The sequence below is a fragment of the Triturus cristatus genome, chromosome 6, assembly GCF_964204655.1.
Source record: "Triturus cristatus chromosome 6, aTriCri1.1, whole genome shotgun sequence".
Taxonomy (NCBI): Eukaryota; Metazoa; Chordata; class Amphibia; order Caudata; family Salamandridae; genus Triturus; species Triturus cristatus.
Genome location: NC_140589.1, coordinates 1,456,225,592 through 1,456,802,307, shown reverse-complemented (window position 1 = coordinate 1,456,802,307; position 576,716 = coordinate 1,456,225,592). Strand labels below are relative to the sequence as shown.

Genomic DNA, 576,716 nt, shown 5'->3' with positions numbered 1-576,716 from the left:
GTCAAAGATTGTGCATATGAGTCTATGTGTAGTTTGGCAACATGCATGCAGTTCTTCATGGCTTATAATCTCTATTGTGCATGAAATCCATGGTTGTGTATGTATTTGGGCAGGTTGCTCCACCCAACAGGCCGTCAACGCCTGCTGAGGGTGTGTCTCCTGTGCGCAGCTCAGCCTTCTGTTTCCTGATCCTGTGTCAGCCATCTTTGGTGATTGTTCATCCATTTTCTCTGGGTGAGCCATGAGTAACCTGACACTCCTTCCTTTACATACGCCTGTTGCAGTTGTCCTTTCTGACATCCTTGTGGCAAGGGCCCCCCAAGTTCCCGGATTCTGCAACCCTCACGTCTCCAAGATGCTCCTCCCTTCCTCCCTCCACCCATTCATTAGGCTGTCATCAGCTTGTCTGTGCCACTGTCGTGGCCACGCGGTGCCAAAGGCAGGACCGTCAGCACATGCAACGTGCACATTGCACGACCCTCATGTCCTTGCATGACCCACATCACACAACAGTCTCATGTTGCAGCCACCCTCCAAGCAATGTCCAACCGAAAATCCACTGCATGCTCTCAGGCATACCCTAAGCGCACACACGACACCTTCGCATGCTGAGTGTGCAACTCCAACTGCCTACACAGCGCCGCCCCGCCTTCCAGGCCCTGTCAAACCAACCAGGTCATGTCCCTCCTACTCCACACCGGCTCCGTCCACCAGCACGCCATGGGACTCTGTTAGCTCCTCAACACAACAGGCCCACACATCACCTTCATGACAGTGACCTGGATGAAAGCATCCTCAGCACACAACTTATTCATTGCCATCTCAGACGGATACAAGAGCTCCTGCAGGGACGGCACTAACAATCCCGGAGGATGAATTGATATCTATTCCCAAGTACGCACTCAGGGTCACAAATCCGGTTTAGCACAAACCCCCTGCAAACCCTCAGAGTAACACTCATCAACAGATCTCCAGGCCTACAGCCACAATTCCGCTAAGCCATCAACACGTCCATCGTCACGCACGCCCTCACATCCACAGGATACATGTGGCTGTGGGCCAGGAACTTCTTGCTGGATGAGAACCACACCAGCATCCATCATTGGTCCACCCACATTAGCAGCCACGTCTCCGACGAGCAACACTGCCACACACCCCGCTACCAATCCCCCAAAGATGCTTGATGTAAGTCAACACAGACATGCTGTGTGGGACACTGGAACCAACACCACTGCCACACCCTGCAACCTCACACACTGGATCAGCAACTGATCCAACAATCTAGCCACGTTGACGGACTTTCCTGTGACGCACATCAACAATTAAGCCACCTGGGACAAGGCAGACCTACTGGACTCATACACGTCTAGCAGGACTCTTGTGCACAGCTTGCAACACAAATAACCATCAGTGGCCTTAAAACCCTGGAAAACGGCACACACAGCCACCACCATATCATCAGTAAGGACAATTGGAGATCCTTCAGATGGGGCCGAGGCCAAAAAACAGCACAACATCAAGGAGCGCATCAGCATCGTGAGTGCACTGACATCAGCTCTCCATCCAAAAGACACCCCACCCTTGCACGGCTGAGCCAATCCCTTGCAACTTTCTCCCACTGCAAGCTCATGGACATACACGCAAGCCTTGGCACACAGAGGCAGATCGCACTATTATACGCGGGACCAATCCCCCTCAGGTTTTGGACTTCCATCATCAGCAGATACAACACCCGGCTCATGTGCAACATCCCCTGGGGATCTCCATCAGGCCCCTTCCCACACAACATCTCAACCACATCATTCCCCATCCTTGTAGCCCACGTCCAGCACGTCATGTATGTATCATTGGATTTAGCCACATTCCATGGTAGATAGAGGCATGCAGTGACCCAGGCCCTTCTTAGACAATGGATGGCAGGAACGCTGGCTCTCAAGGAACATCACCGTGCTTCCCTAGCCAGCAAATGTCATCAGGAAGACAGTCAACGAGCAACTGACAACCTTCCTCCATGCAAAGGGCTCCAGGCAACCTGCACAAGACCGTCTTCCACAGTAATCACCCCACTGCAACCGTCATCATTGCCACCAACACTGACAACTTTGCCCTGCTCAACAATGGTGAGGCCACCCCCCTTGAGCTCTCCACAGCATTATGCATGATGTGGTCACACACTGTCAGCTCACACATCTCCAACACTGGTATCCAGGGGATGGACCAGGATGAAATCACCAAGTAGCTCACCAGCAAGGCCATGGGAGTGGGACTCAAGCCTTCAGCATGTAGTACAGTGGCGTCATCTGGCACATGGCCCAGGGCTCATCTCTCAGCGTGTCAATCTTCAATGTGTCCAGGAACCCCCTCTCCACCATCACATGCGCACACAATCTCATCATCATCTCGTATGCCATTGACAGCCAGCTGCTCCTCACCCTCACCAAAGACACAGCCATTGCCAGTTCCAGCCTTCAAGAAGGCATGAGGTCCGTTGATGAATGGCTGAACATCAGCCACCTGAGGCTGGACTTGTACAGGACTGAGGTAATCATCTGAGGATTGTCCCCTTACAGCTCGGTCAACTCCTTGTGTCCCACCCGCCAGGGCACTGCACCAGCACCCAGTGGCCACGCACACAAGATGGTGTGCATCATGGACTCGTCGCTCACAATTGCCATGCAACTCACCAGCATATGTACCTCATGCTGCAACACCCTCCGCATGATGCACATGATCCACAGATAGATCCACCCCAAGGCAAGACAGACCGTCCCCCAGGTCCACGACACCAGCCGTGTCAACTACAGCCCCACCCTCTACTGAGCCAGTACTGCCAAACTCCCGGAAAATTGTCCACATCCAGGGTGCATCTGCACACCTCAGCTTCAACATCCCGTGCCCCAGCCACATCACCGTCCACCTGAGATAGCTGCAATGGATCACTGTCTGCTGCAGGATGACCTTCACACTCCTCACCCACACTCAGGAGGCAGTCCACAACCCCAGACCCCAAACCAACCTTGGACGTCTGTCATCCAAGAACCCGTTGGGCCAACTCCGTGCATCCAACCTTGCCCTGGCCAACATTTTTCACATCCACCGAACTCCAGCATGCAGGACATAGTTCTCCCACCTGGCCAAACATACCTGGGACTCCCTCCCCAGGAACCTCCACATGAGCCATGACCTCTACGCCTTAATGATACTCTTACAAATTGGTCTGTCCGCACAGTATTGCAAGCCCCCACTCAGCAGCTTGAGGCCATCACGGGTGAGTATTGTGCTCCATGTCTGTATTGGATGATACATTGTGACCCATGTGTGTCCTGTACCGGACTCAGATCCCAGGGTATGAATGGCTGGAGTTAGTTCAACACTCAGGCATAGTTTGACATTTCCCCACATGTATGTTGTGGACTCACGCAAAATGACTGCAACATCTAATTAAAGAAATTTAGTTTTATTCTCGGTGGGGGGCGTGTTTTGTGGGCAAAAATAGGTGCTATACAGTGTGCCTAGAATCCAAAGTTCACAGGGGGAGATGGGATCCTCGGCATTTGAAGTCATCAGAGTCCAGACCACAGTGTTTGTCATCATTGGTCAGACTGTGACCAGCAAGTCCATGTCAGTGAATGAGGTGCTACTGTTGCGCATGAAGGCCAGGTGCCAGGCCAGGTGACCTGGGAGATGTGGATGGTCCGCTGCCTTTCACGGTCTTTTCCGTGGACGACCCACCTTCCTCACGGAACTCTCAGATGCAGGCCTTGACGATGTTTGGGACGCTCCGTCGGATGAATCCTCCTCCTCCTCCCTCCCTGTGGCTGGTGGTGGTCTTTGCCTGGTGGCACAGGGAGGGTTGCCCATGTTGTCGGCGATCCGCTGGAGTGAACGGCTTATGTCCGTTTGCACCGCCAGGAGCTCAGCCAGTCTTGCCTCCATCCATCCTTGGTGTTCTTGTTGACTGGCATGTTGCTCAGCCTGCTGGCTCTTAATCTCTGTGAGGGTCTCCACTACCTGGCTGATGGCCCTGGTGTCATGCCGGTATGCGTCCATGATGTTGCGTATGTGTGACATACCGGTCCCTTCAGCTGGCTGGTCAGGTTCTCGCCTCTGCCTGCCTCCACTCCCACCACCCCTGTCCACACGAGCCTGGCATGCCGTTGTGGGCACATCGGGTCTACAGGACCCCTGAGGGATGGCAGTTGCGGGGTTGTCTGCCTCCTCCTGGGTGCCCGGCGAACCTTGTCCCTCCAGGTCAGACTGGCTCAGTTGTTCAGTGCGGGCAGTGCTCCTGGGTGTCTCCTGGGATGTGGCAGGAATGGGGGTGGTGGTTGGCACAGATGTACCTGAAGCAGGTGCTGCAGGGGCTTGGACACCAGAGGGTCCAGGTGGGTTGGGGTCTTCCGCGGAGTGTTGAGAGGCGTCGCTGCCGGTGGGATCAGGTTCCTCCCGAGCCTGGGACTGTGATTCTTCCCCCCCATTGTTGGGGGGAGATCCATGACGTTGCCCTGTGTGTGAGAGAGAGACAATGTTAATGCTGTTGCATGCGACATCCATGTTTCATACATATTCAAGTTGGCACAGTTCCTCCAGGTAGTTGTATGTTCCTAGCATTCCCCTCAATGTTCACTTGTGGATGGGTATGTTGCGGGGGACAGATTGATATGTTCTCCTGAGTGTTTGACATGTAGATTTTTGGCTTGGATGCTTCTTTGGCTATGGATTGATCTTGTTGTGTCACATGTCCATTGTAAGAGTTGGTAAATCCATTGCCTGCCCCGGGGGTGTGTGCTTGTGTAAGGGGTGTGTGTGACAGGGCCTGTTGGTGGGTGTAGTGTGATTTGGCAGTGGGTCTCCCAGGTGATGTATCTGTCCCCTCATGGAGCATGCTGCCCTGACAGTGAGTGTGAGTTCCTGTCCTAGATATCTGAGCTTGTGGTATTGGTGTTTGAGTTTACAGTGGTCACAGGAGGGCCTTGTGCTGCCTACAGCAGGGCCAAGTGTCAGCTACCTTGTCAGTACTTTGCCAGTCCCTGTGCATTGAGCATGGTGCATGGGTGTGTACCTGGGCCATATGGGCTGATGGCAATGGTGTTGATTCTGAGTTGAACAATGTGTTTTGTGAGCCCCACCCTCCCAGCATCCCGGACATCCAGTCTTGGGTTTGTGGTTCGTGTAGCCTGGGACATGGCATGGCTTTGCTTTGTGAATGGGGCATACACATGTTAGTGGCATGAGCGTTGTTTTTGAGTGTGGTTGTGTCCGGTGAGGGCTTGGGGGTATTGCGTGCATTTAGTGTAGTTGGGGTGTGGATGCCATTACCCCCATGTTACGTAAGTTGTTTGTGTACTCACCAGGCTCTGAAACTCCTTCGACTCCGTGTACTCCCACCGGTGGAAGCAGGGCCATCATCTTCTCCTCCCAGGGATGGTAATGTACCGGTCTGCGGGGCAGCCCATCTCCAGTGATATTGCTCTGGGCGTAGTCCTCGTTCATTTTCCGCTTGACTGCCCTCCGCAGATCGTACTACCTGGCTTGGCATTCATTCCTGGTCCTTCTGATGGGCGCAACAGTTCACCCTATCGACGATCCTCTGCCACAGGCGTGATTTTTCAGCTATGCTGGTCTGTCTGACCAATGTTCCAAAGAGCTGTGGCTCGACTCTGATGACTTCGTTGACAAGGATGTCCAGCTCCCCCCTTGTGAACTTTGGATTCTTGTCTGTGGGCATGGTGTGGGGTGAGGGTGTGGATGGTTGTGGGTGTGTGGGTGTGAATGTGAAGGTGTGTGTGGGAATGTGAAGAGGGGGTATGTGTGAAGGAGTGTTTGTGAAGGTGTATATGTTAAGGTGTATGGGTGCAGTTGTTGGGGTATGCTCTGTAACTGCAGTGAGTCTGTTGCAAAGGCTCATGGTTTGTGTATGTGGGCCCTTTTTATTGGTCCATTTGTTGGTGTGCCTGAGTTTGAAATTTTTGTGGGTGTGTTATCAGAGGTGGTTGTGAGTTTGGGCCTCTGTTTGCCAGTTTGGATGTGCCAGGTCAGTCATTTTGATGTATTTTCTACTGTAGACGTGTTTTGTGGTGTTGTGCGAGTCGAATTGACCCTCCTTGTGCTGTTTTACAGTGTCCTGGTTGAGTACGAGTCGTTTTCGCGTATGTAAGGTGTGTACATACGCGATGTTGTTGTACCGTGCTCGCATATGCAATGTTGTTGTAAGGTCTGTACATACGCGATGCTGGGGACGGTGGTGGTGTACGGTGCATACAAGTACGGGGCTGGGGTACGGTGCTGGGGTACGGTGCGTAGAAGTACGGGGCTGGGGTACGGTGCTGGGGTACGGTGCGTCCAAGTACGGGGCTGGGGTACGGTGCTGGGGTACGGTGCGTCCAAGTATGGGGCTGGGGTACGGTGCTGGGGTACAGTGCGTCCAAGTACGGGGCTGGGGTACGGTGCTGGGGTACGGTGCATACAAGTACGGGGCTGGGGTATGGTGCTGGGGTACGGTGCGTCCAAGTACGGGGCTGGGGTACGGTGCTGGGGTACGGTGGGTCCAAGTACAGGGCTGGGGTACAGTGCTGTGGTACGGTGCATTCAAGTAAGGGGCTGGGGTATGGTGCTGGGGTACGGTGCATACAAGTACAGGGCTGGGGTACGGTGCTGGGGTACGGTGCGTATGAGTACGGGCTGGGGTACGGTGCGGACTTGGGGGGTACGGTGCTGACATACGGGGGTACGGTGCTGACATACGGGGGTACGTGCGGACATGGAGGGGGGGCTGTACGACTTGTATCCCGGGCACAAGTTTACCCGGGATACGAGAGGTACAGAGTTCGCTCCGTACGGGACGTTTTACATACGCTTGTGTATTCGGAAGGGCGGTACGGATCGTACTTGTGTGCTCAGACTTCAGTGTTACGATTTGTACATAAAACTGTCTCGTAGACCTTTTCCCGAAGCGATTCGTATGTATTTTTCACATACGAATCGTACTTCACTGGTGGGCCGGGACTTGTATGAATCGTACCTAAAAATATACGGATACAAGTCGTACGGGAATTTTTTTTACCGGATCAGAATCGGCATCTAAATATACATGTTTCACTTTTAAATGCTATGCACCCTGCCCTATGTGCATTTAAGGCCTAGCTTTCGGGTTAATTCTATGTATTAGAAAGGAAGGCTTAGGCCTGTTTCAATGGCTATTTTGATAGGTCAAATGGAAATTGAAAATTGCACACCCAGGCTGCAGTGGCAGGCCTGGAAATTTCCACAGTGATACTTTAGTGGCTCGCACAGTAAGTGCTGCCCCCCACTGGTAGACCATGGAGTACCATATACTAGGGACTTACAAGTAAATTAAAAGTGACAATCAGGTGCATACCAATTCTAACATGTTTGAAAGGGAAAGCACAAGCACATCCTCACTAATTAGAAGGGGCAAAGTGATCAGAGTCCTAAGGTGAACAAAAACATGTTCTGCAAAAGAATGCAAAACTCTCTAGAATACTTTGTTAAAGATGGTCATTTCCAACATTTACCAACTCTCAGGGTAACGTGTTCACAAAAGGAAAGTGGCTCCCTTTGGATCTCTTCCCATTTGTGAATTGAGGTAAAAGTTTAAGGGGTAGTGAGCTGGTGCGGGTGACCACTGCCAGTTCTTACCTAAACCTAAAAAAAAACTATTTTGTTTTAAAAGCACCAATAGTTTCCTTCAAAGAAATTGAGATACTTTAAAAAAACGAATTACTTTATTTCAAAACACTCACAAACGTGCTCAGCTGACCCTTCCAGGCCACCATCCCTGTGATTTTGACCAATCAGAGTTGCAATTTTAACCAACCTAATTGATATTTATAAGGTAAGTCAGACTATGGCCCACTCCAATTTCTTATTTTGTGGACCAACCTATTAAAACATAGGTAGCAAATTACGACTGCTTTTTGAAACCAGAAAAACAATACAGTACAGCTGGCCCTTAGTTTTGGCTGTGCAGAACTGATTGTTTAGGCAAATGTTAACTATATTCAAAGGTTGATTTCTGGACACTGTGACAGTGTCAGTTATGCCCCTGCGGGATTAAATTATACAACAATATTTCTGGCTGATGATGTTAGGGTCAGGGTGCCAAGGGGGAGATTGGCAGGGAAAAGGACCACCTGCGGAGGTGTAAGGAAAATAAATTATTCCCAATTTGAGTGGTGCAGCACCATATATATCAGGATGGCTTTGAGGAGCATGTGAGACCGTCTGGTTTAGGGGTGCAGGGCTTTAGACTGTACCATCTGTTACAGATTACCTAACAGCCACACTCAGGACACATAATTACTCTTAAGAGTATTGAATGATTCATGAGCTGCCTCAGAATTGCAACATTGTGCAGTCATAGAGCTGTCCTGGCAACAGAGCCCAAGCATGCTTGGAATGAGGAAGATATAATTCAAAATGAGAGGAGTTTTGTGGTGATAGTCATTGATGAGCAAAGATACTTACCAGCAAAGCCTCAGCAGCATGCTGCTTATCTCATCCAAGTCACTTTATAAAGGAATCAAGGTTGATAGTGTTAGAGATCTAAGAAGTCTGAACACACTACATCTTTGATGAGTTATTGTGGAAGAGGTCTCTCTTGTGGTGCCAGTGCATCAAACATCAGGGGCCAGCTGACAGAGTGATAGGGACAAAGGACTTCTTTAATTATTTAACTGATTAAATGTTCCCTAGAGCTGAAAACGGATCACTGACAGAATATCGATATTCAGAATATCGAGGTAAAAAAATACTGACGCAAAAATATCGATGTCCAGAATATCGAAGTCCTATCTACATGATGGTAAGTAGAAAAATATCGAAAAAATATTGTTGTTAAAAACATCGTTGTTAAAAATATTGTTTTTTTAATGTTGAGAAAATAATGTAAAATAAAGTAAATAATACATATAATTAACAAAACATAGTTAAAATTATTAGAAAATGTAATTATAAGTAATACATAAAGGTGCCAATTACGATCCTGTAAAAACCGGGTACGAACCGTCGGACGGAGGCTTTTTTCCGTCCGACTCGTACCCGGTTGTAAAACTGTACAAACATGCAAGTATGATTCGCACGGAAACACCATTTCCGTACGAGTCGTACAAAACACCGACCGACGAAAAGATACATACAAATGTGATCCGGGGAACGCGTCAACGTGACGTCGGGACGCTCTCAGGCAGCGTTTCACGAACCAGGAAGTACGATCCGAACCGACAGCGGTCCGGACGACAATATTTTTACGGCACCCAAAAAGTGCCGGAAAAGCGAAGTACGCCGCGATGCGAGTGGAATTGGGGGCCCGGTACACGCCGTACCCCCCCAGCCCCCGTGAGTATGCGCCGACCCCCCCAGCCCCTGTGAGTACGCGCCGACCCCCCCCAGCCCCCGTGAGTATGTGCCGACCCCCCCAGCCCCCGTGAGTACACGCCGACCCCCTCCAGCCCCCGTGAGTACGCGCTGTACCCCCCCAGCCCCCGTGAGTATGCGCCGACCCCCCCAGCCCCCATGAGTACGCGCCGTACCCCCGTGTATGTACACCCCTGTACGTTCGAGTCGTACCCCCACCCGTGTATGTACGGTGCGTACCCCCCGTGTATGGATGGAGCATACCCCCCCGTGTACGTACGAGTCGTACCCCCGTGTATGTACGGTGCGTACCCCCCGTGTATGGATGGAGCGTACCCCGCCGTGTACGTACGAGTCGTACCCCCGTGTATGTACGGTGCGTACCCCCAGCGCTACGCACCGTACATACACGGGGGTATGACTCGTACGTACACGGGGGGTACGCTCCATCCATACATGGGGGGTACGCACCGTACATACACGGGTGGGGGTACGACTCGAACGTACAGGGGTGTACATACACGGGGGTACGGCGTGTACCCCCAGGGGTGGGGGGGGGTACGGCGCGTATGCGGGCACATGTCTCCATGGTTGCAATGGGAGTTCGGTGCGGACGGTGTTTTTTCCATATGGTTGTGACATCGGACGCACGGGATGGATCGTACTTGCGCGGTCGGACTTCACTTTTCACGTTTGTACGGTAAATCGTCCGAGGACGTGTCGGACACATTTTCCGACCCGAGGTCGTGTGGGGAATTATTCCCAATGCAACTCGTATGGGCTTTTTACCATGCGAATCGTGATTGCCAGTTTGTACGGCACTTGTACGATTCGTACGGTAAAAAGACCGGATCCGTGATCGGCACCATAATATAAAAATAAATTAAACATACATGTATAAAATACATTATATATACTTACTTAATATCTATAAATAATTATTTTAATAACTTATGATTTGTAAAAAACATATTAAAAGTATAAATACATATATATATATATATATATATACATACATCAATAATATAAATTAAAAACAAAAAACACATATAACAAATTAAAATATTATTATTTTTAATTCTTTTTTAAATACATTTTACACTACATTAACTAAACAGTAGAGGAAATATTGGATAGCGGAGGGGATAGAATTACTATTCCCACTAAAGTGAGTGCAACAGTAGGGAAGTGTTGAATAGGGTAGAGGTAAAAATTACTATTCCCACTCCAGAGAGTGCAACAGTAAGGAAAGTGTTGGATAGCGTAGGGGTAAATATTGCTATTCCCACTCCAGTGAGTACAACAGTAGGGAAAGTATTGGATAGCGAAGATGTACAAATTACTATTCCCACTCGAGAGAGTGCAAAAGTAGGGAAAGAGTTGGCTAGCGTAGAGGTAAAATGTACTATTCCCACTCCAGATAGTGCAGCAGTAGGGAAAGTGTTGGAAAGCGGAGGGGTAAAAATTACTATTCCCACTCCAGTGAGTGCAACAGTAGGGAAAGTTTTAGATAGTGGAGGGGAAAAAATTACTATTCCCACTCCAGTGAGTGCAACAGGAGGGAAAGTGTTGGACAGCGGATACGTACAAATTACTATTCCCACTCCAGAGAGCGCAAAAGTTGGGAAAGTGTTGGATAGCATAGGGGTAAAAATTACTCTTCCCACTCCAGAGGGTGCAACAGTGGGTAAATAGTTGGATAGAAGAGGGGTAGAAATTACTATTCCCACTCCAGAGGGTGCAACAGTGGGTAAATAGTTGGATAGAAGAGGGGTAGAAATTACTATTCCCACTCCAGTGAGTGCAACAGTAGAGAAAGTGTTGGATTGCAGAGGGGTTAAAATTACTATTCCCACTCCAGAGAGTGCAACAGTAGGGAAAGTGTTGGATAGGGTAGGAATAAAAATAACTATTCCAACTCCAGAGAGTGCAACAGTAGGGAAAGTGTTGGATAGTGTAGGGGTAAAAATTACTATTCCCACTCCAGAGAGTGCAGCAGTAGGGAAAGTGTTGGATAGCTTAGGAATAAAAATAACTATTCCCACTCCAGTGAGTGAAACAGTAGAGAACGTGTTTGATTGCGGAGGGGTAACAATTACTATTCCCAGTCCAGTGAGTGCAACAGTAGGGAAAGTGTTGAATAGCATAGAGATACAATTTACTATTCCCACTCCAGAGAGTGCAACAGTAGGGAAAGTGTTGGATAGCGTAGGGATAAACAATACTATTCCCACTCCAGAGAGTGCAACAGTAGCGAAAGTTCTAGATAGCGTAGGAATACAAATAACTATTCCCACTCCAGTGAGTGCAACAGTAGTTGAAAGTGTTGGATAGAAAGAGGGTTAAAATTAACATGCTTATCAATTAAATAATTATTAAAATTAAATAACCAATTAATAATTAATAATAATATTAATTATAAGTACTAATAAATAAATATGAATAATTACTTTAAATATAATTTACTTACTTCCCACCCTATTCCCCTATAAACCCACAACCCGCTCCTAAAAAAACACAATTAATATAATTATCAATTAATTAATTAATAAAAATGAATAACCAATTAAAAATTAATTAATAATACATTACTTATAAATACTAATAAATACAATTTTATATTTAACTTTTTTATAATGTAATTACATCCCACCCTATTCCCATATAAACCCACAACACGCTTCTAAAAAATAACACAATTAATATAAGTATCTATTAATTAATTATTATTAGTTAATAACCAATTAATAATTAATTTATAATAAATTAATTATAAATAATAATAAATAAAAAGGAATAATTACTTTATTATAATTAAATTACTTCCCACTCTATTCCCCTATAAACCCACAACCCACTACACAAACATTCATTTTCATAAAAGCAATTACTACTACAAATTTAACACATACATTAAAAAAATACACTTATTCCAAAAAATGGCATCACATACTTTTAACACATACTAAAATACAGAACACTAATATAAATATCGATATTATTAACAATTATGTTTTTACAAACGATATTACTGTCTTCGATATTAAAAAAACTATATTTCTTACCTTACTGTTGGTATTCTGTCCAACGATATACTTGCTGTCGATATTCTTGTACCTCGATATTTCAAACTCAATATTGTTGTAGTTCGAAATAAAGAACTTAATATTCTGTCTGTTCACCGGCGAAAACCTACCAACTCTGTGTTGCCATAGAAAGCTCGTTATGGGTTGGAAGTGAAAATGCTGTGGTGGTTCAGACCCCAAGTGCCTGCTGTTCTTTAGACCTGTAGATGTTTTCCCACATTGTCGAAAATTGTTGTGCACATTTCTCACTACCTGAAAATCTTTACCTTTCCTGGAGTTCGACCATTCATGTTTAAATCTTTAATCTGTATACCTGCTATACCCACTTCCACTATTATATCATATTTTGTTAATTTTAAGCTTGGTGCTTCCTTTCAAAAATCCAGTTATTGAGTTGAAATGATGCCCCAGGTTTTGGCTCTCAGATAAGACAGGGCAAGTGTTGTCTGTTGCAAGACATATTGGTAGCTTACAATAAGTTTAACGCGTCCCATTGTTTTCAATTAGTTGACTTTATTGTTGCTTTTATTTGCTTGTTTCTTATTTGTCAGCTTCTGTGGGCTTTCATTCCTCTTCTGGTGTTTTCCCTCCTCTGGAGGTCTGGAGCACACCTTTTTAGTTACAAATTCTTCTCAGTTTGGTAAATAACAGGAAAAATAATGCTCACTTCTTTTTGTAGTGAAGGAGAACAAAGGTCTATGTGAGGCCAATATGGTACTCTGGTAGCCTGGGCTACAATTCATTTGAGAGCAGCTTAAATCAGTAGTAACAGCGCAACAAGTCCAGGCGGGGCTTGTTAAACAGTAAATGAAGGGACACAGGGTTTGTTGAATGACATTGCATTTATTCACATCATAAATGGAGTATCATTTGTTATTTAGAGATAATAGTTCTGGTGCTCACATAGGTACATAAAAAGTGCATGAAGTGAAGGGGCTGGTGACATTAAAAATAACATTGCATTGAAAACAACATAATGCAAAACTCCAAATTAAATTATCAATATTAGGGAGTTTAGGTTGTAATGGTCGACGGCGTTTCGATCTCAAATAATGGAGATCATCATCAGGACGAACAAGCTGTGAGCATGTAGAATCTATATAGGGGAAACGCAGAAAACAACCATTGGCCCTTTGTTCTCCTTAAATAAATAAAAATAATTGCCAAAGCCAATAGGTCTCCTAGCTGAGACCAATTGGCTTTCCAAATGCTTATTTCTTTATTTATGAAGAAATGTAATTTGATGTGTGTTCCTGCAGCTAACATTGTCACACAGGAGGGGTTGTGCTTGCCTGACTCCAAGATGGCCCCATCTTTAGCGAGATCCGATGACTGCCTTCAACATCCGACAAGATTCTGATGCCCCAGGTGCCTTGTGCATCCTATTAAACACCAAAATTGCCTGCAGGACAATCGGCACGTACTGGTGATTCTGCGGATGGCATCTCCGGTGGCAGCAGAGTGGTTCTCTGCAGTCTGCAGCCTGGTACAACTTCGGGAGCGACGTGACCTGGGAGCCATGTTCACCGCTGAGTCTTCATAACTGCAGGCCGCCTTCACATCTCGATCCCTCGCTGTGATCTGTTCCTGGACACCCGAGAGCACGAACGGTGAGCTGCGCCAGGTAGCGGTGGGGGAGGCGGCTGCTACCCAAGCCCGAAGACTCGAGACGCCCCCTGGATATCTGAGAGCAAGGATGAAACGGAGGGGCCGATTGCTGCGGAGCGGTCCATACGGACAAAATAGAGAAGCCATCGAAATGGCTCAGCGGGCTGCATTATCCGATAACTGACCCCCTGGGAGCCCACCAGTGAGGTGCAAGGGGCCCACGGTTCCTGTGTGAGCCACTTCTCAACTGAGTGTCAGCTCATTAAGTAGAGGACTCCCTCTGGGCGTCACACTGTGGGTAACCGGTGATCTGAACAGCCTGTTGCTGCCTCGGTGGTGTGTTGTAACACAGCTTCTATCCTCCCCCTCATTCACAATTGCAGAGCAACCATACCAGGTATAAGTGTTTTGCATGCGTCATAAGCAACAGAGATCATGGGGTACTTCCTGGGCCGACCAGTATGCCAGTCTTGTAATGGCCAGATGCTTCTGGTGGATTCACTGCATGCTGCATAGGGGGCAACTATTGAGGCATGTTAAAAGCTGAGGTGAGCAAAAATGAGGAAAGCAGATAAGTCCCAGTCTAAGTCACATTTTGATCTGCGAAAGACACCTAGACCCCGAGACATGGAAACCACATGTTGGTGACTGCATCGGCTCACTCGGAACCTCTTGCGGAGAAGGACCTGAAACAAATACTAATCACTATGCACCAGAGCCTGTCCAAAATAGATAGCAAGATTGATGCTCTCTCGTTCCACATGGACAGGATGTCTGAAAGGATTGATAAACATTTGGAGAGACTTGGTACTGTGGAGAGGAGGGTACCCGGCGCAGAAGATGAGCTGCAAGCAGAAACAGCGACACATAGAAGATGGATAAATTGCTACTCATGCTGCCGGTAAAAGCCAAAAACTTAGAGGCCCGGCCTAGAAGAAATAATATCAGAATCATGGGCGTTGTGGAAACGGCCAACATAGAGAACATGGAATGCTATGTGGAATGCTTCCTGATAGACTTGATGGGCAGAGACATCTTCTTAGACATTTATGTTGTGGAGCGCGCCCACCACTCTCTTGGCCCAAGACCTCTCCCTGGAGCCAACCCTCGCCCAATAATTGCGAGGCTCCTGAATTACAGAGATCGGGATGCGGCCTTGCACAAGGCCCAATAGTTGGAGGCTTTGTGTCACCAGGGAACAGAGGTGTCCATTTATCCAGATTTCACTCAGCAAGTGCAAGAGGTGCAACGATTGTTCATACCTCCCAAGCAGAAACTTTGTGAACTTAATATCAACTATAGTCTGCTCTATCCTGCCAAGCTACACATTATATCAAACAGCAAGGCACTCTACTTCACTGATCCTAAACTGGTGCTTCAGTTCAACAAGAAGAAGAAGCAGGCCTGCGTGCAGACATAAATCCCCGAGAGCGACCCACGAGGGGGAGGGCTGATCATTGGATGCTGAGGAACAGTGACTTCCTGTGTACTCCTAGTACTGTTGTAGATATTTATGAGTGCCCTCCCTGTTCTGCTCCTCCTTGGTCGCATGAGTTGACCGGTGGGGTGCAGCGGCCTCAGGGGGCCAAACATTGGTGGCTGTTGGTATTGGTGACCCCTCCTCAGAGTGGGACTCTGGTGCTGAATACTGGAAAGACAGTTCATATAACTCCTAGGGGCTTCGGCTTTCTATTCAGCAAGATGGAGGGTGGCCTACTGTATATTCCAAGACACTGATGTTCCTGATAATATTTTGTCTTGGATGAGAAACCGGATCTGAGTTGTCTATGTAACGCACTTGGGGTACACACTGCATTATACATGCCAGCTCTAGGAATTGCAAGTGGATGAGAACAAGGGAGCCGGCAATGTCTATCCCCATGTGTAAACCACTTATTGCATTTTATTTTATGTTGTTTTTGGTGGTAGGGTCGTTGGGGTGGGCATGGGAAGGTTTTCAGAATGCTATGGTTGCTGGGGTTTTACATTCAGTTGTTCAGGGTGCTGTGAGAAAATGTGTATATTGCTATAGGACGGGGAGTGCTCAACACCATAAGGTGCAAATGGATAGATTGCTGATGTAGACCAGGGCGCAGTGGGTCAGGCTGCTCATCCATTACTTAGATTCCTTACTGGGAACGTTAGAGGCCAAAAGGACAACAGGAAGACTCGTGAGGTACACACCTACGTTACAGGAGGGTGATGCGCATTCTTTCACACCTGGCAGACTGGTGAAGGGACCTGGTATAGAGCTGCAAATGCCCAGTGAAGACGGGAGCAGTGCAAGTGAGAGGTTACCATCTGATAAATATTGCTGAAAGTGGATACTAGCAGATTAAAGCCATGCAGACTATTAAATGTGTAGTCGTCGGGATGGAGCAGTCGGTAAAACATGCTTGTTAATTTCTTATACAACAAATACATTTACATCATAGTATGTGCCTATGGTATTTGACAACTATGCTGCAACAGTTATGATTAGTGGTGAGCCACACACCTTAGGCTTGTTTGATACAGCAGGGTAAGAAGATTATGACAGATTAAGACCTTTAAGCTACCCACAGACTGATGTGTTTTTAGTCTGTTTCTCTGTGGTCTCGCCATCTTATTTTGAAAATGTCAAAGAGAAGTGGGTGCCAGAAATTACCCATCATTGTCCAAAGACTCCATTCCTGCTTGTTGGAACCCAGATTATTCTACGAGATGACCCTTCAACATGTGAGAAACTTACCAAAAATAAACAGAAACCTATCACCCCGGAGACTGCTGAGAAGCTTGCTCTGGACTTAAAGGCATTGAAGTATGTTGAGTGCTCTGCAATTCCGCAGAAAGGTCTCAAGAATGTATTTGACGAGGCGATATTGGCTGCCTTGGAGCCCCCAGAGCTGCAGAAGAAGCGCAAGTGTGTGCTGCTATGAACATTCTTCCACAGTCCATGCCCCCCCTCTGCAAACCTGGTGTTGGCGTCATATTAAAAACAATGTTCAAGGCAAACTAAAGATTAAAACTATAAAGAATATTACATTTGTTTTTGCAATAATGACATTGCCCTGCACCCAAATCCACACAGTATAATGGTTTGACAAGAGAACATGCTGGTGTTCTTCATCTTTTAGGACCCCTCATTTGACCTTAATTTTTTTTTAATGATGTATCAGAAAACACTGATCAATACTAGTTTTATCTTTGTGTACTTTTTTTTGTTTTTTTGTTAAGCATCAGGCATGTTTGATTTTCACACACCACCATTCCCATCCCCTCCTAATTAACAAACTAATGTTAGACTGTTTTATAAACTGTATCCCTTCTGCCACACTGCGAGGACGTCATTGTTAAATTTGCACATCCAGTGGACAGATCAGGGAGCATATTACAGCTACATAACCTTATTGTTTCCTAAACGTCTAGCACTCCTTTGGGAAGGAATGCACACAGCCCTTTTGGAGTAATTTGTATCATTTTCTTTAGGGTGTGTTGCCCTGTTTAGTTCTCAATGGTGCAGGTCTGGTATCTACCCTATAACCTCTGTACGGCAAGGACATAGTGGAGATGTAGTACCCCTCACCCCTTCCATTTTTCTAATTTGACCTCCAATTATCTAGTGAACTGGACCATGCATTCATTAGAAGTCTTGGGGCTTTTGTCCTTTACACATTGAAATACTAGGTCCTTTTAACATTCATGCTGAAATAAGAAACTAAAATCACTTTTTTTCGGTACACCAGACTTATTTTATTGTACAAATAGATTCATACTTGCCAATCACTGCTACACACAACAAAGGTGTAAAGCAAATGCACTTCTGAATATATTTGAGCAGGTAAGCATTGCTGGTGATATAATATCCCACAGAATGATTTCCCAATCCACCATGAGGGTGGGAAGGTGAGCGATAAGTAGGAAGTTTCCTTTTGAGGAAAGGATTCATATTGAGGCTAGCACTGAAGGGACCAGTCAGATGAATCATAACTGCAGGCAAGGTAATCAGTGCCGTGTAAGACCCTTTGGATATGATTTAGGATGATTTAAGATCATATAAAGGCTCTTACGTTAGACTCCAGTGTTAACATGGATTTTACTAAAATCTTTTTGGTTTGCTATTCCAAATGTTAGATTTTAATATTTTGTGGAACATTCTTCATAGATCCAAATTCCTAATTCTTTGAACCATCGCTGTGTTTCATGTCTCAATTCTTAGTATATGCATTCTTTTCAGATGTATCAAACATAAAATATCATTATAAAAAATAAAAAAACACTTGTGAGGTGGTGGTGTATTTAAAGAGACACAAGATAGATGTAGCAATTTTACAAGAAACTCATCTCAAGCCCAACAATAGCGTAATGACCAAACACGGAATGCAAGGCCAGTGTTATGCCGCTGACTTCACTTCACATGCCAGGGGAGTGCTTATATGGGTACGCAGGGGCTCTAGAATTAAGCTACAAGAGACACACATAGACCCAGGAGGTAGATTCGCAATAGCCCGTTGTTACAAAGAAGGCCTGGCTGTTCTACTCATGGGGGTGTACGTCCTAATTATGAAGACCCCCAGTTCTATCACTCCCTCAGTACGCGACTATATCAATGGTCTGGGCTTCGATAGATTTGGGGAGGAGATTTTAATTGTGTCCTGAACCACGACCTTGATCACTCTATGGGCCCCTTGTAATGCCGCTCTGCTGTGGTGCGCGCTCTCTCTGAAATTATGGAAACGGAGGGCTTGTTGGATATATGGAGACATAGATCCCCCAATGGACCGGGCTTTACCCATTACTCTTCGGCTTATGACACGCACACTCGCATAGAATTCTGGTTGATCACCAAAAGCTTGGTGTCACAGGTTCAAAGTTGTGAACCTCTGCCGAGGACCTATTCAGACCATTCACCACTGTTGATGATGGTTGATTTTGATGCTCGTAGGGTTCCTGCATTCACTTGGCGTTTCCCCCCATACTCTTTACAAGGCTCAGTTTTAGGACTACACTATCACAAGTTATTGAAGAGTTTTTCCATCAAAATGTAGGGTCCATCGACCACTTTTTGACAGTTTGGGAAATGTTTAAGGTCTATATTCGAGGTGTGACCATCTCCAAGCACGCCGCTGTCCTTTGCTCCCTAAGGGGTCATCTGAATCGATTGGAAGGGGAGATAGCAGATATGGAAGGTAGCTTTTAGCATCCACAAGATCCTCGATTTCTTGCTGATATTAAGTTGAAGATAGAGGAATTTCATGACACAGCTAATGATGAGCTCAAACACATGGATAAATATATGCTACAGCGCGTGCATATGGGGAACAGGATCGGCCGGGTGACATCTTGGAGAACCTTTTAAGGCCCAAGAGAAATACTGACCTTGTGTCAGAAATACTAACAGATGAGGACAAATGGTGCACGGTACTGACTCAGTTGCTGAGACAACTACCCAAATATCTAAGTACCTTCAGAGTCTGCATTAGCGCCCTATAGAAAAACCCATACAATTTAAGGCACCTTGCATTGCTCATTGGGTCTTGAACAATACTGGCCCTCCTTTCCTTAATTCTCTTCTACAGGTTCATCTCCTCACAGGATCTCTTAAATCATCTGCTCTGAATTTAGCATTAACTCCTCACTTTAGGTTAACTAGACAAAGGGGCAGCTCCTTCTGTTGTCTTGAGCATAAACTTTGAAGCAAGCTCCCGGCGGCCTACAGTGAAACAGTAATCCTTTGACCTCCTGAACACACCTTAAAACCTATCTTTTCCCTATCTTTTCTCAACTTCAGTTTAGGCGGGATGGTAAGTCCCCTCTAGGGAACCATGCACAATATAAATCCCTCTGACATACCATAACATAGCACGTTGAATTCTTAAGACTGCTGGAAGCCTTTGCATGTGTAAACAAGTCGTTTGTCGTGTAGACTCTGAACTCCTGGGTTCCTCTCCATGTTTTCCAACCCTTCCAGGAGGTGGGAGTTTTTATCAGAAAGCTTTGACTGTGATTTTGGGGTTGTTAAGTGTGGCTCAACGACCCAGGCAATGCCAGTTTCCTAAAGGTTCACCCTCTTTTCCAGGACTCCTCCTCCTCCAAGGTCCCTTCTCCTGCCCCCCCCCCCCCCCACCGTGGCAGGTATCAAAACGTGGATATATTTTACCAAAGTTTGCATATCTGTGACTCACTGCGTAAAAATTTCAAACTTAACATACTAAATGCATTCAAACGTCGCATAGGGATTCCAGGAATAAAAAAAACTCTTTGTCATGTGATTTTATTTCTTATGATGCCACAAAACGTCAATATCATTTGGCAGACTGAATACATCCAGTATGGGGGTACTCGGTGGGAACTTTATACTTTTCAAGAAAATATTGTGTAAAGAGAGCTTTCACAATAATTTTATTGCATTCTTTGGAATAAAGTAATACTGTACTGAACGCTCTTATCTTAACATATATTGCACCAGGTTAGCAGCACATTTTTATGTTTAGAAAATAACTATTTCATTTTCTGCGGTATGAGCAGGCCCGATATTTATTTCACCTTGTTTGTAAACAAAGCCAACAATGTACAAGTCAGATATATATTTGTTAGCCTGCTGGTGCTACGCGTGTATCTTCAATAATAAATGAAAATCTACCTATGCCGAATCGTTGCAGAGGTGTCAGCGCTGTATTGCGGGCTGGAGTGTCTGTCTGTTTCCCATCCTGGCTCTCATCATCTTTCTCTGTTGATTGGTGTCACCTCGCGCGCTTAGGCTGGCGGCCTGTCTGCACGGGGTGCGAACGCATTCCTCGGAAGGCTGATTTGCGCGTTTCACACCAGTGTCAAAATGACTTATTAAATTTGGCACCTCCTGGTGCTCAATGGGTGATGTGTTGCTGTCCCAACACTAAATGACAATAAGCATATGCAGCTGGTGGGCCGGGCACACTCATTTGGTTTGACGAAAATGTCGCGGCAACGCGCATTAAATGGCTGTCCTTTTCATCATCTTTAATTGCCAGCTACAGACCTTAGCGCGCGCGCGGTGTAAGTGTTAGAATAGCGCCCCTTCTAGCCTGATTAATGGTGATAATAATAAACCGGTGTTCGTTCCTCCGTGGCAGCCTTATTCCATCAAGGGATGGATTCTCCTCTTAATTAGCCACCGGGCCACTAGGGAGGCTTCAAAGTCGCCAGTGTGAAACAGCCTGAAGCGGAAAGCGATCAATGCGAGGGGTGAATTTGTAACTTGGGAGTAATTGGGAGCTGGAGCGACCAAGGGCTGTCTTCCAGTACAATCACAGAACCGGATTAATCCTCTCCACTCCTATCTACCCGCACCGGCATTGTTAGTTTGCACCTTCACTTTTGAGTGATGGTGTATTCGACGCATGTTGTGCGGGCTTTATTCTGTATTAACTACAAAAAACAAGCTTTTGTCGTTAATAGGGATGATTCACAGATCAGTCAGAAGAAGTCTCACCAGGCGCATGTTTCGTTTAGAATAAGAAAGAAATACTTTTCTTTCTTATTCTTTTCTTTGTTTAGAAAGGCAATTGTCTGAAGCCTTGGAGTCTGCCTACCCTATGCATCTGCTACCAAGGGATCTAATGGCTTGCTTGGGGTTCTAGCAGTTTTCTGACCGATTGTCCTGATTTGCAAAAGCCCCGCCCATAAAACATGAAAATTAGAGCCTAAAGTCTCAAAAACTAGCACAGATCAACACTCTTGGATTTACCCCTGTGTTTGTAGTATATTTACACATTTTTTTGGAATTCACAAAAAAATCAAGGAGTATTCCACACAAGCTAATATGGTTGCAGTTTTTCCAGCCATACGGAAATTCATGCTCATTAACTCAAGCACAGTTGTACATGTGTACATATGCATATGTAAATGATTTGTAAATGTTAATTTGCACTTACTAACTTTTTCATTGCTTCCAAAGCCTACTACTTTTTGGAATACTTTGTATCTATTCCTATCAGTGAATGTGCCCCATCCCTGCCAACCCCGACAACATACGTAACTCTCCGATCATATTAAAGGAGAGGTTGGGCTATAGTAAACTAATCAATACCAACCCGTTTATGTGTGCTCATCAACTTTGCGGCTGTCTACCCCTGTGGGAAGAATTACTCTTGCTTAATATTACGCTGCTCTGTTATATTACATGTGACTAAATACATTGATAATTTGTAACTTATTTAGTCTAAATTCTCAGTGCTCAAAAGTATAAGGTCCGGGGCCAAAGTTTTGCTCAGAAGCCACTGGTCGGTGCTTACGAAGTTTGAGGTGCTCAGTACCGAGGCTGTGAAGTCTTGATTCCATATCATGCTTCTTTGATCACCACTGGACACTTCCTGCAACTTTATCTAACTCTTGCAGGTTCTTTTTAGGTCGAGCCTACTAGACAGTGCATGCGCCGTCTGTTGCAAGGCATATTGTGGCTTACCATTAATAAGATGGGATTGGAGTCTGCCCTCTGCTTACCACAGGTTGACTTGCCTTGTCACTCTCATTTGCCTGCTCCTTTTTCATGCTCCAGCTTGTCAATCTTGTTTTTGTTCCTCTCATGAAGCATTGCCTCTTTACCATCGCTTTGATTGGCTGGCATCTTTGCTTCCATTGCTTACTTTTCAAGCACTCATTTTTTCTTTTGTATTGAGCACTCCATGAGAGTGCATGTGTTTTTGATCTGTCGCCCAAAAGTACTTCTCCCTCATGTTGTCTCCCACGCCCTCCCAGTTGTGAGTAGAGTAGCCCTGAATCAGTATAAAATCTGGGGCAAGGAGTTAGAAGAGAGTTATGGGAAAAGGTGATTTAGATAAAGGCAACTTGGAGTGTTAGATGTATTTTGCAGAATAATCACTTGTAAAGTGTATTAAGCGCAACATGATTAAAATACAGAGTACTCTAGAGACACAGTGAAGTTTCAAATGGACCATTCCCTTATTTCCCACCCTTCTCCATCATACCTCACCATGCTCTTTGGACTACCCAAGTAGAGGTAAGTGACGATAGGAAGGTGGAGTAGAGATCCATGTCTCTCCTGCAAGATGTCAGTGCAGGCAAAGGGTAAGTGATTGTTCCAGCACTAGATTGACATCCATGAGTAGAGGCCAAACTATAGTTCTGGGAGGGACCCCTGTTCTCGCAGGCCAACATCTCGGTGGCCCACAATATCACAGAAGCTGAGGAGACTGTTGGCTGTAGTCAGGTTGACTTAGCTACCACCATGTCACTGCTATTCACGAAAGTGGCTAAGGACAAAAACTATGAAAGCCTGTCCTTGCTATGCAGAACTTACCTGCACCCACCAACCCCACCCCAGGTACCCAAGATGAATCACTGCCAAGCCCCTTTAGGGGACTGCAGCACAGAAAGAGACTACTTAGCCACAACCATAGTAGTTGAGGCCATTTGCCGCTGGTATCTTGGAGTCCGTCCTGTATGGCTCTGCAAACTGGCCCAAGTGTACCGCTTTCACACTTTACGCTTATGATAGTTATTACGTCTCAGGGAGGTGGTATGGCAGGGCAAGAGTTCAGAACTGAACAGTCAACCAACAGACACATATAATGTATTTTCCAGCCTAGTGCTCATCTTTTGAATTACAAGAAGGCAATTTAATCACGTAGCATAACATAACACTACACAGAGCAATTAGGGAAATCAAACACAGTTGTAATACTGTTTGTGGTTTTTCTTAGCAAGGTACACCCTTCAGTAATCTTTCGCCTGCTAATAGAGTTCCCCAGAGTCTATAAGCCCTGGCATGTATCTCGAGAAAAAGCATTGATGTGGCACAGGTGCAGTTCACTCACTGCAGATGTAGATGTAATTCAGCTCACTTTCACCTCATAGCAGTTACTCAGAAAAAACTTACTTTCATTCCGCAGACCTCAGTTTAGTACTCAGTCTCTTGTTACACTCCCAGTCATGAAGTCCCTTGTTTACCTTTGTTCAGCTGTTGCAGTTCAGAGTGGTGCAGGACAGACAAGTGCAGCACTCTGGTGGCAGCAGCTCTTGAGTTGTAGAGCCCTTAGCTCTAGCCTCACTCAGAAACTGACAATTTGGAGAGTTCAGCGAAGCAGCTTCCACACCAGTTGGTGTCTTCGGCAGTAAGTCTGCCCTAGGCCGGGTACAGAAGAGGTACGGGGGTTGGAGAGGTGGCACCTGGGAAGGTCTTGTTTTTGCAAATGTCTTAGGCAGTTGTGACCTCTGATCCAATCAGGGTGCTCACGACAGTGGCAATGGAGCATTCTGACTGTCATATGTAGGGGGAACACCAGGTTCTAAGTCACGGTGGGCTGCAAAACACACACAATGCTCAGTATTTGTAAAAGTCTTGATGTGATGAGATGCTTTCAGGGAGGCCTGGATCACCTTCCACACTTGAGTTGCCACTATCTACTCCCTTGTAGGTGCTCACTTTTCTTGGCTATCACCCACTTCACCAACAATCTGGGCTTCTCCCCCTCAAGAGTCCCTTCTCCTGTAGGGACAGACAGCCAGACAGACCTCTTTACTTTCTCAGCAGGCAGCTGAGCAGATATTTAGGTGGTAATTGGACCAAATATCAGATTAGAAATATCGAGTTGTGGAAATATCGGAAAAAACATCTTGTGATGCAGAAATATTGTCAACAAGAATATTGATTTTTCAGGCCAGTAATATTGTTTTCAATCATATCATTGTTGTCAATATCGTTTTCAATAATATAGTTGTAAAAAATATAATTTTTTTATTTTTCTCTCTGTGTGTTAGTTCATATATTCATTTTATGGTATTATTGTTTGTATAGTTGTTAATAATATCTTTAAATATAGTTTGTAATTTTAACTCACTTATTCGTTTTAAATGTAATTGCTAATAGACATTTATTTTGTTGTAGCTGGTCTCTAAGTTTGTAGGGATTTAGGGTGGGACAATAATTATAATTAAACAATTAATTAACACAGACAGCTACCCACTTGGGTTGTGTGATTAATTTTTACTAATGTGAGCGCACGCTAACTCACTTGAGGAATACTTTTGTTAGCACTACCAGTACCATGAGACTGCAGAAGCCGCCACACCCACTTGGGCCGGTACTTTATTAATTCAGTGCTCACTGACTGCGTGTGCTCATTTGAATAGTCAGCCTTTGATGAAAGGCAGGAGCCCGAAACACGTCAGCTTAAGGCTTTAAAGACTGTGTGCTGCTGGTGGTGCATTCACCTTGTTGCAGTTTCAATTAAAAGGTGCAGATGATATCACCCGTGTGGACTCCATCTTTGAGGCAACTCTGTGTGTGGATATACATATATATATATATATATATATTACCTACTGGCGGTCGCCAGTAGGTAGTTATAGTTAGGACCCCTTTTCCATAGGAAAACCTCAACATTCTATTTTGAATAACTTTGGCGCCGGTCGATGAATCCTCGCGAATTTCTCAAAATAGGTGGGGCGCTACGCTCCGCTCCTACCCTGAAAGTCTCGGGGGGATTCGTCAAGCGGGGGCTGAGATAAAAGGGGGGTCCCAAAACGCGTTTTTCCCATGCATTTTTCCATAGGACCTTTAGAACGAGCTACAGCCCGAACGGCTGAACAGAATTACTAGAAATTTGGCAGAGAGGTAGTCCCTAGGTCAAGGAAGTGCCTTTTGTAGGTATGGTGTAAATCTGTTCAGTAGATTCTGAGAAAATAGCCTTTAAATCAATATATATATCTGAGCCCTCTTACGGTACGCTTACCGTACGCTTACCGTAAGCGTACGGTGGCGTGCGCGAGCGCGATTCTGATTGGCTCTTAGATCTTAGTAAACATTCGAATCGGCCGAAACCAGGAAGCGGCGGCCGCCATTTTGTCTCTCGCACTGAGTGTTGTTTATCAAACAAGATGGCCAAAAACATGTTACGGGGCTGTTTTGACAACTCCCTCCCACATAGTCATGTTGAGGGAGTCCCCAAACATCCCCCAAGAGCAAAAACGGTTTTATTTTTTTTTGGCAATTTCGCCGAGTACGCTTACCGTACGCTTACCGTAAGCGTACGGTAAAAAAATAAAAATAAAAAAAACACTATCCACACTTACCCCACCCCCTGTGCTTTTGGTGGCCGTAGGCCACCAAATGTACAGGGCTTATTAATAGGTAAAAAAAACTAAATTTTGGCAACATGAAATTATAAAATCGAAATAAAAAAAACACTATCCACATTGACCCCACCCCCTGTGCTTTTGGTGGCCGAAGGCCACCAAATGTACAGGGCTTATTAAAGTTGATAAAAACCGTGCACGGAACGAACTGCGTTAAGTGGGCGCGCACGCCTCGAATGGCGTAAAGTAACTTAGCATTTAAAAAACCGTACAAATTCACTGAAAAAACCATAGGTTTCACACACGTTATAGTTAGGAATTAGCATTTAAAAAACCTTGCAAATTCACTGAAAAAACCATAGGTTTCACACATGTTATAGTTAGCGGAAATTTTACTGATAAAAAACCAGTGAAATTGCCCCGTTATAGTTAGTGCTGGCAACTATAACTCACGCGACCGCAATCTTCTGCTGATGACATATGTGTCTTTATGAAAAAAAAATATTTGTAATATATGTATAGCTAAAAATGTATGGAAGAAGACATGGGCAAATAAGTGTCTAAATACAGTATTAGCATCAGCAGAGGATTGCGGTCGCGTGAGTTATAGTTGCCAGCACTAACTATAACGGGGCAATTTCACTGGTTTTTTATCAGTAAAATTTCCGCTAACTATAACATGTGTGAAACCTATGGTTTTTTCAGTGTATATATATATATATATATATATATATATATATATATATACATATATTACACAACTCTTGACATGGTCATATATATATCTCTATATATATATATATTCACTGAAAAAACCATAGGTTTCACACATGTTATAGTTAGCTGTACATTTCACTCGTAAAAAACCAATGAAATTCCACGTTATAGTTAGTGCAGGCAACTATAACTCACGCGACCGCAATCCTCTGCTGATGATGTCAGATATTACATCACTGATGACATATGTGTCTTTATAAAAAATAAATATTTGTAATATATGTATAGCTAAAGATACAGTATTAGCATCAACAGAGGATTGCGGTCGCGTGAGTTATAGTTGCCTGCACTAACTATAACGTGGAATTTCATTGTTTTTTTACGAGTTAAATGTACAGCTAACTATAACATGTGTGAAACCTATGGTTTTTTCAGTGAATTTGCAAGGTTTTTTAAATGCTAATTCCTAACTATAGCGTGTGTGAAACCTATGGTTTTTTCAGTGAATTTGTACGGTTTTTTAAATGCCAAGTTATGTATTTATTTTAAATTTTTGCACGCACGGTGCGCTTCGCGCACCGTGCGCGCGCTGTGGGCACCCACATTGCGCATTTCATACCGTGCACGCCTCGCCATTTTTTCCAAAAAATCACTTGTTGTTTTTATCTCCCTTGGGGGTCCTTAGTTTAATATATTAAACGTGATTGTTAATTTTTTTTTTTTGTAAATTTTTTTTTACCGTACGCGTACGGTAAGCTTACCTTACGCGCACCCCGCGATTTTTAAAAAAAATTATTAAATTTATTTTTCATACTTTTTGGTCCTTCGTGAACCCCCTGACGAACGCTAGGGGGTCTGCAACTCTCTTCGTTGCCCCCTTTTCATGTTATCAACCTTTTTTTTTCAGTGCGACAGACAGAAAATGGCGGCCGATACTTCCTGGTTTCGACCGATTCGAATGTTTACTTTGATCTAACAACCAATCAGAATCGCACTCGCGCACGGCACCGTACGCGTACGGTAAGCTTACCGTAAGCGCACGGTAAGCGCACAGAGTGCTGCCACAGATATATATATTGATTTAAATGCTATTTTTTCAGGAACTACTGAACAGATTTACACCAGACCTACAAAAGGCACTTCCTTGACCTGCGGACTACCTCTCTGCCAAATTACAAGTAATTCTGTTCAGCCGTTCGGGCTGTAGCTGTGTCTAAAGGTCCTATGGAAAAATGCATGGGGAAAACGCGTTTTGGGACCCCCCTTTTTTCTCAGCCCCCGCTTGACGAATCCCCCCGAGACTTTCAGGGTAGGAGCGGAGCGTAGCGCCCCATTAGTTTTGAAAATTTCGCGAGGATTCGTCGACCGGCGCCAAAGTTATTCCAAATAGAATGTTGCGGATTTCCTATGGAAACAGGGTCCTAACTATAACTATCTACTGGCGACCGCCAGTAGATAATATATTTATTTATATGTGTATATATATATATATATATACATATATATGTGTGTGAAAAAAATAAAAGGTTATTTATAGTTAGGCTGACACTTGACTGTTACAAAACCAGAGAAATTCTGCAGTTAAGGTTACCTAAGCTAACTATAACTCGTGACCCCGCAGTGCACTGCTTATGATCTCACATATTACATCACTCATGACATGGTCAGGGACATCACTGATGACATCTCAAATTAGTTAGAGTATATGAGTGGCTGTATGTGTGAGTGAGTGATTGGGAAAGTGGCTGTATGGGTGAGTGTATGCTTGTGTCAGTGGCTGTATAGGTGAGTAAGTATGTGTTAGTATCTATATGAGCACTTGAGTGGGTGTGTGTATAACTATATAGGTGAGTAAGTGGCTGAGTGGTTGACTCTATGGAGAAGTGGGTAGATATGTGAGTAGCTCTATGGGTGACTGACTCAGTGTGTGGATGTCTAAATGTGTGTGCGAGTGGATATGTCAGTGGCTGTATTAGTGAGTGAGTTGGTGTATGAGTGGATGTATGGGTGACTGAGTGGATGTGTTTGTAGATCTATAAATCAGTGAGAGTGTGTATATATACAGGTATGGGTCTGTGAATGGGTTTGTGAATGATAGTGTGGAAGTTGGAGTGGGTGTATGAAAGGTTATATGGGGGTGTGAGTGGGTGCGTCAGAGATTCTGTGGATAATGTCATCAGTGATGTCATTTGAGATCTCATCAGTGATGTCATGAGTGATGTCACTAATCATGTCATGAGTGATATAATATGTGAGGTCTTAAGCAGTGCATTGTGGGGGCGCAAGTTATAGTTAGCTCAGCTAACTATAACTGCTAAATATCTCTGGCTTTGTACTAGTAAAATGTCAGCCTAACTATAACGTCCTTTTAACTGTTGGTTTTTTTCAGTGAATTTCTATGTTTTTTAAAATTCCATTTCCTAAGTATAACGTCCCTTTAACCTTTGTTTTTTTCCAGTGAATTTCAAAGGTTTTTTTTTTTTTCATAACTATAACGTCCTTGTATTGTTTTTTCTATAATTAGATATTGAACACTACATATGCATGGTGCACCACTTATTGTTATATTTGTCCTCTATTAATTAAAAAAGGACATTAATCATTTTATGTGAAGATAGTTTTGGTTTTCGCAACAACGTTGCGATTGCTGAGAACACACAGCAAATACCTCGTGTTTTTGACAACAGATATATAGACATATGTTTACAGAAAATTTGAGTCTAGCTGTTCAGTAAGATATTGATTTAACTTTCCCCATTGTATACATTTGTTAAAAAAAGGTGCCCCCTGAAATGCATTTTCCTTGTTCGCGACGACACTGGGCAATCACAATGCTGTCAGTTGTCGGGAATACCACGTATTTTTGAAGAAGTGTTAAACACATATATAGACATGTTTTACATAAAGTTAGACTCTAGCTGTTTAATAAGATATTGATTTAACTTTCACCTTTGTATACATTCGTTGAAAAAAGTGCATCCGAAATGCATCTTCCTTGTTCAAGGCAACACTGGACAATCGCGATGACGTCACACATTACTTACTACATCACTGCATACAAAACATGTTTGTACACATATTGTTCTAGCAAGTTTTATGAAAATCTGTGTATGAACCCAACTTTCTGTCTTCGCGGTGACGCCGATAGTCGCCATGCCTTCAGTAGCCGCAACAATTGTGCGTTTTTTAAAGGTGTAAAACACATTTATGCACGCATTTTACAGTATTTTAGACAGTAGAGGTTTATTACTGCACTGTTTAAAGTCATATTTTTGTAGGGAGTTTTTTATAATAACAATCTTTTAAACCAATTTCCCATTTTCGCGATGATTCCAGGCGCTGCGATGAGATCGGTAGCTGCGATCACTGCAAATACGTCACAAAATGACAAAACAAAAGCAGGCATTCAATATCCACCATCACATATAAAACTTATAACTGCAAAATAGATTACAACTAACACACTAAACACATCACTATCTAAAGACTCTTTAATATCATGTATAACTCCCTTAATATCTCTATAACACAGTGCATAACTCTTTCAGTTCAACCTGTGACTGCATACTGTATCAGTAAGTCTCTCATTCACTGTATAAGCATTTCAGTGGATCTGTGAGACAGTGCATCATTCTATCAATGGTTTTGTAACAAACTGCGTGACTGTCTCAGTGCATCAATGACTGGGTACATCATTGTCTCAATTGGTCTGTGATTGGTTGCATGAGTCTCTCAGTTGACTTGTGAGAAGGTGCATAAGTGCCTTTGTGTATTTCAAAGTATGTATGTGACTGTCTGACTGAATGTCTGAGTGGGTACATGAGTGTCTAAGTGGGTGTCTGAGTGAGTGCGTGCATGACTTTCTCAGTGGGTCTGTGAGTTAGTGCATGAATCTGAGTGTGTCAATGGCTGGGACCGTGAGTGTCTGAGTTGTTCTGTGAGTAGGTGCATGGGACTCTGAGTGAGTGGGACTGTGAGAGGGTTCATGAGTCTCTGAGTGTATCATTGACTGGGTGCCTAAATCTCTGAGTGGTTCTATGTGTGGGTGTATGAGTGACTGCATGGGTGTGTGAGTATCTGTTTGTGTCTATGAGTGGGTGTATGAGCATCTGAGTGCATATATGAGTGGGTGTATGAGTGTCTCAATGGGTCTGTGAGTCTGAGCATAGGCCTCTGAGTGGGTGAGTAAATGGGTGCATACATGAGTGTCGGAGTGGTCTGTGAGTGGGAGGGCGAGTGTCTGGGTGGGTTTGTGAGTGAGTGCATGAGTCTTTGAAGGGGTGAGTGAGAGGCTGCATTTATATCGGAATGAGTCTGTGTGTGAGTCTTTGAGTGTATGAGTGAGTGACTGAGAACATAAGACTCTAAAAGGGTCTGTGACTAAGTGTGTGAGTGACTATTTTGGTGTGTGAGTGGGTGCATGAGTGTCTGAGTAGATCTATGAGTGAGTGCATGAGTGTCTCAGTGGGTCTGTCAGTGGTTGTGTGAATGGCTCAATTTGTCTGTGAATACACACAAGTGTGTGAGTGGGTGACTCAATGGGTATCTGAGTCTCTGAGTGGGTCTGTACATGGGTGTGTGACTCTCCAAATGACTCTGTACGTGGGTGCATGAGTATCCAAGGGGTCTGTGGGTGTATGTAAGAGTCTCTAAGTGGATATGAGACTGTGTGCATAAGTCTATGAGTGGGTCTCTAAGTAGGTACGTGAGTCTCTGAGTAGGTCTGTACATGGCTGCATCACTCTCTGAGTGAGTCTGTAAGTGGGTGCATGAATACCTGCATGGGTATGTGAGTGGGGGCATGAGCATCTGACTGGATATTTGACTAGATGTTTATGTGTATGAGTGGGTATGTGAATGGGTGTATAAGTGACTGAGTGAGTTTGTGAGTGCATACAGGAGCCTGAGCCTGTGACAGTGACCAGTGAGTGTGTACAAACATATATATTTTTTTATAATTTCCCCAATATTTGCGGTGTCGCTGTGATAGTCGCGGTGTCCCGGCAATGGTACATGGGAGGCCACGCTGGCGATCATGGCATCATCGAGAATATCGCGCACAATTCAAAAAAATTAATTTTGGACACATAACTTGTGTCACTAACACCCCCATTTCTCAAACTTGGGGCCAGAGTACCTCCACCCTGACAGGTTATCAAAGCTTTCACAGAAATTTTCAACCCCTGGAACCGTTCTCAATTGATAAATTGGCAGCCGCAACTTTCTGTTCAGGTTGAGTCCAACTAATCACAGCGTTCCCGTTGGCACGCGCATATCCGATTGACCGTGAAATCATCACAAAATATTCACAACCATTGCGAAATAGCTGCAAAATATCCACAGTCAGAGATATCACTATATAGTTCGGTTTTAATTTCTCATAAACTACTGAACGGATTTGCACCAAATAACAAAAATCACAATCCAATCTGCATAAAAACATCTACCTTTCTGCCAAATTTGGTGTAATTCCGTCCAGTGGTTCAGGCTGTAGGTTCGGCAACACATTCCTATGGAACTTAACATTCCAAACGCACCCTTATTTTGTGTCCCTATTTCTCGATTCCCACTGCACAGATCCCCCCCAAACTTTCCACGACACACAGAACCTACTTTGACGCTTTGTTTGGAAAATTGCATGCAGATTGGTCAAACAATGCCAAAATTATAGGAAAGTCAAAAAAATGCTTTCCCTATGGAAGCTAGGTCCTAACTATATACATATTCACTGAAAAAACCATAGGTTTCACACATGTTATAGTTAGCGGAAATTTTACTGATAAAAAACCAATGAAATTGCCCCATTATAGTTAGTGCTGGCAACTATAACTCACGCGACCGCAATCCCCTGCTGATGCTAATACTGTATTTAGACACTTATTTGCCCATGTCTTCTTCCATACATTTTTAGCTATACATATATTACAAATATATTACAAATATTTTTTTTTATAAAGACACATATGTCATCAGCAGAAGATTGCGGTCGTGTGAGTTATAGTTGCCAGCACTAACTATAACGGGGCAATTTCATTGGTTTTTTATCAGTAAAATTTCCGCTAACTATAACATGTGTGAAACCTATGGTTTTTTCAGTGAATTTGCAAGGTTTTTTAAATGCTAATTCCTAACTATAACGTGTGTGAATTCTATGGTTTTTTCAGTGAATTTGTACGGTTTTTTAAATGCTAAGTTACTTTACGCCATTCGAGGCGTGCGCGCCCACTTAACGCAGTGCGTTCCGTGCACGGTTTTTATCAACTTTAATAAGCCCTGTACATTTGGTGGCCGAAGCACAGGGGGTGGGGTCAATGTGGATAGTGTTTTTTTTATTTCGATTTTATAATTTCATGTTGCCAAAATATAGTTTTTTTACTGATGTAATAAGCCCTGTACATTTGGTGGCCTACCGCCACCTAAAGCACAGGGGGTGGGGTAAGTGTGGATAGTGTTTTTTTTATTTCTATTTTTTACCGTACGCTTACGGTAAGCGTACGGTAAGCGTACTCGGCGAAATTGCCGAAAAAAAAATAAAACCGTTTTTGCTCTTGGGGGATATTTGGGGACTCCCTCAACATGACTATGTGGGAGGGAGTTGTCAAAACAGCCCCGTAACATGTTTTTGGGCATCATGTTTGATAAATAACACTCAGTGCGAGAGACAAAATGGCGGACGCCGCTTCCTGGTTTCGGCCGATTCGAATGTTTACTAAGATCTAAGAGCCAATCAGAATCGCGCTCGCGCACGCCACCGTACGCGTACGGTAAGCGTACGGTAAGCGTACCGTAAGCGGGCTCAGATATATATATTGATTTAAAGGCTATTTTCTCAGAATCTACTGAACAGATTTACACCAAACCTACAAAAGGCACTTCCTTGACCTACGGACTACCTCTCTGCCAAATTTCTAGTAATTCTGTTCAGCCGTTCGGGCTGTAGCTCGTTCTAAAGGTCCTATGGAAAAATGCATGGGAAAAACGCGTTTTGGGACCCCCCTTTTATCTCAGCCCCCGCTTGACGAATCCCCCCGAGACTTTCAGGGTAGGAGCGGAGCGTAGCGCCCCACCTATTTTGAGAAATTCGCGAGGATTCATCGACCGGCGCCAAAGTTATTCAAAATAGAATGTTGCGGATTTCCTATGGAAAAGGGGTCCTAACTATAACTACCTACTGGCGACCGCCAGTAGGTAATATACATATATATAGAGCTAGAGAGAGCGAAAGCGAGATAAATATAGATATATAGATATATGTATGGAATTTGGTCTGGGAGCGAGGATTTCAACTTAACAGGAAATTAATCACTTCCATATCCATATTGAATTGGGATGGAAGTTCAAAGATAAGTTTAAAAATTACAAGTAATCCCAAGGTAATTCCTGGCATGGAACTCAGCAGATATAAAAGGATAGGGAAGGGAAGGATTAGTATTCAGCGTACCAGAACCCTGAAAAGTCTACAATGGCCATTAAAAAAATGAATGCATTCCAGCAATGATGCTCAACCACACCTGAGAAGACACATGATGAACAAATTCAGATGATACTGGCATACTCAGAGACATTGGCGCTGGTCAGATACAGCTTCCAGCCTTATCCTGACGGAGAACTCTGATTTCTGAAAAACTCTGAAGATCAGGGTGAGATACCTTAATTACCCGACCAACGAAGCAACATTGACAGCTATGAAATCCAAGTTTGGCCCATTTGGAGCTTTTGATGCCAAAACCAATGGCTCAAGTAACAGCTCAACGATGACTTAGCTGACGTGGAAGGAGCTTTGCCAGCCACAGCCTTGGACCTTGCCCCATTGCAAAATCTTGACTTCCATTTTAGAGACTAAGGGCCAGATTTATCATTATTTCATGCAACACAGCAAGACAACTTGCTGCTCTGTGTGAAAGGGACAGGACAGGAATGTGCCATATTTATAAATATAGGGCGCATTCCTGCTCTCTGCCTGCGCTGGTGCACCATCTGCTGCCTAGCGCCAATGTAGGCACCCTTGCACGATGGTGCAAGTGTGCCTGTGTTGGAGGCAGGATTGTTTTTGTGTAGTAAGAGACACCTTCCTGCACAAAATAATTCCTTTGAGGCCTTTTCCTCTTCCGAAGTGGGCTGTAAAATGCAACTCTCTTAGAAAGAGGGAACAATGAGGAGAAATAAGGATATTTCTCCTTGTTATGCTTCCCCTGGGAAGGCCTAGCTTTCTGACGCATTCTCAGGTCTAACACTCTTGGCTACTTTGGGATGTGTCAAAATCAATGGGTGGAACACCCAAGTCGCACACATGGAAAGCAATACCAGGGCAGAGTAATGCAAGACTGTGCCTTGCATTACTCTAGATTTACCAAGCAAAGCAGGGCCATGCAACATGGTCTTGTGTTTCTTGGTAAATTAACTTTAGAATTGTGTTGCCCTTGTGATTTCATGAGTGAGACAAAAGCGACACAGTGCTATGATAAATCTGGCCCTAAGTAAAAACTTTCACTGGTACAATCTGCTTGCTTTATCTGACATTTGCTCTACAGTTTGCAATTCCACCTAGGTCCCTGTCGATTGTGAACAGTGACTTTTGATTGGAGCTGTATGTTTGCTTGGTGGTTATTGCCTTAAAATTTGAAAAATGTATATCTCCAGTTCTCCTTAACCTATTTTAATGATCTTGAATTATTTTTGCTGATGAACATTTTCTCTACTTTTCCAAATTGGTGTGGGAATTTTTATATTTGGTTGAGTTCTTTATTTTAAAATAGTTGGTGCTGCTTGAACTTAACACCCACTTCTCTGGGAATTGCCTTCTTCTTGTGGAGTAGCTACCTGGAGTTTAGCAGAGCTTCTCTCAGAACCGTTTTAGACTTAAACTGAGTAGATTTATTAAGTTGGCAGCAGTACTGCTCTCCCAATTTAATAAACTAATTCCTGACAGGTATAAAAATTTGATGATTATTAAGGCAATTACCACAATTTCTGGTAGGAGCAAGAAACAGTGCAAACTTCCCTTTTGAGATGAGGACTGGTGCTGGTGTAAAATTGTTCATATTACATACAGCGGGGAAGCCACAGTTTGACCCAACTGTGCGTAATATGTATGGCACACATTACGGTTGCAGGTTTTGTGCTCTAAATTGTTTTACACTACATACTTCTGTGATAAAGAGAAATAAAGAACAATTGAATAGCCAAAGCAATGCTAAACCTTGTTAAACTTTATCATATCTGTTTAACTTGAACAGGCAAATTATCAGGAAAGCCTGGCAACAATACATACAAGCATACATACAGACAGACGTACATGCATAAAGAAATTAGTCCAGTGCTAAACCCATTATTGACATAACATTGTTATATTTTTGCTGTTCATTTCGACAATGGGTCTACATTTCTGTGTGATTTCAAAAACAGATTTTTATGGTTTTAAAACTATATGTTAACATTCAGTGGGAATGTTTTCCATTTTTGAATCCGTCTTCAATCATTGAAACCTGAAGTGTTGTGAGCATGTGGAGATGAACACTCCTTAATGCCAGAGCTCCTGACTCTGAGGTAAGGGCAATTCATTTTTAGTACTGTTAGATCTGTTAGCCTTAGGATGGTCATCCCTCAATCTTTTTGCCTTTTCCCTCCTATTTTGCTTAATTAATTTTTGTTGGCCATATGATTCTGTGCATTCAACCATGGCTAACCTGTGCTAAAGGGCTTGTGCTCACTTCCTGAAATATGGTAAAATTGGCTTAATCAATCAGGGAATTGTAAGTGCGCTACTCACCCATGAGGGTCTCGAGGCGCTGAGGGGGGGGGGGTCCGCAGATCTGTTTTTCCGAAGAGCCAGGTCTTGAGGGTCTTCCTGAAGGTGTTCATGGAGGGGGGGGGGGGGGCATCTGATGTCTGCTGGTAGCTCGTTCCAGGTCTTGGCTACAATGTGAGAGAACGATCTTCCACCTGCTCTGGCTCTGTGGATGCGCGGGGTTTCAGCCAGTGCGAGGTTGGAAGATCGGAGGTTTCTTTTGGGTACATAGAAGTTGATTCTATTGTTGAGGTATTTGGATCTGTTGTTGTGTAGGCATTTGTAAGCGTGAGTGAGGATTTTGAAAGTGACTCTTTTCTCCACGGGGAGCCAGTGGAGACTTCGTAGGGGTTGACTGATGTGTTTGTGTAGGGGGATGCCGAGGACGAGTCTGGCGGCGGTGTTCTGTATTGTATGGAGTTTGCAGAGTAGAGACTTGTTGATGCCGGCGTAGCGTGCATGTCCATAGTCTAGTCTGCTGGTGATGAGTGCGTGGGTGACTGTCTTCCTTGACTCAGGGGAGATCCACTTGAAGGTCTTGCGGAGCATGCGGAGGGTGTTGAAGCAGCTGGAGGTGATGGCGTTGACCTGTCGGTTCATGGTGAGTGATGAGTCGAGTACAATGCCAAGGTTCTTGGCGTGGCCTGAGGGGGTAGGTGGGCTTCCGAGGGCAGTCGGCCACCAGGTGCTGTCCCATGCAGAAGGGGTGGTAGCGAGGACAAGGACTTCTCTCTTCTCAGCGTTGAGCTTCAGACAGCTGTTGGTCATCCAGACTGTGACGTCTTGCATTCCTTTCTGGAAGTTGAGTTTGGCAGTGGTGGAGTCTTTGGTGAGGGAGAGAATGAGCTGGATGTCGTTGGCGTAGGATACGATGTTGAGGCCGTGTTCTTGGACGATGGCTGCAAGGGGAGAAATGTGGATGTTGAAGAGGATGGGGCTCAGGGATGAACCCTGTGGGACTCCACAGGTGATTTTCGTGGGGTCAGAAAGGAAGGGTGGGAGTCTGATCCTTTGGCTTCTTCTGGTGAGGAATGATCAGATCCAGTCCAGGGCTGTACCTGCGTTGTGTAGTCTGGTGACTAGTGTGTGGTGGGAGACTGTGTCAAAGGCCACTGATAGATCAAGTAGGATGAGGGCTGCGGAGTGGCCTTGGTCCAGGAGGGTGCGGATGTCATCTGTGGCGGCGAGTAGGTCAGTCTCTGTGCTGTGGTTGCTTCAGAATCTGGATTGGGATGGGTCGAGGACGGCGTTCTCTTCAATGAATCGTGTCAGTTTCCTGGTGCTGTTTTCTCTGCAACTTTGGGGGCAAAGGGGAGGAGTGAGATGGGCCGATAGTGCTTGAGGTCGGTGGGGTCAGCTGTGGGCTTCTTGAGCAGAGGTATGACTTCTGCGTGCTTCCAGTCATCTGGGAAGGCACCTGTTTTGAAGGTGGTGTTGATGGTGCATTGTAGTTCGGGTGCGATGGCAGCCAAGGCTCTGTAGTAGATGTGAGGGGGCAGGGGTCGGTGGGGGCCCCCAAGTGGATGCTTTTCATGGTCGAGGCAGTGTCTTCGGCCGTGATCGGTGTCCAGTTGGAGATGGTGGGCTGGCTGGTGTTTCTGGGGGGCGGGGGCCGTCTGTGGCACCTGGTGGATGGTCGATGAAATTGTCGTAGAGGTTTATTTTCTTGAGGTGGAAATAGGTTCCAAGCTTGTCACAGAGGTCTTGGGATGGTGTGATGTCTGTGGCTTCGCTGCGTGGGTTGGTGAATTATTTAATGACACTGAAAAGTTCCTTGGAGTTGGTGGAGTTGGCCAGGATTTTGTTGTGGATGAAGTTCATTTTGATGGCTCTGACCTGGTTGTGGTAGTCCGTCACGGTATCCTTGTAGGTGGTGTGGTTTTCGGTTGTCTTTGTGTTTCTCCAGTTTTTCTCCTGGCGTCTGCAGGTGTGTCTGGCTTCTTGGAGAGCGGTGGTGAACCAGACGGCTTTCCTGGGGCGTTGTCTGTCGGGGTTGCGTAGCGAGGCGAGCTTGTCTGCGCAGTCGGAGATCCAGGTGTGGAGTTCTCTGGCTGCGTTGTTTGCGCCGGGTGCCCAGGTGTGGTTGTTTCTGGTGAGGGTGGAGTTAAGTTGCTCGTCAGTAACCTTGCTCCAGTTCCTTCATGGTGGGCGTGGGGCTGGTTTGGGTGCCTTGGGTTTGTTGTTTGCAAAGTGTACGCAGTGGTGGTCGGTCCATGGCAGATGCGGTGTGTGGCTTACACCTGATTGACACATTTAATTTACTTATAAGCACCTTGTAAATTGGCATACCTTATACTCAGGGCTGGTAAATTCAATGCTATTTGTGGGCCTGCAGCATTTATTGTGCCACCCACTTAAGTAGCTCCTTAAAACATGTCCCAGGCTTGCCATTGCAGCCCGTGTGTAGTTTTTTGCAGTTTTAAACTGCCTATTTGGCTTGGCAAAATAATCCCTTTGCCAAGCAATAAGCTCTCTTTTTAATACATTTACTTCACCACTAAGGTAGGCCTTAAACAGCCTATAGGGCTGAGTGCAGTGTATTTAAAAAGGGGGACATGTACTTTTAAAGTTTACATGTCCTGTTAGTGAAAAAATCACAAACTAGTTTTTCACTACCGTGAAGCATCTCTCTCATACATTGGGTTACCTTATTACATTTAACAAGTGATAGCTTTTGTTTGGGAGCAGGTAGAAATTTAATGTTTGATGTATAAGGAATTATAATTTAAAATCCTCTTTAATAGTAAAGTCAGATTTTAAATCACAGTTCTGAAAATGACACTTTTTGAAAGTTAGCATTTTCTTGCCTTTGCGCTTTGGTGCCTGCAGCCTGTTCCTGGGTCACATGACTAGCTGTAGTTGTCAGTTGACCTTTGTGCATACCCCAGGCAGCCACAGAACAGAGGGACTGGTTGTTGGCAGAATGTGCCATCCTCGCAGGATGAGGGGGCAGAGCTGTGCACAGCCCCATTTGCACATCAAAGACCCTGCTTCAGCTCACACACAAAAAACTTCAAATTATTCTATTGTGACTGCAGAAGCATGGGACCAGGGCAAGGAGGCAAGAAACTCCGGGCAGTTCTGTGGGCGTGAGTGCGGGGAGGGACTCGAGAAGTACTTTCCACTTCAAAGAAGGCACCAGTTATAAAATTCTATGCCCTGCAAGTGCGCTATTTTCTTACCATCGAAGCAGAGGTACGCTCCTTGCTCTGGAATAATGGGATTCCCAGAATAGCGTTAGCCAAACTCATGAAAGTATGGTACGACAGTGGTATCGCTCTGCCCGCAATCAAAAGCTATTACTGGGCCTCTCAACTGGTGGTCATCAATCACTGGGTGCATCGGCCAGGACTGACCCCACTTATCAGATGGATAGACATAATATGCTCCCCGGTAATTACTCCAGGGCTATCTATGGAGGATTAGAATCACTTACCCAAATATACCCCGACTTCCACCACAATTGCCAATTGGCATGCGGCAACAACCGCGTTGGGGTGGAAGGCTAGAATTACACAGGTTACTCCCTTGCTGGACACACACCAACTGGGTCTGTTATTGAAACATCCAGGCTTTGACAAATGGGACATGATAGGTCTCACCAAAGTGGGCGACCTGTAGGCGAGAGGCGGGGTGGTCCTTTTTTGGAGATCTCCAACAAGACTACAAATGACAGGATGGTGAAACTTTTAGATACCTCCAAGACCGCAACGCGTTGCCAAGGGGTATATCCAGGGGCATGGAGTTGCCCGCTTCCTCAACCCTTGAGGATAGACTCTTAGATGACTACCTCCAGGACAAAGCTATTTCTTTGCCATACCGTAAAATACTTAACAATACACCAGATACACTGGCGAAAATTTGCGCTTGCTGGGTGGAGGACACTGGGGACATTGACGATGAAGAATTGCAGGAGGGGCTAGCTTCCCCCTGGGAGGTGGCAATCCACTCCCGATTTAAGCTCACCCAACTCAAGCCACAGGGCTTACTATACCAGCTCAGTGCTTGTAAAATGGGGGCCCTAAGCTCTGCTGCCTGCCCCAGGGGTTGTGGCCACACTGGTACATTCCTCCACCAATGGTGGGACTGCCCCACTCTTCAGACATATTGGGGGAAGGTCATGTCTGCTCTGTCTTCAACATGCCACAAATCTATCGAAGTCTCACCCTGTTTGTACCTCTTAAATATTTTGGAAGCTACCGATTTGACAAGAACTGAGAGAATATGGGTTTCCCTTGGCTGCATGGTAGCAGAACGCAACATAGCGAGAACCTGGAAGAGCGTACCTTCACCCAAGAATTATGACTGGCAGTCCGATATGGATTGGTGCATGCAGGCAGAGAGGGTGGTGTATGAGAGCAGAGGTTGCCCCCAAAAGGGGACAAGGATTTGGGAGACTTGGAATGTGCATAAGGGGATGATATGTACACCGTTTGACGACTCCTCCCCACAATTGGCGGACCACGGAATGGAATAATGTCTATGTCATTAAGAACTGTATTAGATGCTTGTTTGTAATGTTGAACAATTGCAACACCATGTCGTATACCATATCAATGCACCGAAACTGCTGGACATTCTCGATAATGTACTGCAATTTGTTCTTTTTTGCTTTAATTTCCTTTTTTTTTGTTGATTTGTTCATTCAATACAAAGATTTGTCAAAATAAAAAGTTAAGACCCTCAGACCTACTCATCAGTTCTCTTCTGGACCTGTGGAAGGAATGTCAGAGAACTTTCCTGCTGCCTTAGGCCTGCAGTGTACTTCATAGGACTGCCCTGCTGCCTGCTGTGTACTGCAGGACTTCCCTGCTGCAGCAAGAGGACTGCCCTGCTGCCTGAAGCCTGTCCTGTGCCCTCAAAGGACTGCACTGCTGCTTGAGACCTGTTACTCTGCTTGTACCCAGGACTTCCAGAGTGATTTCAAGGGCTAGTTGGCAAGGGCTAGTCAGAGCCTCAGGGACAGAAAAGGCTCCAACCTTCTTCAACCCGCACTTGAACCCAGTTTAAGTGAGTCCCGACCCTTCAAGTGGCACCCCTCCACTCCTAGACCCTTGGATGTGGTACTAAAGGGGCCCACATAGCCCAAATACAAAACCTGGGAATTTTCAACCAAAAATTGCTCTAAGAACCAAGAGGAGAGCAGGAACTACCTGCACGCCAAGGTCCATTGCTGGTCAGCCTAACTTTGTGGTAGCACCCACCACATTCTTTTCTGCAGCAGCAAATCCTGGTCAGTATTTCCTCACAGAAGGGGTATCCGGTTTGAGGAGCTCTTGTCAGCTACAGCCTGCAGCTTCATTCCACTGGAGATTTTTAACTTCTAAAAAAGAAACTAAGGGCCTTATTAAAACTACTCGCAGCAATCATCGTGCCGGTCTGATGACCGCCGCACTGCAGGACTGCCAGCAGTATTACAACTGCATTGGTTGGACCGCCACTGGACCGGTGCAACCACTGGGAATCCGTGATCCACGGCAGTGGTGCAGCGATCTGAGATGCAATGGGTTGATGGTGCCGCTGCGACACTGTCCAGTATATATTAGGAGTTACCTTAGCTTGACCCTTTCCACAGCAGTGTGACCGCTGTTGAAAGAGTGGTTGTGATGCAACTCAGGGAGCCCTTACAGGGTCCCCTGTTGCCTCTGTGCAGGGGGGTGCATGCAGGGTGGGGCGCATGTTGTGCCCCCTGTATGTCTGCACCCCCAGTTCCAGCATGGAAACCAATCAAAAAGTGCCCTAAAAAATAAATCACTCGGAATAGAGGAAAATGGCATAAAAAGCTTCCAGAACTGACTGGCCAGGACAGGATGGATGAAGAGAGAAAGGAATCCTCAATCAGCAGGGAAGCAAGAGAAAAAGTCCAACAGAAAAATATGGAGGAGGAGCAAACTTGGACTAACTCCTGGAGGGAGAAAATGGAGACAGCAAGCAACAGATCCACTGGCAAAAAAGGAAACCAGAAGCATTATGACACATGCTTTCCTAATTCTCAGCCCCTTAAAGACTTGGGGGTATATTTACATAGGCTTTATCTCCAAAGCCAAAAAGCAGAGATAAAACCAGCGCCCTATTTACAAGAGGGTGCTAACATGCATAATCGCATGTTAGCACCCTTTTTCCCAACGCCTCCCTTTGCATCTCCAATGAGATGCAAAGTGGGCGTTACTGGGCGTACCCCGGATGGACTACCTTGCAAATATCGCTGATGTTTACATTGCGATACTTACCAGGCAGCCTACATGATTTTAGCAGACGTTAGATTTTAGCGAAAACGGCAGTTTTCGCAAAAATCTAACGTCTGTTAAAATCCTGACTTAGCCATCCCTAACATAGGGGGTGGATTATGCTGATACGACCCTGTGGGTCGTATAAGCAAGGTTATCACCGTTTTGCAGGGACCATCGCTGGAAAACCAGCGATGTTCCCTGCAAAAGGGCGATAACCTCGCTATCTCTGGAATTTTTATCGCCCTGGAGTAACGTGTTGTTAATAAGGCGCTACCAGGGCGATAAATTCCAGAGATAGCCTGCGATAATATTATTATCGCTAAGCACGGCCAGCGATATTTATCGTTGGCCGTTGATAATATGCCCCTTGAAGTGGACCTGAAAGAGGAAGCAGAAAGACAGGAAGTAAAATCAGCCATCCTGCTTATAAATTTGCATTTATTTTTAAAACATTTTAATGAATCCATTTATGTTAACATTGTATTCTGTGGGATTTTATTTTAAGTACCTATCGCCATTCTTTTCTATGGGAGGGTGTTGCAGTTCCTGTGAGAAGCCATGGACAATGCTGTACTTGCTCTAACTCTGAGCTGGAGTACATTTACAATTGTTTTGTATTATTTTTGGCTGCAGTAACAATAGAAGTGCAGTTTGTGAATATCAATGGACTTACTGTTTTGCGGGTGGGTGCATGTCCCCCAACACCCTCTGTAGCCCTTCTTTAACCACTCCTTACTCTCTCTTACCCTTTCTTTTAAGAAGTAAATATTCCTAATTTTCTTGCCACTTGCATGACCTTGCTACATTTACAACTAAAATGAATACTATGTATGTGGAGATCTACACAGTCAGGGCAGAGATCTACGCGCATTAAGGGTAGGAGAGACAGAGACCTCCACACGTAAGTTTGTGATTAGCATTTTGCAGTATGTTAGTAGTACTATTACAGTACTAATAAATATACTATCAAATGAAGTTTGTGAACGGACCCCTTAATTTGTCATTTATTTTCAGAATGCAGCCAGCACCTATGAATAATATAGCACAAGCTGTAACACAGATATACCCCAATTAAACTTTGAAAAGATGATTAAATGGGAAGGTGTAATCTTCCGTTATCTGGGAGTTAAAATCTTTCAGACTGAATGGGTCCTTCTAGGAGTCAACTTGAACAAGGCGGTATTAATTTTGAAATCACGTATACATTTTTGAAGACCCTCCCACTACCAGAATTGGGCTGAGTATCACTTTCTAAAATGGTAGTGCTGCCCTGTATTTCTTCTCCAATAGCCCAGTGCTACTTTCAAGAAAGTTCCTCGGACATAGATGCACTGCTAGGGGACCTAATATGTAAACATAGCCAATGCAGATTAGCATTAATCAAGTTGACTTTGAGCAGAGCAGGGTGACCTCGGTGCCCCAAATTTCAAACACTAGTTCTTTGCAGTAGAGATCTAATAAGTCTGCCATTGTTCTTAAGTCTTTCATTAGAAGAAACTTGCACCACTCAAGAAACTGAACTTTTTCACAAATTTTGTCTATCGAGTGTAAAGTTGAGGTGAGGTCTGTCTTGGTTGATATTCATAACTCTTGGCTGTTATCAGAGAAGCATTTCTATCAGTAGACACTTAGGACAAGATGTACAAAGTTTTTTTGAGGACAAACAGGGTACAATTCACAAGATCAGATGATTTGCAAATGCAAAATGGCTTGCTTTTATACGCCAAACTCAAAATGTAATTCAGAAACACATTAACAAATCACAATTTAGGTTAGCGACTACCTACCAAATCAGTATTTGGAAAAGTTGTGTTTAGGGCAGACCTTCCAAATAGCAATTCGGAATGGGATGTATTAAGGTTTTGTGACCGAAATCTAGTGGCAAAACAGTTATATTATACCGACTACTAAAAGGTAGTGGTAAACCGTTTGAAAATGGAAAGGTGTCCCCAAGTCATAAACAATTCTCATTAAACATTTAAAAATTTTAAACCTAAAATGCATCCTGTTTTCCTTTAAAGAAAATTTGCTGCAGTGCAAAAAAATGATTGCTTTCTTTAAAAGCAGTCACAGACATGGTGGTCTGCTGACCCTGGCATGCCACCATCCCTATGATGGAAGCGAATCATAGTGGGTTGCAATTTGTGACCTACCTCAATAAAATTTATTAGGCAGGTCAGTTTGCAAAATACCACACTGATTGCAAAAATGCTGTTCACAAATTGCAAATAGTGTTCTTTGACCAGTATTTAGTACATCTGGCTCATAGACTCTTCTTCCCTATTATCCCCCTACTTTCCATACTTAAACATCAAAGCCACCCCAGAGCAAGCTATCAGAGATACTGAGATAAAGCAGCTCTTTCGACGTGGGGTGACCCCTGTTGCGGATTTCCAGTGCATTTATATTTGAATGCATCATTAGTATGTAGAGAGTTTTTTCATGCTTGATTACACATATACATGCTGATATAGTGTTGCTGTTTTTTAAATAAATTTAATGATGTCTAGAAGTGCATTTTTCTGATCCTTCTTCACTAGGCCTCAAGTTGAACCTAATCTCCATCTTTTTCAAAATAGTAATGTCACTCATGTCTTCCCCCTGCACACCTTACTGCCTGTCATTTCTATAGCACGTAGCCAAGTATATTATTATTTGTTTATTTCCATTGTCATTATTCATGCTATTTTTGATTAACTCCGCTGCTCAGTCACAAAACTTCAAATATTTCTTCAAGGTATTTTCACTAGATCAATGTGCCCTATTCATTCATATAACACACTGTTGTTTATGTATATAGTTTGTTCAAGCATCTCCTTACGACATTAGCATAGAAGGGGCTGAATAATTATTCATGTAGCGGGATAATAATTAGGTGCTATGGCAATATGACATTTTGTAAGTCGGTACTCTGATTTGATGCTGAAATTATACATTTGCTCACACCACAGTGATTCTGCAGCTTTGTTAATTTCATATGGGAAAATAATATATAAAAACCCTCAGTTTTAAGGGTGAGCTAATGACTTTCCTGTTCTATTATGGATGTTGTTTGTTTGCTTATCGATTTTGCTGCCATCTTAGAACATAAATTTATTTTTGATTTTGCCTTTCTCTGTATTGCCCTATTCATTGAGAGCCTTCATGGCATTGGCTCTGTGTTACCTTACTTTAGAATTTTGTAGTAAAACCCTTTGAAAATTAAGCTGATCTAGAACTCAGTTATTGAGTGGTCTATTTACTTAACTGACTGTATTTTCTGATATTTTTGATGCATTGGGAGGTGCCTTAACACTGGGACACTTTGTCTCACAAAATTGAGGTTTAACACTGTCTCCGATTCATCGAATTGTGGGTATACTGTTTAGGAAAACTTTGGGGGTATCTGAAATTGTGGTTCCCGCACTCACACCTGTTTTAAGGTGGCCACTTGCTGACATTTGGAACACTAATCAAACAGTTTGATATACACAGACATCAAGCCTAGTTCACTATGAGAAGTCGGGGTGTTTCTAAGGAGACCATATGGTACTCTAGAGGGAAAGTTTAAGGCTCTTGCAAGGTGATGAAAACACCCACTAACAGACTATTGCAAAAGTTCAATTTGCTGCTAAGCAATGAGTTAATCAGTAATTGCGCTGTGCAGAAGGGATATGAGGATAGATTTTGCATTGATACAAGGATAAAGTGGCTGATGTGTTAAGACTTTTATGTATATTGCAGGGTATTTTATTCCTTGTAAGACCTTGCTGCCCCTGAATCATCGTTAAATACTTGAGGCCTGATTACGAGTTTGGCATTCCATCGGACCCCTGAACCTGTGGTGGAGGTGCAGTGGTGGTCAGGGTCCACTGCCCCAGTGGTCAAACTGCCGTATTACAAGTATGACGGTCTGACTGTTCTGGGACTGCTGCAACCACCAATGAATCGTCGTGGCCCAGCAATATGCCTGGCGGTGCGGCTGCAGCACCACCAAGCATATTTTTATTTTCCCCACCAGCAGCCTTTTCATGGTGGCGAGCCCGCCATGAAAAGGCTGGTGGTTGGGAAACGAAGGGGCCCCTACAGCGCCCCCTGTTTCGCCTGTACACTGGGATGCATGCAGGAGGACACATGGTGTGCCCTCCTCTGTGCATGCATGCTCAGTTCCTGCATGTAATGGACTAAACAGTCCATGCTGTGCAGGAACTTGCACTACCGTGCGAACGCCAAAGGTCCACCCGCCAGAACTGGAGAAAACTCCTGATCTGACGGGTGGCTGGCAGCCAATTTTGGCGGAGTGGGATGGTCCTCCCCGCTCCTGCACCGCCAAAGTTGTAATCAGTCCCTAAGTCTTTGGTACTATCTAATCAGGGAGATCTCCTTGTTGCAGACAAAGTATAATAAATGTAGAATGTATGCCAAGAAAATAAACACATCAGTAAATAGCTTGTCATCACTTGCAAACACCAACTCTTAAGCAGTTCTTTGTGAGTCATTATCAAAGCAAGTTTGTTGCTATAGCATATGTTAGTAACATATAAATACACCCCACCGCTCTCAATAGACATCAGCCATGAATAGTATTAATGACTTCGGGTTTGAAAAGCTAGTCTTGTCTTCAATTGTTTAAACGACACTTATGTGTTCTGTCCAGGAAAATTGCTTTTCATACTGCCTGTTGGCTCTGGCAGCAGTATTGTGATACCACAGTTCAATCACGATAGGGTTTAACAGTAGATTAATGTAATGTAATTTTCTTGTTGCAGGTGACTAGTGAAACCACAACTAAACCGTAGTAAGACAAATTATAGGCAGATTTTCATACAGGCGTGTAGGCTTCTATGCATTATTAAGTCTATCCCAAGGGTCATCTAAATACGCCTAGTATGGCTGGGGGGCTGGGGGGCTGGACTGGGGCACGCAAATGGCTTACTAGAATGGGTCTGTTATGTGCTCGTTAACTGAGTGTGAGGCCTAGATCGAGGATGTTACAGAATGACACACAACTGTGAAGGTATGATGCAATGGAGCACTTATGGCGCACAAAGAGGGGTTTTAGCATTGTTTACCACGAAACCACATTTTTTCATTTTGTAATGCAATGCAAGGTATTTTTTCTCTTGGTCACATGGAAGTGTAGGAGCTTGCTAGGAACATGTTACAGTTGCATTTAAGTGATGATCATAAGCTAAACTTTTACACTGAAGATTATTAGTAGGGCATATTGGGGGGAAGTGTTTCGCATCTTCCAGTGGTGCGAAGACCATAGGTTTCAGGTGTTCATAATGTCAGTATTTTGAGAAGCACACCAAATCAACCTATATGCTCATCTATAATTACAGAAGCACTGATAAGCAAAGGAATCCACTGAATTGCACAGCTGTATCAAAAGATTCACTAATGCTTTTCAAGTGGAACACGTAAAGATGAGGCCGATTCACACAAGCATTTATGAGTATGGGAAGTAATACTACAGGAGTACTCTTTTACGTACTCTTACATGCCCTTGTGTATCTCCCTGAAACATCAAACTCCTTGTTGGTAAAAGTGCCAATAAGCCACAGTCCTTTCTGTTGTACTAATTGCACATGGCTAATTCTCGAATTTTTGTTTTTTCCATATTTGATCTTTTGGGGCCAATTTACCAAGGCGTGTAATGCTTCGTAAAATAGTACTACTTTACATACTTAAAAATTACTTTGTGAAGAAGCTCTGTTACTTTTAAAGGTTGCTGCATATTATGAAGGAGCTTGACATAGGTAGTTTTTCTTTCTAAATTCAATGGACCTCCTGCTACGGGTTTAATCAATTTACTACATTGGATTAATTAGGGGAAAGTATGGGATTAGAAAGGCTTTAAGTTCTTTCATGTTTAAGAAGAATCCAATGTGCTCTAGGTTTTAATTTTCATCACTAAAATATCTCGGGGGAACATCGCATCAAAGAGCAAAAAATGTTAACACGAGCAAGTGTTTTGCTGCCTTTTAATGAAATACAATGTACTTTGAATGTTTATATCTCTTGTTCGCACATCTCTCACATTTGTACACACATTTGTAGCACATGTTCAAATACTTACATACTTCTTGATGTCCAAAAATACTTGTTTTGTCAAAAGACAGTTTTAAACAATTTACACAAGGAAAAGCAGATGTAAGCACAATAGTTTACTCAATCATCTGAAGTAGTTTGAAGGCATCAGATACAGAGATTTGAGTCTGAAAGTGTCTGAGGCACACAAACATGCACACACACATACTCCGTACCCCTTTCTGTCTGTAACGGACTGACTAAAGCATTCATCAATATACAGAGTAGGAACAGTTATAGAAGATAAATACAAAAGTATATGTATGGGGAGCTTTACAATAGAGGGCAGTTACAAACGTGCAGCGCCCTTAGGCCTGAAAGGGCTTTAGCCACCCCCCACCACTTCCTCATCGTGTGTCTCAGCCCAGGCTGCTGCAATTTCAACTGCTGTGGGCTTAGCTGGGCAGTGTCTGGAGTCTTATCTCCACCACACCCGAGTTTTTTTGCAGGTCTTTAAAGGACCATTTGCATATCTTTGTGTACTGGCTAACGAGGCATGTATGAAGGCAGGGGACGACATCGGACACGCCAGATCTATGGTGGTCGCGCCAGTCCCCCGCGGAGGCATCAGGGTGGTGGGGGTGTGCGCCGCGCACTAGAGTGATGCAACGCCTTGCCTCCCCATCTAATTGACTGATCGGCGCGCGACCCGGAAGCGGTTGGTATCGCTTCCGGTTCGTGCGTCAGATCCACTTGGGAAAGCCATTTGGAACCGGCTCCCGATGCAAAAGTGAATAAAAGGCTGGGGAGCAGCGGGGACGTCCTCTTTCCTCGCCGCTCCCCACAGTTGATCACATTGGGAGATGGGACCTTGCACGGAGGTCACATCGGTTTCCTGGTTTCCCGTTTTGTTATTTTTTGTTTCACTGCAGGGAAGAGGAGGCAGAGTGATCGTGACAGAGCGGCCAGAAGGACCGGAGGAGTTCTTTCCATTTCAAACTGCAGGACACTGACAGAGGATGCAGGGAGCTGAGGAGCTGGAGGCCAGGAGAGTTTATTGGGGCATTGCTTGAGCTGTGGTGAAGAAGCACAGTGACTGTTTCACCTCAGGGCCCACAGAGAGACAAAGGGATTTCGTTTTGGGCAGGGCTGGCAGGCCTGCATTTCACCGCTTCCGGGAGCCACGCGGGTTGGAGATTACTCACCAGACCTGCTAGATTAGCTAGTAGGCGTGGCTCTAGTTGTGTGGGTGCTGTTGGCCGGCTGGGGACTGCTTCTTCAGTGAGGGAAGGGTCTGGGCAGTGTCCCAGACCGGAACATTATGGGGTCATTGTGTTGAGTGTCATCTGTGGGGTCAATGGTGGGGTTTGTTGACCCTCATTTAGCCTGATTGTTTTCCTGTCATACCGCCTGGGGCTTGGACGTTCTTAAGTGCGTAGTGACCCGGTCTGTAGCGGTGCGCATGAATATCAAGTAGCACTGATTGAGTGTGGGTGTCAAGGCATTCAGGTCAATTCCGAGCAGTGAATTCCAGTGTGTTGTAGCATTGCCCCTAAGGCAAAAAGGAGCGAGCAGCATTCAAACATGGATACCTTCATGCAGACCATGATTTGTAAAATGGGGGCCATGGAGACCCTGATGAAAAAGGTAGAAGACATGGGTCAAGCATTGGCGGAATTAAGAGAAAGAGTAGATGGGCAAGAGGGGGCGGAGAACAGGCCCAGATGGTCTGGGGTGGCCCCTAAGGCAGCATTCCCCCCGGTACCCAAAAGGGCAAAACCTAGGAAAAGGGTAGAACCTGCCATGGTATCAGTCGAAGGGGCTGGGGCCTCTGCACCAGTGGGGGAGGTGCCGCAGACAGTGTCGTCGGTGCCGGCAGGGGGGTTCCCACGGGTTGCTAATGTGGGTGAGCAGTTAGGGGCAGCGGTCACTTCTCCCCCGGGGACTACTATGCCAGGGCCATCATGTGCAGCACCCCCACCTCAGCCGCCAATTATCTCTTTGGGGAAAAGAGTGGAGAGCCAACCTGGGACCGGGGCAAACCCTCTGTCCATAAATGAGCCAATAGGGCACACTCCAGTGCAACATGATTTAGTAGCGAGCCTGGCAGCAATTCTGCCATGCTGGAGAAGTCAGGTACTTGGACTCCAGCGGCAGGGGTCTTGGGTGGTGGGGAGTCTGCCCTTGAAAAAGCAGCAAAGATAGTGACACAGTCCTCGGGTGGCAAGTCAGGGGAAGGGCAGGCAGCTCCATCAGGTGGTACAACAGCGGGTGGTGCAGGTCCTGCAGGGGTCCACAAAGAACCTTTGGCAGTAAATATACCTGAGGACTCAGGAAAAGAGAAGCCAGCGGAAAGCGCTGCAACAGGTAAGCAACAAACACTGCCAGTGTTGGGCTTGGGTGAAGAGCGCTCATCTAGGGAAAAGCTGGTGAGGCATGTGACACAGGAGGTGTTGGACCTGTCAGCCCTAGGGTGGTCTCCCCATCTATTTTTGATCGTGCCTCATTTTTTCCACCCTCATTTTGATGTTGGACTTAGGTCTCCGGGCGCCTTTTCATTGCCAATCAGTGTTAAGGTGCAGGTGCTCCCTTCTCCCAAGATGGCTGCCACAGACCCCTGCTACTGCAGAGTGGTCTTTCATAGTAGCACCCTAGCTGCCAGGAGCTGGCTGAAACCTCACAACAATGTTGCGACACCAGCCCGACTTTTATGTCCCATAGGTAGAATGGGGAAGCTCCTGGAATGTGCTGGAACCTTCTAGAAGGGGGGTGTGGTTTTACTTTTGCCGCCTTGGCTAGAGGTCACCTGACCTAGGGCTACTTAAGTGAGGGGGGAACTTTTTCTAGTTAGTTGGCCAGTGGGGTAAAGCAGAGCTGGAGAATCCACGCAGGAGTGTAGGCGGTAGGGCCTAGCCAGGGACTTATGCCTCTGAGAGTGACAGGATTTAGGTGCTGCCTCTTAAGTGAGTGAGGGATCCTGTGAAACCCACTGATCTTGCCTAGCAGTAGGAGGACCCAGGGAACCTCTGCCCAGCCTGACTAGGAAGGACCCAGTCGCCAACTATCAATCAATCAATCAATCAATGACATTTATAGAGCGCACTACATACCCGTAGGGTCTCAAGGCACTGGGGGTGGGGGGGGGTGCCGCTACTGCTCGAACAGCCAGGTCTTCAGCTTCTTCCTGAAGGAGAGGTGGTCTTGGGTCAGGCGCAGGTCGGTCGGGAGGGAGTTCCAGGTCTTGGCGGCCAGGTAGGAGAAGGATCTTCCTCCTGTAGTCGCTCTTCGGATGCGGGGGACGGCGGCGAGGGCGTGGTTGGCTGATCGGAGGTGGGGTTTGGGAGCGTAGAAGTTGATTCGGCTGTTGAGGTAGCTCGGGCCTTGGTCGTGTAGGGCTTTGTGTGCGTGGGTGAGGAGGCGGAAGGTGATTCTTTTGTTGACGGGGAGCCAGTGAAGGTCTCTCAGATGTCCGGAGATGTGGCTGGTTCGTGGGATGTCGAGAATGAGTCTGGCTGAGGCATTCTGGATCCGCTGGAGTCTCTTCTGGAGCTTGGCGGTGGTACCGGCGTAGAGGGCGTTGCCGTAGTCCAGTCGGCTAGTGACGAGGGCCTGGGTGACGGTCTTCCTGGTCTCGGTGGGGATCCACCAGAAGATCTTCCGTAGCATGCGTAGGATGTTGAAGCACGCCGAGGAGACGTTGTTGACTTGCCTGGTCATGGAGAGGGAGGCGTCCAAGATGAAGCCCAGGTTGCGTGCATGGTCTGTCGGTTTGGGTGCGGTGCCCAGGGCGGGAGGCCACCAGGAGTTGTCCCAGGCGGAGGGTGAAGAGCCCAGGATGAGGACCTCTGTCTTGTCCGAGTTCAGTTTCAGGCGGCTGGTCGTCATCCACTCGGCTACCTCTTTCATCCCTTCGTGCAGGTTAGCTCTGGCGGCGGCGGGGTCGTTGGTCAGGGAGAGGATCAGCTGGGTGTCGTCGGCGTAGGAGATTATGTTGAGGTTGTGTTGGCGTGCGATGGCCGCGAGGGGGCTCATATAGATGTTGAAGAGGGTGGGGCTCAGTGAGGATCCTTGAGGGACGCCGCAGATGACTTCGGTGGCCTCTGACTTGTACGGTGGTAGGCGGACTCTCTGTGTTCTTCCGTCGAGGAAGGAGATGATCCATTCCAGCGCCTTGTCCAGGATTCCGACGTTGCTGAGGCGCTGTACTAGGGTGCGGTGGCAGACAGTGTCGAATGCCGCGGAGAGGTCTAGGAGGATGAGGGCCGCTGTTTCTCCGTTGTCCATCAGGGCTCGGATGTAATCGGTGGCGGCGATGAGGGCGGTCTCGGTGCTGTGATTGGCTCGGAAGCCGGACTGTGAGGGGTCGAGGGATCCATTCGTCTCGAGGAAGGCGGCCATCTGCTTGTTGACGGTCTTCTCGATGACTTTGGCAGGAAATGGGAGGAGCGAGATGGGGCGGTAATTCTTAAGTTCGGTAGGGTCTGCAGTGGGTTTCTTGAGTAGAGCGCTGAGTTCGGCGTGCTTCCAGCTCTCAGGGAAGGTGGCGGTGTCGAAGGATGTGTTGATGATGTCTCGCAGGTGGGGTGCGATTCCCTACCCGCCAGGAACAGAACCCCCAAGGGCGCCAGAGACATCTGCGCCATTAAGACTTTACAGAACAACTGAATACTGAAGCTGAATGGCTGTGACTTCGTGTCAAGACTGAACATCGAAACTACATGCCTAACCGATTGTGTTATCGCTGAGGATCAACCAGGTCTTAGCGCTGTGACCCCTGCGCTCCCTGACCTGGCCTGGGATCCCCGGCAGCGTGCTCCGTTGAGCGCGGAGCTCCCCAGCTTAATTTGAGCCCCCCCCTGCAGCGTGGAGGCTGAAGCGCGCTCACCGCTGCGGCCCGGAGGCCGGAAGAGTGCCCCTCATCAAGGCGAGGCCCGCGGAGAAGCCCGGGGCCCCATCGCTGCCGTCGCAGCTGCTGAGAGAGGTGCGTGAGGCCGTGGCCTGCCCCCGTTGTGGAAGGATCAACTGCGGAGGCCGGAGCGGGGTTAGACGCCTCAAGACGTCGTGATCAAGGTAAGCCGGAAGGCTTGGGAAGGACCCCGGTGCACCCCCTATCGACCGGGAGCAGCACCGCACCCTGAGACCCTGGTTCCCCCTCCGTGGGAGTCCCCCGTTAACCTCGGACTGTGACCCCTCCGAGGGATTGCCCCCCTGTTCTGCAGACTGTCAAGGAGCGCTGTGCCCCACGAACTGCACCGGAGCGCGAGAGGCTCGCTCCGTAAGAATCGTTGTGCTCCGTGAACTGCTCCGTTCTGAAGTGTTCATTGCTATTGATTACGAGTAGTGCTATGTTCTAAATGCTCCGTTCTGAAGTATTCACTGCTTACGGATTACGAGTAGCGCTACGTTCTAAATGCTCCGTTCTGAAGTATTCATTGCTATTGATTACGAGTAGCGCTATGTTCTAAATGCTCCATTCTGAAGTATTCATTGCTTTTGATTACGAGTAGCGTTATGTTCTAATGCTCAGTGCTGAAACGTTCACTGCTTACTGATTACGAGTAGCGTTATGGTCTAATGCTCAGTGCTGAAACGTTCACTGCTTACTGATTACGAGTAGCGTTATGTTCTAATGCTCAGTGCTGAAATATTCACTGCTTACTGGTTATGAGTGGCGCTATGTTCTAATGCTCTGCTCTGAAGTATGCACTGCGTGCTGGTTACGAGTGGCGCTATGTTCTAATGCTCTGCTCTGAAGGTGTTCGTCAGATTTGTCCCGAGGTGTACAAGGCCCGCTTAGCCCGTAGAGCGCGGTGATCGCCACTGAGGCTCTACAGGTAACCACGGTAGCGGTAGGCCCGTGAGGTCTGCCCTGGGTCCCTGCACGCCCCCAGGAGTGGCGCTACAATCCCCAAACCCTACCACAGGGAGTAAGATATACAAGGGTGGCCTAGAGCCTGCAGGAAACATACTGGTGAATAACCTACGGGTGAATATCATACTAGTGAATATCATACGGGTGAATATGGTGCTGGCGGATCAAACGCTGACATAAGTAAATTGCCATTGTCATCTCATTAACTGCATTTATATCTCATGAAGTGCATTTATATCCTATGAATTGCCTTGTTATCCCATGAACTGCATTTATCTTGAACTGCTGGATAAACTTGAGTTATTTGCATAAATCTCTACAGTGTGGCGTCCCTTATTGTGTGCGTTCCTTGCTTCAGAGGATGCGTGTGTTGTATGGTCGCTTTACACACAAGCCTTTGGGTGCCCAGCCGCTCGTGTCACGTTACCCCCTTAGGGCCTGGAGACCCCAGATCTTACAGGAGGTGAAAGAAAAAATTTGGAAAGGAAGTTATGTGAATATGTTTTCCTTACTGCTAGATGAAACTGAAAGGGAGGAAGCCAAAAAGAACAAGGAGTGGATGCACCCGAGGGCATGGGCAAGTCAGTTGCAAAAATATAGGGTTGAAGAGTCTTTGATTAACTGGGTCAGGGGTTTCTCAATCTAAATGGCAGTCATGGCTGAACGTTTTTCAGGCTTAGCTGCAGAAATGGCATGCTATCAGAGTAGGATCACGAGCGCACACTATAAATATGGGGGGATCGGGTGGAAGTAATATGATATGGACTTTAGGAGGGCATAGGCTACTGACCCTGCCCTCAAATGGGACCAAATTGATATGATTATGTGGTTGGACCACTTGGGACACGGGTCACAAGACTGCGCTAAGGGCCAGTCGTTACGGCCAGGTCCCCCTGTTAGCTCGGAAGGTGTGAGTGAGCACGGGTCACCAGCTCAGGTTACTCACACACATATACCTAATACTCACCTGGGCCCATAATTCACACAGATAAGCCAGTAGACCCCTCTGGTATCAATATTGAGTTTGACCTGTAATTTGATTTTCACCTTTACCAAGTCTTACCAATTTCATCTCCTTAATAATTTCTTTACTCAAAAAATCAGGTTGCTGAGATAGTTTAAGGTAGAAAATGACATTTAACTTAAGCTTGAAATAACCACAAACTCAAAAAGTTCAAAATCTTTATCCAAATTAATAATTTTGTGAGTCAGAATCAAATACAGTTTAGCACCTTCTCTCAAGAGGCAAAATAAAAATAAAATATAGCAAATTCATAATAACGAAATCAATGAAGACGGTACCTAGGAAAGGGAGGAAGAGAGAGAACAGGTACAAAGACAAGTTTCACAGAATTATATTTACCTAAGGTGATAGATGAACCCAACTCCTTAAAGATGGGCCAGATAGAATCTTCAAGGACAGAATGGAGACAGAGGATCGGGCAGATTCAGATCTGGGAAGGTGACCTCTTCTAAGTCAAATGCCAGCGTTGTACCCCTTTCTGGCACTATTCTCCTTGAATGTCCCTCTTCCAAAAATTCCCTTCTAGATGATTTAGTTTATCGATCAGTATCTCGCTTTCTCTGAGTTTCTGGCAGCAGCAGGGTCTGAGACAGCGTCTCAGACAGAATCTGTAGCAGCATAGGTCTTGGGTCGGTGACGAGTCGGAATGATGGATCTGACAAGACTGACAGGACTGACTATGTCTCTAGCTAACTTACCTCAATTATACTATTCTGTATTCATGTACCACCCCGAAAAGTTGCAATATTTGTGTTTTCCCCTATTCTGATTAGTCAGGGCGAGGAGGTGAGTTCATCACACCATATTAAAAGTAATATTTTTTCTTTGGACTATTGTTCTATGTTTCCGCCCCTTAATTTACTTTCCCATAGCTTTATTCCCACCTTTATTTCCAGGGCTTAATTTGTGCCGGTGCTTTCCGGTGCTTAGCACCGGCACTTATTTGACAGGGCCGGGTCTACAGTCTGACTCTGACTAGTCTACACGCATCTGCTGCGCCGCACTCACGAGGTGCACCGTGCACATTACATTTTTCAATTTACTTACTAGTTACTACTGACTGTACACTTGTCTTCTGACTTGCTACCGTACTACTCCTCTCTCTCGTGCAGCCGCATCGTGTGTTTCACTTTCACATCACATCGATCACCAAAGTGAGTCAGCCGGCGGTTAACAGTGCTGCACTTCTGCCGTGTGGAACACTTAACCTGCCCTGAACGGAGCCCCGCCCCCAGAAGAGATAAATCATTATTTATTAAAAAATAATTTCATTTAAATATATATATAAAAGTGTTAATGGCAGCCCCGCACTGCGCGCCATGGCTGCCTTAGCCACTTGCCTGCGGTGGGCGGGCCGGAGGGCCCTGATTTGGGCTGGATTTTGGTAGGTTATGATGGGGTAGGGGCGGGCTGTGCGGCAACGTGCGCAGATTTTATTTCACATTGCTGCCACGCCCCAGCATAACCACCGCAGCGCGCAGCAGGCAGGCAGCTGCCCAATACGAGTCATCGCATCAAATTGGCCCGCTGCGCCCGACCCGACGATGACCCAGTGTGGCGTTGAGGCGAGCATCGATCAGCCACATCCACTAGAGGACTGTGTCTGACTCTGACTGGTACTACTAGTATTATTAAGCAGCACCAGGCAGGCCTAATCAGTAAAGAAAAAAGGCGGTGCGTGCAGCCGGTGTGACGTGTGAGTGAGTCTCTGCCCACCTGCCAGCCGGCCCACCACAGGTAACGGTAAGTTAAGTACTAACTTACTTAGTAGTAGTACTGACTGTACTGTACTAGTAGCTGCTACTAGCGAAGCCAATATGCCATGATTTGCCATAAACACCAACGCTGTTTTTCATTAAGTTAGGAGTCCTAACTTTACTACTGCTAAACTGAGAAAAATCCTTATTTTTTGACTTTTGGTATTCACAGAAGGCATTTAGGAGTCCTAAAGTTTGGAGTCCTAACTTTTCTACTCCTAAACTGAGAAAAATCCTAATTTTAAGACTTTCGGTATTCACAGAAGGCATTTAGGAGTCCTAAAGTTAGGACTCCTATCTTCTGTGAATACCGAAATGAGTAAGTGCCTTCTGTGAATACCAAAATGAGTAAGTGCCTTCTGTGAATACCAAAATGGTAGTAAGTTTAGGATTTTGTCTTAAGTTAGTTCTGTGAATCGGGCCCTGTGTATTTCACATTATGATCAATGCAAGTTTATACATTTTATTCAAAATTATTGCATGTTCGGGTCAATCGTTTTCCTTCCCAGGCATCTTCGTCCAATGTGGCCTTGGCTGTGTTTCAATTGTGCCATCATGGTTTCCAGCAAGTCTCCATGCACATGCAAATATGAACTAACAATAAAGTCAGAAAAAGACACGTTAGAATGCGATAATAAAGGATTTCACTGTATACCACTTATCTCTACTCTATCCCCATTTACTTATTTTAATCTTTTCGCATTAGTGCTTAGTAGGCCTGGGCGGTAAATTTTGTTCCGCTAGCGGACTTTTGCAATATTTTGACATTTTCGCGATCCGCGGAGAGTGCGAAAATGTCAAAACGTTCGCAATCTGCCACGAAACGGAAGTATTTTACTTGTTCGCGCTTTAAAAATGCATTCGGCGACGAGTTTTCCTATCCGTTCGCGTGGGCCACAAGATGTTGGATTGTTGGTAGCCGGTCGTGCTATCCCGCGAGAGATTGCGTTCGCGAACACATCATTGCGATCGCGAACAGGAAATAAGCATCGCAAGCAAGATGGCCACGCCCATTAGCGACCGCATGGGCAAGTTGGAGATATATTTCCCTGCGAGCACGCAAAAACACATCGCAAACAGGTGGGAAAAGCAATCTCCGCATCTTCGCGAAAGTACCGCATGCTCGATTTTGCGCAATTTTGCGATAGTTTGCGAGAGTCAATTTTGCAAAGTCCGCCCACCCTTAGTGCTTAGTAGAACTGATAGGTTTAGTTTATGCAATAGCATGTACATTACCATGTGAGTTTCAAGCAGCCATTTTTAAAGCTATTGCGCAGCTGCAGGTTTTCCCACCAAGCGAAAGAGGACGTCATACTACGTAGATGCAGTAGATGCATGCGCAGAGACTTTCCCACGTTCCGGCCATTTTTAGACACTCGGGTTACTTGTTAGTAATACACATAGGCAAGCGTCCCCTGGATATAATATAATGAATGTAATGCAATATTAGTATTACAAGACTTATTGGTTACGTTGTTACATGTTATTTGAGAGGATTGCATACAAGCAAGTTTCTCAAATACAAAACCTTGCTCAATCAATCCCCTCTCTGATGGCATTTAATGCCATCACTAATTTCTACTAAATCAGATGCCAACTATAGCACATCTCAATTTCTTCTTCAACCCTTTCATTTCTTTCTTTCTCCTTTTTGCATTGTAATCCTCTCATTCTTTTTTAAAAGTCTCCTTTTAATTCTTCTAGTTGTATTTCTTTGAATTTTCTTTTCTTTCCTCTTTCATTCATTTCATATTTCTTTCTCCCTTTGCAGCATTTGTGCCAAAACATTATTGCTAATACTAACAGTGTTATTCCCATTATGGGCAGTATTATGTGACCTAGAATACCATTACCTACCTTGGAGAACCAGCTACCTAAGTTAGAGATGCAATTTGTCAATTTCTTCCATACACTTTCAACTTCCAGTGGTTTCAACTCTTCTTCTAATTTTGTAATATTTTTAATGTATCTTCCAATTTCAACACTTTTATCTGGAATATACGTGCAACAATGTTGTATTTTCAATAATTTACAGACTCCACCCTCTTTTGCCAATAATTTGTCAAGAGCAAGTTGATTATCTCACCGCAACTAATTCAGTGTTAATCATCAGGAATCCTCCAGTAGTGTCAGTAGATAACCGATCAACTACTGTAGACAACTGACACATTTTACTTGAATTTAGAAGAACTCCCACGGAAGGTATAAATGCACCAAAAATGTCACCTACAATTTCTGAAAAACTAGCTCTTTTTACACGTGTTAGTTCATTATTGTCTTCATTGCTTCCAGTGATTCTCTTTACATGATAAACTTTAGGGAATACTATTCCAAAATAGCAACTCCCATACCAATGTTCTGGCAGCCTAAAATAGGCTTTATTGCCACACACATAACAGATTCCAGGAAATACTGGATCTGTCCCTCCTTTTAGTCCCCATCCCCCAATTACTAAGAAATTATGTTCACATTCACTGGAACCAATAAACACATTGGTATATTCAGTCTTTAACCTATGAAGACAGATTTTTCCTTTCTTTTCAAAATCCAAGGATATAGCAGCCTGAGTCTTGCCATTTACATAATGCTCTCCCTCCTCAGCCCATTTAGGTATCTGAGGTTTAGGTTCAGCAGCTCTCCTTTGAAACTCCTGTCTCCTTGTCTCAACTAAATTCAAAAATATTTTCTCTTCTTCATGCAATTTACAAGTCAAATTGTGCTTATGTGCTTCAGCTATATCTATTGCTTTCATTGTTAGAAACTATTCACCCATAAAATGTGAGTCCCTCACACTAAGGACAGGGTTCATGCTCTTTCGCATAGGAACCTCAGAAAAAATCACATCTACATTAGAATAGTAATACTGCAATTTCCCTGTTCTATAACACAAGCTTGCTAAAACACTACACGATATACCATATGTCAATGGTAAATGATGATATGTTACTCCTTCTGCTACAGATGCGGGTAATTTCATACACACATAGCAATCACTAACTTCCATGGTCTCAACATATTGTACTAACAGGTTTGTAAAAACATTTAAGGCTGTATCATTTGTATTCACAGTGTGATGCAAATCTAACTCATCTGGTGCTTCTAATTCTACTTTGTCTCCTTTAATGGTATCTACCCTTTCATGTGTATTAGTGCTATTTTGTACATTTGTAACTATCAAATAAGGAATGGCCACCGTTAGTACTAACCATATAATGAGTACTAAAAATATACTACCTATACATATTCTACAACATTTCTTTACACAATTCGGTTTTCCAGTAGCTCTTTTGTCAGTCATTTTATCAAGCGGGATAAGAAGATTTCTCTTCTTTGCTTTAGTAATTTACATTTTGCGACAGAATATAATAAGGGAAATATTCTCTTTTCAGTTGGTCTCACTTCTTCATCAATTGGTTCTGAATTTAATCTTTTATCATCTTCTTCAATTAATTCCAAATTCTCAAAATCTTCAAGAGTAACGTACATCCATTCGGGGCCTTTGAATTTATTATTTACGAGTTTCAGTCTTAGACTTCTTCGTTTTGGTATTTCAGTTGACGGTCCAGATCAGCTGGATACTTCGTCTACTTGCTCTGGTTCCTCTGTTATGGGTTTAAACCGGTATTTTGCTCATTTGATAACACTTGGCCAAGTATCGACTCTTCTGATTCTTTTAGCTTGCACTGCACTTTCACTTTCTTCAAGTGTTCTTTTATTTTCACTAAGTTGTGGCACAACTTGATTATTTTCGGTTTCCAAATTCCTCTCTTCCTGAACGTGTCCAGGGCTTATTATTTTGATGTCACCTGCCTGGATGCGTTCTTCTTCCCTAACCTGACCCTGTTCAGGTTCAGTTTTGATTTTCTTTTCTTCTTCTTTTACCTGAACTTGTTTGACTTTTCCTGTCTGGTCCTGCTCAAGTCTTTCTGATTCTTGATTTTCTTCTGCCTGAACGTGTTCTCTAGGACCTATCTGTCCCTCCTCAGACTCTGGGGCTGTCTGGGTAAATTGCTCTTTCCTTGTCTGGTCCTGCTCAGGTTCCCTAACAATCGTGTTTTCACTTACCTGAGTGCGTTTTTCTGTTCCTACCTGGTCCTCACTCTTTTCCTGACTAGCTAATCTAGTTTGGCTCCTTGTTCTTACAATTTCTGCAGGTACCTCAACTATTGGGATCCAATCATCCTGACTGGTGCTCGGTTGTTCTTGGTCAGCTACTTCAGGATTTGTTATTCGGGGTCCTTCAGCTGCACAACCTTCAGGTCCTTCACCTGCTTGAGTCGGTTGAGGTTCTTCTTTGTCAGGTGCTGGTACTCTTTTAGTATGGCTTGCATGAATCCAATTAGGCAAACCTGCACATTTTACTGCTGTTGTTGTAACCAATATAACCTGATGTGGTTTATCCCACCTTGGTGCTAGGCACAATTCTCGAGTTTGATTCTTCACTACAACCCAGTCTCCGGGATTCGTATCATGTACTTGGTTCGGCTGCCTTTGGACTGCGTCTTCTCCAACTTGGTGAGATATAGAGAACGCACTTGGTCAGCCAACTCTTTGCAATACTCCAGTACCAAATCATCAGTTATATTTAACAGCTTGTGTCCTGGTATACATGCCTGCCTCATTGTTCTTCCCATGATTATTTCATGGGGACTCAATCCTGTATTCTTGTCTGGAATACTTCTAAGTCCCATCAGAACAAGAGGTAAAGCACAGGCCAGTCCAGTGGAGTGGATGCACACACCTTTCCCAGCCTTGACTTAATTGTGCCATTCAATTGTTCTACCACTCCAGATGCCTCTTGGCGGTATGCACAGTGCAGCCTTTGTTCAATTTTGGATGCTTCACAAATCAATCGAATTATTTCATTATTAAAATGAGACCCTCGGTCTGATTCAATAGTTACTGGAAAACCAAAGCGTGGTATAAGCTCTCTTAATAGGAGTTTGGCCACTGTCAAGCTGTCATTTCTTCTGGTGGGGTATGCCTCCACCCACTTTGAAAATAGACAAACGATGACAAGTACAAATTTCAATCCTCGACAAACAGGCAACTGAATGAAATCAATTTGAAGTCTTTTAAAGGGACCTTCAGCTTTTCCAATTTTTCCCATACAGACTATGGTTTTCTTGCCGGGATTCATTTGTTGACATGTCATACATCTTTGACAAAGACTCTCTGCTAAGTTCCTGAACCTTGGATTAAACCAATCTCGTCTGAAGAGTCTAATCATTGCATCTCTGTCTATGTGGGTGTCTCCATGATACATCCTAGCCATGGGTGCAAGCATACAGTCTGGTAATACAGGTCTGTCATCTAAGTAAACCCATACACCCTCTTCTGCACTTCTCTGACAACAAATCTTTTCCCACACTTCTCTTTCTTTTGTCTCTGCTTCATCTTGGAGTTCTCTTACTTCTCTCCATGTCTGAATTCCTGACAACAGCATAAGTTGGCAGCTGATTCTACAATTTTCAACTTTCCCGTTTACTGCCATTTGAAAATTTTGAGCGGTGTTGAGCAACCTGGTCAGCATATCGATTGCTTCAAGCAATTCTTTCACAAAATTCCCGATTTTAATGGGAGACCCTGAAAAGGTCAGGAAGTTTCGCTTCATCCAGAGTTGGCCAAAGTCATGCACAACCCAGTAAACATATTGACTATCACTGTAAATGGTTACGGTCCAATTTTTACCATTTTTGCAGGCTATGATTAGAGCTATCAATTCGGCTACTTTTGCAGACTTGACTCCTGGTAAATAGGATGCTTCGACTATTCCAGCCAATGTACATACGGGATAAGCAGCACTCAACCCTCCCTCGCCATGGCGCATACATGAGCCATCTACAAAAAACTCGTGTCTCAGCATCTTTCAAAGGCTCATCCTGTATGTCTGGACGAGGTTTAGAACTGAGTTCTGTTACATCAAGACATTCTTGTTAAGCTTCATCTTTCACTTCCTCATTGTATGGATCTGGTAACAAGGTAGCTGGGTTAAGAACATTACATCTAATTATGGTCACATTTTCTGTTCCTAATATGATCCTCTCATACTTTGTTAATGTGCTCGGAGTGAGATACTGAGTTCGAGTTCTTGTTAAAAGAATCTCAACTGCATGAGGGACGTATACCTTAACATGGTGTCCCATCACAATTGACTCACTTTGTTCGATACTTACACACGTTACAGCGACAGCTTTTAGGCATGATCTAAGGTAGCAGAAAAATATGCCACAGGACGTCGCATTAGACCATGTCTCTGGGTTAAGACTGAAAGGGTACAGTTATCTCTCTCACAACAGAATAATGAGAATTCTTTCGAATAATCTGGCATAACGAGAGCAGGTGCTTCACATAAACAATTTTGTAATTTTACAAAAGATTGCATGCTCAGATCATCCCAGTCTACTGGGTCCTTTGCTCGTTTCTTTGTCATTTGTATCAAGGGTTTTGCCAGTAGAGAAAACCCCACAATCCATTGCCTGCAATATCCCACAACACCAAGAAACATTCTTATTTATTTTTGTGACTGTGGTAGTTTCATTTGCTTTATTATTTTTATTCTCTCAGTGGTCACTCTTCTGAATCTTCGTTCTATTTGGTGTCCTAAATACTTTACTTTGTTTCTGCAGAATTGTAATTTTTCAGCAGACACTTCATGTCCACCTTTTGCTAGATGTTTCAATAGGGCAATGGAATCAGTTACACAATCACTTCTTGTTTTAGACGTGATCAGTAAGTCATCAATATACTGCACCAGAACTGACTCTCGAGGTAGTACCAATGTCTCAAGGCATTTCTTAAAAATGTGGTTAAAGATCGAAGGACTTTCTGTGAACCCTTGAGGAATGCGATTCCAAACATAAATGCGATCCTCAAGTTTAAAATAAAATAAAAACTGACTATCAGGATGCAGTGGGAAGGAGAAAAAAGCCTGGCATAAATCAATTACAGTAAACCCTCTTGCATTCCATGGTATTTGGTACAAAATTACTGCAGGGTTGGGTATTATAGGGAACCATGGCACAACAATTTTGTTTATCTTTCTTAAATCTTGAACTACCCTATATTTTCCGTTTGGTTTCTTAATGCCAATTATAGGTGAATTACATGGACTACTCATGATTTATTTTAAGATGCCCTGTTCGACCATTCGATCAATTTCTGCTGCAACACCAGCCTTTACCTCGGGACTCATTTTGTATTGTCGAGTATTTGGAGAAACTGCACCTTCTTTCACAGTCACTTTAACAGGGTCTACGTCTGTCATTAACCCTCCTTCTTTTCCTGTAAGATCCTACACTTCAGGATTCACTGTCATTTTGACCTCATCGGGTAAGTCATCTTTGATCATCACTGAATATAATTCATCTACTTCTGTTCCTTGTTTGGCTAACATGATTTTATATATTCCATCTTCATCAGGGGTCTGAATGGCAACACCATCCGGTGTGCAAAATATGGTGCAATTCATTTTGCACAACAAGTCCCTACCCGATAAATTTACAGGTCTGGAATTGCATACTACAAACCTGTGCATTTCTTTAAAACTTCCAATACACACTCCCATTGATTTTGTAATAGGGGTCCTAATTTGTTTATTAGAAACGCCCACTACTTGGATCGCTTCTCCCGAGAGGGATAGGTTTGGGATGTCTGCTGTTCTCACAGTAGAACAGGTAGCACCAGTGTCCAATATAAAGGTAATGTTATTTCCTTCTACCTTTCCATCAATGTACGGACCTGACTGATCTACCGGTAAGGATGCGCCAAGTACGCACTACCTTTTCCTCCCCTCTCAGGCACTGTCATTGATCTTGATCTCCAAAATACGTATCCTGCAAAAGAAACTGTGATGTTACATAATTTTTCTTACCACTTCCTTCTTAAAATCCGGTGTCCGCACTGTACTTGGCTTGACTCACAAAATTTGGTAAAGGGGCAGGTGGCAATTGACTCTGTAGGTTTACAACCTGCTGCGGTTGATTCATTAGCACCTCATTCTGCATTTGTGGATTTAAATTTTGATTTGGGCCATTAATTATGTTGTATGCTTTTACACTCGTTCTTCCAATGTCCCAATTTTCCGCACCCATGACAAGGGAACTTTTTCTTAGCCTCTTCTCTGCTCAACCGCCCTTTCGGTTTACCCCCATTATTTTCACTTTGACCTTGCCCCCTTCCTGTATTCCCTGCCTGATTTTGTAACTGGAGTTCTTGCTGTTCTGCTAATTTCACTTGAGCCCACATCACTTTTTCTTTTAAATTCTTTAGTCTATTGTCAATTTCATCTCCACAATATATTGCATATTTTAAAATCTCATCTATTGGCTTTGCTTGCCAGCACACATTATGCTGCTTAATCATTTCAGATATTTCTTTTCGTAACCCTGACACAAACCGATACACAAAATGCGTCATATCCTTATCCCCAATATTCTCAAATCCACTGTACTGTTTGAACACCTGTAGGTGGCGCTCATAGTACGCATGTACAGACTCATCTTTTTGCTGGGTTGTCCTATCTATTTTTATCCAATCTGTTTCTTTAGGGGGAATTTTCCCTTTTAAGAAGGTGATTACCTGGTTATATTTCTTCATAACCTTTTCTGGCTGAGCTCCTGTTTTCTCATTTCTCAGGTACTCATCATTAGGCCAATCAACTGTAATTTTACATTCAGTCCACAAATCAGCAGGCACCACTATGTAAAAAACACCATCTAGGTCCTTCAACAAAACTTTTGACACTTTCACAAACCTTTCACCTTGCCTGTACCATTCCACTGGTTTTTCTCTCAATTTTGGGAAATCATTTGTAAATGATAAAATATCCTGTCGGGTCCATGGGACATGTCCATAACCTCCTCCTGGAACTTCTCTCATTGGGTACAACCTTTCTGTCTTCTCTGTTTCTTTCATTAAATATTCAGATCTTACCTGATTTACCTGAGCTTCCTCCTTTTTCTTTGACAACCAAACTTTCCACCTGTCTCCCCATTTCTGCAATATTGGCATTAATTCTTTAACCTGCAATTTTCTTCCTGATACATTCATGTTTTCCAAATCCTTATCAGAATATTCTGCTCTATAATGTTTTTGCAATACTTTGGATCGTCCTATTTCTATTCCCATTTCAGGGGCTAAATTTACCAATTTTTCATGGAATGCTTTTGTGTTTCGGGTTATGCTTCTGCAAATAAACAGCAATTCTTCCTCACTATAGGTGTTTAACCTATCTAATCCTACATTTCCAGCTATCATTTCTTCTAATTCAACTCTTAATTTGAATATGTCTAACATTTTCGGTGGTGAATTTGGTTTCTCTATTGCCTGTGTCCATCTTTCTTTTTCTTCTGGGGTTACAATTGTGGCACTTTTCAATCTGGTGGATGTCTCTATTCGTACTTCTTTCGAGCAAACTGGTGTGATTCTTCTAGGTGTGTCATTTATTTGCCCTCTCATCGGCAAGTCCATTAATGAAATTACAGACTCGCAATGAATAGCTTGGTCATCAACTACTAGCTTTTCTTTTCTTGGCTCAATAATGGGTGTAGTCATGACAGGCGGTTTAGGAAAATTTGATTTATCCCCGTACAATGGGACAACAGGAGCTATAGTCACTGTTATAGTCAAAGCTTTGGGATGTCCATTTAACTGTGTTATCTTCTGTATTAATTCATCTCTATTCTTATTTATTGCTTCTCTTTCTTTTTCCTGTAGTACCCTTTCCATTGTTCTCCCATGTACTATTTGTGGCACTAAGGGTGTATCTCGAATGGGAGCTCTCGGAGTAGTTCTATGAGGTCTTTCTTGATAAGGCGGAGGATTTTTCATTAAAATATCTTCTAAATCATCTTCTGAGTCTCCGCAACCTGTTAATGTTAAATGCTTTTTCTTTTCTGTGAACTTTCCCTCTGTCTGTTCCTCAGCCATCAATATGGGATATAACCCTTCAGTTAACATGGCCTGCCTCCACTGTTTCATCTGCTTATCTCGGGTTTCACGTGGAAATTTTGGATAATATCTGCTCATATTCCTGTCACTCCAGGGTCTATCTCGCTCAAATGCCTCAGTCTCCCATTCTTCTAGTGCTTCATACTGAGTTAATCTGGGTCTTGGTTCTAACTCATTCATTCTAGTGCGTAAATTATGTAAAATTCTTCCGTTAAATGTTCCGTACTCTGGGAACGCCAGTATTCCATCATCCTTTGTATATTCTACCCAATTTTCTAACCATGTATGACAACCTCTTTCTACCATCTAATAAGATGCAGGAGTTTCCAGAGGAGGAATGAGAATTCCTTCTCTAGTTTTAATGGGTTTATCCTTTTTAAAATAATTCTTCATTTTCTGCATAAATGACATTTTCCTTTTCTCTCCATACATTTTGCGTGATTTCCCTTTTATGTACTGTTCGTGGGCAAACCTAAATATGTTCTGTCTGGGCGAGTCCCTATTAAAGTAGGATCGTGTCTCCACATGCAAATCCCACTATCAATTAATATTATGGCTTCTATTTTCAACTAATCAAATGTTTACTTTTACTTTGACAATTGACAAATACCAGCACAGCTTTTTTTCTTCTCACCTATCAGATTCTGTTTTGCTATGCGTTTAGCCAATACTAGCGCGGCTCTCAATGATGTCAGTATCACTCCTCACTACTGACCCCTCCTTTACAATTCTTCGCGTCAGTCACACGCCCGCTGTTTCAACCAATCGCAGCACGGCCCTCTGTGACATCAGTGCAGCACCTAACTGACCCCTCCTTTACAAGGTAATACGAAAACCTATTTTCTCACAATTTTACATGCAATTTTTCATTAACCAATAACATAGAAACATTCACTACTGTGTCTGATCCTCTATATTCAAAGAATAGTCGACCTTTTTACTGCGAGCAAATGCTTTCCGCTTACTCCTCACACACTACGAGTGAAACCCTTCCACTAACTCTTCACACACTACAAGATAAACTTTCCCGCATACTCTTCACACAATTCGAGTAAAACTTTTCCGCTTACTCTTCACACAGGCATCAGAGAACCTGCTACTCCTTTAGTATTACCCTTTCTAGGTGATATAAGACCAAAGTTTAACCAGCGAACTCCTTTGCTACCAATTACTCTCACTTTTATACGAAAGAAAAATAATCCCTAAATCAGTGCTTCTAGTTCTGCGTAACTTTCAGCACTTTCCTGATCCAGACAAGTAACCTCACTGCAGTATGGCTTCCATTCGCCACCCGCTATTCAATATTCCCGGAAATTTCCAGACGACTTGAAACAATACATAACAATTAACGAATAGCGGTTGTTAGTGCATAAATCAAATAATTCAATCCACAATATTTTCTACCTAACTAACTAGAACCTAACCATGCCTCTGCTACCAAAGCAATACCTTCTGGCTGGGCGGGTCACCAGCTCAGGTTATACAAACACATATACCTAATATTCACCTGGGCCCATAACATTCACACAGATAAGCCAGTAGACCTCACTGTTATCAATATTGAGTTCTACCTGTAATTTGATTTTCGCCTTTACCAAATCTTACCAGTTTAATCTCCTTAATAATTTCTTTACTCAATGAATCAGGTTGCTGAGATAGTTTAAGGTAGAAAATGACATTTAACTTAAGCTTGAAATAACCACAAACTCAAAAAGTTTAAAATCTTTATCTAAATTAATAATTTTGTGAGTCAGAATCAAATACAGTTTAGCACCTTCTCTCGAGAGGCAAAATAAAAGTCAAATATAGCAAAGTCATAATAGCGAAATCAATGAAGACGGTACCTGGGAAAGGGAGGAAGAGAGAGAACAGGTACAAAGACATGTTTCACAGAATTATATTTACCTAAGGTGATAGATGAACCCAACTCCTTAAAGATGGGCCATATAGAATCTCCCAGGACAGGATTGAGACAGAGGATCGGGCAGATTTGGATCTAGGAAGGTGACCTCTTATAAGTGCAACGCCAGCGTCACACCCCTCTCTGGCACTACTCTCCTCGAATGTCCCTCTTCCAAAAATTCCCTTTGAAATGATTTAGTTTATCAATCAGTATCTTGCTATCTCGAGCAGAGTTTCTGGCAGCAGCAGACTTTGAGACAGCGTCTCGGACAGAATCTGTAGCAGCTTATGTTTTGGGTCGGTGACGAGTCAGAATGACGGATCTGACAAGTCTGACAGGTCTGACAATGTCTCTAGCTAACTTACCTCCATTATACTATTCTGTATTCGTGTACCACCCCCAAAAGTTGTAATATTCGTGTTTTCCCCTATTCTGATTGGTCAGGGCGAGGAGGTGAGTTATCACACGATATTAAAAGTAATATTTTTTCTTTGGACTATTGTTCTATGTTTCCGCCCCTTAATTTACTTTCCCATAGCTTTATTCCCACCCGTATTTCACATTATGATCAATATAAGTTTATACATTTTATTCAAAATTGTTGCTTGTTCGGGTCAATAGTTTTCTTTCCCAGGCATCCTCGTCCAATGTGGCTTTGGCTGTGTTTCAAGTGTGCCATCATGGTTTCCGGCAAGTCTCCATGCACATGCGCGCGAATCAAGTGGGGTAGGGATTTCAGTCACCCTCCAAGGCCCAAATATGAACTAATAATAAAGTCAGAAAAAGACACGTTAGAATGCGTCAATAAATGATTTCACTGTATACCACTTATCTCTACTCTATCCCCATTTACTTGTTTTAATCTTTTCGAATGAGTGCTTAGTAGAACTTATAGGTTTAGTTTTTGCAATAGCATGTGCATTACCATGTGAGTTTCAAGCACCCATTTTTAAAGCTATTGCGCAGCTGCAAGTTTTCCCACCAAGTGAAAGAGGACGTCATACTACGTAGATGCAGTAGACGCATGCGCAGAGACTTTCCCGCATTTTCGCCGGCCATTTTTAGACACTCGGGTTACTTGTTAGTAATACACATAGGCAAGCGTCCCCTGGATATACTATAATGAATGTAATTCAATATTAGTATTACAAGACTTGTTGGTTACGTTGTTACATGTTATTTGAGAGGATTGGATACAAGCAAGTTTCTCAAATACGATACCTTGCTCCATCAGGTGTGGGGTAAAAGGGGCATTCTGGGACTTTAACAGACATACGTGCACCAGGGCAGCAGGCATGTGTAAGTTCAAACACTCATGCTCCTTCTGTGGCAATACCTACCACCCAGAGTCCAAGTGTTTTAAAAAATCAAAGGATAGAGGGGGGTAAGAAACAGGAATGATTATCTTTCCCTCACGAAAGCCCGTTCACCCATAATAACCAGTGCTTTGATTCTGTGGTTGAACAAATACAATTGCCCTGCGTCTGCCAGAATGTTGTTAGAAGGTTTCAGAGATGGCTTCAGAATTCCCGCGCCTGATTACATAGGGATGTCACAATGCCAGAATCGGCTATCATTGAGGGCTAATCCTGGAGTGGCGGCAGCAAAGATTGAGAAAGAATTGCTCCTGGGCAGGGTAGCAGGCCCATTTGACAACGGTCCAGTGGAGGGTTTTGTTTGTTCTCCACTAGTGGTGGTGGTGCCCAAAAAAGAGCCAGGGAGTTCAGGTTGATTCATAATCTTTAAGCTCCCAAGGGTCAGTCTTTGAATGACACCATTGATGAAGGACTGTGCACAGTCACGTACTCATCTTTTGATCAGGCTTTTGAGATGCTCAGATGTCTGGGCCCTGGCACACTTCTGGCAAAGTCAGACATCGAGTCAGCATTTCGTTTGTTGCCGGTGCACCCTTTAGATTTTCATTTGCTGGGTTTCCAATTCCAATGGAAATTTTACATGGATAAATGCATGCCTATGGGGTGCTCTGTTTCCTGTGCTTACTTTGAGAAGTTCAGTTCCTTCTTGGAATAAGCTTTCAGGCAGGTAACGGGGCACCGGTACATTTTGCAGTACCTGGATGATTTCCTCTTCCTGGGAGCGCCAGGCTCTCACGATTGTGGCTGGGCACTGCAGGAATTTAGTGGGCTCATGCAGGAGTTTGGGGTACCCCTGGCGCAAGGTATGACTGTGGACCATCCACAGTGATAGAATTTTTGGGGATTGAGTTGGACTCGGTTCAAGGTTGCTCACGTCTGCCCAAAGAAAAGATCACGTGTTTCAGGTCAGCCTTACAACAATGCTTGGCGAAAGAGAAGGTTACACTGCATCAGCTACAGCACACATTGGGACAGTTAAACTTTGCATTGAGAGTCATTCCAATGGCACGACCGTTCTCACGCTCCATAGCACAGGCCATGTCAGGACTTAAAGAAAAACACCATCACACCAGGTTATCTGGCGAGGTCAAGCAGGACATGTGGATTTGGATGCCATTACTGTGGGACTTCAAAAGTGAAGTACTGTGGCCCGGCCCGGCCATGCCCTGTTTGGAGATAGGCTTGATGACTGACTCCGCGGGTAGTGAAAGGTTTGGCGCCATACTAGGTACCGAATGGGTAGCACAACGCTGGCCGGCATGGTGGGTCGAAACCGGTTTAACAGGTAACATTGGTTTCTTGGAGCTGTTTCCCATCCTGGTGGCATTGTCTGTCTGGCCGGGGCAACAGAGCAATCAATCGGTTGTTTTCTGGTCAGACAACATGTCTGTGGTGGAATGCATCAATCATCAATCAGCAAAGTGTAAGATGATCCTGCGTTTGTTGAAATAAATAATACTGCTGTGCATGAAACTGAATATGCAGTTCAGGGCCAAACATGTCCCAAGGGTCTTACATCATGTTGCTGACGCACTCTCTTGCTTTAAGATGCTGGTATTCAGGTCCCATCACCCCGATGTGGCGGAGCAACCAACGCCTTTCCCAGAACAGCTTTGGCAGCTTGGTGCCCCCAATTACCAGACCACATGGCAGCTAGCCTAGCTCCCAAGACCAGGAGGGCATACAAAGGGCCGTTTTGCGCTTACTGTACTTTTTTGGGAGATGTATGGGAATAGAGTTGGCATGACACAGGGGCAGTGTTCTCTTACCTGAGGGCAATGAAAGATGAGGGGCGCTCAGTGGCAGCAGCACAGCGACACATGGCGGCTATCTCCTTTTTTGCACAAGTAAAGGGCAGACAGGACCCCACTAATACATTTTTAGTGCGGAGAGCCTTAAAACAAAAGGGTGGCAGCGTCTGCAGGGTCCACAGCTGGACTTAAGGCGACCAATAGGCATGAACACGCTGGCCACTATACAGGTGCTTAGTCAGATTTGCAACACGGAGGTCGAAGCTTTACTGATTGGGGCCGCTTTTTCACTGGCGTTTTAAGGCGCTTTCAGGGGTGGGGATCTGGTGCAAAGAATAAGCAGGACTGGCAGGGAGGGCTGCAGTTTACATATGAAAGTTCAAAGAGACTCATTATTCATATCAATCCGCAGGTCTAAGATCGATCAGGAGGCCAGAGGGGAGGGGGTGGTGCTGCAACGGGCATGGGGAATACCTTGCTGCCCCATCGCCAGGTTAGAAGCATTTTTGGAACACAGGCCTAAAGGCATAGCGGGCCATTATTGATTCACGCCAATGGAACCCCACTCACGAGATTTCCGTTTCGAAGGGTCATGGGCTTGGCTATGCAGTAAGCCGGTTTAGACCCCAGCAGTTTTGGAACCCATTCTTTCAGGATAGGGGCCGCCACTGAAGCAATAGCAAGGGGTTTTCCTTGGAGCGAGGTGCAGAGGATTGGCAGGTGGTCTTCCAATTGTTACAAGCGCTATGTGCAGCTGCATATGCTCTAGAATTCGAAAGGCGGCTTCACTGACAGTATTTTCTCTCTGTTTCAATTGCAGTTTCTTCATCCTGTGACGCAGGGGAGAAACTCATGTCGGCTCATCATCACTCAGGATCTACGCGGGACCAGGTGCATGAATAGGAATATGGCAAAAACAACTTATGGGTCATTGGACACTCCTATGTGACAAGGTTACATCAATGTTTCCTTTCAGGCAATTACCAGTTGAGAGCAAGGCAGGCAGGTTTTAGGGTCTCTTTTCATGGGTGGGGGGGCCTTCATTTCGATCAATTCAGGAAGTTTGTGGTAGACCTTCTGGACGGAGAATGGACTCCCCCTAGAGTCTTTATTTTGCACTTGGGAGGGAATGACCTGGTACACTTGGGTAGAGGAGTTTTGGTGGAAACCTTGATCACAGAGGTTGGTTGGTCTGCAAAACAATGCCCTGGGTCTATCCTGGTGTGGTCACATATGATCCCTAGATTTCTGTGGAGGGGTGAGTCTTCACAGGCTTTGAACAATTTGGTTGAGAGAATCAATAACAAGATGGATAGACTTTTCAGATATCCAAAATTGCAAATTATAGCACGTGGGTGCATTAGGGGGAGCTGTTCTTCTTACAAGACGGCGTTCACCTGTCCAGGTTGGGTAATGAGCTTTTCATGGAGAACCTTCTTGCCTGGTTAGTTGGGTCACGGAATACGGCATGACCTTCGGTGGGGCAGAGGGGGGAGGCCAGATAGTCTGGCAACTATGCAGGCCTGTGGCGGTAAGGTCATGATTGGTGAGCTTAAATTTAAGGTCCTTAGTGGGCGGCGCCACTGTAAAATGGGGTCGCCTGAGGGGGAGAGACAGATGGTCTCTCATAGAACTACAGGGGCAGTTACAGCCGGTAGGCTGGAAGGGTGTGGGGGGTGGGGAGTTATGCTTTCCGTTAGGCCGGTTGGCCACCCCACATGCGCACAAGGGCACAAGGGCACAAGTAAGCTGCGCATAACTGCATGGGCCGCTAATGGAGATAGTCTTCTGGGCGTAGGGGGACTCGTGGGGGAGGTATCCTCCCAGTAAACGGAGCCCCCTGGGCAAGGACACTCCGGTAGGAGTTTTTGGCATAGTTTGATCAGGATCGGGGGCCAGTCATTGACCTTGTCGTAGGCTCAAACAGGGATACGGAGAAAGTTAATCTTATTGTTGAATGTTTAGTCTAGGATTGGAATGTCTATGTATTAGAAAACATGTTAAGGTTAGCCAATAAAACATACTGTACCGATCAACGTAACGGACTGGACTTTCTGCGTATTGTGTATATAATGTAAAATATATTAATGTTTTGAGTATTGTTTTAATAAATACGGCTGGGGTTTAATGACCCTTAATCCAAACTTTGGTGTTAATAAAGTTGATTGCCTTGGGGGAAGATGGGCGGTGAGCAAATTTGGGCACCGGTAAAATGGGATCACCCAAGGGTAGGAGTTAAGGGAGGAGAGGGACTCGGCCCTACCTGGCCATATATGAAGGCAGGGGACGGCATCAGACACGCCGGATCTATGGCGGTCATGCCGGTCCCCCACGGAGGCCTCAGGAAGGTGGGGGTGTGCGAAGCGCACAAGAGTGACGCGGCGCCTCGCCTCCCCATCTAATTGGCTGATCGGTGCGCGACCCAGAAGCGGTTGGTATCGCTTCTGGTTTGCGCATCGGATCCATGTCAGGATAGACGGTTAGAACCAGCTCCCAGTGCAAAAGTGAATAAAAGGCTGGGGAGCGGCGGTGGCATCCTCTTTCCTCGCCGCCCCCCACAGATGATCACATTGGAAGACGGGACCTCGCACGGAGGTCACATCGGTTTCACCCACCCACCATCCCCTAAAGCAGAAGTTGTTGAGCATGGTTTTGTTGTGTTTTCCTGTTTCCTCTTCTTCAGATAATAATTTTCATTTGCAGGTTCTTCATTGTATTCATTGTGTATGTTAAATTTGTCATATTTATAGATGCGATTCCTTGGTCAGCGGTAAGGTCATGATTGGGGAGCTTAAATTTAAGGTCCTTAGTGGGAGGCACCATTGTAAAATGGGGGCGCCTGAGGGGGAGGGACAGATGGTCTCTCATAGAACTCCAGGGGCAGTTACAGCCGGTAGGCTGGAAGGGTGCGGGGGAGAGGAGTTACGCTTTGTGGTAGGCCGGTTGATCACCCCGCACGTGCACAAGGGCGCAAGTAAGCTGCGCATAACTGCATGGGCCTGTTTATGGAGATCATTTTCTGGGCGTAGGGGGTACTCGGGGGGGGAAGGGCGGTATCCTTCCGGTAAATGGGGCCCCCTGCTCAAGGACACTCCGGTAGGAGTTTTTGGCATAGCTTGGTCAGGATCGGGGGTCAGTCATTGACCTTGTCGTAGGCTCAAACAGGGATACGCAGAAAGTTAATCTTATTGTTGTTGAATGTTTAGTCTCGGATAGGAATGTCTATGTATTAGAAAACATGTTAAGGTTAGCCAATAAGACATACTGTACCTATCAATGTAGAAGGAATGGACTTTCTGCGTATTGTGTATATAATGGAAATATATTTAATGTTTTGAGTATTGTTTTAATAAATACGTCCGGGGTTTAATGACCCTTAATCCAAACTTTGGTGTTAATGAAGTTGATTGCCTTGGGGGAAGATGGGCGGTGAGCAAAGTTGGGCACCGGTAAAATGGGATCACCCAAGGGCAGGAGTTAAGGGAGGAGGGGGACTCGGCCGTACCTGGCCATAGTGTTTTTGACTGGTTCCAGCATCCCCTGCCTATCCCTTAGATTTGTATTTTATTTTTACTGCCACAGTGAGAGAAGGCATTCCGTGAAAAGGCATCTCACGAGTATGGATGCCTTGTTTCCTAGGGAGAAATATCGCCAATTGTTGTTGTTTAAGGAGTCTGCAAACGCCTTGACACTAAATAAATCTATAAATAAAATGGGATGTATTAATTTGTAACATGACTTTTCTGTCTTTGTTTTCTTTAATTATTAACCATGGATCATTATTGGAGCCTTAGAACACATTTAAAAGTGCTATTTATATTTGCTGTTAGAAGTATGCACAAGTGCTAAACTAGAAATACTGGCTTTAGGTGATTTTGCTGATTTTTGTAGTGGCTGGGACATCAAAAAAACAGCGGTGCAGGTATAAATTCAATCAGCTGGCAAGCCTAATTAGGAGACTGGAAGTTTGTTGTGGGGGCTGGAGCACATTATTTATTCCCCCCACCCTCCATCCCTGATTGATGCCAGAAGAGCAAAAGTTTAGCTAAACCCTACACCAGCAGTCAATACAATGCTGAGTTACTTCAGGTGTCTGGGAATACATCCTGCATTCAGACAACTCCCTCCTCATTCTCACCACTCACCCTTCACTTTTATGTTCACTCTGCACTCACAGCGATCACACTGCACTCACACTGCTCACCATGCACTCATGCCATTCACCTTCCTCCTACCCTGCACTCACATGAGCCGACGCTTACCCTGAATGCACATGACACTCCACTCACTTCTCACTTTCACCACTCACCCTATACTCACGGCGATCACACTGCACTGATGCTGTTACCCTGCAATCACACCGTTTATCCTCTTCTTACCCTGTGCTCACACGAGCACACCACTAACCCTGCACTTTCACCATCCACACTGCACTTATGCTCCTTGCCATTAACTCACACCATTCTCTCTCCACTTACCCTGCGGTCACCTGATCACACCACTCACCCTGCACTCACACCACTTATCATGCAATCACTCTTTACACCCTGCACTTACATGGGCACCCTACTTACCCTGCAGTCATGTGACACTTCACTCACCTGCCACTCTAACTCCTCACTCTGCAATCTCGCTCAAACAAGCACATCACTCACCATGCATTCATTCTTCCCACCCAACACTTTCACCTACACCCAACCCCATATGTCACACCACTCTCTCAGCAGTCACTCCTCTCACCCTAGTCTCACACTGTCACACAGCTCACTTTGCATTCACGTAGGCACTACTGTCACTCACACAGCTCACCCTTCACTCACATGGGCACAGCAATCACCCTGAACTCACACCACACAAACAAGCACACCACTCTCTCTGGAGTCACACTACTTACTCTGCACTTCCTCCTCTCACTCTGCACTCAAACAGACAAACCTTTCAGACAGCATTCATGCAGGCACTCTGTTCACCCTGCCTGCACACTGGGACAATAGTCTGCTAGAATTCATTGGGACACACCACTCACTCAGCACTAACTCCTCTCACCATGTGCCCACCAGTCACTATCACAGATCACCCTTCACTCTTGCCACTCAACTTGCACCACACACAGGCCCACCATTCACCCTGCATTTGCACCACTCACACCAACCTGTGCTCACTCCTCTCACTCTGCAAGCACTCTTCTCACCCGACATTCACATGGGCCCTCCTCTCATATTGCATTCATGCAGCTCACCCGACACTCACATCAGTACATTGTTCACCCTACACTCAACCCACTCACGCTGCACTCACTCACACTATTCACAAGCACTCAGCACTTACATGAGCACACCTCCTACTCTATACGCATAGAAATTACACTACTCTCATGAATATACACATATTCCTGCAAAGGTACCCACAAAAGAACTGCTCTTTCCATGGTTCTAGATGCCTACTTAATTCCTTTTACAACAACGGGGCTGGTATAAGAGGGTAAAGTGGACTGGGTATGTGGGATGGCACGAGGAGGGAGTCTAGGGCTGAGGCTTTGTGGTATGGTGATGGATTGAGGATCGTGTGACACCTTCAGTCATTCCTGGCTTTCCATTCACCACAATGCTTCATTCTGGTTTTTTTTACATTGTAAGTTGGGTCTCAACAACCACAAAATGCAAAGTGTTACTAGATAAAATCCATGGTTGCCGAAGAAGTCAAACACTTCATAAGATCAGTTGGATGATTTGATATTACATTATAGAATGTGGATTAGGTCTTTTGCAATACTGTAACTGCTCGATCCACATGTGAAACCAAATATAAGCCCTGTACTTTTCATTCACATCATACTTGTAACAAACATTGACAATGTAATATAATATTATTTTTGAATAGCGTATATAGAATATGTTTTTATTAAGTTTTACTAAAAGGCAGGGCAGGTATAGCAGAAGAAGCAGGGCAAGTTTTTCTAACACAATAAAAGTAGATTGACTAATAGAAGTGTGAGTGACAATGCTTCTGTGTGTGAGTGTGACAGAGTACAAATGTGTGAAAGTGTAAGAGATATAGTATTAATGTGTGTGAGAGAGAATGTGTGTGTGCCATGTGTGTTATGCGAGCAAGTGTGCTGCAGGTCTGGAGGTTATTCTTGCTTTATGGATAAGGTCACCAATCGAATATGGATGATCGGTTTTACCTATGGGAAACTGCAGGCCCTGACATGCTTCTATTAAGACATCATCATTGGCTGTGGAGGCTCGATCTGTATAACTGAGAAAGCTGCTAGCGCAGTCATAACCAGTACAGGGAAAAGGAACACGTGCCCCCACAACTGGCCGAAGGCCCTGACATGATGCACGTAATTCTTAGCATATGGGGTGGATCCATAGCAAAATGTTGGAACAAATATTTAAGTTAACTCTTGTCATAAGATGTTTGGTACTCATTTTATTGGGGGTGTCAATGGCAAAATGCTGACCCATGTATATCGGAGTGAATTTTTATTGGCACCCATGGCTGTGGCTGAAGTATCCATGGTAAATTTCTGGCACTTTCATATTGAATGTACTCCTTGGCATAAGGGGCTCACCCACGAAAAAAGGATGGCCTTGGTATAGTGGAAGTAATTTCTGACTTAAGACATTTGAAAAAAATGAGATCTACTCCTAGAAAAGGCCAGTCTTCCCTGGTGCACCATTAAAGTACTAGAATATTTCATGAATGCCCATAAGGGTCTGTGGCATTTTAGCAAATTTGATCCCAAAAGTTTCAAAACATTCTATGGGGAGAAGTCTACTCTCCCTTAAATCATCTACAAGAAATATGTTAACTTATTTTGCTTGCTAGAATTTGGGGTAGGTATCACACCCCACCACTTACATAGATCGTTTTCCTCATAATGGGTATCAGGCTAGCTCTCACTCCATTTCTAGAAATGCTTCTCCTGCCCCATTGCTGGAAGCAGGACTGGATTAAAGACAGTGCGACTGGAGCAGATGCACCTGGCATTGACTTTGGTGGGGGGTGCTGTGTTTAAAAATAATTTTTGGTTTAAAAGCACATGAACTTCCTTGTGCATTAGTGCATCAGGTAGCTTTCAGGCAACAATAGAAATATCAACATAACTCTGGTGATTAATGTTCCTACTAGTGAGAGTTCAAAGTTTTGTCAAACTGCAGTTTTGGTTCATCATAAAGAAGCACAGAGGGTTAATGTGCCTGCTGCAGAGAATGTGTGCCAGGCAGATCATAGAATTGAGGGTGAATGAACTAGCAGTAGCGCAATAAAAAATGAAATATAAGTCAGAGAGAGGCTATGGAGAGATGAGGTGGACTTTTGGAGAGTGGTAGCAGGGGAATTAATGAGAAGGAAGATATGGGGGAGGAGAGTACCAAAAAGACTGTCGTAACGGCCGCCACCAGTGCTGAAGCCCACCCTGGCTGGGAGTCTTAGCCCCCCTGAAGTTCGGGTCTAGTTGCGGCCCTGGCCAGGTATATAATTGCCCAGAAATGGTGAATAAAAAGTAGTGGCGTCTGTCTTTTTAAATAAGCCTGTCACTGAGGAATACAATTGAATCTTGAGCATAGCAAAATACACATATTTTGGGGATACATCCACAGAAGGACTGGTTCAAGGTTTTCTGCTTTTTAAAATCTGCAATCGTCTGTTGCAGTAACACAGTTCTACAAAGAGATATCTGACTCAAAGAGATGGGTAACTTCTGAGTTAGGTAGTGAGGGTAGATTATGTGTAGGGACCTCTGAACCAGGTGCATAGACCTACACATGCATTTGACATCAGTGGGAAGTTGTAGGCAGATAAGGACTAAGGTGAAATGGTTAACTCAATGCACATCTGAAATGAGGTATACTGCTCTATGGAGGCTTGACATTGAGGGCATAACACATCCTGTTGTAATGCCTGTGAACAAGTCAAGGGCTGATCTCCTTAGCAACCCAGAGGTAGGTGTTTTTTTAAGTTGAGATAAGGTCTGTTGCTTCCCAAGGCTATTCACTCATCCAGTGTGGGAAAGGATAAGAACTAGCCTAAGAACCAGGCTTAATCTGTTCCAAGAAGAGTCCGAAACAACTGGAAACCCAGAAACACAAATTGAAAACAAAGAATCCAAACAGAAGGAGAAGTTCCAAGTGGCAGAAGAAGAGCAGCATAATCCTGAAGGCTAGGGAGTGCAGGCTAGAAGTTGTAACACACCTGAAATATGCCCAACCTCCTTTTATAGGGAAGAGGAAGGATTAACCAAGAAGTGATCAAAAGCACGAAGGACGTCCAACTTCCTCCATCTTGGAATGGGAATACTCTTAATTAAGAACAGCTTAAAGAAATGGAATGCTCCAAGGAAAAAAAGGCATAGAACCTATGGATTCTCCTCTACTTGGAAAAAAATGAGACTAGGAATAAAGAGATCCACCTGCCTCCCTCAAGGCTCACTATAACATCATTTTAACATGTTTTTTTCAGCGAATTGCTGTGTTTTTTGACATATGGTAAGTTGAGCGTACTCCCAATATCTTGTGCAACCTATGCCAACCCTTCCAGCAGTGGCCAACTCCCCTCGATGTGCACAGCTTTTCACCATGCACAGTAGGGGTTGGGCACAGGACCTGGCCTTTGGCCATGCTTTTCCCAAAGCCCCCAAAAACGGACTTTCTGCCGCTGTGCCTGACATTTGGCAATGCACGATGGGGTTGGCCATAGAGACTCGCCTCTGGTCAGGCCATGTGCTCAACCACCCTGCTGTTCACAGGCTTTAGCCATGCGCACTGGAGTTCTCCCAACATCTAACCTCACTGCAGGCAACCAACCCCCACTGTGCTCATCCTACAACCTGCACAATGGCAGTTGGCCACAAGGTCTGGTCTATGACCAATGCCTTTTGACTTATTGAATGTTTTTTTTTTGGTATTGCAATACCGGGTTGGAGCCGCAGTACCACACAGGAGGGCCTTGCTTGGTACAGCAGTTCAAGCCGCTGGAACCACTGTTCGAGGCCAAAATTATTTTTTCCTCTACATTTTAACCTAAGACGGACCTTTTGGGAAGCCCACCACATAGAACTGGTGGTCAGAGTGTGCTAACCCTGCCTTCATATGAGCCCTTTTTCACTTTTTTTTTTATTGTGGGGCCAAGTTCCATAGTTCTGTAAATGCTGCCAAAATATTTTATTGAATGTTGCAGCCAGCCAATTAGATCATTTCAATACCTCCGGTCCTTCTCCGAATCCACGGTACCAAAATAACTGATTAAAGTAAAAGCTCATGCATTCAGTAAGAAGAGTCCCTATTTGTAATTCTTGGTTCCACTGCAGCACCACTATACTCTTGTAATACCCAATGGTACAGACTTCTCTAACTTTTTCTAAGGGTTAGCTCCTTCATGCCCGTACCCCAGCCCATCTTTAAATGATAATTTCTCAAAAATACCCCTAAAGATTTACACCAAATCCCCCAAAACATGCATTCTGAGTGAAGTTCTAACTTTGTGAAAAATGTTGTGTAATTCTGTTCTGCCATTTTTAGAAGTGTGGAAAATATGTCATGGCTTCCTGCAAAATAAAGATTTCATCAAAATGAGAGGTTACAAAATATGCAGATCTTTGCCATTATCAGTGCTACTATGATTGTGTGGCATGGAGGACCAAATTATGTGGCAAGTTTATCTAAAATAGGCAGCAAAAATGAAAATTATGTGACACATCTGTCAGTATTACTTTCATCCTTTTGGCCTAAAAACAGCTGCGCAATCTGAAAATGATGTCGCAAGTGTGCCTAACCTATAATAATGAGATATTCAAAACTGAGTACCGGTTGGGAAAGGTTGAAGGTTTGTCAGGCAGGGTCAAGGTGACATTTAAAAATTTATTCTCCTTACTAGTTAATTAAAATCTGATTTGACAATTGATTTGGATTTTTGATAACTATTAAAAATAGTGGTTTAATTATATTTATATCTGGTCCCTTTCCCAAGTTATTTAGAAATATTTTTAATTTTAATCTCCACTCAGGTTTTCTACATGGAACAGGTTTGCCTGCCACAGAGCAAAAAAGCCTTTTGGGCCTTGCCACTATTGGGACATTGTAACATTAATTTTCTGCATTTCCAAATTTGAAATACCATGCACTCTACGTTGTGGGCTACAAGGCCTACATAGGGATGACTTACTGTATTTAGAATTGTGTTATTTATCTCTTAAAATAGTTAGTTTAACAAGTCACAGTTAGGCTACAACAGTAGGCCAAAAGCCATGTTTTCTTTGTCACACAAGTGGGTGTCGCAATAGGTGATGTAGTCCACATGACAGTTAACATTTCATGCTATCGGTGTATCATGGGTCAGAGCATATATACTTGTCAATAGAGGAAATGCCTCAGTGTACAAAGTCTAAATTCCAGCAATAAAATAGGGTCCATGTAGTAGCTTAGTCTGATTCAGTTCATGTATTTTGTCATGCTTAACCCCTGTGATGATATGACTACATTCCTGAACCTTTTGGTGTGTAACCTTGGTAGCGTGGAATGGTGTGCTTTGTACAGAGATGTGGCTGCCGACCAGTGGTGTTGGTTAAGAGGCTGCTTGACTGTGTAGCCTGTTTACATTAAACCTCATGAAGAAATCTTGCAGCGACTCCGTGTACTTATTTCAGTCCAGCAAAGCCAAAAAATAGAGGAGCACAGAAAAGGTAGATTTCCTACAGCTATTTACAAAATCTGAGTGTAAAGTTACTCAAAAGTGTAAACTTACATGTCTCCACCCGCTGAAAGAGGAGGATGAGAAAAATTTATGAGTGTAAAACTACTACTGCAATAAAGGAGCAATAGTAAGACTAGGGCCACACATGGCCAACCACTGATACTGCAACACCATCCAATAGAAAATAATGGAGGAATAGACTTGGCATAATAGATCAATGAAACCTCCACAGTATATAAGAGAGGACCCAAAAAATTAAAAAAAGTGATGGACATAGAAGAAAGTTATAAATGGCTAGGGTATGAGCTAAAGTTTACAAAGATTTTAGGAACATTCCAAGAGCGTGTCATTAACTTATAAAACTGTTAATTGATAATTTATCATATTGGTAAATCTGTTGGAAAGGAGTGTGAGACATGGCCAGTTCTCCTTTCCTCCAAAAAGATCACAGGTTCCTTTTGGAGCTTTGTGAGCTATTGGTTGTGACTCCAACATTTTGTGGGTAACATGGCAGAGGAGTTCAGCAGAAACATTGTGGAATGAAAAAATGACCGATGAGCGGGCAGGCAGAGTGTTCCCTGAACCCTGGCTCAGCGCGAGGTTATGAGCATTGCATTTGTTGCCACTGTATTGTTATAGTTAGGGCAGGCTTTCAATAGGAAGAGCGTTTTTTGTTTTGTTAATAACTTTGGGGCCATTAGATGAATCCTCAGAAAACTTTAAAAAAAAGTTTATTCACCTTGGCTACTTCTTGGAAAGTTAGAGGGTCATCCATCAAGTGGCTCCAGATAATAAATGGGGATCCCAAAATTCAGTCTCCCCTTGCAATTTCCATAGGAAAAAGTTGAACAGCGCTACAGCCCAAACAGCTGAACAGAATTACCCCAAATTTAGCAGAACTCGAAGTGTTAATCCAGAAAGTGATCCTTTGTGATTTGGTGTAAATCTGTTTAATTGTTTTGGAGACATTATGGTTCAAAATGTATGGATATCTGAATGGTTGAATTGATTTAACTCCCATATGAGTCCTACAAGCAGGCAACTTAAAAAAATAGAGCAGTTCGATTGTTCAAGTGGGCACTTTTTCCAGTTAGCTGCCTCACCCCAGTGGAAGCGAAAGGCTCCTGTGAGTCTCACAGGAGCTCGTGCTCTGATTGGCTGGCCGCAACCTGAAGAGAAATGTTACAGCCACCATTACAGGAATTGTGGACTCGGTCCCCATGTCCTGGAAATAAAACAGTTTTGAAGGTCTAAGACACCCTGACCTATACCCGGGGTCGAAAGCAAAAATAGATAGTAAAAAAAGATTTTTTGGGGAGGTTTGCAATTCCACAGGACTCTAACAGCAGCCAGCCCAGAACCTTTGGTCCCACGGGGGTTCTTTGGGAGCCAGCATGACCCCATGTGTTACCGCAGGAGTTACACAGGATTTAACGATTAAAAAAAGATGTGCTGTGGGTGTCTCAGGGGAGTTGGACTCCAGTGAGGGGTTGGAAGTAGGACCTGGCCACAGGTCAGGATCTGCGGACAACCCCCACACCACATACAACCAACAGCCATGCATGGCAGGGGGTTGGTTGCCCATGGGTGTGTTAGAATGCTAATTATACTAATTTACAATAAATAAAGCCCTAAACATTCACACAAAAAACTAAGGTTAAAGTGAGATTATAGTTGGCTTGGTAATAGTATCTTACTTTACAAAAAGACAAACCTCAGAAATTCACTGAAAAAACAAAGGTTAAAGTGTTGTTATGGTGAAAATATCTGTCAAAATAGAACATTTTAAACCGAACCACTAAAAATCCCCAGTTATAGTTACTATTTTGCACATATTTTTTCAATGTGCAAAAATTATGTATGGGCCAGGTGTCCCCCGTGCCCTGAGCTTCAGTGAGGCCCTGGGGACCCCACCCCCTGGGGCCAATTTCCAATTAAACGGGAGGTGCCATGCGGCCCGCATTACCAAGCCTGTAAATCGTCTTGGGACCCTTTTCCCTGGACTTGGCTCAATTATTGTGTCCCAGAGAAACCAACCCAATGAACACAGTAGATTTCCTGTCCGCCAATGAGCAGGCAGGGAAACATATGGTTTCTCATACCTAGCGGGAGCATTTTAAAAGATCCCGCTAATTGGGAGCAGACATGCCTTCCCTGCTAACAGGAACGTAGGCAAGGAAAGCATGTCTTATCTCACTCTGGGGGATATTTAAAAATGCTCCCCCTGGGTGGGTGTAAACATTTGTTTCCCTGCCCACACTCTTGCAGGCAAGGAAACTCAGATTGCTCCTGTCCGGTGGGAGCAAACACAAACAGCTGCTCCCACCCGTCAGGAGCAATGCAGACTCCTGCAACACCCAAGATGGGTGCATGTGGGGAGCTGGATGGGGCTGCAGGAGCCCTGGGGCTCCACTCGAAGCTGTCAATGTACTATTTCGTGGGTGCCCCAGGAAGGCATCGGGGCACCTACCCAGAAGCAACTGATGCAGAGGGATGGGGTCTCCAGGGCCACTACAGGCTTAGGGAGAGGGTTGCATACTCCGTCACTTTACAATAAAAACAAGACCCCAGGGAATGGGGTTCCCATAGCCTATAGTGGCTCGGGGAGGGAGGCTGTGCCTCCCCCTTTAAAATATGTTTTGACCCTGGGGGATGAGGACCTGGAGGCCACTCTTGGCTCTGGGTCTGCATGCCCCTTCCCTTTTAAGGTCTGGGGGATAAGTTCCCCGGGGCTATTTGTAGCTCAGGAAGGGAGACTATGCCTACCTCCTCATCTTTAGACATATCTTCTGGCCCTGGGGGATTGGATCCCTGGAGTCACTATTGGCTCAAAGAAATGAGCAATGTTCCTCCTCCCCTTAATTTAAAAAAAGACCCTACTGGATGGGGTGTCCTGGGCCCATAGTGGCTTGGGGAGGAAAGCCGCTTGCCCCTCTCATTTATGAAAAGAAGGCCCTGGGGAAGGGGTCCTTGGGGTTCTTGGTGGCTTGGGTAGGGAAGTTGCGTGCCCCACCCCCTGATAAAAATGCAAAGGCTGTGGAGATGGGGATCCCTGGGGCCCATAGTGGCTCAGGAAGAGGAGTTATGTGCCCTATCCCCTTAAAAAAAACAAAGACCCTGGGGGATGAAGTCCCAGGGGGCCTGAAGTTGCTTGGGACTGGGGGCTGCACCAATGGGTTGGACTGGAAGGGAGGTGGCATTATGCACGGTAATAAAATACTACTTTTAAAAAACACTAGAATTTCACTGAAAAAAATGAAAGATTAAAAGTAAAGTTATAGTTAGGTGAAAATGTCAGTGACAACCTAACTTTTTAAACTCAAACAACCACTGAAAATCACCAGTTATAATTATCTCTTCTAACTAAAACCCTTGCCCAAAGGTAGCTATAACTCATGTGCTTCCAATCCCTGTGGTTAGACAACCTCCACCGCACATGGCCTTTGGACATGTGTAGGGAGGGGTTGGCCACAGAGCATGGCCTGTGGCCTGGTCCTCACTCCAACCCCATGCACGCAGTTAACCCCCACCACGCATGGCCATCTGCAACACCAAAATATAGAAAGTGAGCCAATTGGCTTTTTCAAGGGGTATGTATGTATATATACAAGAACAAGGCAGTGGGCTGCAGCCGAAACACATAGATGCCGTTACTACGAATGAAATAAAAACGAGTAAAAACTGCCCCACGTAGTGCTGGATTATTGCTGTGCGAGCAGTGGTTTTGTCCGTATATGTACTGCCATCAAAGGTTTTCTCTGGCTCCCCGTCTGTGTCCCTCATGTTCTTTCCCTGGTGGAGTGAGTCGTTTGTTGGATATGTTCTCGCCATGCCCTGGGCGTGATTGAGGGACCCGTCTCGCTTTGAGGCCTGAGCACCTGGGCTTCTGCTTTGCAGTTTTTTCTTCGTTCCAAGATATTGGTCAGCTCAGGCCCCTGCAAGACAGAAGACACAGCAGGAGCACTGCATCCGCAGTCCGTGACTGTACGGAGGGGCATTACTCATTGTAGTAAAGTCTCAATACCTTTGTGTGACTTTGGATTGCGGTGAGACGTCAAGGAGGCCCGGGAGAGACTTTGATGCAACAGGGACACTGTTAGAAAGGATCTGCACCTATACTAGCCTTTTGTAATCGCCAGCACACTATTTACAGTGTAAAAGAGCCGACAGCAACACGTTTACCGGGCAGCCAAGATGGTGCATGCTGGGAGATGAAGTCTTCAGAAGGAGGCGGAGTCGGAGTGTGAAGGAGACCAATCGGCTCTGCTGGGCTGCCGCCAATGGCAGTGAGATGGATGACTGAAAGGCCTCAGGAGGCAGATTGCAGTGTTTCTGGCATTTTGAAGAAGGGACTTAACCCGAAACGCGTCAATGCCGCCTGTACTGCCATTAAAGGTTTTCTCTGGTTCCCCATCTGTGTCCCTCCGGTTCTTTCCCTGGTGGAGTGAGTCGTTTGTTGGAAATGTTCACGCCATGCCCTGGGCGTGATTGAGGGACCTGTCTCGCTTTGAGGCCTGAGCACCTGGGCTACTGCTTTGCAGTTTTTTCTTCGTTCCAAGATATTGGTCAACTCAGGTCCCCGCAAGACAGAAGGCACAGCAGGAGCACTGCATGCGCAGTCCGTGACTGCACGGAGGGGCATTACTCATTGTAGTGAAGTCTCAATACCGCTGTGTGACTTTGGATTGCGGTGAGAAGTCAAGGGGGCCCGGGAGAGACTTTGATGCAACAGGGACACTGTTAGAGAGGAACTGCACCTATACTAGCCTTTTGTAATTGCCAGCACACTATATACAGTGTAAAAGAGCCGACAGCAACACGCTTACCTGGCAGCCAAGATGGTGCATGCTGGGAGATGAAGTCTTCGGAAGGAGGCGGAGTCGGAGTGTGAAGGAGACCAATTGGCTCTGCTCGGCTGCTGCCAATGGCAGTGAGATGGATGACTGAAAGACCTCAGGAGGCAGATTGCAGTGTTTCTGGCATTTTGACGAAGGGACTTAACCAGAAACGCATAAATGCTGCCTCTACTGCCATCAAAGGTTTTCTCTGGCTCCCCGTCTGTGTCCCTCCACTTCTTTCCTTGGTGGAGTGAGTCGTTTGTTGGATATGTTCACGCCATTCCCTGGGCGTGATTGAGGGACCGGTCTTGCTTTGAGGTCTGAGCACCTCGGCTTCTGCTTTGCAGTTTTTTCTTCGTTCCAAGATATTGGTCAGCTCAGGCCCCCGCAAGACAGAAGACACAGCAGGAGCACTGCATGCGCAGTCCGTGACTGCACGGAGGGGCATTACTCATTGTAGTGAAGTCTCAATTCCGCTGTCTGACTTTGGATTGCGGTGAGACGTCAAGGAGGCCCGGGAGAGACTTTGATGCAACAGGGACACTGTTAGAGAGGAACTGCACCTAAACTAGCCTTTTGTAATCGCAAGCACACTATATACAGTGTAAAAGAACCGCACAGCAACACGCTTACCTGGTAGCCAAGATGGTGCATGCTGGGAGATGAAGTCTTCAAAAGGAGGCGGAGTCAGAGTGTGAAGGAGACCAATCGGCTCTGCTGGATTGCCGCCAATGGCAGTGAGATGGATGACTGAAAGGCCTCAGGAGGCAGATTGCAGTGTTTCTGGCATTTTGAAGAAGGGACTTAACCCGAAACGCGTCAATGCCGCCTGTACTGCCATTAAAGGTTTTCTCTGGCTCCCCGTCTGTGTCCCTCCGGTTCTTTCCCTGGTGGAGTGAGTCGTTTGTTGGATCTATCTATCTATCTATCTATCTATCTATCTATCTATCTATCTATCTATCTATCTATCTATCTATCCCCTTGCCACTTCAATGTCCTCCAGGAGAGAAACGAGTGCAGACCCAATTTTCATGCCAATTTATTTTTGCTCACACCATTCCGCCATAAAGTGTTTCGACTTGATCACATGACCACGCTGGCTTGCTTGATCGCCCTTTTTAAAGTGACAGTGCTCGTGAACCGAATCATAGATATAGACAACATACTGCATATCCGCGCAAATGCACACTTAAATAAAAGTATTAATACGGTCATAAAACAGCCATTTTGTATTAAAATCACATAACATGGTAATTTTGAGTGCAGATCAATATTTTGCTACATTCAGATTTAATAATTGCTCCAATGCTTTTATCATCAAGATATTTGCTGCCAATTTCCTTATTTGGTTTTACTAAAACCTACAGTACCCGCAGACCATAATTTCTACCCCTAACCAATACATAATATGCATTTGCCCTTGCTATAACAACGTTGTTGAATACACCTCCAACATTGCTATACATAAAGTGACTACTCAAATAATTTATTTAATTCCTTAAATACTAGAGTTCGGCATCATTGTAATTGTCAGTACCAATACACTTAAACTCCATCCACCAATTCCTGTCCGTCCTCCACTCTGTAAGGTTCACTTTAAAGTGCAAAATCGCAAATACTTAAAATAAAAAGTGACTAAGTGCTCAACTCCTCCTTGTACCTTTTTGGGTTGCAGTGAAAAATAGAACTAAAGTGCTATATGCTGTAAACTAATGGTCACCAGTAGCCACAGTGTTGACATAATGCCATTAAGGCCTACCAGCAACCAATCCTGAAAGTGCATTCATAAGGGCTCTCATAAAAAAATATCCATATATAATTCAGTGTGATGTACATTTGCCTAAAACCAGAAAAATACTAAAACCAAGGTCTGATGTTAAAAGGCATACTCTCGTGATAAATCCTCAGCATTCATCGGGCCATCTAATCCCCTGGATCTGACACATAAGCTTACCTATCCTAATATTAAAGGTATGTATACAAATCCTCACTTGTGTTCAGACCCCCAGGGTGTTTGGTATCCAGCTCTAGTATATACCTTATCTCTAGGCATCTTAGTATGACCTCCCGGTTACCTCCTCTTTTCTGGGGTGGCACTGCATCAATAATAAAATATTTTAAATCCTTAAGATTACTATTGTGCCACTCTCTAAAATGCCTCACCACCGGGTAACTTGCATCATTATTTACTATTGCCCTTGTGTGCTGCAGAATCCTCTTGTGTGCTGCAAACGTTGTGCTTCCAATGTACTTAAGGTTACAGCTGCACTCCAATATGTAGATCGCATACTCTGTTTTCCATTGAATGCTGTTTGATAGGAAGTCTTGTTTCTGCCATATTGGCAGGCCTTACAGCTTGTACATTTGTAAAAGCCTTTTCTGGCTGTTAGCCAGCTCCCTGAATCCTGATCTTCTGGACTATCCCTAACCAATGCATTGCCCATAGATTGGGTCTTCCAATATGTAATCGCTGGCATTTTAGGTAAGAGACAGCCTATTACGGGATCATCCAACACAATGGGCCAGTTACCCCTAATGATGCCCCCTAAGTTGTTTCTCTTGCCTTAAGTATGTAAGGATTAATCTGGTAGTTGGATCCAACACCTCAGTTTCTGTTCCCTGTTGTTTGGTATTGTATTGGAGCAGGTCATTCCTAGCTCGCTTTCTGGATTTAGATATAGCTGCATCGATAACCTCTGTTTTGTACCCTCTTGCTAGAAAGCGTTTCTTACTTTCCAGCCGTTTGACAGATAAATCCACCTCATCACAACATATCTGTCTTATCCTGAGCATTTCCCCATATGGGATGCTTTGAATGAGGTGCGGGCGTGAGCTTGATGCATGCAACACGTTGTTACCAGCTGTTTGCTTGCGGGTTAAAGACGTTGTAAGTTTATTACCAACAATCTGGATTTGCACATCTAAAAATGTTACCCTTTCTTTGCTGATGGATGAGGTAAAGTTTAGATTCACGTCATTAATATTGATCTGCGCAATGAATTTAATTATACTCTGCTCAGTACCCTGCCACACAATAAACAAATCATCTATAAACCTTAGCCAGGTAATGATCTTATCTTGGTAGACTTGCTCAAATTGCCTTTTGAGGACCAGCTTCTCCCACAAGTTCATGAATAAACATGCATAGGTGGGAGAGAAGCTGGACTCCATTGCTACCCCCTGTATTTGCTGATGCATTTGATTTTTAAAGAGAAACAAATTATTTTCAAGGCAGAATGACAACATACTGATTAGCATCTTGCTGTGTTGAGCATATATCAACAGTCTATTGGCTAGAAAATGCTCCACAGCCCTGATAACATCATTATTTCTTATTGATGTATAATGTGATGTAACATTAAGGGCTACTAAAAGATAATCAATTTCCACTGTATGTCAGCTATTTTTCGCAGGAAGTCACTTGTGTCTTGTGCATAGGATCTCAAGTTTTTAACATGAGTTTGCAAAAAATAGTCAATACATCTTGACATATTTTCAAGAGGCCCATTGCAGGTGGCTAATATGTTCCTTTGAATTTCTGGGATGAAGTAGATCACCGGAATGGTCGGGTTCTCCTTCTTCAAATACTTGTATTCCTCCAAGTTAAGCAACCCTAGGCTCTTCCACGCTAGTAGCTTTGCAAAATAGACATCCTGTGTAGCTTTGAATTTTTGGAGCGTGCTTTTCCTATAACATTCTAGATCTGTGAGCTGCGAATATGCTTCCTTCATATAGTCCTGTAAAGGCCACAGCACAATGCTCCCGCCCTTGTCAGAATTTCTGACTGCTACTTGTTCTCTTTCTTGAGTTTATCAATGTTATATATTTTTTAATTTTTTAATTTTTTTTCAAACAAAGGGACGCTGCACTCTCAAATCCAGTTTTCAAGATTTATTACTCAAACATGTAACGCTACATGTTTGATTAATAAATCTTGAATCCTGGATTTGAGAGTGCAGTGTCCCTTTGTTTGAAAAATTGAATCAGAGCTTGGATTCGGCCCCTATGCTTGCACCTGCTGCTGTGCGCACCGAAAATCGGAATCAGCTTGTTGGAAATATATATATATAGGTATATATATATGAGACTCCCTGCATCCCCTAACAACATAAAAAAGGGTTGGAGGTGCCCCTTCCCAATTCTACAGGCTCCACCAAGCTAAAAAAACATAAAAAATTAAGCCCTTACAGGGCATTATGTAGGGCGAGTGAATAATAAATGAGGGGCTCCTGCCACTCATTCATTATTCACAACAAAAATGACTGGGTGTCCCAGTCCCCACCTGGGACACCCATATATTATTTTTAGAAAGGAAAGGGGGGCATGTGACCCCTCTCCCTCAGCCTTTGCAGGACCCAGGGATTCCATCCATTGGGCCGTTTTGAAAATAAGGGGAGGGGGGCATAGAGACTCCCTTCCCTGTACCACTAGTGGCCCCAGGGACCTCATCCTCTGAGCCTTTCTTTAAAAACATTGGGAGGGTCATGTGCCCTCCCCTCCAGAGCCACCAATGGCCTAGGGAACATCCCCGTGGGCTTTTTGACTTGAAGTAAGCGGAGGGGGCCTTGTGGGCCCCTCCCCAAGCCTTTATGGCCTCAGGGTCCTCGTTCCCCGGGGCAGCATTTTTAATGAGGAGGGGTCATGGTTCCCTCCTTGAGCCACTAGTGGACTGAGGAGGGTGGCACAGCTCCCTTCTAGAGCCACTAGTGGCCTTTGGAACCCCAACCCTGATTTGTTTCTAAAATAAGGCAAGGGGGGCATGCAGCCCGCCTACCGAGCCATCAGGGGACCCAATACCCGGGACCTTTTTTATTGAATAAAGGGTAAGGGGTGCGTGGATCCCCCTTTCTAGGCCTTCACTGCCACTAGGACCCCACCCCAGGGGGCCTCTAGTGGGTACTATGATGCCCATCTGGGGCACCCACAAACCACTAATTTGGTGGCCACTGGGGTGAGCCGTAGGGTTCCCATGGCCCCAGCCAGCTCCGCAGCCAGTACCATAATGAGCACTGGAAGGAGATGGCACCTTTCCTATGCTTCCGCCCAGTGAGAGCAACATTTTTCTACTGCTTCCACTGGGTGGTTGCAAAGTGGAGTTTTTTTGGCCCGGGAGAGTTTGGGCAAGGGGTTCCTTCACTTTCCTGGGCAGGGAACCACAATGTCCCAGGGGTTGGCTCCCCAGGGCACTGTGTAGAATTATTTCCCAGACTTTGGGGTCCCTGGGGTGGATACCACCACAGGGAGGGAGGCATGTGACCCCCCCACTTTTTTTATTTTTGGGCCAGGGAGGGATCTCCTCGCTCTACCGCTCCTTTGTGTGTAATGCCTGACAGAGATGGACAGCCTTCGATGAAAATGGGAGGAGTTGATTGATGACCTAGATGACACAGAATGGCAAGAGGTCTGCATGACTCCTAGGGAACTAGTGCTCTCATCCAGACTCTGATTGATTCAATTACACTACATACACCTGACACATAACCCCCCTCAATTGCTTTGGCGCACAGGCCTCCTGGCTGAAACCAACTGTATCCGTTGTTGCTCTTTCAGAGCAAACTTTTTTCATATGGTGTGGAAATAGAAAATCATCACATGATACTGGTCTAAAATTGGCAGTACACTCACCAGAATCCTGGCCCAACCTATCACATTAACACTGAAAGTTGCCCTCCTAGGGATCCTCGATGGTCTTGGTGGGCTCAGGGTTGATCGAATGCTGGTGGGGCTGGTGACTGTAGTGGCCAAGCTGGACATCGCAAGGAACTGGCAAACACCACAACTGCCCACCCTTGCAAGGTGGAAATCTGGCATGGACTGGTGTGCTTAGCAGGAAGAACCAATATAACCTATTAGAGGTTGTTCTCAAAAGTTTCAAAAGATCTGGGTAAACGGTGGGAGCATTACAGCTTATCTTCAGCACAAGGCAATGTACAAGTAAATGATTAAATAGCTATTGCTTTTATTGAACATGGGCAGGTGGGAAGTTGGAACTTAAATGGGAAGCACTTCTTACTGGTATTCATTGTTCATTGGTTGCTTCTACTTGTTAGAAGAAATTGTGATTATCAAAAAAAACATTGTCAGAATCTTTGAAGGACTAGTTTTCTATTGATATTTTTTGTGCCAGCCCATCAAGGGAGGACAAACTAAAGGGAAGGAGGGGCTATAACATGTTCCCTATAGCTTTAGTACTGTTTGAGGAATCTGCACCAAACATGGCTGGCAGGTAGCACGTTACACATTGTGCAGATATTTCACATTTTGTGTGATCAATAAGTGCGGGGCATGGATAAATGTGGAGGTCAAAACATTTTTGATTTATATTTGGATGGAAATGTCCCCTGTATGGTTTACATTTGTGTTCCCCTCCCTTCATTGCCTGACTGTCCGTATCTCTTACCAGGGTTTTTTTAATGCGGCTCTAGACTCACTAATATAGTGTGTAAGCAGAGGCCTAGAGCTGTCCCTTGCCCTGAGTGAGGTCCTAGATCTGTCCTGTCATTTGGAGGGGTGCACGATTTGTGCCCTCACTTTTCTGATAGGGGGTTATTGTCCTGCTCATGAGTTAGCATGTAGAGTAGTGGTGGCATCTTACCTTGTTTTGTGAAACTATAATTGTGACCAAATCTTTATATCTGTGTCACTCGAGTGGAGGCTTACTGGTCCACTTGTGTAAAGCTCCCCCACTATGTGCTTACCCAGACTCTACTGCTACCATACCAAGTGCATGGTGTGTATGCTGGTATATAGTTAAAAAAAAAATATTTTCATCTTTCACAATAAACTAAACCTTATGCATTACAGTTATATTAGGTTTTTAGCATCTTTTCTAGTCCATACAGTTATTATTTTAAAAAAAAGCAACTTAACAGCAAAAACTTGTGGCGTTCTTTAGATGATATATTATCAATATACTTTGTGGCTCTATTGACACATCTTAACTGCACAATTCCTTAGCTGTACCGTAGCTGGTTATACAGCTTTTCTATAATCATATTCTGTTCACTCTTCAAAGCTGTAGCTGATTGGGTGGTCCACTTCCTCCAATAAGCACGTTTAGGTCTCAGACTCTTCCTCATATTGATTTTCAAATGCATTCATAACCTCAAAACACAATCCCTCAATCAGGCGTCTCACTGGCCTCCTCTACCTTCTATGCTATAGTTTCAGCTCTGGCATTTCGTATAACCCCGCCTTTGCCATCTAAAAAAATGAGGGTCCCTCTTTGTTTTCCATGCTGTAAGAAATTGGGTTACTGGTTGAGGAGGGTGGATTCCTCACTCATGCAACAACCACAATCCTGGTCAGGGTGAACCACAAAAGTCATTAAATTAACCCAGGCTTAACCCTCTGGTAGCTTGGCACAAAGCAGTCAGGCTTAGCTTAGAGGCAATGTGTAAAGTATTTAACCAGCACAAACAGTCAGTCAAAAATCTTTATTCGGCTTAATAACAGCCATAAAAGAACAAATAAAACATTATTTTAACAATAATACGCATATTAAGATTTTAACCAATTTCAATAATACCCAAGAATTCATTTTCCGACAGCATTACGAAGTCGAACTGCAGTGCAGATATACTTATAGACCACGAGGCAGGTGAATTCATTATTTAAAAGAAGTAGATGACATAATGCAGGTTGACACTTTCTAATATTTAAAAATCTTAATGTTGGCTTTAAAAAAGTGTGTCTGGGGTTAAGATACAATTTACAAAAAAACATAGTGCAAAGTGCTTTGTGCAGAAATTGAATTGCATTGACACAGTTCTAATTTGGCATCACAATATGCATCACGTGGGTATGATACCAGTAAATGAGCAATACCCATCCTGAACCTGATCAAATAGAACATCTTTGCTTGATTAAAATAAAAAGAAAGATAGGATTCAATTTGTGGGGAGCTAATTAACAGTGAATGCTCAACTACCCTTTTTTTTTACCATCTCTCGGCTATCTCTTTCATGCTTCAGAAGTAAAAGAAAATCACTTTTAAGCTTGGCCTTAGGAATTGCAGCTATATTTCCGGGACTGTTAAAACAATCCTGCAATCCCAACTTCCCCAATTGTTCTTGCAAGTAAGAGAGCCATGGTATTTTTTTTTCATGATCCAATTTTAAACAATCTAAAATTATGTCATGGTTCAGGACTGGTTCCTCTTTTACCCAGATGCTACGCCAAAGCATCAATGGTGCTAATTGCATACGAAAAGATAATGGTGTAACACCTAATTCATTATGAAAAATAATGGCAGGGGTGCTTTTAGGTAATGTCAACACACGTTTTAACATTAAGTTCTCGGCTCTTTGGAGACCCGATGTGATTGAGCAACCCCAGACTCCAGCACCGTATAATGTAACATTGCATGTTCTTGCTTTGTAAATATCAATAATTACTTTTATGGGGCGAGAACCTAATTTTTTTGTGAATCTAAAAATGGCCTCCATGTTTTTGTTGAAGCCCCCAATCCTGGCATTAACTAGGTGGGACCAAGAGTTTTTTTCGTTAAAAAGAATGCCCAAATAAGAAAAAATTGACACCTGACATAATATTTCATTCTTTATGTAAAAAGTTTTCGTCTTAGACGGAGCTTTTCCTGCTATCAAGATGTGTGACTTGGCAACATTTGTTTTTAACCCAAGATCGCAAATGAATTCATTAAAACTAATTAAAAGCCTTTGTAAACCCACCCCGGTTCTCGACATTAGGACGCAGTCGTCCGCATATAACAGGGTTGGTAAAGTCCTGCGGCCTATTGTTGGTGCATCTACGTTTCCAATTCTGATGTGGCTTTCTAAATCACAAACAGTGAGAAAGTGAAAACACACATAAGAAAATTCAAAAACCAATTCAGAAAAATAGAGTACATTTTTATAAATAAAATGAGAAAAGAATGACCAACATCCAATCAGTAGAACCGGAGATATGCAATTTTAAAGTTTTAGGTTAGTATAGCACTTAACAGCAAAAAGTGCCACTTGCGGCCATCTGGTTGTGCTAGAGGGAGGGCAAAATCGCAAGTTCAGGGTGAGATGGAGCATGGACTGGATGCAAGTGCCAGGTTAGTCCTACTGAAATAGTTACTCTCTCAAAGTCCAGCGTGAAGAGGTCTGTTCACGGTGGAGGAGGCTGCGAGGAGCAGGTAGAGAATAACAGATCGTCGTAGCTGTTGCGCAAAGAGTAGGTTGGGCGTCACAGATAGTCGTGGCTGTAGCACATAGAGATGTTGGGCATTGAGGATAGTCATTGCTGGAGCCTTGCAGTCACTGCTGGCTGGTTTTGCTGTAGGATGACGTGCAGACCTCGTGTTGCCGGCTGTTGCTGGAAGTCACTCTAGTGCGAAGAGTCGGTTCACTGGAGCTTCGCTTTGGTGGCAGTCATGGATGGCAAAGTTTAGGCATGAATGGGCCTGTTTGCTGTCGCAAAGAGCCTAAAACTTCAGGATTTCACTAGGAGGAGCTCACCTGATGCCAACCAAGGGTCCATGACCTGGTAAGGTTCATCTTGAGGATGAGTAACTCTGTCCAGCAGAGGCAAGAGGATTCAGGCAGTTGCAGGCTCAGGCAGGTCCAGTGCAACAGGTAAGGTGGTCAGTTGCAGGGAGGCCTCTGAAGCTTATTGTGTCCCTGTATCTCAGACAGGAGGTCAGCCAAGGGATCATTGGAGTCACTGACATAGCTTGGGATGAAGGGAGCAGGTCTAGATTTTCTTCTCAGGGGGCAGAGTAGGCTTAAAGCAGCAACACATCCCTCCGGGGGTCAAGACAGTCCTCTAGCAGTAGGGCAGTCCTCTGGTAGCAGCAGGACAATCCTCTGTGGAACAACGCAGGCCTAAGCAGCAGGGCAGGCATCAGGGCAAGCCTCTGAGGAACAGCTTAGTCCTTCTTCTATAATATCCACAGGTCCAGGAGTGTACTCAGTTGGTGCTCTGAGGGTCCAATATTTATACCTGCTGCCAGCCTTTGAAGTGGGGACACATCCTGGGATAACCACACATCTGGTCTGGAAATGTCTTCCTTTCCCCTGCCAAGGCTCTAAGAAGTCCAGGGTGGCAAAAGGCTGGTGCCAGGTTACTTTGTGTGTGCTAGAGGCATGCCCTTTGAAGTGTAAATGGGGCCATGAAAAGTTCCATCCTCAGCAGCTATCCTGGCAGGATGGCCCATCCTGCCTGCACCTAGTTCTTTGTCTCATTGTCTTGCAGGAATACACAAACCACAACAGCCGGGACATTCACAGTCATGTGACCCAGGACACTGGCAGCCGGCACCAAATGGCTTATGCAAACAAATGCCTCGCCGATGAACTGTGGCATTTACTGCCTTGCTGCTGTAAAGATTCCAACCAGACGGTGGAATCTGATTTGAAAAAAACTGGGATTATTGCCCTCGTCTTCTAAATTAACAGAATCATACTCATGAGCCCAACTGGATGATGGAATCATTTAAAACCATGGACTAATGGACCTATCACCTAATGCATTTACATAATTTCAACTCACCTGTGATTGTTTCAAGCGACTCTGGCTGGATGATGATGGTCTCCATTTAATAAAGCCATAACTTTTCCTGTGGGAAGTTTGACTGCTTTTTCCTCACTTCAGCGTGGTCTAGTGGTTGAACGATGGCCCTTTCAAAAAGGGACGCTGTGCGAGCTCCTCAGTCCTAGTAACTTGAGCACTGCTTGCCATCTCGCCCTCACTTGCTGCTAAAAACAAGAAGCACTTTGCACTTTACTTGCATTTTTAGCCTGTTCTGTTGTGTTAATCTTGCTGTGTAGGAATTTTTATGTGGGAATTTTAATCTGGAGGGAGGGGGAATTGATCCTGTCATTTGTAGCTCAGTGACCGCTAGCCGTCATTTTCCTCACTTCGGCGCGGTCTAGTGGTTGAACGCTGACCCCTTCAAAAAGGGATGCTGCGCGAGCGCGCCTCTGGGGCGCCGGAGGCGCTCCTAGGGCAAGCCCGTCTGCGCCCGTCAGCGTCCCGGAGGGGTCTGGGGCCGGCCATGCTGCCGGTTTTGCTTTGGAGACGCCCAAGGTAATTGCCTATGACAGGGACTGCCTGTTCGATCTTGACAAGTGTTCGGCGTGTAGACCTCATTTAGACATTCTGGGGAACAATTTTTCCATGAGGTGCATAGAATGTAATTGGTCAGCTTGCCCTTCTCTTAGAGAGCAAAAAGTTAAAAGGGATATGATTGCCCCGATTAGGGGACATGATGTTCCATATACATTTTGGAAGGCTTCTTTACTGAATGTTCGTTCCTTAAAAAAACATGAATTCGAAATGTTACGATTTTTTAGCCAACTCCTCCCCCGACTTGTTGTTTCTTACAGAAACTTGGCTAATGGATGCCTCAAATCCTGCTATTGCCAATGCGATTCCCCAGGGCTATCAGAGGAAAAACTGCCCTCGGGGAGAGGTGGTAGGCTAGCCATCGTATATAGGAGCTCTTTCACCTGTATTCCTTTGGCGAATGCGGAGATAGAGGGGGCAGAGAGTCTGGGTTTTCTCCTGACACTCTCGGCCCATCAATCTATGGCAAGAGTAGTAATCTACCGCCTACCTGGTGTGGTGAAGAACTTCTTGGATTCTATCAGCCACTCCATTTCCCCCATTGCAGCTAAATATAGCCACTGGGTGACTTTAACATTCATATGGATAAGTCTTTGGAGCCTGACACTTTAAGACTGTATGAATCCTTTGATATTCTTAACCTGACCCCTTTCGTATGTCTTCCCACGCATGATAAAGGGCACATACTGGATCAGGTTTTCTCCTCTAACCAGATTTATATGGATGCCCCTCTAGCCTTAACTTGATCTGACCACCACTTTATCAATTTTAACATTTGTAGAGACGCAGCAAGGCCCCAACCCCTGAACACAGCCAAGGTTAGTCACTGTTTCAGGCCATTTCATCTGATAACACCTGAGGCCATTCAGTGCGCGTTGCGCCATCAGCCGATTCCCTTAAGTGGCGCTCTGGAACAAGATGTGCAGACCTTAGAGGGTTGGTTACAGCAAGAGGCCATTGAATTGCCCCCCCCCTCTGTGAGGCTGGCTAAATCCACCCGAGTTTCTGCCCCTCGGTTCTCTGAGGCCTTAAGGGATAGTAAAAGGGCCTGTAAACATCTCGAAAGAGAGTGGCGGAGGAATTATAATCCCTCAGATAAACTGATTTACAAACTTGCTCTGAAAAATCATTACAAGAAAGTGCGCGAGGGAAAGAACTCTTTCTGTCAACTAAAATAGATTTGGCGGCTAATAAAGGTAAAACCCTTTTCAATGTCGTAAAAAGCTTCTCCTCTCCTGCGACTATAACTCAACCGTTTGTTCCTACAAGCGACTGGACTGAACGAATGGCCCTCTTTTTTTATGAAAAAATTAAATTGATCCAGAATTCCTTTGTATCCCAATCATTGGACTTGGAGGAAGTTGAGGGATCCCCCCTAGCTGCATGCTCCAGTCCCAGTGCCTCCCTTAGGGAGTTCCCGGAGAGCACTCTGGAGCAATCTTTGGTGTTCATGAAAGCTTTGAAATCTGGCTCGCCCACTGATCCCTGCCCAGCGAAGGTTTTGTCCTCATTAGCGGATGTGATAAACCCCTGTGTGAATTCCATCTTGAACACCGCTTTACGGGAAGGGTTGATGCCACAAATGTGGAAACATGCTAAAATCCTCCCGCTACTTAAGAAACCTTCGGCAGACCCTGAGGCAGCCTGTAATTATAGACCCATCTCTCTACTGTCTTTTTTTTCGAAAGTTTTGGGAAAATTTGTAAATAAAGTCTTAACGAATTATGTGGAGACCAACGATTTGCTGCATTCTAGCCAGTCAGGTTTTAGAGCCACTTTCAGTACTGAAACGGCTCTGCTGGAAGTTGCAGAAACTATTAAAGCTACATTGGATAAAGGAGGTAATGCCGTCTTGGTTTTACTGAACCTCTCCGCAGCCTTCGATACCGTGCCCCATCCTAGATTACTGCAAAGACTCAGCGACAGCGGTATTGGAGGCGGGGTGTTGAGTTGGTTTGCGTCCTTTCTCGCCAACCGCTCCCATACCATCTGGTCTCCTCCTTTCTCGGCGGCGATTCCTCTTTTGAATGTTGGGCTGCCTCAAGGCTCTATTTTGAGTCCTACATTATTTAATTTGTACATGGCCCCCCTTGCCCCTCTCGCCAAGAAATTTGGTGCAAAAACAGTGTCATATGCTGATGACACTCAGCTGTTGTTCACCTGCAAGAAAGGAGTTGAGTTAGATGGCAACTTAATTAATACATGTCTCTCTAAAGTCTTTTCCTGGTTGAGTCATAACCATCTAAAATGTAAATCTGAGAAGTCCGAGAACATCTTCTTTGGCCCTCGGCCACCCGATACTTGGCATTAATGGTGGCCCCAGGATATGTCCCCCCCTGTGTCGGCCGTTTCCACTGTGAAAAATCTGGGAATCAAGTTGGATTCAACTCTCTCTATGAAGGACAAAGTGCATTTGGTAGCTGGGGTTTGCTTCGGGCTGTTGAGAATGTTACAAAATTTTCTCCCCTTGCTCTCTATCCCCTACAGGAAGATAGTTGTTCAGGCTGTAATAATGTCTAGATTGGACTATGTTAATTCCTTGTATCTCGGCCTTCCTGAATATCTTTTGGCCCGACTACAGGTGATTCAGAACGCAGCGGCTAGAGCCAACTTTCAGACAGGATCTAGAACCCATACCACCCAGCTCCTGTCTTCACTTCATTGGCTTCGGGTATGGAAGAGAATTCAGTTTAAAGCCCTGGTTCTGGTTTTTAAAGCCTTCCACAAGATTGGAGCCCCTTATCTAAGGGATAGATTCCAACCTTATCTCCCTCAGCGCACCTTGATATCTTCATCCCAACTTCTGATTATTACTCCCAAGGTGCGACTCTCCCGGATAGGGGGTAGATCTTTTCATGCAGTTGTCTCACGGCTGTGGAATAGCCTTCCTTTTACTATCAGACAGAGTCCTGATCTCCTTACCTTCAGGAAAAGTCTTAAAACGTGCGCCTTCCAGTTATGAGCTCTTTAGCAGTGGTTTGTTTTGCTCTATGTTGCGTGACTTATGTTTCGTTTTAGCGCGGGTACACTCCAGGGAGTAGCCGCGCGCTCTATAAATATGCTCTAACATAACATTTACATTTGGCTGTCCACGCTTCGGTTATCAGTCCGAAGGAAGACCCACTGTGATGCTTATTGAATTGCGCATACCCTTGGGTTGAAACATCAGTGCTTATTGTTCAGTTCATGTCCTTAGTCTCCTCACCCCCATACTAAGAAAACGGAACATTTAAGGGTGTTGCTAGAACATGAGATATAATTGTTGAAGGACAGACTCACATTAATTCATATTATGTATATGTGTTTCTAATTTGTATCTCTTTTATATCTATTTGCAGCACAGTTTGCACCTCATGTCACTTGACTCACTAAAGTCACATTATTTATGTTGTTTGGTTTTTAATTTGTATATGTGATAGCTATATACTAAATTAGCGATTATAAATATCTTTCATGAACAACTGAATCTGTGTTTATGGTGTGTTTTGACTTCTCATTTGGTGTCTAAAACCACCTATCAGACATCGTTTTGACATTAATTTTCATGTAAAAGACATTGTGGTATATCATTTATTGAATTTTGTTCACTAAGCAATTGATTCACCCAACAGAAATCTTTGTAAATTGTATTACCAATATCCAGGTTTTGAGTGAAACAGGGTTTATCCCATTATCTTTAATAACTTTCTAAAAGTAGCATTTTTTACATCATTACTTAAATCTGACTTTACCATTGAAGAGGATTAAAATTAATGTAAATCCAAACATTATACTTCTTCTTGTTGCCACTCAAACGTTAGCACCTATTAAATGTAATAAGTGGACCCATTATTATCCAATTGGAGCAATAGACCATATAGTAGTGAAAGACAAATTTAGACGTGTTTCGTTACTTTAAAGCTTAAACCCATATGTTCTACTTATATTGATGGAGGCACTTAGAGTTGGGATAAACCCATTTTGATCATATAGCCAAAGTTGTCATAGAGGGATATCATTTATTGGACAGACATTTTCTTAGTATTTTGTAAATCTATAATTTTTGGTTAAGCTTCTATTGTTGCCTATAAGAGGCCACATCTTCTGCTTCCTAATCAGGTTTAGGTAAAGGCACAATTATGGCTTCCCTGGTCATCACCAGGAGTTGCCACAGTCTAATACAACTTAACCAACCGTGGTATCAGAATTGTTGCATAGGTCTGATACAATTCTGTAGGGAATGCATCTGTGTCAGCGGTCTGCCATTTTGCCATCTCCTTAATTGCCCTTCTTATTTCTGCCTCATTTATGGATTACCCCAACTTGGCTTACCCTTTCATGGGTATTTGACTGAACCTCACTCTATCCAGGCATATTGCTACCCTCCCATCCTTAGTTGTTCCCTGTAAATTGAACAGCAGAGTAATAGAAGTGTCCCATTAATCTCGTTATGGATACCCATTATGTTGCCTGTGTTATTTTTTAACTAAGTGATTGGGACTCCATTAATCCATCCCATAATTAATGCCATGCTAATAACTTCCCAGGTTCTACCCCCCCCCCCCAAGTTCTTGTATTCTAGCTATACATTCCATATAATTGTGGCACCATAATCATTTAATCAATCATTCATATCTCTCTCGCTGGGTCCCAAATGCTTACTTGTTCTGTATGCTAGTGGCTGTGTCTGTTTCCAGTTTATGCATAAGTCTATCCAAATCATTCAGTTCCAACTCCAGCAATCTATTAATGCCCACAATTCTGCCAATACAATTACCTCAGATCAAGGCCTTAAAAGCCTCCCATTCAACGAGAGGATCCAATGCTGCCACCTGGTTATGTTTAAGCAAGTCAGTGATACCCTTTCTCAGATCTGCTCTGGAAAGCCGATCCTCCAGGGAGATCACTTGTAACTGTCAGGTAGGGATAGACTACACTTGCATCATACAATGAATTCTTATAACAGGGGACTAAGACCAGAGAGTGTCCACAGAAGGTATTTAGTACCAATAATGAGTCAGAAGAGCTCTGCTGTACACAACAAGCTCTCTAGGTGACATGTATATCATGTAGCTGGGAATAAAAGGAAGAGGTCCTTTCTTCATTATGTGACTATTCCAGACATCTACGAGGCACCACTAGAAGGTCATTTTGTAAAGCACCTTGTGACCCTACCAGGCGGAGAGTTGGCCATGGGAAGGTGGGCTCAAGTGGTCCAGAGTAATGTCCTCAACACAAATCAGAGTGTACATTCTCCATATTTAAATTTCAGCACCAACTAACTTGTCTTTTACCAATAAATACTTGCCTGCTCTTTCAATTTGAATATGTGAAGGTTCAAAAGGCATTCCTGACCTCACCCATCTTTCATGAGGAATATTCAGTGACATATATCTTCCCTTTCCACCTATTTTGAAGGCAGGTTGCCTCTAATTTGGTGAGTTGTTTTTCTTGATCCCTCTCCTCTTGAGGTAAGCATTAATAATGTATTGTTTCCTGATTCCATTACTCTAACATTCAATAGAAATGTGCATTTATCGCTGGTGTTTGAGGTTTCTAGTATAGCCTCCTCTTACTCCTCCCCAACCTTGAGTCACCACAGTCTTGCCTTTTTAGAACAACTTAAAAACTGTCTGGAGGGCCCTCTTTTGCATGATGTTCAGGCATCCCTCTACTGCTACCATGTACAGCAAGGATGCCACTACAAACTTAAACATTTCCCAACTCCCTCTGCCCAAAGTGAAGCAGCAGTGGCTTTTTGCCCAAACTTGTAACTTGTAACAATGAGCAAATACAAGTTTTTCTGCTCTCCTTTAGCTCCTCCCCTTTGACATATCTGCATAAAACGTGCCACACAAAGAGAAATCTAACATGCAAATGTCTATAGTATTATTTCTGTGGAATTGTGTGCAGCTCAATAAATGGAGCCACAATTGTAGGATAATGAAAAACATCTTTTCAGTACAAAACACATGACAAAAGTGATAGCAGTACAGCAATTATGCTTACTTTGGTTAGTTCATATGCAATTTTGTTAGCCAAATCTCTACAAAACGTTTCAAAAATATAATTTAGTTTTGGTCAATCCAAAAGGGTTTGAGAGGGATTCCATGCTCAGACACATCAACACCAAATTTGGTACCAAGTCAGAGGACATTGATTTATGCCTGCTTTCTGTGACTTGTAAATCCATCCAGCAGTTTCTCCGAATATGATATCTGTTCAGGCCTTGTTTTTTGGTATCAGTGAACATTGATGTTCAAAGACCCTTCAGTGGAAAATACTTTTGTGGAACAGAAACGGTGCATGCACGAACCAGGGAGGGCTGAGGCAATTCCACGAGGGTGGAAATAACCCTTCACCCCAAGAAAAAAGACTGAATGGCTGAACAAAATACTTTTCATTGCTCGCCAAACTTAGTGTGAGATGACAGTGATTTCTCTCTCCACTGTAATAGTTTGAATGTGAGAATGCAAAACGTGCTGCTGCACGTCCATGTCTATTGTATACCACCGAAAAAACGCCAGAGAACATAGCTTGTTCACAGTGCTCTTTGGCATTACTATGGCTAACAGGCAGTGTGGAGAGGACAAGCTGTCAAAGGGCCTGGCCCAAGGGTGTCCATATCTGTTTGTCATGGCTGCAGGAATGGAAGGAGAACTGAACAATGGGCATCGCTGAAGGCAGCACCTTGTGCTCCGTTTTGTTGGGCAAGGATTAAGTCTGGGACCAGGCGGCATTTGAGAGGGGTGAGTGCAGGTCATTGTTGAAGGCCCTGCACTGTGCTCAAGGCCAAAGGCCATGCCCAGCAGGCACTAGGCATAGTGTGGCTGTCAGGGGAGGGCAGAAGAACATTGTCCGTTACCTGTGCTCTCTGAACACTGTAACAGCCCATGTAAAGCAGATATTAGGCACTGTGGAATTCAACAGAGGCCATTGCAAACTTTGGGCGTGATTACGATGCCGGTCAGACTCTCGCCCAACCGGCACTGCAGCGGAAGCAGGAATCCCCGACTAGAAGTCACAGTCCCACAGCCCTGATTGCAATGCGACTGCCTTCACGGAGGTTGCAATGTCTATATATTTTCTATTGCAGCGTGTGCTGCGGAGTGCAGCACATGCTCCAAGAGAAAATAAAAACTTTAAAAACATCCCTGCACCATGTGGCAGGCACCATGCGTTGCCTGAAACATGGTGCAGGAATGGTTCAGGCCCCATAGTGGAGGGCCAGTGGAGAAGGGAGCCCTACTAGGGACCCCAAAGTCACTTTCCGCCTGCCTTTTCATGGCAGGTGAGCCACCTTGAAAGGGAGGGCAGAAAGGGACATTGTAATCCCTACGGCAGTGCCTGAGCAGGCACCGCCCTTATTGTAGGGATTATTGACCCTCCGACATATAGACGGGCTCCTTGAGCCATCGGAAGTGCCGCAGATTGTCCCTCCACCTAATACCTCTGCCCACCACATCATAATGCGGCGGGCAGACCCCAGGGGCAGATGTCGGTGGGTCCGACACTGGCGAGCTGTCGATATCGGATCCACCGGCATCGTAATGAGCCCCTAAGTTCTGAGCGCTTTATGTCCATGGCTGCAGGCTTGACAAAGCAAGTCCTGGAGGTGTGGGGGGGGGGGTGAATGACCATAGGAGTAGGCCTTCAACTTCCTCTTGTACACACTGCTTGCTTGACATGGGGGCTGGGGTACAATTCATGTTCCATACCAGGGGCTGAGGAACTCTTTGGCCATGCTCCTTTTAAAAATGGCCACTGGAGACTCCTTTAGGACAAGGACAGTGAGTAATGGGCACTGAAGCACTAAGCACAGGGTGTTAATCCAAAGCATATCTTCTGTTCAGTGGCCTGTTCCATGAAAATATACACATTTCCAAGATGTCCCAGACTAGTCTTCTAGAGGGTATACAACTTTAGCTCAGTAGTGCAAAGCCAGTGAGAAGGTACAGTGGAGTGAACAGGAGTGAGAGTCAGTAGTGTGTTAGGTGATGCTGGAACAGCAGTGATTTAAGATCCTTTTTAAAAGAGTCGAGAAATCCCCTTGACCTGAAAATTATTCTTGGAATGTAAGCCTATGTATGTGAAAGACATCATACCCCGTAAACATGTAATAATCAAGAAGTGTTTGACAGGACTTTCAAACTTTACCCTGTTAAAAACAATTGAGGAAGTAACTTATTTGCTAGCTGTAAGCCTTGCCATAACGTGTCATCAAATAACGAGCATGGAAAACTATTTGGTTCATGTACTTTGTTTTATATATATGGCTGATGACTGGCAGTATTACTAAAATATAATGGAACGCGGAATTAAAAAAAATTCAATTCTTTCAACCAGAAATAAAAAAATGAAGTGGTTAAGTGGATTGAAAAAAACATTCATTATATTAACAGCACCTATCAAGTTTCAAAATAACCTATGAGTTGAAGTAATACTGCTAAGTAATTGAGCAGAAAACTGACTATTACTGAATGGAGTCGTTGGCTTTATGGTGTGGAATTATTATAATATATAATTAAATTAGAGCTTGCCATTTTTTAAAGTAATTCGACATATCCCAATAGAACTCATACAATGTTTGATTAAGTCTGATTACACTACCTTGTGTTCAAGAAACCTATTTAGGACTAATTGAGATTCGCTGTAAATCATTTATAAGCTGCATGTATAAAGCATCATTTATTGGGGGAAAACTAATTGGCCCATGAATAAATTCAAATACCATGCAATGTATGATATATTTCAATTCTATACAATAAGCAAATTAATGTAATCAGTCAAATATTTTATTTCGGCTTGCGTGCCATAAACCTTTCCACAATCACAACTCATCACAAATAACCATCTGATAAAATATCTTCTCTTAAATAATTTCTATAAAATCGCTAGGATTAGCTTTTAAATTAATAACAACATTAAAATGATGTGCAGACACAACCTCTCAGAATTTAAAATACAAGGTAAAATATAAAATACATAGGTACAATATCTTTACAGTTAAATCAGTGGCTCGATCTCAGTAAAATCCCCTCAGTTATTACAACTTCATAACCTTCCGTCTTGGGCTCTTTTCCTAATGCACCACATGCAGTCAAGAAACTTAGCAACAGCGCAGGATAACAATGATCTTGTATCTGATACTTATCACGGCGGACTACTTCCGTCAAAGTGCTGGCATATAGAGAAAGTTCCGGTGTTGGCCTAATTTTAACCCAAAATAGCAATGGACGAAGCTTGGCAATATCATTGATCGGTCGCCTGCCCATATCTAACAGTAGGGGATAAAGTGGGGTGCTCTGGGGTAATGACACCAAACTTCTTAGTTCTGATCTAGTGTGCTCCTCCTAAATATATTTACTCACATCTGCCATCAGCTCCTTCTGGGAACCAGGACCCGCGATGGGTGTTGCTTGACGCCGGGTGAGCATGCCGGCTTCATATCGCAAAAAGCGGGTTCCAAGTAAACTAATGGCAACTCACATAGTGCTTCCATGTAGATTTATTGGCATTCTCATATGAAAATACCAATAAATCTACAAGGAAGCACTATGTGAGTTGCACTGTGTGCAAGTTTACTTTGAACCCACTTCTTGAGATATATATATACCAAATTATATACAGAACCTAATTTAAATAATAAAGCATGGTCTAAATAAAAATATATCAAATAAATATAATTAAATATATAAATGAAGATATATATACCTATTTAAAAATTCCATTGATTATATTAACAATAATTTAAAAATGAATAATTAACAAACATATACCAACAAAATCATATATCACACTTAATTTAAATTATATATATAAATAGCTTTAATGTAAATAGCAAATTGCGATTACTTTTTATAAATAATATAAACATTAATGGAAAAAAATAACAACCATTTACATTAGCAAAAGAGTTGCACTTCAAAATATCAGTTTGACTATTCAACACCGATTTAAGAAAAAGTAGGAAATGTGTTGGACTTTGAAAGTGTTAGATTTACTATTCCCACTCCAATTTTAGTCACAATAGAAATGTTTTGGAATCTGGAAGGGTTGGATTCAAAATCAAGGAAAGCGTTGGAGTTTAAAAAGGGTAGATTTACTATTCCCAATCTAATCAAAAAAACAGTACAGAAAACATTGCACTTTAGATGGGTTAGATGTATTATCCCCCAGTTCAATCTAAGCAGCAGAAGAAAAAATGTTGGACTTTTGAGGAGTTAGATTTGCTATAACCACTCCAATCTAGACAACAGTTGGGGTAGTGTTGCACTTTGGAGGGGTTAGATTTACTATTCTCACTCTAATCTAAGCAATAGTAGGGAAAGTATTACTCTGAAGGGGTTACATTTACTATTCCCACTCCAACATGCACAAAGTCAAGAAGAGTGATGGACTATGGAAGGGTTGGGCTTACTATTTCCACTCCAATTTTAGCAACAGTAGGGAAAGTATTGTACTTTGGAGGAGTTATAATTATTATTAACACAGGAAAATCAGGAAAAGTCTTGACTTTGTGGGGTAAGTTTTACTATTCCAATTCTAACGTAAGCCACAGTAGGAGTGTGTTGGATTTTGGAAGGGTTAGTTTTACTATTACAACTCCAATCTGAACAACAGTAGGAAAACTTAAGCAAAATTGGGGAAAGTGTTGGCCTTTGGAGGGGTTAGATTTACTATTCCCGCTCCAAGAGTGGACAAAGTGTTGGAATTTACTATTCATTCTACTGTGTAAGCTAAATCAAGGAAAGTGTTGGATGTTTGAGGGGATTGATTTACTATCCTCACTCTAAAGTAAGGAAAAGCAGGGAAATTGTTGGGCTAGATATACCATTGCATACCAATTCCCAAAACATTTTATAATAACATATAAATACCTAACAGCATAAAATTATTAAAACATAAAAAAGAAACATGCAAAAAAGCTATATGCTTTATAAATAAATAAAATAAATAAGTAAAATTAAATAAAACATACACAATTTAATAAATACAAAAAGTTAAAATAAATACTCTTCAATCCTACTACACAAAAAGTATCAACCCCCGAAAATAAAATATACTATAAATACAACAGTAATAAAGTTAAAATCATAATAGAACAAATACAACTAAAACCAATAATACATGTAAAATAAATGTATTTTATTAGTGATTTATTAATAAATACATATATCAATCAATTAATTAATCTAAATACAACATATTATTTACATAACATTTAATCAATTACATAATTTACATATTTACTAATTAAATATTCACTTAACATAATCAATTTGTAGAAAAACATTTACACTTTAATTGACTTCCCACCTTATTCCCCTACAAACTCAACAATCTACTACTAAACAATAAATGTAATATAATTTATAAATAAATTAACAAAAATAAGAAATCCAATAATAAACTTACATAATTAGAATAACAAATATTGAAATAAACCTTACATGCAAAATGGTCCAGCACTGTACATCACAGTGTAGAAAGTCTGCATTAGAGTCAAGACAAAGGGCACATGGAATGATATTCAAATCCAAATGTGTAATTTATTGAAAAAGTTTTTCTTTATTTTTCTTAAAAGGATTTCTCTTTATTTTCTCAAAGTCAAAGATTCATAGCCAACGCGTTTCGTCTCCCATAGAGACTTCTTCAGGGCTATTGAAAAACTACATACAAACACACATTTTAAAAAGAAGTTCTTACATATAGAACACTATCAATATATCATAACCAACAAACGCACATATTAAAAGAATTGAACAGTATCGAGGGTTCGTTTGAATAAAATAAATAGGTATATCTTTAAGTTATACATGAACCTATATATCACATCTCATTGAAGACAATCATGTGAAAAAATATATATAGTGCAGAACAATGAGCATTACAGCAAAACCACTCATAAATGTAATCTGAAATGCATTGTTATTTCAAAAAAGAGCTTCTTAAATTATTTGACACCTGTAATGAATATCATACCTTCACAAAGTGACACAAAGTATATTCATATAGATGTTTAAGCAGGTCAAGTGTTAGACAATCCAATATACGCAAGGCTTCTATATTCTTATTACATGTCTAAAATGATAAACATAGATTATGAAACAATATCTCATCCATATATATTTCATTTATATTTAATTAAATGGTTGAATAACACCTGGTTTTTATCCACGCCCATAATTCTACATCATCGATACCTTATTTTTAATACAATTTTATAATAAACCTTATTTCATTTGAAGACCAAAGAAACCATATATTTAAAATATCCCACACATGTTATTATTCAGTTAAATGATCTCTAAAGGCGAGAGCAGAAACCACAGAGATCTATATATAGTATCACACCATATCCTGCAATAATCAGAACAATTAGCAATCCATATTTATAGTAATAGTGCCATCATATGTAGTTTTCAATTCGCTATAGAATACAGTAAAAAACACCTATTGGCCCCATCACAGTCACCTGATCACATGGTATATTGGTATATTGATGTGGTGGCCATCATAACAAACCCACCACATCAAGCTATTATTTCACACTTTGTCAATCTAACGGAGGTCAGTATGCATATCAGACAACAGTATTGTACTAGCAAGGATCTATTAGCCAGCTCTGTATGTAAAAATACATGATGATCGACAAATTAAAATCATCATGTGAACATGCATTTTTTGCTGGGATGAAAACAACAATGGCAGCCATCTTAATCATCCCTCCACTTGTTATATATAATGCATATTATTGTTTCTGCTAAGCTTTTGTGCGCTTCAGGATTATAATGTCATGATCATTCTATGTCCAAACCTGTTTTACTTTATCTGTACTAATATAATTCATATTGTGTTTTAGTTATTAATATAATATATACACGAAACGGGACAGAAAAATAGTGTTTTCAAAATTCTATATAGCCCTATTACATCTCGATGACATTCGCTCACAATAACATGTTAATGCGCAAGCCACGTGGTCCTCGTGTTTCTATTCGAAACTGAGCACCCAAAGGTAGTCTTTTTTCTATTAAGACCACCTTCCAAAGGTGAAGAGCAACAGTTGCTCGATAATGCCCAATGAGCGCCACCAAAAAAAAATGCATGAGGTTTTAATTTTAGAGTCAAAGTAGGTAAACTTTTGAATCATAATATAGGCAAACACAGCCAGTTTGTTTTTGTAGGGATAAAAGACAACAGCGGCGGCCATCTTAACCATCCCTCGACCTATTACATGTAATACATAGTGTCGTATCTATGCAGTTTTTATGGACTTCAAACTGTGATATCACAATTATTCTAAGACCAGACCTGTTTTGTTTTATCTATGTTAATGTATTTCATGTTATGCCTTAATTTTTTTAATCATAATATATGCATAAAACGAAACAAGAGGAAAGTGTTTTAAAAAAAATTTACTTATAGCATTGTCACAACCCAATGACACTCACCCACAATGGCATAATAACCCGCAATTCTGGTGGTCCTCATGTTTCTATTCGAAACCGAGCACTCGCCGACGGTCATTTTTAAACACAACACCCGGAAATGAAAAGAACGCCATTACTCGGTAACGCCCTTCATGCGCCAGCCATACGTGTGCGAAAATGGTGAACGAACAAGAGGCCGCAGAAGAAATACACAACAGACACCCCATGTACACTGGACAGAGGAAGACGGACCGGTCAGCGCCAACACCCGCAACAAGGGCAAGGAACAACAACCGAGCACCAGCCGCTAACCAGGGAATTAGACACACCTTCCCTGGTCTTCAACCTATCCTCCATAGACTTAACCACTACTGAAGAAAAAGTACTGAATAAAGGTCTCTCCTTTGTCCCTACCAAGAGAGTTGACAAATTCCTCCTACACACCAAACTAGCTGAGTTCTTCCGGAAGCTGAAGCTCCGCGCCTTTTTTGAAATACAAGACACCAACAATGACACAAGAGAAACCAATGAGACGGGTCTACGACCCAAATCAACATTCATGCCTCCATCTTCCAGTATACCTGTAGAAATCATTGCCTTCGAGCAGGCCGTCTACAATGAAGTAGTAAGTAAGTAACCACAAATTGATTGTTTCTGATTAATTAAAACCATTACAAAAGTTCATAATGAGTGCACATTTCATCAATTTCTGAATTTGAGAACAGTCTTAAAGAAGTTAAAATATAAAAGTTTAAGAAATATTCATGATTCCTTGTTTTTCTGTGCACCGTCATCTGTTTTAGGTTGTTTAAACTTAGCTAGTTTCAGGAATTTTACCAACAGGCCATTCAGATGTAAAAGTCTTGGGTCGAAGCATGCAATGACTGCTTGTCTCTGTGTACGTATGTTAAGTTCGTTAAAGGTGGTTTTCAGGAGAGCTACTCTTTCCTCGTTTAGCTTTTTGCAGGAGCATATCAGATGTTCTATATCTTCTTTCCGTGAGCCACACAGCCTGCATGTGGGCCCGCAGTTCTTTCTCAGCCAGGGTTGTAAGTGGGGTATGGCTGGTAAGACTCTGAGCCTATGTTTTAAAAATGCTTCTTTTGATTTCCTGCAGTAACCCAGTCCGAAGTATGCCTGTAACCCGGGCGATTTATAAGAGCTCAATATCATCCATGCGTGGCGTCTGTGAGCAAAGGTGGCTTTATCCTCTATAAAGGAGTCGCTTTATGTTCTTATTTACATCTCATTTAAATTGTGTGTTCAGAAGAGAAATTTCCCATAGAGTTTTTAGGCCTCTCTTTGCTAGTAGTTTTTTGCAAGTGCAGTGGAACTGCCGCGCAGGTTTTCCCAAAGCTGGTGATTCAGTGTGTTTTCAGGCGAGTTCTTTATTTTGTACCAGCATTTGATGTATGATCCTCGCCTTGCGAGTAGTTGCTTGATTAAACCAAATTCTAGCCGGATTTGAGCCTGTGAGGTGTATGATGGTAGGTTTAAGAGGACTCTATAAGCTTTTGAGATAGTTATGTCCAGCAGTTTTGCGTCTGTACCTCTTAAGGCTTCACTACCGTAAGTAATTGATGACTCAATTTTTGCTTGGGCAACACGCAGTAGTGGCAGAAGAGTTGGCCCGGACAGATTGGTTTTGAGTTGTCTGAGAGTTGTTGCGATCAGCATACCTTTCCTCTTGGTGGCCTCAAGATGTTTTGAAAAATGGCCGCCCATGTCGACAATGACGCCAAGATATTTATATTCAGAGCAGTTCTCTATTGCCCTTGTCCCAAAGGACCAGGAGAAGGATTTTTATTTCCGGATATTGTCAGTATTTTGGTTTGTTCGATGTTGACTTCGAGCAGGTTATCCTCAGCGTATCCGTGCAGTACATTGATAAGGTGTTGCAGACCTACCTTGGTGTGACTAATCAAAACCACGTTGTCTGCATAGGATATGCTGGGCAAGGTTCGACCCCCCCAAACGAGGGGCGTGTGTGTTGCAGGCCTCTAGAGCTGGTGGCAAATCGGCTGTGTATAGATTGAAGAGAGTTGGTGCTAAAACGCACGCCTGCTTAAGGCCTTTTGTTGTTGTTATGCGCCTTGAAAGGTGGGTGCCATTTCCGAGCTTCACTTGGACCCATGTGTTGGAGTGCAGTTCAATCAGTAGATTTAAGAGTGGTGCAGGAATCCCCCATAGAGCTAATTTCCTCCACAGATTTGCTTGATTGACATTGTCAAAGGCTGCTTTGAAATCTACAAAACAGAAGTGGAGACTTTGTTTGGTCTGTTTTGCTTTCTCAATAAATAGTGATAAAGCTAAAAGATTTGTTGTTGTTCCAGCATCTCTACAAAATCCTGTTTGGCTAGGCGGAATTAAGTTGTTCTTGGTAGCCCATTCACGCAGCTGAATCAATAGTAGCCCTGCAAAATACTTTGCCTCAATATCCAATAGAGCGATCAGGCGATAGTTTTTAGGAAGAGCTCTGTCGCCTGCTTTATATATTGGTGAGATAACTGAGCCCTTCCATGATGCTGGGAGGCCCCCAGACAGGCTGGCTGAGATGAAGAGTGGGGTCAGAATTTCTGACCAATAATCCGGGTCGTGTTTGAAAAGCGCTGGTGGTATTCCATTTGGCCCTGGCGCTCCATCTTTTCTCCCTTTGGAAATTAGATCCCTGATTGTAGCAGCGCTGATTTCAGGTGGTGCCTCTTCATGTAGTGTTATTGTTTGCTGTGGGTTGGCCGCCTGAACATCCTGGCGCCTGATGGTTCCTACAGCCTGTTGATTAAAGTGAGTAGCTAAAAAGAGTTCCCAGGACTCATCTGTTACATGTGATGTTATACCTCCGTGTTTTGGGTTTTGGAATTTATTCAGGGTGGACCAGAAGCACGCACTATTGTTTACTTTAATGTTGCAGTGAAGTTTAGCCCAAAAGTCATCTTCTTTGCATCTTTTGATCTCCCATTTAAGTTTTTTAAGATCAGCCTTTCGTCTGCGAAGCTGTTGAAAAATGCCCATGCCCCCCGATGTGTCCTCTGCAGCCTTAGTAGTTTATTTATGCCATTTTTTGATGTTTCAGGGCCGATTTCTGAGCACTGGATATCTTCCCTGTGATCATTGAACCGTGAGACGGATGGTGCCAAACTATGGTAGAGTAAAGGTTTAAAAATACGTCCGTGAAGATCTCCCATAGGGCTATAGGATTGCCCATGGGGTATTTCAGACTGTTTATTTGAAATTTTGCTGCTAAGAGTACCTCCTTTGTATTTGCCACTGAGGACTTAATTCTTTTAAGGGTTATTGTGTGGCAAGCTTGGAATCCTGTAGGATTGGGGAGGGTTAAGTCTGGAGAGGCTAGAATGGAGACTTCCTGAGGTCGGTGGTCACTGTCTCCTTTATCTCCTAGGCTGAAGTTTAATGTATGATGGAAAAATGGGAGAGATACTAGAGTGTAGTCAATTATGGAAGACGTGTTACCTGAGTGGAATGAGGCGGCAGATGGTGAATCGTCGGCAAATCTTCCATTTAAAACTCTCAGCCCTAAGTGCTCCATCTCTTCTAGAAGCTCCTTTCCCATTTTGGGGATTTTTCCCTGGCCATTGGTGGATTGGGTTGGAATATTCCAATAGGAGGACTGAGCTTGAATGTCATTGTTTATGGACAATGAAGTAGAGAAAACCAACCAAACAGAGACTTACAACAACCTATCTCAAGAAGAACAGGCAGCTCTGAAAACCCTCCGAGACAATGACAACATTACCATCAAACCCGCCGACAAAGGCGGAGGGATTGTGATTCAGGACACCCAGGCTTACCGAGCAGAGTGCCAGAGACTCCTCGAAGACAACCATAATTACAGACGCCTTGACAGCGACCCTTCCAACCAACTCAAGCTAACAAACACCAACCTGGTGACTAAAGCTGCAAACAACAACCACATCTCCAAACAGGAGGCCACCTTCCTCTGCAACACACAAGCCCGGATACCGTACTTTTACACAGTACCGAAGGTACACAATGAAACAAGACCACCCCCGGGACGGCCGATTGTCTCAGGCTGCAACTCACTCCTAGAGCCTCTCTCCAGGTTTTGTGACTTTTTTCTTAACCCTCTAGTACAAGCTGCAACCACTTACATCAAGGACACCAAACATCTCCTGTCCCTCCTTCAAGACCTGGGCTTTAACCCCACAACCCAGTTACTTGTGGGTCTGGACATTGAAAGCCTATACACAAGCCTGCCTCAAGATGACACCCTCAAGGTCTTAGAGAGAACTCTGACCAACTCACAATGGGAACACACCACACCAAGAGAATTTGTCCTAGACTGCGCCAGACTGGCATTAAAAGAAAACATTTTTGAATTTGAGGGAACATACTATCTCCAAACAAACGGAACTTCTATGGGCAGTATTTTTGCTCCCAGCGTGGAGCAGGTACACATCCTCGAGCCCAACAACCCGTTCACGGAATCAATACTTTTCTGGTGTCGATACATTGATGACGTCCTCATGATATGGGAAGGCTTGGAGGAATCCTTGAAGACCTTCCTGACCTGGCTCAACACACGTGATCCCCACCCACGCTTCACGTACACCAGCAGCAAAGACCAGTTACCTTTCCTGGACCTACTGATCAAGGCCGCCAATGGTAAACTGTCAACCACCACATATTACAAACCCACGGCTAGAAATTCACAACTGGCCTTTGAAAGTTTCCACCCACGACCACTAAGGGAGAACCTGCCCTATGGCCAATTTCTACGCATAAGGCGCAATTGCAGCAATAAGGAGGACTACAACACACAGGCCACAGACCTCTCCCACAGATTACAACAACGGGGTTACCCAACAAGGGTCATCAACAGGACCAAAAAACGTGCAAAGAACCAAAATAGAGACACCCTCCTGGAAACACCGACCCGTCAAGAAACAACAACACCATTGACCTGTGTCACCATGTACAACCCTATCTCCAATACAGTGGCTAAATCATTAAGAAAAATTGGAGAATCATCAACACGGGCAAACGAGACTGGGACCTGCCCCTTTTCGCCTATAAAAAACCGAGCAGCCTACGGGATCAACTCATCTCCACGCGGCCGAGAACCATGGAAACCATCACCAACCCCACACTACATCAAGTGTGGAACCTCCCTAAAGTCACAGGTCACTACCCCTGTGGCGACTGCAGCATCTGCCACCTCACGACACATACCAAAACCCTCGATCTGGAAACCGGAAAAACATGGCACCAATGTAAGCACACGAACTGTAATTCAACCAATCTAGTGTACTTGATTGAATGCCCATGCCAGCTCCGTTACGTGGGGATGACCACGAGAAAAATATGCACCAGAATCACTGAACACAGAAGTACAATTCAGTGCAAGAAGACTATCAGCAAACTCACAGACCACTTCCTTAGGTTTGGACATACCACCAATGACCTCAGATGGACGGTCATTGAACAGATCCCTGTCCACCCTACAGACAACGAGAAGCAGCTACTGTCCAAAGAACAACACTGGCTCTACAGATTGTCCACCCACACGGAGGGACTGAATGATAATATTCCGTGGAACAGCCTCAGCAGATGAGGCCCCCCATCCCCTCCCCCTTCTCAATCTAAGGGACAACATCAGATCCCGCCAACTGATGCCATGTGAACCTTACTGCAGCCGGCAGGGCATCTAAACTCGATGCCTTGCCTGGACCCACTACACTGTGCCAGGGTATACACCCACACAAGACCATAATGACCCCACGGTGTACCCCTCATACACATACTCATGAGCCCCCACACAGTGGGTTCATCACCCCCATTTTTTAGCAGGGCCAATATGCAGCAACATCCCTGCATATGAACACACGTTACCTTCTTAGCCCCGCCTAGTTGCCGCTTACATTTAAATAGAGAGGGTGCCCCCCTTTGCAGTGCACAGATAGAGCACGACTCCCCCTAATGGGTTAGCACTCCCCTAAATAATCCGCACATTTGCACACACATGTTAGCAACTTAGACATCCAATTGCACCTTGGAAATAATTTAGAGAGAGCGCTACATACACCTGCATGCGAGTCTTTCTTCCATTTCCTCTACTACAGGCACCTCCTCGAGACAACAGGAAGATGAATACGCCCCATGACTCGTGCCCAGGCCAGAACATCTGACCCAGCTAACAAGCAACACCTGGCCTTTCCCACAGGTATTTAAGCGCTCTCTACACTGAAGCTCATTTCTCACGGAGCCTCTGCCCGGACAACAGGTTCATTGAGGGTCCAGCAACTTTGCGCATTAAGTATCTGAACTTGACCAAGCTAACGGTACAGCCACCTTTCATGCTGCCCCCGGCCGTGTCTGTGTGTGCATCCTTTTTACCGTTACCTTGTTGGGTGCATATCACCCACCTCCCCCAACAGCCTTTTTCCTTTTCTTCCCCCTATTTAGAGTGCACATGGTCCTGGCCCCCGGCTGAGCTCCATGCTGAGTTGTTCGCTATAATCTGGTGTAAGCAACTCTACTTTACTGTTTTTACCAACACTGGTTACAGTACATAGGCCTAATTTCACACACAATAATGCATATTGTGAGACCGGCCACTCTTTCACTGCCCGCCACTGACGCCAACACTACCGCCTTGTCCGTGGTCACCTCTAGGCACTTAGTACGGCCTCACTATAAGCTTTTAGCCCACTACTAGGAGCCTTTACTTAAATGTTATGTCTGTCCCCTTTTTTTACCCCCTACAGGTACAACCCGAGAGGAAACACCTCTTGCACATATAAGCACCGTAGCGTGTGCTTTACACAAAGGGCACTGACAAACTCATAACAACCCCTGTAACACCCCACACATATAAGGTCCTGACAAAAGCCAGTAGAAGAAAAGGCCTGGCTGAAACTAGTTGACTGCACAGGACGTCAGAGACAATAAGCCTACCGTGGACGTCCGATAGCCTTTGTTTTTATTGACTACCTGGGGCCCACCATTAAAACAGTCTTAAGGACACCCAGGACAGTATTTTAAACCTCACTCAGAGCACACCCACAGCACCCTCACGAACCAAAAAAACCCGCTCCGCAGTAATCTGGTGTCGAAGCACACCTGAGGTATACTCGGAACCTCGGGTGGGGCCCAATGATGAAGCATGCCACCAACTAGGTTGGTGGGTGAGGGCCTTCATAAAAACCTAATGGTTTTCCCCCACCCGCAAACATACAAACAATTTAAACAAGAGCTAGTTCTCATTGATTATTAACAAGGCCATCTTGTAATGTCACAGTGAACCCGGGAACACTGATTCTGCCCACATTGTATTTTCTGTTTATTGTGTTGGACCTCACCAATTACGGTCAGAGTGTCTAAACAATAACGATTTAGTTTACATATATGAAAATATAGGAAATAGCTAAAATCGTATTCAAAGAACAACTATTGTTAGATAACACCCTACATGCACAAGCCATACGTATATAAAAATGGCGGCCATCTTATAATGTCACAATAGACCCGAGAATACTAATTCTACCCGCATTATATTCCCTATTTAGTGTTTTGGACTTTGTCAATTACGGTCAAACTATCTGTACAATGATAACGGTTTGATATGCATATAAAAATAAGAAATAACTAAACTCGCAATCATTAATTATAATTCTAAATTTTAAATACGTGTTATTTAAATAATAACCTGATTTTTCATAAAACAAGTTAGGGGCATATCTGATCTTAATGACTTCTTATTTATTATATGAAGTCCATATTGCGTAATATATGACAAAGGTCAAAAGAATTGCCCAAACACCTGTCAGACATGTTGTGGTTAGGCATAAGTATATAGGCTAGACCACGTTAGTGGTCTCAATATCATTTACAATAATAAGACAGTGGGCACACTACGGAATATATGCGTAGTAATGAATTGGTTCCAAATGTCAATATAGGGAACCATAGTTTCAAACACCATATAAAAAAAGCACATCCACATCATAGCACCCAATATCTCACTATAGATTACTATCACTTATCCACGGCAGTGTCAAATTCCATTACAATAAGAGGTTCAATGACAATTCATATAGATGAGTAGGTCATATGATGTCCTGAGTCCAAAATAATAACACATAACTTTTATTCTGTGAGCCACATAGCAATTGGTTTCAACCCATTAATGTGTGTAGCATCAATTATAAACACGCTCTTTATTTAAAAAGGTCAGTTCATCTGACTAGATAATCATCCATAAGTTCCAAAATTAGAACGTTGTACAGATCATAGTTGTTTATTGTTCAGTGAGCAAGACACATGAACATATTTCTGTTTTTCTACTTAAAAAATATTTTATTTAAGAGATATTAACCAAGAAACTCACAAAAAAAAGTGATGTAGCTCATAATTAATGTTGAGGCCAAACCTCACAGTCCTGAGACGGCATATCCATGACGCCTCTCGATGCCTGAGCATCAACTCCCTATTGCCTCCTCTTTCAGGCATTTTGACATGGTCAATGCCACAGAAGGTAAAGTCCTTATCATTCGGATGTTCACATTGTACATGCATGGCAACAGGGTATTTCACATCCCAATTTTTTATAGCTCTTGCATGTTCTTGAATTCGCAGTTTAAGACTACGAATGCTGCTACCGATGTATATCCTGTTACAGGCGCATGTAATCATATACACCGTAAATGTTGTATTGCAGTTAATGAAGCAATTTATTGAGAATTCTCTTGATTTGCCACTGCTAAACTTTTTTGCCTTATTCTGACCAAATTTGCATATACAGCAGTTGCTGGTATCCTTTATAAACAATCTCAAGTCAAGGAACTCTATATTGGTCTTAGAGTATTGAATAATCAGCTTCACATGGAAGCTGTTCATGTTCAAATATTCATGGTACATATTCAGTTTTTCAACTGTTCCATGCCATATCATAATGATATCATCAATATAGCGTCCGTAAAAAATTATGCTGTTGCTCCACATGTGTGCCCCTGGGCCCCAGACATGCTCCACCTCATACAGCCCCATGAAGAGGTTAGCATAAGAAGGAGTAAATCTGGATTCTAGAAAAAGAAATTAAAGAGAGCAGTTTAAAAGACGTGATACAAAAGAATATGGATATCCTGAAAAAGGAATTAAACAGTTATCAAATGTATCTTAAAGAACAAAACAAGAAAAAAATACAAAGGGATGAAGGCGATTACAAAAGGGGAAGTATTTTTACGTTCGCAAGAAAATACGATGACTGGGTTCCAAAAGCACAAGGCGCGTGAAGGGCATTACGGAGTAATGGCGTTTTTTTCATTTCCGGGTGTTGAGTAATAAAATGACCGTCGGCGAGTGCCCGGTTTCGAATAGAAACACGAGGACCACCAGAATTGCGGGTTATTATGCCATTGCGGGTGAGTGTCATTGGGTTGTGACAATGCTATAAGTAATTTTTTTTAAAACACTTTCCTCTTGTTTCGTTTTATGCATATATGATTAAAAAAATTAAGGCATAACATGAAATACATTAACATAGATAAAACAAAACAGGTCTGGTCTTAGAATAATTGTGATATCACAGTTTGAAGTCCATAAAAACTGCATAGATACGACACTATGTATTACATGTAATAGGTCGAGGGATGGTTAAGATGGCCGCCGTTGTTGTTGTCTTTTATCCCTACAAAAACAAACTGGCTGTGTTTGCCTATATTATGATTCAAAAGTTTACAGACTTTGACTCTAAAGTTAAAACTTCATGCATTCGCTTTGGTGGCGCTCATTGGGCGTTATCGAGCAACTGTTGCTCTTCACCTTTGGATGGTGGTTTTAATAGAAAAAAGACTACCTTTGGGTGCTCGGTTTCGAATAGAAACACGAGGACCACGAGCGAATGTCATCGAGATGTAATAGGGCTATATAGAATTTTGAAAACACTATTTTTCTGTCCCGTTTCGTGTATATATTATATTAATAACTAAAACACAATATGAATTATATTAGTACAGATAAAGTAAAACAGGTTTGGACATAGAATGATCATAACATTATAAGCCTGAAGCTCACAAACGCTTAGCAGAAACAATAATATGCATTATATATAACGAGTGGAGGGATGGTTAAGATGGCTGCCATTGTTGTTTTCATCACAGCAAAAAATGCTTGTTCACATGATGATTTTAATTTGTCGATCATCATGTATTTTTACATACAGAGCTGGCTAATAGATCCTTGCTAGTACAATACTGTTGTCTGATATGCATACTGACCTCCTTTAGATTGACAAAGTGTGAAATAATAGTTTGATGTGGTGGGTTTGTTATGATGGCCACCACATCAATATACCAATATACCATGTGATCAGGTGACTGTGATGGGGCCAATAGGTGTTTTTTACTGCATTCTATAGCGAAGTGAAAACTACATATGATGGCACTATTACTATAAATATGGATTGATAATTGTTCTGATTATTGCAGAATATGGTGTGATACTATATATAGATCACTTTGGTTTCTGCTCTCGCCTTTAGAGATCATTTAACTTAATAATAACATGTGTGGGATATTTTAAATATATGGTTTCTTTGGTCTTCAAATGAAATATGGTTTATTATAGAATTGTATTAAAAATAAGGTATCGATGATGTAGAATTATGGGCGTGGATAAAAACCAGGTGTTATTCAACCATTTAATTAAATATAAATGAAATATAGATGGATGAGATATTGTTTAATAATCTATATGTTTATCATTTTCGACATGTAATAAGAATACAAAAGCCTTGCGTATATTGGATTGTCTAACACTTGACCTGCTTAAACATCTATATGAATATACTTTGTGTCACTTTGTGAAGGTATGATATTCATTACAGGTGTCAAATAATTTATGAAGCTCTTTTTTTAAATAACAATGCATTTCAGATTAAATTTATGAGTGGTTTTGCTGTAATGCTCATTATTCTGCACTATATATATTTTTCAAATGATTGTCTTCAATGAGATGTAATATATATAGGTTCATGTATAACTTAAAGATATACTTATTTATTTTATTCAAACAAACCCTCAATACTTTCCAATTCTTTTAATATGTGTGTTTGTTGGTTATGATATATTGATAGTGTTCTATATGTAAGAACTTCTTTTTAAATTTGTGTTTGTATGTATTTTTCAATAGGCCTGAAGAAGTCTCTATGGGAGACGAAACGTGTTGGCTATGAGTCTTTGCCTTTGAGAAAATAAAGAGAAATCCTTTTAAGAAAAATAAAGAAAATCTTTTTCAAGAAATTACACATCTGGATTTGGATGTTATTCCTTGTGCCCTTTGTCTTGACTCTAATGTGGACTTTCTATACTATGATGTACAGTGCTGGACCATTTTGCATGTAATGTTGTTGTAGGACTTGTTCCTAGTTAAGGAGTATAGAGGGGAGTGCTCCACGGTTCCTTGCACTACTTGACATTTTGGGACACTATTCATTTGTTAGGTGCGGTCTTTTAGCCTCTACCCTCATCTGTTTGGTATATATTGAAATAAACTGTTTACTTAATTACTAATTAAATATTAACAAAAATAATTGTATAATTTAAATTCCTTCCCAAACTATTCCCCTACAAACCTAATTACATGCTAGTAAATTATAAATTACTAATTATATGCAAAAACGAGTAATTATACATTAAAAATGACAAACTATACTTAAATGTTTTAAAACAATCATATTAATAAAACAAACACCTACATTAATATAATTAATATATATATATTTAGTTAACATAAAAAATGATTGAAATACAACTATATTAATGTAAACAATATTACATACTAGAATATTTTAAAAAATGATATTAGATCCATACAAAAATGACATTCTTAGCTTCTAAATTCTATTCCTCAAATATTTTGACAATATATTTGACACAATATCTATGGAATTTGATATTTGTGAAAAACTATTCCTGTCTTTCACTGTTTAGGTGTGTCTCACATTTGTCATGAGTAGTGAGTGACAGCACTCTAGTTGTTCAGCAGAAATCTGTGTTAAAGCTGCAGTAACACACTGGTGAATCAGCCTATAGTATGATGTTGCTTTTTGAAGTTCATATTTCATTCAGCAAGTCAGTCTTTTTTAATCACATTGATGAGATATTTGTGAACCTCTAGAAATGGTTGTCTTAAATTTTGCTTCTGGAGCACTAACCATCATTTTCAAGAAAAATGAATGAGGGAAAACCCTTTTATCTCAAATATGGTTCATTGGTTACTAGTATCAGCATTTTTTTAAGGCTGAAATCACCTTAGCACTCACTACAGTTCTTAAACTTACTATAGCAAAACCAATAAATTATTTTACACCGGATTTTAACTATCTGATTTGCAATAGTATTATTATCTTAGGAGGAGTGCACTTCGATATAGACATTGACTGGAGTGGAGGAGGGGCTTTCACTTTGCCTCTGATCCTCTGACTTCCACTGGTCAATAAATACCTGGAAGTGCTTTCTGTCTTGGGTAATATTTATTAATATTTAACAGAAAAAAAGTTGGCTGAACTTCATAGGATGACGAAGTTTGAATATGCTACTATGTATGAAGAGACCTGCAGATCCATGTTGGGAACTGTGGACTAAACAATATTCAGTCTTCTTTTGTGATGTGTTTGTAGCACCTGAATGCCAGCTGTTTAAATTCTACCCCCACCAATCTAAAGGAACTGCTAGATTTTGATGTATCTAAGATACATCAAGCAAACCAGAAAAAAATCTTAAATTACTGAAAAAGTGAAGCTGAATATGATGATTGCTATGTCCTTGCTTTCTCCTCATCAGCACAAAAGTGCTTAACAACACTGTCTTGAGATGCAATCAAGAAATACAAAACAATCAAAAACATAAATCTGTTGTAATTCCAAGACTGAGTTTTTGGAATATTGAGGAGTATCTTGCTGTGAGTCAGGGAGCTGAGCGGGTTTAACCACTGCCATAGTTTGCGTTTGGAATCACTTTGTACTACTTACTGGCACTATAGTGCCAATAATATACATATTAGACTGCAAGCATTGCATTTACTAGGTGAATAGGTGATACCTGTGCAAGCACATGTGTGACATTCCAAAATGTATGGTGCCTAACATCCCTTTTGCATTTTTCTGATATTTATCTAGTTCTTAAGAGAGGCAAGATCTTGCCCATCCCCATGGGTCTCTCAAATAATCCATGCATCCTCAACCAGAGAAGAACCTGCAATTGCCTCTTTCCCTCCATGCCCTTGGTGGTTATTAGTTGTTTTAGTGGTCCAGAAAATTCTGTTAGAAGACAGTTATCACAATCAGCATCTCAATATTCCTCACATTTGTAGTGAGGGCCATCCTCATGCCTAGAGTTTACTTAACAAGATGTCACCTACAAGAAAGTCAGTGCTATCGTTTTTTTCACATTAGCCTATCATGTTTAGGTGTCTGCTAGGCATCCCTGAGACTGATTTATTCCTTGAGCACTCAGTGAAAGCAGTACCTTGTGGAGGTAGCACCACATCCATCAAAGGGTGGTCTTCGCAATATACCTATAGTGTGGTGTGTCCGTCAGAGGACATACCACACTATAGGTATATTGTGGAGATCGCCCTTTGACTAATGTATGACTACATGGGGGACACCTGGTGCTATCTCCATGGGGTACTGCTTTACCTGAATTAGGGTGCCTCATTCAAGTGAACATTTTAAAATGATCATCAGCAAACATTTCAATAAAGTTGCTTCATGATGTATGCTTAGCTGTATGGATAGTGTCAATATTAGGTAGGAATCCAGGTCCTGATGAATGTCACAGACCCTGTTAAAGTGCCACCTGGCAGAAACATGTGACTTATATGGTGCAGTAGTACTAATTCTCCTTTACCACCATTTACTTTCTTTTAACCATCTCCTTAGAGGGATAAATCTGTTTCAGAAATACCCATGAGATTTTTAATCACACTTCATAGGATCCCTGATTTCTCTACCTACTCACTGAAAATTTTGCTTTTCTTATTTAAGAAAGCCCACTCACCATTAGAACCATTTTTGGTGAGCGAGGAAGCCCATGTCTGAAGCATTACACCTGGGTAGGTGTGTGAGAGTTTACCTAACATTTTTTTCAATTCTCACTGTGGACTAACACACGACATACAGGTACTGTTTCAACCCCAAGGATAAATTGTTCACCTTTGGGCTCATTATTTAATAGTCGGGTTTCGCTTTTTGTATTTCTGAGTATATATTGAAGGGTGCAAACCCCTATGCCCTGATTCCTCTTGTTCCTCATCTCTGATTACTGAGGGTTTTTTTCTGGGAATATTTTACATTTCTTATACTTAGTGGAGACCTCTGCAACCGGAGCTGAAATCTCATCGATCCTAACAGAGATCTCCGCATGTGGGAGGGCGAACTCCACATGGAAGGGCATAGGACAATTACATATACCTGAACCAAATCCCACCACACACCTAATGCCGTTTCCCTTCCAACAACATAAATTCTGCCCATACAGTTTGTATTGTCCCTCTTCATCTCTCAGATCACGCAGCCCTCACATTCTTCTGGATAAACGCAGCTCCGAATTTTGAAGAAGAGAAACTTCACTGTAGAGGAGACAGTCTTTGTAGTTACATTTGTGGTAAAAGACTACAAATGACTCCATAGTCCACCTTCATTCACTCTCAGTGGACCATAGATGACAGATTTATGGCAGGAATGGACAGACTCTGTCAATGCATTGGGGGAGGAGACGCATACTGTGGGGGATATTAAAAAGGTGTGTGAAGGAGAAGTTTTCCAGGATTCAGATGGCACAATCTCTTACTAGAGAGGCATCAGGATCCCCCCTCAATTTCATTCCCATAGAGAAAGCTGTCCTTGCAACAATGCACCCTCACCTACTATATGGGCTACCTCTTTTAGACAATACTAATGTAGTGCTAAGTAAGTAAACCTCTCTCTCACTAAAAACGGACATCCTTCAATCACTCACCTATATCTGCCCTTTGCCCATACCTACCATTGTTAGGCACACATCACATACATACTCCTCAAAACAAATCCTTCTAACACCCTATACATTTTTTATTTCATTTATTTGTACTCTTTTCATACACACACTCTTTCACGTAGATAGCTTTCTTAGGCTGAGAAAGAAGTATTTGTAATTCCAGTTCAATTGCAGCACGGCAACACACAGCACAGGCCTCTCAATACAACACACCTACACACAAAGGTATGTCCTCATACTACCAATGTCATTACAACACTATAGGGGGTTTCTATCACTATTTTACAATGTGTTTTCTTAATGACTTATAATTACAGTGAAATCTGGCATTGCCATTTATATTGTTAAACCATTATAAATTCATTCACTTTCTTTTTTTCCCTTTTAAGTACCTGTGTTGTTGTCCCCTCCACCACCCACCATAATATGTACTTCCCCTACAACTGCATCAAAATCCAGACTACCACCACTTAGCTCACAGGTGATAAAGGCTGGTATGTAAAAGGTCTGCTCATTTGGGTCTGGGTCTAAACTATTTATTTATTTATAACTGTACATATGGTGTCTCAAACTCCTATTTGCACCCTGATCAATGTGTAATGCATTGTTGATTACGTTATATTTTGCCTGATTAAATTGCCATTAGACTTGGCATTGCAAGGGAACCCTAAAAGATATCTGTTAGGCCTTGTCTTAATTTGCAAGAGAGGAATCTTTGCGGGCCTCAAACTTTATATTCAAACCATCGAAACATCCTCATCCTGTTTAATGTAGGGTGGCATACTCCTATACATATGTTATTTCTTTTCTATGAGCTTCTGCCATACTAAAGCCCTTGTGTCCACCTTGTAAAAACCAACATTGAAGATATCAGGGGAAATCCTGGGAGCAGCAATTAGACCCTCACCATCAATCAGTCGGGTAAATCTGGGAACCTCTGATCTTTAACTTCTACATCTCATCATTATTCCTTTCACTAACTTGTATTTTATATTTTTAAATTTATATAAAAAAATGTAAAGTGTTTTTTGTTTTGATTGTTTTCCTTACAGGTACGTGCCTCTATTGTGTTAGCATTTGTGTTCAAGAACACTTTTATAGTATTAATTTGGGGAGAGTTGGGTAAGCAGTGTGTCGTGAAGTGGGATTCTTTTCAAATTAGGTAAATCTCCAGGACTCAATGATATAGTTAGGCTCATTATTTACGCTGTTAACACAATGATTCGTTTAATAATCTGTATGTGAGAAATGTCAGCCTTAGATACACTTAAGGTATGAGAGATTTCACTAACCCCGGGAGGGTAACTCCGCTCCGCCAGTGGAGTTTCCGGCGTTTTGCCTACTCCGCGTTCCGTTGCAAAAGCGGAGCTTAGACAAAACTCCGACTCCGTGGCACAGCGAAGTTAGCCAGCCCCTCCACTCCCTGCACGTGGAAGACATACAACGTAGGGGTTATCTAAGAAGAAGGTCGGCGAGGACGAGGAAGGAGAGTGCCTGTGGTGAGGAGTCAGCCACGGCAGGTAAGTACCTTTTTTAAACATTATAATTACTTTGGGAGTTGGAAGGGAACGTAGCGAAGTTCCACGGAGTTGTTTTCCAACTCCTTGGAACTCCGCGTAGAGGCACTCCGCCTGCTCCGCCCGGCCTTAGATTTCAGCCAACACCAGTTTGGACCCCTGTGACCAGGCCTGGGGCTTTCTCAAGGCTGTATGATATTTGTAACAATAAGCCATACATTTAAACAGTCAGTAAGTATATCAGACTTCCAGAAATTAAACATCCTGATTTGAGCTAGTGAGTTGATATTTTCAAACTATAATAATTCCATACATTCACCAAACCTTTGTTATATGTATTTTTCTGTTGACATGGTAAGAAACTTATAAATGTTCTAGAACATAGTCACTTCTAGTATTGTTTAGAACTTTAGACACAAAACTGTATTTGATGTATTTCACCTTTGTACATCTTCTTGCGGACACTGGGGACATTACACTGGATGATGATGTAGAACCATTTACATACGAAGGGCAGTAGGCAATCTAAGTAGAGAATCAAACCCTCCTACAATGCATGATTTCACAATGAATACCATTACAACACATTCCCATAGACCAACATTATAACTACCATTACAACGCATGCCGTTATAACGCACGCTATTACAATACACACCGTCACAACGCGACGTTAGAAACCATGCAGAAATAGTTTTTTAAGCCCCAAAAATGTTTAACACTGCTTTTTAAGTCGAAATAGACGGAAGAATTTGTTAATTTATATTTTTCTGTATATATCAACTGTAAAACAAATGCATCCATGTAATGCTAATAGCAAAAACAGCAGGTGCCTTACAAAATAAAATGTAAGTGGCCTTTCTCTCTTTTTACTAAATCTCTGCATTTGGTGACCTACCAAAATGGCTGTAGTTCTAATCATGAAAGGAAAAAAACTATATTTCTAAACATTTTGTATTAAATGTAGTTTCTGCTAGAATTTAAATCTCAGTTAAAAATACAATCAAACTCATATTTTGTTTTCAATTATGATTCACCACACAAAAACGAATAAATTAAGCTGTCCACCATTTTGTGCTCAGTGGAACACTCCCTTCACTGGTATCCACACGCATTGGAGCAAGGAGGAAAAGAAAGACAGTTTGCTTTTGAACACTGCCACCTACAGAACAAGTTAGTAAAACAGTTATGTAGGAGAGTAGGATCTGCACTTATGTTGCCCCCACTTTTTTTCTGATGTATACACTGGTTTCTGGCTATAGTCTGGCTGGGTCCCTGCTAATCGGGGCCCCAGTCTCTGTTCTCTCTAAACGACTTGGTGTGCCTATTAGATGCATTAGTGATTGGATACTGTGGTACCTTATGAGCCCCTAGTATATGGTACCTTAGGTACCTAGGACATAGGCACTTCACAGGCCTACCAGGGGCTGAAGCATGTATTATGCCACCCCTGGGAAGCAGACTCAATCTGACACCACAGGCCTGCTACTGCAGCCTGGGTGAGGTAGTGTTAGCACTTCTCACTGAGGTATAGGTTTCTATATCTCACCATACACACACATATAAACCTATCAGTCACCCCTAAGGCAGGCCCTATCAATCCTGAGGGCAGGGTGCTTGGTTTACAATGTGAGGGGGTGCCTCTGAATGAGCAGGACCCCTCTGCAGCTGGCAGAGTCTATTCTCTGTGGCTGTTTGTGTATGCGGTTAAACCATATACTCTTAAGTGCATTATAACCTCCCGGTTAATGCTAACTTTGGAATGACTGCATCAAAACATGTCGTGTTTGGTGTCAAACATCTTGGAATCATACCCCCACACCAGTAACTGGTGTGGGAGTATGATCCCACCCTTCTAGAGGGGATGACATGTACCTACTGTGGTAACACGGTAGAAATCTGAAAGAGCCCTGGCATCACAAAATGGATGCCACCAGCACAGACACTGGGCTGCCCTCCTGCTGCTGACAGAAACTCGCAGTGGAGGAGGCCCAACAATAGGCATCCTGTCACAGGGAGGTGTTACTACCTTCCAGACAGGATTTAGTGTATTGGGGCTGGGTGGGTGCACTCTTAGAGTGCTTTGAAGTCCTGCACTGGGGGAGCAGTAGGCTCCTCTGTGCATATGCCAGCTCAAACCGGTTCGGGGGCTACCTGCCCTTGCTCTGGCACAAAACTGGACAAAGGGAAGTGGGTGTAACCACCCCTACCCTAACCGTCCCAGAGGAGTGGTCATAAAGCTAGTCCCTCCCCTATCTTCACTATAAGATAGGTACACCTTGCCATTGCAGGTTAGATAACCCTGGACGACGCTTTACAAGAAGAATTCTGGCCCTTCGATGTTCCACTACCTTTGGAAGACAGAAGAATTTCCCTTGGAGTCGAGGAATGACTCCCCTGCTTGGCAGGCACCAAAACTTGAAACAACGGTTGCATACTTTCCTGCTCCCGCTAGAGTCCGAAGTCCCTGCAGCCCCAGAAGTAGATTTCCTTACTTCTCGACTGCCATTGTGAGTCCCCAGCAAAGCTGTGGCGAGTGGACCCCACGAGTGATGAGGAACAGCAATACCCGGGTGCCATGCACTATTGTCAACTTCAACCCCTTCACAATGTTCTACGAACTTGTGCATTGGACCAGACTTGCTGTTGCCAAGGCTTGTTGGCTCCAATCTGATTGCCGACACCGCAGTCAGCTGCAGACTTTGTGGGACACTCCGAATCCAGCTGCTGGTCATCGTCGATGCCTCCTGGTCCTCGTGAGCGAAGAGTCAAAACACCCTTGATCACCTGAAATCACCCAACATGTGTGGGCATCCATCTTCCTGGCCCCGGGTCACTGGCAAGTGACTGTGAACACTGTCCCTTCAATTTTCAGGTCTTCTACATCTTGAGTCCAGCCTTGGATTCCACCAGACACTTCTTCAGTCGTCGCAAGCAGCAAGTCTTCTTTGGTCTCCATAGAAAACAGCGACGGGACCCGAGTGTGTGTTGGCCCTCGAATTACTTACCTTGTAAGTGGCTTGCTTTGTAGACTTCCTCGAAGTACCCTAAAACTTTAAAAATCAAACCGCGACTTGTTCCATTATAATCAATAGGGAACCCGCGTCTGTGTTCACACACTGCATGCGTCTCCCGTGGGTCTGTTATTTACCTGTTTTCACTGCAGTAGTGAAGCCCCAGCGATTCTACAGACCCTGTCATTCTGCAAGTCGACTTTTCTAAACCTCTTTTTTAGTATATGGTCTGGTACGCCCCTAGGGTCCCAGACATATTTGTGCTTAACTTATTGTGAAACAATGATATTTTAATGTGTTCCTGGCTTCTAATCTCATAAAGAGATTAGTAGCGTGTGTCTAGAAATAAATACATATATATTTGATATATATATCGGTGTGGTGTCCTTTCATTTGGTAATTCAAGAGATTATAAGGTAAAACAAACTGCTTTACATTCCTCTGAGACTTAGCCTGAAGGCTGCTCTCCACAGCTACCACTAGGATAGCTTTCTTTAAAAGGTTGTCTTAAACCTATCTACCATAAGAGTCGAATTGGACTGGTGCAAGGTGGCCACTACAACTAGTGACCAGAATATGCCAGGCCAACTTCTCACTAGTTACATGAAACAAACATACAGATGATGTAGTAAAACCCGTAAACATTTGGTGATAATAATCTTTTTTTTAGAAATCCACAAACATTTGCCAGACAATCAAAAGTCTTATAAATAGCAGAATTCACAGAACACTAAGTCTATGTTATATAACTTGATATTATAAAAACCTTTTCATTTATTTTTTCAGAAAGGGTTACTTAAACTAAATTACTGAGGTGGTATTTCATATTACTATGGGGCCGATTCCGATCTGGGTTGGAAAGCTCTCCGACCGAGCCGGATCCAGAGTGTTTTCCGACCGAGCCGGACTCCTGCAGTCCGACCGAGCGAGTACGATGCGGCCGTATGCTGCCGGACTCGGTTCGGTCGGACTCCCATAGAAGTCAATGGGAGTCGGTCGTACGATGCGTACATGGGCTCCCATTGACTGAATGGGTACGTCTCGCACAAGGGCGCCCCCTACAGTGGGTCCACGTCGGTGCCATCCGCACCATACATGCCTGTGTTGGGGAGTCCCTTGGGTCTCCCCCTGTGTCTGAGTCGTACGGCTGCGGTGATGGGGGGTCCATCATGGACCCCCAAAGGCAGTTTCCCAGACGTTTTGCGAGCCGGAGGCTCCAACTCGATCCGGCTGTCTGAATCGAGCATCGTACTGGCTCGATCGTGAAACGTCTCCATTGCGCGATACGATTTGTGTCCGTACGGGTTGGACGGGGCAGTTCGGAACTGGATACCGGTCGGTCGGCGCTTATGCGTTCATTTGCAACGTCCTTGGACTACCTGACCTGTGTACGACTCGGTCGGAAAATAAGCCTCCGAATCAGATCCGCTACTGCCGAACCCGATTCTGTGCCAGGGATCGTTATTTACAAAGATAGTGCTCAGGATTTACCTCAGGGCAGATGCTGAAAAGTGAAGTAGGGCAAAATTACTAATCTAACTCTGACAAGTTTTTGCCTCGGGAATGGTGTGGGATAGTGGAGGTGAGCAAAATTCCAATCCTACTCCAACAGTTGATTGCCACAGAAAAAGTGCTGGATGTTGGGGGGGCAATATTATTAGTAAAACTCAGACAAATGTTTACCACAGGGAATGTGCTGGATGGAGGTGGGAGCTAAAATTACTATTCCTATTTCAACATGTGTTTGTCTCAGGGAAGGTGCAGGATGGCAGTGGGGGCAAAATTATTATTCCTACTCCAACAGCTGTTTGCCTCAGGGAAGGTACTGGATAGCGGTGGGGGAAAAGTTACTTTTCCTACTCGGGCAGGTGTTTGCCTCAGGGAAGGTGCTGGATGGCGGTAGGGGGAAAAATTACTATTCCTACTCTGACAGGTGTTTGCCTCAGGCAAGGTGTTGGATGTTGGTGTGGGGCAAAATTACTATTCCTACTCCGACAGGTGTTTGCCTCAGGGAAGGTGCTGGATGACAGCGGGCGAAAAATTATTATTCCTACTCCGACGGGTTTTTGCCTCAGGGAAGGTGTTGGATGGCGTTGGGGGACAAAATTACTATCCCTACTCTGACAAGTGTTTAACACAATAAAGTACAAGTAGCCCTATGGGTGCTGTCCTGAAAGAAAGTGTATGACTGTACTTAAATATACATAAAAGAAAGCATGAACAGTAAATAATATTCCCATCATCCTTTCTCTACCAGAACTGCAAATTCTTACCTTTGAAATAAAAGGTTCTAATACCACAGCACAACAGAAAACAAACGATCCAAAGAGTTTATGAATATTGAAATAACTCAACAGGTAAACATTTTATACAAGAAACTATTTAATTCCAGCAGCAATATAAGAAGGGAAATGTAAAATCACCCCTAACCCAATCTCACTAAACAAAATAAAAACATATCTCTGAGTAACTGGAGTATGTAAAAACTAATCCCAGAAAAAGACATTGGGCCTGATTTGGATGTCGGTAGCCAGGCCTCTGACGAAGGCTTACCGAAAGACCTCCTTTGTTTGAACTCTGACTACCGCATTTCAATGAGAGCGGTCGGAGTCCAAACTGGCCGGTCAATCTGACGGACTTCCGACGGGCTCCTTGCTAGTCAGAAACCACATTAAGGAGCTCATTACAATGGCAGAACGATTGCCACCACCTGCGGTGGCGATCGTTCCGACATCACAATGAGATTAACCCACTGCCATATTAGGATGGCGGTGGGTATCGCGACGGACACAAAGTCCATCCGCCGCTTTGCTGCCGGTGGCAATCGTAACGATTCCCTGGCGGGTGGAGCAGGGCCACTAAGATGGTGGTGGTGCCTAGCAGGCGCCATCCGCCATATCAGGATGTGGGTATTGGAGAGGCATTTCCACCATCGTTTTTAGAAAAAAATGCAGATTTTGGGAGGGACAGGCAAGTGATAAAAACACATCAGGAAATATCAAGGGAGCAAGTCCATATACAAGGGAACAGAATTGTAACAAAGTGCCCATAAAGATTACAAAGAAATCAATCCCCAAAAATAATTCCCAATTTGGAAAAAAGAAATACAAGGTTTATAAAACAAGTCCACTATCCTAAACAATAATGAAGTCATACCCCCAAGCCAGGGGGAGAGGCAAAATCAAGGTCATGGCTTATGGGTAAACGTTCCTGGCCATCTTCTTTTTCACTCTTCACCACAACAATGTTAAAGTACTCCTCTGACACAATTGTTAAATGGATGTCCATAACAGGGCAGACACCCCATGGGAATAAAGAAACATGGGGTACACATAGCTAGCTAGGGAAAAATGTAATTTAAGTTAACCCAAAGACTGCGCAACTGGAGTAGGGGTATGTTTGGGATGCAGACAAGACCAACTATAAAGGAGACTATAAAGGAGGTTATGCAGCCACTTAAAGTCTAAGCATTTCTAAACCTCTCCAAACAAATACCAGATATTCAGAGAACTCAAGCCCTGAACCTATTCAAGCTGACAAAGTAGCATACTGGATGGAAGTGGGGTATCATGGTCTAAAGTGTCCCTTGATTACTGTTGTTTTAGGTGGGTACTTGGAAGAGAAGATGAAGGCTATGTGAAGGCCCGACGGTGTCACTGCCTATTGTATTAAGAAGAAGGTGGGTCCTGGCCGAGGTGACAATGAAGCCTGCTCTTCAGACACCACTGGCTGTTATTTTTCAAGGCCAGGAGGAGCCCAGGATCTGCCACTCCTCGCTGGTAGTGTCTACATACTTGACCACTAATGGTGGCACTACAGCCGCTGCTCTGTGTCTTCTGGGGCCTAATCTTGCTTGTTGCTGGATTGGCACACTGTTCTTCTAGTATGTACTTCCTCCTCCTCACTGGTGGTTGATAGCTCTAGTGCCTGTCTTGCAATTGAGGTTCTTCTTGAGGTTCTTCTTCTGTGCCTCAAGTTCTGCTTTGATGATGATTGAATAGCCCGGTCTGCGGAAAAGAAAGGCATATATTCAACACTGGATATCAATTCAGTCGTTTTAAAAAGGGATATTATATCCCTAAATACAAGAAATTACATTTTGCATCATTCTTTACCAGACTTTTAGCATGGCAATGTCTATTTAGCAACTTTTTCCAAGAATCCAGTTTAAAAAAAATGTTAATAACAAGAACATTTTTTGTATAAGGCATTCAAAAGGAGGAAAATGTTTTTTTCAAAGAGATTTTTTTTTTCAAAATCCTGTCATCAATTCTTTTAACCCCTTCCATGCTCATGACGGAACGGTTCCGTCATGAGCCACGGTTGAGCTGTGCTCATGACGGAACCGTTCCGTCATCGGCCCGCCCGCGCACGAACCCTTCAGCACCGCGGCGGAATTCGCCCAGCGCTGAAGGGGTTAAGTTATTTTGCGACATCTTCAACACATTTCCTATTATTATTATTTTAATGTATTTTTACAATACTAAAAAGGTTTAAAAAACACTAAGCATTAATTTTGAGAAAAAAATATGGGCAACATTTTACTAATTGTTTTAATGTTGTACCTATGTGAAGGTCACATAAACAAATTTTGAATAAATGAAAATGTTACCAACTTGTGTGCTCTAACTGACAAGTTGTCACAAAATATAAAATTAATTTTAAAACCATTTCCATTATGTTATGATAAGCTAATTATTAATTCCAACCAAAAATACATTATATGCATGTTAACATTGGCAAACCTTAATTTCTATCATAAAACACAAATAACACAGGTTAAACACTGCATGGAATGTTATACCGAAGCTTAAATTGCACACAAGACTGGACATCTCTCTTAAAACAGATGTGCTCTTAAATGATTATGCGAATAATACAGTTTGCACCTGTCTGTTGCTCAAACTCTTGGTGCTGGGTGTGGCGGGTCAGCTAGACTACATTTAGGACCCTCTTATACAGTGGTGTCATGTGTGGATACTGAGAATGTGGCAGAGAGCACTCAACCGAGGTATCCTGAGCCTTAATCTAGGCTCAAAGACTAAGGTCATCCCTGTGCTTCTGGCATTCTTCAAGCCTGCAGGTGTAGGCACCTGCTGTACTGCAATGCAGCGCTCTAAATTTGAGTGTGTGCCCAGCTCAGTATCTGGACCCCCAAAAAGATTAAGGTTCCTTTGGAGGACCACCTAACAAATAATCTTTAATTCTTTATCAGTGAATGGGGGGCAGGGTTCTCATCTTGTCTCTGGTGGTTGGATGTATAAAAGAGCAGCAGAATGGAGGAAGATGCTATTGTGAATGAATAGCTCAGAATGGCCAATAATTGGCTGCTTTCCTCGTCCTGTATGTAATTTCCTATTAGTTGTGCAAGATGGAGACCTCGCCTGACTCTGGGAGTGAAATATCTGCTTGCACACAGAGGATTATTTCCCTGCATGTAGGTAGAAAACCCCTACAATGAGTATATGTTTTATGTACATTTTTATTGTCAAATGTTAATTGTTTATTTACTTAAAAAAATATTTGTATAGTTCTTTTAAATTATTTTTTGCATGATTTACAAAATATATGTTTTTAAAAGTTTGAGTAGTGGCATGTCGGGTTTATAGGGAAAAGGGTGAGGAGATTTTTTAACTATGTTTCTTATAATTTTAATTTCACGTGAATAATTTACGAGTGAATCAAAATTTGAAAAAAAGATTGTTTAATTTGTCAATGAATATTTCATATTTTAAATTGCATGAGAATGAATTTTCAAAATGTTTAAATTTTGTAAAAATATTTGTTTTGTCAAATTAAATATATTTGCATAGATTTGTAAGACATTTTTTGAACTGATAATTAATTTTGAATTAAATATTTTATATGAATTATGTAATTATATTGCATTTTTTTTACTTTGGATTCTTATATGGTTAATTTTTTGTTTGATTTTTAATGAAAGGAAATTTAAAATAATTATGTTGAATTGCTTATTTTGTGTTTAGATGGCATAATGTTTGTTTTTATTTAAAATAATTACTAATATTAAAACAGTTTTTTACTTTGTGTATTACATTGTTAAAAGAATATTGCAATATTGTTTCTGTTATTGCAGAATTAGAAATAATATGTGTATTAGTAACTCCTTTGGTGCAGGTCTTTGTCAATGGCCAACACCCGCACCCCCTCCTCAGTGCGTCTCTCAGCCACTGGCCGACACTGGAGAGGATTACAAAGGATCCTCCAGTGCTCGCACCGGAGTATTCCTTGTTTTACAGTAAAGGGCGGGAATGACACAGAATCGCTTATGTGTCAGCACATAGCCCCCACCTGTATGTGATGTCAGCGAGGCACACTTATGTCACAGATGCCCACTGGCAGCAGAGATGACAAAAGGTCAATTCTTCCTCCACCATCCGGTTGGATTTTGCAGGCCAGCGATGCCTCCTTAGCTGTGAGGGAGGCATTGTTGGACAGGGAAGAGGCTCCCCTTACCAACGATGCCTACCTGAAATGTTTTCCTGGATGTGGATCGCGGTCACATCGCGATACGCAGCCAGAAATCCACTAGGCAACCTGGGACTGCATTTGGGGGTTTAGCCCTCGTGGTATTGTGCTGACTCTCCCGGGGGCACACTTTTTAAAGTTTTTCCCCTGGGGGCATAATCTCACCCACAGTGGTAGCAAAAAATAAATTTCTCAAACAATTAAATTGTCAGGGGTTTCTGCCATACTGACCAACTCCCTGTGGGCCCTATTTTCTTCTTTTTAGTGTGTGCTTACCCGAGGGACGGGAGGGGGGCAATCGTACCTCCATGGGGAACTAAACATTTCCTAAAAAGAAATAAGAGACTGGGGATAATTTAACACCCCCTGAGCCACATAATAAGTTACTTTTGGCCCATTTAAGCTACATTTGTTTATATATACATTTGCAGTTTATGCAGAAATTATAGGTTATATGGCATTTTACCATTGTGCCCGCCCGAGGGGAAAACACGCATTTCTATTAAAAAAAGGCCACATATCTATCATCCATGCATAATCTGCAGATTTATATAAAAGAAAATTGTCGCTCAAATGGGTCAAAGTTGACTACAAATGTGGTTGCACTCAGTGCAAGGCTCTGCTCACAGGTTAATCAAAAAGAGAAAGATCTCCCTTGGATCTATATAAACCAACACTCATTCAATCACACATAACTTTAAACACATAGCAGGGTATGAATCGGCATCAACGAAGCAAATAGGTTACAAAAATGATGAATTTATTAAAATAAATCACAATAATATCACATAAAGCAAGCAGTTGTGCACATTGGTTAAAAAACAATTTTTCAAACATATAATCAAATAGAATCATAAAAGTTTTTTACATATGAATAGATAACACATAATGTAAAAAACAACACTAATAATCAATAACAGTACATAATTTGAAAATTCATAAAAACAAAAAAATTGGGAAAAAAGAACCAAGAGGGAAATGGGAGATATAGCACTTCCATGTAAATTGATGCAATTATATGCTCTATAGCCATCACGGAATGGCAAACTTTAATACTGGAAAGTCCTTTTCTGTCTCAATTGAGAGACGTATTTAGAGAGAGAATATATTCTCCATCTAGCTACTACATTTCGGGTAGCTGAAAGAATATTTCTTGGGGATATAAGAAGTCTCTTGACCTCATATATGTAATTTGTGATATTAAGATATTATACTTTTGGAGTGATGTGTGAAAGATTTATGTATGTTTATCTCAATAGTTTATGGCATGGGTTGAGTCGTGGTCACTGAAGCATATTTATTAAAAAATGTCCCAGATATGCAATATGGGAAGTCACTTACGCTAGTGTGTTGTACATGTTTTGCAGATTTTTAACATTATTTATTGGGATCAACAAAATATCCTGAGGAAGGTGTTGGCCTTAACCTGTGGCCTACCGAAACGCGTTGATGCTCTAACAAAAAGGAAGCCGAACAAAGTCTAGGACAACACGGGTTGTGCTGTATATGTAATATGATCATAATCCCATTGGGATCACAACCGATTAGTCTTTGATTTAGCGACTTCCTTTCTTGAGTAGGAATCATTTCCCTCTTGGTTTTTTTTTCCCAATTTTTTTGTTTTTATGAATTTTCAAATTATGTACTGTTATTGATTATTAGTGTTGTTTTTTACATTAGGAGTTATCTATTCATATGTAAAAAACTTTTATGATTCTATTTGATTATATGTTTGAAAAATTGTCTTTATTGTTTTTTAACCAATGTGCACAACTGCTTGCTTTATGTGATATTATTGTGATTTATTTTAATAAATTCATCATTTTTGTAACCTATTTGCTTCGTTGATGCCGATTCATACCCTGCTATGTGTTTAAAGTTATGTGTGATTGAATGAGTGTTGGTTTATATAGATCCAAGGGAGATCTTTCTCTTTTTGACTGACGGTCTTGCTTGGCACCCCTCTCCCTTGGCTCAGGGGTCCCTCTCGCTCTTTTTGAATCTGCTCACAGGTTGACAGTTGCTTATTTATGTATTTGCTTTATATACTGGTGCTATTGAGGCGAAATAGTTGACCAGGCAGTATTATCATGTTTTCAAATCACAAAAAAATGAAGTAATACTGTCAGAAAATGTGCCGCATTGTGCAGCATTATTTGCCTTTTCCTGCTACATAATTTTGTCAACCCTGTTTTCACAAGGACTACGCCTGTGCACAAAGCTGCAGGTGCTACTACGTGAATGTGCGCTTCTTGAGAGCAAAGGCCGATTTTCTGTTTATTAATTTTTTTATACTGACAATGTCCCAGCATCTCCCCAACAATAACAAAAGTATGCTGTGATATTGGGTATGTGGCAATGTGAAGTAAAACTGTGTACTGTAGCTTCATCTGAAAAGAGAAGCCTTTTTTTGTTTATTTTCTGTTGCACACATCTCACAGACGCACATATCCACCAACTGATTTAGAACACTACTTCTGCCTTCTATATAGGACAGTGTTTTAGTAGGAAGGATTTAGCCAGCTAGAAGAGATGGCCTCTAAGTGGATAGCTGCTGCCCAAGCCCTACCTTGAATTATGGAGGACAGCTCTGAGGCAGTATCAGAGACTGAGACAGCAGATACTGAGACAGCATCTGATGTAGAGGAAAATGGAGCAGGATCTGTAAGGGATTTTTCAGTTGGCAGAGTTCCATCCGACGACTTGTCTTCCAGTGATTCTGAGGGACATGATGACAGCAGTTATGTCGATTGACTATGTTCATCTCATTTTAGATGTTGATGCCCTTCAGCAAATTGTGCAACAAACAAATTTGCGTGCCAAACAATTTCTGAGGGAGCAGTGAGGCCTCAAGGGCCTAGTTCTTAGGCACACCGGTGAACTCCCACTTCATTTCAAAATTAGGTTAGAGCACAAACCAAGCTTGCAGTCCTACTGGTCTACTTGCACGGTTTGGGTAACACCCATCTTCACACCATAAAGAGCAGAGATCAGTTTTTGCTTTTGCAGTGCATGCTGCATTTCAATGACAATCCTGCTGCAATTCCCTGGGAACATCCAGACCATGAAAGGTTGTTCAAAATGCAGCCTATCTTGGAACATTTGCCAGGTTTCCAGAGATTTATACTCCTGGAAAGAATTTAGGGGCACATTAACAAGGAACATGGAAAATTAACGCTAAGGGCGCTTAGCCTTAATTCTTTTAACGCCCGCTATCGCTGGATAATATCGCCTGGTTATCGCGTTATTAACAACGCTAACTGCCTAGGCGATAAAAGATCCAGCGATAGCGGCATTTTGGGAGGTTATCGCTGGTAATGCAGCGATAAAACTACAAGGATAGGGATATCCTTGTTGAGAGCCCATGGTGGACTTAGCCATGTAATCCACCTCCCATTGGATTACATGGCTAAGTCTGAAAATTAGCAGACGTAAAAAAGCAGCGTTAACCATGGTTAGCGCTGCTTCTTTTTTCTCTAACAGGGTTAGCGTGAAGCTTGATAATAGAAGAAATGTCGCTTAGCGACATTTCTCCTATTATTTTGCTCTGGAACGCCCACTTTGCATCTCATTAGAGATGCAAAGGGAAGCGTAGTGAAAAAGGGTGCTAACATGCGATTTTGGATGTTAGCACCCTGTTGTTGATAGGGCGATATTTTTATCTCCGCTTCTTTGGCTTTTAAAGCCAAAAAAGCGGAGATAAAGCCCTTGTTAATATGCCCCATAGTCATTAATAAGTCCTTGATCCTGTACAAATGGCGGCTGCTGTTCATTCAGTATATTATGGGCAAAACAGCTCGCTATAGCCTCAAATTGTACATGCTATGTGAGAGCTCTACTGGTTAGGTATACAGCTTGAAAGTATATATAGGAAAGAACTGCAATCTAAACCCTGTAGGTTGCCCTTACACCCTAGGAGTCACGTAAAAGCTTGCATGGGAGCTTATCCAGCCACTCCTTCCCAAAATGTATGACCTTTATGTGGACAACTTCTATGGGGAAGTAGACATTTTTAGTGGCATGCGGAACAGGAGCTTATTTGTAATAAGCTCCAAAAATCCCAGAGCACTGCGATGCATTCCAAAGAATTGCTCACAAGAACTGTTTTCTGATAGGCGTGATGTGTCTGTGGTCATGACAATTCATGATGAGAGCCCTTCCCCATTACAGTTTGGGGTCATAGGGCCAAAGTTCACAAGCCCACCTGTATACTTGATGACAACAAGTACATAGGCGGAGTGGATAAGAATGACCCGGTTCATCAGTCATACAACTTTAGTCATGAAACTCCATGTATAAGAAGCTGTTTACCACCTGATCCAGATGGCAACATATGTTGTTTATTGTCAGACCACCAGAGGAAGAATCATGCCTTTCCTCACCAGGGGACTCCAACTGACCTTGGTTTGATCTGTTTCTGTCATAGGCACTAGGCCCAGCCACACAAGTGGGGCAGTGTTTTTATCAGAACTAGTGGGGTAATGATGGGTGCTTGGAATTTTGTAGATTTCTGTGGATTGTGGAAGGTTCCATCACAGAAATGGAAGGAAGTGCGTGGTTACAGGCTAAGTTTGAGGTTTGCAGGGCATTGTGGTTAAGAAAACTTTGTGGGATCTACGCAAGGCACACCACTCTGAAATTCCCTGGTTTTCTAGTTTTCAAAAACGTCTGTGGTTTGTAGGTTTGTCTGGGTGGTGCCACAGCACGGTCCCAAATACTGCAGCCACCCCTATAGCTTATCTCTCAAGGGAGCTTTAGGACCTTTTGTGTTGTGGTCTCTTGGCCCATCCATACAAGTGGGGTACCGTTCTTATCGGGAGACATGTGGGAACTCAGGGTGATAGGAAATGTGTGGCTCCCCGCAGATTCCAGAACTTTCCGTCAGACAAATGTGAGGAAAATATGTGTTTCTTATCAAAGTTTGACATTTGCAAAGGCTTCTGGGTAAAATTACCTGGAAAGAGCCAAGCAAGCCATGGACCCCTGTACTCCCCCCGTTCTCCAGTTTTAAAAAATGTGCAGGAGTTCTAGGGTTTCCTAAGTGCTGGCTGAGCAAAGGTCCACAGCTACCCACTTTGCAAAAAAAGGGTCTGTTTTGAGTGAGAAAGTGTGATGTGTTCATGTTGCTTTTTGGGCCCTTTCCTGTTGAGGTACCATTTTTATCTGGGGACTTGGGGGGAATGCTGTGTTGTAGGATGTTTGTGGCCCCCACAGATTTAGAACTCTCCATCACAGAAATGTGAGGAAAATTTGTTTTTATTCAAAGTTTTAGGTTTACAAGGAGTTCTGAGTAAATAAATCCTGGTGAGAGCCTTGAAAGTCACCCCACCCAGGATTTCCCTAGGTGTCTGTTTTTCAAAAATATGCAGGTTTGCCTTGGTACAGGCTGAGCAAGGATCTAAAATTCACAGCTACCCACTTTGCAAAAACAGGGTCGGTTTTGAGGGAAAACTGATGTGTCCATATTGCGTTTTGGGCCCTTCCCTGTCATGAGCATTAGGCCTATCCACATAAGTGAGGTAGCATTTTTGTTGGGAACCTTGGGGGGATGCTAGTTTGAAATATATTTGAAATATATTTATGACTCTCCACAAATTCCAGAACTGCCCATCACAGAAATGTGAGGAAAATGTGTTTTTAGTCAAAGTTCGAGGTTTGCAAAGGATTCTGGATGAAAAAACAGTTGCGAGCCATGCAAGTCACCCCACTCTCGATTCCCCTAGGTGTATAGTTTTAAAAATGTGCAAGTTTGCTAGGTTTCCCTAGGTGTGGGCTGAACAAGGGTCGAAAATCAACAACTACCCACTTTGCAAAAAATGGTCAGTTTTGAGTGGAAAAATTTGATTTATCATGTTGCATTTGGGCCGTTACCTGTCAGAGGCACTAGGCCTACCCTCACAAGTGAGGGACCACCTAAGCCTGGGCAAAGCACTACGCTACGCTCGCATAGTTTGTGAAGTTTGCGCTACTTCACACTACGCGAATTGCACGTAGCACAGTGCAAACACGCGTAGCGTAGTGCAGTGGTCTTTTTTCGCTTGCTCGTGGTCCTCAACGTCAAGTTGGCGACCGTGAGCAAGCAAAATGACATCCCGGCGAGACTTTTTCCTCGTTCGCGATCAGCAATATCAAGTTGGCGATCGCGAGCGTGGAAAATAAACCTCCCGGCGAGATTCTCAACGCGGGGAGGTCAGGTTTCTCATTGCGAGTGGTCGCAATGAGAAACTACCAGTCCGCATTGAGAAAGCTGTCGAGTAAAAATCAAACTCGAGCGGCAGAAAACTACAGTTCGCACTGTGCAAGATGCCGTTTTCAATGATTGCACAGTGCCGGATGCTTGTCCGCACTGTGCAATCATTGAAAACGGCATCTTGCACAGTGTGTGAACAGGGTACTACACAGTTCGCAAAGTGCTACGTGTAGCTCGCGTAGTGCGAAGTGCACTTTGCGTAGCTACGAGTAGCGCTACTTCGCGAACTACGCCCAGGGTTAGTCCTACCCCCACATGTGAGGTACCATTTTTATAAAACACATGTGGTAGCATAGAATAGTAGAACATTTGTTATTGCCAGTTGGATTTCACTGCATGTGTCGCTTTCAAATGTAAGCAGTTGCGTAAGAAAGAAGACATTTTGAAAAATACTCTCTAAATCATATGCAAGTATGGGTACCCACAAATAATCACTGCTCCTAAACTCCATATCTTGTGCCCATTTCAAAAATACATAGGTGTCCTTGATACTCATTCTTCACTCTATATATTTCACTATGTGAAATGGTTTACACTCGGTACACAATGGAAAACCATTGTACTGTGCAGCTTAGTTGTTGGTGCTGTATACCTTGGGTTCTTGGAGAACTTACAAGCCCTATATAACCCTGCAACCAGAAGGATATAGCAAACGTAGTGGTACATTGCTTTTGTAAATCAGCCATCATGACAAAAAGTTACAGATGAAAACATTGTCCTAAATGGACATTTTTTTCCCTCCATTATTTCAACATTTAGGACTTAATTAATATGGCGGTGAGCCGGGAATGAGGTCGCCCGACATGGAGTCGGCGGTCCCATGCAGTCCCACCAGCCATATTACGATCAGACCAGCATGTAGGCAGTCGGAAAATGCCTTTTCCTACTGTGACTTTTGCTGGGGCCCAGGAAAAGGGGCGCAGCAGAAGCCGCAGTAGAAAAAGGCACAGGGGATGGAGGCCTTGCTTGGAACTCCTAACGTCCCTTTCTGACAGCCTATTCATCGTGGTGGAACCACCATGAAAAGGCTGTCGGAAAGGGACATCGTAATCCTGACGGCGATGCCTGTGCAGGCACCGCCTCCATTAAGGATCACAATTCCAACCTCCGCCCGACGGGATTATTAGATCCTGTCTGAGGTGTTGGTCTGTCTTCTGACAGTCAACGGTCAAACCACCTGCATCATAATGCAAGGGTTGGCCTGAAGGGCTTTCTGTCGGTGGGACCGCCACAAACGACATGTCAGTGGTGGCTCTACTGGCATTGTGATGAGGCCTTTAGTTTCTTTGAGAAAGCCTTGAAGGAACCACTTATGTGACCACTTGCTGACTTCAGAATTCTTTATACTTTTCAGAAATGTATAGCTTTCTTGTATCACCCATTAGCTTTACACTAGGTTCCATCCACCATAAACTGGAAGTAGGTTGAGAGCACCAAAAATAGGAAAAATGGGCTACCTCTTTAAAAAATGCCATGTTACTGAAACCTGGGAAGATAGTGATTTTACTAGAACAAACCATTTGTTGATGCCATTTTATGAAAAAAACAGACACTTTTATCCGAAGCATTTAATTTCCAATTTTTCTCAAAACTCAAAATGTAACTATATTTTGCTTATTTTTCTCAGTCCCCTCCAGGGGAATCCACAAACTCTGGGTACGTTTAAAATTGCCAGAATGTTGGAAAAAGAAAGCAAATTTGGTGTGGATGAATTATGTGGAAAAAGTTTTGGAGCTCTAAGTGCCCCAAATAGCTAAAAATGGCTCAGCACTTGAGGTAGGGGGAGGCACAGTTGTTAAGGATTACATTTGAAATCATTTATAAAAAGTATGTCAGCTGGAGGGCATACTGGATGAAATAGAACCTCCTCCAGCCAGGCGCCTCTACTTGCAGTTCCAGTATGGAACTTTACCTGTCCGGGCCATTACTGTAAAATGGGAGAGTGTACCATGGGCAAAGGAGCTGCATTGATTGGCCTGTGGGGAACAAAAAAAAACTATTGAGCACATTATTTTCTTCTGCCCTATCTACATGTCCCAAAGGAGGTGTTGGATTATCCCGCTCTGTCAGAAATTGGGAGCTAGGGAACATAAGGAAACACTCAGGATTCTGAGATACGACACATTCAGGTTGTCAATTTTTGCTCCCTCTCATTTTCTGATGAGTGTGTGGAGAATACGGTACAAGTTGAGTATTCCTGAAAATAAACTTGTTTGGTGGTGAACAGTAACATGGCAGCTGTACAATCCTTGAATAGGAAGGCTAATACTTGTTGTATTAAAGGATCAATTTTAGAGTTTTTATATTCTTTTGAACCTTTTAGCAGGTGATTAACCTATTTCAGTGCACAGAAAGCTACGCTCACCTAGCTTTGGGATAGATGGATTTGCAATCATGTCAATGATTAATTCAAGCCTAGGGAGGTACCAGGCACTCCCAGCCACATTGTATTAAATCCTTGCGCTTTAGGAGCCTGCTTCATATAAGGAGTCATAGGTTGGTTATATTATTACACGGAATTTTGCACATTTATACTATAAATGCCAAATGTTTAAAGTAAAAAAATAAAAATATGTAATTAAGAAAAATATTTACATCTACTTTAAATAAAAGTAAATCTTGTTTTGTTTTTAATATTATGGGCCTGATTATGATGAGGGTTGGAAAGCCTACTACCACAGGTCGGAGGCTTTCTGAGTCTCATCACAGTTTCAGTTTTGACCACTGCATTACAATGCAGGCGGTTGAATCTGAAACCAGCCAGTCATTCTGACTGGACTCCCGTGGGCTCAAGGAACCCGTGGGCCATGCGGAGAACAAACCGGAATCCCAAAGGACAGCATTTCCGCCGTAGGGATTGCGATGTTGGTTTCCGACAAACTTTCCATGTCGGGCTTTCCGACATGGAAAGCCTGTCAGAAAGCGATATTGGGGGCCTCCAGCATCCTGCAGCCTCTGGTTGGGGGTGTTAATCCCTGCACCGTGAGGCACCCTGTAGTGATTGTCACATAGTGCGAGGATGAACAGATTCTCCCATTTTCTATGGGAGCTTGCGCTATGGCTGGTTTACTGCCGCAGCACAAGCTCCCATATGGAAATGGGAGTATGCGACCGCACCATGTGTGGTCGCATCATAATAAAGTATGGGTAGCTGCCGCCCAATGATCTGGCAGTTCCCTTACAGATACGCTGTGACATCGTAATAAGGCCCTATGTGTTCTGCTGTTTTGAAAAACTGTTATATTTGTAAAAAATGAATGATAATTTATATTTTGATATATGTTTGATATATAGTGTGTTATTTAATAATAAAAATGAATACATAATTGTTTTGTAGTTATTTTTATGGTATATTTTGTTTTAATAGCTTTACTTAAATAGTAAAATAAAAGTTTTTATAACAATATAATGTTATTTTTTTATTGTTATGTTGGTTATAATTTAGTGTATATTTCCTTCCATGTGTACAGTTTGAGTTGCTATTTTGTTTTATTAACATGTGTGGTGTTTAGTTGATTAATTTTTACTTTCAAATTATTTAATTATTTGATGAAATATATTTGTAATATATATGTGTAAGTCAAATTAATGTGTTTTTATTTGTTTGAAATAACATATGTATTGCTCATTATGAGTATAAAATGGTTTTGATTTGGTTTACAAAATAAAAGAAAATGTATATTATAATGTAATGATAACTATAAAGTCTGATATCTTTAGTTTCTAACACCTTCTCCAAATTGGTATAGAATGGAGTTGGAATACTAAATTGATTGTTTAGTGTTCAACACCTTCCTTAGTATGATTTAGGTTGGAGTGGGATTAGTGAATTTGACCACTTTAGTGTTCAACACCTGCCCCACATTTATTGGCGTTAGAATATTAAATGTGAGCCATTTAGTTTTCAACACCATCATCAAAATGATCTTGAATGGAGGGGGAATAGTGAGTGTGACCCCTTTGGTGTCCAACACCTTCCCCAAATTGGTTTAGATTAGAGATGGATTAGTAAATGTGACCCCTTTAGTGTCCATCATATTCTCAAAATTGGTTTAGATTGAAGTCGGAATAGTAAATGTGTCCCATTTAGTATCCAACAGCTTGTTCAAAATGGCTATATTGGAGTGGTAATAGTATATGTGACCCCTTTAGTATCCAATATCTTTTCCCTAAAATGTTACATTACAGTGTGAGTAATAGATGTAAAGTCATTAGTACTTAGCATTTCACAAAAACATTATTTTTGGCTGTCTTTTTTTCTACAGTGAATGACACGTTTTTATGTAGTGATTTATTTCATTTTTCATATTTAATGTAGTTTATATGTTTACATTTATATAAACGCATATACTTTTTAATGTAAAATAAAAAGGTTTTAATATTATTTTGTTACAACATTTATTACCTTTTTCTTAAAACAAACAAATGTAATGTCTTTCTTTAACATATTTATATATTAAAAATTTCTACAAAAATGGTGCATAGTTATTTTTACATATACACTTGTTACACATTCATGTTTTGATTTAGGCAGGTTGTATATACTTTGTTTTCAGATAATATAAACAATACTATGGCCTTGCCATTGATGTTTGGCAAGGCCCCATAGGATGGGGTATCCGGGGCTGAAATTGGCCCGGGGAACCCTCTCCCATTCAATGAAATGATGCTGCATACAAAAACTTTCAAATAATACAAAAGCAGTGGCATAGTAAGTGTGACATGCACCCTAATGAAAGGAAATCAGCACTGCACTGTACCCAGTTTGAATAGAAATAAGAAATACATCATTGGGGTTCAGTGCATCCCAGACATCTTGAGGGAAGCCCCATCTGTTTAACTCCCTGTGCTGACTATAGGCTCACTCTTTCTGTTTTATGTTATTTGAACTTGGGGACAAGGACGTTGTTGACATATTTAGCCCATTCATATGTAGATAAATAGGAGAATGTCTAAACAATGAGATTGACGGACATTCTAGACATCTGATTTGGAATAATAAAAACACATAAGCAAATGAACAAATATTAGGAGTGTCGTCCATATCAGTTCTTAAGCACTTTCATGGAAAATATTCATATCATGTTTCATTCCAGCAGCTGCATTTGTGGTGTCCCAATAGCTCCCAAATGAATTATTGTCCTTTCCTTCCTTAGGAAGAAGCATCCTGGGACGAGTGCTCCACAGCAACATCACCTTTCGGTGCACAGTCCTCCACATTTACCACTGCTAAAGAGCTGGTATTCTCGAGATCAATTTGTTCAGGCCGGTTGCTGTTCCCCAAGAGCATTGATAATTGGCACCCCTCTTTAATGCATACCACAATGAAGTGGGCCCTTATGTTCAGCCATTAATCAATGGCTTTTGTAAAAGATCCACCCGACCAGAAACCAAAATAAGGCCTTTAAAAATATTAAGTTCAGTCCCCCTCCCTGTTTTCCACATTGATGGACAGCTTAATAAAAGGCCCTTAAGAGCGTTTACAGCCATTTTGGTGAAGCGTTATTGATGGAGAGGAATACGAGGATATGTCCACCAAATAAAGAAGCACTTACTTCATTTAGTAAAGAGGAAGTGCTTCTCTTTGGTAGAAATTCACCTTTTTGTTGTCTCATCGTCTTCTCTTGGTGAGGATTCACGTTATCACAGCATTGTGGATGAAGATGCTTGAGGAACAATCACATTGCTAAAATTACATGCACACTAGGTCACTAGAAACCTTACCTCATGGTCCCTTACATAGCTGTAGTGAACAATATGTAAGACATATTTACCCAACGAGGCAGCACATACTAATTAACCAGGTGAAAGTACTCCAGTTAGGCAGACATTTTTGGCAAAACTGGGAACTCTTGGAAAAAATGAGAATCCAGTCAGGCCCTGTGTGCATTTCACATACAGTAAACCTAAAAGGGCAGCATAAACAAATATACACATAGCACGTGCCACAGTTGAAGCTCCACTTCAGTAAAGATCAAATGTTCATAACTTCTTCGGCCTGGCGAGACAAATTAAATGTGTTTCCTCTCATATGCCACGTTGAAAAACAATCTGAAATCATTAATGGAGGTGAATGCAGCATAGATCTAATGGAGAGTGTTAGAACCGGCGGTCTCTAGTTGGCAGAGGTATACACTTCTGACAAATAGGGACCCACCAACTCTAGTCAGGGCAAGGGGATTACACACTCAGATAACCCTTGCTACCCCCTTGGTAGCTTGGCAGAGCAGACAGGCTTATCTCAGAGGCAGTGTGTTAAGCATTTATGACCACATGCAGTAATAAAGTGAATACACTACAGATGGACACGACACAGAAGTTATTATAAAAATAGGATTTTTATATAAGGTTTAGCACAAGACCAAATAACGACAAAAATATACCACAGTCTTAATAAATACTCTCTGGAAGGAAAAATAATAGTTCAAGTAAGGTTTCTTCTTGGCAAATAGTTCTTTAGCAACGAAATTAAGTATTCTTCTGAGCACAGTTCTTTGGCAACAATGTAACCCCCACAGGAGTCACACGACGTCGAGTCTACTATATTCCCAAGGTTCGGCGTCGACCACGAGGAGCGCTACGTCGAGCCTGGAGTTGCAACAGACCCCACAAGCACAGTACCTTGAGAAACGAAGAAACGATGATCCACGGCGTCGAGATGTCGGCATCGAGGTCGGCGTCGATCGTGCCTCGGATCCGGGTCGATCTGCAGCGGCGTCGAGGGATGTCGGGCCGGAGCAGCGCTCACGGCGTCGAGAAGGGCGTCGAGTCGATGCGATCAGCAGCGGCGTCTGGACGGGGTCGCTTGGAGGTGGAGCCGATACTCACTCCTCACTGGCGTCGATACCGGCGTCGAGACGGGGTCACTTGGAGCCGGGGCCGATACCCACTGCTCACTGGCGTTGCTGCTGGCGTTGCTGTTGGCGTCGATCGGGCCCGGCAGCCGGCGTCGAAGGCTCGGGACACTGGAGCCGTTACTCACGATGTCGAGCTGGATTCGGCGGCGTCGGCGGCGTCGAGACTGCAGATTGTCCCTTGTGTACTGGAAACAACACTTTCCAGCAATTCAGCAATTCAGCAGATGGTGAAGTCCTTTGGCCCTGTGACTTCAGCAGGAGACTGGCACTCTTCCAGCCCTTGGAGATTTCCTAGCAAGTGTTCAGAGAGTACACACCAAGTTCCTCTCTTCTTGTTCCTTGGCAAAAATAAAGAAGCAGCTTTCAGGTTCCTCCACAGCAAAACAGCACTCTGGCAGAAAGGGGAGGCAAGTCCTTAGATCAGCAGGCTTCTTGTCCTTGGTACAGGTTTCCTTGTCAGAAGTGATCTGAGTTCTTGGTTCAGGGGTCCTTCTCTTATACCCCATTTCTCCTTTGTTCCCTTTGTCCAAGCAGGGAAATTCCCACCATCTCAGGTTTGTTGTGGGTGTTGCCAGGCAGAGGCACCTGGTCTATTCACTGAGCAGGGCAGGGTCCTCAGCCGCCCAGCAGGAGGCGGAGCCAGTATTGTCACTGGCAGGAGCAGGGCTATCAGTCGCCCAGCAGGAGGTGGAGCCAGCATTGTGTCAGGCAGGGCAGGCTACTCTTCCCTCACTCTATGTGTAAATGCCTCATTCACCCCACACTGACTCATTCAGACCTCTGGAGCCACCCAGCCCCTGACACACACACCAAACCAGCAGAGACCGGTGGATTGTTGGACAAGAAAATAGCCACTTTCTAAAAGGGCTATTTTCAAACATAGAATTTAAAAACCATCCATCCTAAAGGGTGTGTTATTAAATTCTGAGTTCAGGGATACTAAACTCGACCTGCTACCATGCTCCCTGAGTCAGATAGATTATAATGCAGTTAATAATCCGTCTGCCCATTCTGGCCTATGGGAGGCAGGTAGCCCTTCAATAGTGAAAAACGAAAATGGCTGTAATTCACTATTAGGTCATGCCACACACATCAGGGCATGACCTACCTTTTACTAACAATGCACCCTGCCCTAGGGCCTACCATAGAGGTGTCTGAAATGTGGCAAAGTGAAGGTTTAGAGACTGGCAAGTAGGTTTCCTTGCCAAGTCGACATGGCAGTCAGGGACTGCACGCAGGCCCTGCGGTGGCAGGCCTGAGACACATTTTACACGCTGCTTCTGTGGGTGGCACAACCAGTGCTGCAAGCCCACCAGCAGCAGTTAACTTACACGCCCTTGGCACACGCAGTGCACTAGACTAGGGTCTGAACAGTAAGTCATCCAAGCCAATCATGGTAACACCAATCAATGTAACAATTTAACATAGGGAGCACTTGCACTGTGGCACTGATCAGCAGTGGCACAGTGCCCAAAGCAATAAACCAGCAAAAACATCGTAAACAGAGGAGGCAAACAGAAAAAAATGGAGGAGAGACTCATGCCAATGATGCCAGGTCTAACACGTGTCCCCTCCAGCTGAAATGTGGGGAGAACTACCCTTCACCCAGGGAGTCCTCATCACTAAGGCGGAAAAATCTGGACAGACCATCAGCATTGGCGTGATCTGTACCAGGGCGGTGTTCCACCGTAAAGTCCATCCCCTGTAGGGAAATGGACCACCTCAACAGCTTTGGGTTCTCACCCCTCATCTGCATTAACCATCTGAGGGGCCTGTGGTCTGTCTGCATCCGCAAGTGAGTCCCAAACAGGTAGGGTCTTAGCTTCTTCAGCGCCCAGACCACAGCAAATGCCTCACGCTCTATCGCACTCCACCTTTGTTCCCTGGGAAGTAACCTCCGGCTGATGAAGGCTACAGGTAACTCTCGGCCCTCCTCATTCATCTGTGCTAGAACAGCCCCCACACCATGCTCTGAAGCGTCTGTCTAGAAAATGAATTCTTTTGAAAAGTCGGGTGCCTGGAGGACCGGTGCTGTACACATTGCAGTTTTCAGGGTGTCAAAGGCTTTCTGACAGGCGTCAGTCCAGATCACAAGTCTCGGCTGCTTCCTGGAAGTCAGCGAGGTCAAGGGGTGCACAATGTTGCCATACCCCTTGACAAACCTCCTGTAGTAACCCGTGAGACCCAAGAAGGCTCTCACCTGAGTCTGGGTTTTGGGCGGTTCCCAAGCCAGGATGGTATCTATCTTGGGTTGCAGGGGGGCCACCTTGCCGCTCCCTACTTGGTGCCCCAAGTACACCACTGAACCCTGCCCAATCTGGCACTTACTAGCCTTGATTGTGAGGCCTCCTCTGCGCAGGGCCAACAACACTTCCTGGAGGTGGCGCAAGTGTTCCTCCCAGCTGGCGCTGAACACTGCTATATCATCCAGGTAGGCGGCGCTGAAATCTTCCAGCCCGGCCAATACCTGGTTAACCAACCTCTGGAATGTGGCAGGGGCATTCTTCATCCCAAAGGGCATCACACAGAACTGGTAGTGCCCATCTGGTGTGGAGAATGCAGACCTCTCTTTTGCCCCATCAGTCAAGGCGATCTGCCAGTACCCAGACGTTAGATCAAACGTACTAAGGTACCGGGCAGCCCCCAACCGATCGATGAGCTCATCAGCTCTGGGGATGGGGTGCGCGTCAGTCTTGGTGACCGAATTGAGTCCTCAGTAATCCACACAGAACCGAAGTTCGGGTGAAGCACCAGGCGCTGCAGCCTTTGGGACCAAGACCACTGGGCTGGCCCAAGGACTGCTAGAGGACTCAACCACCCCTAAGGCAAACATCTTGGAGACCTCCTCCTTGATATATGCTCTGACCTTTTCAGTCACCCTGTAGGCCTTGTGCCTCACAGGAGTGCTGTCCCCAGTGTCCACATCATGGACACACCACTGAGTGACACCAGGAATTAAGGAAAACAGATCAGGGAATTGTACCAACAGATGGCGACAATCTTGCTGCTGCTCAGGAGTCAGTGTGTCAGAGAGGACAACACCATCCACTGACCCATCTTTTTCTTTTGCACACAGGAGGTCAGGAAGAGGCTCACTCTCCTCCTCCATCCCAGTATCTGTGGCAAGGAGCATGCCCACTTCGGACCTTTCTAAGTGGGGCTTTAACCGGTTGACATGCAGGACCCTTAAGGGGTTCCTGGGAGACTTCAAGTCCACCAAGTAGGTGACATCGCTCTTTTTCTCCACAACCTCAAATGGTCCAGTCCACCTGTCCTTGAGCGCACAAGGTTCCACAGGGGCCATGACCCAAACTTTCTGACCAGGTTGAAGCTCAACCAGAGTGGCATTCTGATCGTACCACCGCTTCATCTCTTCCTGGCTGGCCTCCAGATTTGCCTGAGCAAGATCTCTGAAGCGCCGAGTCTGGTTCCTAAAGGCCAGCATGTAACTATATACATCCTGGGGAGGTTTCCTGGGAGATTGCTCCCAGCCTTCTTTGACCAGACTCAAAGGTCCTCTTACCGGGTGACCATACAAAAGCTCAAAGGGGCTGAACCCTAGAGACTTCTGTGGCACCTCACGGTAAGCAAACAGCAGGCATGGCAAGAGGACGTCCCATTTACGCCTCATTGGTTCTTCAAGACCCATGATCATGCCTTTGAGGGTCCGGTTGAATCTCTCAACCAGCCCATTACCTTGAGGGTGGTAAGGAGTGGTAAACTTGTAGGTTACCACACACTCCTTCCACAGAGACTTCATATAATTAGAAATGAAGTTGGTGCCCCGGTCTGACACCACCTCTCTGGGGAACCCCATGCGGGAGAAAACACCCATCAGTGTCCGTCCCACCACGGGGCCGTCACTGTGCGGAGAGGGATGGCTTCCGGGTACCGGGTGGCATGGTCCACCAAGACCAGGATAAACCTGTTGCCCATGGCTGTCTTGGGGTCCAGTGGCCCCACAATGTCAATTCCCACTCGCTCAAAGGGGGTACTGACGACGGGAAAAGGTTGGAGGGGAGCCTTCTGCTTCCGCCCACTTTTCCCACTTGCCTGGCCAGTTTGACAGGTCCTACAATGGATATCTGAATCCCTTCTCATCTGGGGCCAATAAAAATGGGTGACAAGCCTGTCATAGGTCTTGTCCTGCCCCAGATGTCCAGCTAACGGAACGTCATGAGCCAACCCCAGTAGGAAGGCTCTGAAGCGCTGGGGTACCACCAGCACACGGGCTGACCCAGGCTCAGCAGCATTAGGCTCGCTATACAGGAGGTCGTTCTCCCAGTAGACCCAATGTGATCCTGACTGATCACCTGTCATTTGGGCTGAGGCCTGCTGCCTCATACCCACAAGAGAAGGGCACACTTTCTGTTCAGCACAAAATTCCTCCCTGGAGGGACCACCATCCTGCTGCCAATGGGTCAGCTCGGGCAGGTCTCCCAGTTCGGCCACTTGTTCTCCTGTCGGTTCCAGGGCATCCCCCTCAGGGTCTGCTCCCTCCTGGACCGCGGGAACGATGGGGGACGGTTTCCCGCACCCCCTGCCTCTTCTCTTCACGGTTGGGACCTGGGCCATACTTTCAGGCTCCAGGGCCCCATCAACACCCTTACTGACTGACATGGACCGGGTGGTCGCACACACCCACTCAGGCAGACCCAACATTTCCAGATGCGATTTTCTCTCCACCTTAGCCCAAGGGGAGTCCTCCAAATCATTGCCCAGGAGACAATCAACAGGCATGGCGGGCCTCACAGCGACCTGAAGAGTACCTGAGACCCCCCCCCACTCAAAAGGAACTTGAGCTACCTCACACTGACTCTGTGAGTTGTCAGCAGCTACAACGGGGTAGAATGCATGAGGGACCACCTGCTCTCTGGACACCAAGTGACACTTGACAGCTGTCACACTCGCTCCGGTGTCTCTGAGAGCTTCCACCCTATGGCCATTAATGGTCACCCACTGCCTATATTTTTTAGTGTTATTAGGCAGAGGGGTTGGAGGGACCATTTCCACGTCTCCTAAAGAGACCAGGGACATTTCTGCGGGACCCCACCCACCGGGGGCACCCATCTCATTCCCTCCCAGGGCTACATTTGTCACCTGACGAGGGGGTGCACGTGGTGGTGCCTTGGAATTCTTCATGGGACACTGGGGATCATAATAACGGTGTCCCACCTGCTTACAAGCGTAGCAGGTCATGGGGCCCCTTGGAACAGGTTTACCTGTCGGGGCCTCTGGCTTCTTCACAGGGGGAGGCTGGGAACCCTTCCCTTGGTTCCCTTGGGGATTACTTTGGGGCCCTTTCTGAAACTCCCTCTGTTTACCCCTGTCCCCCCCACTCTTCTGCTGGGGACCCTGCCCACGTTTGGCTGAGTCTCCCACTGGACCCTTGTGGACCCTGGTACTGACCCAGCGGTCCGCCTCCTCAGCAAGTTTTCTAGGGTTAGATATCTTGCTATCAACAAGGTGCTGGCGTAGCTCTGGAAAACAGTTATTAGACAAGTGCTCCCAAGCAAACAAATCATAAAGAGCATCATAACTATCAACCTTGCTACCCTTTACCCAACCATCCATGGCTCTGCAAAAAAAAGACACATATTCAACCCACGTAGTACCAGGCAACTTCTTACATTCTCTAAAGGTTTGTCTGTACTTTTCTGGGGTTAAGCCATATCTCAGCATTAAAGCATTTTTCATATGAGTATAAGACGCCCTTTCCTCTTCAGGCATGCTCAACAAGGTATCTCTCCCTTCATTTGTAAAGCGGCTCCACAACCCCGTTCCCCAATCTTTCTCAGGGACCCGGTGGGCCAACAATGCTAACTCATACGCTTTAAACCATTGGCTAATATCTTCATTCTTACTGTAATCTTTGATCACATCTTTAGGAAAATAAAACCTACTTTCTGCAGGCACAGATGGAGCGCTGCCACCAGAGGGATTCAACTCTAAACTCTTTTCTTTAAGTTCCATCTCCCTCAACATCTTCTCACGTTCAAATGCTAACTTCTCTCTTTCAAAATCTAATCTTTTGCTCTCCATTTCAGCTTCTCTCAGGCTCTTGGCTTTTTCCAATTCCAACTGCCCTCCTAATTTAAGTTTTACCATTTCTAACTTGTACCCCCTCTCCCTCTCCCTGTCTTCTAATTCTTCAGGGGAAAGGCTCCTAGAGGACGCACTACTGCCTGGAGATGACACTGGCCCACCTGTGGGCTCTTCCTCTTCCTCTTCTTCTTCCTCTTCCGGTACCACCACCAGATCAGAGGGATTTCTGGCCTCTAACCAGGCCTTCAGCGCTTTGAGGAAGCCGTCTTTCTTTGTGACACCTGTGGTAGGAACTTTAAACTGCTTGCAAAACCCTTTTAGATCTTTTAGTGTGTAGGAATCTATCTTCTCCTTATCAAATTCCCCCACAACATTCTCCACAGGTGTAGCAGCTCCGGCATTCTCCATGGTCAAAACTGGCAGTGTTTAAAAAAATAAGTTCCAGGAAAGCGGAGAACAAAAATAGGATATCCTACCAAAACAGAATGTGGCTGTGTTATGGTCTGCTTTCACTATGTAGCGTACACTAATCACTGCACATGAATCATAAATGCAAAGTTAAAATCCTCACCGCTGACCACCAATGTTAGAACCGGCGGTCTCTAGTTGGCAGAGGTATACACTTCTGACAAATAGGGACCCACCAACTCTAGTCAGGGCAAGGGGATTACACACTCAGATAACCCCTGCTACCCCCTTGGTAGCTTGGCAGAGCAGACAGGCTTACCTCAGAGGCAGTGTGTTAAGCATTTATGACCACATACAGTAATAAAGTGAATACACTACAGATGGACACGACACAGAAGTTATTATAAAAATAGGATTTTTATATAAGGTTTAGCACAAGACCAAATAACGACAAAAATATACCACAGTCTTAATAAATACTCTCTGGAAGGAAAAATAATAGTTCAAGTAAGGTTTCTTCTTGGCAAATAGTTCTTTAGCAACGAAATTAAGTATTCTTCTGAGCACAGTTCTTTGGCAACAATGTAACCCCCACAGGAGTCACACGACGTTGAGTCTACTATATTCCCAAGGTTCGGCGTCGACCGCGAGGAGCGCTACGTCGAGCCTGGAGTTGCAACAGACCCCACAAGTACAGTACCTTGAGAAACGAAGAAACGATGATCCACGGCGTCGAGATGTCGGCGTCGAGGTCGGCGTCGATCGTGCCTCGGATCCCGGTCGATCTGCAGCGGCGTCGAGGGATGTCGGGCCGGAGCAGCGCTCACGGCGTCGAGAAGGGCGTCGAGTCGATGCGATCAGCAGCGGCGTCTGGACGGGGTCGCTTGGAGGTGGAGCCGATACTCACTCCTCACTGGCGTCGATACCGGCGTCGAGACGGGGTCACTTGGAGCCGGGACCGATACCCACTGCTCACTGGCGTTGCTGCTGGCGTCGATCGGGCCCGGCGGCCGGCGGCAAAGGCTCGGGACACTGGAGCCGTTACTCACGATGTCGAGCTGGATTCGGCGGCGTCGGCGGCGTCGAGACTGCAGATTTTCCCTTGTGTACTGGAAACAACGCTTTCCAGCAATTCAGCAATTCAGCAGATGGTGAAGTCCTTTGGCCCTGTGACTTCAGCAGGAGACTGGCACTCTTCCAGCCCTTGGAGATTTCCTAGCAAGTGTTCAGAGAGTACACACCAAGTTCCTCTCTTCTTGTTCCTTGGCAAAAATAAAGAAGCAGCTTTCAGGTTCCTCCACAGCAAAACAGCACTCTGGCAGAAAGGGGAGGCAAGTCCTTAGATCAGCAGGCTTCTTGTCCTTGGTACAGGTTTCCTTGTCAGAAGTGATCTGAGTTCTTGGTTCAGGGGTCCTTCTCTTATACCCCATTTCTCCTTTGTTCCCTTTGTCCAAGCAGGGAAATTCCCACCATCTCAGGTTTGTTGTGGGTGTTGCCAGGCAGAGGCACCTGGCCTATTCACTGAGCAGGGCAGGGTCCTCAGCCGCCCAGCAGGAGGCGGAGCCAGTATTGTCACTGGCAGGAGCAGGGCTATCAGTCGCCCATTAGGAGGTGGAGCCAGCATTGTGTCAGGCAGGGCAGGCTACTCTTCCCTCACTCTATGTGTAAATGCCTCATTCACCCCACACTGACTCATTCAGACCTCTGGAGCCACCCAGGCCCTGACACACACACCAAACCAGCAGAGACCGGTGGATAGTTGGACAAGAAAATAGCCACTTTCTAAAAGGGCTATTTTCAAACATAGAATTTAAAAACCATCCATCCTAAAGGGTGTGTTATTAAATTCTGAGTTCAGGGATACTAAACTCGACCTGCTACCATGCTCCCTGAGTCAGATAGATTATAATGGAGTTAATAATCCGTCTGCCCATTCTGGCCTATGGGAGGCAGGTAGCCCTTCAATAGTGAAAAACGAAAATGGCTGTAATTCACTATTAGGTCATGCCACACACATCAGGGCATGACCTACCTTTTACCAACAATGCACCCTGCCCTAGGGCCTACCATAGAGGTGTCTGAAATGTGGCAAAGTGAAGGTTTAGAGACTGGCAAGTAGGTTTCCTTGCCAAGTCGACATGGCAGTCAGGGACTGTACGCAGGCCCTGCGGTGGCAGGCCTGAGACACATTTTACACGCTGCTTCTGTGGGTGGCACAACCAGTGCTGCAAGCCCACCAGCAGCAGTTAACTTACACGCCCTTGGCACACGCAGTGCACTAGACTAGGGTCTGAACAATAAGTCAACCAAGCCAATCATGGTAACACCAATCAATGTAACAATTTAACATAGGGAGCACTTGCACTGTGGCACTGATCAGCAGTGGCACAGTGCCCAAAGCAATAAACCAGCAAAAACATCGTAAACAGAGGAGGCAAACAGAAAAAAATGGAGGAGAGACTCATGCCAATGATGCCAGGTCTAACAGAGAGCAATCTGGGGTGATTGTGACAAGTAGTTTCTTTCTTGTCATCCCCTGGTGCGAGCAGAGTCCATGGTTCTACCTTTTAAATACCCTAAGTACACAAATGCCCAAAATCCATAGTGCCACTCACACAGACAAACATAGGTACTCACACACTCAATCACAGACCACAAGTGCCACTCACAAACCCAGTCACGGACCCACATAGGCAATCAGACACCCACTCATATACCCACACAGGCACAAACACACCCGCTAACAGACCCATAGCACTACTCACTCACCCACTTACAGATATGTTATGTTATGTTATGTTATGTTACGATTATTTATTGTGCGCACAGATACTCCAGCTAAGGAGCGTCCTGGCGCAGAGACAAGGTAGCACGTAACATAACCACAGGCTAAGAACAGATACTAAAAGAGAGCTAAAACAGGAAGGTTTTTATAGCCCTCCGAAAGGTCAGAAGGTCCTCCAACACGTGGATCTCAACAGGCAGGGAGTTCCATGCTGACGCAGCCATAACCCTGAACGAGCGGCCTCCCATGCGGCTAAGCCTGAATCTGGGAACCACCGCAAGGGCCAGACCCTGAGAGCGAAGGCTGCGGGCAGGAACATAAAACGACAGACAACTCGACAGGATCTCCGGGCCTGTACCTCGCAAGATTTTAAAAGCAAGGCACAATACCTTGAAACGGATGCGCTTCCTAACCGGAAGCCAGTGTAGGGAGCGGAGGACACCTGTCACCGAGCAGAATCTGGGCAGGCCCACGATCGCCCTTGCCGCTGCATTCTGAACCCGTTGTAAACGGGTTAGTTCAGACTGATTAGCCCCAGCCAGGAGAGAGCTGGCGTAATCCAGGCGGGAGATGATAGTAGCCTGGATCACCAGTTGCCTGGTCGGGGCGTCAAAGAACTTGAGAACAGGTCTCAGGCCCCTCAGAAGACCGAAACAACAGGCCGCGGTTTTTTTAGTGTGGCCTACAAAGGAGAGGCCCGCATCCAGCCGTACCCCCAGATTTTTCACTTCCGATACCGGGATCGGAGTAGGTCCCAACTCTGAGGGCCACCAATGGTCGCCCCACAGCTCCACTCCCTTCCCGACGACCATCACCTCTGTTTTAGTGGCGTTAAGCTGAAGGCAGTTACCTGTCAGCCAACTAGCCACCGCCTTCAGTCCGGACTGAAACCTGGGGGCCTCAATCTCCGCATCCCCACTGAGAGTAACCGCCAGCTGAGTGTCGTCGGCATATGAGACTAAAGTAAGGCCCCACTGCCTAGCGACATCAGCCAGCGGTCTCACGTAAAGATTGAACAACGTGGGACTCAGCGAGGACCCTTGCGGAACCCCCATGGCCAGTGGTTGGTAGTTGGACTTGAAGGGAGGGATGGCAACACAGAAGGAACGGTCATCTAAAAAGGAGCGGAACCATTGCAACACCCGACCGCCAATACCAGTCTCCTCGAGCCGACGCAGGAGGATGCTGTGATCTACCGTATCAAAGGCGGCGCTAAGATCTAACAAAATAAGCGCCGCCGTTTGACCAGCATCCAACATTGCCCGGAGATGTTCCACCATCACAAGTAACGCAGTTTCCGTACTGTGCCCAGCACGGAATCCGTTTTGTGTGGGATCGAGGGCATTGGTCCGAGTCAAATGTTCAGACAGGGCCAGATTAACATGGGCCTCCGTGATCTTGGCTGGCCAGGGCAACAACGAGATGGGGCGATAGCTCTCAGGCTTAGAAGGGTCCAGGGTGGGCTTTTTAATAATCGGGGACACCACAGCTTGTTTCCACTTAGATGGAACAGTTCCCGTTTCCAAGGAAAGGTTGACCAGGGAGCATACAGCTGTACGCCCCATGAAGGCTTGATCTCGGAAGAGAGTAGGCCTTACTGGATCAGATGGGGACCCAGATTTGACTTGCAACGCAAGTTTATCAAAACCAACCAAGGTAAGGGGGGGAAAGACAAGCAGGGTAGTCTGGTGATGGACCCCAATTATACTTTCCTCAGTGGACCCTATGCTAGGGAATGTCCTATATATAGCTTGGACCTTCCCCAAGAAGTAAGATGCAAGGGATTCACAATGGGAAAGAGAGCTTACGGTCGTAGAGGTAATCCGCTTTGCTGTGAGATCTTTTACAGCCTTAAAGATAGCTTTTGACGGATTCGGACTGTTGCGGAATTCGATGGCATAAAAAGCCGCGCGGGCTCGGCAGATAGCTCGATGGTAGAGCTTAACGGACTTGGCGTATGCAGCTTTTAGCTCAGCCCCATAGGTTTTTCTCCAAGCCCTCTCTGCACGCCTACAGGCTCCCTTTAGGGCCCGGAGAGTGCCATCGTACCAGGGACTCGACTCTCTGGAATTGATTTTAGTTGACACAATAGGTACCAGAGAGTCCAAGGCCCTAGTTATCCAAGAACAGAAGAGGTCATACCCCCTTTCCACATCCGTCAAAGGGCCCAGCGGCTCCTCTAATAGAAGACGATGTAAGTCCTCTAACCGAAGCTTTTTCCATGCCCTCTTCAGAACCCTTCTGGCCGTAGAGATGAAAGGAGTGGCCGAGACCGGGCAAAGGATGGACACCAAGAAGTGGTCTGTCCATTCCACCGGAGAGACAGAATTAATTTGAATCCCCACCAGATTGGAAAATAGGGGATCCAAAATATGTCCCCCCGGATGGGTAGGCTGGGACACCATCTGGGGAAGTTGAAAGGCCTCCAGGTCAGACAAGATGGAACGCACTGTCAGGCCAGAGAGAGTATCAAAATGTAGGTTTAGGTCACCCAAGATAGAGAAGTTGGCACAGTCAGCAACCAAAGGGCCAACCGTGTCGGGGAAAGCACTTCTAAACGCTACATCACTGCCAGGTGGGCGATAAACGACCATCCCGGACAGGGTAAACTCGGGGCTGACAGAGACCTTGAACATGGCACTTTCACACCCAGAGATGTTTAGGGCACCCCAGACGCACGGGTAGATGGATTTTACCACTAACGCGATACCTCCACCCCTAGACAGCCTATTCAGAGTGTACATAGAATAGCCGGGTGGGCAGGCTAGATTAGAAATAGCGGTATCAGCGTCCTGTAGCCATGTTTCCGTCATGGCAAATACGTCTGGAGCTTCCTCCTCAATGAGGTCATAAATCTGCTGATAGTGTTTCAGCGCAGACCTGACGTTTAAATTCAGGATCTTCAGAGTGGTAAGAGTGCCTGTAGTACGGCGGGTCTCCGAGGAAATAAACCTTGGGAGAGGATGCGGAAAGTCGAGAGCCCACTCATTACAAGGGCAATGATATGGGCCACGCAATGGGTGTACCGGTGGAAGGGTGCAGCAGCGGCTTACCTGACCGATGGCAAACAGGCAATCCCGCGAGTACGTCAGCATGGTGGACCCAAGATGGAGTGATGGTCCTTACACAGAGTACCGCCACGTCCCGCGCGTCCTTAGCGCGGACGGGCGCAGACGGGCAGGACTCTGGCACGACTCCGGCCAAGCGAGGACACGCCCGCTGCGCGATCCCGCTGCGCTAGGGGAGGAGCTTTAAGTAGGTGTTCCCAGGCTGCTCCTGCGCACTGAAGCGCTGGAGGCTAGAGACACCTCTGTCCACACACCCCACTCCAAAATGGCTGCCAAAACCGACAGGACGCCCACCCCAGAGCCAAATCCGCCAAAACGGCAGTGCGGGGGCCAATTAATGTGCAGGTATAGGGCGCTATCTAAAAACAGGTAAGCAAACAAATAAAATACAAAAGTTATTAAAATCACGGAGATGCGATTAAATGCGCGCAGCGCGCTCACGCAGCTACCTTGTCAGGGGCGGATTTCAAGAGGGACTCGCCTTAAGTAGGTGTTCCCAGGCTGCTCCTGCGCACTGAAGCGCTGGAGGCTAGAGACACCTCTGTCCACACACGGGTGACACACACAGGCTCTCTCACACCTGCTCACAGACTCACACAGCCACTCACATACCAACTCACGGACCCATAGTGCCACTCACAAACCCAGTCACATACCTACACAGGCACTCCCATGCCTACTCACAGAATCACACAGGCACCCACACACCCACTCACATACCCACTCAGGCACTCACACACCAACTAACAAACCCATAGCACCACTCACAGACCCAGTCACAGAACAATACAGGCACTCACATACCCACTCACAAACCCATAGAACCACTCACATGCCTATTCACAGACACACGCAGCCACTCACACACCCACTAACAGACCCATAGTACTACTCACAGACCCAGTTGCAGACCTACAAAGGCACTCACAAACATACCCACAGGCCTACACAGGCACTCACACTCCTATTCACAGACCCATATAGCCACTCTCACATACACATACAGACCCATACAGCCATCACACACCCACTCACAGATCCATACATCCACTCATACACCCACTCTCAAAGTTTACAGGTTAGAGTTAGGAAAAAAAACATTTTGTTCTATAAAACACAGAAATTCACAGGAAAAAACAAAGGTTACAAGGATGTTATGGTTAGGAAATAGGATTTTAAAAACCTTAGAAATTCACTGAAAAAGCCAAACATTACATGAACATTACAGTTAGGAAAGAAAATTAAAAGAAAACTTCAATTTCAATGATAAAAACAAAGGTTACAGGGATGTTAGGCTCAGATTTCACTGATACAAAACCATAGAAATTCAGCAGTTATAGTCACCCGAACTGACTGCTTCTGCCCCTGCAATACCTTCTTATGACCTCACATATTACATCACTCATGACATGGCCAGTGACATCACTGATGGCATCACTGATGACATCATCCACAGGACCACTGACACAAGCACTCACACTCCCATACAACCTCTTATATACCCACTCTCACACAACCACCTCACATAACCCTTCACAGCCCCATGGTAGTACTCACTCACCCACTCACCGATTGATAGCGCCACTCACACATCCACTTGCTCATGCAGCCACTAACACAACCACTAACTCACCCCTTCAGCGTCTCATGTACCCATTCACTCATCAATACAGCCACTCACACACCCAGCCATACAGACATACAGACACCAATATACCCACTCATATACCCATACAGCAACTCACACACTGAGTCAGTCACCCATATAGCTACTCACATACCTACTCACTCACCAATTCAGCCAACCATACAGCCACTCACTCACCCATAGTTACTCACACACCCACTCACTTACTCATACAGATACTAACACATGTACTCACTCACCTAAACAGTCACTGACTCAAGCACACATTCACATACTGCCACTCTGATGTTTACTCACTCACCCATACAGTCATTCACACACCCACTCACTCAGCCATGCACTACCTATACATCTACTCACTCACTCACCCATACAGTCACTCACACACCCACTCACTCAGCCATGCACTACCTATACATCTAATCACTCACCCATGCAGCTACTCACATACCCCAAAACTCACCTATACAGCCTCTCACATACTGACTCACTCACCCATACAACACTGACACACCCACTCACTCATCCACACATACGCAGTCCCTCACTCGCCCATACAGGCACCCAGACAGCCACTCACTCAGCCATACAACCACTCACATACCCAAAGAACCACTCAGACACCTACCCACCTATGAATACACACAGTCACTCACATAATGTGTTAAAAACAGTATCACTCAGTAGTAGTACACTAAGTATCGTCATTTTACTTTTGTAGTATCTTAGTATATCTTTTAGAAAACACTCACAATCACTGGATGATGTCATCAGGGATGTCATGACTGATGTCATTGACCATGTCATGGGTGATGTTATATGTGAGGTCATAAGCAGTGCATTGTTAATCTGTAAGTTATAGTTAGATCACAAGAAAAAGGTGACGGGGTATGTAAACACTGGTGAGGGAACAACGTAATGAGATTTTGGAGGGGTTTATTGGACTCTAGCGTAGGTACAGAAACAATCGGGTACACTTTTCAGGGATTCAGCGGGCAAAACATTGATTATGGGATTCACTTCAGTGGTTAACATGTACGTTTCAAATTCCATTTATGTGTTTAATGTGGCAAACATGATCTATGTAACAAACGCAGCTAATTATTATGTTTTTAAACTTATAGATAACCCCTGACGAAGGGCCAAAAAAGGCCCAAAATGCATTGGGTATTGGAAGAAAATTCAGTGAGGAATACTTATGTTATACGCCATGCTGCAGAGTAAAGCCCGTATCGGCATTTCTTCAGCATTAAGGATTGTGCAAACATAGGCGTCCACCGTGTGACTCGATAAAAAGATGATTGTAATACAAATTATGGATGAAATGGAAATAAAAATATCGCTTGACAAAATTGGAACAAATGTTGCATCTCTATGCATATATATATATATATATATATATATTACCTACTGGCGGTCGCCAGTAGGTAGTTATAGTTAGGACCCTGTTTCCATAGGAAATCCGCAACATTCTATTTGGAATAACTTTGGCGCCGGTCGACGAATCCTCACGAAATTTTCAAAATAGGTGGGGCGCTACGCTCCGCTCCTACCCTGAAAGTCTCGGGGGGATTCGTCAAGCAGGGGCTGAGAAAAAAGGGGGGTCCCAAAACGCGTTTTCCCCATGCATTTTTCCATAGGACCTTTAGACACAGCTACAGCCCGAACGGCTGAACAGAATTACTTGAAATTTGGCAGAGAGGTAGCCATAAGGTCAAGGAAGTGCCTTTTGCAGGTCTGGTGTAAATCTGTTCAGTATTTCCTGAGAAAATAGCATTTAAAAGCATATATATATGTGGGCGGAGCCTAACCACACATCTCATCCTGAGATCTGATTGGCTGTCAGCACTTCATCCAAGAAGTGTTGGCAGCCATCTTGGGACCAATATTCATGATAGCACCTCATTAAAAAGCATTGCAGTTAATAGAAGGTTTTAAGACTTTAGTTACATTATAAATCATTTGTTGATGGTACCATACTCATTTTAGGAATTGTGGTATGTTCTAAGGTGATTTCACCATGTGAAAAAGCCTTCTGCTGGGATATCATGATTGAGAGAAAAATATTTTCTCATGCTTTTACCACAGAGGTTTGGAAGGTGATCTATAGGCTAAACTGAGAGCTTATTTTCTGTAAATTCACATTATCTTTCTCAGTCATGTGAGAATGAAGTCTGACATTCTCAGTAAAACATGTACATCCAACAAGGGCAGAGACTGTCAGTTGATTCCTTTGTGTTCTACTGCAGCTTCCCAGAGTGTTCCAAAGAACTACTAGAGCGCTAACAGTCCTACTTATGATAAACGTATGGCACACCTGAAGCCATCTTGCTTGGATTAAAGTGGTAACTCTTAAAACATTTAATTTAAAAAGGAACAAAATGAGGGGGTTCATTTTTCCATAAAAAGTATGATTAGTGCTGCAGAAAGAAAAATTAGGGCACATTTTGAGTGACTTCTCAAATCCTCTTCTATTTCATTAAAACATTCTGACATGCAGACTGAAACATGCACTTTCAATACCAGCAGCAGTTTTCCCTGGTGAGCAGTAGCTTTACTACAGTGATCTAATGAGCAAAAAGAGTGATAACATTCTGAATTTATGGCAAATGTGTGACACATCTGAATGCCTTCTTGATGGAATCAAAGTAAAAAACTGAAAGTATTTCCTACTGAGGAGACTGCAGTAAATAAGGAAATTAGGAAACTTCATAACAAATAAGTCTCCCAAGATGGCCACCAGAGACAAAAGAGCCCAAATGTAGCCCAAATATCACCCAGATGTAGCCCAAGTATAGCCCAATGACAGAATGTCCCAGAATGTTCTTAAAAACAACTAGAGCGCTTACTGTCTTCATTATGACAAAACTATGGCACACCTGAAGCCATCTTGATTGGAATAAACTGGTAACACTTAAAACATTTAATTTAAAAAGGAACACAATGAGGAGGTTCATTTTGCCATAGAAATTATGATTAATGCTGAAGAAAGAAAATGAGGGCACATTTTGAGTGACTTCTCAAATCCTCTTCTATTTCATTAAAACATTCTGACATGCAGACTGAAACATGCACTTTTAATACCAGGAGCAGACTTCCATGGTGCAGTAGTTTTACTACAGTGATCTAATGAGCAACTAGAGTGCTAACATTCAGAATTTATGGCAAATGTGTGACATATCTGGATACCTTCATGATGGAATCAAAGTAAAAAACTGAAAGCATTTCCTACTGAGGAGACTGCAGTACATGAGGAAATTAGGAAACTTCATAACAAATAAATCTCCCAAGATGGCCACCGGAGACAAAAGAGCCCAAATGTAGCCCAAAATCACCCAGATGTAGCCCAAATATAGCCCAATGACAGAAGTGTGCAAAACACTTATTATTTTGTGTTTTTGCAGTGTTATATAGTGCAGACTTGACAGGTATTGGAGTGCTTTACATGAGCATTGGTTACATCACACAAGAACAAATTCATTTTGGTTGTAGACATGGGGAGACTAAGTGATTTGACCAGAATCACAGAATGTCGAGCTGAAGCAGAAACTTCAACCTGGTTCCCCAGTTGCAAAGTCTGCAGTTCTGGAAGTAACACCACATCCTCTCCCCTAAGTGCAACATTTAATCAAGTGGTCAACTGGATAAAAAAACATAAAGATAACAAATAATTTAAAAGTGCTTTGTCGCTATTTGAAAACTCAGAAAATATGTCCTTATTTTAGTCTTTTAGAGCACTAACCATAATTTTGATGCCAATAAGACCCTCTCATATATGTAATTTCTAAAGGAAATGCTCTAGGTATTACAGTTTTGATTACATCAAGATGATGTCAGGCGTTCCACACTTTTGTAATAAATATAGAATGTTAGCAATCTAGTTGTTCATTAGGATACTGTTGAGAGGCAGAGGCCAGGGGCACGGACTCTGAAAATTGAAGGCAGGTAGGAGGGTGCAAAGGCAACAATTTAACCATACTGAGCAGGCAGGAAGGGCCGTGGAAGCACAACAGACTATGGAGGGCAGTGGAAAGGGGGGCAGGGGCAACAAACCAACAATACAGGACTTGCAAGAGAGGCTGTTGGAGGGAAGATCTATTACGGGTCAAGGAAGCTAGGGGCGGTCCCCAGATCCCCGGGAGCCACCACAGAACTGAGCAGGAGAGTGAGTCAGGGACAAAAGGGGCACCTTAATTTGAGCTGGGGTGCCTAGGAACGCTTGCTCCAAAAATGAAGAAAACAGACATATGAGACATGGAATTGGAGGCAGAATACAATGGCAGTTTAATGAGAAGATGCAACTTCAAAGAAACCGCAGAATAGAGACATAAAGTACAAAATACAGAATCCAGATAATCATACAGCTGTCATAATATTCTCTGTATCTCAATTAATGTACTGACAGAGAGAGAGAGAAAACACATCTATAAATGCATCATGAGAAACAAGTTACACCAAGGAAAATGTTACCTAGGAACACTCACGTTTACTCTTAGAGCAAGCATTCCTGCAATTACAATACAAAATCTTTTAAATGCAAAAGTAAAGAGAACAATGGTTAAACATAACATGACATTTCATATAGGTAAAATAGAATAAGATACTTCAAGCAAAGCAGAGCAAGACATTTTAAGCAAAGGAAGACAAGAGCTCCCAGCTCTTGGGGAAAACCTGCACTGCCTGTTAACCTACATACAGACGGCGAGGTAGTCCGTCAATATCTGTGGGTGCTCCCTTTTTATATCATTTTGTGGGCTCCTTTGCACGCTACATCTACCTACGTATGCTACCCAAAAGCTTAGTCTGCAGATTTTACCAGACATTTCGTCATTTACCCACTTAATGCTGACAATGGACTGGGTGAAAAGGTCAGTCTCTCAGGCCAATCGCTTATCGTAAGTTCCATAGAGCAAGCAGAAAATAATGGGTATTGTACGGGAATTCAATATATTCATGTATAAAATCTCCTCAGTTCTCCTAACTTGACGCTCTGCGGTTGCCACTTCCTTAAAAGCGGGAAACCTGCCCAGGAAGCAAGTACCAGTCCAGGATGCAGCCTACTGTATGTCGACAGCTTCAGGGGGATGTTGAACTTTGATACTGAGCACGGAGCACTCGGGTAGGGTGGGGGCTACTAGTTTGGATCAGAAGGCCTCGCAGACCTGCCTTCAGACTGCTATACACTAAAATTGCAGAGCTATGGTCAATTTAACAAAGAGGCCTACATATTGAACAGAAGGGCCTACACAGGGGTTTTATGCTGGCTGAGTGGTAAGGATGTCTCAGGATAATTATATAGCAACACAGGAACCGCTGGTCAATTTAATACGGCCTACAAATGCAGCTGGCAGGGCAAGGACAAGGGTCTCATACTTCAGGTGTGGACAGAACGGGCCAGGGGCCCCCTGTGATACAAAATCTACCCTCCCTCAAGGCTGTGGCAATGTAATAGACCATTGTGGGCAGAAGGAAGAGGCAATGGTAGTACAACCATACATGCCAACAGACCCGATTCAGCCAGGAAACGTCCAATGTTTTTAAGCTCAAATGGGCTTTATTTGATCTGTCTCCTGTCTACAATATCCTCTTTTTCAATGTAACTCAAAGGGGAAAATCAATACCCCAGTTTTTTTTCAAAATCTCCCTCTTACCAAGTTCAAAATGTTCGCAAGTATGGTACATTGGATCATGGAAGGAAATGGGATAGGGACATGGACTTGGATAACAGAGGACAGGAGGGACATGGAGAGGTGCACCAAACTGACCCTGCAGGGCAGGCATCAGGGTTTGCAGCAGCACAATACACCACACAGGGCATGCAGGACGGGAGTGCAGCACAACAATCCATAGAAAGCAAGAGGGAGGGGACAGGACCATGCACATGGACAACAGGGGCAAGAGGCAATGGTAGCTAGCTGACCATAATGGACAGACAGGAGAGAAAGCTGCAGCATAACAGACCATAAAGGGCAGGAGGGACGGATCAGGGGCATTACAATGGAACAGACAAGCCAGGAGGGAGGGAGTAGGGCTGGGGGCAAGGGGGCAGGGCAGGAGCAGCAAGATAGCCATGGAGGTCAGGCAGGATGGGCACTAGAAGCAAGACACACCATGAAGAGCAACAGTGAGACTGTGATGGCATACACACAGACCATGGAGGGAAGGTGGGAGGGGGTCAGGGGCAGCTAACTGACCACACAGGGAAGGTGGGAGGGTCCATGGCAGCACAGAAGACCATGCATGGCAAGTGGGAGGGTTAGTGGCAGCACAATGGCTATGATGGGCAAGAAGGAGGGTGGAGGGGCATGCACAAAGGACGATGGAGGATAGAAGGGAGGGTCAGGACCTGTGCACAGACAAGAAAGTTCAGGGGAAGGGACCTCACAACAGACCACACGGGGCAGGCAGGAGGAGCAGTTGCAGCACAACAGACCAGGGAGGGCAGAAGGGTGTGGCAGTACAATGGACCATGTAGGACAGGAGGAAGAGGATAGGGGCATGGCATGTGGACAGGCAGGGTGGAGGTGGCAGGGACAGGTTACAGTCATCTGACAATGCTAGGCAGGTGGGAGGGGAGTGGCAGCTCAACAGAACACTCAGAGTAGATAGGAGTGGCAGGTCCATGGGACATGGTGGGCAAAAAGGATGGAGCAGGGGCATGCACAAAGACATCGGAGGGCAGGGGGAAGGAGAATAGGGGCAGCAAGCTAAGCACAGAGTTTAAGCAGGAGGTCAATGATGGGGCATAGAATTGGGCAATGGAGGGCAGGAGGAGTGGACTGGTACATCATACTAAATTGAGGGCAGTGGCAGCACATCAGACCATGCATGGCAGGAGGGAGGAGGCTAGTCCATGGATTCACACAACAGAGGATAGGGAGGAAGGGGATGGGGCAGCAAGCTAACTGTTCAGAGAAGGCGGGTATTAGGAACTTTATTGTTTTTAAAACATTGTGTCTGTGCGAACTACTTAAAATATGAACAAGTATGCAGCATAATCTCACTTTTATTCAGGAAGAAGAGGACGTTTGTGACTGGGACTCCGGGCTCACTTGGCAGAAACACCCCCTGACCCTCCACCCCCTATCGCAAAATGTAATGCCCGTGAAAAGGGTAGGTGAACACAGTGTTATATAGAACATAGTCCTGAGAGCACGATTGAAAATGAAAACTAGATATAGTGTATGGTATAAACTATGCACCAAAAAGTGTGATATAAGATGAACCGGGCGTGAAATATAATATGCAATACATTGTGCGCAATGACAGATTCATTGGAGAGCGCGAGATAGCACAGGCACTAGCGTGTGCTATGCGATATGCGCCTTGGAGTGTAATATGCACAGGGCAGTGTTGTGTAACCTAACTAGTCTCTAAAGTTGTAATATAAAATATGTGCTGGGGAGTGTAACGTTGCATATGCACTGTGACAAAGATATGGATCCCAGATTGTAATATGTATGGCATAGCACTGTGCGTTATAACATAGGCATCGAGAAAGGCACGTTAGATGGGGCAATATAACCCGTGCAAAGACAAGTGTGGCATGACATATTCACGGGGTGGTGTTACAGTGCACATGGGCTAGAGAGTGTCATAGCATATGCACTAGCTAGTGGAATACAACACAGAGGTGTGTGGCACTCGGCAGGCAATGGTGGGTGTAACACAGCATTGGGCTCTGTCAGGAGCACGCTGTGACTCTCAAGTGATGTCCGTCCCCTTTCCAGAGAGTAAAATAAAAAGTATTACACATCCGGCAGTGGATGTGTGTTTTATTAACCGTGTGGGGGGTTTCTTGCATAGTTTTGGTCGAATTTTTGTCGAATCCCCTTTGAATGGCTTGGTGTGCATGTGTATTAAATGTGCCCGTCAATAGCTACCCATGTTTGTATAAATAAACGACAAGGGTGTCTACCAGGATTAGGCACGGTAGGGCATCAGACATGTCAGATCTTCACTAGTGGTGTAAATACATTCCACGTGGATTCATTGCATGCATAGTCGCCTTTTAATGAATATCACGCAAATCGTCATGGTGATAGGTACGTACGGTTTGTCCAGCATGTCCTAGGTGTGTCTATAAATATATATTTTTTAAAAATAATAAAAAACAGTGGCCGGCCCTGGGGATTGGGGTCAAAAAAATATAATTAGGAGACTGGCCCTGGGGGATGGGGTCATCAGGGCCAATAAATTAGAATAAGAAGGAGAACCAAACAGCCCCCCTTCTTAAAAAACTAAAATAAATAAAAGACTGGCATCGTGCCGGAGGCCATGCCCCCTCCGTGCAGCACTCTGCAAACGCGCCCCCAACAGGCATCTCCAGTATGCGCCAGGGAGCTGCGCTGCAGCCAGGTGTTCTGAGGCCAAGCCCCTTTTTACACCTCTCTGCAACGCAGCTCTGTGGCGCTTACTGGAGGTACCTAGTGGTCTAGTTTGACCCTAGGGACCCTTAGGATTCAAGGGGACTTAATCTCTCAACTTAGAACAGCCACAGGGCGCGTTTACACAGTGGTGAAGGGAGGGGACGGGGCCTGAGGTGACGTGTGCAAACACGCACTATGGCACGTTTTAAATTGGGGATATAATTTCCCTTCAATACTGAGGGCCCCTGGGGGCTAACTAGCCCACCAAGTGCTTCCAGTAAGCGCCACTGAGCTGCATTGCAGAGAGGTGGTCCAGGCCGTGCCACTTTTTACACCTCTCTGCAACGCAGCTCTGTGGCACTTACTGGAGGTACCTAGTGGGCTAGTTGGACCCTAGGGACCCTCAGGATTCAAATGAACTTAATCTCCCAACTAAAAATGGACACAGGGCGTGTTTACACAGTGGTGAATGGAGGGGACGGGGCCTGAGTTAACGTGTGCAAAAACGCCCTGTGGCCTGTTTTAAGAGGTAGTTTTAATCCCCATGCCCTATTATATACTAGGGGCTTACAGAGGAGGTCATGCTAATCACAGGGGGACCCCAACGCATAATGTTCCCTAGTGTGTGTAGGTGTTTTCACTGTATTCTAAGTGTCTTTTAACATAGCACTGGCTCTAGGACTGGTTAGTCAGACTCAGTTACCACCAGTATCCATCTGAAAAAGTTGAGGGTACAGGATGATTTTGCAACAAGGCTTCTTTCTGCTCTTCTTTTTGTTCTTTCTGCACGTTATCCTTCTTCCTGCACTTATCTTCGTATTTGAGGACTTCTGTTGCTTCTTTCTGCACTTCTTTTGTTTCTTTCTGTGCATTTTTTCTTCTTTCTTCACATGTCCTATCTCTGTAGGCATAGTTAGAAATTAGCATTTAAAAAACCTTTGAAATTCACAGAAAAAACCATAGGTTTCAGGCACGTTATAGTTAGGAATTAGCATTTAAAAAACCTCAGAAATTCACTGAAAAAACCATAGGTTTCAGGGGTGTTATAGTTAGCTGGACTTTTCACTTGTACAAAACCATTGAAATTCCCCCGTTATAGTTAGTTCAGCTAACTATAACTCGCGCGCCCGCAATGCACTGCTGATGACGTCACATATTACATCACTCATGACATGGTCAGTGACATCACTCATGACATCACTGATGACATCTCAAATGACATCACTGATGACATCACTGATGACATCATCCTTGTGATAGAGTGGCAGACCTCCTCTCACCCTAATATAACCTTTGATACACACATTCAAAAATAGAGACTAAAATTTTCAAAACAATGGACATACCAATACCAGTTACAACAACCTCTTCAGTAATTCTAAGATCCACATACACATACACTCATTCACCAACAGTCCTATACAGTCACTCATACATGTACTCACTCATCATATGTACTCATACACCTATACATCCTGTTACACAATGCCACTCATCCATAGAGTTACTCACACACATAGTCACTCATGCTAATAAAGAATCAAACATACATTTACTTGCATATACAGTTATACACACACCACCATACTTACTTCTACGGAAACTTACACATACTTAGTCTTTTAAACAATCACTTAAAGAAACACATACTTATTCATACAGGAACTCTTTCAATCTCTCACTCTCACATATACTCACATATATACACCAATAGTCACATATACTAGTTTAAAACATATGTAGTTACTCATAAAGACACTATTGAGACAGTCATTCACTCACTAACACACCCATACACACACTCATCCACCCATACAGTCCTGCACACATGCTGTGTTCAACCCATACAAACAGTGAGTCACTCATTCATGCACCTATGCACTACGTAATACCCCCCACCGAACCATGCAGACACTCAGACTGATACTCAAAAAACCAACTAATAACCTATATAGACACCCATGTAGCTACTCACCAACCCATGCAGCCACTTATACACAAAGTGAGAGACTGATACAGATATTTACATATTTAAACATTACTCACTAAGCCATGTATTCACTATGATACACTTAATCAGTCAGTTACACAATCAATTTTTCAAAAACAAATCATCCATTTAGACACTTATATACCCATTTATTCTTCCATCGACCTTGAGATATACATATATAAAACATATTTAATTTTCAGAAAAACACACATTCACTGGATGATGTCATCAGTGATGTCATCAGTGATGTCATTTGAGATGTCATCAGTGATGTCATGAGTGATGTCACTGACCATGTCATGAGTGATGTAATATGTGACGTCATCAGCAGTGCATTGCGGGCGCGCGAGTTATAGTTAGCTGAACTAACTATAACGGGGGAATTTCAATGGTTTTGTACAAGTGAAAAGTCCAGCTAACTATAACACCCCTGAAACCTATGGTTTTTTCAGTGAATTTCTGAGGTTTTTTAAATGCTAATTCCTAACTATAACGTGCCTGAAACCTATGGTTTTTTCTGTGAATATATATATATATATATATATATATATATATATATATATATATATATATATATACCTCTATATTATCTACTGGCGGTCGCCAGTAGATAAATATAATTAGGACCGTGTTTCCATAGGAAATCTGAAAATTCTATTTTGAATAACTTTGGCACCAGTTGACGAATCTTCGCGAAATTTTCAAAACTAATGGGGCGCTCCTACCCTGAAAGTCTCGGGGGGATTCGTCAAGCGAATAAAAATTAGATTACCAGGGCATTAATATTGAAATAATTATTAATTGAGCAAATTTTAATTTTAGGAATTACTTCAAACAAATATAGAAAACTCTGATTATCTAGGAAGATACTAGTGTTACACTTGCTATTAATGAGACAATGTGTTGAAGATGAGGTCAATTCTGCTCCTGCTCTAATTTTGTAATAAATGCACTGCTAACATCAACTTTATTTAAAGGTGAATTGTTCATTGCAATGGGTGTATCTTCATGCTAGCCCCTCTTTTTCCTTTTGCTTCTTCTTTTTCTTTTTCTCTTTTTTCCTTTTTTTCTTCTCCATTCTTCTTTTTGTATATAGAAGTTTTCTTTGTACTTGCTCTTCTATTTTACTATCGTTTCCTTTTTTTCCTTAAATTATCCTCACTATTTATTGTGCTGAGGTGGAATATATAGTATTCAAATTGTACTAAATATGTGATAGTTTTTTGAAAGTATGTTAGATTTACCCATATATATCTGTATTTTAAGTGTATTATTTTGTTTATGTGACAGCCTTGAAGAAGCGCAGGTGGCGCGAAACACGTGTTGGCTCTTGTGAGATAACGATGTGAACTGTGACTTCTAAAGAAATGAAAATAAAGCTTCATGAATTGAATGAACAAGAAGACTAATTTGTGATATATTTCGGAACCTCTGGATATATATGAATCTCAGATGTACTTTTGTATAATATATATATATATACGAGTTCCGAAGCACGGGGCTCAATGTGGAGCACGGCGCGTGGATTGAGCGCGGCTTCACTCCTTGGGGCTCAATGTAGAGCTTTGAACTTGGCAATTATTAAGGAAGCAACCATCTATGGAAAAGTAATTACGGACTACATCTCCCATTAATCATTGCGTTTTGTCTCATCCAGAGCAGCTGCATATCAGCGGACGATTGGATTAAAAAGGAGGATGTGGCCCGGCTTGCTTCCTTCGACTGCGGTGCCTCTGAAGAAGTGAACTACGAAACGCGTCAGGTGGCAGTCGTATGCTAATGGACTGAGAAGCGAAGCTGAGCATACCAAATAAATGCTTTTACTGGGGAAAAGAGTGTCGTGTTCGAGTGCTGCTTGCCCTTTGGTCACCCCAACGAGCCTTGATATATATATATATATTCTCACACGTACAGTCCGGCGCAATCCTTCCCAAGTAGATCAAAGGAATCACACAGGAGCCGTGGCCTCTATTTCAGTGCAGATTTATTGCAGGCCCGTGACGAAGGAGTGTTGCACTCCGAAACGCGTAGGACGTTTGTGTCTGCAATAAATCTGCACTGAAATAGAGGCCACGGCTCCTGTGTGATTCCTTTGATCTACTTGGGAAGGATTGCGCCGGACTGTACGTGTGAGAATTTTGGGGGTGGCTACCCCAGCCGTGAGCCCGCCGAACCAGAGGCTTGGGAACAGCTACAAACTTTGTGTTCATATATATATATATATATATATATATATATATATATATATATATATATATATATATCTGAACGCTGATATACGGAAGTCTGGAGCTTCTCACGTGGCGGTCCTGGACGGGCTCCGTTACCCTTGTATTCCACACGCACACCTTCGTAATACCGAAAGAAAATCCAGGACTCTCAGGATTAGTTTAGAAAAGGATTTATTGGGCTGTGTCACGCCTCACCAACGCGTTTCGCTAGATAGCTTTTTCACGGTATGGCGGCAGTCTCATTTTCCTTGTTTACATACTGCCTCGAAGGGCTGACATAAAAGTAGGACTCAATTGATACACTGAAACTAATGTTGTATGTACAAGCGCCATTTTGGCATGTTGTTAACTAAAGCGAAATTAATGCGCATTTATAGAGAAACAACAGTATAACGAGGGTCATAGATAAAATATTAAGACCTAGTTACACAATAATAGCACAACATTTCATATTGTATATTCGCACTGTAATATGCTCACAGTTCATTCAAAAATTAAGATCATTGTAAGTCACTGTTTGTCAATAAAGCATTATTGACATGTTTGAATTTCATGCCCAAGTGGGCTTAAGAGCACACTGCCACTTAAAAAATTGTTTTTCGTAAGATGATATAAATTTTTTAAGTGGCAGTGTGCTCTTAAGCCCACTTGGGCATGAAATTCAAACATGTCAATAATGCTTTATTGACAAACAGTGACTTACAATGATCTTAATTTTTGAATGAACTGTGAGCATATTACAGTGCGAATATACAATATGAAATGTTGTGCTATTATTGTGTAACTAGGTCTTAATATTTTATCTATGACCCTCGTTATACTGTTGTTTCTCTATAAATGCGCATTAATTTCGCTTTAGTTAACAACATGCCAAAATGGCGCTTGTACATACAACATTAGTTTCAGTGTATCAATTGAGTCCTACTTTTATGTCAGCCCTTCGAGGCAGTATGTAAACAAGGAAAATGAGACTGCCGCCATACCGTGAAAAAGCTATCTAGCGAAACGCGTTGGTGAGGCGTGACACAGCCCAATAAATCCTTTTCTAAACTAATCCTGAGAGTCCTGGATTTTCTTTCGGTATTACGAAGGTGTGCGTGTGGAATATATATATATATATATATATATATATATATATATATATAGATATAGATATACATATATATTAGATAGTTATAGTTAGGACCGTGTTTCCATAGAAAATCTGAAAATTCTATTTTGAATAACTTTGGCACCGGTTGACGAATCTTCGCGAAATTTTTAAAACTAATGGGGCGCTCCGCTCAGCTCCTACCCTTAAAGTCTCAGGGGGATTCGTCAAGCGGGGGCCGAGAAAAAAGGGGGGTCCCAAAACGCGTTTTCCCCATAGGACCTTTAGTCGAAGGTACAGCCCGAACGGCTGAACAGAATTACTTGAAATTTGGCAAAGAGGTAGTCCTCAGGTCAGGGAAGTGCCTTTTGCATATATGGAGTCAATCTGTTCAGTAGTTCCTGAGAAAATTGCATTTCAAAGCACATAAATATCTATAGCCACGCACCGTGCGCGCACCCTAACGTGCGCGAGCGTAATTCTGATTGGTGGTTACATGTCAGTCAACGTTCGAATCGGTCGAAATCAGGAAGTGTCGGCCGCCATTTTGTTTGTTTTGAGTGCGAGAGTGAAAAAGGAAGGTGGCGAACGTGAAAAGGGGGCAGGGTAGAGAGTTCCTGACCCCCTAGCCTTTGTCAGGGGGTCCCTGAAGGACCCCGAAGGCAGAATTTTTTTTAAAAAAAATTTGAAAAAAAATCTCGGGGTGCGCGCACGGTGAAAAACCATTAAAAAAAACAAAAAAAAAAATTAAAACGTAGTTTATTGTAAAATAAATAAATAAAATAATAAATACATAACTTAGCATTTTAAAAAACGTACAAATTCACTGAAAAAACCATAGGTTTCACACACGTTATAGTTAGGAATTAGCATTTAAAAAACCTTGCAAATTCACTTGAAAAACCATAGGTTTCACACATGTTATAGTTAGGTGGACATTTCACTCGTAAAAAACCAATGAAATTCCCCCGTTATAGTTAGTTGAGATAACTATAACTCGCGCGACCGCCACACTATCACAAGGATGATGTCATCAGTGATGTCATGAGTGATGCCACTGATCATGTCATGAGTGATGTAATATGTGACGTCATGAGCAGAGAATTGCGGGCGCGCGAGTTTTAGTTATCTCAACTAACTATAACGGGGGAATTTCATTGGTTTTTTACGAGTGAAATGTCCACCTAACTATAACATGTGTGAAACCTATGGTTTTTTAAGTGAATATATAAATATATATATATATATATATATATATAATATATATTACCTACTGGCGGTCGCCATTGGCTAGTTATCGTTAGGACCAAGTTTCCATAGGAAGAGCATTTTTTGTCTTGCTTATAACTTTGGCGTCGTTTGATGAATCTTCATGAAATTGTTCGAACTAATTCATTGTTCATATCAGCTCCTATGTTGAAAGTTTGGGGTTGATTCATCAAGGGGGGGCTGAGAAAAAAAGGGGGGTCCCAAAACGTGTTTTCTCAATGTTAATTTCCATAGGAAACTTTCGACAAGACTACAGGTCGAACGGGTGAACGGAATTACCCCAAATTTGGCAGGGAGAAGGGTCTTGGTCTAGAAAGCACACTTTTGTTTATTTGGTGTAAATCCGTTCAGTAGTTTTGGAGAAATATCACAATTTACAGATATTGATATTTGGGAATTCTGCCTTCTGATTGACTGAGGGCTTACGAGCACGAGCTTGCTGCTTATTGGCAGCGAGCGGTGCGAGCGGTTGCAACTAGGAAGTATTGGCAGCCATTGTGTGATTCCTTTGAAGCGAGTAAAGGGAAAAAGGGTGAAAAGAGTAGGAAAGTGGAGGGTAGGAGCGCTGTGAGGTCTGTGGGGTGGTTAGGGTGTGCTACACAGGGAGTTTGAAGCAATGAATTCACCCCGGTGTTAAAGTGCTGTTTTGCCCAGAGTGAGATGGTGCTGAGGTGAGGTGCCTGTACACTCAGGGATTAACCCTGGGCGTAGTTCGCGAAGTAGCGCTACGCGTAGCTACACAAAGTACACTTCTCACTACGCGAGCTACGCGTAGCACTTTGCGAACTGCGTAGTACCCTGTTCGCACTGTGCAAGATACCGTTTTCAATGATTGCACAGTGCGGACAAGCATCCGGCACTGTGCAATCATTGAAAATAGCATCTTGCACAGCGCGAGCTGTAGTTTTCTGCCGCCTCAGTAGATTTTTACTCGAGCTGCAGCTTTCTCAACGTGGACTGGTAGTTTCTCATCGCGAGCGGTCGCGAGCATACGCGACCACTCGCAATGAGAAACCTGACCACCCCGCGCTGAGAATCTCGCCAGGAGGTTTATTTTCCACGCTCGTGATCGCCAACTTGATGTAGCTGATCGCGAACGAGGAAAAAGTCTCGCAGGGATGTCATTTTGCTTGCTCGCGGTCATCAACTTGATGTTGAGGACCGCGAGCAAGCAAAAAATGACCGCTGCACTACGCAACGCTATGCTACGCGTGTTTGCACTGTGCTACGTGCAATTCGCGTAGTGCTAAGTAGCGCAAACTTCGCAAACTACACGAGCGTAGCGTAGTGCTTTGCCCAGGCTTATCTGGGATGAAACCGTGAGCTGATTGCTTGAAACTGATGTGCTCTGGGCACTGTAGCATACTGGCTGCTGTAGCATAGCTGTGCAAGTGGTGTTAGTATGGGTTTAGACTATAGCGCTGTGAGCTCTGTGGGGTGGTTAGGGTGTGCTACACAGGGAGTGTGAAGCAAAGTATTCACCCCTAGTGGTGTGAAAGTGTTGTTTTGCCCAGAGTGAGATGGTGCTGAGGTGAGGTGCCGGTACACTCGGGGATGAAACTGTGAGCTGATTGCTGTAAACTGATGTGCTCTAGGCGCTATAGCATACTGGCCGCTGTAGCATAGCTGTGCAAGTGGTGTTAGTATGGGTTTAGACTATAGCACTGTTAGCTCTGTGGGGTGGTTAGGGTGTGCTATACAGGGAGTGTGAAGAGAAGTATTCACCCATAGCGGTGTGAAAGTGCTGTTTTGACCAGAGTGAGATGGTGATGAGGTGAGGTGCCAGTACACTCGGGGATGAAACCGTGAGCTGATTGCTGTAAACTGATGTGCTCTGGGCGCTGTAGCATAATGGCTGCTGTAGCATAGCTGTGCAAGTGGTGTTAGTATGGGTTTAGACTATAGCGGGAGTGGGAAGCAAACTACTCACCCCTACCAGTCTGAAGACTCGAATGGAGTGTTTTAGCAAGCAGGAATAAAGAAATAATTGTGAGGAATATAATGCAGAATGTTGCAATGCCACAGAAGACAAATGGTGAAATCAGGTGTGTTTAAGAAAGTGGCTGTGTGGGATAAAGCGATGGAGTCTGCAAGTTATATAAAAAGTTTCTTTATTTAAGTGCCATAAATGGAACCACTGGTGCAAGAGCTAAGGCATCCAGCTGAGGCACACTCCAACCGCTTCTGCTGTATTCAAACCTAAGCTCCTGCATCAGTCAATTCCACATTACATGTTACAGTTCCATGTGACATAAACAATACCTATTAGACATGAATGACTGTAAATTGTAGAATGAAAATAAAGGTAAGATACAATTACCGCACTGTGCCAACCTGTTCCTAAACAATGCCGTGTTTTTTTATCTTGATCGCCAGCTCGTGAGCAGAGGCTGAGGATGAGCTAATTTGTGTGAAAGGGCTTCATGGATAACAGACAGGCAGAGAGACGTGTGTACAAAGAATAGATATGCTTTCAAAATGGATTTCGGGTTTAGGCTAATTTAGCAAGTAAATAGCGTATTTGCATAGGCCATACATCATCCTTTCCTGGTTAGTGTGGAGACGTAAGGGCCAATAATGAAAACACAGTTCAAATGCCTAAGCATACTTAGAAAGTTATTATATGAAAATAGTTCAATTGAAGTGTATTAAAAAAGTTTATAGGAAAAAGTCAAAAAAGTTGGAAAAAATCAATCCAAGAATAAAGTGAATTTCTTACAAGTCTTGGAGATTGCAGTCCGGAAGTTCTTCAGCGGCTTGAGATACGTAATGTTCCAAGAGGCGATTGTTGCTATTGTGCGAGAAAAGCGAAGCTATCCAATTCATATCCTCGAAGGGACAGTAATAATCCTCGAATGTTGGAGCGGCAATTTGAATTGGCAGGCAATCTGCGAAGTTGTCAAAGGTTGGGCGTTGCAGGAGATCTTTCGCGGCTGCGCAGAAATCCCATTCCGCCAGGATACCTTTTTGCGTTGCATCTGCAATTACTCCACTGCCCGAACAATCAAGTTCATAGTTTTCAAGATACTCCATTACCTGCTGGATATCGGGAGCGTTTGCTGGGATGTTGGCAAGGCATAGATCCATAGATAGAGGCAGGCAGCTGAAAAGTTGTTCCATTTTTTCACGGTATTGATGTCGCTATGCGTAGAGGCGTATTCTGTCGGACATGCTTGTTACCACAGGGAGCGCAGCCATTTTTAACAAGCTAAAATAGTAGTAGGATGGCCACAAACAGAGCAAGAATTATGGGCACTGTTGCTGTAATTCCAGAGATGATCGAATGAATGAAGTCTGGTATTAGACTAAAAACAGTTTGAAAGCCTGTGAGAAGGCCGGAGGAGACAGTGTTAAAAAAGTGTACCAGACCTTAAATGTCAGATGTGTTGAAAATTGTGTAACAATTCACAAAGTGTAATGGGAGGTTCGTATTTAAAAGGGAGTGTATTTTACTTGAAGTTCGTGCTATCTGCAGTCGATAAATTACTTTTGGAGAAGTGAGGGACACTTCTGTTTGAAACAACAGCGCTTTCAGTTTGCTCTGTTTAATAAAATCTGTTTTCAAAGTAGGTATTGAAGGCCATGTTGAACTTTAGGAGTTACTTTGTGTGAGTGGGAATAGAGATTGCCAGAGGAAGTTATCCGGTTTAAAATAGTAAGGACATACGGTATGCCAGCTCACATTGCGTAGCAGTCCATGTTATTAAGAAGCAGATAACTGCCGTTAGAAAGCTGTGTGAATGTTGGTCTGATTGTAGGAGTTGGCGTGCTTTTAAGAAAGCACGCAAGATTGGGGGCTGTAAGCTTAGATGCGTCTTGCAGTTGGACATTCTTGCATAGTAATGAATGACTGCCATTGTGGTCCCACTTTTCACCTGTGAGAAAAACTTCGGTATCCTCTTTAAGACAGCGATACGTAAATGGGAGAAACCACTGTTCGTAAATAAACGCGTTACCTTATATAATCACATACAACATGACGAACAACATGTACACCTAGCAGACACAACGACACTATGTACTGTGGGAACCGTGGCTAGCCATGTACACAAGCCAAACATAGCACCTCTGCCACACACTGCAGAATGCGGGGAGAGATGGGAGCAAAGTATGTGCGAAGGTGGCAAGTGATTCTCGATTATAAAATTATACAATGCAAAGTGTTGAGGGGATGTGCCGGACAGACTTGAGTATGTAGAGCACAGACATGTACATGTCAACATACACTGATGGTCTATTGAGTGAAGTGGACAGTGGACGCAACCATGATAGTACAGTCAGTAGGGAAGATTTCGAAAACATAGTGCGTACGTGCCCCTTCCCCCCTCCAAATTGTTAGTGTAGTGGGCTGACTCGGCGTACGCACAGCTAGCTTAGGGGTATGAATAAAAGGCACGTTTCTCTGGGTGTGGTTCTCTTCCGGAATGGCGAACATGTCTGTCAGGTCTGCGCAGCTTACACCGCCACGAGGCTGACGCCGTGAGCGAAGGTGGCTGCGGGAATAATGCTCTCAGCTTGCTGGTACCCAGAAACCGTCATGACCGCTGCGATGCACATATGCCCCACAGTTCACCTTTCGACACGCCGTATGTGAAAGAGGGCCCCCCATGTGCCGGCGGAAGCTCCTGGGCCGAGGTCTGCGAGCTGGGAAGGCTCCTGAGATCAACGCTGGCTACCGTGACACAGGCAGACAGCGCCCAGCCTGAGGCCCAGCACCGTGGAGTGCTCTGTATACTACTAACACAGTAGTCCAACAGGTACCAACAGTGGAACGGTGTCTTGATCCCACAATGGACGATGTTAGAACTGCATCTGAGAGTGCAGATGAAGGTGCTCCTTTTGACCAGCTGTAACCAACTGTAGGTAATAACAGTGGAACAGTGTTTTGATCCCACAATGGACGATGTTAGAACTACATCTGAGAGTGGAGATGAAGGTACTCCCTTCGACCAGGTGCAAGCAACTCAAGGTCCCAACAGTGTAACGGTGTCTTGATCCCAGAATGGACGATGTCTGATATTACCTGATGCTTAGTTTTCACAGAACTCCCTCCGTTGAGGTACATCAGACTCTATGCTTCCATAGCTAACTGCTGCACATGATCATTGGGCTTGGCTGACTGCAGTCAATGGAGTACACCACGGTACAGCAGGCCCGAACAGTGGAACGGGGTCTTGATCCCAGAATGGACGATGTTAGAACTGCATCTGAGAGTGCAGATGAAGGTACTCCCTTTGACCAGGTGTAACCAACTCTAGGTCCCAACAGTGGAACGGTGTCTTGATCCCAGAATGGACGATGTATGATATTACCTGCTGCTTGTTGGTTTTCACAGAAGTCCCTCTGTTGACGTGCATCAAATTCTGTGCTTCCGTAGCTAATTGCTGCACATGATCATTGGGCTTGGCTGACTGCAGTCGCTGGAGTACACCGCAGTACAGCAGGTCCGAACAGTGAAACGAGGTCTTGATCCCACAATGTACGATGTTAGAACTGTATGTGAGAGTGGAGATGAAGGTATCCCCTTCGACCAGGTGCAACCAACTCTAGGTCCCAACAGTGGAACGGTGTCTTGATCCCAAAATGGACGATGTCCGATATTACCTGCTGCTTGTTTTTCACAGAACTCCCTCCGTTGATGTGCATCAGACTCTGTGCTTCCGTAGCTAACTGCTGCACATGATTATTGGGCTTGGTGACTGCAGTTGGGGGAGTACACCGTGGAACAGCAGGTCGGAACAGTGAAATGGGGTCTTGATTCTGTGATTGAGGATGTCAGACGTTAAAGTTTGTGATGATTTGTGTGTACCCCCTCCGATCAGGTGCAAGCAACTCTGTGCTTCCGAATCCAACGGCACATGGGTGTGAGGCATTAATGACCACTGCCTCTGGCCTACACTGCGGTCAGCAGGGCTTACAATTCAGATCGAGTGGTGATTGTTTAATTACAGAATCCAGTAGGCAACTAACTACAACGTCTATTGAAATATACACAATAGCCTTTTAGTATACTTGCTTGAAGAAGTTTTTTAAGATGACTTATAGGTCTAGTACAATGACCAAATTCTTCTTGGTAGTGGTAAAGAACACTGAATAACAGTGTACACAGTGGACAGCAGAGATCGCAATTCAAATTGTTTTGATTTATTTATTGCAGAGTTTTGTGTAATTTTGTTGTTGTATTTTGTGAAGAGGAACTGAGAAAAAGTATTCATGGAAGACTGTGGTCACTACTGCCTTCAATTTACACTGCAGACAGCAGTGTTCACAATTCAGATTGAGTCGCTATTGTAGATGACTTAGTCCTGTAGGCAAAAGACATTGAATGAATGAATGAATGAATGAATAACTTTATTTGCGTGGTTACTCAAAACCATTACAATAGAAAAGAAAAGCAAAAGACATTGCTCCAGTGTGCTCTGTCCGCACCACGCATATGCATCATCGCAGGGTCCGCACACGGTTTTTCTTGCTTCAAGTATGACAAACTGGGCAGCACAAGTCAATGCCACGTGGCTGTGGGCCCTTGCTGACCGCTCTCTGGCCTACACTGCAGACAGCAGTGTTTACAATTCAGATTGAGTCGCTATTGTAGATGACACAGTCCTGTAGGCAAAAGACATTGCTCCAGTGCACTCTGTCCGCACCACGCATACGCATCATCACAGGATCCACACATGTTTTTTGTTGCTTCGCGTACGGCAAACAGGACAGCTCAGGTTAACGCCACGTAGCTGTGGGCCCTTGCTGACCGCTCTCTGGCCTACACTGCAGACAGCAGTGTTTACAATTCAGATTGAGTCGCTATTGCAGATGATGTAGTGTTGTAGGCAACAGACATTGCTCCTATTACGGCCCGCCCGGAGCACGCATCATCGCTGGCTGTGCACATGCTGAAGGCTTTTGATGTGGCTATCTGAGTGCACTATACCTGATGGACCCTTTATGATACAATCTTTTTGTGTATTATTTCAGATCTACTGCCTGTATCTCAGTATACCACAAGTTATGGTTCTCTTACGATAGAATCTTTTCTGTATTATTTCACATCTAGTGTCCCTACCTTACTGCAGCACAAACTATTAACCCTTTTATTATTGAATCTCTGTGTGTGATCCAATGATTACTGTTGTAGTTGATGCTAGCAGCAACCATTACCCGAGGGCTGGTTTACACTCACCCCACACACATTCAGCACAGACGTCAATGGATATGTGACCCTGGTAATGAAAAGGAGTCGAGCGCACGTGCCCGTACCCACTTCTACTATCTATCTGTGTCCGTGTGTTCCTTATCTATGCATGATACTGCCTCTGGGCCGTACCACATTACACTGTTCTGTGGACAGCGTATGCAACCATGTTACCTCTGGCAGTGGGGATAAATTCTGTTATGTAGCTTTTAGATGCATGGCTATCACAGGTGGAAGGCTACTTTACAGAGCATTAATACAGTTGAAGATGATGGTTGCATGTTGTGTGTAGTGTAAGATATGTGTATATAGCAAAATCTTTTCAAAAAAGCTCTGTAAGCAGAAGAGGAGTCTCTCATCAATCGCTGTAGAGAGAATGACTAAAATGGGTGGGATCCTCCAACTATTACAATGGGAAATGTTATGAACCAATTAAATGCTTTTCTTTAAGGTCACATGGCAATCGGGCACCGGGCGCGCAAGGAGGCCGCACCCAACGCGATTTTGAGAAAATATATTTACCATAATATAAGTTTATTACAGTTAGAAATATATAAATGTTTAAAATATTTTAGATTATCGCTTGTTCTACTATACACTTTAAACTTATTTAGATATAGTTTTGAGACGAAAAACAAATGAGGGAATGGTACTCCCGGCGCGACACCATATGTCTATGACGTAACACAGGGCCTGGAAGCGTGCACTCGTCGCATACGCAACGCGCAGCGGGCGTGACCCCATACGTACATGATGTAAGGCACGGCTTGGTACTGCATAACCATCGCATACCAAAGTAGCAGCTGGCGCAACCACATATGTATATGATGTTAAGCGGGACATGGTGCCACAAACCCGTCAGATATGAAATGCGCATCCTTTACGAGTTTAGCAATATGGCAGATAGGATTCACGTGCTGATGGAGCTTGGTACACTACCGGTACGGGACTTCAGTTTTCTCCAAAAAAAAACAAAAACGATATACATACTATTTTTGAAGATATAAAACATTACATATTTTTCAAATAAAAAAAAAGATAATAGAGTTCCAAAATATTACAAAAAGAATATTAAAAATATAGGTTTTATAAACATTAAAATATGAAATTAACATACAAAAAACCTTTGAGATTCACTGAAAAAAACATAGGTTTTACCGACGTCATAGTTAGGAATTAGCATTAAAAACCTTAGAAATTCACTGAAAACACCATAGGTTTCAGGGACGTTATAGTTAGTTGGACATTTGACTCATATAAAACCAGAGAAATTTGCCCGTTATAGTTAGTTGAGCTAACTATAACTCGCGCGCCCGCAATGCACTGGTGATAACGTCACATATTACATCACTCATAACATGGTCAGTGACATCACTGATGACATCTCAAATGACATCACTGATCACATCACTGATGACATCATCCACCTGCTAATCTGATGCACATACTGATGGCCTAATATAAACTTTGATACACGCACTCTAAAATACAGACTACTATTTTTGAAACCATACACACAACAATGCCAGATACTACATACCACCCACTATTTCCTAGGTTTACACTCACATCCACTCACTTATACATGCAGTTACTCATCAATGCAGTACTATAATATGCATTCATACACCGTCTACCACTCATCCATAGAGTTACGCACACACCTAGTCAGTCATGCACAGAATCAATCACATACCCATTTACTCATGTATACAGTTATACACACCAACTGCGTTATTTATACACACACCACATCACTTATTTATGCAGATACTAACACATACTTACTGTCTTATACAATCACTGATACAAGCAGACACTCTTTTATACACTGTGAGGAGGACCATGGGGGTGATCGTTCCAATAGGGGAACAACCTTTACAACGCAACTTTTACAACGCACTACACTTACAACGCATTTTTTACAACGCAAAATCCATTACAACGCACTACACTTACAACGCATGACACTACAACGCATTTTTAAAATCTACCTTTACAACGCATTCCATTACAACGCATACTACCTTTACAACGCATACCATTACAACGCATAATATTATACTACACTATCCAACACTTACCCTAACGTTGCACCCCCTGGAGTTAGAATAGTAATTTTTACCCCTATACTATCCAACACTTACCCTACTGTTGCACCCCCTGGAGTTAGAATAGTAATTTTTACCCCTATACTATCCAACACTTACCCTACTGTTGCACCCCCTGGAGTTAGAATAGTAATTTTTACCCCTATACTATCCAACACTTACCCTACTGTTGCACCCCCTGGAGTTAGAATAGTAATTTTTACCCCTATACTATCCAACACTTACCCTACTGTTGCACCCCCTGGAGTTAGAATAGCAATTTTTACCCCTATACTATCCAACACTTACCCTACTGTTGCACCCCCTGGAGTTAGAATAGCAATTTTTACCCCTATACTATCCAACACTTACCCTACTGTTGCACCCCCTGGAGTTAGAATAGCAATTTTTACCCCTATACTATCCAACACTTACCCTACTGTTGCACCCCCTGGAGTTAGAATAGTAATTTTTACCCCTATACTATCCAACACTTACCCTACTGTTGCACCCCCTGGAGTTAGAAAAGTAATTTTTACCCCTATACTATCTAATACTTACCTTAAATGCAATTTAATATTATGCGTTGTAATGGTATGCGTTGTAAAGGTAGTATGCGTTGTAATGGAATGCGTTGTAAAGGTAGTTTTTAAAAATGCGTTGTAGTGTCATGCGTTGTAAGTGTAGTGCGTTGTAATGGATTTTGCGTTGTAAAAAATGCGTTGTAAGTGCATGCGTTGTAAAAGTGTGCGTTGTAACGACATACATCCGTTCCAATATCATTATCCCCAGCTGGACACCTTACCATCCTTAGGACGAGGGTGATGACACTGATGAGGGCGATGACACAGACAAAGCAGACTGTCCGATAACGAAGGATATTTTCCCCGCTCCACAATACACCGGACTTGACCCTGAAGTCGTTCCTCACGAAAGCGGCGGGACAGTCGGACTAACCAATGGGAAGCCAACCGAGTAGGTCACGAACAGCAGAAAAAGCCGGAAGCCCACACAGTCAGCGCACCTGCAGAATGGAAGTCTACAGAGACGGAGACCATGACAGACGCCAAAGGAACAGAGGAAGCTGCATCATGGAGAGATCGCCAGCAAGAATCCAGACGAAGATCCTGAAGGTCCCGATACCTGGACTGAGAAGTGGTGGACCCCGGAGGACACGCACGAGCCCAGCGGTACATGACAGGGACTGCGGGAACAACCAGGGGAGCGGGGTGGGCCACTTTGGGGAAGGTACTGAAACCCCTTGACTCTCGCCTTACCCGTACTCTTCCTTGCGTCGTTCTCCACCTACCCGCCCTGATAAGAGCTATATCTTGCATTTCTTTTAGTAATTCTTCTAGGGATCCGCACTTGGTGGATCGTAACTGTAACTGCTCTTCTTATTTGTTTTCCTTTACACCTTGATAAAGCCCGCCCTTGTATTTTTCCAAGAACTCACTCCTGGTAATAGAACCTCTCACAGGGTGTGGTGACAGGTTAGGCTATATAAGTACGCAGGACATGGTCAGTGACCGCTGTTTCTTTTCTTTATTTTGAGTGATTGCTAGTACTCCGGGGGATCCAGACCAAAGAGAATATCAAGAGGTGCTTGGACCATGAGACAGCACAGCTAAAGGAGAACTCTTGGAGGACAATCTATAGAACGTTCTGTGCTCTGCCAACAGGACTATTTTGTATAGACTTTTTTTTTCCATCCTGACATTTAAACTACACCCTGACCTTTACTGAGGGCTATTGTATACCATCAATAAAACCCTACAGCATTGATCCTATACGACCTCCTCGCTTCTGTTTCCGACCGCCCTTCTGTTATACACCCACTCTTCAAATAACTTACTCTCAAGTATAGTCATTTATATACTCCAACACTCACATATACTGCCTTAAAACATATGTAGTTAGTTACTCACACATATACCAGTGAGACATTCATTCACTCACCAACACACCCATACACACACTAACTCACCCAGACAGCCCTTCCCAGATGTACTTTTGAATCCATACAACCAGTGAATCACCCACTCAGACATGTATACACAGAGTCACATACCCCCCCACCCACCCACACAGACACTCAGGCACTTATACAGATACTCAGACAACAAATCAATAACCCATATAGACACTCATGTAGCTACTCACCAACTCATGCAGCCGCTTATACACCAACTGAAACACTAATTCAGACTTTCACACAGTTTATTCACTAACCCATATATTCAGTAACACATGTTCAATCACTCACTTATACAGTCAGTCACGCACCTACTAAATAATCCATTCAGGGACTTGTAAAGTCACTCTTTCTTCAATACACCTTGGCATAGATATATATGAAAAATGTTTAAACTTTACAGACACACACATTCACTGGATGATGTCATCAGTGATGTCATCAGTGATGTCATTTGAGATGTCATCAGTGATGTCATCAGTGTTGTCACTGACCATGTCATGAGTGATGTAATATGTGACGTCATCACCAGTGCATTGCGGGTGCGCGAGTTATAGTTAGCTCAACTATTTATAACGGGCAAATTTCTCTGGTTTTATATGAGTCAAATGTCCAACTAACTATAACGTCCCTGAAACCTATGGTTTTTTCAGTGAATATATATATATTTAGATATAGATATAGATATAGACAGATATGTAGATATATATATATGGGATAAGTCGTCGAGCCCGAGTGCCAGCCTGGTTTCTTGTGTGGAAACTGTTATGCCATGTATATATATATATATATATATATATATATAAATTCACTAAAAAAACTATAGGTTTCAGGCATGTTATAGTTAGGAATTAGCATTTAAAAAACCTTAGAAATTCACTGAAAAAACCATAGGTTTCAGGGGCGTTATAGTTAGCTGGACATTTCCCTCGTACAAAACCCTAGAAATTCCCCTGTTATAGTTAGTGCAGCTAACTATAACTCGCGCCCCCGCAATGCACAGCTGATGACGTCACACAGTGACATCACTAATGACATCACTGATGACATCTCAAATGACATCACTGATGACATCATCCATTGAGTATGTGTTTCTGAATAGTTTTAATATGTTTAATATATATATGGAAAGGCCTGTTGAAGAATAAGTGGGTGTACAAGTGTGTGAATGGATGATTTTCTAGGTGCGTAACTGACTCTGTAAGTGAGTCATTAAATGTATCTTACTGCAGACTAGTGACTAAACTGTGTGAATGTCTGTATGTGTCTGTGTGTTGGTGTATAAGTGGCTGCATGGTTTTGTGAATAGCTATATGAGTGTCTATATGGGTTATTGATTGGTTGTCAGAGTATCTGTATGGGTGCCTGAGTGTTTGTGTGGGTAGGGTGTGTGTGACTCTGTGACTAGATGTGTGAGTGGTTGATTCAGTGGGTGCATGGTTTTAAGAGTGCATCTGTGATGGACTGTATGGTTGGGTGACTGTATGTAAGGGTGTGTTAGTGATTGAATGTATATCTCAGTTGTACATGTGTCAGTAACTACATATGTGAAACGCAGTGTATATGTGTGTGTGTGTGTAAGAGTACATAACTATCTATATGTGAGAGTGTGTGATTTTGGGAGTGGCTGTATGCACCATAGTGCTAGGATATCTGTGTCATGTGCTGTTTGTTTTATTGCAGGAAGACAAAGAATTTGTTAGTATTTTTACGAGTAAGTGAACTTGAGTGTGTTTAACTGTATAGGTGAGTAAATTGGACTGTGATTAATTATTTGCATGACTGACTAGATGTCTTAGTACCTCAAAGGGATGATTGGCAGTGTGTGAGTGTCTATATAGGTGTATAAATGCACAGAGTGACTGTAAGTATGAGTGACTGTACAGGTGAGTGAGTGGACATGTATGTAGACCTAAAAGTCAATGAGTGGGTGTGTTGTTATTGGTATTGGAGTATCTATGGTTGTCAAAATGGCCATCTGAAATTTTCAGTCGGTGTATCAAAGGTTATATTAGGGTGTGAGAAGGTACACTAATTTGTCACATGGATGACGTCATCAGTGAAGTCATCAGTGATGTCATTTGAGATGTCATCAGTGATGTCATCAGTGATGTCACTGACCATGTCATCAGTGATGTCATCAGTGATGTCACTGACCATGTTATGAGTGATGCAATATGTGACGTCATCAGCAGTGCATTGCGGGGCGCGAGTTATAGTTAGCTGAACTAACTATAACAGGGGAATTTCTAGGGTTTTGTATGAGAGAAATGTCCAGCTAACTATAACGCCCCTGAAACCTATGGTTTTTTCAGTGAATTTCTAAGGTTTTTTAAATGCTAATTCCTAACTATAACGTGCCTGAAACCTATGGTTTTTTCAGTGAATTTCAAAGGTTTTTTAAATGCCAATTCCTAACTATAACGTGCATGAAACCTATGGTTTTTTCAGTGAATTTCAAAGGTTTTTTAAATGCTAATTCCTATGTATAACTTATCTCTGAATATATCATGTTTAATGATTTTGATTGGATTTCTATATTTTTCAAATTCAGTGTGTCAATTTCATTAATTATCTTTTTTTTACAATACTTTTTTATCACCATTTTTTAAACTCATTTTTCAATTAATTTTTAAAAATTAAAAAATGTTATTTGAACTTAATGAGTTTTACAAACATATTTGTTTATATTTTTCAAAATATTTTTTTTACTATATGTTCAAAACTGTATTTTATATATTTTTTTCAATGTTTTTGGATCTGCGCACCCTATGCGCACCGTTCTCGATCCCTACGTGATAGCATCTGCGCATGGTATGAGTTGGGTATGTGTTTAGTGCGCGATCGCAATGCGACAGGTACGCGACACCCAGCCTATACGCGACACTTTCGATGTACGTAACGTGACGTTTATGCGCTTCCGCAATGCGTCATCTGCGTCTATGACGCGGTGGGTGCGCGGATCCCGCGAAATATTTAACAGTTAAAAAAACATATATATGTATTTCATGTGAATATTAATTGAAGACAAACTCTAAACTAGTCTTAAAAGTAATATATTTTTACATCTAATCCTATATTTCTTTTTAATTCAATTTCGCGGATGCGCGCTGGGTGCGTGCTGCGTATGCGCAGGGTGCGCAGATCCCATGTAACCTGCAAAAAAAGAGATTTGATTGGTTCATTACACGTCCTCTTCTAACTATTGAAAGACCCCACCCATTTCAATCATTCTTCTTTGACCATCTCTTTGGAGAGAAGAAGATTTTTTAGACTAAGTTTACGCTTAGCTCTAACTTTTTTCAAGCAAAAATGGCTTCAGGGCAGCAGGCATCACCTGCATCACCTCATACTTCTGAGGATGAATTTTTGCCGGAGGCACCACCCAAAAAACGTTTTTCTTCAGTGGTGTGGAAAATGTTTACTTTTCCCGAGGGGCAGAATAAGACCAATGCCACCTTGGTCACGTGCAAGATTTGCAAAGGAGTCCTATCGAGAGAGGATCCTAACAAGAAATACTCTTGCAGCACGGCAAGTATGATGAAGCACATGAGGACGCTTCATCCGAACAATCTTGCACGAGAAGAGTGCCGATGGATGAGAAACACTCCTGCTCCTGCGCCATCCACCTCATCGCATCCGAGCACATCAAGAGTGCATCCATCAGCCCAAACCTTGGACATCCATCCTCAATTTCAATTTTTAAAAGTGCTCTGCACTAAGTGCAATAAGACTTTGTGCTATGGTGAGCAGTCGATCGATCTGATCTGCCGCCGGCAAGAAAGTCACATTTGCTAGGTTTTTTTTTTTTTATTGTTCCCTGAAGTTCATTGTTTGGTTTCTCCTGTTTTGTTTTTGTTTTTTTGCAGAAAAACCAAAAAAATGTAAAAATTGTTCAGATAACCCCCAAAAAATTATAACAGAAGAAAGAAGAAAAAAAAAGTTCTTGTAAGACCTAACTTTCCTGGTTTAAAAAAAGAGCTAAATTTCTTTGTTAGTGTTAGTTTAGATGAATGTATGTGTAGTATGTAATTGACTGAATGAATGCCTTAGCAGTGTATGGTGAATGTTTAAGTGCAGAACTATGAGGAAGTGCTGCAGCATCACACAGTAACCTCTTTAACTGTAGTGTGCTGTAGTACTTCCGAAGCACAGGGATGCAACATATGTACATAAATATGTTGCAAATCTATGCTTCTCTCTGCACGGCTGCTTAAACTGCAGCCATGTGGTGACACAGGCACCCTTGCACCATAGTGCAAGGATATCTGTGTCATGTGCTGTTTGTTTTTCTGCAGGAAGACACACCTTCCTGCACAAAAACAACGAGAAAATGCATTTTTCTTCTTCAATGTATAAAAATGTGGAGAAATTAAAACAATTCTCCTTGTTGTGCTTTCCTACACCAATTTTAGAATGGTGCAGCATTCACACACATATCGAGATTTATGATTTCTGAAAAATCTAGACATGGGTCTTGTTCTATGAGTATTAAGTGCAATCATGTACAACAACACTTATAGAACACCCTTTCAACACAAAGTGGTGTGCATGATGAGGTTATATTTACATGGAGTATAAAAAGTGCACAGAGTGCCTTTTCCTCACTTTGTAAATATAAAAGAGTATCTTGCACAATAACTATGTTACAAAAAGTGACATATTTCCGTTTTTAAATTTCCTTGCAAATGATAGAAGGTAAGCACAGAGTTTTGTCTGCAAAGATGTTCAAAGAAGAATGATTGAAATGATTGCGGTCCTTCAACAGCTAAAAAGGTGAAATATTATGAACCCCTCAAATCTCTTTTTTTGCAGGTCACATGATATCTGATTATGGTCAGATTTCCAAACTACATAAACAGAGTGTTTTTAGAGACGTGTTTCAACTTTGTAGCTTTTTGCAGGCCTCTTCATTCTGCATATTGAGACTTAGTTAAACTTACCTTCACAGTAATAGGAATAAAAAATGGTATACATCTTTTTCTGTTTTTCATTCAACTATAAATTCATATAAATTGCTTATTTTAAAATTTGGATCTGTGAAAGAAAAGGAAAAAAAAATGTAATGTATAATAATACATTTTATACAACACAGCATAATTTCCACAAAGTAATTTTTTTGTCTTTTTTGCTGCTCTCGGAATATATTAAATTTCACTAAAAATAGTGATTTCAATCGTACTCATCACTTAACAGCGGGCAAAAAAAACACAATCTCAAAGATTGTTAAAAAAAAACCAACATGCCATTCTCAAAATACAAATCACAGAAATATAAAATGCACACAGCTAACAACATTTTTTAACTTTAACTTACAAAAACTGTAAATGATGTCGCTATAAAATATTCACCAAATCTAAAGTTGAATTTTTGGAGGATGCACCATGCCCACAACGTTTTCCTTCAGTGATGTGGAAATTTTCAAATTTTCTCGAGGGGCAAACAAAGACCAATACCACCTTTCTCATGCACAAGATTTTCAAAAGAGTTCTGTTACGAGGGGGTCCTAACAAAAAATACTCATGCGGCACAGCAAGTATGATGAAACACCTAAGGACCCTTCATGCAAACAATCTGGCATGAGAAGAGTGCAAACAGATGAGAAACACTCCTGTTCTGTATCTGTAAAAAAGAATCACAAATAAATGTATATTAATAACTTTCAAAATTATACTATTCCATTACTGTACAAACACATTTTATATAAATACTGACTAAGAAACTATGTCCCTGAACCACAAGTGTGAAGATGGTTAAAACACTACATGCATAGTGCATACTACTTTGAAGCAGTTCATGCCCTAAAGCCTACCTCACTAAAACTCTACATGCTAACTGACTAAATGATTACAGTACTATAAGGAGACACACTGGGTGAGTGACAGGGTGTTTGCTAGAAGAGTATGAATACTAACTAGGGAATTGAAGGTGTGAAACACAACTGTGTAGGTGATTAGAGGACTGCATCCATACTGCATAGGCATTTAAAGCAATCCATGTGCTAAGGCCTGGCTCACTGCATGACTACTTGGGTACTGACTGAATGATTAGAGTATAGCAAGGAGAGTGCCTAGGTGAATTTATAAGTGCTAGGCTTTTCGCACAAGGAATGGATTAGTACTTGGTACTGAATGGGTCACTAGAGGAGTGCAAAGGCAGTGAAAAGATGTTTACTGGACTGTATGGATACTGACTAGGAAATTGAAAGTGTGAAAGACAAGTGTCTAGGTGGTTAGAAGACTGCATGCATAGTGGATTGGGGTTTGAAGCAGTCCATGTGCTAAGGCCTGGGTCACTGGGTGAGTACTTGGGTACTGACTGAATGATTAGAGTACTGCAAGGAGAGTGCCTGGGTGGATTTATTAGGGTTTGGCGCAGTGAATGGGTTAGTACATGATGCTTAATAAGGTCACTAGAGGAGTGCAAGGGGAGTGACAGGGTGTTTGCTGGAAGTGTATGGATACTGACTGGGGAAGTGAAGGTGTGAAACACAAGTGTGAAGGTGGTTAGAGGACTGCATGCATAGTGGATAGGGGTTTGAAGAAGTCCATGTGCTAAGGCCTGGCTCAGTGCATGAATACTTAGGCAGTGACTGAATCATTAGAGTACTGGAAAGAGAGTGTCTTGGTGAATTTATAAGTTTGGGTTTTGGCAAAGTGAATGGATTAGTACATGGTGTTGAATGGGTCACTAGAGGACTGCAAAGGGAATGACAGGGTGTTTCCTGGAAGTGTATGGATACTGACTAGGAAATTGAAGGTGTAAAAGACAACTGTATAGTATGTTAGAACATTACATGCATGCTGCATAGACATTTGAAGCAATCTATTTGGTACTTAGAAACTGACTAAATAATCAGACTACTTCTAGGACAGTGCTTAGGTAAAACTTTTAAATGTTCAGTTCTGCCACAGTGAACAGAATAGTACATGGTACTGCACCTTAGTGTCAAACCCTGACTCATTTTATCAATGCATAAGCAAAGACTAGCTTCTAATGCTACTAAAACTTGACAACATGACAGGTTTTAAAAGAGTTATCTGCTAAAAAATACACGATGTTACCAAATGCTTCTCTCACAGTGGTTCCCAAATGCAAAGAGACTCACAGTGTGATTCTAGACAACAACCACTATACCTAGGAGTTTACCAAAAACCATTCACTACTGTGGAAGTGGTAAGGGAACTGCATACAATCTTCATATTTCAGGACTGCACTTTTGTGTCAATGCCTGACTCATTTACTCAAAGCATAAGCAAAGACTGGCTTCTAATGCTACTAAAACTTGACAACATGACCGGTTTTAAAACAGTTATCTGTCAGCAAAAACACGATGTTACCAAACGCTTCTCTCACAGTGGTTCCCAAATGCACACAGACTCACAGTGTGATTCTAGACAAGCACCACTATCCCTAGGAGTTTACCAAAACTCATTCACTACAGTGGAAGTGGTAAGGGAACTGCACACAATCTACATATTTCATGACTGCATTTTAATGTCAATGCCTGCATAATTTAATCAACGCATAAGCAAAGACTGGCTTCTAATGCTACTAAAACTTGACAACATGACAGGTTTTAAAACAGTTATCTGTCAGCAAATACACGATGTTACCAAATGCTTCTCTCACAATGGTTCCCAAATGCACACAGACTCACAGTGTGATTCTAGACAAGCACCACTATCCCTAGGAGTTTACCAAAACTAATTCACTACAGTGGAAGTGGTAAGGGAACTGCACACAATCTACATATTTCACGACTGCACTTTAGTGTCAATGCCTGACTCATTTAATCAACGCATAAGCAATGACTGGCTTCTAATGCTACTAAAACTTGACAACATGACAGGTTTTAAAATAGTTATCTGTCAGCAAATACATGATGTTACCAAATGCTTCTCTCACAGTGGTTTCCAAATGCACACAGACTCACAGTGTGATTCTACACAAACACCACTATCCCTAGGAGTTTACCAAAACTCATTCACTACAGTGGAAGTGGTAAGGGAACTGCACACAATCTACATATTTCACGACTACACTTTACTGTCAATACCTAACTCATTTAAAGAAAGCATAAGCCATAACTGTCTTCTAATGCTACTAAAACTTGTCAACATGACAAGTTTTAAAACAGTTATCTGTCAGCAAATACACGATGTTACCAAATGCTTCTCTCACAGTGGTTCCCAAATGCACACAGACTCACAGTGTGATTCTAGACAAGCACCACTATCCCTAGGAGTTTACCAAAACTCATTCACTACAGTGGAAGTGGTAAGGGAACTGCACACAATCTACATATTTCACGACTGCACTTTAGTGTCGATGCCTGACTCATTTAATCAACGCATAAGCAATGTCTGGCTTCTAATGCTACTAAAACTTGACAACATGACAGATTTTAAAATAGTTATCTGTCAACAAATACACGATGTTACCAATGCTTCTCTGACTTTGGTTCCCAAATGCACACAGACTCACAGTGTGATTCTAGACAACAACCACTATCCCTAGGAGTTTACCAAAACGTATTTACTACTATGGAAGTGGTAAGGGAACTGCACACAATGTGCATATTTCAAAAGTGCACTTTTGTGTCAAAGCCTGACCCATTTAATCAACGCATAAGCAAAGACTGGCTCCTAATGCTACTAAAACTTGACAACATGACAGGTTTTAAAAGAGTTATCTGTCAGCAAATACAACATGTTACTAAATGCTTTTCTCACAGTGGTTCCCAAATGAACACAGGCTCTCTGTGTGATTCTAGACAAACAACACTATCCCTTGCACTATACCAAAACACATTTCTTCATCTACAAGGAGTACTACATTTTACTGCAGAAACATAACTCATTTCACAAATTCATAAACAATGACTGGTTTCTAATTCTACCAAAATATAAAAACTGCATAGTTATCTGTCTACAAACACATGAAAAAAACAAATCCTTATCACAGAATGGTTGCTACATGCACACACACTGTCAATAAGATTGTAGAGAAAAAAAGTGCTCCCTACACTATAGCAGAAGAAATACATTAGTCTGATTAAAATAAAAATAGTCTACATACATCCCCTCACAATAAAATAACTCACCTTTCAAGATGTTTTGTAGATTAAGAAGTATATCAGTCTCACATCAGATATCAGTCACACACCAGATCTTCTTATACAGAATCTCTGCACTGTGCACCTGTCAGCAGAACCAAAGAATGGCAATGTTTCCCTCTCATTTTCCACACATATACATGTAAACATCAACTCACATTCCTTCCCACATAAATTCAAAAGCAAACACACATTTCTATTGGTTAAACATTTCAACCCTTTCCAAATGACATAAACTTCAACCCTTCCCCAATCTGCCTTCTGCCCGTTACCATAGAAACAGGTCATGGAACACTGTACTGAGCACACAGGTCACAAGTTCAGCACACACAATGTTGCTAATCAAAACAGCAAGTGTGCTTGACTTCTCAACATATCACCTTATCATATATAATGTTCCTTACAATCAGTTTTTGTTAACCAATAAGAAAACAGAAATATGCACCCTTCTTTCAGTGTAGAAGGTTGTCAAACTGCCAATGATTTCTTGTCTTTTTTCAAAATTGCATCTTAGCCACCATTTTAGAAACATCTTACTTTCCAAACTGCCATTTCATTTACAGAGACCATCTGAGTGCATCCAGACCTCCTTTCAAGATGCTTACAGTGTGGATTGTGGGACACAGCTACATTTTCTGGAGCCGAAAGGGATGCAGAAAACAAAGGCATTCACAAAGACCTAGGTTTGCCAAATGTAGACATTAAATGGATTGGACAGAGAGGGTTAAAGTGGCACCAATTGATGCCATTGGTGAAATACTTCATGCACATCCAACACCCTGACCTCATAATAGTGCACTGTGGTGGCAATGACCTAGGCACTTTGACTGGGGTAGGTCTGGAAATGCTTATGAAGGACACCTTTGCAGAACTGATTTCACTTTTCCCTAAAACTGCCTTTGTGTATTCTAACATATGCCAAAGGCAGAAATGGAACTGGTCCGATCATTTTTGTCCACAGATTGAGAAAGCTAGGAAACATGTGAATAAATCTGTTTCTGCTTTTCTCCGAGACTACAGAATGGGGTCCATTTACAATAACAATCTGCGCTTTCATATGCAAGAGATGTATGAGAGATGGAGTACACTTTACTGATGAAGGAAACAGAGTCTTCCTCAACAGCTTTAGACTCTGTATAGGTACTTACTCATAAGTACCAAAAACTCTCAATGAACACAACGGCTCTTTTTAGAGCCACTCAAGAACAAAACACTTAAGCGTAATCTTTATCTCCCAACAATTTCATTTTTTTTCCCTTGGATCCGCGAACCCACCGTGAGAGAATCCGTGCATCCAACGCAATAGGATGCGCGCACCATGCGCGCATTTGGCGTTTGTTTTTTTTAAAAAGGGGGGCCCCAGGGGGTCCTTCTGGGACCCCCTAAGCACCTCTAGAGGGTCAGAGTATTTCCACTCTGCCCCCTTTACATGTTTAACACACTTTTTCCCCTTGCTTCTTCAGCCTCGCTTCTACTGAAGAACCAGAACCTTTTGGGCCTGGCGGCGCAGGGTACGCCTTAATCTCCTGGGTTCTCCTGCTCAGCTACACAGAGACACGGGACACTCTGTTAGGCGTTAGAAGATCAGATTTATTAGCTGCAGCTAGTACAGTTATCCCAGAAGTACACAAGGTAGGTTCTCCGGAGACTGCCACTTCACTCTGTGGCGCACAACCTTATATACCATATAAGTAACATATACATTAACCAAGTAGACACCCAGAACATACAAGAAAGAGCCAATAAGGAAGTTGGAAAACAGGACAGAACCAATAGGAGAGATTTGAAAACAAAAGTGTCAGATGACTCGAAGAAACCTCTCCTCCAACTGTGCTTTTCACCCCTCCCTCAAACTAATTCATTAACGGATTCGTAACAAACTTGCAGGTGGCGAGATACGTTTGTGTGTGTTGGAGGACAGTTGTGAAACGAGAGAATGCTAGCAGAGGACAGTGAAGGCCAGACGATAAGATAAAGTCAGAAAAGAATAGTGTGAACCAACAGATAGTTGAGACGGGGATTAGGAAAACCAGACAGGGATTAGTGTACTCGGCCAGTCCTAACACCAGCTTTGCAAATAGAGGCAGAAGGGCTATTTTAACATGAAGCTGCAGAAAAAGCAGAATAGACTTTGTTCGCCGTGCTGCCTGAGTGATGGCAACACAAAATGGCGGCGGAGCACAAAATGGCGGGTCGATTCGATCGCGATCGGAAATCGAAGTTCCTCAGACCCTCCTTTTGCCAGAACTCAGGCAAGATAGACTCATGTTAATCTGAGTCAATGTCGATAGCCATGAGGTCATCGAGCTGTTGCTGTAACATCATTCTTATATTTTCTGTTACTTGTGGTTTGGGTTTAGGGATGCACATAGTAGCACAAAGGTCACAGATGGCGGGACCACAGTGCATACAAAGGCAAGAGGATAAAATAATGGTCAAAATTATTCCAAGGAATGTCAACGTTTTCCAACCCCATTTGGACAGTAGCCACCAAAACCACTCCGTAAAAGACCAATCTCCTTCGTCCTGGTGAATCGACTCAGAGATTATGTGCAACTTGGAGATAGCTTGGTATACTGTCGGAGAGTCATTAGGTATGAAAATACAGCAACTTGACCCGATCAATTTGCACACTCCACCACGATCTGCAAGAACAAAATCTAAGGCAACTCGATTTTGTAAGGTCATAAGACGGTCCGCCTGTAGTTCTGCCGTGATATTACTTAAGTCTTCTACAGTGATGTCTATTGTGGTCTCTACGACACGGACCAGTTGCCTTATATTTCTGCTGTTGGCCATTGGACCCCAAAAAGGAAGAAATCCTTTGAGGAAATCTCCTCCCTCTTGTCCTGCTGTGTCTTTCGAATCAATAATCCCTCTGCCATATCTGTTTTGATGATAGTTTGCAGAAGCGGTGTATGTAGGGGGAAGAAGGAAAGCTATATAGCAGGTACCGGAAAATCCCGTTGGCAACCATGTGTAAGCTCTATTGTGGCAGATAAAATATGTGCCCTGAGATGGCACTAGAGGAGGCGAGTTCTGAGAGGAATAAACGTACGTGTGGGAACAGTTATTTCTTTGTATGGTGTCAGAAGAGCGATCATTAATTTGTAGACAGAAATTTCCCTGATGAGGAATCGTCCAAATTGGTGGAGATTTTTTTTGTTTGACCTTATCACTAAGGCTAGTGACATAACGGGTGACGTTCCAGTTTGTATATGCTTTTCTTTCATCAATGGAAATCTTACTATTTTCCATGATTTTAGCCATAGCTACCATTCCCTTAATTAATGAGCTATAACTAAAATCTGGACCACCAATATATGAACTAATGGAGCGTTTGAACTTACTTTGGTAGGCATTGGAGAAAATGACAAAATAAGCCCAAGCAGAACTCTCATAGGAGAACGGGAGAACTAAATATGGCATTCCTTTCTCTGTGGTATGTGGCATAAGTCCACACACCCAACAGTCAGTCGTATTGACCACTAACTGGTGTTGATGTAACAACTGGACAAAGGAATTGTTGTAATATTCAGTTCTTCTAATGAGTTCATGTTGAGGAAGGGTATGAAAAAGATGTGGAGAGACAGTAGAAGAAGACGAAGAGGAAGAAGGAGAGACAACTTTTTGCTGCAGAGCATAAACAATCCAACCTATAAACGCCAAAGCAATACACAATAGTATAACAATACATAAGGTTATATTAAAACGACTGTACATTAATTTACAGGATTCTTTCTTCATTTCATCCTTTCTCTCTCTTTTGCCTAGTGTAGTTTCCATCTTTCTAATGGATGCTCACGGCAATCTTCCTCGATCACTCAATTATGATTATCTGCTGTCCTATGACACTGTAAGTCCTGCAGGCCTATTGCCACTACTCAGGTCACAATCAAGACTCCTACCATGACCCTGCAACTGGGACAGAATACTACACAGGAGAGACAAATCTTAAGTGTTCCTTTGTCTAGGTCTCAAATTATATTGTTCTTTTCCAGGTGTGCTTTGATCCTGGAACAATGTTCGTGGATTGGTCGTATCTAAGCGACAATGTGATGGTATTGCTTCCTGTAGAATGTCGTCGTCCTCTTTCTCAGACAATGTCCCATTCAGGCGTGCATCACTAAAGGATACGAATCGTGGAACCTTCTCACTCTCAGAGTCACCAATGCCCCTGCGCACCCATCGATCGTAGGGTAAAGGCAAAGGCACTTTCTTACAATGCACGCCGTGAATCCAATTTTTTTCCTTCGACTTTAACTGCTGTTCTCGTGGTCAATAGCACCAAAAGAGGCTCCCTCCATCTGGGCTCCAAATTTCTCGTCCTTTGGAAATTCTTGGTGCAGACACAGTCACCTGGTCGGATGGAATGACCTGGGTCTGTAGGAGCCTCTGGTAAAGCACTCTGAACCTGTTGATGGAGAACACGCAATTTAGTCGTAAGATCATGCAAGTAGTCAATCAACATTGGATATGGCAAGTCTGAGTATTTTTTAGGGCGAGGGACTCCCCATACGTTAGCCGGGCGTCCAAAAACCACTTCATAAGGGCTAAGTCCCTAACGAGAGTGCACTGCAGTTTTGGTGGACAGCAGGGCTAATGGCAAAGCATCGGGCCAATTGAGTCCTGTACTAGCCTGAACTTTTGCTAGTTTTAACTTCAATGTACCGTTGTAGCATTCTACTAAACCCGCTGATTGTGGATGATTTGCCGCATGGAACTTTTGCTTGATACCAAGACCCGCACAAACTTTTTGCATGACTTGGCCAACAAATTCGCTCCCATTGTCACTCCAGACAATGCGCAGCAAACCAAACCTGGGGAAAAATTATTTCAGTAAAACTTTAGCTGTGGATAAGGCTGTGTTGTCTTTTAGAGGGTATGCTTCTATCCATCTTGAAAGGGCACATACTACCACCAGAACATATTTGAGGTTGTTGCATCGCTCCATATGAATATCATCGATTTGCAACACCTCAAATGGATATATTGGAGGAGCAAAGTGACCCGCTGGAGTTGGGGTTCCCTTTCCCGGTTGTACATCAAACAAACAATACAATGTTTCACTATATTGTCTGCACATTTTGGGATTTGTTCATTTTGCCACACTGGAGCCAAAAGCTTGCATATACCTTTTGCACTTAAGTGGGCTGGACCATGCGCCATAGTAACCACTGGGAGCACATAGGCATCTGGTAACAGCCAACATTGGTGTTCAGATAATTCCACCCAACAACCAATCTCATCTAACATTCCTGTACTTTCTCTCCACTTGCTTAATTCTTTCTCTGTAGCCTCTTTCTGAATCGCTCTTACACTTTCCACTGTATCCTCATACATTCCTCTCTCTCTAACCCAATTTGCAGGACCCACCACATACATTCGACTTGTTGCATCTCTCGCTGTCTTGTTCGCTACTTCATCTGCAAATGCATTCCCTCGACCAACATCATCTGTAATCTTTTTGTGTGCACTACACTTCACAATCGCTATTTGGGTGGGTAAGGCAAGTGATTCAAGGAGATCAGTCACTAGCTGACCATGTTGTATTTTGGTGCCATGTGAAGTGAGAAATCCCCTTTCTTTCCAAAGACGCCCAAAGTTGAACGCTACACCAAAGGCATATTGGCTGTCGGTGTACACGTTCACTCTCTTCCCTTTTGACAATACACATGCTCTCGTTAATGCTATCAATTCTGCTGCTTGAGCTGAATTATGCCTAATACGTGCTGTTTCCACAACTGTATGTAAAGTACTTGCAGCATAGGCTGAAACTGTATCTCCATTAGGCATTTTAAAACAAGAACCATCTACCCATAGAGTTCCATCCGGATTCTCTAGCGGTGTGTCTTTCAAATCAATTCTTCCTTTTGTCTCTTCCTCAGTACGAAAGAAACAATCATGTTGCTCCTCAACACTTCTCTCATCTGGAAGGGGCAACAGAGTGGCTGGATTTAGGGTATTACATCGTTTGATGTGTACATGACTAGCCTACAGCGTCAGCTCATATCCAATTAGACGAGCACTCGTAAGATGCTGCGTTTTCATTCTATTTAGTAAGGTATCCACTGCATGTGGTACCATGACAATGAGAGTGTTATCCAACACCACTCCAGCAGACTGTCGAATAGAAATTGCTGCTGCTGCTGTCGCTTTGAGGCAACTGGGCAATGCTTTAGCTACTGGGTCTAACGTAGCCGAAAAATAGGCACATGGCCGCTGTTTGTCTCCAAATCGCTGTGTTAAAACTGACAACGCACAACCTTCTCTCTCATGAACATAGAGCGTAAAAGGCTTACTGTAATCAGGAGTACCCAATACAGGAGCGGAACACAGAGCAGTACGTAAGTCGGTAAAACTCTTTTGGCACTCATCAGTCCATGGAAGGGGCTGAGGCGTATCTTTTAAGGTGAGTGCCAACAAGGGTTTGGCAATCAGAGAGAAGTTAGGGATCCACTGCCTACAATAAGAGGTGATACCCAGAAAGGCACGTACCTCCCTTTGTGTGGATGGCACAGACATTTGCGTAATCGCCCGAATTCATTCTGGCGTTAATCGTCCTCCCTCCTTTGATAGGAGATGACCCAAGTAGGTAACCTCTCTACGAAAGTATTGTAGTTTGGAGGGTGAAACCTTATGATTCAGATCAAACAGATGGCGTAACAATGCAACAGTGACATTTTTGCAAATATCTTCTGAATCAGCGGCGATTAATAAGTCATCCATATATTGGATAAGAGCAGCAGCAGACGGCAAATGAAAAGTATCAAGATGACATTTTAAAGCTTGGCTGTAAATGGAGGGACTTTCACAATAGCCTTGAGGTGCGCGCTTAAACCGGAAGCTTCGGCCTCCAAGAGAGAAGCCAAAAATGTCCCTACTCTCTTCGGCAATGGGAATACTAAAGAAGGCATTCTTTAGATCGATAACTGAAAACCAGGTCGCTGTGGAAGGTATCATTGTCAACAAATCAGTGATATCCGATACTACGGGAAACTGCGGCACAACAATTTTGTTTACCTCCCGGAGATCAATCACGAAACGATATACAGGTGGCTGAGAAGGATCAGTGCGTTTAAGAACAGGAAGAATAGGACTATTGCATGCGTTACCTCTTGTTTCTTCAACCACACCCTTCTGAATCAAGTCATGAATGATTTCTAAAAGTTCTTTTTCACCTTCAGTAGAAATTCTATACTGCGGGATGCGCGGTAATTCAACATTGGGCTTTAGAGTGACAACATAAGGTGGAGTCTCAAGACAACCCACATCGTTCGGACCCGTGGCCCAAAGCGTTGCTGGAAGAGAAAGCAATTCAGGTGGAAACTGATCTTTGGACAAATACATTGGAAAAATCAGTTTCTGTCCTAAAGTAAGATGTACACCAGAAGGAGAACAATAAATCGTAGCATGCATTCTTTTCAATAGGTCTAAACCCAACAGATTCTCACCGCAACCATTCGTTAGAAGAAGTGGAGCTTCCAAATCATAAGGGCCAATTGAAATAGGCAAAGGGCAAGAAACTGGGTTACGAACAGGGGCGCCAGAAAATCCTACAGAAACATTCGTTAAGCCAGACAAAGGTGTCCCAGGGAGTTTAGAATGAATGATAGAACTTCTCATCACCCCAGTATCTAGAAGAAATGGCTCTAAAACACCCATTGTAGTGACGTTAACATAAGGTCCATTCTGATCTACTGGAACCAACACAATTCCCTTACTTTGTCCATGGCTGTCCTAGTTAGCATGAAGACTTTCATTTCCGTTTTCAATATAATGATATTCATTGTAGTACTGAGTAGACCTAACATTCTGCTGATCAAAGTAGTTCATGGAATTGGGAGAAGGAAGGGCACGCTGTTCTTGAGTCAACACACCTCGACCTCTATTTGCTGACTGGAGGCCAGCACGACCTCGTGGAGCAGATAATGCTCCATTGCACAGCAATAAAACCGGACAACTATTCTTAAATTGACCTTCTTCTCTACAATAGGCACATTGATTAGGTCCTAACAAAGGTCGCGGAATGTATGATTCAGGTTTTTGATACAACCTCTGAAACTGCGGAGGCTGTTGAAACTGAGGCTGAACATAGCGAGGAGGATAAGCTTGTTGCAAGAGAACCTTTGTTTTTAATTCTTTCGTCTTTTTCTCTTGCTTTTCCTTCTCTTCTTTATCTCTATTTTCATAATATTGTGCAGTAGCCAATATCTGGGCAGAAGAAGAAACAGCCCATGAACTTTCAGAGTCTTTCAATTTGTGTGACAGCTCGGGAAGCAAATTAAATATGAATTTGTCCACAAATAATCGCTGTCCACCCTCTGTAGCCATATCTTGACCACTGTGATCGATAAATGTCTCCTCGAAACGAGTGAAGAAATCAGAGACACTTTCATCTTTCTTTTGTTTGCATGCTGCTAGTTTATCCCAATTAACTCTCAATGCAGGCATCATAGTTTTCATTAATGTAATAATCCTGCCAGGGAGTTCCGAAATCAAAGCTTTAGGCTTTGCACCACCCACTTGGTCTCTATCTGTGGCAGTTATAACATCCCAAGTGGCACCTAATTCCTGTGCGTGATTCTCCTTTAGAATCTTAGCCCATATTGTCTGTGGGACTACATTTCCCATCAACATATCGATATCAGCTAAATTCATGATGCAAGCATCTACTGTCTGTGATAGTTCTTTATAATAACCCGCAGGGTTCTTACGAGGATCTGGTAGAGTCTGCTTAAAGGCCAAAAATTCAGATTGTTTCCATGGAACATTTACCCATATACGTTGAAAGTGAGCAGGAATAGCTGGATTAGCACCTACTGCTGCAACCTCTTCCTTCCATACTGGAAGAACCTCTCTCATGGGGTAATTTTTCAGTGCCAGTCTAACCGATGGATCAGAATCAAGGAAAGCCTGAGAGAACAATAAGGATCTATAAGAAATAAGTGTCCCTACAGCTTTCTCAACCTTAGAACCCACAACAAGTCCTTTATCAAAATCAGTCTGAACATCTAACAGATCTTGTGGGATCGGACTCGAATTCACATCTTCCCATTCTTTAATGAGAGTATCGCACATTGCATTAAAAACATATCTTTGCGTAGGCGCATTCCATTGTGAGAAAGTAGACATAATATCAGGCACACTATACTGAGGACCCTTCTTGATCCATTTACGTGCGAGCGAGTCTAACCTTTCTCGTTCTTCAAAATCTGGGAACTGACTACGAGACTGTCTTCGAGCAAAATCCAGAGACACATTTAAAGCTCCAAAGAAAGGAGATAGAATACCAGTGACAGTGTCTGTGAGACGCTTACGCACAGATGGAGAATTAGACATAAGAATTGGAGACAAAGTATTAGGAGAACTGACAGGAGGAGAACCGATAATTGCAGGAGGAGCAGAAGGCAAAGGAGATCTAAGATCAGGAGATGAGGGCAAAGAAGTTGAAGCTAATGGTAACACTGGCAGAGGCGGTAATACTGGAGGAGGCAAATGCGGAAGAGCCGGAACAGGCGGAGGTACCGCTGGCGGCTAAACAGGCTGTAACAATTGGGGTGCATTAGCACTTTGTGCATAGGGCGGAGGCAACCTCAATAAATGGGACATTAGGGGATCTTCTTCTATATCTTTCTTGTTTTCAGAAGGGGACACAGGCAACACCGGATAGCATTTATATATCGCCATGCGATGCTGTCTCTCTGAAATTTCAGTCACATTATCAATTTCATCATCTTTGAATTGTTGGGCAGCCTGTATAATTGTCATACCCTGTGTTCTCCTATCTCGTTTTGCTTGCTTAATTTCTTTCTGTTTGGCTTCCTTACGCCAAAGGCGGAAAGAGTCAAACATTGCCGGCCGGGCTTTTCTTTTGAATAGAACTGCTTCCAAATTATCTAGCACATCGGGATCAAACCTACCATTTTCTGGCCATTTTAGAACACCATCATTCTTCGTGTATCGGGTCCATGCCTCATTAAAGGCAATGGGGCCAATACCATGTTTCGAATATAGCTCATATGTGGGAGTTCCAACCGAAGGAATCGGACAAGAGTCCTCAAGTCGGGAATCCCTATTAAAACCAAAGCAACAAAATTTTCCAAACTTAGTCAGACCAGGCATCTCGTGATTTCACCTGACTGTTCACAAACTTCAAGGGAGTAAAACTCAGTTTACACAGTACAAATGCACTTACCCTCGGCTTCGGCTATTGCAATAGTCGAATCTAAAGACCACAAATGCTAAAAAAATAAAGGACAAAAATTGTGGGCGCGACCCACGAAGATACTTATCTAAGGATGTCTTCTTACACCAACAGAGGCCCGTCTATCATCTCGCCTTACCATACATCATCAAAGGAAGGGCCAAGGCAGGGCGGAAGTCAGGGCAGCGGTTGTTAGTAGCCGTCAGGAAGGAGTAACCACACTGCAAAAGACCTTCGGACCACTTTCGACATACAGGGGTCGCTTGATGTGGCTCACGAATCCTCCGGAATTTTCTTGCGGGGTTCCTCACGACCTTCAGGCAGAACCGATACCACTGAAACCGCCCCACGTTGGGCGCCAGTTGAAGAACCAGAACCTTTTGGGCCTGGTGGCGCAGGGTACGCCTTAATCTCCTGGGTTCTCCTGCTCAGCTACACAGAGACACGGGACACTCTGTTAGGCGTTAGAAGATCAGATTTATTAACTGCAGCTAGTACAGTTATCCCAGAAGTACACAAGGTAGGTTCTCAGGAGACTGCCACTTCACTCTGTGGCGCACAACCTTATATACCATATAAGTAACATATACATTAACCAAGTAGACACCCAGAACATACAAGAAAGAGCCAATAAGGAAAGTTGGAAAACAGGAAAGAACCAATAGGAGAGATTTGAAAATAAAAGTGTCAGATGACTCGAAGAAACCTCTCCTCCAACTGTGTTTGTCACCCCTCCCTCAAACTAATTCATTAATGGACTCGTAACAAACTTGCAGGTGGCGAGATACGTTTGTGTGTGTTGGAGGACAGTTGTGAAACGAGAGAATGCTAGCAGAGGACAGTGAAGGCCAGACGATAAGATAAAGTCAGAAAAGAATAGTGTGAACCAACAGATAGTTGAGACGGGGATTAGGAAAACCAGGCAGGGATTAGTGTACTCGGCCAGTCCTAACACCAGCTTTGCAAATAGAGGCAGAAGGGCTATTTTAACACGAAGCTGCAGAAAAAGCAGAATAGACTTTGTTTGCCGTGCTGCCTGAGTGATGGCAACACAAAATGGCGGCGGAGCACAAAATGGCGGGTCAATTCGATCGCGATCGGAAATCGAAGTTCCTCACTACCAAGGCAGAAAATGGCCACCAACAGTTCCTGGTTTTGAATGTAGAGAGACACTCGACAGTCAATTAGCATTCAGCGTGCGATCGGGAGAGTGCGCACTTGGTTCGGGGAGGGTGCGCGTACGGTGCGTGTACGGTCCGTGGATCCTCCGCGGCCATAGATATTTATGTACTTTTAACTCTAATTTTCTCAGGAACTACTGAACAGATTCACACCATGTATGCAAAAGGCACGAGTCTGAACTGAGGACTACCTCTTTGCCAAATTTGGTGTCATTCCATTCAGCGGTTCGGGCTGTAGCTGCGAGAACAGATCCTATGTGAAATTGCATGGGGAAAACGTGTTTTGGGACCCCCCCTTTTTTCTCGGCCCCCGCTTGACGAATCACCACAAAACTTTCAGGGTAGGAGCGGAGCGGAGCTGGCCAAAAGTTTGGAAAATATTGCGAGGATTCGTCAACCGGCGCCAGACTTATTGGGAATAGAATTTTGCGGATTTCCTGTGGAAAATAGGTCCTAACTATAACTATCTACTGGCGACTGCCAGTAGATGATATATATATAAATATATACATATATATATATATATATTACCTACGGGCGGTCGCCAGTAGGTAGTTATAGTTAGGACCTTGTTTCTATTCAAAAAGCATTTTTTGCTTTTGCCATTATCTTTGGCGCCGTTTGACGAATCTTCGTAACATTTTCAAAACTAATGGTTCGCTTAGGTCAGCTCCTGTCTTGAAAGTTTTGGGGTGATTCTTCAAGCAGGGGCTGAGAAAAAAAGGGGATCCCAAAACATGTTTCCCTCATGTTAATTTCAATTGGAACTTTAGAGACAGCTACAGCCCGAACTGCTCAACGGAATTCCACCAAATTTGGCAAAAAGGTAGCTGTTGGTTCAGAAGGTGATCTTTTTTTTAAATGGTGCAAATCCGTTCAGTAGTTGCTGAGAAATTAAAAAAAAATATATATATCGATATCTGAGGGCAGAGGAGGATTTGCAAACCCTCCTGAGCACAAGCTTGATTGTGATTGGCTGTCAACACTTCAAACCAGGAAGTGTTGGCAGCCATCTTGTGACTCGGTACGAATCACAAGAAAAAAAGGTGAACAAAGGATAAAAATCAAGAAAAAAGGGCAGGGCAGAAACACCCTGACCCACTAGGCCTGCTCAGGGGGTCCCACGAGAACCCCCAGGGCTCAAAAAGCATTTAAAAAATATATTTTTGTCAGGATTCACGCTGGGTGTGTGAATCCGGCCGCCCCAAAAAAACTAAGCGTGGGCTCCCGCGCTTCATTTTCCTTAAGCCCCCGGGTGGGCCAGGTCCTGGGGGCAATTTATTATTGGTATGCAGGGGCCCCCAGGGCCATAATTGGCCTCAGGAGGCGGGCCACAAGGCCCCCCCCCAAATAAAGTCTGGCCAGACACCGGGGATGCGGTCCCTGAGACCAGAAGTGGCCCAGGGAAGGGGGCCATGTGGCCCCCCCATAATTAAAAAAAATATATACATGTATTTTTTAAACAAAGCCTGGTCCTGGGGATGGGGTCCCCAGGGCAGAAATCAGCCTCAAAGAGTGCACCAGGGAGCGCGTTTGCAGACTGGTGGGGAAAGGGGGCATGGCCTGCTATGAGAATTTACTAATGCTGCTGTGTGGGACTTACTGGAGGTCATAGGATGGGTAGTTGGCCCCCAAGGTTGTCCTTGGGGGACAACTACCCCTCCTGTTACCTCCAGTAAGTCCCACACAGTGGGTTTACTAAGAGGTCTTCAAAGGACATGCCCCCCTTTCTCCACCATCTGCAAACGCGCCTCCTGGCACTCTACAGGTTGGGAGGATAAAGTCCACTTTTCTCCTGAGGGACTATGAGGGTCAAAAAGCCCACCTGGTACCTCCTGTAAGTCCTACACAGTGAAATTCCTGAGCGGTGGTCGGAGGCCCAGCCCCCTTTCTCCACCGCTCTGCAAACACGACTACAAGTTAAAGAAGAATTTGCAGTGTAATAGGTTCCTCATTTCCGAGAGTTAGAGATTTTGCCATTGTAAATGTAAAGGTGTTTTATTAATGTTTCTTGGAGTGGAAGTAGGTTGTGTGTAGTGGAATGATGTGGTATGTTGTGCAGTGAAATTATGTGGATAGAAAGTATGTTGTATTTAGTGTATAGGAATTTTGTAGAGTGGGATTAAGTGTTATGAGAGTGATTGTGTGGTATGATAGTTTGTGTTGTGGAGTGGTAACCTCAGGTTTAGTCTTCCTCATTTCCATAGAATCTAAACTATAAACTCAAAGAGACGAAAAAAGAAGGAACCACTGAGGAGCACTTCTGGACCTAGTCAGAGGTATGAGCAGGGCCACTGCAATTAAACAACTGCTTGGCTGCACCAACCTTTGCACAATTATACATTTTCCACATTTGCTACATAATCCATCATCTGCTGCATAATCTGCAGATTTGAACAAAAACTTGTTTCTAGCTCAAACAGCTCAAACGTTACCAAAAATGCAGCGACAAGTTTTACAGCTTGGTGGAAGGCCCTTTGCAAACCTAGAATAGTCACCTGTTAATTATTGCTCAATGTTTGTAATAAATTGGTACTAATGGTGTGCAAACCACTCTTGCTTCTTTCTGCCCCTCTCTTGCCTCTTTCTGTATTTCTGGTGCTTCTTGCTGCACCTTTCTTTCTTTTTCTGCACTTCTTTTGCATCTTTTTGCTCATCTCTTCCACTTTCTGCACCGGTCTTGCCTCTTTCTGCACCTCTCTTGCCTCTTTCTGCACCTCACTTGCTTCTTTATGTACACCCTTGCCTCTTTCTGCATCCTTCTTCCCTCTTTTTGCACCTCTTTTGCCTCTTTCTGTACCCCTGTTCCCTCTTTCAGCACCTCCCCTGCGTGTTTCTGTACCTCTCTTGCCTCTTTCTGCACCTCTGTTCCTTCTTTCTGCACTTCCGTTGCCTCTTTCTGCATCCCTCTTGCCTCTTTCTGCACCTCTGATGCTTCTTTCTGCTTCGCTCTTGCCTCTTTCTGCATCCTTCTTCCGTCTTTATGAAACTCTCTTGCCTCTTTCTACACCTCTTTTCCCTGTTTCTGCATCCTTCTTGCCTCTTTTTACACCTCTGTTCCTTCTTTCTGCACTTCTCTTGCCTCTTTCTGCCCCCCTCTTGCCTCTTTCTGCACTTATGTTGGTTCTGTTGCTCCTGCTTCTTTCTGCATGTCTCTTGCCAATTTCTGCACCCCTCTTGCCTCTTTCTGCACCCCTCTTCCCACGTTCTGCATCTCTCCTACCTCTGTCTGCACCCCACTTCCTTCTTTCTGCAACTCTTTTGCCTGTTTCTGTAACTTTCTTGCCTCTTTCTGCAGTTCTCTTGCCTCCTTCTGCACCTCTGTTGCTTTTTTCTGCACTTCTTTTGCCTCTTTCTGCACCTCTCTTGCTTCTTTCTGTACCCCTGTTGTCTCTTTCTGCACTCATCTTCCCTCTTTCTGCACCTCTCTTGCTTTTTTCTGTACTTCTCTTGCTTCTTTCTGCACCTCTCTTGCTTCTTTCGGTGCCCTTCTTTACTTTTTGCATCTCTCTTGCCTCATTCTGCAGTTCGCTTGCCATTTTCCACACCTCTCTTGCCTCTTTCTGCACATCACTTGCCTCTTTCTGCACTTCTCTTATTTCTTTCTACACGTCTGTTGCTTCTTTCCGCAATTCTCTTGCCACTTTCTGCACCAGTCTTGCCTCTTTCTGCACCTCTCTTTCCTCTTTCTGCACCTCACTTGCTTCTTTATGTGCACCCTTGCATCTTTCTGCATCCTTCTTCCCTCTTTCTGCACCCTTTTTGCCTCTTTCTGTACCCCTGTTCCCTCCTTCAGCACCTCCCCAGCATGTTTCTGTACCTCTCTTGCCTCTTTCTGCACCTCTGTTCCTTTTTTTTGCACTTCTGTTGCCTCTTTCGGCACCCCTCTTGCCTCTTTCTGCACCTCTGTTGCTTCTTTCTGCTCCGCTCTTTCCTCTTTCTGCATCCTTCTTCTGTCTTTGTGAAACTCTCTTGCCTCTTTCTACACCTCTTTTCCCTGTTTCTGTACCTATCTTGCCTCTTTTTACACCTCTGTTCCTTCTTTATGCACTTCTCTTGCCTCTTTCTTTACCCCTCTTGCCTCTTTCTGCACTTATGTTGGTTCTGTTGCGCTGCTCCTGCTTATTTCTGCATCTCTTGCAAATTTCTGCCTCTTTCTGTACCCCTCTTCCCACGTTCTGCATCTCTCCTGCCTCTGTCTGCACCCCTGTTCCTTCTTTCTGCAACTCTTTTGCCTGTTTCTGTAACTTTCTTGCCCCTTTCTGCAGTTCTCTTGCCTCCTTTAGCACCTCTGTTGCTTCTTTCTGTACCCCTGTTGTCTCTTTCTGCACTAATCTTCCCTCTTTCTGCACCTCACTTGCCTCTTTCTGCACTTTTCTTGCTTCTTTCTGCATGTTTGTTGCTTCTTTCAGCAATTCTCTTGCCTCTTTCTGTACTTCTCTTGCTTCTTTCTGCACCTCTCTTGCCTCTTTCTGTACCCCTGTTCCCTTTCTGAACTTTTCCTGCCTGTTTCTGCACCTCTCTTGCCTCTTTCAGCACCTTTGTTGCATCTTTCTGCACTTCTCTTACCTTCTTTCTGTACCCCTCCTGCCTCTTTGTGTACCTCTCTTGCCTCTTTCTGCACCTATCCTACTTCTTTCTGCATCCCTCTTGCCTCTTTTTGCACCTCTGTTGGTTCTTTCTGCACTGCTCTTGCTTCTTTCTGCACCTCTTTTTCAAATGTCTGCATCCCTCTTGCCTCTTTCTGCACCCCTCTTCCCTAATTCTCCAACTCTCTTGCTTCTTTCTGCACTTCTCTTGCTTCTTTTTGCACTGTTCTTGCTTCTTTCTGCACCTCTCTCACACATTTCTGTATCTCCCTTACCTCTTTCTCCACCCCCGTTCCCTGTTTCTGCACCTTTCTTCCTGTTTCTGCACCTCTATTGCCTCATTTGGCACCTTTGTTGCTTCTTTCTGCACTTCTCTTGCCTCTTTCTGTACCCCTCTTGCCACTTTCAGCACCTCTGTTGCTTCTTTCTGTACCCTTCTTGCCTCTTTCTGTACTCTTTTGCCTCTTTGTACACCTCTCCTGCCTCTTTCTGCACCTCTTTTGCCTTTTTCTGTAGTTCTCCTGTCTCTTTTTGTACTTCTTTTGCTTTTTTCTGCACTTTTCTTACCTCTTTCTGTGCCCCTCTTACCTCCTTCTGTACCCCTGTTGGTTCTTTCTTCTTTCTACACCTCTGTTGCAAATGTCTGCATCCCTCTTGTCTCATTCTGTAGCCCTCTCCCCTCTTTCTGCACCTGTCTTGCTTCTGTCTGCATATCTGTTTCCTCTTTCTGCACCCCTATCGCCTGTTTCTGCAACTCTCTTGCCTCTTTCTGTAGTTCTCTTGCCTCTGTCTGCATACCTGTTTCCTCTTTCTGCACCCCTATCGCCTGTTTCTGCAACGCTCTTGCCTCTTTCTGCAGTTCTCTTGCCTCCTTCTGTACCTCACTTGCCTCTTTCTGCATTTCTCTTGCTTCTTTCTTCCCACTCCTTCTCTCTTTCTGCACATCTCTTGCCTCTTTCTGCGCCTCTCTTGCCTCTTTCTGCACATCTCTTGGTTCTTTCTGCACTGGTTTTGCTTCTTTCTGCACTTCTCTCTCCTCTTGCTATACCCCTCTTGCCTCTTTCTGCACCTCTGTTGATTCTTTCTGCACTGCTCTTCCTTCTTTCTGCACCTCTCTTGCACATTTCTGCACCCCTCTTCCCTCTTTTAGCACCTCTTTTGCCTGTTTCTGCAACACTCTTGCCTCTTTCTGCAGTTATCTTGCTTCCTTCTGCTCCTCTTTTACCTCTTTCTTCACCCCACTTGCCTCTCTCTGCACCCCTCTTTTCTCTTTCAGTACTCCTGTTGCTTCATTCTACACTTCTCTTGCTTTTTTCTGTACCTCTCTTGCTTCTTTCTGCACCCTACTTGCTTCTTTCTGCACCTCTCTTGCTTCTTTCTGCACCCTTCTTCCCTTTTCCTGCACCTGTCTAGTCTCTTTCTGCACCTTTGTTGCCTCTTTCTGCAGTTCTCTTGCCTCCTTATGCACCCCTGTTGCTTCATTCTGCACTTCCCATGCTTTTTTCTGCACCTGTCTTGCTTCTTTTTGCAACCCTGTTGTCTCTTTCTGCACTCATCTTCCCTCTTTCTGCAGCTCTCTTGCCTCTTTCTGCACCTTACTTGTTCCTTTCTGCACTTCTCTTGCTTCTTTCTACACCTCTGTTGCTTCTTTCAGCAATTCTCTTGCCTCTCTCTGCACTTCTCTTGCCTCTTTCTGTACCTCTCTTGACTCTTTCTGCACCTCTCGTGCCTCTTTCTGCACCTCACTTGCTTCTTTCTGCACCCCTCTTGCCTCTTTCTGGACCACTCGTCCCTCTTTGTGCAACTTTATTGCCTCTTTCTACACCTCTCTTCTCTCTTTCTGCATCACTCTTGTCTCTTTCTGTACCTCTGTTGCTACTTTCTGCACTTCTCTTGCCTCTTTCTGCACCATCCGTGCCTTTTTCTGTACCTCTCTTGCTTCTTTCTGCATCCTTCTTGCTTCTTTCTGCACCTCTCTTGCTTCTTTCTGCACCCTTCTTCCCTTTTCCTGCACCTGTCTATTCTCTTTCTGTACCTTTGTTGCCTCTTTCTGCAGTTCTCTTGCCTCCTTATGCACCCCTGTTACATCATTCTGCACTTCCCATGCTTCTTTCTGCACCTGTCTTGCTTCTTTCTGCAACCCTGTTGTCTCTTTCTGTACTCGTCTTCCCTCTTTCTGCAGCTCTCTTGCCTCTTTCTGCACCTTACTTGCTTCTTTCTGCACTTCTCTTGTTTCTTTCTACACTTCTGTTTCTTCTTTCAACAATTCTCTTGCCTCTTTCTGTACTTCTCTTGCCTCTTTCTGTACCTCTCTTGCCTCTTTCTGCACCTCTCGTGCCTCTTTCTGCACCTCACTTGCTTCTTTCTGCACCCCTCATGCCTCTTTCTGTACCCCTCGTCCCTCTTTGTGCAACTTTATTGCCTCTTTCTACACCTCTCTTCTCTCTTTCTGCATCACTTTTGCCTCTTTCTGTACCTCTGTTGCTTCTTTCTGCACTTCTCTTGCCTCTTTCTGCACCCTCTGTGCCTTTTTCAGCACCTCTGTTGCTTCTTTCTGCACTTCTCTTCCTTCTTTGTGCACCCCTCCTACCTCTTTATGCACCCTTCTTCCCTTTTTCTGCACATCTCTTGGTTCTTTCTGCAGTGTTTTTGTTTTTTTACTGCACCCCTTTTAGCTCCTTCTGTACCTTTGTTGTTTCTTAATGCACTGCTCTTGCAAATTTCTGCACCTCTCTTGCAAATTTCTTGACCCTTCTTTCCTCTTTCTGCACCCCTCTTGCCTCCTTCTGCACCTCTGTTTGTTTTTTCTGCACTGCTCTTGCTTCTTTCTGCAACCCTGTTGTCTCTTTCTGCACTCGTCTTCCCTCTTTCTGCAGCTCTCTTGCCTCTTTCTGCCCCTTACCTCTGTTGCTTCTCGTTTTGCACTTCTCTTCCTCTTTCTGCACCCCTCTTGCCTCTTTCTACACCTCTGTTGCTTCTTTCTGCACTTCTCTTGCTTCTTTCTGTACTTCTCCTGCTTCTTTCTGCACCCCTCTTGCCTCTTTCTACACTCTTCTTCCCTTTTTCTACACCTCTCTTCCCTCTTTCTGCATCTCTCTTGCCTCTTTCCAAACCCCTGTTCCCTCTTTCTGCACCTCTCTTGTCTCTTTCTGCACCCCTGTTCCCTCTTTCTGCACATCTCTTGCCTGTTTTTGCAACTCTCTTGCCTCATTCTACAGTTCTCTTGTCTCTTTCTGCACCTCTGTTGCTTCCTTCTGCACTTCTCTTGCCTCTTTCTGCACCCCTCTTGACTCTTTCTGCACCTCTCTTGGTTGTTTCTGTACTGCTCTTGTTTCTTTCTGCTCCTGTCTTACTCATTTCTGCACCCCACTTCCCTCTTTGTGCAACTTTCTTGCCTCTTTCTATACCTCTCTTCCTTCTTTCTGCACCACTCTTGCCACTTTCTGTATCTCTGTTGCTTCTTTCTGCACTTCTATTGCCTCTTTCTGCACCCTTCATGCCTCTTTCGGCACCTCTGTTGCTTCTTTCTGCACTTCTCTTCCTTCTTTTTGCAACCCTCATGCCTCTTTCTGCACCCTTCTTCTGCAAGTCTCTTAGTTCTTTCTGCACCCCTTTTGGCTCCTTCTGTACCTCAGTTGTTTCTTAATGCACTGCTCTTGCAAATTTCTGTACCTCTCATGCAAATCATTGCATCCCTCTTGCCTCTTTCTGCACCCCTCATGCCTCCTTCTGCACCTCTGTTGGTTCTTTGCGCACTACTCTTGCTTCTTTCTATAGCTCTTTTGCCTGTTTCTGCAACTCTCTTGATTTTCTGCACTTCTCTTGCCTCCTTCTGCACTTCTCTTGCTTCTTTTTTGCACTTCTCTTCCTCTTTCTGCACCCCTCTTGCCTCTTTCTGCACCTCCGTTGTGTCTTTCTGTACTTCTCTTGCTTCTTTCTGCTCTTCTGTTGCTTCTTTCTGCACCCCTCTTACCTCTTTCTGTACCCTTCTTCCCTCTTTCTACACCTCTCTTCCCTCTTTCTGCACCTCTCTTGCCTTTCTACGCCCCTGGTTCCTCTGTCAGCACCTCTCTTGCCTCTTTCTGCACCCCTGTTCCCTCTTGCTTATCTCTTGCCTGTTTCTGTAACTCTCTTGCCTCTTCCTAGAGATCTCTTATCTCTTTCTGCACGTCTGTTGCTTCTTTCTGCACTTCTCTTGCCTCTTTCTGCACCCCTCTTATCTCTTTCTGCACTTCTCAAGGTTGTTTTAGTACTGCTCTTGTTTCTTTCTGCACCTGTCTTGCAAATTTCTGCATCCCTCTTGCCTCTTTCTGCACCCCCCTTCCCTCTTTCTGCACCTCTCTTACCTCTGTCTGCACCCCTCTTGCCTCTTTCTGCACCTCATTTCCTTCTTTTTGCACTTCTCTTGCTTCTTTCTGCATCCCTTTTGCCTTTCTGCACCTCTGTTGCTTTTATCTGCACTTCTCTTGCTTCTTTCTGCACCTCTCTAGCAAATTTCTGCTCTTCTCGTGCCTCTTTCGGCACCCCTCTTGCCTCATTCTGCACCTCTTTTGCTTTTTTCTGCACTTCTCTTGCCTCTTTCTGTACCCCTCTTGCCTCTTTCTGCACCTCTGTTGGTTCTTTTTGCAGTGCTCTTGCTTCTATCTGCCACTCTCTTGTATATTTCTGCACCCCTCTTTCCTCTTTCTGCACCTCTGTAAGTTCATTCTGTGCATCTCTTTCCTCTGTGTGGACCCATGTTCCCTCTTTGTGTACCTCTTGTGCCTGTTTCTGGAACTCTCTTGCCTCTTTCTGCACCCCTCTTGCCTCGTTCTGCCCCTCTGTTGCTTCTTTCTTTACTTCTATTGATTCTTTCTGCACCTCTCTTGCTTCTTTCTGTACTCCTCATGCCTCGTTCTGCACCCTTCTTCCCTAATCCTACACGCCTCTTGGTTCTTTCTGCACTGCTCTTGCCTCTTTCTGCACCCCTCTTGCCTCTTTCTGTATCTCTTTTGCTTCTTTCTGCACTTCTCTTGCCTCTTTCTGCAGCCTTCTTGCCTCGTTCTCCCCCTCTGTTGGTGATTTCTGCACTTCTCTTGCTTCTTTCTACACCTCTCTTGCTTCTTTCTGTACCTCTCTTGCCTTTTTCTGCACACACAGGGCTACTTTTAAACTGACCTCAGGCTCAACAGTGCACACATGCAAGTGCAGAAAAGGACTGCTGACCTCTAAACTGCCATGCCCTATTATTTGCTAGGGACTTAGAGGTAGTTTTAATCCACCTGCCCTATTATGTACTAGGACCTTACAGGGGGGTGGGTAATGGCAATCACAGGGGTACCCCAACCCATAGTGTACCCTAGGGTATGTACGTATTTTCACTGTACTCTAATTGTCTTTCAGCATAGCACTGGCTCCTGGAATTGTTAGGAAGAGCCCATGGTCAGTCAGAGTCAGTTACCACCAGTACCAGTTGGTAAAATGTTGGGGGGTGCCCAATGCACAGGATGACTTTCCAACAAGGTCTCTTTTTGCACCTCTGTTGGTTCTTTTTGCACATCTCTTTCTTCTTTCTGCACCTTTCTTCCTCTTTCTGGACTGCTGTTGCCTCTTTCTGCATTTCTCTTGCTTCTTTCTGTGCCTTTCTTCCTCTTTCTGCACATGGCCTACCTATGTAGGCAAAGTTAGAAATTAGCATTTAAAAAACCTTAGAAATTTACTGAAAAACCCATAGGTTTCAGGGAAGTTAAACTTAGAAATTTTCATTTAAAAAACCTTTGAAATGCACCAAAAAACATCGGTTTCTGGGACGTTATAGTTAAAAATTAGCATTTAAAAAACCTTTGAAATTCACTGAAAAAAACATAGGTTCCAGGGACGTTATAGTTAGAAATTAGCATTTAAAAAACCTTTAAAATTCACTGAAAAAAACCATAGGTTTCAGGGACGTTATAGTTAGAGATTAGCATTAAAAAACCTTAGAAATTCACTGAAAAAACAGAGGTTTAAGGGATGTTATAGTTAGTTGGACATTTCACTCGTACAAAACCAGAGAAATTCGGCCTTTATAGTTAGTTGAGTGAACTATAACTCACGCCCCTGCAATGCACTGCTGAAGATGTCACATATTACATCATTCATGACATGGTCAGTGACATCACGGATGATATCATCCACATGATAATCTGATGCACCTCCTCACACCCTAATGTAACCTTTGATATACCCACTCTAAAATACAGACTACCATTTTCGAAACCATAGACACACCAATGCCAGTTACTACATACCCACTCACTGATTCCCAGGTCTACACACACATTCACTCATTCACCCATACAATCACTCATACATGCAGCCAATCATCAATACAGCACTATCATATGCACTCATACACATATACAGACACTCACACACAGCCACTCATCCATAGAGTTACTCACACACCTAGTCAGTCATGCAAAGAATCAATCACACTCTCATTTACTCACCTATACAATTGTACACACACCACCTCACTTATTTATACAGATACTAACACATACTTACTCTCTTATACAATCACTGACACACACTCATCCATACAGCCACTCTCACAATCACTCACTCTCACGTATAGTCATTTATATACTCCAACACTCATATATACTGCCTTTCGCATATATAGTTACCCACAAATGTACCACTGAGACATCCATTCACTCATCAACACACCCACACACACACTCACCAACCCATACAGCCCTTTGCAGATGCACTCTTGAACCCATACACCCAGTGATTCACCCACTCACACATCTATGCACAGAGTCACACAGACCCACCCACCCACACAGACACTCATGCACCCATACAGATACTCAGACAACCAATCAATAACCCATATAAATACTCATTTTAGCTATTCACCAACCTATGCAGCTGCTTACACACAAACGGACAGATTGATACAGACATTCACACAGTTTAGTCACTAACCCATGCATTCAGTAAGACACCTTTAATCACTCACTTATACAGTCAGTCACGGACCTACTAAATCATCCTTTCAGACACTTATACACCCATTCATTCTTCAATATATCTTGGCATATATATATATATATATATATATATATATCTATATTATCTACTGGCGGTCGCCAGTAGATAGTTATAGTTAGGACCCTGTTTCCATAGGAAATCTGCAACATTCTATTTGGAATAACTTTGGCGCCGGTCGATGAATCCTCGCGAAATTTTCAAAATAGGTGGGGCGCTACGCTCCGCTCCTACCCTGAAAGTCTCGGGGGGATTCGTCAAGCGGGGGCTGAGAAAAAAGGGGGGTCCCAAAACGCGTTTTTCCCATGCATTTTTCCATAGGACCTTTAGACACAGCTACAGCCCGAACGGCTGAACAGAGTTACTTGAAATTTGGCAGAGAGGTAGTCCTCAGGTCAAGGAAGTGCCTTTTGTAGGTCTGGTGTAAATCTGTTCAGTAGTTCCTGAGAAAATAGCATTTAAATCAATATATATATGTGGGCGGAGCCTAACCACACATCTCATCCTGAGATCTGATTGGCTGTCAGCACTTCATCCAAGAAGTGTTGGCAGCCATCTTGGGACCAATATACATGATAGCACCTCATTAAAAAGCATTGCAGTTAATAGAAGGTTTTAAGACTTTAGTTACATTATAAATCATTTGTTGATGGTACCATACTCATTTTAGGAATTGTGGTATGTTCTAAGGTGATTTCACCATGTGAAAAAGCCTTCTGCTGGGATATCATGATTGAGAGAAAAATATTTTCTCATGCTTTTACCACAGAGGTTTGGAAGGTGATCTATAAGCTAAACTGAGAGCTTATTTTCTGTAAATTCACATTATCTTTCTCAGTCATGTGAGAATGAAGTCTGACATTCTCAGTAAAACATGTACATCCAACAAGGGCAGAGACTGTCAGTTGATTCCTTTGTGTTCTACTGCAGCTTTCCAGAGTGTTCCAAAGAACTACTAGAGCGCTAACCGTCCTACTTATGATAAATGTATGGCACACCTGAAGCCATCTTGCTTGGATTAAAGTGGTAACTCTTAAAACATTTAATTTAAAAAGGAACAAAATGAGGGGGTTCATTTTTCCATAAAAAGTATGATTAGTGCTGCAGAAAGAAAAATTAGGGCACATTTTGAGTGACTTCTCAAATCCTCTTCTATTTCATTAAAAAATTCTGACATGCAGACTGAAACATGCACTTTCAATACCAGCAGCAGTTTTCCCTGGTGAGCAGTAGCTTTACTACAGTGATCTAATGAGCAAAAAGAGTGCTAACATTCTGATTTTATGGCAAATGTGTGACACATTTGAATGCCTTCTTGATGGAATCAAAGTAAAAAACTGAAAGTATTTCCTACTGAGGAGACTGCAGTAAATGAGGAAATTAGGAAACTTCATAACAAATAAGTCTCCCAAGATGGCCACCAGAGACAAAAGAGCCCAAATGTAGCCCAAATATCACCCAGATGTAGCCCAAGTATAGCCCAATGACAGAATGTCCAAGAATGTTCTTAAAAACAACTAGAGCACTTACTGTCTTCATTATGACAAAAGTATGGCACACCTGAAGCCATCTTGATTGGAATAAACTGGTAACACTTAAAACATTTAATTTAAAAAGGAACACAATGAGGGGGTTCATTTTGCCATAGAAATTATGATTAATGCTGAAGAAAGAAAATGAGGGCACATTTTGAGTGACTTCTCAAATCCTCTTCTATTTCATTAAAAAATTCTGACATGCAGACTGAAACATGCACTTTTAATACCAGGAGCAGACTTCCATGGTGAACAGTAGTTTTACTACAGTGATCTAATGAGCAACTAGAGTGCTAACATTCAGAATTTATGGCAAATGTGTGACATATCTGAATACCTTCATGATGGAATCAAAGTAAAAAACTGAAAGCATTTCCGACTGAGGAGACTGCAGTACATGAGGAAATTAGGAACCTTCATAACAAATAAATCTCCCAAGATGGCCACCGGAGACAAAAGAGCCCAAATGTAGCCCAAAATCACCCAGATATAGCCCAAATATAGCCCAATGACAGAAGTGTGCAAAACACTTATTATTTTGTGTTTTTGCAGTGTTATATAGTGCAGACTTGTCAGGTATTGGAGTGCTTTACATGAGCATTGGTTACATCACACAAGAACAAATTCATTTTGGTTGTAGACATGGGGAGACTAAGTGATTTGACCAGAATCACAGAATGTCGAGCTGAAGCAGAAACTTCAACCTGGTTCCCCAGTTGCAAAGTCTGCAGTTCTGGAAGTAACACCACATCCTCTCCCCTAAGTGCAACATTTAATCAAGTTGTCAACTAGATAAAAAAACATAAAGATAACAAATAATTTAAAAGTGCTTTGTCGCTATTTGAAAACTCAGAAAATATGTCCTTATTTTAGTCTTTTAGAGCACTAACCATAATTTTGAAGTCAATAAGACCCTCTCATATATGTAATTTCTAAAGGAATGCTCTAGGTATTACAGTTTTGATTACATTAAGATGATGTCAGGCGTTCCACACTTTTGTAATAAATATAGAATGTTAGCAATCTAGTTGTTCATTAGGATACTGTTGAGAGGCAGAGGCCAGGGGCACGGACTCTGAAAATTGAAGGCAGGTAGGAGGGTGCAAAGGCAACAATTTAACCACACTGAGCAGGCAAGAAGGGCCGTGGAAGCACAACAGACTATGGAGGGCAGTGGAAAGGGGGGCAGGGGCAACAAACCAACAATACAGGACTTGCAAGAGAGGCTGTTGGAGGGAAGATCTATTACGGGTCAAGGAAGCTAGGGGCGGTCCCCAGAGCCCCGGGAGCCACCACAGAACTGAGCAGGAGAGTGAGTCAGGGACAAAAGGGGCACCTTAATTTGAGGCGGGGTGCCTAGGAACGCTTGCTCCAAAAATGAAGAAAACAGACATATGAGACATGGAATTGGAGGCAGAATACAATGGCAGTTTAATGAGAAGATGCAACTTCAAAGAAACCGCAGAATAGAGACATAAAGTACAAAATACAGAATCCAGATAATCATACAGCTGTCATGATATTCTCTGTATCTCAATTAATGGACTGACAGAGAGAGAGAGAAAACACATCTATAAATGCATCATGAGAAACAAGTTACACCAAGGAAAATGTTACCTAGGGACACTCACATTTACTCTTAGAGCAAGCATTCCTGCAATTACAATACAACATCTTTTAAATGCAAAAGTAAAGAGAACAATTGTTAAACATAACATGACATTTCATATAGGTAAAATAGAATAAGATACTTCAAGCAAAGCAGAGCAAGACATTTTAAGCAAAGGAAGACAAGAGCTCCCAGTTCTTGGGGAAAACCTGCACAGCCTGTTAACCTACATACAGACGGCGAGGTTGTCCGTCGATATCTGTGGGTGCTCCCTTTTTATATCATTTTGTGGGCTCCTTTGCACGCTACATCTACCTACGTATGCTACCCAAAAGCTTCGTCTGCAGATTTTACCAGACATTTCGTCATTTACCCACTTAATGCTGACAATGGACTGGGTGAAAAGGTCAGTCTCTCAGGCCAATCGCTTATCGTAAGTTCCATAGAGCAAGCAGAAAATAATGGGTGTTGTACAGGAATTCAATATATTCATGTATAAAATCTCCTCAGTTCTCCTAACTTGACGCTCTGCGGTTGCCACTTCCTTAAAAGCGGGAAACCTGCCCAGGAAGCAAGTACCAGTCCAGGATGCAGCCTACTGTATGTCGACAGCTTCAGGGGGATGTTGAACTTTGATACCGAGCACGGAGCACTCGGGTAGGGTGGGGGCTACTAGTTTGGAGCAGAAGGCCTCGCAGACCTGCCTTCAGACTGCTATACACTAAAATTGCAGAGCTATGGTCAATTTAACAAAGAGGCCTACATATTGAACAGAAGGGCCTACACAGGGGTTTTATGCTGGCTGAGTGGTAAGGATGTCTCAGGATAATTATATAGCAACACAGGACCCGCTGGTCAATTTAATACGGCCTACAAATGCGGCTGGCAGGGCAAGGACAAGGGTCTCATACTTCAGGTGTGGACAGAACGGGCCAGGGGCCCCCTGTGATACAAAATCTACCCACCTTCAAGGCTGTGGCAATGTAATAGACCATTGTGGGCAGAAGGAAGAGGCAATGGTAGTACAACCATACATGCCAACAGACCCGATACAGCCAGGAAACGTCCAATGTTTTTAAGCTCAAATGGGCTTTATTTGATCTGTCTCCTGTCTACAATATCCTCTTTTTCAATGTAACTCAAAGGGGAAAATCAATACCCCAGTTTTTTTTCAAAATCTCCCTCTTACCAAGTTCAAAATGTTCGCAAGTATGGTACATTGGATCATGGAAGGAAATGGGATAGGGACATGGACTTGGATAACAGAGGACAGGAGAGACATGGAGAGGTGCACCAAGCTGACCCTGCAGGGCAGGCATCAGGGTTTGCAGCAGCACAATACACCACACAGGGCATGCAGGACGGGAGTGCAGCACAACAATCCATAGAAAGCAAGAGGGAGGGGACAGGACCATGTACATGGACAACAGAGAACAGAGGGGCAAGAGGCAATGGTAGCTAGCTGACCATAATGGACAGACAGGAGAAAAGGCTGCAGCATAACAGACCATAAAGGGCAGGAGGGACGGATCAGGGGCATTACAATGGAACAGACAAGCCAGGAGGGAGGGAGTAGGGGTCTGCACATGTAAACAGAGGGCTGGGGGCAAGGGGGCAGGGCAGGAGCAGCAAGATAGCCATGGAGGTCAGGCAGGATGGGCACTAGAAGCAAGACACAACATGAAGAGCAACAGTGAGACTGTGATGGCATACACACAGACCATGGAGGGAAGGTGGGAGGGGGTCAGGGGCAGCTAACTGACCACACAGGGAAGGTGGGAGGGGCCATGGCAGCACAGAAGACCATGCATGGCAAGTGGGAGGGTTAGTGGCAGCACAATGGCTATGATGGGCAAGAAGGAGGGTGCAGGGGCATGCACAAAGGACGATGGAGGATAGAAGGGAGGGTCAGGACCTGTGCACAGACAAGAAAGTTCAGGGGAAGGGGCCTCACAACAGACCACACGGGGCAGGCAGGAGGATCAGTTGCAGCACAACAGACCAGGGAGGGCAGAAGGGTGTGGCAGTACAATGGACCATGTAGGACAGGAGGAAGAGGATAGAGGCATGGCATGTGGACAGGCAGGGTGGAGGTGGCAGGGACAGGTTACAGTCATCTGACAATGCTAGGCAGGTGGGAGGGGAGTGGCAGCTCAACAGAACACTCAGAGTAGATAGGAGTGGCAGGTCCATGGGACATGGTGGGCAAAAAGGATGGAGCAGGGGCATGCACAAAGACATCGGAGGGCAGGGGGAAGGAGAATAGGGGCAGCAAGCTAAGCACAGAGTTTAAGCAGGAGGTCAATGATGGGGCATAGAATTGGGCAATGGAGGGCAGGAGGAGTGGACTGGTACATCATACTAAATTGAGGGCAGTGGCAGCACATCAGACCATGCATGGCAGGAGGGAGGAGGCTAGTCCATGGATTCACACAACAGAGGATAGGGAGGAGGGGGATGGGGCAGCAAGCTAACTGTTCAGAGAAGGCGGGTATTAGAAACTTTATTGTTTTTAAAACATTTTGTCTGTGCAAACTACTTAAAATATGAACAAGTATGCAGCATAATATCACTTTTATTCAGGAAGAAGAAGACGTTAGTGACTGTGACTCCGGGCTCACTTGGCAAAAACACCCCCTGACCCTCCACCCCCTATCGCAAAATGTAATGCCCGTGAAAAGGGTAGGTGAACACAGTGTTATATAGAACATAGTCCTGAGAGCACGATTGAAAATGAAAACTAGATATAGTGTATGGTATAAACTATGCACCAAAAAGTGTGATATAAGATGAACCAGGCGTGAAATATAATATGCAATACATTGTGCGCAATGACAGATTCATTGGAGAGCGCGAGATAGCACAGGCACTAGCGCGTGCTATGCGATATGCGCCTTGGAGTGTAATATGCACAGGGCAGTGTTGTGTAACCTAACTAGTCTCTAAAGTTGTAATATAAAATATGTGCTGGGGAGTGTAACGTTGCATATGCACTGTGACAAAGATATGGATCCCAAATTGTAATATGTATGGCATAGCACTGTGCGTTATAACATAGGCATCGAGGAAGGCACGTTAGATGGGGCAATATAACCCGTGCGAAGACAAGTGTGGCATGACATTTTCACGGGGTGGTGTTACAGTGCACATGGGCTAGAGAGTGTCATAGCATATGCACTAGCTAGTGGAATACAATACAGAGGTGTGTGACACTCGGCAGGCAATGGTGGGTGTAACACAGCATTGGGCTCTGTCAGGAGCGCGCTGTGACTCGCAAGTGATGTTCGTCCCCTTTCCAGAGAGTAAAATAAAAAGTATTACACATCCGGCAGTGGATGTGTGTTTTATTAACTGTGAGGGGGGTTTCTTGCATAGTTTTGGTCGAATTTTTGTCGAATCCCCTTTGAATGGCTTGGTGTGCATGTGTATTAAATGTGCCCGTCAATAGCTACCCATGTTTGTATAAATAAACGACAAGGGTGTCTACCGGGATTAGGCACGGTAGAGCATCAGACATGTCAGAGCTTCACTAGTGGTGTAAATACATTCCACGTGGATTAATTGCATACATAGTCGCCTTTTAATGAATATCACGCAAATCGTCATGGTGATAGGTACGTACGGTTTGTCCAGCATGTCCTAGGTGTGTCTATAAATATATATTTTTTAAAAATAATAAAAAACAGTGGCCGGCCCTGGGGATTGGGGTAAAAAAAATATAATTAGGAGACAGGCCCTGGGGGATGGGGTCATCAGGGCCAATAAATTAGAATAAGAAGGGGAACCACACAGCCCCCCTTCTTAAAAAAATAAAATAAATAAAAGACTGGCATCGTGCCGGAGGCCATGCCCCCTCCATGCAGCACTCTGCAAACGCGCCCCCAACAGGCATCTCCAGTATGCGCCAGGGAGCTGCGCTGCAGACAGGTGTTCTGAGGCCAAGCCCCTTTTTACACCTCTCTGCAACGCAGCTCTGTGGCGCTTACTGGAGGTACCTAGTGGTCTAGTGTGACCCTAGGGACCCTTAGGATTCAAGGGGACTTAATCTCTCAACTTAGAACAGCCACAGGGCGCGTTTACACAGTGGTGAAGGGAGGGGACGGGGCCTGAGGTGACGTGTGCAAACACGCACCATGGCACGTTTTAAATTGGGGATATAATTTCCCTTCAATACTGAGGGCCCCTGGGGGCTAACTAGCCCACCAAGTGCTTCCAGTAAGCGCCACTGAGCTGCATTGCAGAGAGGTGGTCCAGGCCGTGCCACTTTTTACACCTCTCTGCAACGCAGCTCTGTGGCACTTACTGGAGGTACCTAGTGGGCTAGTTGGACCCTAGGGACCCTCAGGACTCAAATGAACTTAATCTCCCAACTAAAAACGGACACAGGGCGTGTTTACACAATGGTGAAAGGAGGGGACGGGGCCTGAGTTAACGTGTGCAAAAACGCCCTGTGGCCTGTTTTAAGAGGTAGTTTTAATCCCCATGCCCTATTATATACTAGGGGCTTATAGAGGAGGTAAGGCTAATCACAGGGGGACCCCAACGCATAATGTTCCCTAGTGTATGTAGGTGTTTTCACTGTATTCTAAGTGTCTTTTAACATAGCACTGGCTCTAGGACTGGTTAGTCAGACTCAGTTACCACCAGTATCCGTCTGAAAAAGTTGAGGGTACAGGATGATTTTGCAACAAGGCTTCTTTCTGCTCTTCTTTTTGTTCTTTCTGCACGTTATCCTTCTTCCTGCACTTATCTTCGTATTTGAGGACTTCTGTTGCTTCTTTCTGCACTTCTTTTGTTTCTTTCTGTGCATTTTTTCTTCTTTCTTCACATGTCCTATCTCTGTAGGCATAGTTAGAAATTAGCATTTAAAAAACCTTTGAAATTAACAGAAAAAAACATAGGTTTCAGGCACGTTATAGTTAGGAATTAGCATTTAAAAAACCTCAGAAATTCACTGAAAAAACCATAGGTTTCAGGGGTGTTATAGTTAGCTGGACTTTTCACTTGTACAAAACCATTGAAATTCCCCCGTTATAGTTAGTTCAGCTAACTATAACTCGCGCGCCCGCAATGCACTGCTGATGACGTCACATATTACATCACTCATGACATGGTCAGTGACATCACTCATGACATCACTGATGACATCTCAAATGACATCACTGATGACATCACTGATGACATCATCCTTGTGATAGAGTGGCAGACCTCCTCTCACCCTAATATAACCTTTGATACACACATTCAAAAATAGAGACTAAAATTTTCAAAACAATGGACATACCAATACCAGTTACAACAACCTCTTCAGTAATTCTAAGATCCACATACACATCCACTCATTCACCAACAGTCCAATACAGTCACTCATACATGTACTCACTCATCATATGTACTCATACACCTATACATCCTGTTACACAATGCCACTCATCCATAGAGTTACTCACACACATAGTCACTCATGCTAATAAAGAATCAAACATACATTTACTTGCATATACAGTTATACACACACCACCACACTTACTTCTACGGAAACTTACACATACTTAGTCTTTTAAACAATCACTTATAGAAACACATACTTATTCATACAGGAACTCTTTCAATCTCTCACTCTCACATATACTCACATATATACACCAATAGTCACATATACTAGTTTAAAACATATGTAGTTACTCATAAAGACACTATTGAGACAGTCATTCACTCACTAACACACCCATACACACACTCATCCACCCATACAGTCCTGCACACATACTGTGTTCAACACATACAAACAGTGAGTCACTCATTCATGAAACCTATGCACTACGTAATACCCCCACCGAACCATGCAGACACTCAGACTGATACTCAAAAAACCAACTAATAACCTATATAGACACCCATGTAGCTACTCACCAACCCATGCAGCCACTTATACACAAAGTGAGAGACTGATACAGATATTTACATATTTAAACATTACTCACTAAGCCATGTATTCACTATGATACACTTAATCAGTCAGTTACACAATGAATTTTTCAAAAACAAATCATCCATTTAGACACTTATATACCCATTTATTCTTCCATCGACCTTGAGATATACATATATAAAACATATTTAATTTTCAGAATAACACACATTCACTGGATGATGTCATCAGTGATGTCATCAGTGATGTCATTTGAGATGTCATCAGTGATGTCATGAGTGATGTCACTGACCATGTCATGAGTGATGTAATATGTGACGTCATCAGCAGTGCATTGCGGGCGCGCGAGTTATAGTTAGCTGAACTAACTATAACGGGGGAATTTCAATGGTTTTGTACAAGTGAAAAGTCCAGCTAACTATAACACCCCTGAAACCTATGGTTTTTTCAGTGAATTTCTGAGGTTTTTTAAATGCTAATTCCTAACTATAACGTGCCTGAAACCTATGTTTTTTTCTGTTAATTTTATATATATATATATATATGCGCAAACAGAAGTCTTTCACCACAGAACCACCAGGCAGGCAGCAACGAGGAAAAACCACGCAAGTCCCAGTCTTCTTTCAGCAAGTGTAATATTCGCTGCCAGAGAGTCACAACAAAACTATACACACTACAAAGAAGCATCACACTCTCCCGATAACCTACGCTGGATAGTGTTAGAAGCCTTCCCAGACATCTCTAAGACTGTGTTGTTCAGAGCTGAACAAAGATGGGTTCACAGACTTTCCACACATACCACTGGCCTGAATGATGACATACCCTAGGGCTTATTGACTTGAGACAATACACATTCAATCCATGAGCGTATAGTCACAATGAGTATCCCTTGAGCATCCCTTGACTGACACAATGGGCTATCACCACGGTTCTCTTGAATGATGGGGTGTTGTATGGGGCACTACAACAGTAATTCCCTAGTTGTAAGGAACACATCATCCTTATAATAAAACAAAAAAGTATTCCCCCCTGATAAGCAACCACCTGCTGTCACCATGGCTGACTACATGCTAAGATGGCCGCCAAACAGATCTTTTGACTGCCTATGAGGGACTGCATTCCCAGTGGTATGAATGCTGGACCACCAACACCATTATTTTACCCAGTCTCCACTCACCCTCAGTGTGTATTATTAGCCCCGATACTGATTACTATTGGCTGCACGTTGTGATGTCCATAGTGGTGCGACATGTTTTTATGAACTCGCGCACCACACCCCATACATCTGGACTGAGTATCAATAGGTTCTTTTGTAGCACTTCGATGCCCTCTAGATGCCCTCCCTTATCAACACATTATACCAGGTTCACGCTGTTTAAATCCACGATGAACTTACACTTTGCAACACTAATACTGCACTCCAAGATCGCCGCCAGCCCCACTATCCCATTGCTAGCGTTCCAATCACAATGCCCACATGACACTTTCCACCCACTTGATCCCCCGGCACAGCGGTCTCAGTGACTACATCTAGACCCGCCGCCGACAACCTTTCACCATGCCGGTGTCGGCGGCAGGGTAGGTCGAACGCGGAGAGCGTTATACACACCGGTGAGTGACTGTGCACTCGATAACTATAGGTGCCTGACCATTTTGGAGGTGAGTGAACTGTGTATCGGGGTGTATCCATGTCGGGATTTGCCCGCAGCGGCACCATACATCTGTGCGCAGTTTTGGGCATGTGCTTACTCACCCGGGTTCAGTGTTGCTAGCTTGGCATCTTGGTTCCTTCCAAGGCGCTATTGCGGCTCACGCGGCTCTGGGGGGCGATGTCGCGCCGCTCACTGCTCACTAGGTGGGAGCTCCTCTTTGGTAGGGTCGCTTTTGGACGTCCTTTACTTATGTCCATCCATCTCTTCAGTGGTTTCAGCTACAGGCTAGTACCCTGACTATGACCTTCCCATTTTTTATGCCTAAATATAAGAGATTGCCTACTACTTCCATCTCTTCCTGTTAGGACCCAATCGGTGTCTTTAAGTACCATCGGCTACTGTTGCAAGCAATTACTTGCTGACAGTATAGGTGAGTCCTGCTTCGTCCTGACTACCACGATTTTTTAAGACCTGCACACTGACAATTTTACATCATTGCTATGAGTTTTATGAACCTGAGCACAGAATACGTTGAGTACACAATATTGGTACCATCGGTTATTTCACTGTCATTATTTGTGTGACACAGCGTCCTAGTTTTCACGAGCACGTTTCCCCTGCCGGACATTGAGTGTTGATTCACAGAGACTATGTATGCTCTATATAATGTGATTAAAACATGTTATCCCCACCCACATTTGTCCTACTTACAGGTCAACAACCAGAGAACTGGGTATATAGATTCACTTACCATTTTAGTGTAGATAGTGTTCCTTTGATCCTGAGGAAGTGTCCGGATCGCAATGACATCAGAGACACGAAACATGTCGATCACCTGAGGGCAGGGCATACACCACTAGACACATCGGGACTAGTTTTTTGCCCCTCTCTATTTTTTACATTAGGCAGTTTGCCTTCAGAATAAAATGTTGGTTAGGACTAACTGACCTATTTTAATTCACATTTTTTCCTACATCAACACACACTAAGGCCCCTCACCCCCACTGCACCCACCGGCAGGAATAAAAAATCCCCGATAAAGAGCCCCGGTTCCGGGTGCCCGTCAGGTATTGCAGTGCCGACCTGATGAGGGGCAGGCTCAAATGATGAAGCATGACACCTAGCTTGCTGGGTGTATGAGAGCCCTAGTTCCAACAAGGAGAATTCCCTCTCCTACACATACACAATAGTGGTCCCCTGTGATCCACTTGTCTCTACTAGCTCCAGCCCTCCTTACCGACCGCCACAGAGGAACACCGTACTCTCTTTGTACACAGCCTTACTGGGGCATGTACGCTGGACCTCGGTAAACTAGCCCCTAGTTCCTCCTTTGTTTGATCAAACACGGTATGCCACAGGGTTCGATACTGAGCCCCATGCTCTTTAATATCTATGTACAACCCCAGTAGCAGGTAGAAGCATAGGGTTTTCATTGGTATCCTCTGCCGATGACACCCAACTAGTTATCGCTTGTTCTAAGAAATGCAAAAATAACCTCGTCAAATTTAAGGAGGATATGCTGGTGATTGCTGACTGGATGACAGCAAACTGCTTGCAGTTAAACGCCAGCAAGTCAGAAATACCTTTGCTTGAGAGAGATAGCGACATGTGGTCAGAGCAATGGTGGCCAGACAAACTAAAACCTGTACCCTTACCAAAGGAGACTGTTAAGAACCTGGGATTTTGGATTGATAGAAGTCTCTCCTTTGACACTCAATCCAAGTCAGTCGCAGGGACTTGTTTCGGGCTTCTGAGAAGGTTAAAACTTTAGCTTGTTTTTTTTTTACCCTAATATTCGTCAGACCATCCTACAGGCCACAATTCTATCCAGGCTAGATTATGACAACTCCTTATATTTAGGTGCAAACAAATCCTGTATTCAATGCCTTCAAATAATCCAAAATGTGGCAGCTCGGACTCTGTTGGCACTCCCGAAATCATGTTCAGTGTCTAAGCTTTTACCTAAGCTACACTGGCTACCAGTAGATAGAAGAATTCAGTTCAAGACACTCTGTGTCGCTCATAAAATCTTGACCAAACAAGCACCTCCGGTTCTAGCCAACATGCTAGTGCTGTATGTTCCGAGCCGACTCCTGCGTTCAATTGACCAAGGGCTGGCTTGTATCCCCCGAGTTCAAAGAGCCAGAGCTGGTGGTCGCTCTTTAATAGTTTTGGCAGCCAAACTCTGGCACTCTCTTCCCTCTCCTATTAGAGGACTCCAGAACCACCTGGCGTTCCGTAAAGCCATAAAGACCTGGCTCTTCCCGGCGTAATTCTCATTCCTTTTCTGGACCATCTCTAGTCACTTACATCTGGGTAGCGCAGGGACGCCCCATTGCTGGGGCAGCTATGCGCTGTACATATCCACAAATAATAATAATAATTCAAAATTGATTTACAAATCTGGATAATAATTAATATACAAAAGTAAAAACCCTAGTCACAGACAATTTATTGTCTCAAAACATAGAGACAATATGTGCAAGTCTATAGCCACACTGAAGCAGAAACAATTAAATAGATGGTAAACAATCAAAACCAGAAAATGTGGAGAAGGTTCTTGGAGTAATCGTTGCACGTTTCGGCAGGAAACCACATTAAAATATTATCTACAAAATGAAGTACAAGGTACATTAAGTAAAACCATCTCTCTCGGAAGATTGCAATTTGAGAAACACACAGTCACTGGATGATGTCATCAGCGATGTCATTTAAGATGTCATCAGTGATGTCACTGACCACGTCATGAATGATATTATATGTGACGTCATCAGCAGTGCATTGCGGGTGCACGAGTTATAGTTAGCTCAACTAACTATAACAGCCGAATTTCCCTGGTTTTGTATGAGTGAAATGTCCAACTAACTATAACGTCCCTGAAACTTGTGTTTTTTTCAGTGAATTTCTAAGGTTTTTTAAATGCTAATTTCTAACTATAACGTCCCTGAAATCAATGTTTTTTTCAGTGACTATAGAATGTTTTTTAAATGCTAATTTCTAACTATAACATCCCTGAAACCTATGGCTTTTTCAGTGAATTTCAAAGGTTTTTAAATGCTAATTTCTAACTATAACGTCCCTGAAATCTATGGTTTTTACAGTGAATTTCAAAGGTTTTTTAAACGCTAATTTCTAACTATAACATCCCTGAAACCTATGTTTTTTTCAGTGAATATATATATATGTAAGATAGAATACCCCTCTGCTACATTGTAGGGACAATGAAAGTCACTGAAGAGTTCCGTTTACATATAGAGTGCCTTTATTGGTCACGGAACTTCAATGTGGCTTGCAATTTTCTTATAATCTGTAGTAAGTGCATTTAGTAGTTTCCTCGATGTTCATAGAATGGTCGTTTAGCTTTAGTTCCAGAAAGAATCTCTTTTATGTTTCTTGATTGTTGGCAAGCAAATAATGATTTATCATTGAATAACTGGCTAAATCTTGTTCAGACTGAACTTGTTCTCCCCATTTATTAAAGATTCTTTTTTATGGAAGAACGCAGTAGAAAACGTAGACACAAGTTTGAATCTTGTTATAGTGGTGCCCTTCGACTTTTTCAATACATAATTTATTGTGCTTTTATTGGCCTGTTTGATGGATTTTAAAATAGTTTCACAATCTGGGTGTCCCCGAGCCCTAAGTTTTCATTTATATTCTTCCTAGATGGTAGCATGGTGCTCATTATTTGTTTAAATCCAGATTATGCAAATTAACGGAAAATATGGAAGGTACATTTTTAATAGATCTGGGAGAAAATTAAGACTATGGCGTCAGATTGGAAGACGCACATTCTGAATGTAATGCACTGACGAGAGGACTCCCGTGCGATTAATAAGCTGGGGATGGAGTTACTAGAAGAAGACTCTTGAAATATTTGAGCCCACAAATATACTTACCCAGGAGTTCACATATTGTGAAATCCATCTGGATAACCTCAGTGTCCAGCTGTACTATTCCACTCCCCATGAGGGCCAGCAAGCCCACTTAACTGATGGGCTCATAGATTGAGTAGACTCTATCGTTTCTGGTGGAGAAGACATGAGGGTCTCTTGATGTGGCAATCCTGAAAAAGGCGGCAGGGGTTCACCGAAACAAACGTAGATTCTCATACAAATGCTGTGTTAAATATATTAGAAATCCATAGAGAGGGTCATATTATTATTATTATTATTTAAAATCTTATATAGCGCGCAGCTACCCTTGGGCATCCCGGCGCTTCCAGACAAACATCCGATGGTAGTGGAGGACAGAGTTGACGCATTATTAGTAAATGCTGCAGTAGTAAAATAAATGTTGATGCAATGTTCATACAAGGTTAATATGATATCCTTTACAGGACCTGACAAATATCAATATGAATACTTAACTGACAGATGACGTAGCACAACTTACAACTGGATGTTCTTGTGAAGACCCATTCTGATTTCAATTTCATGTGATGTTATTTATGAGAATTCACTGAATATGAATGATGGAGAATATGTCTGCGATGACTGTTATATTGGTATGTATGTATGAGTTTTTAAATAGTGTACTCTTCTCCCAAATATGACCCGATTGTAATTACTGAGAATGATATGTCTTCTAACATTTGAACAACAGTTTTTCTATAAGCTTCATATTATGTTCATTGTAGTTTCTATGTAATATGTCAATAATTTTGAATTAGTGAATAATAAAGAAATTAGGGAGAACAGTGGATCAGTGTGTCATTATGCACATGATTGATTGAGTAATAGGCTGTTTCACAGAATAGATAGGTTGCTGAGAGAGTTCTTTTTTACTTATAGTTGTTACCCTGTACCACGACCTTTATTTGCTTATTTTTATTTTTAATGTTCTTATTATTGTATTTATTTTATCATATTTTTATTTGTGCTTATTTTATTATTATTTTCTTTCCTTTTTGTGATATATAGAAAACTAAGCTAAGGCAAACCATTATTTCCATCTGTTGATTTCTGGAAGACCAAAGTTATAAGTGTTGTATCTTCAACTGTGAAGATCATCTCCAAAAATGCAATTGGGGAGTTGTCAATACGATGTATACATTTTATGTTTTTGAAGTTTAGTGTTGAGATCAGACATTTTCTCCTATACTGTGCTCGAAGAACCATTACACAAGATAATGTCATTCATGAAACGGAAGTATACTAGTAAACCTTTGCGCCATTTATCATTGTTGTAAATAAAGTAATTCTCAAGTTTAGCCATGAAAATGTTGGCATAGCTGGAGGCCCCGGGAAACCTATTGATGTTCCTGCATTTCATTAAATAAAATGTATTGTTGCATTGAAAATATCTGTGATGTAATGTAAAATGTGATTGCTCCAACAAGAAAACTTTATTTGCTCCAGTTTCATTTTTGGGAGAGTTCCTAATCCACGGTCTCTGTGCCTTCAGAATGTGGTATGGAAGTATAAAGATTCACATCTGTGGTGCATAGTCAAATTTAGTATTCTAGTTCAATTTAAAGGTTGTGAGAATGTTTAAAAATGCTGTAGTATCTTTTACCTACTATCGCAACCCTTCCACAGCCGGTTGTAGATATTATCTCAATGGTTCATGTGTTGAACCACAAGCATACACAATAGGCCAAAAAGGTGTTTGTCAGATGCTTGCATATTTTGGGTAACATATATAGTCTTGGTCTTCGAAGAAACATTGTCTTCAAAACTTTTTTTGTTTTAAATTATTTTTACATGGGGGCTTCATTGCATTCAGATGCAATCTTCTCCGCCAGCAACCACGTCTCCTTCAGCCACTCCACCGGACTACACTGGACCGACCACAGATGCATCCACTTCACCTTCAAAAAGAATACATCACACCACCGCATGCAACACATCCCCCATAGATGCTGGAGCAAAATCACCACAGACCAGCTCCTCTCATCACTAAGCCAGAACCCGCCAGCCGACACCGCTGACACCAACGACGCAGCCAACAACCTCGCACAGTGGATCACCAACTGCGCCAACGACCTCGCTCCTCTGAAGAACCCCACAGGCAAGACTGGCAACAGGAAAACCTCATGGTTCACAGATGCCCTCAAAGACTCAAAGAAATCCTGCCGAACCCTTGAAAAAACATGGTGTCACGAACGGACAACAGAAAACCTGACAGCCCTCAAGAACGCCACTCGCGAACACCACCAGCTGATCCGCAGCACCAAAAGGGCATCGTTTAAAGAGCGGCTAGACAACAACACCCACAACAGCAAGGAACTCTTCAGCATCGTCAAAGAGCTCTCCAACCCCAGCAACAATGACATCACACCATCGCAAGACCTCTGCAACTCCCTCGCCACGTTCTTCCACTGCAAGATCGCAGATATACATGACAACTTCGGACCCCTGACTCCGCCTCCAGCCACCGAAGCAACGACCACCACCCTCAGCGCCTGGAACCCCATCAGCACTGAAGACACCACCCACTTCATGAACACCATCCACTCTGGCTCCCCCTCTGACCCTTGCCCCCATCATATCTTCAACAAAGCCGACAGTATCATCGCACCCCACATCCGGAACGTCATAAACAACTCCCTCACGTCAACCATTCCCTGAGAGCTGGAAGCATGCAGAAATCAACGCCCTTCTGAAGAAACCCACAGAGGACCCCAAAGACATCAAGAACTTCCGCCCCATCTCTCTCCTTCCCTTCCCGGCTAAAGTAATCGAGAAGACCGTCAATAAACAGCTAACTGCTTTCCTCGAGGCAAACAACTCGCTCGACCCGTCCCAGTCCGGATTTCGAGCCAACCACAGCGCCGAGACCGCCCTCATCGCAGCCACCGACGACATCAGGAGCCTGATGGACAACGGAGAAACAACCGCTCTCATCCTCCTAGGCCTCTCGGCAGCCTTTGACACCGTATTCCACCGCACCCTAACAACCCGCCTCCTCAACACTGGGATCCAAGGAAAGGCCCTGGACTGGATCACCTCATTCCTCTCCGACAGAACCCAGAGAGTCCGCCTCCCTCCCTTCCGCTCAGCGGCCATCGAGATCATCTGCGGAGTACCCCAAGGCTCCTCGCTCAGCCCTACCCTCTTCAATATCTACATGAGCCCCCTTGCCGCCATCGCACGCAAACACAACATCAACATCATCTCCCATGCCGACGACACCCAACTGATACTCTCCCTCACCAAAGACCCAGACACCGCCAAAACCAACCTCCAGGAAGGAATGACAGACATCGCAGAATGGATGAAGCTCAGTCGCCTCAAGCTGAACTAAGACAAAACTGAGGTCGTCATCCTCGGACAATCCCCATCCGCCTGGGATGACTCCTGGTGGCCCACAGCACTGGAATCTGCGCCGACACCCACGGACCACGCACACAACCTGGGATTCATCCTGGACTCCTCCCTCACGATGACCAAGCAAGTCAACGCCATCTCGTCATCTTGCTTCAACACCCTGCGCATGCTCCGAAAAATCTTCCGATGGATCCCCACCGAAAACAGAAAAACCATCACCCAGGCCCTCGTCACCAGCCGACTGGACTATGGAAACGCCCTATACGCAGGAATCACAGCCAAACTTCAGATATGACTTCAACGCATACAGAACGCCTCCACACGACTCATCCTCGATATCCCTCGCCACAGCCACATATCCGCCCACCTGAGAAACCTGCACTGGCTCCCCGTCTGCAAGAGGATCACGTTCAGGCTCCTCACCCACACACACAAAGCGCTACACGACAAGGGCCCTGAATACCTAAACAACCACCTCTCGTTCTACATCCCCACCCGCCAGCTCCGCTCCGCCAGCCTCGCCCTCGCCACCGTCCCATGAATTCGCAGAACCACCACCAGAGGAAGATCGTTCTCCTACCTGGCAGCCAAAACATGGAACTCCCTCCCCGCGCACCTACGACTGACCCAGGACCATCTCACCTTCAGAAAACCCCTCAAGACCTGGCTATTTGAGCAGTAGCGACACCCCCCCTCCCTTTAGCGCCTTGAGACCCTCACGGGTGAGTAGCGCGCTCTATGAATGTATTGATTGATTGATTGATTGATACAACATTCGGAAGGAAAATAAATGCAATTTCCTCGCAAGTGCTCAAAAATATTTTTAAGAAAGGCTCTTAATCAGCAGATTCAAAATTAAAGCATATTTTTCTAAACAAGTGGAAAATTATAAATACTGGAATTTGATTCTTAACCCCTTCGCTGCTGCGGACATTCCGCTGCAGCGCTGGGGGGGGCAGGGGGGCAGCGCGGCGGGCCTGTGCTCATGACGGAGCCGCTCCGTCATGAGCCACAGTTGAGCTGTGCTCATGACGGAACGGTTCCGTCATGACTCCGCCCATTTGCGTTGTCGCCCCGCACAGGCGGGGAAACAGCGCCGCGCAGGCGGAGCGGCCGCCGACAGGATTGTCATGACGGAACCGTTCCGTCATGAGCACACGGCAACCGTGGCTCATGACGGAACGGTTCCGTCATGAGCAGGGAAGGGGTTAAATGTATCGCTGTTATTAAAATAGAACGTCCTCTTACGTGAAATGACTCTTTCTGCCAGGTACTCACCATAAAAGGAATTTGTTGTCTGATGAGTGCAGAACCTTCCCAACTTCCTTGAGCGCTTCAAAGAACAGGAAGGTCCAAGGCAAGCAAATACAAATGTAATCTCAGAACAGTATTCACAGAATGTGCAGAACAATAACGCCTTGCAGAAAAATCCATAATATGACGTAGAATTTCAAGAGGTTTGAAGTTACGAGGCATTTGCCAATAATTGGTAGCTATCCCTTGCATTACCCCCCTGTTATCACAATTATGTAGAGAGTGGGGTGCTGAAATTCTGGCAACTGAGTTGACATTGGCTCTGCCATTGGGAAAGCTGTTTTGCCAAACAACCGCCAGCAAAATGTTGAAAGAATGGTAGTCAGGGAGCAATAAGGGCCTTATTTATGAAGGCCTTGCAACACTTTTGAGCTGCCATTGCATCACTTTTTGTGACGTCGCGGCGGCGTAAACAATGTGCCATGTTGCACCATAGTTACAAGGTGACACATCTAGGCAGATGCGTTACTTTATAAAGCCCTGTGCCACATTATACCTACGTCAGGTATAATGTAAGCAGGGTGGGCGTTCCCATGTAAAAAAGGGTCGTAGAAGTGTTGCAGTGAAATTTATGAGATTTCAGTGCGACACTTCTAGGACTCCACTGCGTCAAACCCATATGCCTGCCTCATAGCAGGCATAAGAGTGTCGCAGTGCCATAGGCACAGGTCTACCCTATGCATTGCTGGAGTTGCGTCATGCTTGCGACACAACTCCAGCAATGCATGACTTTTGCGTGGACAGATACGGCAGGATTCCAAATGTATGTCATTCCTTGCGACATGGAGCGCCGTACATTAAATACGGTGCATTCATTGTGTCGCAAGGTGGGCACAGTGAAAACTGTTGCATCGCTGTTTTATCGCAGCAATGCGACAGTTTTTAGAAATAAGGCCCTAATGCTTAGGGCCTCATTTATGGGGTTTTTGCCATAGGGCAGTGCAGCAGGCCTTGCTGCTGCGCTGCCCTATGGCAAAAGAAAATGGCAGAAATGCGCCGTATGTATTAGATATGGTGCATTCCTGTCCCTTTCCCCTGCACCAGCGCACAATGGGCTGCCATACGCCAATACAGGCACCTTTGCACCATGGTGCAAGGGTGCCTGCATTACGGGGATGGTTATTTTTGTGCAGGAAGGGAAACCTTCCTGCACAAAAACAATCATAAGAGGCTTTTTCCTCTTTCAACTTGTGCTGCAAAATGCAGCACACATAGAAAGAGGAAAAACTAGGAGAAATAAAGATATTTCTCCTCATTGTGCCTCCCTCACGCCTCCCCTGGGAGGTGTGAGTTTTTGCCGCTGCCTCAGACTTACAATTTCTCGAAAATCTGAGGCAGTGTCAAAAAGCCATGGATGTTGCTGGGAACGCCCCCAGCAACACCCATGGAACGCCCCTTTCACACAGTTTTCTTTGTGAAAGAGGCACATATTTATAAGGCCATGAAAAGCCACGTAACGTGGCTTTACTTGGACTTATAAATATGCCAGTGTCACATTGCGCCACCAGAACGTCAAAAAAGTGACGTTCCAGCAGAGCAAAAGTGCCGGTAGGTTATGAGACCCATACTTTTTCCGGACCGATGCCTTTTATATACTACTTAAATTGTTTCCTTCTCATTTAAAGTCTGAAAGGTATAATTTTGTTCATATATTTAACATTTATTTTGTTAATTTTAGCTAAATCACCCAATTTAATCACTAAATCACAATCAAAAATAACTGCACTGTTTGCATATAATAAATGACTGATACAGTGATCAGAAACTTTAAGGGAAAGGAATGAACGGTACGTAAATATTCTGGAGAAAACTCCGGGATAACCCAGGTGAAAAAAATGCACAAATTAAGTTTAAACGGGGTCCATTTTTTTCACAGTTATTCACAGTGAAAAAACGTTTCTAGAGTTCTTTACTCCTGAGCATTTGCCAGATCATGTAAACAAATTTGTGTGGGCCATTTTGTTGGTTTGAAAATGTGTCAGCTGTATCGGATTGATAGTATCGCTACGATTTTCGAAATTATGTATTTTTCATTATTGCCGGTGGAATGAATATATAGCATAGTATATATACTATGCCGTACAATGAATTGAAAGGGCACTGCCATTTTTTTTTACTGTCTAACTTAAATACTGCTGATTTAAAACTGTTTGAGGAACTGACTAATTTCTCTGACAAATTCAAACATATTACACACAAAAGTATTCACATAAACCGAATGCAAATTCGACATTACTTGAAGTAATGCATTAACGTTATCTCATTTTACAGTTCATGCCAAAGGATTCACCAAATTATAGACTCAAAAAGATTATTTAACGTCTATGAAAAAGTTTAAGGAATTTCCTTTTCTCCCCTTTTCATATTTCCTCGGGGCAAGCGTGTCAAGGTTGTGCACTGATCAAAGGTTATACAACCTTTGCAAAAACCTGACTCACCCCCAGCAGTCAACTCTGAGGATATTACCCTTGCAACAAAAAAAAACGTCTGTGGGGCATCCAAAAACGTAATTAAACCATGCAACTTGGGTTCATCTCGTTTGCCCTCTTTACACATTGGACTGACTAAGCTACTGTTACAGGATGATGGAACAGGGCCATTTGTCAAACTTTTCGAAATTAGGAAGGCAGATAATGAACCCTCCACCCTTGCTATTTTCCTGTGCTACAAATGTTGGCTTATTAATGAGTTATATGTCTTCTGGTGTAATAATATATACACAAAAACAATTTATATCGCATATGTTTTTCACGATACCCTACATGAGAACTATGAACACATGAGTCTCCATTTGGTTTATTTTTCCGTTCATTGGAGAGAGAATGAATTGCTTTTTCAATCGGACACGCATATTTGTGCAGAATACATGGTCCACATGAGACCATTTTCACTACTCACAGAAAGTGCCATAATGTTTTGGCAACAAAGCTAAGTGTGACATAAAAAGTCTATAACCGGTAATCCACTCTCGAAATGGTTGATTGCATCATAGTATAAGGTGTGTCCTACCTATATCTCAAAGAGCACGGGGATTTAAATACGTGTCCCTTTGAGAACATTGCTTACGTAATTTTCCATGATTTTCTCCCGTAGCACAGTGGGTTGACCTGCCAAGTCACTGAATTGAATTATTGAAGATCATTGTTTGTCATGTTTTATGACCACAGAGTCTAGTGTTTTAAGCATAGGCGTTTTGCCAGATGAAATCTCTTTAAGACATTAAGAACCTAATTACGATGTTGGGCAGACAACACTGTTGCGGTCTCGGGATTGACCCACCTCTGGTTGGTGGGCTTCACACATCGATTACAATGTGGCCGCGGCTGCATGCTCCTGTTTGTCTATGGGAGCTAGTGCCATGGCCGTAAACCGTCTGTATCACAACACCGATAGAAACATGGAAGAATCTGTTCATTCCTGAACCGCGTGACAGGCACCTTGAAGTGCATGCCACGCGGTGCAGGGATTTACAGGGAGCACCACAGGTGCCCCCTTTGCCCCCAAACCAGAGGCCGAAGGATAAAGGGGGCCTTTCCGGCAGACTTTCCATGTCGGAAAGCCCAGCATGGAAGCCTGCCGGGAAACGATATCGTAATCCTACGGTGGAAACACTGTCCACACGGTTAACATGCTGGTCTCCAACTGGAATCCAGCCTCAATAGCCAGCCGGTTTCAGTTTCAACTGCCTGCATTGTAATGCGGCGGTTCAAACTGAAACCATAATGACGCTCGGAAAACCTCAGACCACAGGGCAGAGGCTTTCCGAGCCTTATCGTAATGACAGCCTATGTAATTTTAGGTCTGGGTAGCAAGGATGTCACAGGCCCTAATGTAAGCAAGGAAAATGCGCTCCCTACATCCCCATATGATATTTGTGCCCTTGCTTATCAGTGCCTGAGATGATGGTTTTTTCTTGTCTGCAAAACGTATTTTTTAACAGTTTGGCATTTTGGTCGTGAATTTCACACCTTGATTTTATTTGGTGTGCTGTGACCCCCCAGCGCTTAGTAGCGCCTAGAATTCACTCCTACCCCTTCCCTGCAGCTCCAGTCCCGCTCTCGGCTGAGTATTGACGCCGAGAGCGCTGGGCGTCGAGTTTGGCGGCCATCTTGGGTCGGGCTGGGTGAGTGAGGCCATCGTCAGCGCTATAAAAGGCGCCAGGTGTTGGTAACGAGTAACTCTGACACTGTATGCACCTTTCCCTCCTGAGGCGGAAGCCGGGAGGTCTCCTGTCTTTTCTTGTCTACAAAACGTATTTTTTAACAGTTTGGCATTTTGGTCGTGAATTTCACACCATGATTTTATTTGGTGTGCTGTGACACCCCAGCGCTTAGTAGCGCCTAGAATTCACTCCTACCCCTTCCCTGCAGCTCCAGTCCCGCTCTCGGCTGAGTATTGACGCCGAGAGCGCTGGGCGTCGAGTTTGGCGGCCATCTTGGGTCGGGCTGGGTGAGTGAGGCCATCGTCAGCGCTATAAAAACGGACAGTGATGGCTCCGCGCAGCGGACGCGACCAGCGGACGCGCCGGACCTGCGCCGGAGTCGTGCCAGAGTCCTGCCCGTCTGCGCCCGTCCGCGCACGATCGGGCTCAGGGCTCGGGGACTCTGGCACACGCACCTGCTATACCTCAGCGGATCTCCTAGGACTGAATTCTGACAGGTATACCTTATCCCCGAGTGTATGTGCTACACTCAAGGAACACAACATCTTGCATATCTCTAGCTGTAAGAACCTAAGCCGCTCAACCCCTTTGAAGCTGGCTAGCCTTAACACCAGGTCACTGCAGAAACACCACTTAGAGATCTTCACCCTTCTACAGGAGGAGACTATTGATATCCTGACACTCACCGAAACCTGGTTGAGTGATGCCTCTTCCCCGGATATCATCGCCGCCCTTCCCAGTGGGTATGATATGGTCTGGCATAATCGACCAGAGGGGGCCCGAGGTGGGGGTGTAGCAACGATCTTCAAAAGGCAATATATGGTAACAAAGATCCTATCTGAGACCATAAATACTGTTGACTTACTGGGGATAAAAATTACCATGAACAATTCCTGTCTCATTATTCTAACAGTATATTGCCCACCCCAAAGTACTCCCATGTTCAATGATCTCTTTTATCCAATTATATCAGACCTATGCACACGTTATAAAAATATCCTGGTAACTGGCGACTTTAATGTCCACTGGGATAAAAGCAATCAAGATCTGTCAGCCCAGAAATTACAGACCATCATGACCGCCCTCGGACTGACACAACTTGTGGAAGTTCCAACCCACATAAAAGGCCATATTTTAGATCTTATTTGGTCTTCGACACCAAGAGCGGCCATTACAAGTATTTCACCTTGTTTTTGGTCAGACCACCATCTTATCTCATATGACTTATCGCAAGATATCTGCCAGGTCAAACTACCGTTAAAAACTAAAAAAGTGCGCCAATGGAAAAAAGTGAATTCTGAGACCCTAGCCAAAACCATGCCCAAGTACATACAGAACTTTATAATCCCCTCTGATAGTACTGATCTAGACTCAAAGTACAATATGATAACAACCATCCTTAAGCAATCAATTGATGAGTTAGCTCCTGAAAAGACACAAAAAATAAAAGGTGTAGAGAAAGGAGCCCCCTGGTTCACCGAAGGTCTACGCGAACAAAAAAGAAAGCTTCGCTATCTCGAAAGATGCTGGAGGAAATCTAAAAAGGATACCGAGAGGGAATCATATCGAACATCGTTTCAAGTATATAAAAAGCTTATTACATCAGCCAAGAAGGATTACTATGAGATGCGTATTAACAACGCTACTAATATTCAGAGAGAGACTTTCCAAATTCTGAAAGAGCTGAGCAAGAAGGAGGAAAAGGCAGATATCCTGATTGATTGCGATACCTTTCAGGGATACTTCCTTGGAAAAGTAGCGACCATCCTGTCTGATATCAAGAAGGATAATCCAGTCCCTTACATCGAACAACTGCCCCTCCCAGACTCTTTAACTCCAATTTTCACCAGCTTTCCCTGCATTGACTCTACTACTCTGAGAAAACTCGTAGCATCCATCAAATCTGGTTCCCCCGCTGACCCCTGCCCGCCTGACATCCTTCGGATGGCAATACCGCTTCTAGAAGACCAGATCTTAGACCTTTTAAACACCTCACTAGCCACTGGATCATTACCATCTACCTTCAAAGAGGCATGCGTCAGACCCTTGATAAAAAAGCCTGGAGCTGATCCAACTAGCCTGAAGAACTACAGGCCAATCTCCCAGCTGCCACTTCTGTCAAAGGTATTAGAACAGCACGTACTAAAATCCTTGTCAGCCCTCCTGGAATCTCACCATCTTCTCCAGGAGCGGCAAGCTGGTTTTCGTGCCCACCACAGCACAGAACTAGTAATGCTGTCGGTACTGGATGAGCTAAGATGCATGGCTGACAGTAAAAAGCCAAGCGCACTGATATTATTAGATCTTTCAGCGGCGTTTGATACTGTCAGCCATGCACTGCTCTTGGACAGATTGGCTAGGCTTGGGATAGGAGAGCAAGCTCTTAAATGGCTAACAGCCTTCTTAACAAGAAGGACGCAAAAGATCCAGGTGGCAGACCAGGTCTCAGAGGTGGGCATGTTAGTCTGTGGGGTCCCGCAGGGGTCAGCGCTCTCGCCGCTCCTATTTAATCTTTATTTACAACCATTGATAGAGTCCCTGGCAAACATGAAGTGTAAAGTTTTCAACTATGCCGACAACACTCAGCTGTTGCTGAGTATCGATAATACATCATCTGCACAATCAGTGGCCCAAGACATCCTACGATTTACAGTGAATTGGATGTCATCCAATTTGCTGAAAATCAATCCAGACAAAACGGAAGTCCTTGTCATTTCAACCTCTGCTTCCCCCTGGAGTGACTTGTTCTGGCCACAAGAACTAGGACCTACTCCAAAACCATGCCCCAAAGTCAAGAGTCTTGGGATGAAAATTGATCAGGAACTCTCGATGGCCAACCAAGTATCCGCTGTGGTTGGCTCCTGTACCAACCTGATCAGGCAACTACGTAAACTCGCCCCCTTGCTCTCGAGGAATATGCTGCGAACCATTGTTTCAGCCACAATAGTGTCTAGAATAGACTATGGCAATGCGCTGTATCTCGGCCTTCCAAAGAACTCCATCAACCGTCTTCAGGTTATTCTGAATGACGCAGCACGTCTGATTTTTGGAGTGCCGAGGAGGACCCATGCTTCCCCTCTGCTCCACGGACTACATTGGTTGCCCGTGGTGCAGAGAGTGGAGTTTAAAAGTATGTGTATCTGCCACAAAGCAATCCACGGACAGGCGCCAGCTTATATAAAAGAAAGGCTCGAAATACACGAACCTAAACGCGCCTTGCGATCATCCGGATCTTTTTTGCTGTCTCGACCACGCTTCAAGTTAACAACTAAAGGAGGCAGATCTTTTTCAGTGCAGGCTCCTATCGTTTGGAATAAGCTACCGGAGGTGCTTCGTAGAGAGCCCAACCTTCTCCACTTCAGGAAGTCCTTGAAGACCTTACTCTTTAAAGACGCATTCCCGCTTCAATAGTCGATTGCTAGACCTGATACCTATATATTCTCATTCCATCTTTGTTCTGTACTTGGTCAGTAGCGCTTTGAGACCTGTCGGTGAGTTGGCGCGATACAAAACCCAGTTACAATTACAATTACAATTACAATTTGTACACTACCCCAAATTGTTCTTCCTCAGGATTTCTATATTAATATGGAAAAATGAATCTACATGCCAATTACTAAAAAAGGAATCTACATCTCAATTTGTGGACTGGATGTCACTTCTGTAGGCATACCACATGACTAAATACAATAGGGGACAGGCTGCTAAAGTAATTTTATTTTATTTGTTAACCTGTTTTATTATGGGAGCGTTAATGAACTCGATATGTGCAGGATTTATCAAGAGTTACTGTGTGCCCAAATCTAATAACTATAATATAATAAAGAACACAATGTGTTATTATTTTTGCCACATCTTTCAATTTTAACTTGCTTTGCTCCCGACTTTTGCCCCCGTTCCTACTGACTTTTGCCTCCTTCTAACTGTTTTTTCCCAACTTTTCCCTCCTTTTGCTCCTGAATTCTGCCTCCTCCTAAACCACATTTTTCCCATGCTTCCTCCGCTTGCTTTTGTTGCCTTGAGCACTGTTTTCCCTCCCACTTCCTTCCTTCTGCTGACCCCACTCAGTGCCCCCTCCCTTCCCAGGAACCTACTTAATTGAGGTTGCAGAGTGAACCCCATTGAGCAGGTTCCTGGGCCAACTACCCACTGCTGCTGCAGTTCGAATGCTCTGCTTGAGCTCAGACCATTTTGCCAGTTTTTATATTATTTTTGCCACATCTTTTCTTTTTAACTTACTTTGCTCCGTACTTTTGCCTCATTTCTTACTGATTTTTTCCTCCTTCTAATTGTTTTTTCCCGAATTTTGCCTCCTTTTGCTCATGACTATGTCCTCCTTCTCACTGTCTATTGCCTCCGTCTAACTATTTTTCTCCGACTTTTGACTCCTTTTGCCCCTGACTCTTGCCTCCTTCTCATTGACTTTAGCCTCATTCTAATTGTTTTTTCCCAACTTTTGCCTCCCATTGCTCTCAACTTTTGCGTCCTCCCAAACTGCATTTTCCCCACACTATCCTCACTCACTTTTGGCCCATTCAGTGCCAATCTCTCTCCCACTTCCCGCCTTCTGCTGCCCCGCCCAGCACCCCTCCCAGGAACCTATTTAATGGAGGCTGCAGCACGGCTGCGCTGCTGACCCCTACGCCTGTCCGTGCCTGGACCATGCCCAACGCAGGGCCCTTGGATCTACACCCTCCAACAGCTAAACCAGTGATGAGAAAACAGCCCTGAACCCTAGACCCTGCAGCAACAACTGCAGCCGCACATCCCCAGGCTCGCCAGGCCCCTTCTCCTGCCAACACTGTCTCTTCTCCTGCAAAGTCAGAACACTCGCCCATGGGCACAGGGGCCCTCGCCCACCACTTCCGAGCCAGGATAACTCCAATGCCTCCTGATCAACACCTAATCACTCCGTGAACATGCCACCAAGATCTGGGACACCATCCCCTCCCTCACCCTTGACGTTATCTTCCTCGCTGAGATCTGGCTGAACTCCACATCAACACCAAACATCGCCACCGCCACATTAAACGGATGCAAGATCATACACTGGGACCGCATCAACAAAAATGGAGGTGGAATAGCCATTATCCACAAAGAATCCTTCCACCGCACAGCTGCCACCGACGACATAAGCCCAGCATGGAAAATCTCAACCTCTAACTCAACACGGTTTACAAGACCACCATCAGAGGCACCCTTGCCTACAGACCTCTTGGACCATGTCCCTCCTTCTGTAAGACCACCACCAACTTCATCACCCCTTTGGCTATCAACTCCAAAAACTTGGTCTTCTTAGGAGACCTAAACTTTCACCTTGGCAACCCCAGAGACATTGACACAGCCAACTTCCTCAAGAGCATGAACATCCTCAGACTCCCTAACTTGTCACCAAACCCACTTATATCACCGGGCACACGATAGGCACTATCTTTACAGCAGCAACAGAGTCAGGTACAGCCAAGTCAGCAAACTCATGTGGTCAGACCCCTCAATTGTCCACTTCTCCACCACCACTGCCCCTGACCCCCCTGCAACCAACCCAGCACCTCCCAGAGGAGCTGGAGCAAAACTTCCGAACCTCTATGGATCAACACCCTCAACTCCTCCTTTCCGGACACCTCCTCCAGCCTCAAAGTGGCTGTCAATAACTTCAACTACTAGATCACCAAGTGCTTCTACTTGGTCACCCCCATCAAACCCACAAAAACAGGCAAACACACCAAACACATCAGCTGGGACACCCCAGAACTAAAAACCACAGAATGCAACTGCAAACGACTGGAAAGTATCTGGTACGCTATCAAGGAGCCAAAAAACTGAGCTACCTTCAAGCTGGCTCTCAACAACTACCACCACTGCCTGAAAAACACCATAAAGACGCTCTAGGCACCCACCTCAAAGCCAGCTCCACCCACAGAAAGGAACTCTTCAACATCATCAAAGAGTTCTCTAACCCCTCAGCACCTGCAAACACTGTCACTCCTTCCCAAGATCTCTGTGACACCCTTGCAGATTTCTTCCACTACACATTCTCCACCATTTACGAACACTTCGAGCCCCAATCGGCTGTTGCCAGCGGCTTCAGACCCCAGGGACCTCAACAGCTACTGGCCCATCTCTGTGCTCCAGTTTCCAGTCACAGTTCTGGAAAAAGCCATGAACCACCATCTAACCAACTACCTAGAGAACAACACCCTCCTGAGCCCATCCCATTTTGGGTTCCACGCGAATCGCAGTACAGAAACCACCCTAATTTTAGTCACTGATGACATTAGGACCCTCTTAGACCAAGGAAAACTGCCGCCCTGATCCTTTTCGACCCCTTGGCAGCTTTAAAACACAATGTCCCACTACACCCTACTAAAAAGGCTCCACGAGATGGGTGTGCAAGGGGACGCCCTCAATTGGATCACATCCTTCCTCACCGGAAGAACATGGAGTGTCCACTTCCACCCAGTACAGACCCCAGGGGCTTCATCTGCAGCGTCCCCCAAGGGTCCTCACTCAGCTCTACCCTGTTCATCACCTACATGCCCCCTTGGCCACCTTGATCAGGACCTATGGAATGAACATCATATCATATGTCGCCAACACTCAGCTCATCCTCTCTCTATCAGCTGACCACGTCACCACCAAGGCCACCTTCCACCTATGCATGACCAAAGTCACCTACTGGATGCAATACAACTGCCTCAAACTCAACACTGACAATATGGAGGTACTCATCTTCGGCAGTGTTAAACCTGGCATCTTTGGTGAGTTTTTTCCATGTCTTTTTGCTTCTGACCTCCTGTTTTTGACTGCGTGTGTCTCATTTTGCTGTTTTTCGAACTTTGGGCACTTTACCACTGCTGATTATGATTGGTTATCAATGATTGCCATATTTGATTTATTAGGAAGTTTCTCGTAAAGTGCACTGTGTGTGCCCAAGCCCTGTAAATCAAATGCTACTAGTGGGCCTGCAGCACTGATTGTGCCACCCACATCAGTAGTCCTTTAACCATGTCTTAAACCTGCCACTGCAGTGTCTGTGTGTGCAGTTTTTGAATTGCGATGTCGACCTGGCAAGTGCACCCACTTGCCAGGCCTAAACTTTCCTTTTTCTACATGTAAGGCACCCCTAAGCTAGGCCCAAGGTAGCCCCATGGGCAGGGTGCAGTGTATGTGAAAGGTAGAACATGTACTGGAGTGTTTTACATGTCCTGATAGTGAAATACTGCCAGTTTCGTTTTTCACTATTGCAAGGAGTATCTCTCCCATAGGTTATCATTGGAGCTGCCTTGTAAAACTTTACAAGTTCAACTTTTAATTGGGAAGAGATGGAGCTGTAATACCATAACTTCAGAACACTTCTGCACTTAGAGGAGATTCTGCCAAGAAGAAGAGCTAGAGAAGCTGTTGGAGGGGAACTGCCACTGTGCTTGTTGCTGTGTTGTGCTGCCCTACTGCTTTCGGCTTCTGTCTTGGTCAGTGAAAGGACTGGACTTTGCCTTCTTCATCCTGCTTGCCAAGGTTCTCCAAGGACTTATGTGTGGTTGGCCCCGGTTGGAAGTCTCAGGTAGATCAAAGACTTCATCCACATCTTGTTGCCAGCAGTGGGACTCTTCTGCTCAGGGTCCTGCACTGCCAAGTGGTGCCAAAATCAGTCCTGGGCCTTGGAAATGAGTGGTTGTGCTGTAACTCCAAGAAAAGCAACCCCAAAGCCGTCATCAATGCCCTGCCTACACCGATTCCATGGTCACAGCTCGTGAGAAGCACAACGCATCGACCACAAAGACACCACAGCCCTAAGCTCACTGACAACAGTGCTTCACACCCTCATTGAGGCCACTACCTGCACCATGGCCGAGAGCACTTCTTGTGAAGAGCATGACAAATCGCCTCAATGACATTGCAGTCCCTGGTGTACCAACAACAGCGCCATCGACTCCGTCTTCATCTCTGACACTGCTGCCTGTACCATGACTGAGGGCACCACTCTGGAAGAGCACGACGCATCGACCACAACAACAGTACAGCCCTGGGCCCTCTGATGCCAGCGCTCCTAAACTCGACATTGCGGGGATCGACCTGCAATGCATGTGATGCCCAGGCTTCCTGCCCGTTTTTCAAAATGAACACCCGCCGGCGATGCTGCAACTTTGGATTTCATCGCAAGGTCCCTGAGCCTTCTTCATTTCAAAAGGTACTGTTTTGTGGGTCTTTCCGTTTCCACACCACTGAATCATGACGCCGTGATAGCCCAGGTTGCCGCTATGGACTTCAAGGAACTGTATTCTAGTTCATTCTTGCAAAATTCATATCTTTACTTGTGTATGTTGGATTTTTATTGTTTTGGTCTTGTTTTATTCAGATAAGGATTAGTTATTTTTCTAAACTGGTGTGGTGTCTTCACTGTGTTACTGTGTGTGTTTTGTACAAATGCTTTCTACATTACCTCTGAGATAAGCCTGACTGCTCGTGCCATGTTACAAAGGGAGTGAGCAGAGGTTAACTATGGTGTATAATTCCCTGACAAGACTAAAATAAGGGTCCCTACTTGGACATGGTGCTAACCGCTGCCAACTAGAGACCCCATTTCTTACAGAGAGCAACACATCCCCGTGGGATGACTCCTGCCATCAAGCAGAACTTGGATATTCACCTACACCCACAGAGCATGCTAGAAACCTAGACATCATACTGCACAGCAAACTCACCATGAAGAACCAGGTCAACAGATTATCCTCAGCCAGCTTCCTCACTCCCTGCATGCTCCAAAAAATCTTTAAGTGGCTCCCCGCCAGCACCAGATGCACCGTCACTCAGGCCCTCGTCACAAGCCACCTGGACTACAGCAACACCCTCTACATAGGAATCATTTCACACCCGCTCAACAGACTACAGATCATTCAGAACTCAGCCACCAGACTCGTCCTTGACTTTTCAAGACGGGCCCACATCACCCTCCACCTCAGAAAGCTTCACTGGCTCCCTGTCCAAAAGAAGAGCCAGTTTAAAATGCTAACCCACGCCTACAAGACCCTTCACAATCAGGGTCCATCATGCATTAACCACTGGGAGAACGTCCACCAGCCCCCCAGACAAAAGCGTTCCACATCCCTCTCCCTCGTCCAAACCCCTTGAATCCACCCAAGCAGGAGCTGCGGCCGCTCCTTCGCCTACATGGCTGTCAAGACCTGGAATGGCCTTCCCCCTCCCTCTCCAAACCTACCCCTACCTGCAGGAATTCAAAAGGATCGGAATAACCTGAATGTTCGACTGCCTACACCCAGCAGCAGAAACACCAGTGCCTGAATTCCCTCACGGGTGACAAGCAGCCCTATACAAATCCCTTTGATTGATTTGTAAAGCACATGGTCAACCCAGAGGGCTATCTTTGCGCTGACTGAAACAACATATGTTTATTGTTACCCACCTCAATGGTACTCATTTCATGGAGCACGGTAGAATGAAGGACTGAGTGGGCCCTCCAAGATTTGAACCTGTGATCATGCAATCAAACACAGATTGTTGCATGGGATTCGATAGTCCTCTGAGCCACCAGACCCAGTACTTGCTCATATGAAAATGATGTGCAAAATCTAAGCCCTGAAATGGAGACAGCGCTTGTTGGACTCGGCCCTTCTGGCAGGTTCACCCCTAGAACTTTTTGCATTATCTTAGCCTTTTTCCTATGTTGTACTAGTGGTTTGAGGCCTTTAGGCGCTTTAACACTGTGTCCCAGTGTAAAGTGCATGCGCTCTGGGTTACATTGAGTGAGACTGACCTGCCCTCCCATAGGAATGCATGGGGGATCTGAGTGATCATGTTAGTTCCTGATGCGAGGGGAGTGCAGGTGCGAGTTTTGTATGTGCGGACTCATGTGATGAAATGCTGCGCGATGATGTGTGCGGCATCAATGTACCTAGTGTGGAAGTGCCACTTCTAGAAGTTGGCATTTCTGTGTGCAGTGTGAGATGAGTGCCTTGTCTGGCGATTGGCTGGCTGAGGTCATGTGATGGGCTAGGGAATCCCCAGAGTCAGGATGAGTCACCCAGTGGTGAACGGGGAGGTCAGCAGCCAGATGGGTGGGAGGAGCACACCTGGGACCTGAATAGGGCTGGGCTTTCCCCACACAATGCTGGCTCCACCCCCTTTGGTGCGACTAATGTCCCTGGCCTGTCCTGTGAATAGGGAGAGGGGCTGAGCAAAACAAAGTGCTCAGGAACCAGTTGCATCTGGTACGCCCCTTCCCTGCACCTTTGGAGACAAAGGATTTGGTGTATAAAAGAGGGGCTGTGACCCCATGAAAATGTTCTGTACTTGGGTGCTGATCCTGCAGAACGTGCTGCTGGGGGCCCAGGGGAGAGCAGGCCTCCCTGGGCCCTGCCCGCCCCTTTTGCCCTGAGGACGTCTTTGCTGGGAGCTTGGTGCTCCATTTCTTTTTCCCCAAGGAGCTTGGCTCTAGCGCCTGGTGAGCGCTTGATTCTACTCTCTAGGGAGTGCTTTGCTTTCTCCCTGCAGTGCTGGACTGCGTGCCGCTGCTAAGAGGGGATCCCCCAGCCTAGGGATTCCCCCTCCTCCTTCTGATGCTTTGCGGGTGCCCACCCCGCGTTTCTGCCGAGTCTTTCAGTATTTTGAAAAACAGGTGCCCACCCCGCTTGTTTCTTTATTTAGAAGACGGGTGCCCACCCGCCTTCTCTGAGGAGGGAGGAAGATGGCGCTTGCCTGTGCGGGGCTCCCATGGACGAGGGAGAGCCCCGCAGGTGCCGATGAGTGCAGGTGGAGGGCGCAGGGGGGCTCGAGGCACATTGCCGGTGCCTGCCCCCACCGCATGCGAAGAGGGACCGGGTGAAGAGAAAGTACCAGCGGGGGGAAAACCATCCCCGCGCAGCCCTCCTACGCCGAGAGTCGAGGAGACGGAGTCTGTACCAAGTCCTTCGTGGGGCATGTTTATCTTAAGAGCCCCGTGTGGCTCCTACGATTGCGGGCATATTTGTTTTAGACGGGCCCAGAGGGGCCCAGGCTGGTTCCTGATTGTTCTAGAGCCCAGATGGCTCCAACCAGGGGGCCAGTTTTGCCAGTGGCGCCGCCTTAGTGGGCCACTGTAGTTCGTGGGGCATGTTTTGTTTAGAGTTCCGTGTGGCTCCAATATGGTGGGCATGGTTATTGTCGCTAGGTCGCCCCCACGGGCATAATTGTTCTCAGAGCCCCGTGTGGCTCCAACAAAGGGGGGCACGTTTGTTTTAAGGGCCACTGAGGGCCCATGCCTCATTCTTACATATCCAGCTGCCCAGCAAGTAGTGGGCAGCTGCACTGTTTCGCTCTTTCTTTTACTTTGGGGAACATGCCTGAGTTAGGAGTGAGATGCACTCCTTCGCCCCCTGACCTTTACAGCTGCGCAGCACTTAGTGCCCGCTGCAGCGTTTAGGCCCTGTTCTTGTCCCCAGCTGCCCAGCAAGTAGTGGGCAGCTGCTATGTTTAGGTTCTGGTACAACCTGGACTCTAATGTGATTGAGGTGTTAATGTGATTCATATATTAATGCTTTTGGTGCTAGGAAATGTAATTCATGTAGTATGTTTTACGCACCCTGTGTTATACCTCCAAATGTGGTTTTATGATTAGGAGGTTGTTCTTGCTAGTGAGATTATGTCTCCCTGTGTGATGTACGCCCCTAGGGTAGTTGTACTTAGGTGGTTAGGTCTAATGCGTTAGACTAATGAGAAATTGCATAATGTGTTTATGCCCCTGTGATGGATGCAGGATAGGTTTTATACCTTGTTAGATCTGGGGGTCTCTAGTTGGCAGGGTAGGTACCACTGTCCAAGTAGGGACCCTTGCTTCTAGTCAGGGAAAGGGGGATACACTGTTAAGATAACCCCTGCTCACCCTCTAGGTAGCTTGGCCTGAGCAGTCTAGGCTATCAAAGGCAATGTGTAAAGTATTTGTACCAACACTCACAGTAACACAGTGAAAACACCACAGATTTACTCCACACCAGTTTTAGAAAAATAAGGTATCTTTACTAAAAACTTCACAAGACCAAATACTACAGAAAAACCAACATACAATTAAAAAGATTACTTTAAAGATAGTTCAAGAGTTTGCAGAAAGTACTCCAGGATGTAAAAGTCAGTGTCCTGCACAATGCGACTCTCAATGCACAAAATGCGACACTCTCGTGCCCAACAGTACCTGTAGTTGCGATAAGGTTCCCAAAAGCTATAACAAGGAAGATGGCAAAGGCGATGCGATACTCCTGAGACCTTGGGGAGGCTTTGCAGCAGCCCTGCTTCACGCAGCAGAGGTGGATGCGCCGGCTCCGATCTGTAGGGGGAGGATGCGATGACTTTGGCCTTCGTTGCGTAGGTTTCTTAGGGGGAAGCTTCATGCACAGGTACGATGCGACACTCTTCGATGTGGCACGATGCTCGGCGCAGCGTTGACTTCCGGCGCCGCAACTCTCGATGTGCCACGGAACGGGATTCTGCGTCGACGCTCGCAGCGACTGGATAATTTCACGCACCGGCAGTGGTGCGGCCCGCAAACTGGTTCTGCGACGACCCTCGCAGCGTCAGGAATCTTCTCGCACCGGGACGATGCTCGACGCACTCGGCGATGCGGGGACTCCGGGTGCTGCGATGACGCCGCGATGAAATTCTCCTCGCACTCTCGTTCTTGCGACACGCAATCGGATGATGCGTTGGGTACCAGTTACTCTTTTTCACGCTTCTGCTTCCCAGCTCCCAAAACACAGCAAAACGACCTCCTGAGGCCCCAAGACTGGGCAAACACTCCAAGGCAGGTCAGAACTCCTTCAGCAGAGTTCCAGGGGAGCTGGTGGTGAAGTCCTTTTGTCCCTGGGACTTCTTAACAGGGAGCCAGCTCTTCTCAGGCCCTTGGAGATCAGAATCAAAAGAAGGGGACACAGCAAAGTCCTTCCCCTCTCCTTGGCAGCAAAGCAAAACAGCAAGCAGGCAGTCTTCTCCTCTTCAGTTCTTTTCAGCTTTCTCCTTGGCAGAGGTTTCTTCTTAGTTCCAAAGTGATCTAAAATTTAGGTGTCTGGGGTCCTCTTCTTATACCCCTCCAAGTCTTTGTCTCTCTGTGTTTCAGTGGGGGGATTCCCCTGCTCAAACCGGTTCCTGGGTGTGCTCTGCTCTGGAGCACCTGGTTCCTTTCAGAGTGAGGGGCAGGGTCGTTAGACGCTCAGCAGGAGGTGGAGCCTTCTTTGTGCCAGCAGAGGCAGAGTCCTCAGCCTGGCCAGCAGGGGGTGGAGCCAGCATTGTGCTGGCAGGGGCAGCCCTATTCAAACCCAGGGACTACTCCTCCCACCCATCTAAAGCAGATCTCCCTATTCCCCCTGCTGCTGACTCATCCAGGCTCCTGGAGCCACCTAGCCCATCACATGACACCAGTCAGCCAACCAGCACACTGGCACACAGGAAGGTTAAACAGGAGAACAGCTACTTTCTAAAAAGTGCTATTCTCACACAGTGAATTTAAAAACTATCTTGCTAAAAAGATGTATAATTAAATTCTGATCACAAAGATACCAAACTTGGATTTTCTATCTTGCCCGTATGGGAAGATAGGCATGTAAACAGCCTCCCCCATTCTATCCTATGGGTAAGATAGCCTCTCAGCAGTGAAAAACGAAAATGGCTGTAATTCACTACCAGGGCATGTTACACACCTCAGTACATGCCCTACCTTTCAGATACACTGCACCCAGCCCAGGGGGGTACCTAGGGCCACCATAGGGATGCCTGACATGTACAGAAAGGGAAGGATAAGGCCTGGTCAGTGGGTGCACTGGCCAGGTCGACATGGCAGTCCTGGACTGCACATAGGCACTGCAAGCAGGCCTAAGACATTATTTTAGGGCTACTCCTGTGGGCGGCACAATCAGTGCTGCAGCCCACTAGTAGCATTTGAATCACCAGCCCTGGCACACGCAGTGCACTTTACTAGGGGCTAACAGGTGAAACAAATATACCAATCATGGATGACCAATCAATATCACAATTTATACAGAGAGCATATGCACTTTAGCACTGATCAGCAGTGGTAAAAGTGCCCAGAGTCCTATTGCCAACAACCACGGGTCAGAAAAAATAAAGGAGGAAGAAGCAAAAAGTTTGGGGATAACCCTGCAAAAAGGGCCGTTTCCAACATACCTGATTCTAGTGTGATGACGCTGAGGTCATTATTGCGCCAGTAGTTACTGGTTGGGCTCTACAGTGATAATTTGTGTTACAGTTGGTATATGTTCTACATTTACAATTGGTGATTTGTGCTAAATTTGTAAAATTCTGCCCAGTGCCAGTTGGCACAGTGTAAATTATGTGATTATCATCTAATGTGTTTATTATAATACAAAGGCTATTTTTATATATTACCTTGTGTGGAGTTTCTTTTGTGGTGGGCCTGGGGTGTGTTGCTGTGAGTGCGCGCAAACGCTTTACACATTGCCTCCGGGATAAGCCTGACTGCTCGTGCCAAGCTACCAAGGGGGTGAGCAGGTTATCTTTGGCGTGTAACTCCCCAGCCCTGACTTAGAGTGGTGGTTTCTGCCTGGCTTTGGCACAAGCCCTAGCCAACCAGAAATCCCATTTCTAACAGCGCTCTTGAAGCATGGCAACACCTATTTGTGTAGGTCTGGTAACTCATTAAATTAATGCATCTAAAGCAGGAATCTGTGTGCATTTCAATCCTGCCAGATCCACTCAAAGTTCTGATCTCCTGATGTCGTTAAAATGGGTACCATTGATTTGGGTAACAATAAACACCTGGAATTGGCCATTCTGCCACTCTGTCATTTACCCTGTAGTCTGGAGACAAGGGTGCTGCTCTCAGAGCTGGATGGGCAGCCTGGCTTCACCCAACAATGCTGCCATCCTCCATTCTAGTTGTAACATCCTGCAGTATGGGGCTGGTGTGAACATTTTTGCCAAGGCTTATTTTGGTTTCTAGTCCAGCCCAGCTGTTAATCAGAACCAAGATGCCGCACAGTGTGAACTTGCAGTTTACAAATGCAGATGTTATTTCGCCCTACTCACTTTAGGATATAATTTGGTAGAACTTCTCCTAGAGCAATACATGTGTGAGGTAGCAAAAGTGACCCTGGGAAAAAACACACGGGGGCTTCATAGATTTAACTGCAAAGTGTGTAAATTTCATGAACCCTCTGGATTGTGGATCGGAAGCGAATGAACTTTGGCAAACACACATTTGATGTATTTATTCTGTTACTTAATCTATGGGTGATTAACTCTTGGTGTATCGCTAGTAACAACATGTTATTATCTTTTTAAATAAAGCTTACCAGTAAGACGCACTAGGTTTCAGGACACCTTCTTTAGCGTTTCTTCAAAGTTCATTTATGTGCTGTTTTATATATATATAAAGAGACTTTATTTCGATTTTGATTCAAACCATAAAAGTATGCATATAAACATCAGAGTTAAAAACAAATGTTAAATAGTGCCATAAATCATGTAAAGGATTTCACCAAAACCGTACAATAAATTCATAATCAATAAGATACAAATAGCGCTGTTTTATATTACGCAAACTCGACCCAAAGGTATTGAAGCGCTTTCCATGAGCACCAGTTACATTACACAAGGTCACACTGTGTCACACTGTGTTAATGGATTGAAAGGGGATATGCTCGTGTTTAATGTTTCGTGTTATTTTGTGTTGGTTAATGAAGCAGCAGCCTGGTCAGACAAGTAAGCGGGTAAAAATAAAGTAGTTTACTCATTATATATGCGCCGGTTTGTGTTTTTTTGCCGTCAAAAAAATTGTTGATGGAAATGCAAAATTGGGCTACGGCCGGCGTGACATTAAAAGAAGAGCGTAGCGAGGGTAGGTCATGTTTAACATTCCTGTGTCGAGCTCCATTGTTTTGTTTCCCTTTTAATAATCTCTCTCCACTTCCGCTTCGCCCAATGAACCGCTTGAGAGCACTGTGGTCAAGCCTTTGAGACAGGCGGACCGCTGCTTAAATACAACGGAATTCATTTGGCGGGCGCTGTCTCGCGTTGAGATATAGGGACAGGGCGCCGATGACAAGCCGAATATTTCACCGAATATCCATCTTTCACCTCGCCAATGGTCCTTTGTGAGGAGCCGGGTCGCCGGCATGATCCGGTCCGAGCTCCTAATACAGAGAATGAGGTAAAAGATAAAGCGCGCCTTTTGTTCAGCCTGGCTCTGCGATCAGATAATAATATGAAGGGGGAGAACGGAGACGACGCCTCTGCAGCTATGATGAGTCCATTAGCAGTAATCAGCTCATAAAAGGAAGGATGTTGAGTTTTCATTTCATTTCTCTGACAAGATGTAGTTTAAAGGAAAACAAGCCGGGGGTGCACTTCAATGGATTCACATCAGTGGGATATATTATCAGCTCCATTGGCACAATCAACTTGGAAATCGTCATTTTGTGTGTCTTGAAATGACTACCTCTGGAAATTCGACGCCGGCTTTCAGCATAATTATGTTTATCCTTCAGAAGCATGCCTTTGGTCTTTGAATGAAATCGTTTGCACTCCATCTGATCCTTTGCAGCGGGGAAACACTACACCGCAAATATTATATTAAGAAGCTTGATGAAAATTGCATGCAAGTGTGTATTAGGCGTGCTTTGTTCGGGATATTAGCCTTGTTACGTCTTTTAGTGTGTGATGAAAGGTGGCACTGTACATTGTACGGAAGTGTAAATCTATTCACGAGGCAACACCACATTTATTACAGTACCATGGTCATTACGCACTGTAATATCCCGAAAATGTATGCATACACAACCGGAAAGTGAACCAAAGCAAATTAGAGTTTGGGACAATAGCTACATTACATTCCCAGAGCTCTGGATAAAACGCGGCGGGGCCACAATAAACCCCACACGTCCGGCTAATGCCACCATCGCACAGGAAGTAGAAGCAAGCGTTGCAGTGTTTTACAATTATCGAATAGGCATGGCCGCCACTCGATTCTTTGTGACAGATTGTAGCTCTCATGGGCCTCACCATTACATTGAATCTCATTCTCCCTCTTTGAAAGTCCTTACTTTATGAAGGAAAGGTGCATGCCTCAGAAACAGGTAACTGCACTATCCCTTTAAATGTGACACACATTTGTAGCTTCCCCACTTATGGATATTCATGTATTACCTCTCACCCAGAATTTCTGTTTGTGATTCCTAATTAGCGGAATGTCGCTTGAAGACGTAAACTGCATATGAAGACAAGAAGAGGGGGAGGGGGTGCAGGACTGATGAGGACCAGTAACATTCAGTGTAATAAAGTTCTCTGGTACATAATCAAAGCTTTATCATTGAATTCCTGTTGCCTAAACAACCCTGACTTTATGAGGAAATAACTAGCAGCAAACCACCGACTTTCCATCCAACCATGTTTCACACACAAAAGAAGCCAACACCTTTAGATGTGACAATCTCTGCTGATCTTCCAGAATCACAAAAGTACGACAGTAGAAGCAACCTGCCCACTGGTGCCAGAGAATACTTCCCGTGCAAGATTATATCAAGTACATGGAGGGAGGGATTAAAGTGTACATTCACCCAGATATCCTGATGACTGCCTAGGAAAGAGCTGCACAGGGAGTAACAGAGGCACACATTGGTGGCATAAAAACCAAACCAAAGCAGAGGAAATCAGCAGATCAATTTAGAATAGGGCAGAGACATGTATTGAGAAGCAATCAACATTCAGGACAGTAGATGACCATACATTTATACCACACAAATGAAAGAAGAGATCCTGCAAACAAGTGAACAGTACTAACGTGGGATCAATAACATTGCATTAATTGGTTATTCGGCTTAATATGTAGTCACTATTTGAAGAGACTCACCTCTAAGGAATTAACATTAAACAATAAAGTCTTAGGGGCATATTATCAAGCCAGGCCATAAAATTATCGCCGCTTTAGCGGCAGAAAACTGCCGCTAAAACGGCGATAATGTGCTTGATAATATGCTCTATGGCATTCCAATTGAAGCCCATGTTAGATGTGAAGGACATCTAACATGTGCTTCAATTGGAATTCCATAGATCATAATATCAAGCCCATTATCGCCGTTTTAGCGGCAGTTTTCTGCCTCTAAAGCGGCGATAATGTTATCGCCTGGCTTGGTAATATGCCCCTTAGTCACCAGACAGAAGAAGCCCTTTCTTTAACGTAATCTGGACTTTGAAGGAGTCAATAGAGGCAACCCCTTGTGTAATCATGTCAAGTTGGTCGATGCTGAAACATCATGAAGTGAATGAAAAACAACTACAACACTAGCTTTACTGATCAGTGAACACAGCAAAACCTACCACATCGTCGCCCCAGCACAATCAATCAAAATGTCTCAAGGATGAAAATGTATGAAACTCAAGCTGAAGAAAAGTAGATTACTACAAGGTTTCCTGAGACCCTAAAATGAGTGTTAACTTGTGTCTCAACTGTGGCAGTCTCAGACATTTACCCACCTAAACAGAGGTATCATTTCCAGTAGTAAAACAGGCCCTAGAAAATATGCAATTCATCAGGGGGTACACACTGTCCAGCTGAGCAAATATGATAAATAACATCTGTAAATAATGTAAAGCTTTATAATAGTTAGCAGTAGTGTGAAACACAGCCCACAGATAATGCAAACTTAGGGCCTGATTTAAAGTTTGGTGGGTGGCCCACTGTCCGTCAGGGTGGCAGAGGACATTACATCTGCCACCCTGATAGAATACAGTCTACCATGTTTAGAAACTGCCACTGGACAAACAGTGATCCCAGTGACTTCAGAGGAATTGCTGTCACAGTGGTCCCTTTGAAGTCACTACCCGGAGGTCTTTCAGGTGACAGCACACCAAACATATTTGTTTTTCCAAAACAAACCCCCAAAGTGGAAGTCTGTTTTTGAGAAGCAAAGTACTAATGACCCTTAACCCCTGGGAGTTTTCTCACAATATGTGGGGGCCATTCATTGCCATGTTTTTCAAATCAACTATCCTGGATCTCTCAGCACTCACATTGATCCTCATCAACCTAACCAGTACCTCCCAATCCATCAAACATGCATTCATCACACCTACCATATAGAAATCTGCCAAAGAACCTGACAATATCACAACTTACAGAGTCTATCACTGGCCTTCCATGTCTTCCAAAGGTGCTTGAAACAGTTGTGACCTAGGAATCTTCTCCACACCTAAAGCACAAGGCCTCTTGACAGGGCCTCTTGACTGATTTCAGCTAGACTTTATTCTCCATCAGAGCACAGAGTCCACTCCACTCAACAACATGAACAAACTACACAGCTGTCAAGGTTACCCTTCTATCTAAATGTTATTAGTCCTTTCAGCCACCTTCAACACTGTTGACTCCCAGTGTGTTCACCAAAGTCTCTTCTCATTGCTTAGCATTAGAGGAACAGCATTTGTATGGTGCGCTTCGTTTCTGTAAATACACACACACCAAGCCGAACTGGGGCCATTCCTCTCCAGTAAAACCACCAAGTGTGGTGTACCTCAGGGATCTGCTTTGTTATCTACACTATTCAATGTTTACATGTTCCTACTCTTTACTAACATCTTAGATTCACACAAAACTAAATAGGCTAGTACACATATGAGGAGGACATAGCTTCATCTCAAGTTTGAAGATGAGGCTAACAACCATATTCATTTGCCTCTCAATAGCTTACTGCTGGTTGCAAGATAAAAGGCTCTCCCAAGCAGTGATAAAAACTGAAATCCTACTTTCTGCTCCCTTCCCGATACCTTGACCTGATTAGCTGGGCACTTCTCCTATTGTGGTGGAAGATGCGCACAACTTGGGACTTTATTTTGATAGTAAGTTATTATGCACCACCAAATAAATTTGGTCTCCAAAACAGTGGTTTAATGCTCCACTTGTACATTAGACTCAATAACCTCTCTCTCTCAATACACCTGAGAGCCTGAAACTATAAACCGCACTTGATGTTAGGTATGAAACATGATTTTATCACACTAGTCCTAAGATTCCTCTACAGGATCCCTGTAAAAGACTTAAACCCAGAAAAGTTTCTTTTATACTCAATGTGCTCTGTGGTCTTTCGCCGAACTACCTTGCAAGTCTGCTTGTCTCTTGTCTACCCACCATAAGACTCAAGTTTACCTACCTGTCTTTCATCTACCTGGCTTTTTATATACAAGAAACTTGCTTGTCAGTCCTTCGATGGAGATGGCTGTCTCTTTGGAATTCCATACTACTTTAGGTGAGATTGGAAACATGAGTATTTCACATTCAGAATGTCTTTAAAGATCCATCCATTTACCTTGACATGTGGACAAACTTGACCTCTTCTATACAGCCCGTGTAGTCTCTATGAAATGATTGGTTGGCTGTCTCAAAGCTGGCTCTTCTCCCCAGTCACGCTCCTCAGGACTCTTGTTCTTTCTCATTTGGAAAGATATTTAACCTGGATATTTACTGGTGTACTCCATCCTTTCCAGGTTAATGTTTGTTTTCTATCTACTAGCTTCCTGCAACTGTTCGATTTTGCTCCACATTATATAGATATCCAGTACCAAATTCTCTGAGGCTACAGAAGAGTGATTAGCCGGGTTTATAAAAACTATATGTAAAGTACACAATAAAATAAACTATTAATCAATCTTCTGGACTAAAGCAGAAGAAAACACCTTAAACACCCACCCAATGGAATAACAGAATAGTTATAAGACCTTTTCCTCACCATATGGGATTTATTTCAAAATATGTCACCCCATAAATTGATGCCCAGAAAACGTCAGGGTTTTAAACTGGCACAGAGGCAGTCAGACCCCAAAAAGACAGGCTGAACTACAAGTTTCAGTGGAGATATACACATGCAGTCAACCAGAAGAGGGCATGTATAGTCCTAACACATCATAATTAAGGCTCACAGTTTTCTGCTTTTACTGATTTTTACAGATATATAGATAGAATACCATCTATCTTCTTGTCTGTATTTATTTTTATTTTTTTGTCCAATGGATGGTTGCAGTTCCTATAGTGTGAGAGAAAAAATGACTAGCTGCAGGTAAGCTGTCAATAAGGGGGAAAGTCTCCGAAGGTAGGGTGAGTGTGCAGAGTGAGGAGAGGGTACTCCTAGTGATGTTCCTGTGTGCCCTCACACACCCTCGCGGATGTATAGCATCATCATTGGGCACGGTTGCTCCTCGTGGGGGTGGCGCTGCAGTCCCTCACGGGCCCTTGGTTAGGGGCTCTCTGATGGAGTTCTTTTAATCATAAGTTCCCTGGTCCAACCTAAAAATACTCGGGGATGGAGATGCACTGTAGTGCTGTTCAGAGAGGGGACAAGACAAAATAAAAGTCCCACTTCTCTCGACCCGATTAGTGTGTTAACAAAAGTGATTTAATGACAAGGTCAACATGTTACGCGCTATAAAACGGTCCCTAGTGGATCCTAAAGCGCTTCGTCAGGACCGGGAAGGTGTGTTAGAGAATGGGATTCGGGTAAAGACTGCCCATAACCCCACTTACTACCTAGGTCTGGTATGCTTGACAGTTAGTGTCCAGGATCCGTCGTTATACGTCAATCCCGTTCACAGCCCTCTCCTCCTTGATGATGGGCTCCGTCAGCAATGCCGCGGAGTAAGGAATTCTGTACGCCTTACGTCTCGGGGAACCTACCCGTGCGGTTGCACTGCCGGTTACTGGCAGTGCAACCGCGCGTAACATGTTGACCTTGTCATTAAATCACTTTTGTTAACACACTAATCGGGTCGAGAGAAGTGGGACTTTTATTTTGTCTTGTCCCCTCTCTGAACAGCACTACAGTGCATCTCCATCCCCGAGTATTTTTAGGTTGGACCAGGGAACTTATGATTAAAAGGTTTTAGTTCCCTGTTTCATTTTTAAAATTCGCACTCACTAGCACATTTCGACCCACATACCCTCACTCACAAATGCGGCAACTCCTTAAAAGAACTCCATCAGAGAGCCCCTAACCAAGGGCCCGTGAGGGACTGCAGCGCCACCCCCACGAGGAGCAACCGTGCCCAATGATGATGCTAAACATCCGCGAGGGTGTGTGAGGGCACACAGGAACATCACTAGGAGTACCCTCTCCTCACTCTGCACACTCACCCTACCTTCGGAGACTTTCCCCCTTATTGACAGCTTACCTGCAGCTAGTCATTTTTTCTCTCACACTATAGGAACTGCAACCATCCATTGGACAAATGTATAACTTTTTAGGAGCTTTGGTTCAGGACCTTTTTCTATAGCTCCAAGTCCCTCCTCCTTGTTGATATTGTATTTATTTTTAAACATGGATAAAAATGGAAATGAAATTTCTTTTTCAGTGATTCTATAAGTTGTCAGTCACAGGCTAAAGCCTATGTAGATTGACTGGTAAGGGAGTTAGAACAGAGAAAGTTTGCTAATGATGCTTGAATGGCTGTAGATGTGCTAAGGGCTAAAACTAAAATATGAATGTTTTCACTAGAGTGTATTGATTTACCATCTGAAGGTCTTAATATAATTGAAACTTGCCAGGCATTCAAGTATGAGTGTACATCTAGGGTTAAATAAGTGGAAATTTAGTAGGTTCAACTCAATATTATTTATAGAATCTGAAATAGATATTGATACACACATATACATTTAGCAAAAAATAAATATGGATACATACAGAGGGAAATGACAAAAAAAACGTGAAACTGGGCAATCATAATACATTAAAACGGCATGGCATCCTCACCATCCAGAGAGACACTAAATATATGGTATACAGTAAGTTTGTGCTTCAGAAATCCAAAGTTTACTGAATGTGTGAATTTCAAAGTCAAAGTCAGAAGTTTATTATGATTTGGAACTCAAAGAGGGCCACATGAAATACAAGAAAGATTACAAAAAAAAAAAAAGCAATTCATGCAATATAAAATATACAAAACTATAAAAGACAAGAGGAAATCAATCGGCGTACAGCCATACTCTACTTCACATAAAAAAGGCTCCACGGACCGCAAAAGTGCAAATGCGCAATCAAATCAATTAAACATTATAATGCTATACTAGAAAGGCTTAATAAATGCAACAGGTACATGGTGCAAGATGTTTTACAGTACAAAACCAATACATATTTCAATTTGTGCAAGGGCAAATGATGTGCATTCAAATCAATTAAACATTAAAAATGCAATACTATACAAGCTTAATAAATGCAACAAATAAGTGGTGCAAAACATTTTACAGTACAACACAAATGCAGTACTTCTATTTCTGCAATGTATCCACCTTTATAAAAGCAATTTTATTAAGATCATTCTATTTATACTGTGGCAAATATTTAAGACCTAAAGTGCCATATTTCACAAATTCAAAACCAAATACAGTTACTATGGAATTGCGACATTTAAACATATAACAAAATATTTAAAAATTGCTTACAAAATGTAAAAAATCTGCACAAACTAATTCTGGTTGTGGTGCTAAGAGTCATTTCCAGGCCTCCACTACCATCATTTTATTGTACTTTAAAAACAATGGTTTTAGCAATTGTCGCCACAATGAATGAAGGAGAGGACAAACAAAAATCGCATTATATAAATCTTGAACCAAATACCCACAAAGATCACAAAGCCTCTCCTCGCTAGGTAATCTCCCCCAAGATCCAGTGATAATTCGTAACAGAAGCATTTTCAACAAAATAGTTCTGCGCACACCATAGGGGCGGTTCCATAGCACATACAGTTGTGTTTTTTTACAGATGCTATTCTCCACTACTATTTCATTCCGGGCATGCTGAGTACACAGTACAATGTCCCTTTTCCTGCTCACTTCATAAATTGATTTTTTAATCAAATTTGTTAAGGTATCCTTTGGAAGGGGTGCCACCTCACTCTGACCAATTTCAAACATATCCAGAGCTTTCATATAATTTGTGAAAATGGCACTTCATCTCTTCAAACAATAAAAAAATGTCATATTCCAATGTAGCTCAGATGGAACCAGAGTCACTACTCAGCAAGTTCCCACACCTTAGAACAGCAGCTGTAGCAGACACATTCATAGGGAGGAGCTCACATTCAAACCAGAAAACCAAAGGTATGGCCCAAAATTTTAAATTACAGATTTGGCTCCAAATACCCCCTTCAACCTTCTCAAAAAAAGGACCAATGGTGCTCTTCCATTACTTCACAGGCTTAGCTCAATGAAGGTGGAATCTTAATCGTATAGACCACCAAAACATGGGCAAAATGCATTTGCCCGCAACATTTATATAGTCTGTGAATGGCTGAAGCTTGAGATAATGCCTTACTTCTACACTGACTGATGTAATCCTTATTTAATCATTTACTAGAGAAATTCCTACTTAGATATGGATACAACTTCACCACTTTCATCTTGTCATTCCCCAGGAACCAGTGAAAACCCATCCCAGATCTGCACCCCAAGACCTCAAAACATAACTTTGGTCGTAGAAATGTTTATTTTTAGAAAGTGTTCATCAGCATAATTTCCCAGTTCTGAAAGACGCCTCTGTAGTCCTATCAGGTTTAAATTCAACATAACAACATCATTAGCATAGAGTAAACAGCCAAACCTCAAGGCTCCTAGTTTAGGCCGTTCTCCCTTAGGCTGTCCAACTCTGCAAGGAAAGTCATGGATGTAAAGGGAAAAAAGAAGGGGCGCAAGTAAGAGCCCCTGCTTCTGTCCATTATGTTTCTTTACTTTGCTGGACAGACCCTGATTCCTTCCCATCAGAATCTGAGTTCAAGTTGAAGAGTGCAGAGCAACAATCAAGCTAAGCAAGTGCACTGGGATCCCCAATGCAACCAATTTCCTCCACAGCGTCCCATGGTCAACCCTATCGAACGCTGTGGAGAAATCAATAAAGGCATAAAGAAGGTAATTCCCTTAACCACAGGATATTTTTCTACCAGTGATTGGAGGGCCGTGACATTATCTAAGGTTCCACAGTTCTTACATAAACCAGCGTGCTCCAAGAGAACAAGGTTATTACCAAAACCCCAATCCTTGAAGGTGAGGGGAATACACTTGGTGAACAGTTTGCTAATCGAGTCCAATAATGCAATCTGCCTACAATTAGCAGGAGCGGTTTTAGGGCCCTTTTTATATAGAGGCACAACAACACTTCCTTTTCATGAAGATGGTATAACCCCATGCTGTAAAAATATTGGAACACCGGGCACAAGAAAAGAGCCCATGCAGATGCCTCCTGTTTAATAACAGATATCGGGAGCTCAACCGGGTCCAACACCTCAGAGAACCATGCACCCTTAAAAAACTCTTTATCTCCTCGCAAGAGGGTAGGCCATATGCATTCAATGAGGGATGCTCATCGCTCAATTCCAACAACATCCCGCAACTAGAATTGATGGCTCATAGCTGCGAGATGTATTGGGTCCATTCTGCATCAGATATAGGAGTGGTCTCAGCCTTAATCCTAGAATCACAGTATTCAGCTATTAATGACCAGTATTTACGTGAGTCACCAGAAAATGTGACACCTCTAACTTGATCCATTTGTGGTCATCCTCCCTCCTCCATCCAGACACCTTCAATCTAGTTCTCACCCACTTCAACCAATTGATTTCCCTTTGCCTCAATAGTGACAACTGCTTAAATTGTTTCCTTATGAATTTACCTTCTTTACCTCTCAAGGGATAACTACAGAGGGTTTAACACTAGTAATACCAGTTTTTCTCCCACATGATTGAAACAGGGAAAAATGCTTTTTGAACCAGGCAATAGTGTGCTCTAGTGCAGTGACAGAAGAGTCTGAACTCGCTATTTTAACATGAGCGGCCAGGTTCATCATATTATTAATTGACCAAAAAGTACACCCATTGGTTTTACTGTAAACAATAGTGTCATTTCTGGAATTCCAGGTCTCAAGCTCCTTAAACTCTAAGTCAAAAACCATCACTTAGATCCATCCTCAGTACCTTAAATTGGGAGTAGACTCCAAGCATTTGGTTAGATACCACCATATAATCAATTAATGATGGCCCTCAAGAGGATTGAAACATGAGAGAGGCTGGAGAGTCGTCTGGACACCTGCCATTTAAAGCAATAAGGTCATTAGTTGTCATGCAATCCAGAAAGCATAAGCCCGCCTATCTGATCTAATATTACCAGGCAAAACAGCCTATGGAATATCCACACCTCTTCCAATTCTGAGTTTCCAAAGGTCAAAGAAGAACAGTTTGAGATTTTAGCATTAAAATCTTCCACAATGATTATCAATGTGTGTTCTTTCAAACACTAATATTGTGTACAAAAGAAAACATAGACTCAATGAAAGAATCAAACTACTTCTGAGGGGGGATATACATGTTTACTAATAGAAGGGATGTATAAGGACTTCCTAGTACATTATACAGGGCTAACTTTAAACAGCTGCAACGTTTTGAGGTATGGACGAATACCCTAAGATTCCAATGTATGCCACTATTAAGTAAAATGGCTATACCTCCACTGGCATGAACTTTTACAGTGGGTTTTGCTGCACAAGAAAAAAACTAAATAATTCTCATATTTAAAATCAGAGCATATTCAAGTTTCCAGTAAGAAAATTATTATTTGGCAAAAACGCATTAAAAAGTTTCGCTTGGATTTAGACTGTGCCTGGCCCACCATGATCCAGGAAAGGATTTTACCCAAGAAGCTACCTCTGCAACATTGGAAGTTTTATATTTTTTGAGTCGTTTAATGTGCCTACTACCCAACTTCATGGGTCTAGCTCATCTCACTTCCTAGATTCCCTGGCCCACTGGTCCTCATATCCCACAATATTTATCACTCTCCTCTCCATATCTCTACGAATTGAGGTTGTGATATCTTTCAGGTTTGCAACCCCCCTGCTACTACATGAATCTTGAGTGGGCTCCTGGGTGCCCAATCTAAGACTATCAAGCTTAGGGTCTATGGTTACTCCAACCGGAAAAACATCAATACCCTTTCTCCAGAAATGGTCTACATTAGCTGGGATTAACATTATAACAATCCTAGATCTAAATGTGACCCTAGAACTCAGAAGTGAAGCAAGGAGATCCAGATACACCCGATCAATATCTCTACTTGATACCAGGCACAAGGTCTCAATCTCTAATAAGAGCTGCAGGCTAAAACTTCTATCCAGGGGGCTCAGTTCACTATCAAACAAGGAAACAGAATTCAATGGGGCAGATTTATGACGACTGGCGCATCCCTGCATATCAGCAGGGATGCGCCAGTTACTATGCGCCACCGCTGCGCCACCATGGATGCGCCGCATTTATAATGCGGCGCACCATGGGGCAAAAACGGCACAGATGCGTGACGCATCTGTGCCGAAAAGTGGCGCATTGCTGGAGTTGCGTTGCAAGCGCGACGCAGCTCCAGCAATGATCTGGGGGGCCCTATCTCTACAATGCTGCGTCAATCCTTACGCCTGCTTCAAGCAGGCGCAGGGTTTTGACGCAGCATGGGCCTAAAAGTGACTGAGTGAAATCTTGTAGATTTCACTCAGCCAGTTTTAGGAGGCGTTCCTGCGCCGGAACGCCCCCACCTGCCCTGGAACGCCTACATGTGGCGCAGGGCTTTACAACGTGACGCATCTGGGAGATGCGTCACGTTTGTAAATACCCCGCACCATGGCGCAGGATTTGCGCCGCTGCTGCGTCACAAAAGTGACGCAACGGCGGCGCAAAAGTGCCGCAAGTGCAACATAAATCTGCCCCAATATATTAAAAAGATTGCCAAAATGAAGTTCGTTGACTGGATTATTATTATACCTTGGCCCAGACCTTGAACTCAGAATCTGTGCTAACGGAATGAAAGGAAGGGCCTCCCCATTAAGAGTCCTCACAAATTTGAGAGCAGAACATAATGACAGAGAGCAGGGGGAGGTCTTTTAAGGACCCACGGAGACTCTTGAGGGACTCCACAACCGTCTTTATTTGTTCTCACTAATTTGATAATCCCATCTCCAGCATCATACTTCACTATACCCCCGTTCGACCCACCCCAATTATTATGTACAGTTAGTCCCATATTTGCGAGCCCCTTCTCCAACTGATGGAAATCTAGGATTGGTATTTTTAGTATATTAGGAGGGGTGGGCATACTGATTACTTCTGGGAACTCAAGCTCCCGACCTAGATGAAAGGCGGCGTTCTCTGGCCCTTCTAATTTTTTAAGCTGAATAATGGGAACGGACTCTTCTAGAACATTAGGAAACCTGAGTTTTCTAGACCTACATTTCATAATACAGCAAGTTCTTTTCCTTTTCTCCTTCGGGCATTTTGCCCTAGTACGACCCTGGGGACCCCCTTCACGGGAAAATCGCTGTCATGGTGAGCCCTTAGTAAATTAACACTAGAAGGGACATCTTTAATGGCTGGAACCCCAGGTGTAAGGGGAGCCCTTTTTTTAAATATCGGAAAAACAGGAAAAGGATTCTCAATTTCAGTTACATTTGGATTTTGCACCACATAACACCGTTCTTCAGATAAATGGTTTGAAAAGGTAGACCTGGGCATGTTGTCAATCTCCTTAGTGGCCTCCAATTTGCCATTGGATTTCCCAAAAGGAGTGGCCCCATGTCTGCCATTATCACCTGCCTGAATCCCAACTTCTTCCACCCTATTTTTTGCAACTATGTTAGTCTGGCAGGCATGAGATTTAATTTCAATACCCCTTTCTTCCTTACTTGTAAATAAGCCAAGGGAACAGAGGTGTTGCAACCCCATTGAAATTGGGGACAACACATCCAACACATGATCAGAATTAGCAACTGTTCTATCCAGCAGAGCCATAATTGATGATACAACCTTCTTCACATATAATGAAATATCTGAATGGGCTCCTTCCCCCCACCTACCCCCTCCCCTTCCATATTATATGACTGCACATATACATGGTGCCTTATGGGCACAGATACATCACAGTTCAAAGAGTTTATTGAGCCCATTAAAGAAACCCTCGACAATGGCCTACTACTATACAAAGACGGAAATGATGGGCAGCTAGGTAAATGAACCAGAGGGGGGCTCAAGACCAAGTCTGAGGCAAAAGATGATTTTGAGTTGTCAATGTCAATGTCAGATATTTTTATAAAGCGCGCATATCACCAAACGGTCTCAGGGCGCTTTGCAGCCATAGACAAAGAAAGAAAGAGACATCAACTGAAAAGACTCAGCCAAGTTAGAGGGCAAAAAGCCAGGTCTTAAGCTTTCTGCAAAAGAGTAGATGATTGAATGTAGAGGTTAGTTCAACAGGGAGTTGATTCCACCAAAAAGGGGCAAGATAGGAAAAGGATCGACCTCCGTTACGTACCGTACGGATACGTGGCTGGGCAAGAAAAGAACTAGAGCTGGAACGCAGAGAGCATCCGGGAACATACCATCGGAGCTTCTTAGCAAGATACAAAGGACCAGCTCCATACATTACCTTGTGGGCGAGACTGAGAATTTTAAAACGCCCTCTTTCGCGAACAGGTAGCCAATGTAGAATTTTGAGAGTGGGGGCGGAGGGGGACCGAGAGGGGAGATCAAGAACCAATCTGGCGGCTGTGTTTTGTAGGATCTGAAGTTTACAGAGCAGATCCTGGTTAAGCCCAGTGAATAGGGCGTTACCATAATCCAAGCGACTGATTATAAGACCCTGAACCAGGGGTTTCCTTGATTCCAGGGGTAGCCACTTAAAAATCTTCCGCAGCATTCGCATAATCCCGAAGCAAGTCCCAAGCACCTGATTAACATGAGTTTTCAAGGACAAAGACTTGTCAATCATGATGCCGAGATTACGCACTGATTGCTTAGGCTGTGGACAGATACCCAACTCTTCCGGCCACCAATCACTGGACCAAAGCTTTTCCGCTTTCCCGAATAGAATAACCTCTGTCTTGCTACCATTTAGTTGAAGCTTGTTCTCATGCATCCAATCATTTATTCGGATCAAGCAGTTTTTAAAACAGGCTCGCACATCCGTTTGATCCGGCTTACAGGTAACAAGCAGCTGAGTATCGTCAGCGTAGGAAATTGTTTCAAATCCGTAAGTCCTGATGATGTCGGCAAGAGGGGTTAAATAGACATTAAATAGCATTGGGCTAAGGATAGAACCCTGCGGAACCCCGATTGTAACTGGGTGAGTTTTAGAGGTAATACCGTTGACAGATACCGTGGTAAAACGGTCAGCCAGGTAGTTCTCAAACCACTTAAGGGCCTTCCCTCTGATACACACCTTCCACAGCCGATGTATAAGAATGCTGTGGGAGATGGTATCAAAAGCTGCAGACAAGTCCAAAAGGACTAAAATTGCAGATTCTTGATGGTCCAGAGCTAGCCTGATATTATCCACTACTTCAACTACAGCAGTCTCAGTACTAGGAGACGCACGGAAGCCAGACTGAGATGGGTCAAGGAGCCTATTTGTCTCGAGAAATGCTGTCAAACGTTTGTTCACTAGCAGTTCCAAGACCTTCCCAAAATAAGGAAGCAAAGAAATGGGACGATAATTAATGGGCAGACTTGGGTCGGCTCGGGGCTTTTTGAGTATAGGCTTAACCAGTGCATGTTTCCATTTACGGGGAAAGGTGGCTTGATCCAAAGATAAATTAAAAACTGATGTAAGGACATCCCCAAATAAAGGTAAAATTATGGCACAGGCACGAGGAGGAAAAGGATCGGCAGGGGAGCCAGATTTAATCCTACCCAGGCTTTTGGAAACTTCACAAGTTGTTATCGGATCAAATACAGTAAGGAAGAGAGGGTTGGTGAGTTCAATGGGCAGGGGCAATTCACTTGTATTTATCGAAGGGTCGACCAGGATGGGTTCAGTAGACGAAAAAGAGGCATATATAGTTTTGATCTTATTGTCAAAGAACAGTGAGATAGTCTCAACCCACTCCTGAGTGGGCACGCAGGAGGATTGTTCAACCGAGGGAATGGTGAATTCCTTTAGTATTTTAAATAATTCTTTACTGGAATGGGCCGCGTTGTTAATGCGCTGTGTGAGATAAGCCTTTTTTGAGGATTTAATATTATTAATATAAATTGAATGAAGCTGTTGATATTTCCTGCGGTGTTCTTCAGATTTGGATTTCCTCCACTGACGTTCGGCTGCTCGAGTTTGTTGTTTGAGACCTTTTAAAGAGGCAGAGAACCATGGGGAGGCTTTAGTTTTTTATTTGTACCTTAATAGAAGGTAGGGCTAAATCTAAGGCTTTCATTATAGAAGATTCCAAACTGAGGGCCGCTGTTTCTGCCGTGTCAGCCATGTTATCACGCAATAAAGGTTCAAAGTGGAGCAGAAAGGTGTCCATGGAGAGTTTGCGCCAGGGCCGAATCCAAATCCTACCTTTAGGGCTTATTGTGCTGGAGGTCTTAATAGGCATGCTAAACTTAAGAATAAAATGATCAGTCCATAGGACTGGACAAGGAGATTCAATATTAACATTCAGGGAGTTAGTAAATACTAAGTCTAAAGTATGGCCAGCTATATGAGTGGGTTCAGTGACCTGCTGTGTAAGTCCCAAAGTGAGCATTGCACCAAAGAGAAGGGCTGAGTCTGATAATACTTCTGCGTGATAGTTAAAGTCCCCAAGTAATATAAAATAATCTGCAGCTAAAACATCGGGGGCGATGATTTCTAACAGTGTATTAACAAAATCTGCCTTAGGACCAGGGGGTCTATAAATCAGGGCCCCCTTCCAGGATTCTGGGCCAGGCGTTTCAATAGAAAAAATTAAAATTTCTAATTTAATAGAGGAAAGGGAATCTAAAACGCGGATCTTAGAAGGGGCGACCGTTGCAACCGCAATGCCGCCACCTCGTCCAGTTTTCCTATCAAGTCGGGTTAGCTGATAGTGAGGAGGAAACGCGGTAGCTACACTCACAGACGAGGAGTCCTGGAGCCAGGTCTCAGTGATAAAACATATCTCTGGCTTTACTTCATCCAAAAGGCTCCAAAATTCAATTGCATGTTTAGGAAGAGACCTTGCATTCAAATATAGGGAAGACACAGAATTTGTGCAAAACTTGAGATTGTTGGACAAAGATTTACCAATTTTATGCGAGCAGGTGCTTAGCTCTCCTCTGTTAGTAAGAACAGGTTCAGAGATTATAGAGCGCACAGATGGATGCATGTACTTGTTAAAGGGGACAATCTTGTCAGAATTTAACATGTGGAGTTCTTTGCTAGAGTAACGTAACATAGTGTCAGCCAACGTGTGCCACTTACTTCAGGGGTCAGGGCGTCTGGCGGCAGTCGGGCGCGGACGGGCGCAGACGGGCTTGCCTTTGGCACACCTACGGCGCGCCGCCGGCGCCTCCGCGCCCCTTTCGGAGTTAAGAAGGCAGGGAGGGCGTGGCCAACACAGCTGCAACGCTACCGGGTTAGGGACCGGAAATTGCTCTGTGACCCCGAGCGTCAGAAAGGCTGATTGTCCCTCCGCAACAATCGGCACAAGCCGTGGCAGAACGGGGACCAGCCGAAGAGGGGAGATGGAACAATTTAAACAGCAATGGCAGGTATGAGAAAATGTAAACGCTTTACAGTCTAGTAAAATACAATTAGGCAAAATAAACGACGATCAAATACATCAAATACAATATGCAAAGTTAAAAAGTTAGCAGTATACTAAAAAAAACAGAGTTAGGATTTTGTTAAAAACTATGCTGAGACATAAAATACAAGGGGAGAGCAGGCTGTAACAGACGGGAGAAAGAGTCTAGGCTGCGCGCTTCCGCGCCCCTGTCGGAGTTAAGAAGGCAGGGGGGGCGTGGCCAACACAGCTGCAACGCTACCGGGTTAGGGACCGGAAATCACTCTGTGACCCCGATCGTCAGAAAGGCTGATTGTCCCTCCGCAACAATCGACACAAGCCGTGGCGGAACGGGGACCAGCCGAAGAGGGGAGATGGAACAATTTAAACAGCAGTGGCAGGTATGAGAAAATGTAAACGCTTTACAGTCTAGTAAAATACAATTAGGCAAAATAAACGACGATCAAATACATCAAATACAATATGGAAAGTTATAAAGTTAGCAGTATACTAAATAAAACAGAGTTAGGACTTTGTTAAAAACTATGCTGAGACATAAAATACAAGGGGAGAGCAGGCTGTAACAGACCGGAGAAAGAGTCTAGGCTGCCCTCCGTAATTCGATTCTTCTCTATATGAACAGCAATATCTGGCATGGAATAGTCCTCCAATGCACTAGGGTCACGTCACACAAATCCATGCCGCACCCTCCACAAATTACTCCAAAAGCCTCCTTAGGTGGCAACAGTTCTGACCTAGGGGATCATCTTGGCCACCAGATGGGGACAGAAAGCTATTGGGACTGGACTCAGAATCCAACTTAATGCCAACAGTGCCAGCATGGTTCATCTTGGGAGCAGCCTCAGTGTCCATTTCTTCCATTATTTTCGCTAGACAACACAATTTATTGGACTGACTTAGGGGGTCAGCTGGAGCAGGGCTGTGAGCAAATCGACTAGCTTGATGCAAAGCGGTGTCCTGGGTTGGAATCGTAACTAATCTTACATCGTCCTAATTATTTGCACCTGATATGATTTTCAGTCCCTTTTCCGTACCCCTCTCCCCATCTTTAGGGATAGCATGGAGAGATGAGACTTCAGGAGAGATAAATGGGACTGAGGCTTCTTTCACTGAATAGTTTTTTTAGTTTTTAAAAGTTTAGGAGAACTAGTGGGATAGCAGTTGAAGCAGAAGTGGAGATTGAATGTCCTGAGCAGATACATCTAGATTGTATCTTGTAAGAATGCCTGAACTCAGATGCTCCAGAGACTCGCTCTTCCACTCCTCCACCACTTTCTCCTGCGACTCTGCAACTGACGGCAACTCCTTTCTGGTTGTCTAGTTATCCAGGTGAATCCCAATGTGCCTTAAAATACCGTAAAAAGCCTTAAAATGCCTAAGGATAATGTACCCCTATTGTGGGAGCCAACATCGAATGCCTAATGACAAGCAGTTTGAGAGCAATTTCCGAGGGCAAGATCAAGTGGCAAAAAATTAGCGATGTGTGCAGGGAGCAGAGCCCCCCCAGAGGCACAAGCCACATGGGCCTAATGCCATCCTACTCTGCCCCACTGACGGGACCCACAGCCTTAACCTTCCCTGCACACTACCTCTAGAAACCTCCAAACAATAAATGAAGGTTATTGTCTGAAATGCTACTGAAACTCCATTCTTTAAATCTCAAGCCTAACAACGCATCAACACAACTACAAATCTGGGGAGAGTCTGGCAGTTGACCTCCTGCTTCCCTCTTTCACGGAGCAAGCTGTAAATTACAGGATTTTTTCTAGGGTCGAGACAGCAGGCAAACAGACTGGGTGGGGGCGTAGAGATCTCCAACAGTACCGTTGAAACAGGAGAGAGAAAGCCAGGTGAGTTGTGGCTCAATCAACAATGAGCCTCCCCTTTCACCATTACTGTAAGGGCTAAGAAACACCACGGGGGAGGCCTCGGCCTCGGTCACTCTCGCTCCACACGCCGAGTCCTTCAAGCCGCTCTCAATCCTAGCTGAGTTGTCAGACGCCACAGACCGAACACGGGGGCCAGAGTCACCACTTGCACCTGATCGCAACCTCACCTCCACCACCTCGCCTCACCTCACGCTGCTCACCTCGGTACTCAGTGAGAGGCGGGCCACTCACCGGGGGCTGGCGCCACACAGGGGCTGGAGCAACTCACTCACTGCTCGCCACAGCATGTGACATCACAAGCGTTGTAGTCTCGCTATAGTTTACGCTTTCCAAATGACCTCTGGACAGTGAATTTTACTCAAAATGTTATGTCTTCCAATTTAACCTAGGCACCCATAACTACATGGTCATGTGGGCATCAATTCAGAGTAACAAATGCCAAATCCATCTGCCATGTTCATGTAAGACAGCCAAATAGGCAAATAGAAAATTTGCAACTGATGAGTCACCAGAACTCAACCAAGTCATGAGAAAAGAGCCAAGGACAAGTACATTTTCTTCTGGTCTGGGTTGTATTTATCCCATGAATCAATCTATTTGATCAGAATCAGGTACAGGAGGAAAATTACCTATTGAGCAGCACCTAAAACGATCAAGTCTAAACCATAACTTTAAGTATTATCACTTTGAACAAAATCTAAGAAACTAAAGCTTTATTTCGAGGAGGAATACCACGAGTCATGACAAGATGGTTTGAAGCTAAAGCTGCACATAAATGTGTATGGCTTCCGTAACTAAACAAAACTATAACTGTGACAGTCTGGGACCTGAAAGATGAGCTGCTCAACGGTGGTCAGCAGTCAAAGATGCAAACCACCACCCAAAGCATGTGAGGTTCCAAGCCTCAGTAATATATACATCTAATACAGAACTATGTTAAGTTCCTCAAACTCAAATATGCTGATTCAGTGACACATTATGACATTTTTCTCATACAAAACAGGAAGCACTTCTTTTTCTTCATTTTGTAAGCTATCAGGAGACTTGAAGGGCTGAACTTATGACACACAGAGTTTCTATAAGCAAAAAGCCCTAACAAAGACACCTGACATACATCTTCATTAGAACATTGGAATGTTGGAAGCTCCATTGAAAACAATGGAGTGCTCCGGGCTTATAATGGCTGGTATAAGCCCGGAGCTCCAACATTCCAATGTTTCTTTGTTCACAGCTCTGGCTGTGAACAAAGGCTTCAGGGAGCCTTTAAGCTTCAGGGGTCTTTAACGCTGCAGCGGGCCTTTAATAGCTGGTATAACCCGCTACAGCGGGCTATAAGACTATAGTATATTTACAGGGATTCAAAACAGAAAACTGCAGCACTCCGTAGCAATTGAGAAATTAACTGTAACCATGTACTACAAAAGGAATAATAGAATAAATGGCACCCAGCCCCACTACCCAAAAACCCAGCATGCAGAAAATTCTGTGGCAGGAGGTTTTCTAAAAACAAGCAAGCACATACTAAGTGGGAGAAAACAGAAAAGAGTGGAATGAAAGGAGCAAGGTCATAACCAGTACTGAAAGGTGTGTCTCCACTACACAGAGCCAAAAACCTCAGGAGTCATAACATCACAGACAATAGTTCAGGACCCATTACATCAAATATACATTTTTATACGATTACATCTGGATTCACTACATCACAGGAGACATTAGATCGCAGAAAAGTATTGGTAGGTATCAATGTAAAGGATTTACATTCTTGAGCATCTATCTATCTATCTATCTATCTATCTATCTCTCTCTCTCTCTGTCTGTCTGTCTGTCTGTCTGTCTGTCTGTCTGTCTGTCTGTCTGTCTGTCTGTCTGTCTGTCTGTCTATCTATCTATCTATCTATCTATCTATCTATCTATCTATCTCTTTGTCTGTCTGTCTGTCTGTCTGTCTGTCTGTCTGTCTGTCTGTCTGTCTGTCTGTCTGTCTGTCTGTCTGTCCGTCTGTCTGTCCGTCTGTCTGTCTGTCTATCTATCTGTTCAGCTATCTATCTATCTGTTCATTGAAACAACTAAGGTTAAGGTGAAGTTATGGTTAACACCTTAACACGTGGTTAAACCTCAGAAATATACTTAAGACCTATAGTTAAAGTGAAGTTATAGTTCCAAATAATTCCTGAAAACCACTGAAATTCACCAGGTATGGTTAGCTCCACACTCAATAATTAGCACAACAGCTATGTAGATCATACCTTGCAAAGTAAATCCTGTGCTGATGACCTCACACTTGATGTAACCGATGCAATTACAAACATAATCATTTCCATTTAGGATGATAGCATACAAATGATCTTAAGTACATGGTGTAAAGAAAATCATAAAATACTGACATTAACAGAGAACTTCCTTTCTAACCAATTATGAAATAGTACATTCTAACCATTCTAAAAGCTTATTCAAATTTCAGAACAAACCCCCACTAATCTGTGGCTCTTTTATGGTCCTAATTCAGTAAATAGAAGAAGTCTAAAGGAGCCTAAATTTCACTAAGGCGCCCATATGTTTAGCATAATCACTCTCAGGGAAGCAGACCTTATGCATAGTCTTCTTCCAGTCCTCAAATACTGCAGGGCTAAGTACCTTCCAGTGCATAGTGACAATTGACCGATCAACTAAGATTGCTTCCAATCACCCAATCAATCATCTGTCCTATTGTCATGTGGTCAGGATAGACCCGGGTAGAAATTCTGTCATTTTACATGCTCACGTTTCTTAAGTTGCCTTTGCTTTAACACACAGTGATGGTTAACATATATTTGCATGTGTGGTCATGCAGGATAACATTCCCTGAATTTGCATTGCTTTCATTTCCACTTCTTAGGCACACTACCATGATACCTGAACTTTCAGTACAAGAGATAAAGTTCCCTGCACAAATGTTATTTATGTTATTGTCCTCCCAACTAAAAAAACTCATTTGCAGCCTGACAGGAGTTGCAACGCCACATTGTTTTGGTAGAGGAGCACTCAGCTGACACAGAGAGGTCACTACATGCGGGAATTCCTGCTCAGCTGATTCTTGCGTAACATCACAAGGGATGTCCAGCTCTACACCAAGACAGGCAGCCTGCTGACTCTTACAAACAGATATCAGGGTGTTAGTCCACCCTGGCAGGGATTTGACAGATCACCCACCCTAGGAAAAACCAGGTTAGGGAGCACTAGACAGGAGTACAACTATACACAGAACTTATATGCCTGCATATATTCACTGCCTTAGCACAATGGTCGAAATGCTAATTCTTTTCACTGTTCTTGTGATGCTAATCTGTTTCATTCTACGAATTATCACTGCCACATATATTATGCTTAAATAAATATTGTAATGCCTTGCTGAGTATTTCTTGTGCACTTCTTCAGCTATGCATGAGAGTCCTAATGAAAAGGTTCTAGATCTGTTACCATGATATTCTTGGGGAATTAAGGTTGTCATGTTCTAAGGTTGCACACACATTTGTTGCCCTGTATGGCTAGGGGTACAGATAGTGCACTGTGGGTAGCAGGGTCGTAGGCCAACATATACTGAGGGTGTGCATGGAATCAGTCTATAACAATCTTGATGTTCATGTTGTCTGACAAACGCACAGTTTTAATACATGGCACCACCAACGTTATAGGTTGGCTTTTATTTAATGGACCACCTGAGTAGTTTTCTTTTGTGTAGCCAAAGACCGCTACTCACCTCTTAACCGGGGATGCCCATGCTGTTAGGGAAAAATCCTTCTCAACTGAGTAGGTAAACTATGTACTAGTTGTAGATTGCTCAAGCTTGAACCTTTCAAAGGACCTCCCCATAGGGGTACCGTCTCTGATTCTACATATCCAAATATCTGAAACCAAAAAAATGGATATCAACATACCGGGTAACTGCAGACATGCGGTTACACAAATGTTGTTGCAACGTGGTCTGCCCCAGATGGATGGAGATGTTACCTTCGTGGTGGAAACAACTACAAGACTGTTTCACACATACACTTCAAATACAGTAACTAACAACTACAAAGCTTATGAAGCTCTACAAGTACCATTAACTTAGCAAGGACATTAAAATAATGTTGGAATAGGTCCCATTAGCAATGAGTGAGCAACAGAGCCAGTCTTAGCCAGTTAAACACCATATCCAAATATATATATATATCCCTAGGGTCCAACTAGCCCGCTAGGTACCTCCAGTAAGTGCCACAGAGCTACATTGCAGAGAGGTGTAAAAAGTGGCATGGCCTGGACCACCTCTCTGCAACGCAGCTCAGTGGTGCTTACTGAAAGCCCCTGGTGGGCTAGTTAGGATTGAAGGGGAATTATTTCCCCAACTTAAAACGCGCCACAGGGCGGTTTTGCACACGTCACCTCAGGCCCCGTCCCTCCCTTCCCCACTGTGTAAACACGCCCTGTGGGCGTTTTAAGTTGGGAGATTAAGTCCCCTTGAATCCTGAGGGTCCCTAGGGGCAAAATAGCCCACTAGGTACGTCCAGTAAGCGCCATTACAGAGAGGTGTAAAAAGGGGCACGGCCTGCAACACCTCTCTGCAATGCAGAGCAGTGGCGCATACTGGAAGCACCTGGTGGGCTAGTTGGCCCCCTGAGTCCCTCAGGATTGAAAGGGAATTATTTCCCCAACTTAAAACGTTCCACAGGGTGTGTTTGCACACGTCACCTCAGGCCCCATCCCCTCCCTTCACCACTGTGTAAACACGCCCTGTGGCCGTTCTAAGTTGAGAGATTAAGTCCCCTTGAATCCTAAGAGTCCCTAGGGTCAAACTAGCCCACTAGGTACCTCCAGTAAGTGCCACAGAGCTGCGTTGCAGAGAGGTGTAAAAAGGGGCGTGGCCTCAGAACACCTGTCTGCAACGTAGCTCCCTGGCGCATACTGGAGATACCTGTTGGGCTAGTTGGCCCTCAGGGACCCTCAGTATTGAATGGGAATTAATTCCCCAACTTACAACTGGCCAGGGGGTGCGTTTGCAGAGTGCTGCAAGGAGGGGGCATGGCCTCCGGCGCGATGCCGGTCTTTTATTTATTTTATTTTTTTAAGAAGGGGCGCTGTATGGCCCCCCTTCTTTTTCTAATTTATTGGCCCTGGGGACCCCATCCCCCAGGGCCTGCCCCCTAATTTTGTTTTTTGAAAAAAATAAATTGGAAGGGGGCCACGTGGCCCCCCCTCCCAAGGCCTTAATCAGCCCGGGTACCCCAACACCTGGGTCATGGCCTTTTAAAAAAAAAAAATTCTTTAGGCGGGGGCTGCGTTGCCCCCCTCCTTAGGACACTTTTGGCCCCGCGGACCCCATCCCCCGGGGCCGGCCTTTGATTTTTTTTTTTTTCAATATATATATAGAAACACCTGGGACATGCTGGACAAACCGTATTTACCTAACACCATGACGATTTGTGCGATATTCATTAAAAGGCGACTATGCATACAATGAATCCACGTATTTACACCGCTAGTGAAGCTCTGACCTGTCTGATGCACTACCGTGCCTAATCCCGGGGCCCCCGCTGGTTGGTACTCTCCAAGTAGACACCCTTGTTGTTTATTTATACAAACATGGGTAGCTATTGACAGGCACATTTAATACACATGCACACCAAGCCATTCAAAGGGGATTCGACAAAAATTCGACCAAACTATGCAAGAAACCCCCCTCACGGTTAATAAAACACACATCCACCACCGGATGTGTAATACTTTTTATCTTACTCTCTGGAAAGGAGACGACCCTCACTTGAGGGTCACAGCGCGCTCCTGGCTGAGCCTAATGCTGTGTTACACCCACCAGTGCCCGCCGAGTGCCACACACCTCTGTGTTGTATTCCACCAGCTAGCGCGTATGCTATGACACTCTCTAGCCCATGTGCACTGTAACACCAGCCCGTGAATATGTCATGTCACACTTGCCTTCGCACGGGTTATATTGCCCCATCTAACGTGCCTTCCTCGATGCCTATGTTATAACGCACAGCGCTATGCCATACATATTACAATCTGGGATCCATATCTTTGTCACAGTGCATATGCAACGTTACACTCCCCAGCACATATTTTATATTACAACTTTAGAGACTAGTTAGGTTACACAACACTGCCCTGTGCATATTACACTCAAGGCGCATATTGCATAGCACGCGCTAGTGCCTGTGCTATCTCGCGTTCTCCAATGAATCTGTCATTGCGCACAATGTATTGCATATTATATTTCATGCCCCGGTTTATCTTATATCACACTTTTTGGTGCATAGTTTATACCATACACTATATCTAGTTTTCATTTTCAATCGTGCTCTGAGGACTATGTTCTATATAACACTGCGTTCACCAACACGGGAATTACATTTTGCGATGGGGGTGGAGGGTCAGGGGGTGTTTCTGCCAAGTGAGCCCGGAGTCACAGTAACAAACGTCCTCTTCTTCCTGAATTAAAGTGAGATTATGCTGCATACTTATTCATATTTTAAGTAGTTCGCACAGACACACATTTTAAAAACAATAAAGTTCCCAATGCTCACCTTCTCTGAACAGTTAGCTTGCTGCCCCATCCACCTCCTCCCTATACTCTGTTGTCTGAATCCATGGACTAGCCTCCTCCCTCCTGCCATGCATGGTCTGATGTGCTGCCACTGCCCTCCATTTAGCATGATGTACCAGTCCACTCCTCCTGCCCTCCATTGCCCAATTCTATATCCCATCATTGACCTCCTGCTTAGCCTCTGTGCTTAGCTTGCTGCTCCTATTCTCCTTCCCCCTGCCCTCTGATGTCTTTGTGCATGCCCCTGCTCCATCCTTTTTGCCCACCATGTTCCATGGACCTGCTACTCCTATCTACTCTGAGTGTTCTGTTGAGCTGCCACTCCCCTTCCACTTGCCTAGCATTGTCAGATGACTCCAACCTGTCCCTGCTACCTCCACCCTGCCTGTCTACATGCCATGCCCCTATCCCCTTCCTCCTGTCCTCCATGGTCCATTTTGCTGCCACACCCTTCTGCCCTCCCTGGTCTGTTGTGCTGCAACTGCTCCTCCTGCCTGTCCTGCGCGGCCGGTTGTGAGGCCCCTTCCCCTGAACTCTCTTTTCTGTGCCCAGGTCCTGACCCTCCCTTCTATCCTCCATGGTCCTTTGTGCATGACCCTGCACCCTCCTTCTTGCCTATCATAGCCATTGTGCTGCCAGTAACCCTCCGCTCGCGGTCCCTCCCACCTTCCCTGTGTGGTCAGCTAGCTGCCCCTGACCCCCTCCCACCTTCCCTCCATGGTCTGTGTGTATGCCATCATAGTCTCACGGCTGCTCTCCATGGTGTGTCTTGTTTCAAGTGCCCAACCTGCCTGACCTCCATGGTCATCTTGCTGCTCCTGCCCTGCCCCCTTGCCCCCAGCCCTCTGCTTCCATGTGCAGACCCCTATTCCCTCCCTCCTTGCTTTTCGGTTCCATTGTAATGCCCCTGATCCATCCCTCCTGCCCTATATGGTCTGTTATGCTGCAGCTTTCTCTACTGTCTGTCCATTATGGTCAGCTAGCTACCATTGCCTCTTTCCCCTCTGTTCTCTGTTGTCCATGTGCATGGTCCTGTCTCCTCCCGATTGCTTTCTATGGATTGTTGTGCTGCACTCCCATCCTGCATGCCCTGTGTGGTGTATTGTGCTGCTGCAAACCCTGATGCATGCCCTGTATGGTCAGTTTGGTGCACCTCTCCATGTCCCTCCTGTCCTCTGTTATCCGAGTCCATGTCCCTACCCCAATTCTTCCTGCCTTCCATGATCCAATGTACCATACTTGCGAACATTTTGAACTTGGTAAGAAGGAGATTTTGAAAAAAACTGGGGTATTGATTTTCCCCTTTGAGTTACATTGAAAAAGAGGAGATTGTAGACAGGAGACAGATCAAATAAAGCCCATTTGAGCTTAAAAACATTGGACGTTTCCTGGCTGAATCGGGTCTGTTGGCATGTATGGTTGTACTACCACTGCCTCTTCCTTCTGCCCACAATGGTCTATTATGTTGCCACAGCCTCTCTTGCCAGTCCTGTATTGTTGGTTTGTTGCCCCTGCCCCCTTTCCACTGCCCTCCATAGCCTGTTGTGCTGCCACTGCCCTTCCTGCCTGCCCAGTGTGGTCAAATTGTTACCGCTGCACCCTCCTACCTGCCTTCAATTTTCAGAGTCCGTGCCCCTGGCCTCTGCCTCTCAACAGTATCCTAATGAACAACTAGAGTGCTAACATTCTATATTTATTACAAAAGTGTGGAACGCCTGACGTCATCTTGATGTAATCAAAACTGTAATACCTAGAGCATTTCCTTTAGAAATTACATATATGAGAGGGTCTTATTTGCATCAAAATTATGGTTAGTGCTCTAAAAAACTAAAATGAGGACATATTTTCTGAGTTTTCAAATAGTGACTAAGCACTTTTAAATTATTTGTTATCTTTATGTTTGTTTTATCCAGTTGACCACTTGATTAAATGTTGCACTTGGGGGAGAGGATGTGGTGTTGCTTCCAGAGCTGCAGACTTTGCAACTGGGGAACCAGGTTGGAAATTCTGCTTCAGCTCAGCATTCTGTGATTCTGGTCAAATCACTTAATCTTCCCATGTCTACAACCAAAATGAATTTGATCTTGTGTGATGTAACCAATTCTCATGTAAAGCACTCCAATACCTGACAAGTCTGCTCTATATAAAACTGCAAAAAAACACAAAATAAGTGTCATTGGGCTACATGTGGGCTACATCTGAGTGATATTTGTGCTGCATTTGGGCTCTTTTGTCTCTGGTGGCCATCTTGGGAGATTTATTTGTTATGAAGTTTCCTAATTTCCTCATTTACTGCAGTCTCCTCAGTAGGAAATGCTTTCAGTTTTTTACTTTGATTCCATCAAGAAGGTATTCAGATGTCACACATTTGCCATAAATTTTGAATGTTAGCACTCTAGTTGCTCATTAGATCATTGTAGTAAAGCTGCTGCTCACCAGGGAAGTCTGCTGCTAGTATTCAAAGTGCATGTTTCAGTCTACATGTCAGAATTTTTTTAAGGAAATAGAAGAGGATTTGAGAAGTCAAAATGTGCCCTAATTTTTCTTTCTGCAGCACTAATCGTAATTTCTACGGCAAAATGAACCCCCTCATTTTGTTCCTTTGCAAATTAAATGTTTTAAGTTTTACCACTTTATTCCAATCAAGATGGCTTCAGGTGTGCCATACTTTTGTCATAAGTAAGACTGTTAGCGCTCTAGTTGTTCGTTAGAACACTCTGGGACATTCTGTCATTAGGCTATACTTGGGCTACATCTGGGTGATATTTGTGCTACATTTGGGCTCTTTTGTCTCTGGTGGCCATCTTGGGAGACTTATTTGTTATGAAGTTTCCTAATTTCCTCATTTACTACAGTCTCCTCAGTAGGAAATACTTTCAGTTTTTTACTTTGATTCCATCAAGAAGGCATTCAGATGTGTCACACATTTGCCATAAATTCAGAATGTTAGCACTCTAGTTGCTCATTAGATCACTGTAGTGAAGCTACTGCTCACCAGGGAAGTCTGCTGCTGGTAGTGAAAGTGCTTGTTTCATTCTGCATGTCAGAAGTTTTTAATGAAATAGACGAGGATTTGAGAAGTCACTCAAAATGTGCCCTAATTTGTCTTTCTGTAGCACTAATCATACTTTCCATGGCAAAATGAACCCCCCCCCCATGTTGTTCCTTTTTAAATTAAATGTTTTAAGAGTTACCACTTTATTCCAATCAAGATGGCTTCAGGTGTGCAATACGTTTGTCATAAGTAGGACTGTTAGCGCTCTAGTTGTTCTTTAGAACACTCTGGGAAGTTGCAGTACAACACAAAGGAATCAACTGACAGTCTCTGCCCTTGTTGGATGTATATGTTTTAATGAGAATGTCAGACTTCATTCTCACATGACTGAGAAAGATAATGTGAATTTACAGAAAATATGCTCCCAGTTTAGCTTATAGATCACCTTCCAAACCTCTGTGGGAAAAGCATGAGAAAATAGTTTTCTCTCAAACATGATTCATGATATCACAGCAGAAGGCTTTTTCACATGGTAACATCACCTTAGAACACACCACAACGCCTAAAATGAGTATGGTACCATCAAAAAATGATTTATAATGTAACTAAAGTCTTAAAACCTTCTATTAACTGCAATGCTTTTTTTAATGAGGTGCTATCATGTATATTGGTCCCAAGATGGCTGCCAACACTTCTTGGATGAAGTGCTGATAGCCAATCAGATCTCATGATGAGATGTTTGGTTAGGCTCCGCCCAGATATATATGTGATTTTGATTTTCTCAGGAACTGCTGAACGGATTTACACCATTTAAGCAAAAGGCATGACTCTGAACCAAGGTCTACCTTACTGCCAAATTTGGTGTAATTCCGTTCAGCAGTTTCGGCTGTAGCTGCGGCCAAAGGTCCTATGGGAAATTGCATGGAGAAAACATGTTTTGGGACCCCCCTTTTTTCTCAGCCCCCACTGCACGAATCATCCCGAGACTTTCAGGATAGGAGCGGACAGGAGCTGGCCAAAAGTTTTGAGAATTTCGTGAGATTCGTCAATGGGCGCCAAAGTTATTCCAAATAGAATGTTGTGGACTTCGTTAAGTGGGCGCGCACGCCACGAATGGCGTAAAGTAACTTAGCATTTAAAAAACCGTACAAATTCACTGAAAAAACCATAGGTTTCACACACGTTATAGTTAGGAATTAGCATTTAAAAAACCTTGCAAATTCAGTGAAAAAACCATAGGTTTCACACATGTTATAGTTAGCTGGAAATTTTACTGATAAAAAAACCAATGAAATTCCCCCGTTATAGTTAGTGCAGGCAACTATAACTCACGCGACCGCAATCTTCTGCTGATGCTAATACTGTATTTAGACACTTATTTGCCCATGTCTTCTTCCATTAAATTTTAGCTATACATATATTACAAATATTTTTTTTTCATAAAGACACATATGTCATCAGCAGAGGATTGCGGTCGCGTGAGTTATAGTTGCCTGCACTAACTATAACGGGGGAATTTCATTGGTTTTTTATCAGTAAAATTTCCAGCTAACTATAACGTGTGTGAAACCTATGGTTTTTTCACTGAATTTGCAAGGTTTTTTAAATGCTAATTCCTAACTATAACGTGTGTGAAACCTATGGTTTTTTCAGTGAATATATATATATATATATATATATATATATATATATATATATATATATATATGAAAAACAATGCGCCCTGCAGCAGAGATGCACTCAGCAATAGAAGTTCCATTCGGAAATTAAAAGACAGGAACAGGCATTTTCGGTCCGATTCTCTTTATTGCCTGACGCGTTTCAAAGCATGTGTGCTTCTTAATCATAGGCTTCAATATGAGGGAAACAGACTCACAGGCACGCCTTTTATCTCCTTTACCTCGTGACTGATTGCCTTTCAGTGAGCCTCAGGTGAGTTTACGGTTTTCGTGCATATTGGGAGATGTAGTTCGTACCTGTGCAGTGAACGCCTTAGTAGGTTCTGAGTCCTCATTAATTCAAGATATTATCCAGCCCTTCAGTGGGCCCCAGACAGCATGTCCCATTCCTCAATTAGTCGTTCTAATGTGCAGATTCAGGCTCGGCATAGTTCACCAACCTTCTGCCCCCTTTGTGTCCTCGGGTGGTGCTATCTCTCACGGTGGAACTCCCGTGTAATTTAATGAAAAACAATGCGCCCTGCAGCAGAGATGCACTCAGCAATAGAAGTTCCATTCGGAAATTAAAAGACAGGAACAGGCATTTTCGGTCCGATTCTCTTTATTGCCTGACGCGTTTCAAAGCATGTGTGCTTCTTAATCATAGGCTTCAATATGAGGGAAACAGACTCACAGGCACGCCTTTTATCTCCTTTACCTCGTGACTGATTGCCTTTCAGTGAGCCTCAGGTGAGTTTACGGTTTTCGTGCATATTGGGAGATGTAGTTCGTACCTGTGCAGTGAACGCCTTAGTAGGTTCTGAGTCCTCATTAATTCAAGATATTATCCAGCCCTTCAGTGGGCCCCAGACAGCATGTCCCATTCCTCAATTAGTCGTTCTAATGTGCAGATTCAGGCTCGGCATAGTTCACCAACCTTCTGCCCCCTTTGTGTCCTCGGGTGGTGCTATCTCTCACGGTGGAACTCCCGTGTAATTTAATGAAAAACAATGCGCCCTGCAGCAGAGATGCACTCAGCAATAGAAGTTCCATTCGGAAATTAAAAGACAGGAACAGGCATTTTCGGTCCGATTCTCTTTATTGCCTGACGCGTTTCAAAGCATGTGTGCTTCTTAATCATAGGCTTCAATATGAGGGAAACAGACTCACAGGCACGCCTTTTATCTCCTTTACCTCGTGACTGATTGCCTTTCAGTGAGCCTCAGGTGAGTTTACGGTTTTCGTGCATATTGGGAGATGTAGTTCGTACCTGTGCAGTGAACGCCTTAGTAGGTTCTGAGTCCTCATTAATTCAAGATATTATCCAGCCCTTCAGTGGGCCCCAGACAGCATGTCCCATTCCTCAATTAGTCGTTCTAATGTGCAGATTCAGGCTCGGCATAGTTCACCAACCTTCTGCCCCCTTTGTGTCCTCGGGTGGTGCTATCTCTCACGGTGGAACTCCCGTGTAATTTAATGAAAAACAATGCGCCCTGCAGCAGAGATGCACTCAGCAATAGAAGTTCCATTCGGAAATTAAAAGACAGGAACAGGCATTTTCGGTCCGATTCTCTTTATTGCCTGACGCGTTTCAAAGCATGTGTGCTTCTTAATCATAGGCTTCAATATGAGGGAAACAGACTCACAGGCACGCCTTTTATCTCCTTTACCTCGTGACTGATTGCCTTTCAGTGAGCCTCAGGTGAGTTTACGGTTTTCGTGCATATTGGGAGATGTAGTTCGTACCTGTGCAGTGAACGCCTTAGTAGGTTCTGAGTCCTCATTAATTCAAGATATTATCCAGCCCTTCAGTGGGCCCCAGACAGCATGTCCCATTCCTCAATTAGTCGTTCTAATGTGCAGATTCAGGCTCGGCATAGTTCACCAACCTTCTGCCCCCTTTGTGTCCTCGGGTGGTGCTATCTCTCACGGTGGAACTCCCGTGTAATTTAATGAAAAACAATGCGCCCTGCAGCAGAGATGCACTCAGCAATAGAAGTTCCATTCGGAAATTAAAAGACAGGAACAGGCATTTTCGGTCCGATTCTCTTTATTGCCTGACGCGTTTCAAAGCATGTGTGCTTCTTAATCATAGGCTTCAATATGAGGGAAACAGACTCACAGGCACGCCTTTTATCTCCTTTACCTCGTGACTGATTGCCTTTCAGTGAGCCTCAGGTGAGTTTACGGTTTTCGTGCATATTGGGAGATGTAGTTCGTACCTGTGCAGTGAACGCCTTAGTAGGTTCTGAGTCCTCATTAATTCAAGATATTATCCAGCCCTTCAGTGGGCCCCAGACAGCATGTCCCATTCCTCAATTAGTCGTTCTAATGTGCAGATTCAGGCTCGGCATAGTTCACCAACCTTCTGCCCCCTTTGTGTCCTCGGGTGGTGCTATCTCTCACGGTGGAACTCCCGTGTAATTTAATGAAAAACAATGCGCCCTGCAGCAGAGATGCACTCAGCAATAGAAGTTCCATTCGGAAATTAATTAAAAACTGTCGTGTACTACATAGCCCACAATGCACTGATGACTTACCTACCAAAGGACACTACTACAGACCAATCAGTGAAGAGGCATGAACTTGAAAAAACTTGAAAAGCATCACGCCAGCAACACCGTGAATTTTCCAGCACTGCCTTCGAGAAAGAAGCTGAAATGCTTCGAAACGCGTCAGGCTATGAAATTACTGGGCATGCATTTGCCGGTTGAAGAAATAAAGGTCTTTTGAAACCATCTGTTCAGGAGTGCGTCCTTGCTGCAGAGCCTTTGGAAAACAAATTAAACACGGCGGCCTCGGCCGTGAAGGACTGCACCACCCAAGAATGAAGGGGCCAGAGGAGCTGGGAACTTTACAGCATCTCGTAAGCAGAACAGATTTCGTCACAAGCAACCGGAATGCTACCCTGGGGCCCACTAAGGGCTGAATAACATGAATAATATGCATTAATGTCAGAAGATTCACGGAACTCACTAAGAGGAATAATGTAAAACTGTCGTGTACTACATAGCCCACAATGCACTGATGACTTACCTACCAAAGGACACTACTACAGACCAATCAGTGAAGAGGCATGAACTTGAAAAAACTTGAAAAGCATCACGCCAGCAACACCGTGAATTTTCCAGCACTGCCTTCGAGAAAGAAGCTGAAATGCTTCGAAACGCGTCAGGCTATGAAATTACTGGGCATGCATTTGCCGGTTGAAGAAATAAAGGTCTTTTGAAACCATCTGTTCAGGAGTGCGTCCTTGCTGCAGAGCCTTTGGAAAACAAATTAAACACGGCGGCCTCGGCCGTGAAGGACTGCACCACCCAAGAATGAAGGGGCCAGAGGAGCTGGGAACTTTACAGCATCTCGTAAGCAGAACAGATTTCGTCACAAGCAACCGGAATGCTACCCTGGGGCCCACTAAGGGCTGAATAACATGAATAATATGCATTAATGTCAGAAGATTCACGGAACTCACTAAGAGGAATAATGTAAAACTGTCGTGTACTACATAGCCCACAATGCACTGATGACTTACCTACCAAAGGACACTACTACAGACCAATCAGTGAAGAGGCATGAACTTGAAAAAACTTGAAAAGCATCACGCCAGCAACACCGTGAATTTTCCAGCACTGCCTTCGAGAAAGAAGCTGAAATGCTTCGAAACGCGTCAGGCTATGAAATTACTGGGCATGCATTTGCCGGTTGAAGAAATAAAGGTCTTTTGAAACCATCTGTTCAGGAGTGCGTCCTTGCTGCAGAGCCTTTGGAAAACAAATTAAACACGGCGGCCTCGGCCGTGAAGGACTGCACCACCCAAGAATGAAGGGGCCAGAGGAGCTGGGAACTTTACAGCATCTCGTAAGCAGAACAGATTTCGTCACAAGCAACCGGAATGCTACCCTGGGGCCCACTAAGGGCTGAATAACATGAATAATATGCATTAATGTCAGAAGATTCACGGAACTCACTAAGAGGAATAATGTAAAACTGTCGTGTACTACATAGCCCACAATGCACTGATGACTTACCTACCAAAGGACACTACTACAGACCAATCAGTGAAGAGGCATGAACTTGAAAAAACTTGAAAAGCATCACGCCAGCAACACCGTGAATTTTCCAGCACTGCCTTCGAGAAAGAAGCTGAAATGCTTCGAAACGCGTCAGGCTATGAAATTACTGGGCATGCATTTGCCGGTTGAAGAAATAAAGGTCTTTTGAAACCATCTGTTCAGGAGTGCGTCCTTGCTGCAGAGCCTTTGGAAAACAAATTAAACACGGCGGCCTCGGCCGTGAAGGACTGCACCACCCAAGAATGAAGGGGCCAGAGGAGCTGGGAACTTTACAGCATCTCGTAAGCAGAACAGATTTCGTCACAAGCAACCGGAATGCTACCCTGGGGCCCACTAAGGGCTGAATAACATGAATAATATGCATTAATGTCAGAAGATTCACGGAACTCACTAAGAGGAATAATGTAAAACTGTCGTGTACTACATAGCCCACAATGCACTGATGACTTACCTACCAAAGGACACTACTACAGACCAATCAGTGAAGAGGCATGAACTTGAAAAAACTTGAAAAGCATCACGCCAGCAACACCGTGAATTTTCCAGCACTGCCTTCGAGAAAGAAGCTGAAATGCTTCGAAACGCGTCAGGCTATGAAATTACTGGGCATGCATTTGCCGGTTGAAGAAATAAAGGTCTTTTGAAACCATCTGTTCAGGAGTGCGTCCTTGCTGCAGAGCCTTTGGAAAACAAATTAAACACGGCGGCCTCGGCCGTGAAGGACTGCACCACCCAAGAATGAAGGGGCCAGAGGAGCTGGGAACTTTACAGCATCTCGTAAGCAGAACAGATTTCGTCACAAGCAACCGGAATGCTACCCTGGGGCCCACTAAGGGCTGAATAACATGAATAATATGCATTAATGTCAGAAGATTCACGGAACTCACTAAGAGGAATAATGTAAAACTGTCGTGTACTACATAGCCCACAATGCACTGATGACTTACCTACCAAAGGACACTACTACAGACCAATCAGTGAAGAGGCATGAACTTGAAAAAACTTGAAAAGCATCACGCCAGCAACACCGTGAATTTTCCAGCACTGCCTTCGAGAAAGAAGCTGAAATGCTTCGAAACGCGTCAGGCTATGAAATTACTGGGCATGCATTTGCCGGTTGAAGAAATAAAGGTCTTTTGAAACCATCTGTTCAGGAGTGCGTCCTTGCTGCAGAGCCTTTGGAAAACATATATATATATATATATATATATATATATATATATATATATATATATATATATATATATCATAGCTCCCTCTGCACCTCCAAACCAGCGCACTCAATAGACGGGTGCTTAAAAACGCGAAGGTGCACTCGCGTTTAAAAATGCGCGCTCACTCCCAGTTACTTTCAGGAACTTGGAAAAGCACTCAACGGGACACTCCTGCGATTATTTCATCATTTAATGCATTTGCGAGCATAAGAAAACATGACGTGTTTCGGCGATGCCTTAATCAAATGTTTTACAGAATTCGCGCCAGAAAACGGCATATTTAAAGAGGCAAAACAAGAGTCACATGGTATTCATTCTCATGGTCATAGAAATGGGACAACAGAATGAGACAATCGTCTTTAGAAATCAGCCGCCATATTGGGAGAAACAATAGTTAAAATGTATAAATACAAATTACAGATTGCTAAACATTATACCATAAATGGGTCCCCAATATTAGTCTAAATTTATAATAAACAATTGTGTATTTACTATACAATTATTACGCCGTGTATCAGCATGAAGTCCCACAAACTTAACCAAAATTAAGCCGTATATCTGCTACCATCATTGCAAGATCGGCAGTGAAATGTGAAGAGGAAATATTCCTCCATTGCAAAGGAACAGCTTGCAACTGTAGATCAATTGCCAACTATATGGAGAAAATTACTAACATGTCGCCGTGTATCGGCCTGAACCTCGACGTTATCACTGTCCTTCCTGCAAAATTGTGACCCCTAACCCAAAGCCTCTAACACAATCACTCTATAAATACAAAAAAGATACGTTAACAGTCATCACACAGAAACAGTACCACAACATAAATATAACATCTTACAGAATCCTATATGCCTGATCCCTGTCACTAGGTCATATTACTCTATCCAGTTAGTTTTCCTATTGTTATTTAGTCCCCAAGATGAACCGATAATTCCTCGCCCACATTCATGCCTACGAGATTCTTTGTTCCCAGATCTATAATGTAACGTGACTCAAGCCTGCGCAGTTGTTTGATTCTATCTCCTCCCCTGATACTTATGGGGACTTGATCCAAACCATAATAGCGTAATAGCTCCCTATTGCTATTATGTTTTTCAGAGTAGTGTCTAGCTACAGAATAGGTGATATCATTCTTAGCTATCGCTCGCATATGCTCCAAGATGCGAATCTTAACACAATGAATCGTGCTGCCCACATACCGTAGGCCACACGGGCATTCCAGGCAGTAAAATACATAGTTTGTGTTACATGTGATAAACTTCTTAATGGGTCGGGGATTCTTAAGACCAACAACCTGATAGGTCAATGTCCTTCTGCTGCCTACACAGGCTTTACATTTGCCACATGGGAAGAAACCTCTAAGATCCCTCAGGGTTCCCATCACCTTAGGGCTAGTAGATAGATGGCTTTGAACCAAACTGTCCCTTAAAGATCTTGCTTTTCTAAAAGTTACTAAAGGGGCAGAAGGAATATCTGGGCCAATCACATGATCCGTTTTCAAAATGTGCCAATTTTTTCTTAGAATTTGCTTCAATTGGTTGGCGCCATTTGAAAAGGTGGTCACCATTCTAAACTTATTGGTATCACACTCATCCATTCTACTTTTCTTGCTTTTCTTTTTCTTATCCTGTGTATCCACTTGCTGGTCCTCTTTGAATAGGGTGGCCCTGGGTATATTCCTTACTCACTGCAGAGTATTCTCAAGGAATGCTTTATTGTACCCTCTAGTTACAAATCTACTGATGCTATCTTTAGCTGCCTTTTCAAAATCTTCCACCCTGGTGCTATTTCGTTTGAGCCGCAAGAAGTCTCCATAAGGGATACTTCTTACTAGCCCGGGGAGATGATTACTGGTAGCATGAAGGATCGAATTCCCGGCTGTGGGTTTACGGTATAGTGATACAGATAATTGGTTATCCACTACCCTGATCTGTAAATCAAGGAAGTTGACAGTCTCAGCACTGACTTCACCACTGAATTCCAGATTGATGGTATTTTTGTTCAGGTTATCAATGAAGGTAGAGGCTGACTCAAAGGAGCCATCCCAAATAATAAAAAGGTCGTCTATGTACCTGTACCAACTGACCACCCTGTTGTAATCAATCGGTCCGGGTGCTCTGGACACCTGCTCCTCCCACCAGCCCACGAAAAGATTCGCGTAACTGGGGGTGAAGCAGGTGCCCATCGCAGTACCGGACCTTTGATGGTAGAAATCCTCACCGAAAACAAAAATGTTATTTTTAAGGCAGAACTCAGTAAATTGAAGGATCATGGCATTGTGTTCCATAAATTTCAGAGGTTTTCTCTTTAGAAAATAGGCTACGGCTTCTAGGCCATGTTCGTGTCTTATCCTGGTGTACAGGCTAGTAATATCTAGCACGATAAGTTTGAAGTCAGGATTCCATTGTCGTTTCTCAATATGTTTTAAAAAGTCTTGTGAATCCTTGATGTACGCCGGTAAGGTTTTTACTAACGGAAAAAGAAAGGAGTCAACAAAGATAGACAAATGTTCAGTTAATCCCCCTTGGGAAGAAACAATAGGTCTACCCGGGGGGTGTTGAATGTCCTTGTGGACTTTTGGGATATGGTAAAATGTGGGAACCACCGGATTCAGACAACGGAGGAACAGGTACTCTTCCATACTGAGCATAGATTTGTCAAGCCATATCTTAATCATGTCGTGATATCTCCTGATGCTATCCAGGTATATGTCCTTGGGAATTTTCTGATAGTTCTCTGCATCTGACAATTGTCTAATGGCTTCCTTCTCGTAATTCGCCCTTGGTTGGAGGACCACGTTCCCCCCTTTGTCCGATGGTTTGCAAATTACCGTATGGTCATTCCCCAAAGTCTCAATCGCCATACGTTGTTCCGTGGTTATATTCTGTTTGGTGCCCAAATTCTGAAGTTTTCCACGAAGGATCAAAAGATCTTTATTGACAGCCTCCGAGAATACATCAATCGCATCCACGGGCAATTGAGGTAAGAATTGTGACGTAGGTTTGAAGGTGCTCACGTCTCTCACTTGGTTAAAGCCCAGCCGTGTGGATCTTTGTATCGGATCGTCATCCACGACGTTGTCACCTTGATCTTCATTATCAGTCCGTAATGACTCCATAATTTCAAGAGCGGCTAGATCTTCGCCAGTTAAAGTGTCAATCACCCCAGGTTGGCTGGAGGGTTTTTTGGATTTCAAGACATTGGGCTTCATTTTAAAATACTTGTGACGCTTGAACTTTCTTGTTAACTTGAAAAGATCAATCCGTGTCTGTGTATACTCCAGTTGGTTCGAGGGGCAGAAGGTTAGACCTAGCTTCAGAACTTGCTGTTCAACAGATGTAAGGGTTCTAGGTGTCAGATTGATAATGGTGAGATTGTCTAATTCCATTTCCTCCCCCTCCTGTTGCGTGAAGCTCTGGTAGGGACTTTTGGTCCTTCGTTTCCAGCCGCCCCGTCTTGTCTTTCTTTTTCTTTTTCCCCCTCGGGTGGTCTGCTCTTGCCACCTCTTAGCCATGTCTGCCTCATTAGCCGGAATTCCTCTTGAAAAGGAGTCGCAGTTGGTCTAGATTGCCCCGTTGCATCATCTGAGGATTCTCCACCCATGAGGTCCGATTCGGATGTCTCAATTCTGGTGGTGACCGGTTCATTCAGTCTCGCTCCTAATTCTTTGCGTGGACCCTCAAATTTTTTGGCAAACGTTAGAACTCTTCCCAGGGCATAATCGCGCTCATCACGTTCAAACTTTTCTCTCCAGAATTGAGACATCCGAATCGGACCTCACGGGTGGAGAATCCTCAGATGATGCAACGGGGCAATCTAGACCAACTGCGACTCCTTTTCAAGAGGAATTCCGGCTAATGAGGCAGACATGGCTAAGAGGTGGCAAGAGCAGACCACCCGAGGGGGAAAAAGAAAAAGAAAGACAAGACGGGGCGGCTGGAAACGAAGGACCAAAAGTCCCTACCAGAGCTTCACGCAACAGGAGGGGGAGGAAATGGAATTAGACAATCTCACCATTATCAATCTGACACCTAGAACCCTTACATCTGTTGAACAGCAAGTTCTGAAGCTAGGTCTAACCTTCTGCCCCTCGAACCAACTGGAGTATACACAGACACGGATTGATCTTTTCAAGTTAACAAGAAAGTTCAAGCTTCACAAGTATTTTAAAATGAAGCCCAATGTCTTGAAATCCAAAAAACCCTCCAGCCAACCTGGGGTGATTGACACTTTAACTGGCGAAGATCTAGCTGCTCTTGAAATTATGGAGTCATTACGGACTGATAATGAAGATCAAGGTGACAACGTCGTGGATGACGATCCAATACAAAGATCCACACGGCTGGGCTTTAACCAAGTGAGAGACGTGAGCACCTTCAAACCTACGTCACAATTCTTACCTCAATTGCCCGTGGATGCGATTGATGTATTCTCGGAGGCTGTCAATAAAGATCTTTTGATCCTTCGTGGAAAACTTCAGAATTTGGGCACCAAACAGAATATAACCACGGAACAACGTATGGCGATTGAGACTTTGGGGAATGACCATACGGTAATTTGCAAACCATCGGACAAAGGGGGGAACGTGGTCCTCCAAACAAGGGCGAATTACGAGAAGGAAGCCATTAGAAAATTGTCAGATGCAGAGAACTATCAGAAAATTCCCAAGGACATATACCTGGATAGCATCAGGAGATATCACGACATGATTAAGATATGGCTTGACAAATCTATGCTCAGTATGGAAGAGTACCTGTTCCTCCGTTGTCTGAATCCGGTGGTTCCCACATTTTACCATATCCCCAAAGTCCACAAGGACATTCAACACCCCCGGGTAGACCTATTGTTTCTTCCCAAGGGGGATTAACTGAACATTTGTCTATCTTTGTTGACTCCTTTCTTTTTCCGTTAGTAAAAACCTTACCGGCGTACATCAAGGATTCACAAGACTTTTTAAAACATATTGAGAAACGACAATGGAATCCTGACTTCAAACTTATCGTGCTAGATATTACTAGCCTGTACACCAGGATAAGACACGAACATGGCCTAGAAGCCGTAGCCTATTTTCTAAAGAGAAAACCTCTGAAATTTATGGAACACAATGCCATGATCCTTCAATTTACTGAGTTCTGCCTTAAAAATAACATTTTTGTTTTCGGTGAGGATTTCTACCATCAAAGGTCCGGTACTGCGATGGGCACCTGCTTCGCCCCCAGTTACGCGAATCTTTTCGTGGGCTGGTGGGAGGAGCAGGTGTCCAGAGCACCCGGACCGATTGATTACAACAGGGTGGTCAGTTGGTACAGGTACATAGACGACCTTTTTATTATTTGGGATGGCTCCTTTGAGTCAGCCTCTACCTTCATTGATAACCTGAACAAAAATACCATCAATCTGGAATTCAGTGGTGAAGTCAGTGCTGAGACTGTCAACTTCCTTGATTTACAGATCAGGGTAGTGGATAACCAATTATCTGTATCACTATACCGTAAACCCACAGCCGGGAATTCGATCCTTCATGCTACCAGTAATCATCTCCCCGGGCTAGTAAGAAGTATCCCTTATGGAGAATTCTTGCGGCTCAAACGAAATAGCACCAGGGTGGAAGATTTTGAAAAGGCAGCTAAAGATAGCATCAGTAGATTTGTAACTAGAGGGTACAATAAAGCATTCCTTGAGAATACTCTGCTGCGAATAAGGAATATACCCAGGGCCACCCTATTCAAAGAGGACCAGCAAGTGGATACACAGGATAAGAAAAAGAAAAGCAAGAAAAGTAGAATGGATGAGTGTGATACCAATAAGTTTAGAATGGTGACCACCTTTTCAAATGGCGCCAACCAATTGAAGCAAATTCTAAGAAAAAATTGGCACATTTTGAAAACGGATCATGTGATTGGCCCAGATATTCCTTCTGCCCCTTTAGTAACTTTTAGAAAAGCAAGATCTTTAAGGGACAGTTTGGTTCAAAGCCATCTATCTACTAGCCCTAAGGTGATGGGAACCCTGAGGGATCTTAGAGGTTTCTTCCCATGTGGCAAATGTAAAGCCTGTGTAGGCAGCAGAAGGACATTGACCTATCAGGTTGTTGGTCTTAAGAATCCCCGACCCATTAAGAAGTTTATCACATGTAACACAAACTATGTATTTTACTGCCTGGAATGCCCGTGTGGCCTACGATATGTGGGCAGCACGATTCATTGTGTTAAGATTCGCATCTTGGAGCATATGCGAGCGATAGCTAAGAATGATATCACCTATTCTGTAGCTAGACACTACTCTGAAAAACATAATAGCAATAGGGAGCTATTACGCTATTATGGTTTGGATCAAGTCCCCATAAGTATCAGGGGAGGAGATAGAATCAAACAACTGCGCAGGCTTGAGTCACGTTACATTATAGATCTGGGAACAAAGAATCCCGTAGGCATGAATGTGGGCGAGGAATTATCGGTTCATCTTGGGGACTAAATAACAATAGGAAAACTAACTGGATAGAGTAATATGACCTAGTGACAGGGATCAGGCAAATAGGATTCTGTAAGATGTTATATTTATGTTGTGGTACTGTTTCTGTGTGATGACTGTTAACGTATCTTTTTTGTATTTATAGAGTGATTGTGTTAGAGGCTTTGGGTTAGGGGTCACAATTTTGCAGGAAGGACAGTGATAACGTCGAGGTTCAGGCCGATACACGGCGACATGTTAGTAATTTTCTCCATATAGTTGGCAATTGATCTACAGTTGCAAGCTGTTCCTTTGCAATGGAGGAATATTTCCTCTTCATATTTCACTGCCGATCTTGCAATGATGGTAGCCGATATACGGCTTAATTTTGGTTAAGTTTGTGGGACTTCATGTGCTGATACACGGCGTAATAATTGTATAGTAAATACACAATTGTTTATTATAAATTTAGACTAATATTGGGGACCCATTTATGGTATAATGTTTAGCAATCTGTAATTTGTATTTATACTTTTTAACTATTGTTTCTCCCAATATGGCGGCTGATTTCTAAAGACGATTGTCTCATTCTGTTGTCCCATTTCTATGACCCTGAGAATGAATACCATGTGACTCTTGTTTTGCCTCTTTAAATATGCCGTTTTCTGGCGCGAATTCTGTAAAACATTTGATTAAGGCATCGCCGAAACGCGTCATGTTTTCTTATGCTCGCAAATGCATTAAATGATGAAATAATCGCAGGAGTGTCCCGTTGAGTGCTTTTCCAAGTTCTTGAAAGTAACTGGGAGTGAGCGCGCATATATATATATATATATATATATATATATATATATATATATGTATATATTATCTACTGGCAGTCGCCAGTAGATAGTTATAGTTAAGACCGTGTTTCCATAGGAAATCTGAAAATTCTATTTTGAATAACTTTGGCGCCGGTTGACGAATCCTCGCAAAATTTTCAAAAATAATGGGGCGCTCCGTTCAGCTCCTACCCTGAAAGTCTCGGGGTGATTCGTCAAGTGGGGGCCGAGAAAAAGGGGGGTCCCAAAACGCGTTTTCGCCATGCATTTTTCCATAGGACCTTTAGTCGAAGGTACAGCCCGAACGGTTGAACAGAATTACAAAAAATTTGGCAGAGAGGTAGTCCTCAGGTCAGGGAAGTGCCTTTTGCAGGTCTGGTGTCAATCTGTTCAGTAGTTCCTGAGAAAATAGCATTTAAAAGCATATAACTATCTATAAGCGCATATCGTGCGCGCACCGTAAGCGCACGGTGCGCGCACCCTAACGTGCGCGAGCGAAATTCTGATTGGTTGTTAGATGTCTGTAAACATTCGAATCGGTCGAAATCAGCAAGTGTCAGCCGCCATTTTGTTTGTTTTCAGTGCGAGAGTGGAAAAGGAAGGTGGCGAACGTGAAAAGGGGACAGGGTAGAGAGTTCCTGACCCCCTAGCCTTGGTCAGGGGGTCCCTGAAGGACCCCGAAGGCAGAAAAAAACATGCACATTTTTTTTAAAAAAAATTGCGGCGTTGCGCGCACCATGCGCGCACTGTGAAAAACCATTAAAAAAAACAAAAACATTTAATACATTGTTTATTGAAAAATAAATATATAAAACATATAATAATAAATACATAACTTAGCATTTAAAAAAACGTACAAATTCACTGAAAAAACCATAGGCTTCACACACGTTATAGTTAGGAATTAGCATCTAAAAAACCTTGCAAATTCACTTAAAAAACCATAGGTTTCACACATGTTATAGTTAGGTGGATATTTCACTCGTAAAAAACCAATGAAATTCCCCCGTTATAGTTAGTTGAGATAACTATAACTCGCGCGACCGCCACTCTATCACAAGGATGATGTCATCAGTGATGTCATGAGTGATGCCACTGACCATGTCATGAATGATGTAATATGTGACGTCATGAGCAGAGGATTGCGGGAGCGCGAGTTATAGTTATCTCAACTAAAACTAAAAATTATATTAAATATTATATGTATTTTGCATCTCTTTAAATGATATTATCACCCCTAGTACTGACTTCGAGGATTGGGACATTGATACAGTGTATAAAATGCTAGGAGATCTAGAGTAGTTCACTGTTTTCAGTTCAGAGGACATGTATGAAGAAACAACTAATTGTGAGGATATGCTCTGTTTTCAACATTTTGGTCATAATTTCCTGTAAAAATAAGTACTGCACATGCTATATTTAATTAAATGCAATGGGAACACTGCCCTACACCACCACAGGGTAGCTCACACATGTTTGAACAACAATTTGCATATTTTTCTTGTCATACTACCACAAATCCATGGTAATATTATTGTATGCTCAAACCAACACCAGCACAGAAAACCATGATTACTGACACAAGGCTGATTTTCCTGCACAAAACAGTGCTACAAACATCATGCATTGGCCTGGCTTATATGAAAGATTTAAAGACACCAAACATTCCCAAATTTACACGTTGTGTGAACTAGCAACAGTTCACAAGTTACACGGAGGAAACACTAGATACCATGCTTCACAACCATTCATACAACTCTTAATGACACAGTGTTTGTTTTTAACCTTACAATCTCACAAAACAGCAGCCAGTCGTTGCTAGGAAGGATACAATGTAAACTGTGTTCCATATTGAAAAGTTAGAGAAATTGCCATTTACTTTTGCATTAATACCGTCCGCAGATTGGATAATCCACATATTTATTTCTCTGCCAATATCGACATTTCACTTTCACTACTGTTTACAATATCATCAAGTAGGCAGATCTGAAGTGCTAGGAAAAGGATATGTACACAAGTCACGGAATTTGCCTTTTAGATATCGCTGTAGGAATGGTGTAACTGAGGTCTTTCATAGTGGGCCAGACTGTGAGAATACCTTAGGACATTCCTTGGTGTGCATGGAGGTTTCGCTTCTTGGTGCATGCAATGCGTCAAAAGCAAATTTGTCCTGCTATCTGAAGGGTTCTCCTGCTGCTGTGATTTGTCTGACTTTCAGATTGCATTAGAACGAGAGTTAATTAATTTTGAACGATCAAGGCTGCTGTGGCATAAAACCAGGAATAGCCTATTTGGTGATAATTTCTGCAGTTGTAACTTGTTGTACCCAAGTACTGTTTACACCCGTCCTTACAGTTAGGGAGGCAATGCTTTGGCCTTTGATAATGCTTTCAAATACACACTTCGATGCTTTGAGCAGACTGAAACCCTTGCTGTTCCAGAAAGATGTGGCCTTACCATCTGTAAAGGAGATATTTGATCATATAGTTGCAAAATCTTCTTCTAAGATACAGTCGCTACTCCGCACTAATCTCCTGCGTGTTAGGGAACTTGTGCAACACATTTGTAATATGTCTAGTACTGCAGAAGTGGCACACTTTTTAAAGAAAATAGGCTCTGGCTTGGTTGGTATCTTCCAGAGAGTCTTGGCAGTTATTCCATCATTCATGCACTCCCTGCTGGGAAGCACTTTTCGAGGTCTTCCACTTGTCCTTTTCCTGATTGTCAGGACTGTGCTTTTATTTTTTCTGCTCTGCAATGGATGTCCCATTAAGAGGCCAAATGGAAATAGAATTACCACATGTGCTTCTGAGTCGTGAATGCACGATACAGTGCTTTGGCACACCCTTGCTTCAGGAACTGAATGAAACACTGGTTCTCATTCTTTTGGCCTGTGCGGTTACACTGCGTGCAGCCCGTATTCCGCTGTCTTCTGTGTTCTTTTGAGTGTGAACTGGAGTATGCCTTGAAACACAACTGGTTCAGTCTTTGGACATTGACCTATTGGTGCACCCGTTAGCGGCCCACTTGTTCTGTTGTACCTTGCGCTTAACATTGCACCTAAATGCATACTACAAGCTCTCCTTGGATGCTTATGCTCCTAGTGATCTGGATCTTGACTCAAATACTGCGTATCTCGCTATGGCTACTCCTCCTTTGGCAGCTGCTAAAGTGGATAGATGGGAACATTTTTGCTCCATGAATCTCTATAATTTATCTATCATATCATAATATCTATGTTCAACCTTTAGCGGCAGTAGCCAGCAGCAGGGGTCTGACCATGGTCTCCTACGCTGACGATACTCAGTTGGCGGTGGCACTGTCTAATAACACCGAGCAGGACGCCCTTAAGTTTCAGGGTGACCTTGCGGCAGTGGCCGAGTGGATGAACAGCAACTGCCTCCAACTGAATTCCACCAAGTCAGAGGTACTGTTAGTAGGTAAGGACCATGGTCGGTGGAGTGAGCTCTGGTGGCCAGCCAGCCTAGGTATACCCCCTTCCCCAAAACAGGCAGTAAAAAACTTAGGGGTTTGGTTGGACTCTTCTTTAATCTATCGAGTCCAAACAAAAAAATGGCAGGGACCTGTTTTGGCCTCTTACGGGGGCTTAGACCCTTGCTGGGTTTTTTTGACGCATCTACGCGTCAGGTCATCATTCAGGTGACGGTTATGTCGAGACTCGATTATGCATGTTCCCTCTATCTAGGGTCCAACAAAGCAGAGGTCTCGAGGTTGCAAAGGGCACAAAATGCAGCAGCAAGAACACTCTTAGGTCTGCGCAAATCCTGCTCTGTGTCAAAAGCCATCCGCCGTCTTCACTGGTTACCTGTGGCCAGACGCATTGAATTCAAAACCCTATATATCTATTTTGAAACTGGCCACTCCTCCAATCCTGGCTGATCTTCTGCTGCCATACGCCCCTACACGGCCTCTCCGCTCACAGGGTCAGCACTTGGTGGTGGTTCCCCGGACACGTGGAGTTAGGGCTGGTGGCCGCTCTTTTCGTTACAGAGCCGCCACTCTCTGGAACTCACTCCCTGGGCAGATCTGTGGCCTTGATAATTATTTAGCATTCAAAAAGGCCATTAAGACTTATCTTTTCTCTGCATCTTAGTCCTTGCCTGCTTTTTTTGCTCTGTCAGTCTTTCCTGCAATAGCGCCGGGACGCCCCTTCGCTGGGGCAGCCGTCGCGCTTTATAAGACAATAACATAATCTGATTGGATCGTGCCTCTGGGAGCATTGTCTATGGTGGCTGGAAACAGAAATGTTTTGTCTACCTCTTAGAACACATTAACAATCTGGCACTTACAAGCTGTGGGACACTTTTTAATTCACCTTTGTTTTATGTTAAATTGTTTTTGCTTTTAATGCATTCTAATGATGGTCAGTAAAGGTTTTCTCTATGGTCTTTGTTATTAAAGAAGTATGATGCTTTTTTAGATTTTAGTAAGGGTTCCTTTTGTACTGATTGACCCTCATATTTTACCACTTGTGTAGGGAATCGGGATAGCTTTCATCGACTTACGTCCAAGGAGTGGGTGTCATTTGGTCAGAATAGGCCTGGGTAGAAACGCTGCTATTTTACCTGCTTACATTTCTTAAGTTGGCTTCCCTTTTACACACAGTAACTTTTGACATACATTTGCATGCATACCCATGAAGGATAACATTCTCTGAATCTGCATTGCTCACATTTCCACTTCATAGGCACAGTATCAAGATACCTTGAACATTGAGTACAAGGGATAAAGTTCCCTGCACAAATGTTATTTATGTTATTGTCCGTCAGGCGACAACACTATCCAACTAGCATCAATAACTGCGTCCTGAAAGGGGTTGCAACATGGCTACATTGTTTTTATTGTTATGTATACAGAACAACTTCCTTCTTTGGGCAGAGGAGCACTAAGCTGACACAGTGAGGTCACATTATGTCAGAATTTCAGCTTAGCTGATTCCTCCATACCAACATGATGGATCTCCAGTTCTACACCAAGACAGGCAGCGTCATGACACTTACCCACAGATAATGGGGAGTAATTCCACCCTGGCAGGGATTTGGCAGATTACCCACCCTAGTAAAAACTAGGTAAGTGAGCGCTAGGTAGGAGAACAACTAAACACAGTTCTTATATTCCTGCATGTCTTCACTGTCTTAGCACAATGGTGTAAATGTTAAGTCTTTTCACTGTTCTTGTGATGCTAATGATGCTAATCTGCTTCTTTCTACTATTTATCACAGCACATGTATTTTATGCAAGAATCACAATGCTTCAATTAATAGTTTAAAGGCTTGCTGAGTATTTCTTGTATACTTCTTTGGGTATGCATGAGAGTCCAAACAAAAAGGTTCTTGATCTGTTACCACGATTTCCTTTGGGGATCAGGGTTGTCATGTTCTATGGTTGCACACACATTTGTTGCCCTGTAGGGTTAGGGGTAAAGATGGTGCACTGTGGTTAACAGGGACATAGGCCAACATACCCTGAGTGTGTGCACGGAATCAGTCTGGCACAATCCTGACGTTTGTGTTGTCTGACAAATGCACAGTTTTACTGAGGGAGGCACAAGTTGTGCGACAGACTTTGGCATGACGGAACAACATTTACCCAAAGCCTATGCAAAAAATAGAGTTATATTGAGCATGCACTTGCCAAAATAATGCTTAGGCTGCAAATTAGCTCGTTTGAACATTGTAAAATTCACGGTATTGGTACTGTCCATAGTTGCTCTGTTATAAAATCCTCATTTCCGTAACCCTTTTATTGGTCAATTTCTTTATGGAGTTTGAATAATTGTGTTCCTGAAAGTATTTGTATCTGAAATCTATTGCTTTAGCTCAGGTTCTGAAAAACATATTGGGGTTTCAGCTGAGAAGGTGAATATTCTGATCTCAGTTCTATGGAAAGCACTAGTCAACTGAGGACAATGTCACTCAAATTCACCTTTTGTGCATGACTCCTTTATCGACAAACCACGGCTGGGCTCCTAGTCCTTATCTCCAATTAATTCTGTGAGCTGGGTGACTTTGAGCAGGGTGAAACAATTGTCTTTCATTTACAGATGTGTTCAATAAGAGAAGCATACAAGCACAGTATGTTAGTCTAGGTCAGGGTTCTCCATAGTCGGTCCTGGAGGGCCGGATCCATGCCAGATTATAAAGATAACTACATTTATCTAAATGGGGATATGCTAAAAATCTGGCATGGATCCGTCCCTCCAGGACTGATTTTGGAGAACCCTGGTCTAGGTGAACCGGAATCTTAAAAATAATTGTACTTTCTGTTTTAATAGATCTTATGACACTGACGATATCTGCAATGATTCATCTCTCATCTTAATTTCAGTCATTTATTGCTTATCACTCGATGAGAGCAGATGCTGCGAAATAATAGAGTTTGATATTGGGTAGGGCCTACCTTCCTCTTTTGAGAGACAAATACTACTAATGGCAAGCTTTTATTATTCCAAATACATTGAGGAAGGTATTTATGTGCATAACAAATTCGGCATATAAAACACTTGGAAAACTAGCTCTGAGAAAAACAAAATGTGGTAAAATCAACATTTTAATTAGCGCAGTATGCCGCATTGTTAACATGGGAAACATGTTTTACATATCTAAAAGAGAATTAACCTATTTGAGGAGAGGCATGAAAGTTATACTTTAGAGGTCTTTATATTTCTCATTAACATTGATACCTGAATAGCTTTTGGGTTTCTTTGAATAACCTACACTAATTTAGGTCAGGAAGTGCCTCTTTCGAACTACTGATTTACATTGGGTGGACACATGGCCAGTTATAACTGCCCGTAAGCGGTGCCATGAAAAACGTAAGCGGCGGTAAACATTCTTGAATGGTCCCCACACCATGAGAGAATGCTCCCATGACAAGGGGGTCATTGTTCGTATTATTTTCAACAAAAAATCCCGCATTGGTATTTTTCTTTTTGAAAAAAAAAAAAGGTTTTGTGTAAAGTACTCTGCCATGGCAACTGTAATTTCTCAGTCCATCAATAAAGAAATCATCCTCTAAATCATTAAAAGGTTGAGGGTCTTTTTCTATGAGACCATGGGGTCTGACTAATGTAAATAATTTCTCATTTATCTAGCAGTAGACCGAAACCCAGCTCCTTTTCTCATGGGAGCATAAAGACAAACATTTAGCATTCCACTGTTTTGAAACAACTATGGCTAACTCTTTATGCATCGCCCCCCTAGAAGAAAAAAACATGATCTGCCTATGCTGTATACTTTGTGAACATATGGTTATCTTTTAGTTCAAATTTAAATCAGTGAGTTTACCATAAAAACATGATGATTTATTATGACAAAAATTCCAGGATCCTAGATCTTTGAATTTTTGCTAGCTATTAAAACCATTGGAGTTAAATGAAATTATTTGATCTAACCTCATACTGTGACTCATGGTGCATATCTGGAGAATGATGGTTTAGGAATATCGATCAACATTGTAACCAAATAATCTGTTAAATTAATTCTCTGTATTCCAAAAAGCATTTAGTCTTTTTTGTGTGTGCTGTAAACTGCACCTGTTTCTTTTCTTTTGTTATACCTTGGCAATTGAAGTTACTCATTTAACCACACAAACCCCCCCAGCCCTGCCTCTCTTTCCCACCTATTTCATGCCTCCCCGGCTCAGTGGCAAAGCTTGCACGTGCAACCTTCTTAGCATACTCCTAAGAGCGATAGGTGGCGTGGAATGCACTCATTCTCCAGATCCTGACTCCCCCCATTATGAGGGAAATTACATTGGTCAATAATCTTGCCAATCACAAGCTAAGTTTGAACACAATTTGATGAGTTATGAGTGCTCTTCTAAAATTCGGATTGCTTCTTGCATTTGTGACTTAGGGGCTCATTACGATAGTGGAAAAATAGCCACCGCCGGGCCGGCGGTGGCGATCTTTCCGCCATCGACATTAGATTTACCCCCTGCCACATTATGATGGCGGTGGGTATCACGGCGGACAGAAAGTCTGTCCGTCGCTTTTCCGCCGGAAGCAATTGTCACGACAGAAGCCAGCCTCACAGTGACAGTTGAACCGCCATTGAAAGGCTGGTGGAGAATGTCTTCAGGGGCCCGTTGCGGGCCCCCCTTGTGTTGGGGGGAAGTGTGGGTGCACTGGGGGGTATTTCACTGCACCAAATGGCAGGCATAGTGTAGTGCCTGCCACATAGCGCCGTGAAATGCACAACATGCTCTTTTTAACATTGCGGCGGTGCTGCTGTCAGCAGCCACCGCCGCAATGTTAAAGGTGCGGAATCCGACCGCAGCGGTGGCGGTCCCATCCTAATTGTATATGCGGTACCGCCGCACGCATGGCGGTCAGACCCAATCACCGCTACAGTATAGTTTGAGGCGGAGATCAATGTCTTGGTACTTTGAAGGGAACACAGTGTGATCTCATGATGGTTAAATCACTCAGAAAGTATGTAAGAATAAAACCTGATCAACTCTGAGCATAGATCTACTGCATTTGTTTCTGACTTTCAAGCTTCAAGAATACCTATAAATCAGAGACTGGACCTTCTCACTCTATTTTCTAAATCTTCATATTTATTTTTGAGCCATGAATTCTCTTTGGAAAGTTTTGTAACTTTTGAACAAACCCTGCGCTGTTAATCTTCAGAACTGAAACTCATTGCTCTAAACCTGTGAGTCTATTCTCAAACTAGATGAGCTTTTCACCAGTATTTTCTTTCACAGTATTTGGGAAGGAGGATGTCTTATCATGTGCCACTTTTATATATTTTATTTCCTTCAAGATTAAGTTGGGCATTTGAAATACAGTAACCTGTGTTCCAAATGTATGATCTATTATCAACTTAAATTCGATTTCTGGTGTACTTGTTGAAACAGATTGACTTAATATATTGTGCTAACAATGGTGTCCACTGAGATTCGTCAAACGAGAGTTAAAACTAGGGTTTAAGAGATGAACTAAGGCAAGATTTGAATTCCCAGGACTCATCAGTGATGGAGAGTCAGTTATCTTCAGAGGCGGTACTTCCGCCTGAAATAATGTAGACACCTCTGAATCAACATAAACTCCCTCCTTAGTAGCTAACCAATGTCACTTTCCAATTTTCTACTGGCTAGTGTTCATGCAGGATGTTGGGGGATTTTGTGCTTTTACTATAGATTTGTCTGAGCACCTCAAGTTGAACAGTTAACTATGTTTAGCTTCAAGGGCCTGAACCACATTCTTGACTGATTATCCTCCTGTAAACTTCAATTTTGTTTTTAAAAAAAATTGGGGCATTTTACTGCTTAAACTCTTTTGGCCTACCACCAAAATCTTATTTGGTGAAAGCAATGCCTTCAACGACTGATCCAAACCTGCTTCAACATTGACTGTATCTGCAGAATCACATGAATCTCCAGATTTAATTCCTCTACAAGAAGTTGTAATTTCAAAAGATGCTACTACACCTGAAAAAAAAAACAGGAGTCATTGTCGTTTCATCTCTCCCAAAACAAAGATGTCTGAAGTTAGCAGGCAGCACTCTAGACTACTTGGATAGTAATGAGTACAACCGTCCACCATATTTGGGGTTTTGGGGCAAGTTCTTCCTTTCTTTTGTGGATTACAATGCTGATTATCATTTTAAGAATGGTGCATGGCCATTCTTTTCCAGACTATTTGCCACCATCTCCTGTTATGCAACAGCTACATCCACATCCATCATCATATCATGAGGCAAGGAGCTACAATGCTGTTAACATCACTGCTTCTCCATTACCTAAAGGCATTGTTTAGGAAGGGGCATCTACCAGATCTTGGGACTAATGGAAGTAGTGCAGATACCACTTGTTCTGCGTAATTCATTGGATGACATTGTTTTCTGATGCTTTTTAAAGTTTGTGGGATATAAAAAGAGACAAGCAGCTCCTCATTGAAATAGATATTGGCTAGATCATTGCACTTATTTTCATAGGAGAGGCCTGCAGCAAAATAGATTCTATAGTTTGTTTTTGCTGCACTGTGATATTTTGGGGAATCAAAACATTGGCAAGTTTTCTGATGCCTTCTGAACAAGAACAGAAGTGAAGAAATCCAGAAGAAGGTGGCGAAGCAGGAAATGCAGTACAGGAGAATGTTCAGACTGAGCATCTCATGTTGCCACCTGACTCTATTGCTTGTAATTTCTCACCATTCTACCTGGCGAAACGTGATTGTAAGCCAGGTGTGTGATGTGTACTTTGTACTGTTAGAATTTCAACAGGGAAAGCAGAGGAAAATATAACTTCAGAACATCATTTGTACTCTAGCATCATAATGTATGTCATTAACGGCAGTTCACTGTTTAAAAAATGAAGTGTAAGAGGGACGCTGAAAAGACAAGTACATATTCTGCGACCATTAAATATGCAATCCATGAAGGAGATCGACTGCCAGAAGAAAACTTACAGGAAGAGCAGGAAGACATCGCTCTCTGAGATATGTCTCTGTCTGTGGGATTGCATTGTTTATTGTGTTATGTTATGTTATGTTATATTGTGTTTATATAGCGCACGGCTACTCAGAAAGAGTGTCCCGGCGCTTTCCACATGCAGCTCAGTGTAAAATAACACAACAGACCAATAACAGACCACTAGGCACAAAAAAAGAAGAAAAGAAAACCTAAAGGTTAAAAAGCCAAGTCTTCAGGCTCTTCCTAAACTGAAGCAAATTAGAAGTGCTGCGTAAAACCAGTGGAAGCAAATTCCAAAGCTGAGGGGCCTTGAGGCTAAAAGAGCACCCCCCAGTGCGGGCCTTCCTCACACGCGGAACCACGGCCTTGAAAAGAGATTCTGACCGCAGTGAACGGGCTGGACGGTAAAAAGACAGCCTCCGTTGCAAATACCTAGCGCCAGAGCCAAAAAGTGCTTTATGCATCAGCGTCAAGGATTTAAACATAATCCGCTCCCGGATGGGCAACCAAAGGAGCGTCTGCAGCAGCCCAGATACTCGTGCTCGCCTGTGAAGGCCACAAATGGCACGAGCGGCAGAGTTCTGCACCACCTGCAGGCGCTGGACCAAATAATCCGGGAGGCCAAGGAAGAGGGCGTTCGCGTAATCCAGCCTGGATCCAATAAGAGCTTGCACAGTGATCCGCCTGTGCTCCACAGAGAGCAATGGTAGAAACTTGCGGAGCATCTTCAAAATGCCAAAGCAGGTGCCAGCCAGACCAAGAACATGCGCTCTCAACATAAGGTTATTGTCCAGCTTGACTCCCAGGTTTTTGGCAACCAGCGATGACTGTGCAGGAGGACACATATCCAACGGCCACCATTCCTGCCACTCCGGGTCAGTAGCACAGCCGAAGAATAAAACCTCCGACTTGCTGGAATTGGCCTTCAGGCTATTCCGCTGGAACCAGTCGAAGACCATTCCCAAGCACCCCCGAATACTCTCTCCATCAAATGCCTGATCTTTTCCGCAGGTGAAGAGGAGTTGCGTGTCATCTGCGTATGACACGATCTGGGCCCCATAAGCCTCCACCAAGGGCGCCAGAGGGGACAGGAAGATGTTAAACAACGTCGGGCTCAACACAGAACCCTGTGGAACTCCGACTCCCAATGGCGGCATCTCAGCGGAGCTCTGGGAAACCCAGATCGTCTGGCGGCGGCCCTCAAGAAAAGATGTAAACCATTTGAGCACCGTCCCCCTAAGGCCGATGTCATGGAGCCTGGCGAGGAGCGCCACATGGGGGACGGTGTCAAAGGCCGCCGACAGATCTAGCATGACAAGCATGGCCTTGCCTTCAACATCCAAAGTCTCGCGAATGACCTCCGAGACCTCCAGCAGAGCCGTTTCCGTACTTAAATTAGGACGGAATCCGGATTGGGATGGATGAAGTAGATTGTTTGTTTCTAAGAAACCAGACAAGATGCCATGCATATGTTTCTCTGTGATCTTCGCCAGAGCCGGAAGAAGAGAAATTAGCCTGTAGTTGGCCAGGACCTCGGCATCCAAACCGGGCTTTTTCAGGAGGGGGATCACCATCGCCCTTTTCCAGGTGCGTGGGACACTCCCCTCCCTCAAGGAGGCATTGAGAAGGGGGTTGACCAGTGGGTTCACCATCGCCGCCATCCTGGCCAAAAATTTGGCAGGGCAGGGGTCTAGCGGCGAGCCTGATTTAAGGCTGGCCAGCAGCAACAGGGACGCATCGCTAGAAACAGCTGGAAAGTCCGACAGCACAGCAACAGGCGTGGACGATGGAACGCGTCCCACCCCGGAGCCGCAACACCCCTCCTCCGACCTCTCCAAGAAGGAGGCCTGAATCGCCTTGAACTTATCTGTAAAGAAGCTGGCAAGATCACACGCCCACGAGTCAGGTGAAACTGGAAGGGGCAAGTTGGAGCTGGGGGTCGTGAACTCCTTCACCACAGTGAAGATCTCCTTACAGGAGTTCACCGGCGCCTCGATCCTCCTAGCATGATATTCCTTCTTTGCACACAGGATGTCCCGGTGATAAGCCTTCACAGCCGACCTATAGGCGAGTTTGGCCTTCCCGTCATACTGAAGGCGCCAGGCCCGCTCAGCAACCTTACATTGGCTGCGAGCCATGCGCAGCGCCTCCGTAAACCACGGCGCAGATCGCCGTATTGCCGTGGACCGGGGGGCCGCCCTTGGGGCAAGATCATTCAACCTTTCAGTCAGCCACAGCTGCAGAGCCTCAGTGTCCCGTTCCAAATCGCCCGAGAAGGGGCATGGATGATCCACAAGCGCCTGCTCCAGCATATCGGGCGTCACTCTATGCAACGCTCTCACAGCTGGTCTGGGCAGTATGGGGGCGCTGCTGTTCGTTCGCCCGTTCTCCAACACGGAGAACCTAATCAGCCTGTGATCCGTCCAGAGCATGGGCAGGGTTTCAATATCAACAATCGGGACCGACGAAAACACTTGGTCCAGGGTATGCCCTTTCTCATGTGTAGGACCCATCACAAAAGGTACAAGGCCCAGCGGAGATGTAATATCCAGCAATTTAGTTGAGTCTGAATCGTCCGCCACGTCCAGATGGAAATTGAAGTCGCCCGCCACCACACAATGCTGTGTGGACAGCGCCAGTTCGGAAATGGCCATCTGCAGGTCATCCAAAAAGGAACCCACAGGGCCAGGCGGCCTGTATACCAGCAGCCCCTTCAGAGCCTGGCACGGGGACAGTCTGAGCGTAAAGGCAAGGGACTCGGAACCCCCGATGGAATTCAGGGGGAGAACTGAGCAGGACACGCTCTTCTTCACCACCAAAGCAACCCCACCACCCCTTCCCTTCGCTCTGTCCTGCCGGAAGATATTATACGCCGGAGGAATGGCTGAGAAAATGTCCGGATTGGACGCCTCGCCCAACCAGGTTTCAGTCAGTAGAAGACATAATGGATTTTCCCTGACAAGGAGATCATAAATGTACAGGGCATGGCTACCTACTGACCTCGTATTGAGCAGCAGGCACAGATGTTTAACACGAGCCACTGCTGGTCGGTGGACGGTGACAGGAGTCCACACAGGCGACCAGCCACAGCCCGGGCAACGCCGTTTACCCTTGACACGGCCCGGGAAAACAGAGCGACAAGAACAAGAAACAGTCTGCAGGGCGCGAAGCGTCGCTGAGGTGTAACAGATCATCCTCGTCCGAGGCTTACCGGGCCGCAGTCCACCGCCGCCCCGGCGCCTCCGGGACGCTGACGGGCGCAGACGGGCGGGACTCCGGCACGACTCAGCGTCCCGGAGGCGTCCACTTGCGCGTCCCGCTGCGCGGGAACAAGCGACTTAAAATAGGCGCTCCAATAAGCCCTTAGCGCGCGAGTCCGCTCCAAGATGGCGGCGGCCGCCGGATCAAGTGCCCCAATCCAAAATGGCGCCCACCAAAGTTCGCCCCCGGGACCCGGACCCACCAAAGTGGTGGTGCTTCTGGCAAAAATGCTTTCTTTTAAATGCAGTGAGGGAAATAGGAGCGCGAGCTGCAAGCGAGAACTTAAAAACAGGGGTAAGGCATAGTCATCTGTTGTGGTGAGCAATATCACAATATTCAGCTGAAGCAAGTCAAGGAACACCATACCGTTTTTTTCAATTATCCCAAGTTTTGATTCCCTTTTGTATTTTTCTTTTAGAAATACTAGTGTTGTTAAATTATATCTGTTTTTGTTTCCCCCCCAATAATAATCATAATAAATATATGTCTATTAAAAAAGGTTTTTCTCTGATCCAACTTTACTAGTATAAAAAAGGTAAAAATATATGCTGTTTGGTTTGTTTTCAAGAGAGTGAGTGAAAGTGGGTAATGGGTCTTCAGCTGTGCACAGTGGGGGTTGACCATAGGGCCTAGCTGGAGGCTCTGACAAGGCCTTTTGCCCACACATCAATAGACAAACAACCTCCCAGCATAAGGTCTTTGGCTGGTTACTGGGGGGCTTGTCTGCTGGGCTCTGCCTTTACCCAGGTCCTGAGGCCAAAACTTTGTGGGTGCCAACCCTTCCTATTTATGGCATTTTTACATACACCCCAGAGGTTGGCTGTAGGGCTCTCCTTCTGGCCAAGCCTGTACCAACGTATTTGCGGGTGCCAACTCCATCTGGGTTTTAGCAAAGCAGCCCTATTTACCCATTTATCTTTTAAGGATTTGCTCAAAACTTGACATAACCAAAAGAAATATAAACCTGCCAATTGTCTGCCAAATTGCATGTAAAGCCCTCATATTGTGCCAATGTTATTAGTATATGAACATATTCTGACCTCGCCTTTAACTTTGTCCACCCCCAATTTGGATATGCTTTACATCTTAAAATACCTGTACTGGCTATGACCTGATAACAGCTTGCCACGTTTGATGCAGTGTCATCAAACAGCACTAAAATTATAAGCAAATGAAATGCTATAGCACCCCACCTTAACTTTAACCACCCCTTCATAGATAGGAACAAATGTTGACAAACCAATATAAAACGAATCCTTTGAATCTGTGCAGATTTGCCAGAAATTGCCAATGTTATCAGATATTGAGCACTTTTTGCCCACCTTTTTTAACTGGGCCCCGTCTTGATGGAGCTGCATGAATTAGAATATACAAAGAGTACACCAACTGCATAGCTTGCCAAAGTTCATGCATATATATCAAAACGGTGCAAACACTTTCAGCAAATAAACAAAAGGCTTTTCAACTAACAAGAAAAACAAGTGTTAAATGCTTCATGCACCCAAATCACATTTATCAAATGCTAATATTGCAAAAACTACTGAACAGGTTTACGCCAAGACAAAAAAGGCAGGCTGTCTGAGTAAAGTTCTATGTTCACGCAAATTTAGCATAAAGCTTTCCTCTGTATTTGCTGTTCCTCCAATTAAAATGTCCCGTGGGAGTTAAAATAAGAAAACACATTTTTTTGACCCACTTCCTTATAATTTTGTTCACCAGAATATGAGGTGTGGCAGAGCATTGTTGCTAAAAAGTATGAACACCTTGATGCCACTGGAAGTTTGACACAGACCTCACACAAAAAAAGCTAAATTCAATTTACCTTTCTAATATATAAAAAATGAAATAAAATAAGAAAAACACTAAAATTACTTGCGGACCTTCTTTATAACCTGACCGTGTGAATCTCGCAGTAGTTGTTGATCACATGAAATGTGTATCACCTTTACTCAGGTATAACATAATAATGACATAAAAGGGGTATATATCTGGAGGGGTGTTGAAGATTCTTCATCAAACTGGAGTAAGGGGCAGAGACATATGAAATATGAGGAAGAACATTAATTCATCTATCAATCAACAACCATAATTTTATGAACTGCTCTCTCATTTCAGTGTCTGTTTACATCTTCAGGGCTTCTGTCTTTTCTCCATCTAGCCGAACAGTATATTTCTGTGATTGTTCTTTGATGATCACATCATTTCCTCTCCTAGGGCTAGATATCTGAGCCCGGGGTACTCTGAAGTTAAACAGTCCATGTGCCAATTCGTCTCCCAATCTGTCAGCAGCCCTGCTATCCCAATTACTCTCTTAGGAGAACACCTTCCATGGTTTCCAGGACAGGAATGTTGCAAGAGCAAGGGCACAGATAGCTATATAAAATGTGTCTTATTTAAATATATTGGTCTCCTCTTTTCACATCTTTGTTTTAAAATGTAACCAAACCTGAAGAATTCGATTATTAAAGCTTTCAAATTGATCATTTGGGATCAAGGTTTTTTTCTACAAAAAAACAAATCATACTAGAACAATTAAAGTCTGATTGAGTTTGAAAAAAAAGTACCTACTTGTAATTCATATGTTATGTTTATCTTTCTGCTTTGTTTAAAAGCCTTCAGTATGACTACTATCAATTACCAGGACTAGTTGGCAGTGTATTTTAAAGCAACTAATTTTTTTTTACTGAGGGTACATGGAGTGATTGTACACCTCATATGAATGTATATGAGTACTTGAATCAGCAGTAGACTATACCTGCATATTTATGTCTGTGTTGTACAGTTGCAACAGTAGAGAATAATTCGGAGAAATACCAGCTCGTCTGTACTACCATGTCTCAAATCGACATAATGGCACGTGCCATCCACCCTAAACCTTAATTTCATCAGGGTGTTCACAGTAACCTTGTAATATTTGCATTAAATGACACATTCTGCTGAAAGTGGAAACTTTTCTATTCTTTGCGGAAATATGATACATATTTTGTTTGCAGTTTTATGTAGCGCAAACTCGACCCGAAGGTATCAGAGCGCTTTAGATGAGCACCAGTTGCATTCCAGATGGGTACATTCTTTTTAAAAAAAAATTTAGGCATGGGCAGATTAAGTGATTTGCCTAGAATTACAGGATGCTTGAGCCTCCATCCAGACTTGAACCTGGTTCCCCAGCTTCAGTCATACAAAGCATACAAAGCTAAACCGATATTAACGACTGCTTCTCAAAGGCTAAGCTCAGATTTAGGTACTTGTAGGAATGTATTAATTGAAATAGGTTTTCTATCTTCAACATCCTTTTTACTGGAAGCAACTAAAGGGCTTTCCCTGCCATTTACTAAAAGGTTTACACTTTTCTGAACTAAAAAATAGTCCCTTTCTACCCCGAGCCCACCGACTGTGTCATGGACAGCCTCTATAAATTTCCTTAATAGGGGCCATTTTATATCAAATTTGCTTACTCAGTAATGGTACACTGTGATAACCATGTGATAACCATAGTGCTTACAGCAACATATTGCCAATAACAGGTGTGAAGAAGTCATAGCAGGGACCTCGTGAGCTGGCACCATAACGGCCACCGGGGACCCAAAAAAAAAGGTTTGGGCTTCCGCAGCACACCCAACAACAAAGGGGGGGCACTCCACAACACCCCGACCCTGGGCAAAACGAGCACCGAAGTAGGTCTGAAAATACCTGGCCAATGGGGAGGGGGCAGGTGATGATTTGAACCCCCAAATGGGGAGACGCAGCCAGCCAGAGGGGACAAGGGGGTTTTAAGCGCACCGCTGCAACAGCACAGGTTACTTTACAGAGTTGGGGGGCGATGAGCTTAGCAATTTCAAAAGGAGTTTCCTGGAGAGGAGAGCCATTTGTCATTTGCGAAGCCGAGTTAAAGGCACAACACGGGCGGACAGGCTCGCAAAGGACAAGGGCTCCAATCCTGCTAAAACCGTCAAATTATCCTATGGTGGTATAATATCAAGGCACAATAGCTGAGCATTTGGCATCTCAATGAGTGCGTGTCGCAAACTGGTTATTTGGTGCATAAGAGGAGTGGCAGCACCCCGCTGAAATCTACTGGGGAGAGCTAATTTCAGGGCGGCACGACACAACCACCCTCGTAACAGTAAAACTCGCTCCCTTTTTGTGTCAGCAGCAGTGAGAGGGGGATGAGGACAGCTCTGTCAGAGCGACATGAGTCAGCCTCTGCAAGCAACAGGAAAGCCGGAAGGGCTGGGGACAGCTCTACCTGAGACGATGCAACCCAGCCCCCGGAAGGCAACACTTCCAACATTGACTACTAGGGCACGAGCAGCCTAGCCACTACAGAGAATGAGCATGGAAAACCACAATGCAGGTGACCAACCAGGCGTACTTGAGGAGCTACTGCAATGGATTCGGACAGCATCCGAGAAACATGAAATGAATTCTCTAAGGCCACGCCTGGACGAAGACCCAGGCAAAGGGCCAAGTGGCCAGCATAGGGGAGGATCAGCATGCACAAACAGAATGCTAGCCACCAGGAGGCACCAGAGACCCATCGCAATAGCACAGAGGAAGGCAGGGTGAAGAAAGGGCGCAAACAGAAGCACCTGCCACCTGTAGGCATCCCGGCGGCGGCTGGACCCAGTGGCGGAGCCAACAATACAGCGGCAGGTGTTGAGCATATTGGCGCAATAGTACATGAATGTTTAAAGTCAATTGCCTCCTTGTTATTTAATGGCCTAGGCATGTAGGGTCAGGGCATATCAGGTATGCAGGATCCACAGGGAGTGTCTCGGCTCCCATGGCACCTCCTGGACCCAGGGTGCACAAGACTAGGACAGCTGCAGGGGCAACAGGATGGCCCAGCTGGGGAAGTTGGCATGCCAAGGCCAGCAAACTGTCCGGCTGTGGGGTGGGGCAGCAGCTGGAATTAGTGTCTCCTCTGGCAGCTTGGGGCAGCACAAGCAGGGCAGGCAACCCAGCACTGGTGGGCAAGCTCCAGAGGAATATGCGAGGCCGTCACCAGGACAGACATCAATTCCCACTAGAGCGACCGGGCTGGCAAGCCTCATCCCGCTAGCAGTAAAGGAAAGGATCTGGAAGAAGGAATTTATCAACATTTCTTCACTACTGGTAATACCGTTAGATGGGCTGGATCTAACCCTCTGAAACAAAAAAGAGGAAGACAGGAGGGAAAGGAGATGGGGGAGAAAGGAGAGATATTTTAACAATTGGCTGGATGCATTCAGAATAATAGCATGCATTATTGTAGAAAGGTTTCCACACTGTGCAGCAGACCTCTGACTATATGAGTCCAAAATCCACAGGGCGCATAGGAAGTTCCCAGGGGATGCCTGGTTAGAATACAATAAAGGTTTTAGATTAAAAATGCAGAAATACCCTAAAATGGAATGGAATGAGGAAGATGTGTCAGTGTCCATCCACAAGATGTTAATAGCAAATAGCTCAGGACCTGGGCAGGGAAGGGCGAGCAGTCCTTTCGGAACACGCCCTTTAAGGGGAGGCAAAAGACTTATTGCAAACCGAAATCACACTGCAGCTGGAAACTCCCAACCCCCAGTGGTCCAGCAGCAACTTGTTGGAAGTACAAAGCCAACAAATGTGCAAGGGGTGCATTGTGCAAATTTCAGCAAATATACTCGCTATGCTGGGACACACACACCCAGTGTCAGGATGCAGGTGCAGCAAACAGCGCAGGGATAAGAAAGAAAAGAAGAAAAAGCACTAGCAGGAATGCTGAGGCTGGCAGGAGAAAACAAAATGCAGAAATTTTCAGATAGACAGTTCCCCCATCAACATCCACCAGCTCAGAAGGCTAGCCAAGTGATACTATAACAGAAAGACACAGCCGTATTGGTAAAGGGCTTTGAAGAAGGATTTGAAATTCCATTTAAAGGCCCCTTGCCCAAGGGCAGGCTAAAGAACCTGAAATCCGCCCTGGAACACCCCGAAGTGGTACGACAAAAAAATCAAAAAGGAAGGGAAGAATGGGATCAATCCCAAGGCATGCTCGGTGGGCTATGCCACGGTGGACGATGCTGTTGACTTGATAAGAGCTAGAGGTAGAGGGGCCCCTAAGGCAAAAACAGATATTGAGTCGGCATTCCACCTCCTCCCGGGTCACCCTGCGATCTTACATTTGCTAGGTTTCCACTGGTATGGGGCAACCTACTTTGAGGAGACAATGCCAATGGGCTGCTTCGTGTCCTACTCCTACTTTGAGAAATTTAGCACATTCTTAGAATGGGCCCTGCACGATAGGCACCCACAAGGAGGCAAGCTGCAGTATCTCAATCACTTCTTGTTCGTGGAATGGGCAGCTTCCAGGAAGTGCAGATACACACTTGCAGCATTCCAAGGCCTAGCTAGGGATCTGGGAGTACCTCTGGCAGGGGAAAAACAGTGGGTCCTGCAACCAAGCTCACATTCCTAGGCATAGAACTAGACACAAAAGCAAGAATGTCTAGACTGCCAGGGGACAAAGTGAAGGAGTTCAGAGAAGAGATAAGTGCAATGTGCAGGAAGGAGAAAGCGACACACCGGGAACTACAAAAACTGATCGGCAAGCTCAACTTTGCTGCCAGAGTCATCCCAGCAGGGTAGGTATTTACCAGGCACCTAACACAGCAAATGGCAGGGCTCAGTGAAGAGCATCGGCACGTCAGGCTAGGTGCAGGAAAAAAAAGAGACCGGCTCATGTGGAACTCATTTCACGCAGAGTTCAATGGGCTACTAATATGGTGAGAAGACTGGGTAATGGCCAGACAGATAGCCATATTCACTAATGCAGCTGGCACCGTGGATTTCGGGGCAATACTAAGGAGAAAGTGGTGCACGTGGTGATGGCCTGAGAGATGGAATGAGTTCGGTACCACCAGCAACATCACGGTCCTGGAGCAATTCCCCATAATAGTCGCACTGTCAGTCTGAAAAAGGAATCTGAGGGATATGAAGCTGATTCTCTGGTGACACAACAAAGGGGTGGTCCAGGCTATCAACGAAGGTACTGCCAGGTGCCCAGACATACTGAGATTAATGTGTTGCATGGTTAAATTGCAGGTGGAGGCAAACCTAGAGTTGAAGGCATGGCACATTCCAGAGGTGGAGAATTCAGTAGCATACGCACTCTCACGAGCGCAGATGGACAAGCTCAGAGACTTAACACCAGAGGCAGAATTGATGATGACCCCTTTCCCAGATGATTAATTGGGGATGGCAGAACTGACTTGTCCATCCTTGTCCAACATGCACTCACCCCTGACCCAGCAAACTGCTATATTAGGACACTGGCAGACCCAGGAGACACAACCAAGGCAGTGGAATGCTTCATCCTGTGGGCATATACAGAGAAAAAGTCCAAATCATGGATGCAGGCCCACTTGACAACTGTGGCACACTCTTCAAAGATATACACAGGGCAAGACCCCCAGCCTCCCACTACATAAGGGCAGCCATGAAAGGGTGGAAGTACATAGAGGGGATAAAACCAGACACACGGTGACCCATAGACTCCAGGAAGCTGACCCTGCTAAAGGACACGCTGGTAGAGGTACCAAAAGACGCATTTGAGGTAGGGCTTTTCAAGGCTGCCTTTACAACATCATTCTTTGGGGCATTTAGTGTCAATGAACTCGTGGCCTCCGCAAAGAAAGACAATTCTAAGAGATGCCTGCAGGCAGCTAATGTCAAGCCAGGAATGGCAAGAATAGATCTGCTGCTGAGGGGGTCAAATACAGACCAGGGCCTAGGTGCGACTAGACCACATAGAGGACCTCAGATACTGCACAGTTTGCTGCCTCCTAGTCTACATGGTGATAAGACATAGAGGGGAGTGTCCACTATTCAAGCACAGAAATGAGGACATGTTGAGCACATTTCAGCCCACAGCGGTAATGTGCCAAGCCCTGGGCAGAGCAGGGCTCCCAACCACATCTTTTGGATCACATTCCTTTAGGATTGGGGCTGCAACATTGGCAGCACAACACAGAATGCGAGAGGCCAGGATCAAGGTGGTGGGTATGTGGTGGTCTAACGCATATAAAACATGCGTGAGACCACAGCTAATATAACAAATAAAATACACATGAGAGCTGTGCAAACTGACACTGTGAATGTTGCTTCAGCAGGGAACCGTCTCAGGCTGGTTTGGGTAGTAGGACACTCATACATCAACCAGATGCATACATGGTGTTTGTGTGACTGTCACAAGCAAAAGGACAGGCATGCCTCAGGTGGTGGGGCCACTCAGGGATGAAGTGGAATCATCTTTTGGAGACCCTAAGGTTGTTACAGGTGGCAGCCACCTGGCACCCTGACGTCTTGGTCATACACCTGGGAGGTAATGACCTCGCATAGCTTGGGAGGAGAGACCTCCTCCACGCCATCCAGACAGGCCTAGTGGAGGCGACCAAGCTATTTGGCAACACCACCATCATATTGTCCAAAATAATCACCAGAATGGCATGGCAAGGAGCCATTTCAAATAGGGCAGTTGATAACTCCAGGAGGAAACTGAGCATTGCAGTCAGCAGATTTTGCAGGATCAATGACTTGGAAAGAATCAGGCATGGCTTGATAAACCCAGGATGCCCAGAGCTGTATGCCCAGGATGAGGTGCATCTGCCGGAAGAAGAAATGAAAGTTTTCTCGACCAACCTATGGGGAGCCATGGGACTGTCGAACTGCACCTAAAAGGGGAGGAAATAAAAAACAAGGAATAAGGGGGAAGCCACCGGGAGATGGGAGCCTTCCCTGCGGCTTTGTAGATAAGAAGGGGTACATTGGTTAGGGGGGAACACCATCAGGGCAGTGTGCAGGAGGAAGGCCACTCTTCTGGGGATGCCTTATGGCAGGGTGAGTAGGCTGAAAGGGGGAGAAAGCAGCCCAGACCCACAGGATGGAAGGGCACAAAATGGACAAACACGGTAGCGAGTTGGGGCCTAACTCCAGGGAGAGGCTACCCCCATGCAATTATCATCAAAACCTACAAGGAACTTTATGACCCAATAAAAAAGGCATGTATGATGGTCTGAACAAACTAAGATATGTCACAAGTAGGACAGGCAGATAACAGAACGTGATTAGAGATGTCAGAAATGATTTATGACCTGTAGCCATGAGAGTTTGACATGTCACATGATTTGCGAGTGTGGCAAAAGTGATTTATGACCACAAAATGGACTAATAACAAACTGTCAGGCTGATGATTTATGAGACACAGCTATATGCAAATCAGTTTTGACCCTTTGCCTCATGGAAACAGTCCAACCCGAACTGGGGAGAGGATGTAGCCTTACGACTAGAGCGGTCGACCTTGAAGCTGGGGAACCGGGTTCGAGTCTCGGCACCGACGCTCAACATCCTGTGATTCGGGGCAAATCACTTAATCTCCCCGTGCCTAATAAAAATGAATGCGTCCTTCTGTTATGAAACTGGTGCTATGTAAAGCGCTCTGATACCCAATGTCTCGGGTCTAGTTCGCGCTATAATAACATCTAAAAAAAAAAGAAAAACAACAAAAAAAAACTGCCAAGCCATGTCTTCCATGGACCGGAAACAAGGGACCCACATCTGGCCATAGCCTGCCAATTTAGGGCGAACTGAGGTGGCGATGTGAGCTAAAGAACGATGATGGATTCAACCCAGATCTGTGACTGGGGGTGAGTGTCTGATAAGTATCAGTGCTCCGTCCATCATCTCCTTGTGTTTGCTATTGACGCTTTACAGCATTAATCTCGAGGTTCATGCTTTCTCATAATAATGAAGAGAGTGAAGCCTCAGTCATTCCAGAAGAGGCATCTAGCCAGGGACAGAATGCCTTAAATTTGCATACTCTCATTTTCTGGTGTTAGCTACCTGCCTCTTGGAAGAACAGTGAAGTAACATAAATAAATACTGGGTGGAGATGGGAAAAACACTGAACAATAATGTATGCTGGGAACCATTTAGGAAGCTCATATTTTTGGTAAAACGTTGGTTCTAATGTAGACATTAGCAAGGGCTAAAGAATGAGGGAGTCCATCATTGATTCCATTCAAAGATTGCCATCTGTTAAACTAACACGTTGCCAATTTTCATTTCATTTACGTACATTGACTTGAGTTTCCTTCCTGTCATGTTTGTATCTGCAAATACATTCATTCATATAACATGCACTAAATCAAGGCTTTACTATCTTAATAATGCATTTTTAAATAACAGTGTGGATGTTTATGTGTGTGCATCCCTCTGGAAAAAGTATTCTAGTAACCAGCATCCAACTAAAATGTATTTCTGACAGCCTCTGGCAGGAATGATCACTGCCCAATATGCATTATCTCCAAGAGAGATAGAGAGGGGACAGAGGGAAGGAGAGAGAGTGTTGAGAGAGTGTGGTGAAAGACAGCAGGACTGGTTTGAATGTTGTTACCAGGTTTGATTTTGGTTCCCAGTCCAACCCTGCAGAGAACAACAGTTAACACAGATTATGTCAGCGTAGAGTTTCAGAGTTCACAATCCAACAAATCCACTTTTATCAGAACAACCTTCCATATATAAGTGATGCATATGTTTAGAATTATAACGGATGACCTATATTTTTTAAGATTACTACTGAAAAAGAAAATCCTGAATGCTATTATTATATTAGTCATGAAGGTGACTGCATTCCGAAGCAGGCTTGTTACTGAACAATACATTTAAATCCTATGCAAAACAGACAAGACCTTTGAGGTCTTTCATTGTATGACTTTGAACCTTGGTCTATATGATTCGTGAATGTGAAGATCATGGTATGTGGTTGCATAACTCACTGAGACACCTAAATGATAGCTCAAAGCAGACGTCAGGCCATGTCATAGTATGGAGATGATCATCCTCCTGACATCACTCTATGAACTATGGATGACTGAAGGTGAAGCCTGTCAGGTAGGACTGCTGGTACAAGAACTTGTGCTACGCAAACAAATGATGGACGTAATGCTGAATAAATCATACATTCACCCCCAGTCAAGAAATCTGGGTTAAATCCATCGTTTTTGCATTTGGTACTAGAACTTGTAGCTACAATTGATAAGGCTGTTCATGAGATTCTTGAACCAATACAACAAGGGGAACCCCTGCAGAGTGAATGAAGGTAGAAATTCAGGGGAAAAGGCAAAATAAATACGAAAAAGGGGTCTCTACCTATGATTTTCAGAGAGTACAATGTATCGTCTTTTAGGTATATCAACACTAGGACTAAGACAAAAGGAAAAATACAGACAATTAATTCAGAGCATAATCGAGAAACAAAGTGTTATATTTTTTTATTTTTTAAATTAGATCGATTTCAAACAGATGAATTCAGTGCATAGACTGATTTGTAATTGATACAAAAAGACTTTGAAAATAACAGTGAAAATGCTAAACGGGGTCCCAGGCGTACTCAAACACTCGTGACTTGCCCATTCATACCGAAATCATTCCACACCATAAGCACTAAAATCACACATTCGCATATAAAAAGTGCAAATGACCCAAAGAATACTCAATTAATAAACAAAACTCAATATGTACACAAAATCATATGGAAATTCAAAATCGTGTTAAGTGACATATGTTCAAATTAGAGGAATTAGGACTTGGGTGGGCCACATGTAGACGCCGACGCGCGTTTCGGTGAAAGCACCGAAATGTTGGTGCCACCTTCCTCAGGGCGAACAGAACCAAAAGTCTTAATATAGGTTTGTGCTGGGACCTATCAAAAGTAATAATAATATGTTAAGATAACTTTATCAACATAGAACTTTAGTGACATTGTTTATCTAAGTCAACAGCATATATTATACAAAGGTCATTAGTCACAAGTGTTAACAGAACAACAAGCAATAATTAGAAATAATTTTCTCTACATAGAGAATTAATTAAAATGCGGGTACACTAGATATTTCGGAACACATGATCAAAAGGAATTGTTTTTTTTTCAGGGAAGAACGGAAAGGGTGAAAGGGGAATGTGGGGGAAAAAAAGGGGGGGGAAATACAAGGAGGGGAGAGGGGTAACAACAGGGATCATTTGCGCTCACCTGTGGGATCACATACAAGGTAAGAGCAGGATAGCTCAGGTTAGGATCAATCGATGCGTTTGTTTGGAGTAATTCTGCCAAGAAAAACATATAAGAAGTGAACTAATCATGAAGGAGAGCGTCCAGAAAGGGCGCGCAGGCCGCCACAGTAGATCATTTAGACGAGGATTCAAACTGTCGACAAGCTTTTGGGTCGGTGCTGGGCCTCTCAATTGATAGGTAAGTGAACAGTGCGGTTTTTTAAATAATGTCAGCTAAGAAAAAACATTATATGCTCGCTTTTCTAGTAAAGTAAGAGAATAAAGCAAAACGTAAAATACAATATGAAGAGGATCGTTTGAAACATGCATCCGTACCTCAGGGAGAGTGCCAAGACTAAGGTGTGCAAGGGTACGGATGAACATAAGATATTAAAGCACTAAGAAAATAAAATATACAAATGTAAGCACATTAGTAGTTGCGGAGGTAACATGGGTTCACCTAAAAGCAGAATGGACGCTCTCGAAATCAGAAACGAGTTCCTTATCACCGGAATTCCGGGTGCGAAAAAATTTGACTGCCGATCCTACAAAGATTAGATGACAAATAGGGTGAGAGTGACACGGGTGCATTCAGGAGAGAAAGTAAAAGGATAAGGGAACAAAATGGCATGACATAACAGACACTACCTGAGGCCTTTTTGTCGAAATCAGACATTTCCTTGAAAAGTGGTCACTTATTTCCAATAGATTTTCCAGGGACTGGATGATTCTGATAATAGAAACGGCAAGAGAAGTCATTGAATTATTGAATAAGGAAATCTGTGAACTTGAGGAGAAACTTAAACAAACACATAGTGTAGAAGAGGGCAAGAAGAAACTAGAAGAAATCCAGATTGAACTTGACTTCTTCAGTGAATATCTCCTCAAGAGAAAAACTGAAAAGTTGAGAAAGGATATTAGGAATTTCTCGCAGGAACGCGTTTACCCATTTTTAACCGAGTATTTCTATAACGCAGACAACACCGCTAATAGTACGTACTCCTCTTGGGGACACAAGAGGGTCATCACTTTTTCTGACACCACTGATTCAGATAGTGAAGGCCCTGTAGACAGTAACCCTCAATCTAGACAGGTAACAGATAGACCGATTTCAGACAATCGTTTTTTAGGCAATCGCCGGGGCAACTTCCGCCCCAGATTCCAGAATCGCTTCCAAAACCAACCTCTAAATTCTCCATACAGAGGACAATACCAGGATCCATCTTCGAATCCACAATACAGGAATCAATACCAGGAGCAAGCTCCTCCCCAAAGATACATCCAGACCCGTCAACGCCAGTATTGGAGAACATAAATAGAATCCCTGTCTTCAATCTTTCATCTTTATCCATGGATTGTTCCACCGTGTCTTTGCTCTCTAAGGGCTTATCTTTTGTACCATCTGTTGGCATCAACAAATTTGAACTCCTGAGAGACCTACACACTTTCTTTTGCAATGTTAGATTGAAAAAATACTTTGCAGATAAGAACCTGACCACAGATCCTGAGAACTTTTCAGGCCTTAAACCACCTTCCTCCTTTACGCCAGGACTCGACATGGTCGGCATGGAGGTCAGTCTTTTCGAAAAAGCTGTCCTAAATAAGGTACAGAAGGTGATTACATTTGAGTTTTGTTTATTAATTGAGTATTCTTTGGGTCATTTGCACTTTTTATATGCGAATGTGTGATTTTAGTGCTTATGGTGTGGAATGATTTCTGTATGAATGGGCAAGTCAGCGAGTCTTTGAGTACGCCTGGGACCCCGTTTAGCATTTTCACTGTTATTTTGAAAGTCTTTTTGTATCAATTACAAATCAGTCTATGCACTGAATTCATCTGTTTGAAATCGATCTAATTTAAAAAATTAAAAAATAAAACACTTATAAATTTGTTTCTCGATTATGCTCTGAATTAATTGTCTGTATTTTTCCTTTTGTCTTAGTCCTAGTGTTGATATACCTAAAAGACGATACATTGTACGCTCTGAAAATCATAGGTAGAGACCCCTTTTTCGTATTTGTTCATGAGATTCTTGCCAGCTGTCTCTTGGCAGCTGGTTTCTTGTGTTAGGTGATGCACACTGAGCATTTTGGCGATACCCAGTAGACTTCCCTTAGCCTCAGATTGTGAAGATGTTACTGCCAGCAATGCATGGTGAACAAAACAGACACCCAAACCCTTCCTCTTATGTTGGACGAACAAGGACTCATTTTGGGACAGACAATCAGTCCTGCCACAAACTCAGCATTGTTGTTGGTGAGTCCCCCTCTGGCTTCCTTTCCCTGCCAGATTAGCATACAGGAGCATATGAATTGGTACACTAAAAACGTTTATTATGTGCCATACTAAAGTAAACCACATGCAGCAAAATTGTAACAAACATCATTAACATAGTGGAAATAGAGAACATAAAAGAGAATGAAGAAAGTAAGCACCACATTAGTCTTCAAATGTATCTGCATATATTTTCTTCATAACCTAGACCTAATAAAACTAGCTTGAAAATGTGTTCTATTATGATAGATGAGACACATAAGATGCATACCTGGGTTTCAAAGCTGAACACAGCTCAAACTGTCATAGCCCATGAATGTACCAAATGTTAACCCTTAGATCTTCCACTTGAAGGACAGAGAAAGACATGGAGCCTGTGTGTGGTGGAAAGAATAACAATGACTGCAATCTTCGAAACTTCATGCAGTAAAACGCCTTCCGCTGCCAATTATGGTACAATACCATAAACCATAGCAGCTTTCTCAGCTCAACATCACAGGCAAGATGGCTAAGACTTGAAGAAAACATCGTAGGAGGCTCTCAGCGCCTATGCATTTTGTGTAATATGAAGCACTTGCCACCAAAGTCTACTAAACCAATTATCCATTTACAGTTAGATTGCTGGTTTTCAGTCAAGAAATCGCTGAACATATGTATACTTATTCACAACAATGCCCCCATCTGGAATAATACAAGCCTCCACATTGGTTGATGATCTGGTGTAAGGATAGAAGTAAGATATTTGGCTCATAAAATGCACTTACTTATGAACATTTAAAAATCAAATATAGAGCGAGCAATACATGCCTCAGAGAGTCTGAGGTTATGATACTCAATTTTTGTTATTTTAAAGTAATGCAGAATTAGTATTGGACTCCCTCATGAATCCACATGGCCGGTCTGAGCTCCAACTCTCATGGAGGAGATGAAATTCACCTGACTGTGATCTTCTTTATATTTAGTAGTCCCGTCCTAATTTTGAAATGTGTTGAGCTACAATTTGAGAACCCAAGAAAGATTCCAGTAGTTATACCTTCCTGCTTTCAGCACAGCTACTTCTTCTTCCTGAAGTGACAACACAGACAATTGCAACAAGCATTGGCATAGCCAATAGGTCTTGTCTTTGGGACCTTCAAAGTGTTTAGACATGCAGCACAATATGTTGGGTGCTATGCCACCAGGGATTAAGGAGCTAAACAATTACTACACACTGGGTCATGCAGAGTGATTCAGGAATACATGCTTGCCTCAAGAAACATTTATGGACACATTCCAAGGCTTGTTAACACACAGACAGAACGACAAGTATCTTGATGCAAGTCAACAGCACAATAACATTCTGTGTATGACTGCATCACTAGAGTATTGAACAGCCTATTAAAAATGCAGCCAAGTACTTTCCAATGCAAAGACATCACACCCCTCCTCCCACAGGACTCTCTTCACCAGGCACCCTTCTCTAGAGTTTTCCCTTCAAAACACTGCTTGCATGATCCGTTTACCAGCAAGCCCCTGCCCCATCCTCTGTCCCAGCCTCCTGGGTATTAAAGCACTGGATATAGCAACAACAACAAAAAAGTCTAATTTATCAGGTAGAGGGGAAATAATGAATAAACATTAATTGAATGAATTTCACATTGTGTTATGTAACTAGTGCTCATGTAAAGTGCTCCAACACCTTTGGGTTGCTCCAGTTCACATTATATAAACAAGTATCAAAGAAAATGCGATGGGAGTTGCCAAAACCTTGGCCTTAACTGTGCAGCAAGTTTGGGCTGCTGAAGGTCCGGTGATCGAGGATCGCTAAAGCTACAAGCAGTGTAGCGGGAGGGGTTTGGGGGAAATCCTTGCACTTTGAAGCCAGAGAAAATTAAAGAAGCGATTTCAAAAACAGCATCTGAAGCATCTAACATTTCATCTTGGTATTTGAATGGGACGGGGAGATTAAGTGAGAGGCGCTGAAGCTGAACCACCGAAGATGGGCAAACAGTGACACGAGCAGGAATCAAGGAAAAAAAATTGCCCCCCAAATGAACACATCAACACAGAAGCGTAATGTTAAAAGTAATTGGGTGGTGCTCTGTGGGAGGAAACCAAACACAAAAAGGAGGGAAAACAGGAAGGATTAACCACTAGCAAGCAAGAATTTTTGAATGACAATCAATGGGACGAATAAAAAGGCAATGGGCGGGCTGTAAGCCCACACAGTGAATACAGCATGTCTCAAAGAGCAAGTGCATGCGCTGCCTAGACTCAACCTAAACATTTGTATTTTCTGACATTGATTGACTGATGCCATGAAAAATGGTGAGTGAATATTTGAAATATCTCGTACGACCACACATGATAGACTCATTTTTGAATGGCTATCTCAAGACCCATCTGGGGTGCTACCAGGGTATACAGTATCCTAATTAGTCACCATATTATATTGAATCATGTGCTGTATACATTTATCCTTTGCAGCTGTCATCCATGTCTAGAATTGTCCAATCATATTCCTGGCTTCGTATTTGTGCTTTTGTCTGCATTATTCACGTAGGTGCTGATGCACCTGACTGCTGATGTAGGTTTATGCACGGTATTAGGTGAATGTGTATGTTCACTGAACACAGTTCTTTTACTCTCCCTGCTGTGTCCTTTATTTCTTCCCTCCCTTCACACTACTGACATTTACCTTTCTCTGTCTGATAATTGCACTCTTTTGTTGAGGATCATTGTCTGATTCCTCAATTTGGAATATACATCTAACTTGTAGCTACATCACAGTTATGTAGTGATATCACAATGCTGTGGCTTCTGTACAGTTTCAGTATGGTGTATAAATATTAACAGAGCATTATAAAAAAAGAGCCTGCACTCCTAACTATGGAGCACAGGTCAACATATGTCCTCTAATTACCCTCCTAGTGTCAGGGTATTTCCGCTAAGGGCATCCCAGCATTTGGATACTAGAATCCTAATTTTGGGATGCCCTTAGTGGAAATACCCTGACACTAGAAGGATAATTAGAGGACATTAGTTAGCCTGTCCTCCTAACTGTTAGTTGTGTGCTTACTTGCACAACATCACATTTGAAATTGTATGAATGTTTGCTAGGAAGACATGTGACAGACCAATTGTAATCTCTCTATGCCCCTCTCCCTCTCTGATGGACAAAACCAAAAGTATGGACAGTTTGAACTGCGTCATTTTAACTGTAAATATTTTTATTGAAATGGTGATGTAAATTATCTTGTGTTAATATATTTTTGTAACAATAACATAAATATAGAAAATTCTTTAGCAAATAGTGGCATGGAGGTGAGGCTGAACAAGGCTCCAACCAGTGCAATAATATCAAGGTTTTTGTCTTGGATGGGAGCAGATACTGATGAACTGATGAAATCACAGACCTAAAATTTAGATGAGTCATTTTTATTGTGAAGTTGATAGGTCAACCATTTGGGAGGAAATTGATCTTCTGAGTTTGAATGGGGAAACCAACCTATGATTCTTTTAGAGGCATCTAGTTCTAGGGATTCAGGAATAGGATACAAGGTAGAATATGGAACTCCAGTGCAATTTTAACTGTGAATTTTGTTGGAGGTGAAGTGTGTATGTTGTGGAATACTCATGAGCAGGTGTGCCAACAGACCTGGAGGGGTTTGGAGTTAGGAGGAGAGTACTTGTTTGAGAGAGGGAGAGAAAGAGGGAGAGAGAGAGAGAGAGAGAGGGAGAGAGAGAGAGAGAGAGAACGAGAGAGAAGGAGAGAGAGAAGGATCATCTCATCCAAGTGGGATAGCTCCATCTTGATAGTGTGGAGTTTCTTTTGATGAATTCAAATGAAATTAAAATTGTGACAATGAATGGCAGTAATAATACTGTAGGTATAATGCAGGTATGTGAAAGTATCCTTCTTAATGTATGTGAAAGTATCTTTCTTAAGGTAAAGTGCTAGCAGTAGTTGAATCCTCTTGAAATGTATCAATCTGTGTTCTGCTATTGTAGTATTATCTGTCTTGACAGGAGGTACATTGACAGAGGGAGGCTGTGTAGTGGAGCTGCCATAAGGGCTATGGTTACCAAATGGTCTGCAGGTCCAATCACTGAAGGTGATCAGGTCTGTTTTTGAATAGGCATTGTGTCCTTCCATGTTTTGATTGTGATTACTGTGACTCGAGCTGGTAGTACACTTTGTTAATCCAATCCCTGAAGAGAGTGTTAGAAGTGGGAGAGCTGGGGACAGTGGAGTGAAGGATATAGGAAGGCACGTTAGTGGTATTGTAGTCAGTAAAGCTATACAGCACAGCCTTAGTGCCAGTGTCTTCACTGGAGTTTGAAACTCTCTCAGGGTCTTCATAGGGTTAAATAGTATAAGCAGTCTTTACAACACAGGCATGACCACATGTTACATTTACCATGCAGCAGTTACCACTCAGGTAAGTACCAAACATGCTGTCTTCTGGAACAGTGTTACTCTGGACTTTACCACAAGGGTGTTTTAAATATACTTTAATAAGGGAATTAAGGGGTGTATACAGTTTTAAGGGCACAGGTATGTAAGGGACTTTAGAGTTCAGGGTTGGTTAAGTGCCAGTAGGTGTAAATAAGGGTGTTTTAGGGTGCACGGTCCCCATTATGAAAAATGCTGTGGTGTGCCCCGAGTGTGCACTGGGGCATCCTAGTTGTTTAATGTAAAAATAACAACAAGCACATGAGGCCGCTTGCTGATAGCCAGCGGGGACACAGGAGCCCTGGGGCTCCCCCCAGTATCATTAAACCAAAATTAAATATGTGAGTGTCCCAGGTGGGCACCAGGATTCCAAAAAAAATTTTTAAAGAGAGAAAAAATTAATAAAGAGCGCCAGGAGCTGTTCATTTATTATTCACCACTCCAGCATGGAACAGACCATTATGCCCTATGAGGACTTTTTATTTACATGTATTTATGCTGGTGGTGCCCCTAGAGGAGCCAGGGGCACCAGCGAGCATTTTTCTTAATTTTGTGGGAGGGCTGCAGAAAGTGAAGCAGCCACCCAGCAACATTTTGTTTTCTCAAACTTTTCTGTATTGGGTTTTTATTCATTGTTTTTATACGACCACAACAACAGTAAGACATGTAATGTTCATAAGTGTTGACATTATTTCAACCACCATGGTTAAGAGGGATGTAAGCAATAATATCCCATTTGAATCTTCTATCCACCTCACCTGCCATACAAACATTGCAGGGCAGATTAACAAAAAGTTGGTTTTGTCTCAGCTCAGTTTCTTACTCTTGATGTGGCTATCCAATCCACACTGAGACCATCGAGTGGGCGACAGCTATCGGACGGGGAAGTTAGAGGGTTATATCCACTTGGATGATTCTAAGATTGAGCCCCCCTATACAGTAAGTCTATTGGATCATTAAATCCATGGCCCCAAGAGAATACATTAAGTCTATTGGGTCAATGCATCCATGGTCCCAGGACAGTTTCCACTGCTAGCTGGATCTCTATGCTCTTCAGTTGGAGTGCAGGGCCCTCTTGTGGTTATTTTTATGACTCTCTTTTGTGGGCTGATCAATGTCAAAAGAAAGACTCAAAGACATATTGATTTTTTTAAATAAAATGTATTAAACATTGTTTAAGACAATCACTTTAATTAAACATTGCATTGGGTGAATTAATGAGATATATGCTTGATTATAGCTATTGGTGATTTTTTTTATGATAGGTTTTCTTTATATGTGCTGATATGTTGACCCATGGATAAAGTCAATAGGCCCAATTTTTATATTTTGGTGTTGTGATCCGTTGGAGAAGTCAGTAAGTCTGCCTTACTTAAAATAACTCCTTTCATATTGGAGCATCAAACAGTCAGCCTACTGGAGGTTGGGTGCAGGCCCTGGTTGCAGGCAAGGCTCTGCCCAACCTCACAGTGCGCACTACTGAAGGTCATGTGGGTTGGGTGCCAGCATGCCTTAAAGTAACTATAACTCGCTCCCAAATCATGCCCTGCTAAATACCTCACTTTTATGATATCATTGATAAAATCACTGCAACCTGTGAAATGACATAATTGATGACAACACTATGTATGGTAGGGGTGCGAGTTACTTTGGGCACAAGTTATAGTTACTTGAGATGACTATAACTGTTAAATTCCAGTGGTTTTGTTTGTTTAAAATTGTATGTTTTAATTGACATTTTCACCAAACTATAACATCCTTTAATCTTTACCTTATTTAATGCATGTAAACATATATTCACTGAATAAAACAAAGGTTAAAGTAATGTTATAGTTAGCTGAAATGTTCAGAACAATGTATTGTATTAAACTGTAAAAAAACACAGAAATTCACCAGTTATAGTTATAGCTTTCTGAAGAAACTATAACTCATGAACAACGGTCTCTATAACTTGTGCCCCCGCCATGCACAGTTTTCTCATCAATAATTTCATTGCAAATGTTGCAGTGATATTATCAATGATGTCAAAAAAGATGTCATGAGTGATGTATTATGTGGGGTAATTAGCAGTGCATGGCAAGGGTGCAAGTTATAGTTATCTTAGGTAATGATTTATAGTTACTTGAGATAACTATAACTGGTTATTTTCTGTTCTTACTCAACATTTCACCTAAAAATAATGTTTCTTTAACCTTTGTTTTATCCAGTGAATTTCTAGTTTTTTTTCAACATATAGTAATAATTTACTATCATATGTAAATCAGACCCCATAACACGTAGGCCCTGCAGCCATACCCCTGCATGCACCCAAACCCATGCTGTGCGTGATCTTTGGCCATGTGTGGTAGACCACAAGGCCTAGCAAGCCCTGCATGCAGCCAGTCACACTCTGCATACGGCCTTCAGCCAACCCACCAAAAGACAGCAACCACATGCTGCTCAGGGCCTTCAGTCATGCACGGCGGAGGTGGGCCAGAGGGACTGGCCTGTGGCCAGACCCTTTGGCCAACTAACCTCCCACAGGCAGCCACACTTATGCCGTGCACGACCTTCAGCTGTCTACAGTGGGGTGTTGAGCCTTTGCTACATTGTGTAGGATTAACTTGGGCCCCTGGACCCCATCCCCCAGTGCCAAATACAATTAAACAGGGAGGCGGCATGTGGGCTTCCTCTCCGGCCTCTGGGCCAAATATAATACAAAAGGAGAGGGGGGCTCAGAGCCCTTTGTATTTTAAAGAGGAGAGGGCCATGTGGCACCCTTCCCCGAGCTTATTATGCCTTGGGGACCCATCTCCAGGATCTTCTTTTTTTAAAGGGGAGCAGGGTACATGGCCCCACTCCCTGAGCCTCATTAGGTCCTGGGGATCCCATCCCCCGAGGGCCCTCTGTGCTTTAAAGGGGATGGGGTCCACATGGCCCCCCTCCTCAAGCTTTATTAGACACTGGGGACCCCATATCCTAGGGCCTTTTTTTGAAGGGAAGAGGGCTGCCTTGGGGACCCCAACTCCAGGATCTTCTTTTTTTAAAGGGGAGCAGGGTGCATGGCTCCCCTCCCTGAGCCTCATTAGGCCTTGGGGACTCCATCCTCCAGGACCCTATGTATTTTCAAGTGGAGGGATGTCATGTGGCCCCCTTCCCGAGCCTTATCAGGCCCTGGGACCCCACCCACAGGGTCATATTTTTAAAGGGGAGGGGGGCCCACATGGTCCCCCAACCCATGCTGCATCAGGCCTTGAGGATGCCATCTCCCTGGGTCATATTCCCTTTAAAGGGGAGGGGGCAACGCAACGTCCCTCCTCTAGTCTAATATGGCTCTGGGCACCCTATCCCCTGGGGCCTGCACTATTTCAAAGTAGGTAACCTGGTGCCCACCCAGAGCAACCACCATCGACACATTGGGGGCTGCGGGGAGAGCCCCAGGGACTAACGACCATAGTTAAATAAAAAAATCATTTTTTGCCCTACACAGGGTCACAACCAGGCCTAGGGGGTCAGGGTATCCCTACCCACATATGCCTTTTTTAAACATTTTTTCTAAGACTCAGGAATAAGTTCCGAGTCCTAAGATGGCTGTCACCACTTCCTGGTTGCGGTGGTGGCAGCCAATCAGATCTCAGTTTGAGATCTTTCTTCTCCGCAGATCGTCCGTGGTGTGATACATAAAAATGTTTTAATCTTAATTTCTCCAAAACTACTGAACAAATTTGCACCAAAACACAAAAAGCCCTCAAAATTTGGTGTAAATCTGTTCAGCAGCTTAGGCTGTAACAGTGTCTAAAGTTCCAATGGAAAAGTGAATTGGCGAAACGCATTTTTGATCCCCATTTTTCTCAGCCCCCACTTGAGGGATCACCCCAAAACTTTCCATTTGCGAACTTGTAGAAAATTAGCACTTTTTAGAATGTTTTGTAGAGATTCTTCAAACAAGTCTCAAAAAAGGAGCCTAGGGGGTCAAAGGGTAGGTAGCCCCCCTCTCAGGACCATATAACAAAGCAAGACCTACCCCGGAAAAAGAAGTAACAGTTAAAATTTATTTGTGCTCTAGGTACCCTATACTTGTAGTGCCTATCTCACTCACACCCTCTGGTGTTTCTGCCACTGAAATGGACAAACTACTGTTATACACAGCCCGTGTAGGTAGTTATAGTTACAATCTAGTTTCCATAGGAAAAGCATATTTTGATTTGCTAATAACTTTGGCGTCGTTTGGCGAATCTTTATGAAATTTTCCAAAAAGTTGCACTTTTTAGGTTAGCTCCTATCTTGAAAGTTAGGGGGTGATTCGTAAAGCATGGGGATGAGAAAAAAGGGGGGTCCCAAAACGTGTTTTCCCCAATGTTAATTTCCATAGGAAATTTTTCGATGATCTACAGCCCGAACTGCTGAACGGAATTACCTGAAATTTGGCAGAAAGGTAGAGCTAAGTTCAGAGAGCAACCTTTTTTTTTAAATGGTGTAAATCCGTTCAGTGGTTTTAGAGAAATTAAAAAAATAAGAGTCAAAAAATCAATTTCCCATTCAAAACTTTGTGCACGGCTACAGCTGAAACTACTGAATGGAATTACCCCAAATTTGGCACAAAGGTAGTGTGTGGGTCATAAAGCGACCTTTTTTTAAATGGTGTAAATCCGTTCAGTAGTTGCTGAGAAATTAGAAAAATAAAAGTTTTGATATCTGGGCGGAGCCTAAGTCCCATGCACGAGCTTCACTGTGATTGGCTGCCAACACTCCAAACCAGGAAGTGTTGGCAGCCATCTTGTGGCTTGGTAGAAGCGAGTCACTAGAAAACAGAGAAACAAAGGTAGAAAACAAGAGAAGGGGGTAAGTTAGAAACACCCTGACCCCCTAGGCCTGCACGGGGGTCCCATTAAAAAAAAAAAAAAAAATAGGCTTGAGTCGCGGGTTCCTGTGTTTTATTTTAATGAGACCCCGGGGTGGGCTAGGTCCCGGGGCATTTCTTAAAAAATAGTAGCGGGGGCTCGCTGGGCCTGTGGGGGCCTGCTGGGGTCCCCGCAGTCTTGGGGCTTCACTCATGTTGGGAGGGGGGGTTGCGCTGTCCCCTCCTGGAGCCGTCCATCTGCTTAGAACGTTGGCGTTGTTTGACGGTTCTTTACGAAATTTTCCCAAAAGTTTCTCTTTTTTGATCAGCTTGTATCTTGAAAGTTTAGGAGTGATTGGTCAAGGGGGGGCTGAGAAAAAGGGGAGTCCCAAAATGTGTTTTCTCAATGCATTTTCCATAGGAAACTTTAGACAAGGCTACTGGTCAAACTGCTGAACGGAATTACGTCAAATTTGGCAGGGAGAAATATCGTGGTCCAGAAAGCGCGCTTTTGTTGAAATTGAGTAACTCCATTCAGTAGTTTGTGAGAAATATCAAATTTTACAGATATCGATATTTGAGAATTCTGACATCTGATTAGCGGAGGGGTTACGAGCACAAGCTTGCTGCTCATTGGCTGTGAATGGTTGAAACTAGGAAGTGTTGGCAGGCATTTTGTGACTTAGTCTGTCAGCTCGTATCTCTCTGTGTAGAAGCAATTGGGTCTGTAGTTTTACCTCTGCAAGGCAACACTGGCATCTGTGTCTGTGTGAGATACCCCTTTCACGCTACTTCTACCCACATCACCAGGTCGCGGCTATGCCTTTTGAAGCCAATCCATCGGCTTGGAGCTCTGTGAGTCAGTATGTCGGCATGACCCCCTACACTACCCGAACACCACTGCACTACCCTAAACACTAAAACTACTCCCAGTACGACCTCTTACACCACTGTACTATTTTAAAACACTACTTCCAGCACGACCTCCTACACTACCCAAACACCTCTGCACTGCCATAAACTCTAAAACACTACCCCAGCACGATCTCCTACACTACACAAACGCCACTACACTACCCTAAACCGTAAAACGCTATCCTCACCACGACCCCGTACACTACCCAAGCACCATCCTAAACCCTAAAACAGTATCCACAGGACGATCCCCTACACTACAGAAACACTACTGCACTGCTGTAAACCCTAAATCTACCCCCAGCTCGACCCCCTTCACTACCCAAACACCACTGCAATACCCTAAACCATAAAACACTAGCAGTTTGTCGGTTCACAGCTCTGCGTTTGGGAGCCGTCAGCCCGTAGCTCTCTGTGTGCGAGCCGAGCCCACGGGCCGCAGGTGTCCCTCTGTGAGGCTGCTCGACAGCCCACAGGTCTCCCTGTGGTAGCCGGATCGCAGCTGTCACTCTGCGAACCAATATTGGGAATATAAGGTGGCACTTAAAAGAGCCTTTGTGTTTATTAGTTGTTGCTACATATAAATGCGGATGCACAGCTTCAGGTTATTCAGAAAAACTCGATTTCCCTGATCTGTGAAGTGTACTCCATCACTTCTGTAGATATCAGCCATATAAAAACGTATGCTGTTGTTGTAGATCGATCCCATTCTATGGTCTCTGAGATATGCAGAGACAGCTTTGTTGACATTCTTCCTAGATTTTTAAATCTGAGGACAAAATTGGTTTGACCAATTCCACTTCTGTCTTTGGCATATATTGGAATATACAAAGACAGTTTGAGGCAAAAGCAACATCAATTGTCTAAAGGTGTCCTTCATTAGCATTTCCAAACCCACCCCAGTCAATGTGCCTTGGTCGTTACCACCACAGTGCACAATCATGAGGTCAGGGTGTTGGAGATGCAAACAGGTTTTAACCAAAGGGAGCAATTGGTGCCACTTGAATCCTCTTTGCCCAAACCATTTAATGTTCACATTTTGTAAACCTAGGTCTAAGTCAATACGTCTCTGTTCTGTATACCTTTGCACCAGAACACATAGCTATGTCCTACTATCCACACTAGCATTTTGAAGGTATAGCTGGAAGATATGGATAGATGTCTGTAGCTCATGCAGTCCATTCGTAGAATAAGAGATATGTTTAAAGATGGGGAAATACTTTTTTTCTCATACAAAACGATAACTGATTGGGAGATGAAAAGCATTGTTTACTTAAAAGTGGGGTGCATATTAGTTTGTCGAAAAGCATCTTTGTCATTGGTTAATAAAGAGCAGTTTGAACGTGGAGTACATATGATAGGATAACATTTTCTCAGTTCAATCACACCTGCTACTTGCATTTGGAAGGCACTGTTCAAACTTAAAACAATGGTGGACTTTTAACCTGCAGGTGCATTAAATGTTTGAGAAAATGTTGCAAAAAAATATATAAATGTAAATTTATAAATGTATATTTACATATTCACTGAAAAAACCATAGGTTTCAGGGACGTTATAGTTACAAATGAGCATTTAAAAAACCTTTGAAATTCACTGAAAAAAACATAGGTTTCAGGGATGTTATAGTAACAAATTAGCATTTAAAAAACCTTTGAAATTCACTGAAAAAACCATAGGTTTCAGGGACGTTATAGTTAGTTGGACATTTCACTCTTACCAAACCATAGAAATTCCGCCGTTGTAGTTAGTTGAGCTAACTATAACTCACGCCCCCCAAATGCACTGCTGATGACGTCACATATTACATCATTCATGACATGGTCAGTGACATCACTGATGACATCTCAGATGACATCACTGATGACATCACTGATGACATCACTGATTACATCATCCGTGTGACAATCTGATGCACCTCCTTAAACCTTAACATAACCTTTGATTCACCCCCTGTAAAATACAGAGTACCATTTTCAAAACCATTGAGACACCAATACCAGTTACTAGAAATGCACTCACTAATTCCTAGGTCTACAGACACATGCACTCATTCACCCATACAACCATTCATACATGTAGTCACTGATCAATACAACACTATCATATGCACTCATATACCTATACAGACACTCATACACCACCACTCATCGTAGTCAGTCATGCAAAGAATCTATCAAAGTTCCATTTACTCACCTACACAGTTAAAAACACACCACCTCATTTATTCATACAGATACTAACGCATACTTACTCTCTTATATAATCACTATACAAGTATACACTCATCCATACAGTCACTCCCACAATCACTGACTCACATACAGTCATTTATATACTCCAACTCTCACATACACTGCCTTTTACTTTGGTACTTACTTGAACATCTACCATTCACTCACCAACACATCCATACACACACTCACTCACCTATACAACTGTTTCCACATGCACTCTTAAAGTCATACACCCAATCAACCACTCACACATCTATGGAAAGAGTCACACATGTCCCACCCATCCACACACACACTCAGTCTCACATACAATTACGCAGGCAACTAATCAATAACCCATATAGACACCCGTGGACCTACTGACCAACTGATGCAGCAGGTTATACAACAACAGACAGACTGATACAGACATTCACACAGTTTAGTCACTAACCCATGTATTCAGTAAGACACATTTAATCGCTCAATTAAACAGTGAGTCACACACCTACTAAATCCTCCATCCAGACACTTATACATCCACTCCTTCTTCAATACACTTGGTATATATATATAATACAATTTTAAATTTTAAAGAAAAACACATTCACTTGATGATGTCATCAGTGATGTCATTTGAGATGTTATCAGTGATGTCATCAGTGATGTCACTGACCATGTCATGAATGATGTAATATGTGATGTCATCAGCAGTGCATATAGGGGGCGCGAGTTATAGTTAGCTCAACTAACTATAACGGCAGAATTTCTATGATTTTGTATGAGTGAAATGTCCAACTAACTATAACGTCCCTGAAACCTATGGTTTTTTCAGTGAATATATATATATATATAAATCAAAGCACAATGTCTAGCGATAAAGGATAAATCGAACACTCCTGGATTTGCAAATGTAGATTTAATTCTGACAAGTAAGTCCTCTCTAAGTTTGGAGAAGACTTACGTGTCAGAATCAAATCTACATTTGCAAATCCAGGAGTGTCCAAGTTATCCTTTATTGCTGGATATTGTGCTTTGTTATTTGGGGCGACCGGAGCTCCACTCGGACTGCCTCACTTACAAGCCCCTGAACTCCCGTTTCTCTGACTGTATTCTTATATTTATAAATATGTATATATATATATATATATGCAGTGGTGAACAAGAGGAGGTTGATATCTGAATATTGGATACAAAATAATTAACTTTCATAGAGGGAATGTGTTGATCACATCTTTGGTTTTGGTGTCTTGTGATAATATGTTTTTTCTTATTAAAAATGTATATGTTTTTGAGACTAGAACGAGATTGCAGTGTATCTGTAAAAAATGCAATTAGTAAACTGGAGTCAGTGAGTTTTAATGGTGCCCAATCTGAGACTGAGGTGTCTGTCACGTACTATAGCTTCAGGGTAAGTTGACAGGGCTTTTATGTTCAGGATATTTTATGGTATTTATGGATAGGGCAGTGGTGCATGGGTTATCTGAATGATACGTGGAATCTGACCTTTTAAGTAATTCTCTTTATATTGAATTTGGTGGCTAGGTGCAAGAGGCCAGAATATTAGTTCTAGTTTTGAAACACCTTAAAGAAGAGAGGAGCCACACAGACAATATTAAGTGCAGCAGTTGTTCAGCACAAAGTCAAATTACATGTTATATCATTACTGAATGGTTAAGAAAAAGATGATATCAAATAAGCCATTAAGGCAGATTTCAAACCAAGTTGAGATCCAGTGTAAAATATGCACATAAGAGGTGGCATTTGATGCCTGGAAAGCAATATGAAGTCAAGGAGTATATACAGACATGCATGCAAGTAAGAAAGCTCTGTTGTCTTTCAACTTGGTTTGCTAAACTGATTCACTTACATGCAATGAAGGTAAAGACAAGATAAAGAGAACTATCATCTTCACCTAAGAAATATCAGCTGCACAACTCAAAACTTCCAGGCTAAAATAATCTATGTTCTTAACAGTACCACCAATAACACCTGTGTAATACATAACCTAACACATCCCCCTCCAACAACCAACCACATCACCAACAAATACATGATATGTACATATATATACATAATTAGGATGACAAGCTGTATCTTTATTAGGTAACACACCCATCCAGATACCATCGCTAGGAAACCCACCTTTTCACTAGGGTGGACGCAAGTGGTATAATTTCCAATAGCGTAATTAAATTAAATATAAATGACAGAAAAACTATGTGAAATTACGCAAGATGCATCTGGTGCTGAAAAAATTATCCAAATGGTCTGTCTGGGAAAAAATGTAGCCTGAAAACCTTTTGGGAGGGTTGATTTCCAGTTGCTTACATTCAAAACACTGCCGTTCTCATTCAGATTTGTAGTTTTGCATTCAGAAATTGCCCAAATGGTCCTATTGGGTAAAAATTCTATCTGAAATGCTATTTGTGTTGAACAATTACCTGATCACTAATTCTTGCTTTGAAATTGCCAGAACGATGGCATAATCTCAGTAATTTAGCAAAATTGTGTTATGGAAAATTAGCAAACTTACAAAAATTGCTCTAGCATAAGCAAAGGTTTGCCCAGACATACTTTTCACATGTTGGAGGATGAATTAAACCCTCTTCTTATTGATTGTCATGCTTGCATAACTTCTCACAGATGATGGCTGCTTTCTTGGTAGGAGCAATCAATAGCTTAATCATGTTCCACTCCTTACTATTGCCGAATATCATCATCTGCCACCATATCATCCATCACATCTTTCACTTGCATAGGATTGGAAAAACCTTTTCTCAGCTTTGCCTACTTTGGCTCTCCTTCTCACTTTTACATAGTCAGCAACCTCAAGGTGCTTTTTTGTTCTTCCCATTTTCTGATATTTGACCTGAAGCATAGGTCACAAATCCACTACCCTGCCAAGCTTAGTTGACATCACATGCTTCCCTCTCATCGAGACTCTGCTCATTAATGTGCCAGCTAGCAGGTACCTCAACATTAGCAGAAGGAGATACCCTCTGCTATAATGCGGCGTAGCATGTTCTTAACACCGTTTTTCAATCCCATTTGTCTATCAATGCCAATGGTAACTGGTCCTTAACCACAATTTTAAATACTTAAACAATCTATAAGATCTCTATTGATAGTAAGATATTTTAGAATGGTGAATACTAATATATTCTGCATAGTTCTCTATCTCTTCTTAAACTAATTGGGTTCAAATATCTGTTTCCATCTCCGCTTTATACCCTTCCCTAGTGGAAGTACTACTTACAAAATCTACGCTGCAGGCTCCACGACCAAGCACACCGGGTCACAGGAACAGCCTCCACTGTCAAGTACAGGAGGCTAAATTGGTCAACAATATCTATTGCTTGTGTCGAACTCAAATCATGGGAACAATGGGATCAAATATTCAACTCACCCTGTGTCCTACTGGAGCAGTGGGCCCAACTTTTGATCCTCCTTCTGGCTGCTAAAGGGAGTCTCCCAAGAAAATCGAACACTCTACCTAGCAAATGTACTAGCGGCCTTCAGCTCAGCATGCTATCACAAAAAAAGAAATTCAATCACAAAATCAGGCTACATTGAACCAGTCCTAGGTCTAGATTATGGAGGTCCAACTCAACCAAGTTGAGACTATAATACAGAAGAGCAACACGGGAGTCAGCAAAAACGGACACAAATCATACTGGCTCAAATTACACGCAGCTACTAGAAGAAACGATGGCAGATAATTTTGGAGACTGGTGAACGATGCTACTGGTCCTAGGCCTCCTCCTGCATCCTCTAACATATTGGAAGAAGCATGGTCTGTTTACCTGCAGAAAATGTTCGGTGGAAGCAAGACTGTATCTGTGACCCCTGAAAAAGATATCATATAAGATTGTCAAATGACCATATGAAGTCATGACTCTGGATGATGTAAAAAAAGTTATCTCTTCAGGGCGACGCAACGGAGCCCCCAGCCCCAACGACCTCCTAAAGGCCATCTTTAAAGAGAACAACTGTGTCACCTTTATAACTACATTCTTTTCCACCAGGATGTACCTAACAGCTGGCGGGTGTTGATCATAGCCCCAGTTTTCAAAGCTGGAAAGAAGACAGTACCATCAAACTACAGGCTGAGTGATCTGTTAAATGGGAAGGCAAAATACTTTGCCGAAAGTTTGTTGGTGGAGCTAACCAAATGGGCAACGGAAACTTCACTAATTCCAGTGAATCAAACTTGGTTTATTAAAAAGACAGGAACAATTACAAACATCTTAATGCTTACTTTATCAATTGATAAAGCAAGCTCTCACTCTCAGAACTTGCACCTCTGTTTTGTGGACTTTAGCTCTGCCCTTGGATGCGGTACAGTGCAACACTCTCTGGTGCACACTACAGAACTGAGGAATCTCTCTAATGCTCCTCCAATATATCCAACTATTATATACTAACACTTGGACACAGGTAAGATTGGGCTCTGGTCCAACCTTTTCAAGAAAAATACGCACGAGTACTGGCCCTGTTACTATTCAATTTGTATTTAGCAGACCTGTCAACAAATCTTAATGAAGCAAACTTGCACACCGCAACACTGTCCAGTTTTAACTCCTCCCACATGTTGTATGCCAATGACGTAGTACTAATCAGTTACAAGAATGTTGGCCTGTGGAGGATAATAAATGCCACAGCAACTTACCCAGCAGAGCATGGGCTCTAAGTCAATCTTAAAGAAAACCAAATCAATGCAAGTCAGCACAGGGAGAAGCCCACCACCAACTTTCCACCTGGAAGGTCCTATCCTGGAATCAGTGACAGACTACAAGTATCTGAAGGTAATCTTTAATTCAACAGGCTTATTTAAAATGCACAGTCACTCGATACTAAGAAAAAGTCATACCCTAATGTCTGCCTTTTGATCTTTAAGGAACACACTTAAAGGTTTGTCTCTCTAACCAAGTTATGGCCGCAAAATTTGTTCACTCAGTAGCGTATAGAGCAGAAGTTCTCAGAGTAATTGATAAAGCTACTATTGGCACTTACCAGTGGGTGTTCAGCCTTTCATGGCATACATCTCCAGCCCAAATATGGCTAGAACTTGGGCTACAGAGGCAGACCTTATCCAGTTTTGGAGCCTACTTAAAAACGTGCTACATATTAATAAAAGAGCCAGGAGGCAAACTAAGCAGTGTCTTGTGGAATGGTATATCTGACCCAAATAATGCCCGGGCACTTGAATATATGAATTTGACTCTAAAATCCTTACAAGATGAGCCACTTTGGGCCTTAACCCTCACTTAGGCTGCTTTTAACAGAGCAATCAATTCAGTTGCCGAGAAGCTTTCTTCCCTCACTGACAAACCCATGCTGACTAAAAGATCACATGCTTGGATGACAATTGGCCCATATGGTCTCCTGAAGCCACAACCATACTTAGGAGAACTGTATGGGTTGAGGGCCAAGCTCAAGTTATCAGCTGGGAAATTTTAATATCTTATGTAACTTCCCTGCCCGGTTGAGACAAACCACTATGACCTCATGCCGGTTGTGTTGACATGCAAAGGAAGACATCAGCCACATTGTTTGCACATGCCCCCTACTGTTGACAGAGAGAAAACGACTTTTTAAATCACACTTTCTAAGGAAAGGAATCTGCACGTGCCTCTTCAAGGAAAGGAGCCCATGCTCTGTGGGAAAATTTTGCAATTCATGCAACAGGCAGAAAGAAAATAGGCTAATCAAAATCTGCAGTAACAGGATACAATTTGTAGAGCCCACGTTCAGATTGCATTTTGCCCATTTTTAACCTAGCATCTTGTAACCTGTTATTGCACTTAGCACTTTTGTTTAGTGAGCCTCTCAGTTGACGGATTCAATTCTCATCGACTACACTCTCTGAATGCACTTCGTTCACTATAATCCAGTGCTGTAACCTGGTAATGCACTAAGCACTCATATTTAGTGAGCCTTTCAGATTGCTATCGTCGATGCCCTTTGATTGCACATTGTTCATTTTAGCGCTTGCTAATGCATTAAGCACTTTAACTTAGTGAGACTTTAAGATAATGGCTCCAGCTGTCATCGACTATTCTTTTGAACGGCACTTTTTCCACTCCAACTTAGCATATTGCAAACCTGCTAATGCACTAAGGGGGATATTCACAAGGATCTATCACTGAGTTAATGGCACTTTATCGCAGCCAAAGTGGTGATAAACTTAGCACTTCAATCACAAGCTGGTGTTAACATCCCAGAGCACCAGTTTACACGCGATAGCAGCCGCAAAAAACATCGCCAGAGATGACCCCCGAAACTATCGCTACTGAGATGCAGAGTAGGCATTCCCGTGCCAAAAGCTGCGACAACACCACTCCACAACATTCCCAACGACCAGCCAGAACTGCGATAGAACACAAAACAGGCGGTAAGGCGCGTTAGCAGCTGGAAAATAACACCTGATCTGACCTGGTGCAAAGTTGGACCACAGCCTGCACCACAAAAGGAAGCACAGCCCAGAGCCACACCTGAAGATCAACAGATGCACCCGGGAAACGGAACATGCAGCCTGGAGGGCCAAAAGGGCTACAACACCCGCCGCCATCAGCCCCAGGACTCCCCTCCCCAGTGACCCCCCGACCAAAGACATGCCACATCAGCTACACCTAAACATGTAAAACATAATCCGCTTGATGTCGTACAATCACAACTGGTGACATGCATGTGTCGTTACAAAAATGACCTTCACACATTCACTTTTGAAGTAACAAATGAAACTTTATTAAAATGAACACTGAAATGAAATGAAGACACATGGCGACTCCCCTCAGGACAATCCGTAGGTCACAGCCTGCCAGACAAAAATCATGATGAGTAGGGTTGGGCGGAATCTGCGTAGTCGCGCTATGCAAAGCTCCGCAAGACGGTAAAAAATCTCCGCGAGCACGCAGAAATTCTGCAAATGTGTGGAATTGCTTGTTCGCGATGCTTTTTTCCTGTTCGCAAATGCTGTTTGCATGCTCGGGGGGAAATATCTTGCGAACACGCATTTTGAGAATGCGAACAAGCAAAAAATCCCGCAAAGCCGCGGAATGCAGAATTTTGGGCAATTCCGCGTTCTCTGCGGAATGCGAAATTACCCATGTTCTGCAAATTCCACCCAGGCCTAATGATGAGAAGGTGTGTCCTGTGCACATCAAAGGACAGAGAGAGAGCGAAGGAGAGAGAGAGGAAGAGAGGGATTGAGAGAGATAATAAGAGAGGGGGAGAGAGAGAGAGAGAAGAGAGACAGAGAGAGAGAAAGAGAAGAAGAGAGGCGAAGAGAGAGAAGAAGAGAGGGGGAGAGAGATAGAAGAAGAGAGGGGGAGAGAGAGAGAGAAAAGAAGAGAGGTGGAGACAGAGAGAGAAAAGAAGAGAGGGGGAGAGAGAGAGAGAGAGAGAAGAAGAGAGGGGGAGAGAGCGAGAAGAAGACAGGGGGAGAGAGAGAGACAAGAAGAGAGGGGGAGAGAGAGATAGAAGAGAGGGGGAGAGAGAGAGAGAGAGAGAGAGGGGAGAGAGTGAGAAGAAGAGAGCGGGAGAGTAGAAGAGAGGGGGAGAGAGAGAGAAGAAGAGAGGGGGAGAGAGAGAGATAAGAAGAGAGGGGGAGAGAGAAAGAAGAAGAGAGGGGGGAGAGAGAGAGAGAGAAGAAGAGAGGGGGAGAGAGAGAGAAGAAGAGAGGGGGAGAGAGAGAGAAGAAGAGAGGGAGAGAGAGAGAGAGTGCCGCCCCTGCGCACCCAGGCCACACTGCTCACCTGCTTCCACCGGTGTGTCTCTAACCACTTACCAGTATGTATAGCAGTTCACCAGGTCACACATCTGAGACAGACCTGTCATCTGAAACAGAGTCCATATACATGATTGGCACAGTACACACAATTGCACAAGATAACATCGCCTGCCCGCCCATGCACACCCAGACAGAGGCACCCCGGCCCCGCCTGCCGCCCCATCGGAGCATGCCCGTCCATGCGTAACCAGGCCTCACTGCTCACCTTCCACCAGTGGCGTACAGACAGGAGGTCCCACCACATGACGCTGCAAGCCTCAAGCCCGGGGCCCGCAGACATGGCACCCTCCACACCATGCAGCCCCACTCCGCAGGCCGCCAGGTCTCAGGTTTGGTGCTGGGTCTTGATTACTCCATGGCAGAGGACCGACCAATGCACTCGGCCTCATCGCAGGCTGCACACACGCTCAGCCCAATAGGTGCCACTAACTCTGGAATCCCGGCAGCGACGCCACGTGGCGGTAGGCCCGTGTTGCCCGCTGGCTCTGGCCTACATTGCGGTCCAGCAGGGCACACAAAACCTGAGCTGTCTGGACCACCGGGATGGGGCATCATCGCAGGCTGCACACCCACTCAGCAGCTTAAGGTGCACCCACCGCAGTGCACCCAAAGTCACCGTCCCATGGTGGGGTGCCTGTGCCGGCCGCAATGCTCTGGGTGCCACTAACGCTGTGCAACCCCAGTCAGCGCCAATGGTGGTAGGCCTGTGATGGCCGCAAGGCCCCGGGTGCCACTAACCCTGTGCGCAACAACTCATGGGCCCTTTATGATTGAGAACCGTGGAGCAACCGTCATCCAGTCACCACAGGCAGAGGGGAATGTGACGTAATCGGCTACTTATGTTGGTGGAGTCACATGGCCTGTGACACCTGTGCCGGAAGGGTGTGGTGTGCGTGCAAACATGCCCTCAGGGAGTGGCTGTGACATGCTGACAACGAGACCAGTGACCTGCACACCACCAGTGAGTACGCCTGCGACGGGTAGCAATGAGGGCCACCCCCTCAGAGCATAAGCTGAGTGGTCTGGCCTGCCATACGCCGGACCAGTGCAGGGCTTGCAACAATGACCCGTGGGCTCTGGGCATGGTTCAGTCCATGTCCGGACATGGAAGTGACTGATGCGTGTATCCCTGTTTTAGTGTCCATGGCACCCGGTACACAATATGCAATGTAGCATCCTCTGACTGGCATCCCACAGGATGAGCATCATTGACGCAAGAGAAATCACTGTCCCTACATTCATCCACGCATTCATACATGAATGATGAAAGACATAACACAGCAGTGCGTCACTGGATGTGCATTGCACATCCAGTGCAGTTCTGCAGCTGGAGCAGTACAGGGCAATGCCGAGCAGACTACACAATATGGGCCCGTGGCGGGCCAGCCAGAGTCCCTCAGGGGATGACAAGTACTGCAGAAGAGGAAGGGTACAGTCCACAGTCTTGTTGCCGTGTCATTGATCAAACAGGATATGGCAGTCCATGTCGCTGTCCAAGGTGAGTGCATCAGAGTGTATCGGGGTCAGTGGAAGGTCATGGGGCCATGTGCGGCACCAAGCAGAAACAGGCCAGGAGCGGAAATGAATGCTAGTGCCTACTGATCACAAACCTATCCACGTCCTCGTCCCCGGATGTGTGCTCTGCCCCACCTGTGGGTGTTGCAGTACTGACTGAGGCACTATGTGCCACTGACACATCAGGTGCCGGAGTGGATACGTCTACCGCACTGTGAGGCAATGGCACACCAGGGTTGCGGAGATGTGGATGGTGTGGGGCCAGCAGCATTTATCATTGCCACACCTTGTGGCAGCAACGTCATGACGAGGATCTGCAGGGCATGGTAGATCCCAGCTCCATTTCGCTGGTGTGCAGCGGTGGCTGCCATCCTTTCCGCCTCCATCCGCATCATGTCCTCCATGAGTCTCCGCATGTGTGCCAGCTCACGGCTGCTATCGCTGGAGCCCCTCTGAGTGGACAGGTGTTCTTCTCTCCGCATCATGACTCCAGCGATGTCAGTCAGGGCTCGTTGGAGACCATGGGGTGGGTCTGGACACCCATGGATGGCATCCAGTTTGATAGCCATGAGGTCGAACCCCACCCGCACCTGCTCAGCTGTCACCCTCTGGCCCTCCAGCACACGGCATTGGAAGGCTGTGTGTTGTTCCTGGGGTTCTTGGGAGACAGCTGGGCCATGGGTGCCTCCTGCTGGGTGGTTTGGCTGGTGGGTGGGGTCTCCTCGATGCAGCTGGGCAGCCCTGATCCTGGAGGTGAGTGGCGGATAATGCCAATGATGTCTAGGAGGACTTGTGCGTCGATGCTGGGGTTGTCCTCCTCATCATCAGTGAAGAGTGACTGGGACTGCTCGGCAGGGGTTGTTGACAGTGGCCCTGCAATGTGAAGGGGAGATGGTGTATTACAATGTGTCCACATGTATGTAGCCGCATGGTACATGTTGACATTCAGACAGCATGTCATTGTACATTGTGACAGTCTATAGATCTGGGCGATGACCCAGAGTCATTGTGGGTGTGCACTGTGCTCTGCTTGATTGTGCATGTGTGCCATCGTGGCGATCTCCACCCGTCCTCCCAGTACCTGGTAGTCACTCACCCTGTTGCTGTCGTGTTGTGTCCTGTTGAGTAGTGTCCGGTCCCCCGACTCCGGCCACACTATCCACACTAATGACTGTTGACACCAGCTCCTCCATGTCAACCAGCACGAGCTGTGGAGCTGAGCCCCCAACTCCAGTCTGGATTGCTGCCTTCTGGTTGACTGCGAGTTTCTCCTTGGTCTTTCGCTTATTGTCATTCCAGCGCCTCTTGACCTCGTCCACTGTACTCTTGTGCTCTCCGACGACATTCACCTTGTCCACGATGTCCCGCCATATTCCATTTTGGGTGCCCAATGACACGTTGGAGGTGATAACAGTTGTTCATGGTGTTCCATCACCTCCGTGACTATGATCCTGTTCGCCTGCGGACTGAGCTTCGTCTTCCTCTTCTTCTTGTCCTTGCCCTTCCCTGTCCCCAAGGTCCCGGGCTCGTCGTCCAGGGTGCTTGTGGGGTTGACCTCGTCCTATGTGCCTGCTCCGGCTGCCTCCATCATGCTTGAGTGTTGGCCAGTTTGTGTTTGGGTGTTTTTTCTATTTTTATGGTGATTTTTCCAGCCTGCCAGGTGTGTGTTGCAGGCCTGGTGCTGCTTATCGCTGATTTCCTCATCGCGCTTTGGCCCATCGCAGGTTTTTTGGTGTTGGGGTTTTGTTTTAATCTCCATCGAGGTGGTTGTATCGCAAGCATTGGCAGCGGTTTCGGCAAACTATCGCATGGAGCCGTCTTGTTGTTAATTTCACGTTGGCACGGGGTTATTTTCCCACGATAGGCTGCGATGTGTAAAGTTGCGTTAACATATTTTGGTGAAGTTTAGCACACGTTCTTGTGAATATACCCCACAGCATCTTAAGATCATGGTTACAACTATCATTGACTATGCTTTTGAATTGCACTTTGTCCACTTCAATTTAGGATTCTGCAAACCTGCTACTGCATTATGCACTTTAACTTATGAACCCTGAGGATTATGACCTTACATTTCCATTCTTCATTTGCATGTCACAGTACCATATGAGATAAAGCTGACAGGATACACAGGAAATACTAATACTTGCAAGTATTTAACTGTACATATATCCACAAAAACTTCAGAAATTACATATTATTAACAATATATTTGCCTATATGATAATCAAATTATATTAGTCCAACACCAAAACAATCCAAACCCTAACATTCCTTATGTCAGTAGCTTATACATGTCATAAATTATATTCTATCTGTGCAAAAAAACCTCATTAATTTAAAATCACTAATGTCAATAACCCAGTGACTCAACAATGAACCAAAATCATATATCAATGAGCGAGTAAGGTTGTTCCAAATTACTATTCATGAACTGATATAACATGCAAACCTGCTAATGCATTATGCACTTTAACTTATGAACCCTGAGGATTATGACCTTATATGCCTCACCATTAATCTCATATTTACATCTTGCTGTAACAATGGCACAAAATAACTTATGGTAACTGTTGTAGATGGAGACAGGATCACTGAGTTTGAGTCGTTAAAAACATAAAGACAGTTGTATTTTTTAATGTTGTCTTAACTAATGAAGTGCTCTACTTTACCTGTTTTTTTTAATTGTATGTTTTAATTAACTGAACAGCATTAATAATGAATTAATTTATAATTCATTCATTCCTTTGGCCACTTTGTTGAGTAGTCAGTCACTATCATTGCATAGTTGCGAGATGCAATTAAGAAACTATTTGAGCCCAATTGATCCAAGCCATTTTGCTCCACAATTGAATGGGAGCTTCAATCAATTTTACAAGACTATGTAAACTAGTTTGTCACTTATCACGAGGAGCACATACATCACAACCTCAGATGTAATACCCTACTGCCTGAACAAGATCTGGGCACAGAATTTCTTGTACATGCCTTTTCATAGCATAACTCAATTCTTGCCCCAATAAATCAGTTGGAGCACCTAGAAAACGATTCCACACAGCATAACAGGTAGTCCTGCACAATAAGTTGCCCAAGATGTCCCACAAAATCCTTATCAATTATCAACCACCAGTCACATCCTTTATAGGCACCCAGATCTATTCTCTGACCTTTGGTATGCAGCCATCACTCACTTATGCACCTCTTCATCAAACTTAGCACTGAGTCTTCAGTATCACACCTCTGATTCAGTCAAGATTCCATCCAACAGACTCTCCATACAACTTACAACACATTCATCCTCTGCTTCTACCCCTTTATCCTTCACACCAAGTAGACTCACTGAAAGAGACATGCATTACAGAAAATTATAAAGAATGTACTTGAATCCTTGCACTTATTTGGGCAACCTCTATTGCTACTTAGCTATTTTGGGTGTTGCTTGTTTATTACCCCTTGTGCAAAATAAGTCAACTAACAATTTGTGGTCTGTGCACAAAGGTAATATAGTACCCCATACATATGCTCTAAAATGGTATACGCTCCACCAACATGCTAGAGTTGTTGTCCACTTACAGAGTAGCTGGCTCCTTCCACTCTCAAAACTCGATATGTGAAAGCTGCCATCACTATCTCACATCCATTGTTTTCTTGCAATAGTAGAGCCTCGAGATCACATTTACTAACTATGACCATAATGATAATGCTTTCATGTGTATCAGATGGTTTGAGAGGTTCAACACAGACAGCATCATTTTTGACCTGCACAAGTGTCCTCACAAAAACCTCACCCATACAGACCTCTTATTTTTTTGCAAGCAAATTAAATAAATGTAAGATTTTATCAGCAAATGAGGTTCAAGTCAGGATAAAAATTAAGAATGCTCCAGAAACAGTCTCAACCAATTTTTATTCATGGCAGTAAGTGTATCGTATATAGTTCTGGTTATTTTCTCCTTTGGCTCTACACCCTTAAATTATATGTGATGCCTTAATTAACCTACCCCATGCAGAATAAATCTACACTTACCTTTATAATTGTAAAACCCTTGCCTGCAAAATTTTAAGCACCTCAGTCCTTCTTGTATCATGCTCTTCTTGGTTAGCACCATAGAGTAAAATGTCATCCAGAATCCACCTCGAAACATGGCATTCACCATAACCTGTAGGTTATCACAACTTTTAGCACACAATGGGACTCTACATGGGATTACTGGCATTTCCACAACCACAAGATATAGAGTACTGCCAGTTTCAAACATGAGGCATCATGCAATCCTCCCAGTGCTCAACACTCTACGTTCTTAACAGAACCCCAGTACCCAGTACCACTTATGTACTGCAGAACCCAAAATTCATACAATACCACATACAATCATACATACATACAGTCATCCAAATTAGAGAGCAGTGAACTAATCTAAAACATATTTAACAGAGGTAGCCTTCCAGAGCACAATTAGCAGAAGTAAGGTCATATTATTTTTTATTTGTAAAAGTACAGATGCAAGTGCAACATATGTTCAGGTACAAATGGAAGCTAAGCTGCAGTAAAATAATCTGCTAACATTAGTTAGCACAGATCAGGCACACATAAACAGAAGTGTTTAGAAATATGGTGATATGCCACTTGACTTAATTTCTAATCAGGAATTACTTGGGGTATAGTGTTTGTTAGCAGCGTTTAAACATCATTTGTATTTGGTGGAAACGGGTATGTTGTGGCATTGACTCTGTATCACAATCCTGCTTTACTTAGATTTACCTTTCTTATGTAGTTACCTCTCAACAACATATGTATGATGATTTTCTGGGGAGTGCTTGTCAAATCAGAAGCATTCTTTTTTTCTGGAGGACTAGACCAATCCCCATTACAATTTCTGAACTGACCCAAATAGGTGAAGCCCATAAGTGATGATCTTTGCTGTCATTGTTCTTCTGTGCAAGACACCTGGTATATGTCATGCCCAGGTGAGGTGATTAAAATAGTGGCTAGGGTCTGAACAGACAGGAAAGTGACCAATCTACACAGATTGACCTTTTCACATCAAAGTTGGCAACCCCATGTATCCTGAATATGAATTCAATCTTCTGTGCCACTCATCTTTATAGGAGTAGAAATCATCCTTCAGAAGCTAGCCATCTCACTTGGTCCTTTAATTTGCGCTGACATCAAAGCAGCAGTAGACACACAGAGAAGTTTACTATGAACGGTTGGGCATCCCATGTGATGATGGCAGGTGATGAGATACAGTTGCATACATTTTAGAATTCTCTCAGGTCTGGTAGAAGCTAATAAACACAAATCACACCTCTTCACTGAGGCTTTCCCATCCAAATGTAAAAAATCACCGGGACTATTCCTCCCACATAAAAGACCGGGACCTGCTGAGATGAGGCTGACTTTCATCAAGACTAAAAACTTAATTGAAATAAAGATCCCTAGTATACCTTACATGGATTTTCAGTTACCCTGAAATGGGTTAGCCAAGATCCCTAGTATATCTAGTTTGGATCTTTAGTTATTGTGGATTGGGTTTGCCGAGATCCCTAATATATGTTAGAAAGCTCTTTAGTTTTCATGGAACGAGATAGCAATCATTAGAACTGCTCTTCTTCGTTCTTTGGTGCTATGACATGGTGTTCTGTCACAAGCTAATGTTTTACAAAACAAATAAATGTATATGTGAGATACTTAATAAAATAATCATTTAAAATAACAAATATATGTATACATCACTGTTTAAAACCATTTTATGAGTTCATTAAAATACAGTCTATTTTTATATAATGGTTTGTAAGCAGACCAGTACAGTTTTGTTTTCCATCTATATAGAGTATATCACTGAACACTCCAAAATTAAGTCACAAAGGCAGGACAGCGCCACAGATAATATTAATCAATTGTCCATGTTCTGGAAGAACATACAACAAGAATCCTTTATGTAGTTATTATTCAATTCTTTATTTCTCAAAAAAATATTTGACTTGTAGCCATAGCCAACGCATTTCGTCCCAGGTAAGACTTCTTCAGAGCTAAAAAGATATATACAAATAATTTACAATATATTCATATACACTTAAAAAACACTATATACAATTTAAAACCAAATTCCCAAAGCCAACTCTGGCTAGACATTTCCATTCTTCATTTGCATGTCACAGTACCATATGAGATAAAGCTGACAGGATACACAGGAAATACTAATACTTGCAAGTATTTAACTGTAAACATATCCACAAAAACTTCAGAAATTACATATTATTAACAATATATTTGCCTATATGATAATCAAATTATATTAGTCCAACACCAAAACAATCCAAACCCTAACATTCCTTATGTCAGTAGCTTATACATGTCATAAATTATATTCTATCTGTGCAAAAAAACCTCATTAATTTAAAATCACTAATGTCAATAACCCAGTGACTCAACAATGAACCAAAATCATATATCAATGAGCGAGTAAGGTTGTTCCAAATTACTATTCATGAACTGATATAACATGCAAAAATGTCACAAATTATGTACAAAAACAAGTATACATATGCATGATTATTTCAAAATTTCATTAATGAGGAAAAAGACCATAATTTTATGGTCAAATTCAATTTCAGGCAAGCCCCCCTTTCCCATTGTATTTGAAAATAATTTAAAAAATATGGGTTTCCATCACATAAAGCAAACGAATATCACATACAATATGATCACAATTGATATACCTAAACACAAATATTTATATGAAGTCATATCCATCAATATATACTTGTGTTCTGTTTTCAAATTAAGAATAAGACAATACCTCCTTCCAATCACATTTTGAAATGTCACACCAATGTGTTTGGTACTTCAATTAAATAAGTTGTCAATCAGGTATGGTCCTAAAATAATATGATAAAATAAAACCATTAGAATGCATAACATTCATATTGGTCCCTTGTGATACAAATACACATCAAGTGTGAAAATATCAAGTCTCTATGTCTGCAATACACAAACCCAACTAACTCCTTAGCTGAGGATGGGAACAACTTAATGTGGAGTTTGTCAAGATTATGGTGTGCCACATAGAATATGGCATATCATTTATAATTAAGCAAACACAAGGAGATGATGGATGGAGTGCTGAAACTTTTCAGACACTCACCCCCAGTCATGTGTTTGCTATGTTCGCCCTAAGTTAGAAGGGTATGCCCAGATGTGGGTCTCTTGCTCACTTTGCGACTGGATTTAAGTTAGCCTGGCTGATGGGGCTGTTACCCCAAAACCAGTCCCAGGAGGCTTGTTTCCAGTCCAGGGAAGACCTGGCTTGGCATTCCGGGCTGGACTGTTCCATTGAGGAACAGGGTCTGAACTGATTTGCCTATGGCTGGGTCTGAACTGGGGCGGCAAAGTGAGCTAAAGAACGATGATGGATTAAACCAAGATCTGGGAGTGAGTGTCTGAAAAGTTTCAGCGCTCCGTCCTTCATCTCCTTGTGTTTTCTTTGTTCACCCTAAGTTGGCAGGGTATGCCCAGGCGTGGGCCCCTTGCTCACTTTGCAAGGCGTGGGCCCAAAACCAGTCCCAGGAGGCTTGTTTCCAGTCCAGGGAAGACCTGGCTTGGCAGTTCAGGCTGGACTGTTCTCATGAGGAACAGGGTCAAGACTGATTTGCATATGGCTGAGTCTGAACTGGGGTGTCAAAGTGAGCTGATGGATTCAACCCAGGTCTGTGACTGGGGGTGTCTGACATGTTTCAACGCTCCGTTCATCATCTCCTTGTGTTTGTTTTATATCATTTATAGTTACCATGGTGTAGGTAGAATCACATCTAAGTATAATAACATTTATCCTTGAACCTTATTGTCTTATCTCGCATTTATAACAAGCAAGCATACACATCAATATTTTTACCCCCTAGGTGAGTTATCTCTGAATGGTGCAGTGTGTGTGTAGTATACAAGCACCATTTTGATGCCTATTTATGTACGCTGTCAATGTAAAACCACTCTGATGGCACAGGATGACAAGAGTAGAAACCGAAATGGGACTCCAACCTTCTCTATCATCACCATGTTCAGGGTCCAAACGGGTGGGCGGGCAATCGAACGATGCCTGAGGGTCTGTGACAAAGACCAGCTTGTGGGCCGATTTCTTTAGTCTGTGGATCAAGCAACTCCATATGTCTGGGTTGATTTTCCCTATAGAGCTGCAGCTTCAGGTGAGAGGTAGTCTGAGCAGGCCACATATTACACAAATTCATTGTTATCTGCAGAATGACAATAGGGCGTCAGGAGGATGCGCATCATGTGTGGTGCACCTTCTTCCATTCTGGGCCCCAGAAGGTGACAGTGAGCCTTTGAGAGAGGTGTGTATTTTGAGCAGTGCAATTAACAAGTCATCAGGGTGGGAAGGAGGCTTTTGTCCCCCACAGCAGGTCACAATGACCAGACAGACAAGCCTCATGTGCCTGCTGCCAATTTTCTCAGATTGAGGTTAGGAGTTTCATTCAAATACTGTGCAATGGAATTAGAGACAAAAACAAGAAACACAAAGGTTTTAAATAACTTTGCAATTAAAAAAAAAAATCAGACTAGAAACGGATAAGAAGAAATCACCTTTTTCGACAAGAATGGTTGCGAACTGAAATTGTGGGCCACTTTTTTTTGGGTGCCCTGGCCAATTTGTCATCCCAGTTTGACCCTGACCATGATGTAAGTAAAAGGGCTTCTGTACATAATAATATTTCCGTAATCCCTAATATATTCATACTACATTGCACCGTATGTAACGGTATCGTACTCCCGATATATAGTGACTCAGAAAGGGCATTTTGTGTAACATACACATAATGTGAAACACAAGCACCATATTAGTGCATGTTGATATATACTATCAACTGGTAGGTGGGTAGAATCATATCTAAGTATAATAATATTTGTCTGTGAGCCTTATTGTCTCATGCCACATTTATAACACGCAAGTATACACATTTATGTTGTTGCCCCCATGGTAAGCTATCTCTGAATGGCGACTTGTGCAGCGTGCGAGTAACATGTAGCGCAAGCGTCATTCTGGTGCCTGTATAAATAAGCCTTCAATGGAAAACCACTCTGATGTCATGAAACTTCAAACTCATCTATTATTGTCATGTAAGTAAAATGGCTTCTGTACATAATAATATTCCCTGTGATCCATAATGTTTAATACTACATTGCAACTTACAGAACGGCACCCTACTCCTGATATGGATAGACTCCAAAAGGGCATTGTGTGTAACATACACATAATGTGAAACACAAGTGCCATATTAGTACGTTTATATGTACTAGCAATGGGAAGCAACTATAACGTCACAAGATGACCGAAATAAGGGTGCGATGGAACTAGTGCAGCATGCACGTAGTGCCTAACGCAAATGCCATAATGGTACAAAGTTAACAAAAACCCACTCAGATGTCACAAAATACGAAAAATAGAAGGAAAAAGGAAAATGGATCTTCAAACCATATAGCATTATTGTAATTTTTTGTTCCATATTGCTCCTTAGATAACTTTAGCAAACCCCTAATATTCACTTGGTGTAATTGTGTAAATATCACACAAAGACCTATGTGTATACATCGTCAATAAGAGTACATGGTTTTCATATGTAACAGGCATCTTTACAGTAAGTGATAATATATTACATTTTGATCTCATCCTCTTGTTAACCACAATTCAAAACACTAGAACAAAATGTGTCATATGCAATAATAACAAAACCACATAAATGTTAAAGAAGTATAATAGGATTACAAAATCATATGCCTAAGGGTATACTATCACGCCAAATAAACGAATACATAAAACAAATTTGCTGTTGAACTAATATAATTTGATTATCATACATGCAAATATATTGTTAATAATATTTTGTAATTTCGGAAATGTTTGAAAATATGTTTATGGTTAAATGCTTAAAAGTATTAGCATTGTCTGTTTTCCTGACTTGGATATGAAGAATGGAAATCTATCGCTGGAGTTGGCTTTGGAAATTTGGCTTCTAATTCTATATCGTGTTTTTAAGTGTATATGAATATATTGTAAACAATGTGCATATATATTTATGGTCCTGAAGAATTCGCGGGGTACGAAACACGTTGGCTATGGCTAAAATCTAATTATTTTTTATGAGAAATTCAACAATAACTACAAATAGGACTTTAGTGTGTTCTTTCATAACATGGGCAATTGATTCATATTATCTGTGGAGCTGTACTGCCTTTGTGACTTTATTTTGGAGTGCTGAGTAACATACTTCATAGTGCGTTTATGAGCAGGGTGATTACCTTGCAGAGGGTCTATGGTTGCTGGTCCCCCAAACTTGTGCACCCATTTATTTCTAAGTTCCATTTATAACTAAGCAAATACACTATAGTGATTAGTGTGGTATCGGTTGCTCCAGCCATCTTTTGTAAATCATTTGCTTTATTTTCATCTATGACTCCTACAATATTGTTTTTGACAGCAATAGCTCCAGTAGTGTGAATTGCATAATTCAAAGTTCTCTCCTGCACATTGATTGTATATGGGAAGGTTACCTAGTTATTCACTTTCATGCAACTGTGAGATCTGCATATTCACAGTACATTTATGAGTGTCTCTACTATATTTTTTAATCATTGAGGTTTTTTGCCATGTTTTACAAACATGTTATCACAGTAGTGAACATAAATTGTGTACACAAAACCTGTTCAATAGCAGATTCCATATGTAACAACTTTAGTGACAGTAATGCTATGTACCTCAGATGAATTCATGCAGGACCCATCTTACACACTGAGGTCTCCAAGAGGGTCATTAATCTAACACATTTTCATTATAACTATTATATATTTAGCAAATTAATTTACTTTGCACTTCCTATGCTATTGTATGTTTTTATTGACATATGCCTTCATCACGTGTTACATAAGATGGAATTTGAGTACTTAAACACTCAGACATGGGTATTCTTTGCCTGGTTTATGTACTAATTTCACATTCCAAAAAATGAGCACCATTTATTTTCCATTCAATTGCTCTTCATCCTCAAGAATGAATAAATCCACAGCTAATTATCATTAGCCTGTTTGTGATACATATACTTATTTGTCTCTATGTAAGCACTTAAAAAAAGGTGTGACATTTCCAGGCTCACTCACTTATGATATGATGTGAAGAAAAATGCATAGGAAAACAACCTAAATGAAGAAGAAATAAGGAACCAATAAACTCTCAATAGCAACAAATTAGGGGAGGAAAAACTATTTATGAGAATAAGGATTTTATTATTCTTAAACTGTAGCTACAGAATATACAATCTTTTTAAAGAGAAATGTCTTTGTTAGTGTCTCCTACCCTGTTTAGTCAGTCATCCTGTTGTTGCATCCAGAAGACTAAGCACAAATTCTGTCCTTCTAGTTGTGAAAGGATTCACTTCACAGACTGTTTATACTTTGTTGACTTTTTTCTTTCCTTTTTTTAATAATGTGTTATTGTTTGTTGGCAGAATTACAAATGCTACAATGCCAGATAAATACAATTACATTTAAAAACCAATCACATAATAAACAGGTAACGGAACTGAGTGAAAGAAGGTGATGCAAAAAACATCATATTAAAAGCCAAACGGAAAAAGTCAAAACGTTATATAAAACTCAACTTTACAACTTCGCAAGGAGCAAACACGGTCCAATATACTAATCCCTATTCGCAAACCAGGATGAGCAAATTGCACACAGATGGTCCTGATTTAGGTTTTGTCATATTTTCCCATGGACATTGCTAAAATTACAAACATGTGTCCAAGTTCATCAAACACGACTAAAACAATTATAAAATACTGATTATTTCATTTTCATGTTGTGTTCCTTGCAATGCTGATTGCTTACAAATCACTTTTACAACCCTTTTGCTTTCATTGCACTTGAATTTGACTGTAGCAAAAGCAGTGCTTAATTTGTTAAAAAATAAGTGTCAGGGCCCTCGTCAGGAGGACACTGCAGCTTGAACCAACCGTTGCCTCCACCAGTGCAGCCAGTGCCAGTAGCAACACAACTATTAACAATCTAACTCCTACAGGTGTGACTATTCCAGGCCCCCAAAGATATAAGACCAGCCTGGGCGGCATGTATTAGTCGTTTTAAAGTATAGTGAACTAATAAACAACTGTTGTTGTGCTCATCTACAAATTACACAGAGTGCCACCATGTGGCAGGCTTTCATAAGTGCCGCTGTTGACAACTAAGTACCGCTGCTGAGCACCGGAAACCCCCAGCTCAAATTAAGCACTGAGCAAACATCGGATAGACTTTCCCATGTGCATCTGAATTTGTAATCTTCACACATTTGCCTCTGTGAATAACACATGTGATGCATCACAGGCAACTTCGTATTTCATTGGCTGAAAAAACTAATCATGTTGTGGAATAAAAGAATGATTGTTTTAAAATAAAAAAAGAGTCAGATGAATGCTTTTCAGTTATAACACATTCTTTGAGATGAGTGGTGACTTTGGATACTTTCATTAACTCCTTCTTTAAAGTGTCTGAGTTCTCAAAAAAGTCTGTGGTTGCAATGACACTATTTTGGCTCCTGTGGTTGGACTTTTGCCCCAAATCGATCTTAACTATTTAGCTGGAGTAAACGCATAATTTTGATAATTTCACATCACAAGAGTAATGCATAATTGCTGAAATTACTCTAATTTACTCCAGCATAATTAAAGTTTTGCATGGCCTAATCAAAAGCCTTTTCAGAGGGCTGCGGGGTAAGCATAATCTACTGGACCCAACCACAGGGGTTGAGACCTTTTACTCTTGATGTCCTGGGGCTCGACTTTCTACGTGTCCAGTGCAACTGGTCAACTACCCCTTAAGCACTTGACTCACTGCAGTAGCATGCTTCGAGCAGTCCAAGGCTCTTCAGGAGAGGGAGATAGATGCAGGAGGGTGAACATAGGCAGACAAATCAAAATACGTCCAATAGCAGCAATGAACGATTGATCTGTCACAGACTTGTTTTTGTAAAAAAAGGAGTATTGATATATGAACAAAAAGTAAATTATGCCATCCACAAACAATACTCACAGTCCTCTGAGTCCAGGGCTCCAGTGTTTGATAGGCAGGTCCCCATGTGCTATTTCCCTCTCACTAGCGTTCAGGGTTATTCCTCATTCACTATCTGTGACATTCAGGTTAGGCTCCATAGTAGTCAGAGTTTCAGTAGTCTCACTCTAACTCTTTTAAAAGTCAACAGTGTTCCAGCATCCAAAATCCATTATGATTGCATGACCAGAGTATCAAGGAGTGTTTCACTTGTGGACATTGCAGAGTGCTGCAGTGGCTGCTCTTTTGAAACATGCAAAAGACACACAATTGATGGACGGAATGCAATACATTCACCCCCTGTCAAGAGATCTGGGTTAAATCCATCATTCTTTTGCTCACCATGCCATCCCAGGTCAGACCTGGCCATATGCAAATCAGTCTTGAACCAGTGCCTTATGGGAACAGTCCAGCTCGAACTGTTAAGCCAGGTCCTCCCTGGACCGGAAACAAGCATCTTAGGACCAGTTTCGAGGTTTCACCCCTCATCAGCCAGGAAAGCTTCATTCCAGTGGCACAGTGAGCCCAGGACCAACGCCTGGGCATACCTGGCACACTTAGTGCAATAAAGCAAAAGGCACACAATTGATGGACGGAATGTACAACAAATCATAACATTCACCCCCAGTCAAGAGATCTGGGTTAAATCCATCATTCTTTTGCTCATCATGCCACCACAGTTCAGACCTAGCCATATGCAAATCAGTCTTGACCCTGTGCCTCGTGGGAACAGTCCAGCCCGAACTGCACAGCCAGGTCCTCCCTGGACCAGAAACAAGCATCCTAGGACCGGTTTCGGGGTTTCACCCCTCATCAGCCAGGATAGCTTGATTCCAGTGGAAGAGGGAGCCCAGGACCCATGTCTGGGCATACCTGGCGCATTTAGTGTGAGAAAGCAAAAGTCACACAATTGATAGACGGAATGCAGAACAAATCAAAACTTTCACCCCCAGTCAAGAGATCTGGGTTAAATCCATCATTCTTTTGCTCACCATGCCACCCCAGTTCAGACCAGGCCATATGCAAATCAGTCTTGACCCTGTGCCTCATGGGAACAGTCCAGCCCGAAGTGCCAAGCCAGGTCCTCCCTAGGACCGGAAACAAGCATCCTAGGACCGGTTTTCAGGGTTTCACCCCTCATCAGCCAGGATAGCTTGATTCCAGTGGCACAGTGACCCCAGGACCCACGTCCGGGCATACCTGGCCTACTTAGTGCGAGAAAGCAAAAGACACACAATTGATGGATGGAAACAGAACAAATCAAAACATTCACCCCCAGTCAAGAGATCTAGTTTAAATCCATCATTCTGTTGCTCACCATCCCACCCCAGTTCAGACCTGGCCATATGCAAATCAGTCTTGACCCTTTGCCTCATGGGAACAGTCCAGCCCGAACTGCCAAGCCAGGTCCTCTCTGGACCAGAAACAAGCATCTTAGGACCAGTTTCGAGGTTTCACCCCTCATCCGCCAGGATAGCTTGATTCCAGTGGCACAGTGAGCCCATGACCCATGTCTGGGCATACCTGGAGCACTTAGTGTGAGAAAGCAAAAGACACAAAATTGATGGACGGAATGCAGAACAAATCAAAACATTCACCCCCAGTCAAGAGCTCTGGGTTAAATCCATTATTCTTTTGCTCACCATGCCACCCCAGTTCAGACCTGGCCATATACAAATAAGTCTTAACCCTGTGCCTTATGGGAACAGAAACATGCAGCACAGTACAATGATGGACCTGAATTTTCTGTTGAGTACTGAAGGACACTGCCAAACACACGCAAACACCAAAAGTTACCTTTTAGTAGTCCAAAAGTCCTATCAATGGTATTTGTTGTTTTTAAATGAGCTCTGTTATAATATTCTTATGCAATGATGTGTAGATGGAGTATAGGGGCCAACAGACATAGATTCAGTGGGCAGACACCATCACTATTATGGCAAAAATAGGTGATAATTAACAAGGTGCTATTGCATCATAATACCACAAGGATGAAATTAAAGAACTATAATGTGATGTACCGAATAAATGGAGAGGACATACCATGATTTAGACATAATCATATATATGTTTTTATTAACTATATAGGACAGTAAGATTATCCAGAGGTAACAAGATACAATTGTATGGAGGCTGCATACAAGTAATGTGTCATGGTGTACATACCTTGACTTAAAAGATATATGTTGTGTAGCAGGCAACCGTTAGTATAGGTGATCCATCGACATTCAGGGAGGGTTGAGGGTAGGGGAAAGGCATAGGAGAGGGAAAATGGGTAAAGGGACCATAGGAACAACAATAGAACAGTGTGAGAACTCTATAATACATAATACCCATTAGTGAGACACTGAAGATCTCGTAACCAAGTATCCTGACATTAGAGAGAGGAGTAAATCACAGTGTAGCACGCGGAAGGGGGTGACAGCCACCAGCTGGGGTAAGGAGAAAGATGTGATGGGCACCGATCCCAGTGTGGGGAGGGGAGGAACGGGCAGGACGGCTATATGGAGGGCGGCAGGGAAGGAAGTCGGGAATAGCGCAACGTAGTGGAATTATGTCAGATTGTGCTCCAATATAGTGTTGGGGAAATTGGTGACAAGCATGAGGGATAACCACATTGGGTTCAGCTGAGCATGTTCAATAGTGATAAGCATGTATGGATGTTCAGTGTATGATGATTATAGGTGAGCATTCGTCGTTTTTAGATTCAACCGCTATTAAAAATATCTCCCATATCTCACCTCCGGGAGGTATCGCCCTTCATGAGGATCAGCCTGAGCACATGTGCCTCAGCTCTAGCCCATGTCAGCAGTACCTGATGCCAGAAACGGACCTCAGGAGGGATGGGGGACTTCCACGCCATGGCAATGTTATGTATGTAAAGAATGAAGGCCAGATCAATGAAACAATGCAAGTGTTTGTCTCCCTTCACCCGTGGCTGCAACGCTAAAGAACAAGATTCAGGAGAAGGGGGAAGGGGGGGTGTGGACAGTTCAGCCACCAATGAAGTCACCACTGTCCATGTGCGAGACGATGGGGGACAAGTCCATACAATGTGTATGAAGTCAGCATTCTGTAGCCTGCAACGCGGGCATTCCGGTGAGCTGGGTGGGAACATGTGCTGGATGCGAAGCAGGGAAAGGTAAGTGTGGTGTATGTAATTGAACGGGGTAAAATAAAACCTGGGATTACGGGAGACGTCCTTAGTTAGTCACAAGGCACGGGTCCATCCTGTATCAGTGAGAGGCTGGTGAAGCACCGTGTCCCATCTGGTGCGTGCCTTTAAGGTGTGGGCAAGTGGAGTAGCGTTAAGGGCAGAATGCAAGAGCATGACAGCTTGGTGTGTGAGTCAGATGTCAATAATAACGATAGAGCCTGGGATGAGGTCGGTTCAAACTCTCCGGTGCCCCACGTCTCATGCACGACCCGACTTAGTATATGGTAGGATAAAAAGTCCCACCTGTAGACCATACCTCTCGGTCAGTTCCGGGAATAGCATGAATTCACCTTTGTTATAAAGGTGCCCTGCTTGGATAATAGCAGCATTGATCCATAGGCGTGAGTCAACTCGCCTCGGTGTCTGACGTAAAAGGGGCAGATCCCAAATGAGAATAGAGGGTGAATATGGTAATGTAGGGCCCTTAGGATGCAAATAGCGACGCCAGCAAGTGTGGGCCAACATCATTAATCGAAATTCATATGTAGGATGAATAGTAGGGTCAGATAACCAAGCATAAAGTGCAGTTCCCTGAAGGATTCTGTGAACGAGTGAGGATTCTGGTTGCACCGGGGCACTCAACCAGGACATAGGCCACTGGAGCTGTGTTGCGGCATAGTACAATTCGAAATTGCCCTCCATCCGTGAGTGGGCACTGTAGAGTCAAGGGAGTCATTTGCCGGCGTCCTGAGCTTTAAATTAATTCCAGTAACAATCCATCCAAGTCACGAGAGAAGGATCTAGCGAGCACAAGCAGCAGAGCTGAGAAATAATACAACAGATGGGGTAGTATTAACATTTTAGAAATCGCGACCCGGGCCCAGCGGGGACAGCGAAAGCGAATGTCAAAAGGGGAGCGAGCGGCGTATGGAACCAATGGCCTTATCCACATTGTGCTCACGAAGATCACAGCCAGAGTGATACATTTGTATACCTAGATACTTGAATGTATTGTAGCACCACCATGGGCGGGAATTCGGGCGAGACAGTCGGTCAATAATTGGGATGTGTGTTAGTGGGAATTCATAAGATTTGGGGCAATTGACCCCTAGATCTGATAGAGAGCGAAAATCTTCTAGGCTCCGCATTGTGCCCGGAAGAGAAATGTCCACATCTCATAGGAAAATCAGGGTATCATCAGCATATAACGAGATTATGTGGTGGGAGTTGCAATCGTGTATGCCCCAGTCTGCTGCATGACAGCAGAGTAAGCAGGCCAAAGATTCCATGGCAAGGGTGAAAATGAGGGGGGAAAGAGGGCAACCTTGTCTCATGCCCCTCTGAATTGAGAGCTTTTCGGAGATCACCTGTGCTGTTATAACACACACTACCGGGGCAGCGTATAGGAGTAGCACCCAGTCCAGGAATCCCGGGCCGAATCCCATTCTAGTGAGAACTGCGAATAAATAATCCCAGGATAGCGTATCAAATGCCTTCCCAATGTCCAGTGACACCACTACTTGGTTGTGAGCATCTGGTGTTGCAGAAGACGGAGGAGATGATGGACATTTAGGAAAGTGCTTCGGCCTGGGATGAACCCAGACTGGTCCGGGTGTATTAATGAATGTATAATAGGAAGAAGGCGGTTGGCCAGGATCTTTCCCAGTATCTTGCAGTCTAGATTAAGTAGGGATAATGGGTGGTAGGAGTGGATATCAAGAGGATCTCTGCCTTTCTTGGGTAGTACTGTTATTAAAGCTTCTGGGAGTGTATCAGGTGAGTGACCACCATTTATGGCCTCACTACAAACATTCAAAAGGTGTTGTGTGGTCTGAGCGGTGAACGTGGCATAATACTCAATAGGTAGTCCATCGGAACCCGGGGTTTTGTCGCAAGAAATCTGGGACACAACAGTGCGCACCTCATCTAAGGTCAGCGGGTCCTCCAGGTCACGTTGTAGTGCGGTTAAGCGTGGTAAGTATGTTGCATTAAGAAAGTCACCTAGGTTGCAATTCTGTGCCATAGTTGGAGTGGAATAAAGCTCACTGTAGTTACTGAGAAAGGCATTATTAATATCCACTTGTGTAGATAGCAACATGCCATCTGTCACCTTTATTACGGTTATAGAGGCACTGTGTTGGTCTTCACGTACCAATCACGCCAGCAATCTCTCAGCGCGAACATCCTCGGTATCTTACAAGGATAAAAGTTATATAATCATGCTTGCACAAAATCTGTGCCCCTTTAGATTGGTGCTTGTGCGTTTTTGTGAGTTGTGCATTGGTTGATTCCCTGTTGACTAGTTGCACCTCTAATAGGCGAAGATCTTGTTCAATGGACAAGGGTTCCTTAGTGAGTCTCCAGCATATGCCCCACGTGGTCGAGAGCCAATGACCTCTGATCGAGGAATTGTGGGCATCCCATTCAATGGCTCGGGACGATTCAGTATTAGTATTAAGTGAAAAATATTGGTCTATTGTTAAATAGTAAAATCCGTGAATGAACACAGGAGAAGAAGAAGTTCTGTCTGGGTATTTATTCTTGAGTTAGTAGGTTTAACAGCTCAGCCACCCAACCGCCTCTGGCTCATCTCTGTAATCAAATCCAACAAGGTTCTAACTTTGAGCCAGGGCAGCTCTACAATTCTAGAATACAGAGATGTCACTAGAATACATAGATGTCAGGGAAAAGATAAATAAATAAATAAGTAACATTACAACATCTATACATTGGGCAAGGTCAGCTCGGAACACTGAGTCAGATAGCCCCTCTGGTTGGAGTCGCCATGTGGATATGATGGGGCAGGAGCACCCCCCATCAGGCAGTGAGTTATAGAGGTGAATGATCAGATAAAGTACACACTAGATATTCTGCGCGAGTCAGTTGGACACCGAGGTGAGGTGTGAAAAATAGGAGATCAATCTTGGTGTGAACGTTATGCACAGGAGAGCAAAAAGAGTAATTGCCATCTGCTGGGTGTGTTCAATGACATGCATCATATTGACGTATGTGGGATGCCCATCTGCAGAGATAATGTGTGGCATGTTCAGATGGAGTCACATAGAGAGGTGGTACGGAGAGGTCCACAGACACATCTAGAACACAATTAAAATCAACACCCCAGAAAACGGGAGAGGTCAGGTCATGGAGCAATGACGGGGTTAGGGTTTCAAAGAATTCACATTGAGGTGCATGGGGGGTGTATATTGCAGCAAAAGCCAAGGGGGAGCCATCCAAGCAGCCCTCAAGTATTGGGTATCTATCCACTGTATCCACTCTCTGAGTGGTAAATAATTTAATTACCGGAACTTAATTTGATGCGGAAAATTAATAATAATAGCTCAGTAAAATAAGAGGCAGAATCCGTGGTATTAGAGGTTCGGAACGGGCTTTATTCCAAAATCAATTCGAATTGATGGACTCCATATTCCATCACCGCGAAGGTTCAGGAAGTGAAGGACCATACTTTATTGACAGGTAATCATTTTTATACAATAGGCATTACAATGAAACAGATGCAGGAGGCGTAACAGTTGATAACAAAGATAAAAACATACATGCGTAACTAAAATGGGTGTAACTGGGCGTAACTAAAGAACGTCATCAGGTATGATGTCATAAATGGGTGGTTTCATGAAAGAATTTCGCAATGTCAGCAGAAATACTTGGCAGAGATGCGCGCGCAGCAGCATGACTTGTGATTGACGTGCAACTAGGGGGTGAAGGGGACTTGACATTTAGCTCTACATGTGGAGACAGAAGTCTGGGGGGTCAAGTCAACCTAATCCCAAATCATATCTAACATCCTATGTTTAAAGAACTATGTTATCCAAAAGGAAAGGTCTTTCGAACAAAATCTATTCTATACTGACTGTGAGTGCGTGTACAAGCGTCTAAGTGTCTACACTAGATGCGAGGGCAGAAATCTTCCATAGTAACAGGACTATGAATTACTTGCATAAAGACCGAGAAGCCGGGCCTTTTGCTCGGTAGCTGGAAGAATGTTTACTTAAACTACTAGACAGGAATGCATTGGATGGGGAGCGGAGCAGATAATCTCGAAGGTGAAATACAGTTTTTGGCAAGCAGACAGGTCGAGTCAGGCACCGTTAGCCGCGCAGGGAGTAGGACAAAGTTCATGGATACAGATGCGAGCTCAAACTGGAGCTTTCAGAGGCAGAAGGCAAGAAAAGGACTTAATGGCAGAATCAGGGCCTACTCGCCTGGACTGTAAAATGGGATAAATGAACCATATAAAGCCGGTGGCCTTTCGTACTTAGGAATAGAATATCCGGCCCATTCATGGCGGATCTGAAAGAGGACATGTTGACGGTGGACGCACATGTGTTTGCGTCTTCATAACTGGAACTGGAGGAAACATACATGTACTTGTGATTTATACATGAAACCGTTGGGGTCCAAGATAGGGGACATAACTGATCATAAAAATCCATATTTCCACATTCCCTCCTTGTCCCCTACTTGCCCTTAAGAGATATCAATCTTCATCAATCCGTTGATCTGTTCATATAGCATCATTTGTTCTTCTTTCTTCTTCCGGGATGAATGAAATCTTGGTGGTGGAATACACGATGTGGCACACAGACCACAAATCGCTGGTCCACATTGTAGGCATAAGCAGCAACTGAATAGTATGAGAAAGCCAATACCTAGGAAGGATAGGACCCTCCATCCAAAGGTAGATAATACACTCCAAAACCAACCGGACCAAGTCCAGGTGCCTGGATTCTGGTGTATCTGGCTTACAATCTTATGAAGGCGAGTTATGGCTTTATATACAGATGGCGAATTTTCTGGTATGAAAATGCAACAACTTGATCCGATGACCCTACAAGCTCCGCCCCTATCGGCCAGGATGACGTCAAGGACAAGACGATTTTGAAGCACAACAATCCGCATAGCAGACTGCTCTTCTGTTAAATTGCCTAAGGCGGAAATAGTTTCGTTCACTACTGCTTCAAGGGTTCTGGTTAATCTACGTATCAGCTTACTATTGGTAACTGTACCTATATAGGGAAAGAGACCTTTATTGAAATCTGTGTATTTTTCCCATGCTGTTTCAGTGTAATCGACGATTGGGAGATCTCTCCGTTCTCTATTGTGTACTAAATGAGTATTTCTGTGATAATCAGGAGGAGCTAGGAAAACAGGTGGCAAAAGGAATCCGATGTAACAGGTACCATCCCAATCTAGAGGCAAACGTATATATGCAGTCTGACCACATATGAAGTAGGAATGGCGAGAAGCTCTAAATGTAGACTTGCCTTGATCACTGAATTCTATTACAGTGGTGCATCTACTATGGCCCATATGTATGGAACCATTCTTTCTTACACATAATTCCCCTTTAACTGGAAATACTGATATAGCGGGCAAAATTGGTGCAGCTTCGGATTCAACATTCAGGATCATGAGATTAAGCGTGAAATTCCCTAATCCATATACCTCATTTTCTAGATCAGTTCCTGTTCTTTTGGGAAGTCCCTCCTTGTTAGGGTAGCAGACTTTAAGCAAAACTAAGTTCAGGTTTCCCCATACCCAGTTGTCTTGATAAACTGCGGAATTCGAATCTAGGGAATTAATTAAACTAAACCATGCTCCACAGGAGCCATTGTGTGTGAACGGATATGGAAAGAGAGGCAGAATTCCCTTATAGTTCTGATAGGGAGGGAGTCGGCCACATATCCAACAATTTGTAGCATTGCTAGCCTGATGGGAATGATGTAACATACTAATAAAAGTGTTATTGCGCAGCGCAAATCTATAGGACAACTCATGCGGGGGTAATTCACTAAAAGAGTGTTCAGTAGTAACATTGTAAACATGTTTAGAAATAGGATAATATATGTGCAACAATATACTTGCAGCTATTATTAAAAGACTTAAGAAAAAAAAAATTAATAACGTCACTGTGCAATGACTACGCAGTGATTTACAGTACGCATGTTGTTTCAACTGCATCCTTCGGTTTCTTTCTCTATTCAGGTCTAAGGGATACATGTCAGAGACAAATTCGACCGATTCACCTTGGAGAGGACTTAAACAATCAAATTGTCTGACTTGTTAGACCGTAGTTTTAGTTTGTATAGTTCCTTATTACTCAGTTCAACCAAAGGAAGCTTTGAGTCAATCGGTGAAGACACGCGAGGTGTATCGTTTACTTCAGACGGTAGTCCATGAAATTTCTTGATATGACTTGAATGTATCCAGCCTTTGCGACCTTCGATCTTCACGCCTGTCCTCGTCGTTAACAGTACGAGTTGAGGCGATTTCCACCTAGGATCCAGCTGAGACTTCCGGTCAAAGTTCCTCACTAACACCAGGTCCCCGGGAATTACGTCATGGGGTTTCACCTCGGTGTTGTCGGGAAAAGCTGCAGCTACCTGTGAACGACAAGATTGTAGTGCAGACATCAAGGAAGCCAAGTAATCTGTCAGCATATTTGAATCAACATCAGTTATTTTGCGTGGTATAGGCGTCCCCCACATATTTGGTGGTCTGCCAAAGATCACCTCATAAGGGGATAGCCCTGTTCGAGAGTGCGCTACCATTCTCATGTAAAAGAGTGCAACTGGTAAGGCTACTACCCAGTCGACACCTTTCTCTCTACATATTTTGGACAATCTAATTTTCAGAGTTTGATTATGTCGTTCCACGAGACCTGCTGCCTCGGGGTGTCGGACACAGTGAAATTTCCACTGATAGCCTAACAAAAGTGAAACGTGTTTCATTAGTTCGGATGAGAACGGCTGGCCGTTATCTGAGTAGACAACACGTGGTAAACTGTACCGTGGGAAGAATTCTCGAACCAACTGTTTGGCAGTGGTCGGGGCAGTGTAATCTGAAACCGGGTATGCTTCTGTCCAACGGGAAAGAGCACAGACAACTACAAGAACATATTTGAATCCTCGACATCGTTCCATCTGGATATAATCCATCTGGAGGACTTCAAAAGGGTGATAAGGAGGCTGAAATCCACCCTGTTCTACGGGAATGCTTTTACCTGGGTTAAACTGACAACAGATCATACAGGTACGAACTTTTTGTTTAGCTGCTGCTCGTAAATGTTTGTTGAACCAAATGTGTTGAATGCTGTCTAGCATAGCTTTTTCTCCTAGGTGCGCTGGACTATGTATTGTATTAATAACGACTTGGACCATTGAATCAGGAAGGAACCATACAGATTTTTCCTTCGTCATCCATCCTTGATCCGTTTGGATCCCTCCTAATTCAGTCCATTTCTTTATTTCATCTGGTGTAGCATGTGTCTGTATGTCAATTACGTCAAGAGCGGGATCCTTAACCATCATGCAATGTGTTGGTGTCGGAACTATTGTCTTTGTCATGTCAGAGGTGTGAGTTTGAGCAGTCTGTTTGGTTGTTCTGTCAGCTAGATCATTGCCTTGGGAAATGATATCAGTAACTTTCGTATAAGCTTTACATTTCATAATTGATATTGCAGTGGGTAGATGTATTGCATCTAATAAGGCATGAATGAGGGGTCCGTGTTGAATGTGGGCACCGTGAGAAGTTAAATAACCTCTCTCTCGCCACAGCACGCCGAAGTCATGTACAACTCCGAATGCATAACGTGAATCAGTGTATATGTTGACTTTTTTATTTGTGGCTTGAATACAGGCTTGTGTCAGAGCGAGGAGCTCTGCTGCTTGAGCCGACAAGGTATTTATGCAATTTGTTTCAATGACTTCAGTGTCTGTTGTGACTGCATACGCGGCTACTAACTCTCCTGTACTTGTTCTCATACATGAACCATCTCCATACAATGTCAAGTCTGGATCTGACAATGGGACGTCTGTCAAGTCTTGTCTGGGTTTCGTCGTGATAGTGATAACTTCAATACAATCATGTGCAAGTGGGTCTGTTCCGTTTACTGGTAACAGTGTGGCAGGATTCAATGTACTACAACGTCTGATTTCTATGTGTGGCTGAAACAATGTTAATTCGTAACCGGTGAGTCTTGCTATAGTCAAGTGTTGTGTTTGTGTGCGGTTCAAGAGAACCTCTACTGCATGTGGTACTTGTACTGTCAATTGGTGTCCTAACACTATGGCATCGCTTTGTCGGATTGCTAAAGCTGTTGCTGCCACTGATTTCAGGCACGCAGGCAGAGCCTGAGCTACGGGATCTAATGTACTAGCAAAATAAGCACATGGTTTGTGTGATCCTGCTTGTTCCTGTGTGAGTACTGACAAGGCAGTACCTTCGCGTTCTGTAACAAAGAGTGTAAACTGTTTATTGTAACATGGTGTTGCTAAAAACGGGTGCTTGACATAAAGCTTTCTTTAGGCTTTCAAAAGCTTGTGTATGTTCCTGAGTCCAAGGGAGAACAGTCGATGTGGCTGCCTCCTGCGTTGTCAACTGAATGAGTGGTTTTGCTAGAAATGCATACTGAGGGATCCACTGCCTACAATATGAAGTGAGGCCTATGAAGGCCCGCACCTCCTTTTGTGTCTTGGGTATTGGCATGTTAGCAATTAACTGGATGCGATCAGGTGTAAGCTGCCTTCCCTCCTTGGACAGCGAGTGACCAAGGTAAACAACTCGCTGGACACAGAATTGCAGCTTAGAAGGGGACACCTTGTGCCCCTTTTCGGCCAAAAATTGTAAAACCGTCAGTGAGGCTTTTTCACATTCAGGTTCGCTTCTAGCGGTGATCAGCAGATCGTCGACATATTGAAGCAGGGCAGTGTTGACTGGCATGTGTATACTGTCAAGTTCTCGTTTCAGTGCTTGGCTATAGATGCTGGGGCTTTCTGTGAATCCTTGAGGTGCGCGTGTGAATTTAAAGCTTCGTCCATTTAAACTAAATCCGAACAAGTATTGGCTTTCCGGATCTATTGGGACGCTGAAAAAGGCATTCTTGAGATCAATTACAGTAAAGAATGTTGCTTCGGAATCAATGGCTGTCAGTAATGAAGAAATGTCTGGGACTACGGGGTATTGTGGTACAATGCATTTATTTAATTCGCGCAGATCAATAACCAATCGATATACTGGCGGGGCTTTCGGATCAGTTCGTTTAAGAATCGGAATTATCGGTGAATTACATACATTGGAGTCGGTTTCCACAACCACTCCTTGGGTAATAAGTTCGTCAATGATTTGCAGTAAAGCCACTACAGCATCTGGGGGTAACTTGTATTGTCGCATTCGTGGTAGTACCACTCCTGCCTTTAGTGTGACTCGATATGGTGTAATGTTCATGCAACCAACATCTGTAGGGCCTTGTGCCCATAAATGTGTGGGTAAAGTCTGCAGTCGGTGATCCATGTCTCGGGACACGTAGTGCCCTTTGAAATCACGTAAAAACAATCTTACTCCTTCCGGAGAACAACATATTATAGCTCCTAGAGCTTTCAATGTTTTTATACCTAACAAGTTTTCTGGACATGATTTAGTAAGTAATAAATCTGTAGTTCGTGTCAAGGGACCAATCGTAAGTGGAAGAGGCTGTGATACTTCGTTAATGATAGGTTTTCCTGAAAAGCCAAGGGAAATATTCTGTGAGCCTGAGAGGGGTGCCCCTGGAACTTCACTACGTTTTATTGTTGTTCGGCTTGCCCCTGTATCAAGTAAAAATTTTCTATCTTGGCCTAATAGTTCACTGTGTACATAAGGTCCTTCTTGATCTACAGGGACCTCGATAAGGGGTAAGCCAACTTCCCTCTCTAGGCTGTTTCATGAGTATCGTTGATAATCAGGATAGTCATACTGTGCGGTCTGGTACATCTGTTGTGTCGTTGTTTGTGTGGCAGCAATAGGCTGCGGTGGTGGAGCAGGCATAGACTGTTGTGGAGCTGGCATGGACTGTGCATGCTGCGGGGCTCCTTGTTGGTTCTGATCCTGTCTAAGTGGCCGTGGTCTTTCTTTTGTATTACCTATGGCGATATTATGTTTTAAAACTGGACAATCGTGTACATAATGACCTGGCTGTTTACAATAGTTGCATGTCCCTTTTACAGGACCTGTTGAAACACTGGACTGTGTTATACCCTTTTTATGACCGTCAGCTGGAACTGTCTGGGAAACTAGCATTTTCATTTTCGTGTCTTTCATGCGTCTTTGTTCATGTTCTTGTTCCTCTCTAATTCTATTGTGATGGTACTGTAGCATTTGTAACATTTGTGACGGAGTGTTACCTTGCCATGTACTCTCGAATTTCAATACTCTATTCTTAACTTGGGGCAAGGAATTTTCAACTAATTTTGTCACAAACAGATGTGGATACGATTCGCTACTTGCTTTTATTCCACTATTTATACCAAAACATTTTTCGAATCGGGCATAGAAATCACTAGTGTCCTCATCGTGCTTTTGTTTACAGGCTGAGATTGCACCCCAGTCTTCCTTTTTCGTAGTTAATAAACGTGGCAGTACCTGTACTAGTAAACCTGGTAGTGTTTTGGTCTTTTCCCCAAGCCCTGAACCTGGACCTCGAGCTTTTTCTTCGTTTTCTAATGCTGTCCAATCTATCTTTTGGTCTCCCACCTCCCAATCCTTTTCCTTGAGTTTTTCGTAAATGCCCGCAGGCATTAATACCTTCAATATTGTCATAATGTCGGGATAGGTATACTCTCCCATGAGCAACATGTCTTTAATTTCACGGTGGAAACCCGCTGGGTCTTTGTCATGACTGGGTACCACTTTCTTCATTTCTAATAGTTCTATTTTAGATATGGGTGTGTATACAAACACACGTTTAAACTGATTGTCATCACCTTTTATCGGGTGCACTTCGCGTAAGGGATTCTGTCTATCCATGTAATACGTCGTTCTTTCCTTGATGGGCAGTGAGACATGTTCGGGGCATACAAAAAGAATGTACTGCTTTCTGGATTCTAGTATTTCTCTAATTAACTCAGTACCTGAACCTCTCCATTTATTCGTGAGTAATTCAGTCAATATATCAGGTAATGGACCAGGATCGGAGTGTTGGCTTTTATATAATATAAGGAGTTGTTGAACCATATAGATACCAGCTAAACGCTGTTCATCTGGGGTGAGGTTCAAAAACGTGTGCGCTAATGTATCATCACTATATTTTCCGGGACTATTAACCCAATGAACGGCTGACCTGGCTAATTCTTGTTCGTCCATAGAATCGAGTATATGATAACCCCTTCGTTCTCGGAGTAATTTGTCAGCGGCTTGGAACGAATGTTCGGGGGACCTTATATTTATTATAGGGGTTTGGAAATTTCTGCTATTATCTGGACGTATCGGACGTATCGGATCAGTAAAGCATCTAGTATTATTGCAAGATCTTCCTCTACCTACATAGGCCATGGTTTCTAACTGTCCTGTGGGCAGTTCTAATTCTTCCTCCTCCTCGGTTTGTTCAGGCTGGTCTACTGCTAATCTTTCTTCGTGTATTCGTTCTATTTCTTTGCGGATCTTTCGGCACATAGCTACTATACTTAATCGTTTATCATGTCTCCCCTCTGATATATTCCGACTCCATGTGGTAAGAATTTGCATTTCTTCCGGATTTACCCCTGGTCGGTCTTGATTTCTGATCACACAATTTATGAGGAAACGTAACAGTTCCCCCTGTATCTCCACTTTCTGGTACTCCATGGCTCTATTAATACTTTCAGAATCTCGTCCTGACTGGACAAAGTGATATATATTTTCTAAATGTGTAGTCATTCCTGGTAGTCTCCCTAAATATATCGCAGCTCGTCGGATACGTAATGATGCCAGCAGCATTTCGTCCTCTTTGCCGGGCACAGGGTCGTATCTACAATCTATTAGAAGTTCCTTAAGCATGTCGGGAGTTACTAGTTTGGGCGTACGTTGGTGGGCTGGATATTCTTGAAAGGAAAGTTTATTTACTCTGGGTGGCGTGGAAAAAATGTTTGATGTACCTCCTGTAGCACCACCTGGGGTGCTGGATGTGAAAGGATTCGTTGAACGTGATATAGCAACCATAGGTGTGGATACAGTTGTAGAAACAGATGTGCTTGCCGGAACTTGTGTCGGAGTTTGTTGTTGCGGAGGTACAGACGGAGGAGGGTCTTGGCGTTGAACCCCCTCGGCAGGCGGTCTATGTGGCGCAGTATTAGCATACTCGGGAGCTGCGTCGTCTAAATAAGAAGAAAGAAAAACATCTTCTGCGGTTCTGGGATGCCCTTTGGGATGTGCTTTTATCGGAAACAATGGGGGTGGCAAGTCTTTTGGTATCTCCGGAGTAGCCTTAGGTAATCCTTCGGCCAGAAGAGGATACATACCATTCATAAGGGCATTTCTTTGTCTGTCTACTTGTTCTGACTTTACTCGAGTACCTTCTTCAATTAATATATTTTCTCGGACTTTATTTGAATTCTCCTTACTTTTCTCTTCCTGTCTGAGTGCTTTTTCTGTACGTCTATATGATTCTTTACGCCATAATTCAATGGCGTCTTTCTGTGACTGTCTAGCTTTCTTTTTCCATAATTCTTCCTCTACTTTCATGATGCAATCTGCATCCCAGGTCCCAGCTGCGGGCCACCTCTGACTTTCTGGTAATTCCTTGGTGTAGTCTACCCATAAATCAAGAAATAATATGGCGTCTAGGCCATGTTTATGATACATGAAGTACCCTGGAGTGTCCCTAGGAGGAATGGGAACAGCTTCTTCGAGTACCCCTTTTCTAGTTTTGATCTGTCTTAATTTCGAAAAGAGCGGCATATTGAGAACTGATCTGATACCTAATTTTGAACACGTTTAACACAACAAGACACAATAATGAACAGTCATTCACACCACAATATGCAGAACGTATTTAAAACATTTTAACATTTAACATTTAATGAACAACAATGATGGCCATTTAGGGAACTAGTCACTAAGCATAATACTCGGCACTAACTAGGTAATTCTGAATTATATACTAGACATACTTGATATACTGCTGAACAGTACAGATACACTGCTGAAACAGTGCAGACCGGATTTGTGTACCCAAACCCGTCTTGACCGGCACAAACTATGTGCACGTCAGAACGCCTCCCCGACAATGGTACTCACCGGGTAGCTCGGAACGGAAGGCCTCGGAACTGAACTGAACTGGACTTGAACCGGACTAGACTCGACTCGAAACTTCGGAAACTTCGGAAACTGGTGGGCCTCTGTATACCTCGGATCTTGCTCTCTCAGCTAGGCTCTGGTTGGGATACTTCGCACTTCTCACCGCCTCGTCTGGGTGTTGATCGCAGCCTCAGTTACCCCCGCTCAGCAGGAGGGAGATACAGGAAATCCTGTGGGTACGTGTTGTTGTCCGTCCAGCTGTGACAGGAGACCGGGCCTGCAACGCACCTCCGGCGCGTGAGATGAGAAAGTGTCCCTGTTCGGGCGCCATATATGTGGTAAATAATTTAATTACCGGAACTTAATTTGATGCGGAAAATTAATAATAATAGCTCAGTAAAATAAGAGGCAGAATCCATGGTATTAGAGGTTCGGAACGGGCTTTATTCCAAAATCAATTCGAATTGATGGACTCCATATTCCATCACCGCGAAGGTTCAGGAAGTGAAGGACCATACTTTATTGACAGGTAATCATTTTTATACAATAGGCATTACAATGAAACAGATGCAGGAGGCGTAACAGTTGATAACAAAGATAAAAACATACATGCGTAACTAAAATGGGTGTAACTGGGCGTAACTAAAGAACGTCATCAGGTATGATGTCATAAATGGGTGGTTTCATGAAAGAATTTCGCAATGTCAGCAGAAATACTTGGCAGAGATGCGCGCGCAGCAGCATGACGTGTGATTGACGTGCAACTAGGGGGTGAAGGGGACTTGACATTTAGCTCTACATGTGGAGACAGAAGTCTGGGGGGTCAAGTCAACCTAATCCCAAATCATATCTAACATCCTATGTTTAAAGAACTATGTTATCCAAAAGGAAAGGTCTTTCGAACAAAATCTATTCTATACTGACTGTGAGTGCGTGTACAAGCGTCTAAGTGTCTACACTAGATGCGAGGGCAGAAATCTTCCATAGTAACAGGACTATGAATTACTTGCATAAAGACCGAGAAGCCGGGCCTTTTGCTCGGTAGCTGGAAGAATGTTTACTTAAACTACTAGACAGGAATGCATTGGATGGGGAGCGGAGCAGATAATCTCGAAGGTGAAATACAGTTTTTGGCAAGCAGACAGGTCGAGTCAGGCACCGTTAGCCGCGCAGGGAGTAGGACAAAGTTCATGGATACAGATGCGAGCTCAAACTGGAGCTTTCAGAGGCAGAAGGCAAGAAAAGGACTTAATGGCAGAATCAGGGCCTACTCGCCTGGACTGTAAAATGGGATAAATGAACCATATAAAGCCGGTGGCCTTTCGTACTTAGGAATAGAATATCCGGCCCATTCATGGCGGATCTGAAAGAGGACATGTTGACGGTGGACGCACATGTGTTTGCGTCTTCATAACTGGAACTGGAGGAAACATACATGTACTTGTGATTTATACATGAAACCGTTGGGGTCCAAGATAGGGGACATAACTGATCATAAAAATCCATATTTCCACAACCACATAAGGGACACCCGGTGCTATCCAGATAAGGACTCCACGGGTGAAGGAGGATGACGTAGTCTCAAGTACCTGTCTGCGTAACTGTTTCCAGAGGTTTTGTAATTCAGTAGCAGTGAGATGTGTTTCCTGAAGCATAGCTATGTGGACATGGTGTCTTTTCATATAAGCATATATTCAGTGGCATTTCAGTGATATGGCCATGCCACACACATTCCAGGTCATCAAATGATAAAGGGGAACCTGTGCAATTTGTCTGGGGATCAGGCACAGGTAAGGAAACAGGCATCAGGGAGGTTGAAATGGATGTGGATTGCCGCCCACCCATCTATCTCCCAATGTGTGCATGGTTTTAAGTAGGCCAAGTGTTCGGTGGTGAGTGTCTCAGAATAATTCAGGTCCAAACAGAGTTTCTCGCAAGAAAAAAACAATACCATGAAAACCACCCCCCCGGGATAATTGCCATAAAGGCCTCGTCCAGCTAAACATTCCCAAGGCAGGCAACTTAAACAAGATAAGGAACAGAAACAAAAGTAGGATTACATAAGCGTGTGAAGTCCATGTAAGAGCTCGGAGGAGGCGTGGGCACAAGTAAAGAAGTATAGTCTGCATATCACCGTATCAGCAATCCTTGTTGGAGCAGTGGTGCAGGCCTAATATGAAAAACAGCTCACAATCCCATACACATTCTGTACCGCTCACAGGTCATCAGTGAGCATTAAAGGGAGGGGCACCAATTAACATTAGGGCCTCTGTGCAGCTCTGCAGCAGTACTTATAAATCATCCGCAAACCTGGGAGTCATCTTCGGTACTCTGAGACCCCCATCCAGTGGAGAGCCAGAGTCGCCCGAGTCCGATCCCGACTCTGAAAGGTGATTATCTTGCAAATGGGCAAAAGTATTTGAACTGTGGAAGGTGGCTAGGCCACTGCATGGATCTGTACCTCTGCTGCCTGGACCCTAGAGGGGCATGGCCCAGGTGGACCGCACCTGCTGCGATGTGGCTTGGGGTCTTTCCAGGTATCTTTGTAGCACTTTGTGGGAGGTGCTTTCAGCAAGTCTTTCGCATGGAGCCATATCCAGGCATCACCAGGGGAGTGAAAAAAGTGTGTCTTGTCCAAATACCTCAAACATTGTATGACCCGTAGAAATGAACCACGGCAACATTGGACTTCCAGTGTAAAATCAGAAAAAGCCAATATTTGAGCGTGTTCAAATGTCCATGGGGCTTTCGTATGAAAACACTGTAGGAGCAGGTCACGGTCACAATAGTTGAGAAGGTGTGCTATGATGGGATGTGTGGGGTCCCAGAAGAGGAGGGCAACCCGAAGTGCTGTGCACCCGTTCAACTGGGAAGAAATTTGGTGCTTTCCTGTCCAGTACATTTTTCACCAGCTATTCCTTAATGAACACTTCCACTCAGTGACCCTCCAAGCATTCCGGGAAGCCCAGCAAGTGGATGTTATTGCATCTAGACCTGCATCCCGCAACCTCCACTCTGTTATGTAAGAAAGTGAGCTCCACTTTCAGCTTCTTCAGGCACTCCTGTAGGTCCTTGTTAGAAGAGTGAAGGATCGTCAGTGTAAATCCGGTTTCATCCACCCGGTCCGTGAGCTGGCGGTGGTGAACACGCAATAGGTTCACCTCGATCGATACTGTGTCAATCCGGGCTTCCAGGGAGGTCTTGGTATCCAGGATAGCTTGGAGCACCTTGTCAAATTGCGCTGTGTGTGCCTGTAGGGGCTGCTCCATGTGGTAAAGGCTGGTGAGGATCCTGTCGTCATGCGCAGGTTCCATTGTGTCAGCTCTGATCGGCATGTGCTGTGGTTTGGCAGGTTTGGGCTTACCCATTATCAGAAGGTAGTTCGAAGTCTAAAGCGGATCATCACGGACAGCACCACCCACCGTAGAATGGGATGAAGTCCAGCTATTAAAGATGAGGAAGGATCATGGGAGACGGCGCAGTTAGGTATCAAGCAATTAGTAATGTTAAGGCTTCTGCCAGGAATTGTACAAGCCTCAGTGACCATAAGCAGACAGAGTGAGTCAACGGGCTGAGAGGTGTGGCATCCATAAAGTCAATAGTAATCATAGTCAGTCAGTCACGGGTCCCTGCGGGTAACAGGCACCATAAGTGCAGTTTGGCTCTGAGTGCAGTGGTGAACTAGAGCACTCCGGCCTCCCATCAAGGGTGGAAACTGCGGCGCATGTATGTCTGAATGTATGTACTGATATTTAAATATAGAATTATAGATGAGTAACAGTGAATTCTGAGCGATACCAAGTAGACAATGAGGGCAAAGTTCTGGTTGCCCATGATGTCATAAACAACCAGAAAAGAACAATTCCTCCTCAAGGCTAGGGTAGTTAAAGTTGCTACCGGCTTGCTGTTATTTGGTCACGAGAGGGAAATCTAAATTTCAGATCTTGTTGCCCTCACACACCTGGAAGGGTGTCATGCTTCATCATCGGGCGCTCCTCGTCGGACCGGCGCTGCAATGTCCGACGGGCCTGGTGGCATCTTTGGCGGAGATCTTCTGATCTGAGAACGCCGTATTGTGATGAATGTGAGTGGGAATATGGAAGTCAGTAATTAATGATTAGTGTGGGGACTAATAAGACTAAAATAGGCCCTGGCCCCTGAATAATTTTAATTGGTTTTATGTGGGGCTGGGACTAAGTAAAACCAGGGAGGCTACTATAGAGATTCTAGGTATCAGGGTAGCCTTTAGTTGACAGAGGTCAACATGTTTCGTGTCTACTATGCCCTAAATCGAGCAACACTTCTTCAGGACCGTGGATAGAACTGCAAGTAAATAAACCTCGGATCTGATAACCGGGTAAGATGATCTATCATAACTAGAAAAGTGTCCCTGATTCAGGGTCTTTACATATCGCCTCCACCTAAATAGATGGAAACAGAAACAAGAGGACAAACAGCACACGTCCCATTAACAGCTCATACAAGGAATTAATATCCACTAGTAAAGTAACGGGGTCAGAACAACCCACAGTGGGATCGTGCAAAGGCGCATGCTGTATACACTTACCAACAAAATACGTGGGTTAGCCTCACTCGACAAACGCTCAGCTCCTCACCTGGATGTTAGCGTCTACGCTCCTGGGGTCCTGTACTTGAATCAGGAAGCAGGGACATAGTCACGCGATGGTTCTTCGGTGGGCAGCCATGCTGTCCCAACCAGGAAGTGCCTGACTGTAACGTAATGGGTGATAGAGAGGATCGGCAAAGCAGGTGCCGGGGGTGGACGAGTCACCGAAGCAATGTAAGGGGTTGGAGGTTTTCGGTCACACTACTTGAGGTACCGAGAACTTGGAAGAAAAATACTAAAAATAAAAATAAAAAAGGAAAGGAGAACCCGTTAAACTGAATCGCTATGTCTATGTGAAAGTTACACATGGCAAGTTAATCAGCACGGAGAGATAACGTGCCAATGGATAGAATATTAGGCAACTGAAGGGGGAACCCAAGCGATCTAAAGGTTTTCCAAGCAATGTGTGGAACAGGATGGGCTATGTGGAGGACAAGGATTAATGAGATGTCCCAAGAGAAGTATGGAGGCTCATACCCACGAGTGCATCATAAGTGTCTGAATATATGGTGGCAGAAGGGTCAGACTATGTGTTGAATCTGTATGTGTCTGCGTGTATGCTCTGTATTAGGTTATTTCAGTCCACGGGACCTCGTCATTAAGACCCCTTTCTTGAGTAGACAAGCGAAAAATCCTTCTTTGTTCAGTTTCGAATAGTTTTTTTGCGGACCATGAGTTGTTGCTTTCAATCACAGTCCAGTGTAGTTCGTTGACTCCGTGTGGGTGCATGAGGTAGTGCGTACTCATTTTTGTAGTTGACCTTCCACATCGGATGTTGCTGCGGTGCTCCATAATCTTTCTTTTTACCGGTCGTGTAGTCATGCCTATGTATCTCAATTTGCATGGGCATGTAATGAGATATACACAGTTTTTAGAATTACAATTAGTGTGACTTTTTTGTGTCCATACTTTTCCTGTCTCCAGGGTGACTTCCTTAGTAGCCTTTGTAAATTCACACACACCACATTGCCCACAAGGGTAATGACCCCTAACTGGATTGGTGTTCCACAGGTTCCCTTGTTTGGTTGTTTTCATTGTCTTAGGGCGAGTGTGTAGCAAGATGTCGCGTAAGTTGCTAGTACGCTTGTTGGCAAACCTGGGAGTAGGTATGGATAGATTTCCCGTGGTCAGGATCGTCCAGTCCTTTTTGATAATTTTCTGTATAGCATTAGATTCTGATGTGAAGGTTGTGATACATGTCAAAGTTTCTTCCGTTTCCTTTATTTTAGGTTCTAAAAGGGATTCTCGGTTATTATTGAGTGCTCTTTTGTTGGATCTTTGTATAATGGAGATAGGATAGTTCCGTGCTCTGAGGTTGTTGCTCAGGGCAGCTGCTTCTTTCTTATAGTCAGTAGTCTTTTCGCAGTTTCTACGAAGACGCAGCAATTGTCCGAAAGGCAAATTATCCCTCAAGGCTTTCGGGTGATGGCTCTCGTAGAGGAGTAGACTATTACGGTCTGTTGGTTTTGTGAAGGTGTGGGTTGACAGACGGCCTTCATGAAGGGTTATTGTAAGGTCAAGGAAATGGATCTCAGTGGAGGAGATGGACCGGGTGAATTTCAGATAAGGGTCCAAGGTGTTAGCCCAAGAGAAGAATCTGTCGCACGTCTCAATATCTCCTTTCCACAGAATAAAACCAACGGACCGTAATAGTCTACTCCTCTACGAGAGCCATCACCCGAAAGCCTTGAGGGATATTTTGCCTTTCGGACAATTTCTGCGTCTTCGTAGAAACTGCGAAAAGACTACTGACAAAGATCCAACAAGAGAGCACTCAATAATAACCGAGAATCCCTTTGAGAACCTAAAATAAAGGAAACGGAAGAAACTTTGACGTGTATCACAACCTTCGCATCAGAATCTAATGCTATACAGAAAATTATCAAAAAGAACTGGAAGATCCTGACCACGGGAAATCTATCCATACCTACTCCCAGGTTTGCCAACAAGCGTACTAGCAACTTACGCGACATCTTGGTACACACTTGCCCTAAGACAATGAAAATAACCAAACAAGGGACCCTGTGGGACTCCAATCCAGTTAGGGGTCATTATCCTTGTGGGCAATGTGGTGTGTGTGAATTTACAAAGGCTACTAAGGAACTCACCCTGGAGACAGGAAAAGTATGGACACAAAAAAGTCACACTAATTGTAATTCTAACCACTGTGTATATCTCATTACATGCCCATGCAAATTGAGATACATAGGCATGACTACACGACCGGTAAAAACAAGGATTATGGAGCACCGCAGCAACATCCGATGTGGAAGGTCAACTACAAAAATGAGCACGCACTACCTCATGCACCCACACGGAGTCAACGAACTACACTGGACTGTGATTGAAAGCAACAACTCATGGTCCGCAAAAAAACTATTCGAAACTGAACAAAGATGGATTTTTCGCTTGTCTACTCAAGAAAGGGGTCTTAATGACGAGGTCCCGTGGACTGAACTAACCTAATACAGAGCATACACGAATACATACAGATTCAAAACATAGTCTGACCCTTCTGCCACCATATATTCAGACACTTATGATGCACTTGTGGGTATGAGCCTCCATACTTCTCTTGGGACATCTCATTAATCCTTGTCCTCCACATAGCCCATCCTGTTCCACACATTGCTTGGAAAACCTTTAGATCGCTTGGGTTCCCCCTTCAGTTGCCTAATATTCTATCCATTGGCACGTTATCTCTCCGTGCTGATTAACTTGCCATGTGTAACTTTCACATAGACATAGCGATTCAGTTTAACGGGTTCCCCTTTCCGTTTTTATTTTTATTTTTATTATTTTTCTTCCAAGTTCTCGGTACCTCAAGTAGTGTGACCGAAAACCTCCACCCCTTACATTGCTTCGGTGACTCGTCCACCCCCAGCACCTGCTTTGCCGATCCTCTCTATCACCCATTACGTTAGAGTCAGGCACTTCCTGGTTGGGACAACATGGCTGCCCACCGAGGAACCATCGCGTGACTACGTCCCTGCTTCCTGATTCAAGTACAGGACCCCAGGAGCATAGACGCTAACATCCAGGTGAGGAGCTGAGCGTTTGTCGAGTGAGGCTAACCCACGTATTTTGTTGGTAAGTGTATACAGCATGCGCCTTTGCACGATCCCACTGTGTGTCCGCATCCTATACCCCCGTGAATATGACTGACACTTCCGATATAGTTCTGCTCACCCCAGATTGATTTTTCAACCGGGTTTGGCCACCTTGCCTCGGATGCGGGTATTCCTTCTTGTATTCCGTTTTGGACCATGCTTTGCAGCCCATTTTTTACTATGTCATCTTTTAGAGCCACCGCTCGATGGTCGCGTGATACTGTTATCCTGCATGTGATTTCTTACACCCACTCTGGATACTCAGACACCGTCCAATATACGTTGTCTCTCCTGTGTGTCCATTTCTTACTACGCCTCCACCCTGGGACCGTGTACTCGTGGCTGATATCGGATGTCACATCATTATGATATAAACTCCGACCATACGCGGGCACACTCACAATTTTGTTCAACTGTGGACACCGTCACCCGAGTACTATCATTACGAGTAATTCCCCTCTGGCAACCGCCGCCACTCGCGAGTTGGTCCTCACATGCATGTTGATGTAACCCTTGCCACATTCACTTTTTCTTGCATGTGCTATTGCACTCCTTCAAGAATATGCTACTTACTTGGTATTACCACCCCTTGTATTTTTACCTTTACTGCTTCATTTTAGTGGGACCGTTCAAAAGGTCCGGTCGCTACTCCTTCACCTATGAAGCCTCCTACCCCTCCACTTTGAGGTAAGCATCCATGAATCACCTAACCTGGTGATATACACACCCGTATGGACTTATCCTGCTTTAGATATTTATATATTTATATATATACAGTGTTATTTCATTGAGGGTCCTTGGTCTGGTTGTGTTTATATTAGTTCATGATTTTAACCTACCTCTATTTTGTCCAATGTAATGAGGGACCTGTTTGGCCCTTTGAGGGGTTGTTCTGACCCCGTTACTTTACTAGTGGATATTAATTCCTTGTATGAGCTGTTAATGGGACGTGTGCTGTTTGTCCTCTTGTTTCTGTTTCCATCTATTTAGGCGGAGGCGATATGTAAAGACCCTGAATCAGGGACACTTTTCTAGTTATGATAGATCATCTTACCCGGTTATCAGATCTGAGGTTTATTTACTTGCAGTTCTATCCACGGTCCTGAAGAAGTGTCGCTCGATTTAGAGCATAGTAGACACGAAACATGTTGACCTCTGTCAACTAAAGGCTACCCTGATACCTAGAATCTCTATAGTAGCCTCCCTGGTTTTACCTAGTCCCAGCCCCACATAAAACCAATTAAAATTATTCAGGGGCCAGGGCCTATTTTAGTCTTATTAGTCCCCACACTAATCATTAATTACTGACTTCCATATTCCCACTCACATTCATCACAAAACGGCGTTCTCAGATCAGAAGATCTCTGCCAAAGATGCCACCAGGCCCTTCGGACATTGCAGCGCCGGTCCGACGAGGAGCGCCCGATGATGAAGCATGACACCCTACCAGGTCTGTGAGGGCAACAAGATCTGAAATTTAGATTTCCCTCTCGTGACCAAATAACAGCAAGCCGGTAGCAACTTTAACTACCCTAGCCTTGAGGAGGAACTGTTCTTTTTTGGTTGTTTATATACTTATCAGGGAGCAATAGAACAGGACCTCATAAAATAATTAGCTCTCTTGTCCCCCTCTTGACTATATGCCCATGATGTCACTCAAAGCCCTGAGTGTGGCCCCAAAATCATCTGCCACTGCTTTCAACTGCTATGCAGGGGTAAATGAGTAATGGGGAAGCCACACATTGCATGGCTTCTCCTCACTGTCTTAAAAGTTAAAAAAATACCTCGCTTACTGCCACCCTCCCCACAGCTCTCTGTGCCTTCCCTTGCTTGTATCACAAAAGCTGTGCTCCCTGTTTTCCAGTATTGCTCTGACAAGCTTTGTAACCACCCTGCCATAGCAGTCTGGAATCCCTTCAAGAAGTCGTAATAGCTGATAACAGCTCGTGTAAACAACTGTTGTCACATCATAGTAGTGATTTACCAGATATAGAATCTCAGTTGTTTTAAGCAGGCTTACTTTGGTCACTTTGAAATTGTGGCAATGATGTCAATGTAGCAAATCCATATCAGGAGTATGAACTATTCTTACTTGTTTAGAGCTCACAAAGTAGGTTTCCTTGTTGCATATTGCACTTATGATATTTTGATTGTGAGGTGTATTCCATGGTTTGATTCACATCTGATGACTGTAGCAGACACAGTATGATCTCTTTGATACCATCAATCTGAAGATAAACTAGGTCCCATCTACATGAAAGGTTACTAGGTTCTTTTGTAAGTTCGGCTCTCATTAACATCATCTTTTGGGGTTGGGCACACTTGGTTAGATTTTCTTAGCCCCAGGGGTTAATGCTTGCTGCACTCCCTTCAGAGAAAAGGAAAACAGACAGGTGCCTCTCACTTTTTCCTATGAAGAGTTAGGCTCATACAGGTTCAGAGTGTAATGCGTGAGGCAACCCTGTCAGAGAACCTTATTTGCAGTTGTGTAATCCATCACCTCGGCCACTGAAAACAGTAAAAGCACACAGCTGTTGATATTTTAATAATAAAAGGTTATTAATTATGTAGAATCAGCACATAAACCTAATGTATCAGAGGGCTTCAAATTATTATGTTACTCTCAGTAGTCATATTAGATGAACATTAGAAAAACGCTAGAGAAACATTAGAAAAACCCAGAGCATTTTGCTTCACACTTTCCTACAGCCTATAACAATTAGTCTGTTGCCTACCTCTTCCACACGCACACACTTATTACCAGCTCCATGGTGCTTTCGCTTACATCAGGCAAAGCCATGTAATTTTCCTGCATACTTTAGAAAGCTGCTGTCCCGGTAGTCGGATAAGAGCACTCTGGCATCACTCATGAATTAATCAGTCCCATGTCTCTGCCCCTGCTAAAATCTCACGTCCCTTTATATTATAGCCTTCTTCCCAGTAATTCTCTATGGAGAGGGGAGGAGGAGTTGCTGCGCAATCTTCCATGCCACACTGTTAAAAACAAACCATTTCTCAGTCGAAGATGTTTGAAAAAGAAGCAAATGTATCAAACCCTGCTTCCTTCCAGTTGGAGATGTTTGAAAAAGAAGCAAATGTATCAAACCTTGCTTCCTTTTAGTCGGAGATGTTTGAAAAAGAAGCAAATGTATCAAACCCTGCTTCCTTCCAGTCGGAGATGTTTGAAAAAGAAGCAAATGTATCAAACCCTGCTTCCTTCCAGTCGGAGACGTTTGAAAAAGAAGCACATGTATCAAACCTTGCTTCCTTCCAGTTGGAGATGTTTGAAAAAGAAGCAAATTGTAGGAGAGTAGGATCTGCTTCACATGGTTACCCTCAATTTTTGCTGGTGTTTCACTGTTATTCGACTTTAGTCTGGCTGGGACCCTGCTATTCATGGCCCCAGCCTAGCTGCTTCCTCTCTAAAATGATTCCATGTACTTTAGGTACAGTTCAGATTGGATCTGAGGTGCCCTTATAAGTCCCTAGTATATGGTATACTATGTACCCAGGGCATAGGTCCCCCAGGGGCCTACCAGGGGCTGAAGCATGTATTATGCCACCCCTGGAAAGCCACCCAAAATGACACCACAGGTCTGCTACTGCAGCCTGGGTAAGTTGGTGCATGCACCCCTTACTGAGATATAGGTTCACTATATCTCACCATATACTGTATATACAAACCTATCAGTCACCCCTATGGCAGGCTTTATCAATCCTGAAGGAAGGGTGCTTGGTTATATGTGAGGAGGTGCCCAGGCATGAGCTGAGACTCTCTGCAGCCTTCGGAATCTCTTCTCCGGGGTTTTCAGTCGTGCAACCTGACCATATACTCTGAAGTGCATTATAACCACACAGTAAATGCTAACTTTGGATTGGCTGCACGGAAACATGTCATGTTTGGTGTCAAACACCTTGGAATCATACCCCCACACCAGTAACTGGTGTGGGAGTATGATCCCACCCTTCTAGAGGGAGAGACATGACAGCACTGGTATACCTGGTAGAAACTTAATAGAGCCCTGGCATCTCAAAATGGATGCTGCAGCCACAGAAATGGGTCGGGCCTCCTGCTGCTGACCAAATCTCCGGCAGGGGAGGCCTGGACAATAGGTTTCCTGTCACAGGGAGGTGTAACCACCTCCCAGACTGGCTTATGTGTATTGGGGCTGGGTGGGAGCACTCTCTGAGTGCTTTGAAGTCCTGCACTGGGGGCACATTTGGTGTCCCTGTGCATAGTCCAGCTCAAACCAGTTCAGGGGCTTCCAGCCCCTGCTCTGGCGCGAAACTGGACAAAGGAAATGGGTGTAGCCACCCCTCTTTCCAAACTCTCCCATAGGTGGGTCCCCAGAGTATGTCCAACCCCCTACCTTAGTATAAGTATGGGACCCCAGTCCATAGGACTTTAGATTACCCTGGACGAAACTCTGAAGCTGAATCCTGGACCTTTGACGCTCTGCTCAAGACCAGAGGACTGAAGAAATCTCTCTTGGGGTCAAGGAGTGACTCCCCTGCTTGGCAGGCACCAACGAAGCAATTTGCTGGTATGCATCATCGAAGCTCCCGCCGGACTCCAAAGTATTTGCAGCCCAGGAAGAGGATTTCCAGACATCTCAGAGGCCGATCCAAGTCTCCAGCAAAGATGAGATCCACAGCCCTCGTGAGTAGCGTGGAACCGGAACTCCTGGTCACAGTGCATTTCTGCACGTGCATTGACTTTTCGACATCTCTTGAAGTCATGCTTGGGCTGACTTGTAGCCCCCACCTCGAGCACTGAATTCACCAAAGATTGTTGGCCTGGTCATTCCGAGTGACCCGTGGGCCACCATTTTATGTTTTGTCTTGAGGTCCTTTCGTGATCTCTGGTCTGTTGACTGGTGGGCTCCTGAGGGGGTAACTTTATATTTCCTTGGGCTTCCCTGGATGCTCCAGATGTGCCCTAACTCCCAACCAAGTGGTGAGTCCCACAGACCTTGCTGGTCTGCACTATAGTATCTTTCTCGTTTCTGCGTGGGTTGCTGTTGCCAAGGCTTGTTGTGTCCAATCTGGGCACCGACACTGCAGCACTCGAAATCCTTTGCGGTACAGATCGAATCCAGATCCTGGTTGTCCTCAACACCTCCTGGTCCTCGTGGCTGAAGAGTCAAGCTTCACCTCTGTCACCTGAAATTACCCGACATCGGTGGGCATCTGCTCATCACCTTCCTGGTCACTGGTTAGTGACCCAGACTCTGTCCCCTCTGCTTTCAGGTTCTTCTCATCTTCGATCCAGGCTTGGATTTCTTCGGACACTTCGCATCTTCACGGCAGCAGCACTTCTTCACCAGCTCCCATTGAAATTGACGACGCAACCCGACACCAAAAGACATCTATGCACCCGGCTTCCCTGGGTGAGGTAACACGAGTACTCCGGTGCTCCTGTGGGTGCTAGCCCTAGAACTTCCTAAGTACAAAAGGGTTTGGTCCTGACTCATTTCTAAGTGTCCCTAATCTTTAAAAATCTATCAGCGACTTTCCCCATAGAAGCTAATGGGAGCTCGTGGCTGTGTACACACACTGCACACGGCCCTCGTGGGTCCCCTGTGTCACTACCTTGGGTGGTTCCTTGGGGTCCCAGCCATTCTACAGGCTCTAGACCTTGTGTCTAGTTAAGTCGTGGTTCTTATGCCACTATTTTAGTATATGGTTTGGCTCGCCACCAGGGCCTGCCGTGTATTTGTGCTATTTTACTGTGATTATTGAAGTGTAACTTATGTGTTTTGACCTCTAGTCTCATAAAGAGACTAGGAGGGTGTGTTTAGAAATAAATACATATATTTTATATATATACCTGGTGTGGATATCTTTCATTTAGTGACTCAAGAGATTATAGACTGGTAAAACAAGCTGCTTTACATTCCTTCAAGACATAGCCTGGCTGCTCTCCATAGCTACCACTAGGATAGCTTTCAATAAAGGTTGTCTTTAACCTATAACCAATAAGGGGTTGTTTAGACTGATACAAGGTGCCCACTATAACTAGTGGACAGCATATATCAAGCCAACTTCTCACACAAATGTATCAAACTCTGCTTCCTTCCAGATTTTTTCTGTGGAAGGCCGGATGGCGTTGGAATTCTTTTCACTACATATAGCTTTCCGGACAGCATTTTGCTTCACACTTTCATACATCCTGTAACCAATTAGTCTAATGCCTACCTCTGCCTAACACACAAAGACACACACACCCACACCTATTTCCAGCTCCATGGTACTTTCGCTAACTACATTAGGCAAAGCCATGTACACATCCCTGCATACTTTATACAGCTGTTGTCCGACACTCTGGCATCATTCCTGAATCAATCAGTCCCCATGTCTTTTCCCCTCCTAAAATCTCACATCTCTTTATAATATAGTCTTCTGCCCAATGATTCTCTACGGAGAGCGGAGGGATAGTTGCTGTGCAGTTTTTCATACCTTATCTGTTAAAAACGAACAATGTCTCAGTCGGCGATGTTTGTAAGAAAAGCAAATGTATCAAACCTTGCATCCTTCTTTCTTCCAGATTTGATGTATGGATGGCCAGATGGGCTTGGAATACTATTCGTTACGTGTAGCTTTCCGGACAGCAGAAGAGATGATTCCTCTCTGCTGCGTTTCTGTTAATGTTTTAGTGCAAGTAATGTCGACCTGCTGCTAAAATAACATGCACTCTATTAGCTAATATTACTATTCAAAATATTAGTTCTCTGTTCCCTAAGTCTTGCCCATATACATTGTAAAGGGTTAGCATGTCTTATGCCTGCCATACAAGTAGGGACGATTTGTATGTAACATGTATTTATTATCATGAAAGCCTTGGCACATACATCACCGCCAGGCATTCTTCTGCATGTGCAGTGGTTCTGAAGCCTGATTTGAAATGTATGGCTTGATTCAGCAATGGAGTGATAGTGTTTATTAAATTGTCTCTTTTTTCTTTGTAACTTGTTTCTGAAGTACTGGTTGGAAACTATAGTGAATCCAAGAGTTTTTTTGTGTGTGATGAGAAGGTGATGTTAATTTACTCGCTGTTCTGTTAAAGGGCAAGTCGTCCTGAATCTGGGTGCTCCAGTACTGTTGCTTATGAGGATGTATTCTGTCTTGTTGCTGGTCAGCTGGCGGTAGATGTTTGTGATTAATGTATAGATGATGACTAACATATATAAAGTGGTTAATACCTTTAACGAAGAAGACTTTGAGCTACGTATCATCTGGATATTGGTAAGCCTTGATGCCATGGTCGGTGATCAGGCCTTTAAAGGGGATCCATTTGTATGTTGAAGATCAGGATTGAGTTGATGAATCCTTGTAGGACCTTGCAGTTATTTGGTGTCTGTAGGTGTTTATCTGAACAAGAGCAGGTGAAGTGTGATATTGTGAATCACATGACAGGTGTTAAGATGTTTAATGAGGTCTTGAAGCTCAACAGTGCCTGAGACTGTCAAATGGTCAAGTTTTACAAGGAGGCGAGTGTTGCTGTTGTCTTTGATGTGAAGAGCACCACTCACGACTTGTATGGTAGCTGCTTTTGTGTTACAACATGGTCCAAAGCAGGATGGATAGTAGAATAAATGCGAACACTTTGGTTTGATCAGTCATGGGTACATTGTTGGCATCAATGTTGGATTCTTTAGGGGCAAGAGTATATGTTGTATTTTTCTTCAAAATCTTTCCTGTGACATAGAAAAATGGCAAGTACAGTTGTATACAAATAACTGACAAAAGTCTTTCTTTCATGTTTGCCGCACATCATTCATAAAAAGCCTTGTCATCATGTGTACCAGTTGTTTGTAATCAGCATGCTCGATAGGTAGATAGTGTTTAGACCAAATAAGAAATACCCTGTGCCTGAATTTAAGCACATTGCCTCTGGGCCTGTATTGCCAAGATCTGATGAGGTGAGTAAAAGAGCAAACCAAACACGGGACATCCTGTTCAATGTGTCCAGTGCCGCGTGGACATTTCAGGGAAGGTTTTCTGGTGTACACTAGGCTGAGATTTGTTTGTGTGGGCCACCCAAGCTAATCTTTCAAAATATAGAAGCTAAAGAACACCATGAGAGTACTGAATACACAGAGTGGTGAATGTATGTATCAGGACAGCTACTCCCCATATCCAGAAGGTGTTGATCAATGATGTAAGCAAACCATTCGCGATAAATGGAGATGTTCCATAAGCAGTTAATAAGTTTAGGATATACATTATTATTTACCAGGACAAATCTGCTCATCAGTAAAAGAGGCAACTTTTCAGCAAAAGGGCATCAAGTGAGGCATAGATACTGGTCATGAGCATCTTGTCTCCTATATACCTGGTGTGCATGCCCAAATACTGGAATCCAAGTGGGGAACAGGCAGAATGGTAATGAGTCAAAAAATCCACTTTCCACCGTTCATCTTACTCACAAGCCAGAGAATCTGCTACGTTTCTCAGTCATGTGAAGACTAATTGGGACTGAAGTAGCAATGTTAGTGGCATAGGGAAAAACACCATTGACATACATGACACTTTTAATTTCTAAGCCACTGCAAGTGATGGAATTTGAGACTAAGGAGGTGAGAAACTGGTTATGTCACTAAAGCAAAACGTGTAGGAGATAGCTGGAGATAGTGGAAAACCCTTCTTACTGCCTTTACTAATGGTGAAAAAATTGCAAGATGGAATGATTGTTCCACACATTGATTTAATCATGAGTTCTGTTATGGCTTGGAGAGTTTGGAACATTCCATTCCAAGTCATTCGGTCACATGCTATCTCTGTGTTTAGAGTAACCATAAACATTGCAATCTTTGCATATTGAAAGTAATCAACTGGCTAGATATAAATCTGAACTGGCCAAATGATAATATGGAACACTTATGGGAATGCCAATACATAACAGCGTGGCCCATGAGAAATGAGAAACAACAGTGGAAGTCGTGGTTTCTGCACTAATTCCCACATATTGTTCTTCATTATTGAGTCGATTTTTATGCCCATATTTGACTTGCTGTTAGCAGGTGAAATGACTTGGAGACCATACATGAGAGTTGTTATTTTCCATAGTTCTGCTAAATTGGGAATTAGAGCCTGGAAAGAGGGCCTGCATGTATTTGTGGAGATGACACAAGAGTGCCTCACTCCAAAAAGTTACAAACAAATCAATTTGTCTTCCTATGTACATAAATGTAAAACACTATATTGAATGTTGATTCCATCCATCCTAGTGTCATACAGCACTATTTACAACACGCATTGCCAAAGCAAATACGCCAGAACTTGGCAGTTAACCTTCTGACTTTTCACTGCTTGTTGTGTTATGTACTGGTTTTTGCAACGTATTATTATGGCAGCAGCTGGGTTCTTAACAATTTTCAAAAAGTGGCTAAAACCAAAAATATTTTTGGGCCATAGGGAACTACTTTGGGTGTGAATGTGCTCTTTGTGACAGGGCGGAATGCTTTCACTCACAGTGAAGTTAACCAATTGCTGAAGTGGGCTGACCCACTGCCCCATGCTGTAGTGGATGAACGAAAAATGTAAATGACAAAATAACAGACCAGTGGATGAAGATGGCTGCGTGCACGCCCCTATAAATAAGTATATTACACATATTATTTTAGTAAAATGAAAAAGTATGTTTTAATTAGATGTACAAACATTGGCTAAAAGCAAAAATATTTGTTGGTCTCAAAAATGCACAAAAATACCAAAGGAGTCTATGACACTGTTGGGAACTACTTTGTGTGAAGATGCGCACCTTGTGAAAGAGAAGCGGTTGTCACTCACAGCAAAGTTAGCCAATAGCTTAAGTAAGCTGACCCATCGCCCAATGATGTATGCTCAGTGAGTGACAGAAACATGTGACAGACACAAGAACAGACCAACGGATGAAGAGGGCTGAGTGAAAGTGCCTATAAGTAAATATATTGTATATATTTTATTTTAGTGAAATCAGTTGCAGGTAAGTACTTATTAATCAAGATGCTGCACAATACAAAGGAGCAACAAGTGCATACAGTGGATGAGGAGGTGCTTCTACCCTCCAGCTCCAGTTTCCCCAACCTCTGTCACTCAAACCCTTCATTAAGTATTCCATACCAGTGATATTCCATAGCAAGCTGACATTTTATTACAAAGAAAAAAAATGTACAATGGACAAGACATATGAGCAAGCACAGGTGCATTGTGCTACCTATGATAGCACATACTAATGATACTTTGTGGGCTTTTTTTGCACAACTTGTGCTTTCATTCACTTTCTCACTCGGGGGATGTTCAAAAGATGACCTCCATGAGAGACTAGATCATTCAGCTGCTCACTTCGACTTACCAACTCCTCTAGCTCGAACCACTCCAAGCCTAGGAATGCCCATCCAAGCAACTCATGCTGTTCATGTGGCATAGTCAAGACCTTCAATCGTTGATTATCACAAATTGTGTCTCTAAACAAATTCCATACTGATACTCCCACTCGCAGCATCGTTCAGCCCTCAATGAATTTAATGGGATCAGACCACTTAGAAAAAGACTCCTACGGGACTGGTAGGGACCTGCAGCCTAACTAACTGACCCAGACTGATCCTTCTTGTCATGGAGAAGGAGCGGAGTGATGACATGTCTCCCACTATTGTCCACTTATAATCATCCACCTTCAGCCACACTACTCGAAAATCCATATTTTATGGGTCTCTCGCTGGACCAGATGCACCCTGCCTTCCCCTAAACCAGTCTAACACTGCCAACTGCACAGATTCCTTAATCACTCAATTGAAAGTTTCACCTTGGCCTTCAACAGTTCTCTTGTGCATTATTCCACACTATTCTAGGCATTTTGCAAATTTAGGACTTGTATATTATGGGCCATTATCCGACAGAAGGCAAGCCCAGCAAGCAGAATATTACATCTGAAAAATTGATTACCATGTCAGTAGTGACACCCTCAACAATCTTCACCTCCAACCATTTACAAAAATAGTCCGCGAGTAGCAGAACAAACATGTATCTTTTGGTGTTGGTGTAGAAAGGGCCAACAATGTCTACACCCAGTGTCCTCCAAGGACCCTCACCAAGCAAAACTGGTATAGTAGCCATAACAGAAGACTTGGCTATCTTGTCACTCCTGTTGGAACTCTCACATTTCCTCACTGCTCTATCTAGCATCATGTATATCCTTGGTGAACAAAATATCACAGGACCTGTCTCATTGTGGCAGATAATCCAATGTGCCCCTCTTGACTATGAGAAATTACCTTACTTCACAATAAATGCAGAAGAACTGTCTGACAATTCCATCTCTGCAAGCTAACTCTACTAGAAGTTTGGCAAAGGACTTGATTTCACCATACAGCTTCCACTCTTCCAGCCAACCCATCTTGAGATATTTCTTAATGTCTTTCATTACAGGATCACACTTAGATGCAGCCACCCTCTCCTCTTCTGTACAGATCACACCTGAACATTATTGAGGCAAAAGAGGAATCTCACTGACATTGAATACAACTTGTATCTCAAGATCAACGTCTTTCAGACCTTGGTTTGCCAATGGGAGGTATTTGGACAAAATATGGAGATGTAAATATTGTGATACAGAAATATCGGCAAAAATATTGTGATGCCAAAATATTGTGAAGCAGAAATATTGTGATGCAGGAATACCGTTGTCAAAAAAATCATTTTTTCATGTAAGTAATATCATTGTTAAGAATATATTGTTGTAAATATAATTTTCAATAACATAGTTATAGAGAGAATCATTTTTTAATTAATTTTATGTGTTTCAGTTTCTATATTAATTTTATGTGTTAGTATTGTTTGTATCATTGTTATTATTTTTTTATAATATAGTTTTAAATTTTAAGTGATTTTGAATTTTTAATTGAATTGTTAATAGTAATTTATAGTGTCGTAGTGAGTTGTTAATATGTAATAATTAAATAATTACTCATTTTTAAGAAATTATGTGATTAACATTCATTATATATATTATGTAATATTGATTTATTATACTTGTATTTTAGATGCAGGTTGCTATGTTTGTAGGGGTATAGGGCGGGAATCTAATTAGGTAATAATTAATTTACATTTAATTTATAACTTATTATTAATTATTTAATTGATTATTAATTATGTAAACTATGTAATAATCATGCATTGTAGTTATATTTTCGGTGCAGGCTCCTGGGTTTGTAGGAGTAGAAGGTGGGAAGTTAATGAAGTAATAATTAATTTAAAAAACATTTATTATTAATTTATTAATAATTATTTAATTGATTATTAATTATGTACATGATGTAATATCGAATTCTTTTAGTTACATTTTAGTTGCAGGTTGCTAGGCTTGTAGGAGTATGTGGTGGGAAGTTAATTACATAATAATTAACAAATAATTATTATTAATGAATAATTATAGAATTATGTAAATTGTGTATTAATTATATATTTTAGTTATATTTTAGGTGTAGGCTGCTGCTTTTGTACAGTTCTACGGTGGGAAGTTAATTAAGTAATACATATTTTGAAAGTATTTATTAATATATTATGAAATTGTTTATAAATTACGTAAATTATGTTATTGATTTTCATTATTTTTTAAGTGTGGGTTGCTAGATTTGTAGGGTTACAGGGTGGAAAGTTAATTAAATAAAAATTAGCAAATCATAATTATTAATAAGTATTTAAATATTTAATTGATTAATAATTATGTAAATTGTGTTAAACTTATTTATTTTCATTATATTTTAGGTGTGGGTTGCTCGTTTTGTAGTAGCATAGGGTCGAAAGTTAATTAAGTAATAAATAAATAAGCATTCTTTTTTAAATAAAAATTAGTTATTACATTGTTTATGAATTTTGTAAATTGGATACTGTTCAGTTTTTTAAATTCTTATATATATTTTATGTTAAGTAATAATGTTTTTATTTAGAGATTTATAGTTTTTTAAATAAATTAATAGGGTTATTCAAGTATGTAATGTGTTTGAAGTGAAGTAGTTTACCTACTGTTGCTTAGACTGGGGTGGTATTAGTACATTTACCCCTCCGAAGTCCAATGCTTTCCCTACTGTTGCACACACTGGAGTGGGAATAATAAATCTTACCCCCTCTGAAGTCCAATGCTTTCCTTAGTGTTGCACAGACTGGACTGGGAATAGTAAATCTTACCCTTCCGAACTCTAACGCTTTCCATACTTTTGCACAGACTGGAGTGGGAATACTATATTTAACCTGTCTTAAGTCCAATGCTTTCACTACTGTTGCTTAGACTGGAGTGGAAATAGTAAATGTAACCCCTTTAAAGTCCAATTTTTTCTCTACTGTTGCACAGACAGAAGTGGGAATAGTAAACCTTACACCTACGAAGTCCAACTCTTTCCCTACGGTTATACAGACTGGAGGGGTTGCAATTACTAGTCCCACTGCTCTCTGTAAAACAGTAGGGAAAGAGTTGGACTTCGGAGGGGAAAGATGTACTATTCTTACTCCAGTCTGTGCAACAGTAGGGAAAGCATTGGACTTTAAAGGGGTTACAATTACTAGTCCCACTGCAAAGTCGAACACTTTCCCTACTGTTACACAGACTGGAGTAGGAAATAGTAAATGTAACCCCTTTGAAGTCCAATGCTTTCCCTACTGTTGCAGAGACTGGAGTGGTAATAGTAAATGTAACCCCTCTGAAAAATAATATATGTGAAATATATACGTTTAATAATTGGGTTACATTATGTATATGTATATGTGTAACAACATATACACACATATATATGTATATGTGCTTATATAAGTATATTTTTTTGTATTAAATATTAGTGAGATGTATTTCTTTTACATTATATTAATGTTATATATTAAAATATTTAAGATGTACTACTTCAAACTATTATGTAAAATTAAGAAACAATATTTTTATATATTTTGTAACGATATTAGTGTGAAACAATTTTTGTTTACTATATTTTTTAACTTGCGATTATAAGGATAGGAAACAGAATTTTTTTTTAAGCAATATTTTTGACAATATTTCTGATACACAATATTATTGATTCAATATTATGTCAGTGATCTGTACTACTTACAGTCAGGACATTGGATTTTATTGCCTGACACATTCTCAATCACAAATTGGAAATCCTGTAACTTTGCAGCTAGAATGGCAAACCTTGCAGTCATCACTCTTTCGCCACCCGTAGTTAGTATATTCACAAGAGGTTTGTAATCTGTTCTCAATACTTCAATGTTTTGAGGTGACTGGTGTGTTAAGTGCTGCGTGAAACGAGAGCGTGAGACCTTTTGCTGCTGCTGTTGCACTCTTTGCACTTTTGAAATAACTTTTGTTTTTAAAAATTGTACTGTGCTGGTTTTAATAAATTAAAATTGTTGAACTGCTCGCAAATTAATAGAAACAATTTCCTGTGCTTACCGGAATTCTGACCTCGCGGTGCCCACCTGTTAGAGCAGACCCGCCCAGGCTGAGGTTGCCGGTCTAGTCGTTAGCCCCACACCCATAAGAACATCGCGCTAGCGTGGCCGTGCAGCGTGTTTTGAGGTGACTGGTGTGTTAAGTGCTGCGTGAAACGAGAGTGTGAGACCTTCTGCTGCTGCTATTGCACTCTTTGCACTTTTGAAATAACTTTTGGTTTTAATAAATTAAAATTGTTGAACTGCTCGCAAATTAACAGAAACCATTTCCTGTGCTTACCGGAATTCCGACCTAGCGGTGCCCGCCTGTTAGAGCGGACTCGCCCACGCTGAGGTCGCCGGTCTAGTCGTTAGCCCCATACTTATAAGAACATCACGCTGGTGTGGCTGCGCAGTGTGTTTTGAGGTAACTGGTGTGTTAAGTGCTGCGTGAAACAAGAGCGTGAGACCTTTTGCTGCTGCTGTTGCACTCTTTGCACTTTTGAAATAACTTTTGTTTTTGAAAATTGTACTGTGCTGGTTTTAATAAATTAAAATTGTTGAACTGCTCGCAAATTAATAGAAACCATTTCCTGTGCTTACCGGAATTCCGACTGTTAGAGCGGACCCACCCACGCTGAGGTCGCCGGTCTAGTCATTAGCCCCAGTCCCATAAGAACAACACGCTGGTGTGGCCGCGCAATGGACGCGCACAGTGAGTGCGCTGCTGGCACGCCGAGGTCCGCCTAAGGCAAGCCCGTCTGCGCTCGTCCACGCACCGACCGCTTACAGCGCCAGCCACGCTGCTCGTATCAGTAAAATTGGAGCTGAAGGCAGAAGGCACGTCTGTGCGAGGGAACAGCTGCTTGAGTTAGGGGTAGTAGCAGGTAGGAGAGGTAGGGTTAGACTAGAAGAGACTGCAGGGTTGAAATCTGATTTTGTACAAAGAGATGGCCTGAGGTGTGGGCTGCTTAATGTAAGGTCTCTGCCAAAGCACCATCTGGAGATTCAATTGCTGGTGGAACTGCATGAACTGGATGTGTTGTTCATGACTGAAACATGGACACATCTTAGCTCAGACCTGGAGTTGGGCATGGCCTGTCCAGCTGGATATAAAGCCCTCCATTAACCTCGCCTGGGTGGTCGAGGAGGTGGGGTGGGGATTATCTTTAAAGACAATCTGGACTTTTGCCTTCTTGATATTGATGAGCCGGAGGGGATAGAACTTTTGGGCTTCTCTATAAAACATCCCAAGGGACAATTACTGACTGGTTTCGTAAGTTATAGATCCCCTGGAACAGCTAGCCCTCTACTTCAACAAGGATTTATTGAAGTCCTGAGCAATCTGGAATTGTCCCACTCCAGATTACTTGTTGTAGGGGACTTTAACTTATGGCCAAATGGGATACTAGACTCAGGATACCACAATATTATTCAATCTTGTGAAACTCTCAACTTACAACAGTGGGTCACAGAGTCTACACACAGTGGGGGACACATATTGGACCTAGTGTTCACTAATGAACAAATAATGGGACCAATTGAGGCCCTACCAGTGTGCTGGTTGGACCACCACCTGATCATCTTCCAGTTACACAATCTTGGACTAAATCACTTAAATTATAAGATCCACCGGAATTTCCAAAGTAGAGACTGGAAGGGCCTTCTAAAGAAGGCAATGGTTCTCCCAGTGTTTGTGCCTATTGAGAAGTGTGACACTAATAAGACAGTGGAGGAGAACTATGCAATTTTTTGCAATAACATAACAACCAGGCTAGATCAAATCACCCCATTCAAAAATCATAAAAAACTCGGCAGCCATCAGCCCCATGGTTTAATGAAAAACGTAGAACTCTGAAACTCGGTTATAATCAAGCAGAAAGGAAATAGCGCAGAGCCTACACTGAGGGGGATAAAACCTCCTGGAGGATATCCATAGTGGAATATAGGAAAGAAATTGTGATAGCTAAAACAGTGTATTTTGCTAATTCCATCCTGAAGGCACAAAATAGTACTAAGGATGTATTCAGGATTGTAGATACTCTGATTAACCCAGAATGCTCAAAGAATGAGATTGTGCCCAGTCAGGTACTGTGTGACAGACTGGCATTCTTCTTTGAGGACAAGATAAGTAACATTATTAATGGCTTAAATCCAGGGAATACGTCCAAGGAGTCACTTTCCGCTAGTCGAGTTGAGAGGGGGAAATTATACTCTTTGGACCACTTTGATATGCTCTCTATAGGTGACTTTGAAAAAATGGCCATGGGAGTATCCTTTGGATCTCCTTTGGATCCATTACCACATAAAATTTGGAATGGGCTGGCTCCTGAATTATTGCCGGTACTACGGCAAATTTGTAATCCATCCCTGATGAATGGCATTGTGCCGGCCTGCTGGAAGCAGGCGTCGGTGACACCCCTGTTGAAAAAAGCGACACTTGACCCAGCCTGTCTGAAGAATTATAGACCAATTTCCCTCTTACCATATCCAATAAAAATTCTGGAGCGAGAGGTTAGAAAAGCACTCTCCCAGTTTCTAGAAAGAAATGACATCTTGGATAGGGTACAATTTGGTTTTCGCCCAGGCCATGGGACAGAGACTGCCCCGGTGACCATCATGGACGACCTACGGATGCGAGCAGACAGGGGACAGTCGGCCATATTGGTTCTTCTCGACCTGTCTGCCGCATTCGATACGGTAAACCACGGGACTCTTCTGTCCAGGCTTGAAGAGGTGGGAGTGACGGGCACCGCTCTTAAGTGGTTTCATTCTTACTTATCCAACAGACAACAAGCAATAGCCCTCCCCCTTTTCGATCTCAGTTTTCTAATATTCTGCATGGTGTCCCAGAGGGATCGGCAATAAGCCCTCTCCTTTTTAACATTTATATGAGCCCCCTACCTGCAATCATAAGATCTCATAATGTCAACCTAGTAAATTATGCAGATGATACCCAGCTAATCCTGTCCTTAGAGGGTAAGCAATCGGTTTCTCTAACAGACTTTCATTGGCTCAGGGAGAATTCCCTTCAATTTTATTGTGAGAAGACAGAGATTTTATATTGTGCAGTAGGAAGAATTCCCCCTACACTTCCATCTAATCTCTGGCCAACTCCTGCCAGCGTCCCATTGGCTCCCAGTAATGCTGTACGCAATCTGAGAGTCACGATTGACAACAAATTGACATTAGAGAAACATGTCAACAAGACAGTTGGAAGCTGTTTCAGTCTGATCAGAGCTTTCCGGAAAATCTTCCCGATGTTCTCCTTGGAGGCCAGAACGCTGATAGTCCGGAGTACTATCCTCGACAGACTGGATTACTGCAATGCTCTGCTTTTGGACTATTGGCGATATTTGATTGAGAGATTGCAGAGAATACAGAACATGGCCGCAAAAACAGCATTATGACTATCATGTCGTTCTTCTGCCTCCCTGGCACTCTCTGATTTGCATTGCCTGCCAGTTTTACAGAGAATACAATTTAAGACTTTGTGCATAATGTTCAAGGCCATGCATGGTCATGGACCTAAATCCCTGCAGGGAAAATTTATTTGGTATGCTCCCCCCTGGATGCTTCGCTCCTCTTCGGCAAATCTGGTGAGGGTAAACAGAGTCAAGAATGTTAAATCAGGGGGCCGGGCTTTCTGGGTGTCAGCTGCGCTTTACAAGCAACTGTAATAATAATAATAATAATAATACAAATTTGGTCCGCCACAAGAATATGTGAAAATACTCTGCTGCCCAGATGCACACTAACCGCTCTCTTTCTATTACTGAGCAGACGGACTCTTGAAGGGCCATAGGCCACAGTCCGCTCAACACGGCTGTTGCACTGTAGCAAAATGGCTCCAAGCCTGCACTCACTCACATCCAATGCGATGATACATTATACAAAAAGAAAGATTTTATATATGGAGCATTCACTATAACATTTGTGAGCAAATTTGGCACCCTTCTTTATCCCTCCTCCTACCAATATTTCACATTCTTTATGAGTAATGCTCCTAGTGTTTTGACCCGGGTAGAATCTCCTTCTACAAACTTGGCATAGAATTCCATAAGACTTAGAACAGACATTAGTTGTTCCTTGGTAATAGGCTCTGACATTAACACAATTTCTTGAACATGATTATGTTTTTGCTTAATCTCATCTTTTAAAATGATGTGTCCAAGACACTCTACATTGTCTGCTCAGAATCATAATTTATTGAATTTTAAAGTCTGCTTTCTTTGACAGAACCTGAAGGACCTTCTCAATTCTCATATCATGGTGTACCATGCTTCCTCCAAATGCTAGTATCTGATCCTGGAGGGCTATTGCATCATCTATTCCATCGTAGGCCTCTTTTCTATATGCATTGGAAAACAGAAGAGATGCTAACAAGTAAAAAAGGCATCTGTTTCCATTGGCACATTCCTTCCAGAAGCAAAATCACTGGCAAGTATTTGGACTCCTTCCCTAGCACCACCTGGAGTAGGTGCTGAGCAGGTTCAGTGTTTCCTTCGCCAAAGCTCAAATAATTTCATATATATTGGGCAATGGATCCTGGTCAACCTAAATTACCTCATTGATACTTTGCAGGTCCGCACATAGGGGCCCATTAGGGGCCGGTCCTGGCGGTGCTGGGACCGGCCGCCAGATGTGCGGCGGTCCCACACCACTGATTAGGATGTGACCACCACCCTGGTGGTCGAATTCCGCATTTCCAACATTGTGGTGGGTGCTGCTGTAAGCAGCACCTACCCCAATGGTGAAAAGGAATGTTGTGCATTACAATGCACAACGTGGCAGGCACCGCACGGTGCCTGCCACCTTGTGCATGGCAATGTAGGGGGGTACCATAGGTACCCCCCACGTTCAGCTTACCACCCCCCGAGGGCCTGCAACAGGCCCCCAAACTTTATCCTCGCCAGCCTTTCCACGGCGGCATCACCGCCATGGAAATGCCTTGATTCACACCCATACTAATATTGATGGCGGTGCCTGGTAGGCACCGCCACCATATTAGTGCCCAAGTCCGCCAGTCCGGCAATCGTAACGATTGCCGACCGGCAGAAAAGCAGCAGATGCACTGTGCATCCACCACGATATCCCCCGCCATACTAATATGGCGGGGGTAAATGAGGTTGTGATTGCGTGCGGATCACCACCGCCGGCCGGGCGGTGGCGATCCACCCACCATCATAATCACCCCCTAAGTCTCAACTTCCCTGAGATCTATGTGGAATAACACTCAGAGCCACCCATAGTGAAGACACTATGGGTTTGACAATCTCGTTGCCACAAAGGTCCCTAATAATTCCTTTCCATTTGCCCTTACAACAGTACTTTTCTCGCCTGGTGCTTGACTGGTATGGTACCATCTACTAATTGGATGTGATGGTTAAAGTTCTTATATTTTCCTGCTCACTAGGTAATGCACCTTTATATTTCTCCTGCAAACCCTGCAAATAATCATTACCCACAAACTGAGCCAAGTCACTTATTCCACTCGGCATCTCAGACAATCATTCCTCAGAATCAATAACATAAATGAGATGGACTGCACTGTCAATTAGCTCATCTGTATATCTTCCTGATGGGGCCTCTTTCTCTTCAACATATGCTTTACCTTGGGTTAAGCACCCTTTAAGGTACATACCATAGCAGAAATAGCCTACAAAATATATTCTTATGTACAGTGTAACCTCCTGGATGTATGTCTGCCTGCCAATAGTAATTTCCTATCTGGCCACGATTCCTGAACCAATTTCCTGTCAGACACATGAAGCCACTATAACTTCCACTTGTCTGTCAAAGTATCTAATTAACCTGGGTAATCCCTTACAACTCCTTTCTGTTCCAATACTCAAAAGAATGGCCAAAATTCACAAGCTGCACATTGTGGTACATAATGTAGTACAACAGTAGTACAACAGTAGTACCGCTTACAAAAAATTCGCAAACCTGCAAGTGTAAACCTCCTGCTTCACCTCTCCTTTCTTTTCTGTGGAAGATCCTCACACATATAACTTTACCATTCAGTAGTAAATATTGGAGGGACTAGGGGAGTAGCTGAAAAAAAAGTGAAAACTTTCTACTAAATCGGCTCATGGTTAAAATTTACAATCAGTTATGTATAGAATTAATTTAAATTAATTTCATTATTTTAAAGACAATGTAGATAACATTTATTTTTAATTTAGAAAGGTTATCAAAATATGTATTTTTATTTGTATAAAGCTTTATCATGAATTAAAATGATAATTTATTTTTCAAATCTAACTTTTTTAAATGTTATTCCCTATGGAATTTTATTTTGAAGCCTTGGCCTCCATTATTTTCTATGAGAGGGTGTTGCAGTACCAGTGGTTGGCCATGTGTGGTTCCAGGCTTACTCAAGATATGAACTGGAGTATATTGACTGCTGTTTTGCATCCTTTTATGGCTGTAGAAACTTTAGAAGTGTAGTTTGCGAATATCACTGGGCTTACTTTTTTCCTCCCTAGTGCTCCCAAAACCATTCCTTACTAATTCCCAAATTCCTCCCATTTAGGGGCTGATTCCGATCTCGGTCGGAAGGGCACCGAATCGAGTTCGACCGGAAAAAATACGAGCCATACACGTGGTTTCTGGCCGACTCGTACAGCTGTACGAGCGAGCAAGTACGATGCGAGCTTCATGAAATTCACCAACGTTTCCGGGTCCGAACCGCTCCGTACGTCCCTGTCAGAAGCTAACCGTGGCGTGCAATGGATGCGATTTATAACTGAGCCAGTACGATGCACGCGTCGGACAGCCTGTGCGGGCCGCCGTAGTGTCTGGCTCGCAAAAGCTCCCGGAGTCGGACTTTGGGGGTCCGCGTCGGATACCCTGACACCCGCAGCCCTACGACTCAGACACAGGGGGAGACCTATGGGTCTCCCCAACACAGGCATGTACGGTGCGGGTGGCACCGACGCGTACCCACTGTAGGGGGCACACTTGTTCGAGACATACCCATTCAGTCAATGGGAGCCCATGTACGCGTCGTACAACCAGCTCCCATTGACTTCTATGGGAGTCCGACCGAACCGAGTCCGACAGCATATGTGCGCATCGTACTCGCTTGCTTGGACTGTAGGGGTCCGGCTCGGTCGGAAAACACTCCGGATCCGACTCGGTCAGAGTGCTTTCCGACCCGGATCGGAATCGGCCCCTAAGTAGTAGGTATTCCTCATTTTCCAACCACTCCCTCTGTCCCTCCCACATTTACTACTAAAACGTAGGCGTACGTGTGCTGAGATCACTTCACAGAAAAGATAGGAGAGGAGGAGGCATGGTTCTCCACAAGTAGGTGTGTGAGTTGAATTTTGTAGTACGTTTAGTAGTACTATAATAGTATTACTAAACGTACTACAAAATGCAGTTTGTGAATAGGCCTCATTATGTTTTCTGGGAATTGTACTCAGTTGCTTCCATTGAATCAAATTTGCAACTGATGATAGTGACTTGTAACAGGAAAGCCCAGGATTCGAAAGTTGGTGCCCAGACAATGTTGAATTATGTGTAAACTGTAGCAGCTGCTTTTGAAACTAACACTTGATTTATGCATTGTGTGAGTCATTGCAAATCACTTAATGTTCCTTTACCCAAAAACTGTAAATGTTTAATAATTTCTGGATTACTTACTGGTAATATTGACGACTCCAGGCAGTGGCGTAAAACAGGCCCCCGCAGCCCCTGTGTTGTTGGGGGCTCCCAAGCTCCAGGCGGCCTCCTCAGCACAGTATTTCGGCCAGTGAGCTCCTGATTGAGTCCGGAGGGGGCCCCTCCACGTACCTTGCAGGGGGGCCCCATCAAGTTTCGTTACGTCACTGGCTCCAAGTCGTACTGTCCCTCATTACAGTTGTTACAATATAAGAGTTAACCCCTCCAATGACATCTCGCAAATAAATATAACTAGGCATCCTTTGTACAGGCAGCACATGTTCAGAGACATCCATATTTGGGTGATGTTCAATATTGCTTTTGGTCAGGTTGCCTCAACTAATATATCCTTTAAAGTTTTCTGCAGGTTCGGGTGGTATTGTGTGGGCCCTAGATTGTGGCTCCCAACACCGTGTGAGTCGCTTCATGCCAAGTGCGGCAGGTGCTGGCCAAATTACTGATCCTTGCTAGAAGTCTGTTAATAACATTGGTCAACCCTCATTTGTAAGGATTTTGATAGGGAAGGACCGAGGATGTAAGTAACACAAACATGCATATAAAGAACCCCTTAGTACACACGATCTTCTGTTGCGTCCCAGTCTCCAAAACAATGGTACAGCATTCGTTGCTCCAGCAAAGCGCGCACTTTAAAAATAGCACTATATATATTTCACAACCGGGCAAACAATGGTTGCGCTTCTTTTTGACACCTGACCAAACCCAGCAGTGCATTAAATGCATCAACCGTCTCACACTGTTATAAATTGGATCTTTACCTCGCTGCTGGAGAGGGGCCTCTACACAGATTACCTGCATTAACCTTCAAGCACAACTGTAAGTCAACCGAATACTGCTGGGAACCCTGCTGCCTCTGCCCGATTTAATCATTACCTGGCATCAAACAAACATTGAACAAGAAATGCAAGAGAGGCGCATGAACTGAACGGGCAAGAAGCAAAACCCACCAAAGATCATTTGAAAGTAAATATATGTGCAAAGCATACATTCGGCTTGCATGCAGCACCAAGACACACTGAAAACAAACCCCCATGAACTGGTGGCTGCAGCCAAGCACACAGAATGGCACTGCTGCTGCTTCTTGCATCCCTGGAAGACAGGGCCGGGCGAGCACCTTCAGCTAAAAATAAAACCACGTAAGACAGGGGAAGAGCAGAGCATAAAATCCATATGGAGGTAAAATAAAAAAAAAAACAGCTAAACTGAACCCTAATTACCCAAAACAACGACCGTAATAATTCAAAAGAGGTGAGAGGATCACTTCAGATTGCCAGCGCAGCCTAGAGGGAGCCCATCAATCACAAATGCTGTTGAGGCAAATGATATGAGGCATGCAAAATGTGTTTGTGAAATGAGGAGCAAACACTGATAAGCTAAAGACATTGGTTCAGTGATGCAGAGTTAAAAGGATGGTACACAGACCTTGAATAATGCCCAAATGCATTTTGAAAATCACTTACTTTGTGACCGCCCAGGGGATTGGAAGTGTGTTTCACTTCCTTTCAATTAGAGATTGTATTTCTCTAGGTGAGGACTGCCCAGCCTGCAGCTCGAAACAGCCTGCTGGGTATTTTGAACCCAGTAAAGAGTCCATATTTAGTGCCTGGAAAACGGGGACATTCGCGTAATTTAGGTAGGTTCGTTAATCCCCTTTTAGGTAATTGGAAGTAATAAGACCCCGTGGAGTCACCGGATTACTTGTCTTCAGAGACATCAAGGTCAAGTCACTGACTTTCAATTCACCATTTTTAGCATTCTGGGAATTGTACAGACAAAAGTAGGAGAAAAGAAAATTGTGAAAGAAAAGTCGAGTATAAGAACATGTTGAAAATAATGATATTAATTTAAATGGTAACTTTAAGTAATGGTGGGAGCAGAGGCCTATCTTTGCTCTCTTTATGTGTGATAATATTCCAGTGGTTGTGTTTACCCGGGTCTGAGATCTTCTCTCGACAATTTTACGAAGAATAAATACATGAAAAAAGGTTTATTGAAATGGTACCCTATGCAGTTCGCTCAGATATACAACAATGTTTATTAATTTGATCAATAAAAATGGACTATTAGAATACAATATTTTGATGCAAATCAAAACAGAATTGAAAAACATATTGCTCCGTGGTCCAAACCGAATTGTTTATCCGAATCGGCATTTGAACGACCAAATGTTTTTAATAACTTTTTTTCTTCTGTTTTGTCTCTGACTAAACTAGCCATTTTATCATTCCTAAATAATTTTTCTAGCGATCGTTTGGGCTATCTTATTATGTTGTTTTAAATCTCCCCCCACTGTACTCCATTGGCATTCTATTATTAATGTTTAACATATTTTTAGTTGCAGTTTTTCATTTTGTATTGACGTTCTTCTCTTGGGTCTTTACATCTAAATATAAAACACGGAAGATGCAATAAAAAGAAGAAGGAACAGAGAGGTATACAAGGATCATGCAGCACCATGAGGGATTTATCATCAGTGATGAGTTAGTGTTGGAGAGAGTGTGCACTGATAAACAGCCATCCTCAGCACTATGGCCCTCAATTCCCCAAAATGACTGGGGTAGCGGAAGTGACATCACATGCCCTTTGACCTTCATTTTCACTCACACACACATGCTTAAACATACACACACACGTACACACTTAAACATATTGGGGCAGATTTATGTTGCACTTGCGCCACTTTTGCGCCGCCGTTGTGTCACTTTTGTGACGCAGCAGCGGCGCAAATCCTGCGCCATGGTGCGGGGTATTTACAACGTGACGCACCTGGGAGATGCGTCACGTTGTAAAGCCCTGCGCCACATGTAGGCGTTCCAGGGCAGGTGGGGGCGTTCCGGCGCAGGAACGCCTCCTAAAAGTGGCTGAGTGAAATCTACAAGATTTCACTCAGTCACTTTTAGGCCCATGCTGCGTCAAAACCCTGCGCCTGCTTGAAGCAGGCGTAAGGATTGACGCAACATTGTACAGATAGGGCCCCCCAGAACATTGCTGGAGCTGCGTCGCGCTTGCGACGCAACTCCAGCAATGCGCCACTTTCACGGCACAGATGCGTCACGCATCTGTGACGTTTTTGCCCCATGGTGCGCCGCATTATAAATGCGGCGCAGCTGTGGTGCATAATAATTGGCGCATCCCTGCTGATATGCAGGGATGCGCCAGTTAACATAAATCTGCCCCATTATCTCTCACATAAACACACTCACCCTCAAGCATGCACAGAACATACATTTAAAAGCATTATTTACCTTTCTCAGCGGCCATGGAAGGCCACATTGCAGCTGGGATTAAAGAGAAATAGTAAACCAGCATGCTGCGCTGCAACCCTGGGGACTCTAACTTGGCACACTGCTCTACATCCTAGACAGAGTAACCCAACGCACTGCACAGCTTCCTAACATGGTACACTGTACTATTCTATCATGGTACACTGTACTACATCTATTTTTTTTTTTTTTTTTAAATGATAGTTTTTCTTAAATGGGTTACAGTTACTCACAATAAATCACTACTCAAAAAATTCATACAGTAAAACTTAACAAAAACGTACAATCAGATAGCAGAAACAATTTTTTTTAAAAAGGATTATGATATCATTCTTCAATGAAAAAGCAAGTCCAGATGTTCTTGAGATGCCGACAACCCTTGCCACCTTTACTTCTAAGTATGGCCGCTTCCAGTTAATACATTTCGCAGAACACAGACCACCATTCTGCAGTGGAGGGGGACATGGGATCAATCCAAGCTCTAGCAAAGTAGAGTCAGGCAGTGACTATTGCGATTGCCATCACTACTAGATCTTTGGGGTTGATAAAACATTTATAGGCCAGCATAACATATTTTTTTAGATAAATGCACATCGTAACCCAAAATTAGAAGAGTGATGCAGCCCGATTCCAGCCCAGAAATACTTCAACATAGGACACCCGGAAAACATGGGGGCAATAGCAGAAATGCCGCACCTCAGACAGCTTGTCTTATTGTTAGTGGTATTCCCTGCCTACTTACTGTTTTTTTTCAGGAGTATAATAAAGCATACACATGGTTTTGAATTGCTGCAATTTAAAATTAGCTGAAAGAACCGAGCAGTTGCTAATATCAAATGCATCAGTAATATCATTGGCTGAGATAGCCATGTCAACCCGACTACTCCATTTTGCCGCCAGCATTTGCCAGTCATCATCTGTAAGAACACATGATATTAGAAATTATTCTGATTGATAGCGAGACAGAGGTTGAGAAAAAATACTTCAAGATGTCTGAGCCCTCCTCATCAACTAAGGGTAACTGTCTACGGAGAAGATAATCCTGAATCTGTAGATACTTAAAAAAAAGACTGTTGTAGGAGGCCAAAGCACGCTTGAAGAACAGAAAAGGTGCACAGAGCAGATGCAGCAAAAAGCTGACCCAGGATTTTGTAAGACTAATTTAAACCACTGGTTGACCACCATATCATAGAATATGGGTGGAAAACCGGGATCACCCAACAGTGGAGTAAGCAAATGTATAGATTGAACAGCATATTTAACACAAATTTCCCCCCAGATCTGGTGTATGCCCTTAATGATCTTAAACCGAACCCGTTTAAAGTCATTCGGGTCGGACCATCTGCAAAGATGAAGCATGAAGTCTGGTCCCAGAGCCAGTTGATGACCCAATACAACAGAATTGGCGTCATGATATGTAAGCATAGCCTGAATGCGCAAGCCGAAAGCTGGCCAGAAATATAACTTCAAATCGGGGAGTTGTAAACCACCTTGATTGTGCGGTGCTTTCATGTATTGTATTGCCCGCCTAATTCTCTTGTAGCCCCAAACAACCCTGTCAATGAACCCCTCAAGATGCCTGAAAAAGGAATCTGAGACTCACAGCGGAATCACCCAAAAAAGATGGAGAAATTTGGGGAGAATTTTCATACTGATAATGTTATACCACCCTATTACGCTAAGTGGGACATGGCTCCATGAACGTAGTTTGTTAATAATGGGTTGCAGGAGAGACTCGTATTTCAACCCTACAATGCAGTCCATGTTAACACAGATCTTAACCCCAAGGTAGGTGGCTACTAGGGTGGTTCAGGGACAGGGTACTCAGCATGAAAACTGATCAAGACCTGAGTCTTTGATAGGTTAAGTTTGTATCCAGAGACCGCTCCAAACCTATCTCCCTCTGCTGAAATTTGACCAATAACTTCGAGCAGGCCAGATGAGCATACTGCAACATCATCTGTATATGCGCTAATTTTCAGCTCTACCCCAGTAGATAAAATTGGCTGAATCTGAGAACTAGAAATGAGTAGTTAAAAATAGGGTTCAATATAGGGGGGAGAACAGTAACAGGGATAACAGACAGCCCTGGCGTGTGCCCCTATAAATACGAAAAGGTAATGAGCTATAGCTATCCAAAATAAGTCTAGCCACAGACTCCTTATACAAAGACCTGACCTCTGGTGAGAAATTGACGACCGATGCCAACCACAGTGAGAGTAGCCCAGCAAATGTTACTGCATCCTATGGAAACCTACAAGGTACACTGAACTGCATCCTATTGAAAGTAATCCAGTACACGGTACTGTATACTACAAACACTAACCTAGCATATTGTACTACATTCTAGCAAAAGTAATGCAACATATTGCATTGCGTCCTACTGAGACTAACCTGGCACATTGTACAACATCCAGTGAGAGTAACCCAGCACACTGAATTGCCTCATATGGTTACTAACCCGCGCAAATTTACACATTGAACTATATCCTAGCAAGAGTAATCCAGTGCCCTGTATTGCTTCCCGTTTACACCAACCTAGCATGTACTATACCCTAACAAGAACTCCATGTTGCATTGCACTAATAGTGAAATATATGATATAATTATAATAGTGTATGATTCACTATTAGTGTAATAAGAAATTGACAGAAAACGAAGAAGTGGAGCTCCAACCAACGTTCATAGGGTTGAGCTGCCACTGTGTTCCTGGCAATGATTTTGATACCTCTGAGGACAGAGGTCGCAAAGTCAGTGCCAGGGGTCGCAAAGGACAAACCTTGGGTCACAGCTGCGACCTCTGGTACCCACCAAATGACCTCCATGGTCAGCACTGTTTCATTCTTTAATATTTTTTCCATCTTGTACTCGGTAACTCAGTCTTCCTTTCACAAGATATCTTTCGAGGAAATTTTCCTCTCGGAATTTACATGCTCCCTGGAACTGGGTCATCTAGCATGTCTTAATTTTATTTGTTTTCTTCTTTTTCTGAAGGTCTATATAACTGTGAGTATCCTGTTTGCTATTGTTTCTTGTTTAGTGCAGTTTCATCTTAGTTACGATATCTGTCTATTACATTTTCTAGTTCCATTATACGTCACATTAGCCGGTACCTATATGTTGCCTGGTTGTCAATCTTTTCATTATTTTTATACCTAAACATGGCCACAGTAAGCAGGGCCGGACTGGGCACCCAAACTGGCCCAGGCAAACTGCTCGGCTGGCCCCCCCTAGGGGTGGAGGGGGGTGCTGCCGAGCTGTATGCTAGGGCCGGTTTTGGCCGTCTGTGTTACAGGGAGCGATATTGCAGGCCTCCTGTAACAAAAACGCCCCCCTAGAGGGCCAAAACAGGCCCCCACCCTAGCGGCCCACCGGGGAAACGCCCTGTGCCCGCTACGGCCAGTCCGGCCCTGCCGGTAAGGTAATCAATCATAATTTTTTTTTGTTGTCTTACATTACCTCTTTATTAACTCCGTAAAATTAGTTTCGCCTCTAACCTTTTACTTTATTACAGAAGAGAATTATACGAAATAAAAGATTTTTTTGGCCACATGAACAGCCTTGTTTGATGTCTGTTCTGTTTCAGTCTGTGTTTCATTGACTTTGGTGAGATTCATCTGAGTTGAAGCAAATGTAAACTTGTCCTTTCGTCTGATAGAGTAATGGTGAAGAGAGTTGAGAATAGCAATTGCCTGTATACTTTTCCTTTTGAGTCTCTAATTACAAGAGTTACATTTCGAGCTCTGTTGCAATAATTATTACAATGCTGCTGTTTTCCCCGGACTGATTTGGCAGCTCAAACTTGCAGAAATTTATCGGGACAAAAAGCCCGAACAGAAAGGCAAAACATGTGGAATATATTATTTTTATTATTGTCTCAGTCTTAGTTTTATTGCTGATTAATTGAAATCATTACAATATAAAATATCAAATTTCATTAAAAGGCCATCATTAAAAATAGTTGAGCAATTGATTTAACATCTTTTACAATGAAACACCCACTATTTGGTTTTTAAGAATCAAAAAGTGCAAGTGCATTGTGCATAACAGTTTTTATATCCAACTTTTTACCTAAGTTTGTAGCTTATGCCAATGAGGCTTTAACCTACGAGCCTAACCAATTGCCTGATACTTTAACTAAAATGCGAAGGGCCTCATTTATGAGGTTTTGCCATAAGGCAGCGCAGCAGGCCTTCCTGCTGTGCTTCCCTATGACAAAAGAAAAGGGCAGGAATGCGCCGTATCTATAAGATACGGCTCATTCCTGTCCTTTTCCCCTGCGCCGGCGCACAATTGGCTGACGTGCGCCAACGCAGGCATCCTTGCACCATGGTGCAAGGGTGCCTGCCTTGCGGGGATGATTATTTTTGTACAGGAAGGGAAACCTTTCTGTACAAAAATAATCACAGAGGCTTTTTCCTCTTTCTATATGTACTGCAGAATGCAGCACACGTAGACAAAGGAAAAACGAGGAGAAATAAAGATATTTCTCCTCGTTGTGCCTCCCTGGGGATGTGTAAGCTTTTGGCGCTGCTTCAGATTTACGATTTCTCGTAAATCTGGGGCAGTGTCAAAAGACCATGGATGTGGCTGGGTATGCAACCAGCACCACCCATTGCATGCTCCTTTAACGCAGAACACTGCGTTAAAGGGACTGATATTTATCAGGCAGCATTAAGTCAAAAAAGTGACGTTCCGGAGGTGCAAGGAGTCTCATAAATGAGGCCAAAAGTGCTTAAGTAGTCTCTAACAGTCATAGGAATTTAACCTTTGAGGGGGTGTTTCCTTGTAGTCCCAAAAAGTATTTGCACCAGGCACAGAAATCTAGTTTCCTGGTATGCCAGGGCAATTGAGTCTCCGCCGATACAACAAATTATGGCTTGCCTACAAGTACACACATGCAATTGCAAGAAGAATGATCTGAGCAGCTTCCCTCTGTATTCTAAGAGTGCTGGGCATGTGCATAGAATGTGGGTTACTGTCAATTGCTTGTACCCACATAGGCGGCAGCTTAGAGTTGTCGGCTGACTCTTTCAAGACGGAGTAAGGTCTTTTGTTTCAAATGGACAAAACAACATAAACTGACATTCTAATGCAAGTGAAAAATGGGCTGTCAAGTATGTTTGACTGCAAATGTGTCATTATCTTGCAATTGCGGCAAGGCTTTAGCCGAGATGTGTTGCTTAGCCAGATAAAAGATGCTCTTTCCATGGCGATAGCTCAGGACTCCTTTACACCTGGTGCCTCTATGGATGACAGTATATATGCTCCCCATGATTGATTTCGATTTTTAGTCATCTGCCAGCACAAGCATGAAAGGTCAATCGTAGCTTTACAAAAGCATTCATTCTTTGCAGCTCTTGGTTCACTAGGCCAAATACCAGCCGTACCTTGGCTTGAGAGGTAGACCTTGGCAAGCAAACGATAGATTTGTCGACATTTGTTTGTAATAAATGTATAGCAGGGCTGCCTCTTTTCCGTGGGTAATTTCCAGGCCAGTTGCAACCATAGGTAAAAGCTGTGTGGCCATAGCTGTGACCGGGTGCTGATATGATGGGCTGCTTAGCTTCTTTTGCAGCTGGTTAAATGCGAAAGTTAATGAGTTTGCTTTAGGTGGTATCATATGCAAAAAGAACAATTGATAGACAGAATGCTGAAAAATGTCATACATTCGCCCCAGTACAGAGATCTGGGCCTAAATCCATCATTTTTTTGTTTTTTTTTGGTGAGCAAAAGAATGATGGATTTAACCCAGATCTCTTGACTGGGGTGAATGTTTTGATTTGTTCTGCATTCCGTCCATCAATTATGTGTTTTTTTCTTCCTCACCCTAAAGGCGCCCCGGGTATGCCCAGATGTGGGTCCTGGGTTCACTGTGCGACTGGATTCAAGCTTTCCTGGCTGATGAGGGGTGAAACCTTTCAAAACGGTCCCAGGATGCTCGTTTCCAGTCCGAGGAGGATCTGGCCTGGCATTTCGAGTTGAACTGGTCCCATTGGGCACAGTGTCAAGACTGATTTGCATATGGCTGAGTTTAAACTGGAGCGGCATGGGGAGCAAAAACACAATGGATTTAGGCCCAGATCTCTGTAATGGGGTGAATGTATGACATTGTTCTGCATTCTGTCCATCAATTGTTCTTTTTGTATTTGTCACCCCGAGTGGGACGGGTATGCCCAAACATGGGTCCCATGCTCTCCATGCCACTGGAGTCAAGCTATCCTGGCTGATATGGGGTGAAACCCCAAAACTGGTCCTTGGATGCTAATTTCTGGTCCAGGGAGGACCTGGCTTGGCAGGACTGTTCCCATGAGGCACAGGGTCAAGACTGATTTGCATATGGCCAGGTCTAAACTGGGAAGTCTTGGTGAGCAAATAATGATGGATTCAACCCAGCTCTCTTGACCGGGGGGGGAATATTTTGATTTATTCTGAATTCCATCCATTAATTGTGTGCCTTTTGCTTTCTCGCCCTAAGTGCGCTGGGTATGCCCAGACGTGGGTCTCTGGCTCACTGTGCCACTGGATTCAAGCTATCCTGACTGATGAGGGCTGAAACCCCGAAACTGGTCCTAGGATGCTTGATTCCAGTCCGGGGAGGACCTGGCTGGCTGTTCGGTCTGGACTGTTCCCATGAGGCATAGGGTCAAGACTGATTTGCATATGGTCAGGTCTAAACTGGGGTGGCATGGCGAGCAGAAGAATGATGGATTTAACCTGAATCCCTTGACTAGGGGTGAATGTTTTGCTTTGTTCTGCATTCTGTCCATCATTTATGTGTCTTTTGCTTTCTAGCCTTAAGTGCGCCGAGTAAGCCAAGACGTGGGTCCTGGGCTCACTGTGGCACTGGATTCAAGCTATCCTGACTGATGAGGGGTGAAACCCAGAAAAGGGTCCTAGGATGCTTGATTCTGGTCCAGGGCGGACCTGGTTGGCAGTTCGGTCTGGACCGTTCCTATGAGGCACAGGGTCAAGACAGATTTGCATGTGGCCAGGTCTAAACTGGGGTGGCATGGTGGACAAAAGAATGATGTTTTAACCCAGATCTCTTAACTGAAGTTGAATTTTTTGATTTGTTCGGCATTCCGTTCATCAATTGTGTGTCTTTTGCTTAGTAGGTATCATGGCAAATATTGTTTGAAAGTCAGCTGAAGTTCAATCAAAATTCCAAGGTGCTTGTAACAAGTTAAAACTTCTATGCGATTGCCCGTAAGAAACCAGTTGGGAGACTTTTTCTTTGAATCAATCAGGCAGACCACCTTTGTTTTACTTAAATTCAGCTTCAGTACTTGCAGCTCAATGTATGCAACCAGTGCATTTATTGACTTCTGTAGTCCAATAGGGGTCTGACTTAAGATGACTATATCTTTGACATATTGCAGATGACCTATTTTATCTGATACCATTTTTGATGGAAATCCCTCAACTTGAGCCAGATGAGAGACGCGGTCGGCCAAATAAAGATTGAAAAGGGGGCTAGAACGCACCCCTGCTTCAGGCCATTTTTAGTTTGGATCTTGGACGTGACTCTGTTACCATTCTATTATTAATTCTGCATGTTATTGATTTCCATGTGAAAAACCTAGAAAAGGGGACCTTTACTACACCATGTCAATGTTTCACCCTGGGATAGTGGTATACATCTGGTGCAGTAAATACCTCACTCCCATCTGATTGTCTTGTACTTACAGTTTAAAACATAAGCCTGACTTTTCCATGTTTTGCTGTTGCTTGCATGTGAGACGTTTGTGATTTTTGATTTTGATGATTTCTGCTTCTGTTGTTCGCCTTATAATTTTCTTGTGCAAGAGAAAAGCTCTGGGAGCAAAATGGAAGGGTTAATGGCCAGGATTGCAAGTTTCTCTTTTTACTTCTGATTGCATTCTTACTAGACCTGTGCAAACGTATTCTGACACCAGCATGGTGATAGAATTTTTTTTAAAAAAAAGCTAAATTTGGATGACATAGAACACTTTCCTTTGGTGTATCTCAATTCTCTTCATGAAGATTTGAGTTGAGTTTGTGGGTGGCTAGGGGCTGGACTGACCTACTAGTGGTCCAGGCCTGTAATCCTACCCCAGGGTAGCCCGCGGTATGATCTTTAGATGGTGTGAATAAATTGTGGGGACACGGTGCTCCCAGAATGAATGATGTGGTTCTCTGGTCACTGGTTCTATAATTAAACATTGTATTCAGTTGGTCATGTTCTTACACATTTCTTAAAACAGTCAATAACAGGAACCTTGATGATTTTGAAACCCAACTTTCACCGAATGCCAAGTCACTTGGATTCGCCCTGAACACCAACTTCACCCTCAAGGAATGCATTGCAGAAAAAAATTAAGATGGCCTGGTCTTCTAAAGATAGTGCAACTGTTTCTTGCAGAAAGATACTTCAGAACTATTGTTCAAGCACTTTTGCATGTGAATGGTGGTAACACCCTGCTCAATTGCCTCCGAAACTCCACACTGGAACCCCTTAAGGGCATCCTACATGCCCAGAATGTCTCATCCAGGGCCTGAAGGAATATCATCAAATCATCCTCAGGCTGATGGAACTCTATTGGCTCCCTTTGCCGGCCGACACCATCTTCAAAACCTGCTGTATAATTTACAAAATCATCATGGCGAGTACCCCTGTGTATCTTGCAGACATGTTCACCATCTCTGAGTGATTTTGGCACACCCAAAACCAGGACGCCTGGAGCCTGCACATTAAGAGGTGTAAATAAGAAACAACAAGGTAGCAAAGCATTCCCAGCGGTTGCCCGGGATCTATAACAACATCCCAGTATCCAGAGGTATTGATTCCCCTCTTTAAAGAACACTACAACACAATCAATTAACAGTCCAGATAACAGCTACCCCTCCAATTATTCAAACTTAATTGACTTTATGCTTGTCTTCAAGCATCTATTGCACTTCGCTGCCTTTTTGCCAGGTTTGTGCTTTGGAAGTACCATATAGATACATACACACATACATGCATACATATACATCTCTTCTGCAGATGTTCCTTGGCCATACAAATCTGTTCGCAGCTGGTCACATTCTTGCTTGATTGTTTCTTGTGTGACTATTCCTTGACTGTTGGGCCAGCCCTCTATGCAGCACGTAAATGCTGAACACGTGTAAACTGTATGTCTACATTATATGCTTCATGAAGTGATGCAAGATATGTGAAAGACATATTTCCCACTGTCTCTATTGCTACATCAATCTTCAAAACGTGTACCATGCAATTGTATGCTATATTGTGAGCTAAATATGAACCACGTCTGAAATTTGAGTACCACAAAATGTGTCAAGTCTTCTTTCCTAACCTGCTGTGAAAGGGTAGAGTCCACAACATTGCACAAAAGTGCGCACTATATAATAGTTTGATGATTGCTTCCCAGAGATGTCAACCTTTGTATTAAAATGTTGTTTGCTGCCACCATTTACGATTAGTGCGAAGCTCATGTTAAGGACTTATGTGACCCTCTCCTGAGATGCTCATTAGATACTAGATTTTCATTTTTGATGGGCTTTGTTTAGAGTCATCGTTAGCAGTTGTCTTTCTTGTCTCTGTTAATCAGATTTTGATGAAGCAAATTTAACCTAAGCATGTAATAAAAGCATTTATTTTTTCCTAAGCTGCACCTTCTCCGATGCTCCAGCCAACCAACAAAAAATATCTAAAGAGACAGGCATTATGAGCATTATAATAGCAATTTATATTGTTTCAAAATGAGTACAATGTTACTTAACATCTATCTACCATACTTTCTATATATGTTAGAACATTCTGCTCTTTGATCTAAACCTCCCTGATTGTATTGATTGAAGTAATAGCATCCTGGGATACTCTTGGTAAAAACACCACATATATGAGTGCATGGAATGGAATTTAGTGTTTGGAGCTCACATTCTCCCACCCTCCATGTCCTGATTCATTGGTACAAATGTTTTGCCGTAGGCCAACAACTTCAAAGACCAGGAGAGCAACACAGACTCATCTTTCAGACTACTTCTGTTGGCACTGACAGAAACATTCGTGATAGTTTTCTTTATGATAATAACAAATATCTCACATGTAATTTATATCTCCTTTCCTGTGAACTAAGACAACTAGAAAACACTGCTCGTAGCTTACTCCCTCACTTGGCGCTGCTAAAACCTTCAGTTCTGCTCTTCTTCCCTGGCGGGCGCCGGGTGCCTTGCTGTCCCGTTGTGGTCCTGCACTTGCTCCAGTTCCCCCCCGCCGCAGGTGAATAGGCGCTGCCGCAGAGCGGGGGGAACTGGCCTAACTACATCACCCAGGATCCTTTGGACTGCCACGCCCCCAAACGCGGCCGGAGGCGCGAGAAAAACGCGCCGTAGCTACCGCCTCGCGGGACGCCGGGCTAAGCCCTGGCAAAGGGCGGGCCATCTGTGGCCGTCCGGGGCTGGACGAGGCTGGGCTGGGCCACCCCTCTTGTGTTTTACCCCTGGGGACTATGGAACTGAGTATGTCTGGACTCAATTAAGGTACTGTGTCAGTGATTTACATAAGCTACTCTTCTTTCGAACTGATTGGTATTGCCATACTCTGATTTCTTGGAACACATGTGTCCGCCCAGGAGTCTGACTTGCTAATGTGATTCTATCCGACTTCTTGTACCAAGATACTATTTTTAGAAGATAATGAGTAAACTGGGTAAGACACCTAAGTCCGCCGTATCCCGCCCAAACACTAGATTACATGCAGCTGCTACTCAGCCTCTACCTACACTTACGGCTATCGATAAAATGTTACAGCAAACAATTGGAGTAGTCGCCACCGCAATTGAAAATACTGAAAGGAGACTTTCCCTTACTCCTACAGTATGTTTCCAGGATGTCGGAGGGGATTGTTCCGTACTTACTATTGATCCTACGGCCTCTGATTCCTTTTTTGCACCTACCTTTGCTGAGTTACCATGTTCACAGATGCCCTCCAAATTACTAAGTGATGCGGAACTAGGACTGGCAGTAGAGGAGTCTCCTACTAATGCTGTGGATTCGCATGTTACATTGACTCCTTCTTCCCCTGTATTGATTGTGAAAACTGGGAAGCCGGGTCCTAAATTAAGGAAAGATAGTCTCCCTAAAAAAGTTAGAAAACTGGGCAAAAAAATGCCGGCTAACCATAATCATAATCTGGTGACCCCTTCGGATAGCACTCTGAATTCTCAACTAGGTGTGCCATGTTGGGTCACAAATATGGTGGCGGATTTACAGGCATGCCTTGCACAGTCTATTGCTGCTCAAATTAAACCTTTAATTTCGAAATTGGACAGAATTGTTTCCATTTTAAACAGTCGGCCTGTGGGAACAGCAAAGCCAGTAACTCCCCATGGGAAGTTAGTACCTCCTGTTTCCGGTAATTTGGGGGCTGTCCCCGTTGACATTCCAGTAGCCCACAACACTAACTCAGGGAATACAACTATTACCCCTAACCCCATTCCCTCTATGCCACCACCTCCTTCTACCCTTTACGATTTAGGCCATACTTCTCAGGCTCCAAGGGTTCCAGCTGACAATTCTAGACTTCATTTTAAGAAGGCCGATGTCCCTGGAAAAAGTGTTACACCTTTATTAACAAGATCTGCCCAGCGTAGAGTAGATCCTTGTCAGCTGCCTTCAATAAATTTGCCCCCAGAAGCACAACCTTATGTAGTTGCCTTAGTGGGTGTCCCAGCTCTAAGAGAGGGGAAAAAAGAATTTGAGCCTGACCTTAAAAATAAATGTATCCAGTGGCTAAGTATAAATAGACCCCTCCCTCCAAATATTTCGGGGGAGATTCTGACGGTGAGAAGAATAGAGTGGATTGGTAGGGGCCCTAAAACTGTGGCAGGGGATGTCATAACAATAAACTTTAGGGATCCTTCTGCTGTGGACCATATTTGTAAATCTTCCATCTGGCAGAAGTCCCAGATATTGCCGCTCCATCTGTCTTATTTTTATCCTACTTCCAATCAGAGTTTCACTCACTATGGTAGGAATCATCTCTTGCCATGTAGTGGGCCCCGACAGTGGAAATCATCTGTGGCGCACCCCCTAATCCCTATTCCGCCCCTGCAGTCGTATACTCACTGGAACAGGTTTAGTGTCTTGGAAGAAGTTGACTGACTGTCCCAGACTGAAACCCCCATTATAGAACTGAGTATCAGTGAATGTACGGAGGGACTTGGTCTTGAGGAGAATACTCCGACCCTACCCAATGGTGATGACAATGGTCGGGTGTACAAGATAGCGGAAGGCATTCGAGATTATACTCCCCCCAAAAGAACAGAGGTTTGAGCATGGTTCCGATAACAGGGTAGAAGGGTGTATAAAGATTCTTTCCTGGAATATAGCAGGTCTTAAGAATAAAAAATCTGAACCAGAGTGGTTCGCATTCATGGCAAAGCATGACATCTGCTTGATGCAAGAGACCTGGGCCTTGGAAGAGAGTGAATGCCCCGGCTTTGCGACCTTTGACATCCTTGCAGTTTCCAGGGGTAAGGGTCGCCCTTCGGGTGGGCTATCCGTCTGGGTGGGCACGCATTTAGGAACACGGGCTACTCAGCTAGAAACAAACTCCCTAGACATTCAATGTGTCTTATTAACCATACCTGACAGGCCATGACTGGCCATTATTAATATCTACTCAAGACCCACAATGAATGGAACGGAATCAAGTACTATTATTGTTCTTGACCTTTTCATTCAGTCACTTGATCCCTCGATAACAATAATAGTGGGAGGCGATTTTAACTGCCAGTTCGAACCCCTGAGCTCTTCTGAACTGGGCAATCAAGATGAGGTAGATTCACTCTGGTGTATTCCGGCTCCAGCTATTACCCCAGTGAAGGCTTGGACCAAGCTGGTATTACAAATCAAATCCTTCACACTTGCAAAGTCCCTATGGGCGTGCAATGGAAGGTTTGATAATGTTCATTCTGGTTTACCAACATTTAATAGGTCTAATAGCACTTCCATCATAGATTACATTTAATTGGAAGCTAAGCACTGGGACAAACTTAAAGACTTTCAGGTTGTACTAAGACAAGACAGTGACCATAATGCTTTGGTCCTGATGCTTAAGCCTGGTACATTTGGCCTATCCAACTCAGAGCCAAGCATAGCATTGCCTGCACTACCCTACATCATAACCAATAACAGAAGAAGGGTTAAGTGGTCAATGTGCCTGGAACCATCGACTCGCCTTGCTGAAATTTATCAGATTGCCATCCCGCTTATAAGTGAAATGGGGGGTCTTCTTTCTCTTAAATCGGCTCCAGATATACACAGAAGACTGATCACGAGCCTTGGGGAGGTATTCTATCCTGTTTCTGGGCCTAGGCAATCCAGGCCCAGAACACATCCCTGGTATGACCAAGCCTGTAAATGCGCAAAGAGAAAAATGCTTGTAGCAATTAAACTTAAAGATACAGCGACTATTAGGGCATCCAGATTACTGTATAAGAAGGAATTGTCCAGGGCCAAGAGAGAGTGGGAGGAATCTAGGTGGAATAATTTGAGAAATGCACTCCTCTCTAAGGATTCTAGGATGTTTTGGGCTATTGCCACTTCAACACCTAGTGGCGAACGTGAGCTAGGGGTTTCAAATATTGCTCCTTTAGTCTGGGAGGTGCATTTTAAAGAACTTTATGCTAGTCCCGTGCTAGGGGCTTTTGTGTGCCTTGATCGGGATATTAGACCATCCCCTGGCATCTTTTCCCTCTCAGATTCCCCCCCCCACACATAGTCAGCCTGGAACTTTGGCCTTTTGGACAGGGACTAGTTTATTGGACCCCCAGGACAGGATTGAGGGTGACTACCCAGACTTAATTACATATAAGGAGGTAGAATCTGTGTTAGAGGGTTTGCCACCGAATAAAGCACCCGGACTTGACAAACTCCCGGGGGACCTTTTTCGCTCCCAACCTAAAATCTGGGCACCTTACTTGACTGTCCTGTTCAATGCGGTTCTGCAAGGCTCTGCATTGCCAGACACATGGCTCGGGGCTGAGATCGTACCGATTTTTAAGAAGGGTTGTCCATTAGCCCCATCCAACTATAGACCTATCAGTCTGCTGGATACCACCCAAAAACTGCTGGGCCGAATTCTATTGAATAGACTGTTAGATTGGATGGAGGTGAATAAAGTTCTTTCTCCACTACAAGCCGGCTTTAGAGCAGGCATATCTACCCTGGACCAGATCTTCCGGCTCCAGGTCCTATACTGGAAAACTGCAAGAGTGGAGGGTGGCAGCCTCTACCTTGTTTTTGTGGACCTAAGGGCCGCATTTGATCTGGTCCCTAGGGAGAAACTTTGGATGGTATTGAAGGAACTTGCTCTCCCTTCTTATTTACTTGATGTATTGATTCGTCTTCACACAGGGAATTTCGCCCAGGTGAGGTGTGGGAAGAATGGGGAACTATCAGCCCGCTTCCCCGTAACCCGGGGGGTACGTCAGGGTTGTGTATTGGCCCCTACACTATTTAGCCTTTACGTTAACGGATTGATTGATGAATTAAATAGCATCCAAGATATTGACGCTCCACGACTGGCTTCTGGCCGGGTGCCCGCTCTGATGTTCGCGGACGACACATTGCTGTTGTCCCGGACATCATCAGGCATCCAGCGGGTACTGGATGGGTTCGCGGCCTTTTGTGCCTCGCGGGGACTGGAGATCAACCTGGGGAAAACCAAGTTTATGATCTTCAATCCCCCGAGGCACACACGCCCGAATCCCGTACTGGGAGGTGCCCCCCTGGAAAGAGTTAAGACCTTCATTTACCTGGGGGTCACGCTTACCGAGAACTTTGCCTGGGATGTCCAAGTAGTAAAATCTTCTCTGAGGCTATCTCAGGTATCGGGGGGTATTGGTAGTTTCTATAGAAATTCTACTTTTAAACCCGTTTCCCCCGTACTAGAGATCTACAAAACCCAGGTCAGGTCTGCTGCACTGTATGCTGCAGAATTGTGGGGTCATACAAATACATCTAACCTTCTGAAGATAGAACAAGCTTTTATGCGAGGCCTGGTTGGCCTCCCCCAGAGCACGCCTCTGATACCTTTGCGTTTGGACATGGATTTGGTTCCCGTTAATGACTTGGCTGCCGCACGACCACTACTTTATTGGAGAAGGCTATGGTCTGTCCCCGAGCTTGAATCTTATAGAACTGAATTTAGTGCAATCTGGGGGACGCTAAAGTAAAAAAAAATCCCTTGGCTACTCCATATAAAGTCTTTTCTTTACCAAATTGGCTTACCACAACTCTGGGATACTCCGGACATTAGCTGTATGAGGACCCAGAGGTCTGAGATATTGGCAGCTGTGAGATTTCATAATTGTAATACATTAAGTTGCTCAACTTCTCTGGGCAGGCTGACCTCTGAGTTCCTAATGGTGAAAACTGAATCTAAGTTGGAAGTATCTCTGGATTTGGTGCAGCCCCCACTGGCGAGAAAACTTTATATTCAGCTGAGATATGGCTGTCTCCCAATTGGGGCCTTCCTATCAAGCTGGGGAAAATCGTTGGAGGGCAATTGTCCAATTTGTAAATCATGTAAAGAAGATGTTGTGCATATTTTGCTTTTCTGTCCTGCATACAGTACGATTCGAAAATGCTGGCTCTTTCCTTTGTGCAAAAGATTGGGCCTCAGGCATTGTGCACAAGCCTGCAGAGTTCTAACCAAAGATACAGACCCACTCATTGTTTATGCAGTTTCCCGCTTTTTATTTGGTATGTGGCGGAGAAGGTTAAGTTTTATTAACACAAAGTAATGGCCCATGAGCTTCTCTTTTTCATTAACTGATCATGATAACCAATTGTTTAATAATTTTTTAACAATATTTGTCTATTTATGATCTTATGCTTGTACTTGTATATATTTTATTATACTTTTATGGTCTTGTTACCGAAATAAAGTTATCAATGTATGTATCAGAAAACACTGAGAACAAATTGCACTATGGGCAAAATCCACAAATTAACCTTCACGGATGCAGAAGGCATTTATGCCTGATTTTGTCACTGAGATTTTCAATGACTGATTTTCTTCACAAAGGGGTACATATTTTCTCAAATAAAATCATCACACGTGCTCTAGAACCTAGGGAAACCTGAAAAGCCATTGTTAAAAAAACACAAGCACGGATTAGCCATTCTTTACTTTAAAGTCAGAGGACTAAAACTCTGTATAAAACGTCAGCATTTTCCAAATCCTAGACATAAAGTTTCTAGGTTCATTCAGCACCCCAATCACAAGCACTGCTCATCTATATATTATTATTAATCTCTACCTAAAGCATTTTCTCTCAAATACACAAAGAGCACCATATTTTTCCTCGCCTTTAAAAGAAAGTAGTATGGACCTTAACAACCTTTGGAACGATAATCCCAAAGAGAGGTTACTCTACCCCCGTCCATCCTCATTCATACCGATAATTCTCAAATGGAATTCACTAGCAAAGTCCTTTATTGGTACTCCTCATACCTATACAATCTCTGTTTATTCACATGGGACCTCTAGGTCACAGAAGATTCCCATCACCAGTGGAGATCCTTGGGTTCCATCTTGCTCTGCATCATCCTCTGCCTCTATATGGAGCCCCATGGGACACTATTTATCATATCATCAAAATCCACCAGTATGCTGATGACAAACAACCCTACATGAAAAAGGCTCCTCCATTCCGGACATGGCTAAGCAACATGAACAAGGACTGAATTGAACACCAGCTTTCACCCAATGTCAAGGTATTTACCCCAAATATCAGTTTCACTTTCATGGAACAAATCACCAATAAAATCAAGACTGTTTGGAGGCAGCTCTCTCTACTGAAGAAAGTGAAACCATTTCCCACTGAAAGAGGCTTCAGAACTACATTTCAAGACATCATACTCTTGCATCTGAGTGGTCAGAAAGTGTTGCTCCACAGCCTCACAGTCTCCATATTACCCCCAAGTAAGGTTCAGAAGAAATAGGACCGCATCACAACTGCACTGGTAGAACTCCAGTTACTTTGCTTGATGGCCTGCACTGTCTCCTGAAACAAGCTGCACCATCCACAGAGTCTCATGACCCGTGCTCCTGCCTAGCAGGCTGACAAACTAACTACCTCTCATGGCTCTTGGCACACCCACAACAATGTTCCATAAGACTGGAGATGAAAAAGTGCAAAAAAGAAAAATCAAGGCAAGAGGCTTTTTCTATTTATGTACCCAGGATCTGGAATAGGACATCTCTCTAGCCATTAGGATTGTACTACACAAATCAAGAAACATCCAGAAAATAAGAAAGAACTAATGTATGGAATAAATGTAACATTTTGTGACCCGCAGGCCCTGGGGCCCCTCATGCTAACCAGCCAACCTCCTGTATCACAAGCAGTGAGAGATTAGGGACACCTACGGCAGCTATCTACATCTACTGATGACGCTTCTGCAGGGGGCACTGCTGCTAAACTACCCCATCTCCATTGCTCATCACCCTCACTGCTCAGCTTTTAGTGAGCAGGGGAGTCCCGGGAAGCCCAGCTTGTGTGGGGACTGTGCTGTTTAGATCACTGTTGCCATCTGAGGGAAGACAGCAATTTGAATACGGAACAAGCGAGGGCCCCCTCCAGCCTGGGTGAGGCGTTGACATCCAGAAGGGCACATACCATCATTAGTGGATTAATGAGGTGAGCTCTGCTCTAGCCCCAATTCCCCCGCTGATGAGGACCCTCAGGGAGATCAGTCACACTTGCCCTAAGCAGGCTGCGCCACCCGTGGAACAGACTTGGGCAGTGAGACTCGCCCTCCTGTGGGCCCAGCTGAGCATTTTGACCAAGGCTCTGATCACAAACAGGCTGGGTGCGGCACTCCCTTCTGAGTGGTAATGGCTCCTCTGCTTCTGGCGTGCCAGCCCTGTTGAGCCCTAGATCACTGCTCCCTCACCAATCCACAACCACTGCAAAGGTGGACAGGCTGGGCTCAGCTGCACCCCCTCCGATTCTTGTGGTGCCAGCCCGTCCCGCCATCATTCCGAACGCGTCAATGCTTGGCGATACCCCCCTACCTTTAATATCAGATATGCTGGACAGAATAGTAGCTGCAATAGAGAACTCCCAGGTTTCCATGGAGACCAGGCTTGGGTCCTCACCAATGGAGCTGAGCTTCCTATGTAACAACCACTGTAAGCTTACAAACAAGGCCACTGATGGGGAGAAAGCACTAGCCTCTCTGTAACTGTTGGTAGCTGACAACCAGAGTATGATCTGAGCCCTTCAGGATCGCTCCGACAGCTGGAGGGTAGAGCAGGGGGTGTGGAGGGGCGCTCAAGAGGAGCAACATACAGATCCAGGGTCTCCCAAAGGGGTTCGAGATCCCCTGTCAAACCTGTAGACTTTGTTCAAATCATTTGTCTCGTCCTCAGATATCACCCCTTTCTTCTCATTGGAGAGAGCCCATTGTGTGCCATCCCACTGCCCTCCCCCAGAGGTACTCCTTGCCCCAGGTTTGCTAAGCTGTTGTATTTTTTAGACCACTATGCAATCCTGAGAGCTGCTAGGCAAGCTGAGCCCCCTCTGAGTTGAAGACAATGTGATAATGTTATTATCCAGCACCAAAGCTCCTTCTTTCTGGTGGTCAAGTGATGGCTCCGCCAGTTGGTGGACCTACACTCTCTGTTATTCCCAGCCCGCCTCAAAGTCATGTAGAATGTAGTCTCCATGAGGAAATGATTCGCTACCTTGGGATCCAAGTTTATCAAGCCACTCTGGACCTCTGTGAGGAGAACTGTTGGGCCGTATATGATGGTATTAAATCACAAGTGCACTTTTGGAAAAACGTACCTTTAGCACCTGTAGGTAATATCATGCTGGCAAAGATGGTTACTCTCCCTCGCCTCCTATACTACCTTATGACCTTTCCATAATTCCGTAGAAAGCGTTCTTCGGTGAGCTGTATACATTAATCTGTGTCCTTATCTGGGGTAACAAATGCTGCCAGATCACCCTGAAAAAGTTACAACTACCAGTAGGACATGGTGGACTGAGAGCCCCCTCCTTTGAGGCTTACTTTCTAGCAGCGCAACTACAGTGAATGTCACATTAGACAGCTGGCCGCTACCTGTAAGAGACATGCAGTGGGCAGGGTCCTTTTATCATGGTGCACAATACGGGGCTCACTTCTCCCCAAGATTTTGCCCCATCCCCTTGGCCCCTTTAAGTGACGATGGCCCCTGCCCTTACCTCGCCTCAAGCGCTATACTCCCATGTATGCACCAGCACTCCCCATGATAGGTTTCCCCTGCTTTCTGGGTTTCATTCATCTAGAGAACTAAGGGCATGGACTGACCACTCACTAGTCATTGTAGGGGAATTAGTCAGTAATGGATATCTCCTTACCCTCGAGCAACTAACCGTAGACCATGGCCTCCTACCAGGGCAGTTTCTCATCCACAGGCGACTTCTTACTGCTTGCTGAAACCTCTTGGGCACACTGGATGCAGAGTCCACCGCACACCCAGTACTGCAGGCTGCCACCTTATCACTTGGCTATACAAAGCCATCTGGGAACTTAGGGGAACCCCTTTAGCAGTGCTGCGAAAGAAGTAGGGAGGCAACTTTGGGAGAGTGTTTCATGACAAAGAATGGGAACAGGCATGGGAATTCCCCCAGCTTGTTTCTCAAAAATCTTGCTTCAGAAATATGGAATTCTTTATGCTTCATTAGACCCACCTGACCCCAGCACAATCAAATCATTTGTTTCCCCAGGCACAGCTTACTTGTCCATGCTGCCACACGCCAGACGCCAGACGCCAGTGCCAGATGCCAACCTTAGTCATATGATGTGGTTCTGCTGAAATACTGGCAGTCGATACACACCACACTACTGGGAGGACACAGATTTGCTTCATCTCCATACATGGTAAGCATGTGCTTTAGGTATCTTTAATGGTAAGAAACTGCATAAAGTGCACACCCACTTTACGGCCCTGATGCTTCTCCTAGCCAAACCTGTGCTCCCACTCTAGTGGACATCTGCGATGGCTACTTTAGTGGTGGCTTGGCAGGGAGCACTGCGCAAATGGGAGAGGGCAACGGAAGATTCCCACCGCTAAGGAAAGGACCACCACATGTGCATGCGGCCTATTTCCTTGCAGTGTGCTACCCTTCTCACACATTTTTTACAACACTTGGAAAATGACAATCTCCCCCCTTGAACTGCACAGACCACCAGCAAACATTATACCCAGACTCAGCTCATCAAGGGGCATCTCATCTAGCACCCTGCCTCGCCTAACTGGCCATATGTCCCCTTATTGAGAACCGGGGGGTCTTCCCAGACACCCCTCACCCCAAGAATGGACTCGACCCTTGAAACAAAATCCCACTTACCTCGTGGCCCCCACTCGACCTCCTTATCCACCTACAGTCATGAGCTCCAACCCCAATTGAGCCAGCCTGCCACAACCCCCCCATTGCTACCCTTTTTTACTGGTTCTACATTACAACCCCAGCCAACACCTATGCAACTGTATACCGATAAAATAATACCCACCTGCTTGAATTTCTGAAGCAGGGACGATATATGAATAGTCATCCTGTATAAGTCTCAAGTTTTTCAACTGTGTAATTAATTTTTATGCTTATTAGGCAGATCAAAATGTTCATGTCACGTGGCACAACTGGTTGCCTCTGATATCTTTGTTGTAAAACCCAATGAAAATATTTACCAAAATAAATACAAAAGGTTGTAAATAGTTAATTGGTTACTTTTAACACCCTAAACAATTTTGAAATATATAAATTACGTTTATATTTATCAAATGTATCAGTCACAGATTCCAAAATGTCCAATGCAAGCCATCTATAAGACTTCACAAAAAGGGAATCCTGTACTAACATACATGGGTTTTACCTGCACTAAGGAGACCACTACCTACAAAAGAACCACTGGAAGTGCAGCAAACAGCTCAAGTTCTGCAACTACCATGGAATACACTGTTGAGAATGTGAAAGAAAAAAATCATCCTTCTAATATAGCTAAAGTACAAATTTGTAATATAGTGGAAGACTTGAAATAAGCAAGCACTAGCTCTTCAGCAGTAACAGGAGCAATTCTAAAAGACTGTGGTTGCTATGTACAAAATTCCCTTTTTGCACTTCCTAAATAATGAATCCGAAGAAATTGCTATTTAGGAAATGAAAATTGGAATGTACAGAATTTGAGATTTCCTAATAACGATTCCTATGGAGTCGCAATCGCTATTAGGAAATGGCAATTTAGGAAATGCCAAACCATTCGTACCTATGGGCCTTATGCAAATGGTTTGGCATTTCCAAATGAATGATTTCCTAAAAGGAAATCTCAAATTTGGAACTAGAAAAGCATTCTTACCAATGGGCCTAACGCCCCTCTTAAATCAAAGGGAAAAAAACAAACGGTGCTCATGTAGAGCGCTCAAATGCCCTCTGGGAAAATGGGTACCATCAGATTGGATTCTATGGTAATAGCATTTCCTAAATGCCAGTTTTGCATTTAGGAAATGCTGTTTACATGGGTTTAGGAAATCGCAAATAGGGAATCCCTATTTGCAATTTCCTATTTTGGGAATCGCTAAATGCGATTTCTACTTGGTAGAAATTGCATTTTGCGAGTGTGTTTCTCCTTTTGTACATATGGTAAAGCTATTTAGCATTTTCTTAACAGCCTGAAATAGTGATTGGGTCCATTAAGAAATGCTAAATAGCTTTGTACATATGGGCCTATATGTCCAACATTTTCGAAAAAGTAATTAGACAATTGTACTAGAACCAGAATAGAAAGTCAAGCTAAGATTATCCCGAACAGATTTGATAAAATAGATATTCCTGCCACATGAAAATAACTCACAAAGGAGAACTTCATTGTGAAAGAAAATGAAAATAAAGAAAAATGAATTATAGTTTTCAGCACAGCAAACAATACTAAACATAACAAAATGCACTATCAGCCTAATTCATGGCACTTTTAAATAATGTCCACCACACTTTACCCACATATACACTATCTACAAAGTGTAGCCCAATAAACAAAGCACTTCATGTCACAAATAACTAAAAATAGCTGAAGAAAACAGTATGGACCTTATTATAAGTTCGGCGGTGTGGGAGTGGGTCCGCCACTCTGCCAGCTTGCTCCCACACCACCAAAGCGAAAACAGACTGCTTGCCAGATTACAACTTTTTAAGTCGCTGGCAGGCAGTTCTTTGGTGTTCCCACAATGATGCCTTTAAAATAGGCACCGCAATGGGAACGTCAAAGCATGTTCCTGCACGGACCAAAATACATAACAAAATAAATAAATAAGGTTGCACCACCATGAAAACTGTAGTGTGAGGAAACTTGTAATATGGTTGGCAGGGCAACAATGGCCCTTCCAAGCATATTGTGGCCTCAAGATTGCCGCACCACCTCCAGGGAACTCTGTGGAAGTCCCAGGGCGGCACAACTGCCCTGGTCAAAATAGGGCAATCGGAAGACTGCCACCGCGAGTTTAGTTGTCTGTGGGCTGTCAGACTAGTAGTAAGTCCCTAAGACTCGCAACCTTCCAAAAACCTTTAGGGGTTTTGAACAAGCAAAGATTCAACCAGTCATTAAAATATATTATCGCAAAGCAATATAAGTATGTTATTTTGATTGTAATCACACATTATGAAAGCATCGCCAAAATTCACCTCAAATATAGACTACTGTACCAATACTCAACAAGTATTTGAAATCAAAAACCTCATAGCTGTGTCATATATCCCACCAACCAAACTTACAAAACATTACAACTTACTTCTTAAATCACCATTCTGTCAAGGAAATTAATTAAAGTAACTTTTTTCCTACAATGCTTTGAAAAACGCTGAGGTTAGACACATGCACTGTTCAGGGTGCTGGTGCCGACTTAAGTCCCACATACCATGGCGGAATGTGTACAAGAGGAAACCATACAGGAACCCCAGACCAATAATCCAATGGAACACTGGCATCATTCCTTCTAAGGTACTCTTGGAAGAAGCCACCATATCCTAAATCATAGATATTATAAATTGAAGAAAATAGCTTTTATGGACCTGCACCAAGAGCAAACCTATGCCCAACAATTGTGGCGTAAACTTATCGAAACTATCTGTTAAAAACATGGGATAGTAGATAGAAAAGTCTTCCCTTTTCAAACAACTAAGGACATCACTATATACAAGCTGGGTCGGGTGGCTCAGTGGATGAATGCATCCACTGCAGGGGCCTATGTTCAAACTCATCATGATCACAGGTTCAAAATCCCAGCAGGTCCACTCAGCCTTTCATCCTTTCTGAGGTCGATAAAATGAGTACCATTGAGTCGGGTAACAATAAACATCTGTTATTCATCGCCAAGGTGCCCCTTTGGGGGTGAACGTGCGCTTTACAAATACACATACTATAATCCACTACACTAGATACTCATGGGAACACTATTTTTCATAAATCCTTTATTTCACTTTGTACCCTTCTGAAAAGAAATAACTTCAAAAATGCAAACCAAATAAACAAATCAAAATTATATACAATAATTATTTTTTTTAACATTTAAAACTATGGTATTCCTGTTTAATCCATACCTACCCACATACTATTATTCACATATAAAAGCACATTGCAGTTTTGTTATAATTATGAAAACTAAGGTATAATAAAATATTAAAACATAATACTGCCATTGCTCATACATAAGAGAAAGCAAATTACTATTAATACTACATTATAGCAAAATGCTAATAAACAACACATACAAATGAATATTTATTTTTCTAAATAAAATTGTATCTCACACAACATTTCAACTTGTATAAAATAATAAAAAACATACTTCACGTTTAGCAGTTGAAGAACCTTTGAAGCTTATCCCACATGTAAAGTTCCAATTTTTAAAAAATCCCTCAAAAGTGAAATAATATACTCCAGAATAAATGATTAGTCAATTGAAAACATCCATATCAAAGGCTTTGAATCCCTTCAAAACGCAAAAACATATTTTAAAATAGAAACACTCCAGGAAAAGCTAAAAAGATCAAAGAATATATAAGATGTAAAATAATTCTCTATTTTCTTTGAAAACTAAAACAATCTTCCAAACATTTTCTTACCAATAGCATGACATTACCTGTTACCAAAGAACACAAAATCAAACCATCAAAAAACAATGCCCTAAGTCAGAAATACAATGTACATATAATCCCACATAACATTATTCAAATAATCTTAGTCCAATATAATAACTAAAAAACTCACTACCCAATACAGTAGGTGCTAAAATACTTACGAAACCTAATACAATGAATTCCCATAACCCGAACACCCACACAACTATAGCAAAACTCACTAACCTACACTAACTTTACTGTAGATCTACCGGCCTTACACTATTAATTAAAAATTGAAAATTAAATTCCTTTAACTGAAAGACAGTGCTGTGACTCCCGTAAAGTCATCCTGGTTGACCCCCGCTTTATACTGAAGAATTAATAAAAAACTGAATTCCATTAGCGGTAAAAAGAAATGGCATGAAGTGGAGGTAAAGATGAGACCTTATTTTCATTTAAATCAATAACAACATTTGAAAAATTGTTTAGAAATACCAACATTTTGGGGAAAATGTAAATGTTTTAAGTATACATTTTAAAACTAATAAAAACATTTGCAACATTAGGATTTTTATCATAATTGTCAAACTAATGAAAGATTTTTTACAATGTTGTTCTATTTTTTCATAAATAAGAAAATAAAGTTAACCCCTTCGCCGCCGCGCAAATTCCGCCGCGGCGCTGGGGGGGTGCGGGGTTAGCGCGGCGCCGCCATGCTCGTGACGGAACCACGCCGTCATGAGTCATGGGCGAGCTGTGCTCATGACGGCGTGGTTCCGTCACGACTCCGCCCACTCTTCATTTCGCCCGCACAGGCGGGGAATCAGCGACGCGTGGGCGGAGCGGCCGCAGCATGACGGAACCACTCCGTCATGAGCACACACCACCCGTGGCTCATGACGGCGTGGTTCAGTCATGCGCACGCAAGGGGTTAAATAAGAATATTCATCATTTTGTTTACATGTTAATATACAGTTTATGATAAAAATTCATATATGCTTATGTAAAATGTGTCCTGAAATGTGTTCTTCCATTATCTATTGTGTATGTGTACTTTACGTACTTAATAAAAAAAAAATAATAATTTTATTCAATGTTTAAAGGATTATACAATAGTGTAAAATCGATTTTAGGGGGGGCGTGCAAACCAACATGACCGACTAGACGCTCTTTGACGGTGCACCATCAGCAAAAGGAACATCCAGAGTTAATCCATGCCCATCAGGGTCATCTCTGCCCCCACACAATCAAAATTTTGCCAATGATATCGGGACCTAGTCCTAGACCGCAAAAACTGCACTAGGTGTGCAACACAAGGGGGGCATTGAGCCTTGTGAGCCCGCAACCGACTGCTCTACAATCCCGAGCTGCTGTAGCGGAACGCCATGGCTCCAATGAAGTAAGTGCCATGACAAGCTCTGCTGACTTGGGGGGGAAGAGTGCAGGTGAAGACATTTACCTGCTGGCAGCAACAGAGGGTGCTGGGAGGTCGTGATGAGGCCCTACACATAGCCTCTGAAGCGTGCAGCCGGAATATCCTGGATGCGCTCGGACTGCGGAGCGGCCTGTATAACATTGGGCTGAACACATCTCTCTCGACTAAATTACACTGGCAGGTAAAGTGGTAGACTACAGGCTCTGAGGCAGTGTGTACTGGGGGCCTGTGACTTTGAGGGTGCCCGGACTGGGCTGCCAAAGGAATGAAGGCGGGATGTTCCCTACACAGCAATGGAGCAATCCTGCAGACCCATGGACTTAGCTGAGTGAGGTAGGAAATGGTGACCGGCCACCGGAGTGTTTGCTGTGCGGCATCATCCCACAGGTTGGATTCTGGCCTTGCGCCCTGTGAAGAGGCAGGAAATGCATCTGTCAGTAAAGTAAAGCCCTGAGGTGTAGAGCGTGTTATCTACCTGCCTCTGCACATAGGTCCTTCTCCCTTCACTGTGCACCCCAGGTCCCTTGGGCACATAAAAATTGCGGCCTCCAACCCCAGGGACACGAGCGACCCAGCTGCTGACATGGAGCAGGAGGCACAGATGCAACATGTTCTGGTTGGGGCCCCCAAAATTTGAACCTGGTGAATGACAGATAAATTGCCCTACTGCAAATGATGTCTACACAGAGAGACCCTCCCTATGCCAGTAATATCAAGGACCGCTGCTGGAGGCTGTGGAGGGGGAAGGCTGCACCCTCCCCCCACCAGAGGGGGGGTCCTGATCTCCTGTTATGAGAAGCACTTCCCTGAGCTATGGTCCTGGGGCAGTCGGGGAGCCGGAGTGCTTGTCATCATGGAACCTGGTACAGTGTTCTTGGGAAACCCGAAGGAGAGGAGGTCACACCTGGGTGGTATAGGTGATCGGTTCTTGAATCAGGAGATGACTCTTCCAGTCAGATCTAATGGCGGTAAGATAGGTTCCGTTGCAATCTACATCAATTTGCTTTGTACTGATCTCCCAAAGGTGACAGACCGGGTTACCCCTGCGGAGCAGAATGTGGACGCCCTGCAAGATAAGGTTCATACCCTTTGTGACACCTTCTCTACCCTCCTTAAACTGACCGCCAGACTAGATGAAGGCATAGTGGATGCTGAGGGTAGATCCCAAAGGAATAATTTACAATGTGTAAGGTTTGTGAGAAAGCCAAAGGGAAATCTAAAGAATTGTTCCTTGAAGTTTGAATGCCAATACCTTGCATCCTAAAAGACTGTGCAAATCAAAATTGAGATGGCCCGCAGAGCACTGGCCCCCCACCAAAACCCGGAGCTCCTCCGAAAGCCATGATTGCCTGCCCATTTAATTTTTGCGAATGGAACACTATACTTCAGTATTTTAGGTAGCCTGATATTCCCTGCAAAACTGCATGTTCTACAAGGAGGGTTGTTCTCAATCCGGGAGAAGCCTGCAATTGGCTTGACAGTTTGGAGGGGAACGTGGGCCAAGACACCAGTAGAAGAGCTTGACAAGACTGACAACACAGAGACAATCTGCCCATCTAAGAGGGCAGAATAACTGCAGGAGAAGTCCGGACCAGGCGCGGACACCAGGAAGAATCGTGCTTTATTCAGATGGTACTCCACATGACACCAAGGTCATCCCAGACTCAAGAGACTCATTCCAGAGACACCGGAATAATCCTGGAACAACCAGCAATAGTACGGACCTTGGTCCTGCTTGAGCTCTGTCTGCTTGACTGTGAATACTAATGAATCCCACAGGGAAGGGCGCTACCCGAAGTATGAACAATCAGGTGCTGGGAACTCTGATACATGCGGTTACTGGGTGTGGGGTGGCAAGACTTACTGTAATATAATGGGATCACACTCACTGAATACCTGTATGTGCCATTGGGAGGACAGGGTGAGAGGGGTACAGCCACAGAGGGAGGACTTGGGTGCTTCAGCTTCGCACCTCCATTGGGGTCTGCTATCTAGCAAAGTGCACACGTTTTTTTATAAGTTAGACTGTTCTTACGCTGATAGATGGTTCTGGGACAGGTAGTTCCCTCCTGTTGCCGTAATGGATGATAGGGCTGAGATGCCCAGGGGGAGGGAGGAGTTAGGGGACATTTGTTTTTAAAAGTTCATTGAGGTGGGGAATTATGTGCAGCTCTTGTACAATGTGGTCTGGATTTCTGTGCCCAAGGGGACTGGATGGGTGGCGGGATGCAGGGTACACCCACTAGTTGGGGGGTCACCTGGAAATAGTTGGAAATGGTGGGACATGCATTTAAACTAATGACATGGAATGTCAGCGGTATAGCCCAGTATGATAAGTGCTGCAGAGTGTATGTGTATTTTAAACATTATAGAGTGTCCTTTGCATTCTTACAGCAAACACATGTAGGGGGAATGTAGTCCTTGTCTTCATAAGAGGTGGAGAGGACAACTCTATGCTACATCCTTTTCTGGGTTTCCCGTGGTACATCGATATGGCCAGCTCCAGGGATTCCCTTTTACTACTGAGGCACATGTCCTTGACCAGGAACGGTAGATAGGCAATATTAAAAGGCGACCTGATCAGTCATGCGCTTGTGAACGGGTACACACAGAACATTGACTGCCCAGACATCTAAACTGCAGTGGCTGTGTTGCAGTACCTTGTTGCGCATATTATAATTGCAGGGGGCTGTAACTGCAGCATTGATGGAACACTCGAGTTGATCTGCCCAGACGCCATATTAAGCCAGACATGTCTAGGGCCTTTCAGGACACAATATAAGGTCTCCACCTCTTAGATGCGTGGAGAGAAAAACACCAGACGGAGAAAATATACTCCTGATGTATGCCCGCAGCGAAGACCCACAGCCGGTTGGATTATTGTTTTGTATCCAATGGACTGACACAAGGTATTCAGGAGATATTCTATCTGGCCTGATATATGTCGGACCATTTCCCTGTTTCGACAAGCTTTGCTGGAGAACGTAAGAACACCACGATCACACTGTGGAGGTTAAGAGCGGAGGGGTTATCAGACCCCTGTTTGAATCAATGCTTCAAGAGACACTTTCGCATTAATTTGAGGAGAACTGGGGCAGTGTGAGTACTAGAGCACTGGACTGGAAGGCAATGAAAGTAGTGCTCTGAGGGGTGTGCCTAAAAACAACATATGTCAACAGCTGGAAAAGGGTCATTTAGAATCATGAAGATGATTTAGGTGCCATAGAAAAAGTGCTGCAAACACACTTAAATAGATTGGAAGAATGGCAGGTGAGCCGCGGGGTGGTACCAGATAATTGGCACCTGCTTGGGAAGCATACCTATACAGCATACCAACAAAGGTTACATGCAGAAGGCAATAGGACTGGAGCGATGCTTGCACGACTGACGAGACAGGAGACTCAAAGGGCCCGATACTGTTACTCTATAATGATAAGAGATCCCCAGCTAGCACCCAGGGAGCTATTATTCAGGTTTTCAAAGTCCATCTGAGCACGACCTATGCTGCTCAGAACTAAATGGCTTCAAGGAAATAAGTAAAATGGTATTTGGTGGAAATACAGCTTGCAAGCCTCCATCCAGAAGACTTTAAAAAACTGGATAGCCCCATCACCTGGGAAGAGATTCTCTTGGCAGTCAGGAGCATGAAAACTGTGAAAACTCCAGATAGGTATGGGCTGCCGGCAGAATTCTATCACCAAAATGCAGACCAAATGAACGATAAACTGTTAGAGGTCTACCAGAGGCCCTCCAAAAGGGTATCCTCCCGCATACAATGCAATAGTTGTAATGATACCAAACCCAGGGAAGGACCCAATGGAGGCCTCCTCATGCAGTTTAATATTGTTATTAAATGTGGATGTCAAACTTCGTAGTAATATACTGGCAGCATGCCTGCTTCTCCATCTCACAAATTTGATTCACACAGACTAGTCAGGATTTATTCCTCAATGGCGTACCCTCCATAATCTACGACGACTCTTTCTCCTGTATAACGCCCTACAATTACTGAGGGACGCCTGTGCTTTAGCCCTCATGGATATCGAACAAGCATTTGACTCATTACATTGGAGTCACAACAGGCAGGTGCTATGGAAGACGGGCATAGGGCCTAAGTATATACTGTGAGGCAAACTGATGTACGCTGACCCATGAAACGGGATAAAATCTGGGGGGGAGAAGTGTTGGAAGCCTTCTCACTACATAGGGGACCAAAGCAGGTGTGCCCATTGTCACCCCTCCTCTTCGCGCTCGCAATGGAGACAGTGGCAGAGAGGTTGTGTAGAGCCTCTGTGCCCCTGTGGGATCACTGTGGAAGAGAACACTCCTGTGGTCTCCCTCTACACCGACAATGCACTGATTTAACGGCGGCAACCAGAATATTTGGTTCCAATTCTCCTAAATGTGATGCAGTAGTGTGGAGAAATACTAGGTCTTTGCGTTAATCTGGCGAAGTCCAAACTGTTTCCACTGGAGGGACTGGCGGGTCGACTAATGGAGGCACTTCCGCAGGTTGGACTTCCCTGGGAATCATATGGGATGCGGTACTTGGGAATCAGATTGGCACATAAAGAACAATGGTTCCTAAACTTCAACATTCGGAGGGTGGTTATCAGATTAGGATCCTCAGTTGGTATTGGATTAACTTCCCATCTCCTTGATGTGCAGGTTTCCCACTGTTAAAAGAATTATGCTCCTGAGTTGTCTATACACCCTCTAGGGCACTCTGAATGCGATTCCCAGACACTATTTTAAAACCACAGCCAGCCTAGTGGCGGAACTGCTGTTTGAAAACATGCGGAAGCATGTCGGACTATCCACCCTTAAATGGACTGAGGGTCAAGGGGGACTCAAAGTCCCTCAAATGGTTCTCTACTATATGGCTGCCCATTTGCCGCGTGCAGTTCATTGGATGGACACAGGTGATATACTGGGAGAAGAAACTCCTACGAGGCTCTCATGAAGATCCTGGTGATGGGAGGAGCGAGTGTGCCCCGTGCTACACCCTACATTTTATGCCAGATTTACGAATTGTGGGAAGGGGCGGTCACAAGAGTGATGTAGTGCACTGTATTCCCCAGACACACTGCTATGGTCCCTCCAACCATTTTATTTTAAATATTAGAATCCATGTCACTGCATAAATAGAGAGACATGGGCTGTAATACACTAAGGGACCTATATCATGTGGGATGATTTATCACACAAGACTATGCTACGGAATCCTTCACACTTGGAGTAAGACAAAATCTGTAACATGCAAAGATCTCAAAAACAGCCCGGGATCATTCGATGATTTTTGCGGCTGCACCATGGCCCTCTAACACCCTGGTGATGTTGCTGAACATGGCGAGGGAATGCAGGCTGATTTCTAATAGATATAGGGCCATGTGAGCTGACATTCGGATCGTGTTGCTCAGTGTCCATCTCAAATGGGAGTGTGTTCTGGAGGACCCCATGACTACAAAAGATAATGACGGAATATAAGGTACATGAGGGTGTCAGGATGGTTACCTCCAATGTCAGATTCAAATCATTACAATATAATTATGTGCACCAAACTTACATTTTCCTCAAAACATTGTACACAATATATGATACCCTTGGTGATAGTTGTGCTCAGTGTGGGGGATTGGAGGTGGACTTTATTCACATGGTTTGCACCTGTAATGCCCTGACACTCCACTGGCAAATGGTGGTGGGTGACATTAATAGAGATACTGAGTGGACTATACAACTTACGATGAAGAAGGTACTGTTGGGGCTGATCCCCTCTCCTACATATAAGAAACTCACAAGAAATGTTGTTTTACTTAACCTACTGTTGCCAAAATGCTGCATAGCTATAAAATGGTTGGGGATGGATCTCCCAAGACATTCGGACTGGATTAGGATGTTTCTGGGTGGGCAACTCCTAAGGAGATATGTATAAAACATATCCATTGAGATAAAAAATTGGAAGATGATTTGAGGGCATGGGTGGTCGGATTTAAAAGAAACCCCAGACAATGCCCTCTCCGAGAAGCCCAAAGTGTGATGCTCACAGGGGCCTTGCTGTCGCCATTGCAGGGGGACGGATGTAGGGTTCTGGTATTCATCAGGCTGTCCCTGGAGCTACTTCATGGCCCATTCAAACAAGATACCCTTGAGTACTCTTTGTGGGACTTACCACGTGAGCAGCGGGGGGAGGGGGTTTGTTGGAGATTTGTTGATGTGATGATATTGAGGATTTCATTATGATATTGAAATGTAAAACCTCAAATCAAATAAAAAAAGCCCTTTTTAGGTAGGATAATTAGATGTAATATTCTTACTTAAAATCCACTGTCATTCGAGAAAGATTTTAAAATTGGGAAGTGCAGATTTACTTTTCAATGCCAAACCCACTCTCACTGGGTAAAGTGTTTACATTGGGGTATATCATATTCATTAGTCTAACTCCTTATTCACACACACTGGGGAGAGTGATCAATTTTGGGGAGTTCAGATTTACAATATTAACTGAAACACTATTAGGGAAAGTATTTGATTTTGGGGAGTTTGAATATACACTAACTGTGCTCTTAATAGGAAACAGATTTGCAGGTCTGGCACTGGTATTGGCACGAAAACAGATAGCCCAACATTGGAAGGCACACACTGCACCTTCGATAAAGGCATGGGAGAGAAACATAAATGCTTGGTCTAAAGCTGAGCTGAGGGCCCTCCAGAAAGATGATGCACGGGGCACTACACAAACGTCCCATGGCGGAGTTATGGGCAGCAGTGCTGCGAAACTGGGAGAGTAGAAACATGACAGACTCAGAGAGAGGGGACGTAGATACAGGAGATCCAAGAGAAGACATTGCCAGCATGAGTGTCCTAGACCCCCCCAGGAAGTCCCCCAATGATGCATAACACATAACTGAATATACAAACAGATATAATATCCTGACTTATACTCCCCCCAACCTAGCCGAGAAGCATGCGGGAACCCGTACTACCTATAATAGAAATGCTAGAGACTGGCCACAACAAAGTTTATTATAGATTGTTAAGCGTTAATAGAATAGAGTGAGTTGATACTGTAAACTTGGCTAAGTGTGAAAGTAACTCCCTTGAGTGCATAAATGCTGAGGTACAGAATTCCGAAGGGAAAAATATAAGACTAACAGTTAATAGGAATGTACATTAATGTGCAAGCTCTGTTTTATTTATGATTTGTAACATCCAGATCTGTATGGGTTAGAAAACTGTGTTCTTACACTCGTTGGAGAAAGTGAAGAATTTTGGAGAGCCCAGATTTACTCTTCTAACTCAAACCCTACACCAATCGGGGAGCATATTAAATCTTGAGGAGGCCATATTTACTATTCTATCTCCAACACGCACTGGCAAAAAGGTTTCTTTTGGGGGTGTTTAGATATTTTCTTTCATAACTGCAACCCTACACCTATTGAAAAAACTTTAGTTTTTGGAAGTCCAGATTTACTACTCTAATTCTAACCCTGCTCCTGCTGACAAAGTGTTTCATTTGGGGTGTTCACATTTGGCATTCTAATGGCAACCTCACATCCATCGTGGAAAGTGCATACTTTTGTGGCATTAACATTATTATTCTAAATACAAATGCATACCTATTGAAAACCCTGTGTTTAAATTATGGGTCAGCATATGTAGTATTTTAACACAAATTCTACAATAATTAGTTCAATGTTCTTTTTCGATTTTCAATGTAAAAATATTTTTAAAGTATATTTTAAAAATATTCCTGTGTATGACAATTTGTGTTAATATATTTATATAACTTACTGATTTTTAAACAATAATATATATCACTTTTGTTAATATTTATATTTATGGAATGCATGACTAAATACATTTAATTAAATGTAATATAGTCATGTAGAAAATTGTAACTGTCATTTTTTTAATAACTTAAATTACTTAAATTATAAAAATATTAAATTAAAATGCAATTAACCAATTTATACAAAATGTATACTATTGATTTTTATTACAAATAACTTCCAAAATCTCTCTCCTTTCTCTAAAACCCATTCATTTCCATCTTTAATTTACAGAAAAATAATTTATAAACATAGGCTACTGTTAATTAAATTAGTTATTATATTAATACAAGGAGACTTTTTAATATAAAAAACTTTCCATTCTCCCCTTAAAATCTAACAACACATTTAGATGCCAATTCCGATCCTGGAAAACCCGGGTACGAATGGTAGTACGGAGCATATTCTCCATACGACTCGTACCCGGGATTCCCACCTTACAAAGCTGCAAGTACGAATCGTACGGAAAATAATTTCCGTACGATTCGTACAAAAGTACGTGCGGCGAAAACATACCCACAATTCCGATCCGGGACATCGCATACGTGACGTCCGGACGAAGTCAGGCAGCGTTCTACAGACCAGCAAGTACGATTCATGCCTACGTCACTCCACACGGACCATTTTTTATGGCAGCCAATAACTGCCGGGAAATTCAGGACGAAGTGAAGAAGGAGCTGCGGGACGCGACGGACAGCCATGGACCCTATCCTACGTGTCATCCGGCCCTCCTAGCCTACGACCTGGTGCACAGAAACCCACGCAGACACTGCAGAAGGTCAGAACAACACCCAGGGGCAAAGGGGGGGCAGGGGCAGGAAACTTAACCCCCACCCAATTCAAAATGTATATATGTCCCGTACATACAGGACCTCCTGGCTCTGGTCACTTCGGGGGGGGCGTGTCCACCACTCCCAAGGCACCGTCACAACGGAAGTGGACGTGGGCACGTACCCGTCACCACGACAATGGTGGGACGGCGCGTACCACCATTGGTGTGTTGATGGAGGGGTACGTGTCGTACCCACGCCCTCAGAGCGTGGGTACGCCCCGTACCACCATTGGTGTGTCAATGGAGTAGTACACGCCATACCCATGCCCTCAGAGCGTGGGTACGGCCCGTACCACCATTGTTGTGTCGATGGAGGGGTACGCACCGTACCCACGCCCTCAGAGCGTGGGTACGGCCCGTACCACCATTGGTGTGTCGATGGAGGGGTACGCGCCGTACCCACGCCCTCAGAGCGTGGGTACGGCCCGTACCACCATTGGTGTGTCGATGGAGGGGTACGCGCCGTACCCACGCCCTCAGAGCGTCAGTACGGCCCGTACCACCATTGGTGTGTCGATGGAGGGGTACGCGCCGTACCCACGTCCTCAGTGCGTGGGTACGGCGTGTACCCCTCCATCACCACTCCAATGGTGGTACGGGTCGTACCCACACTGTGGGGGCGTGGGTACGGGCCGTACCACCATTGGAGTGGTGACGGGTACGCTTCGTACCCACACCCTCAGAGCGTGGGTACGGTCCATACACCCTATGACTGCGGGGTTAGGGTCCATCCCACCCGTACCCCTACGGCACCAGTACATAATGGATACAAGGCATACACACGCAACGAATGTTGGCACAGGGCCTGGTGCCGCATTAAGCAGTATATTGGTGTGTGTATATGCACAGGACAGCAGTGTACTGCACCAAGGGTGCGGGTGGGTGGGTGGGTGGCTGCAGAGGACTCCCAGCAGTGGACATAGACATGGGGGTGGGTGCAGAGGCCTCCCAGCAGTGCCCAGACATATGAGGGGTGGGTGCATATCACTCCCAGCAGTGCCCAGACATATGAGGGGTGGGTGCATATCACTCCCAGCAGTGCCCAGACATATGAGGGGTGGGTGCAGAGGACTCCCAGCAGTGCCCAGACATATGAGGGGTGGGTGCATATCACTCCCAGCAGTGCCTAGACATATGAGGGGTGGGTGCAGAGGACTCCCAGCAGTGCCCAGACATATGAGGGGTGGGTGCATATCACTCCCAGCAGTGCCTAGACATATGAGGGGTGGGTGCAGAGGACTCCCAGGAGTGCCCAGACATATGAGGGGTGGGTGCAGAGGACTCCCAGCAGTGCCCAGACATATGAGGGGTGGGTGCATATCACTCCCAGCAGTGCCCAGACATATGAGGGGTGGGTGCAGAGGACTCCCAGCAGTGCACAGACATATGAGGGGTGGGTGCAGAGGCCTCCCAGCAGTGCCCAGACATATGAGGGGTGGGTGCATATCACTCCCAGCAGTGCCGAGATATATGAGGGGTGGGTGCATATCACTCCCAGCAGTGCCCAGACATATGAGGGGTGGGTGCTGAGGCCTCCCAGCAGTGCCCAGACATATGAGGGGTGGGTGCATCATCCTCAGATGACCACAACTCCATGGGTCCATGAACGCATCCCCAATGTGCGACTATGTTGAGAGTGTCATTTCAACGCATCACTGACAGCAGTGTCCAACTCCCATGAGGATGGATGTCATTCCCCCACTGCATGACACACCACATGTGGGTGCGATGACAAATGCCACATGCATACCCACCCCTGACGGATGCAGCACAATACACACACTGAGACCATGTCACAATACTGTATAGTAATGTGAAAGCCTACTAAACTAAGAGAGCCAAAGGGAACACACACTGTCACGCACATTCCAGGACTGATAGGAATGTACAGGTGCTGGCACACCCACCAAGTAGTCGTCTCCCATGGAAGGAATAGGGTGGACTTCCCACAGATACATTGCCCACAATTGTCAGTCAGGTGACCAAATACCCTGCAGAACAAGTACCAGATGTGTGCTAGGCTGGGAGTACACACATGCATAGTGAGGAAAAGGGACCATATCCCCATGGAGGCATGGCAACATACTCTATACAAGAGTACAGTGACTACCAAGGATGGCACAGACGATGCAGCCGGACACATTGCTGAGCAGGCATGGACATAGTTGAAGGGATCCATCAGCCACCAAGGGAATGTAGACACAGGTCAGCACAACAATGGTGCAAATCCCTGCAGGGAAGAAGGCAGGTGCCACAGAGGAAGGAACACTCCTTGGCACAATGTCTCCAAACACAAAGAGCATACACGACCTAAGAATCATTGCAGAGACCATGTGATGCCACCCAGATACCAGGGTCCACCCCATGAGCAGCAGACTACTACATTTCCCAGATACCCAACACATGATCACCACCCCAACTCATGGAGCATCAGCACCAACATCAATACCTGAAAAGCAATTGTGTGCAAAGGGAAAACAAAATGCTTTATTCAGCATGAAAAAAAAAAGTTGAAAAGGACAGTCTATATGCATTGCCCATAGGCAAGTCCAGATACGAAGTTCTGGGGGGGACACATGGCCAAGCGTCTTCCCTAGCTTGCCTGCACATCTGACACCTCTGGTTGATCGACTGGGGTGGGGGCACCAGGTGGGGAAGGACCAGGCACCGCAGGGACAGGAGGGGGTAGGGCAGGTGTTGGGGGTGCAGGGACGGACAACTCCACCACAGGGGGTGGGGCAGTGCCAAGGTGGAGGTCAGTATTGCGCTGCACACGTCCGCAAGGTCTTCAAGCGTCTCCCCTGCACCCGAAGGAACCACAGGCCCCAAGGAGGGGGGGGGGTCAGAGGGATGGGTTGTAGTACTACTGGGGGAGGTGGTGGTCAGGCCGGGGGACTCAACTCCCCTGCCCGGGGAGTTCATTGGCCACTTGCGGCGTGGTGTCACACTGGGGCTGAGGGACAGACTAGCCATGAAGGTCTCTTTGTCTGACTGTTAGGCAGGGGAGACAAGGGGCGTGGTTTTGGAGGAAGTGGGTCATGAGGACAGCGGACTCCCACTGTGTCTGCGTGTCTCCCTGTGTGCCCTAGACCCAGTGGGTGTGCCTTCTTCCCCCTGAGTGTGGGTGTCAGGAGGTGTGCGCTTGCCCTTCCCTGTTGGTGTGCTGCCTGTGTCTGGTGTGGTGGCTGCCTGGGAAGGTGTGCGTGTGCTTGGGACAGGAATGGGAGTGGGAAGTGTGGATGGAGCAGGGGTAGGTGGGGGGACAAAGCGCTGCAGGAGACCCACTGCTGCCGTCAGTGACGAGTCCATGGACCGCAGCAACATCCGTTGGTCAGACATCGCTGATGACATGCCCTCCATGTACGACACCATCTGTGTCAGCAGCCCGGTGTGGCCATGGAGGACAGTCAGGATCGATGTCTGCCCAACCTGCAAATGCCGCTGAATGTCCACAGACTCAGCAGTGAGGGCAGCAGGGGAGACAGGGGCAGGGGGTGCGGTGCCTGGCACGAAGGAGACACGTTGTTGCCCTACACGGACAGAAGGGACCCGAGCAACTGGGAGGGCGGTGATGGGAATGGAGGGGGTGGTGACAGTCGTAGTGCTGCTGCCAGCTGTTTGAGCAGCCTCCGCCCCCTCAGGGAGTTCAGCCTCAGACCCGTCTGCGTCGTAGTTGCTGGTGGTACTACCCAAGTCCTCCGCCACACTCCCCTTGCCCTCCGTGCCACTTGATGCAGCCGACTGGCCAGGAGTGGTGGCACTGGTGCTGGATCCCTCCTCCACGTCCGTGCCGGTGTCTCCCTCAGTGTCCCCCGATGATGCAGTGGGCAAGGTGAAGAGACAGGAAATAATCAGTCACCTGTGTACATCTGACACATGGGTCCAAACTAAATAGGTCACAGTGCACATCATGAAACGCATCATGAGGAACATCTAGAATACCCAGCACATATGTAAGCCCCGCACTTCCCAGTTGGTTCACCCAACATGCCCCCTGAAATAATGAAAATCAGGACACCACAGCAAATAACTGGATATCCAATTGTACAGAGAAGCCAGTGTCTGTGAACAGTGGAGCACAGGCAGACCATGACTGCTTGCCACCTCCTGGTCACTGTGACCGAAATAGTATTGGTGCACCCAATGTCACATAAGAGACGCCAATGCTGAAGGGGTCCCCACACTCATAGACCTGTGAGAACTTCAGAAAACCAACAGTTATACTATCAGATCCATTGGGAAGCACAAAACTGTTCACAAGTGACTTAGCATCTGGAGCACACACCGGTGCCAATCATGGATGAGCAGGAAACATGTTTTTAACTAGTGACACATGCTGCAAAGCACAAACATGACACCCTGCACAACATGCCTGGGTCACTGCACGTTGAGTGCCTGTCCAGACAATCATCACACACTGGTCAGACCTGGCAAGGAGACATAAGGTTTGGACATGTAGTCCTTGCCCGCACAAACACCCCATACCTGAGACAATGTGATTGAGACAGTTCAAGAATTGACACCTCTCCACCTGGGTTTACAAAAAAGTGCTTCAGGAAATCCTGATTGTAATCCACATCACCTCGTGAGGCTGCCAATACATATTTGTGACAAAGAACCTCAACAGATTGTTGTACATGGACACACAGGCACTTCCTAGTGTGAGGAGGCACAAGCTAAATGGGGTCAGCCGGTACAATGGGCACATGTAGCACACTTTAGATCAATACAAATGAGGCCAGGGAACAAAACTATGCTGAACACATTGAGAATGGGTACAGTTTTGGATGACACACATGATACCGAGGCAAGGGTGTCTTAGGGTACTGTAGTGGGCACTCTGCTCCATGGTCCTGGAATAATCTGAATGCAACATGAGCTACCGTCCCGGCACTATGCATATCTCCCACTCATGTACAGCATGTCTGAGGCCACAACATTGTTAATGCATGCTGCAAGTCTGTTCATTTGAAAACTCACACACTTATGTTGAGACTCAGCATCAGTGCCAACTGATATGGACCCCCAAATGACTGAACAGGACAGGGCACAGGCAAGGTAACAACACATGTCTCCGAACCCACCCCCACATGATGCAGACAGCAATGTGCACTTGGATTAACTGCCAGCCTAGATGACCATGTGCAATAGTGATTACACACAGACTAGGGGACACATGGCCAGGAGGGGAAAGGAGGAAGAACAGCAGTGGATGACTTTGGGGAACAGAAAATGCAAAGCACATATCAACCCTGGCAGTGTATCCATGCGACTGAGCACATCCAAAAGCTGGTGACACACAACATACACACATGTACCTATCCCCTTCCTGCTGCTGCTTCTCCTGTAACCGCCTATCCATGTCAGGGAAGACCATCGCCAGGACACGCTTCATTTGGTGGGTCAGGCGCTGGCGCCTGCGGTTCTTTCCTTCTGGTGAGTCCCCCAGCAGGACCCAGGCAATCCTCCTGGTCCAGCACCGGATGTCCTGCCAGCGTTTCCTCACCTGTGCCAGGCGCCGACTGCGACCCTCCACTGACATCACGGCCCTGACGGCCCACTTCCAAATCTTCCCCATCTCGTAGGCGGTTACCTGTGAGGATGCCAAAGTGAGAATAGATCACTACACCTGCTCCATGTCACAGAGACACACATTAGAACATCTTAGATGTGTTGCACAGGGCATAGTTTGCTGCTAATGAATAGCACCTCAGTCATAGGGACATTCGCCTCTGTGTAAGGCCCAATGCACTACATGGCATTTGAAGTACACAGGTGGCATGAGGGGTGCGACACACTCCCTGATCATGGCACACACTGTACATCACAAGCAACACAAAGCTGATGGCCAGCACCTCCAAGCTGTCACATGCCCCAGGCCACTGACCCAACATCAGCAGACTACACAGACACACACAGGCACAGATCATTCACCTGCCAGTGGCAACAGCCGATACAAACCTCTCTCTGCACATGTGCCAATTGCCTGGGGGGTGTCACAGGCGTGGGGCTAGGCCAGCAAGTCAGACACACAGCACAGATCACTTCTCACATCAGATGGGCAGAGCTGTTGCCTCCTCCATGCAGCTGTGGTGCAACACTCCACATAGACACTCACCGACATGAGACGCAACATTCACACACATCAATGTCCAGGGGCGTACACATCATTTGGACACTCTCACCACAGCTCCACTCAAATCACACACATCTGTGGGTACAGTCACCTGTCACACGGGGGAACACTGATTCACCTCAGGACTATAGAACAAGAAGGGCCAAGAGGATTAGCTATTCTGAATGTGCCAAGCAGCATGCAGTGAATGTCACAGTAAGCACAATGCAAGTGAGGAGTGCACACATGAACCACATCATGCACTGTATGACAGATATAAGCAATACCCCCCCCCCCGGGACCCACTCTAAACAACATTGCATGTCTGTCACACCTGGACACAATGCCAGAAGTGCCAGTCACAAAAAAAGGGGCACAGTCAAAGGTAGCTGAGTCAGCACTCACCTGCTCCCCTGGTCTACCATACAGGCTGGGGTACTGTGGGAGGATGACATCCAGCAATGCCTCATTCTCCTCCTGGGTAAATGGCTGGGCCCTCTCCACAGTCCTTTACATGGTGCCATAGGAATCACAAGCAGCAGCAGTGTTGTCGAATCAAAGGTTGTGCAGGCAAGTGCCCTCTCATGGGTTCTGGCTGACTTATATCTGCCTTGCTGGGCTGTTTCATGAACAGGAGTACAGAGTGATTGGTCAGACTCCTTTGCATCTTATGTTTCCTCCAATCCCTTTAAACATACACCTGTGACAGCATTAGCATTTGTTCAAATTAGCTGCATAATGTCAAGTCAACAACCACTTTGCAACAATGTATAATGTGGCCAACTGCTTTTTCCAGGCCACATGATGGAAACATTTGAACTTTAAAGTGGGTATCCATGACAACCAGCATGCATGTAGGCCCTAATACTTGTCCCTTATGTGTCCCCATTGTAAATTTCAAATCCCCACACAGGTACGCTGCGTTTCACACGTACCCCTAGGGCAACACTACCATAGTGCTACGGGCCGTACCCGCGTGTGTACGGCCCGTAGCACTATGGTAGTGTTGCACTAGGCGTACGCCATAGTGCTACGGGCTGTACTCACGCGGGTACGGCCCGTAGCACTATGGTAGTGTAGCCGTAGGCATACGCCTAAGTGCTACGGGCCGTACCCGCGTGAGTACGGCCCGTAGCACTATGGTAGTGTTGCACTAGGCGCACGCCATAGTGCTACGGGCCGTACACACGCAGGTACGGCCCGTAGCACTATGGCGTACGCCTAGGGCAACACTACCATAGTGCTACGGGCCGTACACATGCGGGTACGGCCCGTAGCACTATGGCGTACGCCTAGTGCAACACTACCATAGTGCTACGGCCCGTACACACGCGGGTACGGCCTGTAGCACTATGGCGTACGCCTAGGGCAACACTACCATAGTGCTACGAGCCGTACCCGCGTGTGTACGGCCCGTAGCACTATGGTAGTGTAGCCGTAGGCGTACGCCATAGTGCTACGGGCCGTACCCGCGTGTGTACGTGCCGTAGCACTATGGTAGTGTTGCAGTAGGCGTACGCCATAGTGCTGCGGGCCGTACCCACGCGGGTACGGGCCGTAGCACTATGGTAGTGTAGCCGTAGGCGTATGCCATAGTGCTACGGGCCGTACACACGCGGGTACGGTCCGTAGCACTATGGCGTATGCCTAGGGCAACACTACCATAGTGCTACGGCCCGTACACACGCGGGTACGGCCCATAGCACTATGGCGTACGCCTACGGCTACACTACCATAGTGCTACGGCCCATACCCGCGTGTGTACGGCCCGTAGCACTATGGCGTACGCCTAGTGCAACACTACCACAGTGCTACGGCCCGTACACACACGCGTACTCCTACCCAAACCCCATATAGTGATACGACCGTACACACGCCCTCAGTGATAGGAGGCGCACAGGAAAGGAATGGAGGTGTCAGACTCGCACAAGTATGGTCATCAAGTCATTGTCAGTACAGTCCTTCATGTGTAGGGCCTAGGTGTGTCAGGCAGTGATGTGGCACATGTCTCCTCATGTGTTGACCCAATAGTTGTGTCATGACCTGTGTACACATGTCATGTGTGATGGGGCACTATGTGGCGCACTACCCCTTCACACATTTTACATGTGTGCATGTAGTTCAAACTTGTCAAGCACTGCATCACTGGCATGGCACAGTCACCAACACCCGCAACTGTCCCCTGATGCCAGGTATACGGATGATGACACCTGACATCTCACTACCAGCGTGCCACGATGTGACTATGTCATGTGTGTGTCATGTGTTCCCATGATCTTGCTGTTGGTGTTCCGTCAACGGCATCTGCTGTAGCTGCATCCAACATGTGTCTGTGTGTAGATGCCCATGTCAAACTATTACACACACCAGGACACATGTGGAATAACACGTAAAGTGTGTCTGTATGCATCGAACAGGGACTTGCGAGCTTAGGACATATCAGCGTAGTCTCAATGTCTGTGTGATCATTTTTGACATGTACCCCTTCATGGCAAGGTGTGTGGTCTGTCCTTTTTCCATGACATGTGACCTGTGCGTCTAGCTTTGCGCCAGCTGTCTGTGTGAGATGACTTCCTTTAATTACACATCCGTGGATGTATGGCACTCCTGTAATTTGTCTGGCTGTTCACTCACACTGCCCCACAGCTACTTTCATGGCATGGCATGTAGACCTTGACAATCAACGTTTGTAGCTGGCTCTTGGTAGGAGTATCACCATGCTGGAATACGTGTGCAGGTTGTATTGCACAGTACAGACTCTGTATGTAGCATATGTGTATTAGCTGTTGAACATGTGCTGAGTGCATTGGCATTGGTGTAGTAATGTACTCATTCATTGTTATTCCTTCCAATTTTCTGCAGGGCACCGCCTATCCCCCGACCAATGCCAGACTTGGGTGCCATGAGGGAACGTGACTGCATACACCGCTACAGATTCTCCCAACAGTTAATTGAGGACCTGACAAACAGGCTGGCACCACACCTCCAACCGCGACACAGTTATCCGACAGCGCTGACCCCCAAGATGAAGGTGATGTCAGCCCTACATTTCTTTGCCACCGGTACGTTTCAATTCACCATAGCTGATGTGGGTGGCATGTCCCAGACCATGTTCAGCCGTGTCCTGCATGATGTTTTAGAGGCCATGTTGGAGCACCTGGATGAATTCATCCATTTCCCAACTCGTGAGCAGTTGACAGGTATCAAGTGTGAGTTCTATGCCCTGGGAGGGATGCCCCATGTAATTGGGTCCATTGATGGGACACATGTGGCTTTGGTAGCACCACAGGCACAGGAGGTAGCCTATCGAAACCGGAAACATTATCACTCCATTAATGCCCTTGTGCTGTGTCTTGCTAACATGTTGATTTCCCATGTCTGTGCACGTTTTCCAGGGTCAGCACACGATGCCTACATCATGAGGCGTAGCAGGGTGCCAGAAATGATGCTGCAGCTGCACAACGAACGAGCATGTCTTGTTGGTGGGTAGACTCTGTTTGTCCAGTATTTAGTGGTGTCTTAGTATGTGACGGCATATCCTGACCCACTTCTTTACATGATGTTTCCATGTAGGGGACTCTGGCTATCCCAACATGCCATGGCTGGTGACGCCTCTCCGCAACCCCAGAACAGCTGCAGATCACCGTTACAACAACGCCCATGGGCAGACCAGGCGAGTGATTGAGAGGACGTTTGGCCTCCTGAAGAGCCAATTCCGGTGCCTCCACAAAACAGGCGGGTCCCTCCCATATGCACCGGTGAAGGTCTGCAAAATCTTCCTCGTGTGCTGCATGCTGCACAACATGGCAGTGGAGAAAGCTGTGCCAATCATCCTGGATCCCGATGAGCAGGACCATCCACCTGTGGAGGATGACGGCCTTTGTCACGAGGCAAGTGAGGAGGAGGAGGAGGAGGAAGACATCCGGAGTCAGCTCATACGCAACTTCTTCTCATGATGGTGAGTCCCTGGGTCTGAGTGTGCATGCTTGGAGCCTTGTGTGGCATGTGTTGCAATGTGTGTGTCCAGCTGACTGTATGCTAAGGGACTTTGAGGTGTGTTCTGATGTGTCACTCATGTGCTAATGTCATTCCACACATTTCAGCTGACACACTGATTTGACAACTGGCATGGTGTCAACCTTAGTCATTTGTAGTACATGACCATGCATGCGGAGGGAAACAACCTTTACAACGCAACTATTACATCGCACTACACTTACAACGCAGGCATTACAACGGAACATCCTTTACAGCGCATGACACTACAACGCATACCATTACAACACATACCATTACAACGCAGACACTACATTGCATGTCACTACAACGCAGGCATTACAACGCATACCATTACAACGCATACCATTACAATGCATACCATTGGAGTTAGAATATTAATTTTTAACCACTACACTATCCAACACTTACCCTACTGTTGCACCCCCTGGAGTTAGAATAGTAATTTTTAACCCCTACACTATCCAACACTTACCCTACTGTTGCACCCCCTGGAGTTAGAATAGTAATTTTTACCCCTATACTATCCAACACTTACCCTACTGTTGCACCCCTTGGAGTTAGAATAGTAATTCTTACCCCTATACTATCCAACACTTACCCTACTGTTGCACCCCCTGGAGTTAGAATAGTAATTTTTACCCCTATATTATCCAACACTTACCCTACTGTTGCACCCCCTGGAGTTAGAATAGTAATTTTTACCCCTATACTATCCAACACTTACCCTACTGTTGCACCCCCTGGAGTAAGAATAGTAATTTTTACCCCTATACTATCCAACACTTACCCTACTGTTGCACCCCCTGGAGTAAGAATAGTAATTTTTACCCCTATACTATCCAATACTTACCTTAAATGCAATGTATCATTATGCGTTGTAATGGTATGCGTTGTAAAGGTAGTATGCGATGTAATGGAATGCGTTGTAAAGGTAGTTTTTTAAAATGCATTGTAGTGTCATGCGATGTAATGGAATGCGTTGTAGTGGATGTTGCGTTGTAAAAATTGCGCTGTAAGTGCATGCATTGTAAAAGTATGCGTTGTAACGTCATACATCCGCATGCGGATGACAATGTTTTTCCTGACTTCTTGTGTGTCTCTCATCCCCAGGTAGTTGTGCATGCTGTCTGCTCATGGCATCGTTGTGCTCCTGGTAATCCTCATGGGTATTGCAACGTGTGCTGAATCAGCGTTACATGCACGGACATGGTGAAAAGTCTCCTTTGGGTAAGGGTTACAGCAAGGCATTTTGGGTGTGGTAGTTGGCTGGAATGTGTGGGCAATGCTCCTGTGCAGGTTTTGTTACTATGCATACATGTGGACTCAACATGGGGCACATGACATGTAGCATGACTCACATGAATTGATAATCACACTTCGTGACAGTCATCTGTAATGGGATAGTGGAATTTGATGAAGGCATCAATGTGTGTACAACTTCCCTCCGAAACATACGGGAGGCTACGGGTGAACATATTGCGGGACATCCCCATGAGAGGCTCTATGGGGAATTGCAGCCTCTCCGTGTGCAGCAGGGGATGTTTGGGTCACCCCCTTCACTTGTGTGCCAGTACTATGGATTTACAGTATCTGTGGTGCAAAGGGGCTGTCCAGTGTAGATCCCACATGTTAATCCAATAGACCTGTGAGTCAGTTAATATTGATGCATTTGCATAGGTGTGATCCTGAGTATTAAAGGGTTTTCTCAGCCTCCAAGGTGCCTCATCGCTGTCAATGCAGGTCTCTTGCCACTGTGCATGTGGCATCTCTGGCATGGTTGTCATGGATTGTGCATATGAGTCTATGTGTAGATTAGCAACCTGCATGCTGTTCTTCATGTATTTAATTCTCTATTGTGCATGATGTCCATGGCTGTGTATGTGGTTTGGTTTGTTGGTCCCCACAACGGGCCGTCAACACCTTCTGGGGTGTGTTTCCTGTGTGAAGCTCGGCCTTCAGTTTCATGATCCGGTGTCAGTCATCTGTGGTGATTGTGGATCCTTTGTCTCTGGGTGTGCCATTGAAAACCGGTTACTCCTTCCTTGGCATACACCTGTTGCAGTGGTCGTTTCTGACATCCTAGTCTTTGTGTGGATATTGTGGCATAGTTCCCAGGACATGCCGCCTGCTGTTGCAGCCACTGCAGCAAGGGCACACGTAGTTTCCAGATTTGGCAACACACACACATCAAAGATGCACCTCCCTTCCTCCCACAACCCATTCATTTGGCTGTCATCAGTATGTCAGTGCCACAGTTGCGGCCACGAGGTGCCAAAGGCTGGACGTCTGCACATGCAATGTGCACATTGCACGACCCTCAGGTCCGTGCTTGACCCACTCACTTCACACTACAGTCTGATGTTGCAGCCACCCTCCAAGCAAGGTCCATCCACACATCTCCCGCCTGCTCTTAGGCATACACTGAGCGCACACACAACACCTTTGCATGATGAGTGTGCAACTCCGACTGCCAACACAGCGCTGCCACGCCTTCCAGGCCCTGTCAGACCCACCAGGTCATGTCCCTCCTACTCCCCACCGGCTCTGTACCCCTGCAAGGCCATGGGAGTGGGAATCAAGGCTTCTGCACGTAGTATGCTGTCGTCGTGAGGCACATGGCACAGGTATCATCTCTCAGCGTGTCATTCTACAATGTGTCCAGGACCCCCCTCTCCACCATCACATGCGCACACAACCTCATCATCAACTCGTATGCCATTGCAAGCCAGGTGCTCCTCATCCTCACCAAGGACGCAGACATTTCCAGTTCAAATATTCAAGATTGCATGAGATCCATAGATGAATGGCAGACCAGCAGCCACCTGAGGCTGGACTGAGGTCAACATCTGAAGACTGTCCCCTTACAGCTGGGTCAACTGCTTGTGTCCCTCCCGCAGAAGCCCCGCACAGGCACCCAGTGTCCACGCACACAGGATGTTGTGCATCATGGATTGCTTGCTCACATTTGCCATGCTAATCACCAGCATCTGTACCCCCTCTGCATTATGCACATGATCCCCAGATAGATCCACTCCAAGGAAAGACGGACCATCCCCCAGGTCCACGACAACATCCATGTCAAATAATGCCCTGCCCTCTACGGAGCAGCCACATCCTAACTCCCGGGACACTTGTCCACATCCAGGCTGCATCTGCACACCTGAGCTGCAACATCCCGCGCCCCAGCCATATCACCGTCCAGCAGAGATAGCTGCAATGGATCACTGTGTGCTGCAGAATGACCTTCAGACTCCCCACCCACACTCAGGAGGCAGGCCACAACCCTGACCCATGACCAACCTTGTACCACTGTCATCCGAGAGCCCGTAGTGCCATCTCTGTGCATCCAACCTTGACCTGTCCACCATTCTTCAGATCCACCGTACTCCAGCATGCAGGACATAGTTCTCCCACCTGGGAACACATACCTGGAACTCCCTCCCAGGGAACCTCCACATGAGGCATGACCTCTACACCTAAATGTCACTCTTCCAAATAGGTGTGTCCGCACAGTTTAGCAAGCACCCCCTCAGCACCTTGAGGCCATCACAGGTGAGTATTGTGCTCCATGTCTGCATTGAATGATAACTGGTGACCCATGTGTGTCCTGTACCAGACTCAGATCCCAGGGTATGGATGGGTGGAGTTAGTTCAACACTCAGGCATAGTTAGACATTTACACGCACATATGTTGTGGACTAATGCCAAATGACAGCAACATCTCATGACAGCAAAATAATTTATTTTTGGTGGGGTGAGTCTTGCGGTAGATGTACAAAGGTGCTCTACCGGGTGCATAGAATCCAAAGTTCACACGGGCAGTGGGCATCCTTGTCAGTTGGAGTCATCAGAGTCCAGACCACAGTGTTGGTCATCATTGGTCAGACTGTGACCAGCAAGTCCATGTGGCAGGGAATGTCATTGGGTGGGGTGCTGCTGTTGCGCCAGAGGGCCAGGTGCCAGGCCAGGTGACCTGGGAGATGTGGATGGTCCGCTGACTCTCACGGTCTTTTCCGTGGACGACCCACCTTCCTGGGGGGACCCTCAGATGCAGGCCTTGACGATGCTTGTGATGCTCCGTCGGACGAATCCTCCTCCTCCTCCCTCCCTGTGGCTGGTGGTGGTCTTCGCCTGGTGTCACAGGGAGGTTTGCCCATGTTGTCAGCGATCCGACGGAGTGAACGGCTCATGTCCGTTTGCACCGCCAGGAGCTCAGCCAGTCTTGCCTCCATCCGTCCTTGGTGTTGTTGTTGACTGGCATGTTGTTCGGCCTGCAGGTTCTTCATCTCGTCGAGGGTCCCCTTGATGTCTGTGAGGCTGGACACTACCTGGCTGATGCCCCTGGTGTCACGCCGGTATGTGTCCAGGATGTGGCGTATGTGTGCCATACCGGTTCCCTCAGCTGGCTGGTCAGGTTCTCGCCTCCGCCTCCCTCCACTCCCACAACCCCTGCCCACACGAGCCTGGCCTGCCGTTGTGGGCACATCAGGTCTACGGGACCCCTGAGGGATGGCATTAGTGGTGTCGTCTGCCTCCTCCTGGGTGCCCGGAGAACCTTGTCCCTCCTGGTCAGACTGGCTGTGTTGTTCAGTGCGAGCAGGGCTCCTGGGTGTCTCCTGGGATGTGGCAGGAATAGGGGTGGTGGTTGGCACAGATGTACCTGACGCAGGTGCTGCAGGGGCTTGGGCACCAGAGGGGCCAGGTTGGTCGGGGTCATCCACGGAGTGGTGAGAGTCGTCGCTGCCGGTGGGATCATCTTCACGCTGAGCCTGGGACTGTGAATGTTCCCCCCCATTGTTGGGGGGAGGGCGATGACGTTGCCCTGTGTGTGAGAGAGAGACAATGTTAATGCTGTTTCTTGCCACATCCATGTTTCATGCATATTCAAGTAGTGACAGTTGCTCCAGGTGGTTGGATGTGCCTAGCATTCCTCTCAATGTCCACTTGTGGATGGGTATGTTGCGGGGGACAGATTGGCATGTGCTCCTGAGTGTTTGCCCAGTCGATTTTTGGCTCGGATGCTTATTTGGCTATGGATTGGTCTTGTTGTGTCACATGTCCATTGTGAGAGTGGCTGAATCCATAGCCTGCTTGTGTGAGGGCGGTGTGTGACCAGGCCTGCTGTTGGGTGTAGTGTGATTTGTCATTGGGTCTCCCAGGTGATGTGTCTGTCCCATCATGGTGCATGCTGGCATGACAGTGTGTGTAAGTTCCTGTGTGAGGTCGTGGAGTTGTTGTTTGAGTGTACAGTGGTCACAGGAGGGCCTTGTGCTGCCTACAGCAGGGCCAGGTGTCAGCTACCTTGTCAGTACTTTGCCAGTCCCTGTGCATTGGGCATGGTGCATGGGTATGTACCTCGGCCATATGGGCTGTGGGCATTGGTGTCTGCTTCTGAGTTGCACAATGTGTTGTGTGAGGCCCACCCTCCCAGCATCCCGGACATCCAGTCTTGGGTTTGTGGTTGTTATGGCCTGGGACATGGCATTGCCTTTATTAGTGAATGGGGCATGGAGACGTTAGTGGCATGAGGGTGGTTCTTGAGTGTGGTTGTGTGCAGTGAGGGCATGGGGTAAGTTGCGTGCATTTGGTGTGTTTGTGGTGTGGATGCCATTCCCCCCATGTTACGTGAGTTGTTAGTGTACTCACCAGGCTCTACGACTCCTTCGACTCCGTGTACTCTCACCGGCGGAAGCATGGCCATCACCTTCTCCTCCCAGGGATGGTAATGTACGGGTCTGCGGGGCAGCCCGCCTCCAGTGATGTTACTCTGGGCATATTCCTCGTTCATTTTCCTCTTGACTGCCCTGCGCAGATCGTACCACCTGGATTGGCATTCATGCCTGGTCCTTCGGATGGGCGCAACTGCATTCACCTTATCGACGATCCTCTGCCACAGGCTGTTTTTTTGGGCTATGCTGGTCTGTCTGACCAATGTTCCAAAGAGCTGTGGCTCGACTCTGATGACTTCGTTGACGAGGAGGTCCAGCTCCGCACTAGTGAACTTTGGATTCTTGTCTGTGGGGATGGTGTGGGGTGTGGGAGTGGATGGTTGTGGGTGTGTGGGTGTGAATGTGACGGTGTGTGTGTGAATGTGAAGAGGGGGTGTTTGTGAATGAGGTTGTGTGAAGGTGTGTGAGTTAAGGTGTAGTTGAGGTGTAAGTAAGGTGCAGTTATTTGTCTATGGGGTCTAGCAGCAGTGGGTCTGTTGCAAAGGCTCATGGGTTGTGTGTGTGGGCCCTTTTTATTGGTCCTTTAGTGGGTGTGGCTGGGTTTGAATTAGTTGTGGGTGTGTTATAAGAGGTGTTTGTGGTTTAGGGCCTCTGTTTGCCTGTTAGGATGTGCCAGGTCAGTCATTGAGACAAATTTTGTCATGTAGACGTGTATTGTGGTGTTGTGCGAGTCGATTTGACCCTCCTTGTGCTGTTTTACAGTGTCCTGGTTCTGTACGTGCTTTTTTCGTGTAGGTACGGTCTGTCCATACGTGATGCTGGGTGAGGGTGCTGTGCTACGGTGTGGAGGTCCGGTGCGTACAGGTGCGGTGCTGTGCTACGGTGTGGAGTTACGGTGCGTACAGGTGCGGTGCTGTGCTACGGTGTTGGGGTACGGTGTGTACAGGTGTGGTGCTGTGCTACGGTGTTGGGGTACGGTGCGTACGGGTGCGGGGCTGGGCTACGGTGTGGAGGTACGGTGCGTACAGGTGCGGTGCTGTGCTACGGTGTTGGGGTACAGTGCGTACAGGTGCGGTGTTGTGCTACGGGTTTGGGGTACGGTGCGTACGGGTGCGGGGCTGGGCTACGGTGTGGAGGTACGGTGCGTACAGGTGCGGTGCTGTGCTACAGTGTGGAGGTACGGTGCGTACAGGTGCGGTGCTGTGCTACGGTGCGTACAGGTGCGGTGCTGTGCTATGGTGTTGGGGTACGGTGTGTATGGGTGCGGGGCTGGGCTACGGTGTGGAGGTACGGTGCGTACAGGTGCGGTGCTGTGCTACGGTGTTGGGGTATGGTGCGTACAGGTGCGGTGCTGTGCTACGGTGTTGGGGTATGGTGCGTACGGGTGCGGGGCTGGGCTACGGTGTGGAGGTACGGTGCGTACAGGTGCAGTGCTGTGCTACGGTTTTGGGGTACGGTGCGTACAGGTGCGGTGTTGTGCTACGGTGTTGGGGTACGGTGCGTACGGGTGCAGGGCTGGGCTATGGTGTGGAGGTACGGTGCATACAGGTGCGGTGCTGTGCTACGGTGTGGAGGTACGGTGCATACAGGTGCGGGAGGCTGGGGTACGGTGTTGGGGTACGGTGCGGAGGGGGGGTACGGTGCTGACATACGGGGGTAAGGTGCTGACATATGCGGGGTGAGGGGGGCTGTACATCTCGTATCCGGGCACAAGTTTACCCATGTACATGTGTGCAACAGCGTTCGCTCCGTACGGGGCCTTTTACATGCGGTTGTGTATTCGGACGGGCGGTACGGATCGTACTTGCTTGCTCAGACTTGTGTTTTACGATTTGCATGTAAAAATTTCCAACTCCCTCTCATACGCTTTTCCCAACGCTATTCGGAACTAAAAATTCCCGGGTCCCTCTCGTACACTTTTCCCGACGCTATTCGTAGGTATTTTTCACGTCCGAATCGTACTTCACTGTTTGTAAGGTACTTGTACGATTTGTACGTGAAATTTTACGGATACGAGTCGTACGCAATTTTTTTTTAACGGATCGGAATCGACACCTTAATGTGTTTTAATTAATTAATGTTTTAATTATTGTAAATAATTAACTAAAAAATATATTAAGAAGAAAGACTTGCATGTACATCTCAATAATTTTTTTGTATTGTTTTTCTAAATACTTTGCACTCTGTTCCCTTACAAACCCAATAACCCATTTAGCAACACAAACATATCAACCAATACAACGAAACAAAAAAATAATTATCATTAAAAAAGGATATCTCTGAAATAAAAACTTTTACGTATAATATGTCTGTAAATCAGTTTTTAGTAAATTTACTTAAGACAATGAGGATTAAAAGGTGTGGGAGGCACATGTCACAGATTCCAGTAGACAGTATAGTTTAAGAGCGATCTAGTAGAAGCACAAACTAATGCATAACACAGTGGTTGGCTCTACTAATAAGAATGTATTCATTCCCAAATTAACCTTTTTTAGTACCATTAGGGTAATCAAAGACTGGGGGAAAATCATAACATTCTCACCTATACCACACAGTTTGCATGCAGCTCTTTGATGACAGTTCATAGCTCACTGTGCTATATTAAGGTTGTAACTTATGAACTGCAAGTAACAAAAAGATCTAACTCACTGAGCAATCGACATAAAATACAGTTCGATGATTTGCGTGGCACACGTTTTTTGCAGCAGAAATATCTCTGTGCCACTTTATTATGAGTGGAAAATACCGCAAGACAAAAGATCTCTCTCCACAGCAACATTAATCAACAGAGTTATTGTGACATTTTCATTTTTGTGTGATAACTGCAGTACACACAAGGAACTCTGCTGCAGGTGCTTTTTAAACTCGTATTAATTCTAACCACGTCGCCCTCAAGGTCAGCGCAAGTGCGGTGACCATGGTCGCCTCGCCCTACAGTCGGCCCTGCTCATCAGTGTTAAAAATTTATTTTTCACTACTTACTTTTATAAAGGCTGATGCCCCTGCTTTCAGCACATCATAAAGTGGACATAGGTGAAGGATGCGTTAATGGAAGGCAAGGTCCTGGCATGCTCTCTATAGTTGGCTCCTAACAAGTTGATAACTAAAGTGCAGTTAATCCATAAATGCCTCGGCATGGCTAATTCGGGGTTTACAGTATGGAGATTGTGTTTCTCTGCCCCAAAATGACCAGCATTGGCATTTAATGTCATGCTGGGTCACAATGACCTGTGTTAGATTTGGATACCATGCCATGTTACAATTGCCCACTCCTGTGTGGCATGTATTTTAGAGTAAAATACAGGACAAACAATTGCACGGGAAGGATCGAAATGTCCTGGGTACTAAGGCCATCCAGCCTCACAGTAGTTAAGATTTTAATTTCTAAGCTTTTTATTAATGCCAGTAAGTCTTTCTCAGAGCCCACAATTTGCCACTCTATATGCTATATTTCATTTGTTGGAATGTTCTATCATTATCTGTTTTTTAAAAAGGCTCAAGACTCTGGGGCTGATTATGAGTTTGGCAAGGGACACCGCTAGCTGGCAAAACAGGCGGTTGGTAGAGCGTCGCAAAGCCGGCACCATCCCAACCTCTACATTACAACATTCCCACGGGGGGTGGCGGTGTTGTGGTGGCTCAGCCAAGGTGGTGGCATGCTTCAATTCTATGAGAGAGCCTAGATAATGGGGCTCTAGCATCCACCCACATTATCATTGCCAGACGGCTGGGCTGGGTGGGAAGAAGGCCAAAACAAGAAGAGGGTGACTGTATCATTATAAATTTTGATCAGTTTGGCATTGCAGGGAAGCTGTTTCAGGGGGGGACAAACCAGGGCCCTGGGGGCATTAGGGCCTTACCGCTTGGCTTCTTCTATCCACCGCTAGAGGGGCCACAGGACCCCAGCACAAGGGAGTCAGGAGGCAGCTGAGCCAGCGAAGGCCCATACAATGAATCAGCTAAGACCCAGAGATGGTTATCCTCCCTTCCCCAACCCACCTATTGCTTCTACACTACCACCACCCCTATACTTTTTACCACCCCCATCTTCTAAAGAACTTTCTAGGGAATAGACAGGGGAGAACAGTTTAGTGGCCACCAACAGATTCCTCCCTCTGAGTTAGCTGGACAACAATGATTGACTGGAGGCAGTCTCCCAACTGAGGACCCTTAGCTTAGACGAGCCTAGTCTTACCATTCCCCAGTCCAGTTCCAGCCACAGGGCTAGGGGAAGTGATAAACCACACTTAAGGGTTCTTAGCTGGAACATAGCTGGCCTGAGAAACAAAAAAATTATCCTAGATGGTTGGATGTATTGAGGGAGTATGACATGGTGGGCCTACAAGAAACCTGGGACAGGGAAAACAATTTTGGGATGGATGGGTATAAAAACTATTGGGAACCCGCACAGCCTCACCAGCGGGCAGACCCAGGGGGGATTATTAGTTCTTATTTCCCTTAAACTGCCAGGTACACATTGTTTGGTGGATTCTGGTTCCTGCAATATTTTAGTGGTGGAAGTAACACCTGCCCATACATCAACATTTCTTATTGTTAACTTTTAAGACTCCTTTGAAAGTAGTTTTACTAATCAACATTGATGTGAAAAGCAAACCACTTTTTAGTCAATAATAATCCTAGGTGATTTTAACCCCTTCAGTGCCACGCCCTTTCCCCCTCCTGTGCCAGGCGTTGCACTAGTGGGTGGGGTTCATGACGAGATAGTCTTGTCATGGGCACAGCGCAACCGTGCTCCATGACGAGACTATCTCGTCATGGGCACTGAAGAGGTTAATGTTCATCGATGCTCAATGATTGTCATGTCACAGATTCTTTGGGCCCTGTAAGCTGCTCAGGCTCGCATTTTGAGCGCATGCAGAGAGGGGGGTTTTAGAGGAGCTTTTGGCTTAATTAGATCTCCTTCAACCAAGCATTAACTTAGGAGACTCTAGGATTCCTACTTTTAAGGCGAGAGGCCGGAATTCTATAATTGATTATATCTTTATTTCCCCAGGCCTGCTATTTTAGGTAGTTTCTTATACTTTGGTCACACTTTAGTGATCATTACCCTATTTACCTGAGGGGCAGCATTGGACTAACTGGCAAACCTGGGGAAGTCTCCACTGAAAATTGTTTAAAGCTAGCAGATCAGTGTTGCAGTCTGAAATGGAGTAAGGTAGTCCCGGACCTCTTTTCCAAAATCTATGGGATAATGCAATTGAGGATCTTGGGGTCTGTCTTGACAATATTAAGATGGGGGAAGAAACTCTCAAGCTTTTGAGAGGATTTGTGGTAAAGTGGCAATGGGCCTTACACTCCCAAATAGAATTTGTATGGTCGTAGATGATGGTGGTTCGATCACAATTGTCCTGAAGCTCACCAAAAACTTTGCTCTGCCTTAAAACATGTACCCCAAGATATACTCCACGTGGCTGAACTAAGAAAGACCTATAAGTGTGCCCTAGAAACTCGTAAAACCAAATTCAAACAAGAAGCATGGAATAACCTACTTTCAATGATGTTCTTAAGAACAGCACTAGATTTTGGGAGATAGTAAATAAACCCTTTTTACTGGTATTAGCAACTCCCCGGTGGAATGCGATATTTCGGAAGCTCAATGAACCACTCATTTCAAACTGATATACAAGAATCAGGTAGATGTGGGAACTCCTACTATTCCTGCTCAAAGCAAAGGTTTACAAAGTTTGGTTTTTAATGAGAAAGAAGTTGGGTTGGCAATTACGCAAATGTCCAGCAACAAGGCTCCCGGCCGGACTGCGTTACAGCTGATTTATATCAAATGAATGTGACATTTTGGGCAAAGTTTTAACTAAGGTTTTTAATGGAGCAAGTCAACATGGGTTCCCGAGGTCTTGGTCTCAATCTACCTTTCCTCCGGTATTTAAAAAGGGCCAGTGGGACAACCTGTGTTGTTACAGTCCCATATCCTTCATCTACTCTGCTGTGAAAGTTGTGGGTAGAGTGATTCTTACGCCTATGTAGGAACTGCTCCAGTAAATAGGACTATATGAAAGAAGATGAAATCCTAAAAAACAAATTGACCAGTAGAGGCTAGTGAGAGTAGTAAGGAACTTATTGAATCGAGCCTGGTACTGTCCAAGGGAAGAATTGCTTGTTGCCAAAACTAAGACACCTGTCGGAAAACAGACCAACCAGATTCGTAGATTGATTTAAAAAATTGGCACCTAATTTAGAGTATAAACCTGACCTTTAATGTTCTAATGTTTGCTTACAAAAGTAGGAAAAATATAAAAGACTATCTAGTACACTCATCTACACAACAAAACATTGGCCATAAACCCAGAACTTTACATACCACCTGGGGTCTTCCACTGGTCAAAGGTCATTATCGCTGTAACAATTGGGTTGATTGCGATTTCTATTTTGATACAAAGATGTTTGAGCTCAATGATATCAAGCAAGAACTGAATTTCTTTTCAAACTGTAACTCTCGGAATGTGGTATATTGTATCTGGTGCCCTTGTGATTTACCATATTTTGGACAAACCTCACAATCCATCAAGACACGCATCAGCCAACATCGAAGCAGGATAAGAGGCATGGTCCTTAATACCCCTCTGGTTACCAACTACAGAGAAAAAAATCATACAGCAGAAGATCTGAAATGGCAGATAATTGAAATGGCTACTATTCAGGAAAGAGGCGGTGACATGGGACAGATTTGACAAAGGATGGAATGCAAATGGATAGAACGAGTTAACTCAATAACCCATGGTCTCAACCCCTCAGAAGACTGGAGTGGTTTTGTCTTCACACTAATGATCTATCCCTGAAAAAAACTGAACTTTCTTTAAACAATGGTGACCCCTTATTCTCATTCTGTGTCCAGAATAAAATGACAATATATGTACTTTTGTTGCACACACAAATTGTTATTTCCCCATCATTCCCACAAATGATCCCCCTCCCCTATCCTGAATGGCGGATACCCCCTCTCCATATATTAACTCTTTACCTGCATTAATTCTCTAAACTGCCCACCTTATTGAACATCAGTGTTATTTTTGCTAAACAATACAAGCATGGCTACTAAACCTTTTTAATAATTCTGATTTCTAACAGTATTGCATAGCTCTGAAATAACCACATTTTCTGTATTAAATAATTTTTAACCTATCATGGCTCTCCTCCCTCTAGAGATCATTATCATTCTTCTGTGTTCAACTAACAGTGCAACTGGTAGCATTCATTTTATAGAACTTTATCCACAAAGAACAACCAGATTGTTATTCCCAATCATGGTAGAGTCTAGCCAATCGGCCATCCTGGTCGCTAGCACTGTCTGCCTCCCACACGCGACCGGCAACTTGATTCCTGCTACACGCTTCAATCAGTTTAGTAATCCTGACGTAGGCAGATGCCTGCAGTACTCTGCGCATGGGCATCCTTACTCACAATTTGCTGGGCAGACATTCACTGTCCCAACTTCCCTTATGCTCCACAACGCTGATTAATTAGAAATTCTACTTGCTGTAAGAGTTTGTATTAGCTATAGACATGAATGATGAATAGCCTTTGCCAAGGCAACCACACTGGTCCTCTTGCTAATACTGCTCCTTTAAACCTCTCATAAGTAACCTACCGATAAGGACTTTTGGTTGACCATTTCTCAATAAAAGATGTGTAATTGTTCACATGTGGTACAGACTGTCAGATCACCTCCCACTTACAGGGGTGAGTTTTTACCACAACATTGTAAAAAAAACTCCTACATGCTCTGCATCCATTCCAACTAACTATTCGTTTTGTAAAATGTTATGTCTCCTCTCAAACAGTGCCCGGCTTGGCCCGATGTAAGTAATTTTCTTCCCATAACTCAATTGAGTCACTTACTTTTGGGTGCGCACATTGCCGCTCTGACAGAATACCAATTTAAACCCAGGTAATGGAGTCTGCCTTTTCTCCAGTTCCAACCTTTTTCTCAGTCTTGAATTGATTTAGACCATTGATCCCTTCTTTATCTGATTTCACGTGTCCCTCAATGTTAGGTCCTGATGAGATCTCATACCCCATATGAGGTCAAAATGCCGTCAACACGCTTGTAAAGCGAACCATTGTACTCAGCCTCCGCCATTGTTACAGGAGGCTGTGAATGATTATTGGAAATTAATTAGATGGTCGCTATTTGCTCTTTTGTATTTTAGAAACTTTAATGTATGTCACAACCTGACACCTGTGTATATAGGTTGTATTTTCACTTGGGACCGTACACCTCCTATCTATTGCTACAAGATTTTTCTACATAAACTATAATGCATTTAACGTACTGGGCGTTCTGGGTGTTTTTTCTGAGCTTATTCCTCTTCTCCATAAACATTGCCATTGTGCTGAACAAATATTATTATTACAAGTATTAGTGTTATTGTCTTATTATTTCCACAGGCACCATTATTCATTTTGTCTATAGCACTTTCTTTATAAATCAGCTCACCTTATGATTCTTGGACAACCTCACTTTCCCACTTTGTGTTTCCTATGGTAGTTCCTGTTCTGTTACTTGCTGACATGCACACATACTCTTACCTCTTCAAGAAACCCATTTGTATTATATAACAATATATTTTCTGCCTCTCTGTGCTACAAGTTTAGAAATTACTATTAACTTGAAGCTGAAACCCTAGCTCTACTTGACTCTGCCCAAGCAGGGTTCCACTACCCAGTATGGCACCAAATCCATGCTCGTCTTCATGGCAGATGATCTTGATACTTTGCTTGACAAAGGTGTGATTTCTACTTTCTCACACCTTATCCTCCTGGAGCCAGAAGCACTGCCCTTTCTATCTAAAATAGCACAATTGGTTCTCAATTCTACATTTCTTTTTATGTTAATCTATATTAAGGCTCTTCCATGTCGGGGTCCTCAGGTCTCCTTCCTGAGCACACCCTTCATCACTCTTTATATTGCCCCACTTATTTCTATTATTTGCACAGTTGCCTTTATTGTTGTTTTGCTTCGATGACTACATCAAGATACTGCTCACTTTTTATTCAGAAGCCACTGTGACCAAAAATGAGTTCTGTGGCTCTCTACTAGCAATAGCTCACTGGATCAGGTTATACTTACTAAACTGTAACAGGGATAAAGGTGATGTCTTCTTTTTTCAAAAGCCTTCTCTCTAGTCAGAATGATGGTGGCGTCCTTATGTGGTAGCCCAATGGTTCTGTGGGGTCACAGTGGATTAGAATCCAGGGCTGGTATTTGATCACATAGTACTCAGAAATACTTTCTTGCTAATCCCTTTATCCTGTCATAAAACCATAGTCCTTGAGCTTCTGACTTCTAGATTCAACTACAGCAATGCACCCAACCTCGGCTCTCAAATTACCTAACAGACCAGGTGTAGGTGATCCTCAATACGTATGCTTTTCTCCTTCTGAACCCAAATCAAGGAGACTTGGCTAGTTACCATTTTGTATTTCTTCATTGGCCCTCTATTGCCAAATGTGTACAGGTAAAGAGTCTCCGTCTATGGCCTTGAGCTGTTCATGACACATACCCTTGTTTTATTTCCAATATGCCTTTCCTTTGCTCATCCCATCCAAATTCTTTGATATTTCTCTTCTCTTCGGCTGAATACTTTTTGAGTCCCCTGAATCCACCACAGAGGATGTTCTTTCTCTTTTCTTGAATCTAGTATTACTCTTCATCTTTTCACTCTATCTTTCATGACAATCCTAGAGACATGGATGCTTTTCTTGGCCTCCATCTGCCTTTGTTTGCCCTTTGGCTCCTGCAGACCCTTATTTCTGGGATTCTTCTTTTGACCTCAGTCACTCTCTTTGGATCCACAATTCATTAATTTGCTCAAGAGTTGATTCACTAGTAATATACATTGTATGGCCTTGCTGTCGGAGAATTTAAAAGCAGTGCCACACACATCATGGTTATATTTTGTTTTGCTTAAGAAATTATATTTAAATATGGTAAGAAGGAAGTATTTCTATGAAGCTACTGACAAATGTTTGCATTAAAATCTGCGAGACTTCTGCCATACATTGCAGAATCATATTTATCATGTTAATAGCAAAATAGCACTCAAAGAAGCTATAATTCATGGCTTGATATTTTGAAAGAAAATGCATTGATATGTACCGTTCCATTTCAATATACTGTCAGCAAACATAAAGTGATAAAGTAACAATAACGGATCAAGCATAATTAAAACATATTAATCTGCAACAGTATAACATTACTGCCCTGCCACTTTCTTAATTATATCTTCAGAAAAAATATTTATTAGATTTTCAAAGTTGAAAAGGTCATACAAAGTCTATTAACGACAGTAATGCTTTGCAAGTTAATGCATCACTGGCCTGCAAGTAGCAGAATCATTAATGGAAGACAAATAAATAATTGTGTGCGATAAGCATATTCATTTTGGAGACCTGTGCGGTTGTTATACCATTTGTTGTAACCATTCTTTGAGCAAACCACCAACTGTCAGCTCTTGGATAATGTGTCCAGTAGTAATTCTTTTAATTTGTTTGTGTATAGCAAAGCATTCAAGCCCACGACAGACGCCTCAGAATAGACGAGAGTCTAAATAAGCAAACACGAAAATCGCTTCTGCAAGGTGATTAGGTAATCAAAAAAATCAAGTCACTTCAGAAAAATGACATGAAAGGAATTTTAAATTTTGTGTGAATAGCAAAACTGTAATGATAACGTGGTCATCGTGAGAAATTGTCCCACGGCCTCATCATGCATATAATGGATTCAATGCTGTAGCCTTATGGACTATAGAAAACCCTATAGGGCTACAGAGGCTAAGCATGGTGGTGTAACCTTGCACTCACAAACCATACTCAGGGGAGGACGGTGGTGAGGTACACAATACACATGCATGCCACTCAAGAAACCTAAAGTAAAAGAAATTGTGGTGGTTGACAGAATCTATAGTTTTCACACGTGAAGGGCTCTTACAGGCACTTAGGGTCTAATAAGGTCTAATAAGGACTTTTGCGGCGGTGGAGCGGGCCGCCATTCCAGCGCCCCACTCCCACATCGCCAAAGTCAACCGCCTCCCGCTTGCTTGCCAGATTACAAGTCATTTTATAGTCTAGCGGGTGGACAATGCGGCAGTCCTGCAGCGGTGCAGTTCAAAGGCTCATATCTGAGCCTTTAAACTGCAGTGCTGCAGGAGCGCCAAAGCAGGTTCCTGCACGGCATGGACTTGGCAGTCCATGCCATGCAGAAACTGGGGTGCATGCACACGAGGGGCACAACATGTGCCCCTTGCATGTATGCCCAGGCTCTGACGTAACAGGGACCCTCGAAGTTTCCTCACTGCCATCCTATTCATGGCGGTGAGGGTAGCAGTGAGGAAAGTTGTAATATGCTTACTGGTGCCACAGCGGCACTGCCAGCATATTATGATCCTCAGACAGCCACACCACCTCCGAAGGATCATGGATCCCTCGCGGTTGCGGGGATCCAATAGCGGTCTGAGGGCCAAACTCAGAATATGGCAGTCGTACCACAGGTGCACCCCGCCACCTCTGCACCACCCAGGGTTTGGCGGTCCACAGACCGACAAACTCAAAAACAGGCCCTAAGTGATCACAACATCTGAGATTCATAAAGTAGTTATTGCTGTGAAAGTGAATTATTAACTGGACCACACTCTAGAAATTTCACGATCTGAAACACTGAATATATGACGTTACAATGCAAACAATTACAAAGCATGCCTTTACAACGTGGTTTTTACATTGCAACGTTCATTACAACACATGATTTTACAACGCATGCCATCACAATGCATTTTTAGAAACTACATTTACAAAGCATTCCATTACAACGCATACCATTACAACGCATAATACTTTTAGGGCAAGGGTAGGGCAAGTGTTGGATAGTGTAGGGGTAAAAATGACTATTCCCACCCCAGTGAGTGCAACAGTAGGGTAAGTGATGGATAGTTTAGGGGTAAAATACTATCCCCATGTACCCCAAAACCCATACCCAGCCTAAAACTAAAAAATCCCCATTACTTAACTTGTAATGCATTGTAATGACATACGTTGTAATGGTATTCTTTGTAATGGCATGCGTTGTAGTGACATGCGTTGCAATGGCATGCGATGTTAAGGCAGCTGCGCTGTAATGACTGCATTGTAAAGTTAGTGCGTTGTAATGACATTCCACATAGAATCACACAACAGGATGAATGTAACAATATCTTTAGCTTGATTTGCTTCTCTTTGCTCAAAAGATTTGACCAAAGATATCCCTAATTCAAACAAAACATTTTTGGGGGTTCATCCACTTTTTGATTGAAACAGAAACCATGCCAAGCTTTTTGCTTTCTGCCAAAGTACAGAATATGTCTCAGTTCTGACAATCCTGTATTTGAACTCTCTGTACAGTCGCCTGTACCGTGGACTTTGGCAAGTGCTTTGCTGAACCGTATTCCTGTGAGGTTAATTCATTGAGACACCCTTTAACCATGAGTATTGACTCATGAATGTCTTTCTGAAAGACACTTTGTTAGTTAAAGATTGGCAACCAATGAGGAATATACCTGTGGTTAATTTAGTGTGAGAACCAGCAATTTGTATAACACCTAGCCCTGACAGCATGTTTGGCACAGGAGAGAACGAAAAACCAGCTATTAATTGATGATCCTAAAAATGCAATCTCCTGGTGAATTGAGATACAACAAAATGTAAAGACAATTAACAATCATACTGGTAATTCTTGGAAGTGAAATAGTACAGCGGCAGACACATAATTTGCAAAGTTGTTTGTTGTATATATGGTGGTATGTTATGTTTTGGATCTGCTACTGGGTTCCTACACATTTTGACATTATACATAAATTATATACCCATTAAACTGCAACTACTGTTTTGTTTATACGATATCTTTTTACTTCATTCTTTTGAGCAAAGGGAGGTACAGGAAGCTTTCCTGGATTACAGTTTATTTTTGATACTTAGACACAGGTGCTCATAGCACCTGGCAAATATGCAAGAAGCATCCAGAGGGCCTCACTTTAGGTTTTTGTCCCAGTCCTTGCAAAACATCTGAAAAGACTACTGTGGATTCACTAAGGGCCTTATTACTTACTGTGGTGGTCAGAGGACCTCCAAGACCCTTGATGGCACATCCAGCCACCGCCGCACCAGCAGTCTGACTACCCCATTACGAGTTGGGCAGTCAGACCACCCTAAGACTGCCGATGCCAGCAGGGAACCACTGTTCCCTGGAGGTGGGGCGGCAGTCACAGTCTGCAATATGTTTGACAGGACCGCAGTGGTCCCGCCAAGCATGTTACGAGTTTCCTCTTCACCGGCGGTGACATGGAGGTTCCTCCTCCATGTCAACCCTGGCGTAGAGAAAACTGTGCCTCCTTTGCTTGTGCATGCACACAGGGGGACATAACATGTGCCCCCCGTGTGCATATATGAAAGTTCCTATACGGCATGGCATTTCAGTCAATGCTGTGCAGGAACCTTGTGAGGCATTCCCAATGGTGTGCCTTTTTTAAAGGCACCACAGCCTTTAAAAGAGGCACTGCCCTGGGAATACCATGCTGCCTGCCCACGGGACTATAAATAACTTGTAATCTGGCGAGCAGGTGGCAGCAGGTCTCGGTGGTGCTGTAGCATGGCGGTGTAGTACCGTCTGCCCTTGCACCGCCAAAACTCATTTCAGATTATGAGTGAATTAATCCTCTAGGATTTTTCTTTGTTGGCTTATGTTAATACCCACAATCGAGGCCTTAATTTGGGTTGCATTTGATGCTGGAATTTCAATAAAATCAATAATGTAAATATAATCAAATGACCAAGAAGGAGTGCACGGAGAGGTTCCACCACAAAATATTTTTTATAAAACGTATTCATAAGAACAGCGATCGTGTTCAAGGAAAGTGTGCACTTCTGTGTACTACTTGATATTGCACTACGAAAAACTCACTGTTCTTTCTATAGACCTGTGAAAAAGGCCAGAATGTTGATTCGATTAAAATTTCCTAAAGGGGCCCTGGCCTTGGGTTACCAATCCATGTTGAATCTGACACCATGCAAACACTCAACTCAACTTGTAGTTATTTCTGACCATATGACTATATTCTATGACCCGGTTCACCAATTGCCTCTGAATACACTGGTACACCTTGTCACTTGGGCTGTTAATTTGATAGTCTCTGCAAGGTATCAAAGACCCGGTCGACTTGGCATATCATTCTCAACTTATGGTATGATCATTTTAGACTGGAGTGGAAACCATATGCTTCCTGGGCATATCAATAATTTAACGAAGCATGAAATTGTCAAGAGTCCACATGCTGTGGCACCAGGACTGCCACCCGGGAAGTAAGGAGAGGGATATTCTTTAAGCCTTGTAAATGGCAATGTAGGCAGATGTGTGGAAAGTTTCACCGTAAATTAGGTAACCAAACTTGCGGACAGTCAGGAAAATTACATACAAGTCTTAATGTATTTTACCACTCCGGTGCATGCAAACCTGACATTAAAGATATGCATCTATAAGATGCAAAATGCTGCCTTTGTTGAACATAATATAACTATGAAGTAATTGTCTCCACTCTGATGGAACCTCACTTACTTCCCTTGCTGGTCTGAATCATATTCAAAACCAGCAGCATCTTCCTAAGTGGTCATGACTGGCACTCTGTCCTATCTGGCTGACAAGCTCACATCCTCTAATGGCACTCGCAGACCTAAAACCAGGATGCCATCAGACTGGAGATAAAGAAGAGCAAAAAGGAATATACAAGGCAACAGGCCTTTTCCATCTATGCACCCGGAATCTGGAACAACATCCTTGTTTCCATCAGGGCCAGTCCAACCTTCCTCCAAATTAGGAAAGAGCTGAAGACGAAACCTTTTAAAGAGGACTGCATCACAAGGCAGTAATAGTCCACTTTTGATCTCTCAATATCCGATTACCCATCCTCTCACTCGCTGACTCTATCTTTGCCTTTAACCCTGTAAAACGATCCTCTGCCTTTTGACTAGTTTTGATCTATACAAGTGCTACCTACATACATGCACTCAAATAAACTAACAATCTGTACTTATGACACAGTGGTAGTAATTAATCACATCATTATCCAGACTGTACAAATACACATCAACTGGAAATCCAAGATGCCGGTCTACCTCTGATAGCTGGTTATAGTTAGATGTTTAGAGTCTCTGACTTCAGTATGTGGTATGATGATCTTTGCAAAAAGATAGAGAAAGTGTCAGGGATTTACAAGATTTTTTAATAATCATTTGGCTTTCCTGTTATAACAAAAGGCACATTTTGGATTCACCAATATAAACGAGTTAAGAATAAGAGCAGATAATAAACAACCCTGCGCTCTGATTCTGTTAGACCTTTCGGCAGCTTTCGATACGGTCAGCCATTCCATCTTGCTGAGCCGTATCGCGAAGCTGGGGATTGCTGGCCAGGCATACAAGTGGTTGGAGTCCTTCCTGTCGGGTCGCACTCAGAGGGTCCAGATGGGGGACCAGTTATCAGGGAGTAGGGATGTGACCTGGGGGGTGCCTCAAGGGTCCGCACTCTCCCCTCTACTGTTCAATATCTATCTGCAACCCCTGATTGAGGAACTCACGCGCAAGAACTGTGAGGTCTTTAACTACGCAGACGACACGCAGTTACTGGTTCAGCTGGGAGATACACCAGAGGCCCATGAATCAGTCAGAGATCTTCTGGGATTCACGGTCAACTGGATGACTAACAACTTCCTTAAAGTTAATGCAGAGAAAACGGAGGTGTTGGTGGTGACCAACATAGCTAATCCCTGGGATGATCTGTACTGGCCCCCAGAACTCGGCAAAACCCCTATCCCCGGGACGGTAGTGAAGAGTCTTGGCCTAAAGATCGATGCGGCTCTTACTATGGCCCCTCAAGTGTCGGCTGTGGTAGGTTCCTGCACAGCCGTGATGCGGCAGCTACGTAAGCTTACTACCATTCTCTCTGCCTCCACGCTGCAGACCATCGTCTCAGCAACTGTCATCTCGAGGCTAGATTATGGTAATGCTTTGTATCTGGGCCTATCACAGAAGCTGATGAGGAAACTGCAAGTCGTGCAAAACGACGCGGCCAGACTGGTTTTCTCTCTTCCCAGAAGTTCACATGCATCTACTCTCCTTCGCAAACTGCATTGGCTTCCCGTGAAGCTTAGGGTCCATTTCAAAGGCCTCTGCATGGCCCATAAAGCACTCTTTGGCAATGCCCCGGAATATGTGAAACAGCGCCTGAGGAAGTATGTTCTCGGTAGGTCCTTACGCTCTGGGTCTGTCCCAAATCTGGTTCAACCCAGATTCAATTTAAAAACTAAAGGAGGTAGTGCTTTCTCAGTACTCATTCCTCAACTTTGGAATGATCTTCCATCCAGCCTGAAGGAGGAATTTAACCTTCTTTCCTTCAGGAAAAAACTGAAGACATTTCTGTTTGGAAAGGTAACATCTTCGGTCTAATTGGAGTTGACAGATGGTTGTGGAGGCGATATTATGTTGTTGGTCGTCTGTCTAGCGCTTAGAGACCAGTGGTGATAGGCGCTTTATAAGAACCATATAACATAACATAACATAACATGTAACATTTCATTGCTGCATGCGCATGTACAGAAGGAACTAGAACTGGACGATTTTTCTGCCTTAGTTGGGAACTATCACAAATTGAAAATGATGAGATATAATGTTGTTCATTGTACTTTCGCAATGTCCTTTACCATTTGATTATTCTCCTTGTGGTATGCTATTCATTTACCTGTTACACATTATTTCTCTTGGTATACTTATTCTTCGAGTTCAAAGATAATTTGTTTTATTCTCATTAGTTGTGAGTAAAGCTAAAGGAATGTCTCATAAATATATTTTGTGATGCTTCTGGTTTTAAAAAATTTAGGTTTTCAAGGTCTCCAGGGATTCCAGATTATAACAAATGGCAGCGGGAAGATACATATCTTTGTATAGCAACTGAGTAAATTAATCTGAATATAACTGTAAATCTTTGACAGTGATAATTTGACAGGGGTCACAATTAGAGAGAAAAACTGTTGGAAGTGAAGCTAATTAGACTGCAAGGTATATTCCAAGGAGACGTGGGGCTGCACTGTCTTATTGTGTGGATGATTATAAACACAACTTTGATGTCACATAAAAAGGGGGGGTCCAATATATTTCCAGACATCATGCAAGCAGGAAAGGGATATTTTCGCACACTCCCAAGGTGTACCTTAAGTCGGAACATTTTAGATTAAGTGAAGGGGGAAGAAAACCTCCTTTTTGATTGCATCAAGAGGCAACATAGTAGAAATCATCTCGTGCATTCAAACCCTTTATGGAAGCTACCACAAAGAACATGCAGGCTATGCAGGAAAAATGGTCGTCTCTGGAGTCCCGTGTTCAAACTTTGGAAACGTCCACAGACTCTTTGCAATCCTCTTGTTCCCATATTCTGTCAATGGAGGCGGAGATACTTCTACTTAAACGTCAGACGGAGGATTTGGAAAATAGGAATCGTAGGAACAATCTACGCCTTTATGGTCTTCCAGAACTTACAGAGGGGTCAAACCCCACCGTCTTCTTCCAATCCTTTCTTGCCAAGATCTTAGATGCTCCGGCCTTAACTTCCATTAACATCCAAAGGGCTCATCGCCTTGGACCGAAGGTCGCTAGTAAGCCTAGAGGTGTCATTATGTTATTCCTGCAATTCACTGACCTCCTGCAGGTCCTTTCAGCTGCCAAGCTCAAGAAGCAAATTATGTGGGAAGGTCATCGCCTCTATCTTTCACAAGATGTCTCCAAGGCCACTGCAGATCGAAGGAAGAAGTTCTTGGACATGCGACCTCAACTACGGGCCCTGAATGCTAGATATGGACTACTACATCCTTGTCTCTTCAAGGTCACATATAAAGATAGAACAACCACATATGAAGACCCTGCAGCCTTGCAGGCGTTTCTCCAACGGCAAGGCCCAGATGTTATGGATGTATCCAGACCTGGTTGACAAGATCTGCTACTTCTTCTTGGAACTCATTGTGTTATGATTCTGTTGTCTCTCCATTATCGCTGATGTTGTGATTCCCCTACTGTCTCTTCTTCCGATAGTCGTTTCACTCTCATGTGTCCCCTATGTAGTTCAATTGTTTCCTGTTCCCCTGTGACACGTCTTTCCCTTCAATTGTATATCTCTCTTGTTTCTACAGACATCTCCTTCCTCCCTCCTACCCTGATATGCCATGCTACTTTCTATATGCTGCATTTTTGGATCCATGGTAGTTGAGGTTTGATATCTGCTCTGGATGTTGTCGTCGTCGTTGTCTCCCGGCGCCATCACCCCATCCTCGTTCTTGAGTTTTTCGTTCTGTAAGTATGTTTTTCAGTCGTTCGTTTCGAACGTGTACTGTCTTCTTGTTGTTTTTTGTTTCTGTCCTTTTTCCTACACTTGATCTCTTACCTTTTGCTCTTTCCTCTTTCTTTTCACTTTCTTTCACCTCCCATCTCCCCTTCTTGCTCCTTCCTTTCCTTGGATTCAGTATTATATTCATAGTGGTTCCTCCCTTTTTTTTCCTTTCCTTTTATTCTTCTTTGCTTTCTCTCCTTCTGCCCTCTCTCCTTCATCAATTCGTTACAATTCTCTCAGTTTTCTCAAGTTATTTATTTATTTTTATTTTTTTCTGCAGTAATAAGCATGTTGCTGTTAGCTGTTTTTCTTTGCTGTTCCATTCCGAGTTACATCGTGGAACGTTAAGGGTTTAAACAATCCCATTAAAAGGCAAAGGGTTTTATCACATTTAGCGAGACTTAAGTCTGATGTTGCCCTCCTTCAGGAGACTCATCTCTCTGAAAACGAGGCTCTAAAACTCAAGCGTTGTTGGGTGGGTCATGTTTTTTGCTCCCCCACAGTTTCCAAGAAAAATGGTGTTGTGATTTTATTACATAAAAAGTTAAATGTTTCCTCAATTTCTCACGAATGTGATGTTGATGGTCGATGGGTTATTGTTACACTGCTTATAGATAATATTCCTATCACTCTTTTTAATGTGTATGCCCCAACTGGGATTGACAGATTATTTTGGCCCTCTATTTCAACTAAGCTGTCCTCCCTTTCTGGAGATTACATACTTCTAGGGGGAGATTGTAACCAAGTTGTTGATCCCTTCCTCGATCGTCATTCCAATGTTAAATTTGTCCCCTCTGGGATGCACTCTCAATTTGTTAACACCTTTCAAAATAATGCCTTGGTGGATATCTGGAGATTGTGTAATCCTGATCTTAGAGAATACAGTTTTTACTCCCCTCCACATCAATCACAATCCCGCATTGATCATATCTTCCTTAGTAAATCCCTATCCCAGCACGCTATACGCTCTGACATTGGTTCCATCCTAATCTCGGACCATGCTCCGGTTCATGTGGACCTTGACCTACTTCCTTTTTCCCCTCACTCTGGCAGATGGCGTTTCAACAATGCTTTGCTTTTGGAACCTACTTTTTGTTCCGAATTTACTGCCTTTGCCACTGAATTTTTCCTTTTCAATCATACCCCTGATTCCTCTTTTGTTACTGTTTGGGATTCTTTTAAAGCAGCCTCTAGGGGTTTTATTATTAATTTTGTAGCCCGACGAAAGAAACTTCGAGAAGCCAAATCCGAACGCATTTTAGCTAATATTAAGACTTTAGAGCTTGATTATCATGCTTCTAAATCTGAGATTTCTCTTAAAAAGCTTATTGATGCGAAAATTTCCTTCAATAAGTTTACAACTGATGCTGCCTCTAACCTTTTGCTAAAATTTAATTCCAGGTATTATGGAGGTAAGAACAAAATGGGAAAACTTTTGGCCAATTACTTAAAGATAAGAAAGGAGCGTACAAAGATTGAGTCCATTAAGACTTCCACTGGGAACTCTTGCTTTAAAGATAAAGACATTCTCTCTGAGTTTGTGAAATTTTATGACAATCTTTATACCCCCGAACACATCCCGGAGACTACGGATCTTCTTTCATATTTTCATTCGCTTCCCTCCCCCCCGGCTTCTCAAGTTGATTTTTTTGCCCTAGAACAAGACATTTCGCTTTCTGAAATCTCTCATGCTGTTTCTAAATTGCGGCACGGTAAGTCTCCAGGCCCTGATGGTTTCACTATTGAATTTTACAGCCACTTCGCCTCTCTACTTCTCCCTAAACTATTATTATTATTCCGATCCTTCCTTGCAGCGGGTTCTTCCAGCGGCTCCTTCCAACAGGCTTTAATCTGTTTAATTCCCAAAGAAGATAAGGACCACTCATTATGCAAAAATTACAGACCAATTTCACTGGTCAATACGGATTATAAAATTTTGGCCAAAATTTTGGCATTGCGCATGGATCCCCTTTTACCCGATCTCATTGGCCCTGAACAATCAGGCTTTGTCAAGGGCCGTCTCTCATCTGACAATGCCCGTGTTTTTCTTAATATACTTAGCAAGGCTTCCTCTTTGTCACTTCCCTTCGCGGCTACTTCTTTAGACGCGGAGAAAGCCTTTGACAGGATTGGATGGGATTTTATGTTTCAGGCCTTGCGCTGGATCGGCTTTTCTTCCAAATTCATCTCTATTATTTCTTTACTCTATTCTAATCCCCAGGCTTCCATTTTTGTCAACGGGATGACCTCGGATTATTTCTCGTTACACAGGGGAGTGCGACAAGGCTGTCCTCTATCCCCCCTACTTTTTGTTTTAGCCTTGGAACCCTTTCTTACTAAAATTCGTCTAGACAACAGTATTTCTGGTTTTAAATTTGGTTCGCGTCAAGTTAAACTCTCGGTCTATGCTGATGATATTCTTTTTTACTGCTCTGATCCTGTTTCCTCTATTCCCTCTTTTCTCCAGCAGGTGTCTTCCTTCTCCGCGGTCTCTGGTTATCGCCTAAATGCTGATAAGTGCGAGATTCTACCTTTAAACCCTATTTGTCAAAAGCATCTTTTTTCCCAAACGAGTTTCTCCTGGCAACCATCTAGGATCAAATATCTGGGTGTTTGGTTCGCTCCTCTCTTGTCTGATACACTCAAATTTAATTTTGATTATGTCTTCAAGAAAATGGACACGGCTATTCAACGCTGGAACCCGCTCTTTCTGTCTTGGTGGGGTCGGCTCAATTCTATAAAAATGATGTTATCCCCTCTTCTTCTTTATACCATTTCCATGCTGCCAGTACACATTCCAGTTTCCTTCTTTAAACGGATTGATTCCTTGTTGCTGAAATTCTTATGGAATGGCAAGCGGTCTCGGATAGCTTTGGCTTCATTGCGCAAGGATAAGGCTCAGTCTGGTGTGCGCTTTCCGAATTTCAGAGAATATCATCGAGCTTTCTCTTTGAAACAATCGACCCGTTGGTTCTCTTCTGATCTTCCGCACTATCCGCCCGTCTGGTTAAGTATGGAATCTTCCTTTCTATCCCCCTTTACCTTTCGCGAGTTTTTATCCTTCACGTCTTCTTTAGTTCGCTTTCGTACGCCTGTTATTTCTCATTGCCGCACTCTCCTTCTCCCTTACATAATATCATCTTATCCCTCCCTCCTTTCCATTCACGATCAACCGATATGGCACAACTCTCTTTTCAAAATTCGTAATCGCACCATCTTTTGGAAGACATGGCATTCTCGAGGATTGTGTTGGATCTCTCAATTAATTTCCCAAGATACCCCTCTCTCATTCCAGGAACTTCAATCCTCTTTCTCACTGCCCTCTTCTGCTCGTTCGCAATACAATGCCCTTCTCCCAGTCCTGATCTTATATCTTCGCTCTTTGGCGCCATCTACTGATATTCCTTTGGACCGCAAAGCTACTTCTTTATTATTGGAGACGTCTCCCTCAGCCTCTCCTATTTATAACTCTTTCCGGTACTCCACTGACAGACTAAAATCTAAAATCGAGAATGCATGGGAATTGGATCTTTCTCAGGGTTGGCCAATACCTTTTTGGGACAAAATATGGGCTAAGCTTCATAAAGCCTCTAGAGCTGCTAATACTACCCAAACCTTATATTTCATTTATAACAGAACTTTATGTACTCCACAAGCTTTATCCCGTTTTTCACCTGACACATCCCCTATTTGTTGGTCCTGTTCCTGTCCCGTCGCAGATCTCAAACACATGTTGTTTGAATGCCCTCCTATCTCCAAGTTCTGGCACCTAGTATGGACGCAAATACAAAAGATATTTCAACTTCAAATTCCCTTTTCCCCTTCACAAGTTTTTCTAGGTTCCCTATCACCGTCACTCCCACAATCTCCTTCCCATTATCTACTACTTGACCTTCTAGTTGCTGTGGCTTTCCATACCATTACTTCTAATTGGAAACAGGCTGCAAATGTCTCCTACCAATCTTGGTGGAATGCAGTTTGCTTCCATCATCGCCTAGATACTAATTACGTATCTCCCATTTCCCTGGCAATTAAACGCGACCTGATTTGGCTTCCTTTGGTATCCTATCTCTCCTCCTTTGCTCCGGTGCACGCCTCTCCAGATCCTAACACAGTTGAGGTGCGTAAGCCACCATGATTTTCTTCTTTCTTTAATGCCTTTTTTGTTATGATATCACGTTCTACTATACTATATGGTATTTTTCATTCCTATACGTAGGCTCTGTTCATGTAAGCTTCATGCTTGTTATAATTGCTTTTAATGAGAGTTTCTATTGAATTGCTTATTTTTTGTATATGTTTATCATGATGATTATACCCCGTTCCCCTCCCTTCTCCTTCCCTTCTTTATTTCTTCAATAAACTCAAACTTAAAAAAAAAAAAGAAATCATCAAGACGAGTAGAATGACAAGAACGAAGTGAGACTCAAAAGAATGTCTGACAGATACTAACAAGAACACATGAGGTCACTGCTAATTATCAAAACACTGGTATGTATGCCCTTCAAACAAGAGTCTTGTGAGGTCAGAAGTGAAAGGTGATAGTAATCATCCATAGACGTGTTGCACTATCTGGAGCCTCTGTATACCTCACTGAGCACTGTGTCGTTATTCTCTAGTCGATGTGTTCTATATATAATTTATAGACTGTTTTTATATCTCATTTCCATCCTGAAGTGTGTCCTTCTACTATTTATTATGTGTGGAATTTTTGCCTTAAGATTTTCTCTACACATCCTTGAGAGGAACCATTGTCTCCTCTGCTTCATTTTGGGGGTGGTTCTTGCATTACATTTAGGACTTTAGTCCGAGTTTGGCGGTCCTACTGTAGGACCACCACCGCTGCACTCATAGGAGGACCGCCAAGCCCGAGGTGGACTCACCCGCCAGATTCTGACATGAATCCAAGGCGGGTGGGTGCTGCGGCAGTGGTGTGACGGCAGCGGTCCGTTAGACTCATGGGAGAGCCTATAAGCAGACCACCGCTGTGACAGTGTCTACTGCACGTTCAAGCACGGTGTGACATGCACATTTTGTACATGCCACGCAGTGCAGGAACAAAAGTGCAAATAATGGGGGGGCAAAACTTGTGCCCCCTGCACACACCCCCATGGGCAAATTCGCCCTGGGGCCCAGTTACTGGCCCTTACCTGCATGTCCGCCACCCTTTTCATAGCGGGCTTGCAGCCAAGAAATGGGTGGTGGAAATGGAGCATGGAATATGCTTGGTGGTGCCGACATCGGCACCGCCAGCATAATCCTGCCTCTTTCCACACTGCTACCTCCGTGGGATCCTGGATCCTTGCGAGGCATAGGTCTGTGACTGTCCGACCACCACATTCAGAATACGGTGGGCAGAGCTGCAAAGGTTGCGGTAGTCGAACTCATAATAAACCCCTAAGTGTCCATAACTTAATGTTTGAACATGACACTTACGCCCTGATTACGAGTGGGAAACTTCCACCCGAGCGAAAGCTCTAGTTGGATTCCGCCATTATAAGTGTCTTGGTGTCTTTCGGTTTGGAACTACTGGGTCTGTAATTTCCAGAAGCAGAAACCCCTATTCTAAAAACCTTGAAGAATAACGAATGGGCCTGATAGAGAGTTCAACGGACAGGTACACTGTCACAAATGTGACGGATATACATTTGCTGTATTACAAGTGCATTATATCCAACAGCACTTGTATTACGGTGGATGGAATATCTGTCATATTTGTGACGGAGTGATCTGTCTGTCAAACTCCAAATCAGGCACAATATTTCTGGTTCTGGAGTCACTTGTCTAGAATTCAGTGGGAGTGGATATGCACCTGGTAAAAATGCTACAGTGGCAGAGGTTTAAGGACGAAGTTCAGCTCAGCCCTTGTCTAACCCCTGTTGCACCATGGGAATTATAGAACAACCCTTTTCCCAGTCAGGACCTGTGCTTCCTGTTTCCTCCCAAGCAGTAAGGCTGGGTGTGAACGCCTAGCAAACACATGGGCCAGAGAATGTGGTTTGGGGCATAAAGGGCCCCAACATCTGCATGGTGGAGAAAACAATGACCTCCAAACAACTGTATCCTGTTCCGGACACCTACCGGCCATCTTGTTGACATTATTATTAGACAGATTTGTATTGCGCATGGCTGCCCCAGCGACGGGGCATCCCAGCACGGCCCAAACCTAAGACATACGCCAAGGATAAAGAAATAAGATGTTAACCCAGAAGGCCGGGAAAGAGCCAGGTTTTTATGGCTTTACGGAAGGCCAGATGATTCTGGATTACTCTGATGGGGACAGGCAACGAATTCCAGAGTGTTGCCGCCAGGCTACGAAAGGAGCGACCACCTGCTCTGGCTTTCAAAACACGGGGAATACAGTTTCTACCTCATTTAAAGAAGGCTGAGAATGTCAACGATTCAGCCCCCGAAGTCGCAGAGTCTCAGACAGAAAAGAGCCCGGTATTTAGGGGTCGATGTGTTTATTCCACTTTGCTCGGAGAAAACTTGTAAATTGCTCGTTATTGGTGCAGGGGCACTCCAGTTACCACCCACAGGCATTTTCTTGCTAAATACCAGCAAACGTCTAATCAGGGCCTTAGTTCTTTAATTTGTCTGGTTTACGTGGATGAGGAGCTGGTTGATTGCTTGTCTCTTTTTTCAATCGAAGATACATTTTAGTTTTAGTGAGACAAACACATCATTCTTCTTTTATTTTAAAAATCAAACTTTACAGGAAGAATAATTAGGAAGTTAATGGTGCCACAAATGCAAGCCATAATTCGATTAAATGTTAAGTGAGAGTCTAGGAACGAGCATTATTTAAACCAGAGAAAATCTGTCGGACATCCATTCCCATTATCAAAAAGTGTGGAACATATACTCGAATATATTTAAAAATGGTACACAGCTGTTATAGTGGTTTGTTGTATATACAGTATACTAAATTATGTTAACCGAGATTTGCATAGCGTTTATCTTCCATCAAAGTCTGTGTTCCGTTCTTAGTGGGATTATTTTGTGACGGCACGCCATGCTCCCCAAGATCTCAAATGGACAGAGCTAGAACATCCTTTCATTCCTACACATATGACAGATGTTTCTACCTTTCTGTTCAAGAAAGAACAGCGTTGGGTCTACAAATTAAACAGCCATCAGTCTGGTCTTAACAATGATATTCCCTGGGTTTCTTTATAGAACCATGTCCAGATATAACCCTTCCAGTCATTGTGACTCCCATAATAAGGTTATCTTGTTTTGAGCGTTGTATACATAGAACACGAAGCCTTCTACTCGTTTTTTTACACTATCGTTTTTTTACAATATCCTTCATATATTTTCTCCATATGAGTAGCCTGTCTATTAATTAATGGTTGGACATGGATTTTTTCAGCCCTTTTTAGGGTCATTTATCTCCATGTGAGGCCCACTAGTTGTAAAGCAAGGTTTTTCTTCATAGAGGTACAGTGTTAGTGCTACTCAGACGGGCCTGAATAGGACGCGCTTTTCGCTTTTATCGCACACCATTTGTGCGCACATGTGCAGTACCTTTCATTTAGCGAAATTTGTGGGTGTTGGTGAGGCGCATGCGCTACATGTAGTGTTCTTGCCTCGCACAGGCGCAGTGACAACGACATTACTGAGTATGCGCGAAATGTTTTTTGAGCCTCACCGGATGCCGATTAAGAAAGGGTGTTGATGGGTATATAAGAGCGTGCTTCTCATTTAGCACTCACCTCCGGCAGCAGGCTCTCCAGGTGTAGCAGTACCGACTGATAGGTGATGCCCTTTTGATTTTTTACTATGTTACTAGGTTGTTCTAGGTTCTACGAAATCGCGTTTTTTGGGCTGTGTTTGCAGATAATGATTTAGTGTGGTTAACCGCCAGTCACTAACACTATGGTCTTGTTATTCATTTTTTCTTTACAAATATGACAAACACTGTTTCTAGTGTTAGTTGACTTTATCTCTTTCTTTCCCTCATTTCAGGATGATTAGTGAACTGTGCTTAGATACTAGGTGGTCATAGTGGTCTTCTACCATCATTATTATTCTTAGAGATGGTATGGTGTTCTTGCAGCTTCTACCTATGATTGGGGGAGAAGGGTCGCTTGAGTATCAGTCTTATGACACATAGCTCTCCTCATCAAATCCATTGGGATGAATATTGAATACTGTTATATGTTTATTGTGTAATTTCTTATGTGGGAACCCCTCCTTTTTATCGAAATTAACAGCTTTATACACCAAGTTGGTCTCCCATGATCGATGCAAGCAGTTACTTTAACTACTAGACGATTGGGTTATTTTGAGTTTTTATCCATTCAGACTCGCACTCTACAAATTTCAAATATATTTTTTGTAGAGCAGTGCTTCCTTCCTGAGCGGTTGCCAGGTAGAGGCGAGGTCCTGTACCCAGCCTTGGCGGGTAAGGTGTTGACTTCTTCTGAATTACTGGTTTTGTAGATCCTTTTCTGTGCATACTCACATTGCTGATACAGATTTGTATATGCCTGATGTGTGTTATTTCCCTTCCATTACAGGTATCAGCACTTGTTGATAGCGGCCAATGATATTGCTTTGGCCACATATCCTTTTCAGTTTTTTCTTCACTCTATTACAAGCAGCAGTTTTTCCGCAAGGTCTTGACGAAAGCCTGATCCAGTTTGGGTCTTCTAGGGCTGAAACATGTTGACCATTTAACATCACACCATAGCGGTTCAAATCCATACCGCTGGTGCACTGCTTTTTTAATCCTGACAGTAGGCATTTCTTTATTAAAGCATGGTTTTGATGCCTCCTAGCCAGTTTTAACCATCACACTTTCTCACACGTTCACTATTTTCTTATAATTTGCGCTGCATCCTCACTCATACATCTTTGCTCATCATATGTGGATTTAGTCGATCCTTAAAACCCAAATATAAAACATCCCTGAGCTCCTCCCTCTCAGTGAGGGGGTTGCAGTCCCCAAAGGAACTAGGATTTTCCTTTAGGAGGAGAGTCCCTATGATGAAGCATGTCACCATTGGTGAGTGAGGGATTACGTCCTGAAAGGGATCTGCCCTTAGATGTACTTTGATTATTAACGATCACCAAATAGGTTGACCACTACCGCACTGGTTCAGGCTATAACTTGGAGGTAGTGTTGTTTGTTCACTGGCACTGCTGGCCCTTGTGTAGACACTAGGATTTCTATGTTTGGTAACACTGAACACCCACCCACCACAGGTGTCACCAGTCAGGTGACCCTGGCAATAAAAGGGGCTGAGCGCACGTGCTCTGGGCCAGTTATCCAACTACCATACCAGTGTCTGCGTCCATCATTTTACTAGCATGAGGGCCTGAGGCCCAAATACTACAACACCCACCTTTGTGGGGTCTCTGCGCTGTGCTGAGTGCAGCATGTAGGTAGATTAACTATATTGATTCAATTAATTAAAATTGTTACAATAATTAGATCTAGCGCTAAAAAGGAATTTCTTAGCGGACTGTTGTCAGTTTAAGAAAGAAAAAATACGGTATTTTTTAACACATACTCATGGGGGGCAGCTAAATCAGTCTTTAGAAATAGGTATACCAAAGATTTCAATATGATGCCTAATAGTCATCTTTTAAAACAATAACAATTGATATTAACAGTCTTTGCAAAATTACAACCAGTTGTAATGCCATTTATTTTAAAACATTGGTTTAAATAAAATATGACCTGCTGATACCAATTCAGAACAACAGCAAATTAAATGAGCAGTTAATTCTTCCATAGTTACAGAACCGTCATGACCTGAGGTTGTGGAATACCCTATTTAGTTAACTTAGACCATAGTAGCTGCTGATTCACTATAGCAAAAGCAGTGGAGTAATCCACAAAACAGGCAAACAGGGGAGGTTGTGAGGGCAGTGCTTAGTGGTATGCAATTTAAGGCAGGGCTATGACACTGTCAAATGTAAATGGTTTTTCCCTGAACCCTGTCTGATGAAACGGAACCAGTTTGTTATCCTCTGTCTGTTGTTTAAGTTTTCCCAACAAAATGTTGGTTTAGGCATTTGAGTCCTCATCCAGTATCGCTATTAATCGATAATTTACTGAATCTGTGTTATTGCCTTTCTAATGTACTAGGTGGAGAGTAGAGCCACACAAATATAGAGGAACTTGAGAATTCATAAATGGTGAAGTATAAAGTGTAAATAACCACTGTGCCCAAAACTCAATGTCCGCCTTAAATAGTGAGGTAAGCCATATGGTCCAGGCACAAGATAGTCTCTAATATGTTGCATCATCACATAGTTTAACTTCTAATAAAGAATAGTTGGGTTTAGATTTATATCATCAACATAAAGGCTTTATAGATAGGTAGCTAACTGGGGTTCTGTAATGCCCTGAATTATATGGTTTGTTACAGTGTACACATAATACCATCATTTAACCCGATTGTTGTGGCACAACATGGTATATAAGTGCAGACATTAGCCCTCCATATATTTTGTCTTTGTCATCCATAAAGATGTATGATACAACTTCTTTGCTTGCCTCAGTATATATCCGCCACCTTGTTTGATCTATCCCTGTTGTGCTATGATGTAGCTGAGTAATGTCTTACCTTTTCTTATGGCATAATTATACCAAGGATTTGATTTGCTGTTGAATTGTCTAGGTCTATTAAATCCACCTATATCTTCTATTTTTAAATGCTTATGTAGTCTGATCAATGACATAATATCGATGCACACAATATCGATTCACAAAAATATTAGAAAATAAATATCATACACAAAAATATCGTCTTCCTATACTTAACTAAGAAAAACACAGATATTGCTAACAAAAATATTGCTGTTAAAAATATAGATTTTTACTGATATCAATGACAAAAATATCAGAAACAAATATATCGTAACCTTCAAATGAACATATAAGTAGTCAAAAATATTGATTCACACAATATTGACTAGATTAATATTACCGAAATAATTAAGGCCCTCATTACGATGTCAGGATGATGCAAGTTGTGGATTGGAACCGCCCGACCATAGGTCACTATGGGTGGTCGGAAAAATACATTTTTCAATGGCAGCTTGTGTAGCTGTCAGAAAAGGATCACAGCACAAGCTGCCATTGAAACGTGGATATTTTTTTAACATCCCAGCGCCGTGTGGCCCCATAGCAGAGGCCGCAGAGGTACGGAGGCCGTGCTAGGGCCCCCCGATATCACATCCCGCCGTCATTATGGGATTGTGATGTTTCCGCTGCTCCAGTTGGAATTGCAGTAGACAGTCTGTCCACATGATGCCTCTGCCTGCCGCATCGTAATGCGGCTGGTGGACTACAGGGGCAGATGTCGGGCAGACTGTAACTGATGGTTGGTCGGATGCAGTTCGCCCATCGTAATGAGGGCCTAAATTATAATTACAAAAAAAAAAATTGTTAAACAAAATATGAAATGAGCATTAAACAACATAGCAATATATTTTGCCAACATAATAAAAATATAACATTACCAAAATAAATATAAATTACCCAGATCAAAAATAAAAATAAATACATACCAAAATCAATGAAAAAATATTTGTCACCAAAGCGCCTACATGCTATTTTCCCTGCCACCTCACCACTCTGCTGGCATTGTGCGATAGCACCGGAAGACTTCAAACACATATGGTGGACCTGCCCCATCAATGCAATCTTTTGGAAAGAAATTCTTAGTCATATAAGGAAGACAGTAGGGTTCCCTCTCCTGGAGTCCTTATTCTAAGCATCCGCCACCCGCACTTGCAAGCCATGTCGCACTTGGACTGGCATTTAATCAGCCACATGCCAGGGGAGGCCAAACAACTGATGGTCTTACATTTGAAGAAACAAAGCGCTCCCCCACTGGCTAAATGGGTTTCATGCATGTTGTAGGTCCTCGCTATGGAAATTCTGTCCCATAGGATCACCCATATGGAAAATAAATTCACTCACATCTGGCAACCCCTAGTGCGTTATCTCTTGAGATTGGAGCACTTGTGTTTCATGCCCTCTAAGCTTAAGACCCTCCAGCTTTTCGATTGAACCTCTATGCTTCGTCCACACAGCTTGTCCTAGCCTTCACTGCCCTGCACTCTCCCTGTATGGATCCCCAAGGGATACTCTTTTGCTACAGACATCTCTTAACCTATACGCTAACTACCCTTTAACATGCATGTCTTTATTTTCCTTCTGTGTTGTACTGATGAACTTAAATTGTTTCATTATGCTGGCTCATATTATCTAGATTATCCATAAGGTTCTTTAGGCCCTTGGCGATCCTGTCATAGTAATGGGGATGTAAAATAGCTATATTGTGATGGGTGGGGCATCATACTGGAATGTTGCGACCTTGATGTAGCTAGATAATAAGGACTATTTACTGTAATAGTTGTATACCAAAACTGCTAATAAAGACATATTACAAAGACATTTTTTTTTAATGATTGCAAACCCTCAAACAATATTTAAAAATGTTGGTAAGGGCTGTTGCACCCAACACTCAGAAGTGGGTATCAAGGGTGTTTAATGAAAGGTGAAATCAGCAAGATGCAATGCGTTTCGGCCTTCCTGGCCTTGATCAAGCATCAGGTTTGTGAAACCACACACTACAATATGTGAATGGTAGCATAGAAATAGAGGACCAACTTAAGGCATACAAGGAACCTAATTCTAAAGGATTGCGGGGGCCAACTTGGTGAAAACAAGACACCAGACTTTTGGAAAACATGGAACGCAGTATCACTTGGAATGCTTTTGCAAAGTTAGCAAATTGTGTACTGGCTGTTTTGGCGTTGTCCGTCTCAAGTGCCAATGCTGAGAGGGCCTTTTCATTGATAAAAGTTTACATGGGAAGATAGGAGCGAGCGCGCATGACAAAAGACTCATATAAGAAGGATTGTATGGTTTACTACAAAACGTTTGATTTGTAAACATGTATTTGGACCTCATTTACACTGTACGTACACCGTCTATATACCAATCACTATCCGTGCAAAAAAAAAGCAACAATAAAAGCAAAACTTTCCATAAACACCAGAAAAACAAATTTGTTGTTCTTTTTAATGCTGCGAAAATGTGTACCCACTGATAACCACTATTTTTTAAAGATATTAAAAACAAAAAACAAAAAAAAACAGAATTTACAAAAAGTAGAAACTGAAAACAAGAAAGCCTATATACATCAAGGTGCCAATTACGATCCGGTAAAAAATGTCCCCGTACGACTCGTATCCGGTCTTTTTACCGTACGAATCGTACAAGTGCCGTACAAACTGGCAATCACGATTCGCATGGTAAAAAGTCCATACGAACCGCATTGGGAATCATTCCCCACACGTCCTCGGGTCGGAAAATGTGTCCGACACGTCCTCGGACGATTTACCGTACAAACGTGAAAAGTGAAGTCCGACGAGGAATCACGATCCTACTCGTGCGTCCGATCTCACAACCGTATGGAAAAAACACCGTCCGCACCGAACTCCCATTGCAACCATGGAGACATGTGCCCGCATACGCGCCCAACACTCCCCCCAGCACCCATACGTTCGAGTCGCACTCCCCGTGAATGTACACCCCCCCCTGTATGTACACCCGTGTACGTGTCGAACCCCCACCCGTGTACCCACACCCCTGTACGTTCGAGTCCTACCCCCACCCCTGTGCGTGTCGTACCACCATGTACCTACACCCGTGTATGTCAGAGTCGTACCCCCACCCCTGTACGTGTCGTACCCCCGTGTACCTACACCCGTGTACGTCAGAGTCGTACCCCCACCCCTGTACGTGTTGTACCCCCGTGTACCTACACCCGTGTACGTCAGAGTCGTACCCCCACCCGTGTACGTGTCGTACCACCGTGTATGTACACCCCTGTACGTCAGAGTCGTACCCCCACCCCTGTACGTGTCGTACCACCGTGTACCTACACCCGTGTACGTCAGAGTCGTACCCCCACCCGTGTACGTGTCGTACCACCGTGTATGTACACCCCTGTATGTCAGAGCCGTACCCCCACCCGTGTACGTGTCATACCACCGTGTATGTACACCCCTGTACGTTCGAGTCCTACCCCCACCCCTGTACGTGTCGTACCCCCGTGTACCTACACCCCTGTACGTTCGAGTCCTACCCCCACCCCTGTACGTGTCGTACCCCCGTGTACCTACACCCCTGTACGTTCGAGTCCTACCCCCACCCCTGTACGTGTCGTACCCCCGTGTACCCACACCCCTGTATGTTCGAGTCCTACCCCCACCCCTGTACGTGTCATACCCCCGTGTACCCACACCCCTGTACGCTCGAGTCCTACCCCCACCCCTGTACGTGTCGTACCACCGTGTATGTACACCCCTGTACGTTCGAGTCCTACCCCGACCCCTGTACGTGTCGTACCCCCGTGTACCTACACCCCTGTACGTTCGAGTCCTACCCCCGCCCCTGTACGTGTCGTACCCCCGTGTACCCACACCCCTGTACGTTCGAGTCCTACCCCCACCCCTGTACGTGTCGTACCCCCGTGTATGTACACCCCTGTACGTTCGAGTCCTACCCCCACCCCTGTACGTGTCGTACCCCCGTGTACCTACACCCCTGTACGTTCGAGTCCTACCCCCCACCCCTGTACGTGTCGTACCCCCGTGTACCTACACCCCTGTACGTCAGAGTCGTACCCCCACCCGTGTACGTGTCGTACCACCGTGTATGTACACGCCTGTACGTCAGAGTCGTACCCCCACCCCTGTACGTGTCGTACCACCGTGTACCTACACCCGTGTACGTCAGAGTCGTACCCCCACCCGTGTACGTGTCGTACCACCGTGTATGTACACCCCTGTACGTCAGAGTCGCACCCCCACCACAACCTCCTAAGTACGGAGCGCACCCCATGCCCCAACATCACAACCGCATGTACGAGTCGTACCAAGCCACACACAAGGACAGCACCGTACAACCAAATGGCCCATGTACACACCGTACACACGCTAAAAACGCACGTACACAACCAGGACAAACCAAAACAACACAAGAATACACCATTCGAATGGCACAAAGCCACTAAACATGTCCAACAACCACTAAAATAATACATTCACTGACCTGCAACTGCCAAAAACAAACAGAGGCCCAATACACCACCACTCCTTATAACACACCCACCCAAACTTCAAACACAGCCACACCCACCAATGGACCAATAAAAAGGGCCCACACACACAAACCATGAGCCTTTGCAACAGACTCACTGCTGCCAGACACCACAGACAACCTACAGCACCATACTACAAGCTTCACCACACCTTACACTTGCACACCTTCACACAACCACCTCCACAAACACCCCCTCATCACATTCACACACACACACACCTGCACAACCACACCCACACACCCACAACCATCCACACCCCCCCCACCATCCACACACACCCCCCACCATCCACACCCACACCCCTCACCATGCCCACTAACAAGAATCCAAAGTTCAGTAACCGAGAGTTGGAGGTCCTTGTCGATGAAATCCTCAGAGTCGAGCCACAGCTCTTTGGAACATTGGTCAGACAGACCAGCATTGCAGCAAAAACAGCCATGTGGCAGACCATCATCGATGCTGTGAATGCTGTTGGGGACACCAGAAGGACCAGGCAGGAATGCCAAGCCAGGTGGTACGATCTGCGGAGGAGGGTCCGAGCCAAGATGCTGGAGGAACACAACCAGGCCAACGCCACTGGAGGAGGGCCCTCCCGCAGACCCGTACACTACCAGCCCTGGGAGGAGAGGGTGATGGCCATACAGCCGGTGGAGGCAGTCGAAGGATTAGGAGGACTCCGAGACCCGGGTGAGTACACAAACAACGCACCTCACATGGGGGGAACGTCATCCACAACCAAAATCACTAACAGGCATGCAACCACCCCAAGATATCGCATGACTCAACCACACTCCATGAACACGCACATGCCACTGCCGCCACCATGCCCCATGCACCCAGCTGGACAATGTCAAGTCACAAGCCACAGAAGACACCAACACATGACACGTTAACCCGGATGGCGGGAGGGTGGGCCCCAAAATTCACATAGTGCAACTCAGAAGCAGACAACAATGCCCTCTGCCCATATGGCCTAGGTCACAGCCAGACAAACAGTGTGTCCCCACACAGGAAAGACTCGCCAGCAAATGGCGGACGCCTTGCATCAACACATGGGGGTGAAGGCACTGTTTTGCACATGACAGCAGCTAATGAACAGCCAACATTGTGAAAGAGTGGCAGCATACACCACCACAGCAGCAGCGCAGAGACACACACTACACCCAATGGGTGCCTGGAGATTAGAAACAAACTCACATCAACAAGCCAAGGGCCACTCAAAGATCTGCTAACAGTGTGTGCCCAGGAAGCTGGGCTGAGGTGACAGAGGGTGACACACAGAGGGAGGGAGAGGGGGACAGAGAGGGAGGGAGAGGGGGACAGAGAGGGAGGGAGACACAGGGAGACGGACAGAGGGAGGAGGCTGACACACAGAGGGAGGGAGAGGGGGACAGAGAGGGAGGGAGACACAGGGAGATGGACAGAGGGAGGAGGCTGACACACGGAGGGAGGGAGAGGGGGACAGAGAGGGAGGGAGACACAGGGAGACGGACAGAGGGAGGAGGCTGACACACGGAGGGAGGGAGAGGGGGACAGAGAGGGAGGGAGAGGGGGACAGAGAGGGAGGGAGACACAGGGACACGGACAGAGGGAGGAGGCTGACACACAGAGGGAGGGAGAGGGGGACGGAGAGGGAGGGAGACACAGGGAGAGCAAATCAGCCGTGTGGTGTGTGCGAATGTCTGCTCGTCAGCAGGTAGACTGCGTGCATGTAGCCAAGGGTGGCCAGTGCCAGAACCCCCCCTCTTCTCCATGGCAAAACACAGGGCCATGTCACAACCTGTTCACGAGCACAACGACAGCTACCTGCATCATATAAGTGTGTGGATCCACTCCATGTGCACATGTACAGTGCTACACGGAAGGCGCCAATGCATGGCTCGCCACACCTGCCCACTCCACTGCTGACTGCAGTCACACTTGACGCAGCAAGTAAGACTGTGCCACACATAGTTAAAGGGGCCAAAGTGGTGCCCAAGGGACACACCCATGCACAAGTGCACTGTGAGTGGAATGCAAGACAGATCCTAATTCCAAGAGGAAATGTGCCAACTTTGAAACTGATGAAACATGGATGTTGCATGGACCAAAATTAACATTGTCTCTCTCACACACAGGTCAACGTCGTGGATCACCCCCACAAACACTGAGGGGGAAGACTCACAGGACCCGGCTCTGCAGGATGATGGAGCCACCGGCAGCGACGCCTCTCACCACTCCGTGGACGAACCCGACCCCGACCGACCTGGCCCCTCTGGTGTCCAACGACCTGCAGCACCTGCGTCAGGTACAACTGGGCCAACCACCACCTCCACTCCTGCCACATCCCAGGAGACAGCCAGGATCCCTGCCCCAACACCACAATGCAGCCAGGCTGGCCAGGAGGGACACGGTGTCCCGGGCACCCAGGAGGAGGCAGGCGACAACGCCAATGCCACCCCTCAGGGGCCCCGGAGACCCGATGTGCCCACAAGGGCAGACCAGTTGGCTGGGGAACCGGTATATTCCCATGTCCGTAACATCCTGGGCACATACCGGCAGGACACCACGGGCATGGCCCAGGTTGTGTCCATCCTCGAGGAGATCAAGACCCAGCAGGCCAAGCAACATGCCTGTCTACTGCAACACCAACGGAGGATGGAGGACAGACAGGCTGAGCAAGTGACGGTGTTCCAGGGGATTCACAATACACTCCGTCGGATGGCCGACAACATGGGCAACCCTCCCTGTGCCAGAAGGCGGAGAACATCCCCACCCACAGGGAGGGATCAGGAGGAGGAGGAGACATCCGACGGAGCATCCAAAACATCGTCACGGCCTGCTTCTGAGGGTCCCCGCAGGAGGCCGGGTCGTCCACGGAAAGGACCATGAGGGTCGGCGCTACATCACCATCTCCCAGGACACCTGGCCTGGCACCTGGCCCACTGGAGCAACAGAATCACAGCATCAAGAGACATTCTCTGCCACATGGCCCTGCTGGTCACTCTCTGACCAATGTTGACAAAGACTGTGGCATGGACTCTGAGGATTTCCAATGGCAAGGACACCAACTCCCCTACTGAACTTTGGATTCCAAACTCCCGGAAAGCCCCTCACGTTATACCCCCCCCCCCCACAAAAATAAAATATCACACCATGAAGAGAAGATGCCTGCTGGTTGCATTATTACCTTACATGTGTCTTGTAAAGTCTAAACATGCCTGAGTTCTCTTTTGACTTCAACCATCCACACCCTGGGGCCTGAGTCTGGCACAGGACACACGGGTCACAGTGTATTAGGCAAGACAGACATGGAGCACCATACACACCCGTGATGGGCCCAACCAGCTGAGGGGGTGGCCGCACAACCGTGCTGACAGACACATTGAGTACAGCAACAGTCATTCGCAGAGGTCAGGGATCCTGTCCAGTGTCCTGGGGGGCACCCAGGTATGTGTAGACAGGTGGCAGAACCATGTCCTGCAAGCTTGAGTCCGGTGGATGCAGAGAATGGGGGCCTGGCCAACGTTGGATGCATGGGGATGGCACATGTCACAATACCCACACAGTCATGGACATCATGCACAATACACAGTCTCAGCCCACACACACAGCTTGCATCTTGCTACTCGACACATCGACACATAGCCACTATCCGGGAAAACCATGCCAGACATGCTGGATGCACCGTGGCAACACACCAGCATTGACTGAGAAGAGGCACCTTGGAGGCATAGGGACACCTTTATTAGTCATGTTTTCGGGATTGCAGAGGCAACTTGAATTACACATGAACACTTCTTGTGGAGTAACATGTGGGTCCAACACTGGCACCCCCCTTCTGCAGCACAAATGCGTGTTAGCCATGGAACAGGCACACAATTGTCGGCTAACAGCTAAACACCCACAGCTGCTCATGGAGAGACTGCCATACACCATTGATCCGCTGATGTAGAAGTCCCACACCATGTCAAGCCAATGCAAACCATATGTGTCCGAGGGCAGTGTTACACACATTGATGCCATCATCACAATCCACTATCCCATCACTGATGACTGTCAACCAGTCAGACCATCTATTCAGGTGTACACAGCTGCATGTCGTGTCCCATGGTGATGCTACATGTCTGCAGAGGAACCAAACATCGACAGGGGCAGTGTGCATACATCGTGAACACCTGCCACACCCAATACACCCCTGATGCATCCCTTACCCTAAGGAGACTTCCAAACTTGTCCGTGCGTGTAACGCTGAGTCAGCACACCATGACGTGTCCATGAGGAATAGCAGTGCCACAACAATGCAACCAGCAGAAGCCATGCGCAAGTACCTGGGCAAGAGAGACACACAAGAAGTCAGCCACAAAAAACACAGCCACTTGCATGTGCATGAACTCGACACATGTATGGATGACAACATGCTAGGTCACAATTATGACTGGGGAAATACAACCATCACTGCCACCATCACTCCAGTGACACACCCACACACACCTCTGACTCACGTGCCTTACATGCAGGTGGAGACACACATCACAACACATGCCACACGTGGAGCAATGTGTGCACACTCAGACACTGGTACTCACCACTAAGCAAAGAAGTCGCGTATGAGCCGAGTCCGGATGTCCTCCTGCGGCTCCACATCCTCCACATCACTAGCCCCATTGCCAAGCCCTTCGTCCTCCACGGGTGGATGGTCCTGATCATCTTGATCCAGGATGAGTGGCACAGCTTTCTCAACTGCCATGTTGTGCAGCATGCAGCAGACCATGAAGATTTTGCAGACCTTCGCAGGGGCATATGGGAGCGCGCCGCCGGACTTGTGGAGGCACCGAAATCGGCTCTTCAGCAGGCCAAACGTCCTCTCTATCACTCGCCTTGTCCGGCCATGGGCGGTGTTGTAGCGGAGCTGGGCCGGCGTGATGGGGTTGCGGAGAGGTGTGAGCAGCCATGGCATGTTGGGATAGCCAGCGTCCCCTACATGGGAAGCACATGGACATCGTTAGAACTGGTGAAGCCGTCGTGCTGGTAGGCTATGCTAAATACAGGACAGACAGACTGTACCCACCAACAACACATGCTCGTTCGTTGCGCAGCTGCATCATCATTTCAGGCATCCTGCTACGCCTCATGATGTAGGCATCGTGTGCTGATCCTGGAAAACGAGCACAGACATGTGAAATCACCATGTTGGACAGACACACCACAAGGGCATTGATGGAGTGGTAGTGCTTCCGATTGCGGTACGCTACCTCCCGTGCGTGTGGTGGTACCAAAGCTACATGTGTACCATCTATGGACCCAATGACATGGGGCATCCCTCCCAGGGCATAGAACTCACGCTTGACACCAGTCAACATTTCAGGGGTTGGGAACTTGATGAAGTCATCCAGGTGAATCAACATGGCCTCTAAGAAATCATGCAGCACACGGCAGAACATGCTCTGGGACATGCCACCAACATGAGCTATGGTATTTTGAAAGGTACCCGTGGCTAGAAAATGTAGGGCTGCCATTATTTTCAGCTTGGGTGTCAGTGCCGTAGGATACCTGTGCAGCGGTTGCAGGTGTGGTGCCAGTCTCGCCGTCAACTCCAGAATCAACGGTTGGGGGAAGCGGTAGCACCGGACACAATCATTCTCCCGCATGGCAGCCAAGTCCGGAATAGCTCGGGGAAGAGGCGGCGCTCTGCAGGAATTTGGAAGTGACAAGGAAGAGTGAGTGCCCCACAACAACAAATAATTTGTAATGAGCACATGTTAATCTGTCTATACACATATGCTACATACGGAGTCAGGTATGTGCCACATGCCCTGGACACGTATGGCTGGCAGGTGACACTCCTACCAAGACCCAGCTACACACGGAGATTGTGAACCTCCACATGCCATGCCATGGGATTAGCTGTGTCCCAGTGCAAGTGAACAGCCAGACGCAACACAGGAGTTACATACACCCACATCATCAGCAGAAGTAGGATGTCGATTGCAGAGACTGGTAGCGGAACACTAGAGACACAGGTCACATGACATTACACTAGGACAGCCCACACACCTTGCCATGAAGGTGCACATGTAATGACTCACCACACATTCATAGAGAGGATGCAGACATGTCCTTGTCACGCTAATCCGTGTCCCATGCATACATACGCACCTCACATCCGATACCACATGTGGCATGGTGTGCGGAACAGTGTCCAATGTCAATCTACACACATACACATGTTGGTTGCTGCAACAGCTGCAGCTTTTGAGGGTGCTCCAACATCAACCTAATGGGAACCCCCCACACATACATGACATAGTCACATCGTGCACCGTGGGTAGTGACAAGTCAGGTGTGGTAACCCCTGTTCCGGCCATCAGGGGACATTTGCGTGTGTTGGTGTCCATGCCATGCCAGTGACGCTCATCCCCAGTGTGCAGTACGACATGCACACATGTCAAAGGAGTGAAGGGCATGCCTGGCACACATTGCACCATCACACATTACATCTGTACACATCTCATCATACATCTGGTGCCTTCTCCACTCAGGAGTTATGTTCCACATCACAGCCTGTCACACCTGTGCCCCACACATGTAGTACTGCCCAGACAATGCCTTGATGTCCATCCATGGACAAGTATGTCAGCCCTATTCCTTCCTGTGTGCTGCCTGTCACCACTGTGATGTGTGAAAACCGCCGTACTGCTGCTAAGAGGGCCTGTGTACGTTCCATTATCACTATGGGAGTGCTGCCGTATGTGTACCCATAGTGATAGTGAGCGTACGCACACGTGTACGGTCCGTATCACTATGGGTACGCATACGCGAGAACACCCATGGTGGTATGGACCGTACACACGCCTGTACGCTCACTATCACTATGAGTACGCATACGCGTGGACACCCAGAGTGATAGTGAACGTAGGCACGCGTGTACGGGCCATTGCAATGCATTTGGGGTGCCCTAGGGCCCCGGAACGCACCGTACCTGTGTGTGAAGCTTCAAATTACATAGGGGACACATGAGAAACAAGTATTAAGGCCTACATGCATGCTGGTTGTCATGGAGACCAAGTTCAAAATTTGAATTTGTTCAGGAAGCTGCACGGCAGAATTCAGTTGGATTAAATCTACTTTGTTGCAATGTGTTTGTGGGGCTGACATCATGTAGGACAAAAAAACAGATAGAGAACCCACAGACTGCTAGGTTTGAAGGGATTGGAGGAAACATAGGATGCAAATGTGAGTGACCAATCACTCTGTACTCCTGTGCATGAGATGGGCCAGCAAGGCAGATATAAGGCAGCAAGGTCCCATGAGGGAGCACTTGCCTGCACATCTCTGTATTCCACGACCCAGCTGCTGCTACTGATTCCCTGGAACCATGTCAAGGGCTGTGGAGAGGTCACAGCCATTCACCCCGGAGGAGAACATGGCTTTGGTGGATGTGATCCTCCCACAGTACCACATGCTGTACGGGCGACCAGGTTATCAGGTGAGTGCAGTGTCCCCTGGCACAGACTGTGTCCCTTTTGAGTGACTGTGACTTCTGCCATTGTGTCCAGGTGTGACACACATGCTATGTACTGTAGGCGGGGTCCCAGGGGGGGGGAATGCCTGATGTCTCCCAGCAGTGCCCTGAGACAGGAGGGGTGGGGGCCTATCACTCCCAGCAGTGCCCAGAGACAGGAGGGGTGGGTGCAGAGTCCTCCCAGCAGTGCCCAGACACAGGAGGGGTGTGTGCAGAGTCCTCCCAGCAGTGCCCAGAGACAGGAGGGGTGTGTGCCTATCACTCCCAGCAGTGCCCAGAGACAGGAGGGGTGGGTGCAGAGTCCTCCCAGCAGTGCCCTGAGACAGGAGGGGTGGGGGCCTATCACTCCCAGCAGTGCCCTGAGACAGGAGGGGTGGTTGCAGAGTCCTCCCAGCAGTGCCCTGAGACAGGAGGGGTGGGGGCCTATCACTCCTAGCAGTGCCCTGAGACAGGAGGGGTGGGGGTGATGCACAGTGTGAGCCTGGATCATTGATTGTGTAGTTGCCCTCATTCCACCTGTGTCCTTTCAATGGCACGTACTGCTTTTTGCCTTCCCCCAGAGGATCATGTCCCTATGACAAAGGTGCAATGCGTTGGATGCATACTAGGCCTTGTTGTAAACAGCGAATGTGTTTTAATCTGTGTCCCTGTGACATGTGCCAGGTGTATTGATGTAGTGTCACTTGTCCATCCTCACAGGTAGACGCCTCTGCCAAGGAGCAGATATGGCTGGACGCCCTCAGCGCCGTGAGGAGTGCGGATGGTCGGAAGCGGCGCCTGTCCCAGGTGAGGAAACGCTGGCAGGATATCCGGTGCTGGACGCGGAGGATCGCACGGGTCCTGCTGGGGGACTCACCTGAGAGCCATAAGAACCGCGGGCGCCGCCGTCTCTCCCACATCCAGAAACGTGTGCTGGCGGTGGTCTTTCCTGACTTGGACAGGCGCCTACAGGAGATGCAGCAGCCGGAAGGGGGTAGGTACATGTGTGTGTTTGTTGTGTATCACCAGCATTTGTAAGTGCACTGTTCCATGGATACACTTCCATGGTTTATGGTGCTGTGCAGATCCTGTTACCCACAGTGTTGCAGGGCTCTCCTGCCTCCCTTCCCCACCTTGCAATGTGTTCCCTGGTCTCTGTGTAGTCACTCCATCACAAAGTTATGTAGCCTGACACCTTCTCCAAGTGTACAATGCCTGCAGCATCATGTGTGGGGGTGGTGTGTGACAGGTTTAGTGACCTTGCCTGTGCCCTGTCCAGTTCTGGACTTGTGGGTTCCATGTCAGTTGGCACTAATGCTGATTCCAGACATGGGAGTTAATCTCTCGAGTGCGAGGCCTTCCAGCAGGCATGTCCCATGTGGTGGCCTGTGACATGATGTGCATGATAGTGCGTTACGCATAGTGCAGGGATGTTAGCGTGTGTTGCAGTCATTCCCATTCAGGAGCATGGAGTTGTGTGGCCACTACTGTCCCCAGGGGCATATTTTCCTAGGTATCATGTCTGTAATCCGAGAATGTCGACAATCTCTGTGTCTACAGCATAGGTTGTGCTCTGTGCCATTGTCCCCTGGCCCCATGTATATTGACGTGAGATGTATTACAAGTGTCCACTGTACAGCCTGACCTGATTTTCCTATTACATACTCACGGTGGCCATTGCCTTTGTGTCTTGTTGCAATCATCTGATGATGCCCATTTGTACATGATAATTTGGACAGCCGCACCTTGGGTAGTTTGTGTGCAATATTGAAGTATTGCATCCCATGTGTATTTCACCCTGACTAAGAGATGTAAGTGCTTCCTGTGTCTCCACAGATTTGTCTCATGTAGGGGGTGGGTGGTGCGGGCATGGCCTACATGTCAAGACCTGTCATCTCCTTGCTAGGACTGGCCAGTGTGTGATGTTTGTCTGGACATACACTCAAGGTGCATTGTGCCAGGCAGGGTGGGCATGTTCTCAGTATTACCTATGCTGCATGTGCCTCTAGTACCTGCCTATGGTCCCTGCTCATCCCTATTTCCTGCCACGCTGTGTGGTGCAGATGCAGTGCTGGATTGTCCCCAGGGCCTTGCTCCTCAGTCAAATTTCCATGTCATCTCATTTGCTATTGTGTCATGCTCTCCATAGTTTTTCCATGGCATGGTGGGTCACACAACTGTCTTGCAGGGCCTACATATGTACCTTGTTTTGTAGTTGTAACTCTTCCTTTGTTTCAGGCTATGCACTGTGACCTAAGTAGATTTGACTCATGTGACATATGTATACAGGTGTATGATTAATTTCTGTCTCTTCACCCTGCCCACAGCATCGTCGGGGGACACAGAGGGAGACATGGACACAGACGGCGCGGAGGGACCGAGCACCAGTGCCAGCGGTGGCATTGTGCCTGGCACTTCGAGTGGGACAGAGGCGGAGGAGAGTGAACCCGGGGACCTGTCGACTGGCACAACAGAGTATGAAGCTGACGGGTCCGAGGATGATCTCTCCGAGTGGGCGGTGGCTGCACCACCATCTGACAGCAGCCCTACATCTCGCACCGCCCCCTCCATTGGCATCAGCCGCCTCCCACTTGCTCGTGTCCCTTCCCAACGTGCCCGGTCCCCACATGTCTCCTTCCTGCCAGGCACCGCACCCCCTGCCCCTGTCTCCACTGCTGCCGCCAATGCTGAGTCTGTGGACATCCAGCGGCAGTTGCAGATTGGTCAGACTGCGATCCTTAATGTCCTCCATGGCCACAGCCAGGTCCTCAACAACATGGAGGCATACTTGGAGGGCATTCATTCATCGCAGGCTGACCAACGCAACTTGCTGAGGTCCATAGACTCCACACTGACTGCAGCAGTGGGCCTCCTGCAGCGCTACGTCCCACCCCCTACCCCTGATCCTTCCACAATTCCCACTCCCATGCCTGTCCCACATACACACAGACGTAAGCATGCACCCACCACAACAGACACAGGCACCACACCAGCAGGGAAGGTCCGCCGCACACCTCCTGACACGCACACACAGGGTGAAGTAGGCACACCCACTGGGTCGGGGGGCAAACGTGTGACACGCAGCCAGAGTGGGAGTCCGCATTCCACCCAATCCACTCCCTCCAAATCCCCTCCCCTCAGCTCTCCTGGCCACATCTCCCCCAAAGACTCCTTCATGGCCGTTCTGTCCCTGAGCCCCACAGTGACACCACCCCGCAAGCGGTCAAGGAAGTCCCCGGTCAGGGTGCTTGAGTCCCCCCCCCTGTCCACACCCTCCCCCAGTGGTGCTGCGACCCATCCCTCTGACCCCCCCCCCCTCCTTGGGGCCTGTGGTTCCTTCGGGTGCAGGGGAGACCCTGGAGGACCTTGCCAAGGTGTGCAGCGCGCTCCTAGAATCCGCCTTTTGCCCTGCCCCACCCCCTGTGGTGGAGTCCTCCATCCCTGCACCCACGTCACATACCCTTTGCCCTCCTGTCCCTGCGGTGCCTGTTCATTCCCCCCCACTTGATGCCCTCACCCCTGTGGAAGACAACGGCTTGTAACTGTGCAGGCAAGCTAGGGGACACGCATCGCACTGTGTCCCCCATCCAGCTGTGACTCCTGGACTGCCCTATGGGCTTTGTAAATATTGAACTTCCTACATACCAGTTTTTGGATCATGCTGAATAAAGCTATTTATTTTTTGCCCTTGGAACACTCCTGCTTTGCTGGCATTGCTGTCGGTGGAGCTGCTACATGGTTGTGGGTGGTGTTCATGTGTTGGGTGTGTGGGAAATGTAGTAGTGTGCTGCACATAGGGGGGACCATGGGATCTGTGTGCCATCACACGGTGTTAGCTAGCTTTCTCAATTAATGTAAGCAGTTGCTGCATGTTGCAATTGTCCCAAGGTGTTTTCCTTCCTCTGTGTACCCTGACATCTTCCCTGCAGGGTGTTCCCAATATTTAGCGCCGAGCTGTGTGTACATTAGCTGGGTGTGTGATGGACTCCTTCAACTTTGCACATGCATGCTGAGCCATTCTCCACCTGCATCATTCGTGGCATCCTTGGTAGTCATTGTACTTGTGTATGTGGACTATTGACATGACTTCATGTGTACATGTTTTCGTTTTGGCCCTATGCATGCGTATACTTCCAGCCTCGCACACATGTGGTACATGTACTGCAGGGTCTTTGTGCACCTGACTGACATTTGTGGGCATGGTATCTGTGCCTACTCCACCCTTTGCGTTCCATGGGCACTGCTGGGAGTGATAGGCCCCCACCCCTCCTGTCTCAGGGCACTGCTGGGAGTGATAGGCCCCCACCCCTCCTGTCTCAGGGCACTGCTGGGAGGACTCTGCACACACCCCTCCTGTCTCAGGGCACTGCTGGGAGGACTCTGCACACACCCCTCCTGTCTCAGGGCACTGCTGGGAGTGATAGGCCCCCACCCCTCCTGTCTCAGGGCACTGCTGGGAGTGATAGGCCCCCACCCCTCCTGACTCTGGTCACTGCTGGGAGTGATAGGCCCCCACCCCTCCTATGTGTCTATGTCTATGTATTGGTTTTTGTAAGGCGCGCATATCACCCAAAGGTCTCATAGCGCCGACAGATGTTCAGATGGTAAGGTAGGAGGCAAGCAGAGTTAAAATAGCCATGTCTTTAAAAGTTTGCGGAATTTCTGATGGCTGGGTTCAAGTTTTATGTGCAAAGGTAGAGTATTCCAGCTTTCTGGGGCAATTTTGGAGAAGGATCTATCTCCATTTTTGACGGTTCGTACTTTGGGGACCGCTAGGAGGTGAAGACTGGACGATCTAAGTGTTCTAGCAGGGCGGTAGTTCATCAATTTTTTTGCTAGGTAGGCAGGACCATTGCCGTTCAGGGATTTATGGACTAGGCAGCACATTTTAAACTTAATACGTTTTTTGATGGGGAGCCAGTGAAGCGTCTTCAGACAGGGGGCAGAGGAGGTGCGGGAGGGTAGATCGAGGGCCATTCTGGCTACTGTATTCTGAAGAACCTGTAATTTATTTAGGAGGTTCTCATTGATGGAGGCAAAAAGAGCATTGCCATAATCCAAGCGACTAATGATTAGTCCCTGGATTAATGGTAGGCGAGAGGACAGAGGAATCCACTTAAAGATTTTCTTTAGGTTGCGCAGGAGACCGAAGCTGGTATGAGAGATGTTATTAATGTGTTCTGTCAAGGTAAGCTTATTGTCTAGCATTATGCCCAGGTTGCGGGCTGCTGGTTTAGGAGGAGGACAGGCACCCAACGGTGCTGGCCACCATTCGTCGGACCAATGCTTGTGAGCATTGCCAAAGAGCATGATCTCCGTCTTAGACGCATTCAGTAGAAGATAGTTCTCTGTCATCCAGTCCTTAACTGCTAGCATGCAATTTTGGAATCTCGATTTGGTGTCGGTTGCGTTTGGTCCCAGGGTAATAAGGATTTGAGTGTCGTCAGCGTAAGACACGGTCTCAAATCCGTAGGCTTTAATTAATCTTGCAATGGGAGAGACATAAAGATTAAAAAGCGTGGGGCTCAAAATAGAGCCCTGGGGCACACCTTTGTCTGCTTCCTGATTGGCAGATGAAAATTTGCCAATCTGAACCTTTGAGGTACGTCCGGTTAAGTAGCTTTTGATCCATGCCAGGGCTGAGCCCTCGACACCAACCTCAGTCAGCCGTTCTATCAGAATGCTGTGTGAGATGGTGTCGAAGGCTGCGGATAGGTCTAGTAATATTAAAATGGCTGATTGTTTGGCATCCAGTGCCAACTTGATGTTATCGACTGTTTCAAGTAGGGCTGTTTCGGTGCTATGGAATGCCCTAAAGCCAGACTGGGAAGGATCTAGAATTTTGTTGGACTCAAGGTGTTTAATGAGCTGAGTATTAATTAGGGATTCCATGACCTTGCCAAACAGCGGAAGCAGCGAAATGGGCCTGTAATTCATAGGAAGGGACGGATCGGCAGAGGGCTTCTTCAGGATAGGTCTGACGATGGCTTCTTTCCAGTGTGAGGGGACCGTTGAGTGAGCAAGTGAAAGATTAAAAATTTTAGTTAAGTGAGGTACCAAGATGGGCGCAATTTTAGATAGGAGGAGAGAAGAGGCTGGATCAGCAGGGGAGCCTGACTTAATTCTGTTCAGGGTGTTAGCGACTTCTTCATCCGTAAATAAGTGGAATTGGCTAAGGGTTGTGATGGGAACCGGCAAGGATATATTGACGGGTGAGTCAGGTGAGGAAGTAGAAACATTGGGGTTAGTGAATGATTTGTAAATATCGTTTATTTTATTGTAGAAAAAAGACGAAAGGGTGTTAGCCCATTCCCGGGACTCATTTGTGACAGGTTGACAGGTTAAGGGGTTGGAGAACTCTTTTACTATTTTATGGAGTTCTTTGTGCGAATTAGCGGCCTGGTCTATCCTATTCCCCAGATAGGCTTTTTTGGCTAGCGCTATACCGCTCATATATTGGTGGTGAAATTTTTTATAATGAGACCTGTCACTGGGGTCTTTGGTGCGGCGCCACTTGCGTTCGTGGGCTCTAACAGCCAGTTTCATGGTCTTCAGTTCAGCAGTAAACCACGGGGACATTTTATTAGGACATCTCTTAAGTTTATTGGGGGCGATTATGTCGAGAGTAGCAGTGATGGCTTGTTCTAACTCGATGGCTGCCAGGTTAGGGTCATTGAGCATTTCCGTGGGAGGGGGGGAAAAATGGGAGGAAAATGCTGCGGAGTTAATCCTGTTCCAAGGTCTACTCAGGATAGAGTTTTTGCTGGGTTGGGGAATAGGTGAGGTAAGTTGAATCTGAAAATGAATTTGAAAATGATCAGACCAAAGGACGGGTTCAGAACAGACAATCGTTATTTTACTGGAGTTAGTGAAAAGGAGGTCTAGTGTGTGCCCGGCAGAATGGGTGGGGCCGGTTACTAGCTGGTCAAGGCCTAACGCATTCATACTGGAGATGAGCTCGACGGTGTAAGGGTCTTGTGCAAGTTCAGTGTGATGGTTAAAATCGCCTAATAGGAAGAAGTTGGTCGAGGATAGAGCATGAGAGGCGATAGTTTCCGTAAGTTTATTTACGAAATTAGCTTTAGTTATTGGAGGTCTGTAGAGGAGGGCTCCTTTCCAGGCTTCTTTGTTCCCGAGCGTTACCGTAAAAGTACAGATTTCACCCCATTCGGCGGTAAGTGAATTGACTAGGTGAAGCTTGATGTTGTCTCTGTATACGATGGCGATTCCACCACCTCTTTTGTCTGGCCTATCCAGTCTGGAGATTTTATATTCCTGGGGGAGGGCGGTTGCAATATCTGGCAGTGAGGACTCTGACAGCCAAGTTTCTGTAATAAAGAAAAGGTCGGGCTTATCAGAGTCTAGGAGTGACCAGATTTCCAGGGCGTGTTTGGGAAGGGATCGAACATTGCAGTATAAACAGGAGAGGTACATCGGTGTGACAGGAAGGGGTATCCTGGTGGTAAGAGCGTTTACAGGGCGTTTTCCCCGAGTGCCTGACTCTGGGCACTGCTGGGAGGACTCTGCACACACCCCTCCTGTCTCAGGGCACTGCTGGGAGGACTCTGCACACACCCCTCCTGTCTCAGGGCACTGCTGGGAGTGATAGGCCCCCACCCCTCCTGTCTCAGGGCACTGCTGGGAGTGATAGGCCCCCACCCCTCCTGTCTCAGGGCACTGCTGGGTGTGATAGGCCCCCACCCCTCCTGTCTCAGGGCACTGCTGGGAGGACACTGCACACACCCCTCCTGTCTCAGGGCACTGCTGGGAGTGATAGCCCCCCACCCCTCCTGTCTCAGTGCACTGTTTGGAGTGATAGGCACCCACCCCTCCTGTCTCTGGGCTCTGCTGGGAGGACTCTGCACACACCCCTCCTGTCTCAGGGCACTGCTGGGAGGACTCTGCACACACCCCTCCTGTCTCTGGGCTCTGCTGGGAGGACTCTGCACACACCCCTCCTGTCTCTGGGCTCTGCTGGGAGGACTCTGCACACACCCCTCCTATTTCACAATATGTACGCTCATGACATACACGGATGTGGGTAGGCTCCATGCATTCGAGGTGAGGGTACGGGTCGTACTTACACTGTTGGAGTGGGGGTACGCTCCATGAATACGAGGTGAGGGTACGGGTCGTACTTACACTGTTGGGATGGGGGTACGCTCCATACGTCCACGGGTGAGGGTACGGGTCGTACTTACACTGTTGGGGTGGGGGTACGCTCCATGAATACGAGGTGAGGGTACGGGTCGTACTTACACTGTTGGGGTGGGGGTACGCTCCATGAATACGAGGTGAGGGTACGGGTCGTACTTACACTGTTGGGGTGGGGGGTATGCTCCATGAATACGAGGTGAGGGTACGTGTCGTACTTACAGTGTTGGGGTGGGGGGTACGCTCCATACGTACGCGGGTGAGGGTACGGGTGAGGTTCCGTGAGAATCGTAATGGCACTTTTTGGGTGTGTTCGAATATGGACGAGTTTGGTATCTACGAACCGCAAATGACGAGTTTAGTGGGTGTACGCGTTTTTGCTATGCTACTATGTACGGTTCGTCTCATTCCTGGGTATGTCCATCTGAACCCTCGGGTTCCATTTTAGATACGGCATCCATTTTGTTTCTTGCCCTCAAGTAGCCAGCGAACGGACACTGTCCGCTTCGTGACCCTGGGATTCCCAAGCTTTCGTGGAGGACACGTGTTCTTTTGAAGGTGTCTTTATGATGAGGGGGATGACACGGCAAGGGCAGATGGCCCCGCTCGAGGCTCCTCTTGCCGTGCCAGTCTATTGTTTCAGTCATGCATGCATTAGGCACGAGTCCTTTCATCCTGCAATCAAGTTTCCGTTATTGCTCTCTACACTCTATTTCAATCTGTTGTGCATCCTTGTTTTTCCTTTGCATCTGCTCCTGTCCCTTCTCCTAATTCGTTTACAGTTAGAATGGAATGTGCTTAATGTGGGGATAATGTGCTTTTACAGTTGGGAACCGGCAATGCTGCTGTAATTATGTTCCGGGTTTCTGAAACATGGATGCGACCCTTTTGAAGTTTACTGTGGGAACTGAGTTGTAACCTTTTGTTCGCCATGCTGTGCAATGTCGAAAATGTGTATAAAAGGAGCGATCCACTTGTGCAATTTGAAGCAGTCTCTCAGAACCTACACGTTGTGTACTTCTTGCGATTTCTGTATCCCTGCAGTAAATAAACGCTGATCTTTGACGCCGCAGGAAGTGTCCCGTGTCTCTGTGTTTTGTACGCCGGAACAGGTAACCCACAAAGGTTTCAGGTGTTGTCCCCTGGCACCGCTGGGCCTAGAATAGCCCAGTCCTTCAGTTGGCGCCCAACGTTGGGCGACATCAGCGGTACCGGTCCAAAGCCCGACGATCGTGAGGAACTTCGTGTGAAATCTCCTAGGGAAGGTGCACCCCGCTTCATCGATCCAGTTGTCGAAATAAGTGGCCCGAAGACTTTTCCAGCGAAGATTCCCGCCTCCTGACGGCTGCGACGGACTGATGCCCTGACTGTCGACCTGTTTTGGCACCTGGCGTAGTCCTTTGTACGGCGAGACGATAGACGGGCCTTCCTGGTGACGCCATTGCTCTTTCAGTTAAGTATTTGTGGGTCGCTCCCAGTGTTCTTGGTTAAACTTGGTTGTTTGCATGGTTCCATTGCATTTGTGGTTCTTAGTTGTTGGGTTTTATTTGACGATTGCAATTGCCAAAAACCGAGGGTCTTGCATTTTTGCAAGGACATCGTAATTCGATAGCCCTTGAAGTTTGTAAACTCGGTTAGTGTGCACGATGCCTGGCCGTAGTACTTTGTTTGGTTTCTTTAAATGTTGCAGCACGGATTCCCGATTAGAGGATTCATGTCCGATACCTCCAGTTGGAACTCCAATTTATGAGCTCTATAGTCGCCACGGGGTAGGTCCTATCGTATATAATGAATATTGGATTTGTTACACTAAAAATGATGGTGTTCTTAGTTGGCCATCACATGGTAGTTTTGAAACTGCAATATTAGATAATCTTGAAGCTAAATTGTTTAAGAAGAAAGCTAGGCCGGCCATGTTTGATTCCTTTTGGTTATGGCGTAAAGAAGCCAAGCAGAAAGAAATTAAACAGATTAAGAAAAATAAGAGAGAAGGTGTTATTGTGGTGATGCAAAATGCAGAACAGTATCAGCGAGACAAAGACGAGAAGGAGCAGGAAGTTTCTGCTAGACTGCATCATATGGCGGTGGATAAATGTTATCCGGTTTTGCCGTCTAGTTCTGATCAGACGGGAGAAGAAGCGGTAGAGGATTCATTATTGTCTTATCTATTGAAATCACCACCTCCCTATGCACCAGATACTGTGGGTCCTGTGATTCCTCCTGTTCCTCAACCCGTTGTTCTGGTGGCTGCTGGTCAGCCTGTTGTTCCTCCTGTTCTTCCGAATCCCCTTGTGCCACAAATTGTTCATCCTCCTTTACCCGCTCTTTTTCCTACTGCTCCTTTGCCAGTATCTCATCAGCCCAATCTTGCTACTACTCCCGTTATCCCGACTACCGCTACTGCTTCTACGTTTACTCCTACTGTCGTTGCTCCTGTGCTTCCTTCTTCTTCCCCTTCCGTTCGTAGTCGTATATTTAATGCTGTCGCTAATCTCTATTCTCCACTTTTTGGGCCGATACTCGGGTCCGATCTTTCCGATGTCTCTCAGAGGCACAGTCAAATTCCTGATGGTAGGGAACGTGAGTCGTTAGTGAAAATGGCGCGTAAATGGATTAGGCATCCTGTGAAGTACAGTTCGCGTATAGTTTTTGAGACGTTTTCTCAGTTCAATGAGCCCACACAAAGATTCGTGTTTGAGGAAATGTGTAAATTCTTGAGAGAAGAGTGGGATAATGAGGAGGTAGACAATGTACCGCCCGAGATCACTGAACTTCAGAATCAGTTTTCGAATGGTATGATTGTGGGTGGTAATGTCCGACGTGCTTTAGAGCGTCTGTTATCTTTTCGATCTACGGTATAACTTCGAGCATTGTTTAAGGACGACACTGAGGAGCGGACGGCTCAACCTGGTCAGTATCCTATGCGGGAAGTTCCCCCAGTATGGATGCCAGGTGATCCTGCTGCTAATCCTGTTGTTCCACCACACTTTCAGAGAGTTTGGATACACCTCCCATGGAAGCGATCGGAAGTTTTGCAGGTAAAGCAAACTTTGCCTGACCCCCGCAAAAATCCTGCAGGTTATTACAAGGAGTTATCCCAATTAGTGGATGCTACTGTTATGAACCTTGCCGATATCGACATGTTGTTTGGTAACGTAGTCCCTCAACCGATTTGGGCGAAAATCCGTCAAGAGAATCACGCAGCTGAGTTAGGCGGTGATTGGGCTGCTCTTGCGGCGGCTGACGGACGGCAGGTTGGTGGGGCTAAACCTGAACAGATCATTGAGAATCTGCCCCAGAGGATAATTACACTCATGAAGACACTTATGCCAGCAATACGTGTTAATTGGGACAAATTGTCTGCGTGCAAACAAAAGAAGGGCGAGAGTGTCTCCGATTTCTTTACGAGATTTGAGGAGGCATTTATTGATCATAGTGGTCAGGATATGAGCTCTGAGGGAGGTCAGCGATTGTTCGTTGATAAATTTGTATCGAATTTGTTGCCTGAACTAAGCAATAAATTGAAGAATTCTGAAAGTTCGTGGGCCGTTTCTACCACTGCTCAGATATTGGCCACGGCCCAGTACTACGAAAATAGAGAGAAAGAAGAAAGCGAGCGCGCAGATAAGAAAACGAAGGATCTTAAAACTAAGGTCTTATTGCAGCAAGCGTATCCTCCGCGCTTGAATCAAACTGACTCGCAACAGCCGAATCGATTACAATCGCAGTTTTCTAGATCGCAGTTGTGTACTGACTCCTCTACACCTCGCTCTACGTTAGGGTATAATCAATGCGCATATTGAAGGGGTGAGGGCCATCTGAAGTTTAATTGTCCAGTTTTGCGTGACCGAAACAATGGTGTTTCGGCTCGAGGAGGTCGTAGTGGTCCTCAACAAGCGTCACGTGGTAGAGGTCGTGGTGTTACTCAGAATCAGACTGGGCGTTTTGCTACTTCATCAGACTCGCAAAATTGCTTTGATCGGCGCGATCCCTCTTCTGGTAGATCTGCGCAGTATCATGTGGATGACTATTATGTTGAGCATGATGTTGATGCTGACGGTAATTACTAGGACAGCCATAGACAAGGAGAGGGAGTAGTATCAGTTCCGGTTGATCAGAGAGGGCCTTATGTCGCAGTTGCCACATCGTGCGTAGTTGAGCCTTTTCTGTTGGACACTGGTGCAGCGAAAAGTTCCATCATGCATTCGAAACTCCCTGGCGCGCCTTTGTCTGGCTTAACGAACGTTTCCGTTGGATTCTCTGACGCCCCTGTTAGCAATCCAGTTTCTAGCCCTTTGCCCCTTACAATTGGGTCTCGTGAGTTAGAGGCTCCTTTGATTCTGACTACTGGTTGTGGTGAGAATCTTTTGGGCCTGGATTTGTTGAAACGGTTATATGCGACTTTGTAGTGTTCCCCTGCGGGAGTGGAGCTTACTTTGGGTCAGAGAGTGATCTCTCCTATGTATTTGTCGACTGATAAGCTCCCACCGGAATTGAGTTCTCTTCCTAAGTCTTTGTGGGCAACAGGTCCCAATGATGTGGGCCTGCTGGATATACCACCTTATGTTGTTCAATTGAAATCCAACGTGCGACTGCCACGCATTCCCCAGTATCGTATCTCTCTTGATGGAGAACGAGCACTATTAGCGATCATTTACGATTTGATCGATAAAGATGTCATTGAGGAAACTCGGGGTAACGTGTGTAATAGTCCTGTGTTACCTATTTTGAAACAAACTGATCCATCCAAGCCTCCTGTGTATCGTTTTGTTATTGATTTAAGAGAGGTAAATAAGATTGTCATTCCACAGTTCCCCGTGGTGCCTGACATTACAGCTTTGCTGACTCTGATTCCAGCTTCTGCATCATGGTTCTCGGTAATTGATCTGAAGAATGCCTTCTTTAGCATTCCGATTGCTGAGGAAAGCAGAGATCTATTCGGTTTCTCATTAGGTGGTCGCAGCTTCAGGTTTAAACGCGCACCTCAGGGCTACTGTGAGAGTCCATCGATCTACAGCCAAGCTCTTAAGAGTCAACTTGATGCGTTTCGCCAGAAATTCCATAGCGCCAATCATCCCCAGGCAGCGGGTTTGGTTGAAGGGTACAATGGTACTCTGAAGCTGAAACTTGCGAAGATACAAGCTAAGACTGGTTTGCCATGGCCTGATGCCTTGCCTCTGGCTCTCTTATCGACCAGAGCGACTGTGCACTCTCGAGTAGGGCTTAGCCCATATGAGATTGTGTTCGGCCGCCCTGCGAACATTTGGGGAGTCCCGAGGCCTAAGGCCTTTGATAGTCTTGAGTATCCAATGCTAATTGATTATCTTCATGATATGACTGATAAACTGAGGTTAATTCATCAACAGGTCTTTGAAGCTTTACCGGCACAGACAGAGGGTCCTGGACATCGGCTTCAACCGGGCGACTGGGTTGTTACCCGCAATTTTGGCAGAAAACGTAATTTGGAGCCGAGATTTGTGGGTCCCTTTCAAGTGCTGTTGGCTACAAGGACTGCAGTTTGGTTGGAAGGCAGAAAGAACTGGGTTCACGCCACCCATACCAAGAAAGTTCCGATCCCTTTACCAGCAGACAGTTGGGTGAGAACTGGTATTGCGGCAACGGAAACCGAGACCCCTCTATGCTTTGTGCCGTTTAGTGATGCTCAACCTGTAGGACACAATTCATTGCAGCCAGACACATCTGTCGAGTTGTCAGTTTTGGAGAACTCAAGGTCTGAATTGGTTCCTAATCGACTGAACACTGTTTCACCAGCTGAACAATTATTTGAAGAGCAGACTCGACCTGGAAGAAATCGATATTTTCTTCGCCCACGTGACAAAGACTAATAAAATTGTTTCTTATATTTTCCTTTACTGTTGCCACGAACATTAAGAACAATTACATCCTTTTCTGATTTTTGAGTTCCTTTTTATGTGTGCTCTTTACAGCTAAGAGATTTTTGTTAAGTTGAATGTTTGTTTGATTGATCTGAAGAATGCCTTCTTTAGCATTCCGATTGCTGAGGAAAGCAGAGATCTATTCGGTTTCTCATTAGGTGGTCGCAGCTTCAGGTTTAAACGCGCACCTCAGGGCTACTGTGAGAGTCCATCGATCTACAGCCAAGCTCTTAAGAGTCAACTTGATGCGTTTGTGTTACCGGCTGGTGCGGCCTTGATTCAGTACGTTGATGATCTGATGGTAGCTGCTGACACTGAACAGATTTGTAGAACTGCTACAGTATCACTGTTACAGCATCTATGTGACTTACATCACAAAGTGTCACCTTCTAAACTACAATATTTTTGTCAAGAAGTAACCTATCTAGGTCACTTATTGTCAAAGGCGGGACGAAGGTTGACCCCAGAAAGAATTGCAGCGATCGCTCGAATGACTGTGCCAACAACTCAGAGAGATGTGCGTGCCTTTCTAGGTATCACGTCATACTGCAGGCAGTGGATTCCGAACTTTTCACTGTTAGCGAAGCCATTGATAGCTCTCACGTGCAAGGATGTTTCGACTCCTTTGCCATGGACGGAAGAATGTCAGAAAAGTTTTTCTGAATTACGTGATGCGCTGTGTTCGGCTCCTGTGTTAGGTACTCCTGATTACAGTAAGCCATTTACACTATACGTTCACGAGAGAGAAGGTTGTGCGTTGAGTGTTTTGACGCAACAATTTGGTGGTAAGCAGCGTCCGTGTGCATATTTTTCCGCGACCTTAGACCCGGTAGCTAGAGCGTTGCCAAGTTGCTTGAGAGTGACAGCGGCAGCTGCGGTGTCTATTCGAAAATCCGCAGGTCTGGTCATGGATAATATGCTCATAGTGATGGTTCCGCATGCAGTTGACACTCTTCTGAATCGGACAAAAACTCAACATCTGACGAGTGCAAGGTTGTCTGGGTATGAGTTGACCCTTTTGGCAAGTCATATACAGATCAAGCGTTGTAATGTGCTGAATCCGGCGACATTGTTGCCGACTAATATGGAATCAGATGATGTACCACCACATGATTGTTATTTACGAACTGAGGAAGAAACGAAGGGTCGTGTGGATCTGAAAAACACTCCATTGATAGACCCCGATGGTACTTTGTATGTTGATGGTTCATGTTTTAAGTTGCCGAATGGTGATGTGACGACTGCGTATGCTGTAGTGACGTTGAGTACGGTTGTGGAAACTGCGAGATTGAGTCAGAATTCAGCGCAAGCGGCAGAATTGATTGCGTTGACAAGAGCATGTGTTTTATCTAAGGGAAAGCGAGTGAATGTGTTTACCGACAGTCAGTATGCTTTTGGCGTTGCACATAGTTTTGGTCGATTGTGGAGAGAAAGAGGATTTATGACATCGCATGGTGCGAAGATCCAACACAGACAGCTCGTGAACGATCTTTTGGATGCACTTACATTGCCTAAACAAGTGGCGATCATTAAATGTAGTGCGCCTCGAAAGGTTACGGATGACGTTGGTCGTGGTAATGCATTTGCGGATGAGATTGCTAAAGAAACGGCTAAGAATCTTGCAACCCGAATGTATGTTACGAGTTCAGTAAGGTGGCCGATGGAGACTGGTATGTGTGAAGACACTGTTGAGAGCGTGAAAGCAATTCAGAATGAGGCCACCAAAACTGAAAAGATCAAGTGGAAAGAAAGTACGGGGAAGTTAGACACGCATGGATGTTGGGTTGACTTGTCGGAATGTCAGAGGTGGATGTTACCGGATGCATATGTGTTAGCTGTTGTGACTATGGCTCGCGGTTTGTCACATATTAGCGCGAAAGGTATATGTAAGTTATTGTTCCCTGTATGGAAGAACGATGGTATTGCTAAATGTGCTGAGAGGGTGGTTAAGAGTTGTATGGTGTGTTTGATGCATAATCCTGGCAAGGGCACCCCTACTCCACCTGGTCATTTTGCTCCTCCTGCCTGTCCCTTTGAGGTTATCCAACTGGACCTCATCCATATGGAGAGATGTAATAATCTGAAGTACGTTTTGGTTGTGGTTTGTGCGTTCTCCAGATGGATCGAGGCCTATCCTCTTAAGGATAATACTGCCCTGTCCACAGCGAAAGTCCTACTGAAGGAATACTTTCCTTGGTATGGAATGCCACGGATTGTGTGGTCAGATAACGGAAGTGAGTTTGTGGGAAGTGTGATGCAGAGTGTGTGTAAGGGCCTTGGAATTCGACAGAAATTCCATAGCGCCAATCATCCCCAGGCAGCGGGTTTGGTTGAAGGGTACAATGGTACTCTGAAGCTGAAACTTGCGAAGATACAAGCTAAGACTGGTTTGCCATGGCCTGATGCCTTGCCTCTGGCTCTCTTATCGACCAGAGCGACTGTGCACTCTCGAGTAGGGCTTAGCCCATATGAGATTGTGTTCGGCCGCCCTGCGAACATTTGGGGAGTCCCGAGGCCTAAGGCCTTTGATAGTCTTGAGTATCCAATGCTAATTGATTATCTTCATGATATGACTGATAAACTGAGGTTAATTCATCAACAGGTCTTTGAAGCTTTACCGGCACAGACAGAGGGTCCTGGACATCGGCTTCAACCGGGCGACTGGGTTGTTACCCGCAATTTTGGCAGAAAACGTAATTTGGAGCCGAGATTTGTGGGTCCCTTTCAAGTGCTGTTGGCTACAAGGACTGCAGTTTGGTTGGAAGGCAGAAAGAACTGGGTTCACGCCACCCATACCAAGAAAGTTCCGATCCCTTTACCAGCAGACAGTTGGGTGAGAACTGGTATTGCGGCAACGGAAACCGAGACCCCTCTATGCTTTGTGCCGTTTAGTGATGCTCAACCTGTAGGACACAATTCATTGCAGCCAGACACATCTGTCGAGTTGTCAGTTTTGGAGAACTCAAGGTCTGAATTGGTTCCTAATCGACTGAACACTGTTTCACCAGCTGAACAATTATTTGAAGAGCAGACTCGACCTGGAAGAAATCGATATTTTCTTCGCCCACGTGACAAAGACTAATAAAATTGTTTCTTATATTTTCCTTTACTGTTGCCACGAACATTAAGAACAATTACATCCTTTTCTGATTTTTGAGTTCCTTTTTATGTGTGCTCTTTACAGCTAAGAGATTTTTGTTAAGTTGAATGTTTGTTTGAGAAAACCTATCATCCGGGTTAACCGTGGGGCCGTGCGGGTACTCCTTTCTGTTTAGCAGGTTCCTGACACTAGGTTGGTTACTTTTTATCGACTCCTGGGAACTCCTGGGAATTGATAATCGCTACTCAGAACGAAGTGCGTCAAGGACGTCACGGACGGTTTTTAGAGGATGGCATTCTCTAAGCTGTTGGAAGTAGAAAGGATGTCGGCGCAAAGATCAAAATTGCATAAGATTATACGAACGAAATGTTTTTTGTTTCAGGTATTCCTGCTGTTTCTGACTGTATCTATGCTTTTGGTGGGTGGAGTGTATTTTGGAATACAGTCGTTATTGCCTTCCATTTCACCTACCTTTTCCCCTAAACTAAGTTCTGTTACCACTGTTTCTCCACATTCCTTTCATTCTCTGCCCCAACATGAACAGGTTAGACGTGCGGAATTCATGAATAATTCCTTCGTTCAACTCCTACATCAGCATCAGTTGGTGATGAATACTACCAATTGTTGGGTGTGTGGGTTAAGGCCACATACCATGGATAGGGGTATTCCGTATTTGGTTCTTCCTTATAGCTCCCAAGGGTCAGCTCGAGCATTCCAAACTATGTTCCGTAGTGCACTAGATTCCTACCCCAGTCGAGAGCCACGCTCTGCAAACTTCGGTCCTGGTCCGTACCACAAGCCTTTGGCGATAGCGATTGCTGATTTAGATATTTTTGATGCATCGCTTATTCCAGAGGAAGAGGTGCAAGCCTATAAAGATCTGAGTGAGGCTGAGTATAGTATGTCAGTGGGTGATAGACAGCTTAAGAGCTCGTCTCCAATATGGATCGTACCCCACCTCGGTAATTTCTGCTTGAAAGGTCTTGGTCGAAATCCAAGAGCACAACTTGGGAAGAGTGCTTGTACTGAGACGTATGTTTTACCAACGCTCTCTTCCCCTGTTTTCTTGACTGCCAAGGGTACCTATTTCGTATGTTATGAGCGTGCATATACATGGTTGCCCCGTGACTTTTCGGGTACCTGTTATATTGAGAATCTTTTGCCACCAACTTTTACAGTTGCCTCAGACTATCACAAGACTAGAGTTGTGAGAGGCGTTATTAGTGAAGAGGACACTGCCGGTCAAGAAGCAGGAGACTTCTTTAAGGGTTTCCTGCCGTTTTGGGGACCTATGGTTAATAGTAGGAACCTTGGACAGTTGACCCGTGTGGTAGAGTTGACTGCTAACATAACTGCGAGTGCTCCTGGTAATTTAACGGCTGAACTTCAGGCGGATAGACTTATGACGTTGCAGTACCGTATGGTTCTAGACGTTGTTCTGGCAGATAGAGGTGGTGTTTGCAAAGTGATCCATTCGAGTTGTTGCATTTTCATCCCTGACAACGCTCCAACTGTTTACCAAGCCATCTCGTAGTTACATAAGATCTCCGTGTCCATACACGTGGACGAAGGTGGTTGGACACTTCTCGGATGGTTTTGGTGCCTGATATCAACTTGGGGTTGGAAGATTCTGATGATTGTAGGGGTTGTTGTAACATTTCTGTTCACGTGTTGTCTTTGTGTGCAGTGTGGTCCTGCCTTATGTGGCCTCTGTGCTACAACGTGTATAAGACGGCCATCTGTTACCAAGGAGACATTAATGGATAGAATGATGTTCCAGCAACAACTGAACGATTTGATGAATATCGAAATCGATTCTGATCTCGACTAGTGCTTGCCTACCTGAGGGCAAAAGGAGCGTCTGAGGTTCCGTGAGAATCGTAATGGCACTTTTTGGGTGTGTTCGAATATGGACGAGTTTGGTATCTACGGACCGCAAATGACGAGTTTAGTGGGTGTACGCGTTTTCGCTACGCTACTATGTACGGTTCGTCTCATTCCTGGGTATGTCCATCTGAACCCTCGGGTTCCATTTTAGATACGGCATCCATTTTGTTTCTTGCCCTCAAGTAGCCAGCGAACGGACACTGTCCGCTTCGGGACCCTGGGATTCCCAAGCTTTCGTGGAGGACACGTGTTCTTTTGAAGGTGTCTTTATGATGAGGGGGATGACACGGCAAGGGCAGATGGCCCCGCTCGAGGCTCATCTTGCCGTGCCAGTCTATTGTTTCAGTCATGCATGCATTAGGCACGAGTCCTTTCATCCTGCAATCAAGTTTCCGTTATTGCTCTCTACACTCTATTTCAATCTGTTGTGCATTGTTGTTTTTCCTTTGCATCTGCTCCTGTCCCTTCTCCTAATTCGTTTACAGTCAGAATGGAATGTGCTTAATGTGGGGATAATGTGCTTTTACAGTTGGGAACCGGCAATGCTGCTGTAATTATGTTCCGGGTTTCTGAAACATGGATGCGACCCTTTTGAAGTTTACTGTGGGAACTGAGTTGTAACCTTTTGTTCGCCATGCTGTGCAATGTCAAAAATGTGTATAAAAGGAGCGATCCACTTGTGCAATTTGAAGCAGTCTCTCAGAACCTACACGTTGTGTACTTCTTGCGATTTCTGTATCCCTGCAGTAAATAAACGCTGATCTTTGACGCCGCAGGAAGTGTCCCGTGTCTCTGTGTTTTGTACTCCGGAACAGGTAACCCACGAAGGTTTCAGGTGTTGTCCCCTGGCACCGCTGGGCCTAGAATAGCCCAGTCCTTCACGGGTCGTACTTACACTGTTGGGGTGGGGGTACGCTCCATGAATACGAGGTGAGGGTACGGGTCGTACTTACACTGTTGGGATGGTGGTACGCTCCATACGTCCGCGGGTGAGGGTACGGGTCGTACTTACACTGTTGGGGTGGGGGTACGCTCCATACGTCCGCGGGTGAGGGTACGGGTCGTACTTACACTGTTGGGGTGGGGGTACGCTCCATGAATACAAGGTGGGGGTACGTGTCGTACTTACACTGTTGGCATGGGGGGTACGCTCCATGAATACGAGGTGAGGTTACGGGTCGTACTTACACTGTTGGGGTGGGGGTACGCTCCATGCATACGGGGTGGGGGTACGGTCCGTACATGTCCGTCCCCACGCTATGTGATGCTTGTGCGGCCCGTACCCAGGCCTTTGCCACGTGGGTACGAGCCGTCCCGCCATTGTTGGGGTGACGTAGGTGTGGGCGTGGTACGACTCGTACCCACGCTCTTAAGGCGTGGGTACGGGACGTACCTGTCTGGTTGTGTTGCCGGTTCGCGTCGTGAAGGACTTCCGTTGTGGCGGTCGCTGGCTTGGCTGAACACGCCCCCACCCCCTCTTAGTGACCAGGGCCTGGGAGTCAGGTATGTCCAGGGCATGTGTGCTGTGTGACTTTGGTGGGGGGTTTGTGGCCTGCCCTGGTCCTGCCACCCCCCCTTTCCCCCCTCCCTTTGTTGTTCTGACCTTCTGCGGCGTCTGCGTCGTAACCTGTAGAGGAGGTCGACTGCTATGAGGGCCGGGATGACACGTAGGTTCGGGTCCATGTCTGTCCGTCGCGTACGGTTACTCCTTGTTCGCGTCGTCCTGTGTGTCCGTCGCGTACTGGTACTCCTTGTTCGCGTCGTCCTGTCTGTCGCGTACTGGTACTCCTTGTTCGCGTCGTCCTGTCTGTCCGTCGCGTACTGGTACTCCTTGTTCGCGTCGTCCTGATTTCCCGGCAGTTTTTGGCTGCCGGATAATATTCACCGTGCGGGATGACGTCGGTGCGAATCGTAATTCCTGGTTCGTGAATGGCAGGCTGCGAGCGTCCCGACGTCAGGTCGGCGCGTTCCCGGATCGTATTTGTTTAAAATTTTTTCGTCGGTCGGGCTTTTGTACGATTCGTACGGAAATGGTGTTTCCGTGCGAATCGTAATTCCATGTTGGTAGATTTTGACGACCGGGTACGTGTCGGACGGAGAATTTGCTCCGTCCGACGGTTCGTACCCGTTTTTACAGGATCGTGATCGGCACCAGATGTTTGCGGCGTCTAAACACATCGATTCTAGTTTTAACAACTTGCTACTCAAAAAACAACAAAAGTTGCAAGAAGAGAAGACTCTGCTGCATTTTTTAACCCAAATCTGAAAACAGAAGTGGAGATATATATACAACTACCTTGCAAAGTAAGTAAAACATATATTTAAGCTAAAACAAAAATTAATTAAAGTTAAAAATGTTAAACAACAAATAATTAACAAAGCGCTCTACTACTTCAATTTCTTTATGTTTAGTTACTATAAAGAAATAACTATAGCATCAATAAACTGCTAATCTACTGAAAAAATGCTACCAAAAGTAAGAAACATTAAAATGATTACTAAACAGGCAGCCACCCTAAAACAGTAAAAGAATTAAACCTAACTGACTCAGTCCCCACCACCTACCAACAAACATTTAAAATGAAAGTAAAGTACTTTTTTAAAACCGACAAAAAAGATACCACCTGCTCCACATTACAACACCCCTAACAGAAAACCTGCAAATAAAGGGGCCGAATCCGATCTCGCTTGAAAGGGCACCGAACGCGATCCGGCTGGAAAAAGTACAAGCCGTACGCATGCTTTCTGCCCGACTGGTACAGCTGTATGAGCGAGCAAGTACGATGCGAACTGCTCCGTACATCTCGTCCGTAAGGAAACCGTGGCGTGCAATGGATGCGATTTACGACCGAGCCAATACAATGCACGCATTGGACAGTCGGTGCGAACCGAAGTTTCTGGCTTGCAAAACGTCCGGGAAGTTGCCTTTGGGGGTCCGCGTCGAACCCCCTGTCACCCGCAGCCTTACGACTCGGACACAGGGGGAGACCCAAGGGTCTCCCCAACACAGGCATGTACGGTGCGGCTGGCACCGACGCGTACCCACTGTAGGGGCGCCCTTGTGCAAGACATGCCAATTCAGTCAATGGGAGTCCATGTACGTGTCGTACGACCGGCTCCCATTGACTTCTATGGGAGTCCGACCGAATCGAGTCCGGCAGCATGTGGCCACATCATACTCGCTCGGTCAGACTGCAGGACTCCGGTTCGGTCAGAAAACACTCCAGATCCGGCTCGGTCGGAGAGCTTGCCAACCCAGATCAGAATCGGCCCCCAAAATGTACAGCATGTTTCAAGAACATACATGCCAGTATAAATAAGAAAAACTGATGCGTAATTTTGTATGTGAATAACAAATGCATTTTAAAATTGTAATAATATATAATATTACTCTATTTTTAAACATAATGACAGAAGGAGCAGGATACATCACCTCACTGAAATTAAAGCAATTATTATCTCACATGGACTACACTTCCATCCTAAGAGCCCACAACTAAAATCCTAAAGGATATACTTCTAAAGTCCTCAAACAAATCACAGTACAACTACCAGCTACACCTACCTTAAAACACTTAATTGCATGAACTAAAAAAGCCACCAACAATACCCTCCTGCCCCTTGAAGATACCAAAATATCCAAAAACCTGAGCATTTGGCAACCACACATAATGAGGAATGTGATAACTTGTACAATGATAAACAAATCCTAATACATTCTATAGAAAACTTACTAAAACTAAGTCATTGTTAAACATGGATTGTGGATAAGACCTTCAAAATGTTCTCCAAACCACTCACTCAGATATACAAAATACATGGTGAAGATGAAAACACAAGTATACCATTCATATATGCCCTACTACCTAAAAAACAAAGTAGCACTTACAACAATCTATTAAACCACATACAAATTTAAAAAAACTACTACTGCCCACATAGAATATTAATTGATTTTGAATAAGCCATGACTCAAACCATTTTACCCACACACAGCCATACAAGACTGTTACTACTATTTCAAACAAAGCATATTGAGACTTTCCCAATAATCTGTACTAAGGACCTGATTATGACTATCAGTGGTCCATGGGCTGCCAGACAGGCAGTCCACCCGCCAAATTATGACTTTGATGGTTGGACTGTCACAGGACCACTGCAACCTCTGGGGATTTGTGATCCCACACTGGTTGTACAGTGGTCAGAGACTGCAATATACTGTTGTTGCCACTGCAGCACCGCCAAGCATATTATGAGTTGCCTCACCGACATCCTTTTCATGGCGATGAGACCACCATGAAAAGGATGGGGGTGAGGCAACAACAGGACCCCCTTGTGCCTTTGTGCATGGGGGTGCATTAGGGGGGCACATGTTGTGCTTCCCTGTATTTTTGCACCCCCACCAGTTCCTGCACAAGAGGGATGCACGACATGGTGCATTCCTTCCTGTGCTGTAACATACTGCGAGGGTCTCAGGGCAGTGCCTTTCTAAGGCTCTTCTATGGGCCTTAGAGAGGCACTGCAGTGGGACCGCCGCAGCACATCTGCCAAGGATTACGGTTGTAATCCATTGGCAGGTATGAGGACGGCTTTGGCCGTCCTCGCGGGGAGCGCTGACGAGTCACTCCGCAGGAGGACCACCAAAGTCGTAATCAGGACCTAAGTGTAGAATGTGATACAAACAGTTAATTTGCCTTTGAAATTAAAACCAATGATTGCACTAGCCTATGTCCTTGTCACAGAGGTAGATAATCACTACAATTTAGATACAGAAAGGAATTTCTATCCACAAAACAAAGACAAACTAAGCCTCACAATGAGTTATTTTGAAGACACTTGGGTTGGCAGACTGCATTGCTCTGGCCACAGATGCCAACCCAAATTCTTAATACCATGGTAGAATGTTAATGACAGCACCATAGCAAAGGTAGCCAAAACAAACAGTGCAGTGGAAGGATGGCACAATGTCTTCCGATCCACACAAGGCAGTACCCAACCTCCACTCAAATTAAAGCAAAAATTAGCAAACAAACCAATAGACGTGTACAAAATGGTACAATGTAAAGCAAACCGCTTTAAAAACAACTCAGTACACTTCTTAGAATCAATAGCCAAAACCCTACTATCAAATAAATAATAATTTAGGAGAATCCCAACAAAGAAAAACACATAAACCAAACCAGCAGAACATAATTATTTTTAAAGAAATAATATGCATATTATTTTTAACACCAGCCAAAAAATAACTAAAACTATATTTTAAAATAAAACTGATGAATACAAATATTATGAATCTCACTAACCTAAATTAAGACATTAAGGCCCCTATTTTGATGTCGGTCAGAAAACCTTCGGTTTCACTTTCGACTGCGGCATTACAATGCAGTGCCTTTCTAAGGCTCTCCTATGAGCCTTATCAAGGCACCAGTGTGGGACCAACACCACAGGACTTACCATTAGGATTACAACTCGTAATCCAACGGGCGGACTGACTATGAGTTTGGGGTTCCGGGAGTGGGGAGCTGGTGTGGCGGCCAGCTCCAAGACCACCAAACTCAAAATCAGGCCCTTAATCATCAAAAAGCACACAACATAACATAGTATAATATAACAATAGATTACTAACAAACTCTACCTACACCTAGGCCACAAGTCTACAACTCCCCCTTATATCGCTCCACCCTCAAAACTCTAAAAAAAGCTTTTAAAAGGTCTTACCTTTTCTGATGAGCAACAGCACCCTGCGGGCTCCTTCCCGGTAAATAGACTATAAATGAGATAAATGGATTACAAAATAGAAGGCAGAAGTAAAAAAACACAAATCGCAGCCAAGTTAAACAAAAAAAAATAAGACTATCTCCCGATAGAAAATAATGGGAATATATGAATAAAATGTTTTCTAAAACGTTTTTAAAATGTAAAATATAAAATCTTTTAAACATGTTAAAATTATTTGTCAAAATATATGTGATAAAATGTAAAGTATAAATTAAATATTAGTATCTAAAAAATACAATGATTTAATATCAACTAAGCAAGATATCTAAACAAGTCTATGTATAAAATTACAATAAAGAACTGTATTAATATACAAACAAACAAATGGAAAACAATGGGAACATTACAGAAATATGTACAAAGCTTTTTAAATATAATCTACATGGTTCATTTAATACTAACATTCTATCTAAATATTGTTTGTATATCAATGTTAAAATGAATTTGTATAAGTACAATTATAGATGTTAAATAATATAAATATATACATTAAATAAATATGAGGAAAATATAAAGATTACAAACTGTGTTATGTCCGTTTCTTATAATAAAAAGAAATAACAATATAGATATGGTATATTACAAGTGCACAACCAACTCCTATGTAAATTATTATTTCTGAAAATCTTAGACACGGGCCAGATGTACGACCCTTTCATTTAGCGCCTCACAATTTGCGGCTCATTGCGAGTCGCAAATTGTGAGGCACTAAATGAAATTTACAACAGTGTTATTACCCTGTTTTGCGTTTCCCAATGGGGTTGCAAATTGCGAGGCTCATTAATATTAATGAGCCTCTCGCAATTTGCGAGCCCATTGGGATTGCCAGCCCTCCCAGGGATGCTGGCCTGCTGGGCTCAGCAGACCACCATGTCTAGGACTGCTTTTTAATAAAGCAGCTTTTTTTTAAAAATGCAGCCCGTTTTCCTTAAAGGAAAATAAATAAATAAACTCCGGTATTTGTAAAGCACAAACTACTCACCCTTCCCGGTCTCAAGGTGCTGGGGGCCATCGTGGAAATCATGGGGCATATTATCAAGCTTTAGCAGCAGAAAACTGCCACTAAAACCGCGATAATGGGCTTGATAATATGCTCTATGGAATCCCAATTGAAGCCCATGTTAGATGTGAAGGACGTCTAACATGGGCTTCAATTGGAATTCCATAGAGCATATTATCAAGTCCATTATCGCCGTTTTAGCGGCAGTTTTCTACCGCTAAAGCGGCGATAATTTTATCGCCTGGCTTGATAATATGCCCCTAAGTGAGCTATTGCCCAGATTCACATGGTGCTTAGCTGAGCTGCTTCCGGAGTCGGGGATCGAACCATGAGCCCTGTGCTCCGAAGTCAGCTGCCCTGGATGCTGCACCACACCTCTCCACAAATGAGATGCATTTAAAAAGAAAAAAATGAAACGTTTTCATTTTATTTTTAAAAGGGCAGGCAGTGGTCCCTGGAACCACTGCCTGCCCTCAAAAAATATTTTTAGTGGCAGTCACAAAGTGGAAGGGGTCCCCTGGGGACCCCTTCCAAATTGCGACTGCATTACCACCCTCTTGAAGAGGGTGGGAATTTGCGGGTGTTTTACAACCGCAATTGCGGTCACAAAACATTCACACATAGCATTGCAGACGCAATTAGGAAGGGAACTCTCCATCCTAATTGCGACTCGCAACAGTGATTTTGCATGCGCAAACGTGTTTGCAAACCTGTTTGCGCATGCAAAGTCACGTCGTATATTAACTACTTCTACTGCATAGAAATCCATTTAAAGAAAGTTATTGGGCACTAAAAGGGTTACATTTGCTATTACCACTCCAATCGGAACCATTTGAGAGAAGGCGTTAAGCACTAAAGGGGTCACAATAACTATTCCCAGTCCACCATAACTTATTTTGGACAAGGTGCTGGACAATAATAGGATATCATTTACTGTCCCCACTGCAATCTAAATCATTTTGGGGAAATGTTGGTCACCAAAGGGGTCACATTTGCTATTCCCACTCGAATCTCAAGAATTTTGGGGAAAGAGTTGGACACTAAAGGAGTCACATTCACTATTTCCACTCCAATCTAAACCATTTTGAAGAACAATCTATACCATTTTGGGGAAGCTGTTGGACACTAAAGGGGTCAAATTTACTATTCCCTCTCTAATTGAAATCAAATAGGAAAAGGTTGTCAACGCTAAAAGAGGTACATACAAAATGCATACTCCATACTAAGAAATATTAACTATTTATTTCCACACAAAATTAAAAGATGACTTCTAGCACACTATTACCCAAAAAATCTAGATATATAACATGAACCAATAACATATACAATATTTTGTCTATTTAATGAAATAAATATTACATAAAACATAATATTTAGCAATGAAACAAAACTCAACAAAGGATATTAAACCTCACAATATATATAAACAAAATGTAAAAGAAAATATATATTCACATTGCATAAAGATTATTAGAATTAATAAAATGTCATAAAATAAACTAATTAAACATAAACACATATCTATTTATTTTCCCAGTTGCTTGTTTTAAACATGAATATAAATATGAAATTTCTCATTGGCAATAAAAATAATTATGTAGTTGTAAAATATAATATATATAAAATGTAAACATCAATATAATTTCTGATAAATACATCATAATTAATATATGTTGAGCATAGGCTCTTATTCAAGATGTAAATATTAAAAAGTATTATAAATTTATAAATGTATTTACCTTTTAATACAATAATTTTTTAGTGCACAACTTTACAATAATTAAAATAAAATATTTAGGATTCAAAACAAAAGGCAAAACCAAAATAATACACTTAATTTTACAAACATATATTTATTAATTATTTGTTTTATAATAAATAATTAAATATTACAAAAATAATTACATTATACAATTTAAATTGTAAATAGTTGAATTTCATCAACTAAAAATAATGATAAAATGTACATTAAATACACACTTTTCAGATTATTAATTTATCAACGCATTTAAATGAATCATTAGTTTAAAAAACATTTTTTAAACTTATTTCATAAATAAAAACAATCATTTAAAAATCTTAAATAATTAATTTGTATATTAATCAAAATCCCCTACATATCCAAAATCCCACTAATATATCACAATACCATAAACAATTATATGCATGAATACAATTTAAAAAACAAATCACAATTTACATAAATAATATTTTTGATAAACACACTAGTTCCCCCCGAAAAACAGCTCAAATAAAATAAATTAAAATACTTATAGAAACACATAAAAATTAAATTCCATACAGGGATGATTTATCAAGCAATATTTTTTAAAATGTAATGAAAAACTAACTCTTAAAACAATATTCTTACCTTAAATATTACTGTGCACGATATTTTTAACTTCCTGATATTTTTGACACAATATTTTGGTATCACAATAGTTTTTATTGGATATTTCGTCCCATCACCGTGTAGTGAATCTCTTATCATAAACCAGTTTAATGGTACTTATTTGTCTCATGTTAACATCCTTAGTGTGCTACTTTCTATTACTTCTTTTTGGCATTTAAGGAATAACTTCCGCAGGACCTTATTCCATTTCAACCTTTTAATGAGTGATACTAAATATGTTATAAGTGAGATCCCCAGCATGTTGTGTTCCTCTTCATTTTGAAATGTTAACAGAAAATAGGAGATAAGTGGTCTCTCTCAACGCATTGGATGATTTTAAACTGCTCACAGAATACCAGTTATAAATCAGTTGTGAATATGTAGTCTATGGTTGAGACGCCTCCGAATGTACATGAAAAAGTTCATGTTATCCCGTTAGTCTTACAACTAATTTGTAGGGAAGTCAACTTTGCAGCTCTAAATAGATTTTTGATTTTTTTGCAAGCGGATCCAGACCAGCTAGATGAGAGTAGTCCTTGTTTTCTGATTAATTAACATGATTGTGTAAATTGAAATCCCCTGTTAGAATAATCTCTTAGGATGCATATCTACAAATCAGATCATATAGGAGCTCACAAAAATCTTGCATTGTTTAGTTTTGATTGCATCTGTGAAGATTCAAATACACATTGATGATTAATATAGTTTTGGACTGCTCCCCCTCTCTTTAGGTGTTCAATTGTTATCACTTGAAACATGGGATTTTGATTCTTTAATTTAAGGGGTGATTTTTGTGGAAATGTAAATTAATAGATGCCTTGTGGGTCTGCAATGCTTGTTAGTTTTAATTTTCAATTGAGTGATTGCATCAAGCTGCTCGATAGGGTAAGGACTGATGGCCCATATCTCTTTTTTTTAACCATATTTGATGTTCATTTAATCAGTACATATACTCACATTGTTTCAATCTGATAATCATCTCAACAGATGTGACTGTTGCTCTGTTAACATCTGTGGTTTGAGAGTAGTAACTATTCCCATAAACAAAAACAGTCCCCCCTCCCCCCTTGAGTTGCTTTAACAAATTAGGATGTGCCTTCTGCTTGTCAGCAGCTACCTATGCATGTGGGTCTCAAAGGTTGTGTGGTGCAGCGCCAGAATGCTGGAGTCATTTTAGGCCTGTTGGCCTACCTGGTCAATGTCTGGGTTCACGTCTACTGCTCTAGGAGTACCCGCATCACTAATGTCCTTCTGTCCAGATGTTATTAGCTCACCTACTAGGGTTTCCCAGGCTCTAGCTCTGTCCTTCTTGCCTATTCCCCGGCTGGCCTCCCGGAATAAGAACCTGCTTTCTGCTCCCACCCATCCCTCTAGCTCCCTTTTTCAGGTGGTGATCTGCGGTCCTCTTGGGGCCTTCCAGTTCCTGGCAATCTCCCTCTTGGTTAGGACATAGGCAAGGTCTTGAAACTTCCCCGTCACCTTATTCTTGGCTGTATGAGGAAACCACCCCAAAAGGAAATGTTCTGTTGTGAGTGGAAGCTCCTTGTCAATCAGGTCGCCTATTAGCTGCCGTATGTCCCCCCAGAAAGTCCTCATCAGTGGGCAGTCCCAGAACATATGGAGTATGTGTGCCTCCCTGTCCCCCCATCTCGGGCAGGCCGCTGACTCCAAACCAAAGTATTTCCTAATGTGGGCCGGCATCAGATAGGCTCTGTGTAGCACATATTAGTTAATTAGCTTAAAACGTGCGTTCCTGGACACCCCAGGGGTACGCTCTAGGAGTTTCTCCCACTCCCTCTCTGGTAATTGCTTGCCTAGATCTTCCCCCCATTGCAGCCTCAAACGCTCCAACGGGTGTTGCTTATCTTTCTGTATTGCCTTGTAAAGGCAGGATACTGTTTTAATTCTTCCTGCTGATAGCACGACATATTGGCACCCCGCCAGAGCTCTCGGTTCTGTGCCCCCACTTTTCCAAAGTATCCTAACCCTGCACGTTAAGGCCCTGTACTTCAGGAAGTGACCCCCAGGTAAGTCATGCACAGCCCGTATGTCCTCAAAGGGAAGGAGCGTGGAATCCCGGTATAAGTCACCCATCCCCCTTAGTCCTGCATCAACCCAGTCTTCCAACCCCGCCCAGTGTTCTCCCTGTTGGAGATAATGCAGCATTGTCAGCGGTATGTCAGGGGAGTAGGGAGTTGCAGCACCCACCTTACTCAGGTATCTGGACCAGCAGCGCACCACCACCTTAGTGGCATTTGTGTCCTCTGTCGTGGTTCGACGGATCCACAAAAGGATTTTCGCCAAATTTACAGTGTCCAGCGCATCTGGGCAACGTTCCCTATCTGGGTTATGATCCACTGCCAGCCATTGGATCAGCCAATATAGCTGCGCAGCTAGGTAGTAGCTCTCGAGGTCAGGCACCGCCATCCCGCCCTCCGCCGTGGGGTGCCGCAGCGATGTCAACGTCACTCTCCTGCGGCATGTACCCCAAATAAAGGAAGTGACCATCGAATCTAACTCCTTTAATGTCACTCGTGGGATCCACACTGGTAGTGTACCAAAGTGATATAATAGGCGTGGCAATGTTACCATTTTCAGGACCGCTATTCTCCCAGCCACAGAAAGCGGGAGTGTGCCCCAGAAGTCCATCGCCGCTCTCGCCGACCGCACTGCCTTGCCCACATTACCTTCCAAGATGTCGGTTGCCTTGTGGTAAATTTTAACTCCCAGGTATTGTAGACAGCCAGGTTCCTACTGCAATCGTTCCAAAGTAAGCGGCGGGGTGGGGGGTATCTGGCACCAGTGGATACAGGCTGGATTTTTGCCAGTTGACCTGAAGGCCAGACACAGTGCCAAAGCGGGCCAGCATGGTGCGCGCCCCCTGCAATTCGCCCGCCATGTTGCACAGAAAGATCAACAGATCATCCGCATATAATGCTATAAAATGCTGTCCTGTTGCCATTTTTAGGCCCTTGTAATACTGGCTGCTCCTGGCCCTGCATGCTAGTGGTTCCATGGCCAGAGCAAACAAAAGCAGGGAGAGGGGCATCCCAGCCTCGTGCCTCTCTCCACCGTCTAACTAGGTGATATGGTTCTCCCAGTTCGCACGCCGGCCATAGGGACTGTGTACAGGAGGCGCACCCACTTCAGGAAGCCCTCCCCCAGACCCATCTTGATCAGGACCTCGTATAAATACTGCCACTCTAAACTGTCGAATGCCTTCTCTATGTCCACTGCGAAAACTGCTGCTTCCTGCTTGTTGTACCCTGCGGAGTCCATTACCGCTAGGAGCCTTCTAACGTTTATGGCAGTATTCCTTCCAGAAATAAATCCTGCTTGGTCCGGGTGGACCAGATGGGGCATGTGTGGCAGTAAACGAGTCACGAGGATTTTGCTCAGGATCTTATAGTCCATGTTCAACATGGACAGTGGCAGGTAAGCCGTGTAGTCATGGGGTGCCTTCCCCGGTTTAGTTATGGGGATAATAAGGGCCTCTCTAGTACTTTCAGGTAGCTCCCCTAAGTCTCAGGCCCCCTGGTACATTATGGCCAGGCGAGGAGTCAGCTCGTCCACATATATCGCATAAAATTCCACCGGCAGGCCATCTTTGCCTGGTGTCTTTTTGCGAGCCATGCCCTGATGGCAACCCGTATTTCCCGTTGTGTAACATCAGCCCCTAATAGTTGTGCTATTTCGGGGGTCAGGCATGTCAGTGGTAGATCAGTAAGGTAGTTCCCCACATCCTCCGGTTCACATGTGCATGTTTTTGTATAGAGTTTGGCATAGTAGCGCGCAAAGACCTCATTAATCTTCCCCTGCGTGAAGTGTCTGATCCCCTACTCATCTTCTATCTCCAACAGGGGTGAGTCCCTACTCACCAGATTCGTCAACCATGCCAGGAGCGAGCCTGACTTGTCCCTTTCAGCATGTGTGCATTCTAGATACTTCTTATAGTCAAAACTCCTGAGCCTCTCTGTTTCTTTTGCCATTTCCTCCTTGGCGTCCAAGAGTGCCAGTTGGAGCTCTAGGTGTCCCGGCCTTCTGTGTTCCACCTCCCTGAGAGCTGACTCCGCCCCCCTCTACCTCCCTCATGAGGACACGCCTGACTCCCTAGGTGCGCATGATACACTGCCCTGTCAAAACCACCTTAAAAGCATCCAACTCTGTGGTCAGGGATGCGGTCGTCCCGGTATTGATTTGGAAATAGTCCGCTATCTCGCCCCTAATCTCTTCTCTAAAGACCTGGTCCTCCAGCGTGTCCGGGCAAAGTCTCCACGTAGGGATTGCTGCTGGTGGATGAGCCAATTTCAGAGACAGAAGCAGCAGGTTATGGTCCGAAATGGTGCACGCTAGCTATTCTGCATTCGTAACATGTTGTTGGGTGTCTACTGAGCATAAAAGGGCATCCAGCCGGGAGTGCAACTCGTGGACCACCGAGAAAGAGGAGTAGTCCCTACTTTGTGGATTTAGGGTTCGCCATGCATCTATCAATCCCCAGCTCTGATGCCAAGTAGTGAACGCGTGGGATGCGCATGCCACCAGGGATGTTGGCAATGAAGCGTGTGACCTGTCCAGGAGTACGTCATTTATGCTATTAAAGTCGCCCCCCACTGCAACAGTTCCGGCTAAGTATTGTGCTAATGTGTGGGGCTTAGGGTCGCAAAGAAAGGAGGCTGGTCTACATTCGGGGCATAGACACTAATCATACTAATGTCTCATTCTTCCTGCCACCCCTTTATGGCTACGTAACGGCCCTCTGGATCTACCACGGTTCAGCAGCTGGAACGGGACTCCCGCTTGGACCCACACCAACGCCCCCACGCATAGGCTAAAAAAGTGGTGTTAAAGAGTTGCCCCCTCCATCTTTTGTCTAGTGCCCACCCCTCTTTTTTTGTGAGGTGTGTCTCCTGTAGGAGGGCTATCTGGGCACCCCGTCTCCGGATATATGAGAGGACTTTGTGGCATTTAGTCATTGTATGCATGCCCCTGATGTTCCAGGTCATGTAATTGTAGTGGTGTTTGTCAGCCATTATCCACTAATGCTGTGGGCCGACCACTGCCCAGGCTGCGTGGCACCCACGGTGCACCCCCCCACCGGAGCCCGCATAGTGTTTGATATTCAGCAACTCAAGATTCCCATCAACTCAACAGTAAACTTAACCCCAAACTCCCACTCCCCCGGATAAGTAGGAGAAAGTCCCCCATCCTAACTAGTTTAACCCCTTCTGTGCCCATGACGAGCTGGACTCGTCATGGGCCGCGGTTGCGCTGTGCCCATGACGAGTCCAGCTCGTCATGAACCCCGCCCACTAATGCAACGCCCGGCACAGGGCGGGGAAAGGGCGTGGCACACAAGGGGGTTAAGAAGTCTACAAGTGACTGCTTGCAGGTCAATCAGTCAGTTCCAGGGGGCGGCTGTTCGTCGATGCTCTCCCAGTCTCTGCTGCCGCCGCTATCCCCTCTGCAATGTCAGAGGCCTACCCCACAGCTGTCCCCCCTCTTGTACCCCTGTACCTGAATGTAACCGCAGGAGCGCCCCACAATAATCGAGTTCTGCATCTCTCAGTTCGCCATTATTCACCACTAGATGATGCCATCTGCTGTCTGCGGTGTGACATTCGGGAGTGACCCACTCTGTGCCTCAGAGTCACTGGACCACCCTCCGATCTAGTGTCCGCCACATTTTCGCTGTCCTCCAGATGGTGTTGGCTCTGTACACCGCCGCTGATCCAGGCCACCACCTACATCGCATTCTGCCGTTTGAGCTGTGTCTCCTTCTGCGATGGCACCAGGGTCTCCACCCCAGGCCTCCGATTCCTGGGTCGGTGTCCTTGTCTTCCCCCTTTCGTCAGTTCCATGGCTGCTCCACCCCATCATGGCTGTCTAACTAGTCGGACGCCTCTTGAGGGGTTCTGAAGAACTCCGTGCCCCCAGCCATTACAACTCGCAGCGTAGCCAGGTATTGCGTCGTGTATTTGTAGTCCAGTTGCCGCAGCCTCTGTCTCACATCCCGGTAGGAACCCCGCCGTCGTTGCACTTCCTGTGAAAAGTCTGGGAAATGCGCACCGTGGAATTGTGCACCTGTGTGTCACCCTTGATACGTGCCTGGGTCAGAATGCGATCTCTGTCCTTGTAGTGTAGGAGTTTGGCTATTACCACTTTTGGCGGGGCTCCTGGCAGGGGTGGTTTCGCTGGGACCTGGTGCCTCTTTCCAGGGCGAAAAAGTTTGACAGTCCGTTTGGCGCTACTTCTTCCCTGAGCCATTTTTCGAGATAATCCATCATGCTGCGGCCTTCAATTTTTTTCCGGCAGGCCCACGATCCTCAGGTTGCTTCTGCGTGATCTGTTTTTGGTGTCCTCGGCCCTGTCCTCCAGCATCTGCACTTTTGCTTCTAACACGGCCATTCGCTGCTTCATATCTGTGAGCACCTGCAGTGCTTTGGCGAGCTCCCCCTCAGTTGACTTGACTCGGTCCGCCAATTTCTTGTGATCTTCTCTGAGCATACCCATGTCTAAGCTCAACAAGTCAATCTTGTTTTCCAGGCACTCGCTGGACGTGGTGATAGCCTGCAAGATGTCCTGTAGCGTGGGGACTGCGGGGTGCTGCCCTTGTTGCCGGGCCTTCCTGCTCTCGTCTGCAGGTGCGTTCATAGTGTCCTTCTTTTTCGGGGGCTTCCCCATGGTGTCTTCATGCCCTGTGATGCTCCTGGTGCTGCACGTACCCATGGGGCTCCCCAAATCGTTCTCACCGGGTTTACACTTGTCACCTTCAGCAGGCTCCCATTAGCAGGCCTCTGAATTCACACCAGCCTTGTGGGACGACGTTATCGATAGCTGCCGCATAGTGCGCCAAAAATTGCAAGCCTGAATGTAAGGCCCTGCTCCAGGCCCCCACTGCTCACCGTCTGCGGTGTCCACTGTCACTAGTCCAAGCCACTCAGTAGCTCTTGCCTGCTCCAGGTCCCAGACAAGAGCCCCCAATACTTCTCCTCGGGAGCACGTGTTCTGGCCGTCCGGGTAGGCACACAGGCCCACCAGGGGCCTAGTCAACTCGCCGCACGGCGCTCCCTTGTCCCGCACTTCAGAAATCGCGCAGGTGGAAGGGAGCCAAAGCCTTGTCTCGTCCACTAGCAGTGCGTGTGGACAGCCGGCGCCCGCCCCAGCGTCGTCCCTATCCAGGCTCACCTTCTCGTTGCTGCCACTCGTGCAGCAGCATGCGTGCCAAGCTCCTGGCTCGGGGGGTTCCCACAGGTGCTGCTGCTCTCCTTCTATCCCAAGGCCCTCGGCGCCCAGGCCACTTCCGGCCAGCCTGCCCTTGGTGGCCGTCAATCTCGGCACACCACTCTACACAGTGGGCGGGAGGGGGGCATCACTCCAGGACTCAGGCAGATCCGTGCCAGTCAAGGTGCCCTAGGCTCACCAATCGCCGTCCGCACCGCTATCTTACCTCTGGTCACCTCCACAGGTGGTGTGTCCGGTCTCTCGGGCGCTGGTGTGAGGTGAGCTTCTCCGGGGTCCCACTGGTCCGTGGGGCCATTCCCTGCAGGGGGCAGAAGAAGAGGTGCTCCAGCACTCAAGCCTCACACTATGCGGCAGGCAGCCAGCGCTTGTCCCATCTCCCGCTGTTCCTGCTGAGCGCCTCTATCTTAGCTCGGCACTCGGCCGTGCTCGCCTCGATCGAGTTCCTGCGGTCTACGGCCACAGGGGAGGTTTGTTTCACCTCCTGGGCGCCCCAACTTCGTTCTCAGTTGTGGGGGTGCACTGTTTGGTGTCGTACCCCGCATGGGGGTTCAGGATAATCGTGATGGCGGCTGGCCGATGGGAGCTCGCGATGAGAGCTGCTCACTCCATCGGAAACCAAGCCACGCTCCCCCGATGGCTCATGTTATCCTGTTTTTGAAAATTTTACAGCATCAGATCGATCCAGGAGATGCTTAAAATCAGCCACATTCCATGATATAACCTTTAGTTGTCTGCTTCTTGTTTGTGCTGTTAATGTTCTTTCCTCATTTTTGTTCAGGATGAGTTGAAGGCCTTTTCATTCAAACAGATGGCAGCCAGCTCCAGTTTAATGCAGCATAATTTGGGCGGTACAGCATTGATAGTACATCTCCTCTGGTTTGTGGTGTTTAGTTCCACCCAAATTTGCTTGCTCAGCATAGTTTGGGATTCAAACTACTTTGTACTCTTAAGAATCCTTTTTACTATTTGATTTTGCAACTGCCCATTTTGGGAGAGATTAAAACAAAGAGTTATGTCTCTAACTCCCTGAGTTGAATTACAATTCCCCACTGAACAAATAATTTTTTTTCTTGCAGTATTAGTGCTACATGTTTTTGACACCGTCATATACTGTGGTAGCTTCATACCTGGGTATAGATTAAATTACCTTAAATTGGATCTTGGTAATGTCTTCCGACCCCAGATGTTTAAGTACTGGGATATGCTGTAATAAACTGAGAATATTAGATCTATTCAGCATATAACTTCTACCTCTTGAAATGTATTGAGGCATGCATATTAAGTAATTCTGTGAACCATTGTGTACCATTTGTGTATTGCTCAGTACCAACTGACAACGACTGCTCCATTAACTGTTAGTTGCCTCTTCTCTTGTAAGAATTGTGTAGATTATGCTGTATCACTTTTATTTTCTTCCTCTGCATTACTTTATTGCGTCTCATTAAAAACATTCTATATGATAGCCCCAATGTTCTAAGAAAATTGTATTTGATGCCCAGCCACCCCAAGGATGTTGTCTAATTGATCTACTTAGTAAAGTTGGCAACCTGGCATTGCTCGACTTTAATAGGATGCTAAATTCGGTAAGTGATCAGCTCTTCACCCGCAGCTCCGCTCGTCTGTGTTCTGCCCTTCAGTCCCACACAAGCAGGGTTCGAGACCTCTCCCTGTTGGGTCCCCCATTTCTATTTTCTCTCGTATTTTACTTGTACTTGTTCTTGGCTCCTTTACACTGTATTTTATTTACTCTTGGCTCCCATAACGCTGCCACCGACTTAGTCTATTTTCCCACCGCAACCCGTCCTGCTCCCACCTCCCAGCCGCACGCCCCTCCCCTACTTAAATGGCGACCGCTGTGGGGAGCGCGAGCTAGACCCCTGACCCTCGGTCAGTGATCAACTTTTCCCTCGCAGCTTCGCTCGTCTGCGCTCTGTCCTACGGACCCACACAGGCAGGGTTCGAGACCTCTCCCTGTTGGGTCCCGCATTTCTATTTTCTCTTGTATTTTGACCTGTTCTCATATTTTATTTGTACTTGTTCTTGGCTCCTTTACACTGTATTTTATTTACTTTTCGCTCCCATAAGGCTGCCACCGCGTTAGTCTATTTTCCCGCCTCAACCCGCCCCGCTCCCGCCTCCCAGCTGCGCGCCTAAGGCAAGCCTGTCTGTGCCCATCCGCACCTGGACCGCACCCAGTGCCAGACACCCTGGCCCTCGCGAGAACCATGACACCCGACGACGCTATGATGCCGGCTTCCTCCACGGTCTCAACACTGGCTGATCATCAAACTGCTTCCAGGTCTGCCCGATTCTCACCCACGAACCCTTCACCTGCCATAGCTACAGCTTCACCAGCCACCGAACACCTGCACGCCCTACCGTACCTGACAGTGCAGAACGCAACCACCTCAGATGCATACTACTCAACACCCGTTCCGTCCACAAGCACGCTGTCGAACTCTGGGACCTACTCAACTCAGCCTCCCTGGACGTTGCCTTCCTAACAAAGACCTGGATGAACCGCTCCTCGGCCCCCGACATTGCCATAGCCATCCCAGAGGAATACAAGATCACCAGAAGGGACCGCACTGACAGACCAAGAGGAGGAATCGCCATTGTCTACAGGAATACCCTCAGAGTCTAGACCTGCACGACAGACACTTCCAGCACTGCTGAACACCTGCACTTCCAGATCCACACCGACCCCAACACCACCCTCAGAGGAACATTCATTTACAGACCGCCCCAGACCCCGGCCACAGTCCATCGACACCATCTCCGACATTGTCAGCACGTACGCTCTTGCGTCTACAGACTGCATCCTCCTCGGAGACCTGAATTTCCACCTCAAAAACGCAGACGACAGCAACTCTGTTGCTCTGCTTGATAACCTCACCAACCTCGGACTCAAACAGCTCGTCACAACCCCTACCCACACCGCCGGACACAAGCTTGACCCCATCCTCTCAGCCAGCAACCACGTTACCTTCAGCCGAACTACCGAACTCCACTGGACCAACCACCGCTGCGTCCACTTCACCTTCAAGAAACCCACCGCACACCACCTCCCGCTACGAATCCCCTACCGCAGCTGGAACAAGGTCACAGAAGACCATCTCATCATCGCCCTCGCCCATGACCCACCAACAAACACCACCGACACAGCCGCCAGCAACCTCAGGCAATGGATCGATGACTGCGCCAACACTCTTGCCTCAATCAAAAAACCCACAAACAGACGCACCAACAGACAGGCCAGCTGGTTCACCACTGACCTCCTGGAATCCAAGTAGACTTGCCGAAGAGTCGAGAAAAAGTGGCACCACGAAAAGACACCGGACAACCACGCAGCCCTAAAGAACGCCAGCCGCAAGCACCACCACCTCATCCGAGCCACCAAAAGGTTCTCCTTCAAGGAACACATCGACAGCAACGAACACAACAGCAAAGAGCTCTTCAGCATCATGAAGGAGCTCTCCAACCCAGCTCCAACTTCAACGACATCCCGCTTACTGCTTGCTGGATCCTGATGGTAATCTGGAGGCAGGGTGGACATGAACTCAGCAGAACAGAAAGTGATGAGCTGTAAGGGGGAGGCAAGCTGTTCTGTGCTAAATGTATTATGAGTGTGCTGTCTAATGTTTCCTGTTGGAAGCAGAGTCTATATGTATAGATGTTCTGCCCACCACTTCTCTTTACCTAGGCAGACAAAACAGTTGGACCCGCCTCTCTCCCACCCAAGTGGCTACTGCAATAGCTCAAATGTCTTGTACTGATTGGAAGTAGCATTGTTTTACTTCTCCTCAAGGCACACTTGGAGTCTTGCATAGCAAGACATTTCATTAGTTCTTTTACATCTTCAGTATTTTATCCCTCCTTCAAAAATCCACCAAAGTATCAAGCGAATACCATTTCAATCTTTGTCCCTCCTTTCTGCCAGTCACACTGCTTTACATAGATGACACTAGCCACTTTGGATGCTGTGAAGGTAAAATGTTAGAGAAGCAAGGAACCCTATGATGGTTTGTTATGCATGGGGTAAGCTGGAGCATAGATTCTAGACACATACAATCCTCAGTATAATATAATACAAGTACTGGCCACACAGAAGGGGGTAGGTAGAGAGGATACTCACTTCACTAGATTTTGTACAGTGATTGTGCTGGTCACACATGGATGCTATTCAAAAAAAGTCTATGGGCACCGTAAAATGCTGGCTCAGAATGACTACTATGCATGACTGTGCTGGGCACACAGTGGTGCTGTGCAAGAATATTGCTTGGCATATAGGATTAGGTGTCTAATGATCATACTGGGCTCTAAGGAAAGTTGGAGAACCATCCATATAGTGCAAATGGCCTAGAGTGAGGTACAGTGAAGAGAACATGCTGGATACACATGAGGTACTCAGTAGAAAGGGTGCCTGATACATATGCCACACAACGTAGCAAAGGTAGCTGATTTTTCCTCATGCATTAAGTTTGTAGTTAGCTCAGCGCCATGAAAACCGTGGCAAAGAGAAAACTTGTAATGTGTTTGGCGGGGCTATAACAACCCTGCCAAGCATATTTTGCCCTCAAGACAGCCGCAATACCACCAGCGGTCTTTGATCCCTGGCAGTTGCGGTGGTGCCAATGTGGTCTGACGGCCCCAGTTGTAATGGGGCAGTCAGACTGCTGGTGCGGTGGTACCTGCACTGCCACCACGGCAATGGCGAACCAATAGACTGCCGTAGTCATAAAAAGGCCCACAGAATGCCACATTTGAAATGAGTAATTGTAGAGGTAAAGCTTCTTGAGTGATGAGCCTCCTGCTTTGGAACACCGTCTTGCTTGTCCAATTGGAAAGGGTATCACAAACCTGCCCGCTTTGTTAGCTTTAGGTTCAGTGATCTGGTTTGTGTCATTTTAGTGTCGCTGGTGTTTTCTATTGCCAGATTACCCCATTGTGGATTTATACAATAATGCTCTAGCTGGGAAATCCCTACTTTGATGGACAACTGCCCTCATTCATTGCACTAGCTCTAAAAACTGACTGTCAGTCCTGCAGACCACAACACTGTTCCATTTCTCCTTACTTGGGGTTGGCCTCGTGGCCTGATTGCCTACACTACCCATGAGAGTAAAACGCCACAATGCATCTTTTCCAGGGGGCAGATATGGCTGCCCACTCTTCACACTGGAAGCTTGTTTTCTATGGTCCATACTCGCTGGCATCCTTTATCTGGCCAGCTTGGTCTGTGTTTTTCATAGGAGCATGTGCTGAAATGTTCTTGTCTGGATATGTTTGTGTACAATCTATTTTCCCCTCCTCTCTTTGTTACTTTCCAGGAAAAATTAGCTCCCACAGTCGTCTTCTTTTCATTAGGTCAGTGATTAGCAGGTCATACTCACCCATGGTTCCTCTCCATGCCTTTCTCTACTCTTCTTCATTATATCAAATACAAGCGGGCAGCTACACTCATTTCCTGAAATTCACTGCGTTTCGCCCATGTGGCGAACGGTGGTCTACAGTGGCGGACGGTGACATTTGAAAGTGGTGAGCGTAAAACAATTGTTGTACTGCACTGCGGTGTGCGAGCATAGCGAGCGAGCCCAAACCACCTATGGGGGGTTCGGGGGAGTTCTCCCCCCGAGAAAAATTTGAAAAAAGTCAGCAAATGGTGCATTTTCAAGCAAATTTGAGAAAGCAGGAAGGTGTCAACCACTCTGAGGTCCGATGACCCTATCCATTCTCAGACCCGGCCCCTCCACATCCCGCACCATGTGGGTCCTACTTAGGTCACCCCTGTGATCTCTATTGCATTACACAAATCAAGCGTGGGACATTAGGAGACAGGCAATAACCTCTCTAATCTTGTCCCTACAGGGTACACCCCCGCACATCTGCTCAGGGCGGGCTTTCACCATAAACGGAGACCCAGAACCATTTCGGCCTCACAGTGTCCTGGTAGGTTGGTGAGTATCCTTTCCGTGCTGACGATGCTTGCATTCAGGGAACAACATTTTTTTTTGTAGGCACTCTATGAGAGGGCACATATTTTCATGCTCTCTTCCCTGTGTGCTGCTTCCCCTTTATCATTCAAGCCCCTTGCTCTCTTTGTCACTTAGCCTTTCCTCTCAGCTAGTCCGTAGCTTCTCCCACCTCTCCCCATAACATTTATTTTTTTATTATTCTCCCAAACCCACTCCTCCATTGCTTACCTACGAGCTACTGCATGATATTCTATTGCAATAAATGCCAAATTGGTTATAATGTCTCCAATAAACTGATGGGGCACAGTTTTACCATAGAGAAGTATAGTGTTGCAGCAGGCACTCTGAGTCCTTCTGCAAAGTTTGTTGGGATGAGTGCTGGATGTTTTTACCTCTAGCACACATGTTGGAGGCCTCTGAGACCTGCACAGAGAAGGAGCAGACTACGATACATCGCAAGGGTGGCGGGCACCACAGATATGTAGTATCTGATGGAGAGCGACACTAGGGATTGGCAGAAGTGGATGTATACTGTGACAACCAGCCATCTTTCATAAGGGAAGGAAAGCTGTTCCAATTGACAGGGCACCTCTAATTTGTTTGTCATCTTTGTATGTTTTCCTTACCGTTTCTTCACCCATGGATAGTGTAAGATGTGGTATCAGAACCCCAGCTGGTTAGCCATTCCTTAATGGCGCTGTGGCATGTTAGGACTTGAGCATTTGGTGGCTGTTAATTTTTATGTTTTAGCTGTGGATATGGCAGTGACACATGTCTTGTGGTTGTTACAGTTAATAGTTCCGCATTAGCTTTTACTGTTTTTATGCACAGCATTTATCATTCGGACCTCAGATCAGACCAGGACTTGCAGTTCACTCTTGAGCCAGTGACCAGCACTCCAAATGAAACATAGTTGAATGTAGAAGGCAAAGAATATTACCATGTAGCTTCAGCTCCACCCAGACAAAAAAGACAACACTCAACTTTTCCAAACTTGAAACGGTGACATTCCATGACTCACAAGAAATTCTTAAGCCTCACACAAGTACCAGGAAACCTAGCACTCTCCCCCATTTCTCTACCAGCTTCACATATCAGAAAGTTCATTATTTCATCTGTATGACATCACCCCTGAACGAATGCATGCGCAGGAGATGTGCCTGCTAAACAGGAAACACCCACCTTTTAGATTTATTACTCCAACGATAGAGCTCGGCATAACTTCACAACCTCACAGGAGTGATACGTCACACGAAAAGATAAATGTCTCTCAAAGATAGCCAACAATCACAGAAACTATTTGTCTAGTTTCAAACATTGTATTTTTTATTATATTAAATGGAAAAGTGTTCAAGTTACACCTGTCAGTCGAAGACAGAGCGAAAGACATGTGATTTTAATCTATCACATTACAGTGCGTTTTGGTGTCTTGTAATATTGTTCACGATTTTGTTTTAAAATGTATCATATTTTTGCTACTATAACGATGCACATGCTTTTATATCACAAAGGTTTGTAATGCACTTTATTCTGCTGTAGTTACTTCTATTGTATAGTGCTCTGGTGCAGGAGTGGATTGCACCGAAGAGAGTCCTATTAAATGTTAGAACATTGAGATGAATTGTGCTGGGTTGTGCTATATTGTCCTGCAGTGTGTACGTCATTCTTGTAAATATGGACACCCCAGAAATAAAAAAAACTCACCTTAGCACCTAAAGGTGCTTCCACTCACGCTGTGTGCTGTCCAAAACATACACTTTTTGTCACAGCCCCCTTCAGCACATACTAAAACATGAAAGATTAACTCAGCAAAATGACATGTAGCACACAACACATAGCCACAAACTCTATACCAAAGCACCCTTCCCCCCCAGAAGATTAAGGACCCCAGCACAGAAGCGCCAGACACCCCCATCCTTCCCACAGCACAAAAGCTTATACTTCCGTACCAAAGCAGAGAACCACTGAAGAACCATTCCCAGCACAGATATCCTGACTGCGAGCAAGGAAAACCACCCGATTCCCCTCCCTACAACGCTGCAGGCGCTCAGACCCACACACACAGCTCATGGTCCACTGCGCCAAACCTCAGCAGACAGCCCTGGAGGCCCATGCTCTGGAACAACGCTCCATGTCACCACAGAACTCAGTCCCTACCGCAGGATAAGCGCCTAGAGTCTCTTGTGAGGCGTCCATAGTCCTCATCACTACTTGTACTCTTTGCCCTGTCATGCCATTGGCCTTCTCTGCTGCCACCCGTGTCTGGTTAGAGTGCCCACCCTCTGCCAGTACAGTCATGGCCGGAAAAACAGGTGGGTGGGTTTGCGCAGGGGGGCGGGGTGGTAATCATTATAAAATAGTAAACGTACCTTCCTCCACGACCGCATCACGTACCGCTGCCTCAGCTCCTGCTGCTCCTGGCGCATTTTAGGCAGCCTCCCTCCTCCAGCTCCCCTAAGCCAATCACAGCGCTGCAATGGCAGCATTGTGATTGGTGCAGCGCAGCGGACAGCTCCCCAGCTGGGCGCCAGTAGGGAAGCCATTTTCTCTATGCAAGCTGCATGTAGCCTACATAGAGAAAATGAAGAGTGCACATGACTGCTTTGCTCGGCCCGGGGACCGACCAAACAGTCAGGGCCCATAAAATTGGGCAAGCCACTCCCCCTCTTCCTCGAGCAGGACCGCCCACCGCTCGCACCCAACCAGGCACTTCTGCTTTCTCACAATGCGAGAAGCAGAAACATAAAATGGTAGTTTTACCATTTTATGTTTCTGCTTCTCTCACTGCGAGAAAGCAGTGGGGCAACGCCCCCACGCCCCAATGGAGGAGCTGCCACTGGTGGTCTGCAAACCGCCGCTGCTCCTTTCAGTTCAGCGCCGTCTCCAGTGTAGAGGTAAGCTTGCACCTGCACTGGGCACAGAGCATTTGATTTAGGTAATAGTATGGCCACTTGTGTGGAACACCTCTTCGACACAGAACAGAATAAAACACGTTGCATTTTGGCTGGTGTTTTTCTTATATAGAGTTCCTGGCGCTCCTTTGAATACAGCAAGAGAACAACATCAAACTTGTATCTAAAAGTTAAAGGAAGTGGCACTAACTATTCTGTGAGTGTGTTATGTAAATCGTTGCAAGCTGAAGACAGTATGCAATTTAGTATAATATTTCAAAGGAGAGTGAGAAAAAAACTCTCCAAGCATCTTTCTTCTACAGCAATACATGACCTCTCCCCTTAATCGGTTATCATAAATTCATAAAATATCACGAGAACAAAAACACTCTTGACGTGCAAGCACTTTCAAGTGACATTTTCTTCCATGAGTGAGTATATGATCAATATGATTATTCCTGGCAATGAAGGAAGTTGTCTGGTAATTTATAAATGAAGCTGGCGTTAGAGGTACCTAACACATGAAATAGAATATTCATACTTCTTCAGTGGGAATAACACATGACAAACCTGAACCTCTCTCTTCCGTTTGTTTGCAGAAGATTCATTTCCACTGAGACTGTCTGTTGAATTCACTCACTGATGTTAATATTGCAGGTTGCACGCGGCCACAAGAGTATGTTCGTATGATCTTTTCATTTATTTACCTTGATACGGAGCTCCAATTACTGTCAGAGAGGCTTCTAGTTAAATATGGTGAGATACCAGTCTTCTAAGAATGCGAATATTTATTCTTTACTCTGGAGTCAAACGCTGATAGATGCAAATATCACTTGGGGCTCTGGTGCAAATTAATTAAATATCTTTGGAGAACAGAGTAATGAAAGCAGACCGATGACCGTATGGCAGGGAGAAGCAGCTTGTGGAACATAAAAAATATGAATACAACTTTTGGTCAGTATTTCCTTTTAAATGCTGCCTTATACCACAGTACTACTTGCACACTTTTCTTAAATATTTATGGTGCATAAAATGGTGTGCAGTAAATAATGTATTGAATGCTTTTAAAATAATGTATATTATAACAGCAATGAAGTCCACTTCTCATATTGAACAGCTTGTGATTAAATCTCCACACACCCTGAAACATACTACAGTCTCAGAAGCAGTAAAAAATGCAGGGCAATATTCAGTGGAAGGCAAGGGTAGGCATTTGCCCCGGGCTCACCTAGCAGTGCTGAGCCTAATTGGCCACAAAAGCCTCAAATATTACTCCTAGGAAGGGTAAAGAGGGTGAGGTAAGAAGGCTGTATTAAATTGTTACTGTTAGACCTGTCAGACTTAGGATGGTCTTCCCCCCAACCTTTTGCTTTCCTCCTCAATTCTTCTGACCTCGTTTTTGCTGGCCTCAGGACTCTATGCACTTAACACTACTAACCAGAGCTAAAGTACATGTGCTCACTCCTTACAACATTGGTAATATTGGCTTATCCCCAATTGGCATATTCAATTTACATATAAGGCCCTAGTAAAGGGCACTGCATATGCCCATGGCCTGTAAATTAAATGCTACTAGTGGGTCTGCAGCACTGATTGTGCCACACTCTTCAGTAGCCCCTTAAATATGTGTCAGGCCTGCCATTTTTGAGCCTGTGTGTGCAGTTTTAAACTGCCATTTCGACCTGGCAAAATAAAAACTTTTGCCAGCCCCAAAACCTCCCTTTTAATACATATGTCACCCCTAGGGTGGGCTCTGGACAGCCTAGAGGGCAGTGTGGCATGTATTTAAAATGTAGTACATATACTTCTGAGTTTTATCTGTCCTGGTAGTGAAGAACTTTAGCATTTTATTTTCACTACAGCAAGGCCTTTCTCTCCTATAGGATAACATTGGAGTTGCCTTATTACATTTTATAAGTGTAATGTCCTACTGGGAAGAGATACTGGTTCAAGTTTGATGTCTCTGGAATCCAAATTTATGGTGAAGTCGGATTTTAAATTACAATTCTGAAAATGCCACATTTAGAAAGTTGGCATTTTCGTGCATTAGCCGTTTGGTACCTGCAGCCTGTCTCTGGTCACCTGACAGGGCACAGTTGGCAGTTGGGCTTTGTGCATTCCTCCAAGACAGCCACAAACAATGGGAGCTTAGATGGGATTGGGTGAACCATCACTGGCAGGATGGAAGGGAGGAGCTGGGACCAGCCTCACTTACACTTGAAGAGTTTGTGTTTTGTCTCCACACAAAGGGTCTAACAACTCTACATTGTCACTTAAGCCAGTCTGGAGCCAGGGCAGGCGAGGTAGTTACTCCCATGCACTACAAAGGTACTGTCTAGAAGCTTCTCCCACCTTCTAGAACCAGGGCACAAGGGTATAAAAAGGGGACCTCAGGCACCAACTCTTCAGCACACTGCTGGACCTGTGAATACTCTGCCAGAAAGAAGCACTGCTGTGCTGCTGGAGGACTGCCACTCAGCTGGAATGCTGTTCTGAAGGACCTGCTGCCCTGCTGTGCTGATCTGCTGCCTTCTGGGTGAGAAGAACTAGACCTGCATCTCTTGAACCCAGAACCCAGAGTGACTCCAAGTTGGCTGACCTCTTGATCTTAAGCCTCAGGGACATAAAAGAATTCCAGCAACCTTACACCTACACCTGGACTCTGCCATCTGTGAGTGTACCCTGCCAAGTGGGCCACTCCAATCCTGGACCTTTGGAATTGGGCCTAAGTTGCCTGCCATTGGAACCGATGCACCATCTCTGCTGAGCAGCGCATCACCTAGCAGAACTGATGCATCTCCTCTGCTGCTCATCGTGTTCCCGAGCAGAACCAACGCATGGACGCTGCTGCATGGATTGGACCCGCGGCAAAGACCTGCATTGCATCAGCAATCCTCAGAACCGAGGCATCAGCCCGACGGCATGGGACATCCATGGAACAGGCCCTTGCATCTCTCATTGACAGCAGCCTCAACGACAACTCCAGATTCCACCTCTTAGCTCATTGGAGCAGACACATCAACTCAATTGCGCAACACATCCCCGACAACGGACTTCATATTGCAAGCCCCATCAACGGGATCCTCAATGATTATGCAACAGGACCTCGCACAGCGGCCTCGCCGCAACTCGGAACTGACACATTGCTTCGGCTGTGCATCACTTTTTCGACATGGATCATCAAAACGCTCCACAACCAGGATTTACGGTACTTTGTTCAGTGGATTTAACTGGGTCACTGTAGCCGGTCCGTACTCCATCGCGGTTGGCCTGAACTTGTGACTTTGTCTTGGTCTGGTGCGGCCAGCTATCCACAGATGGTGCTTATTTTGGCACTATTTTTCCTAAAGTTTTTCAAATTCAATAACTCCGGTTCTACTGGTTGGACTTTTGTTGTTTTGGTCTTGTGTCACTGATTGAAGTGTTGCACAAATATTTTACACATTGCCTCTGTGTTAAGCCTGGCTGCTCTGTGCTAAGCTACCAAGCGGGTGACCACAGGTTAATTTGGGGTTTATTGTGCCTTGTGGTTGCTGCTTGACCAGGGCTCACACCCCAGTCAACCAACAACCCAATTTCTTACAGTCATTCTGCTTACAGCACCAAAAAACTAGAATCCAACCCTGAGTAAGTGCGGATGGTTCAGCAGGATTCAAATATTTTTTATCGTAAATAGGTAAGTGAAGAGTAAAGTAGTTAAGGACCTAATCGGAAAAAACAGCAATTTACCCCATAATGACCTTCCCAACAGTACTGATTGTAGTCGAATTTGAAAGTATTTTTGCCTATTTTGAGTTTAGTTAATCAACACCGAGACAGTGATGATGCTGATGTTAGTGCTCTCGGAATATATGTTTAATTTCAAAGTAATGTATGGTTACATTAATTTCAATTTGTGCATTTCGCTGGGCATGGCTTAATGTTATGTGCTTCAGATGTTATGCTCTATTGACCACCTGTAGTATTAACCCAGTACTAATTTATTGATTTTTGGGGTCCTGTGCAAGCCATATTTGGGTATCCCCTGTTCAGAACAAATTGGAATGTTTTACCCATTTTTGCCTAATTCAAACACTTGTGATGCCAAGCTGTATTGACACATAAAAATAGATGAAGGTTAAAGCTGCCAGCAATTCGTTAGACACTGTCTAATATGTTATGGGAAAAATCAGTGTTTAATCAGCTTGTTGCTCTACTTGCACCTGTCTACTACAGAGAGAGATTTAATATGGTTTGTCTTCTTGACCTCATCCAGACATGTGTGGCTGCTTTCAACTCCCAAAATCTGGACCTGATGTTACCATGTTGCTTTCAAATCAGATAGAGATACAATCAATGTGGGTATCCCTCTCTTTTTGTAACTCCCATTGACAGATTCTAGTGGTTTTTAACCATTTAGCCATGCTAAAGGAATAGTCAAGAAAAATCGAAAAAGAAAATCCTTTTGAAGATTTCTTTTTCTCTGATAGATTAAACGTTTTCTTTAGTTAGAACTTCCTGAAAGAACACAATCATAGTTCTTGGTGGACCTCCCTGTTTTGGCTTACAAAATGGAACTGGCATTCGAAAGTAGACCTGGGTACTTTTGAAGCTCTCTATCAGACTGAAATATTTCAGATTGCCATGAACTTCATTATAGGATTCCCCTCATGTTCTTCTTCCATTCTCTCATGGAGTCATATAATACAAAATATTTGACCCATGGGAGCTATTTTTAAATTCCTTCAACTATACTCTTTAACTTTGAAATTGCTGATTCAAAAATTACCTCTGTGTTTCAATTATATTTTTAATTAAAACTAAAGCTTCTCCAATCTTTCCCACCTTTTCAGTAAGATCATAATTTTTTCATTTAGGTATTTCACACTTGTGATATACTCACATTGGGTGCTTTAAATTTCTTTTGCTTACCTATAAATGTTTCTCAGTAAGGTTTTGGCTATGGGTTAGTATATGTTCTTTGCGATTACTGGAGACTTCTAACCTTTGTTCCCTTTTTGTATTTTCTCTCCCTTGACATTAAATACTGATGGAGCAGTCTACCATTGAGACTAGATTCTTCGTGATAGCTCATGGCCACGGAATCTGTGAATTCGTAAAATGGTTGAAACCTACATCTTTCATGTGAAACATACATTTCAGAATCTAATGATAGAACATCTGGCCTTTGGTTAGAGTCATTAGGTTCCGCATTCCCTCTTCCCTTTATTAGGTGCTCTTTCAAGTAAAAAGATTTATGCATGTTTCCTGAAGTTTCCAAATCCAAATCACCCCATAACCATTGACACTTACTGTTACACTTTCACTCTCCCTTTCCCTAATCTCTCTCCCCTGTCCCTTGCAATATCAATACTTTCAGGAAACATTTTGTTTTCTCTTTTTTTGCTACCCAGATCTTGAACTCCACATGTTCCTTTGGGATTCATCCCTCTGGGTTACCACCAAAGAAATGGAGCATTCTTGATTCACATATTTTCTTTCAGTGACTGGATGAACAGCCAGTGACTCTTCTGTAACCAGTCCTAGATTTACAGGTGCCCCATCCATGAGTCTTGACTGACTCATCGAGTCACCAGACTATTCTCTGGAGGGTTTGCACCTTCCCTTTTCTTAAGTTTACTATGAATATTGCATGATTTAAAGATGGACCCATGATCCCTTCCACCACTGATAGAGCTTTGTTTTGACTCTTATTCATTCTAAATTGGATATTACCATTGAACAGCACAGAGTGCACACCTCAAGTCCTGCTGTAATTACATAGCTAAAGCTTTCTTCAACTCACTTTCCATTTTCCAAAGCTTTTTAGTAACATTGCAAATAGTATCAACCCAAACTTCATTTTATAGCTTGTTGCAATAGTAGCCCCTCAGCCAGTCTTTCTCAATATTTATCCAAAAGCAACATTTTGATATATTCAGCCGAAGCCTGTTGGACTGCTGGAGTCAATGGGCTGCTTTTCTAGCTGTTCACCAAAGGATTTTAGTAACACTGAAAAAATATCAGGTTTCCAAGTTCATTATCTAACACTAGTCCCTTAGCCACCAAACAGTCTTGTTCAATCAAAACTTAGAATGTGGGTTTCAGTCTCCGCGACAAAGTCACAATGTTTCTCAATGTTTATCGAACAGCAAAAAACTGACAGAGGACAGCCGAGAACTCAGGCAACCTCTCTGTTGTCATTTTTCGTATTCACCCTTTCCATAATTATTTTATATGAAGTATACAATTTTTCACAGTTTCACCTTGTTTTTTTGAGAGGTAAACAACAGATTTGATGTTTTTCCCTGCCTACATCTGTTGACATCTTGCTATTCATACTCAAATATGAGTTGCCATCTAAAAATGTTTTATAGGGATTCCAGCCAAACATATTATGTCCATGAACCCTTGGAAACACTTTTTGGGGTGTTTCACATATTCCTAATACTTGTGAACAGTGAACATTTAATACATTTATGCAGAAGACATGCATGCTCAACGGTCACTTAGGGGCCCATTACGATGGCCGGCATACATTGTCCACCCCCCAACCGTAACGGTAAACGGGATCGACAGTCAGAGATGCGGCGGTCCTGCTATGCCAATTAGGATGCGCCCACCACCCTGGCAGTCGCATCCTGCATATTATGCATTGTGGCGGGCAGTGCACCATATTATCTGCCTTTTCTGCCCGGCCGGCAATCCGACCGGCAGAAAAGCGGCAGACGGTCTTTCCGTCCACCGCGGTGCCCCTCGCCATACTAATATGGCGGGGGGGGTCACAGTAACATTTGGCGGGCGGATCGCCACCGGCGAGCTGGCGGTGGCGATCCGCCCGTGATCGTAATAGGCCCCTTGGTTTTTGCTTATACATTAAAACTGCTGAACAAAAATACACCAAACCAGCACAGAAGAATGCAAAGGACTATGGGGCAGATTTATGTTCCCTGGCACATCCCTGCAAATCAGCATGGATGCGCCAGGGAAGATGCGTCACGCAAGTTTGCCCTTGCGCCACCGCAGATGCGCCGCATCGTGGTGCAAGGACAAGCAGATACGTGACGCATCTGCCGGCGTAAGGTTGGCGCAGTGCTGAAGTTGCGTTGCAAGCGCGACGCAACTCCAGCACTGTTCCATCCTACCCTCTCCCTAACATGGTGCGTCAAGCCTTACGCCTGCTTCAAGCAGGAGCAGGGTTTTGACGCATCAGCGTTGGGAAAGTGACTCAGTCACTTTTCAGGGGCGTTTCTGCGACGGAACGCCCCCCCTGAGTAGCAACGCCCACATGAAACCTGACACAGGTTTCATGTGGCGCAGGGCTTTACACCGTGACGCATCTCCATAGATACGTCACGATGTAAATGGGGCGCAACATGGCGCAGGGTTTACGCCGCCGCTGCGTCACAAAAGTGACGCAACGGCGGCGTAAAAGGGGCGCAAGTCCCTCATAAATCTGCCCCTAGATGCCTACCAAATCTGGTACACTTCCTTTGACACTTTTTTGTTTTTCTTATCTAAAGTTGCCTGGAGGATTTTTTTATTTTAATGAAAAAACATTTTTTGGCCCATATCCCTTTTTAGAACGTTGCCCCTCTTGACCAACCAGAACCAAATTTGGCATGAAATTCAGTAAACGTTGTGTGTTTTTCTAAAGCGTGGTGCAAATTAGTCAGAAGGAGGAGACAAAGTTATTAAAGAACCAAAGTTGTATTCCTATGGCGTTTTGTGCCAACCTTAGCTATGGCATAAAATATACGTTTATAGATATGCATTATTTTTACATTCACACAGTCATAAACATATTTATATTAAACCTATTTATGAGAATGGCTATATGTAGCTGGTAATTTGCTGTTCTTTCACTGTTGATATTTTTCACCTCTGAAAATGATAATTGTGCCACTTAATAACAAAAGTGTGTGGCTCAATATGTCACATCCGATATACGTTGAGAAAAAAATCCCGAGTCTCTTATTAGGTTGACACGGATGACATATGTGATTGTTGTTATTTCCCCTCCAGCCGTAAGGAAAAGGGAATTACCTTTTCATCTTCTTAAATTCACAAGTCTGTTTACCACTGAAGCATCCCTGCATGACAAGAAACACGGGCAATTAGTTGTGATATGGACCCTGGATAGTCCATGGATCTCATTACATCTTATTTAGAAAAGCTATAATTTGATTGGTTGAAAATTAAAGCTTCTCCTCATGGGTCATTTTATCTTTCTGCAACAATAATTCTTGGCTTGATTAAAAATTGATCCGGTGTCTTAAAGTGAATTTATTATTGCTGTAATCTATCACCCGCAGACAGATAATCGGGTTCCCATCTTTATCTGATTTACAAAATCTGTCACTTATTATGTGTTGTGTTTTTTCAGTCCTTTGAATTGATGATCTGTTGGGCACACACGGGCCTCTGCAGTATTCCGATAGCGAGACAATGCTGTTTACCACAATAATTGAGACTTTTCACTTTTAACAAATGAATTTAAGTTATTGAATCAATTTCCTTTCATATTGAAAACTGAAACTCCAGTGCCATCGAGACATTGGTTTGGGAACTGTGGACAGATTGTATTTGTGTGTCTGGCAGGCGTGTATTTGGGCGTCTGGTTGAGTGTGAATCTGTGTTTGTGTGTGCATTGTTTCTGTATGTACGAAAAATATATATTCTTGTGCAGTAGGTTTGAATAGTTACTGTTGATTTAAAAAACAACATAATAATAATTGCTTATAATGCTATTTTATATCATGCTTCCTTCGTTTTCGAAGTTTGATACCAATTTATTTGGAATTTTAAAAACACCTAAGATTTGTGCTGTTGTTATTGTGAATCTGATCACGTGATGTGACAGCACAGCAATGATCGCCTACATCTGTAGAGGTCATTTGTCTTAGGCACTTATTCTTCCTTTAGACCGCGAGTAAAATAGAAATATATCTATTGTTTTTCTAAACTACTCCCGCACACCTCAGTTGCATTGTGGCCCTCTTTCACGAGCTTTACCTTGGTGATGCAACCCTATTATTCTTTTCACATTCATGCAGAATGCCCAGCCAAACTTAATCATAAATGAATCCCAGATCTCAGCAAAGATAAGTGATTTTTGTCTAATCTCTCAGCTCTGAAATTCCTGTAATAAAGTGGCATGTGGAAAGTTTATGAGTATCATTACATTACATAATTGTAACACCTCGTAATAAAGTTCGTGCCAACAGCAAAAGTGTGGCATGACGTACACTTTAAAAACTAAGTTATTAGCGTCATTATTATTGTTTTTTATAGGTCGCACTGAGAACCACTAGTGTGAATAACCAGATGAGTGAAGGGCATTTGTGAAAGTTAATGGGGAAAATGCCAAGACCCCAGTCAGAGTTTTTAAATGTGGGAACAGTGAAGGGAAGGACTGTTTAGAGTGTGGTGTGGAGACCATGTAGGGATTGTCATTGTTTAGGGATAAAGCGAGGGTACATAGCAATAAGCAACATAGTATTGAACCTGTCTGCAAAAAATGCAAAAAATGGTGAGGAACTATATATCAGAAGTTACAAAAATAATGTATGCAATATATTTTTCAATAGTCACGTTATATATACATGTTTTACATATACGACACGTGTGGTTGGGTGTGTCCGAGAATGCCTTCCGAGGCCTACATTGATCCAACTGAGTGAGCATATCTACTTGTGCAACCAAGGCAAACATGCTGGGGAACACAGCCCAAGTTCCCTAAAGGGCACATTATAAACTACAAAGAACGTTAGTTATTGAAACACAGGATAGTCAATGAGAACATAGAATATGCCACATTCACTGTTATGTGCAGTGTTGTGACTGTAATGCACTTCTTATGCAATAAACTGAACATTTACTAAGTTCTGACAGAGGATGGATATGGCAAGCAGGACATAATTTTACCCATACGTTTAGCGTTGGGTGCAGAGTTCTCTGTCATGTTATGATTTTTTTTAAAAGCCACTATCACTGAGAGGGTATCCTGTTGCTGATGCAAGAGCAGTCAGGACTGATCCTTGAATTAATCTAGTTGAAGAGCCAACTGTTTAGCTTCGTGTAGAATACACTTATTTTAGAGACAGCACATATGTGTAGAGGCAAGTCATTCGACCTTCTGGAGCCTATTTGGGGAAATCACTTCTCCTTGGTCTGGTGTTGAATATGCATTGCATGTGTGTGAGTATGAGTCTAGCTGAGCAAAGATGTCTGTAAGGTTCCTCAAATCTGAGGAGGTATTGAGGCAGAGTGTCTTTCATGCGCCTTTAGCAGGTTCACTGGGCTAAATCCAACTCTTTCCAGTTTGTGGATGCAAGTTGGGGTGTCTTAACATGTTTCTGAGGCCTACATTCCTCAAACTGAGTGAGAATATCTACATTTGCAACTACGACAAACATGCTGGGGGATACTGCTTAAGTTCCCTAAAGCAATAAGCCAAACAAATGTAATATGGGAATCATTCACAGGCACTTTTACTTTTGCTTTGAAAGTGTGAAAACTCAATTAGTAACTTGTATCAAAATCAATGTTATCGAAAAATGGCACAGGACACAGAATCTAGTATGATTATGATTTTCACATTTTTAGTATATAGACAATATACATTTCATTATGTATCCAAACTAATGCAGATGACTCAGTGCTCAGACAGTAAACTAATATATATATATATATACAACAACATAGAACAAACACTGTAGAGATCACAAGTTTGCATATGATTTTATATCAAACACATGTAAGCAGAGATCCTGTCTGTTCATATATGGAATCTCCTGGCATTTTGTCCTGTAGTTAGACTTTGGGTCTTATCACAACAAAAGTTGTCTGACTAAAGTTCCCTAGAAATCATAGAATCTTGGGACCTTCAATACGGCATCCTGTAAGCAATATCTGCAAGAATACTTCAAGACAAAGTCTGCAATGTATACTGGGATGCTCGGTTTGTCAGACAGTTCTAGTGGGGTAAATAAATTATTTGGGAGAAGTACACCTTTGTATTGTGTGGCGAAAGCGGTCAAACCTACACATAGAAGAGTATTCCTAGACAAAGCCAACAATGTAAAACGGCCCACTCGGTTCCTTAGATGTTTCCGTTGTGTTGAAGTAAATGGAGCACTCAGGAAAAGCACACCTTTGCATTGTGTCATCATGCCACAGCATGATCTGCAATCATGTTGGTGGCATGACAAAATGCAGAAGTGTGCTCTTTCCGAGTAATCCATTTACCTCTATGGAACCATCTAAAGAACTGAGAGGCCCATTTTGTATGAGATGGTATGAGGGGAAAAAAACACAAATGGTGAAATAATGCATTGCCCAACACATAAGAAGAATACAATGCAAAGTGGCAGGTACAACACTTTATGGAATGTAGACACACTCAGGTTGAACTATATTGGCAGGTTGCAGAAGTGGTTTTCTTGTACAGCAGAAGAGGCAGCATCGTGAGACTGCTGGATGTACAAGTGTATAAATGGAGGAACCTGCTCAACAGTACTCAAAATGGTTTGAATGATATCAACAACATGTGGCTTGTTTTATTAATACAGCAATGAATGACTGTTATGTGTGCACTCTGCCATGTATCCAAAGCTGCTTGTGGCTAGTTATATTAAGTAGGCTGATACCTGAACCATGTCCTGAGCGATGTTACCATAGGTGTAATATGAGATAATGTACACTTAGGTCCCTCTAAAAAGCATTGTAGGTACTTTGTACAGAAAAAGTGACTCTTTTATCTTAACCAATTGATTGCAGGAATGTGTCATGGGGCGATACAATACATTCTTTTGTAACACTCCTGGGCTCGCCGCATACACAAGGATGTATAGTCCGTTCACAGACTGCACTCTTTAGCCATGAGTAGATAGATTGTTGCATCCTAAGCCTGGTCACTTGACTCTCCGGATTACCCTGACTATGCTGACTATTAGATACTTATGTATCAAATGTGGGTTGGTAAGTAGGCCCTTCCATCACAAACCTACCCCCTTCTCCGACCCCATCTTCTCTGCTCCCCCTACCCCCTACACCACAATGAAATGCCTTTCCCCAATGAGTATTGAGTAGAGGTTGTTTTACCTATGTGATTCTCCAAAATAGTGGAGCTTGGTTCCCCAAATGTGGGAATGATGGGTTGCCGTGCTGGTCATTCACTAGATAGAAGAGAATCTAAGCAGGCTGCACCAGATGCATCTTCCCCTTTTTGCACACTGAAAAACCATGGTGACATATTGAGAAGCGGATGTATTCACTGCTTGCGTTCAGGTTTTTGGGCCCTATTATGTTACCGGCTGATGCACTTACACTATGTTGAGCAGTTTTAAGACTAATGATAAGATTTTGTACCAAATAGGATTGATATTTTCTGGAACCACATAGAATTACAAATGTTCCAGCTATAATGTAAGCTACACAGAATCCTTTGGAAACAGGTGACTTGTCAATAATTGGGCATGCTCACAGTGGACATTTGCATCTTCTTTACAATAACAAATAAGTGGCGTAGTTAACTATTTAGCTCCTATTGCTGCATGGTTGGCACCAATTTTGTAATAGTTTATCTCATGATGGGTTCTTACTATTGGTGATACCCAAGGCTGATGTGATACGATTTCTGATTGTGGAAGGTGATTAACACAGACATGGTTGAATCACGATTTACATTCATGACTAACATGATGCACCTTTGGGGCATGTTGTTGTGAATTAGCATGATGTACACCCAAAGTGAATTGCTTTTTGATCTCATACCTACTTGGGTTGTTCATTCATTGTGTAGGAGATTCGGCGGATAACATTAACCATGCATCGGAACTCAGACATTGGTGAGTTGTGGACATATGGATACATTGCATATTAGAGCAGTATTTAACTCTGGAACTTAGGATTTTGTCTGGTTTATGTCTGCAGTGTATGCAGGTTCAGTAGTTGGATGATTTTGACCCAAAGAAACCCTAACATTCAGACTGGGTTAAACCGTCGACAAACCCCTCCCTCTTGGTTTATAAACAAAGTGATGTTTATAGGGGCTGTGGATTCTTTTACAGCACCCTACTATGTATTATTATGAATCATGTAAAAAAAATCATTGGGAGTTGATCAGTGTCTTGTGTCTGATATGATGAAAACATACATTTAATGCTTGAACACTACATTGTCTGCACTATTATTACTTGTTCACATAACATTGCAGACAGATTAGTAATATATGTTTTTGATCTAAGTAGTCCTTTGGTCTTTATTTTAAACGTACATTAAATGTTGAAGTAATTCAATGTTACATTATATGGTGGAGCCCGTAAAATCACTAGGAGGTGTCAAAGATATGGAATGAGTCCCACGGGACAAATGTTTCTAAAATATAGATAGACTCTGGTACTCGTGGGCATATATGCTAGTCCTTGTCTTTTATTTCTCATTACGTTTACAGCATTGAACTCCTAACAATAAATGACTGTTCAATAAATTGAACAATTGCAAAACAGATAATTTCTGAGGAAAGTTACTGTAACACTAAAAAGGCATATATTTGATATCTAAAGTTATGTTTGCATTATAAGGGTAGTAACAAATAATTCTGTGGAACTTTCTAAAAACTGCAAAACAAAGTCAAGTGAATGGTTGATTGAGATGACCGATTGTCACAAGGACAATAAGGTAAATCCCTCCCAAAAAAACCTTCATGGGAAAATTGCTAGAAAATTCACCAAATAAAACATAAATCATGTCAAAAGAAAACCTAAGTTGAGCATTTGTTGGAAATATGAGATATGGTTCGGTATTGAGGGTCATACTAATTTCAACATAAGCATTTTCAGTTGGTTTTATCATCAAATAAGTCATACTACCATCTTTATATTTGTCCTCCAGAAATATCTGACTTTGTTTTCATGGGAACATAACCCAACAATAAAGTTGAAAAAAACCTTGGGTTTCCCGATCCAATCTAAACCAAGTTTAACAAATTTGAGTTAAGGAATACAATATCTGTTTTGGAGAGTTAAGTAATCTCAAATAATCATACAATTTATAGATGTTTCCTATTTTCCTCATATAAATGACCAAAGTGATATTCTGCAAAACCTCATGGAGTATTTAAGGCATTGTAATTTCCAGCTTTGCATGACCTATAAAAGAAGGTGTAATGCTTAGAAACTGCAAGTAGCCTGCAGAAAAATATATTTTCTGCCAATTGGAACCACTTTAGGTCAGTTTAACCCTTGCGGTTTGCCCCAATAAGAACATAATGCTGACATCTTTCTAATAATTTTTAAACCCAATTTGCTGAAAACCTTAAAATGGTTTTGATGATTCTTTCAAGTTGTTGAATTTCAGTCTTTCAAAGATGACCCCTATTTAAAAGAAATATCAAGAGGAACTCCAAAGTTTTGAAAAGTAGAAACTTGATGAATAGTATACAATTAATAGAGTGGGCTTTAATTTTTGTAAATCTAGGGCCTCAGACCATAACAAATGATTTGCTCATATTTGTTTGCTAGACAAGGTTTTTCATATACACTTCAATAAATCAAGGCGTTTTTGCATATTATTCACTGTACGAGAGATTAAGATGGCATTGTCACTGAGAAGGAGCAAAGAACCTGGGGGAGAGCCTATATGGAGGACATTCTGTCCTGTTGACCTCATTTAAACCTCTAGGTCATTGATGAAAAAAGTAAAAAGAAAAGGGACCAGGACATACCCCTGTTTTACTCCCCTACGATCCTAAATTAATTTGTGCATTTTCCATGTGGTCTGTAGTGTGCATAAGCAGTATCTTTAGTACGTAACTGAGCCAAAAAATAAACAATTGCCTGGCCCACGCCTAATGCCAACTTCATGTGCCACAGGTTAGGTTTTTTACAACCATCAAAGGCACAAGATAAATCCATAGACACCAGCTACAAGGCCCCACCCATGGCAAATGTATTTTTAGATTTACAAAGAAAGAGGTTGAGACACTGCTCAATCGAACCTAAGCCAAGATAGGCCCAACTTTCCAGCTTAGCCAATAAACCCTACCTGTAATTTTCACTACAGAATCTAGAAGTGGGATCCATATATAACATGCCAGGTCTGTTTTGTTGTCTTTTTTATATATAGGCAATTATTAAGCACGTCCAAAAATTAGGGGGACTTAAGCTTGCCACAGCTGTGAACAATTAGCAGCAAGTGGGTTCCAGAGATCAATTTTATCTTTAGAAAGATCAACTGGTACCTCGTCAGCCCCGGCGATTCCGTTTTGAACTTTTGTAAATGTTTCCCTCACTTCCTAAATGTCGGGAAAAAAAATCAGGGTTTTTCAATGTTTTCTTGCAAAGATGTACATCCTAAATTATTACAAGCATAAGTATAAGTGTAAAAAATGTTCTTCCCATTTAGGAGAGGGTATAACTATTGTTAGACTGGGTACAGTGCTGTCAGTAACATAGGGGGCATTCACTATTCTTCAGAATTCTCTGTTATTGTGAAGATCGTTGGCCCGCTCGTGAGAGGGCCATGTCTCCTCCCTAATGCTGGCCTTCCTGGCTTCTAACACCAACTTGTATTCTTGCCTACATGACTTCACATTGCGAGTAATTTCCCTTTAAAGCAGCTTTTAATTACCTTTGAGTGGCAGAACAAGTATTGTTAAACCAAATATAATTTTTATTCAATAACTATACACCTACAACATGTCCAACCTTCAAACTATCCTTTGGACTGTCATTCTCAATCCTCTTCCAATGCGTGTAAAAGTGGTTTTTGCTTGGTAATTGTTGTAAGAAAGTGGATTATTATTAGGGGTGATAACACTATTAATAACTTGTCTGGATGAACCGCCAAGTCACTAAAAGGCAGCCCCTGGTAGCTATTACACAGAGTGGGCAGGATTAACTTAGAGCAATGTGTAATGTATTTATGCAGTACCTAAACAGTAATAAAATCAAAACAGCAAACAATACAAATCTCAAACCAAATTAGAAAAATAGAGTAAAATGTAATACATAAAATGATAAAAATCATGTAAGGGGACTTGGAGATATACATTTTTAAAGTTTTCAATAAAATAGTACCAAAAATCAATATATACAAATGGTAGTCTATGGAGCAGTCGACCTAGACCTAGGCATGATTTCAGGGAGACTGTGATGGAGCATAGGTTAGATAGGCCAAACAGATTTATTCAGAACCATACCTTCTGACTTAGGGCTTAATTTATAAGCAACACAGTATACATAGCACTAACATAATGGTTTCCCCAACTGATTTAGATGCCGGCGGACAATAGGTTTCGCTACAGTGGTGACTACTGTGTCTCTCCTGTAGCCAAACAACTCTGAGTGCCTGACGGAGTAAGGCCATCAGAGTAATAGCTGTATGTACACCCACACAATCAGGATGTGTGGACATATAGCTATTTTTTATTGTCTGTCCCTGCCAGGCAAACCCTGGTGGTGAGGGACCGTAAAATGATAATAATTACTCCCCCCTCACCATGGGAGATGACACCCATGATAGGGGAGCTTCACATTTTTATTTTCAACAACCAAAAAAAAAAGAAAAATGGGATTTTCTTTTTGAAAATAAAATAATTAAAACTGTTTGTTGCAAGGCTGTATCAAAATGCTCTAGCTGTGCAAGCCTGAAGTTCATCAAAAGCAGACACCTTTGTCTCGAGGTTCACCGAAGGCCCTAAAGGACTTGGAAGTCCAAAAAAGTTCTAAGTCCTAACTTTTTTAGGGCTTCTAGAACAGCTCCTCTGGATCTCTTCTAAAACTACCAAGTCCTCAGGGACAGCATTAATGGCCAGGACTCACTTGGTCATCAGTGAGTCCAAGTCAAGGTCCAGTTGGCATGGGTCAACTGGTAACTTCAGTAAAAATGCCTCTTGCAGCTTGTTGTGTCCCTGTAGCCCCACACAAGGTCAGTCGACTGACCATTAGAGTATACTTCATTGTCCTGGATACAAAAGGGAGCAAGTCCAGTCCTTCACGACTCTTCTCATATCACAGACAGGAAGTCCAGTCTTCTTTTTATCTTCTGCTTGTCCAATAAGTGCTATGAGGAGGGCCCCTTGCAGCAGCGGCTCCTGTATAAGGGCGTAGGGACTGCTCCCCTTTCCTTTCATAGCTTCTTGTAAACAAGGTTTATTTTAACATGTTTTTATTGACATTTTATATTTACTGTGACATTTTGCAACATGTGACAGGGTATCCATCAACATATCCTGAACTTCAGAATAAATGCATTGATCGTCGTTCAGTTATTAGTCCAATGCCACGCCCGTGTGGACGTAATCCTGTGTAAAATGTCTGAACGGAACTGGGGTGGATTCGAACTGGGGAGGGACGGGGGGGAGTCCATGGAGTTTTTTTTTTTTGGGTACTGGCGTCGATGGTGGTTGCGGGATAATACATGCCCTGACGGACTGTGGGTCCACGTACTTCTAGCGGCCGGCATCAAGGTCTGAACGTTCAGTGGGACGTATAGCATAGTGCTGAGTAACTACCGGCTGCCTGTATGTGTTATGTGAGAGGGACTGGTGTCCGTGATCGCCGTCTGCGTCTGCAGTCGTGTGTCATGCGGTGTGTCAGGGCCGCCTTCCGGGTCAGTACGGGTCAGTGATTGTGTGAAGCAGTTCAGCAGGATAGCCCAATCTAGGGATATGGGGTGTTTGCGCGTCCCCTTTACCTCTTCTTCCCGTAACGTCTCCTCCTCCACTAATGCCCATTTTTGAACCGCCCCCTCCCAAGCAGCAACCGGGGGCCCTGTGGGAGACCACCAATGCATAGCAATGTTGCGTTTGGCTAGTAAAATGGCCAGCGAGGCAAATCTGAGGGGTACTTTGTGCCGCTTTCTTTTCTGGTAGATACCCAATGCACAGACGTCCCAAGTGTTCAAATACGCGAGTCCGGTGAGATCCCCGAGGGACTTGTGGATGTGGTGCCAGTAGGAGTGTAGTGCAGGGCAGCTCCAAAACATGTGCTGGAAATCTGCCGCTTGTGAGCGGCATCTAGGGCACAAGAATTGTGTGTCGGGATAGAAGCGTTGGAGGCGTGCTGGCGTCAAGTATGCTCTATGGAGGATGTAGAATTGTATATTCTTGAAGCGCGCATTTCAAAACACCTTCTTGGGGTGTTCGAGAGCTTTTTCCCATTCCTTCTCATGTAGTGAGTGGCCTAATTCATCTTCCCAGGTGGTCCGTAGGGTCGCTAGTGGTTTGTGCCTGAGTTCCCCGATAGTCCTATAGATCCATGTGACCAAGTGGCGTCCTGGTCCCATGTGCAAGAGTGTGTGTATGACCGGATGTGTGGGCGGTTCCCCTGTCGAGAGGTCATGGTGCTGTCTGTAGTGTGCAAGGAGTTGGCGATGAAGTAAGAATTGGCCGGCACGAAGGTCATGGTCCTCTATTAGGCATTGGAATGGCTTGAGCTGGCCGTCCTCAGCTTCCGTAACACCGCAATCCGTCCAGATGCAGAGTATGTTGGGTGTGTAGTAGTGTTCTCGCACGGGCCATCCGACCAGCGGAAGAAGGGATAAATATGGGGGGATCGTGGGCAACATACGGTGTATCCTCTGCATGCACTGGCGTGCAACCGTCACCTGTAGGGGGTATGTGCGTCGAGGTTTAGTGCCTGGTAATAGCAGTCGGCGGATCTTGGGCATGGGCACCAGGCCATTCGTAGTAATCGTCTCTGCGACATGTCTGCCTGCCTTCCAATAGGATCGCCACTGAAGCTGTGCGGCTAAGAAATAGGATTCAAAGGATGGGGCGGCTAAGCCCCCTGGTGAAGTGGGTAGCTGAAGCTTCGACAGTGCTATTCTATGCCTGCTCGTGCCCCATATCAGTAAACCAAGACGTGTCGCGGAAGAAGGGTCTGGGTGGAATTATTGGCAAGTTTGTGAAGTAGTATAGCAGCCGCGGGACGATTATCATTTTGGCGATGGCCACCCGACCAATCAGGGCCAGCGGAAAGTGTCTCCAAAATCCCACCGAGGACCGGATGCCAGCCAGTGCCTTCTGGTGATTACTGTCGTAAAGGTCAGCCGGAGTGTGATAGAGACGAAGTCCGAGGTAGCGGGGAGCCTCCGCACTCCAGGCAATGTTTTGATCACCCAGCCTGATCGTCCGAGGGGAAAGGTTCGGATGTAGCGGGTACACCGTGGATTTTTCCCAATTTACTCTTACTCCCGAGACCACCGCGAATTCTGTCAACGTGACCCAGATGGGCGTTAAGTCTGTGGTTATGTCTCTGATGTAGATGAGAAGATCGTTGGCATACATTGAGACACTGTGCATGGCAGTGCCTATAGGAATGCCCCAGTGTTCTCCCTCCAGTCGCACCCGAATTGCTAGCGTTTCCACCGCTAGGGCGAAAAGCAGGGGCGAGAGTGGGCATTCCTGCCGCGCGCCGCGCTGTACCGCGAATGCTGTGGAAATGTATCGCCCTACACGAACGCGTGATGTGAGTTTGGTGTAAAGGAGCTTTGTGTACGCCAAGAGAGTGGGGCCTAGGCCTATTCGTTGTAATACCGAGAAGAGGTACTGCCACGTGAGGGTGTCAAAGGTCTTTTCAAGGTCTAGTATAAGGCAGGCAGCCCAAGGATGTGCGTCACCTACTTGGTCTTGGACGTGAAATAGGCGACGGATATTCTGTGAGGTGGTTCTGCCTGGAACAAACCCGCATTGATCGGGGTGTACCATGGGCCGAATAATTTGTGTGTATCTGTCCGCCTGTATTTTACCTAGAATCTTGCAATCAGTGGAGAGGAGCGTGATGGGACAATAGGATGTCAGCAATTGTGGGTCAAAGTTAGGTTTCAGGAAGGTCATGATGACCGACTCCCGGAGGGACTCCGGAAGCTCCCCTAAATCTACTGCTGTGGTGTACATTGCTGCCAAACGAGGGACCAGTAGGGGGGGAAAGGTCCGGTAGTATTCTAAGGGAAACCCGTCTAGCCCCGGCACTTTGTTGCAAGCTAAGGTGCGTAAGGCACATGTGATGTCTGTGGTCTGTATCTTCGCCTCTAGAGACGTACTATCGTCGTTCGTAATTGCGGGGATCGTTAAAGGGTCGAAGAAGTGATCTATACCATCTTGCTCATCCTAGGCGGGGTGTCGGTAGTCCGCCGCGTAATGCTGATGGAATGCTGTAAGAATCTGGTCTTGGGAGCGAACTAGGGTACCGTGGGGATCTATGATCTCAGTAATGGGTTTCGTGTCATTTTCTTGTTTGGCTAACCAAGCTAGCAAAGTACCCGTTTTACCACGTTCCTTGTGCATCCGGTTGGCATACATCCTGAAATTATAGCGCCGGAGGTCGACGCAAGCCGCCCTATAGTCCGTTCTGGCCTCAGCGAGTTGTGTCGCTGCCTCATCCGATGGATCCTCCTGTTTAGTGAGGGTAGCAAGGTGTTTTTCGGCTGTGATGAGTGTTTGCTTAATGCATTCTCCCCGGACCACTACCTTAAATGTGTCCCATTCTACTAGTGTGGAGCATGCTGTCCCGGTGTTGTGTGTGAATTAGTCGTATATGCTCTGCTCCTGGTCGTGTTTGAAGATGGGATCTACTAGGCAATCCCGCGGAAGACGCCATGTTGGGACTGGGGGGCGAGGGGGGTCTCCAGTTTAGATGCAGGATATGGGCATCGTGGTCCGAGATAATCCTGCTTAGGTAATCCGAGTGGTGTGCTTTGGGTAAGACTGCTGCTGAACACAGGAATCTGTCCAGGCGTACTCTGAGGTTATGTGGAATTGAATGGAACGAATAGAGTCGGGTCTGCGGGTGCTGCATTCTCCAGATGTCAGTAAGTGCCCATTGTGAGATCCAGGCCCTGAACCGCTCCGCCTGTTTCTGAGCTACTGAGTGCGTGGGTGGGGGGTGGGAACGGTCTAGAGTAATGTCGAGTGTACAATTGTAGTCACCTCCTAAGATCCAGGGTATTGTGGCGAATTGGGCAAGTACCTCAGTGAGTCGGTCCCAAAACTTGTCTTGTTCTGTGTTCGGGGCGTATATACTGCCTAAGAGCACCGAGTGTCCGTCGAGAAGGCCCTCTAAGAGGGCATATCTACCGTCCTTATCCACCACCCGTCTCAGTTCCTGAAAAGAGGTTCCTGGCCGGACCCAGATCAATGCCCCCATGCGTATGCAGAGTATGACGTGGCACATATGGTGCCACGCCATTTGGACTGTAGTCTACGGATCTCGGTGTGAGTAAGGTGTGTCTCTTGTAAAAACACGATCCGAGCATTTTGGCGCTTCGTGTAGGAATATATGGCGTATCGCTTGTGTGGCGTGTGAAGACCACGGGCGTTGAGTGTCAGGAGACTGACGTCAGCGGTCTGTGTCTGTGTAGCCATGTGGTTCTGTATGTACTCGTGTAGGTGGATCGCACCTGTCGGAGCCCGGCAGCCAATGTATCTTGTGTGGTGTGGGGGGGCATGTTCCCTGCCATCTGTCTCCAGGCGACGTGTTGCAAGTACCCTGTTACTGGGGATTCCATGGGGGGTAGAAGGATGTCAGGAGAAGGTAAGAAACTGTGAGGAGTAACTGGGGCCGGGAAATGTTCCCAATGCAGAGGACCTATCGCGGACAGCGATACGTCCAAACCTGCTCTCTCTGAACTGGAGAATGCAACGATAAATCATGGGGGTGGCAGCAGCGTGCAGGGCGAGACGTCCCGTCGAACAGGCCGTTGTAGGATCATGGAGCGTCGTCTGGAGCTTGGTGAAGTATGTCCATGTCTCAGGTACTCAAGAGGGATGAGTAGGTTACGTGGGCTGCACTTGGTGGGCTAGAAGATCAGTTCAAGCTGGGAGGGAAGTCATTTGCCCATCAAGCACAGTGTCAGCTGACTGGGGGGTGACCCTGGGGGGTGTAACAGAGTTCACTCCGGAAGTTGTTTCATCGCTGTCATCTTCCCCTTCTGAAGAGAAGATGTGCGAAGCTTGGTCGATGTTTTCCATTTGGGTGGGGACTTGTAAATCTATCACCGCTTGTAGCACCTCCTGTCTCTCTTTCATGATCTGTTCTAAATCCGGTTAATCTTGTGTACTGGTCCGGGCCCTTATTTTTGGTCCGCCAAGTTGCCGTTGGTGGGCACGTCTTCTGGTATGAGGTGCCTTGAGGGTACGGTCCTGTGCAGAATCCTGTCTAGATTTGTGCGCACAGTGCAGATCCGCCCAGTTGAGCGCCTCTTCTGCGCTTGTGAAGAAAGTGGCCACACCATCGTGGAGTATGTTGAGGCGAGCTGGAAACAGAAGGTCGTACTGTATGTTGTTGGCACGCAACCTTCGCTTTACTTCCAAGAACGAGGATCTTTGCTGTTGTACTGCATGCGCATAGTCTGGAAAGATCATGATCAGTTTATTCTCCACGTGCAGGGGCCCTGCTTGTCTGGCTGCCCGCTGCACCACGTCCCTGTCACGGAAATGTAGGAATTTTGCCAGCATTGGTCTGGGGGATGCTCCTGATGGCGGTTTGCGAGCTGGTACTCTGTGGGCCCGTTCTATGGAAAAGAACGCCGTCCTGTCCGTTGCCGGGGTGAACGACTTCACCCACGTTTCCACATATCCCAGAGGGTCCACGCCTTCGATCCCCTCCAGAAGACCCAGCACGCGAATGTTGCAGCGGCTCGAGCGCCCTTCCAAATCGCTTGTGTGTTCCTCTATGATGGATAGGCGGGCCAGGACATCTTGCAATGTCGCCTGATGCATTTTGACAGTGGGTTGTAATGTAGCCAAGTCCCTCTCCCCCCTTTCACTTTGTCGGCGAGTTTGCGATGATCATCCTGTAAGAGGTTAATATCGGTCGTGAGGGTGCCCAAGCGCTTCTCCATGGATATTCTAGAGTGTTTGATGGCTAACAGGACCTGATCCAGCTTGTCGGAGATTGAGGGGTCGGCCTGCGACGTGGCGAGTGTAGTCCCGGTCCTGGCTTTGGGCATATTTTCGGGGGCAGTCTCAGGTACTGTGGTGTGCTGAGACGCCCTTGGCTTCCCCATTATGGTGACTGTGAGGATCTGTGGTTCTGCGTTCGGCTTGAGGCAGGCAATCTGTCGTGGACACGTTTCAGTGGTGGGCCTGGAGGACAGACAAATCCAGCCAGTCAGGGGCAGGGCGGTGCCAAGTCCGCTGAGCTATGTGGGAAGGGGAGCCCCTGCTCTCGCTGACAATGTGTCCGTGCGTCACGTGGGGTCATGTATGATAGTCCCGATGACCAAGACATTGCGGAGGTTCTTAGGGGAGCGGCAATCTGCCCTCATGTTGCACAGTCAATAAAGCGTGTGTAGCAGAAGAGGAGCAACTATGAGGGTGGTGCCTCCATGGCAGGGTCAGGCAGTGCCCGTGTGCTCCCGGGAGTACAGGCACTATAGGGATGAGTGGGGGGCCTCTCCACTGTGATGGACCCCCCTGAAGGTTCCAGTAGCTCACCTGTAAACTGAGGGTCTGGGGCACCCACGTAGGTTCCCGGCGTTTGGCTTCGACTATGTCAGTCCATTCACAGGCG

At 44.3% G+C, this 576,716-nt stretch overlaps 1 long non-coding RNA gene and 1 pseudogene across 1 annotated transcript; one reads left to right on the top strand and one right to left on the bottom strand.

Annotated features, from left to right (window-relative positions):
• Positions 1 to 16,350: 16,350 nt before the first annotated feature.
• On the top strand, positions 16,351 to 16,987 carry LOC146821529 (cell division control protein 42 homolog pseudogene; annotated as a pseudogene).
• Positions 16,988 to 134,466: 117,479 nt separating this feature from the next.
• Positions 134,467 to 552,733, bottom strand: LOC146821528 (uncharacterized). Its single transcript, XR_014962736.1, has 3 exons — positions 552,697 to 552,733; positions 533,659 to 533,707; positions 134,467 to 136,079 (listed from the first exon to the last, which is right to left on the bottom strand). It is a non-coding gene; the product is annotated as an uncharacterized LOC146821528 (long non-coding RNA).
• Between the last annotated feature and the right edge of the window lie 23,983 nt (positions 552,734 to 576,716).